This window comes from Stegodyphus dumicola, chromosome 3 (assembly GCF_044657685.1).
Source record: "Stegodyphus dumicola isolate Sdum_Otavi_A_Nest chromosome 3, ASM4465768v1".
In the NCBI taxonomy this organism is placed as follows: Eukaryota; Metazoa; Arthropoda; class Arachnida; order Araneae; family Eresidae; genus Stegodyphus; species Stegodyphus dumicola.
Window position 1 is genome coordinate 215,200,323 of NC_140770.1, and position 533,436 is coordinate 215,733,758.

Below are 533,436 nucleotides of genomic sequence, written 5' to 3' on the forward strand. Positions count from 1 at the left end.
GGATGGTTATCTATATGGAAAATTAAGTTGGTTATCTATGTGGATACACAGAAACTTCAGGACTTGGGCAATCTTAATTTTCTTTCCCTATAGGGTGAAGGTGGGCTTTCTTAAGAGCTTTTGGCCTGGCTTGTTAAAAAGTATAGCCTTGGACTTCACTTGCGAAATGCAGAGTTTCAACCTTTGGCATTCTATGTTAAGCTGTTTGAGAGAACCGTTCACATTCCTTTCGAGGATGTCTTTAGTCCTGCCACTAACAACCAATGCAGTGTAATCCGCAAACGCGAAGATCTTCGTATGATCGGGAAATTCATATTTTAAGACGTCATTAAAAGTGAGCCCAGAAATCAGCACTCAAGCAGGATCCTTGGGGACGTCCTCTAGTAAATTTTTTGCTGGTTATCATGTTGTTATGAATGAATATGCTTTCTCTATTATGAAAGTAATGTATGAGAATATTGAGAAGATTAGAGGGACAGTTGGCTTAATTAAGTGCATTTAATACTGAAGGCCACTATATTGAGTCGAAGGCACTTTTTAAATCAACACAAATAAGTGCACTATGTTCACCTTTTGATTTATTCTGTTGGATTTGCTTCAGTATTTTATCAATTGCATGAATAGCACTTGAGTTGGCTTTGAATCCGTATTGGTGTTTACTGATTGTTTGATTTTTGATAAAGTGATATCTCAACTGCCCGGCAATAAGTCTTTCTAGAACTTTTACTATGGTGGGCAGCAAATTTATTGGCCGAAATGCAGAAGGATCTTCGGGGTTCCTATCCTTCTTCTCGAAAAGTATAATTTGTCCTTTCTTCATGTTATCGGGAAAGGTCGACAATTCTAAGCATTTATTGAAGAAATTAAGAAGGATTCTTGGGTCATGATTGTGCATAATTTTTAGAATTTTGTTTATAGATTCGGGGCCCGGGGCTTTCTTATTGTTGAGGTGCTTGGTAATATTATTAATTTCTTGCAGAGTGAAGGGGGAGTCTCTTGAGCCATTTTGTGAGAAATTGGAAAGTCTAATCTCTCTCTGCTCGGATGTGTCATCTTCTGAATTGTCATCCATGAAGATAGCGTCAAGGATTTTGGTTGCTGCTTCTTGCGATAGAATCTGGGAATCAGGAATGCTATTGTTGTTGCTTGCGTGATCTTTGTTAGGAAGCGTAATTTTTGTCGGAATGAAGAATTTCCTAGTTGCCAATTTATGGAGGATGCCATACGTATCTTTATTTTGAGAACAAAATTTTTTCCACGAGGTTAATTTAGCTTCCATAAATTTCTTTTTGTAAATCCTTCTTTGCTCGTTGTATCTTACGCATGCAGCATTCCTAGAATTGTCGTCCAGTGTAGATTTTATTTTCCTCCTTAAGGCTTTAGTTTTGTTCCTCTCTGCCCTCAACTCTTTTGTCCACCAATTTGCAGTGAATTTATTTCTTGGAGCTCTAATTTTAAAGCTCTGTTGGGATATTCTTTGTGTGATTGAGAAAAAGTTACGATCTAAAACGCCGTGAAGCAGATTTTAAAGTAGGTGATAAAGTGTTAAAGCGGAAATTTTCTTTATCAAGTGCCCCAGACAATTTCACTGCAAAATTGGCTCCTAAGTTTGAAGGCCCCTATGTAATGCAGGAAATCAAGGGAGTCGTATTGTACCTTAAGAACGAGAGAGGGGAAACCTGTAAAGCATGTCCCGACCAGCTGAAAAAATATTATAATCAAAATGATTTCGAAATCCTTAAAAGTTTCTTTCAGGACTCAAGCGCAAAAGAAGTGGAAATTCCAGAATTAACGCCGCCCGCTCCACCACCCAAGAAGCAGAGAACAGAAGAGGAACCTAGAACTTCTACAAGTCATTCTAGGGTCCCGAAAAGAAGGAAGGAAAATGGTCAGACTCCAGCATTCCAGAAGTTCAGGAAATCAACGCCGCCGCGTAAAGAATCTTTGGTAAATAGGAAAAGACCAGATACAACTTTCCACAGTAGAAATTCTGCGTCGAGGAAACCACTTCCAGGGCCAGATAGTCAGGAGCAAACAAGGCCGCCGTTCACGAGAAGAAAAGACAGAAGCAGGAACGAAAAGATTGGCACCAACAGAAGAAATTCAAGCAAGAATCCAGACCGGAGGCCGCCAAGACCAGCCATCCAGGGGCCAAACGGAAAAGACAGGAACCCGAAGACTACCACCCCAAGAGGCCGGCGTACAGAGGGCGAAAAAAGAAAGTGACCATGGAGGAAATTCGAAGAAATCAAAAGAGGAGGTTAACTTCCATGAATTCGGTAACTTGTGATCAATTCTGCCAGAAGAGGATGTCGAAATTCCAAGCATTGAAAAGTCAAAGATAAGTTAAAAATCTTCTATACATTTTTCTTTTGTTCTGAAATGTTATGTGTAAATACGAAGTTCTATGTGTTGACGGAAGTCAATTAGTCTCGGTTGAGACTTAGTTTTGTTTTACTCTATTTAGCTAAAGCAAAAGCATTATTTTCTTTAAGTGTAATATTTAAGAACAAGCAGTTCATGTTGGTCGAAGGACTGGTTCTGTTATGTTAAAGGCAAAATTTGGCCGAAGGTAAAATAGCTTCGTATTGTTGTATTAATGGTAAATTTAGTTTCAGTGCCGCCAGCTTGGCGAAGGAAGCGTGAAGTAAAATTTTATTTTCTCTTATTCATCTTATTGTAAATTGTAAAAATCATATGTATTAGAATTTTGTAAATGTAAGTGAATACTTGAAAGTTATGTAAAAGTAGAATTTAGTCTAGAAGCATAAAATTTTAGATGCTAAAAGTAAATGCTCAAAAGAAACAAGTTAAAACCTAAGTGTTAAACTGTAGATAAAATCATGCGTTAGAGCGAAAGCCTGCATGTGAAAAGATGAATGAGGGGGAAATTAGAATGAATGTGTTTTTTAGGGTTCTCCATCCACACTTGAATTTAAGAATGTTAAACATAGCTCATCGAGTTTCGGTATGTTGAAGGGTGTGTCATAATTGGTCGATTGAAATCTAACAAATCATTGTGGTTAGGGAAAGTGTTGAAATACAAAAACATGAAGATTCTCGTTTGACACCATACATGGTGGAGAACCAGGGTAAAGTTAAATTCATGTTTTAATATTTGAACAAATGTGAATTTAAGCAGTTAAATAAGGAAAAGAAAAGGATCGAAAACGAAAATACTATCGAGTGTTAAGAAAGTGTAAATCATAATGTATTTGGAATATACTGATACTTATTCCTTCCAGATGCTGGAAGGAAGAGAAAAAGATTGATTGATGAAGAGCAACAGCAGAGAAGATCCTGTAAGAAGATATTGTATTCTAATCGTCTACATAAACTATTGAAAAATTTTGTTAGGGAAAAGTTTGTTTTATGTAAACGGAGCTCTTGAGTCTTAGGTTAGAATATGGAAACTTTTCAACAGGTCGTTTCTAGGACCTGCTTCCAAGTTTACCAAATTCTGGCAGCGGCAAATGTAGGGCTTATATTTATTTTAACTAACATTTATTCTAAGCTATCTTTCCTGTCAAGCCTTTACTTTTCCCTAGAATTGCCAATGCTAGAGTATGTAAATTGTAGTAGAGCGCGCAGTATATTCAAATTTAGCAGAAGTAAGTTGAGTTCATATAGAAGGAAAACGAGATTGTAGGTGTGCTTCTTGAATCGCGAACGTGAAAGTTGCTAGGTAGAAATTTAAGAACCGCGCGTTTCGGCCTGTGTGCCTGTCTCGGCAGTTTTTGCTGAATATTTTAACTGCTTAATTAGTAAGCTCGCTGAATCTCAGCGGTATTTTAGAACGCAGTTAGGTTAGTTTAAGATCTCAGAGCCTCGTGGATAGTGATCTCGCTATTTTATTCATCCAGTCATTATTGTTCAGTTTTACGTTCTGTTTCAGTTAAACCGCCGGGTCGGCATAGTTTATGAGCGTCAAGTGGACGCAGCTGTTATTTTTAAAGTTGAATAAAAAGGACTTTAAACCCTTCTTACGTGTCTGTGTAAATTTACACTTAGTAGCAATCACCACCACAGTTGCTGACAAGTTGGGGCCACAACGATACTACAAACTGCATCATAAAAATTCAGGTTAGCATAATGAAAATGATGTTTCATGAGCCTAAGTGTAATTGAATAAGAGACGGAATGTCATCCATGCAAATGAAGATTTTCATCAGCATTCCTTCAAAAAATCTCCTTACTAAGGTATATTTCAGATATGTATTTGAAATACACCTTCCGAAGGAAATGCATTTCAGATAGATACATGAACTAAGCTTTTATTATGATGGTCATTTTCTGGTATGTTAAAGAAGATTTAATATGAAATTATTTTACATGTTTGTGTTGTAGCGCAGATGCCAGTGTTACTAATATTATTCTGGAATCCACTCAACTTCAGAGCATATGGAGAAATTATAATAAATGATTATAAGAAATTTTTAACTGTCAACTCAACAAGAAGAAAGATGCGTAGAATAACGAAATATCACTATTGCTACACAATAGGTGAAGAATGAAGAAATTCTACTGCTTGTGCATAAAAACGTATGCACATAATTTTTTTCTGTATTTTCATTTCTTCTCTTATTTACTTCTCTCTTATTTCTTATGTTAATAATTTGTATCACAACTTCGGATAAAGGACTGCTTGATTTAGAACTAGTGAATTCCAGATTCGAAGGCGCCGCCACGAATTATCCACATAATTTTGATAGATGAGTTTCGCTTACACTATGAAATGTCGTATATTAGTTCCTGGAAACCTTTAATGGCGGGATGAGTTGTATACTTTTGTGCTATCTGAATTTGAAGATTTGAGATAAAAGTATGTGTCTGCTTGAGGTCTCTAGAGTGATATTTTGAAATGACAAGTGTTTGAAGAGTAGTCTGCATCTGTTTGAGCATTATTATCTGGATTACGGCACACAACACCGGGGCTATACACAACACCGGGGCTATACACAATACCGGGGCTGCTTAGGGGAAGGATGCCTTCATGGAAAGCTTTTTAAATGAAACTCACTTGTTTACGTTACACATGGGGTGGAAACACTTCTAACCGCTTGATTCGACTTCAGTGAAAGAAGATTTGGTAAAAGCTCGAAAATCCTTTAAAAGACTTTGAAAGATTTTGAAAATCACTGTAAATCTGGTGAATCTGAAATCACGGTCAATCCGATGAAGAAGTCCATTCTTCCCACGGTCCTGAAAATTTCCTCATGCAACAATCACAAATGAAATAAATAATCAATAATATCTAGCATTACTAAGGAATTATTGCAAAACTTAATTACAGGAGGAAAAATTATGTTTGTAGCATGTTATTGCGACCGATTGCAAACACTGTAACACCCCCCCCCCCAGAAAAAAAGAAAGGCACAAAACCATCTGACTTGCTTAGGAATAGATATGATAAAGCTGTAATAGATTTCCTGACTGAATGTCGTCACTCATAAAGATCTATGTATGAGTCCACTACACCTCAGATACTTCCCAATTTGAAACAGTCATTGTATCAAAGAATTTGTAGGGATAAATTCCCTACAAATTCTTTAATTGCGTGAACTGCGTTTTTCCTCCTGTAACAGGACTTAGAAGAGAAGGGCTAGCTCATAGAGCTTTTCCCCCTGAAGCAGAAAGTGAGAAGTGATGACGTAGTCATGATGACACTGAGCGCGCAGATGCAATTCACAGCTTGAAAATTAGCGATTTTGAACCAGCGTTTGAAATGAGCTGTGTGTGAAAGATAGCTATATTTTGGAAGAGACAATGTTACTGCTTTATGCATTTTAGACTGAACCATTAAAAAATTTAATAATACTTACTCAATTTTAAAATAATAGATAAAATGTGCTACTCTTAACATAAAGTTCCGTGGGTTTTTTTCAATTTTTATTTGCAGGTTTTTTATTTAATGAACGTTTATTTCTAATCATTTCTTTATCTGCATGTGAACTGAGAAAATTTTTATACTGCTTCTAAGATGACTATAATAGCAGCTATTTAAATTTACTCAAAAAACAATTTTACATTGACATAGTTTTAAACATATATGACATATATGGCAACATTTCTGCTAACCTATGTTTGATTTTTTGCCTAATTGTAAATTTTACATTGTTATAATTCTCTTCCGATTCAATATAATATTTTTTTTAAATAATTTTGTAATTTATACTTATATCTATATTAATCATATCATATAATAATCATAAATAAATGTATGTAAGATTGTTACCTTAATTTTGACAAAATAGCTTTACTCAGAGTACCTAAAACAGTTATTTAATTTTTCAAAAGTGTGAGTAAAGGAAACAAGTCTTTTTATGCCAATTACTTTAATGTTTTATACTATTATATTTTATCTAGAATGCTAATTTAGCACAAAATCTAATCAATAATTAGTTACAAAGGATACAATAAGAATAACTTTAACAAGTACTTAACAAAATTAGTTTGTTAAATACTTGTTATTCTTGTTGGTACTATTCATAGTACCGAAGATATTATCGATTAACTCATAGAAGTCAGATGCTTTTTGATTTCCTGTGGGGTGGAGTATACCTTTTGCGGTACTTTTTGAAAATAATGTTTTCTCTGGAGCGACTTTTTGTCTCTCGTTTCCCTTGACCATTAAATAATTCGGTTTTAGTTTGTGACATAATTTGATTTCTTCTCAATCTCTATTTAAAACCTCTTTAATAATAACAAAATTTAAAACAGTTCAAGCTTCTAAAACAAATCCTTTATCTAAAACGTGGTTTCTCAGTAATTTGAGGCAGAGCGCGAAATGAGACCTCTGATTAAAACAAACTGCACATTTTGAAAAGAACCAAGAACTTGGTCCAGTTTAGAGTCATAGCAGAGTTTTCAATCTATATGCATTTCGTCGAAACTGAGAACGCATATTTTTTCTACAGAATACAAATATTCGCCTCTTTCCTTCTTTAGAGTAAGAACATCACTTTGAATTCTTGGACTACACTAAAATTTAGCGCACCATTTCTTTAATTTGCTAATACTAGGTAAAGATATTCCAGTTTTTTTTTCTTAATTTTTTTTCTTTCCAAAAATCATAGCTTTAAGATGACAGAGCTCTTATGACAATGCAACGTGAAATATCTTCACTAGTTTTTTCCTTCTTTTTCAGTAATACATTAATCTGCGTCTTTATAAAAATAGGCTTTAGACATTTTTTCAAATTCTTTGATTTGTGCTTCCCCCCCCAAAAAAAAAATTTCGCTATTTGAGATTTTAATTTCTGATACCAATTTCTGTCTAGATGTCGTCCACCTTCTTCGCCGCTGAACAAACATTCTAAAATTTTTCTTTTCTCTATTTTTCAATACTTTAATACAATTTTCTAAGGATATTATTTTGTTCTTCAAATTATCAATGCATTCTTGTTTATCCTTAAACTTAGGGCATTCAGGAATATCTATATTTTCATTTGTGAGTTTTATTTCAGAATTATTAAAATTTGATTTACTATTGTCATCATCAATTTCAATTTATTATTGTCATCATAATTTACTTTCGGCACAGCATTCCATTTCAACAGTTTCTTTTTGTGGCTATCCAAACAAGCGATTTTTCATATCATCTTCATAAACACTGCATAGAAAATGTTCGTTGCAGATTTTTCCGCTCTTCGCATTAATAGAATCTTGTCTTTGACATTTGTGTATCCATTCTTTCGTCAAAAGCAAAACCTCATTTGGATCCTTTGGTCCCATGAAATAAAATATCTCATCCTTTCGTATTTCTGTAAGTGCTACGGCAAGTTACTACAGCGCAAAAAGCCATATCACGTAAATGGTACTTTACAATATAGAAGTTAAAATAAAAACTGACTAAAATTACATATATATAAATTATTTTAAATATATACATTATTAGAAAACTGATATATATATATGATTAAAATTAATTTGGGATATGTAACCTCTAGAAAATCGTCTCACAGCTGAATGAAACTACAGTTTTAAACGCGGGAAATCAGAACAGGTGGCATCACAGTGACGTCAGATTACTGCCTGTTAATTTTCCCCATTAGGTTCGCGTCGGCGAGGAGTCGAACAAAGAAATGAGCTAGCCCTTTCTATTTATCCCTGTCCTGTAAGAGGTTTCTTCCGCGAGTTTCCAGGCCGTTCGAGTACTGAACAAAGCAGTACTTTACAGTACTGAACAAAGCAGTACTTTACGAAGCATAGCAAAGCTTTTGAGATACATGGCTCGCGGCTGTTGTCAGGTAAGGTAAAGGAGCTACAGTGAAGGACTGCTAAAAGAAACTCTCCACTATGCTATTTTGCGTCTTTGCTATTTTGCGTCGGTTCACTATAAATGTCTATTTCACTTTTCAAACTATTGCCATCAATAAGTCTTGCATTATATTTGAAAAAATGAAATAATGAAAAATCTGCATAAATGTATGTATATTTCTCGCATTGTGATAAAACAACGGTACATAGAGCCATTGAATTTTGAATGACGTAATGTTACTGCGAATATGGGCATGTGGAAGCCCAAACTTGAAATTTGGAATTTGTTTTAATATCGATTTCATATTTTATAAAACTTTAACGAATTTTTAATTAACAAACTAAGGATTTCAAAGCGAGCAATGGCAACGTTGTACAGAAAAAACGTTTTTATCTCCAGTGCGCGAGACTCTGTACTGGGAAATTCTAAAGATAGGCTCAAATTATTTTGCGACATCCTGCTGTTGAAATTAATTTTAGGGTTTAGGTGCGAAGAACGTGATATTTAATAAATAAAGGTAGCAGACAAATGTTAAAAAAACGCCTCTTTCGATGTAATTTAAAATAAGAAATCTTTCATTTTTTTTTTAAATGTTTGTCTTTTGACCTGTTCCCCTGACCAGTACTTGCCATAACATGGTCAGTATAGTAACTCGTAGGAATTCAACTGTTTGTCTTTTCATCTGTCAGTCTGACAGACAGTTAGCGTACGATGGACAGTTTGAAATTGATTAAATTCGTTTATACATAATGTAATTTTGTACAGTCATTAGGTTATTCTGATGCAGGAGACATGAAAACTGAGCAATATCCTCGCCGGGCCCCGAACCCGGACCTCTCGATTAAATGCCGAGTGTGCTACCGTTATACCACGAAGGCATGTAGAAAGGAGGGAGATAATGCCTTATATATTCCCGCTTTTAAAGGGCGACTGGGGATTAAGGAACCCATTCGCCAAATTCTGGAGGTGAAGAATCATCATCCACCACCTTTTAGTTCGGGCGCCACCGTAGAGTCATTACTTTTTTTTTTGAACAATGAAACTGAAGAATATGCAATGCCCTCGCCAGGACTTGAACCTGGACCTCTCGACTGCGCGCCGTGTGTGCTACAATTATACAACGAAGGTATGCAGAAAAAAGGGAAAAAAATACCTTATAATTTAAAAAATTAAACTATTAGCTGATAAAGGAGCCTATCGTTGCACCCGCAGGCAGCTTGCGAGTCGTAGTGAGGTGGCCTGAGAGCTGCAGTTTGGCCGTGCCTGCTATATAAACTGTGATGATCATCGAAGCCTCTAATAACCAAAGCCTGTTAAAAAGTTAGTTTACAATTACTGGAGGTAAATTTATTATTATTAATATAATTCACTGAGTAATTTTTCGTAATTCATAATTTACAAAAAAAATTTAATTCAGGAGTTTTAAGTTAAATTAATTTTATTCCTCTACGTGAACATTGGATTACCTATTTGAAGATGAGAAAAGAATCTAAGATTAAGAAATATATAATTTTGGAAATGTTTCTGCCGTTTTCTTTCACCATGTGCGTCGTTATTGATGACTTGATTTGATTTAGATGCGCAAAATACTTATTTGAGAGTCACATTATTCATTTTGCGTTAATGAAGATTTTGTTAATGCTAATTTTGTTAGTGCTATTTATTAATAATAAAACAATTGAAAATAAAAATTTTACAATAACTGGAAGTTTTTAAAAGATATTAGAGCTAAATAACTGGCAAATATAACAATTTTTTAATTAATTATTATTTGAAAGAATATTGTTTGAAATTATTATTATTTGAATAAATATTATTTGAAAGTAATTTTAAAAAGAAGTATTAAGAAACAGAGAAGGGAAAAAAAAATTTAAAAAAAAAATTAAATTTTTTAGATTTGAAATTTTTTTACGTTTCGCAACCTCATTTTCATGAAGAAACTGGTGAAATAGTTTTATACACTTAAAATCTTAGTAAAATTGCTTCATTATTGTAATTTTTAATTCCATTAACTTCGGTTAAAAAATGAAAGAGGTAATCTCGCCAAAAGAAATAATGTAGCGATATTTGGCGCACATATTTGGCGACAGTTATCTTGCAAACCTAACACCACTCCACCGCTGGCGTCTCAACGACTCTCACTGCCTCATGTGTCTGTTGTGCGCGATGAACGGACGTTCCTGAGCTATGGATATCTACCTGAGCGACAGCATTTTTAGTGAACTGCAGTCCGTCCATGAAACAGGGTATTACAACGCACAGCTTTCTCTCGAGGACCGATGGCAGCAGGTACTTCAATGAAAATGCTTTTGTAGTACTTTTTTTTATTTTTTTTTCCTCCCGCCATACTTCGCTCGGTGAATTCGAACATCACCGCGCGGGGGTGTACTGGCGCTAATTTCAAAGTTTTTTTTTTTTTTTCTTCTTTTCTTTTCTTTCTTCTCTCTCTCTCTCTCTCTTTTTTTTAAATGGAAGAAGGGCACGGGATGCAAAATGTAGGTGAACATTGTCGTGTTTTTTATGAGTAGGTTTTGTAATATTCATAATTATTCATATATTAATATATTGATTATTCATAATTTTTACACTTAAAATTACTTTTTCTACTCATTTATTTTTATTGAGATAAAGAATGGGAAATTTATTTAGCGTGAGGATTGGTTCAGTATTTCTCTTTCGCTGACAAAGATGTATCGTAGAGTAGTGGTATCAAACTCAATCTAAAAACTGCTGACAGATCAGATTTTTTTTAATAAAATGAAAAATTTTTATACACAAAATGATAAATATTTTAACTTAGCTTTAGATTTGGATATTAAATAATTATCAAAGCGTACGGTAAACCATAATAATTATAACGCAAAGAGAAGATTCTAATTAGTGTGTAAGCTTGGAGAAAAATTACTAGATATTCTCCTCATCTTGGGTTGTAAATGCCCATCTATTATGACTATTATGACTATGACCATCTGTCAGTCGGATTCTTTTCTTATTAATTTTCAGGTGTGAAAAAAGTTATTCACATATAAATAATATATTCCTAAGCAAAGCGATTATTCTGCGTGCTAAAATTTGTAACTGAGTTTATTTTTTGACAAGTACGAAAAATAGTAATCAAATCTGTATCTTCAAATTTTTAAATATGATTTATATCACATTATAAATTTCTGTTTATAGATTTTCTAGTGTCACATTCGTTTTTAATGGTAATGCAAATAATGTAAACTTGGACTTCAAATAATTGAAATCTCTGCAAGAATATATTTGCATAATGTATAACTGAAATCTCCGGCTGCATGAACTTACTTCAGAAGCCTCAGTTTGAGATCACTGTTGCAGACGGTTAAAAACGCAGTTTAAAATGTAAATTAAGATAATATGTAAATAAAATTTTTGTTCCATAATTACTATTATTAAAATTAGGTGTAATCAGGAAAGACTAAATTTACGCCTGAAGTATCTTTGAACAGTTAAGGGTCTAGTTAAACATAAATCTGACGAACATTTGTTATTAAATGTGTTTATCAAGCCCTAAACTGAATGTGACAGTAATATTAACGCATACAGGTTTCGACTTGTAAAAAGATGTAGCTGGGCAGGTAATGAATTTATATTTTTGCTGATAGATTCAGCTATACAAGACACTTGCCATTTATTGAGATCTGCTTTTGATTTCAAATTTCACTCTGGAATGATATTCAATCTGTGTAATTACCGTGTAAAATATTTTGAAGTTTCACTTTATGCAACCCAATCTCTTTATCAAGCTACATTAAGCATCGTTGCTACCAACTTCGAGATTTCTGTTAAGTGTTTCATTTATCTTTGAAATAATAATAGAACATTTCCTGTACGTAGAATATGTTTTTAAATACATATTCTTCATAATTTTATTACCGTTTATACTGTTGGAATAATCAATAAAAGACGTTTGTAATACAAAACGTTACGTGAAAAATGTTTCATATTTCCATACATTTCTAGAAATTTTCTTGAAGGCCTTAGTTATTAATTAAAATCTGTCAACTGTAGCTGGTAATTATACCAGTCCTGCTCTACCGAGTATGTTTTGATGCATTTTCTCATAATTTAAATTTTTTTACTTTACATTTTGCTCAACAGATGGCGCTATAGTTGTTGCTTCCTTTTTAATTATTTGTTAGCTTTTATTAAATTGGATATTTAAATCAAATTATATGGACTATTTTTTCCTCCTTAAAGCTGGTAATCAGCGTATGGTAATCAGCTGTAAGGAAAATTTTGAATTTTTTGAGTACTTATAAAATATGTTTAATTTTTATATAATTTTTTAAATATGTATTACTGTAGAATTAAAAAAAAATAGTTTCCTTTATTGTTGTGTAAGCGCATATGTGAAAATTACGAACTTTTTACAAAAATTTAAGAATAAGGTTAAAAAAAAAGGAGAGCCTTCAGTTTAAAGCAGGATTTCTTAAACTTTTTTCAGTCGCGACCCCCTTCTTTTTATCACTGAGATTTTTTCGGGGTTCCCCCCCCAAGACCATTAACCATAATATTTACGTAAATTTTGTGGGTCCCAAGAGCACTGCGCAAATCCGACACACGCGTGCATGAAACTGTAAGTTTTTTCACTTGTACTATATATTATTGCACTTTTAGTCCATTAACTTTAATTTCTAATTTTAAGACTTAGAACAATGGGAAAATTTTAAATAAGTAACAGACAAAATGACAGCATTAAGTGCAAAGCAAGTAAAATAAACGTTACGATTATAATAAGAAACGTTTTCCTTTTTTCTTTTTCTGTATTGTCTTATCTTTATCTATTTCCAGGTACATTGTGTAAAAATATTTGGTAAATGTAAAATCATTATAATGAGTTAAAGAAATATCAAAACTGCTAAATTTTTTGGCGACCCCTGCTGCAGGTCCCGCGAACCAAGATGAAAGATGAAGATGCAAGGGGTGTTCGTGTTAATGGAACGTTTTGAAATCGCTGAGTTTATTAATCAAAAATTCGTTAAAGTGTTACAAAATATGAAATCGATAATAAAAGAAATTTCAAATTCCAAGTTCTGGCTTCCACATGCTCATATTCGTAGGAGGATTACGTCATTCAAAATTCGATGGCTCCATGTACCGTTGTTTTATCACAATGCGAGAAATATACATACATTTATGCAGATTTTTCATTATTTAATTTCTTTAAGTATAACACAGGGCGATAATTCTTTGTGGCCAACAGTATCAAACCAGCGCCATTTTAAGAGGAATTTTCTAATTTATTAAAGTTGCATTTTGCAGTTTTCAGAAGCCTTTTACAAAAGACCTTTTTGGCACACTTTGCAGTCTTTTCTCTCGTTTTTGTTTTATTTATTTATTTTGTTATTTTGCTTGAAATTTAATTTGTTAACCATTTTTAGAACTGACAAAAAATTCATTAAAACTGTTTCCGATGACCATCTTTACATCTTTACGGTTATTAGACCAAAGAACCCTGCACTTCTATTTATCTCCTTATTTGGATAAATGGAGCTGCAGAAAAAGCATTATACTATCAGGTGAAAACGGACGATAGCCTCTTTCCCGGGAAAAGAGCAAGAATTTTTTTCCCTCTCTTCCTCCCGCTCTCTGGGTCTATTATTCGAACGGGCGACTGGCCCGCGTGAAAAGAGATCGTTCTCTGCTCAACGTTCGTAACAGAAAAATCATCACCTGCCGGAACATTTACCCGCATTTTCTTGTAGAAGCCTGTTCTGCTGTTGCTGTTGCATCACATGCTGAAGAGTTGCAAAAACGTTATTTACATTGTATTTCAGTTTATAAACCTTAATGCTATTCAAATTCCTGAATCATTGTTTTTTTAAAGGTTTGTTTGCTTTAGAAGTCTTATGCTTGACAGAGTTTTTTTTTTTTTTTTTTTTTTTTGTTTCTGTTTTTTTGTAAATTAAATTAGGTCAGTTTTTTAAATGTGTATTTTTTAGGAAACTAGTATTGTTTTTCAGGTGGATTTAGTACTTAGCATAATCAAGTTGTTTAACAGTACAGTGCTCAGTTATTGAAAAACACCGTCAGTAATTAATCTATAGCGTTGCTAATTTTTATTTACTACTCGAAACTAAGACCAACCACTTCTTTTTTGGCAATATCTTGTTCTAAAATTTAGTACGGTCTTATAATTCGGTACTTTAACAAATGAAATTCCAGAATGAGGTGAAGGAATTAATTATCATTCTTAATCGAATAACTACACCCTTTGTATACTAAATAATTAACACAGGTAATTACTATATATGTATATATAATCAAATTTATGAAATGAAAATGACTCAAGCATAGTTGCAGTTGGTTCCAAATTTCAAGCATAAATTAAAAAATATTTTAAAAAGAAAAATTAGTAATTTTTTAAAAAAAGGAAATCAAATTTTTGAAAAAGAAAAATAAATGAAATGAACATGAAGAAATGTAGAATGGAAATAAATATGTAAAGGAAAATTGTCTGTCAAGCAATAGTTATTAGTAGCAGTAAAGCATATACAGTTTTAAATGCAAATTAAATGAAAATTTTAGAAACGTTACGTAATTTTTATTAACATAACGTTATTTTGCATTCTATACTGTATTAAAATATTGTATTTAATAATAGCTTGCCTTTCATGCTAACGAAAAAGAAATGAGTTCTAATCAGAAGCATGCCTCATCAAATTCGAGGATTTTTTATTTTGAAATATTATTCAAGATTTAAGAAACCTTTTGTTTGACAATTTTAGAGATTTTTTTTATGTGGAATTCAACAGCTGTAAAATAATGGCTATGAGAGCATCAGCATTTTATTTTCAATATTTTAATTACTGGAAGCATTATTGTATCGACAGAAATTTCCGTCTTACTAGTCATCTCTGTTATTGTGAATATTGCAGATGGGTATTTTTTTTTTAAGCTCCCAAAATACTACACAGTTAATTTCAGAATTGTAATACAAATAAAATAATTGAAGTCATAAAATATGTTGAAGCGAATTTTTAATAATAGCAAAATTAAAGCTTTTAATTAAGCTTAGGTTGAAGAAAATTATGTTTTGAGCCATTTATTGTTTTTGGATCATTCTTATACTTGACGTTTTGAATGACAGTTCCTCTTAATTAGTGATGCACTACCTCTGATGACTTAACGTTTGCCAATGAAATTTTTATAAAATGGCTTCGATTTTTTGAAAAATCTACACTACATCTTTCAGTATTGCTTGTATGATTTTCTTCTGTCTTTTATTACTATTATTCAAATTTAAAAGCTTACCATGCTTTAAATTTACTTAAAATTTAAGCAATTTAAAAAACCCCGCTGCCTCCCCAAAAAATCATTTAACCTGATGAACGCTGTATTTCATCTGTTCCTTCCTTTAGGGATGCTAAGCATGCGCTTTGTTATAAAAGGTCGGGGAAAGGAAGCAAAATGAAAGGAAGAGCGAATCTACCTGTAACCGTCGTCCCATTAAATTCTGCTTCGCTCCATTGGCAGCGGGGAAAAAAAGCGCGCGAAATGTCGCTTTTCGTCGAAGACTGTGATTTAATCTTTGGTCTTTAGCCATGAAATCATGAAACCAGGTTCAAGGACAGCTGCTAGGAGAGATAACACCCTCTAAAGCTTGTGCTCATGCTGAAAGCACTTATCAGGAAAGCTGAAAAATATTTTAGGCACATACTGCTATCAGAACGAGTTTAGAGTACCATTTACCTATTTACACGTTGATCATTTTCGTAGTAGATCAAAGTTCGCAAGCGTTACAGCTTTTTAAGCAGGTTAAAGTAATATAAGGATGAAAATTAGTATATCGAGAAATTCAACAGTGTGTGTTTGGGTGGAGGAGAGAATAATTATAGCTTAAAAGTTTCTTAAGTATGATAGGAAAAAAAATACATTTCTGAATATACTTTGAAGGTTCCTGAACTGTATTATTGTATTAATCAACCTCAATATATGCTCAAAAATGCCAAATCCTGTTATTAAAAATGTCGCGAAGAATTCATTCGGAAGAATAACGCGAGTGATTTCGGTTGAGAGAAAAAGATTCGGTGCATATAGTTTCGAAAACATATTCGTTTATGTTATTGTTGTGTATCGATTTTTAATAGGTTATTAATATATTTTGTTAATAATTTACTTTAAAAATTATTGTGGGTATTGCAAATCGAATGTTTTTAAGCTTCCAAAATACTACACAGTTAATTTCAGAATTGTAATACAAATAAAATAATTGAAGCCATAAAATGTGTTAAAGGGAATTTTTAATAATAGTAAAATTTTTAATTAAACTTAGATTAAAGAAAATGTTTTGAGCTGCATAAGGTTTTAAGATCATTCTTATATTTTTTTCGATTGATGCAATTCTTCTGACGTAACTGTCTTTCACTAATTTATATAGTCTATATTATTTTTGTTGGAAAAACATAGCAAATTGGAGATAAATGTATTTTTATGTTATTATTTTCAAATTGGAAACTTATTTTCCTTGAAATAAAATATTAATATCTGAAATTTATTTAGATTATCAAAACTACGGATATTAATTTTAATTAATAACAACATTTTAAATGTACACCGAAGAGCTTTTTATTAATAACTTGTAAGCATCTGTATTCGTTTTTAACAAATCACAAAATCAGTTAGTAAATCACCGTTTTTGATTTACTCGCAGATAAAAATGAATTTTTAAGATAAATATTTAGTTCTGAGTTGTTCGTGACTGATAACCTAACGTTGTCATGTATTATTTTAGAAGCGAGACTATCACTATGCAGACACTTTTGTCCAATCGGATTACCAGCTCGTTGTGCATGCAAATCTGCAAACCTTTCCACTTCACTTAACTGAGCTAGCAACGAAGTGTAAAAATACGATTATAAAATATAAAAAAAGTTACTGAAAAACAAACTTTATTGATTCTTTTAGATAAATGCGTGTTAAACTGTAGTGGTAATGATTCATTGAGATCAAGGATAACCTCAATGGTGATTATTCTTGTTCAAGATGCCTCCGCGTATTTCGGTTTCTGCTGGAAGTGGATTAGGTTAGGTTATATGTAATTATGTCAAAGCAACAGAAAAGGTTATACGCAGTAATGGTTTTCCTAAGAATAGCACATATTTTGCATGTTAAGAAATAATAGAAGCTCCAAGAATATTATGCTACAGTTAAGGTCAAAACGATTACAAAATTAAATTACTAAGGATAGAAAATTTAGATTTTCATGGCTTCCGCCGCAGCCAGGATTTTGAAAATAAACAGTAAAGTAAAACAGTATGCAAAAAATATTAACAAACTTGTTTTTAGATTACGCTTCAACGATTACTGTGTATCAAAGGGAGTAAGTAAATATGTGGCATTAGAAAGATCTCTCATTAATTTTTCAACTCATAATATAAGTACTCAAAAGAATTATATTACTCTCCATTAAATGTATTTCTAATTATAATACTAGATACATTATTCAAAATAATGATGCAAATTGTTTAGATGCACACGTTGGTGCTGTTGCCAAAAGACAGGCGCAATCCTGCAGTCCTTGCCACGATAAATTTCGTGGGCTTGTTCTGATGTTACTGTCAGACAAGTGAGATAAGTCACAACTACAACAACAACTGCAGAAGTACACGTATATTGCTTTTGAATCCATTTGTTTGTTAAGCATAGGGCAATTTATATTTGAGCGATAAATTAGAGATGCTGTGGGAGTGGAGTAGCTCTACCTCTCTATACTGTCAGTTTGCTTGTACACATAGATAACAAATGTTCAAATAGTATAAGCGATGCGAGAAGTAAGACAAGGCAGCCTTTCTCAGCCATTTTACTCGCATAAGGAAATCTTAGTCTCAGAGAACCCTGCATAAAATTATATCATTGGTATTTTTTCTCTGTATTGTAAAAGTTCATTAGGAAAACGTAATATGTTTTCCCTTATAGTTGATTGAAATAACTTTCTGGACTAAATAGGTTTTCCCTTCCTTATATCTTCAACTTTTTTGGTGGTATAGAGTAGCTTAGTCATCACTCTTTCTTGCGGAACCCATAGCAATTTCTCGCGGAACACTAGCATTCCGGGGAACCTTAATATCAAAGTCGGACTGGGCTACAGATGTTTCTAAGGTTGAAACATGTTAATAAGTGCAGCATTTATAAGTAATTCTGACAACCAGTTGTCATTTTGAAGAGGATGAAAGCAAAGCAATTAATTATCATGTCAAATTATAATGAAAAATTAAATTATAGTATACTATTTATGTATAATAACGTCTCTAAAATTTTTAGTACCGTAGGAGAGTATCATAGCTTCAAATTAAAATTTTAAAACTGAGCACTAGCTCTTCCTCCCTCCTCATTTTCAAGGACACTGGAAAAACTTCGAGCTGTTTACAGTTTTCAGTTCGCAAATTTCGTATTCTAGCAAGATGTAATATATTGCCGCTCCAGAGAATTATTTGCTGCAAGCCTCAAACGCAAACCATCCCCTGAAATAAATGTACAGTAACTTTACTCATCGTCTAGGTGTAGATTTGTATACACACCTAGACGGTGTAGTGGTTAGGGAAGCCTACTGCAGTACCGAAGGGCTGGGTTTCGAATTCCGGAGAAGGCATGAATGTTTCTAAATGTATATTGTCTCTGCTGCATGGGGGAAACTAATATTGTCGAGCCGAAAGTCCTCTCGTGTGGTTTGGTGGAAGACGAGAGGGGTGGGAGACTCTCGAACCACCTCGCGGGGTGCCCTCCCTCAAAATTGGGGTGGAAGTAGAAGTCCAACCTCCTTGAGGCTCTGGCAATCATTCATTCTTCTATGTAATATGGACACGGCAACAATAACAAATCTATATATAGGCTTAATTTACGATAACATAATATCATAGCAATTCCCCCCTTTTTTTGTTCTCCATTCTTACGGTTTATTTTAAGTATAAAATTTTATGCTCAGTGTCTTTAATTTCTTGGGAGACTAGTATTTAAACTAGTAGGACTATCGAAATTGTTTAGATAAAAATTGTTTTTGGTTTCAAACTGAAATCCAAGATGAGTTTGCTGTTTCTTTTGTCTTATTTTTAATTTTTTTTTTTTCACTTTTTGAAATTGTGAAGGTAAACTTTTTCAGGTGTTCAGAGAGGTGTTTCTCTTCAGGAGAAAATCTAATCCGAAGTTTTCAGATAGTTTTTTTATTAAAGCAAAAATTTTACTATTTTCAAAACTTTTCTCTAATAAAATATTTCCGAATGATGAATTTTTAGAATGCCACGTTTAATATAAGCATATACAAAATGACTTTAAAATTGTAATTACGGTTGTTCTTGAAATATTTGAAATTGGAGTCTTGGAAAAATATAAGTATCATCCCTTTGCATTGAGAGGAATTTGGTAATCACCCAAGCGAATAATTGTCCAGAAAAAAGAGATTCACTTAGCGCTGTTGTCTGTTCATTGCATTCAAATTTATTCACTTTTCTTTTCAAGGGTATGTCAGCGTAAGCAAGGAAGTTATGCGTTAACATTCAAGATGAAGGATAAAATAGTGAGTCAGCCTTCTTTTTGCGAATTTCCGCGATTAAAAAACACATTATAGCGTCGTAAATTTATTTATATGCTGTATTTCATATCATTTCGCGTGGGAAAGATGGATAGGTTACTGCACTGTCTGAATCATCACTTCTGAACTTTCACTGCGTCTGACCGGTTCAGTCATCGCCTAGTATCAGACTTTATAATATCTGTAACGTTATACAGATAACCTGTGTAATATCATATAGCATTTGCAACTGGGTGCCTCATCAGCACCGTTTCTTAAGTCTGGTTAACCGGAAACAAGAATTCCATCCCATTACCTTTTCCCGTCTGTTTAAAGTTTCTTTATCCTAGATCAGAACTGAGCATATTTTTTTTTTTTTTTTTTTAAGATATATCATTAATTGCAAGAATAAGTTATTATTTTGTTTCTCAACTGCCGAACTAATTTTAGGCAATTAACATTTTTATTCTTTATGATAGATTGATAACAGTGGTCAACAACAATAAAATCGGGTAGGGAAATTACCTTTCCCTTTGATGTTTGGAAATAAAACGTGTTTTCACGTAAATTTTTGACATTGATTTAAAAAATAGCTTGGGTTTTTTGCATGAGCATGTATTAGCATGGGTTGTTGTGTTTAAAAAATGGGATATAGTTGTTGTTGTGACATTGATTTAAAAAATGGCATGGCATGGGTATGTTTTGTAAATCCACTACAGTCATCTTTGATGCTATGTATGTGGAGATAAACTCAGACGGGTATCTCTAAATGGAGTTTTATTTGTTATTTTACATGATGGTAGCAGATTTGGGTCATTATAATCGCTCACTATAATGATACGAAAGAAATGTTGTAATTTAATTTTATGGGAATGATGTTTGAAAAAAATCGGTGCCTGATTTGCGTAGTTGTAAACGTTGCTTCTTTGTCAAAATGAGCTTCTTTTGTCTTTAAAATAGTATACACCACAGGATCGGAAAATAATGGCTTCCAAAGAAGATATAATAGTTAGAGAATATAATGTAATTAAACAATTTTCGGCTAATGGAAGCAGCTCATAATGCCGCCATTACATATCAGTTGAAGACTGATAAAGCATTTTGTGACTGTTTTGAAGAAAGTCAATTTGTGCTTTTAATTATTTATCGGGGGGGGGGGACCTGAAAGGATTCAGATTTTAAAGTCGCAACAGAGGGTTTTTAAATTCCTCTGATGCGATTCTGAAATATATAATATTAGCGTTATAAGCGATATACGTTTGTCATCTGTAAAGCAAATATTCGACATAATATTGTTAAGCGTTATAAGCCTACATGGTTTTTTTGAAAAATGATATACTGCAAAAGTGATTAGACTCAAAAGTGGAGATAAATTATAAGCATCCATGAATTACTTGAAAAGCGATATACCGGAAAAGTTATGAGCGTCCATGCGCTATTAGCGTTATAAGCGCCCATGCGTAATAAATAGGCATGGGCGCTAGCGTAATAAAAATAAATTATGCACCAAAAAAGCGGGGATATAACCATTATTTGAAAAGCGATACGTCGCAAAAGTGAGAATGAGAAGATATAAGCGGTATACGTTTTTGTTCTATAAGCAAACAGTCGAGAGCATGATAATAAGCGCTCACGCGTTATAACCATTATAAAAATAAATTGTACATCGTAAAAGTGTGTTACGTCATCGTGCAAAAAATAAACATTCGACCGCATCTACCCTCCTTACAGAATCTTTTTTTTTTTTTTTCTTCCCCCTGTGCCTAGCCTTCCGACTTCAGGAATTCCATAAATGACCTCCAATCTAGATAGTAAAACTGACTTTTCCAAATTCTCTGATTTAGATTTCGAAATATATTTTCCCAATTCTGCTTATATTTGCTATTCATAGGCATAGTTGCTTTTCAGAGGGTTTATATGTCTCGGCTTTTTTTATTTTACTAACTTATATGCAAAGGACAAAAATCAGTATGTTTAAGTAGGCAATTCGAAAACATTGCTGGTGAATTGCTCCTGTGTTTTTCTTTTATTTCCTACAGTGAGCTGATAAATTTATAGCCAAGTTTCCAGACCCCATCTTGGTTATTTATTCATATGCTTGTGCGATTTTCCCCTTCTAGTAAGAGAGAGTTAATATTAATAGTCTTCTAATGGAAGATGAAAAGGAATTCCTCCTTTTTACTTTAAAGTGTCCTTGCGCTGAAGTGAAGAAAAAGGGCTGCTATGCAAAAGAAATAACAGGAATAGCGATAAAAGTTGTTTAAAAGGAGAATTAGTTCAATAGAAAAAAGATCCCGCCAAAATCGGGAAAGTTGTAACGTTGGAACGCTTTGCCTTCGGGGTATGACGTCACGCTCGGACGCCTAAGTCCCTCTTTTCGTTCACGCAAGCTTCCGACCTTCGTCTGTGTGCGTACAGATGGTCTGATGGTTCTAGAAAGGCTTTATCGAACCAAAGTATCGTTCTCTGGCCCGCCTCGAAGACGCCCGGGAATCGATCTTTTTTCGAGCGGACACGTCATCCTAGGTTTTCCAGCTCGTTTTTACACACTACTGGCTTTTGTAACATGTAGGGTGCTTTGTTTTCTTACTTTCCTGTTTTAGAAAGTGAACAAGAGGAAAAAAGGACCTTTAGAGCACCTGATGCGCAGTTTCTATATCCGAAAGTTTTGAAAAGGATGGGATTTATTTTTTGATTCGCTACTTTGAATCGATTTTTGAAAGAATGATCGAAATTGATTCAGTGATATTTTTATTGTATTTATTGATTGATTGATTTTCGTACTTTCTATCCCGCAGTATTTAATGAAGTTTGTAACAGGAGGTGTTTTTACCCAAAGCTAGTATTCCAACTATCTATTTACAACTGCTGGGCATCGTATACAACGCATTAATTTTTAATGTCCATTTCCTATGTAAATAGAAACTTATTTTCTGTCTTTGTGTTTCCCACATTAGTGAACTTCCTTTCAAATTTTAAATTATTGCGATGCCTTGGTATGTCGACATGTCTTAGATTAAGCGATTTCTGTAGATATGTGTGGGTGTCGAATTAGCGAGTTAAAGGGTGAAAGAAAGATGTAAATTTCAAATTAAAAAAAAAAAAAAAGTTAAATTTCATATATATATATATATATATATATATACACACACACATATGTCTGTGTGTGTGAACTATTTCTTATTTTTAATGTGAACAATTTTATAAGTTCCTCCCCTTTTTTTTTAATAACAGTAAATCAGCCCTTACTGCAGTGGAACTTGTTTCCAATAGGTATGTTTTGAATTGCGTTTAGAAAGTCCTCATTTACAATTCCTTTTTGCCTTATCGTTGCACAAATACTACTTTCAGACTAAGTAAGCGTTTCTTATAGCATCTTGAGCTTAAGGAAATTTATAAATTTAGAGCCAGGAATATTTGTGGTCGGAATCTCAAGTTAACTTTCTCACATTTTCTTCTTCATCGGAAATGTTTAGACGTTATATTAAAAACTTCTGATTTATTTGTTATTGCCACATTTAGATTTCTCTTGTATTCTGGACTGGATTATTTTGGATTATAACAGAGCACTGGAGGGCTCTCTGCCTGTTTTTATTTTTTATTTTTACAAAATTTATACAATTTAAAGGATAAAATATATTTATTTGCGGAGAACAAAATACAGACACAAATTATACTTTTTCTCGATAATGTTAGCAATATTTTGTGTTTCTTTAAACACGCAACGTGTTGCCATTTTAGTTTGAGTAAAGCAGTGGAATAATTTTTTGTTTTCAGAGGTCAAATAGTGAATGTGTGTACTTACACGTTTTATTTTTGTTTTATTACAATTAAGCCGAGCAAGTTATTCTAGTCGAACAAAGCGAATATTTCTTTTTCCTACTCAACTGAAATTAAACTGAGATATTACATTTTTTGACCTAAATTGTCTGATATTTATAGATATTTTTTAAAAAATTAAATATAAAGCAGCCCGCCCCCTTTTCGTTCCCGAAAAATAGGGAAAGTATGCTTGTCCAAAGCAAATATTTTAGCTGTTGAAACATTTGAACATTAAGAATGATTTTTAATCTACTCATAAAGCTTATTACATATATTTTGAGGTTGTGGAATTTCGAATGCTTTGAATATCCTGAATAACATCATCTTATTTGGGATATTCTTCAACTTTGAAGACGAATTTTCTTTCTGAAATCAGTAGAAATGAGGTTTTAAAACAAGCACGCGGAAAGATATTTATGTTGCAAGTTTTTTTTTTTTTTTTTCTTTTTTTTCCCCATTTGATCGAAAGAAGTAGGAAAAAAAAAAAAAAAAAAAGAAGAAGAAGAAAGAAAGAAACCCTTCCTTATGAGTGTGAGGAGTATCTTGATGTATACTGAAGAAGCGATTGTATCTACCATCCTGATTCCATGCAGGATTGGATGGAGCTCTTGAGATGGTATCATTTATGCAGATGAACCTTTACGAAATACTTTTAGTATTGGATTGCTTTTCGAATCTGATGTTACTGTCAGACAAGTGAGATAAGCCACGCACACGTAATGTTGAGTATGAAGAATAAAGAAGAAAAGAAATCTGTGCAGATTGAAGTAAGTAGTTAGAACTAAATAGTATGACAGACTTTTGATGTCTGTATTAATTAATTTTTCAATTTGTGATGAAGCTTTCTTCTTGTTAGATCTATATGTATTTAAAAATAATTTTTAATATTAAATTATTAATTTCTCAAACATCTCTGTTATATGACGCTCAGAAGACTGAATCTTTAACCAACGTACGATTAAAAAAAAAAAAAAAAAAACGCTGATTTGTTTTTCTTATTAGATCGGATTTGGTCGATAGTACTGTAGAGTTCCTCACTTTGTAATTTCTAAGTTACTGTTGAAAGTGAAGAATCTTAAGAACTGATAAGCGAACAATCGCTTGAGGTCGTGGGACAGGAAACAACAAGATAGAAGGGTAAACTAAACCCTTTATTATTCCAACTAAAGTTTAACAAAACTTCGTCTTGGAGTGTACAATAAAGCCGACACTTCAGATTGAACTAAAGATACTAAGAATTAACCTAAGCTGAAGAGGTATAGCCGAAGTTATCAAAATTCTAACAGATTTGGCCTTTTAACGTTAATAGACTGTGAAGCTATCAAGGGCCTAAAGTACGGAAGTACGGCCGAGCGTGATAATAGCTTACGAGAGAGTAGCCTAAAAAGGCGGACGTGTGCAGCCAGAATACCTGGTATCTCTCTCCGTAAGATCGAAGAACTTCGTGGTTAAATACCACTCTTCCTCATTATGTATTCAGACGTGATTCTAAAACTACGTTCTGGCCGGAAGTGTAAGTTGAAGTTAAGAATCGATAGGAAAGGAACTTTAACTCCAAATTTAACTCTTAATAAAATTAACATAATCCTTACAGTACTATCGTTTACAGTACAAAGTATCCTTACAGTACAAAGTAAGCAATGTTTACTCCAGTGCAGGGGTTCTCAACCGGTGGTACGCAAAGAAGCAAAGTATTTTTAACTATAAATTCAAAAATTAAAAACCCAACATCCTGATTGAGCATTTTCTCTTAACACTCGTAAATGTATTCGATCTGAGTTTTGTTTAAGAGTGGTGGTGGTTGTTGTAGTATTGGTGGTACTAAAGATTTTGAATTTTTGTTTAGATTGTACACGTTAGCCAAAAGACTGAGAACTGCTACTCCAGTGTGTTAAATTAAACTCGGACAAAGGTAAGCTTTTCCCTCCCCTCCTCCTTCCTTCTGTTACATCTGAGGTCAGGACATTTTGATGTGGAACAGAAGGCGGCGGGCAATTTTAGCCATTAGTATTGTTCTTCTCTTAACAGACAGCAATGAGCTGGGAACTGGGCCTTGTCTTCCTGTTTGTTTCTTAGGGATGTTTCATGGCTATTTTAGTTTTTATTGAAGCTCTAAGAATATACACACAATAGTCGATCATTTATGTATATTCTAACCCTTTAAGTTTAATAGTCCTTTAATTATTTTTTTACAATTAATAGGCCTATTTAAGCGATTTTGAAATTTCAGTGGTATATGCTTATCAAATTAATTATTTGTTTATTTCGAATTTCAGAGCAGTAAGGATAAATTAGAAGTGCCACACTGCTGATGCTTTAAAGAAATAACACTACAAAATTTATTTAAATTAAGCTACTTCATTTTTATATAATAAGCAAATAATTATTATAAAAATTTTAAAAATGTAATTTCTTATTTTCGATTACAAAAGGCTCGTTATAATAAATAATTTGACAGTTATGAATTGTTTTTTTATTTGAAATAGTAAATCAGAGCATTCTTCATTTTATTTTCTTATGTTTTAAAAAGAAAATAAGTTATTAAAAAAAATCTGTAAATCGCTTTAAACGGAAATATCTATTTCAAATCTACATGAACACAAGTTTGTTATGTATACAGGTATTACATCCATTTGAATGCCAGTTGATTGACTGCGCCGGGTGTTTTAGCTTTCCTTTCAATAAAGGTATGCATTTAAATATATTAAATTCTAAGATCTAGGTTACAGTTAAGTTCTGGAAAAGTTTTGTGACACACTTTCGGAAAAAAATAAGGGTTTACGTTGAAAAAAAAATTGTGCTATATTCTGCCGTATAGGGGAGAGAGAAAGAAAAGGGGTTAAAAAAAGAAGGACAGAAAATCTGAAGGGATTCAGATTTCAACGTGGCATTAGCGAATTTGGTAAGGACTTTACGCTGTCGTTGTACACCGCAGGTTATCAATCTGCTTGTGGACCCACTAACTGCTTACACTTTTTTTTTTTTTTTTTTATTTTGTCTTTTAGCTTTTTAGCATTATTTTATTTATTTGTCTTTTTAGCTTTTTAGCTTTAAACATCGCTTTCTTCGCACTTATGCCACATAAAATTTAATTAAATTCACAAAATATTTTAGAACGTCATACTTTAGAACTCCCGAAAACGTGTTAGGGGTTACCATACATTTCTTTTATATATGTTATATTATTTCATCGAAACTACTGGCTGGAGCGTTTAGCCGTCTAAAAGAGTTATCATAAAGTGTATAATGATTTTAATGAGTCCATGTAGTGTTGTTTTATAAAAATATTTAAAATTTAAAAAAAATATTTATTTCTGATTAAAAAAAATATTTATTTCTCCTTATTTAATTAAAATACATTTTTATTTAAACTACTAAATTTTAAAAGTAGAAAAAAAGGCGCGCTATAATCATTAATTTATTTTCTTATTTAAAATTTTTTGTATATGTTTTATTTAGTTTCCTTATTTTTAATATTTATGTATTTATTGTGAATGAGGCGAGGATAAATTTAACTGATATTACATCGCATTAAAAAAACTAATGAGTAATTTATTTTCCCACTTCTTTGTAAATTTTAAGTCATCTCTGAGTATTCGGTAAAATTTTACTACAGGCCAGGCCGTCCAGAGTTTATGTATTCGGACCTTTTTAGTAGGCTTACTTTTAGGTGAATAGATGCAACGTTTCTATTCGCGTAAAAATAGAATGAATGAATGAATCTATTCTAGAAATGAATCCACCGCTCTAGTTACATTTTGAATTTCTTTTCTGTATAATGAGATATTCCGTCTAAAGTGTGATCTAAAACGCTAATAAGTAAAGCGCTCTCTGGAAATTTGTAACTTCTTGGCCTTTTATATAGCATATATAATTCAACGTAAACTGCATTTAGAAAAAATTTTTGCTTTTCTAAACCTTTAATTTCTGTTATGCTAAACCTTGCATTATTCTGAATTTACTTTCTATTTTGTAACTCGTATCCTAAATCTTTCATTATTCTGAGTTTTACTTCTGTTTTTCATTTCTCGTATCCTAAACTTTTAACTACCCTGAATTTTACAATGTATATTTTGGTATTCCTTTCCTAAACTTTTTATTACCTTGAATTTTACCTTGATAATTTTTAGCTGGCATACCTCCAAATTTTGTAGCTCATATCCTAAACAATTCATTGTATTCTGAATTTGACCTTCATATAAACATGTAAAAAATAGTGAATAGAGCTGGAAGTATCGTTGAAGAAATCCCCATTCAAATCTCAGAAATACGTATGAATAATTAATCATATGACTATAATATTTACCAAGTCTTGTAATTCAGTGATGACACGCGGTCGCTTCGTTTCGAAAATGGAAGAGATTTTATACTTTTTTGAATATATTTTTTTTTCCCTTTTTTTTTTCTTTTTCTTTTTTTTTCTTTTTTTTTTTTTTTTTTAAACTTCCGAAAGAGAGCTCTTTCATTTCGTCTGAAAACGAGGAACTTAAAGAAACAACGATGTTCGTTACTTACTCGACCCTAATCGAGAACTCTGATAAAGCCTGGCAGAAGGTCAAGGGTATCGGCATACTCAACCATATGGAACGGAATCTCAGCAAGATCCCCGGCTCTTCCGATTAAACGTGTAGATGCATTGTTCTTGTGGCATTGTAAACTACAACCATTGCCTAGGGTTTTTCACTCCAAGCCGTCAACAGTTTCTAATAAAGAATACCGTCGCATTGTTCCTGTTCGCTGATGCTGTTTTACGAAAAATTTTACAGTGGTTCAGGTAATACTAGTATTATTTCGCATGAAAGCTGAAGTACCATAAGTAGAAATTTTTGCAGATAACTTTTGTGGTTAGTCATGCATTATAACAGGCAATAATTATATTCTTGGAGAGTTTCATTGTTATAAAGACCTTTATTCATATTAGTCATAACAAACTCTTATTAAAATTCCTCGTGTTACAGTTGAATTAAACATTAAATATGTTTAATAGAGTAAAAAAAAAGTTAATATGTATTTCGTCCAAAAGAGCGTTTTTTAACGTTTTTTATTTTACCTTTATTTATTAAATGTCACGTTCTTCGCACCTAAACCACATCAAATTCAATTCAACAGCAGTATCACAAAATATACTTAAAAACAGCATATCTGTAGAACTTCCGATAGACAGTCTCGCGCGCGAGATATTTTTTTTTTTTTTTTTTTTTTTTTCCCGTACAGTGTTACCATTGCTCACTTTGAAATCATTGAGTTTGTTAATCAAACATTCGTTAAAGTTTTACAAAATGTGAAATAGATAATAAATCAAATTCGAAATTTAAAATCCAGGCTTTCATGTCCCATGTTCGAGTGTTCAAAATTTTACGGCTCTAGGTACCGTGTCGTTTTTTCACAATGCGCGAAACATATTCTTCATTATTTAATGTCTTTAAATATAATACAGGCCGATAATATTTGGTGACAACAATTTGAAAAGTGATTCAGTCTTTTACAGTAATTTAACACAAAATCCCGTTTCCAAACTAATAGCCTTTCTGAGTTTAAAAAAAAAAAAAAAAAAAAAAAAACCTCATAATTAGATGGTTTGCAAACATTTATTTATACCTTGATACGTAATATTTTGCTGTTAGGGACATATTAATTATGATAATGATACACATGTTTATAAAAATGATCAGTTAAGCGATATTTTTAAAAATGAAATAAATAAAGACGTAGATTGTTAAGCAGTTGCATGCATTATTCTTAAATACTAATGCTTCTTTTTGATCTGAAATATAAATGAAAGAAAGGATCTTACAGAACTTCATGAAGACAGCTGTGATATCTGGCTAATTTCAAACCCTCGTGAATGATGAATGGAAAATTTCTTGCATTGTGAAATAGTAGCACCTCCCAAGGCACGTGGAGGAAAAATAATGGCGTGGTAGCGCAATATAACAGACTACTGGGCGGGAGAGAAACAGTTATATACGTTTCCAAAAGCCCTTCTTCTTTAAAAAATCCCCCAGAGTTATTATTATCTGTTTCTAGAATACTTTTCTGGTAATAATTGTGATTTAGTGAGTGATTTGAAGCTAGTTTTGTGTATTTGATAGATATTCGTTCTCCTCTCGCGCCGTATCCTCAATAAATAACGCTGATGTAAAAAAATTTTTACTTTCTAACACTGGATTGAGAAAACTAAGTTATCCGCGTCAGTTTATTTTTTCCACAAGTATAAAACTAAGGGTACAAATAAACTTTCCCTAAGTTTAAGATCTAGGCTGTCCATGGCCAGATATGTTTCTAGATTCTGTTCTTTAATTTAAGACTTTGTTAACTGCTTCTCAAAAGAATGTATCGTCAATATCACGCCAGAACCACAAATCTGCAAAACAGTATTTAAAATTTACATTGGCCTACATTTTTCTCCTTTTTTCAGCCTTTTCTCAGTTCATCACATCAGTGTTCAGTTTTCTTACTAAGATGGCTTTACGAAACTTTTTTTGTCTTTCTATTATTAACGTTTTGTATGTTTACTTTAATCATTGAATATTACGTTCTTGTCGCTTACACCGCATAAAATTCGATTCAACAGCAAAATCTCAAAATCTTTAAAATATTTTAAATAATATTTAAAAAAATCTAAAAACAGAATATCTTTTTCCTACAGTGTTGCCACTGCTTGCTTTGATATTGTTGAGTTTGTTATTAAAAATATTCATTTAAATTTTACGATGTATTTAATTAATTATTTAATTAATTACGGTGTATTTAATCAATTTTGCTTTGCCATTTAAATTTTACATAATAAGAAATAGATAATAAAAAAAATTGAAATTCAAAATTCCAACTTCCAGTTGCACATGTTCGGGTGTAGGGCTACGTTATTCAAAATTTGATGGCTCTAGGTACCGTCATTTCTTCACAGTGCGAGAAACATACCTACATTCTTGCACATTCTTCATTATTTAATTTCTTTAAATATAATGCAGGCCGTTAGTATTTGGTGGCAACAATTTGAAAAGTGATACAACGCATTTAAGTTTTTCGACGGAAAATGCTGTTTCGAGACTAATATCCCATTCGAGACTAAAGTCTCTTTTGGGCTAAAAATGAAACAAATAATAAGAGCTAAATAAATCTTTCGGGCTAAAAATGAAACAATAATAAGAACTAAATAAATTTAACATAATTGATTTCGGGTGTTAAATGGTTATTTTCGCTTGTGTTTCAAAATTAGTGACATGTTGCACGTGATGTTAGCAACGCGGCGGAGAAAATTGAGGAACTGCTATGTTAGAACAAGCTATGTTAAAACTTATTTCAGGAATAGACAGACCACGTTTCTTAGTATCGGGCAACCAAAAATTTTTATTAAGTGATGAAGAAACTTTGCTACGAGAGTTTCAGAACTTACCCTAAAAATAGGTGCGTCAGAGGTATTTCTTGCCTGTTATCTGCTGGTATGGAGTTTTCCTTAAAATAGATTTGAGTGAAAGATGCTGTTTATAATTTTTTGAAGTGTGAATGGTTAAGTAATAGATAATTGGGTTGTATGAATATTGAATGGTAAGGAATAAAATTGATTCAATTCCACACGATACTTTTTATTGGACCTTTGACTGAGTAAATATATTTCCAGAACGTGGATTTCGAATGTGACCGCAACTTCATTCATTGCATACGTGTAAAATGAGTTTATTTCTTTACTGTATTGTATTTAGTCGGAAAGAATGAATGTAAAATGGAAGTCTGCACGTTTGAATGAAGTTTGCATTATTTACAATGGCTGTTGAAAAGTTATAATGTCAGCGAAGTAGTTTTTAGGGAGAACATGGACTGGTCTTATTTTAAGTAATAGTTACTGCGTTCATGTATTGGAGAAGCAGAAATAATGATCTTATTCTTTGGTCTTTATCGTAGCAGTGAAGAAGCAATAAAGAGCGCAATGGAAACGAAATCAATATTTATGAATAACTCTGCTGTGTGATAATAACTAATACTGAGGTGGAATAAGAATAATGCTGATTTAATTTTATTAAAAAGAAGTCTGTGCCACATTTGACTCTTTAAGTATAAGAATAACCAGGATGTCTGTAGATTGGATGTAAAGTTGCTGGACTAAAGAGAAAGTATATTGCATGCATAGTAAAATTTTCGTAAATTTATGATTAAAAAAAAGTCTTAAATTTATTATTTTCACAATCTCTCCCTCCCCCTCCCCCCAAAAAAAAGACATTTCAAATTGTAAATAAAATCTCGTTTCAAAAAATAATTCTTTTTTTTTTTCGCTTATTTTGAGCTTTGTTAATTCGTTTTACTTGTTACATGACATTTTTAGAAATTCTTCAATAGCAGGTAATCCAACGATTTGAACCACTCACATAGGCTTGCGGCTGTTGTGACTTTATCTCACTTGTCTAACAGTAACATCAGAACAAGCCCACGAAATTCATCGTGACAAGGAGAGCAAGATTGCGCCTGCCGTTGACAAGAGTCTTGAGCACCGTACAGGTAAAGGGCCGTTCCCACTAGGGTCTATCTGAGCTCAGTTCCATGTGTCCACTAGCTCCGCTATGCTTGCAGATCAGATTTTTCAGCTTGCTGCCCTATGAGAAAAAACTGGTTTCGGAGGTGGCGCCCCCAATTTTGATGGAAATCACCCCATGGAGGTAGGAAGTAAGATGGAGTAGCCCTAAACAAGTTTCTCCCGTACCCTGCTCTGAAGCACCGGCGATCCCTACGTGGTGACCAAAACATTGGGTCATTTACCATTGAGTGCAATGCGATTTGACGCGTTCGGATGTAAATATTTTGTAATTACGTCGTAAATATACATATAAATGTATATATTTTCTTTTTCTACAACACTTCAGAGTCCTAAGTATATGAAAACAACATATTTTTAAACAACATTTCATTCTGAACGGAATTAAATGCTATACTTTTCACAGGACAGTTTACTCTTTTTTTTTTTCTCTGAATGGTTTAATTTGAATGGAATATTTTCACAAGTTTTCGTTAATTACATTAGAAACAAATTTAAGGTAATTCAATTTTATTCAGTTAAGGTACAACAATTAAGATCAAAGTTTGTATTATTAATTAAAATTATGCATTATTTCTTTTCTGTTTATAGAGCTTCTTCCTAAAATACTTTCTTAAATATGACATGATTTTTTGGCTTCTGAGGCATCTTTTAAATCGAAAAATGTAAGTCAATTTATAATTAATGCTCTATTCGGTTCATTTTAAATTAGAGAATTATTAGGAATTAGCGAAATACTTTAAATAGTACTTGACTTTCTTTGAACATTTCTGAAAGAGAATAAAATAAGTTTTTTTAAAAGTATTATTTAAAACTTGTAACTGAGTTATTATAAAATGTAAGGGGAATAATTCTTTTAATTATACTTATCAGATTTTTTTATACCCTTCATTTCAACAATACATATTCCAAAACTCTTTGTTACGTTCTTAAGTGCGCATCTCATAGCATTACAATACCTTTTAACAGATTGCTTTCCAATACGAACAATTCTTGCTTAAATAGTTTTATAACGTATTTGTCAACAGGATTTCAATTTATGTTTACAATTCAATATTAAGATTATTATCTATTTAGATAACATTTATAATCATTACAAATTAGATACATTTAATAATTAGATTTCTTCACAGTACTTTCACAGTTGTTTATAAGTGAATAAATTCTTCATTTGAAATACATTTATAAATAATTTAATGACCTGCGTACGTTAAGAAACCAGCATAAAACTCGAATTTCGGAGAAAAAAAGACTTGCGTGAGAAACATTTATCAATCTGGAATCAATAAGAGGACCATTCATGATCGGACCTTCTTTGACAGGATATACAAATGTTTTCACCTCCATCGATTACCCTATTTTCAAATTCTTAATAAGCTGTCTTGATGATGTAGCACGTGCGCATGGTCACATCATCTTGACCGCACATGGTACTTCCGCCAAATTCGCAAATGTATCCCTCTTCTGTTCCACACACTTGTGTAAAACTGTACATAATTTTACACAAATGTGTAGTTCCAAATCAAGGGAAAGCTAACTTATTGGCATATCTGTGTGTATATTTATTAATTTTGACGAGGATTGCAGCATTTGATGGTAATTTTATTTTTAATTAACCCAAATAAGTAAAACATGTAAGCCCAAAGTGATTCTTTTTCAGGTATATAAAATTAAAACGATGAGTTTAAAATGAGCAGCAGTAAAGCCTCTCCTCTAAAAAGTTAAATAATATATGGATGTGAAAAAAATTTGTTTTATTTAAAACATTTTGGCGTTTGGAAAATAAAATAAAAGTAGCGAATACTCTATCAAGGGTATCGAAAGACGTATACAATTTTAAATGTACCGTAAGGTATTTTTCATTCTTTAAGCATAACATTTTTCTTAAAATTTATATTTTTGTATTTCAACAGCTTAGAATTTACGTATACAATTTTAAATGTACCGTAAGGTATTTTTCATTCTTTAAGCATAACATTTTTCTTAAAATTTATATTTTTGTATTTCAACAGCTTAGAATTTTATAAAACAAATTCATAATCAAAATCGCTGTTGTTAGTTATCGAAAAATAACCAAGATGTGATTTTTGCGTAAATGTCACTAAACTATACAAATTGCTATTATCCATCACACTATGAATGTTTCTTTCATGGGAAAGTGTCCCTTTTCGATTTGTATGGAACTGTCGTGTGTCGAAATACTATTAGAACCTTGTCAAGCGAACTTCTGAATGTAAAGAAAGAACAGACCATCTGGTGACCCAAGCTTCAAAGCAGTGCTTCACTTCTAGTGCCGGTGCATCACTTATGCCTTACTCGCAACTCCTGCCATGAACGCGACTAACTGTCCGTGCCGTTTATGCGAAAGGCTCATCCATCGACTAGCACGCCCACTGCTTATCACGAGGAATTCTCCTCTCCTAAGTAATTTGCCATGATATGCCAGAAAAAGATATGCCAACTTACACGGGATAAACACAGGATACGGCTTTCCAGCCGAGGAGCCTGAAGAAGTGCACAGCACCTGAGCCTTCTAGTGCCGGTTGGCCACTCCTTCCTTTCCTACCTCCATGGATCACCCATGGAGATAGGAAGTAAGATGGAGTCGCCCTAAACAAGTTTCTCCGTACCCTGCTCTGAAGCACCGGCGTGGTGACCAAAACATTGGGTCATTTACCATTGAGTTCTATGGGATTTGACGCGTTCGGGTGTAAATATTTTGTAATTACGTCGCAAATATACATATAAATGTATATATTTTCTTTTTCTACAACACTTCAGAGTCCTAAGTATGTGAAAACAACATATTTTTAAACAACATTTCATTCTGAACGGAATTAAATGCTATACTTTTCACAGGACAGTTTTCTCAGAATGGTTTAATTTGAATGAAATATTTTCACAAGTTTTCGTTAATTACATTAGAAAAAAAAATTAAGGTAATTCGATTTTATTCGGTTAAGGTACAAAAATTAAGATCAAAGTTTATTGTATTATTAATATTAAAATTATGCATTATTTCTTTTCTATTTATAGAGCTTCTTCCTAAAATACTTTCTTAAATATGACATGATTTTTTGGCTTCTTCTAAATCGAAAAATGTAAGTCAATTTATAATTAATGCTCTATTCGGTTCATTTTAAATTAGAGAATTACTAGAAATTCGCGAAATACTTTAAATAAGTATTTCGCTAATTCCTAATAATTAAATAGGTATTAAATAGTATTTGACTTTCTCTGAACATTTCTGAAAGAGAATAAAATAAGTTTTTTTAAAAGTATTATTTAAAACTTGTAACTGAGTTATTATAAAATGTAAAGGGAATAATTCTTTTAATTATACTTATCAGATTTTTTTTACCCTTCATTTCAACAATACATATTCCAAAACTCTTTATTGCGTTCTTAAGTGCGCATCTCATAGCATTTGCTTTACAATACCTTTTAACAGATTGCTTTCCAATACGAACAGTTCTTGCTTAAATAGTTTTATAACGTATTTGTCAACAGGATTTCAATTTATGTTTACAATTCAATATTAAGGTTATTATATATTTAGATAACATTTATAATCATTATAAATTAGATACATTTAATCATTAGATTTCTTCACAGTACTTTCACAGTTGTTTATAAGTGAATAAATTCTTCATTTCAAATACATTTATAAATAATTTAATGAATATTTAAGTATTTTGTCAAAAGCAGATACATGCTTTTTGCAAGCACATGCATAAATACCCATACATATTTCCTATTTATCATTTACGGCATGTGCAAATCTTTAATTTCTGTGCATTCACTATATTTTTCGTGTAAAGTAATTTACACTAATTTAGCATACACCCGAAATTTTTACATAAAAAATATATATGAATATAATTTGAATGAAAATTATAAGTATTATTTTTAATACCCACTCAAAGGTCAGTTTTTCTTCAAAATTCCTCCACGATGGCATCTCTCTCTTTAGGCAGATAGCCCTTGCATGCGTTACTCTATTTAATAAAAACTTAATCTAACCTATGTGCCTAATTACAAATATTTTAACATACATAATTTTATATTTACATTTAGCCATTAAGTTTTAAACTTTTCAAATCTTCTAGAAAATAAATTTTGGCAGAGCAATTTTTTTAAAATCTATATTTTTGTAGTGCAACAGCTTAGAATTTTATAAAACAAATTCATAATCAAAATCGCTGTTGTTAGTTATCGAAAAATAACCAAGATGTGATTTTTGCGTAAATGTCAGTAAACTATACAAATTGCTATTATCCATCACACTATGAATGTTTCTTTCATGCGAGAGTGTCCCTTTTTCGATTTCTATGGAACTGTCGTGTGTCGAAATACTATCAGAATCTTGTCAAGCGAGCTTCTGAATGTAAACAAAGAACACCCCGTCTGGTGACCCAAGCTTCAAAGCAGTGCTTCACTTCTAGCGCGGAATGGCCCCTCCTCCCTTTCCTACCTCCATGGGATCACCCGGGGGGACGGGTCTGAGGGTTTCCCGCCCCTCTTCCTCTATCACGAACCTCTTTCGACTCGCCATATATTTAGAGTGCTCCCATGATGCAAAAACATTATTCATTTACAAACATCCATGCATTCTCCGGGATTCGAACCCGGGGCCTTCGGCACCGCATTAGGCTCTCGTAACCACTATACCGTCTGAGCGGCAAACTGCCGATATTCTGGCTTCGTTCTCTGTTATTTCGTGGTAAGCGGTACACCGGTCCTTACAAAATCGCCGTTTTCGCAACGTATTTATACATGGGATTTTCCGATAAATAAAGAAAGATTGATTTTTTTCTTTGGCTGTGTAATAGAATAATAGGATTGAAGATTGAAGAAATAGGACTGAAGATTCAAGAGAGTTATAATCAGCTGTCTTTCTATTTCACATTCGCTCTTCCCTGTGTTTTTTAAAAAAAAAAAAAAAAAAAAAAAAAAAAAAAACATTGCACGATAAGCAAATTCATGGAAAATTTTGCCCTGAAATTATCAAACACTAAGGAAAAGATTTTTAAAATAGCGATTTTATTATTTATTTTGGTATGTTATTTATGAATAAAATCACCCCTTTGAGCTAAAAATAGCGAAAAATCTAACACAGCGTCATTCGTTTCATTAAGTTGTTGGTTGTTAAAAATTTATTTATTTTTATGGTAAATTTCTCTTTCGGTGATAATAAAATTACATATTTAAAACTATCACTTTCTATGCAAGCGCCACCCTTTTATAACTTCTAATGTGACTCTTTAGCCAAAGCATTTGCCAAGGCCTGCTTTATTATTACTGTTAATATATTGTATTGTCTTTCGGTATATAGGGTACTTATGTTTCAAAAAGAAAACTATTGTAAGACCTAGCTTGTAAAGTTATAAAATAAAAATGGTCACTAGCGCAGCAAAATTGTGGTTAAATTCTTTAAATCTTAGTCGCTGGTTCAGAAAGTTGTAGGATTCAAATTATCGATAAAGTAGAAGTGTCTTTTATGATTGAATATTTTCTTCTAATCTGCATGCTTGATCGGTTAATAAACTATCGACCAGAACTATTTCGAAGGTATTAAAAAAGTACGTTAACTCTTTTGATTTAGCTCGGGCTACACTCTGTGATGTCAGTGTATGTCTTATTATTTCCTAGTTCGATACAGTTCATAGAATTTTTCATTCTCAGTCTTATTGGAACAACAAGAAATATAATGTCTGTGTTCCCTCGCATATCAATGAAGTAAATATGATGCGATTTGATATTTCATTTCTCAGTTGACATGTCATAATCAGACTTCTAAAACTTGGAAATTCATTACTTACTGTAGTGAATGACAGCCGACAGCATTCTTTCCTATATTATTTCCTCACTCCTGCCTGCTAAAGCTTTCTCCCAAAACTTTCTGGAGCTATAGGTCGATGACTGGAATATTTCCCTGGATCTCGTTTATCGTTGCCATGGAAACGTCGACGTCTGTCTCTCGTCTCGACCTCTCACACACACACATAAAGCCAGGCGTTCTCTGTAGGAAACTTGGATCGATGAGGCTTTTCTTAAGATCCAATTCGGTCCGATTTATTCTTGCTCTGAGAAATCCTCCTCTTTACTTTCTTTGCCTTCCTTCCTCCTTCATCCAATGCGAAGAAAAGTTCAGCAAACGTTCAACAAGTTTTTAGAGCAGCTTGTACAGACCTCAAAATCCGTTTCAGGCCAACATTATTTGATACTATCAGCCTAAAATCTATTTGGTTTGACCTTTGTCTCGGGTAGTCTTAAGTGTATACATTTTGCAATTTTATCTCATATTTCTTCGTAGGCAATTATTTGGAGTTTTGGTATCAGGAACTGTGTTTCCAAAATGCAGAACGAAAGATCTAATATTTAGGATCTATTTATTCAAAAGAAACGTTACTAGATTGTTTAGAATGGAAGACGCTGTCAATGTGTAAGATAAGCCTAAGATTTTGAAGTTGTTTTGCAGAGAAGAAAGTGATTATGTTTAAGAGGATCTCAGATATATGAGTTTGGAATGCTGAAAGTATTCAAAGAGTTTTTTTTTTGGGGGGGGGGACCTGTTACATTTTAGTCAACATGATATTTACGTTCTTATTTTATGCAGATGCAGCTAGCTAGCTATACTGGAATAAAAATGTACGCAAAAATTAACGTAAAAATGTTATGTTTCCGTAACTTATTTCAGCAGTAGCCATACAATAGGCGTAATCTTTAATATTGTTACGGTTTTCTCTTCTGACACCAGTTGTTAGGTTATTTTCTTCCTTCACGTTCGTACGGGGTTTGTATGGATTTGGAGTGAATAATGACTACACTACTTGATGAAGTATCGAAACACATTTTATTAATCAGTATTGTCATGACAGCTCCAAAACGCGTTTTACAGTCGTCGATGAACTATTATAAACATGCTGACACGATCAGCGACACAGCCTTCACGTTATCAGGCTATCACGGTAGAGACAGCTTTACTGCAAGTACAGAGTACAGCTCTCGACTCTGCTTGGTCGTTCTAGGAACTCCACGTACTCTCGAGACTCTCCACGCTACAACTCGCGATGCACTCGACGACACACAGAGCACAGCTCTCGACTCTTCGGTTCAGTCGTTCCCAGAGCTCAACACGCTCTCTCGACAATGCACTAACCGCGATACACTAAGAGATGCTTTCGGTGCACTCGCTGCTCGGCTGTCAACTCGCTAGACGAGACACCAACTCGATACTAACTAACCCGAACTCCAGACGAGGCACTCTGACTCACCCTCTCGATGAAGCACACTGACTGACTGCGGACCAACAGGGTTTATATAGCTTTCGGCTTGTGTTCGAGAACATTCTGGGCTAAACCGGTAAGAATTCGTTCCAGAAGGTTCTCTAACCGCCTATGGTATATCGCCAATTTTGTCGCCAAAATGGGCGATTTCTCACCAAATGTGGCAACCCTGCCTTCCCTTGCCCATTTTATGGCGACCCTAAAATTGCTTTGTGGGGAAGCCATCTTACCGCGCCTGTACATTTAATAACAATATTATTATTACCATTGTTTGAAATTTAAGAATTTAAATAACAAGAAAAATTTGTTTTACAGACATTGAATTAAGGAAGCCCTGTGGGTTATTATTGTTATTCTTTTAAATCAAAAAGCATCTGCTGTAAATACATTTTGAACAATCATTGTTAAGAAAATTAAAAACCTCTTTACTGAAGAATTCCGATTATTCCGTCAGTCACATGAGGTACTTCCGTTTTATTGCTTTTTTCAAAGCTTTCTCAACTTTATTGATATCAGTAATAAAATATTTAAAAAATTCTACGTAAACACTAGCCTGATTAATAAAAGGATTTTTTTAACGAGTATATCTTTTATAAAATTTCTTATCAGTGATTTCTGCGTATTTCGTTATATTTCTTTTTTTAGATTCAAACAGAAGATAGGTTTATAAGTCCTGTTGTTGTTTTATTTACCTTAATTGTTTAAGTTCTACGTTGGTTTTCCGATTAAATGCTAGAAATCATTCACAGTGAAAACAAGAAAAAATGGCTAAGAAATTTATTTTTAATTGAACCTTAACTTATTGCTTATAATTTGGAGAAATCTATTATCTAAAAAACATTTTAAGTTCTGACGAAAGTTATGCAACTTCCATGTGAAGTGATTATTTATCTGCAAGCACAATTTACAAAAGATGACTCCTTTTTTAGATGATTATTTATGAAATCTAGGTGCTGTTAGAGCTGTCTGTTGGGATATGTACTGTTTCCCGGCTTTACAAAAACGTCTATACCTAGGATTTCTTTTTATATCGAAATATATATATATATATTATTACATCAGTATAATCAGGATTTAATTTTCTGGCTGTTAAATTTTCGTCCAACCCTTTGTAAATGCTAACCAATATACTGTTTTCAAAAAAAGTTTAGATTATTGAGAAATGTTATGCAATTTAATGTTCAGCTCTTGATCTCTTGAATTAAAAAAAAAAAAAAAAGTTTCATGCTAGGAAATAATATTAGTTTATGGTTATTTAATGTACCATTGTTATTTATATGGTTGTATTTATTTAAATGCTACTTAATTTGAATTATGCGGATTCAACTTAGTAGAGGGCATAAAACATCGGTAACTATATTTTATGTGCTGAATTTGCACTTTTTGTTAATATGTGCATTACTTCGGCATCGATCTTAGTTACGAGCAACTCTGCGTAGGTTTTCTTCCATGAGATTCCTACGTGTAATATAAAAAATCTGATGTGTACACAACACGACTTCCTTGTACGGAATATTAAATTATACGCATTTTTTCTTGCATTTTATTTAAACTTATTAGATTGAATTAAACCTACTTCGCCGACAGCGCATAAACCACAATAGAATAAATGCATTCTTTAAAATTCACTTTGTTTACCATAGCGACACTCTGGCGCTAGGTTTACTTAACAGTATTATATTTCATTCATATTATAACTCAGAGTGCACAAAATGTATATCATATAAAGAATTATTTAATCGTTGCCACATGTTCTATTCAAATACTATAATAAAGCTAGAACGATGTATAAAAGTATTAAGCAAACAAAACAAAAAAGAAACAGTTCTTCACAGATGATTGAGTATTTCTCATTTAATTAATTCAGTTCTAATTTCGCGAGAAGGCAAAAATACATAAAAACTCAAAATATCTATATTAAAAATTACGAAGTAAATCTCAAACGCTTATTTCCTCGAAAAAATTCCAGAAAGAATTAAGCATGATTTAATTGGCAATAATAAATGAATGCGTTATCTTTGTTGTTGCGAAGCTAAGTTTTTCTAGATTGGCAACAAATCCACTATTCTGCTGTTTCAAATGTAAGCATCAATGGCCGCCATTAAAAACAGGCTTAGCGGCAATTAAACAACTTTAAAATTGCTGATAATTCTAAAAATATTGCACACAGATTTACTAAAGGCATAAAATCCTTAACCAGAAGATAAAAACAACATAATTCAATCATTTTTAAAGCAAAAAATGTACAATTTACAAACATATAAGAGTAAAGAAACTGAGATCACTGAGCAGGGTAATAGAGTGGATATATATATAAATATATTTATATAAGTTTAGTGCTGCCAATTGCAACCATAATACGAGGTGCACATCTACATGTTATAGCAGTCCTATATGCAAAATTTCAACGTTCTGAGGCTACTCGTTCTTGAGTTATGCGAGATACATACGTTCGTACAGACGCCACGAAAAATTCTCTTCAGAATTAATTTTAAAGCAGTTTTATAATTTTTCTGAAGGAAAAGAGTATTTTATTCTCTCTTTACGTACAGATATGACACAAAAACATTGTTAAATTGCATTCGATAGCGGTCAAAATGGATATTTTCCTTGAAATATGCTGCCTGAAACTTTTCGCGATTACAATACTTCCTTTTTACTTCGTATAAGGAAGTAAAAAGACGAAGTTATCCTTCAAGAATGCGCCTTTCCTTAAGCATATAGCCCTCCCCTGTTTTGTTGAACAAACTACTTTATTTGACAGTATTTTAAATGACTCCACAAAGTACTAAGCAAACAAAGCAGTTGAATAATAAAGCCGAAAATTGTGCCTATGGAGCATTTTTTTTTTTTTTTTTTTTTTTTTTTTTTTGTGATATTTAATACAATAGTCTTTGTCAGCTCAATATGTTAAAAAATCTTTATTTTTCTTTAAACTGGACTTGTTTTTAAAGATAACGTTTACAAAAACAAAAGATTTTTCAGTCTTGTTTATCTGATCTTGTACGGAATTACTTAATAAACAAACTAAAATAAAAGTAGGTCTATAAATTGATTTAAACGATTTTACTTTGACTATATAGGGACTAGTCGAAACTGTGTGCAATAATCTCCAAGTCGTTGAAGCCGTGGTCCTCAATTAATATTCCTTAAAGACCTTATGGCGTCATAAAAGGAATTGAAATTACTGAGTCGGTATTATTTGGCATTTACCTACAGCATTTAGTCTAAATATTGAGCTTATATAAGGCATTTCAAACTACGCTGTTTTTAACCAACTTATATTAGGCATTTCAAACTACGCTGTTTTTAACCAAGTTGATTAGAAAAGTAACGCATTTCTTTAATTTTGTTTTCTAAAAATAAATAAATAAATAAATCATTGTAGAGCCTTCAAGAAAGTTTTCCTAAGACCTGGATATTGATTTATAGTCAAAGAAAGCTATGAAAACTCATTCAACTATCCTACTTCATGTACCGTAATTCTATTCCGAACAAGTGACCAATTTTGAGTTGTCATATCCAGCTCGCTCGCAGAACGGTACAACTGGAGTTGTCAAACCCACTTCAGAATAAACGGAGAAATAAGTATTTTCCTCGTTTGTTATCTGACATTCATTTAATGATTCTCACGTAACTCTTTGTAAGAAGTTCCGTCTGAATATTTTAATTATCCTGTTGAGTTAATAGCTACGGAAGTCAGCTATTGTTTTACAGATTATTATTCTTTTCTATGCGTGTCTGTGAATGTTTAATTTTGTTATGAACTTCCAGTTAAATTAATAAAAATGCATGGGAGTGTGATCTTCCCCCTCCTTCTGTAGTTCAATGTGCATTGGTTTGAATATAAATAAATAAATAAAAATACGTAGATGCTATTTAGAGAACGAAATAAATTACAATAGCCGAATAAGAATTGCTGTGTGAATTTTAAACTGTATTAAGTGAGTTTCAGTTGAGCATTGGAACATTAGCTTTTAATTATTATTTTAGTTCCTCATTTTTGAATGATGAATACCATAAATGATATCAAAATATGAAGGAATTCGGTTTATTCGGTTTTGATTTCAAACTGGTTAATATTAGATATTAGGCAGTAGATTAAAGTCCCTTTCTACAATTTTAAATGCTCTGAAGACCAATGCCTGAGTGACTAAAATTGTGATATACTGATATCGCCTTTTAGAGCTTGAAACAGCTCGCTGCTTGAAGAGCTTTCTTCGTTTCCTCATATGTTACCTAAATACGAATCAGATTACTGTAGAAAGTCTGAAAGCTAAGGCATCCCATTCCACAGGAAGTTTGCCGTATAGTAAGCTTTGCCAAAATCAAATAAGCTAATGCAGTCCTATCTAAAGTTTTAGATTTTTAAAAAATCTGTATTTACCAAGTAACCAAAAAGCATTTGTGCGGTTTTTGAGAACAGTTACTTTTGGCGCGTTAGTGTGGTCATATTGATTCTGATGATGACGTATGTTTACACTAATTTCAAACCTTATTCAGCAGAAAGTTGTTCAAGACATCACAACTTTCGCTGTTGGTTTATATATCTCTGTTCTGCTGGTTTAGCTAGTTCGTGTATTGGGGCAATATCTGTTCAATTCTGTAGGAAGTGTCTGGTACCATGTGCACTTTTACCTGTTAACCTGTTGGTTTTGTAGGAAGCGCAATTTTCAAAGAGCATGACATTAGAAAAGGCGATTGTGAGGCCTATTTTGTTTTACGAGTACAAATTAGGAAACAAAGCTGCAGAAGCCGTTAAAAGAATACGCTCTGTGTTTGGAGAGACATCAGTGAGTGAATGGACTACTCAAATGGTTCAGCCGATTTTTCGTCTGGAGACGAGAGCCTTAAAGACAACCCTCGTATTGGTCGTCCATCCGTCCTTGACAAAGTCAGCTGGAGAAGGAAATCAAGCAGAATCCTCTTCAAACCTGCCAGGAGCTTGCACATAGGTTTGAAGTATCTAATAAAACCATTCGATCACATCTTCATAACCTTCAAATAACATGGAAACTAAGCAAGTGGGTAGTTCATATCCTGTCCGAAGAAAGCAAGCTCCAACGGTTAAACATCTTCTTGTTGTTGCTGTCGCGCAATGATAAAGCCTCTTTACTGGACCAAATCTTGACATCTGACGAAAATTGGATCGTCTATGATACCGGAAGAAGAAACATCGTTGGTCGATTTCTGGTTCGGTCTCATTGGCCACTAAACCAGGCATTCATTAAAAGAAGGTAATGTTGTGTGTCTGGTGCACCAGCACTTGTTTTTAAAGATAACGTTTACAAAAACAAAAGATTTTTCAGTCTTGTTTATCTGATCTTGTATGAAATTACTTAATAAACAAACTAAAATAAAAGTAGGTCTATAAATTGATTTAAACGATTTTACTTTGACTATATAGGGACTAGTCGAAACTGTGTGCAATAATCTCCAAGTCGTTGAAGCCGTGGTCCTCAATTAATATTCCTTAAAGACCTTATGGCGTCATAAAAGGAATTGAAATTACTGAGTCGGTATTATTTGGCATTTACCTACAGCATTTAGTCTAAATATTGAGCTTATATAAGGCATTTCAAACTACGCTGTTTTTAACCTACGTTGATTAGAAAAGTAACGCATTTTTTTAATTTTGTTTTCTAAAAATAAATAAATAAATAAATCATTGTAGAGCCTTCAAGAAAGTTTTCCTAAGACCTGGATATTGATTTATAGTCAAAGAAAGCTATGAAAACTCATTCAACTATCCTATTTCATGTACCGTAATTCTATTCTGAACAAGTGACCAATTTTGAGTTGTCATATCCAGCTCGCTCGCAGAACGGTACAACTGGAGTTGTCAAACCCACTTCAGAATAAACGGAGAAATAAGTATTTTCCTCGTTTGTTACCTGACATTCATTTAATGATTCTCACGTAACTCTTTGTAAGAAGTTCTGTCTGAATATTTTAATTATCTTGTTGAGTTAATAGCTACCGAAGTCAGCTATTGTTTTACAGATTATTATTCTTTTCTGTGCGTGTCTATATTTAGAAAGTGGAAAAACCATGAGCTCTACTCGCCAAAAGTGCAAAGAGTTTCAACTGCACTGTACCAGAGTTTTAACTGCACTGTCAGCACTGGTCAACAGAAAAGGAGTTCTCCTCCACGATAATGCTAGACTCCATAAGGCAAAAGCGACCACAGAACGTGATCAAAACACTGGGCTAGGAAATTCTGCCTCTCAGCTACTCTATTCCTCGAACATCGCTGCATCTCTTTTTGGCCCACCTATGGGAACAGCAGTTGGACATTTATAAGCTTGTGTCTCTTTGGGAACATGTAACTGAAGCCATTAGTAATTATTTCGAAGAACGAAATGTGTGTTTAAAGATTTTCGTGTATCGATTTTGAGGAGTGACGAAAACCGCACGAAGTTACTTGGTTCCCTGATAAGAAAAGAAAATTTGAGTGATCTAAAGGCGATTCAACCAAGTTTTGCATTTTTCTTTCTTTATTTCGGATTTATAAATTCACAATTTGTAAATGTGAGTTTGTAAATGAACAACCATGAAGAATATTTTAATGGAAAAAATTAATTAGAATGAAATTAGTAACCTCTTTCCATGAGTGTATGAGATTTTTAAATCTGTATGTGTGATTAAAATTATCAACTTACTATTGCAGTTTACGCTTCGTAATTATAGTGCTTGAAATGAATATGTTTGCATCTTTAAGTCAATACGATACTGATAGACCAGAAATCTTCAACATCCTTTTACCCACTGCCATGAGCATTTTTTTACCCACTGCCACACAGCCATTACACCATGGTTAATAACATGCGAAAGATAGAGGAAGAGCGAATGAGAAAAAAAGACATAAATAAATAGAATATCGTTTTATTTCCAATATTAAATTCTGTTTTCTCTTATTTAAGTTTCGGTCCCGTGGGTTGTTTATATTTGCTGCATTCCTATCTAGGGGGATGTATGCGTGAGAAGAGATTTTCTTCCTCGCATATAACGGAACGAGAAGAGGAGGAAAAGCGATTATTAGAGGGAAATGTGCAGGGGGGGTTGCATGATAATGGAGCGGGTCCTCGACTGCTTTACGACCGGAAATCTCATTAACTGCGACCGCAGTGTTCCTTCCTTGGGCGAGGGAAATATTCTCTGACAGTTGCGTGTAATGTGCACCGCATACGGGGCGAATTGCGTAATTATGTTTTTATAATGTTTGGTCCGACAATAGATGGAGAAGTTTAGAAAACATAAATAAATATTGCAAATTCTAATTGCATTTATGATGATATCTTTTAGATAGTCTGTCCTTAGGTTTAGAAAGCAACGGGGTGCAAGCATAATAAGATTTATAGTAATATAATCGGCAGTTGCCAGTATGACATCAAACAGTTTGCATAAAGCAAGGAAATAGCGTAAGAACTTTTAGATATTTCTCTTCATCACAAGGTTGAATTTTAATCACCTCACAAAACAGTCATAGAGAACTACATAGGACTCAACAGTTAGTTGCTCGTGTAGTGATTCAACTCGCCTAACATTTCTTTTGCAGTAAAGATTGAACCAGGGCTGGTCTTGGGATTTTTACTGCTCCGCGCAATAGCATATCTCTTACTTTGTGGCAAGTAACTGCATACCAATTGTTAAGACCAGTTTTGGTAGACAATTTGTATTGTTCAGACCAGGTATGCCGATTCCCAGTAACTTTGCCACCTTGTGCAAATATCTGCATTGCACTGTTTCCCGACTGAATATCTTCTCAGATTGTCTGTTTGCAGTTTATGCCACAAAAACATCCAGACACCCGCCACCAATGGTACAACAAAAACATATAACCTGCTGCAGAACAACTACGCAGTCGGGATCCAAAGCCAATGTCGGGTGAGAAGGCAACGAACAAGCGAATTCTGTCGCCAAATGGGCTGAAGAATCAAAATGCCGCTTAGCTGATTATCTTGGTGGCCAAAGTGGCTGGCAAAAAAATTCATTCATTCATTCTTAAAGTATTCCTGGCAAAATGAATGGGACATTACAGATCAAGAAAGGCATGTGCATGAGCATGTTACCTTGGTTGATGATGCTATATTCCACATTTATTTCTGCATCAACTAATACATTTCAAATTATGCTCGCATTCCCACCAAAAAGTATAGAAGAATTATCTTAAGCAACGATCTTCACGTCTTTGCAGATTAAATCCTGATTTTTATATATTAGCATGTCCACTTTCCCACCCATTTCACCATTCCTCAGCAGAGCCACTGAATATCAGTGCATCAAAAGCATAAACTCTCTTCTCTTAAAGTAACACTTGGGACACTACACCTTAAAACAGGTAGCACATGAGGACTGTATGTGATGACGTGTGGTACAGAGCTGTAGTGTCCTTCCTGCAAATACTTGTGCTTGTGTTGCACCACTGGAAGAGCCGGCCCTACATTGAGCATACATGCATAATAATTTTTTTATGTAGCTACATGGACACTTGAGCAAACAAACGAAAAATGAATGTGGTGGATTTTTTAAAAAACATTTGCATGGTTTCTTCAGCATTTAATATTATATGCAAACTGAATGAGTTTGAATGAGTTTTGAGAACTCAATGATTGATAATCATCTAAATTTTAGATGAAAAGAGACACACAAAAGTAAAATGCCATCTTTTTGTCCTAATGTGCAGAAAATCGCCGAGTTAAATATCATTTTTAAAGAAATAGAGAGAAAACAAAATTTCTAATTTTTTATTGCAAACTGTTTGAATTGCCTAATCATGCACTTTATTATGTATGTTGCACTAAGTTTATTTTAGCCTTCTGAAGTACAACACAACGTATAGGAGTTATTAAGCATAAAGTCGTTTCCAAATCTGATATATACTCTTCATGTAAACTGAGATATTTCAAACTTCCAGAATGTTCTTTGACGGCATAAACTCGGTTCCAGCATACGTTTTAATAAACTGTTAGCAAATATTTATAATTTTATTCCTTCTGACAGTTTAAATCATATCCTAGTAGTTAAGCTACCTTTAAAAGTTTGAAGGATTTTTTAAGTACCAGTTTCTTAGGATCAAATTTCGTGAAATAGTTCAGTTTTACTGTACTCATTCTTAAAAAAAGAAATTATTGTTTGTTTCTAACTGTCTATTTTTTCCTCCTATTAAAACTTATTTCATTTCCACCGTTCGCTAAAAACAACTGTGTCATTTATCTTAATCAGAACTCACAATAGCGATGTGCAAAAGGGAATGTGAAAGGAAATATCTGCTGCGTCTTATGGGGGAATCAAATGACGACATGTCAAATCATATTCATCCTCTATCTATCTTAGTCACCGAGTTTCAGTTTTTTTTAAAGTAATATTATTCCAGTGTATGGTCTGATACAAGATAATGTAATATTAGATTGTACATTTAACGGGCTCAATGAAAGAAGATCGTATTTTCTTGCAATATTTTACATAGGTTCCCTAAGTTAATATATTTTTCCATTAAAAAAATCTTAATTCTTTATTGAGAAAGCATGTCTTGTGTGTTTAATGTTCCCATTTTCAAACACCATCCCGTACATGTAGCTTAGGAATTCTGTCAAATGCTTTTGTTTCCAAATCTAGAGAAAAACATTAGAATTTTATGTATCATAAACAAACAGAATTGTGTAAAGTTACGATTATACGCGATGTTTTGACCTTTTCGACACAAAAACCACTCAGTACAATGCTACTATACATATTCTGTTTTGGCTGGTATCATATTCTGTTTTGATAAAGCGCAATGTAGAAAATGTCTTGTGACTCAATACTTTTTCCTCAAGAGTATAAATGAAAATATTGTTTATTGCCTTGACAATCTTCTTCGTTTCTTCCTTGAAAATCTCCTTCGCTTTTTAAAAAGTTTATAAAAGACTAATTCAAAAATGTTGTTATTGTTTGTTGTAATATTGTTGAGTGCATTCGGGTTCCTAAAAGATTGAATGCTTACAGATCCAATGATAGGTTGATAAAATTTATTTTATCAAAAGAAACACTTCGAAGTTCTGGAACTTTCCACAAAAATAGTCGTACATCTCTTCAGAGTACAGTCAGTAGCTACACTTCAAACTACTAAGAACATTAAGCACAACGACATGCAAAACGCATCTAAAGAGCGAAGCTAACCCGGAGATGTCTCAGTACTCCGAATCACGCCGAACTAAAAACTAACAACTCAGAGCAGATGCTCTGTCCGGCCTTATATAGTTTTCACCCGGCCACCGAGGTATTTCTAGTACTTTCTGCTTCTCGAAATTTCTGGAAGGTGTACGAGGGCCGAATTACGTTTACAACTGCACAGAACATCAGTTACAGTTATTTAATTACAATACGTATTACGGTGGTAGTGTAGAGACATTGGGATTTTTTAGGAAGCAAGAGAGATGAAAAGTTAGCAAATGCCTTTGCCGGGAATCGAACCACGGACCTCTGGAATACCGGCCCAGTGTGCAGACTACCACACCACGAAGGCACGCTAGGAAGGCGGGAGAAATACCTTATACAGGGACCGGACCGAAATATCGCCAAGTTTAGCGACTTTGAGCGATTTCTCGCGAATTTGGCGACAAAAAATAAGTTGTAAAAATCGTTCGCAACTTGGGGATATCTGGCCAACTTAGCAAAACAGCCATTTACTCAATGTTAAATAGACTTGCCTTTGTATTCTAACTTTTCTGGCTTGCCTTTGTATTTTAACTTCTCTTTTCTAGATTGAAAAAATAAATGATTAAATAGACTTGCCTTTGTATTCTAACTTCTCTTTTCTAGATTTTCATGTTACATTATACAATATAATATATATATATATGTATATGTATAAAATTATAAGTAAGGTTGTACAAACAAACGAAAAAGGACCAATTTTTCGCATTGTGCTGCAAAATTAAGGAAATCAGAAGATAAATTTTAGTACGCACGCCAAAAAGTTACCAAAAACTGTGGCTCCGTGAAAACTCCAACCTAAGCTTATTTAGTTGCTATGAAATGTGTGAAAAAATATTTGAATATTTACAAGTTAAATTAATAAAAAAGCTATATGCTAAACAAATTAGGTAATTTTTAACACTGTAAAAAAACAAATCAATTGAACGAGGTAAAATAAAGATAGTAGCCTATATGCTAACGAAAAAAGTAGATTATAAAACACAGTAAAATACTAATCAATTGATCAAGGTAAAATATAAAAAATATTAAAATTAAGAAGTGGTAAATGGTTAATTAGCCCAATTCGAAGTTCGTTTTGGCTTTTCAAGGGAAATTTTTTTAAATGAATTTCGAACCAAGCTAACTCCATTACGCGTTTCGCCGAAACAGACAATTGAAACTTTGCGCGACAACTTTTTAATGAATTAAATAAACTATGTCAAAAAACTTTAGTCTCAATTCTCTGTTTCAATTTCCCGACGCGTCCGCATATATTGACACATTAAGGTGTAAAAAATGGGAAGACAATTCCGATGTACAGAAAAAAAAATTAATAAATAGCGGTATGCTATTAGTCAAAATATACAAGAACTTATGGGTTGGACCTGCGAGCTTAAAGAATTAAAACTTTGCAAAAGAACCGTAATTTATATTTAAATCAAAAAGGAAAAGATAATAAAAAAGACGACAAGCAGCATGTGTCTTGCTAAGACCTAGAAAAACTTTTAGAGAAAAAATTATAAAAAACAGACCTGGAACAAAGCTGTCTTCTTTGGTGACGAGGAAACTCGAAAAGGGCTTGCAAACCCCCTAGCGCTTCCATTGCCCTCCAACTTGTTGGATGACGTAGAAAAGGGGAAGTATATATATATATAATATTAGTAAAATCATCTATCTGTGTATAAAATTCTTAACAATATGATTGACAGCTGAAGTCGAAATTGATTGATATTTCTGGCTGATGAGGTAGAAGTCATAGCTAATATTTTTTTAAATAATTTCTTTGCATAATCTTTGAGTTTATATTTCAAACTGGCAGCAGATGTATTTCTCAGATTATCATTTCATAAAGATTTATATTTAAGTCTTGAAAAAAAAAAAAAAAAAAAAAAAAAACATGCTACGAATTAAACGTTACTGTGATTGGTAATTGATTTTACGGTAAATAGCTTTCAACTTTTACTCTGTCCTTCCTACAAAAAAATAAAAATTAAAAAAGATTTTGAATTAAATATAATTCGAGAAATATTGGTTATATTTTTGCCTTTTACTTTTTGTTCTGTGAAAGAAAATAAGCTATTTGAGAACCCATTCTAAAGTGAATTATGTTAAGTAGTGTTTTAGCAAAAGACAATGCTAACTAACAAACAATACTAATAATTGTTGCCATTTCTTAGGATCGTGAAACTGAATAACTATTTGTCCTTGGAGCATTTATAACTGTATACTTCCATTTTAAGATAAGCACGAAGGTGCTGTGATTATAGCCACATAACACCTGCTTCCGTAGAAGGAAGTCCGTCTAAGACCTTGTCGCATGTCCACAACTCTCTTGCAGTCACGTAACTTGATAATCGTGTCAGTAGACTTTCAGCCTTTTATATTCGGAAGAAAAATTTTACTGGTTAAGAATTACTGCTGTTGCAGTATTAAATACAATGAATGAATCATGAAGGACATAATTTTTTTTTTTTTTATTTTTTTTATTATTTTTTTTATTTAGAGTTGAATAGTTAAAGAAATGTAAGTGCAGAACTTAAACTTCAGTGCTCAAAAAATATTAATTCAAAGACTGCTGCTAAACTTATAATGACAGTGTTTGATAGCTTTGTTAACCGAAATAAAATAATAGAGAAAATCAAATGCGTTTTTTTTTATTTGATTACGGCGACGCACACAATGATATCCGCGAAAGAAGGTATGTCATGTGAAGGGCTTTTAAGGGAAACTGGCTTGTAGTCATGTTACAGTCGGGGAAAACCTTGAAAACGCCCATGCAGCTAGACTTTCATCGGGATTCGAATCCCGGACCGAACTACCTATGTTCATCGAGTTTTACCGCTTGGCCATTGGCGTTAAAACACAAATGCTTTGACTAGCACAGAGTTTCTTGAAATGTGGGTCGCGACCCCAATTGGGGCCGCGACACCTGTAGCAGACGGTCGCCAAAAATTTAGCAATTTTTATATTTCTTTAACTTATTATAATAATTTAATAATTACCAAATATTTTTACATAATGTATCTGAAAATAGATAAAGACAATACAGACAAAGAAAAAACGGAAATATTTCGACGCATTTTCCTTATAATAGAAACGGTACAAGTGCAGAAACTGATAGTTTCACTCACGCGTTTGTCGTTGTGCAATGCTTATCGGGTCCCACAAAATTTTCATAAATATAAGGGGGGGTCCTCACACCAAAACGTTAAGAGGCCCTGGACTAGCAAATTGATTAACATATGTAAAATCGGTAGTTTTTAGGTAAATGTATGTAAAATTGTTAAAGACGTGGTCAGAATGCGTTAAACGTATTTGTAATGTATAATTTAGGTTTATGATTAAGGTAAAAAAAAAAACACTCAAGAGCTATCTGCTTTAATGGAGAGCTGCTTTCGTGGTAAGATTTTTTAAGGAAAATCTTCTGTAGGTTACACATGAGGAAAACTTTAAAAAAAAAAAAAAAAAAACCTCAGGCAGCTAACCCGTTTACCGAGATTCGAAGCACGGTCGAACGAACAGAAGAGTACGAAGTGGACGGAAAACCAGAAATTAATTCACCACTCATTGTGCAGTATGCCTCCACCAAACAAACTGAACAGCTCTGTCCCACAGTTTTGATAGAGAACACCCGAGGAATGGATTCGAAGGTGTCTCACCCCTCTTGGGCTAAAACAAAACCATTCGAGACCATACAAAAATAATTTCTTAGTTTATTTGTTAGTTGAATAGAAATAGGTGTAGCTTTTTTTTTTTTCACTTAAAAAGATAAAAAGCTTAAACGTTACGTTTATTTAGTAACGTAACGCTTAACGTTTATTTAGCATTAAACGTGACCATACATACCATTGTTTCAATTGAATGAAATAGAAATATGTTGTATAATAAATAGCTAGGTGAAAATGATTTAATTCTTTAGCTGAGAAAAGTATATTTTGTAGTTTTCGTAGAAATAAAAGTATTTTATTTTTTACTGTGTAATTTCTATTGAATGAAAATACGAGATAATCCAAGGAAAGACAATTTAACTATCCAAATGGATGTAATCCAGTTATTTCGGGTAACTGGAGCTCTGTTGTGTTGCTCTGAGTGTTTGTTTATACTACTTAAATTACTGTTCTTTCTTTTGCATTATTCAGACGGTAGGCACGATGGGAGGAAAATAGTTCATCACACAGTAATTAATTTTTGTAGTTCATGAAAAATCTTCGTATGGTTTAACTTCTGATAGCAGTACCTTTCCCACATATATCTGTGGAGTCATTAGGTTAATTTGAAGCAGAGAGACATGAAAAATGAGCAGTGCATCACCGGGACTCGAAACTTAACCTGTCGAATACGCGTCGAGTGTGCCACCGTGACACCACGAAGGCATACTGGAAGGAGGGAGAAAATAGGGTCGGGCTGCGTACACTTTTGTTAACTTATATACTTCTACTTTTAATGGTAACTAGGGATTAAGGGACCCAATCGCCAAATCCTGGTGATGGCGAACTGTTGTCCACCACCTTATAGTTCGGACACAAATGTAAGCAGGAGGCATGAAAAATGAGGAATGCTCTCGGCGGAACTCGAACCTGGACCTCTCGAATACACGTCGTGTGTGATACCGTTAGACCACGAAAGCATGCTGGAAGGAGGGAGAAAGTACCTTATATCCCTCGCTTGCAGTTTGGAAATTACAGTACCTTCTTCAATTTATCCTGAACTATAATTATGTTATGTTACGTATATTTAGAAGAAAAAAAAATTACTAAACAAAAAGATAGAGGAAATCTTAATTTTATTACGGTAGCGGGGTGAATGTTCTGTTCAACGAATGCACTTTCGCCTTTAACAGATGGAGTAATAAATGGGATTTTTTAATAAGGGAGAAATAAGCAGCTATGCACCTAGGACCTAGATTTCTCTTGTGAACAGAATCATTAGGAAATAAATTTCAGTTACGCAAAATGTCGTGCAAAGAGAAAGATTATGTGTTACTTATTTTGTTTTTCAAATTATTGATTTGGTTTTATTTCATTATTTGGTCATTCGTGCAGTCTGAATCTTATTATAAAGAACTTGTTGATTATAAAAGTCAGAGACATTAAGAATGCATTTGTATCTGCGACTGCATTTGATCGTTAGTGCTTCATAAAATAAACACAGGAAACCAAATGAACGATATAAAGTATTTGAGCGGGAGAGTTTGTTGCCCTAGAATACTGTATAATAGATTAGATTGCAAATAGAATGCACCTTCATTAAAAAAATAAATATATAATGTAAGTTTTAAAACCATAACATTAATAACATTATACATTAGATTGCAAATAGAATGCACCTTCACCAAAAAATAAATATTTAGTGTAAGTTTTAAAATCATAACATTAATAACATTATAACATGTAACTGCAGACAGCCACCCAACCCCACACCTGACACCTAAAAACGTTGCGTGCGTACGGGTTCACAACACACAGGACAGATGATAGGTTAATAAAATTAATTTTTATCAAAAGAAACATTTCAAAGTTCTGGAATATTCCACAGAAATTCTCGTACAGGTGTTCACAGTATCACAGAATACACTCAGTAGTTACACTTTAGAAAGCTACACCAATATCTAATGTTTGAGTCTAGTTTAAATTGAGGAATCTGGTAACTTCTAATAGAAGAAAAAAGCGGTAAGCTGTTCGCCATTATTAGTGCAAAGGGGCTTTTTCTCTGAAGGACTATTGTTTTCGTTTTGCATTGAATCACTATAAATGTCCGTTTCACTTTTCAAACTGTTGCCACCAAATGTTAGAGTCCCGCATTATATTTGAAGAAATTAAATAATGAAGAATCTGCATAAATGTATGTTTATTTCTAGCATTGTGATAAAACAATGGTACCTAGAGCCATGAAATTTTGAATGACGTATCCTCCTACGAATATGGGCATGCCAAAGACCAAATTTGAAATTTAGAATTTGTTTTATTATCGATTTCATATTTTGTAAAACTTTAACGAATTTTTGTGTAACAAACTCAACGATTTAAAAAGCGAACAATGGCAACATTCTACGGGGGAGAAAAAGCCTTTTTATCTCCAACGCGTCGAACTGTGTATCGGAAATTCTAAAGATAGGCTCATTTTAAAATTATTTTGCGACACTGCTATTGAACTGAATTTTATGGTTTAAGTGCAAAGAACATGATATTTAATAAATAAAGGTAACACACAAAACGTTATAAAAAACGCCCCTTTATACGTAATTTAAAATCTGAAACCTTTCAGATTTTTTTTTAAATTTTATTTTGTGTGTTCTGGTTGTGCTATTTTAAGGAGGTATTGCTTATTATACAATTATTTGTATTTTAAGGTGTGAATCGCAGGAATATCCATTCGAATAAAATATGTATAGGTGCTCATTTGCGCGTGTGATTTCTGTTAGAAACTTGTACTTTTAAAGGACATTTTTTTTTTTTTTTTTTTTTTTGTTAGAAACTGTTATTTTATTGTTCTAACAGAAAATATTTTCTGTTCTAAAGATAAGACAGCTCGCTATATTTGTGTGTGAATCTCATAACGTTTGTTTATGTGTGTTTGTTACGTTTTTTCGATAATTGCACGTATGTAAAATTACAATTAAACATGTTGCTCATCATTTTAGGATATTAAATTTTAGAAAGGTCATGTCATGTTCATGTAAAGTAACATGTAAATAGATTGAAAATAGATGCGATTATTTTATGCTATTATCCCTCCTTTTTTTAATTTGTGGTGCGTTTATTTTTATGTGCAAAACAGTCAGAATGTTTAAATGAAATACCGCATTAGTTCTTCAACCTTTTCCGGCACGCTACCTTTTAAAGTTGGAATTTTGATTAAAAAAAAAAAAAAAAGAATGTAGGCAGGCTAATTACGCCTAGAGGAGTACACAAGTAAAATTTTGTGAAGATAGCACTTATCGTTTAATTCTATGGGTGTTCCCAAAGTGGGTACACTGATTGAATAGAGCTTCGAAAAGAGTGCTGAAACGAGCATTGTTGTCAATGAACTGACCGATGAGATGCGGAGAAACAAAGAATACAGACTCGCAGTTGTCCTAGATTATCGGTGAGTCCGGTCTGGGCACACCTGATGTACGCTGTTTGATTTTAGGCAAGATTTCAAGGTAAAAATTTAAAACTAATATAGAATAAGGAGATTAGCATACAGCCAAAAAAATAACATGAAAATTTCTTTTCAAGCAATTCCTTTTATACCCTAAGATTTCTTTGAAAAATGAGGGTCTTCAAAAACTAATCATGGCTAAAATATATGGACTGGTTTGTGAGGAGCTGCCATCTGTTATAAATAAAGAAGGTAAATAAATGAGCCTGATAAATTGGAAATATTTTATAAGAAAGGTAATAAAATACCTTAAATTGAAGTTAAAAATTAGGTAAGTATGTTTTCTTGTAAAGTAAAAGTTTATGCGTAAATGACAGATGACATTCATATACTTTTAGATAGTAGGGCTGTGGAGAAAATGATTTTGCAGCGATGTATTTAATGTAAAATAGTCTATAATGTTATATGCAGCCCAATACAATGTACAGAAACAGAAAATACGCTAACGTTTGCTTTCATTGGGTCACTGCATTTCTAAAACAGTTATTTTTGTTTATTTGTTTACATTGTAATACATAACAACCTAACAAATATTCATTTTATACTTACATCTAACAAATTCAAATATTCATTTTAAACTTGCATCTAACAAATTCATTCTATCAAAATGTACTAAAAAATTAGCTTCGGTTAGTAAATATTATGATTTTGATGCATGCATATCTATGTAAATAACTTGAAACTCTGATAGGGTTTCTTAATCAACTCCTGAAGCTGAGTTTTCTCATAAATATGCAACTTGTTTTCTTATGCTTGCTTATTCATGAGAGATGCATCCTTTCGGAAATAGTCATCTTCATTCAACAAAATAAAATAAAGTGAAAGATGAGCTGTGAGAGGTCACGTTCTGTTTACTTTTCTCACAGGTATACTGTTAATAATTTGCGTAAAATAAGGACTTTTGTTTTTGGTTGGGCATAAATAAAAAGAGTTCTGCGTTTCAGAAATGGTAGGATAAATTTAATGAGAATTTAAAATGATCATGAGAATTCAGAAATTCAGAAAAGAGACTATGGTATGATGACGATAGGGCAGTTAAATCCCCTTAAGCAAATTTTCCTTAGCCAGAACTTGATTTGACAAAAATGGTAGAGAAAAATTTTAAATGAGCGAATCATTAATTGTTGTTTTCAAATAATTTTTTCTTCATTATTTCAGTTATTTAATGAATCTGATTGATTATAAAAGACTGCACATATTTTTTTCTAGATTAAAATAAAAGCATATAAACAGTAACTTCGAAAAAATAATTGTTTTTTAATTATTATTTAAACCCAAGTAGCCAGTGCTTTTATTTGAAAGCATTGATTTCAAGGGTTTAAAGGGGAACGTACTGTATTCCAATCTCCGTAAAAACATAAGCAATTTCAATGATTCCAAATTAACTTTAGATCTTGGTCTAGTTTTCTTTTATATAAAAAAATTGACCGTCATAGGGACAAAACAGGACAATAATCCTTCACCACCAGAATTTGGCAATTGGGTTCATTAATCCCCAATCGCTCTTTAAAAGATGGAGGATATAAGCTATTTTTCTCCCTCTTTTCCGCATGCCTTTGTGGTGTAATTGGAAGCATACACGACGCATGTTCGAAAGGTCCTGTGTTCGAGCACATCTCTTCACTCCCCCACCAAAAAAAAAAAAAAAAAAAAAAAAAAAAAAAAAAAAAACCCTAGTGCCTCTACAACGCAAGCTGTAAACTTATAAGTGTTTGAAAATGTTCTAAAAGAATAACAGAAGAAAACCAACCATTATTTAAATGGAAGGAACCGATACCAATGCATTCGGCCCGGCAATCGGTCTTGAAAAGAATTTATCCGTCAGGTTACTCCCCCCCTTTTGCTTTTGGTTTTTCACTCTGCTGGGACCAGCTTACAAGAAGTGCATATCATTCACATTATTTTTTCCTTCTCCTTGATTTTTCCTTAAAATGGCTTTTTCTTCTTGATTTTTCTGTTTTTTCCATTTTTCAGTTCTAGATTCTCACTTTTATGGGTTTCCCACAGTTGAGTATTTTTAGATTCTCTTCTTTCCTGATATAAGTGCATAGTTCTTTTATTGCTGCTCTAAGTTTTGGTTAAGAAAAACTTGATGTTTTATTTGTTTTTACATGGTCGGGCGCGTTATCTAATCATTTAGTTCTTGAGTTATGTTAATACAAAAAGTTCCCAGTGCTCTAAAGAATCGAATGATACTTTAAATTAAAATGACCAAACAACGTACCTATGTCCCGAATGATTTTGTGTCGAATAATTTTTTTTGATGCGTTAATATTGATGTTAATTGGTTTAGCGCTTGGAGAGAAATAAATGTTTTTGACTGGTCAGTGCTCTCTAATTGTTATTGATAACTCTCACGTTGGAAAACATTACTTGTAAATTGAACACCTGAGTACGTCTGTAGTGTTTTAAAATCAAAATGTCAATTTATTTTCATTTTCTTACGTACATATGCATATTTTTAAAAATAACTCTTTTTTATAATTTCAACTTATGTTGAAGTTACAGTCACTTTTTAGTAGTTCAGGATGCCCCCCCCAAATAAGTAGAAGGACCAAAACATTTAAAATAAAATGTATTATCGAAGTTCTTTTTCTGGAGTGTTTCTTCTTTCCCTAATAAGAATGTACGTAATTATTATTTTTGGAATACCGCTAACTGCAGCTACACGTTCATGCGATACAAACTTTTTTATCTCTTCCCCTTTCTTAATCATATAAACCAAAATGCTGATGTCACTGCTAGCGCTAGGAATAATAACTAAAGTAAACAGTAACTAAAGTAGGCAACTCATCCTTTTTAATGCTAACATCAAAAACAGTTCACAGAAAGCAAGTCATAATCATAAGGCTTATAACATCCTACAAATTATGTTATTGGAATCTTAAAATTCATAATATTAAACATGTAAAAATAACATCTTACCTGTTTTCCAAAATAAAAGGTTTAAAACTTGGAATTCGTTTTAAACTGCTTTACAAATCGGTGTTATCCACAGCTTCTAAACAAAGAAAAATTAAACCTTTTAATATCTTTTAATGTTTTAAGATTTTTTTAGTGTGTTAACAGTTGATATAAGTTTTGTGAATAAACGTAACGAAAAGAACAACAACAAAAATAATGATGATAATAATAAGTAAACAAAAATTTTGAACATTTTTTGCAGCTTCAAATAATAACAATTTTTGCAGGTGAAGGTATCGGTGCAAATCATTCGAAGCCTTTCATCAGTTTACATCCCAAATATATATTGTATAGCCAACTGAAAAATAAAACAATAAAAAGATAAGTAAAAAACAAAAATAAGAATAAAAAATCTGAAAGCTTTCTGATTTTATGTTACGACCAAAGGGTCGTTTTTTTAACGTTTTGTGTTGTAACCTTTATTTATTAGATGTCATGCTCTTTGCAGTTAAACCATAAAATTCAATTCTACTGCAATACCACAAAATATTTAAAAAGAACGTAACTTTAGAATTTCCGATACACAGTATCGCGCTTAAAAAAAAAAAAAAAAAAAAAAAAAAAAAAAAAAAAAAAAAAACATTTGGGCGGTGTTGTCATTGCTCGCTTTGAAATCGTTGAGTTTGCTAATCAAAAATTCCTTAAAGTTTTGCAAAATATGAAATAGATAATAAAACAAATTCCAAATTCGGGCTTCGGGATGCCGATTTTCGAGTGGAGGGTTATGTTATTCAAAATTTGATGTCTCTAGGTACCGTTGTTTTTTCGCAGTGCGAGAAACATACATACATTCATTCAGATTTTTTATTATTTAATTTCTTTAAATATACTGCTGGGCTCTATTATTTGGTGGTAACAATTTGAAAAGTGAAACGCCGTTTTATAGAGGACGACGCAATATGCCAGAACGAAGTTAATAGCCCTTCTGTGAAAATTGTCCCTTTGGACAAAAAAGTATGGCAACACTTAACACAGTAAACTCGAACATTAATCAGCTGACTGCGTGCACAAAACACACATTCACCTTTTCTAATATAAGATTTCATTGCTTTGTTTCATAATGTTATAATAAAATAGATGTCAAAACAAATTCATTTCTGTGAAAAGATTATTGTTAGTAAATGCTATCCGTTCCCTGCTGAATTTTTCGATAGTTAATCACCTTAGTTTTAGTAATTTGGGTAATAACTGAAATACACTTACAAAATGTTTAAAGAAGTATTGTCTTTTTTATATTAATTTTTTTAAATATTATTTGACTCACGGTAGTTTTCATTAAAACATTAATAATGACTGCTGAGACATAAAATCTATTTTAAAAATATCGAATTTAAAAGGAAACGAATTTTTAAGCATTTAAATGACGATACTCAATTAGTTAGTCAGTTATTTATGCGACGGTAGTCAGGTAGAAAAAGCGAATAAATTCTTATCTGTTCCGCAGTAGTGGATTAAATAGTTTTGTTTATTCATGTCTTTCCTCTGTGAAGTAATTATTCATTAGATTTTTCTGACTAAATGCTATCAGCTTGAGTGTTTGCGTAGTGGTATTTGCATTATTTAGTTGTTGTTGAATGTTTAGGCTCCAAGTTCCTAACACTACAGCATAATTAAGTGTGTAACTAAAATATTTTTGAATCATGCTGTTAACCCATTTTGCTGGAAATTTAAGTAATTTAGTGAAATGACTTTTATATTTTTATAGCCTACTTTAATTACTTCTGGGAATTTGAAGAAATATTTTCTTTATTTTTTAGAAATTTGGTTAGAATAAAAAGAGTAATAAAAGAGAAAATTATATATGAAATGTTTTTAGAAAAGGTAAGAGAAGAGTTAAAGAAAGAATGAGTTTTATCAGATGTTAATGGGAGTTGAGGAAGATTTATGTGAGCCTGAGGTTCTTACTAGTAGACTTAATCCTAAATTAATGTTTAAGTGGGTTATTTTGAATACAATTTAAGGAATGCCTTTCAGAATTTGTAAGAAAAAGGATTTAACAGTATTGTAATAAAAATATTTTTATATGAATTAGAAAACAGTGTGGAATTACAAAAATTACGATTGGTATAAATCTATGAATTGCTCCACAAATTCCAGAACATTGGCCTACAAATAATACTTTTCGATTAAATAAAAAGACAACTGCTTTAATTATCTAGGAATCGCATCAACAGTTAGATACGATTATATTCTAATTTGGAGAACCATATGAACAATTTGTTATATTTCTATTTGTAAGAAGAACAACTGAATAACCTTTCGTACTGAAGAAAAATACAAGAAGAGTGGTTCAATTTGCATAGCACTGAAGAGGAATCTTCCATCATTCAGCTGAAATTTCGCAGCTCATTCCAGATATCCAACCTTCCGTATAGCTTCGGGAAATAGCCTCCATTTAGAGGCACAGAGATTTTTCAGGATAACCATTCTTGTCCTTTTGATTTTCTGTACAACTGATGTCGACCTTCCATAACAGACAACAGAAGCGAATGGCCGTGGACGAAGGACGCCCACGCCTTCTCGGTTGCGCGTGATCTCCGTTTCCGGTCGTTATATCGCAACTGACTCTGCGTGACTCACTCTTCTCTCCATTGCCAATGTGCTGGGCTGTGTTTTAAGCTGAGAAAGAGTAGTAGAAGCATTTGTAGTGTTTTGAAATAGGCCTCACTCGAGATTCCTGATGGTAGCGATTACACTCTTTGAAAATGAGTACAAGTTTACGTGATTTAAAACGTGTGCGGAAGTTATATTCAGTTTTCGAACTTTAAAGAGATCCAAATCAAGCCGGCGTGCAGAGTTCATATAAACCTATGGCTTTCATATGTAAACAAAAGTAAGAAACCATGCTAATAATTTGAGGAGAAGGGATATTTTTTTTTTTTTTTGTTTTGTTTTTGTTTGTGTGTGTGTGTGAGTAAACTGTTCTATTTTTAGTGGGTTATTATTAAGTAAAGCCAATTAAAAGGGATACAAAGAGAAGAGAAAAGATTGGATTGCATTTTTGTATTTTAGAGTTTTGAGAATACATTGTAACGAAGTTAGAACCTTATGCGAAGTAAATTCCAGCCCTCTACAAGAATCAAGCTTGAACCGTGCTTCGAATCTGGCAATATAATATTTTTTTTTGCCTGGCGATACAATTGCGTTTGAATCTGGCAGTTCGATTCAATAGCCTTCGAATCTCGCAATATAATAAATTTTTCATAATTTTGAAACCTTCTTAAATATATTTAAAGAGCTTGCCTGGAGACAAAATTATAAGGCATTGGGTGCCGATTCACTCTGACAAAATCTGATGACATGTCTTAAAAGCAGCGCATTCGACGGGGAAAATGTCATCATGACATTCCACAGCCACGTCGATGAGTGTTTCCCTACGAAACCATCTATAAACACTATAAGGAAAATTTCTATTGCAAATGTTCTTCTACATGGGTTGATTTTGCATTAAGAGAGGTAGACAATCTTTGTTGAGGATGTGTCGTTTTTATTGTATTAACATTATTAGCGAAGGCAAATATTCATGTTGACGGGAACTTACGTAAACTTGTTTGTTAATTATGACAGAGCCTTGCAAGGGCCAACTGCTTTATAAAAGGATTGAATGCATTGGTGCAAGCCTTCCTAAAGTACTACCTTTACGTCACACTTTCTTCAAGTATGACATAAAAATGGCATGTGTGTACGTTACATTTGAAGAGAATCACAAAATTTCAACCGGCTGATTTAGCTGTCATGAGTCAAACTCGGAGTGAACTACTCCATGTCTTTAGTCACAAGATGATTGTTGGGACAATTGCATTCAAGTTTAGTGCTCCTCAATGTGACTATCATTTTGCTGTTTGTGCCTTTTAGTAATTTTATTAATATTGATCAATTCAAAATTACTACAAAATTTTATATGTTTCTCACATAGTGTACCACTGGATCACATGCAGCGATAATCAATGTGAGTGCATTATTGTTGTATTCGATTGCTGAACCTTAAAAATTGTTCTTAAAAATGACGTAAATATATAAATGATATTTCGAACTTCCGGATTGCAGGACAAAACCGAAAGATAGTTAGTCTATTTTTATTACTCTGTAGAGACATTAGGATTTTCGGAAGCCGAAGAGATGAAAAATATGCAACCGCCTTCGCCAGGAATTGAACCACGGACTTCTGGAATACCGGCCCAGCGTGCTAGGAGAGTGGGAGAAATGCCTTATATACTCCCCTTTTTAAAGGGCGACTAGAGTTTTTAGGGGACCTAGTCGCCAAATCCTGGGTGCGGAGAATCATCATCCACAACCCTTTTAGTTCGGGCGCTACTTGTAGAGTCATTAGGTTGATTGGAAGCAGAAAAGATGAAAAATATGCAACCGCCTTCACCGGGAATCGAACCACGGACCTCTGGAATACCGGCCCAGCGTGCAGAACCACTACACCACGAAGAACACTAGGGAAGTGGGAGAAATACCTTATAACTCTTGTTGTGAATATAGATATAAGTGTTTGTTCATATACATGCAATATATGATGTCCTACTAATGAGTTAAAAAAGGGAAATTTTGTCAATTATTATGTTTTTGTTTTAATTTAGTACATTGTACTTTAATCGGAAGCAGTAATATTAAAATCCTGTTTTAATTCTGTTGCTAGGTTTCAGTATAACTGCATGGGTTTTGTGTGCTCATTGGGAATTAATCATTTTACTTGAGTTCCCAAATGGCGAGGTACACATAAATGTAGTTTCTAGAGACCATAATTACAAATGAAAATTTATGAGAGTTTGTTATGTTAGTTCAATTGCCAACTTAGTAATGTTCTCAAAAGCATCGGGTTTGTTAACTGATAGGTTATGGAGGGTCTTTCCAAAAATATCCCGACTTAGGTTTTTAAATTGTGAATGAATTCCTTTCTAAAACTACAATGTGAACAAACTGCTTTTGACGAGACGATTATTTATTTTTCCCTGTCGTTTCTTACTTCATCGTGAGTTGTGTGTTTTTACTCTTTGGCCTTATTAGATGCCTTTGTTTATAATACCAGAATTGCTGGATAAAATTCTCAGTTTTCGATCTTTTGGGGGCAAGGTCAATGATATTTCGTAGCGTCATAGTTTATGTATATGAAGCTTAAAGATAGCAATACTATCTAGTATAGTTTTCAAAACTGTGTTAAAACACATCGAATTTTGCGAAGAATATTGGTTCATTTGAAAGTAACTGTCGAATAATAACTGAAGCTTAAATTGTAGAGTCATTAGGTTAATTGGAAGCAGAAAAGATGAAAAATATGCAATCGCCTTCGCCGGGAATCGAACTACGGACTCTGGAATACCGGCTCAGCGTGCTACCGTTACACCACGAAGACACGCTAGGGAAGTGGGAGAAATACCTTATAAAATTACTTATATTAAATCGATTCCCCCCCCAATGTTAATCTGGGCTTAATTATTTAAAATATTTCAAAATGAAATCTGCTTTATGCTTTAATAACACAGTAGTTTGGTTAATTATGCACTAAATTGTTTAACTATTAAAATAACTAGGAAGTTTAAAACACTTGTGTTATTCAGGCAGATTCAATTAAGAATTTAGCAATATTTTTTAATTGGGGGGGCAGTTACATTTTTAATTTCAAAAGACTAGACAAACACGAATGAAAGTCAGTTCTTGGTATTAGTCAATAACAGTATCAATTATGGTTATGCAGGGATTAGACCAAAAATGTCGCCAAATGGCCCCCAAGTTTAGCGACTTTCTGCGTTTTCTCGCCAGATTTGTCAAAAACTCGCCCAAAACGGCAAACTCGCCAAAACCGTCGCCCACTTGGCGATATCTTACCATACCCATTTACTTAATATTGTGCCCTACCCATTTACTTAATTCCACCCCTGTAATCTTATTTTTTCGGCAATGCTTCCTCACTTTTAAGCATTTCTTGTTGCATCATATAGAAACTACTACAGTTTTGCATATGATTTCTTTAAAACTATTTACATATATACCAAATTCGCAAGATTACTTTGCCATCTTTGTCCAATAAAACTGTTACAGTATGAAAAAATGTGAATGGTATTCAGATGCTTGCTACCGTAACTGAAATAACTTTTATTAATATTCTCTTTAAAAGAACTATAGAAAGAATATTAGAACAGTATCTTTTTCAATGACCTCATAATTTATGTATACTTGTTAAATATTACATTTTAAGTTCTAATAGAACAAACTTGAAATAACTTTCCAAGGTTGTTTGTATATATATATAAATGTATATATACAAAGCAAACTTCATCTCATATATAATATATACATAATAAAATTGAAAAAGCTAATAAGTACTGTGCTATTTGGTCTTAAAAATTTTTTGCGCAATATGTTGCAAAAATCATGAAATAATAGGAAGAAAAATTGTAGTGAGCTCGCCAAAAAGTTACCAGGAGCTGTGGCTCCAAGAAATAGTTCAACGCCGTATTATTTTAAAATAATGACATTGAAGGGGAGAAAAATTAGCCTACACGCGAAATAAAATGCAGAATATAAAATACTATTAAAATCAATCGTTGGAAACATGTAAAAGCAAAAAATACAGTAAAAACCTATCGATGTGATAAGTGAAAAGTTAACACGTATAAAAAACTGGTCGACGGAACAAGTTAAAACAAAATTAAAACATATGAAAAACATAAAATTATAAAAATTACAAAGCGGAAAATGGTAAATTAGCCTAATTCGACTTCCAGCCTGGCTTTTCAAGGGAAATTTCAGTTGGACATCGAACCAAGCCAACACCATTACGCGTTTCGCCGAAACAGACAATTGAAGCTCTTGTGTGACGAAAAACATTTTTTTAAATAATATGAATTGTCCCAAAAAAATCTTTTGGAGCTTCAATTCTATGTTCCAATTTCCCTATCTTCAATTCTATGTTCCAATTTCCCTACATATATATATACACACATAATACTCATACATACACAGAGAGAGGTTAACACACACACATACGCAGAAGCAACTTACACATAAATGTTATATCCGTTCACAGTAATGTACAACAGATAATGTACTACAACAGATAATGTACAACATTATCTGTAACAGTAATGTACAACAGTAATGCCAACAGAAAATACGATGTTTAATATATAAATCATTGTGCCATTTGGGTGCACTTTTTGGTACTAGATTTTTAAATTTCCAGGCATCGGCCTTTTATGCAATCTTAAATAGTTTTTGCGCGGGTAATATGCATAACCCCGGCTAATGGGCATTTGTAATACATTTAAGTTCTCCATTAAATAAATAAAAAGTAAAAAACCTTCCCGACTCGTATTATTTTTCTGAGGTCATTAAGGACAAGGACGCTGCCAGCCTCCCTCTCCATAAGATAAGAAAATGATATTAATATAATCTTTTCTTCTCCCCTTCCTCCCTCTTCTTTGCTCAATTGCGTGAAGTTGAATTAACCTTAATAACTTTTCGCTCATCTCAGTGCTGTATGTAGTAAGTAGTTGTTTTGGATTTTGATAGAGGGAGAGGAGAGAGAGATAGCCAATACTTGATTTCTTCATCTGGCGGTGTATGACATTTTTAAATTGTTTATCTTATGTTTTTGGTAATGGAATTTCAAAACTTTTCAATTATTTTTTACAAGTCGTCGTTTTACAAGTTCTTTATTCAGTGTATTACTGTCTATGCCAGAGTTTCTTAAATTGGGTCGCGACCCCAACTGGGGTCTCAGAACCTGCAGTAGGGGGTCGCCAAAAATTTTAGCAATTTTTATATTTCTTTAACACATTATAATAATTTTTAAATTACGAAATATTTTTATATAGTGTATCTGAAAATAGATAAAGATAAGACTATACAGGCAAAGAAAAAACGAAAACGTTTCGACGCATTTTTTTTATAAAAAAGAAACGTTCATTTTACTTTAAAAATTAATGTTAATGACCAAAAACTGCAATAGTATAATTATTTACATTACAAGTGAAGAAAATGTCAGTTTTACTCACGCTTGTGCCGGATTTGAGCAATTTTTATGCGATCCTACAAAATTTTCGTAAATGTTATTGGGTCCCTGCACCCAAAAGTTTAAGAAACCCTGGTCTGTGCTAAAAATTAAGATGTAGTTATTGGTAGTTTTAGTTGCGTTTGTTGTAAGAGCCTTTTAAGATGAATCTTGTGAATTTCAGTTTGTAATTTTTTGCCGTAATATCCATAGACGGCTGATAATTAGTTGTCGGGGGAGGAGAGAATCTGCCGAATCCCTCCTTTTTTTTTTTTTTCAAGGTTTAAAATTTAAATACCTATTGAGTGCATTTTATGATTCTGAATCTCTAATCATATTTGCATATTTATTAATTCATAAATGACTAGATCGCTATGTTTTCAAATAATAAGACATTTAAATGGAAACAAAATTTAAAGCAAAAGTGTATGGCGCTTGAAAGTAAATGATTTTTCTTGGCCTACTAATAAGCAATGATGTGATTATTAAAAATTTATCTGCTATTTCTAATATCAGTAAATATTTTATTTTTTATGTATTTTATTTTTTGTTTAGTGTGCTATTTAAAATTTATTCTGTAAAATTTTCTTTTGAATATGTTTAAAACCTTACAATCATTTGCATGTGGTAATTTTTTCCTCTCTTGCCTCACAAAGTTTAATTTTTTTGCGGGGTCTAGATTATTAGTTTTCTACAAATTAGTGAAACTGTATAATTATATTCATATTGCTGATCTCCTTTCTTATTAATGATTTAATTTGTTTTTTTAAGCCTTTTCTAAATTTTAACTTCTTTTTAAATTTGTCTGTTTGATAACAATAGTATTTAAATTCATGTTAGCTCCTCCACCTTAAATGATATTTCTCAGAGAATATTTGGGAATGACCTTTCAGTTACTGCCTAACTGTTAATTTTTATATGAGTACTGTACGCTGAACTAATAAAAAAATACGCTCAAAGGGGCATTTTTTTAACGTTTGTGTGTTATCTTTATTTATTAAATATCACGTTCTTCGCACTTAAACTGCATTAAATTCAATTCAATTGCAATATCACAAATTATTTAAAGACAGCATATCTTTAGAATTTCCAATGGACTGTCCCGCGCGCTGGAGATAAAAATGTTTTTCCCGTACAGTGTTGCCATTGCTCACTTTAAAATCGTTGAAATTGTTAATCAAAATTTCTTTAAAGATTTATAAAATATGAAATAGACAATAAAATAAATTCGAAATTCAAAATTCGGACTTCCAGGTGCCCATGTTCGGGTGAAGGATTACGTTATTCAAAATTAGATAGCTTTAGGTACCGTCGTTTTTTCACAATGAGGGAAACTTACGTTCATTCATGCAGATTCTTCATTGGTTAATTTCTTTAAATATAATACAGAGCGATAATATTTGATGGCAGCAATTTAAAAAGTTATACGCCGTTTATAGTGAACGGATGCAAAATGCCGTTTCGAGAGTAAAGCCCTTCTGTGCTAACGCTCCTTTGGGCTTAAAAGAGAAAAGAAAGAAAAAAAAAAAAAAAAAAAAAATAGTTATTGTAGTAGTACAATGGTATAAGCTTAATGTTGATATAAAATTGCAGAATAATGTACTAACTTTTTCCAACATTGCATAATCCGAAATATTTTTTGATGTAAATTATCGTTAAAAAATTCCTTTTGTAATGCCAAGGATTTTATAACAGTGACTAATGCATAAATTTAATACATACATGGGCATAAATTATTTCTTAATATGGCAGTGTACTCCTCTCTCTTCACCTCCTAAGATAACACTGCTACTGGGCATTTATTTGCTAGTGAATAGTTTGCATTCACTAGTTAAGTCCTAAATATATCACAGCGATTTATTTGCTAGTGAATAGTTTGCATTCACTAGTTAAGTCCTAAATATATCACAGCGATTTATTTGCTAGTGAATAGTTTGCATTCACTAGTTAAGTCCTAAATATATCACAGCGATTTATTTGCTAGTGAATAGTTTGCATTCACTAGTTAAGTCCTAAATATATCACAGCGATTTATTTGCTAGTGAATAGTTTGCATTCACTAGTTAAGTCCTAAATATATCACAGCGATTTTGCTCAATGGCTCATATGTTGTTTTAAAACAATGGATTCCCAATCTTCTGCTTCCTTCCCGCCTAATATTTCATTCTTCTTTTTGCGTTTTGTGAGTTGTTATGCGAAAAGAAAATTGCAAAACTATTCCTCCTATGCAGTCAGTAACTCCTGAAAAGGAATTTTTATGGGTCATTAAACGAGAGCTCTTTTTTTCACGGCCATTTAGTGGGAGCTTTTCAAGAAAAGGGCGAGTAATGTATACAAAACAATATATCGCTAAACAAATAAAATAAATTTTTTTTAAATATGCATGAACTCGTTTTTCGACTTTCCTTGAGGAAGAAAATAAGAATGAAAAATTGTTTGATTATGTAACAAAATCCAGAATTTCCTTTCCTAAATTTACGAAATTTTATTTGTCTATCTCGTTTAATTATTGTAGGTATGTGGTATGTGATAAGAAAATTGAAAAAAAAAAAAAAAAAAAAAAAAAAAAGGTGATTGGGAAAATGACATGGTTTTGGTCTAGTGGCAATACGAACATATTTCTCTTTCTAATATGTACTTTCTTTTTCTGATTGCTTAAAATTTTTAAGTTTATATTGAGTTCTCAACCGGTAGTACGCGTACCACACGTGGTACGCAAGCGAAAAATAGGTGGTACTCAAAGAGGCAAAGTATTTTTAACTTTAAATTCAAAAATTAAAACCCCAGCATCCTGATTGAGGTTTTTCTCTAACACTCGTAAATTTATGCGATCTGAGCTTTGTTCAAGAGTGGTGGTGGTAGTAGTACTTTGTAGTGGTGGTACAAAAGGTTTTCAGTTTCTGTGTAGATGGTACGCGTTAGTCAAAAGGTTGAGAACCGCTGTTATAAGGTATTTTCTCCCTCCTTTCCGCATACTTTCGTGGTGTAGCTGGAAGCGCGTTCAACGAGTATTCAGGAGGTCCAGAATTTAAATCTCCGTGAGAGCATTGCATATGTTTCACGTTCCAGCATCGATTTAACCAAATGGTATCAACAATATGTTTTTATCTTTTGTTTCCGGATGCTGTGATTGATCATATGTTTTTTTAAGTTCGTTTATTTTTATTCAGAAATTTGTTTTCTTTTGAATATGATTCCAAATAATGCTGAGCATTTTTCTTCTCTTACTCTCAATTTCCTTTCTCTCTTTTTTTTTCACTTAAAAATTACAATTGCCCTCTTTACATAAGTATGTTGAAAATATGTCAAATTACGCCATTTTATGGAAGATCATTTTGATATGAAAGCATCATGAATATCTGCATTCTCTCTTGAACGACAGAAATAGGGTACCACCTGTCTTTGCAGACGATCGCTAGCACGTGGATTGTCGCCTATTTACTGCTGTTGAGAATAATTTCAACATCCTAACGAATATTTTGTGACATTTCTTTTATGTAACGTTTAAAAACCATCTACATTGTGCAAAATAAAGGATTGTGTAAAACTGTGTGAAGTCATTTGAGTTATACGATACAAGGTATGCATTCGTAAATGCTAAACAATTTCATTTTTAGTATTCGGAGTTTCCAAATCCAGCTGATGACACTATATCCTTTCTAGCGATTATAAACACATATTCATGACAAAATATTTTGCTAGAATAGAAATAGTAGTTTATTTTTATTGTAATATCAGTTGCAAAACATTTGTAATCATAGAAATTTTATGATTCAGTATTTAAAAAAAAAAGTAAAAATTTAAGTAAAGTCAGTATTTAAGAAAAGCGTACATTTTTAATTCATAAACTTTTAACTTCATTTCTTTACTACCGTCTTTGATTAATTTTCCGTATAATAAGCAAGAACATCCTTTTATCTGCCCATGCTTTTCATGGATATGTTTTTGCGTTATGCGAAAATATCTTTTATCTATACCTCTTAGTTCCTTTACCCGTAGGAAAACGATTCGGAGGAAAGGGATATCAAAACTCTGAATTCGCATTGCGATTGCTATTGTTTTCGCACAAGTATAATAATTAATTAATTAAAAAAAGACGGATTATTGTAAAATGGGACTGTTTATTCGTTTATATATATGTGACATGTTATTAAAATGTATGGTTATAGTCTTATTTCATTTTTATTGCAAAGCATTTTCTGGTTGTATGAATAATAATAAGCGTCTATGAGAAAGAGAGATGAAACATGAATATTTAATGTATATTTATGTTAATGTTCCATGGAAGATGTTTATTAGCATAATGTATAAACGCTTAACAGTTGTTTTTTTATATAATTTGATTAGCAATAACGAGAAAAGTAGTTTGAAAATATCTTACGTATGTGAACTGTTGTTTGCTAAACAACATTTTAAATTCAGAGTTGAATGTATGCTTTGAGTTTTCAGAATCTTTCGTGTAATCATTACAAAATTTGTAGTATATTCATTGAAAAGCGACCATTCCATTGAATATCTCTAAATTTTTAAATTTCATTTACTGTACGCTTTAATGATGCGTTGAGATTTTTTTTTTCTCACTTTCCGGCCCTTGATTGCAAGATACTGAAATGTTGGAGAGAGTACGAGCAGCACGAGCATAACGTGCTTCATCTTTCCCCCACGTGTTCATCCTCCCTGTTCAACTTGCCAGCCACAAACAACAAAAAAATTAGAAACGTGAAATGGCGATTCACGTGACGCAATTCAAAATTCTATCCCGAGATCTGATTCAAGGAGAGAGATGATAGTATCGCTACGATGTCTAAAATAACTCCCAAGATTCGTAGCAGAGGGTGGGAGGAAGCGGAAAACGTACTTGCCGGTTGTCATGGCAACGGCCTTCTTGGCATAGCGCCAACTACTGGAGGAGATTCCATAGACAGTTCACGCAGCTACCCCAGCATGGCAGGATTAGTTCTCGATTGGTGGCACCCTTTTTGGCACCCGAGACTTGTCTGTGTTACAATGTTATCAAGCCTCGAATTCTTACTTGAAAAAAAAAAAAAAAAAAAATCAACGATGCGTTTGTAGGCATACAGGGATGGTAAAAAATGAAATTAGGTCTGCTTAAGAAGATGAATGCTTTGAGTAGTATTTTCTGTCAAATTTAAAAATAAAATCTGAAACAGCACTAACTTGGAAGAGTGGTACTTTTTAAAGAATACTTTCAAAAGAAAGACGGAATATTTAGATGGCTTGGATGCTATATTGTCATTTGCGGTGTGATTGTAGATAATGCAGCCAGTAAAAGATGAAATGTTTTGTCTCTTGGGGGCGCAAAAGCTTAATTGTTCGTAGAATTTTGTTATGTATCTTTTCTGTAATATCACGAAATCATAATCACTATCATGAGAAAAATTTTCGCATTGATATTGATGCTGCGATGTGTTTAGAATTTTCATAGCAAAAAGACTCGTTCTTTCCTTAGTCAACACAGTACTTCTTCCATTTCAGTTTTTGTTCACCAGGGAAACAATATGTATACATATATATATATACAAAAAAAAAAAAAAAAAAAAAAAAAACTTTGCATTCAGTTTTAATGTTTGACTGTGTAAACAGTTCTTTTTTATTTCGAAATTTAACTTTTCAAAATCATTTTAACAATATTTTGTCGTCAGTCATGTTGAACGCAAGGTAACACAAGGATATTTTCGTCGACGAGCGCAGCTGAAGACAACTTGTTCTCACACCGTCTGTCACGTTATTTTTGGAAGCATTTAACCCATTTGAATGGTATTAACCGTTGCATCGTAGGTTTTCAGTACACTTGCTTTAACATAGCATGAATTTCAGTTCCATTATATTTCCAAGTTTGACGAGTAATTTCATTGTAACTCGTTACTCCATTAACACATACATACTATATAAGACTTCATTTTGATTATACACAGCTTACAGGAACAAAACTTGTATTAAAGACAAAGAACATTCTGATTATACCTCGACATAGCGCTAGTGTTGGCAAGTGGACAGAAACCTCTGTCAACGAATTTTTCGAATAGGTGTATAAATAAACGTCATGAAATCAATTTTATGGCTGCAATACATACTCGATATAAAATCGAATGAAATATTTATTAAGATGTCTCACTTAGGGGTTCTCAACTAGGGAAGAATTTCCTTGTGAGAGGAATTTCCTGTTAAATATATGGTTTTATATAAAAAAATATTTTCATTCAAGTTTTGGTATTTATCAATGTTTAACACATTAAAAATTAATCTAAACAATTGTATATGTAAATATTTTTCGAGTTTTGGAAAGGGTGAAATCGTCTAGCAATGGTGAAAGAGGTGCAGGGAGCAAAAAAGGTTGAATACCACTAGTCTAACTAGATATCATTGGTTAAGTTAGACGTCCTTTGCAGAATTATTAGTTTTTAACTTTTTGCCGGTTTCAATCACTTTTTTAACATTATTTAATTGGGCATTTAGGCATTTCAGGCTTCGGTTTGTCGAAACGGTTGTAGACCTCCCGATGGATAAACACAGTTTCCAGTCATCCGATTTGAAAGCAAAGTTCGACGAGCCAAGTTGCCCGACATGAATGAAAACTGGAGAGCGGCCAGACTGCATCTCTAACTAGGCGCTTCACCCCCCTGTACGTCGGAGTGTCGACCTCCCTCAATCACGTCACCATCCGACGAACTTCGACTCGCGACAGGAAAACAAAATTATGTACCATTGTGTTCTCTCCCTCACCGCGCGCCATTCTGCCAGGTTACTTTCTTCTACCTGTGCTACCTCCCGCTGGAGTGGAAAACCAATCTTGTTATGAAAGGTTATGGACTTCACAGAGAGTGTGCTAGATCGATGGTGTTTTGAACGTAATGTTTTGTTTAGGCATCGGTGTATTGTATAGCTTTTGTAATCTATGAAGATGGCCAAAACTTTACTTCGTAAACCAAGAAACAGCATACATTTTACAGACACGTTTTCGCAATTATAAAACATCTTAAATGTATTAAGATATTAAGATATAAGTAAGTATGTAATAAGATATAATGTGTAACATATCGGGGTAGAATATAGCATTTTGTAGCAATGTTCACATCGAGTGGTATTTGATTTTAATCTTACGTAATTCATAAAATATTCGTGTTCTTTCTTCCATATTCATTGCAGGTCGGATGTTCTTCGTAACTTTAATACTTCAATAGGATAAAAATATGCATCAAAATAACCACCAGGAAAATGTTTGAAGCTTCCTGATTAGGCTTAGTTCTTGTGCTCTTGTGAAAATTTAATTTAAGCTCTCTGTAGATGCAAAAGTAATAAAATATAAGGGACATCTTGTAAGTGCATTTCAAAATAAGATAGACAAAGATAAGATATATGTTTTGAAAGCAGCTGTTGATATTACTTCTTCAGATGAATGTCAAAAGCGAAGTTCATAATCATTTTCGAAATTTTTTAGTTTCTGCTATCAATTGCAGCTTTTGTATGCTAGCTGTTTTGTATCATTTCTTACACCTCCCTGTCTATCAACACCTTTCGTAAATCCCACTTATAATCAGATACTAAGTCACGCATCTTTGCACCTTTTCTTCCCTTTCTCCATATGCATCTGCAGTATGTTGGAGCATATACGAACATTTCAAAAATTCTTTGCTTTTTCGACCTTGTGAATGCTTCTGTAAATGTAAAATAACTTCTCTGGATCTATGGAAACATGTATCTGCGCAGAAAAATTTCTGTTGTTTTAGAAACGGTTATAAGCAAACATTTTCTATAAACTATAGTAAGCGGATGTAGAATAAAAATGACGAAACTTTCATGATAAATAATATGTGTATTTTTGCTTCACGATTTTTAAAAATTAAAAAAAAAATAATTTATTTATTTTATTTGTTTGCTTTTGACAGTTACAAGCTACGAAAGAATATCTGTCAAAGAACTCCAGTTTCTTACTACGTTTAGTTCCGCTCGTTACTTAGTTCCCCCCCCCCTTCCATCACACAATGTGCTTTTTCCTTTTGTTCTACCATACCGAAAGGATTAATAAATCACAAAAATTCGAATAAAAAAGTTCAGTTATCTTTTTATCAAAGTACACGTCCCTCTAAGAATAGTAATAAAAATATGAGAAAGTGGTTCAGTCATGTCTCTCATGTATATTTTTGTAATCACATGGTGTTAAATCTTGTTATTGCAATTATCAGTTATTGCCTTTGCCTTATTCATGCAAAATATTAATATTTTCGAATATTTATCCTGGGAAATGCCTAAAAATTGATTCTATTAGACAAGTAAAACATTGCTATCTTCGAAGTGACATCCATTCGGAGCACATATACTTGTTTCTCCACTCATAACTTTCTTGGAAGCAGTTAATAGAATGAATCCTTTCCTATCTCTTTAAACTGGCTTTGCAACGTCTTTGGTAGCTTGAATTGTTTGAAAGCTTTGACGCTGTCGAAGCATTTTTACAAGAAAAATATGCAGGTTCTGACGGTGGGAAATCTGAAGTATGAGGTTGCTTTAGTATGACATGGGTGTGCTTCAGATCTGATTTATTTTTATTTATTTATTTATTTTATTTTTTTTTTTTTTTTGTTAAACTTCACCGAAAATTCGACATAGGCCGATAGGTCAAAAGATGCTTTAATTCCATTTGCATAGCAATACTAACTCCGTTGTGCCGAATGACGTCACGTTATACATATTTTCTGTATAGAGTAGTGTAACACCTTGTAACAGCCTCATTCAATTGTTTCAATTTTCACACACGTGGCATGATACTTCCGCGAACCTTTTGAATATCCTCCCCAAATATATTATTCAGCACTCTTAGTCTGTGATAAGAAAAAGCGTGTAAATGAATAAAGAAAAGCTCCACAAAAAGACCTGATATATAGGGTGTCTTGACAGAAAAACGTTTAATGTTTAGTCGGAGACCTATAATATGACGTGGTTTCTAAATCGAAGGGAAAATTAATGATTGTTTATTTTCCGATATAAATAAAATGTTTATAACATAAAGCAACTAGCTGCATATTTTTACCTTTTGTTTAAAATATATAATGTAATGAAGACTTTAATGTATATATGACGTAGAAGGTGTTGCAAATTGTACCAATCACAGCCGATTCAAGAATTGAGAAATCATTCTTGACCTGATGCAAAACGCCGGCTCATTCGTTAACGTACTATACACGTACTATTGACATTTTTATGCAATATCCGACGTAAGAAAGCAAAAGTGAAAAACGGCATACTGGCGGCAAGACGGAGAAATTGAGACTTTATTTCTGTTGGTTAATCAAGGTTTTGATTTCAAAATTTTATGATTGTTGTTAACTAAAAGAGTTTTTGAGTTACCTAATTACGTGCGTCATAAGCGTTATAGAACAGAGAATCTCAGCTGAGGGGGGGTCTTCATAGTTTCAGGGGGGAATGCAGTCAGCTTTTGAGCATTTGGTTTTAATGCATGAATATCAAAAAACACTTTTTTTCAAGATTCGTTTCTTTACTTTTTATCACATTCTATACATTAAAAGTAATCTAAATTTAAATAAATGTATATGTACTTTCGAGTTTTGGTAAAGGAAGGGGGGAATTGCCGTTTAGCAGTGGTGAAAGCGGTGCTTGGAGCGAAAAGAGTTGAGAACCACTGGTTAGAAGGATCGTAGCACAGGAATTAATTTTGACACTACGCGCTAGAGAGGTTTATTATAAGCAATTAAGCATAATTATATTATAAGCTAATTTTAGAATAGAAAGGGAAGGAACAAAATTAAAAAGCAAGTTAAGTTAAATTTCGTATTTTATTTTACACGTCCTTTAAATTTAATTCATTTCTGGTCATATTCATGTATTACTTTTAATTTTGTTAATATAAAAGGCTTTTTCATTCTTATAAAGATATTTTATGTAACTAAAATAAGAGAGTCTAAATTTATTATTATTTCATATCATTATTTTGATTCTCGAAGCAGCGACTCTGTTCCGGAAATGATCTTCTTATGCAAGAATATTTAAATTTTTTATTAAGTTTTATTCCTAATTTTAACTATGACTAAATGACTACTTTTTTAAGAATGATATGATTTTATGATTAGTTCTTGCATGTTAGGACGACGAAGCACATTCGCTTCTACTAATTATTGTAAATTATTCGAAGATTGATTTGTTCCCCTTGAAAAGTCGATTAATTTCCTATTAATAGCAATAATTGTTTCAATATTTAATATAAGCATAAAATTTACTTTCAAGAGAGAGTTCTGAAATTTTTACTTTACTATTTTATTAATATTCCCAATTTCTTTTCCTATATATGTATGTTAAAATGTCGCCAGGTTTCATAATCGGTATAATGGTTAGTGATGCTTGCTGCCATATCTTTGGGTCTGGGTTGGAATCCCGCGATGCCTGGTATATTTGTTTGTGTCTGTGCGGCAAATACTGGAGAGTCAAAAGTCCTGTCGAGAATTTTGTTGGTAGGGAGAAAAGGATAAGAGACCTCGGATCTGTTTGCTGGGGTATTCATCAAAACTGGGACATAGCTTCCTTTCTCACAGGTATAATTCGGTCGCCTTCTATATTGAGCTGGGCAAGAGAATAGACGAAAATTCTTAACCCATGCACTTACTGTATGTAGTCGTTGGAATATCACATCAGAATCATAACTGTACTGCGTGTAAAAATTAATCAAATTAAATCATAAAAATACTTGCTTCGAGAGAGGCCTCGCGTGATATCTGTTATTGTTTGTTTCCTCCCTCGAAAGAATGGCGTTCGGCAAAAATCAGCGAATACAACGGCGCCCCCTGCTGGGTCAGCGGGTGGTCACCGAACTCACATCGCAAATAAGATAAACCCGGTCGATGAGAGAAGCAAGTCGAGAGATGCCAGACAGCAACAGCGAGAGTGATTTTTTGGGGATAGACGGGCGTAAAAGAGCAGACGAGAGGGCGAACCAGAGAAGTGAATCACCGGGGTCCCAGACAGACGAAGCGGCGCCCGCCGTTTCGATCCCACTTTTCCCAAGTTGTGTTATATATCTAGAACAAGCCAAGCTGGCTTGAGTGTCTTTTAAATATATTTAGAACATTTTGTCCGTTTTAAGAGTTTCATTGATTTAAATGCATGACAACCTCACGGACTGGAGGAAACGGCGTTCGCAAAAGTCCTCATTTCCTTTCTTCTTGCTTAAAAGCAAGATTGCTGAAGAAATGCATGACAAGAAATCTATCTATTAAAGTAACTGTTATTTGTAACAGTGGCAACGCTTCTCTGTCCTTGAAGGTCAATTTAAGTTGGGTATTGGTTCCGGGGCTACACTAAAGTGCAGTCTTGAAAACATGAATTATTCCAGTAATTTTCCAGTGTTAATTTTTTTATAATCTCTGTATGATAGTCATCATATGGCTAGGAATGTAAAAATATGTAGGAATTTGAAAATCCGCTCACTAATAATAAATTTTGTTAACCTAGTCGCAGGCAACATCGGGAAGTAAATTATTGTTAGTAAGAGCGCCGAAAAATAACTGAACACGTTAAATAATTGCAAATAAGTTATTTCATAAATAGTTTTGTCAGTATATAAAATATGTTGCATTTCGCCACTGGTATCTTTTTCTGTTGTTCTTACCACCTTGTATGTTCTTTCCTTTTATTCAGTTTTCCGATTAACTGAAGGTCCTGTAGATTAATTTTACTGCGAAATGGCACTAAATCCAGCCGCGCTTTCTATCCGTAGCATTGTGATGATGATGATTTAAGTTGGAGAGCATTGAATGACTGAATGATTATTTTAGCTCCTTGGATAATTATGAGCAGAAACTGTTTGAAATCAACATCAATCAACATAAAATTATCTGCAGCTAACAGGAAAGGGAAAGTATGCAAAAACTGTTAGGTATTTTGTGGACTTAAGAAACGAAAGAAATCAGCAAAGACCTCGTCGGGACTCGATCTCCAGATCTTCTGATGCAAGCTGGACGTGCCGGTGATACCACGGAGGCACGCGTTCTCTTTACGTATTACTTTTATAAAGAAATATCGTCTGAGAAATGCTTTGTTTCAAAACAAAATTTAATTATTTAAGATTCATTGTTATGTCAGTATTCAGTTACATGTTTTCATCCAAAAGAAAGTGACAAAATACAAACAAGGAGAAATGTATATCTTCGCACTTTTAAATTTTTTTTTTTTTATTAATCGAAAATATAGGGGCAAAAATATGCGAAGATTTTCGAAAGTAGGGCTGTATTCGAATTTATTTACATAAATGTCAGTACTTATCAGTCCATTTTTGCTATGTGTATTCTAATGGAAAGAAAATTATATGAACAAACGATTACTGTTTCTTCAGTAATCGTACAGAAACACTAAATGAAATCAGTTAATTGTGCGAAATTATATTAAATGAAAATACTAATAAATTCCTTACTTTTCTTGGTCTAATACATCTTTATCTTTCTCCAACACCGCTGAGGTCATAATTTTTAGCACCTTGACTGATTGAACCATCCTTGGAGTACAAATCCCATTTTTCTTAAAACTCTTCTGAATTAATATGGATGAAAATAATTTGACTACTTCCATGATCTATCATTGAAACATGGTCATCATATTGTTTCCATTTAGATAGCCTTGTCCGATGTAACTGCTAGCCTTAGAATTTTGTGTGTGTGTGTGTGATTGATGTGTGTGTGCGCGTAGCATCAGTATATCGCTTAGAAAAACACGACCATCGATCGAGCACATTTCTGAGTTCGACCGAGGCAGAATCGTTGCATATAGAGATTGCGGATTGTCCTTCCGGGAAATCTCTCATCGGGTCGGACGTAGCCAAGCAACAGTCATGCGAATATGGAATCGGTGGATGCAGGAGGGAAAGACTAATGAACAGAAGCCAGTTGCAACCACCTTTTCGTATCGCCGGACAGGCTCATAGCACTGATAGAGCGTACTGCCACGTTCGCAACCATACTCCAGGGAATGCAGTCTGAAATCTGTAACTTTAAACCACAGGTGTTTGCGTTTGCAGTGGTGTACTGAGCGGCGGAGGTGGACATCCGAATGACATTGCGTTTTCCTCTGCCTGTAGAACCACGCTAGGTGGACTAGAGTTTGGAGACACCGTGGAGAAAGGCTGCTCAACTGTTATGTTATGGATTGTCATACTGGTCCTGCGCCTCGTGTCTGGAGTGGTCTTGGATTCCACTTCCGAAGCTCCTAGTACGCATTACACTTACCAGCCAACGCTATATCTGTACGGTTTTGCAGCCAGTTCCCCTTCTTTACCATCAGGGCTCGCCCGCGGTCATATTTCAACAGGACAGTGTGCGACCACACGTTGTAAACAATGTTCAAGCTTTCTTCGTAACCCCCCATATTGCACTGTTACTCTGGCCTGCCCGTTTTCCAGATCTATCGCCCATTGAACATATCCGGTTAACGATTGGAGAACGCCTTGCCCGGCATTCCACACCTTCGGGTACACCAGATGAACTTGTGTATGGCTGGCTACATATGGAGACAGCATGGGCTGCCATGCCCGAACGCCACCTCCAAAGCCTCTTTCACTCATTGCCGTGGCGTATAGCAGCAGTTATGGATAAACCTGGAAGCAACACTCATTACTGATTTTCTTGTCTTCCACAGCTCAAAAGAAGGCAGTATTTCAATTCCTCGACTCAGAAGAAGGCAGTATTAATTAATGATGCTGTATGTAATCTAAGAAATAAATTTGGCTTTTATATCTCTTGTCTTTCTTCTTGTTGCATTTTGGATGGCCACCAGTGTATCTAGTCTCGTATTTTCCACGTGAAAAATATGCCCAGGTATTATTTTTTTTCCTAAAATACCTCATGAATATAAAGGTGCGAGAAATTGGCGAAAACGAAAATGCGCTAGAAATACAAAGTGTGTATGGGTAGCGTACATTTAAAACACGATGGAGTTAGAATGCATGGATTCCAGCTACTATACTATTATGTTCAAAGCCATCTAGTCGGTACATTGGTTAGTGACGCTGATTGTCGTACTGATGGGCTCGGGTTCGAGTGCCGGAGAAGGCATGGATTTTTGTAAGTGTGTGTGTGGCAAGGGATCACTCATAATACACAGCAAGCCGAAAATTCTGTCGAGAAGCTGTGGTAAGGAAAGAGGGATGGGAGAGCCTTGAACCCCCCCTTCCGGGTGTTCTCCCTCAAAATTGGGGCCGAAGCTTAACAGTTAGCTAGGCTCATCAATACTTCAATCATCTGTAGTACAACGGAGGTGCTGATCTAACTTCTACCTGTACCTGCTAAGAACAGAAGTTTGCTCGCACGTTGTTTACGTGTTACTATCGACTCATCAAAAATTGTAATAGAGAAATTGCATGGATATATTTCCAAGTTTAAGTAGATATATTTCCAAGTTATCGATAAAAATAGATTACTTTTTTTAATTCATCTTTACAAACTTAATAATACTAAATTTTAAATTACAGTTTCAATAATTTAAAAACAGTATGACGGTAGACGCTTCATTATTTTTTCTGTGAAAGCTTTACGACCTCGATTCTGCTCAATTTCCCATTTCTTCATTAAGGGAAGGAAAGAAAACAATTCCTTGTTTCGAACGCTTTGAGCCTGTTCCGATGGTTACACCGGATGAAGCGAAACATCATGATGTGTAAAATATTTATATTATGGCTATTTGCTAATGCTATGAATGTTACAAGCTCTAAACTGCACAAGCCTATTTAACCAGTGTTTTCTGCCAAAAAATGACAGTGGGGATACAGATGCATTTATTTCTACCTCGTTCATTCAATACCAAGAAATTTTTCTCACTTTCTGCTTACTCCTCAACAAAAACCATCAACTTTCTCAGTTTCACTCTGCAGCAGTCCATTCAGATCATAAAGTTAAACGCAGCTGCATTAATTTCAACGTTCGGTAATACGAATGAGCAGAAAAGTATTCATCTGGATATAAGGTCCTTAGCTCTAAGTACCACAAATGACTATCCAGTAGCGAATCGAGTGATACTAACTCTTGCAACCTATATTTATAGTAAGCTTTTTTGATACATTGATGCATAATAGTGCTTTGAGTATATATCTCCGATTTATGATCTTATTATTGTGTATGCTTATGAATAAAGGTGCTTTCAATAAAGGCTGCAATCAGCTAATGCTGTCCCTCCGCTGCGTAATACCTTTCTCAGCTCGATTTTACGACATTGTATTTGCACTGTAGATCTTTAGTGCATTACTGTGTGGCAGTGTCTATTCTGGATTTTTTTTAAATATCTTGTTAATGATCATCTAAAGCATCCTGGGAGCCTTTGAATGTAAATCCTTTCACCTTATGTGGCTGTTTTGCTGATTTAGTTCTTACAAAGAGAAGGCACGCAGTACGGAAGGAGAATATTCCTTACAAAATATAAATTGTTTTTGTTTATTAGCATTCATTTGTTTTCATCTTGAGTGCTTTTGAAACCGCTTTGTGAAGGCCCTTAGCTTTTGGCCAAACTGCGAGTTACCTTATTTATCACGTGTGCATTAAACCGTTTTGCAAAGGAATTAGAAGAGCGCTGAAGGATTTTTCGCGTTGGATGGCAAGCCATGTGATTAATATTCACCCCCAGCCTCTAGGGCTTAGAATACATTTATTACGTTGGTGTTTAATTAGTTTTGTCAGGTGGCAAGAGGCTTTTTTGATGGAGATTTTATCGTGTTTGCGTCCTGCAAGACTAATCCCACTCGCTCAGAATATAAGAGAGATTTAGGTAACTGCTTTAGTGTAATCTGTTCTCAGAATGTCACTTGTTCTGTTTGCTTCTCTGTTCGATTTGTGAGAAATGCAGCTTGTCTCCTGACCTGATAGAACGGTGATCATGTTGCCGAGCTGTGTAGTTTTTTTGCGCGTTAAGTAGTGGTAAATTCGAGGATTGTGACCGAGATTTGTTAGGGACCCCTTTAACGAATAGAAATCAGAGAAAACTCTTTTAAATAGTTTATTTTGAGCCTAGGAGTTGAATTTACCTTTTTGTAGATGGTTCCTTTTCCTAGCGCTAGGTTATTGGTTTTAAAATAGGTAGTTTTGTATTTTTAAAAACTCCTTTAATATTTGTTTTGTTGTATTAAGAAAACTAGTATTGAAGGTGAGAAAAATCTGACCTGATACTATAAAAATGTGCATTATAGTCAATGCAGATGTCAGTGCCAAGCATCTGAATTCGGATCATCTCATTAGATCATTAAAATGTTATCTTGAACTGTTGTATTCCTTACGTTATAGCTCGGTTTTTGCTATTATCTGGAATTTGGAAGGAGAAAACTCCAACTGCAGAAAATCGTTTTTGCTATTATTGAAATAATTCGAAACAAGAGACCACCCAAATTCAGTATAGGAGAAGGTCTTCAGTTATCCGTAACTGAGACAGCAAGTGGCACGTATACAAAAGTGATTGAAAAGTTTTTAAGACTATATTTAAGATTTCTCTTTCCCGATATTAGATGCGGCAAACATGTACTGGGTTTTGCGAAGGTGTTTGAACTTGCAAATGGAGAACTGTGCGCTTACGTATTTGGTAGCAACGAGTAGAAACATCACCTAGTACATTTTATGATGGTGGATGAGAAAGATATCTCTGTGAATATATGGCAGAGGTGTGATTAATTTTGTGCTAAACTTTATAAGAACGTTAATGAAACGCTTGAAATATTATCGTCTGTATATGGTGAAACACCTAGTCCTGCTTCAGTATGTTAATTGTGGAGGTATTTTAAAGACAGTAACACGTGAGGGATCAAAAAGCACGTTCTGTCTGGCTATCCACTATGGCCATGTGCTTGCCAATTCATGAATAAATATGTCCTAAAAATCCATTTGCTTGGACCACCCGCATGTTTATAATTACTTATAAAATAATGTAATGTAGTATATAACCTATCGATAGCTGCGAGCCTCATTTACGGAACAACTGTATTATAGTATTAAAATTCCTATTATTAATTTGTTGCATAATTAATCTGTTGCATTACAAGGAACTCTTCTTAAACAATAAGGCAGATAGCCCTAGTGTGCTTTTCCATAATTAAATACACCACACACTTCTTAAACAATAAAAGAATCTGCCACTACAAAGCGTGAGTAGCTCTAGATTCCGTGTACGAATTAAATGTGGCGTAAAATCCCATTTCCAGTTTTCATGAATTCCCATCCCTACAGGTATGTTTTGAGGATTGAGACAAAAAATAAAGAATCCTTTGGTTGTGTATCAAATGTGATTGTTATTAGTATAACTATTGCTCACCTGGAAAATAGGTACTTGCCGTGCAGGTGAGCAAATCGAAACTGCTGTAATTTTGCGTACTGTCATCATTCTGCCGACAATTTTAACGCATGACTACTGTCTGGTTTTGAGTAATAGTACGCTTTCGCCGGGGATGTGTCGGGCATTGACTGTTTCTAGTGCTTAATGGTTGTTAGTCGAGCATCTGTTCGTACTATATGCTGTCGGCATGATTATGCTTTTGTGAACGGCGAATGACGTTTTGTGGTATTGATTCGACAATTTTTATTCATTTTCGCAGGTACTTCTGTTTGTGTTTTGTTAGCCAAATCCCATTTTGTAGTATTTATTCTGACAATTTTTATTCATTTTCGGTGGTACTTTCGATGGTGTTTTGAAAAAAAAAAAAAAAAAAAAAAAAAAATTAAGTAATTGGAAGGCTATTTCATCAGCTCCAGGTTTGCAAGTGGTTCTTTGTAATTTTTTAGCATTTTTTTGTATCTATAAAATCAATCTTTCGTATCGTAAATTTTCAGATAGTCGTTACATGTCTGAAAGTATATTCTCGCATCATTCTACTGTCAAAATTTTAATTTCTTCGAAGAGTTAAATATCTGAGCTTGCAAAAGAATACGATAATTTTCGAGAAATATATACGTGATTGTTAAATAATAAAATTCAAGTTCTGTTGCCTCTGTAGTATTTTAATGTAAGTAACTCTGTTGACATGATATAATTCTAAGCTTGGATTTGGTTTGGTTTATGTGATTATGGCAAAGCACTCAAGAGCTGAAATGTTATTTTGAATATCTGATTATTTCTCACGAATCGGTTTTCGGATATTTCATCGACGAATACGTATTCATATTCTTTGAGTATAATTAGAGAGAATTTAGAATTATGATAAAGAATACAAAACGAAAACGCTAATGGAAATAGTTAAGCTTCTCTTCTGAGAAATATTATAAATATACACGTACTAATTAATCACTAATTAGAAATCTTAATTAGAAATCTTTATCCATAAATACGTGTAAGTAAGTAGCTTATGTAATATAATCAAAACATAGATGATCATATGTTTCGGTATCTATTTCTGAATAGTTAGGTGCTTTTCATTACAATAGCATAATCATAATGTTTGCATATCAGTTTGAAGGCACGAGATATTTCATAATCACATAAACTCATTTAGACATGTGCACGTCTGAAGTTGTGATTTCATGCATGCATAGTTGACTAATCTTCTATAGGTTGTTTATCGGTGTGCAAAATAATTCAGATACGTGTCCATAGAAATCAAAAGATTTAGCTTTAGCGTAGTACAGTTTTTAGGTGTAAGATCGCCGCTATCTATATATCACAGTTTGTGAAGGCAAGAAACAGTTCTTAACAGTTGTTTAGTGCATTTAAGCACAAATTATCACACACTGTATCTGACTATATTCAGGGAACTGAGGAAGACTGGTGTTATCATATGGAGCAGCTCTCTCGGAAATCTAGAAGCTCTCCGGTAGTGATGTCATGATTCCCATGACTGAATATTAATAGTTCAGAGAATCTTGTTGCACATAATTCTTTTACGTTGCTGGAGTGAGAAAGTTTGAAGAGAGAGTCTTGAAACTACAAATTCAGGAGTTAGTGTCTTGTTGAAGTATTTTTGTTGGCACAGTTTACACTTTCTGGTATTGTAAGAAAGTTAAATGTGCCCCTAGGTTCCATTTGAGCTTCGTGGTTTTATTGTTCCTTCGTTGTCTGTACAACTGACGACAGATGCTTCATTGATTATAGTAGTGGAATACATCATGGCAGAAATATTCAGGAATAGTAAAGTTGCCATGATTGGATTTTCTTCATTCTCTCGGGGCACAGTGCTCTCCGAATCTGGACATAAACAGAGAATGTACAACCATGCTAAAAAACGCGTTTGATAACAAAATATTATCTTCACCAGTTTGCTTCGCACCAGCTCCTTTAATTTTGAATAAGATATGTGCTTGAATTCCTTCTTCCATGCAATCATCATAATAACATTAAAACCAAATATATCGCAGTTCAGCGGCGCTGCGGGCCATGCTGGTGGATTCAAATTTGAATTGCCTTGCCTTTAAAGTCCTTTAAATGTTGTGACCGGTTTGTATATAACCATATATCTTCTAAGGAAGTTCTGTGTTCGTTTCTTTTGTTCCTGCGTTTGGCATTTTTTGTTACACTTTTTGTGAAAAAAATTTGTATATTTAAAAAATATGTTGTTAAATAATGTTTTGTGTATTTTTAATTTTTTTTATTCCTTCCTTACTGCATGATAAAGCTTTGCATCGATAAACAATTAATTATCAATTAACATTAATATTTTTCATGGGAAGAGGTGTCATCAATAAGAATTTCATTATGCCTATGATGTACCGGTGTATATTCAGCTGTCGATCACTTGGTCATCATTGGCTCGTCAATGCCGACCCTGTTGGGAACCCCTGATTTAAAGCTTCCTAATTGTCATCTAGCCAGCTCAGTTGTATGCTTTGACAAGATGAAAATGAGAAGAGAAATCGCTATTTCATACTCCTTACTACGTGACACATATTTCATTTTGCCGAAACTAGGTCTCGCAGATGTGCAGTGTAATATTTTTGGTTCTTTTCTACGTACTTGCGACATTCTTCGATTCGCTGAGGCGTCAGACGCGTGGGTCGTCGTTTAAAGCGGCGCTTGTCGAGCCACAGTGACCCGTATGAGGGCGTGACGATCACAATCTGCAGGTTGGGCTTGTTTCCTTTGATCCATGTATGCGCTTACTGTTTTCAGGTTTTTGAACTCAACTCTTGAATCTGTTGCAGAAACTGTAACAGTGACAGTGACAAGTACCGTGTATTAAATCGATTTAAAGAATTGATATTTTGTGGTAAAAACTGCTGTGCAGAATTTAATATTTGTTTGAGAACACGGAAATGTGAACACTTGTGTTTCCGTTTCCACGATACGGTTGTGCTATATTTGAACTTGAAAAATTAAACTTTCCCTTGAATTTTATTACTTTGAAATAATTAGCGGGGAGAAATCAACATTTATATCTGATTGTTTTTTAACTAGTGCTTAATATACATGTAAACATACGCCACTGAATTTTATATGTTTGTGTATCTCAGTATTTTCAATGTTTCAGTCCCTCTCTTCTGAAACAAAATAGCTTGTGTTTATTATTTATCAATAATTACTGATAGTTTTTACTGTATGAAATTTTTGTGTGGTTAATCTGCTATTTTAAAATAATACATCTTTCCATGGTGTATAAGTTTTGTGATCTTAGGAAGGGGAAAAAACATATGCATTTAATGTCCTCGCTCATGTGATAGACGGAAATATGAAGAATTAATGTACAGTAGGAATTAATGTACGAAATTTTGAATATGCTTTAAAAACCGTACTTCTCTTTACTGTGTCATAAGTAAACATTATTATTTTTTGGTTCGAAGTTGAAGTTGCAGCTATATGCAATAGCTGTTTGTATTATGTTTATTGTTATAGGGTTAGAAGTATCTTATTTATTTCTTAAATGATCTTCAGAAAGATTTTTCCCATGAAATCTTATATTTAAGAAGCATGCAGAAACCTCTTCCACGAATTTGTGCGCTTTCCGTAGTAGCGTTAATTTTCATGATTCTATATTATTTCTGTCTTAATTTACATTGTAGGTGCCTTCATTAAAAATCCCTGTTCTGCAACTTCTGAAATTATTAATTAAAAAACATAGAAAACTTTAAACGAAAGTTTGTTCTTACAATAAACAAATAAATAAAAATACCAAAACTTTTTCCGTGTGAAACTAGAAAAGTTCATAGAATTGTCCAGGGCTGCCAAAACAGGCGTTTTTTATATATTTATATTTTTTATTTACAGACGCATACACGTTTCGAGAGCATTTGGGCTAACGCCACTTTGGGTTGAAAATATTTAAAAACAGCACATCCTCAGAATTTCCATTAGACATTCTCGCGCGCTGTATATAAAAATGTTTTATTCCCTACAGTGTTCTCACGTTTGAAATCGTTGAGTTTTTTTAAATCAAAAATTCGTTAAAGTTTTACAAAATATGAAGCAGACAATAAAACAAATTCGGGCTTCCATGTTCTCATGGTGGAGGGATACGATATTCAAAATTTGATGGCTCTAGGTGACTGCTTTTTCACAGTGCAAGAAATATACATACGTTCATGCAGATTCTTTACTAATTAATTTCGTTAAATATAGTACAGGGCGATAATATTTGGTGGCAACAATATTCAACGCTAAATCCCGTTTGATTTAGTGATTCAACGCTAAATCCCGTTTTGAGACTAATAGCCCTTCTTGGCTAATGCCATTTGTGAGCTAAATTAAAAAGAAAATATCTGTAAAAATACTCTCATTACACCGCGGTATATGATTTTAAGCTATGCGTCAAACAGATCCCATTTCAAATTGTTTGTTGTTGATTAAAATATTATATTGCTTTTCAGCCGATAGTACATTATTTTTCAGCACTTTATATTTTTCTCTTTACACCATTTTATGCTCGTGAAAGGCATGCAGAATGTTCTGAAAAAGTCGAAATCCTTTTTGAGTTGAGGTTTAATTTGATTCAGTATCAAAAATTTCGTTTTAAGAATTGGCAGCGGTATCTGTTATTTTTATTTAAGAAGCGAAATATTTGTATAATTGAAAGAAAATAACTTTGTAATTTAAAAAATTTGTAATGGCAAACTCTGTGACGTAGTTAGCAATCTGAAGTTTACATATTGCTGGCACCTGAAGCCAAAATCGACTTCTAAGAAACCACAGTTTGCTTTTATTTCTCCTTTAAACCCTAGTAAGTCCGTAATGAAATGCATGTAGCTTACGTCACCGATTTCCTGCGTAACTAACAGCTGATTCAGACATTTTTCCATGGCTTGCTTGTTAACCCTGAAATCATATCAGGCGACTAGCCTCGTACGGAATTTTGCGGTTTTCCTGCGCAGTAGTGTAGTTTTGCTGGCTACATAAGGCAGGTTGTTTTTTATAAAGGAAAAGATCCGCTTATTTATTTAAAATTTTTATCGAATGCGAAATACGTGAGTCAAATCAAGTAAAATCACGGCAATTTTTTTTTTTTTTTTTGTTTCATTGGAGTTGATTGGTTATCATTTCCCTCTCCTTAGACGTAATACACGGCCGTTCCAACTGTTGTTTTAAATCTATGCAAATCTCATTGCTTTTCTGTAAATGTCTTCGATGTACAATGATATTAGATATTTTATGGTAATTGATATACATTGTCAAAATGGGAATTTAGCGGTAATATTTAGATAATATTAGAAAACAATAAATGCAAGTAAATAAATAAAAAAAAAAAAATCCGAAAGCTTTCAGATTTTATATTACTCTCAAAGGGGCGTTTTTTAACGTTTTGTATGTTACCTTTATTTATTACATATCATGTTCTTCCACTTAAACTACATAAAATTCAATTAAACAGCAGTATCACAAAATATTTTAAAATTAGCATCTCTTTAAAATTACCGACAGATAATCTCGCGCGTTGGAGATAAAAATGTCCCCCCCCCCCCGTGCGGTGTTGCCGTTGCTTGCTTTGAAATCGTTGAGTTTTTTAATCAAAAATTCGTTAAAGTTTTACAAAATATGAAATAGATAATAAAACCAATTCAAAATTCATAATTCGGTCTTCCAGTTGCGGTGGTTCGGGTGGAGGATTACGTTATTCAAAATTTGATGGCTGTCGGTACCGTCGTTTTTTCACAATGTGAGAAACATACATATGCATTCATACAGTTTCTTCATTATTTAATTTCTTTAAATATAATACAAGGCTATAGTATTTATTGGCAACAATTTAAAAAGTGATTCGCCGTTTGTAGTGAAACGCCACATAATGCCGTTTTGAGACTAGGGCTATCGCACCTTTGGGCTAATAGGGTAGCAAATAATGCCTCTTCTCGTAGCGTAACGTAACAAATTGTGACGTGTAGAATGTTACTTGACCTTACTTAAATATACTTTTTATTAATTTGATGTACGTAGCTACTTATTTTCTTGCACTATATAGGGAGACTTAAGTGACACTCTTATGTACGTAATTGTAAATACTTGTTCCACTGCCTATTTATTATAAATGCATCCTATTATAACATAGAGTATTGCATTTATGCTGATGTTTTTCACCAAATAACTAGCAAAACTGTGTGAAATATTGTTTGATATTATATCTTTTATATATAAATAATGTTTCGGTGATTATTATTTTGAATTTCATGTTGCCATTACCCGAAGTGTTATGGGAAAGTCATACATCTAATCTAAGGATTTATTTATTAAAAGAGCATTTAATGTGCTGATTCATTCGAGAAAGTACTTCAATGTGAAAAGTGCAAAAGCTACTGTAAAATATTTCGAAAGTAAAAGTTTGAGAATTTTTTGACGAAGAATTACTTGAATTACACAATGCGCATTTTGACATTTGATATTATTACTGTTGTTTTTTTAAATATTTAATAATGAAAAATTTTAATTATTAAATTAAGCATTATGTTTCTGAAATTTGTATAAATATAACGCTTTGCAACTGCAGTACCTTGGAAATTCCCAGATGCATGGTTAGGAATATTACTTAAAGAGGATCGATATGAATTATGCAGAACTGAGACTCAGAATTGATTACATCTGCTAAGAATATGCAGATTAATTAATTTCGCAACGGTTTACTGAAGCCGCTGATTAAAATCTTTATGCCTACATTCTGAATGATTGACGTAGATGAAGCTATCACTGTACACGTTCATTTGTAGTCAAACCTAGACTGAGTGGCCCTCGTTTGGAGAGCCCAGAGGAATTCTGTACCACAATACCATGCTCTCTTTAAAAGTCGTAAATCCTTGTAAACAGTAGCCTATTTTTGAACGAATCTGAACCCGAGGAAGTGACCTTTACGTGAGGCGCGATCGATGATTGTCTGCCGCGGTCATTCACCGGATCGATCCTGCTTCAGCCATCCGCCGGAGCAGCAGCAGAGACGAGGATGGAGTTCTTCCTCCCCACCTGTCTTTCCTTACCCCGTTCTCTCTCTTTCGCACCCCTTTCCTTCCTGCTTTTCTGTCTGGAAAAGGAGTAGGAGAGAGACGGCGATCCTTTTTTTACAGAAGGCCGAATCAGCGGTAAAAACAGCCTAACGAGGTTCTGTAGTTCTTATACAGTTATTTTTCTTCGTGGAGAAAACTTCGCTCGAAAGTTTTAGTCCAAAAAAGTTTCTTCCCCCCTTTTTTTATTGGTAACACTAGTTTGGCTTTATATTCGACACTCCCACCTTCCATTATCGTTTACGTGCTCTGTCTAATATATTTTCATCTTTTCTATTTTAGTAGTTCTGAAAAACGAAGATGCTCTTATTGAGCGACGATTGCAATGTTATATTTTCTTCTTTTTTTTATCTGCTTGCATTTTGCTTATTTGTTGGAAAAGAATTTAGAGTAAAGGTCTTTGAAAACGTCATTTAAAGAAAAAAAGTCAAAAGAAGTGTTGTGTCCAGGGGTTCTCAGCCGGTGGCACGCGTACCAGTGGTGGTACGCAAAGAAGCAAAGTATTTTTTAGCAAAACCCCAGCATCCTGATTGAGTTTTTTTCTCTAATACTCGTAAATTTATGCGATCTGAGCTTTGTTCAAGAGTGGTGCTGCTAGTAGTAGTACATTGTAGTTTTTGTTTAGATGGTACGCGTTAGTCAAAAAGTTCAGAACCGCTGGTCTAGTCTTTTTAAATATAAAGTATTTTAAATTCTATGTACAGTTACACAAAAGAAGAATAAAGACGTATAGTGTGAATGACTGACGAGAGAGTATATGCCATACTGTACTCTTCTTTTCTCTTTTAGACGTTATTATTAACAGAAATGACGAAAGTGATTCATATACGCATTAATTAGCTTATTTGCACAAAACGAACATAAGCTATTTGTGTAAAACGATGCAAGATGAATACTGTATTAAAATATTTTGTGTTCTGTTGATAATGTTAATTTAGACTACGCATGTACGCTGTTTGAAAAAAATGCTATAACATTTATTTTCTTAATTAATGATTCCAGGCAAGTATTAATAAGGAATTTTATGGAAACAATGTATATTTTCTTAAAATAGTGGGTGGGTTTCTTTTAGAAGTAGTCTGTTACATTACAGCAAGATTACCAGGCAGTAAAATGTTAATTAAGTTTGGCTCGTATACACGTTACACACGAGGAAAACCACGAAAACGCCCATGCCGCCAGCCCGTTCTCGAGATTTGAACCTCGGACCGAACTACCAGTGTTCAGCGACTTAACCGCTCGGCCGCCGGCGGGCCTTTCATGCGTAGAATGTTCGTAAATGGAAGTGAATATATAGGGACAGTATTTAAGGCAGCAAAGCGTGTGACCCTTTTTTCAAACATTACATGCATAAAACAAAAGTATGATATAATTTTTTAAAGAATGTTTTTCATAATTACCGTAGTTACAAGAAATTACATGCTCAATATTGCGCCATTAGCATAAAATTTGTTGCGGTCTATCATCTCGTGTTTAGACCTAACCATTATTTATCTAAATTGGTAACAAGTATACATTGTATTTCATTGGCTTTGCCAATTTAAATGGAAGATGTCCTTCTTTAGATATGAAACTCTCTTCTTTTTCACAGAATCTTTTTTGTAGCTCATTGCGAGGAAAATTCATGTTAAGATAAGGCAAGAACCGCATTTACTTGACGATATTTATAATATTTTTCGTGCATAAATAAACTTAATCGTGTGTATACTTAGCTAAGTAGATAACTGATAACTGGTGAGAATATAGACATTTGGTATGTTGATGAAATTTAAAAAGCACGCTTTTTGAGTGTATCTTGCAACTTGGGTTTATATTTTCAACTGCGTAAAGTATCAGTTATTTTTCTGTGTATAAACCTTTCATCTGTAATAAGTTTCACACATGGGCGTTTGCTAATTAGTACGTTTTATTGAATAAAAAAAAATCATGAAAATTTACTTGACATTACATTACATTACAGTACAGCATCATTGAATCTTGTGAATCTTTCACACGGCATGAAAATTTTTTAATTTGAGCGATATTGCCATTCTGTGAAGCATAAAATCTTGGATTAATATGTCAAATGAAATCAGTGGTTTAAAAGAACTCTGCTTACTTATCTGTAATTTAAATCTTCAGTTAGCAGAAAGCTGTATATTAATGTAATGTAATTTAGATTACATCTATTTTATAAACATTTGCACTATTATGCAAAATGCAGTCTATCAATCTAAAATTCTGAATCAATATGATGAGTCTGTATTGTGCGCGGATACCCCATTATGCGCTAAGGGATACCCCATGCGCTAAAAAACTTACAAACTGCCTGAATTAGAGCAAGTTCTTAAAGTTGGATATGCGTACTGTTGCTGTTATCAATGCATATTGTTTGTAGTTATAATTGAGGTCTAATTTAATTATTTGTTATGAGGCAATATGCATTTCTGTAAATTTTTCAATTTCAGCCTCTCGATTAAAATTTTCGAGAAAATAAATCTTCATCAGTATTTTGTGAATCGGTGATTGTCTGTGTGTTTTTACCATATTACTTTAAATCAAATTTATCAGTTCAAATATTAATATTAGTATTTTGAATTACTACAGGAGCAGAATTTGAATGTAATGTATATTATTCTTCGATTTAGAATTATTTTGTTTGTAGATTTAAAATAATATATGCTTATATGTAGTATACTTATAATTATTTATTAACGTTTTGTCATCAATATATATTTTTTTCTTTTTTTCCTAGGTACGTGACGTTTCTGTTTCTGATAAACTTCAAAAATAAGGTGATATTCAATATTTTTAATTCTTATTTTATAAACTATTAAAAAACTTTAATCTAGCTCAAAATCCTAATCGTTTTCTTTCTCTTATATGTTGTTTGTAAGTTCAAATGTAAATGTTTGTGTGATTTTTAGCGGAATAGGGACCATAACGCTAAGATTTTTTAAGAAAAAGAAGTTGAGTATTCTGATGCATTCTCATTATTGTCAAAAATTATGTGAAAAATATGTTGTCAGCAACAACAAAAAACTTATAAAAAGTAGCACCAAACATCATATATTCATTACTTTAGAAGTATTAGTTGAATATATTATGCTCGGTATAAAAGTGTAGTACTAGAGTCTGTTAAGTTTTTTGAAGCCAGGATGTGTGAAAAATGCCTTCCCTGAGATTCGAACGGTGGATCTTCCTTTTGTCAGCTGGATATATTAACTGCTTAGACCAGAAGAGCATGTACAAGGAAATGCAATAATTCCTTGTTATTCTTGTGCCACTGAAAACATGACTGGGAAGAGGCTTAAGACCCAGTCGACCTAATCTAAGAGCTGACGAGTTATCGTCACCTTCACATTAGTTCAAGCGTCATTATAGAAAGTATTCTGATTTTACGAGACGCGAAGCATGATAAATCAACTGTGCCCTTGTCGTGATTTGAACCATGAATCTTACCGATTACAGTGCTAGAGTGCCTGCAGAAGAATACATTCGTTGGCAAACATATATAATATGTAATAACGAGCAACCGAAACTAGCACAAAATAAAATTCCTCCCATTAATCTAAAAAGCACAGATTTTGGCTTCTATCAAAACCATTTTCCAAGACAACAGAATTTATATTTCGCAAACCTTATGCACTATTCATATGCATTCCTCTTTCACAGAACTAATTAAAAATTTCTTGTATTTATTAATCGTGTAGTTCTTATCGCGGCGCTCATAATAAAAAGTTTCAAATTTACTACATACGCTTTTTGAATTAATATAAAGTACTAAAAACTCGAATAAATGGTGAATATCTCATAGAATAATGTATGCAAGACGGGGAATTTTTTAAATCTTTCGTATTTCATAAAATGGTAGGGGGGTTATTCGTTGACCAGCATACTGCCAGTGGTTGTTGAAATAAAGTATATGATAACACATCTGATAATTTACTCTTCTAATTTGTAGCAGGACTGTTTTACTGGTTATATATATTCCAGTATTAAAATATTTATATATTTTACTTATTACTACTATATTTTACTATATTAGATATCCTTTTCTGTTGTTGTTATTGTTGGAAATGAGGAACACTAGGATCAGCATAAGAAATAGTGGCAGAAAAATTTCATCGAATTTAAGACCCACTTAAAATGAAGTTTGAAAGATGTAGTATTAGGGTGAGCCTTAAGTTGTAAGCGAATTTTGTAACAACATGTTTTTCCGACCCAGTCACTGAGGTGTGGGAACACCTCAGTGATTGGGTCTTAAATAGTTAAGGTCTTAAAAATCGAAATAAGTTTCTAATAGGTATTTTTCAATACGTACCTCATCTAATTCATTTGAGGTAGCCTGAAAGAAAAATTCTTTAGAAGCGATTTGAAACCATTCAGCTGGTGTTCTTTGATCTAGAATTATTAAATTTAATAATTACAGAAATGTATATGCTGCATTTCCCAATTGTTCACGTACTTTCGGAAATTTTCTGAATCCCAAAATACCTATGTGAATCTTCAGATGTCTGTTTAGTGCAGAGATGTTCAGTCTAAAAATTCTGACAATTCTATGAGACTACGGAACTCTCGAATACTCGTCGAGGATGCTGACCACTGCACCACGAATGCATGCTAAGAAGGCGAGAGAAATAAATACCTTATATACTCCCCATTTTAAAGGAAGACTGGGGATTAGGGGACCCAAATGCCAAATCCTGGTTGTGGAGAATCATCATTCACCATCTTTTTTAGTTCGGGCGCCACTGTAGAATCATTAGGATTTTTTGGAAGCAGAATATGTAAAAAATGAGCAGTGCCCTCGCCGGGACTCGAACCACGGACCTCTCGAATACGCGCTAGCGTGCTGACCGCTACACCACGAAGGCGGGAGAAATATCTTATAACGTAAACAATTTAGAAAATTATAAACACTTTACGGGTTATCTGTAAGTGACCCGTAATTTTTGAACATTTATGGCGTTCTCCACGCTGAAAATTGCTGCCTTCACTCATTCTGCTTACACTTCCAGGACAAGTTGTTGGAAAAAGAAAGTTTTCCAGAACATTCCTCTGTTATTCACCGTTTTTTAGTAAATACACTCCCCCCCCCAATCCGATGATAGAAGTTTTGGCTTTTAATTCCCCCTCCCCCCATTCTAGTTTGTGAATATCATTGCAATATTATTTCATTCATTTGCTGCTATCGGTTTTATTATCTACTAAAAAATTTACGCTATTTAGATCTTTCAGTTTTATCTGTGATAGTCTCACGGAGACGGATTCTAGAAATGATAACTGAAAAGGAGTCATATCAGTCATAGTCACCGTTTTGGATATTATGTCTGTTACTTAACATATTCGTAGCACACTCCATAACTTTAATCCTTAGATTAACAACGCAAGTTTTCTAAAATCATTCAGCGTTGAGTCATAATGGTTGCCAGAAGTTGACTCACTGCGCTATCAACGTTTATTATTATCAGGTTGCCCTTTGAATGGAAAATATTTCGAAATAATCGTGAGATAGATTGGTTTGCATAAAATATTTCATAATGATCGTAAAATTTATTTTCCTGAATCTCGATTGCCTGTTGTATTTGCATCAGAGAACGCAACCAAATAAAGCATACCGAATTTCTTAGAAGATATGAAAAAACTGCCTATATTAGTTTTGTATGAGTCGCTATGCACTGAATCATAAACATTTTGCTAAAGTCCATTAAAGGATTTTAGGCTATTATTGTTTATACCCTTCTCAACGCTAGTTTTGATTGAAAAAGATTCTTGAAAGGGGGGGGGGAATCTAAACTATTTACTCAAACATTTTGTCAAAATTTATTGAGAAGATGAATCTCGAGATTCAAGAGTTTTAATTCTACACTTCGTATGCCAAATTGCAGTTGTATCTGTTTGTAAATATAGTAATTTTTAAAAATGTATTCTTAAATTTATTTTTCATTAAAATCAGATTGTAATTTTGCGTTATTTAAAAGATTTTAACATTCATATAATTTTTTCATTTTTCTTCTTCTAAGTCTTGTTGTATGAAGATTTCGAGAGGTCTGAGAATAATTTTTGGCTTCGGACTCGAGAAAACTTACAATGCTTCTCTCCTATATTCATGTACCCCCCCTTAAAAACGGCGTTTTTATCCTTTGCTTTCACCATCATCCTCACTCAGAATAAAGAATAAAAGAATCATTATGAAATGTTATGATGCTTATGATAGTTTCTGTATGAACTATATCATGAAGAATCTTTATGAAATGTTAACAAACATAGTGTTACGAAATGTCCAACCGCGGTAAGATAGCTTCCCCGCAAAGCAGGTTAGGGTTACCAGAAAATGGCAAAAATAGGCAAGGTTGCCGCATTTCGCGAGAAATCGCCCATTCGGCGACAAAATTGGTGATATGCCATAGACGGATGGAGAACCTTCTGCAACGAATTCTTACTGGTTTAGCCGAGAATGTTCACGAACGCAAGCCAAAGGCTATATAAACCCTGCTGGTACGCGGATAGTTAGTAGCGAGTTGATAGTCAGTCAGTGAGTGCCCAGTCGAGTCAATTAAGAGTCAGTGAACGAGTGTCTCGAAGTCTAGTGCCGAGTTGGTCGTCGAGTGCATTGATAGTCTCTTAGAGTACGTAGAGTTCGCAGAACGACCGAGTAGAGTCGGGAGCTGTACTCTGGTGTTTGCCGTGAAGCTGTCTTCACCATTATAGCCTAATAGCCTGAACGCTGTGTCGCTGATTGTTCCAGCGTGTTTATAGTAGCTCTTCGACTACTGTAAACGTGATTTTGGAACTGTCGTGATTTTGAAACGTGATTTTGGACTGAGAATACTGGCTAATAAATTGTGTTTTCGATACTTCATCAAGTGTCGTCCTTATTAACTCCAAATCCACGAACCCTTACTGTACGTGAACAAAAATACGTAACAATAGATTTGGTTTCGAGCTTCATAACAGCGATATATATATATATATATATATATATAAATTCAAGTTATATATTGCTTGATTAAAAATAAAACTGAAGTTTCTCACTTTTATCAGCGGGGTTTACTAAAGTGTGAAAAAAGAAAGACGAAAAGTTGCTTTAAAATTTAATTAGTAATCTTAGCATGCCTCTTAAAGCATTTTTTTTTTTTTTAACATTATTGAAAAGTTATGATGCCTTTGCAGGTGTGTGTGTTTGCCAAAGAGGTGTGGGAGGATGTTTGATTAGCGTATCTTTATTTTTCCAGCAAATACTGTCAAATGAGTCTTCTTCTAATCTAAGCATTTGATCGAGCGACTGATAAGAAAGCAACACTCCTTTTTTGCTCTCAATACGGTGGCGTTATATAGCTTTTAAGTGAAAATAATTAACGTGTCGCTTGAAGACCAGCAACAACTCATGAAATAGGTTCAGGAAATACAACTTTATATAAGTAATAACTTTGTAGATATTCATAAAATATTTAAATTAATGTGTTTATCGTTATTATGCAGACAGATGAGGCAGGGCTAGACAGTTCAACCAGTTACCTACCTATTCATCTTTTCGATTAGATGCCGTAGGTGTCATCGAGTCCAAGGCTCAGGGAGAAAGATTCTAGATAGTACTTGATAACCGAAAATAACATTACACCATTTTCGGTAACTTGGTTACCAGTGTGTATTTCTAGTGGATATAAAATTTCAGTCCAATAGATGCATACGACTCACTACTCTTAGTTTCGTCCTAGCTTCTCTTCTATAATTGAATAGACTGGCAGCTTGAATGATTTATAAGTTATCCCCAAACATAATGTAAATAATCAGATTCTAGGAATTCTTCCAGAAGTGAAATAGCTATCCTGTGTTTTGTCATAATTACCTCCCTTACGTTAAATTAACATCAATATGTTTACATGTTTCGTTTAGTGTTATGTTGTTGTTGCGATCAAATTCGCTTGTGTGATATCAGAAGAACCCCACAAAATTCAACGTGGCAAAGAGGCAAGATTGCTCTTGTACCATACGGGTGACAGTATGATTTTGCTCAGTTCCGCCTCTCCCTTTGAAGGCGAGCACCTGAGGGGGGGACGAGTCTCCCAATCCTCTTACCCTACCGTCAACCATTCGAGAGAACTTTCGGCTTTCCTCATGTTTAGAGTGCCTCCAGACCGCAAAGGCACTATGCATTTGAAAACATCCATACCTTCTCCGGGAATCGAACCCGGGCACTTCGGAACGACAGTCAGTTACTAACCACTGTTTCGGTTGGGCGGGATATATATATAGTCGTTCATGTATATATGTTTACATCTTCCATGATCCTGTAATGGCCTAATAAATAAGCGGATAAGGGGGACTACTTCTGTACATTGTTGCTAGACCCATTTTCAGCGCCCGATGCGTGACGTGAATACGACTCAAGGGCCTTCGTAAAGAGCCTCTTTAGAAAGCCCTTTACGAAGGTGTCCGTCTTAAAGGAAATGACCTTCAAGTCTGTTATCGTAATAAAATAATTTAATTTAACCTTTAGGGTATGGATTTATTTGAAAAAATTCTTCTGTTGACTTTTCACAAGCAACATTCACTGAAGTACTGGGGCCCACCAGCGGCCGAGCGGTAAAGTCGCTGAACACTGGTAGTTTGGTCCGAGGTTCGAATCCCGCGAACGGGCCGGCTGCATGGGTGTTTTCGTGGTTTTCCCCATATGTAACGTGTATACGAGCCAGTTTCTTTAGAAAGTCCTCCACGAAGGCATCCCTCCCCCTTAGGCAGATAGCCCTAGTGTGCTTTGCCATAATTAAATACACCACTGAAGTACTGGAAGAAACTTACTCTTATAACTGATACCAATCACTTTTGCCGTGAAAAAGAACGCACATGTTTAATTTTGCCCTAGTTTGAATGACGATTAAGATTCATTATCCATAACTTAGTCAAAACAAGTGCATGACAAGTCGTCAAATGTACCTAAAGGGTTAATCTCCTCCTATAAAAAGATTCCTTACTGCTTCTAATAACTCTGTAGTCCATTTTTAGATATCAAATTTCTTATACGGTAAATATATTTGATAATTTCTGTAAAATGTCTTTTTAAGCACGATTCACTATATTGTATCATGGTATGTTAATGAAAATTCAAAAAATATCTAATCAAATAGTGTGTGTGTTGTTGTAACTTAGTCACTTGTCTGGCACTAACATCAGATCAATCCCACGAAATTCATCGTGGAAAGGAGTGCAAGATTGTGCCTGTCGTTGACAGGAGCCTTGAGCACCATACGGGTGACATTACAGCTTCGCTCAGTTCCGCCTCCAATTTTGATGGAGAGCACGCCCGGGGGGGGAAGTAGGGTCCGGAGCTCTCCCACCTTTTTCCCCCTGCTACCAACCTCTCGAGAGGACTTTCGGCCGGCCGCATATTTAGAGTGCCTCCATGCCGCACGACCACCACACATTTACAAAGATCCATGCTTTCTCTGGGATTCGAACCCGGGCCCGTTGGTAGGCTCCTCTAAGCACTATACCGTCCGGCCGGCTCAAATAGTGTAAATATATTTACCATAGTTATTTTTACATTCTACTAAAAAATGCAACATTTCAACGGAACAGTATGTTTCAAAGTAAAAAGAATTTAATGATTAATTAACTAGACTGATGGTTAAAAATATTGAAGCTGTTTATTCTTCAGGAAAGGTATACGTGTGCTCTGTGCAGTGTAAGCTGTGTCAATGTTCTCTACACATATTGTGTTGAAGATTACGATAACCTCTGTAATTTTAATCCCTTACTTAAAGGAACGAAATTATTAATTCATTTCTACTGCTAGGTTCTAATGCTTGTCTTTTAGTACATTTCAGCCAGCTAAATTTTTTTTTAAATTTTATATTGAATATCCACGGTATTAGAATTTAAGAAGGTTAATGTATTTGGGAAATTATTATTAAATCTTAAGTTCAGTTTCGAAGAGGTATTTCGTCTTTCCGCTTACTATTCTCGTTTCTTTACTGGTGTTGAGATGCGGAAGGGGAGTTCGGTGGGAAAAGATTTCTAAAAATGGTTAGAGGGGCTGAAAGTTCATAGGCGCTTGTCTTGTTTGAATTTGAGTGAGTGCCCGTGGCACATGTGCGTGTGTATCATCACGTAAGAGTCTTAGAACGGAGAGTGTTAAGAATGGTGATCCAGATCCGCTTCCCGGGCGGATGCACCTGCCACGCGACTGATAACCCGAGCGGAAAGGAAGTTAAGCTTGCGTGCTAGCTTCTTCCCCCCTTTCTCCTCTTACTGCGCTCGGCTCCGAATTCACGTTCGTTGAAAGCGAGTTGGGAACCTAAAACTGCCTTGTTCAATCTCGTCACCGTGACATGCGTAAGTGCCTTGGGAATAAAGAGAGAGAACTTCTCCAAGCTCATTGCGATTGGCATATTCCTGTCGCCGGACCAATGACGGATGCGAAGATGATGTCACGTGATTAGGCATATGTAACACGGATCGTGTAATTCGCGTTTTCCTTATTATGTTATCTCAGTTTTTAAGGAGCTGTCGTCAACTCCTTTAAAACGCTGTCCGCTGTTGTCCTGTCTGTTCTTGTTGGCGCTTAACATTTGCGAAAGTTTAAAAATAATATTTGGTGGTGCATCAAGAAGTTTCTTTTGTTAATTACGAGAGGGTTATTTGATTGTATATTTTGCATGTTTTAGCTCTGCGGTAATTTTGAAATGTGGTGCTTTCTGGGTTTAGTTGTGTAAATTACCTTCGAAACAGTTAAGATTAAATGCTAGTATATTTTTTCCGCATAAATGCTTTTGTTGTTGTTGTTGTTGTTAAGCGTCTTTCGAGGTTAGCAAATTCTTCCATCTTCTCTTTCTATTATATTACGCTACTAGGATGTTTATAATCTACTCAACCTGGCCTCTCTTAGTGGTGTTGCCATTCGAAGTGTCATATTTTTTTTTTTTTTTTTAAGTCTTTCAAATTAATGTCATATGTTCCTTAACAAAGTGAGTGATTTTAAAGCAATACACATACGTTTTATTTTACCTTTATTTTATTCTTTAAAAACTATTTCCAGATCATACGGTTCATGTTTCGTATATTTACAGTGCATATAATTGAAAAAAATTGTATCAACATATGGAGCACTATTGTAATTCATACATACTGCCATACATAATGAGCTATTCCTTTGAGCGTCACTCAACAAACGAAGACTTTTAATGAATGTTTGAATGTTTGATTATAAAGAGAGTGAAAATCTTTGGTGTATTATGGAACTTGCATAAGATTTACAAATGATGGAAATATTTTTAACAATTTATTGCATAAAGAATTGAGAGGATCATATCAACGCTTCCTGAAAGAAAATATTTGCAAGTTTATAATCGCATCTCTGTAGATCATACATAGTGCAGATCATACAAGTACTACATACAAGTAAAACTATATAGGTTAGAAGGTATTTTTCCCTTTTTTCCGCATGTCTTCGTGATGTAATTGGGAGCATACTCGACGCGTGTTCGAGAGGTCCAGGGTTCGAATCCCGAAAATTGTGAGAAAATTGTATATTTTCACGTCAAAAGCATAAAAAAAAAACCTAATGACTCTACAGTGGCGCCCGAACTAAAAGGTGGTGGGTGATAATTTGTCACTACCAGGATTTGGTGATTGAGTGTCGTAATCCCCACTTGCCCTTTAAAAGGGGTAGTATTATATAAGATATTTTCTCCGTCCTTTCCGCATACCTTCGTTGTGTAACTGGAAACATACTCAACGCGCATTCGAGACGTCCAGGGTTCGAGTCCCGGCGAGGACATTGCACATTTTTTCAGTCGAAAGCATCAAGAAAACCTAATGCCTGTACGAGGTTTATGTTCGGTTTAGAATTTCCTTTAAAACTAATAGCTTCAGTCGTGCTCAGTGTTATCGTGATAAGGTGTGGATGTTTAAAATAAAATATTCACTAGTGAAGAAATGATGGCAGAATTCAGTATATCAACTTCCCCCCCCCAAATATTGATCCATGAATATCCTCATATCTTCTTAAATTTTTTTTATGACTGCCCGCTCTTTAGAAAAGGTGTAAAAATCAGATACGATCAGTCAACGCAAATCTTTTCACGTATACATGTTTTTACAAATGCTTCATTGGAAAATTTGTCCAAATAATAATATGAAATGTGAAGAATATTTAATCGAGAAAGGAATCAATTAAACTAGTAATTCAAACATGCTTATTTAATTCCTTTTTCCTTTATAAGCGCCCAGTTTTGAAACATGTTACAGAATATCTAACAAGTGGCTCGGAAATATGAGCTTTAATTCTTCATTATCGGATTTCAAAGCTTCGCAGTAAATTAGAAGCTGTCATTCTCATTTTCATCTCAATGCTGGCGTAGTACCTGTACTTAATACTGATGGCGACTGGGTTGAAATTCGTATACCACGCAAGATGACCCTAAAGTAGTTATAACTCTAATTCAGTATGAAGCAGGAATAACCAGAAATTCTTCTTTTAAAAGATACCTTCTTTCACCGTGATATGATCTGAATATTTTATCAAATTTCACCTAGAAATTTACAAAACTTTTTCCCTTGTGCATTACAATCTTGGAATCAAGATGTACTTAATATCGATTTCAGGTTTTCGATAAGCAGTATTTATCGCTGCAAGGTAAAGCTTGTAGCAGTTTTTTTTTTAAATATTAAGTTGCAATTTAAGAGTTCATTTTAGAATTTTCATTAAAGATGTTAGTTGTGTTTATAAACCAATTTTCAGATCTGTGGTTGCTTATTTGGTATTGAACAATTACCCTTAAGTGCTGTCCAAGAATACAGCATCTCATATCAATCCAAATAGTGGCTAGATTATTGGTGGAAATGTTGACAAATAAGTTTGAATTTTCAGTTCCGTGAAATGAAATTACGTTAAAATATCGCGAAATCATTTTAAAGAATTCTGCACCTTATTTGAAGAGACTTTTTATTATTTGTGATTGAGACTCACAATTGCGTCCTTCTTCCCATTCACTGGCGAATTTTGACATATTTATGTGTAGAAATAACCTCTGCAGCTGTCTGTTCCTACGCGTTTCCAATAACTTTCACAATGCTTTACCTTGAGCGAAAAAATTCCATAGGGAAAAATGCTGTTTTTTGGCAAAATATTTGTCGTATGTTTGATTTGCCGATGAAGGCGGATTTTGCCGTTTGTGAGATGGGAGGGTGAAGGGAGTGATCGTTTTATTTGCTTAAAGAGCCGAAAAAGTAAATAAAAAAAAAAAAAGGGAAGAGAAAGAGAGAAATTATTATTTACCAAAAGCGGCATATTTTGGAGTGATTATTCACGATGAAGAATGTGCGGGGGCCTTGAGAGCTATCGCGTGTGACGTGACCTTGAGGTTGCATGGAGAGAACTTTTATTATCGGTATTAGTCCTCGTAACATTCATTATCTTTTTGTTGAAGTGGTGACAGTTTTCTTCTTTTACGCTTCCTGGATTTCCGAAAATAAAAATAAAATGCCACAGTCAAAAACTGTAGTAGTACTCGTGTAGTAGCTGAAGTATAGTTCGCATTAAACTTAGGTGTAATAAATGAAGGATTCCGTATTATTAGTCCAAAGGAATTTGAATCCCGAAGGACTATTAGTTTCGTTTTGGCATTTTGCGTCGGACGGATAAATGTCGGTTCACTTTTCAAACTGTTGCCATAAAATGTTAGAGTCCTGCATTATATTTGAAGAAATTAAATAATGAAAATCTGCGTAAATGTATGTATATTTCTCACATTGTCATAAAATAACGGTACATAGAGTCATCGAATTTTGAATAACGTAATCCTCCAACGAATATGAGCATGTGGAAGACCAAATTTGAAATTTGTTTTATGATCGATTTCCTATTTTTTAAAACTTTGACGAATTTTTGATTAACAAACTCAAGGATTTCAAAGCGAGCAATGGCAACGTTGTGCAGAAAAAACATTTTTATCTCCAGCGCGTGAGTCTCTGTATCGGAAATTCTAAAGATATGCTCGTTTTAAAACTATTTTGCGATATTGCTGTTGCACTGGATCTTATGGTTTAAGTGCGAGGAACATGATATTTAATAAAGAAAGGTAACACACAAAATGTTAAAAAACGCACTTTGGACGTAATTTAAAATCTGAAACATTTCAGATTTTTTTCTTTTTTTCTTTTTTCTTTTTTTTCTTTCTTTCTTTTTTTTTTTTTTTTGTTTTTTTTGTTTTTGTTTTGTTTTGTTTATTTATTTATTTATCTTTTTATTTTGCTTGTGCTTTTTTAACGCTTATTATTATTTTACAATCAATAAAAAGCGATCTTGTGTACTTACCATTGTACTTTTGCTTGAGTTTAATTTTTTTTACTAATTTTATTCACAGTATACTTGAATAATTTAATGAAAAAGTTATCATTAAAATGTTTAAAGAACCTGAAAATATTAAGGTCAGGTTGAATTGTAAACATGGATGTCAACTGAGTATATCTGCAATGTCTGAGAATGGTATCTTAGTTAAGAAAAGTCATTTCAAAACATATGTGAGGTATGTTGGTATAAACGCCAGCAGCAAACAGTTAAATGTGTCTGAAGTGTTGACTGTTTCACATTCTCACCAATGCTCAATAACTTGGGTAGCCCTTAAGCCAAGGTAATCAAAATGGCCTTCATGCCTGGAAAGAAGATGATTCATCATGAAGCAAAATGACCGTTTATTGTCTAGCGAAGTGTAAGAGAACGTAGAAGAAAGACCATTTGCGGACATAAAATGTATTAACTATATTTAAGATTTGAAGAAAGATTAGAAATTTAAAACATTTCGAATGATCAACTGTTAGCGGGGGAACATTTTAACTTGCAGAATTCAACCTTGGATAATTTTTGAACCATAATGGCGCTATAAATTGGAAGTTATTTGTTCGAGAATGTTTTAACGCCTTTTCTATTCGATTAGCTGGATGCGAGATGGGCCCACATCCTGACTATATTCATACTCTGAGAAAGTGTCAGACATATGACGCAGTGGTCATCATCAATAAAGATATAGGATGAACCGGGGTGAGAATTTGATTATCATGTACTTGTCCTCAGATCATCATCTTCACTTGAGATTCCCTGATTTTACAAAGGTCTCAAAAACATCCCAGCAGATAAACTTTTAACGCTGAACTTTTATTTGAGAGGGAGGGGGTATCTGTGTTCATGTGTATGTGTTACTTTTTTTAATTAACGTTTGCCAGTGAGAGAAACAGGTTATGTACCTGCTGCCAGAGCTTACCGGAGTTCAACTCCGATACTTCTCAGTTTTTGAAATAAATCGGAATTTTTGCCGAAGTGCTAATAAGAATAAGAGAGGCTGTTGCACTTCATTTATGGAACTAAGCTACAATTTCAGCAGAAAGTTTTTCTGTTCTAGAAAATTTTATTTGAATATTAACTTTGCCTTAAAAGTTGATCCTAACTCCTGAATGCATACCTGTCTTTCAATGGGAGACAAACCTTTGGATGGAGGTTGAGGCATTTAAGGATAAAAAGGCCCCCATTCACATATGAAGATTTATTTTCCAGGTAGCTCAATGAATTTATGAGAGCGAATAAATTTTTCATTCCCGAAAGTCTTAGAAGTGATCGTGCACGACATTCCAAAAACAGATTTTGAAGGTCGGATTCGCATTCTGCTTGCCCCATGTCACATTCTGCTTGACAGCTACGGGCAGGGTTTGCAGTCAGAAAGTATAGGGTTTTTCTCTCTGTATTTTCCTACTTACACATCTCCTTAAAATTTCCATCTATATTCTCACACTGTTTCCAGCATTCTCTCTGTCTGTCATTAGTGATGCTTTACCTCTTTTCATTATGGTTCTAGAAACAAGAATGGTCTTTGCTTCCATCATCTTTTGAAACTGTGCATTAATTATATATCCAAAGTGTAAATTCTGAGTTATTTCTTAGTTTGTAAGAAATTTTAATTCCAAGTGGGCGCAAAAAGACGGCTTCCGATATTATATTAAAAATTTATTAATTTTTTTTGTTTCTCTCTTTACATTTAATTAAATTTTTATTTTTATTTCTTAAATAGTTATAATTTTATTAGTTTTATTAGTTTATTTATTTATTTTTGTTTCTCTTGCCTGACCGCTTACCGCAGGGTTCCGAAACTTTTGATTTTAGAACTTTAGCCCTGCCTGCTGCATATTTTTAAGCGAATATGAGCTTTCTTTACTGTAACTGTGGTCATTATTAGTTAAGGAGTTTTAAACATGATTTAGGAAAGCTCAGAGTACGTACCATGTACGTGTCTGAGGGCGATTATTAAAATGATACGTAATTGCTACGCAGAAAGCAGTATTTCACAATAAGTTTCGCTCCCCCCCAAAAAAAAATTACTACTACTTATTTTTAGATTGGTCAGATGTTGTGGTAAAGACAACACATAAATATTGCATGCCTTTGTAGGGAAGGGGAGGAAATGTAGATCTCATAGCCGTGCACCTAGAGCAGGTTATAATCATGTCCATATGCCAAGAAACTCAATTTTCGAAATGGACAAAAGAAAAGGGTTGCGGCCGTATTCTGTTTTGTTTAAAGATTATATTGGATATATTATTAAAAAACTCTGGCAACAGTATGTATCCAAAATGTTATAATTTCAGTTATAGTAAAGGTTTAAAAACTGTATCTTCAGTGAAAACAGGAAATTCATTAGAGTAGGTATCTAATACAAGTAATGTGTTTTTCTTGTGCACGAAAATTGATACTTTCTAGGGTAATTTGCTGGACTGTTAGTCGAATAAATTGGCAGCAATTTGACGTGGCTGCATAATCATATTCGGTCAGCCTGCGTAACGATAATTTCAGAATTGCTGGAAATGCAAAAATATACATTCCATATTTTGAATGAAATTCCCACTTACAGCATATCTGAAATTATGTGATAGTTGAAAATCAACTGTTTTTTATCGATTACGATCGCAGGTTTTTTTCAGGAGGTACAAAATAGCGAAAATTGTTTTGGAAATTTTATTGAATGAATTTTAATTTTCAAAATCAAAATATATCGCAGCGATACCTCTCAGATGACATTTGTTGCAAAATATTCGTGTTCTTTGTTTGAGAATCAGCGCGAGGTTGCCACGTGTTGAAATAGCCCAATTCCTATCTTTCTCTCTGTATGGTCTCTGAATTGCGATTTCAATTACCGTGTTCGCAAACTGACCTCAGCGAGTGAGCGGGTCGCGACGAAAATCGAGAGTGAATTGTTTCGCAAATGGCGCAATGGTCATCATTTTCTCCACTTATCCTGCTGCGTGTCGCGTTTATTTTCCTGGGTTTCACAAAGCGCGAAGGCCGTTGCGTCACCAACCGAAAAAGCCAGCGTTAACAGCGCGTAAACAACAGCCACAGACGCTGCATCACACGGTAACCGAAGTAATTCTGACAGGTTTCGAAAATTACGACCGAACAACGAAAAATTCTTGTTAGCACATTCCTTGCTTACGCTCAAGTTCAAGTTTGTCACTGGAATAATTATGCAAAAGGCGATGTGACATTGGCTAGGGAATGGAAGGAAAAGGAAGTTGCAAAATTAACCAAAGGAAGGAAGTTACGGCAGTAAAAGTTAACTACTAGTTTTAAAGTTTATATTGCATAAATTAGATGATGTCATTAATGGATTTCCAGGAAATAAATGCTTCAATTGAACAATAGAAAAATTCATTTTAACCCTGACTAGTGGCTTAAAGAATAAAATGACTGAAAATTAATAAATTAATTGAAAGTTAATTTATATAATTGTGGGTCAATTTGGTGTGCGTTTCCATATGGTTGATATAGTTTTACAAAAAAGCCATATTTTTTCAGAAATATTAAATACAAGCTATATTTTTTCAGAAATTATCCCACGAAGGCCTTTTTCTTCGCGTAATAGCAGAATCTACTTTGAGTTCAATAAAATCGGGGATTAAGACGTTTGGTTGCTGAAAGAATATTCGACTAATTCATCTTTTAAGTAATAGTTTCAGCTTGTAGTTATCTCTAATGAAACTAAGCATGTCGGATTTTAAATATGAGGAAATACAGTAGACCAGTATCTATTCGATTTTTAATCCTGAGATCGATCCATTTCGAATTATATTTGTTCGCCAGCTTCGGCAGGTTCATTTATATATATATATATATAAAAAGGCAAAGGATAAAATCACTTTTATCTATATATTTTTTAAATTAAACTACTTAAAATGATTAACTTAGAAGTTTTCCATTTAAACTTCTTATCTTCGTAAAAAAGCCTTAATGGAAATAATGCTCATTTATAACTTAAAACAATAGTTAACTTTTTATTTTTATGATAATTTAAACTATTTGAACCAAGGTTCCTTGGATAAGAGTACAAGAATGTATGATGAAAATTATACTTCCATTGCATGAGTATTTACAAAATACGTGCGAATAACAAAAAAGCTAATTGTCGAGAAGAGATAATAATAATTAATAATAACTGATAATTGTAAATCATAAATAATTGCAAGTTTACAGTTTCAGGAACCGTGGAATAACTCCAACATCAGTGGTAGTCAACTAATAAATTTGCTCACAATACTCGTAGCGTAAATTTATGTATACTTCGCAGAATCTTCGAAGTTTCTTTTATTACTAATTTATATTTTCATAAACAAATATTAATTGAAAAAATTATGTTTATGATGAACGTCCTTGAAAGTCATCTCTGAGATATCGCAATTCATCATCTGACATACAGTTCACTATTTGGTATACAGAGTCAGATTATCATCTAGGATATCAGATAACATCTATGGCTGAAGATATAGATTTTAGAGGCCCCCAAATCGTCGTATAATATATCATAATCCTTTTATTATTTTTTTTCTTTTGGCATCATAAGCATAAGTAATGTAACGTGGGCTTTGGAAGCTAATAACATTGTGCTTATACGGCCCCAAATTATCTTAATCGGGCCTTGCATAAATAGTATGCGTTTATTTACTTTATTATTCCACATTTTTATTCTTAAAATGGGCATTTTCCTCTGAAGAATAAAGCAGTAAAGAAGAAGTGATTAAAAAATTCTTACGTGACTTGTTTTCAAATTTATTATTTCAGTATTATTTTTCTCCATCTTTTCCCATTAAGCAGAATTTTAGTAATGAATTTTACTGAATCGCTATTTTGATGACTTTCTGAAACACTTGAATCGTAATATCCGGGATATATGTGTAAGTATTGCAAATATAGTTTAATCTTGAAATTTATGTATTAGAAGTCTTCTTTCCTATATGAGCCTATACAAGTGATATTAACTTTCTAACGTCTTTTGAGAGTTTAGGTCTCATGGGTTGAATAGTTTTCAGCCTCTGTTTGCGACAAGTTTTGTAACGAAATTCTGGAGTTAAAATGCATCTTTAGCAATAATATACATGTGGAATTCGTTCTTCTTTTCAGAAAAGTTTCCAATAATATCTGCCATGATAGTAAATCTACAGTTAGTTACTGCTGTGTGCAGATTGTAGTGTGTCTCATTTCTTTGCCGTCTAAAGCCATACATCCATAGTTCCTGATTTTGGATTGGTATTGACTTTCGCCAATGACTTGGCTGTAGGCTTTTAAATTTAGTTCTTTTAATATTTTACAGCTAGGTTTTGCAGTCACTGAAATCATCGTGTTTTCTATTTGTGATTTTTTTCATAGTCTTAATTTAACTAAAAAAGATCTTTTATAAAATCAATGTATTTTGTATACTAGCTGCGTTAATTGTATAGGAGAGTAATGTAAGAATGTGGCCTTGTTATGCTTGCCCTGTCGTATTAGTTGATTACAGGTGAATATTCCAATTTGCATACGTTTTTGTTATAGCACTCATCCTAATAATGCTCAGATAGTTTCTAAATAAGCAACAGATTTTATGCATCTTAGGCTATGGCAAAAGTCATCTTAAGAACATCTCTTCGTGTAAACGCTTAACGTCGATCCTCTTGTTACTGTTGGCAATTACACGAATTGAGTTAATGTCGTAAAAATGGAAGTGTAAACTGATTTTTTTAGCATTAGGCTCTTATTATAGTGTGCTAATAGTAATTATTGTTTTTATGTAAAAGCCAAACGGAAAAAGTACATCATTCGCGATTAATATCTGTCTGCTGCGCGCACATTGACATAAATTCGATCTCAGCAAAATAGCTGAATGATTTTAGACAGAAGAATAATTTAACATTTATTTACAGTTAAATCCACTTTGTGAAAACTTTGCATAATTTCGGTGTGTTATCTTGAATACTACATATGGCCTTTCTAGCAAGATTTGAAGTATTATTTATAGCCATATGATGATCCAAATATCGTTGCTTGTTTCTTGTTTAGAATTTAATATCATTCCATTTAATAGCTTAGTATAGAAAACATAAGCATCCATTCGGTTCTCACCGCATTTTATTAAAATGGAATCTTGATTTTCGCCACATCCGTTCTTGATAGGCTAGCCTAAATATGTGTTAAAGTGGGTTAGAAGCATGGGCTTAGAGACCTCTTGAAATAGATCTTTAGTTTATAGTCTGTTTATTTATTTGTAATTGTCCAATTCCTTCCCTCAAACGATGCATAAGATCGTTGTTCAAGCGGGTCTTGCCCTGGGTGCTGTTTTTTTCCTTCCCCCCTCTTATGCTCCCTTTTGTCGAGTGCAACATCCGAAATGAGGGCGTTCCAGTGCGGCAGTGCTTCCGGAGGAAGCCTTTCGGACCCGGCTATTAATACCTCTTATGTTCTTTGTCTGACTTTGCGTTTTGTTTTTTTCCTAGTTGAGTGCCGCTTGATGCTAACATTGTTAATAGAAGTGCGGCATTGGCATTTGGTTGTGGAGCTTGTCTTTCATCGTTTTGTTGTCATTTCTTGCTGATCCGCTTGAGCTGTACTGTGAGTTCAAAGCCTTTATCCAACTGAAGACTTGAGAATGATGGGACAGCAGTTGGCGAAGGACTAATGTTGGATCAACAATGTAGCATGCTTGTCTAATTAATGTGTCTCATCATTACTTGTGTGTTTTTAATGAGGAAGGATATCAGATGCCCGATATCTCTAGCAGTGTTAACGACCCAACGTTTGCTGTCTTTGTTTTATCAAATTAGAGCCATTACTTAATTTTAGATGTTTAATTTAGTTTGGTTGGGTAATTTGTAAAGTTAGGAATCAAGTGTAATATAGTTAGATTCGAAATGTTTTTAATGACATGTTGTAATACAAATTAAAGTTTAAATAGCTTACAATGAGAAGTATGAAAACGAGAGAAAAAGATTTTATTCCATGAAAGTTCGATCAATATAAAATCAGAAGAGAAAATTTTTATTACCGCATTAATCCGAATGACTCTTTTACCGCAAGAAAGGTCATTAGATTGTTTAAATAAAATATTAAAAAAGCATATGTAATAAGAAGCAAATACGATTTCTTTTAAAACAACAGCTGAGGAATATTTCTCTTACCGTGTTTTTTAAATATTAGAAGCAACATAATAAGCTGGAATTACTTAAAAATATTAAATCGCTTAATTTGGTGTACAGTTTTAATTACCTCTTATTTTTATTTTTCGTAATTCATAAGAATAAGTTCTAAATAAATGCTTATACATCACATCTAGGGATTTATTCTGTAATATGTTATTTTAGTTTTAGTGATTACATTTTTTCAAAGTATTTCTGAGCCTTATTAATAAAGTAAAAAAAGAAAGAAATTCCCCTCCCCCCAAAAAGAAAAGAAATGTTGAGATATAAATGCCTCAAAGATTGATTGAAAATGATTTGCCATCATTCATTTTATTTGACTGTAAGCAGGTTTTAATTGATAGTGGGAAATCTCTTTTATTATTATAATACATATAGTTCTAGATAATCGGTAGAAGTCCGCTTAAAAGTAAACTGAATTATTTCTTGCTTCGACTGGGATACATTGTTTGAGTATTTATGTTTCAATTTCCATTTGTGTATCAAGTGAATTGCGGTAGGTTTGCTGATTGTAAGCAGGAAGCAAATATATACTTAGACTACACTTAAGTTGCTGTTTGTAAAATTTGGCTGTCTGAAATTTGAAAATGGTAAATATCGGTGTTTTTCTTCAAATACAAAATTATATCACTTTGAAATTTTTTAGCCCGGAAAGGAAGTTAGTCCCGAATGGGATATTAGTCTCCAAATGGCATTTTGCCTTAAATCTAGCGTATCACTTTTCAAATTGTTGCCACCAAATATTGTCCCCCTGTATTATAGTTAAGTAGATGTATTAAAAAAATAAGTAATTAAAATCTGCATAAATCTATGTATGATTCTCGCATTGTGAAAAAAACAACGGTACCTAAAGCCATCAAATTTTGAATAGTATAGTCCTCCACCCAAACATGGGTACCCGGAATCCCGAATTTGAAATTTCAAATTTGCTTTATTACCTGTTTTATATTTTGTAAAACTTTAACGAATTTTTTGATTAACAAACTCACCGATTCCAAAGTGAGCAATGGCAACACTGTACGGGGGGAGGGGAATTATTTCAACGCGTACGCGTGAAATCACAGATAGTATCACGTGATACTATCTGCCGGAAATTATAAAGATATGCTGTTTTTAAATATTTTGTGATTTTGTCATTGAGTAGAATTTTATGTCGCGTTATCGCCGTAAACATGATATTTAATAATTAAATAATAATTAAACCCTCAAAACGTTAATAATAAAAAAAGGAAAAAAAAGTTTTTTAAAGCCATCTTAGAACGAAAACTAATATGATGAACTGAGAAAAGACCGAAAAATACTGAATAGTGTAGGTCAACACTAGTTCTAAACGTGTACTGCAATGCTGTTTTTAAAATTTTTCTAATTTTACTGTTGAGTTATAAGTGCGGAGAAAATGATGCTTAATAAAAAAGAGAAAGAAAAAAGCGGGTGAAGGTTAATAGGAGTGAGTGTAACAACAGACTGATCGTCTACGAACTCAGTGAGAGAGTATAAACCTTAACAAACCCTGTTTGGGGACTGTTAAAATTAGAAACCGTTCAGTTTTTTTGGGGGGGCGGAAGGGGGTAAATATTTATAACAGTAGCTTGAAGAGGAATCAAAAAATTTTATTTCTACGTTGAAGTCTTGTGGCAACGCCTTCTTGTAATTTTAGCCTTTGCTGCAAGATTTAAAGATTTAATGCAACACGAGGTCTAACTTCTTTCTACTAACTCTGTAGAAACCTTATGTGTTTTTTGAAAGCAGGAGAGATGAAAAATGAGCAATGCCCTCAAACGACGGACCTCTCGAATACGCACAGAATGTGCTGACCACTACACCACAAAGGCATGCGAAGAAGGCGGAAGGAATACCTTATAACTTTTGATTCTGAACATTTACGTAAAATTAAGTAACACCCGTGCATTAAAAACAAACAATGTTAAAGAACTTTTTTAATACTTCTTAACTACCTGAAAGGTTTCGGCCAGGATCAAAAGCTATATAAGACTGAAAAGTGTAGAGACATTGCTGCATTTATTTTATGCGGTTGTTCCGTTCAGATTGGCTGTATGCAAAAACATTATCTATGCTCATTTAGAGTACACTTCCATATCAATAAAACACAGTAAAAGGGGTGTTTCAGTCTCAAATTCCAAAAAGGGTAATATTTTCTATTCTTCTTACATGTAATTTTCGCTAGAAATTTAATATAGATCAGTGATTTTCGCGTAAACTTCGAATGCCACTTCTCCACTGAAGCGTGTTCAGCCCTTGTGAATTCTCAAATTAAACTTTCTCCCATTTATTTCCTCTGTCTAAAATTTTCTGCAATTCATCGTCTTTATTGAAGTTTTCTAGGCGACGAAAAATCCCAGTGGCCTCTTGAAGTTATCTGAGATTGCCATTTATCTGTCCATTCTGAAATTGTCGACAATTATTATAAAATTGATGGCTAAATGTAATTTATTATAAATAAGGATGAGCACAGGCATTTATCAAAGCATCATGACAGAATCACTTCCCTTTTCTCTCGATTGTATTGAATAAGGACATCTGATTGAGGTTAAAATAATCTTTTTATTAGAATCAGTACTCAGTTTAGAAGGAAACAAACAGCTTAACAGTTAAATATTTGCTTTCTTTAACTTCCAGCATTTAAAAGAGCAAACCTAACAAGCGAAATAAAATATTTCGATCCTAAAATTATTTAAAGGCCTGCGTCCCCCAAAATAAGAATAAAATTGTTAATTATGGTGACAGCATTACAAATGCCTTGCAGAAAGACAAGTATGTAAGCAGTGGTATTTAATTCTGGCGATACATTTCTATGAACTTCTTTAATGTGTAAAATTTTAAAGATATTTGGATCAGTTTACTTACAGTGACTGGTACGGATATATGTTATCGGTCTGAAAGATGTAAGCATTAAATAACTGATGGATGAATTTGAGTAGTCTTTTTTAGACAGACCCCTGTTTCTTACCATCTTTTAATGTGCGGTATATGCTCAGGGTTGTTATGAAACTCGTTCTAATAATTGTTCGCTGTGGCACATGTATTTTGCTATTGTCGACGTCTATATGTCAGATGTTGAAACTTCTTTGATTTGAAACCATCTTTAAATTTCTTCCCTCAGTTTTTGTGTTAGATTTCATTATTTTGTTGCATTAATTGCTGATTCGCCTAAGTAGGATGCTGCAAATGGGTGCAAAATTTCTGTTGCTCTGTATAAGGTCATGGCTTATCGTCATGGAACATGAAGAACGAAACTGAATTACGTGTGTCTCTAGACATCCAGTACAGAATCATTTAGCGTTTAGCAGTTCTCTTTTAAAGGATGGTTAGCTCTGGAGTGATATTTTGCATGTTGTTCTCACAAGGTATATCAAAAAGGAAAACTACTCATTCTCTCATAGAAACAGGGAGGAAATACTTTATTAACCTCTTCGTCATCCGTAACGCGTCTAGCGCGTTCAAGTGAAATTTCCGCAGGGCGGCCGTAACGCGTTACAAGCGTTCTTCTACATTTTAAAACTTTTAAACGTTTAAAACGCTTTCTAAATGTTTACTTGTTTGAGTTTTTATTTGTGTTTGTTTTAATGCCTCCTAGAGAGCAGCACTAATCAGACATTATATTTCTAATTGAATTTGCCCCGGATTTTATGATTATTCGCGCCATTTTACATAAGATACAAGACAGTGAGAGATGGCTTCAACATCTACTCAGCAGAAAAAGAGAGAAAATGAGGTTGTGAATTGGAAAGACAAGAAAGATATACGTTTGATGAGTACAGTCCGTAATAACTCGATGATTGATGTTGGAACACGGAAAAGAACTGTAAAAAAACCAATAATTGTAAAAGATTACAAAAACAAAATGGGAGGAGTGGACCGCCTGGAACAGATGTTATCAAATTATCCTGCTGTTAGAAATAAGCAGAGATATTATTTTTCCATTATGCTTTATTTCCTTATAATTTTACTTACTATTCATTGACATTCATCCACTACGAAAGTTATGTATGGAAAGTTATGATGTACAGAGAAAACAATATTACACGCTACAAAAAACAGACGGCCGCTGGGGAGAAATTTTCGCAGACAGGAGAGAACGGCGAAACGGGAAACAAGAATTTTACTCACATGGAATTTTTGCTTTGTAACTAACAGACATTCCGCGATTTGGCCGCGCCTTAGATTTGTTCTGTTACAACACAGAAGAGTTATATGATCTTTAAATTATGCGTTAAGTATAAAAATAGAAATTACGATATTATATAAATAAATGAACATAAACTTCTGTTGTCTAGCTTTTATCCGTTCTGAAATAGCGACGATTTTGACTGTGCCCGAATTTGCGTGTAAGGTTAACTGATGGGCAAGAGTTTCTGAAATATTTGTTCAACAAAAAGTAGTTTGTTTTCATTATTATTCCGTGTTACAAAAACGAAACTGTATTTACTGTTAAGTTGTCCCACTAGACAAATACTTTTTGAGTATACGCAGTTTTAAATGTATTCAGATATTTTAAAAATAAGAAAAGGAATCTTTAGTAATGGCATTTTTCATCGAAAAGTTTTGAGAGTAAAGAGGAAGGAAATGACCCATTATATTCCACTTCCGGTTTGAAAACCTGTCGCTGGATGTTACACTTTTTTTAATTTATATTTATTTGAGACTTCCGTTTTATTTTTAAACGGTAATTACTTAGCGCTTCGTATTTGACTTTCCACGATAGGAAAATTTTAATAAAATGCAAAATACAGATTTTCCGCTTTTTATAGCCGTTGAAGCAGTTTGTTGCATATTTTAAATATATACTAGCGGGCTGCGGCCCAAAAAAAATTATATGTTCTATTTACACCTGAAAAGAAAATGCATAAATACATTTTAGTACGAATAAAATCCGTTCATCCTTTTCAAGCAGCAAAACCAATTCGTAAATAATTTTTTGTTACCAAATCAGGAAACAAAATTTTTCGACACTTCTGGTTAATATGTATGACGTCATGACTTAAATTTAATGTAATATAACAACTTTTCTTAATAGCCATAAAAGAATTAGCGTGGCAATAATATACCGTTCCAGTTACCCTAACCTAAAACAAAAAAGTTCCCAACAACAGCTATTTATTTAAAAAGCTGACATTAATGACAAATTTTTGCTATACAATGACATTACGTGCAATCGCGTGCTTTGTTCAGCGTCAGAAGGTGGTCTTATATAATAATAGGATATTTCATATTTGGCAATACTATTTCTATTTCATATTTTGTAAAACTTACAGATTTTTTATTAACAAACTCTACGATTTGCGAGCGAGCAGTGGCAACACTATTCGAAACAAAGCATATTTTTTATCTCCAGCGCGCGAGACTGTTCAGAGTTTTTAATTAATATCTCGGCTGATTAAAGTCGTACGATGGTGACAAAAGTTAGAATTCGCTTCCCAGGAATTTTTGGAATTCAGGGTTACCTACCTTTCTCGAAACCCAACTTTCCGCCGTTTCGGAGGAGATGATGCCACAAACAGACAGACAAATACGCACAGTTTTTAATAGTACAGATTAAAAAAAGTGTGCGGTCATTTTGATAACCGAATATACCCAGTTTACGAGATTCGAGTAAACTAAGTTTGTTCTCATACATATGTCCTCGCTTTCATCATTGTATATTCTTTCTTTTATCCTTCACTGTATGTGACTGTTGCTTTGCGGGTTCAGAAGGGAAGGGGAAGAGAAAATATTAGTCAAGATGGGGGGGGGGACTTCTGCCGAGTGTAAAAAGAAACGCCTGACAGGTGCTGAGAGTCCTTCGAAGCAAGCTCTCAACCTAGACAAAGGACGAGGAAGTGTGGTCTGGGAAAACGACCTTGAGGGGTTTTCTCTTGGTGTTTTGTGAGCGGTGATGATACACTCCGGAAAGCGAGGGATATTTTCATATTTCTTAGGCAAATTATTCATTGGCATTCAAGAATGCTGTCTGAGTCAAGTTCTTGTGTCACGAAATTTTTAAACTAACAGCCCCGTGACATAACCAGTGCATATTTCACATGTGGCATCCAACTTGAAAGCCTCGTATTTCAAATTTTATAAGCTTCTACTGTTTAAAAATATGCAACCATTAATGTGGCCCGTTGATCATAGCCTAAGGATCTGTCTGCGGTGCTTAATTTTGAAGTAGAGGTGTGCTTGGGGCTTTTGCATCTGGAGAAGGGGTACTAAATTATCAATTAAAGTTCTATTGAGTAAAAATGAATTCACATAGCACAAATAAACAGATAACAGATATGTATGTGTATTATACATAAAAAGAAATGAGAAATGAGAAAAATTACTTTTTGAATTAATGTATTTTACGCATAAAACTGCTGTAGATGACAGGAAATAAATAATTTGAAATAGACATACTGAGCATAACATAATTTTACTGTATTTTATTTAGTTGCTGTTCTTCTTACAAATTAATAGAATCAGAATGATGAACTTGCGCACGTAAATGAGGAATTGAGAGACTCAGAAGGACAAACGTTATAAGAAAAAATAGATGCAATTCCAAGAAAGCAAAAACCATGTTTCCTTTGCAATTTACTCAATAATAGTTAAGGAATCAAATTAAAATAATATCTAATGGATAGGTTGCGTATTATTGCAGAGCTGAAATGTACCGCCAATGTATCAAAACGTTGAAGACTGGGAAATAGAATGAAGCAATGGAAAATGAAAATGAACGTATGTCATCGTGTGGAAGCAAGCACAATTCTCTTTGTTTGTTCAGTTTCGGAATGTTCCCTCACGCAAAATGCATTTGAAAAAAAATCATAAAATACTAAATTTAACCGTTGCTAATAATCAAGGGATTGGAAATTACCGTAATCAAAGTAAGTGATGATTTAAAGAACTCGATAAATATCAGCAACTGTACAGTATTTTACAAAATTTAAAAGAAGTCTTAATTTGAAGAATAAATTTTAAAATCTAAATCGAATATGCGATAAACACCTTTGAAGTATGAAACAATCATTCAGAAAACTGATTGTTTTAAATAAGGATAGATGGTAAGCATTTATTTATAGATTGAAATAAAATTGGAAATAGAATATTTTGGCAAATTTTCCTACAAAGTTTATAGCTATGATAACATGTGAAATATGGCAAATACTGGTTGATATTCTGTCAACTAAAAGAACTTACTTTTATACATATTATGATTTTCTTGCTGGCAACGTTTCTAGTTCTGACAAACTGCAATTTTTGCACTTCCTCAAAATAACAGTGCCTGCTTGTGGGGCTTCCAGGCATAGCCTTAATTAAACCCTTAGTTCCCCTCCCTCAGTCAAATGAGAAATGCTACGGGGCCAGGTAAAAAATTTGTAAAATTTAGCTATATTGATTTTCCCCCTTTCAGTTCCCCCTCCCCTTTTAAAGTTTAGGCAGTATTACCGATACACAGTCTCGCGCGCTGGGGATAATTTTTTTTTCCCCCGTACAGTGTTGCTAATGCTAGCTTTGAAATCGTTGAGTATGTTAATCAAAAATTCGTTAAAGTTTTACAATAATAAAACATAGATAGATAATAAAACAAATTCCAAATTTGGGTTTCCAGATGCCCATATTCGAGTAGAGGACTACGTAATTCAGAATTTTATGTCTCTAGGTACGTTTTTTCACAATGCGAGATTCATTTGAGGATGTTTTTTCACAATGCGAGAAATACCTACATTTATGTAGATTCTTAATTATTTAATTTCTTTAAATATAATGCAGGACTCTAATATTTGAAGGTAACAATTTGAAAAGTGAAACGCCGTTTTATAGTGTAATATTTGAAGGTAACAATTTGAAAAGTGAAACGCCGTTTTATAGTGGACGACACAAAATGCCAAATCGAAACTTAAACCTTTCTAGGCAAGATGCCCCTCTGGGCTAATGACAAGCAAAGACAATTTCCATGCACTTAAAATCGAGCTCCTCTCTCTCTCTCTGTTCCACCACTGAAAGGGCAGCAAAAGATTTTATGTTAGGAAAATATTTGCTTTAGTGTAAATTTATGTTTGCAAAAGGTTGCCATTTCATCAAAAGGTTGAATACCATTTCTTCAGTGAAGAAAATTTCACGGTATTTGTTGAAAAAAGGGATAAAAACATGTACTACATTTTAAGCTACTGTAGCATTTTTTTTATCAATAATATTACAGAAACTAATATTCTAAAAAATATTAATTTGTCAATCCCTTTGAGAATTTTGCCTCTGAATCTTTTTTTAACCGAATTATTTAATTTTTGGTTAATAATTAACTACCTTAGGCAACAGTAAGAACCAAGTTTTATATGCTTTTTCCGAATGTTACAGCACAATAGACGTTCTAAAAATTGCTGTATGGTTAACTCAAATCTTTTGTTATGGATTGATAAAACTAGAATTCCCAGAAACAAGTCGTTATATTTCTTATTTGTTTTTGTTTTGGTTATCTTATATGTGTTAGTAATTGTTTGAAAATAACAGTAGATGCAGTTGTCTCGTAAAACATACACTTTAATAAATCCTCTTTCAAAACAAATTTTGCTTGTGATAGTATTCGAACATGGAGACACGGATGCTGTGCACGAAATGGTAACGTGGTAACAATTTTTCACTTACGTGACTACTAATCACGCAGCGGTATCTGCAATGATTAAAATTTCGAAGCGTGACTCGTGGTAAGTCCACCTGATTATAATTAATTTTTCATTTAACCTACCGTTGTGTACTTGCTATAAGTTGCAGGAAGCATCTCCGCCGTTAAAAAACGTGAGCCACACATCTTGATTAAACAAAGAGAACCCAGATGATTGGATATGATGGGTAAACAAGAAAAAGAATTCGAGGAAGAAATTTCAACCTGGGCCACTTTTGTTCGGTCATCAATTGTACAAATGGATTCATAACACAAAAGCAATCCATTGTATATGCTTGATAGCCTTCTGCGCGAAAACTAATTAGAATAAAACGCATTGTTTCTGTTGAATGACCGTAGCTTAAGTAATTATCTAATTCACTGAAGTGAATAGATAAATGGACAGAATTACTCGTATATTATTAGCTGTTGCAGTACACGTAAAGTGCCATATTATTAACAGCAGATCACCTTTCCTTTGGTTAGTCGTTGGTTGCTTATAGTTTACTCCAAAAGGCAATCTCAGATTTGCAATTATCCAAACATGCTTTGTTTTTTTTGAAGGAAGTCGTATTTACTCCATTAGTATCCCTATTATCTTACCTTTGATTATCCAACATACTATAAAATCCTAAATTATGGTCTTTAAAAAATGTATGCACTTTAAAATTATCATTATTATTTTTCTTTACTTGTAGAGATGACATATTGTACTGTTGTTCGTAATACAATACGAGAGTGGAATTACGGTTACAGCTAACATAGCAGTCAAGTTGCATTTATTCAATTTCTGGCGACTTTTGGCGATTTCTTGCCATATTTGGCAACAAACTAAGCTGCCAAAACCGTTGTCAGCTAGGCGATATATCGCCAAGATACCCATTTACTCAATGTTAAATGATACTTGTCTTAATCTCAATGTTATGCCACTTGTCTCAATGTTAAATGCCACTTTTCCAGCTTAGTTTCTCTCTTTAGATTTTTCGCGTTACGTTACGCAGAAAAGAACAACAGAAAAATATAACAATATCACATATAATTGCACTAAAATCATCTATCTCTGTACGAAATTCGTATTAGTTTGTATTCAAATCTTCAATAAAACAACATGTGTCATTGAAGGTTCATTGTTTTTAATGTAATATTATCAAGTGAGCTGTAGTTCAGAGAACAGCCATCCTGATTCTCACAGCCACGATCACAGCAGTGCATTCCAGAAAGTGATGTGTATTAGTTACGCATGTTATTTTTCTTAATTCTGTTCCGTTTATTCAATCGTGACCATCACTGATATCTTGTTACTTCCAAGCTTTTAAAGAATTCTTTCTTCTGTTTCATTTCTTCAGCTTTGGTACTATCTACATATAACTAAGAGTAATGACCCTCGAAAACTAATGTTTTCGTAACCTAATGTTTAGCACCTAAAAATGAGAAACATTTTATGTAGCTAAAAATAATATGTAGGATATATCTAAGCAAAAAATAAACAATAAAAAATTTCGACTATCTCTCTGAATAAACATTCGCGATGCAAAACAAGGTCGCGACTTCAGGGATACGCACCGCTGCTCAAACTTATTCGTCCAGTTACAAAAGTGTCTACCAATCACGTGCACAAGGCTTAGTAGAAATTATGAATATAAATAATATTGTTCCTTCTAAATCGTTGGGGATAAAATTTCGGTGTTTCAGCTGTTGAGTATTCAAAGTTGAGTTAAAAAACATTATTCGAAATGTTTTCGTAATGATAGCATATTCATAATTAGCTGTCATTCCTTCCTAAATTTTATGAACGAATACCAAATTATAAATTGGTCGAAAAGACCGTCAAGATTTCAGTAACACATGTAAAATTCAAACAATGAATGTTTGCCGAATGATGAACAGCTGGAGGTGTTTTTTGTTATATATGTACAGTTCAACTTTTCACCGCTAGGGAGCGCTGTGCCATTTGGTCATTAACACTTGCATTCAAAAAAATATTTGTTCAGTCACTAAGTTTGTCAAATGAAAAATGCGCATGCTTGCACCGACATTTGAACTGTAGAGCTCCCAATGCTAGCCGGACGTACTTCTAATTACCCCCGAAATCGTGCAGTAAGGAAAGAGAAAATATTTTAGATTCGCCTTTGGTGGCGGGCACCCAATCGCAAATACTGGTGGTAAGAATTATCGTCCTCCACTTTTAGTTCGGGCGCCACTGTATAGTCACTGGGCTTATCGAAGCAAAAAGCATGGAAAATGTGCAATTCCCTCTCCGGGATTTGAACTCTGGGCACCTGGATCCTAGTCGGACTTGCTTCCAATTACACCACGAAACACGTGGTAAGCAGGGAGAAAATACATAACACAGTTTCTTATTTTAGCAGATAATTTGGACAATCGTGTTTGCGATACATAACGGGTTTCCACGCGGATATGAATCTTTTGTACGTCTGTGACGTCTTCAATCATCGAGAAATTGAACTAAATTTTTGCATTGTCTCAAAATATCACCTTTCTTTTGATTCATTTTCATGCCTACAACACTGTATTGATCCATTTGTTTTATTCTTATTCCAAAGGGGCTTTATCCCCGAGAGACTATTGTTTTCATTTTGCGATTTTGCGTCGAATCACTGAATGTCCGTTTCACTTTTCGAATCGTCGCCACCAAATATTATTGCGTGTAATTGAAGAAATTAGATAATGAAGAATCTGCAAAAATGCATGTATGTTTCTCGCCTTGTGATAAAACAATGGTACTTAGAGCCATCCAATTTTGAATGACGTAATCCTACTGCGAATATGGGCTTGTGGAAGCCCAAATTGTGAATTTGTTTTATTCTCGATTTCATATTTTGTAAAACTTTAACGAATTTTTGATTAACAAACTCAAGGATTTCAAAGAGAGCAATGGCAACGTTGTACAGGAAAAAAAAAAAAAAAAAAAAAAAAAAGCATTTTCATCACCAGCGTGTGAGACTGCGTATCGGGAATTCTAAAGATATGCCCAATTTTAAATTATTTTGCAATATGTGCGAAGAACATGATATTTAATAAATAAAGGTAACACGCAAAATGTTAAAAAAACGCCCCTTTGGACTTAATTTAAAATCTAAAACCTTTCAGATTTTTTTTATCATAAATTTTTAAAATCGTTACAGAATTTTGAACCACCCCATATATTATAATTTTTTCAGATTTCTTACATTTATTTAAGTTACTGTGAAATTCGAAAGAATTGAGAAAACGCCTTAAATAACAGTACACCAGGTATTTATTGGATTAACTAAAGCTACTATGTATTCACGACCTTCTACAATAGATATCTTTATTCAGTTCGAAAATTGCGGCTCTTGTTAACGCCAACAGTGGGTGGGCTAGATCTTTAGAATCCTTTTCCTGAGAAAGCCTTAAAAGAGTTCAGTTGCCATCCGAACAGTGGCTCATAATAGACATCGTGCGCCAGCCTGATCGTGAGTAACCGATTATTTCGCATACTCACGTTTTCAGGTACTACGAAGTGCAGTATCCTCTGCTTTTGCGAAAAACGATGCGTCTTTGCATTTTGCTAAGCGAATACGTATGTTATTTAAGAACGCCAGGATTTATGCTTAGAACTAAAGCTGAACTTATTGAAAATTAACATTGGTTCTTCATGTAGTAAGTACTTAAGTAGATATTATGTGTATGTCTTTGCAAAATTTTTTTCATGCTGTCCGTATGTGTATCTTTGCGGCCAGTGTTTTTACTCTCATTGTTGAGTCACTGTTTGACGTTTTTAATTTTTTTTTATGCATTTTATTTCTATTGCGAGAAAATTCTGTCTCGCATTTTAATATATGCCATTCCGAATGAGACAAATGTTCCATTGTTGCAGCTCTGATAACCAGAAATCTGCACTTCTGATTGTTTTATTACATATTCCAAAACTCGTCAGCATTCCCAGAGGTTTCATGAAATACAACTTATGTGAATTATAATTTTATACACGTTTTTTTTTTTTTTTTTTTTTTTTACCGTGGTAAATAAATTTGACGCGGTATATATTTATTTTTTAACTCGGATATTGCCGTACGTGTATTCCTATAGCAGTAATTGATGGTGCATTGAAAGCATGTATCCTCTCTTTTCCAATATAAGTGCGTATTCTTTTTTTTTAATGTCATGTTTTATGATGCATAAAGGATGAAATTTGTTTGTCTAGTTTAGAAGATTTTCATTGCGTAAGATGATTAGATAAAAAATGTCGTATATTATCTATTAAATCAGGTCTTATTTCGTTGTGTATTATAAATAAATGTAAAAAAAATTCGCAAAAGATGCTTTTACTTTAGTTTATGGAGTATGGCAAAGCTTCGAGGGCTATCTGCCTAAGGGTAGAGATGCTTTCGTAGAGGGCTTTTCTAAGGGAAACTGGCTTGTATACACGTTACATATGTAGAAACGACAAAAACGCCCATGCAGCCAGCCCCGTACGCTAGATTCGAACCACGCACCGAACTACCGGTGTTCAGCTACTTAACCGCTGGTGGGCGAGACGTGGTTAAAGTTATTTCAATAAAAAGAAGCATTTTGCGTTGCGATCGACAGATTACTGTTTTCAGATTCCGTCATCCGTCCACCACTTATTTTTTTTTTATCAAAAAGACGTTTACCTATTTAATCAAATTTATAAATTAACTTGAAGTAATGTATAATCAAGTTTATTATAATGTGTAAAATGCAATAATAATAATAATAATATGAATTTACCTATTTATTTATTCTAATATTTTTCAGTTAATTTTGCAGAATCTATTCGAAATGCATACTTTGTTCGATTAGGGATAAGGTCTTTGACCTAGGCTCCCTGGTGTCATACCACTCCACTCGCGTGACCCACCACTTATTCATTGTTTGTCAAAAAATTTTGCAATTTGAAATGGAGCAAAGAGTATCCCTCTTCCCTGAAACTTACGCTCTTCTTATGATATGCGCGTGTGCAACTAAACGCCAATTTTTATGAAATTACATATGATTTTTTGTTTGTTTGTTTGTTTCTCGTGAAAGAGTGGAGCTCAAAATATCAGCTAATAAAATCAACTGGGATGATCTAGGTATAGCACAGCTGTAGTTCTGTATTGCACAACTAAATTTCTGCACAAAGCAGAATTCCTCCCCCTTTTCTTTCTTTCTTTTTTTTTACCCCCTTTTCTCTCCCTTCCCTTTCTTTTAAGGATACGTGCTTCTTACCGCAGTGGTGACAAACGTTTTCATGATAATTATATAATTCTAGAGAAATATTAGCAGTGTCTAGTATGAAAATTCGGATATGCTCGTTTAGCCATGATGCAGCTTCGTGTAAATGTTTCTTCTGTGTATTTTTGAGCGTATGAGATGATAAAGTAGTCGTATTCGACATATCTTCTTATTTTGATCGTGTAATGTACATTGATATACAGTAATAAAATTAAAATGCCGTATATTACAACCATTTCGTTATATTCTAAATTTTTCGAAATGAATAAATTGATTACTGTGGTAGTTTTATTAACTGAAAAACTACAGCTATTGGAACATCATATTTGTTAAGTCAATTTTTAGGAAAAAGAATACTTGCTATAGCTGAAAAAGAGTTCACGGAATAAGTTAAGAAACAAACACAACAACAACAACAACAACACACACACACACACACACACACACACACACAAAAAAAAAAAAAAAAAAAAAAAAAAGACTCTGGAAGATTTCAGATTTTATATTACATTTAAATGTTTTTTTTTTCTTCCCCCCCTCCATTTACAGACATATGCACGTTTTGAGAGCATTTGGGCTAACGCCACTTTGGGCTGAAAATATTTAAAAATAAAATATCTTCAGAATTTCCAATAGACAGTCTCGCGCGCTGGAAATAAACATGTTTTATTCCGTACAGTGTTGCCACGGCTCGCTTTTAAATCGTTGAGTTGTTCATCCAAAAATTCGTTAAAGTTTTACAAAATATGAAATATATACTAAAACAAATCAAAATTCGGGCTTTCAGGTGGCTATGTTCGAGTGAAGTGCTACGTTATTCAAAATTTGATGGCTCTAGGTACCGTTGTTTTTTCACAGTACGAGAAAATAGATACATTCATGCAGATATTTCATTACTTAATTTCTTCAGATATAGTGCAAGGCGATAACATTTGATGGCAACAATTTAAAAAACGATTCACCGTTTATAGTGAAATGCCACAAAATGCCATTTTGAGACTAATAGCCTCTCTGGGCTACCGTCCCTAAAATTTAATTTTCAAAAAATTATTTAAATGTGTGAAAAAAACCAGAAAAAACGAAAAACCAAATAAATTTTGCCCGGTCTGCGGAGTTTGGTTTGAAAAATGCACCAAATTAGCATTCTCTTTTTCTTCTACGAAAGCGACGTATTTTAGTGAAAGGATTACATTTTGCAATATGTTGCTCGCCGCCGGTTGTCGAATGTGCTCAGCGTTCAGTTTCGGAGCCGTGGGCGCAATTCCAGAAATCCGGTCTCACTCGGTAGGGATGTTAACGCATTCGATTAGCGAGAACGTGCTTTTTCGGCAAACATTCCTCTCGCGCTGCAAAATTCCTCTACCTCAAACACACTCATCCCCCTCACCAGCTATGTCCCGTCGCTCGCAACTTGCGAAAGGGTTTTAGCACGAATGCATAAACTCGCTGTACCTAACAACATTAGATCAGTGAAAGTGTCGTTGACTTTTTGTTCGTTGGGAAGCCATAGATTGCTCTTCTGTCAGATTCTCCTACACTTTTCAAATGAGGTCGCATAAATTTTGTTTTCTGATTCTCATCGATTTTGAAAAACATCTGTTTTTCAGCAGACGATCAGTCACAGAGACGGCAATTGTTCGATAGATCATTAACTTGGTAATGTGTAGTGTTTTGTACGAGTTGGGACACAGACGAAACCCTACGGTTTGTCTTTCCTTTGCCATTAATTTAATACAAACTTCGTAAAGTGTTTCTTTCTTTTCGTTTTCCTTTCTCTGCCCTTATAAACTTTTAAAAACAGTTTAATATGTAGAAAAATAGCATGGAAAAATTTATTGATCATCAAGTTTATTTTTCCAAAACAAGCTGTGTACTTCACCAATTTTATTGTGTACTCTTGTAGCAGTTCCGTTCCAGGATGGTTTCTTATCTTTTTTCACTTGCACATCCTTGGAACTCAAATCTATACATTGTATCGGTTGTAATGAATGTTTTTGCTTGTTACCTCGAGTTTGTAATATGTTGTAGCTGTATATAGAAGTTTGAAGAAATCTGATAACACAGCAAATCATAACTTGCTGGGAGCAACAATGCCTTTTTTATACCTCTCGAAAATGTTCGCAGAAAAGTTATGTATGTTAAACTTGCAATAACTGAATTTGTCTGCTGAGGATATTAGCAAGCTCTCGGTGGAAGAAATATGTGAAGTGACATGACCCGGATTAGCTAATTCGTATTGTAGTGCAAACGAAACTAAGGCATCTTTCGACCATTTTTGCCCGATGTCGCATTTTGAGCTAAGGGAGCTTGAGGAAAGAAGCTCGACTTTCTTCAGTCAAAAACCATATCCCTGTAATACTGCCATCCGCTTTATTTGCTTAATTTCTCTTCTTGTGGTTGCTGTTATCAACATGGTTGGTTCCCTTGGGTCTACGTTTTCAACCAGTTCAAGCTATCCCAAATGATGTGACGGCTATTCTGTAGCAAATCTCAAAAGAAGCATTCGTGTCTATGCTTCCAGGATTTTCAGGTGCACTGGAGAAATTGTATGTATCGTGAAGGAAGTTATTTGGAAGATGACTTAATAGTAAATTTTTACAAACAGAAGTGCCCTGCAAAATTTGTCTCGAATGTTTTCAACAAAGAATTGCACTGTACGCAAATAAGAATGGGTAGAATGAAGAATCGCTAGGCTTTCACAGCATAACATAATATTTAACTGACATTTGTAGGTCGTATAAAAACACTTAATGTATTCATTACAGTATTTTCCTTTTTACTGGTTAGAGCTGAATTTTTCCTCCTTTTTTTTTAGAGGTCCTCTAATTATACTGATTCGTGTCTGTAGGAGATATTCATTCTTGTTAATTAGATCCTGAACCTTATTATTTTCTCCGCATGCCGTTATTACTTTGCAGAAAATATGGCTAAGTCATTTTGATCTGGTATTCATAGTTTTAATCTTGCAGAAAAAAATTGCAACATTTATTAGCTGTTTATTGTACTTGGGAAATATAACTGTAACAGAGTTGATATAAAAAACGCCTATGTTTTTTTCGGGGGGGGGTAGAGATTTTTAAAATAATGAAAACTTCGAATCGGTCATTTAAATGAAATACGTGTTTAGGAAAACCCTGATAATATTGATATATTATTTCAGCTGAACATTTTTGAGGAACTGATTAAATTGTTCGGGTGGATAAATAATTCTGTTCCCTCCTGAAAACATTCATCAGAATATTTCTAGACTAATAATTCTAGGGTTATTAGTTTAGAATTTTGCGTCGGTTTAATTTGCGTCGGTTTAATTTGCGTCGGTTCACTATAAATGTCCGTTTCACTTTTCAGTTTGTTGCCACCAAATGTTATTGCCTGTATTATATTTAAAGAAAATAAGTAATGAGGAATATGTATGTTTTTTGCATTGTGAAAAAACAACGGTACCTAGAGCCATCAAATTTTGTATAACATAGCCCTTCACCCGAATATGAGCACCTGGAGCCTGGATTTTGGATTTCGACTTATCTGCTTGAGAAATGTAACTTTATTTTATTTATAATATTTTGTAAAACTTTAATGAATTTGGATTAACAAACTGAACGATTTAAAAGCGAGCAATGGCATCACTGTACGGAGCGGGGGGGATATCTCCAGCGCGCGAGACGACTGTCTATCGTAAATTCTAAAGTTAGATATTAAAATATGCTGTTTTTAAATATTTTTAGCTCAAAAACTTGTAGGTGTGTGTAAATGAGGAGGGAGAGGGGGGAAAAAACACCACCCTTCAAGCGTAATATAAGATCTGAAATCTTTCAGTTTTTTTTAAATATATTTATATATTTATTTATCAGGTCAATATGATCAACACAACATTAAATCTTTTATAATTTCACAACAATCTAATAACATAAGAAAACATTTGATCTCTATTATTATATATTTTTTCACTTGCAATTTTGTGAATTTCTTAAACTTTCATTGAAACAATTGAACGTGAAGAATTGAACGTGAGTTGTACATGTTCGTCTCTGAGTCTTTGGAATTTATATCTTGAATCGTAAACGGTTAGAATTATACTGTAAGCATTGCTATGCTGCGTAATCTCTTGGAAAGCGAACTTACTGAAAAACTAAACTAGTATTTATAGTTTGCATTGAATTCTTAATGCCAATTTTTGGAAGATGGAATAGTTGAACTGATTTTTAGTCTGCATTATAATATAAGCATCTGGTATACATATATATATGTATTTTTTACTCTGAATTATCTTGATTTGAATATGAAAGTTTAAAAGTATTATACGCAGTTTGGTAAGAAGAATTGAACGTGAGTTGTGCATGTTCGTCTCTGAGTCGTCTGTTGAACTGCAGGTAAATATTTGGGAAAAGATCTATTTTTAATTACATATTCCTCTGCTAGTTATTGTTATTGCATTTGTTTTGTAGCATTAAAAATAAGAGTCAGTTGTCTATATTATCTTTTCTTCTAGTTAGAAAAATTAGAATTGTGCAAACTTTCCTTAATATCAGAATAATATGCAAAGTTATGCATGTAGGATGTGTACTACAACCATATAACTATCAGTCAAATTTAAAGCATTATTCTTCTTTCTAATCTTATATGTGTATTCAGTTTCTGCTTTATTTATTTGATGCAATAAGACCGCTATCCATCGAGTACTATTTAATTCAGATGTCAGAGTATCCGTGTGAAACACGCAGGAATGAAATGTCCTTCTGAATGGATGTGAAACTCATGTGCTGGTTTTGAGTAATATTTGCGGCGAAGCAATGAATGAAACCGTATCACGCGACTGGAGGTGGATGTTGATGGATTAGGTGAGGTGGTTTACTTAACATGAACAACAAGTAAGTATGTTGTGATGGATTGTTTTCATTTTCCCTTGAGGAAACTAACTTGGAAGATGCATATCCTTTAGACTCGTTGACCAATCGAGATTCTAAAGCTTAAATAATTGTAAACGCTGTTAAGAATGGTGCTGAAACTGCTTCTTCTCTGAGAACTACATAACTACTGTAGTCTTGAAACTGCATTTTCTCTGAGAACGTTTTCATTTCAGATATTCTAACTATCCAATAGTGAACCTTCAATTAACATGGAATTTAGCCAGTAACTTTCATTTAAAGCACAGTACGCTTTTAATAAAATAAGAGTTCAATTAGCTGTTCAGTTATGCCGCTTTGAATGGTATAGTGGGCAGTGACGCTGGCTACTGTATCGTTGGGCTCAGACTGGAACCTCGAAAAAGATTTAAATGTTTGTAAGTGCGAGTTGGACGCACTTAATACTGTCGCGTGCAGCGTCCTCTCGAATGGTTTGGTGGAAGGGGAAAAAAAAAATACTCTGCCACCGAATCCGTTTTCCGGCATGTTCTCCATCAAAACTATACGGAACTTTCTTGCAGTTGTAATGTAGTCATCCTCTGTGCTGCACTTTGGGCAACATTCTCTGTGATGAGGAGACTAAATGACCGATGAGCATTAGCCATTCCCGAAGAATATATTAAGTATCCGGTCATTTAGACAACAACAGTAAAGACAAATATGTTGACTTATCGGTTACTATAGAGTTTCATCTCTAAGTTATTATTTCATGCTCTTAAAAAAATTAACAACTGCTACTGGAGGCTCTCCTTCGAAAGTAAGGTGCAAGTGGTTGGAATTTATGTAACTAAGATTAGTCTAAGATTTGGTCTTTAATGGCGAAAAGAAAAGATTAATATCAACACTTGCCAGTTTCTCTAATGTAGCAGATTAACTGACAGTGGTAGTATGGATCAAGTATGATATTTAAATAACTTCCCTTGGCAATAAACGCTTTCCAGGATTGGAAACTTAATGCATAGTAATGATTCGAAGTTCACCGGTGATAGACTGGATAAAACAGATAGACACTAGTAATTGAACACATAATTCAAATCGTAACGAATTAGATTGATTCGTTGAGTTTCAATGTCATCTTCCTTATGTGAACCTTAATTACAAGCCAATTTCCTTGAAGTCTTAAAAATGAGGGCACCTCTTCTCTTAGGCAAATGCTCCATCCTTAATCAGCTATTTAGATGAAATATTACATTGCCTGTCTGGCTTTTTTAATATTCTTTTGCATATGAACTTTCAGAAGGCATTGAATTTTCTATGAATCGTGGTCAGTTTATTGAAAAAATTTACTTACATGCCATTACAATAATTTTCCTCGGTTACGATAGCATTGTTCAAAGGCTTCTAGATTTCCCAGCGTTGCTATGTATTACTCTCAGATATCGACTAATATTACTCTCAGATATCGACTTTCAAACCTTTTCTGCACCTTCTGCGGCAATTCTATAATGCATGAAGTCTCCAGCTTCTGTAGACTGAGATGTTTTGATATTTATCTTAGCATTAAATTTCGGAATCGCCTGAATTGCGTGAGATGACATAATTTGCACATTTGATCAAGGTAGCTGTGAATAGGCCTTATGTCTACGTCGCAGCGAAGTACTTTTCTTTCTGTTCGAAATGGCAACCGTGTCGAATTTGACATCTCAGGAAGAATTTGATGAGGCAGCACGATTGCGGTGTATCCAGCAGTGCCTACAATCAATTTTCCATGGTCTGTCTTGAAAGATCAGTATTGCTGTAAGATATTTTTCTGTGTGCTAGATTTATTTCTGTTTATGAAAGACTATATTTTCATTTTGGAAATATTGTATGGGTTTTCGAGGAACAGTGTTTAATTAATTGAAAATATAATTGAGGCAAAATGTCGTTATTATTTAAATTACAACATTTTCGCATTTATTTCACACATATAGTGAGCATTTCTAATAAGACTTTTCTTGTGACACAAAACTCACTTTACAGTGATACCCAGCACTAAATAAATTTCTTAAATATAAATATTGCTCAATGTAAAACTTATGAATTTCTCTTAAAAGGATTTCTCTCTCTCTCTTTTTTTAAAGCACCGGAGGTGCTATTTATCACAAAACTCATTTTTCTTTCACTTTTATGTCGGAATCACATTTCAGATGGTTGATGCATGGATGTTTGTAAATGTATATTGTCTGTGCGGCATGGGCTCCCGTGTTTTCTCCGTCAAAATTGGAGGCGGAATTGAGCAAAATCGTACAGTCACTTGTATGTTGCTCAAGGCTCTTGCCAACGACAGGCGCAATTTCGCACTCCTTGCCACACCAATCTCGTGAGCTTGTTCTGATGTTACTATCAGATAAGTGACATAAGTCACAACAACAACATCTTTCTCATTGAAAAAAATGAATGGATCGAAAAGTCAGTTCGGCTGACAGATGGAAAGATCTGTCTGTTTATTTGAATATCATGACCAGTTCTTGCTTTTTGAATATCATGACCAGTTCTTGCTTGTGAAAATTGCAGTTATTAATATATTATTTGATACAAAAGATGTTTAAAAAATACTTGATAAGAAAAAAAAATCTGAAAAGTTTCAGATTTTAAATTACGTCCAAAGGGGCGTTTTTTTAACGTTTTCTGTGTTACCTTTACTTATTAAATATCATGTTCTTCGCACTTAAACTATAAATTTCAGTTCAATAGCAATGTCGCAAAATAATGCCTATCTTTAGAATTTCCGATACACAGTTCCGCGCACTGGAGATAAAAAGGTCTTTCCCCGGTAGATTGTTGCCATTGCTCGCTTTAAATCGTTGAGTTTGTTACTCAAAAATTCGTTAAAGTTTTACGAAATATGAAATCGATAAAACAAATTCCAAATTTCAAATTTGGGCTTCCACATGCCCATATTCGTAGGAGGATTACGTCATTCCAAAATTCGATTGCTCTATGTACCGTTGTTTTATCACAATGAAATATACATACATTTAAGCAGATCTTTCATTATTTAATTTCTTCAAATATAATGCAGGACTTTAACATTTGGCGACAACAGTTTGAAAAGTGAAACAAACATTTATAGTGATTCAACGCAGAATCGCAAAACGAAAACAATAGTCCTTCAGGAATAAAGCCCCTTTGGACTAAAAATTAAATGTGAAAATAATTATTAGCTAATAATACTTATTTTGAGTTTTTTTATGTACTAGATTGCTAGTACATAAAAAAAAAAAAAACTCAAAAGGTTTAGACGTCGTTTTGATACATAGGAAACAGATTGGAACTCGGCATAACTGTGATAGAAGATATATTATAATTAATTATTGGTGAAGACGTTTTTTCAACCTTTTCAATCAGAAGATGAAAGCGCTTATCTGAAAAAAAAACCTCTTGATGTGGGTACTGTTTTTCAAGAGCTCTTCAAATTTATCTTGAATCGATACTCTACTTCATAACAGTTAACAAAAGAGATGAACAATCTCGTCTGTCACGAGTTGAGCTGAGTGGGATGAGATATCTGGTGTATTTTTTGTGTACCTTGATAATAGTTATTTTTTACTGTTTGTATAATGCTTCCGTTTTCCGTATACCAAACTGGGACTTAGATAAAATTGTATTCTTGTGATCTGCAATAAATTTTTAAAATATATTTTCGTCAACATTTAGTTTATTGTGCATACTTTCAGTTTTTGAAGACGTTTTGGAAGCTGTAATGTATTTGCTGGGTTAATTATAAGTTTTAAAAAATAAAAACATGCATTTTATAATCTAAATGTTCAGAGCAGGTGTTTTCAACCTGGGACGAATTTCGTAGTTTAAAGCGGGAATGCCGTCAGCCTTTTATTGACCTGTTAAGTATTTAGTTTATGAATATAAAAAGCTACTTTAATTCCAGTTTTGGTATTTGTCAACATTTTCTATACTTTCTATTGTTTAATTTATAAAACGCATTAAAAATTAATCTAAATTTAAATAAACGTATATGTATTTTTCAAGTTTAGGAGTGGAGGGTGGAGGGAAATGATTTAGTAATGGGGAAATGGATGCATGAAAAAGAGGATGAAAACACCTGGTCTGGATGAACTTAGTATTGAATTCAAGAGGTATGCTGTAAAATATTTTTATTGTAAGAATCATACAGGCTTCTTTCATATTAAGTATGCAGCCGATTTAAACGGTCATATTGTTGTTTAATAAATTTATTTCCCCGTCATAAATTTTTCCTTTCAGAAAATACGTTAACTATTTTCCATTCAGAAAGATTTCAGTTCTGTTTCCACTTTCCTTAAGAATATCGTTCCCTCCTCCCTCCTTTCCCTCTAAATAAAAACCCGTTTATACTGGCGTATTATTCAGTTTCAGAGATACAAGTTTCGTCTCAAGACAGTAATCATTGCTCTCAGAAAAAGCCTGTTGGCCTTCAAAAAGTATTTTCGGTTTTGAATGTCGTGATGTCATCACGCTGTAAGAGTTTATGCAAAAAGTGATTTTACTTAATTTCACTGTTGTTTCTAATTGCATTTCAACGAATGCAATTAGAAATTCCGTAATTTGTCTTCTAAACTACGTAATCGAAAAAGCTCAAAATATCTATGGAATTACCAATTTAAAAATGTCCATCTTCCTAATCACAAAAAATTTTTTCATCAACAGCTTGTTGCTTTTTTAATCACTTTCGAGTTAGAAGATTTGTTTATATTGTTGTTCTGTCAAAGTCGTCATACACTGGACTAGAGTTTCTTGAACTGTTGGTCGCGGGACCAGCAGCAGGCGGTCGCCATAAATTTTAGCAGTTTTGATATTTCTTTAACTTATTATAATAATTTTACACATTTATTTAATAATTTTACACATTATACATAAATATTTTTACACAATAATCTGAAACTAGATAATGATAAGACAATACAAACAAAGAAAAAAACGAAAACGTTTCGACGCATTCTTTTTATAATATAAACGTTCATTTTATTTGCGTTGCACGTGACGCTGTCATTTCGTCTGTTTTTTACATTGTCTTAAAATTAGAAATTAAAGTTAATGACCTAAAACTGCAATAGCATATTACAGTACAAGTGAAAAAATATACAGTTTTACTCAACTCACGCGTGTGTCGGGTTTGCGCAATGCTTATGGGGTCCCACAAAATTTTTGTAAATATTATGAGGTCTTGGGGTCGCGAAGAAAATCTCAGTGATAAAAAGAGGTCGCGACTTAAAAAAGTTTAAGAAGCCCTGCACTAGACCATGACATGTTTAGGAGTTGCAGAAGTTTACACCGTACTTTCTCTCTCCTTTCTATATGCCTTCGTGGTGTAACGGTAACACACTTGGTGCGTATTCGAGAGGTCTAGGTTCGAGTCCCGGCGAGGACATAGCACACTTTTTACATCTTCTGCTTCAAAATAAACTAATGACTACTACAGTGGCGCCCAAACTAAAAGGTGGTATGATGATTCTTCACCACCAGGATTTGACTGTTGGGTCCCCTAATCCCCAGTGAGCCTTTGAGGCATTTTCTCCCTCCTTTCTGCATGCCTTCGTGGTGTAACGGTAACACACTCGACGCGTATTCAAGAGGTCCAGTTTCGAGTCCTGGCAAGGACATTGCTCATTTTTCACGTCTATTGCTTGAAAATATCCTAATGACTCTTCGAGTTTAATAAAGAAATTTTTTTTAAATGCTGGACCGAGGATTAATTAAGGGGAAAAAAGTTTGATAAGATTCAAGTTTCTCCTATTCTCCTATTCTGGCTCGAATACTTCGCGAATTGAAATACTTTTGGCATACAGATGCTTTTAGTTAATGTAACTGGAGTTTCGTATACACGGAGTCTAAAATTCCTGTGATATTCTTTTAAATATTTTTTCTGATAATGGAACTTAGAAATCATGATGGTGCGGCTAAAGTTCCCAAATTTTTAGCATATCGTACAAGTCTTTTTTACCAATATGTCACGTCTGTCGCATGATGGACTTCTGAATTAATTAAATGATGTCAGTTAAATTTGAAGAAATTTATTTATTTTAAGCGATAGGCGAGTCAAAGTCTCTTATATATATTTGCAAATGTTTTAGCTGGGATTTCCTGGAAGATGATGATTCTGTGAATACATCAGTCCCTAGATTGTGTTATGACCAAATCCTCTGGGTATTGAAACAGAAATCAGAGTAATTTTTGACGTCTTTGTCTTTCGTGGTCTTGTTAAAGGCACTTGCTTAGGTCTCGAGAAGGGCAATGATCAAAAGTTTCGTCAAATACCATAAATTATACCGCTACTGTTGAGCTTCATGCGCTCAAGTGAAATTACTGGTTTTTAGGAAGGCGGGGCACTGGAGGAGAGTTCTCTGAAAGCGGTTCTTTGTCGCATCAAGTGTTGTGGAATCTTTCCACTCTTTTATCAAAGCAGCTGTGAGGCTTCATTTTTCTGTTTGGGTAATGGTGGGATCAGTTACTTTTCGTCGCTTGGTCTGTGGATAAGTTTCGGGAAGTGATTTTGAATGGAATTATTCACGTTTTAAGTTGAGATTTTGTTAGAACTCTAACGCAGCGCTGAGTGTTTTGTTGTTTGCACTTGACGTTAAATCTAAATCGCCATTCTCTGCCTGTGACTTTTCTATAGCTGAGAACGAAGAAGTCATCGAGTAGATTATGAACTGCTTTTTTTCGTGCTTGAAATGTAATCGTTAACACTTTTAATCTTAGATGTGCTGGAATTTAAAATATCTGGTTGGTCCCATCGAAACAAAATGGATATTAACCTATTAGCATAGAAACTTAACATATATCAGTATACTTTTTATCGGAAACAGTAACATTTTATGTGTTTGCAATGTTCTTTTGAACTAATTTCTTGATTAGTGAATTCCTGAATGTTTAATGTTTTTGGAGAATAGTGAATGTAATTGAACTTCTTTCAACATAATTCTATTCAAGCTAGAACATGTGCATAATTGTATTAAAGTACTCACAATATTTAATTATATTAATTTTTAACATTCATTTCCTCCTTCGGAATATTTAATTCTTAACAAATAAATAAATTTTTATGTGTAAAATTAAAAGGATGAATGGCCGATGCTTCTTAGTTATGCTTCTTTGCGGATGTATCTTCATCCTAACTGATTTATATCATATCTACATATATGTATATAAAGAGCTATCTTCAATCTTACAGTTATCATCAGGCAAAAGCTTTTGTATTGCTTTGAGGAAATTCTTGTTTACATCCTGTTGGTTTCGAGGATATTTGAAGAAGATTAAAGGAAAGATAAAAATTATTCCTAGATCTTTCATTGCGAAATTTTCTGAAAGAATTCCTCTCCCTTTTTCCTGTTTGTGGCAGATTTGTTAATAAATGTTTAGTAATTGTAAAATATGCTTGCGCCAGATTCTGAAAACTCAGATTGAAGCTAATCATGATTAATGTATTTTAATTACAATTTTAGGCATTTATCTGATTTTAAAATTTCCAGATCGCGATTTAGTCACGTATAGATTTATTTGTACAGAGTGCAAAATTTTCAACCGGGAATTGTTAAAGTATAATTCTACTTTATTTAAAAACTATCGAACTAATTTACTAAGAAATCTATCAATCAGTGTGTCATTTTATAATCATATATATAATCCTATATGTTATGAGTGTAAAATTATTTATCTTATGGCTTAAATTCGGTGCTATGAAATTCAAGGTTATTTTTATTATGCTTTAAATTAAATTTCTCTGCCAAACGATGCAGCACTTGCCAAATAATATTTCGAATTTACTACGAGCGCGTGGAAGTGCAGTCTTTTTCTATTGCTGGAATTCTATTTGTATGTTTTTTAATTTTTTTTTCAAATGTTAGAGCTAATGACATAATATAGAGATTCGTGTATAATTTGATAATGTCCACCAACCTGTTAAGTGTGAATTAAGAAGCAATTGTAATCATCATTATTTAATTGCCGTATGGATATTTTTTTATTCGGATACATGTTAACTGAATTTTTGGCAACCGTAAATTTGCTTTATACAGTGCAATATAAGTATACGGAAAACTTGAACTAATTAGGAAATTTGTTTCTTTATAAAAAATCGTTTCCATCATTTCAAAAGTTTTTATACTTGATGAATATTGGTACTCTTGTTAATGGGACTACAGCGATTAGTCACCAAAATTGGCAAACTTAATAAGCCAGTACGTACAGATATTGCTAAAGTATATGCAGTTGCTGCTTTAACAAGGAAGTTGATATTCTCTTAAAGTGAGCTTTAATCAAATTGCATTAAGCTGAAACTAAGCATTTAATGTAATGGACCAACACCTAATACATAATAGAATCTCGTTGTTCTCCATATACAATATGAAATTTTTATTAATCTTCTTTCATTCTGTTTGTGACGTTGAAGGATGTGTATGTATTATTTTGATTATTGATTTAAGATATTTTGACATGAATTAGAAAACACTATTAACTTTATTTCTTTCTGAGCAAGAAGCTTTATTGTCTTCATATTATCCGTATTTTAAACATAAACCTAAATCAAAGTTATAAAATAAATGGTCTGTGACAAGTAAAAAAATTTTACTCTCGTATAATTAAATTTTAAATTGTGTACATTCAAAAACCTATATTCATCTTTAATATGATTTTTATTGATTAGAAACGTGTGATTAAGGATGAGAGATATCACATGCAATATAAAAGAAAATGTGAATATAGTTTCTCATTGCATTTTAAAGAAAACAAATACGTAAGCTCATTATTTTAATGCGAATTTTATGTGAGCGATCCAATTTATAAAAAGCATTAAAAATGAATTGGTTTACTGAGATAAGTACATTCTGTAAAGTTGAAGTATACTTAAATTATATTTTTGCTGAGCGTAAGAAATATTTCCTTATGACCGAAAATCAATAAACTTCATTATTTTCGCAGAAAAATCAATCACGTAAAATAAATTAACTTCAGTAGTTTTGTCATTAAAATTTGCTTACTTATGCAGTTTGTACTGTTACTTTGTTTCAAGCGCTTGAAACTTAATTTCTCAGTGAGATATCATTTTTCTTGGATAACTATTCCGAAAGTTATTCGCTAGGAGATCTGAGAATAATAGTAGAGAGAGAGAGAGAGAGAGCGACGTCAGAGGAGGATAGAAGAGAAGATGATAGAGAGGAGGGAAACGAGAAGAGGGATGCCGAGCTTGGCATCTTGCCAAGAAAAGGCGTCATTAATGACTTCTCTTCCTGTTCCTCTTTTTCGCGGTTTTGTAATCTCTTCGACGACCTCGGCAGTTTGCGTGACAAATCTAATGGCCCTGTCTCATAAAAATATCGATGGAATCTTTGCACTTAACCATTCTATAGGGAACACTACCCTGCACGAAATGACGATCATTTTGTACTTGACATCCTTTTAAGGCAGGAAATTTGCAACCTTTTGAGACTGAAATTTAAATGAAATAAATCCACTCCGGTAAATTTTAAATTGACACATCTTACGCATGGTCTCGATGTTAAAAGTCTGTATGAATTCGTGTAAATCAACAGTAAGAAATGAAATTGCCTTAGTTTATTCAAGATTAAGCTTTTAATGAGGGAATACATGCATGATGCAATACTTTTAAGAGTACTGTACGGTCATTTATGCAAACACTGTGCATTTTTTAAACTCCAAATTGATGATTTTCAGCCAATCCCAGCGACGGGTTAAATTTTAATCAGATTTCAGTGAACATATATTATTAAAAAAATTAATGAAATATGATATTTGGGACTGAATTCATCAAAATCGCTTTCAACGATTTTAATTGTGCTGTCTTCTGTAGCTGTTAGCAAATAAAAATAATAAAATTTGATATTTGAAAATAAATTCAACAGAAACGCTGACTTTGTGAACTGTGATTGTTTGCTTCAGCTTACACTTGTTAGCAGCTTGCTAGTTCGATGTTCAAGAGCTGTGTACCTGCCGTCATATGCATAGGAGGATCAAAATGTGATATGTTGCTTTCGTATTAATGCCCCTAACAAATAGTAATTCAAGAAATAAACTAGAAGTGTAAAAGAATTTCTAAGAATATTACTGCAATTAACTTTTTTCTGGCGTTAGTTTAAAAATTCTTTATATATAAAAGCTAGTCTCTTGACTTTTTGGTATTATCCCTGACAGTATTCTGTACCACGGCACTATCAAGAAAATGAAAACCTTCAAACTACTTTTTCAGCGTCCCTAACAAGTGAAAATTTGGAGATACCAAATCTGGACACTAGAGATGATCTGAATAATATCTTACTGAAAAAACCGTAAAAGCGCCAGCATTTTATTCACTGTACACAGAGATGACGTTCTCTAGAGAAAATTTACAACTCGGATTAGAAGATCTGCTTTCTTCTTCCAGCAACCTTTCGTAGTCTTCTTAAAAGTTCAGTAAATGTTTTCCATGGTTGTTGTGCCAGTTCGCAAAACTTCAGTGAGAAATTTCATTTGAATCTTATACTTTGTGTTTCATCCTTGTACATACTGCCTCTTTACAAGTAATAGGGGGACCGGAAAGTAATGTCGTTTCTGCGCATGTCGACAACAACATGCTAAGGGCAGAAGTGGAAGCAAATCCATGTCAAACACTCTTAACCAACCTTGGTCGACCATCCAAGAACATTTAAAGCAGAATGGAAAAATAAGCAAAGCAGGTGTTTGAATCCCCCATAATCTGCCCGAAAAGAACAAAGCCAACCTATCCATCATGCAACATATTGCTTCAACGGTACCATACAGAACCGTTTTTTGATCGTTTGATAAGTGGAGACAAATAATAAGTCCTGTATGATAATCCAAAACTCAAAAGGCAGTTTTAATAGTGGTTACAAAGGGTTTACATCCCGAAAAGACGCTGCTGGGTGCTTGGTGAAGTATTCGCGGAATTGTTCATTTTGAATTGCTGAAACCTAGACAAACTGTTAATGTAGACCTTTATTGTGAACAATTGGATCTAGTGAATCAATCTTTAATCGAAAAATATCTGGCGATTGTCAACGGAAAAGGCGTCATTCTGCAACACGACCATGCAAGACCGCACTGTGCAAGACGAACACTGGAAAAATGTGATGAATTGGGGTGGGAGGTACTTCCTCACCCACCATATTCGCCCGATATCGCACCATCGGATTTCCATTTATTCCGATCCCTACAACATTTTCTAAGTGACAAAAAATTTGAAAATTTGGATGATGTTTAAAATGCCATCTCGAGATATTTTACTCAAAAACCAATTGATTTTTATCGGTGTGGGATTGAAATCGGCATACTAGATTTCAAAAGGTTGCTGATAACGAGGGTGATTATATTATTGATTAAAAATAAAAACTTGTTACAATTTTATTCGTTGGAATTTAATGTAAGAAAGTGAATGACTTTCCAGTCCCCCTATTATATTATTAATTTGCGAACATCCAGATATTCGCAGCTTCAATATTTCTTCCAGATCTAGAACTAACTCGGTTCAAATGCAGATTATTAATTTTAGTGCAAAAAGTTTGTAAAATCGTGAAATAGAAAAGACTTTCAACAGAGAATACGTACTAAAGCTAAAAACAATGTGGAAAATTAGTTTATTACTAAAGAGCAAATTTTACCAGTTGCCACAAAGAAAACGTTGAAATAGGAGCAGTTAAAATATCTTAAATGCAAAATGTTTGAGAAATTATTTGTGAAATTCTAAACATAAAAGCAGTTTTCATTATTCTCTTTGTATCATTTATTTTTGGTTATTTTACGATAAAAAATAAGTTTTCATAGCATTTGAAAACTGTACTTTAAAATCTAGATTACAACTGTTTTAGGAACCAACGTAAACAATGATTTGAATACTAGTCATGACAATTAGTATTGCTGTTGGTTGTGCATTAGCACTGAAGGCGTAATGAGTACGTTTCCTCAAGCACAGAATTAAAGAATCATAAGTCAAAAGATTAACTACGAAATCTTTATTTAATAAAGTAGGATAATTTTGCTTAACTTAAGCATAACAAAAAGTAATTATGTTCAAGGACATTAAAATTGAAGCATTCAAAAGAATAACTTACATAGAATCATCATCAGTACTAAATATCATCAGGCTTACCTATATTAGGCAATAAGAAAAATAAACAGGAACATACTTTGCCATCATACCTGAAAGAGAAGAAAGTACTACTGGATTAGACCTTTGGCCAGGTACAAGTAGCTAGGGTGAAAATCAAATATACTGCATTGCACACGAGCTTTACTTTCTCTCGCCAATATATACCTTGGCGCACGTTCGTTTCGTATGCCTTTCGAGTTTCATTATGCAAAATACCTAAATTTATGCTAACAATTGCATGGTGAATTGCTGATGTTTGTCGCTAGAGATGTTGGAGGTTCCGAATTCAGGTGCTGGTAGAGGTATTGCAGTTTGTTCATATCTGTCGTAAAGCATTATCTGATTTTGAATTTAAATCTCATGTTATAGTAGATTAAAATATTGCGAGTTGCATACTTGCATTGTAAGGCTCAGACGTTAACCAGGTATACCTTACTTAAACTTCAGCAAAAGGAAGTAAATTCTAATACTCTTTGTTTGCAATTTTATTTGTTTCGGTTAGGAACAATACGTCCGATAGGTGGATCGAAAGATGAATCACTTTTATTTATTAGTCATCAAGTATAATGACTGGGAGTTTTTTTTGCACCACTAATCTAAAAATTCAAATACAGGTTTCCAGTTTCATACACGTGTATTAATTATGCAAATCGTTACTAAAAAGAAAGCGCTAAAATGCAAGAGCACCTGAAAACTTCCTGCATGAGTTAGTATTCTTTTCCTTTCCACAACAATAGGATGAGTAAGTCATAAGTATGTATCATAGAATAAAAAGAGACTTATGATGGTAATATTCTCGTATTCGTTTGTAGTAGTAATTCTAGATTTAGTTCTCCAATTTCATGCGTGATGAACGTAGCTTATTGTATCGATCTTCCTCGTTTTTGTATCTTATTATTCCTTGATTTTTAATTATCTTTGATTTCTGTTAACTTTTATTCATTTTAAAGTATAAAAGGCATGAAGTATAAGATATTGTACCCTTCTTTCAGCATGCCTGCGTGATGTAAAGGTAGCACGCTCGGCTTGTATTCGAGAGGCTCGGGTTCGAGTCCCGGCAAAGGCATTCTCATTTTTCACGTCTCCAGCATATATTTTTTTAATTATTCACTCTACGGTGGCGCCTAAACTAAAAAAGGTGGTAGACAATAATTTATCACCACTAGGATTTAGCGACTGGAATCCCTAAGCCTCAGTCACCCTCTCCCTTGTTCCAGCATGCCTTCATGATATTACGGTTGCATACTCGGCGCGTATTCGAGAGGTACATGTTCGAGTCCTAGCGAAGGCATTGCTCATTTTTAACGTCTCCAGCATTAAAAAAAAAAAAAAAAAAAAAAAAAAAAAAAAAAAAAAGAGATGTTTCAGATTTTAAATTACGTCCAAAGGGGCGTTTTTTAACATTTTGTGTGTTACCTTTCTTTATTAAATATCATGTTCCTCGCACTTAAACCATAAGATCCAGTGCAACAGCAATATTGCAAAATAGTTTTAAAACGAGCATATCTTTAGAATTTCCGATACAGAGACTCACGCGCTGGAGATCAAAATGTTTTTTCTGCACAACGTTGCCATTGCTCGCTTTGAAATCCTTGAGTTTGTTAATCAAAAATTCGTCAAAGTTTTAAAAAATAGGAAATCGATCATAAAACAAATTTCAAATCTCAAATTTGGTCTTCCACATGCTCATATTCGTTGGAGGATTACGTTATTCAAAATTCGATGACTCTATGTACCGTTATTTTATGACAATGTGAGAAATATACATACATTTACGCAGATTTTCATTATTTAATTTCTTCAAATATAATGCAGGACTCTAAAATTTTATGGCAACAGTTTGAAAAGTGAACCGACATTTATCCGTCCGACGCAAAATGCCAAAACGAAACTAATAGTCCTTCGGGATTCAAATCCCTTTGGACTAATAAAAAAAATCTGAAATTTTTCAGATTTTAAATTACGTCCAAAGGAGCGTTTTTTTAACGTTTTGAGTGTTACCTTTATTTATTAAATATCATGTTCTTTGCACTTAAACCATAAAATTCAGTTCAAGAGCAATATCGCAAAATAATGTTAAATTAAGCATATCTTTAAAATTTCCGATATACACAGTCTCGCGAGCTGGAGATAAAAGTATTTTTTTTTATATATAACGTTGCCATTTCTCGCTTTTAAAGCATTGAGTTTGTAAATCAAAAATTCGTTAAAGTTTTACAAAATATAAAATCTATAATAAAACAAATTCCAAATTTGGGATTTCAGATGCCCATATTCGCAGTAGGATTTCGTCATTCAAAATTCGATGGCTGTATGTACCATTGTTTTATCACAAAGCGAGAAATAGACAATCATTTATGCAGACTTTTCATTATTTAATTTCTTCAAATATAATGCAGGACTCTAACATTTTGTGGCAACAGTTTGAAAAGTGAACCGACGTTTATGAGTCCGACGCAAAATGCCAAAACGAAAGCAATAGTCCTTCGGGACTGAAATCCCTTTGGACTATAAAAAAAAAAAAAAAAAAAAAAAAAAAAACATAATGACTCTACAAGATACCGAATTTGATAAATTCTACCCGTCTCAAAGATTGCGTTTTTCTATCACTCATACTTCTGGTAAATTCAGAAAAATTATATGCTGAAATAATCGTATTTTAAGGTATGTTATTCACCGCTGCATTTTTATTTAAAAAACAGCTTCGATACTGCCCTATATTATACTTGATAATGAAACGTCTTTTGTAATTCAAAAATTCAGTAGAAAACATGTACAAGGAACGTGACTTAATGTTCTGTCGCTGATAAATTGCTTCATAAAACACTGCTGTAAGCAGTTAAACTCAAAATAAAGTACTCTTTTGCAGTTCCTTTGTTTTTCAGTGGAGCTGGATTCTGCGAAGGCCGTTAAATCTACAGTCCACCTAGCTTCTTTTTCTCGCTTATTGCAGTAGAATAACAAAAATCGTAACCAGTTACTGCAGGGGTTCTTTTTCGCCAAATGTTGCGCATACATCCAGCACTTACTCTCCGTTTTGATGATAATATTCTTGCTGGTGTCTATGGCTAGTATGGTGACTGAATGCTATTGATTTAAGGTTTTTTTTTTTTTTTTTTTTTTTTTTTTTTCCTCCCTCCCAGATATTGCTAGCTCTTTGGCATATCAATTATTTTTGTTATGTCAATATTGTTATTATTGTTTTATATACACGTTTAATCATTAACATTATCAAACATTTCGAAAATTCATTATACCAAATGTTTTACACTGGAACAGAAGTAACCCAACCCCATTCGCGTTTTTAGGTACATATTTCATAAATACTGAATGCAACTATTTCTGCTGGTGCAGAAAATATCAGCTCGTCACTGTTAGTATTATGCACATGGTTGAAGATATGGCTTGTGCCGCAGTTGAATTAAAGCAGTGCTGATAGTGAGCCAGAAAACGTCTATTTCAACAAAACATTTTCCGACTCATTATCACAGAGACCATTATCGAAGAAACTATTTTGAAAGTCAATCTGCTATAAAGTTTTGAAGATCATTTGCAAAAATAACTCTATCCAAATCTGGCTGTGAAATGCACAGGGTATGGAGATGGCACATTAATGCAGTGGGGATCTCAGACTTTGGATTTAATCCTGTGTGACTTTTTCTTGTGGGGTGTGTCAAGAATACTCTTTTCACTCCAATTAACGCTGATCTCTAGAATCTTCGCAATCGATGATCTCCGCCATCTTCGTTATCGCCGGTGTTGTTTGCTCTGGTCGATCGGGATATTATACTATGGCACTTCTTGAACGAAACAGATCTTCGCATTAAGTATGAGCTTTTATATCGTGCATTTTTGTTGCGTGTTCGAACATATGTGAAATAAGCAAAAACAACTTCATGCGTTTTCTGTATTTCTGCGTAATAAAACATGATATCGGTTGCTTGCTTTATTATTAGTTATGAATTCTGAAAATGTTTCATAGAATTATACATAACGTTATGTATGGACTGCTAAATGGGTGGAAACGCACGTGCATTGTTTATCTGTGTAAAATGTTCTAATAAAGAAAACAAATCGGCAAATTTTACAGTTCAATAGGAACACTTAAGAAGGATTTACGTTTTTTACTGCATAATTTTTCATGCAAAATTAATAGCTTAATTTCTTACATAGACGTTCATAAATATGAACGCCTTATATAAATATGAACGCCAATGCCATGCCATGCAGTAGGTGAGAACTGCATTCCAATAGGTGTGATTTTAGGTGCAGTCTCGCGACGCTGAGCCCGCGTTTTATTAGCATAGTAGTACAATTCGCAGTCTAGAACGGTGGTCCGTGAAAACGTTTTGATGGTCCCCAGAAAAATTGGAACATTATATATATTTTTATGAAGATTCAGTTAAAAAAATGACAAGTAACAAAACCTATTAGGAAATATGGACTATACTTTTTTTTTTTAATTTTAGCTACTAGTTTTAGCGAAATTCCTTTTGAATTTAGCGACGTTTTAGCTACTTTTGCAGGTGTATCTAGGGACATTCGAAAGTGAGAGTTAGCATCAATAGATATGCTGCTGTTACCCATAATAGCGCGAACTGGAATTCTCTTTCCTTCTGAATTACAAACATATGCTATTGCAGTCATTAATAATACAATTTTTCTTCTTGTCAATAGGCAACTTGATGGATTTTTATGAGAACCATCTGCATTCTTGTTTATAATTGCATAACATTAAGTTTTCGCATTTTGTGTTGTATAACTATTGATCGATGCCGCCATTGCTGAGTAAGCGATGATTATTATGTTTACAATAATTACAAATTCGCGGCATAACACTTTCAGTTCATTGATATTGCTTTCCGTTTGCCGGTTTGCCCTTGCTTTTAGTGAAGTTCCTTTTCAGTGATATGGAAATGTGAAGCTTTCTGTACAAGAAGAAAAAAAGAGTTTTGTACTTTTCATATAATTTTTCAATGTGAACGAAATATGTGCAGTTTTCTGATTATTATTATATAAATGTATTTACCTTTTTTAAATTCATATTAGTGGTTTCGAACATATATAAAATTATATATGTCCGTGAAGTTTTAACGGTTGACGACCGCTCTAAAATATCAATTTTTCTTTTGTCCAGTTCTACCTTACTTTCTTTCGGATAACTATTTGCACTTTGTAGAGTCAGAGGTATTATATTCGTCTTGTGATGATATTGGTTGGATAAAATCAGATTTTTAAAAGAAGTTAAAATCGAACCTTTAGATTGTCCTTGGTTTCGTAATAAATTAAAAATGTTATGAACCAAGGCCTATTCTAGAAAGACAATCTATGTCAAAATTAAGAACGTCCGGTTTAATTTTGAAAAAAATTATATTTCGAATTCTCCTTTGGGTATGTTTAAAATTTATGTATTAATGCCGCGATGCTCGCTAGCACGTTCTGTGGGAGTAATTGCGCAGTCACAAAGCAGTACAGAAAAGTGTTTTTGCGTTACCATAGCAATTATTAAAAATAAAAGAAAGATGGACGTTCGGAAGATTTGAATTTGTGTTTTTTGATTCTTTGTTTTAAAAGTTCCGGGTCATTTTAAAGGATACTTTCCCATCAAATACACCGCCAGAAAATACCTCGTAATGGTTTAATACTAAAAATACCTCGTAAAGCCGCCAAATGGTTTCACTAATTTCGCTCTTAGTCAACATGAGATACTGTTAAATAATACAAAAAGAAGTAATTGTGATAACAAAAAACGTATTACAGTCCCATTTATTATTTTAATAAAGTACTTTCGTCGATTTAAATTTAGGAAACGGTAGTTATAAACGCATCAATAATTATAATTATTTGATTTGTTACAAATTAAAATATAAAACATATATTGCATTACATATAAATACAAAACTTACATTCGCACTAAAGGTTATATTTATGGAATACGATGAAATATCTACATTTCGACTTCATTCCTGGATATGTAATAGACTGGAAAGAAGCTGTGATTATACGGAATTCTGATTTTAGGAGGTTCTATATTCACATGAGTAAATCACAATTTTAAAATATAATTTTAGAATAGAAAAATTTAGAAATTAGAATTTTTTGGAAATTGTAAGAAAAAACAAGTAAATGTTAATAATAATAATGATAATAATAATAAATCCGAAAAATTTTAGATTTTATATTATGCCCAAACGGGAGGTTCCCCCCCCCCATGTACAACATTATGATATTAAAGATAAGTTTAAATTTGTGACGAGGCATGGATTTGCAACAGTTCTTAGAATTTGGAGTGTACAGGCCACGTGTATGATTAATCACATTACAGCGTAAAGCAGTATAATGCGAAGGATGACAGACGTTTCTAACATCAACATCGGATATAAAATTTTGCTTTTAAATGCTCTCTGATATGGAAGACTTTAATAATAGGTTTACGCTTTAACTAGTTTAAAAAAAGAATGTTCATCCTTCAAAACTCAGTCTTTTTAAACACTTCCAGCAATGAAACGTTTGATAAATACACGCACGCAACATTTATTTAAACATTGGTGTATAAATGAAAGCAGCATTTATTTAAACAAAGTATAAATCTTGCGTCAAAATAAAAGAGAGCCGATGTTTATGTAAAACTTTTTTTTTTCTCTATTTTGATCTGTCTTCTCCTTGTCTAAATCAGCAACGAGGTTTGGAATGCTTGTCTTGGCTTGTGTTAATTAAGTTACGCGATGAGGTCTTGCTTCTCATGCGCCGCGCATCGCAAGAATGAGGTCGCGTCAGTTCTAATTGATATTGATTGACCGCGTTTGGAAGGTTATGAATACTTAACTCGATGCCGTCTGGCGTCTGTGCTCGTACTACACCGTAATGCTATTTACTCTCTCTAGTAGGATCCCAAGTCATGTAAATTGATAACTGTGTCGTATGTAACGTAACCTTTCCCATGTTCCTAGCCATGCATTTCTTCTGATGCTGTTTCGTTGGTTCGATGTAATGAGGAATCACCCACCGGCAAGAAAGAGTAGCTCTTATTTCTTCTGCGCGTCTCCAGAATGGTAGCCTATGTTATACATTACTGAAGTAATGCTAGTTTAGCGCTCATAATGCGTCTACAATTAACAGGAGTTTTTTTTAGTCCAAAAGGGCTTTTTCCCTGAAAGGCCATTGTTTTGGTTTTGCCATTTTGCGTTGGTTCGCTATAAATGTCCGTTTCACTTTTCAAATTGTTGCCACTAAATGTTAGAGTCCTGCATTTGTATTTAAAGAAATTAAATAATGAAGAATCTGCATAAATGTATATATGTTTTCCGCATTGTGATAAAACAACGGTACCTAGAGCCATCCATTTTTGAATGACGTAATCCTACTGGAAAGCCCAAATTTAAAATTTGGAATTTGTTTTATTATCGATTTTATATTTTGTAAAACTTTAACTGAGTTTTGATTAACAAACTCATGGATTTTAAAGCGAGCGAGGACAACGTTGTACAGAAAAAACATTTTTATCTCCAGCGCGTGAAACTGTATCGGAAATTGTAAAGATGTACTCAATTTAAAATTATTTTGCGATATTGCTCTTGAACTGAATTTCATGGTTTAAGTGCGAAGAGCATGATATTTAATAAGGTAACACACAAAGTGCTAAAAAAACTTTTTTTGGGACGTAATTTTTCTTTTTTTTTTTTTCGGCGTTTTGTGGATTTATTTTCGAATTTTCCCTCTCTAGGGCACCTAGACTCCAAGGTTTCAGAATATTGCCATCCCGTTAAGAGAAATTGAAATATATAACCTAATATACATTCTTTCACGTTCGTTAATTTGATAAAGCATTTTAAAACTCATTATGATATAGAACTATTTCTGATATTTATAAATTGGGAATTTCGATGGAATTTATTAAATAAATACCGAACTTTTTAAGTGTTCATAATATTAATAGGACCGTGCAGTCGTAAAAGTTATAATTAGCCAAGTAGTTAATGCATCTCTAGAAGTAAAAACAAAGAAAGGTGAAAATTAAAAGACTGTAGTTTTATTATTGGTCAAGTAATTAATGTATCGCTTTTTTTAGCTATAAATACAGAAACGAAACTATTATCCAGTAAGCCAAATGATGATTTTGCTGTAAAACTTCATATGCATCTCAATTTTATTTGAAAGTTATCTAGGACGGAGGGTTTTGTGAAAAACCGAAAGTACTGAAGAATGGTTAAATAGATTAACTGCCACTTCACGGTATAAAAATCGGTAATTTAAAAGCGTCTTTAGAGAGATTATTTCGATATTTCTACATGGCACGTCTTCATTTTCTTTGGAACCTTACAGAGAAAAATGCTAAACATAAAACTAAGCATAAATTTTTGATTTGAGATTTAAGTAGTTATTAATTTAAAAATCATTGATTTCTATCGAAAAGTTACTTTTTTTTCGCTTGGTAATTATTAATTTTTTCAAGGATGCATTATGAATCATAGCATAGAAAAATCTTTAAAAATAAATAATATGCAAATTTTTTTTTAGAAAAAGTTTTAAGTATATATAAGATATTTCTCCCGCCTTCTTAGCATGCCTGTGTGGTGGTCTGCACGCTGGGTGCGTATTCCAGAAGTCCGTGGTTCGATTCCCGACCAAGGCGTTGCTCATTTTTCATCTCTCCTGCTTCCAATTAACCTAATGTCTCTACAAGTATCATTTTTTGTGTTATTCCGTAATTGTTAAGTTTTATTCTTTTGCCGATATGTTCTTCTTTTCCCATTCTCCAACTGGGAGGCGAAAAGAGGAAAATAAATTATTGTTCTCCCAGAAGTTATTCATATTTTCAAAAAAAAGCACCTTTGTTTCTTATTTCACGTAGATTAATATATCATGCGATATTACGAGTCACATATTTTCTTGGGTATGTTTTTTTTCTTTAAATTCAGTCTCTGATTTAATTGATTTTGAATACGTAATAGTGATTACCGAATATTGTTTTAACATACCTTGACTAAAATCAAGGAGTTAAAAATTGCCTGAAATAATTAGATAGATAGCATTCTAATCCCCCTCCCTGTCACTGGCTGAGGAAGGGAATATTCAGCCATTGTTGAACTGTAATGTGAAATTGTACCAAAATGAGTTCTTTTTAATTCGAAGATTTCAAGAGCCTTTATTGTTGTAGTAAACTATATGTGTTTGCTTTACGTATTATTAGGAAATATTTATGGATTTAAATGATTTACGTAATTTTTGACTGTTAACATTATACAGTTTCTGCAGTGTCGATTTTAGGTCTATAACGATTGCAAAATCTTCTCTGTTTTTTTGTTTCTTTATGCAAATAGTAAATGTTGTCTGACGCCAAACACTTAAGAATGTTGCGTGCATATCGATGATTTGCTTTACCACATACTGGCAACAATAGCTCATCGGCTGCAGTTTGAATTTCAATGAAGCATTACATTCTGGGTCTGCGAATTTGAATAATTTTTAACAACTCCAAGCACGTTTCGCAAGGGCGTCGTATACCTGGCTATGGAAAAATGAAAGTGCTTGCTGCCGGAAACGGATCCTGGCAGCGATTACGATTCCTTGGATCCACTGGGAGGGAAAACATTTCTTCATGCGTAGGCAGACGGGATGCCTTGGAGTCGAGTCTTCGAATGCGGGTGCGGAAATGAATCAGCATACTTGTCGTTCAAGGACGTTTTTAGCACATTGCAACACCCTTCATTCACGAATTTCCACGTGGTAATATTTGTAATTCAAAATAAGATTCATGGGCTTCCTTTTGGAGACATTTTGGACGTCGTGCTGACCGGTGTCGCTTTCGTTTTCGGCGCCAGGATTATTTCAAAAACAGTTTTCTTTTGCAGCCATGGGGATAATATTATTACTTTGAATAAATTGTGCAATTCACAAATAAGTTGTTTATTTTTATCGTATGAAATTCAGCTTGAAATATACACCTTGTTTTTTAAATCGCTTTCACGGAAGAATTGCTCTTCTCGTGCATTAAAGTGGCGCTGTGTTCTGCCGTGCTTATAGTGAGCTATAATCTATTTCGTTTTAGATCGCAAATATGTTCCTAAATGTGATCGCAAGTAATAGCTTGGTTGCAAACATTTTCTCACAAGTGGTTGTAATGTGACGCTGGCATTTCGTCTGTTACTTATTTAAAATTTTCACATTGTTCTATATCTTAAAATTAGACATTAAAGTTAATGACCTAAAACTGCAATAGTACATTACAGTACAAGTAAAAACACTGACAGTTTCACTCATGCGTGTGTCGGATTTGCGCAATACTTATGGGGTCCCACAAAATTTTTGTAAATATCATGAGGTTCTGGGAGTCGCGAAAAAATCTCAGTGATAGACGGGGGTCGCGATTGAAAAAAAATTAAGAAACCCTGGGTTAAGGCATTAACTAGATTAAGAGGGAACTATCATAGAAGCAGCATACAGTGGGTCAAAAAAGTATTCGGACAGAACAAGGTTTCAAACTTTTTTGGGGGGAGAAGAAATTTTAAATAATTATTTTAAATGAAATATTCTTATTACATTTAATATTTTAAAGCTACAGAAAGTTAAAAAAAAACTTAAAATTAATTTACAGTTCAGTTAAATAAATATTAGTGCTTAACACTTTTCGAACGCTAAAGTAATGGTCAAAAAAATTATTGGGGCATACAAACTTAAACTTTGATTAAAGAGAACTTTCTAAAACTTATTCTAATAATGTATAGGACTTCCTTTCCTTTTCACGAATTCAATGAGTCTTCTATGCATCTAATTCCTAAGATTGTGATTGAGATTTGCGCCTGTTTTTTCTTATTTGGTGTTTTCTCCAAGTACATTTCTGTTTATTAATTTTGTCTGTCATTCGATCACAAATACACTGAATAGGATTGAAGTCTGAACTAAACACAAGCATTTTGATTACATTGGATAAAGTCGGTAGTTTGCAAATATGAGCATTATGCTTTGGATGGTTGTCATGATAAAGTTTTAATGCGACTAATTTTTGTGTGGTGTATTTAAAATTTTGTTTTAAAATTAAATTCACATACATAAAATTATCAATTTTGCCATCGATATCAATATAAATTGAACTCCGCAAACACTAATATACTCCAATATCCTCTGGCTATTTCAATCATGTTTAACTGAAGTTCAGTATTGGGTTTTTCATTTTTTATTTGAATTTTTAAAATTTTTCATTTGAAGTTCAGTATTGGGTTTTTCGCCGCATCATTTGCTTTTACTTATCCCAAAATATTAAAAATTTACCAAACCATGACCGAACCCTTGCCATGTTTCACTCTCGGTAACAAACTAAACAAATGTTTTCAACCATGAGCCTTAGAAAGAATTATATCAGAAGTAGACTGACAGATGAGCATTTAGCCTCGTTCCTTGGAATCAGTACATCTCACTTCGAACCTCAATATAAGGAACTTTAAAAAATGAAATGGCAATTTCATTCATCTCATTAACATATTTAAATTGTAATACTTGTATATTGTTTTTAAAGCCCGCCAAACTTTTTTTTTTTTTTTTCGATTTTTGGCCCCGCGACCGAAAACGTTTTGCCCATCCCTGGATCCAGGGTTCGAGTCCCGGCGAACGGGCTGGATGCAAGGGTGTCCCCCTCATGTGTAGCGTGGTACGAGCCCGTTTCTGTCAAAAAGATTTCAACGGTGCATCTCTCCCCAGGTTAGTGCCTAAGGGCGGAGCATGTAACAAATAAGCAAAAAATGCCCAATATTTTTTAACTTAATTTCGTATTTAAAGACAAAGTATTTAAAACACCTCATTCATTCATTAGTGTTATTAAATATTATTCCTCCTAATCCATTTAGCATGGTATTGAGACGCAGCAGGCGATGAAAAATATCTAGTTTTGGGATAATGGCTAAATTTTTATCATTAAATGTTAAAGTAATTGAAATAGCAGGGGAAAAGTAATGTTTGTTGGAGTTAAACGTAAAAGGGTATATTTAGAATAATAAATAATAAAACCACGATGTTGAGTATTATTTAAATGTAATTTTGATTTTGAGGCTTAAACTTTATAATGTATTGATATTCAAATTTTGCATAAAATTGTGCACAGTAGAACAGATACATTAGCTCTCAAGCATCAGATAAAATTTCATTTCTCTTTTTCGAAAATGTATATTTATTTTGTGTATTCATTTTTACAATGGGTCTTTACACTTTAGATGAATAAGCAAAACAAAATAATAATAACGATTATTTAAAAGAAGTCATGATTTGAATTACTATAAATTAAAAAATCTGTGTTATTTTACAGAATGCTTTTATTATACAAGCTTTAACTCTGTAGAAAAATGCTAATTTTGAAGCTTTCAAAGTATTCACTCGGAATCTACATATATATTCTGTGTGTATAAAATTGGTCCTTTAGTTTGTGTTCCATTTTAAGTTTATATTTTATCATATTGCCTTTAAGCATTCCTCATGGCGAAGCAGCGCCTATGTGTGGCATTGTGCTGATTTTTATTAATTATATAAGTGTGCTCACATCTGCAAACCATTTAAGCATAGATTTATAATGTTCCTGCATATATTTAGTCTTTAAAAAAATGTTCTGCTCGGGTACAATTGTGTAAAGCGTCAGTTAGATGAAAAATCAAAAATAACATTGTTCCCATTTTTTCTTGGAAGCACTTTAAAATAAACCTCAGTCATCAGGTGTTAATCGAAGAAAGACGGAACCACAATATGTAAATGCCAAATGCTATTATGGGATTCAAAAACATAAGTACGGATTTTATTTTACACTCTTTTCTTTTAAATTTTCTTTCTTTCTTTCTTTAGGTCATGGTGTTATCTTCTAATCAACTTACGTTCAGAGTCTTTAATATAATATTTGGCATTAAATCAAAGTTGACCGACAAGCGCCATTGTCGCTACTTCTGAAGAAGCTAATCTTTTATATTTAATCATATATAAAAAATTTTAATCTAATCTTATGCATTTAATCGAAAATGGCTTAAGATGCGTCATTGTCGCTACACTCGAAGATACTGCCACTGTCTAGATGTAGTTTCACAACTGCGTATGGAACAAGCGTCATCTGACAGAAGTTCTGATTAGCTAATTCTGTCTCCTGTTGTAACAGAGTATTTGTTTTTTAGTGACAATTTTAAACTTAACTAAATTGTAATGAATGCACATGAGCTTATTGCCTTAATTAATATGTGATTTGTAATAGGTTTCGTGAGAAGAAAAAGTACGAAAAAGGGAGAAAAAGTACAAAAGCTATTGACTGAAATACCACGCGTGATGAATTTCAGAACGGAGAAATTCTTCATGGTAGTAATTCAGCTTTGTTTCAGGGTCACATTCTTCTATGAATAGAAGACGAGTTCGGTTGCATCATCTCAAGAATCCCAAATTCCCATCAAAAATGCTTCTACATTCTTGCGAAAAATCGCGTTTTTCGTTGTTATCGCAATATCCTTCGTAGAAGAGATGCTCATAACTTAACCTCATTTTTGCGAATCATATCACCCATGAATGAGAGTTGTGTCACGCCTACTTAATTTGCTACGAGGTTATTTAGTACTTTTAGGTGAAAGAGACTTCTTAATTGAGAACAGAAATACGCGAGAGGAGGCGTGAAAATAAATATTAACGAAACTAAAACACACCCTATTGAAACTGGTGACACCTGCATACAAAATGAAACAGGGTTAGACATTTAACTGATTGTTGTATTTCTTCTTCCAGGAGCAATCTTTATATTGCAGATGGACGAACATTGAGTGAAAATATAGAGAATACATTTTCTGCCGTATCAACATACATTTCATGCAAGATTCCAGATGCTTTCTCCTGTAAATTTTAATTTAAATTATTTGTTTTCTCTATAGTTGCCTTTGCGCAAAGGACGATATCACGCATGCATCGATTTGTATTCCAATGTATCGGAATTCCTTTTTTATGTTTGACTACATTTCCCAATGTGATAAAATTTTACTGTTAAATATTACATTTCAAGTGTTATTATTAATGATTAATTATTACAGGACTTTACTTAATATTAATGTATAGAAGTGTGTCATTACATAATCGTGAAGTTAGATTGTAATCAGTGAAATATGAATTTGGTTTCACTTACGATAGTTTATTTTACAAAACTAAATTTCTTACACGATTAAGATTAAATCGCCGATCACGATAACACTTATCCTTGGCAGGACTTAGTTATTAAAATTAGAAGGCCAAGAAAGATAAACAAAAATAAATTAATTAATAAATTGTAGAGGCATTAGGTATTTTTGGAAGCAGGCAAGATGAAAAATTAGCAACGCCTTCGCCGGGAATCGAACCGCGGACCTCTGGAATACGCGCCCAGTGTACAGACCACCACACCACAAAGGCAAGGAGAAGGCGGGAGAAATACCTTATATTCTCCCCCTTTTAAAGGGTGACTGGAGCTTTTAGGGGACCCAATTGCGAAATCCCGGGTGGAGAGTCACCATGCACCATCCTTTCAGTTCGGGTGCCAGTGTAGAGACATTACGATTTTTTGGAAGCAGGCAAGATGAAAAATAACAACGCCTTCGCCGAGAATCGAACCACGGACCTCTGGAATACGCGCCCAGCGTGCAGAGCACCACACCACAAAGGCATGCTAATAGGCGGGAGAAATACCTTATAAAATAAATAAAATTAAATAAACTGTAGAGTGATAAATAAATAAATTCATTAATTAAATTTATGTTATATTTATAGTTAGATAATAATTAAAATACCGGAGCTTAACTTTGGGGCACCGACTAGAAGTGCAGTTTCCTGCAAAAATTAAAAAGTACCAGGGCCGAATCGCGCGGAATTTAGCTTTTTATTCTTGAAGTGAATCAGTATGATTTTATAAAGGGCATCATACTGATTTGCTTCCATATCCTCTTTCAAATTTAACTCATTTTGTGAATCTTTAAAATGACCATAGAAGAATAAATAATAAGAACTTTATTGAAATCGAAATTCCTTGTTAGGGAGAGATGATGTTTAATGTCGTAAATTATAAGATTATTATTGCAAATGCCTCTATATTCACGGCCGGAAGTTAATTGCTGATGGCATTCTCTAAGAAATGTCTTGCATCCGCATGTACGTACAAATTGCTAACGATTTTTTGTAACTTGCTGAAAGCTAGACTCTAATACGGTACTAGCAATCAGATTTTTTGAGTAATTCTAGTAAGTTAGTGTAGGCAGAAAAGGACACAATAGATAAGCTTGTCTGTCACCGAGGTGTACCCAGAAGTGCAAGTGTTCTCGTTCGTTATTTTTATATGCCTTTGCAGTTTTACGATGAGCTGATGATAAAAACTTCACTTAAAAAAAAAAAAAAAAAAAAAAAAAAAAAAGAAGAAGAAGAAGAAGAATGCCACTTTTTTGAGATGCTAGCTCTTTGAGCATGTCACGCAGGAAAGCGCAGTGAGATCGGCTGTTATTTTTATCTTATCTACCTTGCATTCCAACAAGACCTCCTCCGCTGAGTCAACAAGCCTCATATCTGCAGTAAAACAGACCGCTCGGCCATAGTCCAAGTTGAGGAGCTTGTTCCTGGCGGCTTTAAAATTATTGCTCCCGAAGTAAAATTGACACAAAATGACGCCTTTATCATTTCCAATGATTGCGAATGGAATAGATGATATGCATCTGGAACGAAAACAACTCCATCAACTACGAGGACTTGCTCTTGGAGCAAACTGATAAAATAGGATTGATTCATCTCTTGCACAATTGAACTTTCAAATAGAAGGTCGATCATATTTCTGAAAGCAGTTTCATAGTTACTGGGTGATTGATGACTTCTTGTTTAATAAGGATAGTAAAAGCTACATGCGTATCATTTTGTACTTTTAACTCTGACTCATAAAAGGCTGACAATCCTCTGAAGATCACGCGAAGGGGTTTGGAGAACGCATGACAGAACCAATGAAAGTCACATGCAGCAGTTTTCTTTTTCTTTGAAAGACAAGTGGTTAATTCACTTGTGGTTACATTCAAATATGCTTTAGGTTTGTGGTTCATTGCTCTGCGTTCCTGCGTAATCACGACTGTCATTATTATCTAATGTTGATTCAAACATAGTTTTTATTTTCATTTCAATTCAATGAGGAAGTCTTTAAAATGAATAAATGTAGATTTTTCTCTATTTCAAGATTATTACTTTTAATTTCGATTTGACAGCAAATAAAAATTATTCGTTCTTTTAGATTTTTTAAATCTAAAATTATGAATATACCGAATAGTGATTTTTAGCAGTTATTATATAACATTATAAGGTATTTCTCCCGCCTTCCAAACATGCCTTCGTGGTGTAGTGGTTCTGCACGCTAGGCCGGTCTTTCAGAGGTCCGTGGTACGATTCCCAGCGAAGGCGATTACTAATTTTTCATCTTTACTGCTTCCAAAATATCATAATGTCTCTACAGTATTTTTATTATAAGATGTTATTATAGAAATTAAAACTATTGATAAAAATATTATTCGAAAATTTTAACTATTAAGTTTTAATCATACTCATTGATGTGCGGATAAATAGAGAATAGAAGTTTCCGATCTTTTAAAAGTGTCTTAGATGTAATCACACTGCTTAAGTAGCAGAACTTACGAGAAAGAGTCGAGAATCAGATATTGGTGTAGGTGACATTCTTGAGAAACAAGTTCATCGTTTAAGTAAGCTCCTAAGTAAAATCCGTGCTCATACCATTTATTTAGGGCCTGAACTGTATGAATTGGATATTTCCTATTAAAGTAGGCTTACGAAGTGAAACTGTTGTAGCATCCTTTTGACGGAGTTTGGGAAAATATTAAATCTAAGACTCTAGTGATGCAAGGTAGAGGGGGGAAGTCAATTACAATATTGTACGGAATCAAGCTAATTACTGCGAATCAGCACCCCAGAAGTGCACTAACCTGAAGTATTTACTAATGGCTCCTCCGTTATAGAATGCATTGCTTTGACACATGCATGGTTCCAGAAGAATTTTTTGTCGTAGTCCATAGTATTTCTTTCATACGAGTGATGCCTGAGGAAAATTTTCAACATGCTTTGAGGCGTTAATCTACATTCATCTCTCGTCGCATTCATACTCAGGTTTGGAATGGCAAAAGCAAACGGTTACAGCCGAAGACATCGCGGCAAAAGCATCGCGGACGAAAACGTCGCAGAGAAAACAACGCAAGGCGAAAACGTCGTGCTACAAAACATCGTGGGAGAAAACATCGCAAAGAGAAAACATCGCAGTTCTAAAACATCGTGGTACGAAACATCGTCGTCGAAAATAAAGCGGCTCAAAAACTTCGCAGTTTGAAAACATCGTCGTCGAAAATATCGTGGTAAAAAATAAAGTATCTACAAATCATCGCATGACGATAACATCGCAGACATGTTTTTTTTAGGCTTTAATAACTGTAAATAGATATTCCCATAATAATTTGTGAGCGCAAGATGTAAAGAAGGATAATTTTTACTTTCACATTTTTTATATTAACTAATAAATCTTTGCTGAAAACGTAAGAAGGAAACTTAAGCATAGAAAATTAAACGCAACTTCTAGATTATAACTTTTTATGAAAAATTACCAGTAAAAACTTTATAAAAAATTATTTATTAATGGTCTTTGTTAGTTAACTATGTCGGTTTAAAATTCTATTAAGTGCTATAAGTTGCATTAATTTTCTATGCTTAAGTTTCCTTCTTATTTTCTCAGCAAAAATTTATTAGTTAATATAAAATATGAAAAACAAATTATCCTTCTTTCTATCTTGCGCTCACAAATTATTATGGGAATATCTATTTACAGTTATTAAAGTCTGAAAAAAGCATGTCTGCGATGTTATCGTCACGCGATGATTTGTAGATACTTTATTTTTTACCGCGATATTTTCGACGACGATGTTTTTAAACTGCGAAGTTTTTGAACTGCTTTATTTTCGAGGACGATGTTTTGTAGCACGATGTTTTAGAACTGCGATGTTTTCTCTTTGCGATGTTTTTTCCCACGATGTTTTGTAGCGTGACGTTTTCGTCCGCGATGTTTTTGCCGCGATGTTATCGGCGGACACCAATCAAACAGATCCTCCGCAGTCTTTCGGAAGATTTCCCAAAGCGAGAACACTATTAGATATCTATATGATAATGGTATGAATACATGCGAATAAAGCGCAACATTTGGTGTATGGGATACTCAGATCATCTCAAGTCTCCAGATTACATACTCGTCCGATCAGTAACGTGAGATAATAACTGTTTATAGGGAGTAAACCTTAATATTACTTCTAGGTGGTGTACTAGCGTTTTCAATTGGTATACATTCAGTCGACAAAATTATTTCGAACTCATTTCGAGACGTCAAAGTAGCAAGCTTCCGACGAGCCTAGACTTCTGACGAGCCTAGACTTTCGAGAATTCGAAGTCCATACACGTCTCCTGCAAACCTGAGCAATAAGTGAGACACGTGATTAATAAGTTAACGCTTGTGGCAAAACATGAGCTCACATATAGCATGTTCATCAGATAAGTCATCATCAGATGTTGCAGAAATTCACATTTGTCTCAAAGCAATGCTTCGTGTAACTGATTGTCGGTGATGTATAACTACGATAATTATTACAAGTTAATGCGTTTCTTCTGAGTATCGATTCGTGTAATCAAACCACGTCTTACAACCTTTGTAATTGGTAGTTTCTTCCTAAATGTTTCTTTCTTCGAAGAATTAAATTTAACAATTTCTTTAATTTTTTCCCCCTAGTTCTGCTACAACCACTTTTATTCGATTGGATGTATACATTTTATTAAAGACAGACCTAATATGTAGATGTAGGACTGTTCATTCCGAAAAGAGATGTGTACTAACGTTCTTTTGAACTGTGTATTAAATACTGTTTTATTTTTGAAAGAGTTCCCTTTAAATAGACAGGCTGGCGTTGACCTGAAGTGTGAACAGATTCATCCCATTTTAAAGTAATGGGGGGGGGAAATGGAAGGAGTTATCTGTAAACTATTGTAGAATATACTAAAATTACCAAAAAAATCTATATGAAATTTATTTATACTTTTCAAATTAAGTACTGATTCCTAGAGACTCCAAGATAATGCAACGCTGGAAGAATTTTCTGAATTTATTAATTTATCATTGGGAATTCAGTTATAAATTGTAAGGGTCGTATATTATTCCAGTTATTATCGCCCATCAGCGTGATCAACTGTTTTTGCCAAGTTCTGCTTCTCTGAGTAGAACTTCTGAATAAATACTAGTTCATGTTGATACAGCTGTTTGCCTCTCCCAGAAACCACAGCATTGAACCCTTTCGTTTCATCAACCCGTCGCTACAAATTTTAAGATTAGTTTCTGCAACCGAGCAATCTTTAATCTAGTGTGACTCTCCCAGGACATGTTTGTGAAATGATTTGCCGCAATTCCTAACATCATTCCCAACGTATACGTCCTTTCTGGCAGAAAATTTCCACAACATGTCTGCAAAGAAAAATCTGCTGATTATTTTCTAGATTGCAGATGATGAACAACTCATCATAGGATGCCAATGAAAATAATATTAATGCTGTACCTTCTGTGAACTGAATGGTAAACCTCAAAAGCTGTGGTTATCTGATAGATTGAAAATATTAAAATGAGGATTTTTGTCAATTATCTATTGCTTTATCATAATCTGTTACTGAATTTTCGAGGGTCAATGTTTAGGCCTTGCCGTAAAAGCCATCTTGTATCATCTCGCAACGTTGCCACCGAAGGGTGCGGCATGGCGTGTCCGGTTGAGTGGGCGGTGTCCCGAATGCGTGCGTTTCTCTTTCACAGTGGCCCGGAATGCCGGCCCGATCGGCCCACAGACCGAGAAATATTTTCACGGTCGGCGGATGGCATTCCACGAGGTTGGTTAGTTCCGCTTGGTGCTCGGAGCCGGTCCTCTGAATCTTCCATCTCTCCTTTTTTCTATGTTAGTACGACGACGTAGTTCCCAGTCAGCGAAGCCGAAATCCTAAACCGTCTCCTATTCCATTCACGTAGGTCTGGACTATCGTTCGTCGCACCCGAATTCAGATTCGCTTTCGATTCAGACTGGTTGAGAAATGTCTTTTTTAAAACGATAAACAGCTCAGTGGAGTCTTTGAAATGCCGCGTAACAAATTTAAGAGACATTTCGTCGCGTGGCATACTTTCCGCGAATCCTTAGAATAGTCAACCAACTTAATTTTTACAGGTGTATTGTACTGAAATATGCTACTAATTCTCGAGTTTTATGCCTGTCATGCATTTATTTTTATTGTTATTTTTAAGATGGTTGTTGCGTGGAAAAGAGAAAATGAAGATCTTGGATCGCTTGAATTCTTGAATTATTCAGAAATTTCAAAAGACAAATTTTAAAAGCTGGTCTTTGAAGCTAGTGAATCTGTTCAAGTATTAAAATCGACCTTTTTATGATAGAAAATATCTTGACTATACGTGTATGTATATGAAATGTAACTTAAAAATCTGATGTTCTGGAAATATAATTTTGCTAAAACTCTCTTTTGTTACCTAACAAAACAAAGTTTCGACTTTTGTATGAAGCTTAAAATGAAAGGAAGGAAGAAACCTATAAATACTAATTAATTCTAAGAAACAGAAGAAGCTTGGATTGGATTATGGCAAAGTACGTGATGGCTATTCTACATATGGGGAAAGATGCTTTTGTGGAGGATTGCGTGTAACTGAAGTTGCTTCCTACTCACGTTGCTTGTGGAATAGCCATAAAGATGCATATTGAGCCTTCCTGGATCAAATTACCAGTTCCTGGGGCGTTTTACATTACGAGCATCGTATATATCGTAATGATAATTGCTAATAAATTCATTATTAATTAAGGAAGATTTTTCAAGGTATTTCTTGACTGGTATCTATAAGCTGCACAACACTCATATCTTCATATATTTTACTATAACGAATATATTAAGGTACATTGCATACTTGTCGAAGAATAATATTTTGTGCCGTCTGTAATTGCTTTTTGATTAGTACGCCCAGACAGAGCAGGTATAACATAACCGCAAGATGGCTTTGATTCTATACTATGTCCCGTCGAATGCTATGCCATGTTATGTCTGTGCTGAGATATGTTATGTCGCCATGCAATGCTCTCCTGTCGTGTTGGTAATGCAACGCTAGGTATTTTATGTTGTAAACATGTTAAGATGGAGCGGGTCCCGGACTGTACCCGATTAGTCTTTAAAAGCCGTTCGGGTGTCCGGCCCTGCTTGTCACCTGTCTACCTAAAGAACGCCGCTAAGGGGAAGAGTCTAGCTCTACGCGCTAGAAACTTCTGAATAACAGATATAAATTCATTAGCGGAGTTCTTCTGACTTCCGGCTAAAATAAGGAGGAAATTTGCGATAATTATTGGGAACTGCGATCGCTCACTTTCATAAACAAACTCTACCGAGTTATGTTATGCGGCAGGAAAAAATACTCTTCATGAAGTTTTATAGTTTCATATACCGCTACCTTACAAGAGAAATAACACGCTGTTGCCTATCCGCTGCAGCGAAGTATTGGCATCAAAAGGTGTGGCTCGTCAACAGCCAGCATCCCCCACATTAATTTAACTTAATTTAGAAAAGTTAAACTTAAAGTCTCTATTTCCTGGAAAAAAAAACACAGTAATACTTAAATATGAATTTTATTCTACTAAAATTACTACAGTTCTTTGCAAATAATAATTTTGTAAGTTCAATCTCTGAGGAGGTTTAATCTCACGACCACATGCAGATCGTTTTGATAGAGTCTTACAAAGCTCGAGTTTATTACAAAACTTCTAAGAGGTTTGTTTAACTTCTGAACGTTTCTGAAAGAAATTTAGAGGATTTATTTTACCTATTCTTATAGACAGACATTTCATCATAAATTTCATTATTGCATTGAGTATGCATTGAGTGGACAGAAGTTCAACCTAACATGAACCAACCACATATGAAAAATAATTGAAACATTAACACTATAAGTTCATTACAAACATTACCTTTTGTGCTTTTTTCTCTCTCTCATGATAAATGGAAAGCATCTACTGCGTTTCAGAAACTTTCTTTACTCAGTTTGAATTAAATTGAGCGTGAAAAATATTGCCCTTTCGTGTTGCTTTAGAATTCAGATCTTATCTTTCGGCATTTTATACGCTTTGTAAGTCTTTAAACTTGAATTTGGTGCAGTGACTCAATAGGAGGTACAAACACGTAATAATAGCGTCTCTAAAAGACATCAAATGATGGATGTGTTGGCTTTTATGTGGTGACTTTTTTGACTGATAAATCATGACTTTTTGACATATATCTTATAGAATGATGCTTATATATAATATACACTTATATAATGGTGATCATTGATGATGTTTTATTGGCTGTTACTTTTTAATGAAGGCCTAGATAAATTAATATAATTCTAAAAGTCGTTTGCTTACAATAATTTTTATCGCAGGGAATTAAAAATATTAAGCTTTATTATATTATATTATTCTTCTGACTGCTTGTAGCTGTCATTGTCTAAAAATTATTTATGAATGATGTAAGGCAGATGCATTTTTGTATTTTGTAACATAGCTGCAAATCTGTGAATTACTATTATGTTCTCTAAGGCGACTCCATATGCACGTGCAGTTCAAACTGAGCATCAGTGATTCCGAAAAGTCTATATTTCTGCCAATTATTAGTGTACGCATCTTTGAATAAAATACAATTAAAAAAGCTGATGGAGAAACCAGATGACTTATACTGCTATTAAATTATATACATTTTTTGCTGTACTTCATTTCATCTCATTTCCATGAATAATTTTAGTTAATTAATATTAAAAAATTTTTTTCAGGTTTTGGTATTTATCAGCGTTTCTTACCCCTTTTTTTTGTTTAATTTATAAAAACACATTAAAATAATCTTTAAAAAAATGTGTTTTTCGAGTAGGAGAGAGAATGATCTTCTAGCAGTGGTGAAAAGGCTGCATGAGGATTAAATAATAAAGTAGTACTATAGTGACAAATGGGTTAATTATGATGAGAAAGAAGGCCCACTATCGGCCGAGCGGTAAAATCGCTGAACACAGGTCGTTTGGTTCGTGGTTCGAATCCCTACGAATGAGCTGGTTGCATGGGCGTTTTCGTGGTTTTTCCCCATTTGTAACGTGTATACGAGCCAGTTCCCTTAAAAAGTCCTTCATAAAGGCATCCCTCCACTTAGATAGCTCTGATATGTTTTGCCATAATCAAATAATCCAAACCATACGAAACCCAATGCAAAAGACTTTGGCAGGTCAGGCTTTGCTTATAACTTCTGCTCGTAGTTGAGCGTGACATTTTGGTTGTGCTGATCTGTGTAAAGCTACAATTATGTCATTTTCTGTATTTGTGCACGCTTATTCTTTGAAATCAGTATAACCAAGAAGAATGGTACCTAAATAATGTTTTTATTCAGTTATACATTTTTTTTCACTAGCTCATATTTTCCACATTTGGTCATTTATATAAAATCTATTGTACCCTGTCTTTGATTTGCTGATATCTGAGGGTTTTTTTAATTCATCACATCCGTATCTGAAGTCCGGAACTGATATCATTCTTGGAATTTCATATTTTCGATTCTTACATTTAAATAGATTATTGTTTGTTTTTATTTCACAAAAAGTTAAAAAAATGAGTTGTTTGTCATGAGCTTAAGTTCATATATAAGATATTTGAACCTTAAAAGTCCATGCTGAATGAACCTGGCTGAGATCCGAAACCTAAAGATTGCTTTTCTGTGTCACATAGGATTGTTTATGGGTTGCGTAGACATACAGATCGTAGTGGCAATACTCCACGTGTGGACGAGTGGTTAAGACTGGTGAATGCTGGTAGTTCGATCGAGCCTAGCCGAGCGGGCTGGCTGCACGGCTGGTTTTTCCCATGTGTAACTTAAACATTTGGCAGTTTTCCGTACAAAAGCTTCCACAAAGGTGTCCCTGCTCTTAGCCGGATAGCTCTTGCGTTCTTTGCACATCCACAAAATCTAACCTAAAGCCTTTATGGATGACTTTCTAAAAGACAATTGCATGTATTTACGTTGCGCGTGAGGAAACGCATCAAAACGTCCATATAGCAATTCTGCTCGCCGAGATTTGAATCCGAGTCGAACTATTAGTGTTTAGTGGTTTTTCTGCTCAACTATTAGTAGGCCAGGAATATGCATGAATTAAGAAAGTAGTAACTTAAAATATCTTGTGAAGAATCTAAATCTGTAAATTTATAGTGATTCGAATCTGTAGTATTAAAATAATACCGCTTCAAATACTCCAGACGATGTGGAATTCCACTCACAAGAAATTTCAAAAATTATTAAGTATCTTCCGAATAATAAAGCTCCGGGACCTGACGGATTAGACAACAGGATTATTAAGATAATTCACCACGCAATGCCTTTTCTGTTCCACAAACTACTAAACCTCTGCCTCAAATTTTATGTCTTCCCGAATTGTCTCAAACAGGGACAAACAATACTATTCAAGAAAAATAATAAAGATCCTACGGATCCGGAAGCCTTCAGACCAATCAACCTCTTACCTGCAATAGGTAAACTTCTGGAACGTGCAATCGCGGGCAGATTACGCCACCACTTAGAGAAAAACGAAACCATAAGCCCCAACCAATACGGCTTCAGACCTCTCAAATCTACATCACATGCGATAGTAGAACTTCAAGAGCAGATCCGTAGGAATAAATCTTCAGCTCTCCATACAGCAGTACTCTGCATGGATCTCAAAAATGCGTTTGACTCCGTGTGGTGGCCTGGTATCCTTGAAGCCTTGCGCAACATTAAATGCCCTCAGAACATATTCAAGCTAATGAATAGTTTCCTAACAAACAGAGCAACGATAATCATCAGCAACAACTGTATAGTAGAAAGAAGAATAACGAGGGGCTGTCCACAGGGTTCTTGTCTAAGTGCAGACCTGTGGAACATCACCTTCAATTATATCACCTCCTACAAGTGGCCGGACCATACAAAGCTCATCGCCTTTGCCGACGATGTGGCCTTTGTAACAAATGGGCATTCAAGAGACATACTAGAAAAGAATAGTAACGAGACTCTCTCCATATTCCATTCACTCTGCGTCAATCAAAAACTAATAATTTCAGAGTCTAAATCACATATTATTTTATTTCCAAAACCGGGCAAATCGCTACAAAGGCTACCTTGCATTAAAATCAATAATAGAAGGATCAAGATCTCAAAAGAAATCAAATTTCTTGGATTGAAAATTGATCAAAAGTTTTCTTGGATCCCACACCTCATGGAAATTCGGAAGAAGACCCAAACTATTTCTAGAGCCCTCGCGAGGATGCAAGGCACAACGTGGGGCCTCAAGTCGAGGATGCAAAGCATTCTGTATAATACAGTGATCGAAAAAATAATCCTCTACGGGGCATCAGCATGGACCCACCCTATGACAGTGAAAAAGAAAAGACTCTTAGCTTCGATCCAACGCCCCTTCCTCTTACAAATAGCAAAAGCATACAGAACTACCTCAACGGCAGCTCTCTGTGTATTAACAGGAATCCCACCCCTCCACCTGAAAGCAAAAGAAGATGCAGACTTAGCCACGTTATTCCACCTCAAGAAAAACATAGAGGTAAAAGATCAAAACCTGTGCCCTCTTGATTTTGAACAGCCACGAAATCCTTACCTAAGACACCCTGCAGTACATGCAAAACTCAGAATATCTACAAAAGAAGACACCCTCAGTGTACCTTCATTTCCAGTCGTGTACACAGATGAGTCAAAGTTAAACGAAGAAGTAGGATGCGCATTCTTTGCACTCCTCTCAGAACAAGAAACAACAGAATGGAAAGGACACCTAAGGAACAACAACAGCGTTTTCCAAGCTGAGCTTTCAGCCATAAAACACGCTATTCTGTGGTCTCATCAAAAGCATCTAACATATGTTACCATCTACAGTGATAGCCAAGCGGCAATTAAAGCTGTCGATGATGCAAGAAACAAATCATCAATAGTGCAAGATATCTACGATTTATTATCACAGCGCAAGAGAACATCTATAAAAATAAAGTGGGTAAAAGCGCATGCTGGACAAGCCCAAAATGAAAGGGCAGATGCGCTTGCTAAAAATGCAGCTCAAGACCCATCTCTACCTCCAATCAATGTCCTATTCCCTAAATCGTATGTGAAACATATGTTGAAAAAAATTACATTAAAAAAATGGCAAACTGAATGGGAAAATGCAGAAGTAGGTAGAAGGCTTTTCAACTTCTACAAGAAACCCACATATGATCCAATCTCTTATAACTTCTTCATCAACATATTCTTATCTGGACATGGTCCTTTCCCCACGTACTACTTTGCACGAAATTTGAGCGATTCAGACAAGTGCGTATGTGGGGAAAAGGGAGACCCAGAACACTATGTTTTCAAGTGCCAGCTCACAAAAGAGCTACACTGCAAAGGAAGGTCACAAATTACGCCTGAGTACATTAAATGCATGCTAACGATACCTCAATTACAACAAAAGGTTTCCTTGATTATGAAGAAACTTTTTGCATATAAAAGAGAAGACATATGTCAAGATGCTATCACATCTGTATAAATACCTCTTATTCTACAACTTACAAAAATAATGCAAGATTTCAGAAATATTGCAAGTGTCTGAAACAGGCTAAATATGGTATAAATAGTTTTTATAAAATAGTTACATTAAGAATTTGGACTGTATTAATGTAATAATTAAATCATTAATTAAAAAATAATATAAATAATATATGACTCTATTAGATATATTAGTGTAAATGTAAGTATTATGTGATTTTCTAATGTATATTTTCTGTATTTATGATACATTAATTTACAAAAATAATAATGTAAGATTTCAGTGCTGATGCATTTGTGTGTAACAAGTTAAAAAAAATGAAAGGAAATGTATTAATAAGAGAATTCGCCTTAGTAATTCAACTAAGTATGATAAAGTGCACAAAAAAAAAAAAAAAAAAAAAAAAATCCTTCAATTAGTTCCTTAAAATGATGTTTATTTTAATTCGATGTAACTAGATATACTAATGTAAATATATTGTTTGTATGAAGTACAATGTACAATGAAAATTTGTATGTATGTTCGAAGTAATTATGTTATTTCAATCTGCCATAATCCAACTTTTGTTAATAGGTTAATTTCTTTGCAATAATTGTATACTATGTCTTTGTAATTGTATATTCAATACGTAAGTCTAATATTAATGTAAAATTACTATGTAAATGTCTTGGTAGGCTAGCATCCGATGCGGGCCAACTAAAAGCCCAGCGGGGTACAGTAGTGCGGCGGAGCAACACCTGTAAAAGTCACTGACGAAGTTCTGGTGCTCCGTCCACTTTTCCCTGTCCCTGTCCCTGTAGTATTAAATTGCAGTTGAAACGCACAAATTAGCGTTAGCGCCGTTGTAAAGCACCTGGCTTGCAGAATAATATACAATCATGGAACAAAGCTCCACTTCACTATAACCGTTAAAAGAAATTCATTATAGCAGTCACTGCTAAGTGAAGTTCTTCGGCTCTTCAGAAAGGAAATGCAGAATATTCGGCAGCTTTTGTAGCTCTTTCCGTTAAGAAGCAAAGAAAACGTCCAAACATTGGAAATGAGTTTATGGAGGTGTAGAACTTATTTTCTGAATTTGCAGTACCATTCGGTTCCTACTCTGAGATGAGTTTTTTTTTAATTTTGCGTACACTTTCTTTCGTTGAACCAGTTATTCCATTTAAATAAGAGCAGGTTATATACTTGCTTTATAATTTACACGGTTGAAAGCTTGCATTACTCATTTCATTTGCACTAGCATTATTCGCATTCTTCATGGATTTTAAACTTTTCTTATTTTTCCAGCTACTTGTAGTGTGTGAAGTATTATAGCTCATCTCCTGTATGCATCGTTCGTGTCTCTCACTACTTCTTCTATACCTGAATCACTTCCTAGAAATTGACATTTTTCTTTCGTTATAATTCCTTGGCGCATATTGTCCTGCCATGTGCATGGATTTATGATTTACTTGGACACGCCAGAGAGCTTCGAGACACTTTCATAGAAACCGTACCCACCCAAGAGTAAAAGATGTCCAAAAAGGAGGTATTCTTTCTGTTGGACCATTGTTTTCATGTCTACGTTTTTTGGATATCTGTGTGTAGGTCGCTTGCTAAACGAACTTCGTTCGTTAGCAGTTAAGAATTTGTCCTGTATGTTTCTCTAAAAGTCTTAAAATTTATTACATACTCTGCTTCTAGCCACCCTCAAACTGCAAATTTTCAGAACTGTAACTCACGTAGACTTTGATAATTTCTCCGTTTTAAAAGCAAGTTTTTTTATAAATCATTAGAATTCGGTAGTTGTTAATTTTGAAAAATAGGCCTTGTCGTAAAGATCATAATCTGCTGAATCCAGTTATCGATTTCTCATTGTTGTTATAGAAAACTGATTCATAGTCACGTTATACATAAGAAAAATCCCATGCAGCCATCTTATTCGCTAGGATATGAACTTAGGTCGAACTATCACCCGCTAGTGGACACATAAGCCTATTCTAAGCATTGGGAAGTTCGAATCGGTTTCAAATACGAGCGAACGAGCTAACTGCATGAGTGTTTTCGTGGTTTTCCTCACGTATAGCAAGAACAGAGTTAGTTTCTCTTAACTAATCCGGGAAAGCATCCCTCTCCATACGGAACATAGCTCTCTAGTGCTTTGGCATAATAGATAAAATAAACAGCGAGTAGATTCTGAGTAAGGGTATCTGATAGTTCGCCTGACTTCCATTCTCGTTTGCGGATTGGAGAAATATATCTTTTCGCATGTAACATAAATAGAAGGCGGTTATCTTACGAAAGTCCTTCACAAGGCATTACGACAAATAGCTCTTTACTGTTTCGTGATAACAAATAGCATATACCTACATATACACATATCTACCGATAGGGATTCATTTAGGTTGTTTTTAATAGTCCATAGCTTCAAATTCGGAACTGTGCAATGTATTGCTTTTAAAATGGAGACATACGTACAAAATATATCCTTCAGATTATTATTCTGAAATGACTTCTAAGAGAAAAATGTTGTTAACGGCATAAGGGGAAAAGATTGAGGGGATTCGTTGCTAGGCTACACGGAAATGATTATTCTGCACTAAAAGTACATAATATATGCCATCAGCAAACGTATTTAAATTAAAATAATGGTTCAAATGCTTATAAAAATTAGATAAATAAAAGGTTTGTTGTAAATTACAAGAGTTAGAGATTTCATAAAAAATAAAACGCTATAAATGCTATTTCTTTGAAATTTGTTAGTTTAAAAGTGGCATATTTTGGAATAATAGTATCACTGAAAGGTAGCAGTTCACTAGGCCTTGCGATTAGTAAATAAAAGATATTATTTTTCACGGAATGGCAACATTTGCCAATGCTCTGGTAAAAAATTAAAGTTCCAAAAAACTAATCTGTAGTAGTTTGTAACATCAAAATTAAGATCTTCGGGATGTCTATCGATTCAGGCATAGTCGGGATAACTTCTGGTATTACCCATATATCTGGAAATAATATTAATTTATTATTTATTTAAAAAAAGTCTACCTAAATCATTATTTTGTTAAAGCCAAAATGCTAGCAATTGTTAAAAGGTTATTTCTCAATTATTTGACTAGCTTTTCTGTTTACGTTTTCTTTTGCCCACGCCAGATGGGAAGTTGTGGTCTGTGTTTTGGTTTTTGTTGATATTCTCGAATTCCATTACGCAATTTCTTAGAAAAAGGAGGGTGTGTTCTTTTTGCGTTTTTTTTTTTCTGTCTGCCAGAATTAATCTGGGAAACACCCACCCCTTATTCGATAACGGGGATGCATGAAAAACCTTTATTTATATCCTCAGGGGGAAGAGATAAATGTGGCTGGGGTGCAAAAAATAACATATTTAGGGGAGTTGGGGGACCTGAAGTCAGCTGGGGAATGTCATTCATCGACCTCCGACATTTTGACCTTTGGTTATGGGAATCCACGGTTTCCGAAAGGAAAACCTCCCGTCTTTTTTTCAGAGACGTGCTTTGGAATGCTTATTGAAATGAATCATGGTTTTGACTACGGGATGCTAAAATGCTGAGCGTCGGCGAAGCAAGTGTCAATCATCCAAGCATGCGTGCTATGCCATTAATTCATGCAGTTTGTAAAACTCGTGCCAAGTAATTTTAAGATTTGATTATTTTATGATTCCATTAAAAGTCCGTTGTTCTTTGTGGAGTATCATAATAATTTTCATCAGTGCAACTTTTACACAATAATGAATGATGAGATCGTGTCAGATTGATGAGGTTTTAAGTTAAAATTTTATTTATGGTTTAAATTAATGGTTCATTCATGGTTTAAATTAACCATTGACGAAAATGAACCTTTATTTCAGCAACTGACGCAACTAATGCAACATTGTAATTAATATATATGCGCAGGGTGCTTTAAAAAAATGGCACATCGGATTTTAATTTGCATAGTAGAATTAACTCATCAAGTATGTTGTTGTGAGTAACAGTTATAAATGAGAAAAGCTTATTCGATCCTAAATTGTGGTTAAAAACAAAAATAATTTTTATGTGTTATGAAATATTTAGGTCAATAACATACAGAAAACTACATTTTTAATGATGCAATTTTTTCCTCCTTTTTTTACAAAATATTGTTTTTAAATTTGAAACATGTTTCTCACTATTTCATTCCTAGTAATGACAGCTATTTTGTACACTTATTTATGCAAAGAAAAGATTTTTTTAAAATTAAATTTACATTTCTCTAACGTTTTTATTGATATACTTTTTTTTTCTATTGCAGGTGAGAATATTTGATCTTTTTTGCTCATAAAAGCGTGAAGAATTTCATCTTCCTCTTCTCGAGTAATATAGATTAATGTTGTAGTGAAAATATAAGTGAAGCCATGCCAGAACAAACTTGTACCATCTTCTGTTTGAAAGCCTACACGACGAAGTATTTAACTGCATTAGATGTTTTATTGTATTTAATTTTATAGTATTTGTATATTTCCATCTTAGCTAGCACATAATACATTAGAAGTAATATATTGCAGATTGATTATTGAAAAGCAATTAGAAAAAGGCATTTATTTTATATTTTCTAAATGAGGAAATATATATTTTAATCTTTGCTTGCAGAGATTGTTTGCAGTATTTATGGTAGCTTATAAATGGTTTTGGTCCAAAAGTGTGTAAACTACGTTACTTGTATGTGGAGCCTATATTCTTAGAAAACGTTGCGACCTCAAGAACCTCCCGTCTTTTTTTCAGAGACGTGCTTTGGAATGCTTATTGAAATGAATCATGGTTTTGACTACGGGATGCTAAAATGCTGAGCGTCGGCGAAGCAAGTGTCAATCATCCAAGCATGCGTGCTATGCCATTAATTCATGCAGTTTGTAAAACTCGTGCCAAGTAATTTTAAGATTTGATTATTTTATGATTCCATTAAAAGTCCGTTGTTCTAAAAGAGAGGCCGTATTTCTTTCTTTTTTCCTTGCCAGCTTGTGTGCCTAATTTCTACCGCCTTCTTAGCATCCCTTCGTGGTGTAGTGGTCAGCACGCTCGGCTCGTATTCTAGAGGTCCGTGGTTCGAGTCCCGGCGAGTGCATTGCACATTTTTCATGTCTCCTGCGCGCCCTAACTAAAAAAGGTGGTGGAGGATGATTCTCGACTGCCAGAATTTGGCGTTTGGGTCTTTCTAATCCCCACTCGCCCTTTAAAAGGGAAAGTATATAAGGTATTTCTCCCGCCTTCTTAGCATGCCTTCGGGTGTAGTGGTCAGCCCGCTCGTTGCTTATTCGAGAGGTTCGTGGTTCGCGTTCCGGCGAGGGCATTGCACATTTTTCATGTCCCTTTCTTCCCAAAAAAGAAATCCTAATATCTCTACGGTAGCACTGTGAATTTGTTTATTTGTTGACTAGTGATTCACGTTAATTCGTGTGAATAAGCTTTCATATTCCGAAAAGGTAATCGCGTTCGTCTCGTGTTCTGGGATAAAAATTGTAAAACTGTGAGAAATTTCCTCTCCTTTTTTTTCGGGAGGGGAGGGGGATAAGGTCTCAGACTGGCAGACTCAAATTGTAATAAAAATATCTCATTGAAGATCGGATACGACACGAGTGGAATCGCGAAACCCAAAAGATCTGAAAAATTTGAACATAGGCCTCATGGAAACGCAGAGAAAGCACTTAAAAGGTTCGCACCTAAATATAATAACGTTGTGCGTGTACGGGTTCGTAATGGATTAAATGCACACAGAACCGATGATAGCTTTATAAAATTATTTTTTTTTTCAAAAGAAATACTCTAAGGTGTTGGAACTTTCCACAAATGCGTGCAATAGAAAGTAATCGTACAGCTCTTCTCAGTATAACTGAGCACAGGTTGTAATTACCACTCCAAACTACTAAGAACGTTAGACACAACGCAAAGCAAAATGCATCTACAGAGCGAAGCTCGCATGGAGATCTCTCATTACTCCGAAATCGACTCTGAACTAAAAAACTGTGAACTGATGCTGTCTGCGGTCTTTTGAGACCCTTATCACATCTATCGATGGTTCCAGCTAGATGGGAATTTTCTAAGAAGCGATATTCTGGTAGCACTGGTTTAAACGAGAGCATTCCTAGAAAAAAGAGCTCCGCTGGAAGCGAAGTCCCACTTATGAAGAAATGATGTACGCGGGATTTTTTGAAACGTCGCCGAAAATGTTTCGGCTTCAGCTCTGTCCCGAGTAGAGAACAACCAATCAAACGAAAGTTCTGCTTCTGTAAGATCACGCAATCCCAATCTGAGCGATAATTGATTACTGTTTGGCGATCAAGTCTTTGTAGTAATTGAAAATGGTAACCTAGCTACGTGGGTTTCCTGAAAATGTGCGGGTTCTGAGAATTGTCCCTTTCGACGTCCAGTCCGCGTAGCGGAAACATAATGTGATAGGGTTTTAGAGTTTTCCCCCAACCGTTGAGGAATCTCTAGTGGCTTCCATTTCTCGAAATCGCTGGAAGACATTACGATTAAAGTTACATGTAAGAACCAATTACGGTTATTCAATTGGAGTATTAATTAGTTATACAGGTGACAGGTGAAAGCGGGTTCGGGCCCTTGGGCGGCTTACATAGGCTATTATACAGACATTGTCCTGAGTCCACAACTTTCTAAAACAAGCAGCTCCTTATTCTCCAAGAGCACCGCATCGGGAGTTCATTTACAGATGTTCAAACGCATATAATGCAAAAACAAGGATTAGATGCTGAGAAATGCAAAGGAATGGTATTTGCTGAGTGTAGACAGATGATACCTAAACATGACACGTTTGAGGCATGGATATTGCAGGATGAACATATAATACAGACACTTACACTGTAGTATATGTTCTGCGGTATGGTTGGTGTTTGTGGTTTCTCCGTGTGCAACGTGAATGCAAACCAGTTTCCCTCAGAAAGTCCTCCATAAAGGCTCTTAGGCGAGTAGCCGTTGTGGCTTTACGGTATTCAGATAGCCTAACCAAAAAATTGAATTGTAGTTCTGAATGTTTAGTTTTAAACACAACATTATTCTGTGAACACTTAGTCATTGTTCGTGAATTATTTGGTTTCAATTTTATCGCACAATAATGTAATGAAAAATTTTGAAATACTTGAGAATTATATATTGTGCCACAGAGACACAAACCGAACAAATGCGTTTGCGAAATATGTTCACTTGATTGGTTCTATGCAAGATTGCCATAATTTTTTTATTTTCAAAGTATTTTTATCTATGTAATGCAGTAAAAATAAATGTCCATTTTGTTCTATTTTACATATGCATTATATTTATCCGTAACTAAGGAAAATATGAATTAGGAAATATTTTCAGTATTCTGAAATTGGAAAACACGTGTAAGTTTCACTTTTAATTTCATTTTCCTTGTATGCGTGCAAGAGATAATCAAAGATTGTGCCTAAAAGTGGTTTCGTAACGATTTTAGATTAAAAATATCCTTCTTGATAAAAATGTTTTGAAATCATCAAAAAAAAAAAAAAAAAAAAAAAAAAAAAAAGGACAATTTGAACGCTTTTAAATTTTATAATTACGTCCAAAGGAGCGTTTTTTTTTTTTTTTTTTTTTTTTTTGTACGTTTAGCATGTTATCTTTATTTATTAAACGTCATGTTCTTTGGACTTAAATCACATAAAATTCAGTTCAACAGCAATACTCCCAAAATATTTAAAAAGAGAAAAAAAGCATATCTTTAGAATTTCCGATACATAGTCTCGCCAGCTGGAGATAATTTTTTACCCCGTACAGTGTTGCCATTGCTCGCTTTGAAATCGTTGAGTTTGTTAATCAAAAATCCGTTTAATTTTACAAATTAAATTTAAAATTAATTAATTTAATTATTTAATTAATTAGTTAAAATTTTACAAAATTTTAATGGATAATAAAACAAATTCGGAATTCAAAATTCGGGCTTCCAAGTGCCCGTGTTCGGTTGGAGGACTACGTTATTCAAAATTTAATAGCTCTATGTACCGTTGTTTTTTCACAGCGCGAGAAATATTCATGCATTCATGCAGATGCTTCGTTATTTAGTTTCTTTAATATATGGCGATAATATTTGGTGGCAGCAGTTTAAAAAGTAAACTAACGCAGAAAGTGAAACGACGCAAAATGCCGTTTTGAGACTAATAGCCCTTTGGGTCTAATGCCCTTTACGGGTAATAAGTTAATCAAAACAGGATGACGGGATAATTAAAGAAAACGAAGGAAATGTATTCCCTGCTTATTGGAGCATATAAAAAATATTTTTGAACTCCAGATATCCGGACTAATTAGGACCATGATAATCCGGATATTAAACAATAATTTATTAGCTTTTTTTGGTCAAATATATGCCTGCAATGAAATAAAGGTATTTTATGTTTCCACGTGTTAATTTTAAGCATTTCAACAAATATTTTGTTACCTAAAGAAGATTAAATACTTTTATTTCCTTGACACAAAATACAAAAGTTTTTTAAACAAAACAAAACAACGATTTTATTGCTAATTTGGCTAAATGTATTTCAATTATAATAAAGCGATAAAATCAATTTTTATTTACATAGGCCCTAAAATAACGCAAAGAACATTAAGTGTAATAAATGGTAGTAATTGCTTTCAAGTAATATTTGCAAGATAGTTATTTACTGAGCATTGTTAATGCAAAATATATGTTTTTTGGTTTGGTTTTATATGGTTATGGCAAAGCACGCGAGGGCTATGTGCCTCCAAATATGTATGTTGTTTGAGCTTAAAATAAGCAAGAACTCACTGGAGCTGGTCACCGGAACTTCTCAGTTTTTAAATGAAAACGTAACTAATATTTAATATTTAATAATTCTTTAATAATTCATATTTTTTAATATTTGCATATTATTATATAAATGCTCCTTCTGAACATGTGCAAACTTCGTGTATTTATGATTATTTCTGGAGTTTGCTTGGCGTATAGTAAATGCTCTAATATTTTTATCTCAACAGAATTAAAAGAAATTCTTGATAAGACATTGGAATAATTTTCCAGAATTAGAGAAGAAATATCTAGAAAGAACTGATGTAGGCAACTCGTTTGAAGTTCTAAAATTCAGAATCCATTTAGAAAATTGACACGTTCTAAAATGCGGAGATAGAGAAATTTAATGTAACGGAGTTCCTGTTATCGAAAGACCATCTCTGTAATCAAAAGCCCGAGTAGTCAAGATTTAATGGCATGCTGGCGTCTGTTATTAAAGTGGCTTCCTTACAATGATTACTTGAGAAAGGGTGAAATTTAATACGGTGTATTGTGCTGAAGAGCCTTTAATTTAGCCTGATGTTTATCAAAATGGGCCGTACATGAATGTGTGACGAGCTTAAATATGCTATGATGTATTGTACATTGTGTCGAATTTTACTCGCATAATCTGCTAAGAATTCGAGATTTATTTAATTACTTACTTTATATTAACACGAGGAAGAAGGCTATTTTAAATAAATAACAGTTTTAAGAGAAGCAGTGGCGTAGCTAGGGTGGGGCAAAGGGGGGCATCTGTCCCCGGGCGCAGCATCCAAGGGGCGCCAAATTGATGCTAAAAATTTTAGAATGAAATGTTTCCCATTCTTGGGACACAGAAAGGGGCGCAAAATCTTTTGTTGTTCACGGGGTCTGAAAACCTTAGCTACGCCTCTGAAGAGAAGAGAATTTTGGAACAAATCCTTCAGATGAGAGTAGAAATATTCCACTTGCTACGGTGAAATTCATCCTGGCAAGGAGTGCAAGATTGCGCCTGTCGTTGGCAAGAGCTTTGAGCATCCAGACAGGTGACATTACGCAGAAAAAGTTCCGAAAAAATTGTAAAAAAAAAGCACCTGTAATTTCGTGTAAATAGTTATTATTTACGCCTATTTTCCTGTGGGTTTTTTTTAATCTATCTCAGAAAAATTGTTTTTCTGGTAAATGATTAAAAAATTGCGTATAATTTTCATGCATATAATTTTAGTAGATAAAAACGCTAGAAAATAATGCAAACAATCGTAAATAGTAGATTTTTTTTTTTGTTGGAAAAGATCGACGCGAAAATGAATGTAGAACAGAAGAAACAGATCTTGGCATTGCCAAAAAGGAAAAGCTTTCGATTATTGATGCTTGAAAAAACACCAAAGAAGAAGATAACGTTTAATCTATATTTATTAACATTGATGTATAGTTTCTTTGATCGGTTGTTGCTAATGATAATTGTAAGAGGAGCGTACGGTAGTGTTCCCATTATATGTAAATGATGCTGAATGGTTGTCATATAATCGGGAATGTCAGACAACTAGGAACTACTGAATATTGGTTATTTAAGTTGTATAATAGTTGTAAGCAATGCACACAGTGCATCTTGAATGAAATGCGCAATGCAATAATAATAATGATAACAACAACGTATTCTTAATAATAATAACAACAGCTTTCAGTAAGAATTAAATGTCCATGTAAATATTCAGATGATACCTAATGTTGGATAACCGATGGTCGGATAATGGAAGGTCTTCTGTAATGTAGTAATGTTAGATTTTAAACTTAACTCTAGTTTGCAGCTAGCTATTTGTTTTGTATAATGCATGTTATCATAAAACACTCTACTTTTAAGGACCTGATTGCCGTATTATATGTAAGCTTATTTATATTCTTTTTTATGAAGGACTTTTCAAATGTTTGCGTAAAATTTTCCTTGTAATTGATCTTTTAAAGATGGTATATTTTATCATATTTCTTCAGATTATCTTATCAGTTTTCGCTTTTGTTAATATCGTGATTCATAACACATTTCCAAAGAATTTTTTAATAGCTGAGAAGCAGCAATGGATTATGTGTGAAAGTTAATCTTAACAGTGTTCTCTCTCTCTCCACCCCACCCAGGAAAAAAGGGCAGGCTGCACCCAAGCTATCCGCATAAGCGTAAACAATGAAACCGTGATTTTAGGCATTCCCTTCTCGTGACTCGGATTTCTTTGCCTGTACCAGGGGGGCTGGAAAAATTCCTGGCGGAGGCCCACAATTCCTCTCGGGGAGCACAAGATGTGTGTCCGATCATGTCCTTGTTAGTCCCCATTCACTATGGCTGTCTTAAAAGATTCATATGTTGGTAAGTTTTGCCTGATGCAACATTTAAAAAGTCACCAATGAATTTCTTTTGATCTGCTCGGTTTAAATAAAAGTTAATAATGGAAAGTTCCAAACTTAAAAATAGGAGATAAATATATAGCCGAGATCTTTAGCATCGTAGTTATTCTCATATTACTTTCAATCCCTCGCGTATTTGTTCTCCTTCCGTTTTCAGCCTATGATTTAAAAACTCGATTTATGGTTGCAACATGCAAGAATTTAGCTAATGCATAATGTGAGAGTTAAAAAAATAGTATTGAAAGCAACAGCTTTAATTGTTTTCCTTGAAACATAAGTTAATACATCTGCTCATATGCCCTTTTGCCAACTTCTTTCAATAGTTCATGGTGTAATACCACGTAATTTTTGCCTTTTTTTTTTTTTTTTTTTTATTCCAGTAGATAGATTCAGTAAAGCTAGAAAGAAAATGCCTAGAAATTTAAGTGACAGAAATCTCGCAGCGCATTTTCAGTTATTTGAAGCTTTTGCTTTTTATGCATTTTCTGCACTTTGACTGCCTGTGCCGTCATCACTAAGAATTTGCAATTTGAATCTGGAAAATACTTCCTACTATGAAGAAGGGAATTCATTGTCAAAGTTGCTGAAAAGACTTTTTAATAATCATGATGATAAATAAGATCAGAGTGTAAGGGTTTTCTTCTTTTATTAGCATTTGCCTTCGTGGTGTAATTAGAAGACGTCCACTTAGCAGTCGAGAGATCGAATATCTACCAGGACAGTGCTGATTTGCTCCGAAAAACCCTGCTGACTGTAGAATAATCGGAAATAAATATTCGAAGGTGCGGCTTTATGTTTACGATTGGATTTTTAGCTCGGACGTTTTAGATTACGATCGGATGTTTTACATTTTTTGCAATTTTAAGCGTAGCGTCTGAATGTTAATATGCTGTCTCTAGTAATTAATTCTGTGATTTCAGAAAGCGGTACTCTTTCCCTCTCCACAAATATTGTTGCAGAAAAAACAGCAATAGGAGTTAAATTTATTATTATTATTATTATCATTATTGGTATTGCTTTTGCATTGATATTATAGGTTTTTGCATTATAGATTGTAGAGACATAACGATTTTTCGAAGCAGGCAAGATGAAAAATTAGCAAGGTCTTTCGCCGGGAATCGAACCACGGAATTTTGGAATACCGGCCCAGCTTGCAGAACCACTACACCACGAAGGCACGCTAGGAAGGCGGGAGAAATACCTTATAAACTCCCCCTTATAAAGGGCGACTAGGGTTTTTAGGGGACCCAATCGCCAAACCCTGGGTGTGGAGAGTCATCATCCACAATCCTTTTTAGTTCGGGCACTACTGTATAGACATTAGGTATTTTTTTGGAAAAATTAGCAACGCCTTTGCCGGGAATCGAACCACGGACCTCTGGAATACCGGCCCAGCGTACAGATCCAGTACACCACGAAGGCACGCTAGGAAGGCGGAAGAAATACCTTATAAGATATTGATTGGCTGCAATATGGATTATGGTGATGCTTATGCTGAAAAAAAAGGTTTTATGAAATTGTAATGGAATTTAATAGTTAAATTATTTTGATTTTTGGTATTTTCACACTTAAATTTCCTCTCTTCATTTCATGAGTGCTTTTTACTAAATATAGGTCTTTTTTTTAGACTGTTTTCTTAGAGAAGATTATTCGCTGCCTTTTTAGATACTGCCTGAAAAATTAAAAGGCGATCATATTTTCGAAATTTATCCATTATTTTGAAGTGATTTAGCAGCGAGCTTGTGGCGCTTCGATCGGTATGGGTGTTACTGAAGACCAATTACTAACCTGAAATCAAAGAGGCGGTTTCTGAAATCAAAGAGGCGGTTTTATGCATTTTCTGCACTTTGACTGCCTGTGCCGTCATCACTAAGAATTTGCAATTTGAATCTGGAAAATACTTCCTACTATGAAGAAGGGAATTCATTGTCAAAGTTGCTGAAAAGACTTTTTAATAATCATGATGATAAATAAGATCAGAGTGTAAGGGGTTTTCTTCTTTTATTAGCATTTGCCTTCGTGGTGTAATTAGAAGACGTCCACTTAGCAGTCGAGAGATCGAATATCTACCAGGACAGTGCTGATTTGCTCCGAAAAACCCTGCTGACTGTAGAATAATCGGAAATAAATATTCGAAGGTGCGGCTTTATGTTTACGATTGGATTTTTAGCTCGGACGTTTTAGATTACGATCGGATGTTTTACATTTTTTGCAATTTTAAGCGTAGCGTCTGAATGTTAATATGCTGTCTCTAGTAATTAATTCTGTGATTTCAGAAAGCGGTACTCTTTCCCTCTCCACAAATATTGTTGCAGAAAAAACAGCAATAGGAGTTGAATTTATTATTATTATTATTATCATTATTGGTATTGCTTTTGCATTGATATTATAGGTTTTTGAAATCAAACAGGCGGTTTTATGCATTTTCTGCACTTTGACTGCCTGTGCCGTCATCACTAAGAATTTGCAATTTGAATCTGGAAAATACTTCCTACTATGAAGAAGGGAATTCATTGTCAAAGTTGCTGAAAAGAAATTCGAGTGTAAGATTTGATAGTCTCAAGATAAATGCGGGATCTGGACTTTACTGAATAGTCTGTGAAAGCCACCCGGGTGTCCGGACCTTGCTCTCACCTGTTCACCTATGTGTTACTTTAATCTTCTTAGTCTAGTTTTCATAAAATCAATAGACTGGTTCACCCTGGACTGTGCTCTTTGGGACCGTTTCATAACGGGGCACCGTCATAAAGAAACTTAGACCTTTATGCAAATCGGCCTCTGCTGACCAAGATAAAAAACCTTCACGAGGACTGTCTTGGCGTATAAGTGCCGACACTTTTATGAGAACAGTTTTTAACTTGAAGAAAGCAACCTTATCAAGAAGAGTTCGGGCTCCTTTATGCCAAGGATCCGCTAAACTGGTTAAGTTTTAGTTTGCTAATCCTGTTAATATAGCAAATGAGAACCCTACTTGCAGAACTTTGGCTCGACATAAAGGTGATCTCAACGTCATTAAGGGGCGTTTGATTTTTTTTTTGACTGTTGTTCATCAAGGTTGCTTTAAGTTCAAGACTGTTGTTCATAAAGGCTGCAGAAAACTTTAATACCGGAGTACCTTACTGAGGTTTCTGTCTGGGAGAGCAGTGGGCGACTTGCGTAAAGATGACAACAACTTTACAACGGGGAATCAGTATGAAGGCATTCTTTCATGTTTAAACAATCATTCAGTAGTGGGTTTTATTTCTAATTAGTCGGCAAGTCACTGACCTAAGCCATTCTTGACTTTAGGCATTAGTTAGGAACAGGCATTAGTTAAGATTGACCTTAATCGTAACATGGTCAGGAAGTCACTGACCTTTAAGAAGATAGTGAGTTAATATTTTTATTCACCTGGTACTGAATAAATTACTTAAAAGGTATTTTAAAAATGTAGCTAAGTTCATATCGGTATGAATCTTTCAAATGCTTTAAAAATAGCCAACTGGTTAGAATGATAATACAAAGTTCCAAAGAATAAAGTTATTTTTACTCTTTAAATAGATAATACGGTGCCTAATTGCTCTCATCTGCTATCTTTATAGTTTTTGAAATATTTCTGTTGCTTTGGAAATAGAAGAATTTTATTATCTCAATGATAACATTTGAACAAATCCCCCCCTCTTCTTACTGATAACAACCCTGTTACTATTGCTAAGTTATCGTTTAAAAAGTAATAATAGAAATGAGTTCGCCGGACACAGCATGCGAAAGTATTTCTAAAACGGAGCAATGGTGAAATGTTTTTCGTTTTGATGATAAGTTTATGTATCTCGACCTTGTGAATTTAAGTTATAGTTTTTTTTTTTTTTTTACATATTCTGTTTCACAATGAGTTGAGTTAATTAGTTAGAATTCGAAATTAAAATTCTGAAAATAATCGAATTAATAACTTGACCTGCTACTGATGAATGGAAATATAGTTCTGTGCAGTTATATTCATTAATGTGTGTAATTGTATTAAAATGATAGGTATTTCTTATCAGATTCCGTCGTATTCGCGAAACTGGATTTTTTTTTAATATAAACACCTTGAGGTGGTAATCAATCGGTCAATCAACACGGGAAAACAATATACAAAATAAAACATCTGTGTTATCTGCATTTTCCCCTTCCTTATTCAAAACCAATAAGCAGTAATTTGGCGGTCTAACCTTCATGACCATTTAAAAAATTTAATCCTGTTCTTTAATTGTATTTGAAGACTATCCTTTATTACTAACTGCATTTGATTTTTTTTTTCCTTTTTCGTTATGTCAAAGTGAAGATTCTCATACTACTATTGACTTCTTTTTTTCAGAAAGTAAGAGCAGATGCTATGCAATTTACTTTCATGGTAAATTATAGGTGTCCTTGAAAGAACGTCGGTATAACCGATTGACATAGTTTTGATATAACCGGTCGGTTCTTGCTTCATGAAATACTAATAACCTTAGTTGTCGACCGATTTTGAACAGCGTTTGCTAGTACAGTCTAATATTACGTTTAGCAGTACTGTAATTTTCCGATTTGTCTGGAGGTGGTCCTTCTGAAGAATGCTTTTCTTTGTACTTGACAGCATTTCACTTCTTTAAATTTTTTGCTAATATTTGTCACATTTGAGACAGATGCCACATTACGTAGTTAAAAAAAACTCCATTGCCTTTGGGGGGGGGAAAGAATCTTCAAAGGAATTTTACATTAAGGCTGATATTTATGTCTCAAGAATTTTCAATACAGGGTAGCCATATATGTAGGCGAGTATTAAAAATATAACGCCAAGGATCTGTGAAGTTTTCACTGTGTAATTAACTAACGTTCTTAGATCCTATTGTGGCAGTCAGGGGAGTTTTCGTTCCGTCTGTGAGATTAACTACTGAAATTGGAGGGTTTAAACAGCCTTTTTTTATTTAAAACTTTAAACTGGACAAATGAAAGACTTGTGCTTGCAATTTAAAATCTCGGCAGCTTGAGAGATATCAGTAACAAAAAGATGAACGTAAATTAAATTAATTCGATGTTGGAAACTGTAATTCAAACAACCTAACAAGTGTTGGCTCGAATTACTTCGGCTAGCTGATTGGCTAATGCCGGATAATTTAAGTAGCAGTGCATAGCGAGAGAATCGTTTTACGATCAGCGTAGTGGCCAAAAGCTATCAGTCTAAACATTTTAAGAAACTCTGTCTTAAATGTTCGTACTTCATTTACATCTTGATGAGAGCTAACGGAAAGGAAAAGGTGATAGTATAGTTCCAGATCATAAAAAAAGGGGTTAATTAACATAATATATATAATATTGTAATAATTCTAATTGAGATGTTTATGGCATCGAACGACAAAGCAGTTATCCGAGGAGTCTTATCTACACACTTGCCGTTGTTTTTAGCTGTTCTTTAGCCCTTTATATCTTTTATTCAACTAATTAGTAATTGCAAGTATTCATTGTCTTAAATCATCGGTTTATTTTCGAGAAGAAAATTTAAAGTGTAAAAGAATGCCTTGTTCCACAGTAAAAACGCAGTGTACTGGTTTGTTTATTTCAGAAATGTTTTTAGATGCTTATAATCAGCAGATCATTTTACTAATAAGTAGCTTGAATAACACTGAATTGAACTCAATGTGTATTTTCAAAAAGATTTTGAACAAATTAAATGAAAGGCATCTCTTTTGAAGAGTCGTTGGCTGGACATTGATTTTTTTTTCAGGCTCAGTGTTATTAATATTATGATTTCAATGGGCCCTGATATTATTTTATTTCTTCCTGGTACTGGTGGCTCCGATATCTGGTTCAATTATCTGCGGAACGTAATGTTCATAATTCTTCAGACCAGATTTCTTGTTTTTGAACTTATTCTTTTGCAGTGTCTTAAAAATTGTATGTCCGGCAAATATTGCCCGACGTAAAATTTTGAATAATATTTGTCGGCAATAGTTACTGAAAATTACTATGATATTATGAAGTCATTTGATTTTAGAGTTATTCTCTCTCTCTCTCTCTTTCTCTTTCCCCCCCCGCTATGCGCAATCCTTTTAATTTAAGCCTCCGTATGCCAATTCTTTTAAAAGCTGGTTCACTTCGCACGTTGACAAGTTATTTTTGCCAGAATGTTCGCTGACAACTTGTTTTGTTGATGTTATGCACATTTGACGCACTTCAGCCGAACGTTAGCCTACTTATAGGGAGCTCTAACGATACTTATTTTAGCCTGTTTATTGCAAATTCATGTTTTACTTATGCTAGTAAAGTTTTGTAAGCATAATTAATTAATTAATTTGCCGTACTGCGCAATTTTTTGCATCAAATTTTTGTTTCGTTTTGATTTTGAGAAGTGTATTTGAAGTATTTAGTTTTTGCTTTTGATCCAAAGGGGCAATTTGCCCTGAAGGCCCTTTTATTTCGTTTTGGCATTTTGCGTTGAAAACTTTAAAAGGCTGTAACACTTTTCAAATCGTTGCCACCATATATTATCGCCCTGTTTTATAATTAAAGAAATTAAATAATGAAGAATCTTCATGAGCATATGTATGTTTCTCGCATTGTGATAAAACAACGGTACCTAGAGCCATCCAAATTTGAATAACGTAATATGGGCATGTAGAAGCTCTAATTTGAATGAATTTGAAATTTGTTTTATTATTGATTTCAGATTTTTAAAAACTTCAACGAACTTTTGATTAAAAAAACTAAACGGTTTCAAAGCGAGCAATGGCAACACTGTACGGGGGGGAAAAAATTAATCTCCAGCGCGCGAGACTCTGCATCGGAAATTCTAAAGATAGGCTCATTTTAAAATTAATTTGCGATATTGCTGTTGACTGAATTTTATTCTTGAGTGCGAAGAACATGATATTTAATAAATAAAGGTGACACACAAAACGTTTAAAAAACGCCCCTTTGGACGTAATTTAAAACCTGAAACCTTTCGGATTATTTAAAAAAAAAATTTTTTTTTTAGAACATGTACAAAAATTTTAGGTCTTTATGCCATCACCTTTCAGTATCACTTGTATGTCGAACAACATGTATATAGTCATTTTGAAATAATCAAATCGAATTTATACGTCAAAATTTGTTCAGATTACATTCTCAGAGTATAAAAATTTAATACTTACTAAAAAAACAAGCGTCATTTTATTAAAAATAACACCTGAAAATAAATAAAAAATAGGGAATGTAGAAATATATTTAGAGATCGGACGTGATTAGAAAAAATGGTATAGTAATGTTTCTGCAGACTGAGATTTCTAACATATATATTTATAGGTAGATCAGCTTATTATTAAATTTATAGTCGAAAACAAAGTATGTAGGGAGTCTTATGATTTTAAATATTAATTCATAACATCCTAGCTTAAACTACTTTGCTAAGCTACTTTCCTTAATGGCTTGATCGGCCGTATGTGAAATATGTGCGTTATGGCTTTGTTAAAGTAGATTACGATTTGATAACCGACTAAAATTTTACACCTCCGACTTATGGGTTATAAAACTTAACGGAAGCTTAAAGATAACTGCTACGTACACGTCAAATACACCACTTGAAGTACTAATATAGTGAATCAGTTTGATTCGATATGACTGCATGAGACTGTTTTCACTGTCTATTAGATATCATCTGTAAGCTCAAAAATGGCCAGTTAACACCTTAAGTCTTCACTTAAATTATTTAAACTGTCCACGAGTATGCAAAGAAACTATTCATTCATTTCAATGCAAGCTCTGTCATGCAGCTGTCAATCACAGTTCATACAATTATCAGTTACAGATAACTTGTTTATTTATATTTCTGTTTCGCGTAAGCTAATTAAAATTTTTTTCCTTGAGTGAACTTTTGTGAATACAAAATAGAAAGAGGCAGGACAGATTAAAAAAAAAGAAAAGTAATTATTTACGAATTTAGAATTAATCAGTTACAAGGAAAACAAACCTGTGTAATTTCTCAAACTGTGCTAACTAAAGCTAATAATATGTGCCATTCATTTTATTGTATCATATGTTATCATCATAATGCAGAATTCAAAGTTAATTGTGTGACTTTGAATGATAATTTAATTGAATGAAGTTTCGATGTGGATGAATGAAAATAGATGTACATTTTATGCGGGTTTCTCTGCTACCAGTGAAATCCAGCTAATGAAATATAAGGTCATTTGTTTAATGCAAAACATGCAAATAATGAAGCTAAAATGGTGAAGTTATTTCAACGTACATGTATTTTACACTTTTTTACTGGTTATTTTATACATTTTATAGTTTAGTTCTAATCGGCTTAATATACCAGCATAGCACCCAATAATTATTTTTACATTTATGCAAGTAGATGAAATGCGCAGGTCTTGGTAACTGAATGCAAATGTAAAAATGATGTGTATTTAGAACAGTTTAACTCCAGCGTTAAATGTAGCTTTTATGAAGTGAAAGACTAATCGAGACTTTTCATTCTTTCGTTGAATAAATAAGGTGTGTGTGTGTGTGTGTGTGATTATGGCAAAGCCTCGAGGGCAATCTGCCTAAGGGGAGGGGTGCCTTCGTGGAGGACTTTCTAAGGGAAACTGGCTCGTATACACGTTACACATGGGGAAAATCACGAAAACGCCCATGCAGCCAGCCCGTTCGCGGGATTCGAACCTCAGACCGAACTACCAGTGTTCAGCGACTTTACCGCTCGGCCGCTGGTGGGCGAATAAATAAGGAAATCTAGATTTTAATAGCTATGCTCGTTATAAAGAACCTTGAATTTTATTTTGATTGTTTTTCTTAAACTCAGTTTGTGAGCTCATGTGCACATGTGCATATGCATTATAACACAAAAGTGAAGCATTCAAAAAGCTTTGAAATTCTGTGTACAGGAATTGCTGTTCTGATTCTAGTTTGCTGACGACGACTATGTTCACCATTAAAAGCTCTTGTAATCAAAATCTAAATTTTACCTCAGAATAATTTGATTTCCATTCATTCAATTGATATAAACTTTCAAATAGAGCCTGCATAAAGTTTTTTTTTTCTCAATATAGTATAATGTTGCCATTTACAGAGTCTAAATAATTTCGTCATGTGGGGATTTGTTTGATGTATTATTTGAATTGTCAGCTGGTGATGTGTTGTTCTTCTTTGTATGACTTACCAAAAATATCATACGTTTTACTACATTTATTTTATTATAAGAACTAATTATTTACATTATATACATCCAGATACATGCTGAGAATCTTAACACGTCGCCATTCCATTCATTCGCCCTTTTTTCCCTGGCGATTCTCAATTTTGCGCCCTCTAACGGTGGCTTCCTTACAACGCCATCTATCGGCGTTCTTATCATAAAATGAAACTTGTTTTGCAGTTTTAATTCATGAAATGTCTGAATTTAAGGCGCGATATTAAAACTTACACACATAAATAAATTCAATTTTGCATTAGTGTCCAATAGTCGGATTACATATGCAGTTAAAAATGGGAACTGAAATTCAACATCTATATTGTAATGGCTGATTAGAGGTAATTGGAACATGCATGTTAAATATGAAAAGACCTCTTAACACAAATATTTTCGGAGAAATTCTGCGTATTATTAATGGTACTTCTGAATTAATTATAGTCCATCTCTAGTTCGTTGCGGCCCACTTAGGCTATATGACGCTTTTCCAGGTAAACATGTTTTGCAAGTGACTCTAAACATGCATGGTTATCCGATCAATAGCGACGTGTTTTTTGACTCATTCGCGAACTTTTCGTCTTTTCTATTATAGATTTTTATTTGACATTTTTTCCACACATGACAGATCGAGATGATCGTCAAAAAACTTCAGTAGTAACGCTCATGGAAAAGTAGAATAGCCGTGCAGTGGGGAAAGAGGACTCCTTTAAATTAGGCAAAAACAAATGTATTGCATTAAAAAGTAAAAAGAGAGAATGTGTAGAATCAGAAAGTATAATTAAATCTATATTAACTTCTTCGTAGTACTTCATTATTGAAATTATGTGTAACTAAGAGAGAAATAATGGAAGAAAAAACGAAAAAATAGTAAAATCCTATCATTTAAGTATATCTGACGTAAATATATACTTTTAAAAATTCTGGAAATAATAGATTAAAATGCATTTTTATTCATAATCTACCAATAATTTAAAAATAATCCCGAAAAATATATTTTGCGCATTACATCTCATTTATAACTGCGTTTTATGTAGTGCTGAGAATTTGTTTAGTCGTAGCAGCACAAAAATGTAACTTATGGTATATCTGAAACAAAAATAAAAATCAGGTCTCTTAAAATTTCCATTTGTTTTAAATTGTTTTAAATTTTAAACAAGAACTGATAAGGTTTAGGAATAATAAAAATCTTTGTTTAAAACAGTATGTTTGGCTTTTGAAATTATGATTAAAAAAAGAAAGGTTATTTCTCTGGAAATTATTTCTTACGTCGTTATATCAAGTTTAGATAGCGGCAATTTGTATTTTCCTGTTTATTCCAAGATGATAATTTAAATAAACGCATACAAAGTTTTCAAGGCCGTCAAGAGTTGAAAGAATTGTATTAAACAATTTTTTTTTTTTTTTTTTTTTTTTTTTTTTTTTTTCGTCGGTAGACTGAATGATAATTGGCAATGTCGCGTTGCTATTTGAACTCATTTTGTGAGGCGTGTGAAGTTATTAGAAGGAGTTTTGGAGTTTTGTAGTGTAGGAGAATGTTTTGACTATGTAGTGGAATATGCTACGACTTCACACAGTCAGTGTTAAGCTTGATTAGAAGTGGTAAGCTTGCTTTTTCTCATGAGTGTGATTGAAATGTGTTATGTGAAGGTCATTTTTTTAGACTTTCCTTTTTTAAATATTAGTCCCCCCTATGTACTGTGCATAACTTCTTTGGTATTATAAAGCAAATCCTTCAGTTTGCATTCGTTTCTTAAAACTAGTTTTGTTTTCAGGACTGAAGAATTTCAGACTACTAAAAAATGAATACAATATTTTTCATTCGAATGTACTGTATTCAGTTCTCACAGCCATTACGATAATCATGCAATTCAGTGACGGCGAAGTGCTAGATCCGTAGACCACATACAGTCCAGGAAGATCTATTGTTAATTATGCACTCCCAAATTTTTCATATTTATAACCATCTCAAAACTATCTTCAGGATTAACAGCATCACTGAAAACTCGAGGACTTCCTTATATGAATTCCATTATATTTTTAACCTTTGGCATTTTGAATTCGTTTGTGTAATTTCACCTTTGAGTTGAGTATTACTCTATCTGAAAACTGTTTATGGAGAATATTTGAAATTATTCCCACAGCAAATCCTGAAATAACCGTTATTTATTATCTCAAAATGCATTCTTAAATATCTGCCGTTCTCTAAATATTGTACGGCACGGAGCCCTAAGAAACAATTTAAATTGCCCTTCGAGAACATAGAAGTTGGCCGCCATTGTTGTTAATTATGCTTTTCCTTCCAGTCTGTCATTTATATATATGATTAACCGAATATTTTGAATGCCTAGCCTTTTTATACTCTTAGTTATCTTGTTAGAGGCAGAGTAGTTTTATTCTAAATTTCTCTCTCTCTCTCTGTTTTTCACGTTGGCCTGTTTGAAAGTTATAGATATAGCGATTTGCTGAACACATTTTACTTTCTTAAATTTTATTTAAAGTTGTGTATTTAATTTTTTTTAAATATAATTTTTTATTAAAATTTTGAACGTGTTTAAAGCTCTGTACTTGCTAATCGTTAATAAACTGAAAAGAAGCTTCTGAAAGCTTGTAATGCCATACATATTTTTACATGAAAGACCGAACGTACATATCAATGTTATATTTTCACTGTTTGATATTTTTAAGTATTACATTATACACAGTGTTACTATGCAAAACGTAGACGTTAATAAAAAAAACAGTGATTCTGAAATTTGAAATTTTCAGCAAGTTTGAGTGTTTTACTATCATACGTCACCCATGATAGCTGCCGTACACGGAAAGAATTCACAAATTTGAATGCTTGTCCTAAAGTATTTCATCGAACTTTCATAAAATTTAATATATTTTGAAATTTTAAACCGTGTACTGTGGGAACAAAAGGACGTAGCCCGGAGGAAAGATAAGGGCATCGTTAAACAGAGAGGTTAGGAAAAGAGCCTTTAAAGAGCATCATTATCCAATGAGGACGCGGGAACGAGTTCTTGAAGGCAGCTCAAAAATGAATAGCTTTCTTTTATTTTCCTCCCCCTTCACTTGTTCCTTTCATTTTTGATTTTACATTTTTTTTATTTAATGATGACAAGAGCTGTAAGTCAGTTATGCAAGCAGTTTGGGTTCTCCGTTATGCAGATCGCTACTGCCTTCAGGGGTTAGTGGGACCTGCTTTCCCAGTTGTTGATTAGGGCATCTATCAATTATTATGAATGAAAGTGTTGAATGAATGCAGATTTCTTAGAAAATGCATTTCAGAGGCCTTCGGGCAACATTTCCTAGAAACTTAGAAATGAGCTATCGTTTCGTCATTGGTATACTTATAGTTTATATATGAATATGTATTTCTCTGCAGTTCTTTCCTTGGGAAGTCCTTCTTTTCTGTGAAAATGTCGTTTATTTGCTATTATGTTATTTCTGTGAAATTGCATTGCTTTGAGTTCGTTTCTAAGATGTTAGAATATTAGAGATCTTACTTGACTACTTACGATGGATTTATTAGGATGATAGAATTACCTGTTAATAAACTCATCGTATGTTGAAAATATGGTAAATGTGAAAAGTATCTGGTCGCCTGACCTGCGTAATATCATAGACCAGGGGTTCTTAACCGGTGGTACGCGTACCACTGGTGGTTCGCAAGAGAAAAATAGGTGGTACGCAAAGAAGCAAAATATTTTTAACTATTAAATTCAAAAATTAAAACCCCAACATCCTGATTGAGTTTTTATCTCTAACACTCGTAAACTTACGCGATCTGAGCTTTTTTCAAGAGTGGTGGTTGTAGTAATACTTTGTAGTGGTGGTACTAAAGGTTTTCAATTTTTGTTTAGATGGTACTTGTTAGTGAAAAGGTTGAGAACCACCGTCATAGACTACAATTTGCTTAAATGTGTTCAAGGGGACACAAATGATTGTACTCTAACCTACAGTTGGGCAAAATCATTTAATGCAAAGCATATTTTATTACAGATTTCTGAATATCTTATTTAGTGTTTTAAACTTTTCACTAAAAGTGTATGGTAACTTTATAGGGTGGGTAAATTTTAACGGGGTAAAAGAGTTCGTACTTTAACAAATAGAGCTGAAAAATCGTAACCCTGAAGGTGTTTGAACCTTTGAAATTAACTGAATTGCTGGATGATGGGAATGGCTCAGTGTTATTAGTGTAATGTGTCTTTTTGTGAGGGTCGGGAATAATTGCTGGTTGTTGAGGGATCATAGGCATTCGTCAGATTTTCTACAGTAGTCTTCAAACAAGAGCATCCTGTAACTGATATTGTCAGTATTTTTGTTGGTGTGGGCCTGAAAATATCCAAATTTGATATTCGAAGAATGGTTTCCACTGGATTCCTATCGTTTTTGTACCGCCGTAAAGACAGCTGGCTGATTAAGGTTTACATGCATGTGATAAAAACAAACTTAGTAATGACCAGCAGAAATTTTGATGGCGCAGAAGTGTTGATCCATAATGAATAGGAAATGGGAGGCGAAGGCAGATTAAATCTTCATTTTTTTATTTCAGCAAACATGTTGCGGCCACAAACAAGTTGGCTGATTAAATGTGCCTGTTCCAAAAGGCTTACATTTTTGATAGATTTGCAGTAAAAAAGAAGGAGCCAGATTGTAGTCCAACAAGGCCAAATCGTAGACAGCAATTGCGTTATGCTCAGCGTGAAATCTTAATTCACCCTGCGTTAGTTTCGGTTTTTAATGTATTTTGATTGGATAGTTAATATTACTGTAAAATTACTATTGGCTGCTTGAGTTTTACTTCCATTTGCATCATCAAAATTGCATAAGAATCATATTACATGGATTAATCTACAAATGATGCAGTGCAGACTGAAACTAATTATTAGTACAAGAATTTTTTTGACGTAACTTTCTTGACTGTAAATAATTTACTCGAACTTCATCGTATGTTACTTTTTCATCAGTCATTTATTCAGCCTGCATGTCAGATTAATTCAAATAAGCTCTGTTAACAACTTAAAGATAGTTTGACTGTTCGATCGGCCTATGACCCAATCATTTAAAGGATTTTTAAGCCATTACCCCGAAGCGTGTAATATGTTAAATACTTTTTTATATAAGTCCCTTAATTAGTAATCACATGTGGAAATGAGTAAGAAAGGCTACGCTGATAACGCTAGGGACGTAAAACGAGTGACTAGGCACATGCATGACGCCGGTTCAATTCTTTTTTCTTAGGAAGCACTTCATCCTGCGCGAAGGCCGTTCTTTTTTAACCTCCAAAAAACAAGATTAAAAAACAGTGTGTAGCGCTAAAAAAGATTTAAACGAAACAGAACCAAAAGCGCACGTGCGGCGTTCCAGTCCGACAGTTGGGGTCGCGCCCCCTTCTTGTCACGTGATGTCGAGAGGGATAGAGGAATGCTGTGACGTCACCGTGAGGATTATGATTAGAACAGAACTTTCCTTTTTCCCACCGACCTTGTTTTTGCTCCTGAGGTTGAGGAATTTTTTTGCCTGTAGTCGATTGTGTCACTTTTTAAATAATATGCAGTTTTTCTCATTAGTTGCTGGAGTTCGATCGTTTGCGAAAGTGTCCGACTGTCCGTTATCGTTCATGATAAATTGATGAACTGCTAGTTGGATTGCAAATTAACTCAGACTGACCCAAGTTGAGAGATACAGCGCGGTCACAGTGTAAGAGAACTCGAGGCTACAACATGTCATTAATGTAAATTTTGTCACGTCTAGATACTGATGCGAAATATTAATTACGATTAATTGCTGTTTGCTGTTAACTTTCATTTACATATTAAATTTGTGTGCCCTTTCACTCATAATTTACTCCGACTGCTAATGAATTACTTAATTTTTCTTTATATTCTTCGACCACTCCAAAGGATTTCTCTTACAATATAATAAATAAAGCCGTGCCGAATAAAATAATAATCCAGCAAATTTAATTATCTAATTTTGTTTTATAGTCCATTGAAATGGCAGGAAATATAATTAAGCATTTCTTAATGTCATTTTCGACTGAGTTTTAGAGCTTCTTTTTTTCCTTTCTGTTGAGCATACGATCCATATAAAACTAGTCTAAGAAACAGCGTTTCATGAAGCAACTTCTCTGTTGTTGATTTTCCTGCTGATACCAAAAGTGTAGCATTTTATAATTTTAATCAAAAATAATTAGTGTATTCTAAAAGAGAAGTGTATACATTGAATGCTCCTTAAGATGTAAATAATTATAGTTTCAAGTTTCTTCTACAATTAATTTGTGCCAATTTTTCCGTGGTTCATTTTCGTGCTGGCTTCATTTCTTTGTCACCGGTGCCTCGGCCTTTAAGTGCTGCATCTGCATTAAAACAATGTTGGGAGCTTCCTTGGGTATTTCACACATTACTCTCTTGAATGCCTTTTATTCCCTCATTTTCCTTTTTACATATTTCTTTTTCACTATGTGCATCTGTTTGCCCTTAAAATACCGTTGCCAAATTTGTGTGACTATAATCAATCCCATTTAAGTGCTCGCTCTGCGACTGTCATGTCGGAAGAAATGAATTTTGTTCTGAAAGTGCCGAGCCTCTTTATCTCATCCTTAGACGTCTACATATGCAACGTGCTCTCTAAATATCAGTTAACTATATAAATACGGATTTCTCAGGTGCAGTAAGGACGCTACTAAACTAAAATGTACTAAACTAGCGGAAGTACCCCGATGCCAGTTAAGTTACATTGAGAGTAATGCGTCTAACAACAGAGAGAACGATGCCGCTGTAATACTTTTTTAATAACGGTGCAAAAAAGTACGAGTCATAGTCATACATTTTTCAGTCAGATGCGATATAGAACTCACATAAATCCGATAGAAAAATAAACTAATTCTCTCTCATTATATCAGCAACAGTAGCTCGCAGTTTTTAATGATTTTCGTGTTTGGTCGTGAAACCTCAAGCTCCATCCAATATTTCACTTATATGAATTGATTAAATGTAGCAAAAAAAATTGATCATAAGTGATCAGAAATCAATAACGCGAACAAACAAACAGGGCATTCTTCTTTATATTATATATAGATTTTGAAAAATTTACAAATTTTTGATTAACAAAGTCTACAATTGGAAGTCGAGCATTAGCAACACATGTATTCACCTGTGTCTAAAATATTTCTGATATATAAATAATTAAATTAATTTACCGACATATAAACGTAGAGTATAATTCATTTTGACTGATTTTGTTTTTTTTTCCTTTATGAAGGAATAAATTTAGTGCCGTTTCGTCCATTTCTGGTTCATCCTCAACTCAAAAATATTGGCAATACATTCGCTGCTGTTTCCACAAATTCGCTCTTTCCCGTTTCATCCGCTCATCGAAAAGATATTTACACAGCGAACACCTGTTAATTAAAATGTTTAGACGAGATGGCCCTTACTGCTTTGACCTGGTTTAGATTTTCATTTCTTATATTTATTAAATATTTTCTTTAGACAATTTATTCTGAGCAGAATAATGAATTGCAGGCATGTTTAAAATACGTATATCGGAATCTATTTACAATTTTTGTGTCCCATTTTTTATCGTTTCACATACTTTAAAGTGAAATCAAAAGAAATACTGTTTCACTGTTCTGGGGGAAAGAAATTGTAACAAATGTATAATTAAGACTAACATACATATTTTACTTTAAAAGTGTTCTTTAAACGCGATCATCCACGGCTGTAGAGGATTTTGAAGCTGTATGGATGTGGCGGTCGTAAAGAGGTTATGTTGTCAAAAATAATCTCATTGAGAAGGATCCCTCCTTAGGTCGTCACTAGAGGGTTCGGTTAAATTATTTTTTAATATATAATCGAATTAATTTAATCTAATTTCAGTTAAAAAAGGGGATGTTTATTCCAACAGAGATTAAAGAGCAATCTTCCACAGTCCGCTTTTATTTAGTTCGTTTTCTGCAAATTTTTAATCGTGTATAACTGATATACAACATACTCATAAGAAATTATTAAAAAATCAAAATTCAAAGCATTAATAATAATATTTTTATTATTATGTATAATAGTATTTATAAATGATAAAGTTACGTTTAATGTACTCGGAATCTGAACTTGCAGAACTCTGAATTTTACGGTCCGCATAATTATATTAGCTCTTTGTCTAAACTTTAAAGAACTCGGATTTAAATACTGGTACCTCATTTGCATTCTTCTGAGAGCTAACGAAAAAAAAGAAGTGACAGTGAAGTTCCAAATCATAAGGAAATGGCTTAATTAGTACAAAATTTACTTTGCAATTCTATAATGAACCAAAAGTATCTCCTGCATAATTAAAAACATACACATATCATAGATTTTCAATGTTTCTCACTGCATATATTTAAGTTTCCGAAAAAGAAGAATGCAATTCAATCCTCAAATTTATGGATTTTGTAATGAAATTTAATCTCAAATCTCATGTGGGTGATAAAGTATCGTTAAAAGTTTTTCGAATTGGAGTAAGTTCGTCACGAATCCCCCTTTTTTTTTAGCTTTACAAATGTTTTTCTTTATTTCCATCTTAGCAGTGTGACGAACGCAGGTATGTTTTTTTTTTCTTGCACTACTTCGTCTTCTCAGTGTGCCATTAAAGTAAGCTTATGGATGAATCCAGCGTTTATTCTCAACCTCTCCCCCGGTTTAATCTGTTTATCATCTCCCATCGAAATTAACACTGAATAACCACGTTAGGTTTCAATAAATTCAGGTTTCATTAAGTTTATGATCACGTTTTAAACACACATATATGAAAATGCTAAAAAGCAAATTTAGAATAATCACATGAGATTGAAAATAGAGTTTCATTTCACACTGTGCGTTGCTATAAAATTACTTCACAGCAAAAAGATAAGTTAGATAGATAAGTTAAATAAGCTAATGTGTGTTTATTATGTAATGTTACCAGCCACAACTAATGACTTTGTCAACAATAGCTTTTGAAAAGGGGATAGATGGGTGGAAATGTAGCCTTTCATCAATGGGGGCTATTGATAAGGGGCATGGGGCTAACAGCGAATGAATCGGAAAAAATTAGGTTATTAAGGACTATTGATTAAAAGCATGGGGGATAGAGGCGAACGAATGGACATAATACTGACCGCAGGGTGAAATGAGAAAGGACGAATCGGAAATTTCCCAAGAAATAGTTGCTAGGATAAGGTGACTATATTTTAACATTGGTAAAGCGGGACACCATTGACCGGGGGGATTTTTATTAAAAATTTGGTCTGTATGAAGCAACACAAATTTTCATAGAACTTAAAAATAGTATTGTAATATATTTTTTAAATTTCAACATAAGAACAATTTACAAATACAATATATTAAAAATTTACGTATAGTATTATTTCATTCTTTGACATATTTCTCATTTGAAAGAATTATTTTAGTAGGTGCTGTTGTTTTTTGTTGAATAACTTTTGGACAATTTCTGATGTACAAGATCTGAAGGAGTGATTGTGATTATTAGCATGAAAAGACATAAGTCCTTCTGCTAATGCTAATTTCATTTCTTCGTCTCCATAAATTATTTTCCGAAAGAATTCCTGCATTTTGGAGGAAGATGCAGTCGTATTTAAATATCTTTTATATTTCTATGTCCCCGAGTGCTTTGAAATATCATTCTTCCAGCCGGGCGAAATCGGAAATTCGCCATTACATTTCTCACATTTAGCACGTAATCGCTTTTAGTTTTTTTAACAAAAGGAAATTTCATTTCTTAGATCATCTTTGAATTTGCATCTTCTGTTCTTACTCATTATGTTAAAAATCTAAAATTATTAAAATTTAACATTATAAAATTGACAAAAATAATATAAGACTCATATCCTGGCGAAGTAGCCACATGGCCGCCGAAACAACCGTATTCTCCCGCCCTTCCCTAGCTTGTAGTGCATTCCTTCCAAAAATCCGAACATTTTTAAAACGCCGCGGGACAAATTGTTAAAAATCGGGACTGTCCCGCCAAAAGCGGGACGTCTGGTCACCTTATGCTAGGAGTATTTGGAAGTAAGGCTATATCTATACTATATATAACTGTAGACCTATAATAATATATTTTAATGTTTAAAAGAAAAATTCTTAATACATTTGCACTTAAACATACACGAATTTAGTCTTCTTTCACGTGTTTTTCTTTATTAAATCTTGAGAACTTTATATCTAAGTTTCCAACACTTATTTATCACCATGTCGCCTGGCTTTATAATTCAGTAAACTGTTTTATACTTTACTTCAACCGTATGAAGCTCTTTTTGAGAGTATTATTAGCTCTATTCTTGTATCTTGATTCAGTTCTTTTTCTTTTTTTTTAGAAAGAGTTTAGCCTTTATTATGATAGAACAGAATACACAAACAAGTTTAAGACTTTTAGACATGTTTATGTGACATAATTCTGTTTATGGCGATATTAAAATAACTATGATTTCATGCCTGAAATTTTGGATGCTAGGTATACTATACATAGTCACAGTTCTGTTCTATGTAAGGGGATTTTTATTTTAACTGCATAGTTCTTTTTTCTTAAAGAATGGCGCAGCATTATTAGTTAGAAATATTAATTTATAACATTTAGTTACATTACATTATAATTATATTTTACTCTTTTGGAAAATTTAATTGCTTATAGTTTAATTAACATGTCAATGAACAGGAAGTGACGGTTTTTTTTCGGTGAGAGGGAAGAAAATGCAATAAATTAATAAAATAAATAAATGGAAAATACTGCCTTCTTTTTTTTAAAAGAAATAAAATCTTGCCTAGCAAATTAGAATGGGGGGGGGGGAAGAAGCTTTCTTTGAAATTACGTCTTTCAGGTTCAAATTCGAAAGTTTTGGTTTCGATATTTCGGTATTATAATCGTTTCCATAATGATTGCCAAAATTTAAACTGTAGCAGGGTTTTTGAATGAACAATAAATGAATTTCTCTTTGCCGAATTTGTTTCCATTTATTTATTTTAAAGTGTGCTAATGCATCGTCGGTCTACTTTATGAGCTATAATATCAGAATTAGTTTATAATATCTAATTGGGGGAGCGGAACCTAGAAAAATCGTAACTTAAGGAATGTTTTCTTTAAAATAATTAATGATATCAAGGCATCTTCGGGATAGTCGATTTGTTCGAAAATCCGACGTTGAAAACATTTTCGTATTAATATTTACATGATTGGTTTCGCTATTTGAACGAGATTGCAGCTGCGCGCTCGTGATAGAGTGCAGGGACGGGCGAATTGTTGGTGGCTGATTCAATTTTGTCGGAAATAGACAGGTGCATGGATTGAGCGCACGTGTCTGAGATGTTTGATGATATCGATGCCCGTAGAATACCGGGAAGATGACTGTATTATGAGTCAACTCTGCAGTTGAGAAATGGCGGTGCTTCGAGCATACACCACTAAGACAGACTGTTGACTTAGCTATGCAATGACTGACTTTTAAAACGAGCTATGATTGCGCCTTCTGTATTTTTAGCAGTCGTAGAACATTATTATTATTTTTCCCCATGCATTTGTTTTATTTCGAGGTCTGATTCTGTGCAAAATAAAATCGTACTAGTCAATAAAACAGAAGGAAATAGGAAACATAGTGAAAAGAAAACAAATGAGCAAATATAGTTAGCCGAAGAACAAGACTTGTTCAATGCCTCTGGCTAATCCTCTTTCATTGAGGAATCAGAAATTAGTTAAATGTAAATAATATATGAGTTTTTAAGTAATCAAGTGACGTGATTTTTTTTCTTTAAATGGCGGGCACTAGCCATTTTTAGACTTTTGCAGCTGCCAAGGCCAGAAGTGTTGGTCATTTTATTATGGAGGCACCTGATCAAAGCGGCTACCGTTACCTCCTATGAGGAGACAGACAACTTACATCCATACCGTCTTCAGGAGAGCCCTCCGGTATCACAGTCGGCTTCCTGACTTAGGGCGAAGAACCTCTAACGTTACCTCTTAGAGGTTCTTTGCCTTTCCTTAGCCCTGTCTCTAACCACTATACCGTCTGGGCGGCTGTGGCGTGTATATTAAAACAGAAATTAAAACGATTTAAAGGTACCTGATTAGAAGGTTACAGCGCTCCCTTAGTTGGATTGTTACGAAATTCGAGGAAAAATAAATGTTAGCATTTCTATCTTTCTTTGGTATACCATTCTGTATATTCGCTCTATTGCAGCGCTGTCAAACTTAAATTGTACGCGCGCCGCATGCACAATCTGGAAACAACTGAGGAACCATATTTTTTTTTAACAAGATGGAAAAATATTGTTAATAAATTTTATATTTCACTGATTAAATATTTATGGAAACGTGACGTAAACAACAATAATATCATAAAGGGGAAAAAAACTGAAATGTCTATTTGTTTTCTCTCTGAAATCTAATATTTGGTACTTGGAAGAAATATGTGTAATTTAAACATAATGGCTAAATATTAAATTCTAGAATGACATTCCTTTCAAGTAATTCTATCATGTTTAATTAATCACTAGATAATTTATTTAAATTTAAATTAAAAGTAATCTAAGTTTGCAGAGAAACTTTTCTAAGTTGGATAAAATGTGAGAGTAAAATATGACAACCTAATTTATTAAATTTTTTTCGGTGCCTAAAAAAATACGCGTGTTTATATGCAAATAATTATAAACTCTTTTATCTCTTTTTACAACTTGACACTCGATGGTATTTGATTATGATAAAGTTTGTAGTCTTAAAGAGTAATTACTGGAAATTATCTTTATAATGGATTGTGGATCATCGGGCAGTCATGTTCTTTCTTATCAGTTTTCAACTGTGACAAAAATAAGCTTCTTGCATATAAATGTGTTCCCAAACAAAACAATTATTCTTAGTGCAAATGTTCGTAACTGAGTTTATTTATGTTTTGACAAGTACGAATAAAAGTTGATGAAATTTGTGTCTTGAAATTTCTGAAAAATATTTATATTACATTGTAAATTAATTAACTACATTCATATTTTCCGGCGCGTTCTTCAAGCTCTTCAATCTATTCATATTCAAGCATTTCAATGTTCAAGTTCTTCAATGTATTTTTTTAATGAAAATGAAAATAATATAAATTCGAGCTTCAAATAATTAAAATCTTGAAAATCTTTTAACACCGTATTTGCAACAAATATGTATTCACGGTTTCCATAAAATAGCTTCAGTGGCCACTAGTTCGATACCTCTGCTCTATTGGAGTACGTCCTTTAATAATTTCTGATATTTTTTTCTTTGTTAGCCCAAAGAAGCGTTAGGCCAGAATGGATATCAGTCTCGAAACGGAATTTTGCTTTGAATTACTATAAACGGCTGAATCACATTTCAGTTTGTTGGCGCCAGATATTATCACCCTGTATTATATTTAAAGAAATTAAATAATGAATAATTTGCATAAATGTATGCATATTTTTCGCATTGTGAAAAAACAATGCTGTCTAGAGCCATCAAATCAATCATGCATAACGCAGTCCTCTACACAAGTATGGGCACTTGGAAGCCGGAATTTTGAATTTAGAATTTGTTTTATTCTGTACTTCATATTTTCTAACACTTTAGCGAATTTTTGACTAACAAACTCAAGGATTTCAGAGTGAGTAGTGGCAACACTGTGCGGAAAAAATCATTTTATCTCCAGCCCGTGAGACTGTCTACCGGAATTTCGAAAGATATGTTATTTTTAAATATTTTAATTGTGTATTTCAAATTTTGTAAAACTTTAACGAATTTTTGATTAACATACTCAACGATTTCAACGCGAGGAATGTACGGAAAGAAACATTTATATCTCCAGCGCGCGATACTGTCCATTGGAAATTCTAAATGTAGGTTGTTTTTTATAAGTTTTTAATTAATAGCCTGAAGGAACATTACCCCAAATGATCTTGAAACGTGTATGTGTATGTAAAAATTAAAATAAAAAAGGCCCCTTTGGGTGTTATATAAAACCTGAAAGCTTTCATTTCTTGTTTCTTTCCTATTTTTTAAATTTTGTAACCATTTGTGTTATCATCATCATCTTTGTATTTTCTTTTAACTGCATGTTTTATTGCTTTGTTTTCATAATTTTTGTCGCGTTGTCTTTGGATCTCTTTTCTGGGCAGAGTGAGAAAGAGAAGAATACTCATTTATTACTTTTAGATTGCTTTATTTCAGTGTAATTTTTAACCCTTTGGTTACTTTCTTAACCGGATCATGTTTTAGGTTTGAGATTGATTAGTTTTCCCTTCCCCGATGAAAACGGTTTAGCAAAATAATTCTTAGTTTTTTACTTTCCTTTTCCTAGAGAGGGACAGTTAATCATTTTTAGCAAATAGCAGTTAAATTTTTATCAGTGAATATCCTTTAGTTTTGACTAACAGTGCTAGAAAACATATAAATAATATGCATTTGCTGTTGATAAATGTGCTACTCTTCAGAAGCAATATATAGTCAGCATATTGTTTTAAAAAACAAATGTTAAATACAAAACTAACATAAAAAATATGAAAAATGGAAACATAACGCAGTAGGCGAACCTATTAATTACACTGGAATGAATTTACATGTTTTTACAATCAAACAGGACCAGACTTTGTGGAGAGATAATTGAACTGAGTTGGTTTGGATTCTCTCTATCTGAAAAGAGGTTGCCCGTGGTAAAAAAAATTCTTGCAAATTTGTATTAAATTAGATATTATGCCCTATGGAATAAAAAATTACACAGGAGGCTCTTTTGAAAATTGCCTCAAGCGTTAAAAATTGCATCAGACATTGTCGCATGCTTCGGTTTTTAGCCTAAAAATAATTTATTGTAACTGAATATTTTAGCTTTTAGTTTTGAGTATTTTGGTTTGTGATCCATGCAGCAATCCTCTTCTGGTCTGTAGTATTATCGAAATATATTTTATGCTGTTTCTCCATGTGTGGTTTATTTTTTTTAGATGCAACAATTTTAAAGTGCTGTTAAAGAAAATGAATTTTTCATGAACAGTTTGCTGTTTCTCCATGTATGGTTGGTTTTTTTTAGGTGTAATTTTTTTAAAGTGTTCAATGAAAATCAGCACCAATAGATTGCTAATTTCGGTAACGTTGGTTTTATTTTCGGGAGAATATTTATTATTGTATTTCATTAAATAATCAAGGATTACGTTGAATTAAACAGTATTAAACTAGGATTATTCTTATTGGAATGTGCGGTGATAATTGACTTGTAAGAAGTTAAAGATAATTCTCCCATGGGCTTATGTGATATAATAATTAGCACATCTAGCTAGCAGTGGGAAGACTAGGGTTTGATTCCTACCTGGTAAGGGCACTGCTGGTTTTTCAAGATTTCCTCCTCTGAAAACCTAAGGCCTCTACGGACTTCTTATGTACTTGTTTCATCAGATCGGAAGACCATTCTAGTTATGATCATTCCTTTCATTCAATAAATATAGCCGAAGAGAATTCTTATCAGAATGCTCATAATGATAATAAATTTATTATGTAGTTATCTCGATTGACGAAGACTTGCTTCTAATTATGATTCACTTTGTCTATCAATAAATATACATTGTGATTCACTTTTTATCAGAACGTTCAAGGATGGTAGAGTTACTAATTTTATAATTGCGGGGATTGAATGGAAATTGCTTCCAAATGCGATTCACGTCTGTTTAGTAACAAAGACCATAATGATTTTATTTTGGTCTTCGTTCTTTATTCTTTAGCGGTGGTGATTTAAATTTTGTGTTTCCGTTTCTTTTACGTACGAGTTGTATTTCGTTAGACTATGGCCTTAACTACACTTTTTTACCCCACGGAATTTTGATTCCGTGACAGGTAAAACAATAAAACGTTGTATATAATGGTGTTACAGATAATAAAAATTAAGACGTCAGTTTCATCCGATTTTCCTATTCAGTTTCCTGCCAGTATGATTCTTGTATTTGTTACTATGACAGTGATTTTCATTAATCTAACTTTGTAGAGACATTAGGATTCTTTTGGAAGTAAGAGAGATGAAAAATTAGCAAACGCCTTCACCGGGAATCGAGCCACGGACCTCTGGAATATCGGCCCAGCGTGCAGACCACTACACCACGTAGACTCGCCAAGAAGGTAGGAGAAATACCTTATAACTTGTAATAAAAACAGGTTCATTCATGCTATATGATTTTGAAACAAAAAATGTCAATTTCTTGTTCATAGTTTTCTTAAAAAAGTAGCATTAAAGCGTGTCAGAACTTGTGTGTTGTGTGGTTGCATTTTTTCTTGCTGCTGCCAAATGCATTAGATCCATTCTCACGAAACAAAACAGCACACTATGCCAAGTGAGACTTCTCTTTGATGTTCCGACTCGACAAGCATTATGGTCTGTCGTGCACGGTTGTTCCCTCTCGTTTGGGCTGAGGCACCTATCTATCTCAGTTGTGCAAATGTTTATAAGACACAGATGTGGGAATTCTCGCCCATTGTGTTCTAAGCAACAAATGCTTATCATTGTAATTGCAGTAAAGCCGTCGCGCAGTGTTGGAATAAATTTTGTCGTGTAGTTTTGTTTAAAGGAACTCGGTGAGGTGTAATGTATTCTGTTTATTCATGCTGTTTTTTTTCTACGTCGTGTATGCTATATCCGCGTAAATTTTAAATTCATTAATGATGAAGATTGAAGATGGAAACATGATAGAATAATGTTTGTAATGAGTTACTGTATGTTCTGATAACAAAGGATATATGAACAAGGTTTACATAACTTTTGGATTTTTTTTCCCAAAGGCTGTCCGTTGGATTCCATTCTGTATTTGCTTAATGCACTCCCTAAATTTATTTTCATGAATATAACTGTAGGAACAGAAACAAACTTTCTATCAAACAGACAGAACAGTAAATATACTAATTTAAAATAAGGTCTGGCGAACAAGTACAATACATTTACCATGGCTCGTAGGCTACCCCCCCCAAAAAAAAAACACTTTTCGCAGATTACTAAAGAATGTTACTCATATTCAGCCAGCTGCAGCAGTGACTATATGGAGACACTAGTTAGTCAAATTTCGGTGACCAAGCACAGTTGGCAAGCCAGCACAAGCGCGTTTTCTCTGTTATAATCTACCACCAGCGGCCGAGCGGTTAAGTCGCTGAACACTGGTAATTCCGACCTGGGTTCGATTTTAGGCGAATGGGGCGGGATTCATAGGCTTTTTAGTGTTTTCCCCATGTGTAACATGTAGACGAGGCAGGTCATCTTTAAAAGTCCTCCACGAAGGCATCGCTTCCCTTAGGCAGATACCCTAGTATGTTTTGCCATAATTAAGTAAACGAAACCAAACCCTATCATAATCTCACAAATGTAATATATGCGTAGATTTAATTGCCAGACTGGTTTTCAATTAATTTTCTGTCGTTACGCGTCAGAAATTTCTTTGTTGCTAAGATTTCTGTAATTCCCAAATTTAGTTACATGGCCTTCACATGGGATGGCGACTCCCGCATTTTTAGAAGCACTGTCCTCCATTGCTTCGTTTACCTTTTTAGCGTAGTGACCAGCATGCATAAAGCTATTCACAAAAAAGAGCAAGAAGGGGTTGCTGAGGAAAAATCGTGTAAATAAATGAACTGTAATAATTAATAATTTGTAATATTTGTAATAAACAATAAATTATTAAAATCTATAAATTAAAAAAAATCTGAAAGCTTTCGGATTTTATATTACGCTAAAGAGGCGTTTTTTTAAATGTTTTGTGTGTTACCTTTACTTATTAAATATCATGTTCTTCGCAAAAACTATAAAATTCAATTCAACAGCAATATCACAAAATGTTTAACAGAAGCATATCTTTAGAATTTCCGAAACACAGTCTGGCGTGCTAGAGATTTTTTTCCCCCCATACAGTGTAGCCATTGCTCGCTTTGATGAATTTGTTAATCAAAAATTCTTTAATGTTTAACAAAATATGAAATGGATAATAAAATAAATTCGGAATTCCAAATTTGGGCTTCCAGATGCCCATATTTGAATGGAGGATTATGTTATTCAAAATTTGATATCTCTAGCTACCGTTGTTTTTTCACAGTACTAGAAACATACATACATTCATTCAGATTCTTCTTTATTTAATTTCTTTAAATATAATGGAGAACTCTCACATTTGGTGGCAACAATTTGAAAAGGGTATCGACATTTATAGCAAACTAACTCAAAATGCCAAAATGAAATTAATGGCCCTCCTGGGCAAATTGCCCCTTTAGGCTAATTATAAGCTCAAATAATAATCTATAACTATATTTCGAAAACAAAAAATTTCGAGTCTTTTCGCGACTCGTACTTTGGGAACCAGTGCCCCTGAATTAATTTCTTAATCCACGTTAATTCGTTCATTATGTACATGCATATCCTCCTAAGCTTGCGTGTAGATATGCTGTTTAAAGCGTTCTCTTTAGACATTTTGCTGCTTTCTGTTGTGACATGTTATTATATGAAAGTGAAAAACATACCATTCCTCCGTTACATATTTGGAGAGAGCACGTTATTGTGTTGGAAGATGAATGACTTGAGTAAGCCGTGTCGAAAAGTAAAGAATGACAGAAACGTTTTATATCATTCACATACGGACAGGAATTTAAAAAAGCGTCAGCTTTAAACTGGGATGAAGCTATTTAAGGCATCGTGAAGAAAAAAAATTCGATTGCGACAAAAGGCGCCGCCGGATAAATACCCGGACACGCGAGCACGCACGTTTTATCATTTTGGTACCCTGTTCACGTGCTCAAGTTGTAAGTTTTAATGATTCTTTTGCGACTTTTGAAGTTTTCCTTTTTAATAGAACGATTTTTAAATGCAGTTCTTTTTAGCATACCTGCAAGAACTGGAGTAGGGTCTTCGTTTCTCTCTTAAGAGTTTATGAACATTTTCTTTTAGACTTCATTAAGATTTCTGCGGGTGTCTTGTATTTTGTGACAGACAGTGTAGCGCATTGATTGAAAAATCGTTTATTTCTCAGAACACGCACGCCATGCTGAATGAATAGGACTTGAATACTTGTAATCCTGGTAGCGGAAAGCTTCGTAGATATCTCCTCTCCATTGGCTTTTTCGCCGTGTAACGCAAATTAATAATTTTTTCTGTGTGAAAACGCTCCGCTGGAGTATTTTTAAAATGCAAGTAAGGTTTTTATTTTCACTTTAATTAGCCAGCTTATGTTTTTTGAGTTCATGTTCTTTTATGTCCTGATTCACATCATACTAATGTAGAATTGAGCTAATATAAAAGGAGATCCTCAGATGACTGTTTAACGCTTTACCCGCTGTTTACGTTTGCATACTGCTTCCACTATTTAATGCGTTTCTCCAACTCTTGCTGTAAGGAGTTAAAATTTAGCTATTAAAAAAACGAAGAAGAACCTTATCGGTATTTTCGAATGCTTTTAAACTTCTAGAAGTTAACATTGGCGTTAACATTAACGTCAATTATTCCTTCAGCTTAAGGGATCTGTGAGACTTTTGAATTTTTTTGACTTTTATTGTATTTGTTTATTATGCGAAATTGTGTATGCCTTACTCAAAGAAGTGCTTATTTACACCTTTGGAATCATACTACAAAGTTTTTTTTTTTACTCAACTTAACTGTAAACAAAGAGCAATATTTAACTAGAACAACAAATATTTTTACACCGATTCGACTTAGCGCGCATAAGCCATATTTTCTCTTTCGTACCGATATCTTTTTACTTCTTTGAACGAAGTAAAGGAAATATTTTAGTGGCGAAAAATTTCGGGTATCATATTTCAAGAGGCTCGTTTTGACCGTTTTCGGATCCCTTTGGAATTTTTTTTTTTTTTTTTTTTTTTCGTTACGTCTATACTTACGCACAGAATAAAGGACTCTTTTAACCAAAACGGATTGTAAAATTTATTGAAAAGGGAATTTCTTCCTTGACGTCTGGACGTAAGTATGTACGTACGTATGTGTGTATGCATCTGGCATAATATCCTGTATTCCTAGAGGTCTACCCGCTCAATCAGTCGAAATTTAATTTCAGATACGGTTATTTGAAGGTATGTACTCGAGATTGTGATGGTTTCAAACAACACTGTCACAGTTGCGATTACAGTGAAAAAAAAAAATGAAATTGTTTTAATGGTAACACAAAATTTTGATCTTCGAATCGATCAGCGCACTGACAAACCATAAATGACATTGGACTGATACACGTACGATTAAATTTGTTGGCATAGAACATTTGCAAAGAACAGCATTGTATTTTTGATGTCATTTTCAACTTGCTTTGAGGGATTAGTTTAATTAAGTTAGACTAATTACAGGAAATAAGTGTTTAAATGAAACGCAGCAAAAAATGTGTGTAATTTAATAGGTCGTGCAAGAAAGTCATGCAGTGTCCACATCAGATTTTTATTTAATAGAAGTTTGCCACGTTTGGTGCAAGTGCAATTAAAACCAGCAACAAGCTTAGTTTATGAAATGGAATTATTACACATTTTAGTGCACATGCGAATATCCTCCGTATTTTTTTCATGTAAAAAAATAAGATCTGCCTGTCCCAAATAGACATTCTTTGGATTGAAAAGTGAATTGAATATTCAGATGATCATTATTTACATAATGGCTTTCCTTTGAATTAAACGGAAGACGCTCCCCCCCCCCCCCAATTAAATTTTTGAGATATGTTTTGAGCTTCGTTGCTTTTCTGTCGTTCTCTTCGAGTGGAGTTGAAATAAAACTGTTTTCTACGAAATTCGCCATGATTTGCGAGCTAGTGCACACCCTTGACGTTGGGGTACGGTTGGCTGGCGACTCACGAGATCTGACGAATGGCCCATTGTCTCGTATTTTAGTTTGACAACAGTTCTGAAAAGCTCTATTTTTCCCATTTGAGAGATTTACAGACAGAAGCACAAACAGTCAAAGAGCATTTTTATTTTTTTATTCAGTTAAAAATGTACACAAATCCTTCGCAATAATAATCCAGCTTTTTTCTCTAATGTTCTCTTTCTGTTCCAACAACAGTAAGAACGTGGCTCTACCAACACCATTATATCTAAGACGATGACCTCTGTGCAACGCCCGTGTTTTTGTTGTCACGCGCCTTTCCTCTCTTTCTTTCTTCTTATATTTTTCGTTTCATTGCAAGCACAATTAAAATGATCTGAAGTACTATTTTCTACTGCTTGTATCTGCTATCGCATTTAAGTAACATCGACTAAATAAACGCAGTGCTTAGTAGTATGAACCTTTTTTTTTATTTTAGTCATTAAAATATTAATATGGGGTAGTCATAGCTTATTGCTGATTTTGTTGTTGATGATGTAGCGATTTTAAAGTAAATTCATCAACTGAAAGACCCTTTTCTTCTGTGTCAAAAGAAAAGCTTTCTCTAAGAACTCTAAGATACCTGAATAATGCAATCGAATATAATTTTGGTCATGTAGAGCTTGTCTATATTTTCTGATTTTGTTATTCTATGACTCAAATAAATTAATATTACCTTGGTGACAGGCGTGTTATTGATAAAAAATATTGTTATTACTTAAAAATCAACAAGCATATATCACAACAGCATAAAAATTTTCATCATTTAATGTTTTTTTAAATGTCTATTTAACCATATTTCACATCACCTCTACGATTCTTAATGCTTTATCTGTAGGTGACGTGAATGTATTCAATTTCTGGAATATAGGTAGTTCTTGGATAAGTTGTTATATATAATGATTATGCCTGCAGCAAATAAGCTGGCTACCCTGCCATTTAAAATTACTTCGTAAGGAACCAATAATAGAATTAGAAAAGTAAGATTGTGAGCGGAAAATATCTCTAAAATGTAGGCGAAAACATCTTCAAAACATTTAAGTTCTGTTTTTATATAGTAAATAATTTTTGCTCTGCTCTGATGTAAAAATTGCGCTTAAAATTTAAACTAGCAGCGTATTTCTCATGTTGCACCCGCCAGCTGACGAACGGCAAAGTCGCTGAATACTTGTAGTCCAGTCTGCGTAATGGCAAACCGCACATTGAGTTAATTAATGTTAAACGAATTTCGTTTACTGCGCATGCCCAGGATAGAAGTTGGCGCAATTACAACTGTGGCTCAATTTTAAAAGAAGATAAATACGGCATACGGTTGATATTGTGTTATCTGGGCGTAAACATTTCGGGGTTTTAAAACTTGTCAGGTTGTAAGTTGCTTCATTACTTAAAGTGTAACTATCGATTGTAAACTACGCAAATTTTGGTTTAAGAAGGATTACAAAGCAGGAAAATCATTACAAGATATATTAGCTGAATGCTTATTAATTATACTTCTGAGGAATAATTGAGTATTTACCATACGTTCCATTCGTATTTACTTTAGCAAATTGAAGCATAAATCCAGTTTAAATTACTGAATTAATCTAAAATAAGTGGGCTTTATTGGAATAAACAATCCATACATATAAAACAGCTCAAGTATATGGTCTGATGCCTGCTAGGCATTCAAACTGACCCTATTTCCAAATAATCTATATTAAATGTAATGTTTATGAACAAAAATAACCAAAATGAAATGAAACAGAAGCACATGCAATAAGCATAAACAAATTTCCGTAGTATTCCAACTGTAAAACAGTAAAACCAACATGACTAACAAGCTTATTGTAGGGTTCCTTATGCCCCCCTTAGTCTCCAATATTTCCTCCCACGCCAACGATACACCATTGAACACGCGCAGTCAGCGGAATTCATTAACATTGATGAACTCAATGTGCGGTTTGCCATTACGCGTCCGGTCTGAGGTTCGAATCCCGCAAACGGGTCGACTGCATTTGTATTTTATGGTTGTTTTACCTATGTATAACGTGTATACGAACCAATTTACCTTCACTCTAAATTCGAAAGAGTCCTATCCGACTCTAAAGGAGTGATATCCCACCTCCCTCTAATGCCAAAATGGCACCAACCTCGAAGGAGCGATATTTCACTCTAGTAAAAAGCGGTTCCTTTTCACACAAAAACAGGAGTGACTCTTCCTTCGTTCGCTCTTCTTTGATAGTCAAATATCGCCCGATATTCGGGTGAAACCACACACATTACAAGGAGTTATAATAATAGTCTGCTCACTCCTTGATGATGCGATTTTTATATAATTATTTTATAGGCAAACTAAAAATTGGTATTTGCTATGTAAACTTTATAGCTGATGTATTGTTTTAGATATCTGGTTAATATTATCTCTTGAAAAAAATATTTTACACTACTTTTTAATATGCTATTGTGATTTTAATTATCTGATATATACATCTGTTTCAGATTTGCTACCTATGTACTTACTTAAACATTTATTGGTGATGAGATTTCTTTCCAGATCTAACGAAATATACATATAAAAAAATTACATCCATATTAAAATATTGGAAATTCGGTGTAGTTAACATTCTGAAATACTTAACACTATCACTTTCTCACAGAATATATTTTATTTTACAGAAACATGGCTTTTGCCTTTATGTGTAGTAAGCAATAAAAATAAGAACGTCAATGCAACTTATATATAAAAACTGGATTATGAATCAAAGTAGACCATCACTGAAATAAAAAAACACAGTTTACAGACAATCATATCTTCATTGTTTAGACACAGTTTTTCTTTCCAAATCTAACGAAATATACATATAAAAAAATTACATCCATATTAAAATATTGGAAATTCGGTGTAGTTAACATTCTGAAATACTTAACACTATCACTTTCTCACAGTACTTCTGATGTGAAATTACTTTGCACTCACAGAATATATTTTATTTTACAGAAACATGCCTTTTACCTCTATGTGTAGTAAGCAATAAAAATAAGAACGTCAATGCAACTTATATATAAAAACTGGAATAGCAAGATATTCGCAATGAAAAACTTAGTTTTTGAATAAAAAATAAGGTTTTTCAGGTACTTAAAACTTTGAATAAATATTTCAGATATTTTCAAAATTTGATTTGAGAAATAAAAAAATGCTTAGTTTCATAAAAGAAATTTAAAAAAATCATTTTAGATGAATCATATATATATATATATATATATATATATATATATAGTGATATACATTCTAAATTTTGTATACATATTTTAATTTAAAAAAGCAAATTATGCTTATTCACAAGATTTGGGCACGTAATCATGTAAATTGTAAGCTAAATTTTCCATTAAATAATCATACTAGTTGGAAAAGTAATTTATTAAAAATAGTTTTTGACAAATTTTATAATGAAAATTTGAATGTGTTAGAACAGCTGATCATATATATATATGTGTCAGTAAACCTGTATCATAATCTGATAGATTTAACTTCTTAAAATGCTACTTATAAGTGAATATATTAATACAATTTGTGAATTGATGTTACTAGTTGTTTGTGTACTTGAGCATAATATGCATAAAAAATCGAATAATAAATTTTAATATACATTGAAGTAAGAAACAAATGCGAATTTAATTTCCCTTACATGAAAAACTATTCAGCTTTATTTTCAATAAATGAGATTCAGAAAATAAGTAACCATAAAATACTACTTTCATGCTATTGTTTTTAGCTTCATATATTGCACAAAATATTGCAAAAGAAATGTTTCTATTTCTTATTACATAATTATGAAGAGCTTAAAATTAATTATTACCCCAAATTATGAATAAAGTCTAAAATCTTCAGTTAGCTTGTTACGCTTTCTATTTTTGAGAAGTTATATGCATACAAATTTCTATACATTAATCATTACAGGTGAATAAATGCTTACATATACTTTTAGACTATAACTTATTTTTATATATGCTAATTCCAAGTCTCATTTGGGAAAAATAAAGTAAATTTTAAAGTGAAATAATATGGATTATAGCTCACATGTGTAAGCTAAAAATTCATTTTTCATAATTCTGCTGAAAATTATTATGTATTTCATTTATTGATTAAATCCGAATAGGAATCATTACCATAACTGCAGAATTATAACAATTTCAATGAATGAAGTATTTTAAATATAAGTGAAAGCAAGCAAATGCATGGAAAAACTCTTTATTAGGAAATTTATGTACATATATATACATATATAAAAATGGAAAATATGACAATAAAATGACATTAAAAATATGAAATGTAATGGATGTACAGAATGCAATAAATTCATACTAAAACGTGTATTTAAAGAGTCCACACAAGCTCTAGGAGTGCTGACATTATACAAAAGGCTTGCCACAAAATTATAAAAATTTGTTGATGTATGTGCATATTAAATGCTAAATACAAATTAGTTTTAAATAGAATGTCAAATGCCTTCATGGCATGATTTGGGCATGCTATTAAGTGATTTACTGCTTTAATATAGAATGAACTTGTAACACACACTATCATGGGCTGTTTATTCTGAGCTGGTCCAAGAGATTCCATGTCTTCTATTCCCTGAAAATAAATTTCTTTATTAAGAATACATCCATTACCTATCTATTAGGACAAGTCAAATACCAATGAGCCATACTAGAAAGTTTATCTTTCCAATTACAAAATATCGCCAGAAAATTTTTTCTTCTTTTGAAAATAAGTAATTCCATTCAAATAGAGGTCTTTTGCTTTTAGTTTCTGTAAAAAATGCAGTATAAATACATATAGGAATATGTAAATATTATATTGATGCAAATATAGAATAGGATAGTAATGCATACTGCTATTTGTGCGTTGCTTCTTAATAAAAAATGTAATAAATAATGTACATAAAAATGTAAAACGAACAAACTATATGGAGAATTAGTCTGTCTTTTCCTTATGAAAACAAGTATTATCCCTTCATAATAAACTATTGTTATTGTAAAGATATTTGTTCTTGATTTCATGATCGCTATAGTCTGGCTGGAAGTGTATCTTTTGAATTTCACCTTGAAGCAATTTTTCTATCACTTTACAAGTTTAAAAAAAAAAAAAAAAATCTATGTTCACTGTGTATACATGCATATATATGATTAGTGTCATGCTTTAGATTTAGATCATATAAAGGCAACACACATATTACAAACCATCTTATTCTCTCGAAATATTTGCTAGTATGTAGGTGACATTCAAATCAATGCAATTCCAATTCTACAGAAATTAGCTAAATGACCATGCATCATCTGTGGGTACAATAGTCGAAAGCAGCCTGAGAAGATGAATTTTAGCCACATGAGGTCAAATACATTCACTGTTGTAAAATGGCTATTTTAATATAATCTGCCCTCTTAAAATGAAAGTTAGTGCAAAGCATATCAAAATTCCTCAATACTTACATTTAGCAAATATTAGAAGTGCAGAATTTGGATTTTTTTTTTTTTTTTTTTTTTTTTTTCAAAAAACAGCCTGATGCTAAAATACTTGCTTTGCCTTTACCCTACAAAAATAAAAATAAAAGTATATATAAAAGACATATACTGGATAAAAATTGCATGTGAAATGTAATAATTAATTGAAACTATATAAATATCACACATGAACCTTTCAAGATAGAATATGTAGCAAATTTCAAAGGATATGCAGCTCAACTCACTTACATATAGTATCAATAGTTTATTTACATATACATACACTGCAAACTAAAAATATTATCCTATGAAAAGAATTTTATAGCTAAGCATATGAAATTATTTTTTATGCATAGACTTATGCCAAATATTTACTCATTAATAATGAATAAAACTTTTTTCCCTCTTTCTTTCCAATAATTTTAGCTGAGCAAAAGTTCTGTGAGCAAAACTAATGCTTTTAGGTCATCTATACATATATATATATAAATACACATGTTTATTACATAATGATTACAAAAATATCATTAAAAAGGCCTTTGGCACTAGAGGCACATGCATTTACAGCTTACCTTTACGAGCCAGAAGAAAAGAACTATAAGCCATTTATGAATAAAGTCCAATGTGAGTAATAGATGCAAAATTACTTTACTCTAGGTAATTAAAACAGTAAACAAAGAAAAGTTTTAAAGTATTCTATCATTTATAATCCTAATTAAATTCTATCATTTATAATCCTAGTTAAATTTTTAAAGATTTTTACCACTGAAATCAGCAATACTTGGTACCAGAAGATCAGGGCGTTTTGTTTCCACATATTTCAAAATTCTTGGGACATAAAAAGATGAAAACTGTTTTTTAAATGTCTATCATTAGAAATTGTTTCAGTTTCGATACAATTTCTTACATGGCTATTAGACAAAACCATTTCAATTGTTTTTATGACTGAAACATACTGAAATGTTTCTTTTACAATTTTGGTTTCAAATTGACCTGTTTTTGTATTCAGAGCTTGATCCAATCTACTGCCAAGCATAGTTTCGACAGGTTCGATAAAATTATGACAGCTTTTCAAAGCCTTTATTTGTCCTTTAGTTGCTAACATGCCATCAAAAATCTGCCTAATGGGAAGGATGCCTCCGTGGAGGTCTTTGTAAGGCAAACTGGTTCGTATATACGTTATACATGGAGAAAACCAGAAAAAAGTCCATGCAGCCAGCTCCTTCATGCGATTCAAACTCTGGACCGAACTACCAGTGCTCAGCGACTTTGCCGCTGGTGGGTAATATTTAGCGGATGTGCATTAATGTTCGGAGAAAAAGCATGATATTAAGCATTTGTAAGTAAACAGCCTGTTAAACATGGTATTTAGGGCATATAAATTAAAATGAGCGCAGGGGCGTAGCTAGAGGGGGGCAAGGGGCATCTGTCCGCGGGCGCAGAATCCAAGGGGCGCCAAACTGATGTTACGGCATTTTAGAATTAAATGTTTTGCATCCTCGGCAAGCAGTAGGGAGCGCGAAATCTTCAGTTGTCCCTGGGCGCTGAAAACCCTAGCTACGACTCTGAATGAGTAGCAGGAAATATAATATTAAGCATACGTAAGTAAAATTTACATAAAGTAAATATTAGTTACTGAAATCAATTTGGCCTTCTCCCATTTTCTCAAAATTGTCCCAAAAACTGTTCCGTTAAGAAAATTTTCGGCAACATATTATCTTAAGGAAACATTCTTTAAACGCAATTTAATATTTTGTTGACTGTATCTCAACCATTATGCTTAATTTCATGCCGAGACAAGTACTCGAGTATGCAGTTTTGTAAATTTTCTTTGCAAACACTTTAAAATCACTTTTAGGAAACAGCACGGAAATCAGACAAATTAATAATAAATTGAGAAAAAATGACACATGCAAATAAATTTTGAACAGCAGTGAAAGAAAGCGAGGAGGCCGCAAGAGAATTCTACCAGCTTTGTGCTTTTGCAGCGATTACATTTACTGGATTCTTTGCGGTAGTGTTTTCGAAGGCAGGTGGAAGGATGTGCACTTGAACTTCTGCAGTTCATAAAATTTCAGAATGCAGTTCCAAATACTGATATACATCTGTAAAATTTTTTCATGACTGTTGCGAGAAGAATTTTTCAAAGTACAAATGGATTAAAAAACACCTAAGACTGAGAAATTGTACCATACTGTCTACAAATCAGCTGATAGAGTAGTAAATCAAACTTTTAGAATACTATCAATGATTTTGTGTATAGGAAAACAAACAAAATAGTACTTTACGGTATTAGAATTAATGTTTTATTTCAAAAATAAACCCAGATATTTTGTTTTTATATATATCATTTTGACATTTTATAGACTTTTTATTGTGCACTGAGCGAAGCAGCAAGAACTCTGGCTACACCTCTAACAGTGTTCGCATAACTTAGTTATTGAAAATGTAAACAAGCTGTGTTACCTGGGTCTTTAAATGAATTCATATGAGTTTATAAAGATCTGGTTACTTACATTTTTTTCCTACTTTAAAGGACTGTGGATAAGAAAAGGTTTACAAGACTTGTTTGATACAACAATAGCTTTTGCTAATGTAAACAATTATATTATTTTGAACATTAACTTCATCAGATCCTCTCACTCATTTTAATATCACTAGGAGAAGATATAATAACTAATTGAAATGAAAAGGCAATAATCTTGAAAAGTAATAAGTAAATGTCATTAGTTTAACTTTCTAACTATTGAATTGATGTATATGAATTAATCTATGAATCATTTTAGAATTATCATGTTTAAATTAGTATATATTTCGACAATTTTGAAAGTATGCCTGACAAGTTTTCTTAGAAGGGGGAAATAAATAAATAAAAATAACCCGTCGAATTAGGTTTTCTCCCGCAATAGAAGGGAGGGGAAGCTGTTTTTTAATTGTCCATTCTATTATCTGTTAATAAAATAAGTTAATTTTTTAAATATGATAGGCGCTGCCACAAATATAAGGCAATATTGCTTAATTTTCATATTATAAAATAAAAATGCATCAAACATTTAGGTTTTATGGCTTACATATAAAAAAGTCGTTTTGTTTCAGTTGAAATAAAAATGTTTAGACATGTGCGAATTTTACTATTTAATTAAGTCTGAAAAAAACATGCCTTACATTTTTTAAAAATAAATACTGTTTTTTTAATTTTCTTATTTGCATTAAAAGAAATAAACATTTGGTGTACATATTATATATTGGCATATACGTATATTTGTCAGTAAATACATATTTAGCATAAAATAAATACATGTATATAGCATATAAAGTCAACTGAATATCTGACATTTTCAAAAATCCGGACTAGGTATAGTTTTTAATTTAAAACAGAGTAGAAAATAAAATTACCTTTTAGGACATTAACAGCATCTTCGGGAACTTCTTGCAGTTATAAAAATCTGATAATTTTGAACTATCATGTAATGCCTCCTGAAAAAAAAGTATTTTATTGTGCTACAGTTTAAAAGAAAGACAACGGACAGATAAATTTGACAATTTCTCCCAGAAGGACTGTTAATTTCGTTTTGGCATTTTGCACCGATTCCCGATATGTTTCATTTCAAATTGCTGCCACCAAACATTATATTTAAAGAAATTAAATAATGAAGAATCTGCATAAATGTATGTATGTTTCTCGCATTGTAATAAAACAACGGTACCTAGAGCCATCAAATTTTGAATAACGTAACATAGAATATGGGCATGTGGAAGCCCTAATTTGAATTTGGTTTTATTATTTGCTTTATTATTTAATATTTTGTAATACTTCAACGAATTTTTGATTAACAAAGTAAACGATTTCAAAGCGAGCAATGGCAAGACTGTACGAGTAAAACAAAATATATATATATATATATATATATCTTCAGCTCGCGAGACTCTGTATTGGAAATTCTAAAGATATCATTTAAAATGATTTACTTGGATACTTACCCTTGGATAATGATTTAAAATAATTCATTTTAAAATTATTTTGCGATATTGCTGTTGAATGTTTTTATGGTTTAAGTGCGAAGAACATGATATTTAATAAATAAAGGTAACACACAAAATGTTAAAAAAACGCCCCTTTGGACATAATTTAAAATCTGAAGCTTTAAGTCTTTTTTAAAGAATGCAAGATTTTTTTTAAATCGTAAACGGAAAGCCGTCTTAGCAGCTTTATTGGCCTCCCGGACTTTTGAATGTTCAAGAGGCCTTAGCTACACCTACACTCTCGAGAAAACAACATATTTGCAAAAATATAAGTTTTAGAGTGCTGATATGACCCAGGTAGTGCTAGTGTTTATATTTTGGAAAAATTCAGCTTTGCAACAGTAAGTGAATTTTATTGTCACAAACTATAAGCAGAATTTATAAAAAATGAAAGTTAAAAATCTATTAAAAACTACTAGAAGCCGAAAACGATATGACTTCAATAGGAAATTCAGTAAAGTATACGGTTTTTATTTCTTCCAATACTACCAAATAATTTACACACTTTATGTTATAAAAAAAATCAAAACTTTAGTATGCATTTTTTTTTCCCACCGCTGTTCTTCCTATTTGAAATAGGAATGCATGCAAAACTAAATTTAAATAATTAAATTCGATAGCTTTGTGTAAATTGTTCAAAAATAAAAATAATGTTAAGAATTATTTACAAAAAGTACCATCCATACGTACAGCTTTCATTATGTTAGCAGTACGTAATAAATAAAACTACGTTACAGCATTACACTCTTAAAGCAAATTTACAGACACCTAAAAAAAAAGAGCAAACTAAAACTACTTTTTATTACATACTTCAATTTTGACACATAAATCTAACTATAATTTATAATAATTAAGATATTTATATTAAGAAATAATTGTATATATATTTTAAAAGCGAACTTACTTTTGGCAAAGGAGCTGTATCCATTGTTACGACTGTCCTCGCTTGAAATGGCGTTCTTTGGCTTAGCAAACTTGTTTGGTCAGTCGGGGTGGACAATGGCAAGACAGGGGGTCATCCTGCTCCTTCAATTCACTCCCTTCCCCAAGGTTATTATTGCAAGTGGAAAACATGTCCTGCTACCAAGACAGTAAATTTGCGTTGTTTGACACGAAACGGAGCGAAAACTGCTGTCACCCTCCAAATCCCACTCTGCGAGATTTAGAGTGTTATAGAGCGTTTCACGAAGGCATCCCTCCCTTTAGGCAGTTAGCCGTCGAGTGCTTTGACATAATTAAATAAACCAAATCAAGCCAAACTTCTCATGTCGCAATTCACAGTTGCATAAAAATGCAACTAAGTATATGTCACAGCTGCTTTTTGATTGAAAAATATTCAGTGCAGTATTTACCGATTATTATACGTTTTCTGTTAAAACAATGCGTAATTCACATGCCTAAAATGATGAAATCTATTCCAGCTTTATCCTCGAACTGAGTACAAATATTTCTAATAGTATGTAGTAGATGTATTTAAATTTATTGGCTGGGGAAGAAGTAATAGTAAAATTACTTGAAATTTTTCTCTCTCTCGTATTTTCCTTTACGGTTTTTCCCGTTGATCATCGTTTTTATTGTGTAAGAATATAACTCGTTAGTTAATGCACAAGCTTTTAAAATTAAAAAGAAAACTTTTTCTTTTATTATCCTTGCCTATTGTCTTAATACTGACGGTCGGATCGTGGAAAAGATCACTAGGAAACGCGAGGTAAATCTGCATAGAGATTTTACCAAACAAAGCTTTTAAAAATCCTTCCAAAGAATTATTTTATCGGAGATGACCATCGAGTTTTCTTCGCATCGACGCATCCGAAGCCTTCTTTTTCTAGGCCATCGACCCGAAATTGTAGATGCTTCCCCCCCCCCAAAAAAAAAAAAAAAAAAACACCCCGACGTCGGAAGCTTAAAGCTTTAAAAAAGGTTTCTTCGGAATTATTATTTTGGATTCAATGTTACTGCCTGGGAAGGTCATCCCAAATCTAAGACGAGTTACGTTAGTTTTCATTGCATTTAATACAGTGCAGTACATTTAATACTAAGTTAAATATCTGCATGTCTAAGACGACAGAACATGTATTTTCTCGCCTGTTTTTGTATGAACTATTAGTGTAATGATTGTGTAATTACAATGAAAGAAATTCGGAAGAAAAATTAAATATGTTACTTCTTGAAAGGTTTTGCATATAATGTTTCTCATTACATTTTATTCTTGTTAAATATACTTGCCCACCAGCGGCCCGGCAGTAGAGTCGCTGAACACTGATAATTTAGTCCGGGCTTGGAATTCCGGTGAACATTCCGGCTGCATGGGCATTTTTGTGGTTTACCCTATGTGCAATGCGCATACGATCCAGTTACCCATAGAAATGTCTTCACGAAGCCATCTCTTCTGTTAGGCTGAGAGCCCTCGAAAGATTTCCACAATCAAAAACAAACAAGCAAAAAACATTAGTTAAAAAAAATGTCCTGTAAATTTTACTCTGCTATCAGGAGTAAAAGAAGTGTACGGGGGATGTCAGTTTGTATTAGCTGAAAATTAAATCTTGAGCTCCTCGAGATGTGACCTGTAATTCTCATACTAAGTAAATACCTGTTCTTATAGATACGGTCCGGTAGGTCACTCGTTGTGAGAATGCCAAATTTACAATATTTAATTTAATGTTAATGTATTTTACATCAGAATCATATTATAAATAGTTCGGTTATCCGAACCTTGCACAATTGATGGAATTGTACTTTTATTTAAGTAAATGTAAGTCAATTCCGAATTCTTTTGAAATGGGATTTTGTCAGTTTGGATTTTTGGCCCAAAAACATTCCGGGAACTCCTGGTTTTCCATATATCAAGGGTGGCAGATACGAATAAATAACTAGATTTAAACGATTTTATACAAGGAGTAATTTCTTAAACTATAAATCCCAGAACCTTCAGGCCACCTGAAGCAGTGAATAAAAATGAAGAGAGAAAATATTAATGAAGAAACAATAAACACTCTATGGTCATAATTATATAAAATTTAAAACGATAAACAAAATGATTAAGTCAAATTAACGATAAGTAGGTAAAAATCAAAGTAAAAAAAAACATGGAAATTAAATGAATTAATAATAAATCAAAGAAAGTAGCATTAAAATCAAACGAACTAAAATCAAATTATAAGGTGAGTATATTATAAGTAAAAAAATGGGGCACTGAGAATAAAAAGAAAAGCAAGTAATTTAAAAAGGATATTGCAAAGACAAAGTATTACTTTTGCGGGCACATAAAATTTTTTCGATGTTTTTACTTCTAATATGTTTAAAGCCTTCTTGATCAGATGAGTATAGTCCGAGTTTCTACTCGGGGGGGGGGGTTCTCAAATCGCATTACGCCATAAGTATATTGCATTAGAGCATATAGGGTTTGCTTACCTCAGCTCAAGTTTTTTTCGCTTATTTTTCTTCTCCCAAGGAAAGTAAAGAAGTGGTATATTTAATATCTTGCATTAATGCCAGTGTAGTAACTGCGAAGTAAGATGTCGCTAAAACAGCGGAATTCTCTGCTAAATTCAGTGATGCAATAAATAAATAAATAAATAAATAAATAATTATAATAATTTTGGTTACTGCAGTTATCTTACTCGAAAATTGTGGGGAGGGGGACACAGAAGCCGGGCTTTAGCTAAATTTAAGTCCCGAGTTTTCAGTAATAGATAGTCTTAGATTTATTTGTTTGTTTCATAGTCAATTATATCATTCCATAATAAACGTAAAATTTATTGAATTCTTTATTATGGTCTGTGATAACAATTTTCGCAATTATTCAATTTATCTGAAGACGTTAGTGCACCAGATTTATGCTCACAAGAAATTTCAGTACTAAAATATGCATTCGATTTTAATCACAACTCAGTCTATCTTATTACTTTCTATTACAGCTTTTGACAAATTAAGTTGAAAACACCAGTCCAAATTTCTTTGGTCTTTAAAATAAGAGATCTTTAAAATTTTCTTTTTTTTTTTTTTTTTTTAAACAAGAGATTTTTAATTAAACCTGATTCATGATAAATAAATCCTAGTGAATTTTCTATTATGCTTTCATATGTTTGTGTGTCTGTATATATATTTAGTACAGACGCCAAAGGCAACACTAAAAACTTATGCCCCGGTTCCCAGATCTTTCTCCTACACATTTCAGAATGCCATGAATGAAGGCTGTAAACCAGTTTCCCCCCCTACATGTTGGACATTAATTAGTTTAATTGGGATTAAATTTTTCATTAGTTCTGGTTAGGAATATTACCAATTATAAAATTCTTTTATTTTTCAATATTGTGTTTGTTTTTACAATTTTAAATTTTCTAATATTCCCAATTTTAAAGTGATATTTTTTCATTGTTGATTTTAATTATATTGAAATTCAAAGGTATAGGGTATGGGATTACGAGTGTTTTCAATAAAAAATTCAATAATTTAATTCATCTCAAATTAAAAAAAAATTTTTTTTTGAAGCCATTCACAAGTCCCTTCCCCCAATGGTGAGCACTTTCCTATAACGGCATTGGCCACTCCTAAGGCAGAAATGATAGAGGCACGTAATAGGCGGCCCACCATTACCTCCTACGAAGGAATAGACAAATTTTACATCCATGCCTCCTCCGGGATTCGAACCTGAACCCTCGGTATCGCAATCCAGATCTAATGTCCTGTATATTGTTTCATAAAATTATTATTAGTTGTGTTTTTAGTTTGACATATTATGAATTAAACACATTTTTATTTAAACTGGTCAGATTCAAAAATTAAAAGAAATATTCCTGAGAACTGCTTTTTGTTAATTCCGTTTATCTGTGTGTTTATTGCTTCGTCTGATAATCAATAACCAATAGATTAAATTAAAAAGTGAAATAATATCGTACCCCTTGCCGATGGGCGACATGCGGACTCCTGGAAGGAAATTGTATTTTATTTCAGGCAGATGCAACACATTGTCCGGCTTTTAAATAGCCGAGTTTGTTAATTAAATTTGAAAGATAAGTATCTTATATTTTGTTGAATGGCAACATACTGGAACGCCGGCTGTAAAAGTGTTTGTTTAGAGTAGTGTTGCCTTTTCTCTGTTTCAAATTGTTGCGTTTATTAATTAAAAAATCGTGAACATTGTGTAAGATATTAAATAAATAAATAAAATTGAAATTAAAAATTGCGGTTCCGAGGTGCACATGTTCATGTGGAGGATTACGCATGTTCAGAATTTTGTGGCCCTTGGCGCCGCCGTTTTTCACAAAGCTAAGAACTAAGAACTTTTATATTTGTATGCCTACATACATACAGATTCTTCATTAAGAAATTCTGTGTATCTTCGTTGGCAGTGTGAAAATCCTGAAAATTTTAAACACATTGTTTTAAGTTTTGTATAAGAGTAACATTCGTGGCGCTGTAATCGCTGCGAATAGGGAAAAGTGAGGAAAAGAGGTCAAGCGCGTGTGAGCGTCACGCGATCTCGTCGTTACTATGGTAACCGCACCCGAGTTCCTCTCGATGAGACGAGACGACCTAATTGCTAGACAACTCTCTCTTTACAACTTTGAGGTTCATCTCCAGTCACATGGAATTGGGAGTAATGAAGCGACCGTCTTGTATTTAGAATTACAAATGGGCTAAACTTGCAAAAGAAGAGATGGTAGCAATAAAGGTGAAAGTTCTAATATTAGTATTAGTAAAACTGTGCAAATATGTTTGTAAATACGAGAATTATCGTACTTCGTCCGGGAAATTATTTTCAGACTTACCGGTTTACAATAAGCTGTGAAATAAAATTTAATTGTTATGCTTTCGATAAAGCTGCTTAAATTAAATCTTAATAAGGCGTAAATTCTTCACATTAGTGTTAGTATAAAGTTAATGTATTTTATTAAATTATTTGGACTGATGCCGATCCATGCATAAGAGCTTCAGTTTCTCTTCACTATTTTAAAAGACATTGTTCAATATAGCTTATAAAGTCATTTTTATCCCTGACACTAGAACAATGTTTTTTAGCAAATGTTATTCTATACCCCGAATGCCATATATAAAATAGGTTTCTAGAAATCTCTGAAAAGTCGACTGAAAAATTGTTGTCGCCAGCATCCAAAATGAAATGTAACGATTATGATGAAAATTTGGGATCTTTTCAATTATACAGCGATAGAATTTTTCTAAACATAGAAGACATAGAGATAAATTGTTTCAATAAACCAAAGATGATTAGGTCAAAAAGGTAGGAAATTATGAACACATTTCATTTTGAAGATTATTTTTCCTTCTACTCTTATATTGTTTCAGTAAGCAAAAAAACTAACGGATGACATTTTGTTATCTCAGTTCTGATTTTGAAAATAAGAATAGTGTTTGTAAGAGATAAGAGCACCACATTCAGTTTGAAGTTGGCAACAGCGTGGGCTAAATCTGTTCAAATCGGCTTTATTTTGTCGTCTCCACATGGACTGAAGCTATAAAAATCAAAGATGTTTATTTACTTATTCTTAAGTATAGAGTTGCGCATATATCATTCTACAGAAAATCGTTTGCCGCGTGTTGCTCTATACGTGTGTTGCTCTAGGAACGTGCTCTATACGTGTGTAGCTCTTGCCGCGTGTTGCTCTAGGAAAGATCCTAGACTTTGTAGCAACAGATCCAAGCCTTACCATATGTTTCTACTTTTAATATTGTTCAAACTATTCAAATATACATAGTTAATTAAATATAAGGAATATTTATACACAGTTTTTTAGGAAACTGACGCTCGTAACGACATTCTGTATCCTGAAGAAAGAGAAGGTTATAATGAATTGTTGCTATAATGAATGTGGATTAATAATTTCTTTTTGCTCTGGGTATTAGAATGAAATGGTTTATATAGTGAGCGCCGATTGTTCTTTGATAAATTTCTTTTCATATAATTTTACATTAAATGAAACAACTAAATAAATAAAAATATGAAATCTTTCAGATTTTACATTACTCCCAAAGGGGGCTTTTTTTTTTTTTTTTTTTTTTTTAAACATTTTGCGTGTTACCTTTATTTATTAAATATCATGTTCTTCGCACTTAAATCATAAAATTCAATTCAACAGCAGTATCGCAAAATATTAAAATGAGCATATCTTTAGAATTTCCGATACGCAGTCTCGCTCGCTGGAGATAATCTCCCTCCGTACAGTGTTGCCATTGCTCCCTTTGATATCGTTGAGCTTGTTAATCAAGCATTCGTTAAAGTGTTACAAAATATGAAATAGGTAATAAAACAAATTCCAAATTAGGGCTTCCAGATGCCCATATTCGGTGGAGGATTACGTTTTTCAAAATTTGATGTCTCCGGGTTGTTTTATCTCAGTGCGAGAAACATGCATACATTTATGCAGATTCTTCATTATTTAATTTCTTCAAATGTAATACAGGGCGATAATATTTGGTTTAAAAAGTGAAACGGACATTCAGAGTGATTCGACGCAAAATCGCAAAACGAAAACAGTAGTCCCTCAGGGACAAAGCCCCTCGGGCTAAAACCCTTCCTTTTTAGCCCATTTTACGTCGATTTACTTTAAATGTCTCCACTGTAAATGCGTTTTTTCACTTTTCATTCAAGTCTGTTGACATTCGACAAAATGTGATATATTTATATTTCAGTTTGAATCTGTCTGTTTAACAAACTAAGCTATTTAAAAGCAACAGATGAAATTCTCAATAATATTATTGTTTTTATTTACTCTGATTGATTTAAATAAGAATGTATTTTAATCGTGATATATCTAATTAAGAACATTAAATAGAGTTTTATAGACTTATTAGCCCAGAAGGGTTATTAATTTCACTTTTGCATTTTGCGTCGTCCGCTACAAAAGCTTCACTTTTCAGATTGTTGTTACCAAATATTATCGCCCTGTATTACATTGAAGAATGAAGAGAATGAAGTAATGAAATAATACCCAAGAAATGAAGAAATACCCAAGAAATGAAGTAATGAAGAATCTGCATGAATGTATGTATGTTTAAGACATTGTAAAAAACAACGTACCTAGAGCAATCAAATTCTGAATAACGTAGTCCTCCACTGGAATATAGGCATCTGGAAGCCCAAATTTGGAATATGTTTTATTATCTGTTTCATATTTTGTAAACCTTTAACGAATTTTTGATTAACAAACTCAACGATTTCAAAGCGAACATTATTATTTTTTATTTTTTTTTGGGTTGTATATGTTTTCACTTTTCAAATTTACAGAGGATATGTAACTTTTCCGTGTTAGTCTGAATGTATATTTACCTAGTATCCTAAGAAATGTTTCGCTCTTCCACCTGGGCCTATTGGTAATCTGCTAATAAACCGTATTACACCTTATTAAACGTTTTGGCGACTATTAAATTGTGAACCCTTTCAAATTTTTTTTTCTTCTTTCCCCACCTTTTCTCCCCTTTCTTTTTAAAATTTGTTCTTCATTTTTTACTGGTAAACTCTTTGGAATCTTCGACTGTAATTCAGCATTATGAACGTTTGATTAATGTAAAAAAATGTACGCGAGAGCTTTCTATTGCAGAGGCAAATAAATCTCTTGCCAATAAAAGAAACTTTTCTGAAGGTCTGAGTTCAAAGGACCTTTCCTGCAGAGCATTTGAGAATGCACTTAAAGCCTCTAAAAATACATTTGTTGTTATAAATATGTTGAAGTGATTATGTTTGAGCGACGGTAAATTTATATATTTTAGTGAAGATGTTTTTAGTCAGTCTGAAAGCTCTAGGGATTAATATAAGCAATAACACATGTAAAGCATTTCGGAAAATTGAGAGAATCTGTGTTTACAAAGCTGAAGTAATGGCTCAAAATAGCAAGGAAACGAGAACCCTTAAAAAGACAAAACAAAAGGAAACGCGAAGTTACAAAGTTATTGCAAGATGTGACGCAGGGAAGTTTTAAAAACTAAAAACAGAATTTGTCGAGCGAGCTAACGGTTTTCCTAAATATATTTTCTTCTTTTCTCTCTCACCCCCACCACCCTCGAGGGGGAAAAATATATATAACTCTTTTTTTTTTTTTTAAATTATATCCAATAGAAAATTGTATATTTTATATTATAACATTCGTTACCTAAATATTGTCTTCGAAAAGAGAAATTAGATTAAATCTTTTTTGGTTTTGTTTAAAAACTTCCATGTATTATTTTTAAGATTTTTAAGTGACCGTATATTCTGCGTATAACGTGCACTTTTAATGCACAAAATAAGAGACATTGACGGGTGCGCATTATACGCCAGATATAAAAATAATAAATTTAAAAATAAGGTAAAGATGATTTTATGAAAATTAGATTTTAACTTGTACTTAAATGCTACTTATTTAAAAGAAATGCTATACTTTATGAACTTAAAAATTTTCATTGTCAGATGACATGAAACGTCCGTTTTTTTCCCCTTCGACCACAGCTTGAAAATCATGGCTTCAAATGACTGCAGAGAGAGAAAACATCTGACTCCTTATTTCAGTACATTCTTACCCCAAATTATATCTTCCTTTTTTTGGAAACAACGAATAACATTCTTTTGCACACCTGCATTGAATCAACCCACCCGCTTTGCAAAATTATTCACTCTCTCAAGCGTTCCCCCCCCCACACACATATCATTCCCCTATCATTCAGTTCAGTATATCTTAGTTCGAAAGCCTGCTAAAAGTCTTCCAATGAATGACTTAGAGCATCATTGACAATTTTAATCTGAAATCTGCCCGTGTTGTATATGACTAAGAATATTATGATAGCTATACATTTTTCCTCGTGTTTAATTTCATGCTTTATTTCTAATCCCCCCGGCCCCCACAAACGTTTAAAATATAGCATAATTTATATTTCGTATATTGTTTCTGTCGTCCCCTCGAAATTATGAAATGTAGCAAAAGGACTTTCGCATCTGATAAACAGAATATTTTTATTTGATAATCCCCTTGACATGACTATTATTTCAAATTGTTCCTGATGAGTAAACATGTCGGAAACGCTTGGTTAGAAGCTTCTACGTGCAATGGAGACACAGCGAAATTGTTATGCATTCTTCTGCAGTATTTAATAGAACGCTCTGCAAGTTATTGAGACCTAGGTTTTTACAAATGTCAAGAAAAATTTCAACTTTCAGGCGAAAGCTGTTCTTGTGGAAGAAACAGAATATTCTTTTCCTTCATTGCGTATATTTATTGAAAAATTTCTAAATTGAATGACGTACAGAATATGTATAGAAATTCATATTCGTTGACCTTTCATTGCATAACACTTTGACAGATACTTTCAGAAAACACTGAAGAGCGGTACAGTCAGTGGCATAGCTCACGTTAGAAGGAATTCCTTCCTTCCACCTTTACATAGTTAAGGGGGCAGTGGAGGACATCTGCCCCCAGGCACACCCATGGAGGTAAGAAAGGTGTTCTAATATAATTAACGAAAACTTGTGAAAATATTTCATTCAAATTAAACCATTCTGAAAAAACTGTTCTGTGAAAAGTATAGCACTTAATTCCGTTCAGAATGAAATGTTGTTTAAAAATATGTTGTTTCCATATACTTAGGACTTTGAAGTGTTGTAGAAAAAGAAAATATATACATTTATATGTATATTTACGACGTAATTACAAAATATTTACATCCGATCGCGTCCAAAAACATTGAACTCAATGGTAAATGACCCAATGTTTTGGTCACCACGTAGGGATCGCCAGTGCTTCAGAGCAGGGTACGGGAGAAACCTGTTTAGAGCCACTCCATCTTACTTCCTACCTCCATGGGCCATGGATGTAGGAAAGGGAGGAGGGGCCATTCCGCGCTAGAAGTGAAGCACTGCTTTGAAGCTTGGGTCACCAGACTGGGTGTTATTTGTTTACATTCAGAAGCTCGCTTGACAAGATTCTGATAGTATTTCGACACGCGACAGTTCCATAGAAATCGAAAAAGGGACACTCTCGAATGAAAGAAACATTCATAGTGTGATGGATAATAGCAATTTGTATAGTTTACTGACATTTACGCAAAAATCACATCTTGGTTATTTTTCGATAACTAACAACAGCGATTTTGATTATGAATTTGTTTTATAAAATTCTAAGCTGTTGCACTACAAAAATATAGATTTTAAGAAAATTGCTAAAAGAGATCTGCCAAAATTTATTTTCTAGAAGATTTGAAAAGTTTGAAACTTGATGGCTAAATGTAAATATAAAATAATGTATGTTAAAATATTTGTAATTAGGCACATAGGTCAGATTAAGTTTTTATTAAATAGAGTAACGCATGCAAGGGCTATCTGCCTAAAGAGAGAGATGCCATCGTGGAGGAATTTTGAAGAAAAACTGACCTTTGAGTGGGTATTAAAAATAATACTTATAATTTTCATTCAAATTATATTCATATATATTTTTTATCTAAAACTTTCGGGTGTATGCTAAATTAATGTAAATTACTTTACACGAAAAATATAGTGAATGCACAGAAATTAAAGATTTGCACATGCCGGAAATGATAAATAGGAAATATGTATGGGTATTTATGCATGTGCTTGCAAAAAGCATGTATCTGCCTTTGAGAAAATACTTAAATATTCATTAAATTATTTATAAATGTATTTGAAATGAAGAATTTATTCACTTATAAACAACTGTGAAAGTACTGTGAAGAAATCTAATGATTAAATGTATCTAATTTGTAATGATTATAAATGTTATCTAAATATATAATAACCTTAATATTGAATTGTAAACATAAATTGAAATCCTGTTGACAAATACGTTATAAAACTATTTAAGCAAGAACTGTTCGTATTGGAAAGCAATCTCTTAAAAGGTATTGTAAAGCAAATGCTATGAGATGCGCACTTAAGAACGCAATAAAGAGTTTTGGAATATGTATTGTTGAAATGAAGGGTAAAAAAAATCTGATAAGTATAATTAAAAGAATTATTCCCTTTACATTTTATAATAACTCAGTTACAAGTTTTAAATAATACTTTTAAAAAAACTTATTTTATTCTCTTTCAGAAATGTTCAGAGAAAGTCAAATACTATTTAATACCTATTTAATTATTAGGAATTAGCGAAATACTTATTTAAAGTATTTCGCGAATTTCTAGTAATTCTCTAATTTAAAATGAACCGAATAGAGCATTAATTATAAATTGACTTACATTTTTCGATTTAAAAGAAGCCAAAAAATCATGTCATATTTAAGAAAGTATTTTAGGAAGAAGCTCTATAAATAGAAAAGAAATAATGCATAATTTTAATATTAATAATACAACAAACTTTGATCTTAATTTTTGTACCTTAACCGAATGAAATCGAATTACCTTAATTTTTTTTCCTAATGTAATTAACGAAAACTTGTGAAAATATTTCATTCAAATTAAACCATTCTGAGAAAACTGTCCTGTGAAAAGTATAGCATTTAATTCCGTTCAGAATGAAATGTTGTTTAAAAATATGTTGTTTTCACATACTTAGGACTCTGAAGTGTTGTAGAAAAAGAAAATATATACATTTATATGTATATTTGCGACGTAATTACAAAATATTTACACCCGAACGCGTCAAATCCCATAGAACTCAATGGTAAATGACCCAATGTTTTGGTCACCACGTAGGGATCGCCGGTGCTTCAGAGCAGGGTACGGAGAAACTTGTTTAGGGCGACTCCTTCTTACTTCCTACCTCCATGCCATGGGCGCACCATCCATAAAATTTTCGTTCAGCTTCCCATTGCATTTTGACAAAGAGGAGACGGCGCTAAAGCTTCAAGGTTTGTTAGCAACCGGGGGCTGAAAACACTAACTACACTTCTAACCAAACATTAATCAGATCAAATTAGATTAAGTTTTGAGCTGTCAGTATTATCAACTGCAAAGCAAGACCGACTTTTGGCTATTTCACAAGCCGCCTCTTTGAAATTTTTGTCGTCGTCTTTCTTACAGTTCTAATCATTGCTGAAGCAAGACAATTCGACATAATTGACAGACTTTAAGAGCTTTGATTCCTTTGCAACACTATATTATGAATGGCAGTGTTTTCCCACCATTGGCCATGTTGAAAACCAATTACAAAAATTGGGAGCTTAAAAATGAAAATTTTAGTTACGATATTTTGACCTAATGAAGAAGTCACTGTGAAGACTACTTTTTAATAAATTATAGAGGTCAGCAACAAGTAAAACGTGTCAATGAAATCAAGCAAAATATTACATTATATTTTTTAAGCTTATTTGGGAAGGAAGGTCGCGTATAAATTATGGTGGAGATTAAAACAGCCCATTTAAAAAGGTTTGCATAACCTTCAGTCTACACTATTCAAAAACTGATTTTTTACGTATCAGAATATAGATTTTGCAGTTTGATTACGCTCCCCTTTCGTAAAAGGATGGAAGAGGTAAAGAAGAGTGAAGGCTCGCTGCCAAATACCCGCTTACTGGATTGTCGTTCCTATTTTCGTCGGTCACTTCCGGCGCCGGACTGCAGAGTTGATTGATGTTAAATTTTTTTTTTTATCAGTTTTCTTTCCCATTGCGGACCATGTCCTTTATTTGAACAAGTGTCTTCCTAGATATCTTTGCAATCTGGCTAACCGGTTCCAACTGGTATCGTATCGTCTTAAATTATCATATACAATAGCTCTTCATCCACACAATAAAAAGTTTTTAAAAAGTAGTCCATCAAAATATGGCATAATGTATTTCTAATCTTAGATATGTTTATTGCTTAGCATTCGGTTTATGTTGTGCGGTTATTTTTCATTTCCGGAAAGTTTTTTATAAGCAATTTATTTTGTGTTCTCTTCGTATACTATTCTCAAATAAGTCAGTAATTTTTTAAAATTTAATCTTTTCAATTTTGAACAAAAGTTCCCGTTTTGGTTAGAAACCAACTTACTTGCGAAGGGAGCATATACAATCAGGCATGAAAGTAAACTAGAATAATTTAAGCTAACTCTATATAAATTGCCTGACATTTCACTTTGTCTTTCATTTCTTTTTAAAGTATGTATCTGCGACCAATTTTTTCCACTTATATGTCAAGCAGAAATATAGAACATATTGAATACATGCTGTCACTGCTATGTATATATATATATATATTAATTTATTTCCTAAACAGTATTGATTAATTGATTATATTATCTCCTAAGTTTAATTAAAGTAGAATTATTTTAAAAGTGTGAATCCATACTGGTAAGTTATATTTTGAAAGATGTTTTGAAGTAATTTGAAAGCAAAATGTTAATAATGTTTTAACGGGGACTGGAGTTAAATCATCATGAAGAATAAAATTTCAATTGTAAAAGGAAAAATTAAAACATGTAATCATTGTCATTGATCGGAAATTAGTTGACTTTTCAAGGGGAACAAACCAACTCCCGTTCAATGAACAATAATTGAGAAAAATACGTAAATACGAAAGCGTTTCGTCTTTACTCGAGTTATAAGTAAAAGCCAAACCGGCAATTCTATATTAAACTGCATGTAAAGGAACTGTTTCTTTTAATGTTTTACTGTTTCCAATAAAAATGGTATTTAATTTTTCCCTTGTTAAATATTTCTTGGATAAAATTTAATTTATTATTGATAACGTTGCTGTGTCCTGTTTCACTTGTCTGACAGAAACATCAGAACACGCTCACGAAATTCATCGTGGAAAGAAGCGCAAGATTGCGCCTGTCGTTGGCAAAAGTACAGGATTTACGTATAAGCTACACAAGCCATAGTTTAGGGCCCCCATTTTCTTGGGGGCCCCCCAAAATTTAAAATATAGTATAAATATAGTATTAAAATATAGTAAAGCAGACTTATAAAGGTTCCCATATTTCAAATAGCTTAGAGCCTCAAATGAGGCCCTGGGTGGCAAGAGCTTTGAGTACCATACAGATGACGGTACGACTTTGCTCGATTCCACCCACAATTTTGATGGAGAGCACCCTGAAAGGACGGGTCCGAGGGTCTCCCACCCCTCTTTCCTTATTACCAACCTTTCGAGAGGACTTTCGGCTCGCCGCATATTTAGAGTGCTCCATGCCACATAGACACTATACATTTACAAACATCCATTCTCTGGGATTCGAACCCGGACCCTTTGGTACGGTAGTCAGTAACTATTCGCAATGCTGATGATGGGATCTCCAAAGACTTGCTTATTACACCTTCTGCCTTAGAAAGAACATTTATTCGTACTTTTAAGACTTTCGGAAGCGTCAGTTGTTGAACTTTTCAAGGACAGTCTTTTCTCAGTATGATTTGTGTACACTATTAATACCAGACATCAGTTATCTCAGAAACTCCTCTCAACGGGTTGATGATAAAAAAAGAGGGGCAGGAGATCCTTGGACCCCCTTCCCCGGGGTGTTCTTCCTCAAAATATTTGTGTGGGGGGAGTTTAACAGTTAGCTAGGTTCAGCAATACCTCAATTACCTGTGGCACTACTGGCCTAGCTTCTACCTGTACCTGTTGCTAACTGCTGTCTCTGTTGGGCGACGTTATTGATAGTGTCTAGATATACATCGCAAATTATTTTTCGTTCAATAAATGTGTTAGAGTATGATTTTACGACAGTTTGAGAGATTCACAAGTAGACTGCGGGAATCCCGGGAGAAGAAATGTGAGGTAAGTGTTTTGTACACACATTGTTTTCTGGAAACCGAGTTAAACAAACAAGAGCCAGAAATATCCATAAATAGGTACCGATGGATATTGTACAGCACAAGTATCGCAAAAGCATTTTCTGTGATCCTGCGATAATTTTGATAGCTCATTCCTTTTCTGGCTTTCATTATTCTTAAAGTATTATAATTTTCAATACAATTACTGTATTAAATGCGTGCAAATCAACTTGATATACTAAATAATATTTATGGCAATTACGTATTGTAAACAGTACCCGGAGCAAGCAGAATGAAACTATCCATCTCTTCTCCACTGAAGCGAAAAGAATGTTTCGATAGTTACGTTTAGAAGATCGAGAAAAGAAGCCATGTGAAATAACCATTTTAAGAGGAGAATGTTTTAGGCTTTGATATTGAGAATTGGCGACTATTATTTTTTTCTAAAAAAATCTTTCGTCAAGAATATTTAAAGCTCTTTTACTCCCAAATTATATTAGATAAAATAAATCCAGAGATCTGTCCTCTGAATCCGATAATAATGAAGAAATTTTTAAAGATCCTAAATCCTATTAAATTCATTTTCCGAGAGTTGAAACTCGGTTGTATTTTAAAAGAAGGTATTTGCTGATGGAAGACTATGAAATATTATTTGAAATGTTAAATTATCTACTCTTCATAAAATTAGCTATTAAGTGTTAAGCAATAGAGAAGCTATAATTCTTACAAGTGAAGGAATTCTTCTAAATTCAATTTCGATAGTTTACGAAAACAAAAAATTCTCCGATGATTTTAAGTAAAATAAAAGTAGAATTTATTAGAATCAAGAATAAAGTCTTGTTTCTGCCACAAAGAAATTGAGCCAAATATATTATCCATTTCAAATGGAAAAGGGAGAGTTTAGTCGAACTAAAATGAATTATGAGATTCGGAGTCTTTAACGGGATATTTTTTAAAGGAAAACTTTACGACTGAACGAAGTTCAAACAGGATGAAAATAAAATGTCCTTTCAGTGACAGTTTTGATATTCAATTAGAATCTGATAATTTTTTAAAGCAGTTGCTAGTTAATGTTTTTCATCCCCCCGAACCAAAGAATGCGATTATAAGTAGTTAGTGCTGTTTGCTTGTTAAAAGTTCTATTTTCGAAATAATAAATGCAAGTTTCTTTAAGTATTATTTCAGTTTTTACGCAACTAATATATTTTTTATTTTTTTGTTAATTTTTAGTTTTCATGGGAAGAAAGTATATCAGTCAGCTTGGAAACATTGAGACATTGAACGGTGAAAATGTAATCTCTGGAACAAGATTTAATTATACAAACTATTGCATTTATTACAATACTTATATTTTGAGAACAAACACAACAGTAAATGCCCAAAATAATCTACTGCTGATTTACGAAAATTAAATAAAAACACCACCTCTAAACGCGCTCACAGCCGCGTTCAAATTCTAGCCGCGTTCAAATTCTAACTCGCATGATAAACAAATCATTTACTACGTCACTATTTGGAAATACTCTGGAAAGAACATCAAAGAGGCAATTTTTGGATTAAGCATGTGAGTAAGAATTACATTTCAAACCGTGATTCAGAAGCTTCATTCTTATGCAACGGATGACCCATTGAAAAATGAATAGCGTCTCCGATCATTCACAATGACCCTGTTTCCCCTGGCTCCTTATATGGACTCTTCTGGAACCACTTGCGTAATTTCCATTACGTCATGCTCGCCAGACCACAGCTTTATTCTCTTTCGTCTGCCCCCGCGGTGGGACTCCAACCCAGAATTTATCGTTGTTCTTATCAGAAAGGCTTAATAATAAAACAGGAAAGCGTGTAAATTATCCAGGCAGTTAATGTTTTAGTAGCAATTATTGTAAGAACAAATGTGAATTAACTGCAGCGTCCTTCCAGAATGCAACTCATTGCCAAATAGTTTTAAATCACTTCATGTTCCTGATGTCATATAAGTTCATTAAATCACATAAAAAGAGAGAGTTTTTGTAAATATTTCATGAACATATGAAAGGGATCTGTTGTACGATTTGTAAAATTATGATTATAAATTGTAATATTTATGTACCGAATTCTGAAAATAAAAATTTGTAAATTAAGCTGAAGCTCGTTGCTAAGCTAAACAACTGTACAACAGCCATCCATTTGTCCTGATGCAAAGACCGTACTTAGATTTAAGACTACAAAGTTTTATTTCTATTTTATTTAGACTTTTCAAAATCACATGGCTTGTCTTTAATTAAACAATGTGTACATTTTACAACCATATATAATTTACACCTTATTTATGAAGTATATCAATTTATGGTTATCAAAAGTAAAAGTTAATAAACCTTGTTTATGCATGTTACAAGTTATGTAAACAACATTGATTCATAAATAACAATATATTATACGTCGAATGATTGGAGAGTTAGGTTTGGAGGCAACTTGCCCTTGATAAGTCTGTCTCCTGCCTACACAACGGTCATTCACATATGCATTTTTTTTAAAAAAAATGTTTAATTTTATTTTAATTTATTAAATTAGTAAATTTATTTTCATGGATTGATTTTACACTTGATTTGCTCATGCTTCTGAATTTAAATGATATTGTAGATTAGTTCGAGTATTAAATCTTTTATATGTTTGCACATTTTTTTAAAAATTATTTTGGCTTTTTTCCTTTTTTTAGGATTTAAATTTGCTTTTTTACTTTTATATGTATTTGTAAAAAAATTGTTTAAATTTGAATTTCATTCCTTGCAGCAATGGCGCAAAGAATATTTAATTAAATTTGTATTTAAATTTAATTTTTTTAATTAAATTCAATTTATTCTTATGAAACAATATTCTTAATAAGAAGTATTTTTACTATTAAATATACTTAACTTTAGCCTGACATTTGAATAATTGCTTAATTTATTTTAAAAATACAACACAAGCACATAACCCCCTGATTATATTAAATTGTTATCTGTATTTAAAATATATTGCATGAAAATTCTGTGAATGTATTGTATTATTATTAGTCCAAAGGGGCTTTGTCCCTGAAGGACTATTGTTTTCGTTCTGCCATTTTGCGTTGGTTCGTTATAAATGTCCGTTTCACTTTTCAAACTGTTGCCACCAAATGTTAGAGTCCTGCATTATATTGAAGAAATTAAATAACGAAAAATCTGCATAAATGTATGTATATTTCTCGCATTGTGATAAAACAACGGTACATAGAGCTATCGAATTTTGAATGACGTAATCCTCCTACAAGTATGGGCACGTGAAAGCCCAAATTTGGAATTTGTTTTATTATCGATTTCATATTTCGTAAAACTTTAACGAATTTTTGATTAACAAACTCAAGGATTTCAAAGCGAGCAATGGCAACGTTGTACAAAAAAAAAAAACAAATTTTTATCTCCAGCGCGCCAGCTTCTGTATCCGAAATTCTAAAGATAGGCTCAATTTAAAACTATTTTGCGATATTGCTGTTGAACGGAATTTTATGGTTTAAGTGCGAAGAACGTGATATTTAATAAATAAATGTAACACATAAAATGTTAAAAAAACGCCCCTATGGACCTTTAAAATCTGAAACCTTTCAGATTTTTTTTACTGTTGTTATTATTATATGATTATTTAGGGCAGATTATGAGACATTTATTAACATGCTGACCATGACATTCATTTTCCAGATGGTACAAAAAGTACTTCTTGAACAGAAAAACGCGTAAGTGTAAAGAGTGATGTCAGGAAAAAGGACCGGTTTAAGCAATAAGCAATATAAGCACGTGCTTAGAATAACAAGGAAAGGGGGGCAACCACACACACACAAACACATAAAAAAAAAAAAAAAAAAAAAAAAAAAAAAAACCTTAGGTATTCAGAAAAGGGAGCCCCAGAAAATTTCCAATTGCCGGTTTTACGATGCAATATATGGTGCAACTAAACCAAAACCGAGAGAAAGAGGAAATGAAGGAAAAACTGGGATAAAGATGCGTGTGGCGAGGGGGAGTGCACCAAAATCTTTTCAGTGCTTAGGGCCTCTGATGATCTTAATCCGGCCCTGGGCCAGGCAAAAGGATTGGTTAAGCAATAATCATTTTAAGCGAAGAAGGAGATTTGAAATATTAGCAATGCCCTCGCCGCAACTCGAACCACGGACCTCACAAATGGACGTCGAGCGTGCTGACCACTACACCACGAAAGCATGCTAAGAAGGCGGAAAAAATACCTTATAACTTCTTCAGACTTGAGCGATTTACGACCATAGTTTTAATCAGCGAGATTTTAAAAGTTTTTTTTTTAATTAAAGTGTTCAGGGAATTTCTTTTATTGTAATTTAAATTGAGACAGCTCTAATGAATAAGCTCATGTGTATCATTACATCGATCTCCCAATTAAATCTTTTTTTTTGGGGGGGGAGAAGATTTGTTTTGCGTATTACAACAACGGGTCAGACTAATTCATATTTTGATAACTATAATAATTCCTTGGGTTTATTAGATTCCATAGATTTATTACATCTAAATTATAATTTGTAATAATTCCGTAGATTAATGAATACAGAAGAAACAAGCCATTTCTTAAAATAGTATAAAATTTTAGATTGGAATACTTGCAGAACTTTGAGTTTTGGAGACCATCGGGTTCCTTAAAAATTACAGAGCCGCACAAGCCCTGTAGTTGGTTGATAGAATTCCAAAGAAATTTTTAGAATTTAAAAAAAGCACCGAGCAGCAAAATTTTTAGATTTAGGAGAGGCACTGGATAATGGAATTTAAGGGCGGCAAAACTTGTAGAATTTAGGGCAGGCACCGATCAGCAAAGTTAAGGACTCACAAAAATGGCACCGACGGCAAAATACCGGAAATCTCTTATAGATAAGTTTCATGAAAGAAATATTTTAAGGCTTTATTATTGTTCAGTAATGGAAGTTTAAAATGAAATAAGTCTTTCTCATTAATCACGTGTATATGCTTGATCAAATGTATAACGAGTGAAGAATCTCTGCATGCACGCGTGACTACAGTAATTGTATTCCATTCGCATTTTTACATTTGCTCTGCAACCATGCAAAAATTCAAAAAAGAAATAATGTCAGTGGTGCCATCTATTGACTGAATGAGCAAGTTTTAGTGGCGCCATCTGTCCATGAATAATAAAGTAACTTCGTAGTTAATACAATACGAGGTTTAGGAAAGTAGACTAAGGACTGAATTGAGAATGGTGTGGTGAATTTTCGAATAGAGCCAAGGACTAAACATTTATTTGTGTTATATACCTAAATCACAGATGTTTTTTCTATTTATTTTGTAATTTATATATATGGCTTGTAGTTATTTTATGACCTACGCGTTTTGTTTCTCCTCCCCACATTTTAATTAGTTATAATTAAATTTGTACTAGTGCTAGAAAATATAGAAATATCATTTTATTTTTACTAATGTCGTCTTAATTTTATTACATTATCTGTTTATGAAGATCTGTAAATTTTTATATTTCACGTAAACATTATAGATATACAACGATACGTTTTATACCCTGATATTACGTTTTTTAAACCTTGAGGACAAGGGTTTCATGTCGGCGGGGTTCCATAGCAGTGCACAGCAAAGAATGAAGCTGCAATATGGTTAGTAATACGTTGCCGCTTTTTTGCTTACAAGAGGCACCGAAGCAATCCTGCAAAAGACTTTGACGTCGGAGCAAAGATGGTTGGGCGTAATAATTGCAAGATAATGGAAGGAATGATGCCAGGTTTTGGTAACCGCCTAGGCCAACAAGGCCCTGGCATATACGGCCTGCCCACATCTTTTCTACATTCTTTGTCGACCCTAATTACTGTCGCCTCTGTTGCACCGGCCATATACAACGATTGTGCAATATAGTAATATTAGTAATAATATAGTAATATTGCAAAATTATAGTATTATTACGGATTATAAATAATGTACAATCCTTTTATAATTATGTTATTCACGTCGTAAAAACTAGGTTTAGAATGAAAGTGGAATGAGAGGATAATACTGAAAGAACAATATGTATAAACGATTCGTATCGTCATCGAGTTAAGAAGGATCTTAGTTTGAGTATGCTTCAGATAATTCTTCGCTTTTTTATATATATAGGATCGAATATCATATATATTAGTTTATACGACTATAAATTATAAGAGTTACATATTTAAATTGAATCTCACATGTTTTACGTATTACCGTGTTACCGAATGATTTCTATTGACTATATGGTTTATTTTTTTCAAGAGAATGAATATTACATGAAGGATGCAAATTCCAAATGCATTTCATTTTTTTTAAACCTTATTGATTTGCCACTGCTTCGTGTCATTTAATTATTACTGACTAGTGATTACCATTGCTTCGTATCATTTAATCCCTAATTTACGATGAGATATCTATTGTCAGTGCTTGAAATACATGTAAAATCTTCTTTATGCTAATAAACCATGTATAAATTTGAGAGTTCGCTAAAAATGCATTTTTTAAAAACTTCTATAGCAAATAAGGCTGCCATATGCTTAAGTAACTCATCTCCAAAAAACTATTTGGAATATAAAGATACTAATTGCTAAATTATTGGTGCATTTTCTCTTAAAATTTCATGATTCGCTTTTGTTAAGTAATGGGGGGGGGAAGAAACAGCTATATTTCTTAGTTATATTTCAAGTGAATTGGAGTAAGTACAGCTACCATATGTCTGACGCAGTAAATAAAATAAAAACGTAAATCTTTCTCTAATGCTCTTAAGCTTACGTAAATGAAATATGATATATATAAAAAAGCACAGTTTTTTTAAATGATAAAAATTGTACGTTGGGGGGGAGTCATCTTTCGTCTAAAAATGTTTCAAAAATAGCGTTATTCTAATGTGACTAGACATGGCGAATTATGCCGGACAATCTTGCATTTCAGTGCAGTGTTGCATTTCAGCATCCGCTCCGAAAATGACGTTCTGTATATAGTTTCGAATTTTGTAAATATATTTGACATGGATTTTGTAAATATGTTTGATAAGGATTTTGTAAATACGTTTGTTATAGATTTTGTTACTGCCGCTCCATTACGGTCGTGAAAATGCTTTTGTGGAATCAAAAATACATTAAATAACAAAATAATTTTGCTTTCTAGGTATACGTTTTAGGGAACTTGCAAGGTCCTCAATAAGACTGATTTATGAAAGAATTTCTGGATTTCTTTTCCAGCAGTATTTCGCTCTAGGAGAATGGAGAATGAAATTAAATCGTCTGAAAGATTTTAAATGGATTACGGTTCGGAAGTATAGCAGGATGTGAACGTGTGGAAAAGAACTTCAGAAAAATAGTATTTTTACGATAAATAATTATATGATATATTATGCAGTGAAATATATTTATTTCGATGAATTAACCGTCTTCGTATTTTTTACTTATTTTATGAAGTACCTGAAAAAATAAAAGCGGTTATGGAAACTGAAGTGAAGAGATAAGATGAGTTAAAACTAAAATGGAAAGAGACTTTTCTGGTAATTAGACCAATCATGTTTCTTTTAAACCTGCTTTTAAGAACTTACTCCTTTTAATGGAAACAATCTCATAAATGCAGCGTATATATTTATAATAAACACTATGAAAATTCTTATTGCAAATACATCTGAAAATGTATTTTTCTGTGTATTTTTGAGAATATAAATAAATAAGTATTGGTCTGTAATATCACTGATTGTCGCGTTCTCCAGGGCCACCACTTTCACTGAGCACCGAAATTATTAGTAAGCATAAGATCTATTTGAGTGGCTTTAGTGTAAAGACGTGAGCAATTTAACAAATGCTTCTCAAGCATATTAATTGTTTAAAATAACAAGCTTCAAACAAAGTGGTGTTTTTTCGCTTTTTCACCCTCCGAAATAGTGTTGCGTCGTTTTACTTTCGAAAAGGTTTGGTCACTTTAATTCATTCTAACTTAACAGTATTTCCTGACCTGTAACTTTATCAGATTTGACCTCTGGATAAGATATCTTCTGATATATATTTAGTAAGAGAAATGTTTATTTTTCCGTTCATTGAATGATGAAAGAAAGAGAGTTGTTTTATCTTGGGAGGATTTCAGGAGAGTGTACATGTGTGAGAAAAGAGTCTGTCGTGTTTCGCTAGAAATGGTTGATGAGTGAAAATGAAAGAAAAAAATAAGTAGATGAAATTAATTTTATCTTAGTGGATCGATAAGAGAGAAACGTTAAATGAAAACAAGGCATTTTCTGTCTGTTTGTGAGTGTAATTATTTTTTGAAGTTCCCCGACTCATTTTTCATGCCAGAATTTGTAAACTGAAGATTTTTAATTCTTTGCTAGAAACCCAAGAGAATAATGTAATTTTTTCTTTCCTTATTTCCCATGTATATATCATACTTCTTCCACACCCCCAAAAAAGGGTTCTGGAAAAAACAGTGTAACACTAAAATAACAATAAATAAATTTATGTTATTATTTACAAGCTTATGAATATATTAATAATTATAAATATAATATGATAAAACAAATAAAACTCCAATAATTTTTGGGTTATGTGATTATGGCAAAGCCCCGAAGGCTATCTGCCTAAAAGAGGCGATGCCTTCATGGAGGACTTTCTAAGGTAAACTAGCTCGTATACATTTTACACATTTTATACGTTTTACGAAAACGCCCAGGCAGCCAACTTGTTCGCATGATTTTGAACCTCGGACCGAACTACCAGTGTTCGGCAACTTTACTACTCGGCGGCTGGTGGGCCGAAAATACTTTCTGGCACCTTCACTTTGGGACATAACACAATATGATAAATGTAAAGACTGCTACACATAAACAATATGGTAAACATACGCATAATTAAATAGAGAGTTATCATGCACTTTTCCAAAAAGAATTTCCCTTTTTTAGCCCAAAGAGGGAATTAGCCCAGAAGGGCCATTAATTTCGTTTTGGCATTTTGCGTTGATTCACTATAAACGGCGAATCACTTTTTAAATTGTTTCCCCAAATATAAGGGCCCAGTATTATATTTAAAGAAATTAAATAATGAATAATCTGCATAAATTTATGTATGTTTTTCGCATTGTGATAAAACAACAGTACCTAGTGCCATCAAATTTTGAATGACGTACGTCCACTTGAATATGGGCATCTGGAAGCCCAAATTTGGAATTTGTTTTATTATCTATTTTATATTTTGTAAAGCATTTATGAGTTTTTGATTAAGAAACTCGACGATTTCCAAGCGAGCAATGGCGACACTGTACTGAGGAGAAGGGGGAGGGGAACATTTTTATCTCCAGCACGCGAGACTGTGTATCGGAAATTCTAAAGATATGCTCTTTTAAATATTTTATGATATTGCTGTTGAAGTTTACGATTTACGTGTGAAAAACATGATATTTAATAAATAAAGGTAACGCACAAAACGTTAAAAAAAAAAAAAAAAAAAAAAAAAAACATTATTTTGGGCGTAATATAAAATCTGAAAGCTTTCAGATTTTTTCCCCCCCCTTCTTACCGGTATACATGGTTTTAAAGCTGCGCTAATGAGAGTTATATTCTACTTTTTGAAAGTCGAAACTTCCGGAAGGATCGGTGAGTCTTCTGATCCTATTGTTTTTTAATGAATATACGACATAGAAGGGATAATAGGGAACCCTGAGAATGATACTTGAAACGGCTCAGCATCCGGGCCACTGCCCTTTTGCGCTTATTTCCTTACACATATCTCGTTAGATGGTTAAGAGAAGTTGAGAGGAAGTGCTTTATTTTTCATTTGTGTGCATTAATACCCTAACAGAAACTTACTTAAACTTACTAATGAATTATTAATGCTTTTCAGTTATAAGCGATTGTTAACAGTATCTACTTCAGTATACAGCAATTTTTTTCATGTATGTTTTCAATGTGAACGAGAGAAACAGATATTTTTAATTCCTGACTATACAGCCCAGCTTATATGAGGGCCATCCAGGAAGTAGATTACGTTTCCGTCTGTGTCCGCTAGGGGCGGGGCTAGCGCGGCCATCTTGGGGTCAGAGCGTTGCGCAGCTCAGTCTACATCTAGCCGTGCTAGTGAGAGGTTCGTGCTGTGCTCCGTTCAGATACTGTGACGGTTTGAAATGTCTGCGTTAATTGAAAATCCCGCGAGCTGCGAGGTGCGCTCAGTAATAAGGTTTCTGACTGCAAAAAACTGTAAACCGATAGAAATCTATCGGCAGCTTCGTGAAGTGTATGGGGACAACATTATCACTGAAGGTGGAGTGCGTCAGTGGGTCATAAGATTTCAAAATGGCCGAACCAATGTTCACGACGAAGATCGAAGTGGGAGACCCAGCATAGTGACCGCCGAACTTCTCGAAAAAGTCGATGCTAAAGTCCGTGAAAATCGAAATTTCACAATAACGGAACTTTCTTTGAGTTTTCCACAAATTTCGCGAAGTTTGTTGCACGAAATCATCAGCGAAAAGCTTGGTTACCACAAGTTTTGTGCAAGATGGATTCCAAAAATCTTGACAGAGGACCACAAAAATCAGCGAATGGCTGCAGCGTTGAACTTTTTGGACGCTTACCATAAGGATGGTGACTCTTTACTCGATCGCATCGTTACTGGTGACGAAACATGGGTGAAACATGTGAACTGTGAAACGAAATTGCAATCAATGCAGTGGGGGCACACAAGTTCTCCCCAAAAACCCAAGAAATGCATGCAAACAATGTCGGCAAGGAAGATAATGGCGACTGTTTTTTGGGACAGAAAAGGTGTAATTTTGGTGGACTTCCTGGAAAGAGGCACTACAATAAACTCTCAAAGGTATTGCCAAACTCTCCAAAAACTCAGAAGAGCAATTCAAAACAAGCGCAGAGGAATGTTGAGCTCTAAGATCTTGTTGATTCACGACAACGCCCGGCCCCACACGGCAAATGTCACTCGTAAAGTTCTTGAATCTTTTAAGTGGGAGTTGTTTCCTCATCCGCCGTACAGTCCCGACCTGGCACCGAGCGACTTCCACCTATTCCCAGCAATGAAGAAGTGGCTGGCTATGCAGCGTTTTGATGACGACGCACAGCTGCAAGAAGAGGTAACGAAGTGGTTGAAGGCGCAGGCGGCCGAATTTTTCGACGAAGGAATTTCCAAGCTCGTACATCGCTACGATAAATGCCTTAATTTGTATGGTGACTATGTAGAAAAGTAGTATTTGAGTGTGGCTTTCATCTGTATATAATAAAATTTGTTTCCTATACTTTGTTTATTTTTTTATTCCAAAACGTAATCTACTTTCTGGATAGCCCTCGTATAATAATCAGACTAAGACACCAGACAGATCCAATCCGATCATTTTGGGGAGGATTTCGGGCGTTGTATTAAAGCATCAGTAGCTTCGAGGGTGCTATATCGATTACGTTACGAAAATGGTTGATTTTACGTGTTCCTTTTCGCTGTTAATGTGGTTATGTCCTTAAATATCAGGCACTAATAATAATTTGTTATATCCGATGTCTTGTGTCACTTTATCATGGTTTAATTAGTTTTAAATAAGTTGTAAAATAAAAATAAAATAAAGATAAATTAACGTTAGATTTTTCACATAGACTTATTTTATATATAATAAACATGAAAATTTGAATTACAATAAACCCCTGGTAATGGAACTTCATTAAATCGAAATAGTAGAGTAATAAATTAAGTAGCATCGAGCTAATGAACAAGAAAACCAGTATCGATGTAAACACAAGAAAGTTAAATCAAATGATGGATATTTTCATTTGATTTAACTAACTAAGTTTGATCGATAAAGTTCCTGTTTTTTCAGTTCATTAGTATGTACTGAATATCAGATATGTGTTCTTGTGAGCTAGTAAAAGTGTGTTAATTAGTGAAAGAATATCTTTTATTCAAATGCAGTTTTTTTTAAACGATGCTTTGCATGTTGGATTGATATTACTAACCCGCCATTTGAAAGAGATATAAAAATTCATAGGGCTAAATTTTTGTTATAAACGGAAAAATGCTGTAAACGTTATTACTTCTCTATATAACACATATAATTCGAAGTTTGCTAATCCCTCTGCCCTTGCTGAGAGCAGTGCACAAATAGAAATCAAAATAATGTGAGCATAAGCAATATTGGTTATAATGGCTTATACGGTATATACATATAATAAGGCGTCTTGGTAAAAGAAAGTTGCAAGGGTGTCATCCTTCTAATCATGCAGCAGTCTCTTTAAGTTTATATCACATACATATGTGTATATAATTGATATGCTGTATCTGAATGTTACTAAAATGCAAATTTTTATTCCTACCAGACGATTATGGAAATGGAACGGTACTTGAAGGAAGAACCAAAGTCCTTCAAATGCCTAGATGCAAGCCCGTGGGATCGTTTCTCGCTGAAAGGGACGAAGTTTGTCGAGGACCTAGAAAGCAGTGCTAGCAGTCTGACGGACGGTGGTAACAGCAGTGGTGGTGAGGACCGACTGTCTGTATCAGATTTAGATGCAGAACCCCTCGAGAAGAGCCGGCGTATGGCCGCTGTGAAGGATGCTCGGCCCCGCTATGATGTCCTGGATGGAAGTAAGCGGAGGATCCACAAGTGCCAATTCAGTGGGTGCAAGAAAGTCTACACGAAATCCTCTCACCTTAAGGCTCATCAGAGGACGCACACAGGTAAAACTTGTTCATCATTTTCTTCTGATAACCATTAGCTGATTTAGCAGAAACGAATGTGGAGAAGTGGATGAGGCCAAAATTGAATGAATATATTACTGGTCTTAGCTGTGGACTAAATTGGATGGATTAATTATAGCAAAGCATACGAAACTTACTTGCTGACAGTGAGATACTTTTTTGAAGGACCTTTTAATGGAAAGCTATCGCCAGGATGAACAACTATAGCGTTTCTATATTCTTGGCAACTACAAGCCTTCCCTGCAGCAGAATCTTGCGATTTTTGGCTATGTATATTGAAAGTAAAAGCCAAAATCTCTGATAAAATTTTCTAGAAAAAGTTATCTCACCTGAAGCAGGTATTTCCTGTTTGCGATGACATAATTTAATTTAAAAATAACGCAAATTTAAACGACATGGAGTGAAACCTACCAAAGACAATTAACCACAGTTCCAACCGATTTTGTTTTTCTGTGGAGATAGTCGTCTTAGAGAACATGATGATTGATGATGTTCAGTACCAGTAACCAGTATAAAACTTAATAAATAAAATAACGTTATGTTATTTAAGTATGAGGAATACTGCTTATTTTCAGTAGCCGTTACTGTAAGAGATTTCATCATCTGTTTTGCAATATATGCTGAATGAAAGTTTTATGAAGGTTTGGGATGCATTTAAATTATTTTTATACTAAAAAAAAGGTGGAGCTATTAGGTTATTAAATATGTTCTTTAAATGTGATCTATATATACTGTAGTTTTATTTTTGTGATTATATTTTGTTTTGCATTTGAGGTCGAAATTTCATGTACAACTGTATTTACTGTAATCATTTTGTGTACTAAGGAAGTAAAAGACTACAGACATTAACGAAAGAAATTCATAAATCGGTCTAAATTTTAAATCTAATAAAATAATATATTACTTATATAAAATTTTATATTCAATCTAAATTTTGGTATTTTATTTAAAAAATGAAGAAAAATAAGTAAGTTAATATGTATAACAAAAAAAAAAAAAAAAAAAAAAAAAAATTAATGTGTATGGTAGGAATAAGAGAATGCAAATAAAATGTGATGTAAATAAGTTAATATCTAATAAATAAATCGACTATACAGCAGGTTTATGCAAATGACATGGGCATCAATTATTGGAAGCTATTGTATTAAGAGTATTAGTCTTCTGAAAGCCTGTTTGTGCTACGTGATATGCATTTTCAGTTATTAATTGAGACAGTAAATCAGCTGTGGTCAGGAATGAGATTCGTGGCAAGTAGTTTGACGGTAATTACACTACACCTTTTTGATAAACATATCTAATCATTAGTTGATCACATGCAGTTGTTGATATCACGGTTATTATCTCAGTTGGCTCTATGTACCAAAATTGGTAAATGTAATAAACTGCTAGCTGGCGCCTCTGATTCAAACTGAGTTGAAAGAGTTTGCGCTTTCGTATTTCTCCGAGAACGCCAGATATTCCAATGTTGTTTATTTTACTGTTAAGGACCATTACTGTGCTTGATTGTGGTGTTTGGCTTTACACTGCAGGGAAGTGCAGTTGAATGTAAATTGTCATGGATCATATTTTGTAAATTGTCGTACTTATTTTATGCAGAAAATAAAGTGCTTCATTAAGGTCTGAATGCTAAATTTTAGTATAATAATAAAAATAATAAAAAAATAAAAAAAGAATATGAAAGCTTTCAGATTTTATATTACGCCCAAAAGGGCATTTTTTTTTAGCCCAAAGGGGCAGTAGCCCAGAAGGGCTATTAGTCTCAAAACGGCATTTTGTGATGTTTCACTATGAATGGCGAATCACTTTCTAAATTGTTGCCACCAAATATTAGAGTCCTGTATTATATTTAAATAAATTAAATAATGAAGAATCTGCGTGAATATATATATATGTTTCTTACATTGGGTAAAAACGACAATACCTAGGGCCATCGAATTCTGAATAACGTAATCCTCCACCTGAACGCCCGAATTTTGAATCTTGAATTTGTTTTATTATCTGTTTCATATTTTATAAAACTTTTTTTGACTAACAAACTCATTGATTTCAAAGTGAGCAATGGCAACACTGAACGGTGGGGGGGGGACAATAACAACATTTTTATCTTCAATGCGTGAGACTCTCTGTCGGAAATTTTAAAGGTATGCTGTTTATAAATATTTTGTGATATTGCTGTTGAGTTAAATTTTATGTGGTTTAAGTGCAAAGAACATGATATTTAAGAAATAAAAGTAGCACACAAAATATTTAAAAAACGACCCTTTGGGCATTATAAAATCTGAAACCTTTCAGATTTTTTAATTCATTTACATGCACATACACCCTTTGAGAATATTTGGGCTAAAAATATTTAGAAACACCATTTCTGTAAAATTTTCGATAGCCAGTCTTACGTGCTGAAGAAAAATAAATTATTCCGTACAGTGTTGCCACAGCTCGCTTTAAAATCCATGAGGTTTCTAATCAAAAATTCTTAAACATTTTACAAAAGTCTGAAATAGATAATAAAACATATTCGAAATTTAAAATTCGGTCTTCCAGGTGTCTATATTCGGGTGGAGGGCTACTTATTCAAAATTTGATGGCTCTAAGTACCATTTTTTTTCACATTGCGAGAAACATACATAACATTCATGCAGATTTTTTCATTATTTAATTTCTTTAAATATAATACAGGGCGATAATACTTGGTAGCAAGAATTTGAAAACTGCGTCAAGGCCTTTAGTGATTCGACGCAAAATGCCATTTTGAAGTAACCGTTCTGGGCTAAAAATATAATGCATAAATCCGAAAGGGAATTTTAAATACAGAGTAATTTCTCAAATAGCTACAAGTGCAGAAATCCTTGTAAAACTGAGCAATAGAAACTTAATAAAAAGTGAATAGATAAATGAATGATTTAATTATGTTAATGGTGATTAATGTATTACTTCGAATTTGCAATTTTTATGACATAAAATTAGGGTGCAGCTTAAGTTCAAAGAGAATATTTAAACATCGTATATCTGAAGAAGATTCTCAGTAAAATAGGTAGCTTGTTATAATAAAATCTATTTAAATAAATAAAAAAAATTTATTTTTCAGTATCTGTAATAAAATAATTTTCCCAGTTTAAAACCATACTAAATTTGAGAATGGCTGTTCTTATCATAATGCAGTTTTAAAAACCCTGTTGTGGCCTGAATTCGATGTCATACAGTAATTAAACTAAAAAATGAATATCACAAATGAAAAATGCTTTGTTAAATGATTAGACACACAGCGAAGCTATAAAAAATTAGTTCTTATTCATATAATATTTGACTTTGCATCTGATTTGGGCTTGCGGTTATTTACGATGTCTTCTAAAACAAATTAAGAAATACCGGAGATGGGCTGACACTGACCTAAGAACATTGTCGTAGTATATTTAATAGGAGTCTATTGCAAGTAAATAAGGATGTGGTAACCTTTATCCCTCTATAATTCTACTAACAGATCTCACTATAATTATAGAAATAAAATTCTAGTTCTTGGATTTATGTGCAGAAAATTTCTGTATTTGTATAGAACAAAGCCTTATTTGTTTATATTAGCAAATACTTATTTAGATATTAAAACATGAGTGTATTCCATTTAAAAATTGACAGATGAAATTGAGACTGTAATCTTGTGAACAGAAGCTTGATATTATTGCGTATTGTTTGTTTAGAATGAATTTAATATATACTAATGTTTCTTGCAATCTTCCCAACTGAATTTTTTATTTTAATTAATTTAATTGTAGATTTTTTTTTTTTAACAGGTGAGAAACCATACAAGTGTCAATGGGAGGGCTGTGAGTGGCGTTTTGCACGATCGGACGAGTTGACGCGCCATTTTCGGAAGCACACAGGCTCCAAGCCATTCAAGTGCAGTTTTTGTGACCGCTGCTTCTCTCGCTCCGACCACTTAGCGCTGCACATGAAGCGGCATCAGTGACCGCTGGACCAATGCCCTAGTCCATTGCCTACTTTCTTTTTACACGAACGCTTTTTGTAAAACAATTTTTTATACGAGGACCGTTTTGCATGGGTTCATCCCCTTTTTCGGACATAGTCCGGGCTCGGCGTCGGGCCTGGAACACACTTCTGGAGGAAAATGGCCACTCGATTGGCAGTCACGTGATTCTCTTCGAATGATCGGTGGCACGTGACTGTAATCGATTAAGAACTAACATTTTTGCTTTTCCCTTCGGTTTCTTCACGTGTTCATTTTAGTGATGCTGGTCGAGAGAACATTCCCACGTTATTTTTGTAATTTTTCATATTTGTCACTGCCTTTGCATCGAAAGATATGTCGGAAAGTCACGTGGCGGCCGTTCGGGCGTGTCTGGACTATGACGACGAAGCCGAAAACCGACACCACCTATTGCAGATGGAATGGGTTGGCTATGACATCGACCATTACCAGTGAAAATACTCGGCTGCTTGAAAATAGCACGAGCTCAAACGGACCTTTACTTCATCATCGGTTTTTTTGGAATTCGAAGTCAGAACGCCTTGCCTCAACTAGTCGGTGCTTACGAGACACGATCACGCCTTAGTTGCATTATAAACTAAGAAATAAAGCGTTAAGTTTTGTCAAATTCATTTACATTGAGCGTCTGTATATATATATATATATATATATATATGGAAAATCATTCATTCTATCGTCAATCGTAACTGTGTTCCTCGCGTTGATTTTGTTGTGCGTTTGTAAATACTGCATTCGTCAGAAAAATTAAAAACAAAGAAAAAAAAGCTGAATGTTTAATGAAAATCAAATGAAATAAAACAAGTATTCTGCGTGTCATTCAGTATATTAACATGCTTAGTATTCTCTAAATGCAAATGAACATTCTCTGAAGTACTTTTACAAATGGCTCTTTCTTGTGCTTTAAAATAACTACTGCCTGTGCTTCGATCTCTTCTCTGAATGCTTACTACTTGTTGCTGCTTGAAGGATATCGAGAGCCATTTAGCGTGCAAAATATCAGCTACATGGCGTTAAACGACTGTGTGATACCAGTAGATGGGCAATTTGCTGATTAGTACTCATGTGTGTTGAAGCAAACTATTACTGCGTACAACTCCTGTTCGTGTGATTTGCTATTTTGGTACGATTTGTAATGATAATTTGCATTTTTGAATTATTGAAGTTGAAAGCTATTTTGGTTTAAACGACGCATTTAAAAGTACTCAGTCTTTTTTAAAAATCTAGACCTGGGTGCGTTTTTTGCACGCTACTGGCACAAATTTTTGTCGTAAAAAAAACTTTTGTAAAAGTCGAATTCGATATTGAAAGCCTTACTAGATTAGTTATTATAGAGTTGTTTAAGACATATGCATGGCAAAGATTTATTATGTAAATTGTTTTCTTTAAAGATATAATGCATTTCTGAAAATAAATATATTTGTTTCTAAGAATTTTTTTTAAAATGAATTGAGTAGTCATTCAGAAGATTTTATCAATTTATTCTACATTTAGAACAAATCACGACAGGCCCATAAAAACAGACACTCTAATGAAAATTTACACGTCAAATCACTGGCTTATCAGACAATATGTTCAACATTCTTTACATTTAAAAAGTACATGCATATCAAAAATGAATGGAACATAAGTAGATTTCCAAAACATGAAAACCACATACATAAATATAAAGAAAAACTGACATGGCTAGCATTTTTATTTTTAAAATATTGTCTCATATTTGTTTTCATTTTATTCAATAAACACTATCTTATACACAGTTGACAAAATTTAGAATAAAATTAATAAAAGCTCATATATTAAAACACAAATAACCATCTTACTACATATATATTTTGAGTTTTTACACTGTGGTGATCAAAATTCACTTATGTCTCTGATTCACCTACAAATGCTTAACATTTGTTACTCACAGTTTATAATATAAAAAAGTTTACATCACCATAGTGTGAAAGCAAAAAGAAGTTGCCCATCAAAAATGCAAATAAAATACTTAATATATACAGGGGCTTGAATAAAAGGAATTATAAGTGAAGCAGTTAACAGCATTATATACAAACAGTTTGCGAAAGAAAGCAGTATGCTTTAGGTTTTAATTACGTAACTATTAATCCCAGGCTTGTACATCCAGTTGTAAAGTTTCTCTTAATAAGGTAGATACTTTTAAGACAAGAACTTCAGCATTAGAGGGAGAATAATTTTAAAAAAATGAAAAATTTAACTTTTTCCATGGTCCCTGTAGAGAGGGGGGGGGGAAACCCTACAAAAATTTCCATGTCATTCTTAGAGCTAAAGCACAATAAATTGGTAAAAAGTTCACTTTGACAAAGCATGTAATTTACAAAATTTTACACTTTTATTATTAGCCCAAAGTCCCCCAAATTAGTTTTGGATACATATGCAAGCAAGTAAATGCTAATGATATGACTTAATGTAGTTTGGAAAAAAAGAAAGGAGGGAACAACAGACCTAAACCCATTAGATATTGAGCAGGTGTTACTAATGCAACTGATGAAATATTATTTAAGTAGCAATACTGATAAAAATTCTGTATACTCAAAACTTAAATTTCTACACTTAAAAAAATCCTAATCCTTAAGGAAACACTAACAGGCAGGCATGATTTCCACTTCAGCAAAACTTAGTTGCTATAGAACCAGTCTTCATTGTATCATGAGAGGAGGTTCAAGACTTTAGGTGTTGAGTGGTTGGGTGACCAATCAGTGTTTGCACCAAGAAAAGAAGTCTGAATATCAACAGCAAAGGTCAACATACACTTTTGCCTAAGGAGTAGCAGAGACAAGAAACAGGCAAGATTCAAGTTATAGGGAAGTAGAAATGAAGATATAAGATATTGTAAGGTTAATATTATTAAATATTCTCACTAGAATATAGGTTTCTTTTAAAGAAATAATATGGTGATATTTACCTGTCCCCTCTCCATTTGTGAACAACCATGCACACACACACAATGGGGTGGGTGGGTGGAATACACGAGGAAATACAGTAATTAAGTTTAGCTTAAAAAAAGCACTGTGTTTGGTCCAACAACTGTAAAACCTGCTTTATTTTTATTTATTTTGTTAGTAAAAATGTGCTGTAATAAAATATTTTGTCATAACAGCACATTCATTCACAGGAAAATTAAGCTTGAAATCTGCTGGGAATTTGGGTATGCACCAAGTTTCCACAGAATAACCATTCCGTGACTAACTATGAATCATTATAATAATCCTTGTAAGAATGCAGAACAACAAATTAAGCTATTTGCATGAATATAATTATTTACATGACACCTGCACATTATCATAATCATTCATATGAAAAATAATGAAGTAAAATTTACTTGTTAATAATTATTTCTAAATTTCTGACTTGAAAATTTTAATATAGTAAAAATAAGTCCAATATCCAGACCACTAACCACTAGCACTTAAAAAAAAAAAAAAAAAAAAAAAAAAAAGGGGGGGGGATGGAGAAGGAATTACTGGGCTCTGTAAGGGCCTTTCTACTTGATCTACATCTCAAAGCAATACACTCAACCAGAGTTCATCACTGATTTTACACTTCTGAATAACTTAAACCCTAAACCTAGTGAGTCATTTTTTTGCTTTCATCATCATGTGACTATGAACTCGCGGCAACTTGAGAAATGATTCATGCATGGATTACTGAAACGATTTTTCCTTAAAATATGAGTAACAGAACACCATCAAACAGCACAGTAACCTTTTCTGAAGACGACATGCTTGGCCATGATTATAGGCTTTAGCCAACTGCTCTGGTAAGCTTTAAACATATGTTAGAAATAGATGTAAGTATAATAACTAACTGAATTAATATAATTAAGACTTGACTTCCTCCGCCTGCAATAGAAGCAAGATAAAATTTACTGGAACCACATATCTATAGTTACGAATCTCATGATATGTCCCCAATAGTATATGGCAGACACTTTATTTGCTAACTAAGCTAGCTCACTAGCTAAGCTTTATAATGCAAACCACAAATTTGAAGGTCTTTTTTAGAGAGAGTAAAAAGTGAAATTTTCCAATTAATGGAATTTGTGAGGACAATGGACCAGTGGACGAAAAAATCTGTAGTATAGTTCTAAATCCAGAAAATGTGGATATCAACAGTAAAGAAAGTGACAAAAAACTTGAGCAAAAATTTTTTGATAGGCAATTTAGTGGATTTTGACACAGCAGTTATAGGACTTGAACAATGGAACTTTGAACAGAATAAGAAATTATGTCTATCCATAGAATTAAAATATTAGCACAAAAAATGAAGCAACTAAAACAACTTACACTAAGAGAAATGTTTAATTTTCAACTAAGTAATTATATGGGCAGGCTTGGGTTAAATGATGGAATGAATAATCCCTTTTTTATGAAAGAAAAAATTTAAACACAACATATACCCCATTTGATATCATGTCATTTACTCTTACACCTAGGATGATTATCTGAGACTTCTTGAAAATGGATAATTTTAAAAATAAAATCAAAGTGATCAATATGGAAAGTGATCGACTATGTTGTGCAAGAAATCTAAATCGTAGAGGTTTCATCAGAACTTTAATTAAGAGATAATTAACAAACTTAGAAATTCTTCTTAATTTCTACGCTTGTAACTTAAATGTACATTTTGAGCAATGTTAAAGATAACCTTATTTAAGCCTTATTTTTAATTAGTATGTATATACATTACATTTATTTAACAATAAATAAAAAATAAACTCCCTAATTAAGAAATTAACTGACATAACTGTTTCATTTCTAGCTCAGGCACAGAATGCTGTTGTTGATTTTGGCCTACATACTGTGTTAACTTCTGGCTTATCCTAGAAGTTGCATGGCCAGTTATAATGAATGTGTCTACTTAAAAGTGACCATCCACAGGGATCACGAGTTTGGCCACTATTATGATCCTAAAGAAGAAGTAATGGACTTTTTGTTGGCTTATTCCACAGTTTTCTGGGGAAAATTGCATTTATTTCCCCTCATGTTATGGCTTTAACAAATGGCATGTAGCAGACAGGGATTTATCTAGACTGTAGTTAATGGTTGTTTTTGTGACATACTGTTAATTTATTGCATATCATCAATAAGCAGAGTGAAGCATATATATAAAAGGGTAGCTTTAGGTCTACCTTATTACATAAATTTATGCAGCAAATATCTCTTCACTACTGTTAAAAATGTGCTAACCACTCACCCAGTTATTCATAAAAAATTCCTAAAATCGGGAATCTTTAGTCAACTTTTTTCTGCAGTTATATGATCTGTAACTGCAAAAAGTGTCAAATAAATATGCTATTTAGTTCCAACTTAAATATAGCACTATTAATTTAAAATGTGATTAATGTAGTCAGCTAAAATTTCCCATTTTTATGTTTTATACAGAACACATGTTAAAAAAATATTTACATTACCATTGACATAAATATAAGTTCTAGAACAAGGGTGCAGAAAATGAATCTAGATGCAGAGAATTTTCAGTTGTTGTTTGTTGATGAAATAATATGCAAATTTAATAAAGCAATATTTACTGCATTTCAACATTTATGAAACTAATTAATCAATGCACAACAAATCCTACTTTTGATAGGATAAATCATCTTTTTAAAATACATTTGTTATAATTTTAATTTGTAAACCAATATGGAAATAACATACAAATTTTTTTTTGTAACCAATGTACAAAAAACAAGTAATAGTGAACCACTGACCAGTAACTATCATGATATTAAATTTCTTTCATTCAGTAAACCATAAACCAAATGGTTACAATATTTTTCAGCTACATTTCTGTAAAATAAATTTAAAATTCAGTATTTGACATCATGAATTGCTTTCCTTTTTGAATAACGCATATTAGTTTACATCAGTGATTACATAATTTTTGCCTGCCAGCTGCTGAAAGTGAAATTTTAGTAGAATAAATGTATTGCAGTCATTATACAATTTTATTAGATGTCGATATTCGTAAAATACAGATATATTATATGCCTTTTGTTTTGAATGTCAATTTATGTGATGATCAGTGCATTTAACATTAGGACTGCACATATTTATAAATGTAATAATTATCATACTGGCCATTCTAAAAAAATTGTAGACTAATTTAAGTATAAAAGTTAAAATAAAAAGTTTTTATAAAACTTTAGTATACAGTACAAAGTTTGAAATGCAGATTCAATATCTGCACTTTTTTAGACAACTAGCATTTTTTTTTTTAAACAAAATTTAGGAATGAAAATATAATACTTCTCCTAATTAAAGAAAAGGCAGGTGTGTTGTAAAAGACATTATTTCATTTTTCTCCCTACTATGTCACCTTCAAACACTTGCTGGCTAGGGAATCACATTTTGGCCACTGACAATGCATTGATTAATGTTAGAGCTGGGACCACACTTTCAGTCTTTGTGTGTTTGTGAACATTAATATTTTAAAAATCTTACTTAAAGAATATGCTCCAAGACATATTTATTTAGAGTGGGGATGTAGCGAATGTTTTTTGTTTTGTTTTTGTTTTGTTGAAATAACAGCCAGAAGAGAGAACAAATTAGATTCAGTTAACATAACAAATTGTGCTCTTCCTTAGCTAATTTGATCTAGCTTATTTGCAGACTATTAATTATTATTACAACTACACTATCAAAATTGAAGTTTGAATTTTTGATTATGTCAAAAAGACTTCAAAATGTCTATGTAGATTTTAGTATTTATGGAGAGTAGCAAGATCTGCAAAGTGAAAATATATTTGGTACTTGCTTTCCATAGCAGTCTTAGCATAAAAATATGGCATTGGTGCTATCTGGGATTGTGATTTCACAATTGGAGAAAACAGCAACCTTATTTTACCATAGATTTTGGATGCTACAGATTGTGAAATTTTCAAATTAATAGAACTACGAACAAATGTGGAGAAGTGATTGTAACAAAGAAATTTTTGGGAATGAAAAAATTCCAACTCACAGTTTTGTGGAAATTTTTGATCTGGTATTTACAGGATTTGAACAATGGAACTTTTAACTGAATAAAAATTATGTCCATCTATAAAATTAAACAGAAAGTATTAAACAAAACAGCTTAAACAACTTACATTGAAAGTAATGTTTAATAAAAGAAGCAAACATTAATGATTTAATTTTTTTTTTTTTTTTTTAAAGTTTTGATTCCTTTAAAGTCATAAATGCGAACAACTATTTCATATTTTTAATTTTGTAATTTCTACATGCCATCTTAATAGATTTATACTGATGATCTAAAATACGGAAATTTCCAAAGTCCAGAATCACCAAAATCCGGATCTTGAACTTTGTACTGTACTAAAAAAGCAATTTTAGTTTGGCATAGATTTTTAATCAAAATGTGGTGGGGGGGGGCAAACTGACCACTGTGACAGTTACAGGTATAATCATAAAGTGTTTTTTGCTTTGAAGTATTATGCATTGTCTAACGGTTTTAAAAACAAGCAACTATGGATAAAATAATTTGGAAGACAAAAGTGAAAAGTTTACTGACAATTTGACTAATGTTGCAGTTAAGTATTAAATTATCTGGTAATAGTACAATCTAAGGGTATAATTTTCATTATTATATAACTCTGGAATGCATTATGCCAAATACACTCTACTGTTGAGATAAGCACAATAGCTGCCTAATTTCAAATAATGAAATTTATATACACAAAGATTCATTTATTTACTCTCTTGTGAAAATTGCAATAAAAGAATTTTTTTTTGAGGTAACTGATCTCGTTCAGAAGGCCAATTTTAGTTGAGAAACTCCTTTTTATATATTTATTTAATATTTTTTAAAGACCATATTCTTAGCTATGAAAACCAAATTTTCTTTTTTTAATATGTCGATTAGGAGTGGAGATATATGATTTGTTCGAAGAGATGACAAACGAGAAGCAACTTGTCTGCCACGTGGAAGTCGAAATTTAAATGGCAAACGAGAGGTCCAGTTTTTACTTTTTCCTATGTTATTTTTGAACAAAATAATTTTAAGCATTTCAGTATTTTTGGAGAAAGTGACAAATTTTTCATTTTATATTTTCTCATTTTTGTTTGGCAACAACTTATCAAACTTACTTGTTTTACTTACATCCAGCAACTGATCTCTTGAGTTTTGTGTACCATTTGATTTTTTTAAAAACAATTTTTTATCTTTAATATTTTCTTGCCAGTGATGATTATTGTCTTCGTTAATTTTGTCCTAAAATTTTAAGTTTTTTTGGATAAAAAATGAATTTTTGTTCATTTTATTAATGATTATATTAAAGTTTGATGACAGTTTGCCAGAAAAATCATATAAATTAAGAAATCTAACAAACACTTTGAAAAATGCCCCTTTGAATGAAGTCAGTTACCTCACAGATAGAATGAGAGAGATCACTGTTCATAAACCCTTGTTCTAAAACACCATGAAACAATAACAGATAATACATTTCCATATTTACATTCTATGTATTTTTGTAAAGGATAACAATAAAATAATCAAGTATATAAATAATTATTGGAATGTAAGGTTTATCATGAGATACATATATTTTTTTTATTATTATTTTAATGGTTCTTTTCTTTGCAAACAAAGTATCTTATGTTTATGCCAAAATAGGGAGGAACTCTTCTCTTACATAACATATGAACTAATTTTATAAAAAAATTATATGCTGATTATCCTACATATAAAAATTAAATATAATATACACTCTATAAAAATAGAAATTAAATGTCTCTTTAAAATATGGTCCAAATTAATATGTCAATGAATAGTAGGAAAGTTACATGGTAGTGACTTGATAAATAAATATGATCACAGAATAATATTGAGGTGGCTAAAATAGGATAGCTTATATCACTTATATTGCCACAAAATATTTCAATGGCTATTTTCGCCACCATCAATTTTTTAAAAATGAATCACAATCTTCATTGCAGACACTTAAAAAAAGTGAAAGTCAAGGAACAAAACACAGAAGAAAGTATTTCATCATACCACAGTTGTAGAAAGAAGTAGACGTTTGTCTCATTTACAGAACATTAAAAGTGATAAGAGATAATTTTATGGAATATTTTTCTAAGAACCAATATGCTATGTCATTATGAGACCTTTGAGAAAGTCCCAGAAATGTGTCACTGCTTGGGCTTGTGCTGTTGACTGAGCTCCAGTCACCATAAGGTCTCTTGGAAGTTTTGTTCTGAGAGATGTTTGTAATTTTTCCCAGTATGATCCACTACCAGCAAGATCTGCATTGAAATCTATAGCCTCACCTGTTGAGCGATAGTACTCTGAAATGAGACGCTACAAGAGAAAAATTTGATTCTATAAGAGATCTTTAGAAAAACAAAATAAAAAAGCATATTTTCAAACAATTACATAATAATTACACATACATGTGCAATACACTGCTCAAAATAATTGGGAGATGTTTAATACGAAACAACCAAATAATTGACCAATTTATTAACAGAAAATGGAAAAAAAAAAAACTTAAAGAGAAAAATTATCAGGTTTACAAACTTGTCTGCGATGCTAAAAATTATATTTTTACAATAAAAAGTGACCTTCAGAATTAGAAACAACTGGCATGCATTGGATGGTTTGTAGTAGTGAAATAGTGAATATATTGTCTTAATAGCATGATTCAGCAGAATCAATTTTTCAAAGGGCACGAATCACTTGGGACAAATATAACATGCTGCAGTCGAAGCTTTTTCATTGTAACTAAATGTCATTTTCAGATTACAGATTTTTTTTTTTTTTTTTTTTTTTTTTAAACTCAAAACATTAGATAAAGACTAGGAGAAAACTGTAGGCATGCAAAAATATAAAATGAAGGCAGATCAGCACCTTCTGAGGACTACTGGCACCAGTGTTTCAATTAAAATTGTTTGAAACTGACTTCACAGATCTCAGATATCTGATGAAAAAAATAAATGACGTATTTTCTCTTCTAAGACAATCCTACTTTAATGTGCAACCTGAGAATAAATGGTAAAAATGATTCGTATGGTAATAATGTGGCACATTGAATAATGATAAATTTGTAAATAGAAGTGTCCGGTTTGGAGAAAATTGTGTGATGGTCTGGACTAGTATCTCCGTTAATGGTCGTACTGATCTGTACTTCACCAGAAATGAATTCCTGTTGGCTCAAGATATTGCAGATCCTCAGATGTTTTGTAGATGGCAGCATGTTCTCCCAAACACGAAACCAACTGAACATGTCTGGAGCATCCTCAGGAGATGAGTTGCTTATCATTTTGTCTTTCTCCCAGACACAATTCAGCCCCTGGAAACTACTTTTCTGTAGGAGATGGAGAGAATATCCCAGTCATACTTTGATCCTCTCATAAGTATGCAAAATGGGCTCACCAGCCACTGAGCGGTAAAGTCTCTGAACACTGGTAGTTTGGTCCAAGGTTTGAATTTCGTGAACAGGCTGGCTGCATGGGTGTTTTCGTGGTTTTCCTCATGTGTAATGTATATATGAGCCAGTTTCCCTTAGAACATCCTCCACTAAGGCATCCCTCCACTTAGGCCCCTTGAGACTTTGCCATAATCACATACACCAACACCATAAGTATGCAATATTACTTTTGGTCAGGGGAAATTATGCTCCTTATTAGAATTATTTTTATCTGAGAAATTACATTTGTTTCTTTGTTTTTATGAGAGAAAATTGTGCAAAAATGCATTCCTATTGTATACAGAAGGTGACATTAGTAATTTTTCTATGTATCTCATAATTTAAGTTCAGTAATTCCAAAACTTTTAACACATAATTTATTCCCGTTTCCCCAGTATATTCTAATCCATATTCCAATATGAAAAACCACACTGAAAACCATAAAAGCTAGATAAACAGATAAAAAAGGGTACATGACTTGATTATGGTAAAGGGAACTCAGGCTACTGTCTACAGGAAGATGATTTTACGGCAGATATGCATGAGGAAAACAATGCAAATTTCATATTGAATAGCTAACAGAATTCAAGGTAAACTGCCAGATTTTTCTCAGATTTATCCACTTGCCACTAATCAGCTTGCTTGAATGAAAGAATGTGAATGAAAACATGATTATTTTAAGTACAAAGTCAGATCAAATCAAAATTAAGAACTTCTCATATTAAAGACAATTAAATTAAAAAAAAAATCACTAAGTAGAGGAATGCACTCAGATTATAAAACAACAAAATTTAAATACGGTGGAACTGGAAGTATAAGCAGCTTGAATAATCAAAAACTTAATTAATAGAGATTACATTTTAAAGTATGTCAAATTTTCTGAAATTGTTTATTTAGAATTCTAAAAACACATGCCCAAAACACGTGCATATCATTATTAACACTTTAACAAATTCTTTTATTAGTATAAAAATTTATATTTTTCTATTCAATAAATAATCCATGAAATATTTTATTTCATATTCATTAAAAATTCAGAAGAAATGACCTTCCTCAAAACTTACTTGTGAAATTGAATCATTTTGTAACATTTCTTGCATGCATTTTTTATGGGACAATTTTTATTGGGGGGGGGGGTTCTGTTACCCTTTTATGGAAATCCTACAACTCTATCAGCCACTGTATAATAATAATGTCCATGTTTGCTGAATAAAAGATCTGCAGGAGAGATTTAAGTCTTCAGCATGACTAATTTTCACAAAGTATCCATTTCTATTTCATCATCATCACTGCAATTTTTATTTTTTTCTTGATCGGCAAAGTGAATGACGTTTTTCGCCAGTCAAAACTTCAAAATTTGGTTTTTTGTTTTCTACGTTATCAATTTCAAAACATTACCTTTAGCAATGTTTTTGCTTCCCAACGGTTTGTGTTATTTTGACCAATCAGTGACAAGAAAGACTAAATCATACAGAAATAATTCGCAAATGTTGCTGATTTTTATTACACTCTTTATAATGTTACTGTATTTACCAAACAATTTCTTAAAACTGATCAAAGGCCCATTTAATACAGTTTTTACTGTATAGAAAGCAGTTAAAGTTTAAAAATAATGCAATAAACTACTGCAAAAGGGGGAAAAAAAATCTTCAGACAACACCACGAATGCATCAAGCTATCAGAGAGCACTCCACACTGTCAGAGAAAAATCCATTGTGTGGGAGACTTAAAATTATGATATAAATATGCAATTATTTATTACTGACCTATGGGTTTATTAAGACATATTCTACCATGGCATAAGTGTAAAATAGAAAGCATCATTTTGCTACTAGTCAATAGCCATGATTTAATAATAGCATTAAACCATGATTTAAGATAAAAGATTCAAAGCAGGCTTCTTAAACTTTTTTCAATCACGACCCCTTTTTATCATTGAGATTTTTTCGCAACCCCATAATATTTACAAAAATTTTGTGGGATCCCCATAAGCATTGCATAAATCAGACACACTGTGAGTGAAACTGTCAATTTTTTCTCTTGTACTGTAATAAACTATTGCAGTTTTAGGTCATTAACTTTAATTTCTAATTTTAAGACATAGAACAATGTGAAAATTTTAAATAAGTAACAGGCAAAATAACAGCGTCAAGTGCAAAGCAAGAAAAATGAACATTTATATTATAAAAAGAATGCATCAAAATGTTTTCATTTTTTCTCTGTCTTATCTTTATCTATTTTCAGATACACTGTGTATTTGGTAAATGTAAAATTATTGTATTCAGTTAAAGAAATATCAAAACTGCTAAAATTTTTGGTGACCCCCATGGGAGTCACGACCAACAGTTTAAGAAACTCTGATTTAAAGCATAAAAATTTTGAATACTCAACTGCATGCCCTTTTGCCCCAAGTGGTATAACTTTAAGTTGATCTATTAAGGCTGAGTAAAAGAGGTGAATAAATGTTAAGAGTAAGAGTCCACATAAATCTAATGATGTTATGCTGCTTTTAATTGATAAATTCATGAAGTTTTCATATTATCTTTCCTATGTGCTGCATAATGGATGAAGCTTATAGCACATTTTGTTCTAAAAAAAAAAACATTGTGCTGACTATAAACAACTACTAAGTATTAGAAGCAGAATTTTAATATTTATCAATTTGTCACATAGTAATTTATCTGAGAACGAAATCCATGGCAAACTGTGAGAGAATGCTGAAATGCACACTTAGAGAACTGGATACTGAATATTGTTACGTTCGTACGGGGGTTTGTGAGAATTTGGAGTGAATAATCACGATACTACTTGATGAAGTATTGAAACTCACTTTATTGGCCAGTATTGTCAGGACAGCTCCAAAACACTTTTTTACAGTCGTTGATGAACTACTATAAACAGGCTGACACGATCAGCGACACAGCCTCCAGGTTATCAGGCTATCACGGTGGAGACAGCTTCACGGCAGAGCACTAGAGTACAGCTCGAGACTCCTTCAGTGCACTCGACGACCCACTCGACACTTGCTGCCCGGCCTGTCAACTCGATCAACTCCGCATGGACTAACTCGAGACACACTAATCTCACACTCTAGACGAGGCACACACTCTATGACTGACTATCAGCTCACCAGATGAGGTGCACACTAACTGATTGCGGACCAGCAGGGTTTATATAGCTTTCGTCTGGTGTTCGAGAACATTTTGGGCTAAACCGGTAAGAATTCGTTCCAGAAGGTTCTCCATCCGTCCATGGGATATCCCCAATTTTGTCGCCAAATGTGGCAACCCTGCATTATCTTGCCATTTTATGGCAACCCTAAAACTGCTTTGCGGGGAAGCTATCTCACCGCGCCTATACATTTCGTAACACTGCTCCCTCCCAAGGACTGCACGTCCCAGGCAGCACAACCCTTGGTCAGAAGCCAAATTTGATACAATCAAATCGCTTTAAAACATACAAATAACATAACTAAAGAAACAAATATTTACACTATGTATAAGTTACACACATAAATTAAACACATCACAATTTTAAATTATACAAATTAAAGTTAAGAAGGAATTTCAGTCTTTTCATTAAGTTATATCCGGATCAAATAATTTTCCACTGCAGTTCTCAGATGCATTTCTGTTTTGCATATCACAATCTGATGATATAGTTCTTTCAGACTTTTCATTCACAGGAAGATCTGAAACAGTTTGTTCACCACTCTGTAGTTCATTCGCAGCATGCATACAGTTCACCTCGGTATTTTCAGCAGCTAGTACATGTTCATTTTCCAGCGTTTCCTGGAAACCAGCTCCAAATTCTGCATCAGAATCATGAACGGAGCCCGATACTTTACAAGCAGAAGTATCCGGGTTTAGAATCAAGTCCTTGTCTGCAAAATCTGCACTATGAGACGCACACATAGTTTGCGAAATGAGTCAATTTTCTCGCAATACTGGAGCATTCTGCGTTAGTTGTACATCAGCTTCTTCCATCTCAGCATCACATGAACTTTCAGATGTTTCAATACTTGCTAACTGCGGCTTCGTAACTTCACTATCAGTTTTGACGAACTTAACAGTTGCATTTTCATTTTCTTCCACCTCAGGCACTTGAGAATCAAAAGCTTCTTTCCCGTCTTCAATTTTTCGTTCTTTTTCTTTAATCCCATTAGATGTTTCTTCCTTAATTTCTTGATCTTTCTCAGACAATTCATTAGCTACTTTCTTCTTTTCTTCATCCTTTGATTCTTCAGATGCCACTTCTCTCATTTCCACATCATCTTTTATGGCTCCAGTTTTTTCTGCAAGCTCAACTTTCAGCTGTTGGAGTTGCTCTCGTGCCTGTTCTCGGCCGGCTTTCATTTCTGCTCGTCGAGCTTTCTTCTCTTCCAGTCTGGCTTTCATCTCTGTCAATCCGGTTTTGATCTCAGCTGTCTTGTCTTTATATCCAACTTTTATCTCATCATTTACGGCTTTTATCTCAGCATATCCAGCCTTCAACTCCTTCTGTCTGGCTCTGATCTCAGCTAAGAAGTCCATCAAAGTCTTCATCTCGTCCGCCATGGCTTTCCTCTGCAGGCGGGTCACTGGCATATCCCACTTCTGACACCAGTTGTTATGTTCGTACAGGGGTTCGTGAGGATTTGGAGTGAATAATGTCAATACTACTTGATGAAGTATTGAAACACACTTTATTGACCAGTACTGTCAGGACAGCTCCAAAACACACTTTTACAGTCATCAATGAACTACTATAAACAGGCTGATACGATCAGCGACACAGCCTCCAGGTTATCAGGCTGTCATGGTGGAGACAGCTTCATGGCAAAGCACTAGAGTATAGCTCCTGACTCTGCCTGGTCGTTCTCGGAACTCCACGTACTCTCGAGACTCTCCATGCTACAACTCCCTATGCACTCGACAACACACAAAGCACGGCTCCTGACTCTGCGGTTCAGTCGTTCTCCGGAACTCAACACGCTTTCTCGATGATGCACTAACCACGATACACTATGAGACTCCTTCGGTGCACTCGATGACCCACTCAGCACTCGCTGCCCGACCTGTCAACTCGATCGATTCCGCAAAGACTGACTTGAGACAAACTATCTCACACTCTAAACGAGGCACACACACTATGACTGACTATCAGCTCGCCAAACGAAGCGCACACTAACTGACTGCAGACCAGCAGGGTTTATATAGCTTTCGGCTGGTGTTCGAGAACATTCTAGCATGGCATATCTGCTATTTTGTCGCCAAATGAGCGATTTCTCACCAAATGAGGCAACGCTGCATTATATTACCATTTTATGGCAACCTTAAAACTGCTTTGCGGGGGAGCTATCTCACCACGCATGTTACATTTTGTAACAGTATAATATGCATCAGATTTTTGGCAACTTTTCAGATTAACTGATTAGGTACAGGAGGGATATCTGCCTACGATCAGGTACACTGCGGGGGGAAGTATACAGTTCTACATCTCACGTTCTACTGGGCTGATTGATGAAATTCAAATTGAGTTTTCTATGTATCGAAAGTGCGACTTAGGATATATATTAGATTTATATACAGTCAAAAGTCTTTAATCCGGACTCGTCAGGACTTCGGCGATTCCGGATTATAGATCATGAATTTAAATCTGCTAAGATGGCATGCAGAAATTATAAAATTAAAAATATGAAACCATAATTTATGAAATAAAGAGCAATTATGATCTAAAGGGTATCAAAATTTACACCAAAAAAAGCTTAATATTTATTTGTTTACTTTATTACACATTTCTTTCAACGCACGCATGCGTAAAGCTTACATTACGCAAAGTCGAAATTAGAAAATTGCAACCAGAAAACTATTTGATGTATAATCGTGATATTTATAATGAATTTCATTTAAATCATATCAAAGACAGAGTACATCAAGATGAAATACTACATTTAGTAATGAATTATAAGCCGAATACAATAAAAACATCTGCCCTGAAGATAAGGATAGTGCTGACAGATCAACTTCCAGTTCATTGCCCGTCGCGACGTTCCCCTCCCCCGCAGAGCAGCATGAAATTGATAAACAGATTTCGGAATGGTTAGAGAAACAAACGATATGCCTTTATCCACTTTTTGCATCAATTCCACTTTTTGTTTGATGGACATCGAAACATGCTTTCGCTTTGTAGATCCTTTGGCAGCTCCAGAATCGGAAATTCTTTTTGACATAATCGAAAGTTCAAGCTTACTTTTATGAAATTGCTCTAACAGTCTGCAAAAAATAATAAGCCGGATCCAATTCGAAGATTAAGGAACAATGCAATCTGCAACATTAACTGAAATAGATAATTTTGGATTAGTTTATACCGTCCACCTTAAACACGCATGCGTAAACATCACATGCGCATTAGCAAACGCGTTTCTGCGTAAACACGTTTGTAGCTTTGAAGTCTGGATTATAGATCATTCCGGATTATGGATGTCCAGATTAAAGACTTTTGACTGTATAGCATTATTCTAACATAAGTATTTTGACACAAAATCAGAGTGTCACAGTTTTTTTTTTCATATTTCAATTCTACGACTCAAATTATGTCTAGATATGAAATTTTTAAATTTTTGGTGAGATATTTATGGAGAAATTCAAAAATTTATCTTCGCGAATTTTTTTTCAGTTTGCAGCAAGAATAATTTACTTGGCGAACTTCTTAATTTATAGCAACCTATTTTTCTTTGTCTTTTTTCTTCGTGCACGAGGGTGGGAAAAAGTCATCGTTCATACTTTCAAATAATTTTAACAAAGTGCGTACATGATATTTTCATTATTATCGCTTATAATAAATACACCAAAATGTAAATTCTTGTATATCATGAGAAATTTGGAAAAAAAAACTCTAATTTTTTGCAGGTGTGCTCTGAAATACATCTACTACTATATCTAGATTGATGTTAAAAATGTTGTAAGAAATTTTATGTGGAAATATATTTTAATCACCAAAGAGGGCGTAAATTTTTCATGATGTATACTTCTTGTTCTTGGATCTGGCACCGCCAGTTGAATGTGTGTTAGACATGAATAAACTTTTGAGTTTAGAAACCTGATTTGTAGTGTTCATGTATCTTGATGTTATGTGTGATTCGAGTTAGTGTTTTTTGAACTAAGATATCTTGCAATTCTTGACAGTTAATACAATATTTTATATTTTTGGCACCCAACGTGGGGCACGAACAATTTTTTTTATTTAGAATGCGGTGTTTTTTGTGTTACTGAAAAATTATTCCTTTGCACTGAACGTGGCAGGATCAACGTTCGGAATACGTGTGAATGTGTTTCACCAGGAAAGTGAGTTCCTAAATTTGAATTATACCATTTGAAGCCTGCACCAGGTAACAGAATAAAAATTACTTTTGTTGTTATTATGGCAGACGATATTATTAAATTGAAAGCTACTAGAAAGTTTTTACTTACTTCTAAACATTCTGCGTTAAAAGAAATTAATGAAAAAACATTGGATTGTTTCAAAGGGGATGTGTCTGAAATTGAGAAAGAATGTAATACTGTGTTAGAGTATGATGAAAAAATAAGTTTATGTATTTTTAGGCTAAAAAGAAACTTAATTTAAATTCTCAGATAGTGAGCATTGAAAGTGAATCGCCTGGTAACCAAACTGCTGCCGTAAAGGTCGAAAACAAAACTAACATTCGATTACCTAAAATTTCAATTCCTAAATATTATGGTGATCCTAGTTTATTTTTGGAATTTTATAATTCCTTTGAAAATGCTGTTGGTAATAATAATGAGTTAACAAAGGTCGAGAAGTTTACCTATCTTAAATCCTTACTCGCAGGACCTGCTTTAAGTGCAGTATCCAGGTTTGCACTATCTAATGAAAATTATGACACTTCTATAAGTTTAATTCAAGAAAGATTTGGACAAACAGATTTGGCAATATCTTCGCACATGAATAAACTCTTGAATCTTGAACCGGTTAGGAGTTCGTCCAATGTGAAAGCACTAAGAACACTATACGATTCCTGTGAAATCAATATAAGAAGCTTAAATTCATCGGGTATTGTGTCGGAAGCTTACGGAACCCTTTTAGGACCTGTTATTTTAAAACTTTTACCAGACGATATGAATCTGGAGTTTAACAGAAAAAGAAACTCTAAACAGCAATATAGCCTAACAGAACTTCTCGAATTCATTAGATTGGAAGTTGAGAGTCGGGAAGCTTCTAATTTAATAATAAACTCAAAGAAAAGGGACACAAATTACGGTGTTAAGCAGAATAAAAATAATTACTTAAAAGGGGCAAGTGTTCTTACTGCTTCGGCATTAGCTACAGTGACTAAGCCGTATTGTTTCTATTGTAATCAAAATACACATGATGTAGGAAAATGTGAGAAAACTAATGAGCAAAAAAGAGCGATATTAAAATACCATGGACGTTGTTACAGATGTTTTAAGAGAGGTCATGTAGCTTCCAGATGTAAAATGAAACTTCAACCTTGTGAGTTGTGTAATGGTTTAAATCATAATAAGCTATTTTGTAAAAATATTCTTCCTAAAGTGGAAGCAGTTTCAGATGTTAAACAGAAAGTAGTTACAGTATCAGATTCTAAGCAGAATGTAGTTGCATCCCTGTCGTTTAACTCTGAGACTGTTTCTGAAACTGCTGATAAAGGTGTATATTTACAAAGTTGCACTGTTAACGCTTCAGATACAGATAATACTAGAAGCCAAATAGTAAAAATCTTAATTGATGGTGGATCACAGAGGTCATTTATTAGATCTGATTTGGCTAAAGAACTAAAATTAAGGACTTTAAGGAAAGAAAGGTTATATATTTATTCATTTGGGCATAGCCAAGGTAGACTAATAGAATATAATGTTGTTCAAATTACCCTGAAAAGTATGCATTTCCCTAATGACTCAATCACTATTGAAGCTCTTGTTACAGATACAATTTCTGGAGCGATTATAAAAATTCCCTTCAAAAACATTTTAGAAATATTAAAATCAGAAAATCTAAAATTAGCCGATAGTGGTGAAGCAGCTGAAATAAAAATATTGTTAGGATCTGATTCATGTTTGGAAGTGCAAACAGGTGAAAAGAAAAGAGTAACTAATAAATTATTTGTGGTGTCTTCTATATTTGGTTGGTCCTTAGTTGGATCTTTAGAAGGTGATCAGTCTAGTGCCTGTATTTTTACAACTAGTGCTTCTCATTGCTTGAAGGAAGATAATAATTCAGTTAATGACTGTTTGCGAAGGTTTTGGAGTCTAGACCATTTGGGTTTAGAGGAGAATGAGAATCCTGACGATAAATCAGTCATTGAGAAATTTGAAAAAGAATTGCATTTTACTAATGGTAGATATGTAGCTCGTTTGTTATGGAAATCACATCATGCAAACTTGTGTAATAATTTAGAAAATTCCAAGCGATGTCTAGTATCTTTGGTTAATAAACTAAAAATTGATGAATGGCTTAATGCGAATTATGATAGCATAATAAACGAACAGTTAAAAAATGAATTAATTGAAGAGTGCGAAATTGAAAGTTGTGATAGTAGTAAAGTGTATTACATGCCACATGCTCCAGTTGTAAGAAAAAATGTATCAAAAACTAAAGTCCGTATCGTGTTTGACGCATCTTCGAAGTGTAATGGGGTATCTCTGAACAATTGTTTGATGCCTGGCCCAAATTTGAATCCTTCTGTTTTGGACTTGATATTGCGGTTCAGGCAATACAAACATGCGTTCTCAGCAGACATTGAAAAGGCCTTCTCCAGATTGGAATATCTGAAATTGATAGAGATGTATTACGGTTTTTAAACTTTGATAATAATTACAATTTGAAACATTATAGAATGACTCGCGTTCCTTTCGGTGTATCATGTAGCCCTTTCATTCTGGCGTGCACTATAAAAAAGCATATAAAGAAAATAGAGTTAGAAAATCCAGATATTTTTGAGATGTTGAACCGTTCGATCTACGTAAATGATGTTTTCTATGGTGCAGATTCTGTGGAACAGGCTTTTAAGTTAAGTACTGGAGCCTATTGCGTGCTTAAAGATGCCGGAATGAATTTGCGTCAGTTTAATACAAATTCCGAGAAACTAAAGAAACTTTGGGATGATTGTGGAATAATTAAATCAGAAAATGAACTAAATAGTTCTTTAAAAGTATTAGGGCTTAACTGGTGTACGAGTAAAGATGTAATTTTCTTGAACATAGACAACTTGTGCGAAACATTAAATAGTTGTAGAAAAACCACAAAAAGAAATATATTAAAGGTGACTTCTACTATTTTTGATCCAATAGGTTTCTTGGCGCCATTTGTATTACGTGCAAAATTGATAATGCAAAACCTTTGGCAGTTGGGTTTAGAATTTGACGAAGTTCCAACTGAATGTAAGCAGTTGTGGTCCGAGTGGAGCGGTGAAATTGAAAAGTTAAAGAAATTTGAAATTTCTCGAGAATATTTCCCCGGCAAATTGAATCAAAATAAGGATATCGAACTTCATTTATTTTGTGATGCATGTATTAAAGCGTATGGTTCAGTTGCATATTTTAGGTCAGTTGAAGAAGGACAGGTAGCATTCATTATGGCAAAATCTAGAATTGCGCCAATAAAACAAAAACTCACACTTCCAAGGTTAGAGTTGCTAGGAGCATTAACATCAGCAAGACTTGCTAAACATTTAAAAGAGCTGTTTTCAATTCATGAAGAAAATATTTATCTGTGGACTGAGAGTATGATAGTGGTTCACTGGATTCATACTGGATAACGATGGAAAATGTTTGTAAAAAATCGAGTATCTGAAATGCAATCATTAACTCGCTCAAATAACTGGAGACATTGTAATGGGAAGTCCAATCCAGCAGACATTTTATCTCGAGGATGTTCAGCCGAATATTTGTTGTCTTCAAGATTATGGCAGTCTGGACCAGACTGGTTAGTTGAATCAGTGAGTGCTTGGCCTAGTAAATTTATCGTGACAACAGAGTTTTCTGATGCTGAATTAGAGCACAAAAAAGTGTATAAATGATACGACAATACTACCGTCTATTGCAGAAAAATCTAATTCTCTGTTGAATCTTGAAAATTATAGTAAATTAATTAGAGCTATTAGAGTAACTGCATGGATATTTAGGTTTATTTACAATCTGACAAATAAAACTGACAAGAAAACCGGACCCTTGATAGCGGAAGAACTTTTTGCCGCAGAATTATATTTGATAAAAGAAGTTCAATATGAACATTTTTCTGATGAAATTAATAGTTTAAAGTCGGGACAATTGATCTCAAAACACTCAAACATTTATGAACTAAATCCTTTTCTAAGTGGGAAAAGAGTTTTGTTAGTAGGAGGAAGACTACAAAAATCAACTTTAAGTTTTCATGAAAAGCATCCTATAATTATTCCTTCAAAAACTCATTTTACAGATCTTCTAGTAAGTGATGCACATGAACGAGTTCTTCATACAGGTGTAGCTAGTACTCTCATGTTCCTCCGTGAAAAGTATTTGATAATTAGATCCAGACAAAATGTGAAACGTGTTATAAGAAACTGTGTACTGTGTTAGCGTTATAATTCCTGACCGATGCGACCAGTCATAGCACTATTACCTCCATCTAGAGTTAGAGTGCTAAGAGTATTAATATTGTGTGACAGTATATTTCCTTACTGAAATTGTAATCGTAATGCTACTAATGTTGTATCTATTTTATTTAATTGCTATTTAAAGTACTGCATATTTAATATTTAAAGAAATGTATATATTAGAAAATTTTAAGGTTGTAGAAATTTATGTGTATTTAAAAATTTAATTTAATTCTGAAAAAAAAAAAAGACAGGTTTCTTGTAATAATGTTAGTATTTTAGTTGAATTATGATAATCTTGATATTGAAATCATTTGTTTAATATTATCTTGAGTTATATAAATTCTTGATTTAAATCCTGATGCTTGAACAGGAATGTTATAATAATAATTCTTGATGAAATTTACTTGATATTCTTGAAACATATGGTAAGTTTTACATGTTCTTGATATTTCTGTGACATTTCTTTATTACAAAACTTGAATTTGTATTGAAATGCATAATGATTCTTGAAAATGTTCATGTAACACTGATAATCTTGATTGTTCTGAACTACAGTTCAGCTGGGCCCAGTGTATAAGAAATTTTATGTGGAAAAATATATTTTAATTGCCAAAGAGGGCATAAATTTTTCATGATGTATACTTCTTGTTCTTGGATCTGGCACCACCAGTTGAATGTGTGTTAGACATGAATAAACTTGGGAGTTTAGAAACCTGATTTGTAGTGTTCATGTATCTTGATGATATGTGTGATTCGAATTAGTGTTTTTTGAACTAAGATATCTTGCAATTCTTGACAGTTAATATAATATTTTATAAATGTTACAGTACAAAAAGTTTTTCTGAAAAATTTATAAAAATTTAAAAATACAAATTTTCAAAATAAATCATAAAAAATTGGTGGATTTTGTTTGGAATAAACCTAAATTTCAAAATATGAAAAGAAGAATCAAGTAAGTTTAATAAAAAAGAGATATTAATAAATATATATCAAATTCAATTAACATTGAGGAGCTAAAATTTTGAGAGCTAATTTTTTAAAAATTACTCAGGCAATTTTTACATGACTTCGCAGTTTTTCATAATGTGAGCCATAAAATCGAAATATGGTAAAAAAATGGCATTTCATTTCAGAAAAAGTTCAATTATGCATCAATACCTATAGTAGAACAATGCTATATATACATTTAATGTATATTCTAAGTTGCGCTTTTGAGACATGAAAAGCACAAGTTGAATTTTGTCAATCACCCCAATAGAACAGGAGATATTGAACTGTCCCCCCCTTTTTTTTTGGTGCAGTGTTTAGTATTTTTTGTTACTTAACAAATTTCTAGTGTGTCTTTGCAACAATAGATGGCGCTACTGCCTCATGATTGAACTATGGTTGCTAAGGTAACAAACCTGGCAAGTATGTGATTTATGGTTTTTTTTTTTTTTTTTTTTTTTTTTTTAAATTATTGCTACAGTGCTTTGAGTGATTGTGTGCATATAATGCTGTGTCTTCACGTGGACGGCATTTCTTCTATTTCAAAGTGTTATGTAAAAAATAAATAAATATTACAGTCCGTGTTGCATTGAATCTACCTGAATATTATTTCATTCAGTCGTTCTCGCCTTTAAATTAAATCTGACTCCATTCTATAACATTTGAATAGAAACATTTTTAAATAAACAATTGCATTTTCTTACTTTGATAAAGTTAGTATTTATTATAGTATTTATTGTTATTCATAATGGCTGACTTGAAACCAGTTTTAACTGAAAAGAAAGTTCTAAAAAGCAATATAACAATGTTTAAAGGCAGGGTAAATTTGAATTTATAACAAGCAGAAATTTTAGAGGTAACATTGTTTGAAACAAAACTAAATGCTTTTAACAGTGAACTTTGCTCTATTTCGAGGAAATTTTTTTGTTGTGTCCCGAAAAAGATTGTGATACATTCATTACGGAACAAAAAACAATACAAAAAACTTTAGATGAATTATGGATTACTATAAATAAAAAGTTACAGAAACTTTCCAGTGCTTCTGTTATCGAAACAATTAGTGTAGCAAAAGTAAATCTATCTGACGTTCGATTACCAAAATTAGAACTTACTTCCTTTACAGGGGAAAATATAGAAGAGTGGATCAGTTTTTATGATCTTTTAAAGGCAAGTATAGATAACAATCCGAATATTTCTACATGTCAGAAGTTTCAATATTTAAAGGCTTCTAGTAAAAAAAAAAAAGGCTCTCTATTATTGAGTCTATTCCAATTTCTGATGCTAATTATGATATCGCCTTGCAACTTTTACATGAATGTTATCCTAGTAAAAGAGAATTAACTAATGCATTAATCCATAAAACATTTAATTTGCCAAATGTTTCTGATTCAGTTCAAGCTATTTTACATTGTGTTGATGTAGTGAATGAATGTGTACCTTCCTTGAGAACTCTTCAGCTACAAGTTTCTGATCTTTTTGATGTTCTTTTTGTTTATCTGATAACTGAGAAATTAGATAAAAACATAAAACTTTGGTGGGAAAGAACCTTGAAAAAAGATGAATTAGGTACTTTAGATAATTTACTCGAATTTCTGAAAGACCACGCTATTAACTTCAGAATAGCAGAGACCAATCTAAAGATTTTAGGAAATTTTCTACTTCTAAAGTAACTTCTTTAATGTCGAGTAAAAACAGTTGCATAATCTGCAAGGAAGATAATTTTCTTCACAAATGTGGTAGGTTTTCAAACTTAACTGTCCAAAAAAGAATTGAATTTGTTAAGAAAAACAAACTTTGTTTTAATTGTTTATCTTCTCAGCCTCATTTAGTGAAAAATTATCGTAGTTTACATAAATGTATGACGTGTAAGTCATACTGTTCATCATACTGTTCTTCATTTTGATCGAAATCCCAAAACTAGTGAAAATGAGAAACCAAAACAAACGTCCTTACTCTCCCCCAGTGCTGAAGTGTGTTCTTACCAAAGAATGAAGTTGTTCAAATGCCACAACATGCACAGGACAATTTAGTTCTAAAGGTAAAGCAAAACATATTTTACTGTGTACTGCTGTCATTAAAGTTGGTGATTCCAATGGTAAAGCCATCCCTAGCAGGGTTCTACTAGACTGTGGCAGTGAAGCCAGCTTCATAAGTGAAGAGTATTCAAGTTAGGTAGACTTAACAAAAAAAATCAAATTAGTTCGTACAACACTGTAACAAGTGAAGAAGTGGAATTGATCTTTACCCCGCACTTTGAGTCAAACTCCAAATTTTGAACATATGCATTCGTGATTCCAAAGATAACTCCAGATGATTTAGTCTTGGCTGATCGTATGTTCTATGAAAGATAAACCTATTGATATTTTGTTAGGTGTAAATGTATTTTTTACTATTCTTTAAGGGAGACATCATAAAGAGAGGACAATCATTACCCTTTGCAATTTGTTCTCAGTTGGTTTGGATCATATCTAAGAACACTATTACTGATGGTTCAAATCTAACTACCACTTATATAGTGAATAATCTTCAGTTGAATACAAACGAATTAATTGAAAGATTTTGGTCTTTAGACTCCATTTCTGAAAATAAAAATAGTGAAGATCAAGAATGTGAAGAATTCTTTAAAACAACACACTTCCAAGATCAAAATGGTCATTATGTAGTGAAACTTCCATTCAAAGATTACCCTTCAAAGTTGAGTAATTCTAAAGATCTTGCTTTACAAAGATTTAAATCTTTAGAGAGAAGATCCCCTGATACATAGGAGATGTATAAACAATTCATGAAGGACTACTTGAATCTCAGGCACATGAAACCAGTTCGTAGTACAGAGTCCCCAAGTCAGGCATACCACATGCCACATCATGCAGTAATTAAGGAATTTAGCTCTACAAGCAAAATACATGTGGTTTTTAATGCTACTTGTAAGTCTTCATCAGGATTATCTCTTAAGGACATATTGATGACAGGTCCTAGAAAACAAGAAAAGCTGTTTCCAGTTTTGATCAAATTCAGATGTTACCCAGTAGTTGTCACAGCTGATATCATGAAAATGTATAGATAAATTCTAGTTAATGAAGAGGATAGAGACTTTCAAAGGAATTTCGACTTAAAACTGTCACATATAGCACTGCCTCCGCTCTGTATTTGGTTACTCGCTGTTTGTACCAACTTGCATACGATGAGCAGAATAACTATCTTTTAGATTTGAAGGCTGTACTTCAAAACTTTCTTGTAGATGATTGTTTGGAAGGTGCGCAACACTGAAGAGTGCAAAACTGTAGTAAATCAACATGGAGGATTTCATCTGCATAAATGGTCATCCAATGACTTGCCAGTGTTAGAGAATATACCCAAGAAGTCGAGAAATGATCCTGAGGCAATGACAATTCAAGACGATAGCTCAATCAAAGTTTTAGGAATTAATTGGAATCCCCGAGAAGACTACTTTAACTTTTCCGTGTTTATTTTTGGAGAAAAGTTTAAATACACTAAAAGAGATATCCTTTCTGATTTAGCGAAAATATTTGACCAATTGGGTTGGCTAGCTCCTTGTATTATTTATGTCAAGGTCTTGACACGAGACATGTGGAAACTCTGTTTATCATGGGATGAGCCTGTTAGTGATGAGATTGCTAACAAATGGAAGAGTTTTTGAAGGTATTTACATCTTATTCAACTTTAAAATTACCAAGATTTGTTTTGATTCCTGACGTAAACTAAATTGATATTTGTGCTTTTTGTGATGCCTCCGAGAAAGGCTAATGTGCAGCAATTTATTTGCATTCAGTGTCACGTAATTTGGAAATTAAAGTCTCACACTTAACATAAAACGAGAGTTGCTCCTCTGAAGGTGCAATCACTACCACAATTAGAGTTATGCACCGCAGTTTTGTTAGTGAATTTACTTAAAGCAGTGTTAGAACATTTAGAATTTCTTATAAGTAATGTTTTGGCCTGGACAGATTCAACTATTGTACTGTCCTGGATGTCTACAGAACCATACCATTGGGTTCCCTTTGTTGCAAACTGTGTTGCCAAAATACAGAACACAATTCATAATCTAAGGTGAAACTATATCAATGGAAAGCTGAACCCAGCTGATTCAGGTACAAGAGGAATGTTTCCAGCCAAATTTCTGAATTGTGAGCGAGGGACCTATTTGATTATATTCACAAGATTTCAAAAAATGTCCCGACAGCGAACATCTTTGTGCTGATGTAGATTATGAAGGACTTCGTAGAGAAGAGAGAAAAAAATGCCATTTCAGTATCTTGTACAGTAAAGGAAAATGACATTTATAAATGGTATTCATCTTTGACAAAATTACGTCGTATAGTTGCTTTATGCCCAAGATTCATTTACAACTGTCGAAACTCCTCTGAAAATCGTTTGAGAGGTTTTTATGACAACCGATGAGCTTCGATTGGCTACAAAAACAGTGATAAAAAATTTCCAAGAATTTTATTTTCCTCAAGAGCTCTCTTGTTTAAAAATATCGAGAGAATTAAAAAGTGTGAGCTATCGAGTAATACAATTAACTTCCTTCCTTGATGAAGAAGGCGTCATTCAAGTAGGCGACTGCTTAAAACATGCAAACGTTCTTGAAAATCGCAAACATCCTATTTTGCTTCCAAAGGAAGGCCATGTCACTAATTTCATCGTAACTCTTTACCATGTCAATTATTTACATGCTAGTCAAGAGTTATTGATAAGCACTTTATGAATGCAGTTTCGGATTCTTTCGGTGAGAAGCGTAGTGAAAAAGATAATTCACAGATGTATTCTTTGTATTAGAAATCGAGGCAAGACTCTGACCCCGATAATGGGCGATTCACCCTCACAAAGAGTTCAACCATATAGACATTTTGCTGTCACTGGTGTTAGTTATGATGGTCCATATTCAATTAAGTTCCAAGTTGGAAGAAGAGCTAAAACTTTCAAGTGTTATGTATCCGTTTTTGTGTCTCAACAAAAGCTGTACATTTGAAGTTAGTCAGTGATCTATCAACTTCAACATTTTTAGCAGCTCTAAAAAGACGATGCAAACCATCTGAAATTTTGAGTGACTGTGCGACTAACTTCAAAGGTGCTAGTAAGGAACTGAAGGAGATTTATAAAAATGCAGCTTGCATTGAGAAAAGCAAGGAAGTATGTAACTACATTACCTCAGAAGATATAACTTGGTTATTTAATCCTCTGAAATCTCCTCACTTCGGTGGCTTGTGGGAATCTAATGTGAAGTTCATGAAATTTCATCTTAAACAAGTAGAAAAGATTCACACTTTTAACTTACAAGGAATTTTTAACAGTGCTTACACAAGTGGAAGCGTGTATGAATTCCCATCTCCTATGTATGATGTCTAGTGATCCAAACGACTTTAGTGCATTGACTCCAGGTCATTTTCTGATTGGAGCCCCTTTGCTTGCCATTTCTGAATCTGACTCGAGTGATGCAAAATCTTCAAGACTTATACGCTGGTCTCTAGTTCAACAGACTGTGCAACATTTTTAAAAACGATGTTGTGCAGAATATTTAACAACCCTTCAATAATGTGCTAAGTGGTTTTGTGCATCTTCAAATCTAAAATGTGGTAATTTAGTTCTGATCAAAAACGAACAACTGCCTCCAAACCAATGGAAAATTGGAAGAATTGCCTTAATTCATCTAGGCAATGATAAAAAAGTTTGAGTGGCTAAGTCCATACAGCCACAGGTGATTTCAAACGAGCTGTTACTAAATTGTGTCTTATCCCCCAATCATGACTAATTTGAACTATCAACACTGACTTTTCTCATATCATTGAACTTTAATTTTAGTTTAATTTTCAGTTAATTTTTTTGTTAATGTTATTATGTGTGCTTTAACTATTTCTCTTAAGTATTAACCCTCAGAAGGCTTAAAGGCCGGGGGGCTATGTTTAGTATTTTTTGTTACCCAAAAAATTTCTATTGTGCGGTTGCTATGGTAACGAACCTTGCAAATATGTGATTTATGTGCTCTATTCTTCTTCTTCTTTTTTTCATTGCTACAGGGCCTTGAGTGATATGTGCATATAATGCTGGGTAGTCACATGGACGGCATTTCTTCCATTTCAAAGTGTTATATAAAATACATAAGTATTATAGTCTGCTTTCTTTTTGTAAACTTATTCTTAATCACACAGTGTACATGAGGGGATCTGCCTAGAGGAGGAATTTTTGGAGGACAAAGTGAAACTGTTCATATTCATGTTACAAGAGGTGAAAATCAGGATAATTCCCATGCAGTCACACAGCCTATGAGCTGCTCTTTGGTCCCTTATTTGTGTCTTCGAGAGGTATGTTATTATTTGAATCCTTAAATCCAATTCTCTTGTAACAAACAGTTTTGTTTTTAAAATAATATAAAAGACATTTTTTTCAGCACTAAAATGGCTAAATTATGATAAAAAAATTCACTCAGGTGCTATTTAGTTTTTTGGAAACAGAAATAAATGCACTCAAGGATAAAAATGAAGTAATTTTAAAGGGACAGAAAAATCATTCCAAATTCCCAGTTCTGGAGTAGAAATGCATTGCTAAATATCTAGAAAAGCAAGTAAAAAAAAAAAAAAAAAAAAACTTTTTAAGTTTATGCTGTACTTTAAATAAAACTATGAATGTCAAAAATTTTTAACTTACCATTTCCATTAACAAATCCTGGGTAAGAAATGAATCATGAGCTATGCTGTAAATCATCTGCATTGGTCTGCCATATTCATGAGGCCTGTGCTAAAATATTATTCAAGCATAAGAATAAGGACAAGATTATATACTCTGCAATATTTCAGGTAATTTTTTTGAACATATAATTAATAAAAAACGTTTAAGGTATTTAAAAGACATTGAAAATATGTTACTTTAAGTAATCTATATTAACTTTTATCATTTTTTACGGTAGAATTTCTGATCTCCTCATATATTTCTAATAAGTTATTTAATCTGATTACTTTTTTAAAACTCTCCTTTAAATTATAACAATTTAAGTGGTTTAATAAGATTGATTTAAAGTTTTATTTAAGTTCTTTACTATTATACTGGATTTACAGAGCTTTTTAAAGATTTAAATAATTTTCTTAATTTTCTAAAAAACCTCTGCACTGAAATAGTGTACACTACATAATGATATTAAATTTCAGTATTTTAAAATCTGAAACCTAAATTATAATGGTAAATGACTCATATACAGGGTGAACAGGAAATGCCATTCGTCTTTAAATAACTAGTGAACACAGCCAGATACAGTGTTTCAAATACAATGATATAATGAAGTTACAATGCTGAAGCCCGTAGTAAAAAAGGAACCATTCTCTCCAAAGTAACCCCAGCTGCAGTGTTCCCTATTGTAAGATTTAAAAATGTAGCAATCCTATCTCAAAAACTTTGAAAGATATGGGAAAACATTAATCTCAGACTTATAGAAGATTCAATATAAAGTATTACACATATCCATGTTGCATATCAGAGGTCAGTTTCACTTACATTATTCTAGAATGCATTTAAGGAAGGACTAATTAGAAAAAGAGGCATCTAATATAAATATCATACTTATTTATTAAACAATAAAGAATTTTGCTGTTTGTACATAATGTACGTAATTTTTCCTATATTTCCATTTTTTGCCTCTTATGCAGTTTTATGATTGACGTTTATCATTCAGTATGAGCCTGTTTGATGTTGGAACAGCAGAGTTCCAGATTCGAAAGTACTGCCGCAAATTTTCCACTCTACTTTGATAAATGTGCTTCACATAATATATAAGAAGTCTTACTTTAATTTCTAGCAACTTTAATGGCAGGACAAGTTGCATACATTTATATTATTTGCAAATGATGGTTAGAAACAAAAGCAAATGCCCATTTGAGTGACAGGTGTTTGAAATAGAGTCTGCAAGTGTCTGGGGTGCTGTGACTGCAGAAAACCAAAGATCCCATTTCAAAATTGAAAGTTTTAAGACGACTAAACTGAAATGAAGATTTGATGATAAAAGTAAAAGATTTCTGTCTTGAATAATTTGATGAAATACTGGCTAGAGACTTTGAACCAGTCTTTTTGAACCTGTCCAATGAAGAAGTTCCCATGATCCCCAAAATTTCAACATGAAAGGTGAATCAAATGATGACCTCTGCTTAGAATTACTAAGGTATCATTTCAGAAAATAAACTGAGCTGGAAAAAGAGTAAAAGCAGTATCTTATTGTGAATGGCTCTGAAAATTACGAAGAATGCCCCAAAACTATCTGTCCTGCTTAGTGATGAACATTTTGAATGTTAATGCACATCCGTATATGAGAAGGTAGGGAGAGATTTGCTTATTAAGTGAAATACTTTATTTACCTTATCAACCATACAGTCTGTACATTATATCCATCAGACCTTATATACTTTTCCTGTTTCTAAAGAACCCAAGTGTAGATTGTGTCTTTTCTCCCAGAAAGAGGTTTTTAAAATGAATTACTCAAGGCATCACCAACTAATGAAAAGTAATACCCTGTAAGAAACAGCAAGTCTTCCAAGACAAGACATAACAAAAGGCTGTAAGGAGAAACTGCCTGAAATATAATAAAATGTAAGAGCAAAATAACGATTAGAATGCATTATTTTTTAAACGATCTTTCATATACCTTTTGCATTGTCCTACCGTCTGTTACCTACTTTAAAAGAACACAACCATTATAATTCACAGAAATGGAATTACTTATCATTGTGTTTGTTACTCTGATGATTAATAGAACAGTTTGAAACCAGAAATTAAATTATTAATTAGCAAAAGGAACATGTTGTTGCATGATTTCTACTTGGAAATGCAATTGCATTTCAAAGGTAAATTACTCCTTATTGCAGGCAAATTGCATCTAAGGGACAAAAGAGATTTGAGAGGTGCAATTTGGACACGCAATGCTGTATAACTTTTTAATTAATTCCCCTCCCACATCTGTCTTAGTTCTCCAGATAGGACCCCTAAATTTTGATTTTTTCTGGCAGAGGCTGCAGAAACTGGTATTATTTTGCATAGCATGGTTCTTTTACTGCTGCTGGTTATTACATTCATAGTGCCAGCTGACTGTTCACCAATTCATTAGAGAAAAAATGAATTTCTTTTTCATTCTGTATATTTTTGAGAATTTATTAAACAATAAAGAATTATTTATTAAACAATAAACAACTTATTTATTAAACAATAAAGAATTATTTATTAAACAATAAACAAATTTATTAAACAATAAAGAATTTTGCTGTTTGTACATAATGCACATAATTTTTCCTATATTTCCATTTTTTTGCCTCTTATGCAGTTTTATGATTGACGTTTATCATTCAGTATGAGACTGTTTGATGTTGGAACAGCAGAGTTCCAGATTCGAAAGTACTGCCACAAATTTTCCAGTCTACTTTGATAAATGTGCTTCACATAATATATAAGAAGTCTTACTTTAATTTCTAGCAACTTTAATGGCAGGACAAGTTGCATACATTTATATTATTTGCAAATGAAGGTTGGAGACAAAAGCAAATGCCCATTTGAGTGACAGGTGTTTGAAATAGCATCTGCAAGTGTCTGGGGTGCTGTGACTGCAGAAAACCAAAGATCGCATTTCAAAATTGAAAGTTTTAAGACGACTAATCAGTAATTAGAGTCAACTAATCAGTAATTAGACATTTTGTTAGAAATTCCTTTTTTATATTGGTTTTCTTATTAAAATTCATTTAGCTATATCTTGCAGTTTATGAGAAAATGAACTTACTTCTGGTGGTGGCATAACCCAGTATGCAAGATAATCAGCTTCCATAGAAGGTCTCTGCGTATCATATGGAGCTGAAAGTACACATTCTTTTATTCAAAATCTCTCAGTCCAAAATTACTTGTACAAAACATTATTTGAATTTAATATAACGCATTAATATCATGTTTAACATAAATTGTAATTTTTATAATCTGTATAATAAAATCAAGAAAAGTAATATTGATAACTAAAATAGAAGGTATAATATAACTAAAATAGAAGGTACCATATTCATAGTAATAAAAATATCTAAGAAACAAATATATTAGTTTTATATAACTAATAAATAAAGGTAATTTAATTCTCTATAAGATAATAGAATATACATATTACTTAAAAAAGGGGGGCAAGCAGGAGGAAGTTGAATTTTTTGACTAATATTAAACTAGAGTTCTTATGTAGAAGATGACCCATATTCATAGTAATAAAAATATCTAAGAAACAAATATATTAGTTTTATATAACTAATAAATAAAGGTAATTTAATTCTCTATAAGATAATAGAATATACATATTACTTAAAAAAGGGGGGCAAGCAGGAGGAAGTTGAATTTTTTGACTAATATTAAACTAGAGTTAAAATAATTATTTACCTATATACCAGGGGTGGCCAACAAGTTGATCGCCTATATATCGGCGATGCAATAATCGCAAGGCTAATTTTGGTCAATCATCGATGGCTCGCAATGACTGGAATGGAATTCCGTGTATAATAGACTTTGAAGTAATTGTAGAAGACAAAACCTTTTAGCAATAGTATAATGCATTCTGGGAATTTGCCAAGGTCATAAATTCCTAAAATTCTGACAGCCTGACACTACGATCTCCGCCCATCGAGTACAATGCATTTTGACTTATATTTTACAATTGTCACTGGACGCAACCGTTAGGGCTCGACTCGTCGAAGAACACAGTCCATTAGCTTGAATATTTGGTAGTGTCATACGGTAGCTTCTTTTCTTTTGCATTAACAGTATTATTAATAATAATTATTATTTACCCTCAGTGACCACTTTGGGTTTTAATTTTTCTTCTGTTTAAAATGTAAGTACCGTAATTTCCGGAAGAAAGGCCGCATCAGCGTAAACGCTGCACTCGAGAAAAATGGCGGGAAAAGAATTAAAATTACACAGAAACGCCGCAATAGATTAAATTGCGCGTGACATCGGGCGCCGTATAGATGCAAAATCTCAACCTATGTCCTGATATATGACATATAAGTTAAGAAAAATGCATGAAATGAAATCATAACTCAAAAATAAATTAAAGGTAAGAAATGTTGAAAATATATTTACGTTCACGAATATACTTATATTTACCCACTAAAGAAGTCCGTATTTGTAATACTCAGACTATATTATAAAAAATGTTGCAACAACGAACTATTAAATTTGGATTACAAAAGCAAATTTTAAATTTTACTTACAAAAGGAATTAAAGCAAACTATACATCATATGAAGCCATCAAAATCTGATTCTTCACTTTCTGAATTAAAAAGATTTAGTAAATCCTGATCTAAGTCCAAGTCTTCCAGATCGTCACATTCATCCTGTTGGTTCACAGTCTCTTTATCTAAAGATATAATTTCAGCTTCTTTGAATCCTGCTATTATTGACGATGTTTTTACCGATTTCCGCGCACTTCCTACCTACTTTGCAACTTCTTGATAAGATGCTCTGCAAATTTTACCGCTTTTGGTATATGTATGCAATCCTTCACTCATCCAACACTCCCACCGCTTTCGGACTTCAGCTTTGAAAGATTTATTACCTGACAAATCTAATGGTTGTAAGACTTTTGTAAATCCACCAGGAATTATTGCTACGGTCGTAGACAATTTTTGACATCTGGCTTTCACTGACTCAAGTAAATGGGCACGCATGGAATCCATTATCAATAACCCTTTTGGTTGGAAAAAAGATCCCTTACGACACTGTCAAACTTTTTGTAGCCACTCATGCATGATTGTTTTGCACATCTAGCCGTTCTCGTTTGCACAAATAATTACGTAATTAGGAAAATCTCCCTAGTTTTCCGTTAAAAAATTATCATCGGCTTTAGCTTGTCACCGTTTGCGCCACAAGCTAACACACATGTAAATGACGTTCTTTCATGTCCTGTCATAAGCAAAGATACAGTTTTTTGCACCAGTTTCATCAACAGTTCTGTTTGCAGGAGAGTCGAAAGCTAACGGCGTTTCATCCATATTTATTATCTGTGACCGAAGAAGTTTTCTTTTGTCAATAATATCTGTCACATATTTTAGAAAAGATGCCTTTTTTATCCTGCCAGTCCATTGGTAATTGTTGCCCGACTATTCTAGTACGCACAGAAATATTTTTTCTTTTCATAAATCTGCTACACCATCAAGGCCCTCCTTTGAAATCATGTTCATTTGCTTTGCTATAAATTTTGCTTGTAAGCAAATTTTTACAGTCAAAATTGCCATTCCTTTTTTTCGTTGCTCCTTTATCCAGTTTGCAAGGTCGTCCTCTAGATTCAGCCACCTTACAGTACCACTTCTTTTTTGGCTCATTGCTGTTGTGGCAGTTTTTCTTTTTCAGTTCTCCAACGTCGAATACATCTCTCGTCCACTGCAAACTCTCGAGCTGCTGCTCTTTTTCCAATTTGTTCAGCACGTGAAATTACATTAAGCTTAAAACCAGCAGTATAGCTTCTGTGCCGTTTAGGTGCCATTTTCAAAAATTTTCCACTCCCTTCTTACTTAAAAACTATCCAACAAGTACTTGTACCCAAACTGATGAAATCTGTATCTGGCAGAATGCCAAGAAAAATCAATTCATGCTGAAGGGGAAATACCTCAGAGTTCGTTATTGCGAGGCAGGTGGAGTCGTGTCCCTCCGCCTTTGAAAAAAATTGCAGAAAAGGCAGGGGTGGGGAGAGGATGGTCATTGAATGGCAGAGGAGAGAGACTACTCAAAATGATGAGAATGCTGATTTCAAAGGGGAAAGAATGTTATTGTTCTGAGATCCCGTTTAGGGTGAATAAGGCATGTAAGTCCGTTCAAGGGAAAGAATGTAAACAAAATAACGTTCGCAAAAAGCAACTGAATGGTCTTTTTGTTGGAACAACTGAGTGGTCTATGTACAATGACAATGCCATCCAAACTATGTACAATGACAAAGTTATTCAAACTATGCACAATGACCATCGAAGGAAATATTTTATTTTTAGTGCACCTAAACACCACATGGGTAGAAACGCCGCACCCGCTGAAAATTTAAGTTTTAAACACGTAAACGGCGTAGCGTTTCTTCCGGAAATTACGGTATCTTTTCTTTGTTTTAAATCAAATTGCTTTCTTACATATCTATTTACTTGATAAGTGAGCATTCTTGGTAACAGATCTCTGAACTGCGGTTATTACACTGAGAGAAAAATAAGGGATAGTATTACAGATATATTAGGAATAATAATAATTCTATTTAAATTAAGATTTTGTTATTTAAACTTATTATACCTGTAATGATACAGTTATTACACTGGGAGAAAAATAAGGGACAGTATTACAGATATATTAGGAATAACAATAATTCTATTTAAATTAAGATTTCGGTATTTAAACTGCAATAAATATATTGTAACTTTAACATACTTATTATAAATTTGAATATATCTTTATTAGATTTTAATACACTTGTATTACTGTGCCCGATCGTAGTATGCAGTATTATTATCATTTATCTCAATATAACGAGATAATAGCCGCATTTCACGAGTTTTTAATTTTCTAGAAAAATATTTAATTCAATATTTATTCTTTAAATTGTCGTATTTCTTTGCATTCTAGTATACCCATGCTAAACATGAGTAATAAAATAGAAAACTTATCAGTTCAATGAAGAATGAGAAATTGATTACTTTTTTACACTGTCGTATGATAAATGCTGTTGTTTTAATACGGCTTGTCCGCGTAGCCATTGATAAAAAGGGTAATCTGAAGAGACATTGTTTAGCTTTACATGACAAATAGCAAACAGATTATCTGCCAAATTCTGAATTGAGAAAATATAAAGTTCCGAATCTTAAAACTAAATTAACAAATCAACAAAGCATTTTTAAAAAGCCAAGTTTGAAGTCACATGCAGTAACTACTGTATCATTCAAAGTAAGCTGTCTCTTAGCAAAAAAATGTAAGCCGTTTTCCGACTTTGAATTTGTAGAGGAAATTTTTCTAGAAAAGTCAGATTCACTTTTTAATGATTTTAAGAACAAGAATGAACTTGTTGCTGCAATTCAAAATCTACAATTATCTCGAAATACAGTGATGCAATGAATTGAAAGGATGAGTGAGAATGTGAAAGAGCAGTTATATAATGATATTAATAGATGTTTTTGTTTTTCCCTTTAGTGCAGCGTTTCTTAACCTTTCTAGCGAGTTGCACACCATTGAATCTGAAAATATATCTCTGCACCCCATTGAAAAATGTGTTTTAATTTTTTTAGTCTAGAAAAATACATTTTTGGCGAAACTTATTGTTTATTGAAAAACGTACATTTTATATAAATACAAAACAATATTATTTTTATTAATGACTAGTCTGCTGTTGTTTGTTCATTATTATACCGGTGAAGCGAAGTTCCTTTTTTGAAAGACATACGCGTAAGTCATCACTTGCATTTAAGCGATTTCTCGCTTTAGTTTTTATATGCAAAAGCAATGAAAATCCCATTTCGCACAAGTAGGTGGTAGCAAAAGGTAAGAGTAACTGCAGTGCTCCTTTCACCAACTCTGGATAATGTTGTAACTGTTGTTGTTGTTGCAATTCTAATTGTTCGAATTCCATTTGAACATGTCCACTTGCTCGCATTTCAATAAGTTGATCTTTTTTCAGATCACTATCATTCATCAAATTTAAGTCAAATAGAAATGGATCCAGTATCCATCTCTGAGTTTTGGTAATATTTCCGGTAGAAAAATAGCCATTGAATGATTCGCTCAATCATCTCAAATGTATTACAATGTTGGGTATAATTGTATTCTTTTCATTCTTCGCAATAACAGAATCAAGCAAGGGAAAGTTTTCGAAATTCCCCTTTTCTACTCAATGTACCCAAATTTCTAATTTTGCAATAAATGAAGATAATTTTTTGCTAGATATTATTATATTTATACCAAATCCTTGCATTGATAGATTCAGTTCATTTAAATGGTTAAATATGTCTGCTAAGTAGGCCAGCCTCAGCATTGCATCATTACTCTCAAAATCTTTTACTAAGTAACAGTTTTGACTAGTCAGTAATTGAATAATTTCCTCACGCAATTCAAAAACTCTGTTAAGCATGCGACCCTTAGATAACCATTGTATTTCGGTGTGATATAGAAGCACGGTATGATCAGCACCGATTTCTTCGCAAAATGCACGAAAAATGTGATGATTAAGCGTTCGCTCTCGGATGTATTTTACTACATTTACTGCTGTGGTTAGATGTTGTTTTAAACTTTCTGGGAATTCTTACGACGCAAGTGCATGACGATGCAACATGCAATGCATTATTATAACTTCCGGTAATTCTCTTTTCATGTGTGAAAAAAATCCTGAATTTTCGCCTAACATTGCTGGTGCTCCATCAGTGCATATTGAGCCAATCGCATTCATTGGTAATTGATATTTAGTAAAAAAATCTTTGATGCGATTGAAAACATCAGTTCCTCTCGTATTCACCTCCAGTGGCTCACAAAATAAAAATTCTTCTGTCACCTCTTTTTCCTTCACATACCTGACAAATACCAAAAGTTGGCTACAATTATCAACATCAGTTGACTCATCCAGTTGCATGCTTATTTTTAGTGGACTGATTTTTATATCTTCAATTACTTGCATTATAATATCTTCACTGAGATCTTGTATTCGCGATCGTATAATATCATTCGATAATGGAATCTGTTGGATTTTTTTATGTGCTTCCAAATCTAAAACTGTTTTAGCAATAATTAAAGCAGAAGGTTTAATCAACTCTTCAGCGATCGTGTGTGGTTTCTTTTCTTTTTTTTGCACATAAATATGCCACTTGATATGACGCTTCTAATAAAGGGTTTTGAATTGCTGGTCCACACAATTTTAGGATAGTTCCACTGGTATTAAGCCGAGCCTTTTTTGACTTTAAGCTGTTCATGCTATGCGCTTTTTCGCCACCATGCAGATTGTTGAAATGCTCTAATAACTTTGATGGTTTGAGATTGCTGTTTGAAAATATCTTGGAACACAAGATGCATTGCGGTCATTGCGTGCCATCTTTTTCGGTTGTGCAGGTAAATCCATAACCGGCATACTTATCGTTCCATTGTCGTTTTTTTGACATAGTGGGGTTTACTATAATCAATTTAATTATTTAGAAATAATGTAATATAATAATGTTCTTACGTTTGTAATATCACTGAATCCTATTCGGCTTGAACGCGCAATTAAGAATGTATTAGTCTCAAGAGGTTTCTGGACAAGTCAGAATACAGAATACAGAATACACATGTCGCAGACACAATAGTTGACTCAACCTAACACAGGCGCAGTAGATGCAGATACAAATCTGTGAATCCGTAGATTCCATTGGAGTAGCACATATTGAACTCAGCGCATGCGCAAGCTGGGATAACGTTCTCCGCTTGTATTCCCACAAAGATTTTTTCTTTTTTCCGTCACACAGCTCCCTGTTCGCGTTCATTTGTAGCGTTTCATGCCTTTTCGTAGCGTAGTGTATACGGCTATCAGCACCGGCTCTTTCCTGTGTCTTTTGCCGATAAGTGAGCTAGGTGCTACGAATTTTTATGAGCTTCAGTATTGGAGACACTATTGCAGATTTCAAATATTTTATTATAAGAAATTTAATAAATGATATTTAATAATTTTTATGCTTAGGTAGGGGTTTCTCCCGCACCCCGAACCACTGCTTTAGTGTGATGAATCGACAGATATAAGTGATACGGCATAATTACTTGTTTTTGATCATATGGTTTTTAAGGATTTTACAAGTAAAGAAGAATTGTTGGGTATGATTTCTTTGAAGGAAAGGGCTAGAGGTGTAGACAAAGCCTTTAAAAACATGCTCAATGCTTTGGAAGTGCCACTTTTTAGTCTCAATAGAAATGGATGGCACAACTGCAATGATAGTTAACATAAATGTATTTATAGCCCTATTGGCAAAAGGAAAATGAATCCCTTGCCTTTTTAAGCTATCACTGCATAATTAACCAGCAAGTGTTAGCTAACAAGAGACTAAACACAAAAGCAGTAATGGGCATAGAATTTAAAATTGTTAATTCAATTCGAGGAAGTTCCCTCAAATGGCGTCTCTAGCTCCATGAATTACAACCTGAATTATTACTACATACCGATGTCAGATGGCTAAGCAGAGGTAAATTTTTGCAGCAATTTCGTGATTTATTGCCTGAAATTATAGATTTTCTTCACAAACAAGATGGAAACTGTGAAAATTTAAATGACGAAACTTGACTTAGTGACTTAGCATTTCTTACTGATTTTACTTCAATATTAAGTCATTTAAATTTAGAATTACAAAGTAAAAATAAAACAGTAATTGATATGATCAGCTGCATAGACGCATATAAAACAAAATTAATTTTGCTAATAGATCTGCAACAAAATAATCTGAATCATTTTCCAAATATGGCGAATAACCTACAAAAACATAAAAATATTAATTATAAGATCGACAAATATGTTGCAGAAATCCAAAAAGTGATTGAAGATTTTGAGATAAAATTTCAGGATTTTGAAAAAAAGAAATTGTGGAATTCGTATCTTTTCCTTTTAAAAAAAAGGAAACAAAATTGAATTTTTTCTGAAATGACTGCCACGCATTTAATGATTTCTACATTAGAATAAATAAATAATTTCACTTATAATTACAATTAAGATAACTTTATGACAATGACTTACAGCAGATAAGTCCAAGGCAAGGAGTATAGGAGGAATCACTGTCACCCTTCATTGTGATTTGATACTCCATTTGGCTATCTACATCTTTAATTGTAGGCTGAGCCGGAAATGTAGGATGACTGTGATACCAACCGACAACTGACAGATGCCGCCTATCTAATGAGCGCCGGATCTATAATAAAAACAATAGAGAATACTAGATTTAGAAAATAAATTGTTAGACAAGATTTTTGTTACAAGTATATGAACTAAGTTAGCATTTTAAAGCATGTTTAGGTAGTATATTTTAGAAAACATTATGATTTGAAACCTGCATCAAAATTCTGACCGTATGTTACTTAAACTATTAGAGGAAAGATCTAGAAGCACCGGGAAAAACATTTGAAGTTTGTTAACCACATAGCAGATTTCTTTCATTTCCATTTTACTAGAAACGGAAGGAAGAAAAGAAAGCATTTTTAACAAATATTAATTTTATAAAAACACTAGTGACTCTCCAGTGTTTATACAAATTGTATGACTCAGTCTCTTGAATGACTGATCATAAATTTATGCCCCTATAGATTTATGAATTAATAAGCTATAGTATTAAGTCTGAAAACTTTAATCATTATACCTTTTGGGGGAAAAATAAATAAATAAAAAGTTTTTGTATTAGATGGGATAAAAAAAAGTCCAGATTTTAATGTACTAACATATATGAAGGAAAAGAAGGGCAGAGGCAAAGAGTTATACTATCCCCCCCCCGAAAAAGCTTATGCTTTCCAAAATATGAAATACATAATAAAACAAATTCCAAATTTGGGATTCAGATGTCCATATTTGGGTGGAGATGTACATTTTTCAAAATTTCATGGCTCTAGGTACCGTTGTTTTATCACAATGTGAGAAACATACATATATTTATGCAGATTCTTTATTAGTCCAAAGGGATTTGAATCCCGAAGAACTATTAGTTTCGTTTTGGCATTTTGCGTCGGACGGATAAATGTCGGTTCACTTTTCAAACTGTTGCCATAAAATGTTAGAGTCCTGCATTATATTTGAAGAAATTAAATAATGAAAATCTGCGTAAATGTATGTATATTTCTCACATTGTCATAAAATAACAGTACATAGAGTCATCGAATTTTGAATAATGTAATCCTCCAACGAATATGAGCATGTGGAAGACCAAATTTGAAATTTGAAATTTGTTTTATGATCGATTTCCTATTTTTTAAAACTTTGACGAATTTTTGATTAACAAACTCAAGGATTTCAAAGCGAGCAATGGCAACGTTGTGCAGAAAAAACATTTTTATCTCCAGCGCGTGAGTCCCTGTATTGGAAATTCTAAAGATATGCTCGTTTTGCGATATTACTGTTGCACTGGATCTTATGGTTTAAGTGCGAGGAACATGATATTTAATAAAGAAAGGTAACACACAAAATGTTAAAAAACGCCCCTTTGGACGTAATTTAAAATCTGAAACATTTCAGATTTTTTTTTTAAATTTTTTTTTATTTAATTTCTTTAAATATAATACAGGGCTCTAATATTTGGTGGCAACAATTTAAAAAGTGATTCATTGTTTATAGTGAATCAATGCAAAATGCCACAATGAAATTAATAGCCCTTCCAGGCAAATTCCTCCTTTGGGCTAGGAAAAAAGTAAGGTTTCTTTACAGAATAATAATAATAAAAAAACACACTAAACTTTTAAAACTGAATGTCAATGGCTGCAGATGAGGTGCTCTGCCCACTGTCCGCACCTAGTGGTATATCTTAGAGACATATTGCTTTTTACCCTGTTCCAGTCTGTGCGTTAGTTGTCAAGTAACTATCAATTGAGTGAGATCATGCATAAGCTGCCCATCAGATTAATAAAAAAGCAAAAATAAAGGAATTGGAGGAACTACATGTCTGTGTGAAATTTTCTGTAAAACTGGGAAGTTTCTTGGAAACATTATAAATGCTAAACCAAGTATGCTAGGATGACAGTATGAGCCTAACTCAGCTCTATGATTGGTTTCAGCATTTTAAGGATAGCAGAAGCTCAGTTCAAAGATGTAAGATGGACAAACCTTTCATGTCAACAGACAATCAACATGTTCACAGTGTGCATTCTGTAATTCATCAAAATTGTTATTTAATTGTCTGTTAGGATGCTGAAGAAGGTGGCATAAGAGTAGGATCTTGCCATCATATCCTGAATGAAACAATTTCAATGCATTGTGTCAGTACAAAATTCGTGTCATGTTTGTTGACTAAAGATGATCAGAAGCAGAACTGAGTTAAAATCTACCAGGAACTGCTTGAGATTCAAAGAACATCTTCCTCAAAACACTGTAACAGCAGATGAGATCTGAGTGTATGGATAGCATGAGAAAACAACGAGGCAATCTTCAAAATGAGCTTGGAAATTGTCCTCGACCAAAGAAAGCATGGATGAATTGTTCAAACATCAGTGTAATAATAGTTGTTTTTTTTTAATTGGAAAAGTATTGTGCACAACAAACTTGAACCACGTGGTTCAGACAGTAAACAAGGAAGTCTATGAAGGACTGAGACCAACATGACTGAGAGATGTTGTGTGTAAGAAGAGACCAGAATCGCGGTGGAATCAGTAATGGATGATGCATCATAACAAAAGTTCACTTCATGCATCATTTTTTGAAACCAGTTATCTGACAAAACATCATACTTCTTATGTGCCCCACCCTAGTCTTTGGACTTAGCCATGGCAGACATGTTTCTCTTTTCTAGTTAGTTAACACCACATTGAAAGTATCTCTACCAGTCCATAGAGGAAATTCCAGATAATACGACGGAAGTACTGCATATCATCAAAAAAGTGATTTCTGTCAAACACTACAAAAATGGAAGGAACATGGTAATGCTGTATTGACACTAGAAGGGAGTATTTTGTAGGGCAAAGTAGATGAATATTTCCATGAAGAACAATAATGCAAGAACAGCAAACGTTTCTTAACAGCAAAACTCATATATATTTTCAAATATAACTCAGATATGTGCAATAAAAATTTTGATGTGGTGACAAAGAGCATAAAGATGTAGATGATACTGGATGGCAGGTGATAATTTTTATTTAGATGTAATTTCATTGAATAATGAAACAATAATGCAGTATGAGCAACAGACAGAGACAGATGCAGTAGATGTTCAGTTAACATGCAAGCTTTACATATGAACCACATTTAGAAACACAGCAGCAGGCTATATCATAGTTGAAGAGAGGCAAGAGTGGAAAAAGCAGAGACTAGGAAATAATCAAATTAAATAAAAGACTTAAAAAGGCTATAACAAATTAAAGTCAAAATTTTATTTTACTTATTCATTATGTCTGTCAGTCATTTGCATGCTCGCTTCTCACTCTTTCTTCCTTGCCCACATGCACAAACACATAAAGAAAAGCACAATATGAGTTAACTTCTTCTAAATATACTCACTTCATCTTCAACACGAGCAGCACTGTCTTTATCTCCAAGACCAGATCTACAAGGAAAAGCTTGTAAAACAGCTAAATCTGAAAAATAGATAAGTTCAGAAAACAAATCAGTGAAACATGAAAACAAAGATTATTAATCAAAGGGAGTTATACTATTCATACTAGCAAAATCAATAATTCAATACTTAAAGATTATATTATACACAAATACTTTTAGTACCCCCTACCAATGCTAGGCACTAGAAAGATGGGATCCCCCCTTATTCCCCAAACCATTAAACTGCAATTGTGGAAATGGGATAATTCACTTATAAGGTAAGGCAAGTTGCATGTTCCTTCCTTTCTCCAAATCAAAACACATCTAGAATCACTGTTCAGACTAAGTCTGGAATCGTCAGTTACTCGGGCCCAGTCACCTTGGCTCCATTGAGCATGATGATGCCACCAGTTTAATCCTTTGTGTCCCAAATTACTTTATTTTTTGAAAAAGAGTTTGTAACTTTATTATATTTCTTTATGTATCAGAAACATCTCACATTAAACTTACAAACATGTTATAAGTTTTTCATTGCTTTTTTTTTTTTTAATTTAATTGGGACTTAAAAGTCCCGGGACATAATTGAGCAATTTTATTGATGGGACTTCAAAATCTCGTAGGGAAATTAAGGGTTAAAAGGATCCCTTTGAAAGATTTGACAAATGGGGTGTGCGGAACACAAACCACCAGTTTTCTCGTATACAGTCCAACTTTCTTAAGCCTTCATGCAGCTGTAAAACAGCTGCTTTGAGTTTCTGTGGCTACCTGAAAATCAAATCTCTCGTAGTCACTTCACGGTTTCATCAAGCCAACAAAGACAGAAAACGGTATTCTGATGCTGTTGTTGCTTGTGATAACTCTTGAGGTTATATATCAACTAATACAATGCTTAAAAAGCAGCTCCAAAATCCTAATATGACACTTTCAGGGATATTCAAACCTTGGTGAATTCTATTTGTGTTCGATGTGCCTTGATCGTACCAATTATTCACCACATTTGACTTACACTTAAATGATGCCTTTGTGCTATAACCACTAAAATACTGATTACTCTCAGAAACCACATTCCCTTAAACAACGGTAGAGACTAGAATTCGAAAGTGCACCCATTGTGCACCACATCGTCAATCACTGTGCATATTTCAGGTGCTAATGTATGTGCCAAAGTCCAATTTTATGTTCAATTGTATTTAATTAACAAATAATTACAGCATGGGGCATTGATTGCAACATTAACTTAGTGAACATATTATATTATTTAACTTAGTGAACATATTTATCCTTTAATTTTGATGACCAGTGTATAACGTTAATATATTTAATGTATATTTTTTAATATAGACATATGTTCAATGTTTAAAATTTACTGTCTACACCTCCGGAAACACCTTACTCATTCAAAGGTTGATACATAATCATTTCCGATTGAGTTCACAATAATACAAATATTACAAGGCTGCCATGAAGAGAAAAGATATATAAAACTTGTTATTTTTCATTGAAGAAATTCTAATAAGTAATATTTTTGCTTTTCCATACTACAGTCAATGCAAGTTACATTTTTATTTCTTTTTCACATCTCTCCAAATTTATTTTTTGTATCTGCAAGATATATATACAGTTCTGCTTTTACTGCATTTTCCAATTAGGCATTGTGCATGAAAATTTAATTTTGAGTTTAAACCAGAAATTTGCAGAGCATGGAAAGCATTTGGAAATAACATATTTTCATTGAAGTTCTTCAATGTAAAGCAGTAAAAATGCTCTTCTAGGAATTGTTCTTCCCACAGTTTCTTTGAACACCAGCAAATAATTAATAGCAACTAAATCCAAAATACAGAATACAGACAATAGCTGTCTGTGATTACATACTTGTACTGAGCAGTTTCTAGCTATTTGGTCTAGAACAGGGATGGCATACCCCATAAAATTTTGCGGCCCGTGGTGGATCTACTTACTTCAAGGCATATTTTTTTCCAAAAATTAAATTCACAAAACATAAATATGAGCATTTTTAATTGATGAAAATCTGCAACATCAATTATAATGTGCAAATACAAGTAGTAAGATTCACTTGGGAAAAACTAAGTGAAAGAAAAGAGAAACAAATATCACACTGATTATATTAAATATGATATTATTTAATTGTTTTATGAACTATTAGCATTATACTTATTTATGTGTAGTCATAAATGTTCAACTTTTCTAATGCTAATAACTAATAATATATTCTGTTTTTTTTTTTTTTTTTCATTTTTTACCTCAACAATTCACATATATATATAATTTATCTTCTAGTAGATTATTTAATAAAGTACAAAATCCGAAATCCCAACTGTTCGGGACTTTGGCTATTCCGAATCATAGATTATCAATTTAAAGATGGCATGCAGAAATTGTACAATTAAAAATATGAAATCGTAAATCGTAATTTATGAAATAAAGAATAATATGATCTAAAGAGAATTAAAAAAAAAAAAAAAAAAAAAAAAAAAAAAAAAGAGCTTAATATTTATTTGTTTACTTTATTAAACATTTCTTTCAATTTAAGTTGTTTAAGATGCTTCTACAAAAAATTAAAAAATTCCTTTTTCTTGTGTCATATACAGTGGACTTTGCCATACTCCTCGCATAATTTTGAGACGGATATGACTTTATCCATTTTTTGCAGCAATTCCACCTTTTGTTTAATGGACATCGAAACATGGTTTCCCTTTTTTATCGTCCACATTCCTTTGGCAACTCCAAAATTGGAAACTCTTTTCGACATAATCAAAAGTTCAAGCTTAGTTTTTATAAAATTGCTGTAATAATAAGTCTGCAAAAAATAATAAGCTAGATCAAATTAGAAGATCAGGGAGCAGCGCAGTCTGCTACATTAATTGAAATGTCTTAGAATCAGTAAAGATAATTTTAGCCTAGCTTAATAGCATCTGTTATACATTGTTGGCTGTGTATCACAAGATTGGTGACGAAAGCCAAGTTGTTTCGCTAAATTTTGTCTTGCTCCTATTGCGTGCTGAATTAAGCCTGAACTGTAATAGTTTAGTTATTTAGTATACCTACATTTATTTCTTGCACATGCTTCAAACTAATCCTAGTCATAAATAAATAAACTCCCACATATACTTAAGGCTTTATCTAGGGCCGGTGCATGATACTGCCTCGTGCAGTCTCTACGGGTCCTAAATTCTGCTACAAAGGTGCTTTCCTTTCTAAATTTTCACCGTGCCTAAACTTTAGATCTCAGTGCTTTCCCTAAATTATAAAATTTTTCATACCTTAATTTTGCTGCTTGGTGTTTCTCCAAATTCCAAAAATTTCGTCTTCCCTAAATTCTGTCATCCCGTGCTGACATATTCTGCCGCCGCTTCTGGGTTTATGGTGAATAACATATCAGTTATTCTTAATTAAAATAGCACTAAATGTAATCTTTTGGCTTATGAGTTTCATTAACAAAATCTATTTTTAGCATATGAAAAGAAATTTTTGTTGAATTTTTCCTCGTCAACATTTCTTAGAGCATTTAAAAATCTATAATCATCGCCAAGCATAATGTTAGCATAAAAAGTTGCCATACTCTTGTTATTCAATTACTAATATAAAAAATGTTTAGACATCACAGCATGAGATATTACTGAAGCTGTCATGTATTGATAAACATGCGGTGATGGAAGCAAAATATAATAAATAATGACTCGCCAGGTCGGTGTCAGGGATATAAAATAAGTGAATGTTTCGGTTTGAGATGTATGCCAAGTAGATACTCAGCTACGAAGCCAAATTATTAATCTCACAAATTTATGCTTACATGATTGTTTTTCCACAACGAGGTATTTTATTTAGTGCCTAAGTGAAATTAAGAATTGGAATTTTTAAGTGAAAATCTCCACATGTTTTATTATGGAAGGAAAAATCAAATACGCATGCATAAAAAAGTTAATAAATAAGTAATAATAATAAACAAACAATAATAAAAAGTTTGTGGCTTTGGGGGTCTGGATTTTAGATCATTCCGGATAATGGACGTCCGGATTTCGGACTTTGTACTGTATATTATCTCGTTTGAAAAAGTAGTTAGCATTTCAAGTTTCAATACGCATGCATGTGTTCATTTGAGACACATAAGGCTGTCTCTCTTACCAATGCATTTATATATATATATGCTCTTCTAAATTAACTGAAACAAAAGTGTCTCATGTCATTAACTAATGAGACACAATCTTGTAAACATGGCTCTCAATGAAATTTATTACAACACTGTATTTTGTACGAATTCCAACATGGAAAAAATGCCACTGAAGCATGTCAAAACTTAATGAAAGGTTTTGGTTGAGATGCAGTTTCGGATAGAATGTGAAGATGATTAAAAAATTTGAAGCAAGGGATTTCAACCTTAATGACAAGCCACACTCTGGGTGGCCATTGCAAAAAAGTTTAACTCAACAAACCATTTCAAATCCCATTCAGAAATTAGGACTGGTCTGTAAATACTCCAGATGACTGCTTTATGAAACAAGTGAGCTAAGTCTGTATGATCCAATCATCACATGCATATCTCTGCTTACTCAGAACAAAAGTGAATCTTTCTTGGACTGGATGATAATTGGTGATAAAAAATGGATTACCTACAAAAACATCATTAGGGAAGAAGCATACTGTCAACCCGGACAATCTGCCAACTCCATCATTCTAAGCTGAGCTAGAGCCTGAATACGATAATACTGCGTACATGGTGGGATGTCCAAGGGCCAATACATATGAGATTTTGAAACCTAATGAAAGGTTCAGTTTGGAAAGATACTGTCAGCAAATGGATAATTTAAACACAAAAGTTAAAGAAAATAGGCCAGCGATGTTCAATAAGACGCATATCATTCTGCATCATGATAATGCCAGACCACATCCTGCTTTGGTGAGTTATCAGAAAATCATACAATCGGGGAAATTTTGCTGCATGCATCATACTTCCCTGCCCTTTAAATTAACATTTGTTTCTTGACTTGCAAAATTTTTTGAAGGGTAAAAAATTTCAAAAGCAGATGTCAGCAAAGCACTACTTGAGTTCTTCATCTCTAAGGACATTTTTCAAAAATGGTATTTACAAATTACCATCATGCTGGCAAGAGGTCATAAATAAGAAAGTAAATTATATTGTACAATAAATATTATGAAAGGCATGAAAAATGTATTATTTTCTTTTACTTCCCAAATAGACAGAATTCTCAAGTAGACCTTAAATACACATACACATACAAAGTGGCCTGCCATAATAATAAAGTGCATGTCCAAAGCTGACCACAAGGTCTTTTGGATTGGACAGGCCTGGTCTAATTAATGTCAGCATCATACTTTGTACAGTTATAAAATGTCATATCTTTGGGCAATTTCATGCCATTAACTATAAGTTTGAAGCTTAGGATTAACAGTTTTTTATTCTTCTTGCACTTGAGATACAGTAAATTATGATCATTGTGTTTGCAAGCAGCAGTTGAATAAAGGAAGATGATTGGATCTCTTAAGACTTTTTATCAAATCCCATAAACCTCATTATTTCCATTATGAAAAAATGCAAATCCCCGTATGTCTTATTCCTCTTACACAATGAACTTCAGAGGCTTTAAAAGGCCTAAAAAGTCATCAAGTTCATCCAGCAATATGGATAAGCTATCATCCTGAAATTGCTGATAAGCTTCTGCCTCAGTACATTCTTATATTATTCTTTTGAGTCATTTATTTACGATCAACTGTAATGAATTCGAAATCTCTCATTTGACCCATTTTTTTTGCAAATGGTGTTATTCCAAAAGACTCCAATAACATATTTTGATAATGAAAACATTCTGGTTGGCTATTGCTAGGTATACGTACGTGCTAGGTATTTGTAACTTTTTTTTGTTCTTTGAAGATACCACATCAAAAGTATTTTGTAATGATAAATTTTTTTGTTTCTTTTTATTTCCATTTATTCTTTGCATATTTATACCTTTTCGGATCTTTTGTAATGAAACTAAAGTTACTTTTTTTGTGGTTTTCATCAACTTCAGAGTCACTATGAAATATTTCAAAGTCTTTGCAGAATAAAATCTTCAACTTCCTCAAATACTTCTTCGCTTTCAGATTTATTTTCATTTTTATTAAATGGAAATGAATGTGAAGACATTCTGTCTTCGTCTGACCTTTATGATGAGCCATGTTCATTTATATACTGAAAAGATTGAAATACTATTTTTCTCTTATCTATCCTCTTTTATTTCCGGTCACATGATAAATCAAGCAGACATTTTCAGGGTCATGATTTTCAAGTAAAAAAATAAGTTGTTAGAAATAGGGAAAAAGAGTTCAGGTGTTTATTTATATAATAAGATTTTACAGCAATGTTTTAAACAATTCTGCCTGTTTTCCAGAATGCCATAAAATAAAGGCTCTAGTCTTGATGCACAACATACTTTTTCCTCCCTCTTCATAACTGAATAAAATTTTGTAAAGGTGTGTATAAATATTGTAAAGTTAAGGAAAGTCATAACACTTCAGCAGCTTAAGCTGACAAATTAAGAATATGTGATCAAAAGTGAATACGAAACAGTCAAAATACTGGTGGTTATCTTTCTAGTGCTATTACAATATTTTGCACCAAAGGGCATTTTTTTTTTTATGCCTGAAAAGAAGACACTGCTAAACACTGCATCAATTACTATAGTTAGCTTTTCAGTCATTTTATCAGCTTCCACCCTTAGCTTCCTGCATTCACTAAAATTTGAAAATTTAACAGTGGTTCTAATCACAATCCTCATTATTCAGACTCATTTTATAAAAGATCCCTTCTATTAAATTTTTCATTCCTAGCATCAGCTTTTACACAGAAATCATACCGAGATCTATGGATATGAATACTGCATATATTATTACTTGATTTCAAATCACTGTGGTGAAATAAAGGAGGGGAGAAATAAAAAATTCACAAGTCTGATATACATGATATGGCAAAAGTGTATGTGCATCATACCACGCGATTGGCTGTCCTATGAAGTGGAACCATACTTGTCAAGGGTGTGTAAAGAAAGTGTTACAGATTACATTAGATAATTTTCATATTAATATGAAGAATTCAGAATTTCAGAAAAGATGAGTCTAAGACATTTCCTTTAAAGCAAACACAACTCTTTTAATGGAAATTAACATAAGTTTTACCAATTATGAAGTTACAGAAAATGAGCATAACAATTTATCAAAACTACTTGCATCTTTTATAATTCAACATTTACGTCTTCCTGAACAATGAAATTTATAAAAGCTGAGATGGCTGAAGGAAAGATTAGGGAAATAATATTCAGCATATTTTTTAAGTGTCCATTTCACTAAAATCATTTATATATTTACACACTGTTAAATAAAGGTATATGGAATTATGACCATTTCTAAAATTTAGTTTAATATAGCTCCCTAAAAAATGCTGATTTTCACAAAAAAGTATGAGTATTTAAAATTAATACACGATAATTATTAAATTATTACAGCTGTTATACAGTAATAAAAATAAAAAATATACATACTATGCGAAGCTATGTCCCAATTACCGCCCAGGTAACCAACAACTTCATTTTTTATTATATGACAATGAAAATCCTATAAGAATTAGCTTATTGTTAGCATTTAGTAAAATTATAAACTACTCATATATATATATGTAATTATTTAGAAGTGTGGGGGTAATTGTTACCATTATTGATGGTTATAGATGGTGCTGGCTTAATTGCATAGTCAAAGAAGAAACTTTCAGAAATCTTTGTAGATAACAAAACATATAATTTTATTCCTTGATAAATAATTTCTTATAACATATTTTCTCGTTTTCACATCAGTATGGATATGATAAGCACTCCACAAATTTATATACACTTGTTACATTTTTAAACAATAGATGATGCAGAGAAGGTAAGATAATGTAATGACACATGCTATTAGGGCAAGAGATAATTGGAAAGTGCACAAGTAAGCAAGTCAAATTCTACAAGTTCTGAAAGGTGATATACAGTTAATTTTTTAAGTGACACAGTTTAGATTCCAGGAAAGAGACATAGCCAAATTAAAGTTAACAATTATCAGTTTCACATTTTTTTAAGGTATAAAATATGTGACTGAAAATTTTTAACTTTAATTTAGCTATCTCCCTTTTCTGTTCTAAATTGTTCATAATTTTTCTGGACTGTATTTGTTTTTTATGCTTGCTTACTTAATCCTCCTGCACTGCGATAGCTCATATCCAATTCCAGATCCAGAATAAATAAAGAAATCAAGTTTATAAATATCACTACTACTACTTTGTATCGCTAGTGCTAAGATGTATCATTTTGCTGCTCTGGTTTATCCTTAATCTTGGGAAAAAAAAAAAAAAAGGAGGGGGGAAAAATGTGGGGTGCTAATCACACCCAAAGTGATATGTAAATGAGAATATGCATGCTCAGGAAGTATTCGTCAAGAAATAAAATTTGTTTGTTATCTACGCCATCTGCAAATCTCTTCTTCTATGCATTCCCATCTGTATGCTAGCCACATCTATAACCATTCTGGCCATGACTAAAAAACAATTGGTATTTCTCTCCCACATATCATAAATTTATTATAATTAACACAGCTCATTTACTGAATTATATATATATAATTTGAAAGATAAAAAGAATAATTTTTCATGTAAAGATACATACTACAAGCAGCAAACAATTTGTGGCGATGGTGACAGTGAAGGGCTGTATTCGATCTAATCCACTAAAAGGAGTACACTTTACAAGAGTATTCAGATCACTGTAATAAGATAAAAAAGTTACTCCAACATTTTCTTATTCTGTGCAATGAGAAACCACCAAGTATTTTCACATGTAATAAAGCTATTTGAGGAAGAAAGTACAAAGGGCTCTAAGTAATTTTAGTTTATACTTATCCTTATGTTAATTCATACAGCAAACATAATTGATTCAAAACTTTTATAATTAAGGTAGCAGCTGTTGTAAAGAAAAATTTATTCAATTTGTTTCCTTCAATCAGTTTTTTTTACTACTTTCGCTTTTAAATCCTGTAATTACTTTTATGGTAAATGTTCATTTGGTCTTGAAACTGAGCCAAAGATGATTCCAAAGATGATTCGGGACTTCGGCGATTCCGGATTATAGATCATCAGTTTAAATCTCGTAAGATGGCATGCAGAAATTCTAAAATTAAAAATATGAAACCATAATTTATGAAATAAAGAACAATTATGATCTAAAGGGTATCAAAATTTACAAAAAAAAAAAAAAAAAAAAGCTTCATATTTATCTGTTGACTTTATTAAATATTTCTTTCAATGTAAGTTGTTTAAGTTGCTTCGTTTTATGCGATAATACTTTCTCTTTAATTCTATAAACAGACATAATTTCTTCTTCAGTTAAAAAGTTCCGCTGTTCAAGTCCTATAATTGCTGTGTCGAGAATACCGACTAATTTGCCAATCGAAATATTTTCATTTTCAATAACCTCTGTGTCACTTTCTTCACTATCGGAAGCGAATTTGATTTAAATCATATCAAGGATGGAGTACATCGAGATGAAATACTACATTTAGTAAGGAATTATAAGCCAAATAAAATAAAAACATCTGCCCTGAAAATAAGGATAGTGCTGACAGATCAACTTCAATTTCATTGTGCGCCGCGGCTTTTTCCCCACAGGAAATAAGCATACAAAGCAAGAATATTTTGTTACTAACATGTACTTTGCCTATAAATTTCACAAGCAGTATTGTTTAGCACTTTTGTTTTCATTTTAAGCTAGAGTTTCAGAAATTAAATTTCCTATTTATGGGTTCCTAGACATAGATGATAACTTATTTTTGTTTCAGATATGCAGGTAAATTTATCTTGAGAAAGGAGAAAAATAAATATTGCAATATCAGGTTTGAATGGGTTGTCTTAAATGATTAAGTCAAAAATTAATGCTAAAATTACAAATGAGTTGAATAATTTTAATACAGACACATAATTTTTTATTGTTCCCAGAATAACAGATCTAACTGCTTTTAAACAGCTTAATATTTCTTTTCCTGAATTTAATAATGTTAAGTTAGCAGACACAGGTTTAAATACACCAGGTGCTATTCATTTACTATTAGGAGCTGAAAACTTCTACAAAATTTCAAAACCATGCCCAATTTATCCACTTAATGCAAAATTAATGTTATTGAATAGAGTATCTGGGTTTGTGGTAAAATGCCAGCGGTAGTTGAGAATAACATATATCACGGGATTGTTAAAATTGTACCGATTTAGAGAAAATTATGTAAAAATTCTGGGAAATCGAAAATATTGCGTGTGATAAAATAAAAAAAATCTGATGTGTACACCACATGACTTCCTTGTATTGGAATATCAAATTACACACATTTTTTCTTGCATTTCATTTAAACTTATTGGATTGAATTAAATCTACTTCACCGACAGCGCATAAACCACAATAGAATAAATGCATTCTTTAAAATTCACTCTAGTATTTGTTTACCATAGCGACACTCTGGCGCTAGATTCACTTAACAGTATTAATAATTATATAACAGTTAACATATATATTTCGTTCATATTATAACTCATAATGCACAAAATTTATATCATTTAAAGAATAGAATAATCTAATCGTTGCCACATGTTCTATTCAAATACTATAATAAAGCTAGAATGACGTATAAAAGAAATTAAGCAAAGAAAACAAAAAAGAAACACTTTTTCACAGACGATTGAGTATTTCTCATTTAATTAATTCTGTTCTCACTTCGCGAGAAGGCAAAAATACATAAAAACTCAAAATATCTATATAAAAAATTATGAAGTAAATCTCAAACACTTATTTCCTTGAAGAAATTCCAGAAAGAATTAAGCATGATTTAATTGGCAATAATAAATGAGTGCGTTATTTTTGTTGTTGCGAAGCTAAGTTTCTCTAGATTGGCAACAAATCCACTAGTCTCCTGTTTCAAATGTAAACATCAATGGCCGCCATTAAAAACAGGCTTAGCAGCAATTAAACAACTTTAAAATTGCTGATAATTCTAAAAATATTGCACACGATTTACTAAAGGCATAAAATCCTTAACTGGAAGATAAAAACAACATAATTCAATCATTTTTAAAGCAAAAAATGTACAATTTACAAACATATAAGAGTAAAGAAACTGAGATCACTGAGCCAGGTAACAGAGTGGATATTTGTATAAATATATTTATATACGTTTGGTGCGGCCGATTGCAACCAAAATACGAGGTGCACATCTACATGTAATAGCAGTCCTATATACAAAATTTCAACGTTCTGAGGCTACTCGTTTTTGAGTTATGCGAGATACGTACGTACGTACGTTCGTACAGACGCCACGAAAAAGTCTCTTTAGAATTAATTTTAAAGCAGTTTTATAATTTTTTTTGAAGGAAAAGAGTATTTTATTCTGTCCTTACATACAGATATCACACAAAAACATCGTTAAATTGTATTCGATAGCGGTCAAAATGAATATTTTCATTGAAATATGCTGCCTGAAACTTTTTGCGATTACAATACTTCCTTTTTACTTCGCACAAGGAAGTAAAAAAGGAAACCCTCATTTGTGAACAGCAATTTTCAAAAATCCCATGCCAGAGATAAATATGAGTAATACATTGTACAAACGTCTTTGAAAGATGTCAATGTCTTTCAGCATGTCAAATGTCTTTGAGCTAACTTGAATGAATCAAAGCAGACAGCTATGAAAAGATCAAATTTTCTGTGGGCATGTATCAGAGAGCCTGAAAGTCTGGCTATGTACAAAGTCTTTATGATGTGAATATAGAAATATGAAGGAAGTTAAAGAAAGCCAAGAACCAGATATAGTTTACTATTTGCTCCATTGTGGTATTGTTTCCAGAGAATCTACTTCAACTCCTTTTGAGTAGTTTTTGATACTTCAACATTAACATCGAAGAGTAACTCTTTAACCTCACTTCAGTATAATGAAGAAGTGATTCAAGAGGGCATACTTGTGATAATGCTATGCTTCACTTTTGTTACTGACATTAAGATGTATTGAATGTTTTTCAGAAAATTTATACGTGTATATTTATCATTTTGTAACTAAAATCATTCATCCAGAAAGTGTTATAGTTTAACAACTTCTTCCTTCAACTCAAAAGTCAAACAACAAAAATCAGCGTTATATTTTCAAATTTTCACAGGACTAGTTTTGATGGTTTTACTGAACCATCATCCTCAGCTGCAAAAGCGCAAATGAACGAGATAAGATATGATAAGACAAAACCATCAAAACTAGTCCTGTGAAAATTTGAAAATATAACGCTGATTTTTGTTGCTTGACTTCTGAATTGATATTTGTTCAGTGTGTTATTGTATCTTAAATTCGTCCTTGTTGAAACATTAAAGATATTCATTGCAAGACATGGTAAACCTGCAAAGTTTTCACTGATAATGGCAAAACTTTTATCGCTGTTAAAATTAAAAAATTTAAAAAGTGCACAATTTAGTAAGTAAACAAAGTAATATTTTTGCAGGTTGTTTAGCATCTGAAGAAGAAGATTGGAGTTTTCTGCCTCCAAACTTTGGGAGTCTTTGAAAGGCAGAGGTCAAGGTCTTTTTAAATATTACCCAAAAAGAACGGCTGGTAATCTGAAATTAATGGACGAATTTAATTGCATAATTATTCAAACTGAGGGAATGTTAAATCTCCTTTGCTTTTACCAATAACTTCTGATACTGATGAAATAGAAGTTCTGACACCAGCTCATTTTTAATTAGCAGATCTTTTCATGTATTTATTGAGCCTGATCTTACCAAGATAAATGAAAACTGATTATAGAGTTGGCAAAAATCATGCAAATCATGCCTGCATGGGGAAAAAAATGGAGTAATGATTATTTAAATAATTTACAAGAAAGACATCAACAGATGTTTTGTAAATACAGTGTGAAAAAAGGTGACATTATAATTAAGTAAAATAACTTTCCACCACTCAAATGGTTGCTTGGCAAAACTGAATGAGTATATTCAGGCAAAGATAGGAAAATTAGAGTAGTAGAAATTGAAACATCTTCCAGTCATTACAAAAGACCAATTTAAAAGCTATGTTTGTTACCTATAAATAGTTAATTTGTGTACATTGATGCTTTAACCTTTTGAGGCCGGGGCTTTGGTAGCAGTAAAAGCTACCAAAGGATGGGGAATCTTGAACCGAAATCTTGCTTTCCCCCCTTTAAGAAATCACCTCCTATTTGCAACAAAGATTCTTGTCTATAGTTTAATGGATTCTCAGAGGAGTGCATCTATGTCGCAAAAGAAAGACCTTTGAGAGAGATAAGTGGTTAAAACCCCAGGAACGTCAAATTTGACATTTTACTCCACATTTCAGCCTGGAAAATGGGGAAAATCAACATGGCCACTAAAGTGGACAACCCCGTCTTTTCAAAGAGAGTATGGCCACTATAATGGCCATCCCGTCTTCAAAAGGTTAATTCTAGTATTACAATGTATATTTGTTACCTCATTATTGCAATCAACAGTAGATTTGTTGTATAAATATTTTATTGTTTATTTACAAGTACTTGAATGTATGTTATACAGTGCAAGGTCTGGTACTATGTCAACTAGTAAAGTGCTATTTATGTAGAACAAAATAGTGTGCATGCTAGCCATAGTATGTTGTGTTTGAGTTACCATGGAGCACAGGCCCATTGAGTGTAGTGCTAAATAGAGCGAGTGAGTAAGAGTTTATTGGCGCAAAACCAAAGATGATTAAAATGCGCCAAACACAGGATGGGATGATTACAAATCATGAAATTAAAATACAATAACTAAAAGCAAGTGGACAAATGTACCAAATCCAGAGGATGAAGTCATATAAAAACAAGGTAAAAGCACACATTAAAATCCAAGACACAATCTTCAAAACAAATTACATTAGGTAGTAAAAAAAAGTAAAAGTCTCTTTTAAATAATAAAATAGATTACAATTAGCCTCTCTTCCGATTAAACGGTCAAGAGGTAAGTTACAGCTATTAAAATGTTTCTGACAAAGACTATTAAAATATGGACACTCAATTAAAATATGATGGACAGATAAACAAACATTACAATTTGAACAAACAGGCTCATTCTCAGCTTTCAAAAGGTAGTTATGTGTCACTCTAGTGTGACCAATTCCGAGGCGAGTTAAAAGAACTTCTGAAACGAGAGGTTCTAGATCAAAGTCAAATCACTCATAATCCAAAAAATGAGATGCATGGCCTGGAGGGTTTTGCATAAATTTTAATTAAACTTAATATTTACATATATACAATGTAGGCTAAAATGCCTGAATCGAATATATAAGGTTCAAAAGGCAAGAACTGAATAGTTCCATCTAAGAATCTAAATCGAATTCTATTGGATAGTGCATCGGAATTCTATCTTCAAGAAGAATATTTTTTCAAGTCACGTGTTCAGAAGGGGAAAGGTTAAGTAAGCCAATAGATGGACTCCTAACGCCATCTCTTGGCGATATCAAAGAATATTCCTTAACACACTCCCCACCTGAACTCTGACAAGAGTTCATCTAACTCAGTTATACATACAATCAAGTACATAAATCACTATTCTATAAAAATATTAAAAAATACTAATTAGTCAAACACTTCAATTCCAAAACAGGTTATACACTTCATGTATCAAATAATAAATGTTATAACTAATAAATGAACTAAATTTTAAAATATTTTCCACTTAACTGAACAAACTTAACTAATGATATTCAACTTAATCATTAATAGGCAAAAAAGAAAAAATGCATAACTAAATCGTTAAAGTTCAAAATATCTAAAGTTCAAGAGGATATAGATGTTGAACAGTACGTTTTAAAGTCCCATTATCAGTTTTTAATTCGAATGATCGTACTTTACCAGGAATAGTTTGTATGATTCTACCAAGTTTCCATAACAGTTTATTTTTATTATCTCCTTCAACTAAAACAACATCTCCTACTTTTAGTTCTGATTAAAGCTTCGGATTCTTCAAGAAATGGGCAGTTCTAAGATCTAATAAATATTGTTGCTTCCATTTACACCACAACTGTTTTAACAGCAATTCTTGATAACGTTTTCTTTTTGTCGTTTCGCTACCGATGATTCTAGCAAAAGTCAAAGGACAGTTCAAATCAGTTTGTCCAATATTTAGGAAGTGCATTGAAGTCAATGGTTGTGGCTCGTCATTGTCGTTGTAAACGTAACTTAGAGGTCGTGAATTAAGAACTGACTCCACTTCGACAAGTAGTGTAGACATTTCTTCGAAAGTCAACAAAGCTTTTCCTACGATTTTTCTTAAACATTCTTTAACAGATCTAACAAGTCTCTCATAAAACCCTCCCCACCATGGGGCTTGCTCGATTATAAATTTCCAATGGATTCTTTCTTTGGCAATGAAATTCTTGAATTTGTCATCTTTTAAAACTTTTGAAAAATTCTCAAGTTCTTTCTTTGTCCTCTTAAAGGTCTTGGCGTTGTCAGAGTAGATGATTACGCAGTTGCCTCTTCTGCTAAAAAATCTACGAAATGCAAGTAAAAAGGATTCTGTTGACATATCTGATACAAGTTCTAAGTGTACAGCTCGGGTTACTGCACAAACGAACAAAACAATGTAGGATTTTCGAGTGTCTTTAGAATTCCTTACATAAACTGGTCCGGCGAAATCAATTCCACAGACTGCAAATGGAGGCGATTCTTGGATTCTATCCTTTGGTAAGGGTGCTGTCATCTGGTCTGCTGGTTTAGCTAAATATTTTTGGCAAATCATACAACCTCTTAATGTTTTTTTGACTAACTGTCGTCCTTTAGGAATCCAGAAGCGTGATCTGACTTTAGCTAAAGTTGCAGCAATTTCTCCATGCATTACCTTCTCATGTTCTTTGCATACAATTAGAATCGTTAGTCGAGAATTTTTAGGTAAGATTATTAGATGTTACTATCTAGTGAGAAGTCAGAAAATTCCAGTCTTCCTCTCAACCTCAGGATTTTTTCCAACCGAATTACCTTCTTTGAGGGATTTATATTCTTCGGCATCTTTTGCTCTGATCTTATCCAGAAATTTTCTGCTTCTTGTAACTCTTCAGCTGTGACAGTTCCTTGAATGTCGCTAGTTTTTCTTAATTTTTTAATGAAACGTATGATTCAAGCAGTGACTCTTAACACCTTCTCTAATTTGCTATATTTTGATATGTCGAAAAGATCATCTGTACTTTTTTCGATTGTACATTCAAGTTAATGTATGTCACCGGATCCCTTTCGGTATTCCAGTTTGTTTTCATCTATTGTTTTTTTTAATATCTAATCTTGGCCGAAGTTCGTGAGGTAGTTGAAGCCACTGGGGACCTTGCGTCCAAATGGTCTCGTTTATTAACTTGGAAATTTTTGTTCCCCCGAGATACGAGATCTGCGGAGTTGTCGACACCTGGGCAATAATGCCAATCTTGAGGTAAACTCATTTTTTGTATTTCTCCGACACGATTCTTGACAAAGGGTTTGAAGGCTTCAGGTTGTTTTTGGATCCAAAAATAAGTAATTGTTGAGTCTGTCCAAAAATAGCACATAATTTTCAATTTCAGTGCTTTCAGAATATTGCTGATAACAATGCCCCCATTAATTCTAACCTTGGTAAGTAAAGGATTTTAGAGGGGCTACCCTATTTTTAGAAGAGACAAAGGCCATTTTGATTTCTTTATTTTCTGTCGTGAAACGTAAATATGCGACTCTTTGACACTTGCATCTGAAAAGCAATGTAATTTGAGATTTTTGACATTAAAGTTCGAGGGCATGAAAAGGTAACAAGAGATAGAGAAATCAGACATTTGAGGTAGCTCTTCACACCACTTTCTCCAGACATTTGAGGTAGCTCTTCACACCACTTTCTCCATTCAGAAGACAAATCTTCAGGCAATGTTCATCCCAATCTATTTGTGACAACCAAATCTTTTGTATTAAACACTTTATTCTAACAGTGAAAGGTCCTAAAATTCCAATCGGATCGAATATCCGACCCATCACTTGTAAAAGAAATCGTTTTATTTCTATTGGTTTAGATGTGAAAGAAAATAAGTTCCGAACATCAAAATACAGTAAGTCCTTTGAATTATCCCATGCCATACCTAAGAACTTAAATGGGAAATTTTCTCTATTAAAATCTTCAAGATTTTCATCTGGAACGATACCCTGTTTTACCCACAATTCATGTAATTGTCTCGAGTTACTATGCCATTTGTGAAGCTGCATGCTTGCTTCCTTAAATATTTGGACCAATTCTAGACTCGTAGTTAATGCTTCATTGATCGTTGGTTGGCTTCCAATCACGTCATCTACATATACTTTCTCATTCAAAAAGTTAACCATTGTAGGATAAAGTTTATTATATTTTTTCAGATGATGTTTAATGGTAGCGGCTAATAGAAATGGACTACTATTTATTCTGAATAAAACTCTAGTGAACCTATATATGTCAAGAGAAATGGTTTCATCATTAGGGAATTCGGAAAACAGAAACCTGGTTGCGTCTTGATCTTTTTCATGTATGAGAATCTGTAAAAAGGCTTGTTTTATATCTGCGGTGAAGGCTATTGGATTATACCAAAATTTTAACAATATTTCGAATATTTCAGGGTATAAATTTGGCCCAACATGTAGACAGTCATTTAAAGAAATGGATCCTGGATCATGCGATGATGCATCATAAACAATACGTAATTTACTTATAGCTCGATCCTCACTTATAACTTCCCTATGTGGTAAGTAAAAAATAACATCCTCTTCATTTGAAATTTCTGTAACTCGTTCGATAATATTTTGTTTTAACTGATCTCTTAATACGTTCCTGTATTCGGAAAATAGATTTATAAAATTGTCTTCTAAGGCAATAAAATCTTTGTTCTGCGATTTCCCTATTATTGTTTAGATTTGATGTGTCATGTTTCCAAGGCAATCTATCTTTATAGCAAGAATTTTCATATGTTATATTTGATTCGAAATATTCAAAGACTTCCTTTTCAGTTGAATCCAAGTTTTCCCTCTTATCAATAAGTCCTCAGTTTTCCAAGTCCCAAAATTTGGATATTTGTTTGGAAATCAAATCTTCCCCTACAACTACATTGAAAACTAAAGAGACATCATCATCGCCTTTTCGTCCATGTAGGCACCAGCCGAAAATAGTTTCCACTGCAACAAGATTTTTGCTTAAGTATTTAACGTGTCCCATTACTATGTTGTAATAATAATCTGCACCAATTAGAATGGCAATGGGTTTTTTATAATCGGGAAAATCTGTGAGCATCAAATTTTTTAATTGTCTGTTTTGCTTAACTTCTTCCGATTTAGGAGGAGGAATATCTGTACCTGATATATAATCAGTTACTAATAATTCAACTTCCATTCTAGAATTGGGAGAACTTCTATGTTCTAAAGTTAATTTAACTACGTCAAATTTTTTTTGGATGGGTGAGGTGTTCCCAAATGTGTAGACAGACATTTTTTCTTTTCTTATGATTTCAAGGTTTAATCTGTCCGCTAACTCGCGAGCACAAAAACTTTTCATACTTCCACTATCCAAGAGAAGTCTGGCAAACACCTTTTCCTTAGCTGTTTTAATTTTTATCGTGCAAGTCTGTAAAAGAATTATGTTATTTGCACTATGTGAAATGGCCGAAACAATTTCTTCTTTCTGTTCCTTAGTTTGTGTATCATTTTTCGAAATTGATATACTATCCTTTTTATCACCTGGTGTATTTTTAACTATTGAACTGGATTTAAAACATATGGCTTCTGAATGTTTACCTTTGCAAATTTTACAAACTTTAGTTTGGCATTGCCGGCACTGTGAGATTTTGTGTTTAGGGGCCAGGCAAAGAAAACAACATCCTTGGTTCTTCAAAATATATCTCTTCTCATTAACTGTAAGGCATAAACAGGACTCTGAGTCATGGTTTTGAAAACAAAAAATGCAGTTTCAATTTGATGACGTGGCTGCCATAAATTCATGTGTGGTGACAGTTTGTTTATGTTTCGGCGTCGGTGGATATCTGTTAATACCTTTCATTTCCAGTTTTGACTTGCATGGAAAGGATAACGAATTAAATCTTTTCTCGCGATTTATATATCCAAAGCAACGCCTTTTCGTCCATGTAGGCACCAGTCGAAAATAGTTTCCACTGCAACAAGATTTTTGCTTAAGTATTTAATGTGTCCCATTACTATGTTGTAATAATAATCTGCACCAATTAGAATGGCAATGGGTTTTTTATAATCGGGAAAATCTGTGAGCATCAAATTTTTTAATTGTCTGTTTTGCTTAACTTCTTCCGATTTAGGAGGAGGAATATCTGTACCTGATATATAATCAGTTACTAATAATTCAACTTCCATTCTAGAATTGGGAGAACTTCTATGTTCTAAAGTTAATTTAACTACGTCAAATTTTTTTTGGATGGGTGAGGTGTTCCCAAATGTGTAGACAGACATTTTTTCTTTTCTTATGATTTCAAGGTTTAATCTGTCCGCTAACTCGCGAGCACAAAAACTTTTCATACTTCCACTATCCAAGAGAAGTCTGGCAAACACCTTTTCCTTAGCTGTTTTAATTTTTATCGTGCAAGTCTGTAAAAGAATTATGTTATTTGCACTATGTGAAATGGCCGAAACAATTTCTTCTTTCTGTTCCTTAGTTTGTGTATCATTTTTCGAAATTGATATACTATCCTTTTTATCACCTGGTGTATTTTTAACTATTGAACTGGATTTAAAACATATGGCTTCTGAATGTTTACCTTTGCAAATTTTACAAACTTTAGTTTGGCATTGCCGGCACTGTGAGATTTTGTGTTTAGGGGCCAGGCAAAGAAAACAACATCCTTGGTTCTTCAAAATATATCTCTTCTCATTAACTGTAAGGCATAAACAGGACTCTGAGTCATGGTTTTGAAAACAAAAAATGCAGTTTCAATTTGATGACGTGGCTGCCATAAATTCATGTGTGGTGACAGTTTGTTTATGTTTCGGCGTCGGTGGATATCTGTTAATACCTTTCATTTCCAGTTTTGACTTGCATGGAAAGGATAACGAATTAAATCTTTTCTCGCGATTTATATATCCAAAGCAACGCCTTTTCGTCCATGTAGGCACCAGTCGAAAATAGTTTCCACTGCAACAAGATTTTTGCTTAAGTATTTAATGTGTCCCATTACTATGTTGTAATAATAATCTGCACCAATTAGAATGGCAATGGGTTTTTAACAATCGGGAAAATCTGCGAGCATCAAATTTTTTAATTGTCTGTTTTGCTGTCTGTTTGCTCCAGAACAATCCAAAGCAATGCTCTGCACCCCAGGAGGTGTTCGGCAACACTTTTAAAATATTTAGTGTTTTTAAACACTTCTTTTTCAGGTTTAAAACATGAGAAAGGAAAGTCAATTTTTGGTCGAATGTCACTCCTAAAAATTTTACTTCGGGCGCAACTGGAATTATTGTACCATTCAGATATAACTCAGGCTCAGGATGGAGACCTCGCTTCCTACAAAAGTGCACGCACAAAGTTTTTTGTTTGGAGAAAGTAAATCCCTGTTTGTTTGACCATTCTTGGATCTTGTTCAGGGCCATCTGCAATTGCCTCTCTACGTATCTCATGTCTGCCCTTCGACAGCTAATCTGTAAATCATCAACATATAGAGATCCCAAGATGGTGGGAGGAAGCTCTTTTAATACAGAGTTTATTTTTAAACTGAATAGGGTTACACTAGGCACACAGCCTTGAGGCACACCCTCTTCCTGTTCAAAAACATCCGACAGACAAAACAGAGCCAATCCTTACTTGAAAAGTCCTAGTGTTCAAGAAACTTTGAATGAAAATTGGTAGGTTGCCACGCAAGCCACTCTCGTGAAGATCCCGAAGTATACAGTATTTTATTTAGGTTTTATTTGGTGGATTCTGGGTACTTATGAAAGTTTGGGTGGCTATAGTGCATGTTGATTTAACAGCGCTGGCATATGATTTGTTTGATTGAGGCTGTGTGCTTTGAACTTGTCTCCTGGCTTTGGCATATGAAATGTTCCTAGAAACTTTTATGGTCTGGATTTCCTTTTCTAATTTCCATTTTGGACAGGAACGGGAAAATGCTAGATAGTCGCCCTTGCAATTAATACACAGTGCTGCAGTGGTGCAATTATCGCTATCGTGGCCAACTGACGAATACCGAGCGCACGTCAGGGTCTCACGACAGGACATCTTGGAATGGCCAAAACACTGCCACTGGAAGCATCGCATAGGGTTTGGAATATAAGGTCTTACGGGGCAATTTAGATATCCAGCCTTAATATTCTTCAGCAGATCGGGTGATTTGAAGGTCAGGATCACATGTTTCGTGTCAATCAACTGACCTTCCTTACGCATCTTGATCCGCTTTGCAGCTCAGACCTTTTGATCAGCTAACTTGGAGACGAACTCTTCTTCTAAAACACATAGAAGGTCAATTTCCGAGATTATGCCTCTACAGAAATTAAGTGTTTTGTGTGCTGACGCAGTTATAAATACCTGTCCAAGTTTGATTTGTCGTAAAAGTGAAGCAGACTGGGTGGTCGAAACAGTACCAATCAGCAGGTCTCCAGAACGGAGACGCTTTGTGTTCCTTGGCTCACCTATGCATGAATCAATGTATTTGTTTATCAGGAAAGGAGATATCTTTTTCAATTCTTCAGAGGCACTGGAAACAACAACAAAGCGAGGACATTCAGTAGTTTCTTTGGCATTTGCATTGGTACGAATTTACTTGCTCACAGATTTGTTGATGATTTCAGTGTCTTGATTGGTGTCATTTGACTCAGGTTTTTTTAAATGAAAAGGGAAGCCATGATTGAAAAATATAAGATTCTGGTCCGACGGCCCCGCCCACCAAGGAGCCCACTGAAGCCCCACAGTTGGCTTTCCCGAAAGCAGGTACTCCCAAGAGCTTATCCCCAAGCCACTGACACAAGGACTAGTGACCAGCCGATTGACACCAGTGAGGACAACTAAGGTGCCTCTCGTTTAGCTAGCAGAGGCCAAAGTAATATGTCGGGGATAGTACATCGCCCCTCAACTACCAGGACCCTCCTTTCCAGCGACACGGGTCTCCATACACGGCAAACACGTGGGCAGTTTTCTCACCACTCGAAAACTAGAGACAAGGGCAGTTCCAGTTTCTCGTGACGAGCCCCAACCTCCGAAGAGGGAAACCACAAGGAAGAATGGGAGGGAAAAAAGTAGCAGGTCAGAGGAGAGGAGATGGAAAAGAGGATAGATCACTGGGGCTCCAGGATCGTGACACCCGTCTCACCAAGAAGATGATCCCCTGAAGGCTAGGGTACCTCGGGATTGCCATACCTGTACTCACAAGAGTGAGCCCCTGAGGGGTGTAGTGCTAAATAAACTGGCGATACAGTTCTAAAACAGTAAGCTTATTTTTGATTCAAGTATTTGTTCTGAGCATGGTCATATCAGCTAACAACCATCATATATATATATATATATATATTTTAATTTAAAAAAAATCCCTTTTTGTGTTATGACAGATATTTATCAGGCCTGCAGAGTCATCAGATATTCTACATTAGAAAATCTTGAAGCATAACATATGTTCTCATCAAGAACTGAACATAAGCCACCCAAACACTATGTGCTGAGTATTACATAACAATAGCACAGAGCAGTAGTGTCTTTAATTCTTTAAAAAAGCCACAACATTTATGGTATCTATGTTTATTAGTAAGCATCTTAACTATGCCTTACATACATGTTTGACATTACATTTAAGGATGAAATTGCAAAAAAAAATGCAGCCTATTAATCTCCTAACAAAATAAACAGTAGATTAATTATGTGTCTTTCAATGAAATTATACATTAAAAAAAAAAAAAAAAAAGGCAGCTCTACTCCCTGCCTCAAAAGGGATAATTACAGCTTAGCAAGAACGGTAAAATAGAATTAATCAGTTAAAATGAAAAACAAAATATTTCTTAATATTCAGGTCTGATAAAAGTATGACAGTTGTCAGAGATATACACTGAAACATGTTTTTGTGCAATGGATAGGGACTGCATAAAAAAAAAAAAAAAAAAAAAAAAAAAATCACACAAAACTTCATAAGTAGCTAAAAAAAAATCTTGTTTAGAGTTGACTTTTTTCAGTTACCATGTAGTCGGCAATCAGTTTTTGTGACAACTGTTGTTTCACTAGACACTTGTCTATGTCTGGATAGCCAAATATACAAGATTGAAGCTCCTTTTTATTGATTATTTGTTTGATTTTTTTATTGATAACTTCATCAATTATGTTCCAATTTGATTAAAATTTTCATATACTGCACACACACACAAAAAAAAAAAAAAAAAAAAAAAAAAAAAAAATAACAGGTTTGCGTATACTTGTATCGAAAGACCAAAATTGTATATAAAATACAATCCATATATTTATTTGCTTCTTTTAGTTGTATTAAATTCATCAAAATACTGATTAATATCACAAAAAAGAAGCAAATGAATTAAAAAAAGTACAGAAATTTGGAAATATGTAATTAAAGCTTAATTAAACATGTTAACTTACTGAGCAAATGAGCGATTTCCAAGAACGGTATGAGGGACAATGATTCGCTTCTGTGGTGTAGGACGAGGCCTTGGAACAAGATTCTGCATTTTGTCTGTTTAAAAAGACATTCCTTTTATAAAACATTTAAAATTGAAATATATATCAATTTTATTAATACATGTTTTCACAGGTGAGGAAAATAACAGAAGCAAGGGAGGAAAACTCACCTATATCCCATTTCTTTGCAGTTGTGCTGGAAAATAGATAAACATGAAATTAATGAACAGCAGATCGCTTTAATGGAGAAATAATAATAATATTAATAATAAAAATAGTTTGCACTAAGAGGCCAAAACTCAAGAAAACGGAGGTTTAACTAGAAGTAGCACACTGTATGTGACATGCATTCGAAGATGTCAGCCAGAGGATGGTGTTCAGTAGCCTACAAATCCTATATTCATTTCAGAAAAATTGTTTATTCAGTATGGATGCACAGTCAAGTGTTTCCCGACTATAACATGGCATGACAGTTATTGACAAAGGATGAATTGGGCACTATTGAGGATTGTACAGAAATTTGGTTTTCCCATGTCTATACAACTAAAATTTTTTTGTTGCATATGACACTGATGGCATTTACACACTTATAAACCAGCTAATGGGTTACTTAAATGCAAATGATTTAAGGAGTTCACACTAGGTGTCATGAACAATAACAACCAAGCAAGTCTTTCATATTATCATAAAGCTCAATGAGTGAAATCATCTGAAAGCATCTAAACTGGATGACAAAATACTGAAATTAGGTGGTATGATGTAATAAATTAAGGTTTTACTTGTTTCATACAATGCATATATCCGAATTAATCAATTACATTCATTAATGATTCCTTGTCTATAAGTTATTGCTAAATAACTTTATGATGATATGATATTCATTTGGTTTACACTGGGCCACTTGGAGCAATTACTGACAAGTATGGGTTATATGGATTACTGCATCCATTCATGACTCTCCTTAGGTAAAGAAGTACTTCAAGAAGATAATGCAATCTGTCACCTTTTTTAATTGATGGGATATACATTAAGAAATATTTAACTAATACTACTGACAAGATTTAAACTTGGTTCCAAAATATGAACCCCTTGAAGCATTTTTGACAGACAACACAATATTTTATGATATGAGAGCCTAATATTTTACGATATGAGAACCTAATATTATTCCAATGTAATAAATTATAATTGATACAACATACATTTAATATAATTAAATAATATTTACATTACCACAAGCTCAAGAAGCAACCTATTTTTAGGTACATATTCCCTCAGCTTTGACCTCCTAGTACATTCAGTTTTGGGAGACAGAATACAAGTAATAATGTAATACAAGGAAGTGACATAGAATAGATTTGTTTGTTTATTGAACTATGCACGGCTATTAGCCAAACTCTGTAGATTCAGAAAACCAAAGAACTATTAATCCCTACCATTTTTCAGGAAAGTTAACTTTAAAACAGAATTCAAATGTATCAATATTATATATAATTTCAGAAGAAAACTAAAAAAAAAAAAAAAAAAAAAAAACAAACATTATTTCATTATATTTTTTAATGAATAATTTGTACACAGGTTTCATATGCACAAGTATTAATTTATTAACCAATACTGCATTATACAAGTTGAATGGCTTGCACTTTTTACACAAAATGTTAACCCCTTCCGGCACGCTACCTTTTAAAGTCAGAATTTCGAACCCCCCCCCCAAAAAAAGTAGACAGTCTAATCAGGTCTAGAGGAGTACACAAGTAAAATTTTGTGAAGAGAGCACTTATCATTTTAATTCTGTGGGTGTGCCCGAGGTAGGCACACTGAATGAATAAAGCTGAAAAGAATACTGAAACCAACATTGCTGGGAAGCGTGTAAAAGAGTAAGAGATTTTGCCTACGATTAAAAAAACACTAAATTCTGAATACCGTAGCAGATTTAGCATTACCCAGGGTGTGCCATAGGGTGGCCTGCTACTCTACACCCCCTAAAGAAGCACTTCTTGGTTATATGATGATTACATGCATATGAATGGAAAAATAACTTGGATGTATGATATTTACATTTCATATTTACACATTTGTCTATTTTTTTCATGGTGGTACTTTTCGAAAAAAGTGACACCACTTTTGAAAAAGCACAACCCAATATTGCATGTTTCGCGCATGTACGGGGATTTGTATCAGATTCACTATCTGAAAGCAATTCGCGTAGGACTTTCAGTGCTTTAGAAGTGGTCAGCCCCCTCCGATCCTTTCCGAAAATAATTTAAAATCTGAAAAAAATAAACTAAGAATATATCTACAATTTGAAATTATAAACTATAAAGTAAAATTAAATAAACATTTACAACTCAAAACTATTAAATGTAGCACTAACAAAACTTCTTTGAACAAAAGCGAAAGAAAAAAATTGAAAGCGAAACAAAAGCGAAAGAGCAAAAGCGAAAGAGAACTGTTCTAGTGGTTGGTTTGGTTTGGTTTATTAGATTACGGCAAAGCAATCGAGGGCTATCTGCCTTAAGGGAGGAATGCCTTCGTGGAGGACTGTTTAAGGAAAACTGGCTCGTATACATGTTACACATGGGGAAAACCACGAAAACAACCATTCAGCCAGCCCGTTCATGGAATTCGAACCTCGGACCGAACCATCAGTGTTCAGCGATGTTATCACTCGGCCACTGGTGGGCCCCAACTGTTCTAGTGAGAAACCAAACAGCTAACTGATAAAATTACTCCTGACCTCCAGAAAATCAACCCAACAATTTCTTAGTTGATAACCAAACCTAACCTCCCCCCCCAAAAAAAAGAGAAAAACAGGATATGAAAGACAAGTTCTCAGCGAGCCCACTCTGAGCACACCTGATGTTCGCTGTTCGATTTTAGGCAAGATTTCAAGGTAAAAATTTAAAACTAATATAGAATAAGAAGATTACCATACAGCCAAGAAAATAAAATAGAAATTTCTTTTCAAACAATTCCTTTTATAGCCTAAAAACAAAATCGGGAATATTTCTTTGAAAAATGAGGGTCTTTAAAAACTAAACATGGCTAAAATATATGGAGTGGTTTGTCTTGGGCTGCCATCTGCTATAAATAAAGAAGGTTCAGAGTAGCCTATACTAACCTATAAATCCTTTTCCATTCAATTTTTCTATGCATACAGAAAGAAACTTTTGGTGTGCCCATGTCACAAAAGGTTAAAGATCTGATTCTATTAAAATTACCGTAACCAAATTTTACATTTGGCATACATTTGTTTCAGCATCATGTTTTTGTTGTTACATAAATTGAAATTTAATTTTTTACTGAGATAAGTTGTATTAAAGGGCATTAGGAGCTTTAATGTTAGTTTAATGCTTTTAGTTAAAAATTTTGAGATGTTCTGTATGAATTTATACGCAGAATCAGTTCTGCTTGCATTTCATTTTTAATGTCAAATTCATTGAGATATTAACATACTGATGCCTGTTTGAGCAATAACATTTTTTTCCCCTGGCTGCCAGTAATAATACAGTACAAAGTCTGAAATCCGAAATCATTAAGATTTTAGCGATTCTAGATTTTAGATCATTATGTAGAAATGGCAACATTTATGGCTTCACTTACTGTTTAAGTCAGAAAAATGTAATCTCTTACACAGTTGTCGCCAGAGCAGTGTGGGCGCACTGGATGTCAGTGTTTAAGGGTGGAAAAAATTTTAGAATTTAGCACAGGCAATGAGCAATAGAAATTGGCCAGACCAGCCCCCACAACCTATCAAGGGCCAAAAAACACATTGTTATTGCTTACAGTAGGACCTTTCCTAGCCAGCAGATATTTGAAAATGACATTAAGTATTCTCAGTCAGTGGGGAAAAAACCCATTTACAGAACACTTGTCTCCTTTTATTATTAGATTCTCAATTCCCAAACTCTGTAAGAGAATGTTTTTTTTATTAGTTTAATTATTTATGTTTAACTAATGGTGTTGAGGTTTTGATCTTATATCATTCTGGATATTGGATCTCTAGGACTTTGGACTTTGTACTGTATTTTCATATGATTCTTTTGTATTATTCTGCAGGCAAGGTTGTTAATGTCTTCCCACACGTATTTTGGGAACGTCTAAATGTTCCACATCACTTAAATTTTCATCTGAGCTTATCCACATATTCTTTTTTCTACAAAATCCTCAAATTCAAGTAGAACATAGGATAAATCTTCAATGCATTCATCAACTGGTAACAAATTTTCTTTTAGCTTTGCCATTATCAAAGGGTTTAATTTCATGCATTAAATTATTTACTGAAAATCAAAAACTACAACGTCTGATATACAAATGACATGCCGCTAGCTCTAGAAGACAGTAATATTTCAACAGCATGACACCAATTTATAACCTTAGCCTCTGTCTGCCACTTCATATGCAACACCAACCCCTGTTCATCAATCTCCCACATGTTAATGAAGGCATTTGTGTGCCTCTTCACAGATGACATCAATGCGATAACATCCAGCATTTATACTCCAGCTTTAAGTACAAAACACTAGTGTGGCACAGCTAGATAGCAAAGTGTTAATTGCTCTCTCCTTCATTAGCAAGTCATCTGATTTATTGTAATTTTGAAATGGAATTTCAGTATACCAATTTCCTTTGCGAAATATGCTTTAATATGGAGTTTCTGGCATTGTCACTGTAATTTATTTTCCCCCAAAAAATAAACATTTATTTCTTTGACAAATGATGACCATATATCTAATTCTAAATTGAATGCATTAATTTTAATATAGTATACATTTAATGTATATTAACACATTTTTAATGGCAAAGATATCTGGCAAACAAACTCCAATTCGCAAATGATATTTCATTATGTAATTCTGCAGCATTTAAAATTCTAACTTCACCTTTTAATTAAAAAAAAAAAATAATCAAAGACTTTTCCCTTGAAACCATCATACTTCCAAACATAAACATAAAGGTTTTATGGGTGTTAGATAAATCTGCGTAACAAAGTAAAAAAAAAAAAAAAAAACTCTGAATTTAATTTAATTTGATTCTTACAGCCTTATCTATATTTCTCTTTTAAGGTATTTGGTATCCTTCTTTTACAGTGAGCATGCAGCAATGAAAATACTGAATGTCTGAGGTGATACTGTTCGATGTTATGCAAATTGTATTTCTTTCTTTGTACCGAGGAGCGGCGCAGACGCAAATTTGTTAGGTTTTTAAAGCTCGCGGTTAGAGCTTCGAGGTTGCTGTGAATTACTGGAGTTTCAACTAAGCGGAGGTTCTTCTGAGTTTGTGTTGGTAAGCCGCCACTGAAGTCGGAGTTTGTGTGGTCTTCGCCGTTCCTCAACTAACTTACTATTTGAAAGTCATTAAAGAAGTTTCGGTCAACATTAGGAGTCTGAGGTTTCATTAGGAGTTCGGTCAACATTAGGAGTTCTATACTGAAGTAATATCAAGTTAATTTACAGTCCACTATTTTTAAACAACGGAACGTACATGGTTTATGGTCCGTCAGCTACGGAGTCGCAGTAAATTTGGTCAGTGTGTTTTTTTTTATCTTTCTTATTAGATAATGGAATTTACAATGCTTAAGACTAAAAAGCGTGTAGCTAAAGCTAAGTTAAGTAAACTGAAAGAGAAAATTACCGTGACTTACGATTCTGCTGATGTTGATCAGTTAGAACTTTTTAAATTTAGATTAAATGACTTAAAGACCGAACTTTTGGATATTTTTAGTAACATATTTGTAGTGTATGAAGAAAAAGATATTGATGTATTTATAGAAGAACAACAGGTCATACAAGATACGTTGATGAGTTAATTTTAATGCTAACCAGAGTTAAGAATGTTAAAGACATTAGTGTGGAAACTAAATCTTGTGAAATAGCGAGTATACGCTTACCTAAGCTAACTCTTCCTGTATTTAGTGGCAGTACTGAAGAATGGTTATCATTTTCTGATCTATTTAAAACGGCGATAGTGGATAATGACCGTTTATCAGGTGCACAAAAGCTACAATATTTAAAGGGTTCTTTAAAAGGAGATGCTTTGCGGATTGTTCAAGCTTTAACTATTTGTGACAGGAATTTCGAAATAGCGTGGCATTTATTGTGTCAAAGATTTTCACATAAGAGAGAATTACTTTCATCGTTATTAAAGAAAATCTTGTAATTATCAAATTTACAATCTGAAATTCCTAGTCAGATATTAGCGTTAGTAGACACTGTAAGAGAGTGTGTATGTTCGTTTGAAAATCTAGGATTCAAAGTGGAGCAATTCACGGATACTATTTTAATGTTAATAGTACAGTTTAAATTCGATTCTTCGACGAGAGGATGGTGGGAAAGAACATTAAAGAGTGAGGAAATACCAACACTTAATAATCTGCTAGAGTTCTTGAAATCTCATGCCAGAACCTTGCAAGCAGGTAAAACGCAAGGTGTTAAAAAACAAGTTACAAAAGACAAATTAACTTCATTGGCTTCAGAGATTCGCGTGCAGTGTACGTATTGTAAAGCCGGTCATTCAGTTTTTAAATGTAATAAGTTTTTATTGTTTATTCCTGAATGTTCAGGAACGCGTTAATTTTGTCAAGAGAAATAATGTTTGTTTTAATTGTTTGGTTTCAAACCATAAAGCTTTCGAGTGTAGAAGTACACATAAATGTAAAAAGTGCTTTAAAAATCATCACACACTACTGCATTTCGAAAGAGTTCAAAATGAACCAAAGGCACTTAAAGGAGTTTCGAACAGTTCGAATGAATTATCAGTGACGGCTAAGCCATTTTCCCCTGGTCCAGAACCTCGCGCTCAATCAGCTGGGTCAGGGGAAAATATCGCAAGTTCTAGTCCAGTAATTAAATCTTGTGTTTCAGACTTTAATTTCAGAGTGAAGTTTTATTATGTACAGCTGTTATTAAAGTGTTAGATTCATCGGGTGAATACCAATTGTGTAGAGCCCTTCTTGACCCTGGCAGTCAAGCAAGCCTGATTTCAGAAGATTGCATACAAAGGCTAGGGTTAGCAAGAAGAAATGCCAAAGTTTTTATTTCATGTTTAGGGTCTTTGGATACGAAAACTAATGGAATTACGGAAATAAACTTCGTTCCGCATTTTCCGGCAAAAGTGTCATTTAAAACACCAGTATTTATCATCAATACAATTATTGGAACTTTGCCGCATTTTACATTGGATAAGAAGTACGTTGAGGAATATAATGATTTAATGTTAGCAGATCCAACATTTTACAAAAGTGGGCCTGTTGATATACTTTTAGGCGTAGATATTGCCTTACCTCTTTTAAAGGGAGAAATAATTAAATGCGAAGAAGGTAAACCGGTAGCTTCTCGTTCTGAACTAGGATGGATTATTTCAGGTAGTGTGAATAATTCAACAGAAATTAATTCTACTATCTATGTTAATAATATACAAGTGGAAACTGATCAGATGCTGTCTGACTTTTGGAAATTGGATGCTGTACCTACGTTTGACATGCTTACTAAATCGGAGAGAGCATGTGAAGATTATTTCAAATCTACATATACGAGAGAGGAAAGTGGGGTATATACTGTGAAATTACCGTTTCACTCTCCGCCTTCTCAGCTTGGAGATTCTAGACAATTAGCTATGCGTAGATTCCAATCTTTAGAAAATTCACTTCTAAAAAGGCCTCAGATATATGAACAGTATAAGGATTTCATGAGGGAATACCTTGAGCTGAGACATATGGAGGGAGTGCCTGAGGGAGAGATTCTTATTGACTCTACGTATTACATGCCTCATCATGCCGTATTAAAGGAATCAAGTACTACGACTAAACTGAGAGTTGTTTTCGATGCTTCAGCTAAAACGACATCGGGTCTTTCATTGAATGATATTTTGATGGTTGGGCCAAGAGTTCAGCAAGAGCTGTTTCCAATTCTTCTACGGTTTAGAACTCACAAAATTGCAGTATGTGCCGATGTAGAGAAGATGTTCAGACAAATTCGTGTCCACCCAGAAGATACAAATTGGCAACGAATCTAGATTGTCTATTTATTTGGAGGGATAGTCCTAGTGAGCCCTTGAGTACATTTAGATTAGTGACAGTTACATATGGGACTGCCTGTGCGCCATATTTGTCTACTAGAGTAATGAAACAACTTGCATTAGATGAACAAGTGAGATTTCCTTTAGCATCAAAAATTGCCCTACGTGATTTTTATGTTGATGATTTGCTTTCAGGGGCACAAAGTGAAGAGGAAGCGAATGTTCTAGTTCAGCAGTTGAATGAAATGATGAAAAGGGGTGGATTTCGCTTAAGGAAGTGGATTTCAAACAGTTCAGCTATTTTAGAGAATATTCCCGAGTGCTTACGAGAATCCAGTATTTCTCTTGAAATAAACAGTGACAAGAAGGTAAAAGTATTGGGAATTAATTGGAACAACTCTAGTGATACGTTTCATTTTTCGGTATGCACAAGTGATAAAGAGTTTACTAAGAGGACTATTTTATCAGAAGTAGCCAAAATCTTTGATCCAATGGGATGGTTAGCGCCAACAATAATATACGCGAAAATATTATTACAAGAGTTATGGAACTTACAGCTGGGTTGGGATGAACTCGTTGATAAGAGAATAAGTAGGAAATGGAAGCGTTTCTATCTAGAATTGCCCTTACTTTCAAGCTTACAATTTACGAGGTATGTCTTGAGTCCGAAGGCAGTAGTGATAGATATCCATGCTTTCTGCGACGCTTCAGAAAAGGCTTATTGTGCAGTCATCTATCTCCGAACAATCAACCTTGATTCGTCAGTCAAAGTCAGCCTTCTGACATCGAAAACCAGAGTAGCGCCCTTAAAAACCCAGTCTCTTCCGAGACTAGAGTTGTGTGCTGCGTTACTTTTAGCAAACCTCTTACATGCAGTATTATCATGCATAGAACTGCCTATTAACAATATTTACGCATGGACCGACTCGCGGGTTACATTGGCATGGGTCTCGTCCGAACCTCGCCGTTGGCTACCTTTTGTGGCAAATCGAGTTGCAAAAATCCAAGAAGCTGTTCCAGGTATTCAATGGAATTATGTTGCTGGGAAAGAAAATCCTGCAGACTGTGGGACCAGAGGTTTTATTCCATCAGAATTTCTACAATGTGAGTTATGGATGAAGGGACCGCAGTGGTTAAACGAATCCGTAATTCATGTACAGCAAAATTCAAGTGTAGAATTAGAGGGTGAGGTTATGTTGAAGGAATTGAAAAAGAGTTTCAGTTCAAATATTTCCAAATTTGAAGAGCCTAGTGTGTTTTCAAGATTTTCGTCATGGTTAAGGTTATGTCGAGTGTTAGCGTGGTGTTTAAGATTTAGAAATAATTGTAGTAAGTTACCTACAGAGCGTATAAAGGGTTATTTATCTACTGAAGAATTCTGTGAAGTTACTTCTATGATTGTTAGGATTGTGCAAAGAGCTGAATTTCCAGAAGAATTATTCTGTTTAGAATCTGGTAAACCCTTGAAGACATCAAGTAAATTACTGTCTTTAAGTCCTTTCTTGGATTCCGCGGGAGTAATGCGTGTAGGCGGAAGGCTCAGAAACTCTACAGTTTCAAATAATCAGAAACATCCTATGATTTTACCTAAAAATCACAATATTACGCGTTTAATTATTAAGCATTATCATGACACGTATCTTCACGCAGGTACGCAGCTACTCACTTCTGTCATACGACATAGATTTTGGATTGTGAATGCTAGAGATATTATAAGAAAGTGTATAAACCAATGTGTTATCTGCCATAGAGTTAGAGCGCAAACTGCAACTCAGCTAATGGCAGATTTACCCACTTCAAGAGTTACTCAAAGTAGAGCTTTTTCTCGTGTAGGGATTGATTTAGCAGGACCATTTAACGTAAAATATCGTCCGGGTAGAGGAGTCAAAATCTTTAAGTGTTACGTATGTCTATTTATTTGTTTTACTACAAGAGCAATACACTTAGAATTAGTTGGAGATCTTTCAACAAAATCATTCCTCGCGACACTTAAGCAGTTTATAGCTCGTAGAGGCAAACCGCGTGAAATTCAGTGATTGTGCAACGAATTTTATAGGAGCTAATAAAGAAATAAGGAAAGCCTTTTCTATTGTTCAACGTGATGAACAGCTACAGGGTTATATTTCTTCAGAAAATATTAAATGGTTATTTAATCCTCCCTCTGCCCCTCATTTTGGAGGGCTTTGGGAAGCGGGTATCAAGTATATGAAACATCACTTAAAAAGATGTTTAGGAACACTTATTTTAACATACGAGGAATTTTTGACATTAATAACCCAAATTGAATCCTGTCTTAATTCTAGGCCTTTAGTACCAGCTTCAAGTGATTGTAGCGACTTGGAGGCGATAACACCAGGACACTTTTTAACCGGAGCGGCTTTAAGCGCTATTCCAGAATCTAACCAAATTCAAGAAACCATGAGCTGCAGTGACCGTTGGAGGAACATGCAAAGGTTATTTCAACATTTCTGGAATCGTTGGAGCAGTGAGTATTTATCTAGATTGCAGCAGAGACCCAAGTGGTGCAAGGTACAACAAGACCTGAAGATTGGTGATATGGTTCTTATTAAGAACGAAAATCTACCTCCGCTACGTTGGAAATTAGGTAGAATTATTAAAGTGTATCCTGGTCTGGATGAGAAAGTTTGAGTGGGAGTTTACGCACGTCTAATGGTGAAATAAAACGACCTATAGCAAAGCTATGCGCTTTGCCATTTAATTCTTGATTTAGAGACTTTAATTTTTTTTTCAGGTTTATGCAGTTCAACAGTTTAAATTTATTGTTTGAACCCCCTTGGGACTTCAAGGCTGGGGGTATGTTCGATGTTATGCAAATTGTATTTCTTTCTTTGTACCGAGGAGCGGCGCAGACGCAAATTTGTTAGGTTTTTAAAGCTCGCGGTTAGAGCTTCGAGGTTGCTGTGAATTACTGGAGTTTCAAATAAGCGAAGGTTCTTCTGAGTTTGTGTTGGTAAGCCGCCACTGAAGTCGGAGTTTGTGTGGTCTTCGCCGTTCCTCAACTAACTTACTATTTGAAAGTCATTAAAGAAGTTTCGGTCAACGTTAGGAGTCTGATTTTGTTCCCCAAGTTGCAATATTTAAATCTGACTGAGCAGGACTGTACTCATAAAAGCAAATATACTTTCTGGCAATTATAAGAATTAGAAATAATATTTATTTAATTTCTTTAGACATTTAGTTCTGAAAATTAAAAGAACAAAAATATTTTGAAATTTTGACTTGCAGAATACCTAGTAGAATGACATAGAACCCTAGGCTTCTACAGAATACAATTTGAAGATCATTAGTCAGAAAGAAAGGATGCCTTTGAGAAGAATTTTCAAAAGGAAACCAGTATATTACACATTGGTAAAATAACGAAAATACTTAGGCAATCAACCCATTCACATATGATCTCAGCCCGGGCTGAATTGCTACTGTAAAAAGGTCTTATCTGCTTAAATGAATTGACAATTCGGAAGACATACTTCTTAATACATTCACAATTCATGGATCATAGAAAACAGACATAATGGAAATATTTATATAATTCATGATTTAAGCTCCCCCAAGAAATACATTTATGATCTACAATATATATATTTTGCAAGAAGCTATTTCAATAAAATTCTATTCACAACACATTTGCTACATAACCAAACTATTGCAGATAGATTAGAACCAACTAATCAATAGGCATAAATCTTTTAACTTTTAGTTTCTTAATGCAGTTTTTTTTAAGGTTGGGAAGAAGAAAAAGTCAAAATATTAAGCAAATTATAACTAAATATTCTGTGATATACAAAATTAACCATATATGATAAAAAGTTCCAAAATTAATTGAAAAAAAGATTCTAAAAATAACTAAAAAGGAATCTGTTCTTGAAAATTTGACTTCCAGTTAAATGAAAACAGATTAAATTATGATGAAAGAAAGTAATGAATAGATTAATAGTTTCAAAACCTAACAATAAAACTGAGAAACAGATAATTAAAGAAATGTTCATAACAAATTTTTTACGAATTAAAAAATTTTAAAATTTGCAAACAGAATTTTAAATTATACACATTATTTGTGACACTTTCAGGACAAATTAAAAAAAAAATCTGCAAAATAAAAATACCTTTTTTTATCATCTTCCCCATGATCTCCATGTGATAAACCTTTACCACTTAGACCGCTAGTGCTGGGAGATGATAACTGTAAAAAATTAAGGAGCTTATTTTGAAAGATGTATCTAATAAGAAAATTTAACATTTCTCCTACAGCAGCTCAAAAAGATATGTGCTCAGTAATACATCTTTGAAGCATATACACTGCTGGCCACCCAAATTGCAACACCAAGAAAGACAAGAGATATCACAACAAAATTTATTTAGTAGATAACATGATGACCAAGTAAGTATCAAATGATTAAATTTATAGACTTCTGTGAAGTGTAGTTCCTTCCAGAATCAGTAGCCAGAATATCTGCCATTGTTGGAAGATCACCGCTGCCACACACCTCGGCATTGATTCAAAGAGACTTTGGATGTGTTCTTGGGGTACAGCAGACCAAGCAGCTCCCACACGTTGCCAAAGTTGATCTGGTGTGGCAGCTTGGGATGTAATATGGTTCAAACGTTCAGCAACCATGGATCACATGTTTTCTATCGGTGGAAGATCCAGAGAGCGAGCTGGCCAGGGAAGCAATTCAATCTGGTGACTGACGAAGAACCCTTGGACAATGTGTGCCACGTGTGGTTGCACATTATCCTGTTGAAATAAGGCTGTGGGCAAGCCCTGAAGGTAAGGAAGAACAACTGGCTCCCATATCTCGGAGATGTAGTGCTGGCTGTTTAAAGAACTGGCAATGCTTACTAGAGGAGTGCGAGAGTGATATCCAATACCGCACCATACCATAATACATGGTGAAGGAGCACTGTGGGGGTGCATAAGACAGCTGTTCAGCATCCTCTCTCCATGATGTCTCCAGACTTGAATCCGACCATCATGGTGTTTCAGACAGAAGCGTGACTTGTCAGTAAAGACAATTTCATTCCATTCTACTGTCCACATCCTTCTTTCATCACACCATTGGCGGTGGAGACATCTGTGGTTCTGCGTCAAGGACAGACGAAGCAATGGACGTCTTGCGGACAGACCAATCTGTTGTAAACGGCTTCAAATGGTGCAAGCAGACACTAGATGATGTGTTACAGACTGAATGTGCTGTGCTATGGTTCGTCATGTAACTGAGCGATCCGTCACTGCAATGTGCACAACGTTCTTGTCATCACGTGAAGTGGTGCACTGAGGTAGGTGCGATCAAGCACGCCGGTCCGTCGTACCCTCCTGCATCCAACAGTCACATATCCGCATAACAGTTGTTTGATTTCGCCCAACATGATTACCAATTTCCCTGAAAGATAATCCACACTCTCGATAGGCCACTATCCTTCCTCTGTCAAATTCGGATACTTGATCAAACGATGATCACTGTTTACTATGAGGCATAATTGATTGTTGGAAAAAAAAAAAAAAAAAATACAATTGTCGAACTTGAAATCGTCGAAAACTCCAAGCCTTAAATAGCGCTTTGAAGTGGCGCCACAGGCGCGCGCGATGTGCGTCTGCACTGAAATTCTAATCACTTGCATATATCACTTCCACTAATGCATGTTGTATATTTCATGTTATTTGCATGCTTCCTTCAGAGTGTTGCATTTACGGTGTCCAGCAGTGTTTATTCAACGGTGAACTTTATGGGGCTTGCACAAGCCCTTTGTTAAATGGTACCTGTTTTCAACAAATTTATCATTGGGTAACATATTATTTAACATCAAGTTAATGTGATGAAATCCTGCTGTTTAATTTTCCATTAAAAATTATCAATAAGTTCCTATTAAATTATTTAAAAAATTAAATTGAGAACAGTCTGAATGATGGAGAAAGTAACTAATGGCCAGTGCCAGACATCAACACTGTCTAAATTAGAAGTATACACAACAAGTAAATGCACAGTAAGTCTGCAAGAAATGAAACTTATTTCATAATTCCAGAGTGCCAACAGCAATGTGAGCATTTAGTCATCCATTCTGCTTGCAATACAGATCTGACTTCAGTAGTTATCACGCAACTTCCATGTTCACATATATTTGAACATGGGAAGAACAACAGTTTCATTCTCTCCATGCACACAGTAATATGCTTTTGGTTAAAACTCAGGGAATCACACTAATTCGACACTGCACCCAACCTCAGCAATGTATGCATTAACCCCTTAACAGCAGCAGGCGTATATATACGCCTTGCTCAGCTGATGCATTAACTGCTTCGGTCGTATATATACACCCTCCCAAAATTCTATCGTTTGCTTTGCGCTGCTACCGTAAAATTATTCGCAAAGCTTTGGAATGCAACATCACAATGACCTTGACAAAGTATGCAAAGGAGGATACTATTTCAGAGAAGTGTGGGGAGAAATTGGAGAGAGGGATGTGTCTAAAACGGTGAAAGTAATGACTGTGCGGTATTGGCTGATGTTGTTTGACTAAAACGTACTGTTTTTCACCCTGTGTCCTCCATTTTCGTTTACTTTCTGTAGTAGGTTCCAGGAATAAAGAAAGATATAACGGATGTTTCAAACCTATTTATCTTTTTTGATGAACTGCTCGTGCTTCATATTGTTACTAAAATTAACCGCTTTGTAGACGAGTATATGAACCAACACCTTGCAAACGAAAAATCAAGAACAAAATTGTGGCATTCAACCAGTTCAGAAGAAATATATTTTTTTTAGGCATACTGATTTCACAAGGTTTAACACTGAAACCTGATATTACACTTTACTGGTCTAAAAATGAATTGATCGAAACTCCATTTTAGAGATCTTTTTTATTATACTTTTACTCAAAACATTAAATTTTGTACATTATTTTTTTTCTTTTATTCTTTATTTTCTGAAAGTAAACAGTGTTTAGAAAGTAAAACTTGTACTTATTTCCCCTCTAATACATTGTATAACTACGCGCGCCTGTGTGAAAAACCGTGGCACTGGGAAATGAATCTTGTACATTTTCCGCAGCAGTTAAGCGGTTAAATATTACATATATTTTATTCATTATACATAAAATCTTTTTTTCATGAAGCTTTATGTGTCATTAAGGTTACTGCTACCTATTCAGATTTCTGCCACCGTGGCATCCTGTTAACAAAATAATATCCCTGGTTCTTTATAAGTATGATTAGATGATTTGATTAAAAAAATCAATTAAATTAATCATTCAAAAATTTCATCATAAATTATAAGCTTTACATCATCAATCCTAAAAAAAATCAGCGGCACTTTTCTGTTTCACCGGCGCAAGTCTCTCCAAGCAGACTTTATTGCAGAGAAACATCCAGTATACACATAAAAAATGTTAACAAATGCTAGTTCTGAAAATTTTTTAAATTTTAAATTAATAAACATTTTAATACCATTTAAAATTTTGTAAAAATACATTAATTTAAGAATTTACTATGCTTTCATGGTACAACATACTGATTCGCCGTTTCATATCACTTGACCCCAAGTGATCACATTTCACGTAAACTACGCTAGAAAAATCTAGTTGTCTCAGCAATTATCTACAATAATTTGAAGTTAAATTTTAATTTGGAATGTAAGTTTAAATGCAAGAATTATTTCAATTCATACGAATAACTTACTCAGAAATTATGTAAAACCGCAGTGCTTTACTTCACTAGTGCATTCTCATTAGAATTGATGAATTTAACCCTTGACTTTGCCTTTCATATATTTTAGCCTTCGGGTGAGCGGCGTGATGCATCCTAATTATGACTTAATTACAGTGAATGACCTTAGGGCATAAAATCAAACTATCTGGTACAAATTCCATGTAATTGTATGCCAGTATTGAGAGAAACAATTAATCTGATCAGAAATGGCTGCGACTTGTTTTGAAAATGAGGCATAAAAGGTTACCAAAGAGGATATTCCGTTTGGCATCGGTTGTACCATTTTTGGCGACTTTATCGCTTGCACCGGCACAATGGAAAAGTACCAAATCAGCACGAACTGAATGGGTATAACAAAGATCTAGGCTATGATATATTAAAATTCAGCTATGTAATCCAGATCAAGATGGGCAACAAGCAGTTTTCAAATTGTTCTTGATGTGTAGAGGAACTAACAATTTTTGCAAGCTTTTTGTACTGGGAAATAAATACAAGTTTTTAAATAAAGGAATTATCACATCTATCAGAAGCTCTACAAAGTCACGTGTTATAAAATTTAGCCTCTTATTCAATAGAAGAATTACTGCTATTAATTATTCAATAAATTCTCACAGTTCTTACAAATATAAAATTAATTTATGTAAAAACCAAAGGAATTTGAAGAATTAATTATTTGGAGTAAGAATAAAACTTCATAATTACCATGAGGAAAATTACAGAATTGTTCTGCAATATCTTTGGAAAATAGAATATTGTAGCAAAGTAATTATAATCTAACAATTTAAAATGTTGAAAACTGAGCAGTGAAGAATTAAAAGCGATGTTTAATGCTCATTATTCAAAGACATGGAACACAGAAAAAGTATCACATTAATCGCTAGAAAAAAGAAGAAAGATATATAACCATTGAATTTCATATTACAGCATGAAATAACAATAAATAAATATATATTTTTGTTTTTGATTTCACTGAGGTGGCTTTAACAGGAAAATTACATAACAAAATTCCTACCAGTGTAAAAAAACTAAATTATGGAAAAGTTATTATGGAGACCACAGTTAGCAGTGATAAAGCTGAATGAACATTCTGCTATAGGAACAATATTTCCACAAGATCTTCTTTACTGTAAAACATATTTCATACTAAACAACAAACTACTTAAATGGAAACCTTTAGGAGAATTTAATCCTAACCTTATCTTTTTTTTTGAAAAATCACTGCTCAGACTTAGAACTTTAATTTACAGCTCCTAGTAATAATTTGCTGCACAGTTAAATTCACTCATTATTCAATATAATTTGTAAAGTTTAAAAAAATTAAATTGTTTATTTGTTTGTGCACTTATTATTTGCATTTTTTGATAAAACATTTGATTAGAATTTGATACTTTGTTTTTAATGAGGTAAAATATGAGCCCTCTGTTGAAATTTCCATAGCACTCACAAAAAGTAATACAAGTAACCTTCGTATAACATGGTAGATAGGTTCCTAGAAAATGCCGTGTTGTACGATACCCAGAGCCAGTATAAAGTATTCATTCCGAAAACTTATTAAAAACAAATATTTTTTTAATTCTACATAAACCACTTAATTTTTATTAAACACATGTATGTACCACACAAAACAAAAAAACAAAAAACAAAAAAAAAAAAAAAAAAAAATATTACATATTTCAATTTAATGCAATTTTAGTTTAATACATATCTTCACTGTCACTGTTCAGTATAATCAACTGAGAATGTTTCTTTTTTTTTTTTTTTTTGATGGAATGAGATCGTTTTCACTTTCAGAATTTCTTTCTTCATTTAAAGTTCTGGCATTTTCTTCCCTCTTTAAAAAATCTGCAATTTATGTTGCTTATTAGTTCTTACCAGGTCAATGTAAATTTCTCGATATGAAGTTAGACAATTTTACAACTCTCTTTTGAATTTTCGGCTTATTTCAGCGGAAGGGTCTGAAGTCAAGAAAAATTTTTCGAGATTTTGAACTAAGCTTATGCCTTCTTTTAATTTTTTTAATGTTAAATTATTAACTGAACAATCTTCATCAGTGCTAGTGTTCTCAGAATCGATTTGATTTATGGCTTTATATGCCATTTCTATTAAATCTGCTTTGTCAATTTCTTCTTCCGCTAATAAATCTTGAATATCCTTAATAGCCATGTCGACAAAACCTTTGTCTCCGAATGATTTAGCAAGTTCTAATAAGCCCCCAATTTCATTTTCTGATGATTAATGCACGTTTTCTATTTCAGCTGAAGAGTGCCATATCTTCTTCTAACATGCATTTAACGTTGATGCTTTCAGAGACAAAAACACAATGTCAAGACCTGTATGTCTTCCTAGCTTCCAAGCCATTATATTAATTGATTTTGAATCGGTTATGTCTAAAATCCACTGTAATGCTCTTCTTATGTAATATGTTTTAAAGGTATAAATGGTAGGAACAGCATTTTGATGTTGGGATAATTCGAATATTGTGGGTGACAGGGAGCATTATTCAATAGTAATAACGCCTTGACGCTCGAACTTTTCTGCCTTAAATAACGTTCAATGTCTGGCACAAAACAATTTAAAAGTCAATATTTAGCTTGATTTATCAACATCCTAGCAGCTTCACAATCAGCCAATGCAGATTCTCCTTGAATTCTTATGCTATGCATTGCAAGACGCTTTTTGAAATTTTCGAACCAACCTTTATTTGCCACAAATTCTGGGTTGACGGTGGATTCTCCATGCTCTTTAAGGTGCTTGAAAATTTTGACTGTCTTTTTATTTAATGATATTGACACCTAACAGAATTCTTTTTTGACAACTATCATCAATCCAAATGCTGAGTGCCTTTTCTATCTTCTTAATTACCGGCACCCGGGGGTGAACTGCACGTTTTACGGATGTTGAAGACTCAGCAGCAACTGCACTTCTTATTTCTTTTTCATTTTTCTTAATAGTCTGAAATAGGATTGGTTGGGTAATTTTCTTATCGTGTTAGAGAGAAACCGTGTTATAAGAAAACTGCGTTGTAGGAGGGTTCTCACAATTTATGAATCGTGTTATAGCAAAACCGTGTTACAGGATGCCGTGTTGTAGGAGGGCTACCTGTACATTAAATAAAGCCGTTGAAAAGCTACTCAAAATTTAAATTAAAAGTTAAAAAAAAAAAAAAGTACAATTTTTAAACGAGTAAAATAACAGATTTATGAGAAACTAAATTAAAATTATGGCACATTTATTTTCACGTGATTACACATTAAAATGTGATATTTTTTAACAGGAGATTTTTTAAAAGAAATTGCTAAGACGAATAACAAAAACCAAATTGCAAAAAATTCAGTGGAAAACAAATATTTAAATTGAATAATGGCACACTTTCAACATTAAATGAGTACTAATTTTAAGAGTGGAGTAAAGTTTTCTTACAGCATTATTTTCTTGCTCCTGTTGTTTATGTTTGCGGAACCACAGGTTCTTATAAGTATCTAACTTCTTGCCTTTGTACCGCATCTAATTAACAACATGCAAAATTCATATTTTAGAAAATGTCTGAAAAACAGCAACATGACCTTTTTTAAAAATTGCATACAAAAAAAAAAAAAAAAAAAATTTTTAAAACAAAGTTTATGTTTATAAAATCAAATAATACAATACTAAATTACCAAATGAAATTTGTTGAAATGTTCTACAAGACCTAAGAAAAATTGAATGATTTTTCAAAATAATTTAAGAACGTTGATATAATTCAGTATAAACACAGTTGCATTCTATACTAATTTAGTACCAAGCTCATACATATACAGGAGAATTTTAAAAGCAAATACAGAAGAACTTTAAAATCTAAGCACACATTTATCCAAAGTTCCATATAATATATATATTTTTTGAATCTGTTAAAAGTGCCAAAGACTGTGTGTTTAATGTTTCCATACTCAACTCGCAGGCTGCATGTGGCGCAGTGAGTTTATATACGCAGCCTAAAAGGAATTTATTTGCTCTTGCAAACAAAGTTTGAAAGGTCATCTGCATCAAGGTAAAATTTAAAATTTCTCAAATGCATGTTGAAATTTAAGTTTGAATTTTTAAAGACCACTGATACAACTAGGAATACACAGTTAAGTATACACAAAATAAATAAATATTCCATCTCACATTTGTTAACTGTTATAGTTGTAAAATTATGTTGAGGTGCAGCAACTTTGATTTCTAGTTATCTTAATTTCAAGAGAACACTCATAGAATTTTACTATCCATAATGGCAGAAACATTTTAAAGAAAAAAATGAACACTAGCTGAGAAAAAGGGATAGTTGTGTGATGGCTGCCGGGTATCAGGATGAAGTTCTACACTTCATTATGAGACCTTATGCTGCAGCAGTTGGTCCTGATTTTCTTGGACAGGTCTCATGTGCAGTAGCTGTCATATTTTCGCTACCTAAATTTCAATGAAAATGTTTGGGATGCTCCCAGGCCTACTGGACTGGCCCATTTACCTCCTCCAGACAGTTTAAACTGACCAAACAGAGGCATAGCCATTCCTAATAGCTTTGATGGTCGATTAGCTCATTAAAAGCATGAGCAATAACTGTAAAGTGTGTGTAAAGTTTTGGGCATGTTCACACACTTTACTGTAAGTTTCATTAGCTTAAGTTTACCTTTAACCCTTTGCACTATGTTGTGGCTGATAATGCCTGTTTGAAAATATGAACTTTAAATCCACTGCAGTACAAAGGGTTAAATATCAATTTGTTAATGACTTAGATGTGATGTCATCATGTATTTTACAAAAATTAAATATTATTTTCAACTTTGTAAATAATATTTTTCTTTCAAGCATAAACATATTTGCTATCTTCATATACAACTCGGTGTTAATTAAAGTTTTATTTTTACATTTTTGTGGATTTTACTGTCGCATGCTTAACTTCCAAAAGCCAGTGTATAAAAAAAATAGATAAATTTAGCTATATAATTTTTATTAAGTTAAAAGTGCCTTACACTTAAAAATATTACTTTGCACATGCTGTAAATTAAGTACTTTAGAACCAGTAGGTGTAAGAAACTTTTACTACTAAAGCAGGCAGTAACTATAAAACTACTGATTACCCCTGCCCTAGACCTTATCATCTTAATAAATCAGCGCTCAAGGCCTTTGCAAGTTTAATAAATTCAAGTAATATATATGAAATAATTTTGAACACAGAAGACAGATGTTGATGGCATAGTTGATAATGATGACAGCTGACAAAGTATTTGTATTAAAGATGTTAACAGTCTACAAATTTTTAATTAAAATTAAATTTGCGAAGTGCATTCTTAATATGAATTATACGTTGTAATGCACTCAATCTGCACCTCATTCTGGATCATATTTTTGTTTTTTATATATCTTATGACAATGTGATTGATGAAAGAGAAGTAAGTGCTGACATGCTGGTAGGATAGCAAGCAAGACAGAGAATGTGATGATTCAAATTAAAGTCTTGGTTCAAAAATAATTTAGTTTTGGTTTAGCTATATTTTGATCAGTTAATTAATAATAATTTTCTAAAATTGTTATTGGCTTAAGTCTTACCATAATGAGCATTATACAATATCATATGATATGAATTAATTTTGAAATGATGCAGTTTAGAGCATTTATTATAAGCAGTTACTATATTTAGGACACAGAGCAGAAATAATCAAACTACTATTGAAAATTAAACTTAGTATTTTCATTAACATATTTTTATATCACATATTTGTATTATGTAAAACATTAAACTCCAATTTCTTGCTTATTTCTTAAAGATCTATGTGCAGCTTTTGTAAATACAGTACTTTTAAGACTCGCACAAATACATAGAGGTTTAGCAAAATTGGTGAACACAGTTTTGCATTGCTAGATGTCTTGTTAGTAATCTTCAATTTGATATACAAAGAAATGCATACTAATGTTTAAATTCAAATATTCTTCAAATTTTAGTGAAAAGAAAATTGTTTTTCATAACCCTTCGAACATGAATGATATGCTTTTGAGATTATGCACTTAGCTAAATTTTACATTTGGTGTTTAGCCTTTTCATGTGGCAACGACATATAAACCTCAATTTATATCACAGAAAAGGCAACTCTTCATAAATGCATTTTAGATGAAAAATATTTTCAAGTTTAAAAGCACACAATCAGATATAAGATACTGAAATATGATTCATTAATTTCGAAATTGATAGAATAAGAGACTTATGTAGTACAGATTAAAAACACTGAGATAACGTAAGAAAATGATAAACTATATATATAATCTTCTAAAAATATGTGATCATCTTCCCAAGTCCAATGGCAGAGATTTTTTAACCAATTTCAAAATGCACTTTAATTCTAATCCTCTTAAAATATTATATAATATAAATATCTATTATAGACACTACCATTAATAATGACTGTTGATTAAACTTGATTTGAATCTTTAAAGGATTGTCTTTTATTCAAATATTCATGATATTATACATGCGCAAAATAGCATTAGAAGACAAGGCGTAATTAATAAAGTACATTAAAAAAATTTCCCTTAAAAATTCCATATATTTAACATTAAGCATAATTACAGAATCTTTTCAGAATCAAGATAAACTTTGGAATAAAACACCTAATTTTAAAGAAATTATAAAATTTTAAGTTTATCTTATTTACTATTTTCAACAGCATATAATGTTCAATATAAAAATCACAGACTGCAGTATTAGTTTTTGAACAAATGAAGCCATATTTTATTCATACATATTAAGTTATTTATTTCAAAATGTTAATAATATACATACTGATGACCATCCACAGCCAGACTTTTTATCAGGGTTTAAGAGTTTTTTGCAATGTATTGCCCAAGAACTTGGCGAAGAAAATATTTTTTGTGTTTCTTGGGCACGAATTTTACCACCAGGCAGCAAATCTCCAACAAATTTAGCACCCTAAAGAGAGGAAGGGAAAAAACATATTAAATTCAGTTAAGTCTGAAGGTATGCTGGCTTAAGGAGATTCTTATTAAAAAGATATATATATATATTTACCTATCTCTAAAAGATTACATATCCATACAGAATCCACACAGAAATAGCAGCTACTGTTAATTTCAGAAAATGCCAAAAAAAATATTTCACATATTTCATTCATTTATTGTAAAATATTTTAATAACATTAAGGTTAAGCTTATTGAATAAGATATATACTGTTTCAATAAATTTAATTGAAAGATATGTACTGTACAATGATACAAGTATGTACCAATATGATTGATAATGTACCAATATGATAGTATGTATAGATAGATATGTACCAATATGATTGATAATGTACCAATATGATAGTATGTATAGATAGATATGTACCAATATGATAGATATGTACTGTATTGAAAGATATGAACTTATTGCATAAGATATGTACTGTACCAATAAAGTTGGCTGAATACCAAATGGCTTAGTTTTGTGCCATAAAGAAAAGGAGTAATGTCATAGTTTGTACAGAAATATGTATAAACACTGCAAATGTACACTTTGCAAATTAATTTCTACAGTGCTTTTACTATTCAATTTCTGTTTAACTTCTCCGTTTCGTCGGCACAATTCTTGCCAAGCAGACTTTGTTGGTGACAGCATACAGTATACACATAACAAATGTTAGTTCTAAGAATTTTTTTATTTTGAAGGCATAAATATTTTAATATGATTTAAAATTTTGTAAAAAGCCAGTAAATAAAGAGAATAAAATTGTAAAAAAACATCAATTTAAAATTTACTGTGCTTTCGTGGTTCAACATCCTGATTCGCCGGTTCGTATCACATGACCCCAAGTGATCTCATCTCACGTAAACTACGCTACTAAAAACCAATTCTCTCAGTAATTATCTGCATTAATTTCAAGTTAAATCTCAATTTGGAATACAAGTTTAAATGCAAGAATTATTTCAATTCGTACGAATAACTTACTCAGAAATTATGTAAAACCACATTGCTTTATTTCGCTAGTGCATTCTCATTAGAATTGATGAATTTAACCCTTGCTTTTGCGTTTTCTATATTTTCGCCTTCGGGTGAGCAGTGTGATTGTATCCTAATCGACTTAATTACCGTGAATGGTCTTAGGGCATAAAATTTAACTACATTGTAAAAATTCTATGTAATTGTATGTCAGTATTGAAAGAAACAATCAATCTGATAAGAAATGGCTGCGACTTGTTTTGAAAATAAAGTGTAAAAGGTTACCAGCGAAGATATTCTGTTTGGCATCAGTTGTACCATTATTGGTGACTTTATCGTTTGCGCTGAAAAAATGGAAAAGTACCAATTTTTCTACTTAACCATCTTCAACAATAATAAACTCCTTTCATTAATGCACAAGTTTCTTCAAGCAAAAAGTGTTTATGAATGTGACTGCAGCCCAAACTGCAAGGTTTCTTTGGTCTTGGCATCACTTTAAAACTGCTGCTTTCTAAATATGTTTAACATGGAAGCTTTTTAATAGTAGTGAATTTATAATACGGGAGAAGCACCTCAGTTGAACATCTGGGGGGGGGTCCTTATCTTAAAGCACAGCCTATGTTTACCATTTCTTTTAATAAGTACATTTATTTTGGGATCTTTGAGAATGAAAGGATTCTTGCACATGTGACATGCATGCTTCAGACCCCATATAACAGGCTTAGCTAATAAATTTAGAGCTGTGAGATCATCATTCTCCCCCCCCCACTTACTTGCTTAGAAAGTGTTTTAGCTTTAGATGAAAATCATAAAACCATATTGCACTCCAATTTCCTATGTGCATATCTTGTCCAAGTTTATTTATATAAAACACATATGCAATATCAACAAAGAACCTAAAATGTTATTCTTAGACAAATAATACTCTTAGACAAATAATAAGCTTACTTTGCTAGGTTATGAATGATCAGATATACAATGAACTTCAAGACCATAAAACTTAAATATTCATGACTAAGCATTATAAGAAATTTTATGAAAATTTAAGTCGATAATTAAGGTTCTGAAAAAGACCCCTTCACTGCATACCAATGAGCATAAAATGAAATATTTGTACTAAACCAATTACATACGGAGATGAAGCATCTCAGTCTTGGTACTTGAAACAATACATATGACACAACACACATTTGAAACCTTACAACATAACATAGACCTCATGTATTTGGACATCTCAAATTAAACCTTGGAAGAGAAAAACCATGAAATGATACCAAGTTCTCAATATCAGATATATTCAAAAACACTTTTTTAATGGAACATAGGTGACTATAAAATAATGAAAGAAGTTAATTGAGAAAGAAAGGTCATTGCCTAAATAAAATAAATAGCCATATTTTGTTAATTACATTTATTATCAATCATTAAGCCATACTATTATTATCAGTCATTGAGTTAAATATCAGAAAACGTTTTATTTGCTTTACTTCTGGGAAGATATACAAAACAAATCTGGATAGATAACGTTGAAATTTTTAAAATATAAATGTATAATGTAAAACAAAAGTGTGATATAACATCAACAGTTCTTTTGCTCCCAAATAAAGTCAGTGCAGGAATGTCTTAAGACAGTTTTATGTAACATAGTTTTTAATAATAAAACAAGACAAACAAAAGCTTTAAATTGCAGGAATGATATTTAAAAAAAATATATATACATATATATAATCTGAAACGTTTAAACTTCCATTGAACATGTCAAAAGAATTTACAATTAAAATAATAAATAAATAAACACCATAAGATTAAAAAGAAATTCCAAGCTTGTTTTAATAAGCAGACTCTTAGTTTTAAGCTAAGAGTTATGAAAAGCTTAACAATTTAAAAATTACTTCACCAGAAATTAGTTTTGGGTTTCAAATAATGTGTTCAAAATAGCAAACTAGATAAAAAGAGTAAAAATATGTTACCTCAGACTGGCAGCCCTTGAGGTAAATTTATATAGCTCACAAAGACATTTCAATGATGGAATTATTGCAAAGATTTCGAGATAAATAATTTAAAGTCGAGTTTATATTATTTTCAGTTACATTAAAAATGAACATGAACTATGTACCAGAAAATCTATAAATGATGCTAATTTATTTAGATTGTGCTACAAATCTTATTCAAAGATCCACATTTTATTAGCACTTGTCAAAAAATAAATAAGCTCAGTTATGATTTTTGCACTACGAACAATCATTTTTTTAGGAATACATTTATATGTGAACAGCTTTTTCCACAGTGGAAAAAATAATCAGAAAAGAACTCGATTGACTGAAGAATATATATACATTCTATTAAAAAGATAATTTTTGGTAATTCCTCTCCAAGGCAAATCGAAATGCCATCAAGTTTAAGCTATAGTAAGAAACAAAGTAGAAAATAATCATTTACATACAAACAGATGTATTTTTATCTACATACTGGAGCAAAAATTAATATTAAATAGGAGAAAGAGACTACATTGTCATTTATTTGCATGTTTTGCTCCACTTGGTAATTTTCCCAGAAAACTCAAGTTTTCAGAATTTGTTTAATTTTTGTTTAAATTAAAGTAAGTTATTTAATGACTAATTCAACCTGTTAAAATTATTTGAAATAAATGTCAGCCTAAGAATTTAATATTTAGCAGTCAATATATTTGAATTGCAAAGTATAACCAATAATAATATCTTACAAGTACCTTTAGATTTTCAGATGGAAGAAAAACATAAATTTGAATTTTTTGTGTTATTATTGTCAATGTTTTGTTCTGATAAATAATTCATAAGTAAAATTTAATTTTTTAGAAAATATTTTCTATTTTCGTTAGTCTATATTTCAGGGTGCTCCTTGGATTATCGTCAAGTTGTTTTATTTATCACCAAATTGTTGTTTCATTTATAGTAACCTGATTAGTGGAATGTTATGGAAACCCTATTATGACATGATAGCAGTGAATTTGACTGATGAGAAAATATTTGTAAGGGCTTATTTCTGCATTGGATGTCAGTTAGGAAGTACGTTGCTTATTTTGTACTGTACACTGTAAAATGGCTATATGTGATGAGATTAATCTGATGTTTCCGTAAGATTTGCAATGAAAGGGGGAAAACCATTAAATTGACTGATACGTAAATGAAGATTTACTTAGTAGTCATTGTAAGTGTTCTGTGTGTACGAAGGAAATGCATATGGTTGAACGTAAAGATCATTCAGATGGCTTTGAATGGGTTTCTCGCAAGAAAGGTTCATATAAGAAATGGCACCAACAGTGTGGTACAGCAGTACCTTATGTGGTGACAGCATTATGCATATTCTAGTTCAGATAATTTTAGAAAGTTTTGGGATGCTATTAAGGAATTTTGTGTGCCACAGACTGAAGACACAGAAATTTCTAAATATGGTAAGTCGATATTTCCTTTTTTGTAGCGTGCATATGCAATAACATGTATTTTCTTTTCATATTACTTCATTGTGTGATTTAAAATGTAGTTTATTGGGCTTCGTACACAAAGGGAGCAAGGAAGAAGCTGCTTTTGAGCGGACATCTTTCAACAGCAAAACTTGTGATATAGTAACGTAGATAAAATCACCAAAAAAATCTGAAAGTTTTCAGATTTTATATTATGCCCAAAGGGGCTTTTTTCTAACGTTAACGTTTCTAACGTGTTACCTTTATTTAATAAATAACATGTTCTTCGCATTTAAACCACAAAATGTAATTCAACAGTAATGTTGCAAAATAATTTTCAAAAGAGCATAGAGAAGAATTAGAATTCTTTAGAATTTCCAATATACAGTCTTGCATGCTGGAGATAAATTAATTTTTTTCTGTACAGTTTTGCCATTCCTGGCTTTGAAATCATCGAGTTTATTAATAAAAAATTCTTTAATGTCTGACAAAATATGAAATTGATAATAAAACATATTCCAAATTTGAGCTTAAAAATGCCCATATTCGCAGGAGGATTACGTTATTCAAAATTTGATGGCTCTAGGTACCATTCAATGTGAGAAACATACATACATTTATGCAGATTCTGCATTATTTAATTTCTTTAAATATAATATAGGGCTCTAATATTTGGTCGCAACTATTTAAAAAATGATTCGCCACTTATAGTTAATCAACGCAAAATGCCAAAACAAAATTAATAGCCCTTCTGAGCAAATTGCCCCTTTGGGGTAAAAAAAAAAAGTAAAAAGGTAAATGTTTTATTTTTTACTGTATCGTATAATCATTATTTATACTTATGCATCAAAGAAATGGTTGGTACGATTTCTGCAGGAATACAGCATTTTGCCAAACTTGCTAAAGGGGAACAATGATGAGATGCATCTGGCCAGATAGCTAGTATACAGTGTCGAGTTTGTGCAAGTCCTATATTTTTTGGGAAACATATTACTGGGTACATGGGTAAAAGAACAATGAAAAAATAATACAGAAGGTAGGAGTTTTAATTTTTAGTGTATCATCTAATCATTATTTGGTACTTTCTGTTTTGCCGGAGCAAACGATAAAGTCGCCAATAATGGTACAACTGATGCCAAACAGAAAATCTTCGCTAGTAACCTTTTACGCCACATTTTCAAAACAAGTCGCAGCCATTTCTTACCAGATTGATTGTTTCTTTCAATACTGGCATACAATTACATAGAATATTTACAAAGATAATTAAATTTTATGCCCTAAGACCATTTGCAGTAATTAAGTCAATTAGGATGCAATCACACTGCTCACCCAAAGGCGAAAATATAGAAAAGGCAAAATCAAGGGTTAAATTCATCAATTCTAATCAGAATGCACTAGTGAAGTAAAGCACTACGGTTTTACATAATTTCTGAGCAAGCTATTCGTACGAATTGAAATAATTCTTGCATTTAAACTTGTATTCCAAATTAAGATTTATCTTGAAATTAATGTATGTAATTACTGAGAGAATTATATTTTTGTAACCTAGTTTACGTGAGATGAGATTACTTGGGGTCACGTGATATGAACCGGCGAATCAGGATGTTGAACCATGAAAGCACAGTATATTTTTAATTAATGTCTTTTTACAAATTTATTGTCTTTATTTATTGGCTTTTTACAAAATTATAAACCATATTAAAATGCTTATGCTTTCCAAATAAAAAATTCTTTGAACTAACATTTGTTTACATTTTTATGCATATACTGTATGTTGTCACCAACAAGGTCTGCTTGGGGAGATTTGTGCCGGCGTAACAGAAAAGTACCCATTTTTTTTTTTACTGTTACATGGAATCCTTATTTAAGGTTGTGGAATTTGCAACCAATGGATAAAACTGCAGGAAGATTTTGGCAGGAATGCAGTATTTTGCTACACTATCGCTAAAGGGAAAATGAGTTATATTTGATATATAGTCAGTGCACAATGCCGAGTTTGAGCAATTTTCTATTTTTTGAGAGAAAACAGATCGCAGTACATGGAGATAAAGATGATGAAAAAATTACAGAACAGAGGTAAATGTTTTACTTTTTACTACATCCTATAATCATTATTTTATAATTAAAATTTTTATTTTAAATAGCGGAAGTATATTTCCTTTTGTGGGCTGACAATATTCGCCAACTTAGGTAAAAAAATCACCAACCTGAACTCTTAGAAGTATCTTTTACCTTCCATCTTAAAAAACTGCACCAAATTGGTTGCATTAATATATTAAATACCAGTGACATAGCTAGGGTGAGGCAAGGGGAGACATCTGTTCTTGGGCTCACCATCCAGGGATGCCAAATTGATGTTAAAAATTTTTCAGAATGAAATTTTTTAAATTCTTGTCACATAGAAAGTGGCGCAAGATCTTCAGTTGTACCCAAGCACTGAAAACTCTAGCTACATGTCTGTTAAATACCTAAAATTTCAAATCTTAACTCATTTGGTTAAATTATTTTTAGCTAAAATAAAAAATGGAGAATTACTGTTATTATTATTTTTTAAAAATCAGTATAGATAAAATTATTTGGTAGTACCAATTGTGACAGATTACACTTTAAAGCATTATATTTTTTATGCATGAATTATAATGCAATATTGGTTTCTTAAAATCTCAAAATAGACTTACTAAATAGTCTATAGTCAAGAATCCTTCTCCAGCTTCTAAGATTCCATCACTCATAAGCATAGAAAGCGTAACTCCACGGCCACTCTGTATACTTCTTCTCTTCTGCATCTCTTCTAATGAATCAACACCACCCTCACCTTCTTCCTCCTCTTCTTCCCCAGAGTGGCCACGGGCATCTTCCTCTTCCATCATGTCATCTGACTTAGAATTTGGAGTTGCTGATAGAAATTAAATAATTTTTAAAACAATACTTTTCTAAAGAAGCATTAAAATGTGTTAAAGTAATTAATACATGAGAATCTTTCAACACTCTTTACAGAAATCGATACTTTCTCATTATCCACACACCTGCAGGAAATGTACTCATCAGACAAAGCAAAATAGTAGACTGGCAACTCTAGGCATATGTGGAGCACGTCGGTTTTGGCTGGTGGGGCAGTGCCAAAATTGTAGATTCTGAGTTTTAGATGCAAATGTTTCTCTGAGGTTTTTTTCTTTTTGCAAAAACAGATCACTGTGTACATAGGATGAACATCAGCACACGAAAGGATTTCTGCAAAATGTCAAGTATTTTATTTCCGATGCTACTTACTTTTTTTATTTTATGGATTGATTGTTCTTGTGTGGGATTCTTAGTGTGCTGGCATTTTGAAGATGGCTCTTGCTTTTCGTGCAGTAACTTGGTGAAAACTTAGTTGCCAGTAAGTAGGTGACTTTTAATGGAGATGCGGATAATCAGAAAGTACCTAGAAATCTAATAAACTTCTATTTATATGAAATCTGCAATTACAATATATAATTTATTTATTTGCTTTATATGGATTGCATTAAATGGCAAGAGTAAAAACAAACAAAAAATATAATTCAAAGGGTATATACGACCTGGATTGACAGCTGTAAAACTGTGAAACTATATAGATACAAAAAGCATCTTAAGCAAGATGTAAAAATGAAATTAATGGAAGAGAAAGTCTTTTGAAGGAACTACACTCTCTTTATTTAACACACAATCAGTAGACCTGCTTTATTTTTGCCCTTTGTAAAAAGGCTTTCATCAATTTCTACTATTTTGTTAAGGCATTCAATTTTATCAAAAGTTGTGTTTAGAATGCTTTGAATACAAACTTCTCCCAGGTTAACTGTTCGAATCTATTACTATTTTGTCAGCTATATTTCTCTAATCATATTATGTTCATTAATACTCACTTAACTTTGAAAACAACTCTGATTTTAGTACGAACAGTTAATTTACATTCTTTTCTTTTTAAAATAAAATGTGGCTCGTAGAGAATCAATTGGGTTACATCAAAAGGAAGCACAGATGTTATGAATGTGGTGTTGCATCATGCTTATCTATAATTAGTACTAAATCACAGTGCTGCGAGATAGTTCACGATTATGAGGATAACACATAAGCACTTTTAAAAGTATAAATTTTGAAACCCATTTACATGACAGAGGAATTAAAAAAAAAAATGCAACTGCATAAAAAATAATGTTTATAAATTCCACAGTTCACAAAGTTTAGTTAAACATTCATGAAATGAGTCATACAAATAATCATAATGTCTTAAGGCTTTACACCTTACACTGTGCAAGCTTATAAATAAAATGAAATTTTAAAGGCGTAAATATACTACTATTATATTCATATTTTTAAGTGGTCTGGCAAATATTTTTTTTCGATGCAGAAGAAAGAATCATAATTTTATTAATTTTAAGAATGTCTTTGCTTAATAATAAATCTTCTGAAAAATATCATTAACTTCAGGAAATTTAATATGGTGTTTTTTCGTGAAGGGGCCATTGACACTGACACAATGATCAGTAATGGTAAATCCATATTTACAGCAAAATGTTGTAAAGGGACCATGTTATGTATCTTGATTAACTGCAGAATCAAAATTTTATGTTTTAGATTAACTGTTGACAGACAGTAAAAGGTGCATCTGCTCTGTTTACAAAAGTTCCATTTTTCTCTAGCCATTTTTTTAAAGAAATATAAGATATTTTTAAGATATGATCTAGGCTGAGGAATGAGAACATATTCCAGATTACATTTGCCAAGAGATCCAGCATGAGATTTTATCTAACAAATATTAATATGAATTTTTTTGTAATAATTGTTGAATTTTGTAAAATTAATGGTGATGTCTGTGAATAATATGAAATTGTGAAATGAACTGACATATTATCAGTACAGATATTTGAATGAACACTATTGTTGTTTACAGTACATTCAATTGCTTTAATAATAGCTAATAGTCCTGTTTAGAATATATTGTTTTCATTGTCAAAATGTCCTTTCCATTGATTTAACAGAAATATCCCACAGTGGAACAAACGCACATTTCATATTATCATCAATTTTACAGGCATCAGTTCAAATTCTCAGCATTCCATTGTGATATGACAATTGTTTAGGTTGTGTTTCTGTATTATTTTTATTAGTGAATATACTTTAGATATTCCTCTATTTGCCAGATGAATGTTATCTGAAGTTGTGGCTGCAGTGTAGCCACAAGAATTGCTCCATGCTGTGCTAGAATATGTGATGAAAGTAAACCTGTACTAAATTACATTATTAAATATACTTCAAAAATATGCTTTAAACTACCATTAATTTTTTAATCTTCAGCTTATGAGAGATAAATTCTTATCAATACTTGAAAAAGATTAATACATCTATCTACAAAATATTAGAATCGATAATTAACCATCAAACGCTGGTATGGCTACCACCCCAGGCATTTCTAATAATTATTTGTGAAGCATAAATTAATGTTGTTAGTGGAAAAAACCCAGCATTTTGCAGCCAATCTAAAATGGTATATGATAGTTGACTGAGATTAATCCTTCTTCTGCTCAACAACCTTTAAAAAGAAAAGAAAGTAGAAATTAAATGCATATTTCCATGCAAAGAGAGAAGAAACACGACAATTAAAACACAGAATTAGGCAAAGCAACAACCTTTTGTTTGGTGTACATTTTAACAAAGACTAGTGATTACGATGGCAGGAGAAAAGAAATTCTGTTCCAAATTCCACTTTTACGCCTGAAGAAATTATGTAAAGAAGGAGGCTGTATTTATACAAAAAGCCAAACAGTAACATGAATAGGAAGGTAGCGCCATCTATCAATGGAAATAATAATGAAATTTGAAAAATTAAGTTAATAGCCTTTTAAAAGTGTTAGAAAGAACTGGAATGGAATTAAAGTCATTAACAAAACGAGAAACCTTTACGAATGTGACGAGTTTCTTCATTCACCAACTGAAGAAGCCTTTTGAATCAATTCTGGAGACATTATTCATTTCAAGTCAAAACTGCTATTAAATTTAAAATTATGATTAGTTATGAATGTTTTATTTATTTCTTCTTTCCAGACATCAGATTCATGATCCTCAATGCGAAATTTTAATGCTCTTTTAGTTTGTCTGATATATCTCAAACCGCATTGGCAAGAAGTGCTAAAATTCCTATAAAAGTCAGAAATGAAATCTTTAAGAAATGAGCAATGGATTTTATTGATTGGTGAGAAAATGACGTGAAAATTTAACTTCTGGAAAATCCATGCAATTACGTAACTAAGAGAAAGATGAAATAGAAAAACAACAATTAATGCTATTTCTAACAACAGAATGTATTCTTTGTTGGCAAGGTGAAAAATTTTTAAAGGCCTTTTTCAATTACTTTATGAGGAACCAGCACCAGTTGCCCTCAAAATCACCAGTCTTTATTAAAACACATAGTATAAGATTATTGCTTTCCTTGATTTTATATTACACTTCCATGTGTTTCTCTCCCAACTTTTTTATGAATCCTTATTCCAAATGTTCCACACCTTCAAAGAAGAGATGAAAAACTTGTATTCATTATTGATGGTATCAGGATCCATACTACTTAGATATACTGAAGGAAAATCAGAAAAAGCGTTGTTAAGTTGGGACTGGTTAGAAAACACAGTATCTTATTATAAGCTATGTCTTTTATTATATGGCACATGAGTAAATATATAGTTGCTTTAAAACTGTAACTAACAACAAACATCTGTTCAGACTTGAACAAAAATGGAATTTTCTGAACTTCCCTCTTGAATATAAAGAAACTTACAATAAGTGAAAAACATTAAAGCATTTCAAGCAATAAAAATGAAACAATTTTCAGATGCAACCCAAAGCTTGTTTCAGTTGCTGCCATGATGTTTAATGCACCTAAATACTACACTGGCCCCTTAAGTTCTACATAACAATAACAATTTTTGCATTCTCTTTTTAGTAATAAAAAATCTTCAACTCTTTACTTAAAATGTTAATTTTCAGTTTCTACTTATCATATAATTGTAAAGATTGAAATAATGTATACGATTTATAAAAAAGAAAATGATTATTCACTTTCACAGCTATTTTTATATAGCAAAATTTCATTGCATTTTTGGAGTACATGACATTTACTTCCAAAGATCCATTCAGTTTAAGCCATTTCACATGTTTTTCTGACAACCAGCGCATAATTTATTTCAGATTCGAATACAGTATCGGAAATAGTTTAGAACAACATGCAATGTAAATTCACATTGGTTTTGTTATGCTAAAGTGGGAAATTTTTATGCTAAAGAGCGCTAAAGCAAAAATTTCGATTTACAAATTTGATGAGTAACTCTGACTTATAATAAAGGCAAAATCTTTATATTTCACAACAAATTACCATTATACAGAGGTAATGAAAAATACGATAAAATGTTTTGCCTGTAATCAAGCGTGTCAAATTTATTTACATGCACAAAACTGTGACACAATTTCACAGCAAAACATACCCATGGAATGTCTTTCATAAAAAGTGCATGCATGGAATGGAAGAGTTTCTGTACTACCTGACAGTAAATCTATTAGTAATTTAGTTCACCATTTACTTCTCTCTACAACCGGTATGTATACAAATCATCGCCATCGCATCCGAGAGCCGATGGCAAGGAGGAGTTGAGATGTACATGTGTTTATTGCTTCGAAGATGTTTCGGAATTCATTGTTTTCTCAACTAAATTTTTATAAACCGATCTTTTAGTAAATTAACTTCCTGTAGCTTAAAAAATAAGACTGATTAAAAACACGTAATTTATCCATTCGTTTACTATAAATCTAAAAATTACTCTAGATGACATTTTGTTGGAGTACCGATAAAAGCTTAGGTTCTTAGTGTAATATTTAATAATTTGTAAATGGTAACATTTAATATTTATTAACTTGTAATTGGCAACACTTTGGATAGAGATTGAGAAATAGAACTGTGCTGGTATTGCAGTGCTCTGTGATTATACATTCTAAGATTGTAAATAAATAGTTTCTAAAAATTAAAAGTGTAGCCTCATAATTTTATATGGTGTCAGGAGTGTTTTGCTTTCAAAATGGAAAGTTTAAAACCACCAGAGCCGATGAAATTTGATGGAAATCTGGCTTCGAATTGGCAGAGATGGCTGCAATCATTTGAAATATATGAAGTAGCTAGTGGATTACATAATAAAGAAGAGAAGGTAAGAGTTAATACTTTTCTTCATGTAATAGGAATTCGTGGTCTTGAAATATATAATACATTTCCTATAGAAGAGGGTAAAGAAATTAAATTAAGTGAAATTAAAACAAAATTTACAGAATATTGTATTCCTAAGAAAAATATTACATATGAAAGACATTTATTCTTTACTAGAAATCAAACCGCTTCAGAAACCATAGATGAATACGTAACTGATCTTCGAAATAAAGCTAGAACATGCGAGTTTGCACAATTAACGGATAGTTTAATAAAGGATAAAATTGTTTGTGGTATTAAAGATGATATAGTGAGAGCAAGATTGTTACATGAAACAGAATTAACATTAGAAAAAGCTCTTGATATATGCAGATCTGCTGAAATAAGTGCACATCAAATGAAAATCATAAAGGATGAGGAAACTGCTGTAAACTTAGTGAAAAAGAAACTAAGTAAATATAATAAGAATACCTACAAAGAGGTAAATACCAATAAACAAAAGACAAAAGTTTGTTCTAAATGTGGAACATCTCATGAGTATCGAATGTGTCCAGCATATGGAAAAATCTGTCATAAATGTAAAAAGGCAAATCATTTCGCGAGTCAGTGTAAAAGCTATATAATAAAAAATGAAGCAGTCAAAGTAAACAAAAAAGATAGACAAATTAAATTAATAAATCATGACTCTGAGAAAGAGTTAGAATTTTATGTTGGCACATTAAACCTTAATTCAGATAACAAGGAAGAGAAATGGACTGTTGACGTTAATGTAAATAAAAGTAAACTAAATTTGCAGTTAGATACTGGAGCAATGTGCAATGTTATTTCTAAAAGCAAACTGAAATTGCTAAATGTTCCGATACAGAAGTCTGAAATTAAAAGATTAGTTACATTCTCTGGGAATAAAATGGATACTTTAGGAAAAGTAGTACTTAACTGCCAATATGGAAAAAATAATTATGTTGTGGAATTCCAAGTTATTGACAAAGAAGTACCTTCTATATTAGGATTAAAATCATGTTTGCAACTAGGTTTGATTCAGAAAGTAATGTCTGTTTACACTGAAGACTTACTGGAGGAATACAAAGATGTATTTGAAGGCTTAGGTTGTTTGAATGGAGAATATAAAATCCAGTTAAAACAAGATGTAACGCCAGTCATTCATCCTCCAAGAAAAATACCCATAGCTATACGTGATAAAGTTAAGAAAGAATTACAAAGAATGGAAAATTTAAATGTTATTGAGAAAGTAAGAGAACCAACTGAATGGGTAAATTCAATGGTTACAGTTGTCAAACCGAACAAAATAAGAATATGTTTAGATCCTAGAGATTTAAATAAAGCTATAAAACGAGAACATTATCCGATGTTAACCATTGACGAAGTTGTCACTAGAATGCCTAACGCAAAAATATTTTCTGTTTTAGATGCTAATAGTGCTTTTTGGCAAATCCAGCTTGACGAAGAAAGTAGTAATTTGTGTACATTCAATACACCCTTTGGCAGATACAAATTTAAAAGATTACCTTTTGGCATATGTTCAGCTCCAGAAATTTGCCAAAGAAAATTAAGCCAAATAATAGAAGGTCTAGATGGTGTTGAATGTATTATAGATGATATCTTAATATGGGGATCTAATGAAAAGGAACATGAGCTACGACTTAAAAAAGTACTCCAGAGAGCACGAGAAAATAATTTGAAGTTCAATAAGGCTAAATGTAAAATAAAAGTTAATCGTGTGAATTATATAGGACACGAGTTAAGTGAAAATGGACTAAAACCTGATTTTTCTAAAGTCGAAGCAATTGTTAAAATGCCAGAAACTACAGATGTGCCTTCGCTACAAAGATTTTTGGGAATGATTAATTATTTAGCCAAATTTATTCCTAACTTAACTACTATTACTGCACCATTAAGACAGTTACTTGAGAAAAATGTCCTCTGGCACTGGACTGAAAAGCATCAAAAAGCTTTCGAAACACTTAAAGAACTGATTGCAAAAGCACCCGTATTAAAATTCTATGATGTTAATAAGGATGTAACTCTTTCAGTAGATGCAAGTTCTGAAGGATTAGGTGCTGTTTTACTACAAGAAAACCAACCAATTGCTTATGCTTCCAGAGCTCTAACAAAAAATCAAAAAAATTATGCTCAGATAGAAAAAGAGCTTTTAGCTATTACTTTTGGATGTTCTAAATTTCATCAATATATATATGGCAAACGTATTACAGTTGAAACTGATCATCGACCATTAGAAAGCATAACTAAGAAACCTCTTTTTAAAGCACCACAGCGATTGCAAAGAATGCTGTTAAATTTACAGAAATATGATCTAGATGTACGATACAAAAAGGGGAAACACTTATTAATAGCAGACACTTTGAGTAGAGCATATTTGAATACAACAGAAGAAGATAATGATGAAGATACAGAAATTTGTACACTGATTCCAGCATCTGATGACAAAATTTATGAATTAAAGAAAGAAAGTGAATGTGATGCTACACTACAGTGCTTAAAGAAATATATTCTGAGAGGCTGGCCAGAAAGGAAACATCAGGTAGAACCTCAAGTCAAAGTATTTTGGGACTACAGAGATGAGTTGACAATGGAAAATGATTTATTTTTCAAAGGAGGAAGGGTAATTATTCCTTTATCTATGCAAAAGGAAATGTTAAATTTAATTCATGAGGGTCATTTTGGTATAGAAAAATGTAAGAAAAGAGCTAGAGATGTTTTGTTTTGGCCATTTATGAACAAGCAGATAGAAGATAAAATTTCAAAATGTTCTATATGTAATGAATACCAGAACAAAAACATAAGAGAGCCTATGATACCACATGAAATTCCCAATTTACCTTGGTATAAAGTTGCGACAGATTTATTTGAGATTAACAAAGATGTATATTTATTAATTGTAGATTACTATTCCAACTTTTTTGAAATCTACAAACTACCGGATACTCGAAGTCAGACAGTGATCAGTTACATGAAATCTCATTTTGCAAGATACGGTATACCATTGATAGTGATATCTGATAATGGACCTCAGTTTGCAAGTAAAGAATTTTCAGAATTTGAAAAGAAATACCAATTTAAACATATAACAAGCAGTCCATACCATCCACAGTCGAACGGATTAGCAGAGCGTTCAGTACAAACGGCGAAGAAATTGTTAAAGAAAGCTCAAGCAGATCATGCTGATCCTTATTTAGCATTGTTAGCTCATAGGAACACTCCAACTAATGAGATGCTAGGATCACCAGCTCAACGACTTATGAGTAGAAGAACAAGAACGATTCTTCCTACATCTGAAGAATTACTTAAACCTCAAGTTGTGAGAAATGTAAAAGAAAAAATCAACCAAGAAAGAACTAAACAGAAGTCATATTATGATCGTCATACAAAAACATTACCATTGCTAAATAAAGGAGATTGTGTTCGGGTATATCAAGATAATCGCTGGAAACCAGCAGTTGTAGAAGAAGTGCATAAGACGCCTAGATCATATATACTTAGATCAGGTGGATCAGTATTGAGAAGAAATAGAAAAGATATTAGAGGAAACAGTTTAGCTGTTGATGAGAATATCAGAGGAACAGAACAAGGAGTTAATACACAGAAAACAGATGTAAAAGGATATGATTCCAGATATTCTCAAGGGCAAAGTTTAGAAGATCAACTACCAAACTCTGCTAACTCAGAAACAAGGAACGGTGAGCTAAGAACTAGAAGTGGGAGACTGATTAGAAAGCCGGCCAGGTATTTGGACTGATTTTAGACTGTTAAAACTTTTGAACTTTTTAAAAAAACGGAAGATGTAATATTTAATAATTTGTAAATGGTAACATTTAATATTTAGTAACTTGTAATTGGCAACACTTTGGATAGAGATTGAGAAATAGAACTATGCTGGTATTGCAGTGCTCTGTACTAAGATTGTAAATAAATAGTTTCTAAAAGCTAAAAGTGTACCCTCATAATTTTATACTTAGGTAAAGCTTTTTAGTCTAAAAGGGTGAATCAACGCAAAATACCAAAACGAATTCGCATTTTGCGTTGATTCACTATAAATGGCGGTCACATTTCAAATTATTGCCATCAAATAATATCAGAGCCCTGCATTATATTTAAAGAAATTAAATTATGAAGAATCTGCACGAATATAGTATGTTTCTCGCAATGTGATGAAACAACAGTACCTAGAGCCATCCAATTTTGAATAACATAATCCTCCATCCGATATGGGCATCTGGAAGCCCTAATTTGTAATGCGGAATTTGGTTTATTATCGACTTCATATTTTGTAACTCTTTAACGAATTTTTGATTTTTGATTCAAACTCAAAGATTCCAAAGCGCGCAATGTCAACACTGTGCAGGGAAAAAACAGTTTTATCTCCAGCGTTCGAGACTGTGTATCGGAAATTCTAAAGATATGCTCATTTAAAAATTATTTTACTACATTTCTGTTGAGCTAAATTTTATTGTTTAAGTGCGAAGAGCATGATATTTAATAAATAATGGTAACACACAGAACGTTCAAAAAACTCCCTTTGGGTGTAATGTAAAATCTGAAAAATTTCAGATTTTATTTTATTTTATTTATTTGTTTTGGCGCTGCCTGGTACCTAGTATGAAATATTCTAGTAATCATCACTATGTTCATGAAAATATTCCGAATTACATTATTTTCGCTGTTCTGAAACTTCTTACATAGGGATCAGAACAATTTTCATATTTCAGAAATACGAGAGTTGGAAGGGCGCAGTAGGGCGGCTACATCATTAAATAAAAATAAATATACAGTAATAATAATTATTATTATATCAAAATAGAGTTATAATGTGGTTCTAAATGATGCAACGTTCTAATACTTTGTTTTGTAATTGCGAAAACCTTTACTAAAATTGTTGTAATAGCACTCTGTTCATAAATGCTGCTAGCCAATCAAGAAATCTGCAAACTGTTATTGTAGTGCAACTGAAATAAGTTGTTGATACACAAAATCATTTGAAATGAAATTATTTTCTTAGTAGCAATCATTGCAGAAGCAGTTTTCTGTATCCTTTCGTTATCTCTTAATTTAAAGAGAAGAATGGAATAATGTTTGGGGAGCAGCTTTGACGAACGACATTTATAAGCTATTTCTTCCTCTTTTAGTATTGTGGTTGTTCTTTAAATAATATCCGTTATTTATTAGTTTGTTTTTATTTATTATCTGGTATTTATTCATTTATTCACCTCATAATTACTTCATGACTGTTCCATGATCCACCCTAAATATTAATGCTGCAATTAAGTCAGGCTATATAGAATTTTTCAGATCCATACCAATGGCTGGTAAGAAATGGGTTGTAAAATTAAGAGTAAATTTTCCCGCAACGTAATTTGAGGAATGATTTAAAAAAAGTTCCATCTGATGGTTGCACTTCTTGATAGATACACAAACAGCTGTCCTTCTCATGTAAATAATATCATTGATGAACCAGATTAAAATGCCTTTTGGGAAGTTTACTACCGCTGTCCTTCTCATTTCCTTATTCGAATGTAACAGTTTACTTTTCAAGCATAGTTGAGATGAAGCACTAGTAAATTGAAAGATCTAGGGTGCTTTTGCACGACCATCCTAATAATACAGCATACTTCTGCACAACCATACTAATAAATAGCGAAAAGCATCGGTATTTAACAGTATTTTTCACAGAGGTTGTCTTGTTCATCTTAAAAGAGTTCGCTATTTACATGCTAGAGTTGTCCACCTTCTATTTCTCCCTTGAGCGTTTAATACAACTCAATTTAGTTTGAGTTTAAATAGAGAGTAATTTAGAGAGAGTATTGTGGCAAACACCCAGTACAGCTGTTTCGCCTGAAGCGAGCAACAGCAACCTCCTACTTGGCTGACCTGTGAATTTAGGAGAGAATTTAGGATAGCTATATAGAACCTCCATTGCAAACAGGCTTGGTAGCTGAACTCTAGATTACATGTTTAACTAGTTTAAGTATTTCGGTTATAGAAATCACTCAAGGAGCGGTAGCTGTTGTTAATTAATTTAAGACATACAGTATGAAATGCAGTCTAATAAAGATTTTTCTTCAGTTTTATCTTTTGAAATATTATAGTTGAACTTCTTATTTGTGAAGAGGATAATTTATTGGATCAAAGAAGGTTAAGAAAGTGTAGTAAGATATTTAAATTAAACTTCACAAGAGAGCTGAACGTGCATACCATATATTGCGCATCACAACCGCTCAAATGCATTACGATCCATGATGTAGCTTATCATGGTACCAGTTTTGGAAACAAATGGCGTAGATAATCGCACTATGGTTGCTGTACTAAAAAGTCTGTCCTTTTGACCTTCCTGACCAGAAATCTTGATCGTATGACGTCAATGACTCATAATTTGCTCCAAAACTCCCTACTGCTTTTATGTTTTCGTTTCTCTCACGTCTGTATATGAAATTAGTGAATATTGGAAGAGTCAGTATTAACCTTTGGAACCACTGGGAAGAGTATAACTTTATTTGTCTACTGACCTTGAATTACACCTTGATTCAGTTTAGAAGTATTTGGTTGAAACAACAGGCGCGAAACGTATAACACATGCTCACGCCCAAATCTCATAAATGCCCAAAATGTCTAATATTGTCATAATTCTGCTCTGTCGCTTTAAAGTACTTATAATGAACAGTATCTCAATGCTACGGAATGAAAATCTTTACAATATTTTAACTTTACGTACAGTCATTAATATATTATGACGTTCGGACAGGTTCGTCAATAAATCGAATGTCCACACAATTGATGACAGATTGATAAAATTTATTTTACCGGAAGAAACACTTCACAGTTCTGGAACTTTTCACAAAAATACTCGTACAGCTCTTCCCACTATCACAGAGTAATTTGTAATCAGTAATTAATTACAGATTAGAGTACAATCAGTAATTAAGAGTATACTGAGAACGTTAAACACAATGCAATGGAATGCGCATCTAAAAGGCGAAGCTAACACGGAAATATCTCAATACTTCTTAGTCGATCCTGAACTAAAAACTAAGAGCATACTTTGATACTTTGATATTTTCGTAGATACGCTGTTTTACAGCAGGAGATATTTCCCTCTGCTCTCCGGTCCTATATTGTTGTCACCCAGCCACCGAGAAATTTCTAGTAATTTTCGAAACTACTGGAAGGCATATAAAAGCCGGATACGGTTAGAGCTACATATGAAATTAATTACAGTTATTTAATTATAATACACATTATAGTGATACAAGGACTGTGCCAAAATGTTGCCTAGTTTGGTGACTTTTGGCGATTTCGAGCCAAATTTTGCGATAAAGATTAGACGTCAAAACCGTCGCGATATCTCGCCAAATTTGCCAAATGGCGATTTACTCAATGTTAAATAGACTTGCCCCTGTATTTTTACTTTTCCGACAAAGCATCACCTCTTTAGATTTTCGTGCTATATTATACACAGCGAAAGACAGAAAAACTACAGTTTCACATGTAATTTCCCCAAAATTAATTTACTTAGATACAAAATTCACAATAATATCGAGCTAATGTTATAAAAACTGAAATTAGTACAAATTGGATTTTCTCAAACTTGTGGCTAGGGCTAGAATAACAAACTTTTCATTCAATTTTAAAGTAAATTGAATGCGTTCAGAACTTAAATAAAGGATGTCTTAAATTTGACTCCTTTTGTTTAAATAGAATGGGAGGATCAGAGCAAACAATTTTTGGTGGCAGGTTTCTGCAAACAGCAGAATTACAAGAGGAAAAATGACCAAAAAAGCGAAGTGAAACTTGAAGGCTCTGAAGCTTGAAACTTGGCTTGATGAATTAAATGAATTATAAATTAAATAAATTTCCATTCTGGTGAAGGTTTACGAAAAGTAGAAGCATGGAACAGAAAAATAATAAGATAAATTAAAATTAAAATAAAATCTTAATTTTATTTTAATGTTAGCCATCAGAATTTAACGCAAGATCTTTGATACGAGTATTAACAGGAAATTTAAAATTCTACTAGAATTAGAGACAAAATTTAGTACGTTAATGAAACTCTAATTTTAACTTTTATATTTACAAATGAGTCAAAATGCGATTCATCAAGCCCATCTGTCTAGCATTCCTGAAACGAAAAAAATGTTTTGTATCATGCAACTCAAGCATTTTACATTCTTTAATGTTATAAAGCAATTTTCATTTATATTTTATAGGGCCATTTACACTCATGTCCATAAATTAAGGATAATGCAAAATCAGGCAAAGGAAGAGTTACAAGCAAAACAAATTTGACTTATTTGTAAAGCTTATTTATTAAACAAAAGGTAAAGAGCAAAAAAATATGCTTTATGTTTGATATTATTAAAAAAATTAGCGATTTTTTCTCCCTGGAGCAAATTACAAAAAAAAACCTATTTACAAAAAATCAATATTACATGGTTGGTATGATTGTTAATACATTGTATGTCTCCCAGACGATGCAATACAGTCCGTACAACGTCTAGGTATGCTGAGTATCAAATTATCGATCTGATCTTGGGGGATATTATTTACACCACTCAAAAAGCAATGCTCTCGAAGTTCCGGTAGACATGTAGGAGGAGGTTGATGGGCTACAACTCGTCTGCCAAGCATGTCCCACACGTGCTCTACTGGATTCAAGTCCGGTGAGAATGCTGGCCAGTCCATACGGGTGATATCCTCCGATTGAAGGCATTCGCTTACGATGTTTGCACTGTGAGAATGGGCGTTGTCATCCATAAACACAAATTGTGCTCCCATGGCGCCCCGAAACAAACGTAAATGTTGTTCCAGAATGACGTCCCGATAGATTTGGCTTGTTTGATTTGAACATGCAGGTCAGTTCTGGAACCCAGAATAATTCCACCCCAAACGAGCACTCCTGCACCACCGTAACGGTGTCGTTCAATGATGTTTTCTTGGTGGTGACGGGTACCTGGAGCTCTCCATATGAAAGTCCGGCGAGAATCAGACTGCAAGCTAAACCTAGACTCGTCGGAAAACATCACACAAGCCCACTGTTGCGGTGTCCACAATGCATGCTCTCTACTCCAGGCTAACCGCAGGCGACAGTGAGTTGCAGTAAGTGGAACGCATCTGACAGTTCTACGAGCATATAGAGCAACCTGCCCTAAGCGTCTGTACACGGTCTGCCTTGAAATTGTCGTACCAGTGGCTGAAGAGAGCTGACGAGACAGATCTGAGGCTGTGTTCCGCCTGTTTCTTTTGGCAGTAACTGCCAAATACCGGTCCTCATTCGGCGTTGTAACTCTGGGGCGAAATATTCTGTAACGTGTACTCACATTACCGTCATCTTGGAATCGTTGCCAAAACCTGGAGACGACACTCTGGGCATTCCAAGTTCGTCTGATACTTCCAGTTGGGTACGCCCACATTAAAGACGGCCGATAATTCTACCACGTAAAAAATCATCCAAATGCGTCCTTTGTGTCATAACTATTCGGTTATTGCACTGAAATGTTTATAAAGCTCCTGCGAACAATTTTACTTCTTTGCCTGTATTCCTTATATATCACTCTCTTACACTCTCGTCATTGTGACGTACCATCGGTGTCATCTGGTTACTTCCTGAAATTTGCATATGATTCTTGAAGATGTGTGTAGTGATTTTACGGGTGATATATTTATTTTAGAGTTGGATTTCCGCGTGATTCCGAATTATCCTTAATTTATGGACATGAGTGTAATTTTACAAGTTCGTTGCTTCGATCTTCCCAGCGTAATATGTGGGTAAAGAAGCTGTTGGTCTCTGTTATTCAGCAGGCAGTTTCTACATCCTAAACGAACTTGTAAGGATTATGTTAATTTTATTTACAGTTAAATTTTAAGTTCCTTTCCTATCGATTCTTAACTTCAACTTACTACTTCCGGCCAGAACGTAGTTTTAGAATCACGTCTGAATACATAATGAGGAAGAGCGGTATTTAACCGCGAAGTTCTTCGGTCTTAGCGAGAGAGTTGTGAGGTATTTTGGCTGCACGCGTCCGCTTTTTAAGCTACTCTCTCGTAAGCTATTGTTACGCTCGGCTGTACTTTAGGCCCTTGATAGCTTCGCAGTCAATTAACGTTAAGGGGCCAACTCGGTTAGAATCTTGATAGCTTCGGCTATATATCTCTAGTTTAGATTCGTTTTAGTTTACTTCTTAGCCTCTTAAGTTCAAGCCCAAGTGTCGGCTTTTATTGTACACTTAAATTTTATTTGAATAATAAAGGGTTATATACTCTTCCATCTTGTTGTTTCTTGTCACACGAACTCAAGCGAATATTCGCTTATCAGTTCTTAAGATTCTTCACGTTCAACTGTAACTTAGCATTTACAAAGTGAGGAACTCTACAAACTGAACAAACAGTTAGTTTCTCTTCGAAACCTTAGAACCTAGCTCTTTCGCATCGAGAGAGGGCAAAATCTCAATTCCCCAAACATCGAAAACGCCCGTATCTAAGAATTTCTCCTGGAATGCTTTTCCTTCCCCCATGACAAGTTGAATACTACAGCGCTAACAATAGCCTTACTTAAGTAAGCGAGAACTTCTTTCTTCGACGCTTTGACACTGTGTGAAGTTCCCCCTTGGTACGGGATTGCAACTTCGGGCATCAAAAGCTAAACACTGACAGTAAACAAAGGAAAGGAAGGAACAAAGGAAACAAGATGTAGAAGCAAACAAAGAAATATTTACTTATGGATTAAAATTATTCATTCAAACAGAATTTTAGATGCTGTTTAAAATTCAAAACTACTCTCTTTCAGGTAAAACATAAAGGATAGACACTTCTAGTAATCTTATTATGCTACTGAACAGAAAAGAATTCTGATTAATTACTATATTCTACATAATATTACTTTTTTCTTTGGTTTATGGCTGCAATAATACCTATGTTTGTAATTACACATACCATTGCCAGAACACTCATTCCATAATGGACAATTCAAGTGTTGAACTACTAGTCTTTGGTAACTCTATTTCATCTTCCCCGTGTTTCTCTGAAGTAAAAGACATTTTTCTTTTTGAATATTTCTCCTTCAGTCTTTTGAAATATTGATAGAACTCAGGGAATTTTGCGTCTGCTTTCGTTTTATTCTCCAGAATGCTGACTGGCTCTGATGGGGTTTGGACCTTGGTTCCTGGCCTTCCATCTCCCTATTTTATGGACTTATACTGTAGATCGAACTACTTCGACTCCGTACGCTTGTAGATGCCGGACACTGAAATTTCTTTATTGTTGAATAACTGGACTTCGCTTCGTCTAAACGTTGTTAGTTCTGTGTGATCTTCTCACGTATGAATTTAAAAATGACTAAGATATATGATAAGAGTGTTATTTAAGCACTGTAGCAAACGTAATGTTTATAAAATTGTTAACCTCTTCTTTGAATTCGTTTAAGCCTATATTGTATGTAAATTCATGGTTTTTGAAAGAACGACATCTACTGAAGGTCACCGCAACAACAGAAGATTCGAGAATATGTTAACGAAAACAACCTCATTCCGGTTTAGAAGTTATAAGGAATAGTGTAGTATTTATTATGTTCACTTATTTTACCATGTTCTCGGTAAAAAGTTTTATTCTTTGCCTGCATTTATGTTTTCGATTTTAATTGTAAAATGATTATTTTTTGAGTCAAACGGAGAGAAACCCTAAACAGACTTTCTTTAATAAAAAAGATAGCTGATATGTATATATATAGTAACAAATATACTTGTATAAGTGTAAATAACAGTTTGTTGACGTACCATTACCAAACTATTTCGTCAATAGTTTTTGATACCCGGCATTCTTTGACTGGACAATTTTCTTAAGTTTAGAATGAGTGTAGAAACCATTTTTGTTAATGCCTTGCTGTAACTCAAAAAAAAAAAAAAAAAAAAAAAAAAATTGTTAAAGTTTCATTGATTCTGTCAGATTCTTTAGTGATAATCTTAAGTGAATAGCTGCATATTCCCCTATTTCTTCATTCATGGTCGGCAGAAACGCTTTTAATCAACATTCCATTTATAACCAACCAAACATCCACAACCAAAGATATTTTCAAATGAATTAGATTAAGTGTACTTTTTAGATTAAGTGTACTTTAGATTAAGTATCATCTGTACTTCCGATTACTTACTTTTCATTCGTTTTTACTTTACGAGCCTTACCATGATCTTTTGGGTTTGCTTAAATTAATTAACTTCTTTTTTTAAGGAACCGTTTTTGATAACCTTCTCCATAACTTTTTCTCCAAACTTAGAAATTATAATCTGTCATTGTTACTGCATTGAGAATGAAAATGGTATTCTCTTTATCGATGGTGCCAGCAAGTTTTCGAACCAGTTTTGTACTGAATCCCATTTTGAAATTGCGATTGATCTTTCGATTGCAAACTTGCAGTCTGAACGCAAAACATTTTATAGACATGTTGCTTAGAGTGAGAGGTTCAAATGAGCCATTCAGGCACTGAGTAAGGGAATTTTCCTTTTTTTTCTCCGAGCCATAGATTTATTCATTGCTTTTCAAACAACCACTGAAGATTTCACTCATCATCCAGAAGAGTTTAATTTTGTATGTTACAAAAAACCTCACGTTTGAGAAAATAGGCTTTGAAAGATGATTGATCTCAGTGATAGCGAAAGTTTTCATCTCCATTTTGGTGAGATGCTCCTATTGCTACTACACTTTGAGTAATCTTTTTACATCATCGGCAATTTCTCTCTTGAATGCAGTTATTCTTTCAAGCACATGTTCTTGTGACGCAGTCACACTGGATTTAAATTTTTGAATTATTAAGACTTTTACGAAACCAGTCGAGAGATTGCACCTGGTTATGGTGCGAACAGCTAACAGATTTCATCAGTTTCTGTTGGCGATAGAGTTATTCGCCAATTTGTTTCTTGTAACATGAATAAGCATTTCATCTGACAATACTTCATTTCAGTTCACTTTATCTGCTGAGCACTAAGAATTTTATGATTGCTTGTTCTTCTCACTGTGCCATGCTTTAATTGGATGAGATGATTAACTGTACTAGCTTACAGAAAGCGGGAATTTGTGAACCTCGAGACTTTTCGCTTTTTGCAGTTTTTTCGCCTTCTTTTGTAGCTCAATGAGCGAGCGCTAAGCGTTGCTGTTGTGAAGGCTGCTCTTATTATTCCCACGTTATTAATGCGTGCTACTGCTCTTTATTTTATTCCAGAGTTTTCGCTGCTTAAAGGGAACTTGAGATTAAATTTGTAAAGTGCCTTCATGTCTTATTTTCGCAAGTATATTTTGTCCGGGCTTTTTTCGCCTGGCGCTGATTGGTCAGGGGTAATGTCGATTGCTACTCCTTGATTCGTAGAACCTAAAATTTGAAGCTATCATCTAATGCAGCGTTAATTATCCATGCCTTGTTAATCTCGTGTGACTGGAAACCTTCATCTTATCAGGTTCAATGTTCCTTCTAACCTTCTTCGGGAACATACAAGGACCTGACTAGGAACAGAGAGCTTACTAAAGCTATGTTCACTAATTGTAGTAAGTAGACAGGATACAGACGAAGGGTATACAAAACCCTTTATTTTTCTCTATATACAATAACTTCCGTACTTCGGAATACAATGACCCGCCACTCGGGGTCTAACGTAAAAGTAAAAAAATAAAACTAAACTCTAATTTAACTTTAGAATAATACACGTGGAAGATTGGCCTTATAACACCAGGAAGCGTATGTAGCACAGAGACTGTGAACACTACAATACGTTTAATTTATCAAGAGGATTAAAACCTCTGGCCTGGAAGGCAAATAGCAACTGCGTAACTTCTAAGGTAAGCGGCCTGCTTCGAACTCACTGCTTCCTCTCTTTCGCTTGGCAAAAAGGCCACACTTAAATACTTGGCGTTCGCCAGACAAACTTTGCATAAAAACCTTCACGCTTATAATTCTGGCCGGAAGTAGAAAATAAGAAGTGATAGTAAAGATTTAAAATAAAATAAACGTTAGTAAAACTTAAGATCCTTACATACTTCCCGCCAGAGTTAATTAGTTTGAAACTGAGGTCTAAAACGACCTTGTTGAAAACTTTTAGCTCTAGAATCTAACGCGAGGCCAACCTTTTACAAACATAACTTCGTTAGAAACTAGAAAATTTAAAAGAAAGAAATTTGTTACAATAGCAGCTCCCAGGATATACAACAATCTTTTTTTCATCTGTACTGCATCTAACCAGGAGCTTTTATTCAATTCTGGTTCCTTCCAGAGATCTGGAAGGAAAACTAGTTTAATGAAATGTTACACAATGACATGGCAAGTAACATATAGAATTATACTGCTCTTAACATTCTTATTTCATTCATGACTATTTTAATTATCTCTCCCCGTGCTCTCTGACATGTGTTGTAAAAGAACACCAAACACGAATGTGTTTCTGTCTACGTGTGCCACACTTCCTCCTACAATCAAAACACTAACGTGTTAAAATTCAACATAACGAGACCTCTTAACACACCCTAATTTCAACTCTAAACCCTGAGGTACTATTCTAAAAGTGGCTAACTCTAAAGTGTAGCGTCAGAGAGCCTAACTACATCATTCAACCTTTACCACATATTCGCCATGATTTAATCTTTACAGTCACACGAATAACAAATTTTTAACATTACTTTCACTTTTACCATATCACGGTATTTCTTAACATTTAAAATAACAGAACATATCAGCATGCCGTTAATTTTACAGATTTGAAAACATACATTAGTAGTACATTGTTAACTTCTATTCTTTTCAAAGCAAGTGCCAATTCTTTCTACATTGAAATAATACATTTCAAAAAGTCTTTCAGACTAAAACTTCTCTCTTGCTAGAATGTTTTAAATAAAATTTATACAATAACTTTTTTTACAATATTTAAGTTTTTATACAACGCTATTATACATCAACTTTAGTTTTACGCGCGAGTAATTGAAAAACATAATAAGAAAATCGGTCACAACTCATTTCTCGCCCTTTTGGCGATAAAGGTAGACCTCGCATGAGGTAAAACTTCTTGAAATCTGCCACTTGCAGTAAGAATGAAAGATTAACTTAAGTTTGCAAAGTAACATAAAATTTTACTTATCTTTGTAATATTCGGACATCCTTTTCTGGGCCCAGTCTTTAAAGGTACTGCAGATAGTAGCTTGGTTTATCCTCCTTCTTGTACGGGCTCGCCCTTCAGTGCTTTCCTCTGGAAGCTTCCGTTTTTCACCAGTTCGGCCACCCTTGAACACCTTCCTTTTCTCCTCTGCTTGTGGTCTTGGCCGTTTGAAGGCAGCTGGTCTTGGCGGAACCGGGAAACTTCTGTCGTGATCCTGCTTGGACCTCGTTGTTGGCCGTTCAAATTTTCCTTGTACTTTTTCCTCCGCCGCTGATGGCCCTTCCGCAGTTCGGCGACTTTTGCTGCGGAGAGTTCTGTCGGATGAGTCGATCTTCCGTTTTAAAGCCGGGTTATAGTTACCGTCCTTTCTCCTGGTCCTCTTCACATACGTCATCCTTCTCCCTTCTTCATTCTGGGGGTGTTCGTGAACTCTGTTTTCTGGACGGTGGAACGGCTTCTTTTTCTTGTTACATTCAATTTTTCCGCGGGGCAATTTTCTTTTCACTTGTTTCTGTCTCTCATTGGCTTGCCCTTGTACTTGTCGTTTTTCCACCTCTGGAACTTGTACCTGCGGTGTCTGCCGTGCCGGATCCTGCAAAAGATCTGAAAAGATTTGCATTTTATTACGATCGAAGTAGGGCTTAATTTGATCAATGTTTGCGGAACAGGTTTCACCATTTCTGGCTTTTAACACTACAACAGCGTGAGTTATTTTTTCTATAACATATGGTCCTTCAAATCGTGGAAAAAATTTGGCAGTTTTATCTTCTGGTGCTGAAGAAAGTGAATGCTTAATTTTTAAAACTTCATCCCCTACTTTATAAGTTACTCCCCGTCGTTTCAAATCATAGTATAACTTCTGTATTCTTTTTTGCTTCTTTTATTAGTTTTTCTATATCACCCATTTTAAATTCTGGGGCTCTTTGGTGCACATAAAATAATTTATCTAACGGCGTTATAATCTTTCTACCTAAAAATAACTCAGCAGGAGTTTTGCCCGTTGTATCATGTTTTGCGGTCCTAAGGGCGAAAGCAAATTCATTGACATAGTTATCCCAGCTTTTATGAAAATTTTTAACATAACTACGGATAATTTTCACTATATTTCTGTTGACCCGTTCCGCTATATTTGATTGCGGCCGATACGGGACCATTTTTAAATGACGTATGCCCAGTTTTTGGCACATGTCTTCAAATATATTACTTACAAATTGAGGACCATTATCCGATGTAACTTTTAGGGGCGCCCCGTATTTTAAAATATATTTATTTAAAATAGAATCGGTAACTAATTTCGCGGAGGCTCGTTTTAAGGGAACAATTTCGGTCCATTTACTAAAATGATCAACCATAACAAGGAGATAGCGACTTTTATTTAACTGACTTTTTGGGAAAGGGCCCAATAAATCGATGCCAATTATTTCATTTGGAAATTCGGATTTAATACTATTTAGAAACCCGGCCGGGCGGAAATTAATATAATTAACTGCTTGACATGTTGGGCAGGACTGGACATACGCCCTTGTTAACTTTTGCAGTTCAGGAAAGTAGACTGCCTCGCGTACGCGTTGGATAGTTTTTCGAATACCAGCATGAGAAGCTAAAGGGCTGTCATGGAGCTCCTGCAGGATATTTAATCTAAGACTAGCTGGGATAACAGGTCGAAATTCGTTGTTGGAATTCGTAGTTTTTGTATAAAATAATAGACCATCTATTAGTTCGTAATGGGCCGCCCTATTCCTTATCGCCACAATATCTTGGTGGCTAAAATTTTCAGGATCCTTCAAATACTCATAAATACTTTCAAACTCAGCATCCTTACCCAGTTCGGTTATTACAGTTTCTCGGGAATTTATTGTACACGCTGTAAGCATTGCAACTTTTACGGTATTACGCTGTTCGTCTAATTTAATTCGTGATATGGCATCTGCTACGATATTTTCCTTTCCGGGGGTATGCTTGATTACCAGATTATATTCTTGCAGCTTGAGTGCCCATCTTATTAACCTTGGGGATAAATTTTTCCCTGAGTACAATCTAGTTACCGCCGCATGATCAGAGTATACTGTTATCGGCGCCTTTCCAAAATAGACTCGGAACTTTTGCACTGCTAACAGAACTGCAAGTGCCTCTCTCTCGGTCGCGGAATAGTTTCTTTGTGTTTGATTTAAAGTTCGGCTAAAAAATGCCACGGGCTGCTGATTTTGCGAAAGTACCGCTCCTACCGCATAATCCGAAGCATCCGCTGAAATTTCTAAATTTTCATCCTTTTCAGGAAATTTCAACACAGGGGCTTGCGTTAATGCTTGTTTTAATTTTTCGAAAGCACTATTGGCTTCGGCCGTCCACAAGAATCTTGCCTTTTTCCTTTTTAATTTTAACAATGGCTCAGCGATAGCCGCAAAATCTTTTATAAAGGACCTATAATATGAACAAAGTCCTAGAAAAGAAGAGAGCTTCTTTGCCGTGTTTGGAGTCGGATACTTTTGTACAGCGATTATTTTTGATTCATCTGTCTCGATTCCTTTTTGCGATATTTTGTAACCTAAATATTTTAATTCAGGGGCTGCAAATTTGCACTTTTCGACATTAACTTTTAGACCGGCCTCATTTAATAAAGAAAACACCTGTCTTAAATCCTGTACATGTTGATCTAGATTATCACTAGTAATAATGATATCGTCTAAATAGATAAATGTGGACTTTCCAAGAACAGGTCTTAACACAATGTCCATGCATCGCTGAAATGTTGCCGGAGCGCCTGAAAGGCCAAACGGCATACGCAAAAATGCATAAGTGCCAGACTTGGTTATAAAAGCAGTCTTAGGCACGTCCTCAGGCCTCACCCCTATTTGAAAATAACCAGTCGTTAAGTCTAAAGTCGTCATAAATTTGGTTGATTTTATGTTCCTTAAAATTTCTTCTATGATCGGTAACGGATATACCGGATATTTCGTTATGGAATTTAATTTACGGTAATCGAATAATAGCGAATCTCCACCTTTTTGGATGCTCCAAAGGATAATCATTATTTTTCTTACATAAAACTACCGGGCTAGCATAACTACTTGAGATGGGCGTTATGATCTTTTTACGTAGCATATCGGTAATATGCCATTCCATAATTTTTTCCTTATTCTTATCATACCGGTATGGTTTTTTGACGAACTGGCAATGCATCTCCGGTGTCAATACTATGGTTAGTAACCTGAGTAAATCCTGGAATATCACTAAATAACGAAGCAAATTCACTTACCACTTGTCGGATTCTATCTTGCTCGTCAATAGGCAGGTGGTCAAGATTTAACCTTGGCGGTTCAACCTTTTCTACACACACTGGTTTCATTGTCAGCTTAAGGGACGCTTCATTAAAATCCAGTGTAGCTTGTGCGCCTGAAAGAAAGTCTATTCCTAAGATCAAATGTGCTTGCAGATTCTTTACTATAAAAAACATCACCTTTACTTGTTCGTCCTTGATACGGATATACAAAGGTACTTTACCTACGCACTTACATTTTTCTTCTTGCGCCGCTAATACTGTCGTATTATCCGCATTATATATGCGGTATTTGCGAAAATACTTTCTAAAAAAGACTTCTGCCACACAGGAACACTGCGCGCCGGTATCCAGAAGTGCGGTGGCCGGGATATTATTCACCAAGACTTCAATCTTCGGAAGAGTCAAATTTTTCACCATTACTGTATTTAACTTGTTGGAAGAGGGGTTTTCGTGGCCTTCGGATTTCCGCACCCTCTCGTCCGCAGAAATCCGTTTTAGTTTAAATTATTTTTCCTTTCCCTGCTTTCCTTCTTTTTCCCCTGGCCTTGAGACTTTTTTCCTGGGTTGCTATTGAACTGTCGACGTCCGCCGGCTGTTTTTGAATGCTCGGGTTTCCTTGCCCACTGATTCGCTTTTTCTCCGTAGCCATGTGCTTGAGTTTGCTGTAGTCTTGGCGTACCAAATTGGTTTCGCTGTTGATATTGGCGTCTTCTTTCGACGTCCGCCGTTCTTCTACTTTCAAACTGGATTGCTAGCTCAAATAACTTTTCCAGTGTAGTCGGATTTCTTAATTCAATAAAGTCTTGCACTTGGGGCAGTAACCTCGGCAAAATCACTTGAATTATTTCAGGATCCGGACGGTTTCCATACAAGAGCTTGAAAACGTGAATTTTTCTTAAAATAAAGCTCGAGAGGTTTTCGATTCTTTGTTGATATATACTAAAAAGTTCCGTTTCTAATTTCGCACGATCCCTTACAACAGGGAAGGCTTTTAGTAGGGCAGTCTTGAAATTTTCGTAAGTATAGGTGGGACTTCCTGCTTGACCCAAGAGACTTCTGCCGATACATTTGAACCAGTTAAGCGCTTGGCCCCTCAAAGCGCTGGTAGGTAAGGTAACTTTTTGAAACTCGTGCACGGGGTAGAGCATGAAGTGGTCATCCAATTTTTCCAAAAAACTGGTTACCGGTGAGTTTCCGTTAAACGTTGCTTCTGGTTTCATCGAAGCGCGCATGGTCTGGACGATGTACCCAAATCCTTCCAGGGCGGCAGCTGGCATTTCTGGATTCTGAGCCGTTTCTGCAGGCAGCACAGGTTCTTCTTGAAACTCGGCCATGGTTATTCTTCTACGTTGGGCGCCACTATCAGGTTCAATGTTTCTTCTAACCTTTTTCGGGAACATACAAGGACCTGACTAGGAACAGAGAGCTTACTAAAGCTATGTTCACTAATTGTAGTAAGTAGACAGGATACAGACGAAGGGTATACAAAACCCTTTATTTTTCTCTATATACAATAACTTCCGTACTTCGGAATACAATGACCCGCCACTCGGGGTCTAACGTAAAAGTAAAAAAATAAAACTAAACTCTAATTTAACTTTAGAATAATACACGTGGAAGATTGGCCTTATAACACCAGGAAGCGTATGTAGCACAGAGACTGTGAACACTACAATATGTTTAATTTATCAAGAGGATTAAAACCTCTGGCCTGGAAGGCAAATAGCAACTGCGTAACTTCTAAGGTAAGCGGCCTGCTTCGAACTCACTGCTTCCTCTCTTTCGCTTGGCAAAAAGGCCACACTTAAATACTTGGCGTTCGCCAGACAAACTTTGCATAAAAACCTTCACGCTTATAATTCTGGCCGGAAGTAGAAAATAAGAAGTGATAGTAAAGATTTAAAATAAAATAAACGTTAGTAAAACTTAAGATCCTTACATACTTCCCGCCAGAGTTAATTAGTTTGAAACTGAGGTCTAAAACGACCTTGTTGAAAACTTTTAGCTCTAGAATCTAACGCGAGGCCAACCTTTTACAAACATAACTTCGTTAGAAACTAGAAAATTTAAAAGAAAGAAATTTGTTACAATAGCAGCTCCCAGGATATACAACAATCTTTTTTTCATCTGTACTGCATCTAACCAGGAGCTTTTATTCAATTCTGGTTCCTTCCAGAGATCTGGAAGGAAAACTAGTTTAATGAAATGTTACACAATGACATGGCAAGTAACATATAGAATTATACTGCTCTTAACATTCTTATTTCATTCATGACTATTTTAATTATCTCTCCCCGTGCTCTCTGACATGTGTTGTAAAAGAACACCAAACACGAATGTGTTTCTGTCTACGTGTGCCACACTTCCTCCTACAATCAAAACACTAACGTGTTAAAATTCAACATAACGAGACCTCTTAACACACCCTAATTTCAACTCTAAACCCTGAGGTACTATTCTAAAAGTGGCTAACTCTAAAGTGTAGCGTCAGAGAGCCTAACTACATCATTCAACCTTTACCACATATTCGCCATGATTTAATCTTTACAGTCACACGAATAACAAATTTTTAACATTACTTTCACTTTTACCATATCACGGTATTTCTTAACATTTAAAATAACAGAACATATCAGCATGCCGTTAATTTTACAGATTTGAAAACATACATTAGTAGTACATTGTTAACTTCTATTCTTTTCAAAGCAAGTGCCAATTCTTTCTACATTGAAATAATACATTTCAAAAAGTCTTTCAGACTAAAACTTCTCTCTTGCTAGAATGTTTTAAATAAAATTTATACAATAACTTTTTTTACAATATTTAAGTTTTTATACAACGCTATTATACATCAACTTTAGTTTTACGCGCGAGTAATTGAAAAACATAATAAGAAAATCGGTCACAACTCATTTCTCGCCCTTTTGGCGATAAAGGTAGACCTCGCATGAGGTAAAACTTCTTGAAATCTGCCACTTGCAGTAAGAATGAAAGATTAACTTAAGTTTGCAAAGTAACATAAAATTTTACTTATCTTTGTAATATTCGGACATCCTTTTCTGGGCCCAGTCTTTAAAGGTACTGCAGATAGTAGCTTGGTTTATCCTCCTTCTTGTACGGGCTCGCCCTTCAGTGCTTTCCTCTGGAAGCTTCCGTTTTTCACCAGTTCGGCCACCCTTGAACACCTTCCTTTTCTCCTCTGCTTGTGGTCTTGGCCGTTTGAAGGCAGCTGGTCTTGGCGGAACCGGGAAACTTCTGTCGTGATCCTGCTTGGACCTCGTTGTTGGCCGTTCAAATTTTCCTTGTAGTTTTTCCTCCGCCGCTGATGGCCCTTCCGCAGTTCGGCGACTTTTGCTGCGGAGAGTTCTGTCGGATGAGTCGATCTTCCGTTTTAAAGTCGGGTTATAGTTACCGTCCTTTCTCCTGGTCCTCTTCACATACGTCGTCCTTCTCCCTTCTTCATTCTGGGGGTGTTCGTGAACTCTGTTTTCTGGACGGTGGAACGGCTTCTTTTTCTTGTTACATTCAATTTTTCCGCGGGGCAATTTTCTTTTCACTTGTTTCTGTCTCTCATTGGCTTGCCCTTGTACTTGTCGTTTTTCCACCTCTGGAACTTGTACCTGCGGTGTCTGCCGTGCCGGATCCTGCAAAAGATCTGAAAAGATTTGCATTTTATTACGATCGAAGTAGGGCTTAATTTGATCAATGTTTGCGGAACAGGTTTCACCATTTCTGGCTTTTAACACTACAACAGCGTGAGTTATTTTTTCTATAACATATGGTCCTTCAAATCGTGGAAAAAATTTGGCAGTTTTATCTTCTGGTGCTGAAGAAAGTGAATGCTTAATTTTTAAAACTTCATCCCCTACTTTATAAGTTACTCCCCGTCGTTTCAAATCATAGTATAACTTCTGTTTTCTTTGTGCTACTTCCGTATTCTTTTTTGCTTCTTTTATTAGTTTTTCTATATCACCCATTTTAAATTCTGGGGCTCTTTGGTGCACATAAAATAATTTATCTAACGGCGTTATAATCTTTCTACCTAAAAATAACTCAGCAGGAGTTTTGCCCGTTGTATCATGTTTTGCGGTCCTAAGGGCGAAAGCAAATTCATTGACATAGTTATCCCAGCTTTTATGAAAATTTTTAACATAACTACGGATAATTTTCACTATATTTCTGTTGACCCGTTCCGCTATATTTGATTGCGGCCGATACGGGACCATTTTTAAATGACGTATGCCCAGTTTTTGGCACATGTCTTCAAATATATTACTTACAAATTGAGGACCATTATCCGATATAACTTTTAGGGGCGCCCCGTATTTTAAAATATATTTATTTAAAATAGAATCGGTAACTAATTTCGCGGAGGCTCGTTTTAAGGGAACAATTTCGGTCCATTTACTAAAATGATCAACCATAACAAGGAGATAGCGACTTTTATTTAACTGACTTTTTGGGAAAGGGCCCAATAAATCGATGCCAATTATTTCATTTGGAAATTCGGATTTAATACTATTTAGAAACCCGGCCGGGCGGAAATTAATGTAATTAACTGCTTGACATGTTGGGCAGGACTGGACATACGCCCTTGTTAACTTTTGCAGTTCAGGAAAGTAGACTGCCTCGCGTACGCGTTGGATAGTTTTTCGAATACCAGCATGAGAAGCTAAAGGGCTGTCATGGAGCTCCTGCAGGATATTTAATCTAAGACTAGCTGGGATAACAGGTCGAAATTCGTTGTTGGAATTCGTAGTTTTTGTATAAAATAATAGACCATCTATTAGTTCGTAATGGGCCGCCCTATTCCTTATCGCCACAATATCTTGGTGGCTAAAATTTTCAGGATCCTTCAAATACTCATAAATACTTTCAAACTCAGCATCCTTACCCAGTTCGGTTATTACAGTTTCTCGGGAATTTATTGTACACGCTGTAAGCATTGCAACTTTTACGGTATTACGCTGTTCGTCTAATTTAATTCGTGATATGGCATCTGCTACGATATTTTCCTTTCCGGGGGTATGCTTGATTACCAGATTATATTCTTGCAGCTTGAGTGCCCATCTTATTAACCTTGGGGATAAATTTTTCCCTGAGTACAATCTAGTTACCGCCGCATGATCAGAGTATACTGTTATCGGCGCCTTTCCAAAATAGACTCGGAACTTTTGCACTGCTAACAGAACTGCAAGTGCCTCTCTCTCGGTCGCGGAATAGTTTCTTTGTGTTTGATTTAAAGTTCGGCTAAAAAATGCCACGGGCTGCTGATTTTGCGAAAGTACCGCTCCTACCGCATAATCCGAAGCATCCGCTGAAATTTCTAAATTTTCATCCTTTTCAGGAAATTTCAACACAGGGGCTTGCGTTAATGCTTGTTTTAATTTTTCGAAAGCACTATTGGCTTCGGCCGTCCACAAGAATCTTGCCTTTTTCCTTTTTAATTTTAACAATGGCTCAGCGATAGCCGCAAAATCTTTTATAAAGGACCTATAATATGAACAAAGTCCTAGAAAAGAAGAGAGCTTCTTTGCCGTGTTTGGAGTCGGATACTTTTGTACAGCGATTATTTTTGATTCATCTGTCTCGATTCCTTTTTGCGATATTTTGTAACCTAAATATTTTAATTCAGGGGCTGCAAATTTGCACTTTTCGACATTAACTTTTAGACCGGCCTCATTTAATAAAGAAAACACCTGTCTTAAATCCTGTACATGTTGATCTAGATTATCACTAGTAATAATGATATCGTCTAAATAGATAAATGTGGACTTTCCAAGAACAGGTCTTAACACAATGTCCATGCATCGCTGAAATGTTGCCGGAGCGCCTGAAAGGCCAAACGGCATACGCAAAAATGCATAAGTGCCAGACTTGGTTATAAAAGCAGTCTTAGGCACGTCCTCAGGCCTCACCCCTATTTGAAAATAACCAGTCGTTAAGTCTAAAGTCGTCATAAATTTGGTTGATTTTATGTTCCTTAAAATTTCTTCTATGATCGGTAACGGATATACCGGATATTTCGTTATGGAATTTAATTTACGGTAATCAATAGCGAATCTCCACCTTTTTGGATGCTCCAAAGGATAATCATTATTTTTCTTACATAAAACTACCGGGCTAGCATAACTACTTGAGATGGGCGTTATGATCTTTTTACGTAGCATATCGGTAATATGCCATTCCATAATTTTTTCCTTATTCTTATCATACCGGTATGGTTTTTTGACGAACTGGCAATGCATCTCCGGTGTCAATACTATGGTTAGTAACCTGAGTAAATCCTGGAATATCACTAAATAACGAAGCAAATTCACTTACCACTTGTCGGATTCTATCTTGCTCGTCAATAGGCAGGTGGTCAAGATTTAACCTTGGCGGTTCAACCTTTTCTACACACACTGGTTTCATTGTCAGCTTAAGGGACGCTTCATTAAAATCCAGTGTAGCTTGTGCGCCTGAAAGAAAGTCTATTCCTAAGATCAAATGTGCTTGCAGATTCTTTACTATAAAAAACATCACCTTTACTTGTTCGTCCTTGATACGGATATACAAAGGTACTTTACCTACGCACTTACATTTTTCTTCTTGCGCCGCTAATACTGTCGTATTATCCGCATTATATATGCGGTATTTGCGAAAATACTTTCTAAAAAAGACTTCTGCCACACAGGAACACTGCGCGCCGGTATCCAGAAGTGCGGTGGCCGGGATATTATTCACCAAGACTTCAATCTTCGGAAGAGTCAAATTTTTCACCATTACTGTATTTAACTTGTTGGAAGAGGGGTTTTCGTGGCCTTCGGATTTCCGCACCCTCTCGTCCGCAGAAATCCGTTTTAGTTTAAATTATTTTTCCTTTCCCTGCTTTCCTTCTTTTTCCCCTGGCCTTGAGACTTTTTTCCTGGGTTGCTATTGAACTGTCGACGTCCGCCGGCTGTTTTTGAATGCTCGGGTTTCCTTGCCCACTGATTCGCTTTTTCTCCGTAGCCATGTGCTTGAGTTTGCTGTAGTCTTGGCGTACCAAATTGGTTTCGCTGTTGATATTGGCGTCTTCTTTCGACGTCCGCCGTTCTTCTACTTTCAAACTGGATTGCTAGCTCAAATAACTTTTCCAGTGTAGTCGGATTTCTTAATTCAATAAAGTCTTGCACTTGGGGCAGTAACCTCGGCAAAATCACTTGAATTATTTCAGGATCCGGACGGTTTCCATACAAGAGCTTGAAAACGTGAATTTTTCTTAAAATAAAGCTCGAGAGGTTTTCGATTCTTTGTTGATATATACTAAAAAGTTCCGTTTCTAATTTCGCACGATCCCTTACAACAGGGAAGGCTTTTAGTAGGGCAGTCTTGAAATTTTCGTAAGTATAGGTGGGACTTCCTGCTTGACCCAAGAGACTTCTGCCGATACATTTGAACCAGTTAAGCGCTTGGCCCCTCAAAGCGCTGGTAGGTAAGGTAACTTTTTGAAACTCGTGCACGGGGTAGAGCATGAAGTGGTCATCCAATTTTTCCAAAAAACTGGTTACCGGTGAGTTTCCGTTAAACGTTGCTTCTGGTTTCATCGAAGCGCGCATGGTCTGGACGATGTACCCAAATCCTTCCAGGGCGGCAGCTGGCATTTCTGGATTCTGAGCCGTTTCTGCAGGCAGCACAGGTTCTTTTTGAAACTCGGCCATGGTTATTCTTCTACGTTGGGCGCCACTATCAGGTTCAATGTTTCTTCTAACCTTTTTCGGGAACATACAAGGACCTGACTAGGAACAGAGAGCTTACTAAAGCTATGTTCACTAATTGTAGTAAGTAGACAGGATACAGACGAAGGGTATACAAAACCCCTTATTTTTCTCTATATACAATAACTTCCGTACTTCGGAATACAATGACCCGCCACTCGGGGTCTAACGTAAAAGTAAAAAAATAAAACTAAACTCTAATTTAACTTTAGAATAATACACGTGGAAGATTGGCCTTATAACACCAGGAAGCGTATGTAGCACAGAGACTGTGAACACTACAATACGTTTAATTTATCAAGAGGATTAAAACCTCTGGCCTGGAAGGCAAATAGCAACTGCGTAACTTCTAAGGTAAGCGGCCTGCTTCGAACTCACTGCTTCCTCTCTTTCGCTTGGCAAAAAGGCCACACTTAAATACTTGGCGTTCGCCAGACAAACTTTGCATAAAAACCTTCACGCTTATAATTCTGGCCGGAAGTAGAAAATAAGAAGTGATAGTAAAGATTTAAAATAAAATAAACGTTAGTAAAACTTAAGATCCTTACAATCTTAAGAGACAAAACACTTCATAATCGCCGAGTCGATATTAAAGTGACCGTGTTCATCAGTTTCTTTTCTGTGTGTATCATCTCTTCTCACCATGTTGGGCACCGAACCAGGAGCCTATCTTGGGTAAGCGAAACCACGTTAAGTATTATTGTTACTGTGATGGATTCATCACACCAGAACAGCTTAACTAAAACAAACCCACGATAGTTCTGGAAAACATTTGTTTCGGCGAATTGAAAACATTCACGGAGTTACAACATTAAAACAAGGTAAGAAGCTCTTTAATTCATTCTTCGCAAACATTTTGAGGTATAGACGCACTTTTGTGTAAATTAAGTTTCCCGAGGACGATGCTGGGTCTTTCTTTAGTTTTAATTTTTGAATTTAATAGTTAAAAATACTTTGCTTCTTTGCGTACCACCTATTTTTCTCTTGCATACCACCAGTGGTACGCATACCACCGGTTGAGAACCCCTGCTCTAGATTAAGAAAGACATCACTTCCAGTCATTTTTAAGTCTTGAATAAATGTGAGAAGGAATAGTGAAAAGTCTAATGATGATTGGCTACTCAAACAATTGTCATGGACTCCTTATCTGAAATGTTGATTAAAACTAAGACGGTTGATGGAAAACGAAACTAAGACTCATTTTCTCAGTTCAAACATGTATGTATTTTCCCTTTGAGTTAGAATTATATTAAACATTTTACAAGAAAAAAGGCAGGAAATCTTCGTTTACATTTGACAGTCTCCTGTACTTACATTTCAGAAATACCAATAGTCAAGGCATGTGGACGCAAGAAAATATTTCATCTTTGATAAAAATGTTGGTAGTTTTGAGGAAAACGCTGTAAGAAGAATATAATTAAAAAAATTAACTGAATGAAGAAGAAAATGTGTAACGTGATATTTTAAATTTATTTTTAAAACAGTAAACATTGCGTAAAGCGAATCCTGTATGAATCAAAAATCATTCGCTAGACGCATTTTGCTGTAAATCAGTCAGAATATGAACTATGTAGAACTATGCCGGTACGTTGAAATTTTGAAAAGAAATATTTCCTTTATTGGAAATGTTTACAAGCGGAGTAGAAACTAGAAAATATGACATTCGTAGGTTTAGACGATATCATCGAAATACTCAGAAAATATTACGCTTCTGACTGTAAGACAAAGAAGAAAATAAAATTCCTTTGAAGAGTTAGAAAATTTATAGAAGTCACTACCAAAATTGAAAATGACGTATTTCAATTTGGAAGAAATCGAAATTGAGTTATTTCGAAACACGAGGAGCACTCAATAAGAATTGCTCTTGGAAGGCTGCAACTCAATATTTTACGTAGGTTTTCTCTAGAAACAATAGTTAATCAACAGAAAGATCTGCCTCGCGTTGCAGTAAGTATTTTAAAATCATTTGAATGTCACTGAAGAACAACCCTAGAAAAATTGCTACATTTGTAAACACTAGTAATGGAATCTTAGCAAAGCAAAGTAATTATTAAATAAGCATGTGTAATAATAAAGAAATAATTAAATAAGCATACAGTTCTTTTTTTATATTATTAAATCTTATCATAACTTAATAATCTAAGCTTTAATAAGCACAACAAGTATTAAATTATTCAGTAAATTTACATTAGGAATAAAAAACAATCTAAGTATTGTAATACGCAAATACTGTTACTCTGTATACAAAATATTAAATACAACTATTATTTAACATAAAATTATATTGTACTGCATGAAAACTAAAATTACATTCTGTTACTTGAAACTATATTTTTATTAGATGGATGTAACTTTGAGCAGAGCAAGAGTTTTCTTTCCTTAAAGACTGAAATAAAAGAATATAAGCAAAAACAGCATTAATTTGTATATTTCGCATGATTTCGAATTTAAATTATTTCGTTTGTAGTAAATAATGTGATAACTCATTCTGTTTTACGAATAAAATAGCATGAAAATAAATTATCGTAAACTTTGGCAAAAACATAATTTTTGATTTCATAAATAATTTTAGTTTAACGTGTTCATTCTTCGCTTCACTTTATATAAACGTAGCGATTGCCAGTTTTAATAGATGTTGATGTTTCATGAAATCATTAATTTAGCTTTCAAATTTAAAAAGTGCATTTCTTGTAAGCAAGGTACTGTTATAAGTCTACTTATCACAATACTGAAGTAAAAGTAAATATAATTATTTAAAGTTTTCATAAAATATTAAATAATGTATAGTAATATAATTATTTAATAATTTAAATAGTAAATATAATGATTTACAAGTAACACCAGTAAATATAAATACTTAACCCTTTATGTAAAAGTTAAAATAATTTCTTAGTAAATGATATAAAGGCCAATGCTATATGATATAAAGGCCAATTTACTATCTCATTACGAATTATATTAGTATTTAGTATTGTGTCATTGAATTAAGGAATAATTCATGAGCGATTTTAATTGTAAAAATTTAACTGTAAACACGAAAACGACATTCAGTTAATCAATAATACACTCTCCGTCGTTGTTTACAACTTTCTCCCATCGCGCAATTAAGTTATGCTTTGCCTCGGAGAGAGAAATCACCCGCTCTAGAGTCAAACAATTTATTCAACCAAGCACTCAGTTTCACATCATATGAACGATACATCTACTTCATATACAATACAAATCTCACGGGAAGCTTCTGCGGCTTTAACACCTCGATTAAATACAAGAAGCAAGTGGGGTCGAAAATGGTCAGCTTTGCCCACTCGGTATCCTGTTTTAATTATTTTTTTATTTCCAATGGCTCGTCAAAAAGGTAAAAAGAACTAAAATCTTACAAATAGAGATTACAAACAATAGAATTAAGAACAAAAAAACCGAAGCCATTGTTTAAGGAACGCTTCTGCTTCCCAGTATCTCGACTCCTCTGCAAAACGACGAAAAGCCCCAAATCGAAGCAGGTGGTTTCTTTCTGTTTCTTCTTCAGAATCACAAAGTGGGCAAATAGGATCGTTTGAAATGCTTATGCGGTAAAGCGGACGGCAATGCAATCATCTCCTGTAGACAGACGGAAAGCCTCAACTGCATTACATCTTGGACTACCGGGAATAAGAGAACGACTTATCATTCTCCAATTTTCTAAGGCTGTACGAGTCCAAAGATCCTTGAAAGATATAAGACGTAAATAAACTTTTTAAAAACAATTTAATCTTCCAATAAGAAATGGCTGTATTAGGATGTTGTAGTAAGCTAGCACCTCTTTTTACAAGTAACAAGTAAGCCCGCTTGTTCATTGCCCCAAAGGCCACAATGGCAGGCACCCACTGGAGAACGATTTGTTTCGACTTTAAAGTGAGAGTTCTGAGGAATTCTTGACATTGCATAATTCCAGATGTTAATGGGTGTTCAACAGAACTAATTGATTGAATGGCTGCTTGAGAATCAGAAAAAATGACTGGCCATGCAAATATGTAATGAATAGCTAATAATTGCTTTAGGGCTATACAGAGGGCTACTACTTCCCCACCAAAGGAGGTACCAATTATCCTGCTGGGGAGCAAAAAGAAAAAAGATTCGAAAACACACCAGCCCCAACCTTAAAATGACAGCCAAACTGAGAACCATCAGTAAAAATATACAGCCATTGTGTAAGTGGATATCTAGCCGCAATGGTCTCCACAGCGAGACATTTCAAAACGTTTGATGCAACATCTCTCTTTCTACGGAGGATTTCTACTAAACTCCTCTAAGGGGTTCTGGTTGTCAGGAGAGGTTGTACTATATTACCTGAAATCTCAACGTCTTTCTTCATGTCCAGGATATGAAGAAACATGGAGTGCGACTTAGATCTACCTCCTCGTGATGCATCCTGTAAACGCTTTGCAGCTAGGCGATCTACAATTTTGGCATGTAGCCTTCCTACTCTTCGTCCGTGTTTTAAGATGCAAAAATCGGTATCCGGAACAAACAATTCTCTTTCAAATAAAATAAAGCGTATTAGCCATGCGTTGTATTTTTGTGAGCATTTTGACCTTTTAAATTGTTCCTTAACTTCTTATTATTATTTAGCATAAATAATGTATTTTACAGTATGCAACTAAAGTATTATGCATAGAATTATAAGTTAAAATATCCTGTCGGAAAAATTATTCTCTGTATCTACCAGACCCAGGGACTGAAACTTAGCTACAATACATATGTGCACAGAAGTATATTTGTAATTTTAATTAACCCATTATTTTTCATTCTGAACCTTTCCTGAACTCCCATACATTCGTCTATTTCATCAGAAAGTGGGAATTAAGTGATTTAAATAAAGAGCAAGAATCTACGTTTAGAGAAAGAGCTTTGGTAATTCACCTCGGGAGCGAGGTGATTCTGCTTGCTTGTACTGGGTGTTAGTGAAGTAGCTTTTTACTTGAAGTTATGAGAGAAGGGGCGTTATCATAGAAGCCAGGTTTTTAGTCTTTTAATATCTGATATGTAAATATTGAGCTATTATTGTATTCACGTCAGCGTGACGTATATGTCAAGCTACAAGCCGGGAACATTGATTTGTTTTAATTCTCTTTAGTTGTAACTCAGATAACTTAATGAGTACCAATACATATTCTAGATACTTTTTATAGGTTTGTTGTTATCAATATGTGTTGTAGGATTCTAGATGGGATCATCAGGCAGTTTAGTAAGGTCATCAGACTGTAAATTATATCTAACTAAACTGTAATCTTATATACTGTATAATCTTGTGTACTGGAAGTTTCCTACATACCGCTAAAATGATATTTTAAAATCAAACTTTTAGAAGTAAAAAGCTTCAGGAGTTTGAAAAATTTGCAGGTTTCTTAGATAAGAGTTCATACTATGGTTTAAGCATTAGTAATATTGTATTTAAATTCTAAATAAGAGCTTTCAGACGGCAAAGACTTTGAGAGTTAGAGTTTAAGATATAGAGGCTGATCGCACATTTTTTAGGCGATTTTGCTTTGTAGTAAAAAAAATCTTCTGCTTGGAATTTCTTTTTAACTGCAGCTATATTTTTGGAAGTATAAATTATCATCAATTACTTGATAGTTTTGTTTTTCAGGCAAAATGTAGCTTTTTTTTTAAAGAAGCAATGGATGGCGGGCTACTATGTTTGTGTTCTTTCTGAAGAAAGTTAACTATTCGTATCTAGTTTTTCAAAAAAGTTGTGAGAGCCATCGTTTTTCGATGTCTAGAACTACGATAAGTAATGTCGTCGACAACAAAGGGGAAAAAAGTTAACATTTAGCTTCAAGTGGAAAAATTGTTCCAAATACGTATCCAAGGAAAAAAACGCAATATTTCCAATGTTGCAAAAGTAAAATCTTTAAAGGTAAAAGAAAATCCGCCAAGTCAAAGGACAGCTTTCAGAATCATTAAAATAATCAGTATCAACTGTAGAAAAGTGATTAATGCTGATTTGAGTTTTGAAAGGAGAAAAAATGCATCATCTTTCTGCATGACATATTGCCGAAAGCAGAATTTTTTATGAGAAGAATTTATCGGGGCAAATAAGGAAAAATGCTGTCACAATAGACGAATCTGGGGAGTACTTAAATGACTACAATAAAAAAAGATCCATTTATTACCATCAAAGAGGAAAATAAAAATCTTAAAACATGGCTGAAGAAATCTAAAGAAAGTTTTTCTAAGGGATTTATGATTGTCACTGGATTTTCATATAACGGCGAATTAAAAATGGAGAGTGGAGAAAAATAATAAGATTAACTCCAAATATTATAAGAAACATATTTTATACCCAATTCTTAAATATGAAACACCTTCTCTGTACACCCAGTGCGATCAATCAGTAGAACTGCATCAAGACAAAGCAAGCAGCAATACGTTAAAATCTACCGTTAATTTCCTGAAAGAAATGGAACAAGAAACAGGTATTAAGGCCCTATCCTTCACCCATATCCCTACTAAATCTCCTGATCTATCACCAATGTATTTTTGCGGTTTTGGACTTTTAAAAAAGCGGGTCGTCCTACAACCTTATCAGACTTTGCAAAGCTGTTCGACAGCAATGGGGTAAAGTACCTCTTACGATACTACAAAAGGCTTTATTGTCCTGGAAATTATGGTGCATAAAGATAGTGAAGAACAAGGGTTATCAAACAAAATGTTTAAAACATAAAAATGTTAGGTAAAATATTTCTATAATTACAATGAAAGTCGTCTAAAAATTTGCAAACAGTTTTTATATTACCAATCAAGTAAGGCTAATACTCGTCTTGATTTCTATACAAATTACAGAGCGTTTCATTGCTCAGCGGTTGTAATGCATTAGCTAATTTCAGATTTCTATGTTAAATTTTTTTCTTAATTATTCGTTGATTTACTTTTAGGAACTCTTGAAGGGTGTGAGGATCCTCACGTGTGTGAGGATTCACTCACACACGTGTGCACACACACACCATAAGGTGAGGGAAGAAGAAAGATAATTCTGTATTTTAAGATGCTAAGAATAAAACTTAAAAATGCTTCACACATATTCATATACGGCGCATTTAATCTCAACATCATTCCTAAACAGCAGCATTGAGTAGTTGAAAATTATATTATATATTTCGCTTTCATTCCCCGGATTTTTCTTCTCTCTTATGCCATTTCTAGCACGCATTTGAAAACTTTGAACTTTTGAGCCAAAAATAACACCGCATTTGATAAAATAAAGCTATCTCGCTGCCTAGCAACGAAGTGTATAGAATGACCTGAGTTAGTTACTCAACAGCATGAACTTTCCCTTAGAATACGATCAGATATTGTATGTAGCATATCGTAGCATAATAAATTTTCCGAATTTTCAGACATCATGTACTTTCTATAGAATAATCATGAATTCGAACTGAAGTTTTCACAAAGTGTGTCATCTTTTTGATTCTGAAGCCTAAAACAATTCTACCCATTTGGTTCCTAAATACTAAATCTCCAAATGATGGTGGACCAAATGGGTAGAACCCAATTCTATCCATTTGGTTCCTAAATACCCTTGATTAGAAATTATTATTGTTAGAAATATTGGTTTTTCAACAGGATGTATGACAGTTACGTAATATTATTATGTATAATTTTATTTTTTCACTAATTAATATTATTAATGCAATTATTTAGCATTTTTATAACTAATGAATAATTTAAAAAATGTTCATAATTTAATCCTTTCATTCTTTGTATCATATTATGTTATGCTACCGTAACGTAATTAATGCATGCGACTAAGCAAATTGCCAAATCTGACAGCTATTGACAATTCGGGAGTTCTTTAATTTGATTTCAAATTTATACAAGACATTCTTTGTGAACTAGGTGCTGTTATAAGACTGTTAAATCTAGTAAATTATCTGAGTGTTAATAGAATATTACTAATGATCTAGATACAATGTATACGCACTTCTTAATAATGTTAGTAACGTTGATGTCCATAAAATATTTAGAAAAAATATTTATTGTGCTTATTCTTACCACAACAGCAATTCTTTTTTATGATCATTGGTGCTATTAAAGGTGGTAATGTAACAAGAATCAACGTAATATTTATAAATTTCTAAAACTAGTTTCGAAGAACTTTCTTCGTTAGCTGCAGAACTACAAATGACGAAAGAGAAGTCTATGTTCAGGCGATAACAATGAGAGGAAGGAAGTCACGAGGATCCTTAAAAGCTGAGAGTAAAGATGGATTGGATATTGGATCGTTAACGAGAACTGAAAGATTTTCATGAGTGTGAAACTCCTATAGAAAATGTAATTCACCAACGAAAGATGCTTTTTGAATAACTTTAGCTGCACAAAAATAGAAAATGTTATTTTCGGACCAACATTGCTGGACAACAGAGGATTTATGTGTTCCTTTTTTCTTAACATATGCTTCATATCTCTTAGCGCGAAATTTTAAAGCTGTCTAGGTTTGACAAATGTTAATTAAACCACACTGGCAAGGAATCCTGTATATACCGCAGGACTTTATACCTGGAATGGAGTCTTTACGTACGAAACTGAGAATTTTATTGATAGAATAGAAACTGACTCTCAAATTGAATTTCGGTAATTTTAGCTCATCATAGAAATTTTATAGCTAATAAACGGAAAGAAAGGAATGACAACAGAAATAATCTCCTAAAACGAAAAAGTGCCTTTTGATGTATTGAGATGAGAATTTTTTAACCGCTTAGTAAATATTACCTATTTCTAATAATGAGTTATTTTACGCTCCCGATTGAAACCAAACAACATCATTTTCTATAAAACATCATTGATAATAACTGACAATAAATTTAATTTAATATAATATTGCCAGTTTATGTCTATTATTGTAAACGAAGGCTGCTTTAGAAACAAAGTTCATCAGTGTTTATATTGTATTCCAATATGATGCTGATGTTTAATAAACATACTCATAAATATATTGTTGTAGTTTTTGTTTTATCTAATCTATTTCAAATAAATAGGTTTGTATTATTATATATTATGTATTTATCTTGTTGTTTATTAATGATTTTAAGTCCTAGTTACAATAAAAACGTACGTGCAGAATACGCTACAGTAGTACTGAAAATATTTAGGGGGTATCCTCAAAATTCAATTGCACTTGAGGCATCTCAAGCGCTAAATCCGCCACTGAAAACGGTTCTGAAACCTTTGTTTTAATATTCTCATAATTTTCAACGCCTTTATAAAGCGAACTTCCTTAGATTTGAGAATAAATTCGTTCATGTAGTTGTTGTTTCTATCTTACTAATTGATTTGCTCTTGGATTTTGGTGCATGGGCTCTGATTAATGAAATAGTAATAGAGAAGAGCTTTAAGTAGGTATCTTATGCTCTTGATGGTTCTGAAAATCATTCTAAATGGCAAGACAGATTTAATGGTGAAGAAAACAATGACAACGGTAATGATGGTGACGAGTTAAAGCTGTACCAGACGACACAGCAAGTCCAGCAGCATTAAAAGGCCTAGGTAGTAAATGTGGACAAAATAAGAAAGACTAAATATATAATATTTATACTATTGAAAATATGGTCATTAATTTGCTTGGTATATTTATCCCAAATTTAGAATATAACTAACGACAGCGAGTAAGAATCTTAATGGGGGGGGGAAAGCAACAGAAAGTGTCCTTCTTTCAGTTAAGAAGTTTATAAATTAAGAATATTTTATTGCAGCAATTTAAAATGCATTTCATGAATTGTTAAATTGAAATAATGATTCACACATGAACTTAATTACACGTTTTAGCCCAAAGGAGCGTTAGCTCAGAAGGGCTAATAGTCTCGAAATGGGATTTTGCGCTGAAATACTGTAAAAGGCTGAATTACAAATAAATTGTTGCCACCAAATGTTATCGCCCTGTATTGTTTTAAACCTAACGCTTGGGTATCCACTAATTACTGTGTACCTAATACATATGTTTTAATACCTTTGTACATTGGTTAATGTACTTAGGAAACAGTACAAATAATTCAGTCGCAAGACACTGTACCACACAGTACTAATCTAGGGTATAAATTTTAATTCACTGTACTAATTACTTATTCCAGCATAACATTGCGCACCTAATATTTCAGTATGTACATGTCTTCTGTAATCTAATGATAATGCTTCAAAGGATCATAGTGTACTCAACATATGAGTACACACGTTATGTATATATGCTATCGTATCCATGCTTTTGCATACACCCTGTAACATGGCAATGTATTATCCAGTGTCTAACATTAATTAGCTTTAACGCCCCTGTATGAAGTACCAAATTTGTATGTATGTTTATATATTAGTATATTAGCACAATGAACACGTATGATTATCTAGATAAAGGTGGACGTGGCGCTATACCGATTAACCTTATTGGTAGAGGGGTGGTGCCCACGTCCTCCGTCGCATGTCGCATGTATTGTTTTAAAAGAAATTAAATAAAGAAGAATGTGAATGAATGTAGGTATGTCCTAGCATTGTGAAAATACGACCGTACCAAAAGCCATTAAATTTTGAATAACGTAATCCTCCTCCAGAAGGTGGGCACCTGAAAGCCTGAATTTTGAATCCCGAATTTTTTAATTATCTATTTCACATTTTGTAGAACTTTAGCAATTTTTGATTAACAAACTCAATGATTTCACAGCGAGCAATGCCAATAGCAATGCCAATACTGCATAGGAAAAACATTTTTATCAGTGCGCGAGACTGTTTATCGGAAATTCTAAAAGATATGCTGTTTTATTTTCAAATATTTTGTGATACTGCTGTTGAATTGAATTGTATGCGCCTTAAGGACGAAGAACATGACATTTAATAAATAAAGATAACGCACAAAATGTTAAAAAATCTCAATTTGGGCGTAATATAAAATCTAAAAGCTTTCAAATTTTTATTTTAAATGTCAAGTGTTTTATCTTGCTCCTTAACTTATTTTTTTCTCTTTTTGTAGAGCTAAATAAAATGCAATTATAAATAAACGAAGTCTTTTGGAGTAACTTTTGGTGAATTTATATTAAGATTTTTTGGCATAATTTCTCTTATTCTAAAATATGTTTATTAGAGTTCTATTTGATAATATCCAGGTTCAGGCCAATAAAAACATTATTCATTGCTTACGCCAATCAGACAAATTTCTTGACTTCAGAAGTACAAAGTGCTTAAGACAAAATAGGTTAATTATCCTCAAGAAGCCATGAAATTAATCTAAATAAATTTTAAGATGCGACGGGATGGCTGTTTAAGTTTTCATATATGATAGAAGCAAAGCATTAGAACCATATTATAAGCAGAATGCCACTGAATAAAAATACACTGAAAAGGTGCAAGCAAATAAACAATTAACACTGAAATTATAACGAGAAAACCACAACCGGGAATAGCTAATTTAGGAGTAAGCTCATTTAATACAAAAGAGCGTGCCAGCATTATATCTAATTTCAACTATACATAATTCAGTTCAGTTTTTGTAACTGCAGTTTAATATTAAGAAGGAAACGTAATAGATAATTATTATGATCAGCAAAAAATTATATTATATAACAAGATTTATATAATTAGTTATTAAGAAACCTTTTCCAACTCCATCTATTTAAAGATAAAAAAGTTCTTTCTGCTTTTAAATTTTGCTTTATCAATTAGTAAAGGAGTTTCAATTAATTCCTTCTCTGTATTCTTAATTGCTACAACAAAGCATCTGTTCTTAGCCAATGGAACATATTGGATAAAACTGCACATGGTTTTGGTCAAAGAAACTGCCATTAGATCTGTAGCAGCTTCTTTTGTCGTCAGAATGGAAGAAGTTTCTGTAGAGAAGTGACCGTTGTTTTAGACTAACAAAATTCTTTATAAGAAGAACAAGCAGCACTCTTTCAGAGACAATATGCCTAAGAATTTCAGAGTAGTGTTCCTTCCTAACTCTATTCTACATCTTAAAAAGTAATGCAATAATAGCAAGAATCTGACTCCCATTTTGAGGTATGGCTTGTTAAGTCAATAAGACTATTTAACTGTAAGATTACGTCATTTTTTCTCTTCTTGGCGCCTTGCATGGCGCAGATGTTCATTACAGCAACCCTGTAAACGCTTACTCAGTTTTATTTTTTATTGCTGTTGTTGTTAGTAGTAAGTCATCGCTTGAAAGATGGCACGCATTTGATTAAAGTTGTTGAATAAAATATTTAGTACAGTCCACTTCTAGTTAATTTGAAATTGTTGTATAACAACGCACGCATCGCATGAACACTTTATGGCCCGTCGAGCCACAGGTAAAAGATATCGTTGCTAAAATTAACTTTTTAGAACATTTAGAATACTTTCGTTTGGTTGTATTACGCATAACTTCATATAGAGTGTTTGGAATGCTTTCATTTTCGTGTGGATTACGCAATTAAGATTGGATACTGTGTCATCGTTCATTTCCGGTGTTGCTGTCGAGAAATCTGCAATCACGGTAAGTGATAAATTATTTATTTGTTCATGATGAGTGAATTGAAAGCGATTAAAGCTAACAAAAAAAGTTTAAAATGCAGTATCAGAAAGTTTGAAAATAAGGTAAATTCTACAGTGGATGAAGCAGATATTTCCTTATTGGAGTTATACGAATAAAAAATATTAGAATTTAAAAAGGAATTAAGTAACATTTTCGATTCTTTATTTGCACATTGTGAAGAAAAGGACACTGACGAATTCATTAAGGAAAAGGAAAATGTAGTAGATAATCTCGATGAAATTCATTTGAAAATTAAAAGAAAAATTTCTGAGATCCGTTCTCAAAGGAATAGCTGCTCAAATGAAAACGGTTCGAGTAAAGACACAATTGTTTCGGATATAAAATTGCCTAAATTGTCTCTTCCAACATTTAGTGGGAAAATCGAAGAATGAATTGAATTTGAGGATTTATTTTCCGCAGCTGTGCATAAAAATAGCAAATTAACTAATGCGCAAAAATTGCAATATTTAAAGAGTTCGTGTAAGGCAGACGCTTTAAATATTATTCAGTCCATTCCAATTTCAGATTCGAATTATGACATAGCATGGAATCTGTTGGTTGATCGCTATTGCAACAAAAAAGATTTGATCAATTCTATCATAAAGAAATTAATTTCTATACCTCAAACGAGTGATTCTACTTCGTCACTTTTAAAATTTATCGATAAGGTGCATGAATGTTTACGATCCTTGGAAGCATTGGAGCAAAAGGTGGAAGAATTTTCAGACACGTTAATTGTTTATTTATTAGTTGAAAAGTTGGATAGAAATACTCGGTGTTGGTGGGAAAGGTCACTTAAAAAAGACGAGATAGGAACGGTTAAACAACTGACATGTTTTTTGAAGGAACACGCTCGCACCCTATCACATTACAAACCTCCGCATGGGGAATCGAAACGCTCATTTAATACCAAAGCTCTTACATCACTTTCGGAAAATTCAAAAGTTGTCCTTATTGTAAAGCTGATCATTTATTGTTGAAATGTGCGCAATTCTTAAATCTAACAGTCAAGAAACGATTGGAATTTGTAAAGACAAAAAAACTATGTTTCAATTGTTAATCTTCGGTCCACACAATCAAGGACTGTAAAAGTTCTAATACATGCAGAAAATGTCAGAAATTTCACAATTCGCTCTTACATTTTGATCGAAATGAAGAAAATTTCGATAAAGCAAATGGCACATCGAATCAAATCACAAACAAGACTAATAAATTAAGCAGTAATCTTTCTCCAAATGCTGATACATTTACTCCAATGGCAAGCAGCCAAAAGGTTAGTGACACTAATGAAACCAACCAAGCAAAGTCCATTAACGGTACTGCGTTGAATATTTCCAGTTCTTTTAATAAACAAGTTCTACTTTCAACTGCAATTATATTCGTTAAGGGTAATGATGGAAAATTTATCTCGCTGAGAGCCTTGCTGGATTCCGGTTCTCAAAATAATTTCATTACTAAAGAAGGTGCTGAGTTATTGAATTTGAAGAAAAGAAAAATAAACGCTTCTATTTCAGGTATCAATGGTACAGTTATGGGTGTTAAGGAAAAAGCTATAGCAACCATCGCTAACGCTACTAGAGGTTTTATTCGTACCTTACAATTTTTTGTTGTTCCAAAAATAACTCGCGTAACGCCTGCTAGATATATAAACATTCCTGATGTTAAGCAGTTGCAACTCATTGGTTTAGCTGATCCAGAGTTTTATAAACCTGGTCAAATACATGTTTTATTATCTAACGAAATATTTTTTGATTTACTGGGAACAAATAGAATAAATATGCAAGACCTGATTCTCCATCAGTCAGTTTTTGGATACATCGTTAGCGGGTCAGTACGCATGCCGCAGCAAGGCAGTGTTGATAATTATTGTGAGTTTGTGGAAAATGGGGATAATTTATCTGACAACATGAGAAGGTTTTGGGAAATTGAAGGTATTAATGAAGCAAAAAAAGTGAAAAGTCAGGAAGAGGAATTTTGTGAACAGCACTTTCTTCGTACACACACGAGGCAAGATGATGGCAGATATGTAGTGGAAATGCCAATTAAGGAGGAAGTACTTAGCCTTTTAGGGGAATCGAGAGAAAACGCTAGCAAAAGACTGAATTATCTACTTAAACGCTTCACTCGCAATCCCGCAATGAAACACTTATACGAAGATTTCATTAAGGAATATAATGAATTAGGCCATTCCGAAGAAATTGATGAAGGGGATAGCTCTAGTTTCTCATATTATCTTCCTCACCATGGGGTTTTCAGGACCGAGAAACTTAGCACTAAACTTAGGGTAGTGTTCGATGCCACTGCTCCTACGACTACTGGAATTTCGTTAAACGATATTCTGCTGAATGGAGGGTTAGTTCAAGACGAACTATTTGATATTATTTGCAGATTTCGAACGCATAAAATTGCCTTCACAGCAGACATTGTAAAAATGTATCGTCAGATTTTGATTAAAGAACATCAAAGAGATTTATTAGGCATCTTATGGAAGAGTAGTGAAGAAGAACCAGTTAAGGTCTATAGACTGAAGACTATAACTTACGGTACTTCCAACGCACCATATCTAGCAACACGCACACTTAATCAATTAGCAGAAGACGAGAAAAACAATTTTTCCTTAGCAGCGCCAATAGTACAAAGGGATTTTTATGTCGATGACGTACTCACAGGAGCCCATACTCTAATAGAGGCTAAAGAATTACAGTCGCAATTGATTAACCTATTATCACGTGGAGGAATGCGTCTGCACAGATGGTGTGCTAATCATCCTGATGTTTTGCAGTTTCCGGATGGACAAGAGGAATATTCTTTCAGTAATTTCGATGACGATCAGAGCATCAAAACTTTAGGATTCTTATGGAATCCAAAGATAGATTGTTTTTCGTACAAATCAACCATCAAGAAACTAACTACTTACACAAAGAGAACAGTGTTGTCTGATATTGCTCGCATTTATGATCCATTAGGACTGCTTGGTCCAGGGATAACAAAAGCAAAAATCTTCATCCAAAGACTTTGGTTATTGAAGCTTGATTGGAACGATCCGCTACCCGAAAGGATAATTAAGGATTGGCAACTTTTTATTGATTCAATGCATTCTATCAACAATTTGAAAGTCAGTAGATATGTTTTACAGGATAGTTTTTCTGATATACAAATTCATGGATTTTCAGATGCATCAGAACACGCATACGGAGTAGCCATCTATTTACGCTGTAGAAGTGACAATAATTTATCTTCACATTTGCTTTGCAGCAAGTCCAGAGTAGCTCCACTAAAACCGCTGACAGTACCTCGACTGGAACTCTGCGCAGCTGTACTGCTAGCACAGCTTGTTGCAAAGGTGGTGCCTTTATTGAAATTGGACATCAGTAAAATATGTCTGTGGTGTGACTCAACCATAGTGTTAGCATGGCTTCAGAATCCTCCGCATGTACTAAAAATCTTTGTTGCTAATCGAGTGTTGCAGATCCAAGAGCTAACACATACATGCCAGTGGAATTATGTGCGTTCAGAGGAGAACCCAGCAGACCTTATTTCCCGAGGACTGAATTTTGACAAGCTGCATGATGCTGATCTGTGGTGGAAAGGTCCTCCATTCTTGAGTGAGGGTGTCATACCTAACAAGAACATTGACTTTGAACAATTAAAAAAAACAGAGACATTTTCTAATGAACTGAGAAAAAGAACTGACATTGCTTGTTTATGCACTTTGCCTTCAAAATTTATTGATAATGTCCTAGATAGCACTAACAATTATTTAAAATTATAACATACTAGGTGTACCCGCCCGGCGTTGCCCGTGCATTTAGAAAATGCAGATAAGTGAATAGCGCAGGAATAGTAGTGTAGGACATGTAGACTGTCTCTCTCTCTTCCCCCCCCACAAGCTACAAAAAAGAAATGAATTGTAATTAATCGATTTAATGTATCGTCAAAACAGCAAACTAACGCTAGAATAAAGAAATCAATTGTTACAATCGAACGTTATTTGAAAACAAATAATAATATCAGTGAGTCAAAAAAACCGTGATTAATTAATTATAAATAATTTTTTTAAAATTTTTCTAATTCAAAAATCGAAAATCGGGCTTCGAGGTCTGGTGGCCAGCCCCTTTGTGCTTCCGTATAAAAAATTCCAGGTCCCTGCGTGCGATAGATTTGGCTGGAGAGCTCGGTCAGACAGACAGACAGACACATTACACTTGCTTTTATTATTATAGATTGTTAGTTATATTTTCAGGTTCATTTGGAACTCTAGGTGTGCAAAACAGAAAGGAGCACAGAGAAGAACAGGAGGAGTAAGTTCAAAGGAGTTAAATGAGGCAGAATCCTTTTTAGTAAGAGAGGTTCAAAAATGTAGTTTTTATTCAGAATACAACTCCCTCGCACAAGGTAAACCCATTAATAATAAAAGTAATTTACTTTCTTTGAACCCTTTTTTGGGTGCAAATAATGTAATGAGAGTAGGAGGCCGATTACGAGGGGCCAATGTAATGTTTTCACAAAAACATCAAATAATTTTGCCTGTTAAATGCAAATTAACTAAGCTGATTGCTGAGCATTATCATCAGAAATATTTACACGTACGTTCGCAAGCATTATTGTGTTTTATGAGACAGAGATTTTGGCCATTACAAGGTAGGAATTTAACTAGAAAGAATACCCATGAATGTATAATTTGTAGTAAAAATAAACCAGTCACTATCGAACAAATTATGGGGTCATTACCTGCAGAGCGCGTAAATCCAAGCTCACCCTTTAATCATGTCGGCACCGATTTTTGCGGTCCATTTTTTATTAGGTACAAGGGACAGAGGAAAGGAACTCTTCATAAGGTATATTTAGCTCTTTTCATTTGCCTTATAACAAAGGCAGTGCATCTCGAACTAGTGAGTGATCTCACCACTGACGCATTTATTGCCACCTTAAAGAGATTTATTGCTAGGCGCGGAAAATGCTCAATCATTTTCTCAAACAACGCAAAAAACTTCGTTGGCGCAAATGCCGAATTGCAAAGAATTAACAATTTAATTAGAAATCCTGACAAAAAATTAGCAGATTATTTAGGTGAAGAAGGAATAGTATGGAAGTTTATTCCCCCACGGACACCTCATTTTGGTGGACTATGGGAATCTGGAATAAAATCCGTGAAATATTACTTAAAGCGGATTGTAGGTAATGCAAGGTTGACTTTCGAGGAGTTATTAACTGTAGTAACTCAGATAGAGTCTGTTTTAAATTCTCGCCCTATTACTCCCTTATCTTCCGATGTAAATGATTTAGAGGCATTAACACCAGGTCATTTTCTCATTGGAAGACCCTTGAATGCTATAGTAGAACCCGAATTAATTGATATACCTGAAAACAGACTCTCAAGATGGAAACGAACTATCAGATTTGTCCAGTTGATATGGAATCGTTGGTATAGGGACTATTTAAACACACTACAACAGCGTTCAAAATGGAAGGTAGAACAAACGAATATTAAAATAGGTATGCTAGTACTAGTTAAGGAGGATGAGCTTCCTGTCTGTAGATGGATGTTAGGACGCATTACAAGAATTTTTCCTGGAGTTGACGGTAAGGTTAGAGTAGTAGAAATACAGACAGCAAAGGGCATCATTAAGCGTGGAATTACAAAAATTGCTATTTTACCCCAAGAAGAAGCTTCCTAAGTTAGTTAAGTGTTAGCTTATTATTATAAAACTTGTATTGTACATTGTATTGTGTATAAAATTTTTATTGAAAATTGAATATTATTATATTGAATTAAGAGATGTTATTCATATTGCATTATTGTATAAGGCAGTAATTGTACAATTTTGTAGGTTATTATGAGTATTATCGTACGAAATTATTGAAGTAACCCTTCAATGCCGGGGGGTATGTTAAGTCAGTAAGACTATTTAACTGTAAGATTACGTCATTTTTTCTCTTCTTGGCGCCTCTGCATGGCGCAGATGTTCATTACAGCAACCCTGTAAACGCTTACTCAGTTTTATTTTTTATTGCTGTTGTTGTTAGTAGTAAGTCATCGCTTGAAAGATGGCACGCATTTGATTAAAGTTGTTGAATAAAATATTTAGTACAGTCCACTTCTAGTTAATTTGAAATTGTTGTATAACAACGCACCCATCGCATGAACATGGCTAATATATATGGAAAGTCACGAGGGATCTTTTAAAAGAATGATATTTTTGTTGGGATTTAGGAAAGTTTTAGGACAATATCCTTACTGCTTCTATTCTAAATCATCAGAACACCAAGGCGCATTATCACAGATGATTGAATTCTATATGGAGAATCATAATATTATGAGGAAGCCCTTGTTTTATCCGGAGAAGTCTCACGTTCCACCATTGAATATCAAACTGTGCTTAATGAAGCAATGCCTAAAATCATTTGTATTCAAACACGACTAATACTTCATAGTTTAAGTACATGGAGCCGCAAAAGATCAGAACAAATATCTACTTCGGATCTTAGATGAAAAAGATCTGGAACGTAAGGAAATCTACAAGAAGCATAATAAGACCGAAGTGGGTGGATTACCATGCGAAAACAACATCAAAGACCCCATACAATTTATAAGAAAACTAGGAGAAATCTCCTGAAAAAAGGCCAGAAGAATATTCCTAAGCTGATATCCGCAACTCCCATTTTAATAAATTCAAGGAAAATATGCAGGCATACTTTCGAGAGCAGGATGAACTTATAAGGAATTAAAACATTTTTTATCTGTGTTTTTATAAAGTACTGGGTAGTACGTAGAGTTGAAAGAGAAAGAAAGATATTTGGTTACATTCCATGTTAATGTATAGTTGATTTTTAACGTTTCTCTCGCCAGAAATGTCATTAATCTATACCAGTTGTCTAAAACATTCTGAAAATCACACAACGAAATGTAACACTATATATTTTATTGTGTAATGTAAGATTAGAAGAATTTAAAAGCAAATTTCTCTATTCATTGCAACATAGAAGTGTTAATGTAAACGCTTTGCAAGATCTGAACGTGCGTTATCCAGTTTGCACTAGTTGTAATTCACACTAGTTGCTTTCAATATACTCATTCGTTTCACAAAATATTACATTTACATTTTTCATTACAATAATGTATCCACCACTCCTTGATATTTTATTCAAATATAAATTTGTTAATGGCGTCATTCCATACACTAAAACGAATTTTGGATCCATAGTTATAATCTTCTTTAGCTTTAGATTCAACCAACAAGCCAGAAATAAAAAGAAAGTTATAATTTGTTGCCTAATGTTATCCCATTATATATATATAATAATATTCTTATAGAGAGGTAGAAGAAAACTTTGTGACTATGTAGTTATGTAGTATATATATATATATATATATGCACTACCTTAGTATATACATATATACATCACCTTAGTCATTAAGAAAGGAAACGGGAGAAAATATTCTTTTTCTTAGTGGTAAAAATGCGAGATCCTGAAAGATGAAGTCAAAGCACGAAGGATATAATAAGCGGCCACTGTGCTGCAACAGCAAAATAAAGATTAATTAATCAAAGTAATTTGTTACATTAATTACTAGGAAAACCTCGTTACCTCATCAACAAGTTATGAGATTAATAAGCCAATTAAAGTACTTACGGAGGTGGAAAAAAAGACTTCAAGGGTAAAGTGATCGCATAGCAAGGAAAAGAAATACTCCCGAAAAGATAAATGATTTTGAGCAGAGATATATTATTATTCTGCGCTAAAGGATGCTCTTTTCTTCCTTAAGGACACTTTATAAAAGCAAAAATTTCGTCATGAATTCAAAATTGAATAAAAATTGTCTTACAACAAGGACCTCAGTAGAGATAAAAGATATGGCAAAATTATTAATTCCACAAAAATATTTTAAGAACTTAAAGCGAAAATATTACATACTTCAAGCATCTGAACTAAGTGATGTTCCCAGGAGAGTAATGAAAAGATGAGTATCGCAAATAAAACTTTTCGTAGAAAATAGCATCTTTAAAGGGCACAGCGATATACAAAAAGGAAATTCCTGAATTCCTGTTTACTGGTTGGAGGAATCCTAAAAACTATTAAAGTAACGTTTTCGATTTTCGTTTCACCGTGGGACTTGTATGAGCGGAATTTAAACTTCCATTACAAATTACAAATAGCTTTACATGGTAAAAGGGAAAAGCTTAGCTTTACATGATAAAGAGAAAAACTACATGAAAATAAATGGATTTTTCAGTGTTAGTTTATAAGAAAAGGAAATTATACTATATTTTGGCACGTTTGTAAAGTGTATTTTAATTTCAAAACCTTTCCTTTCAATTGTTGTTTCCACTTACAACTCCCTACCAGAATGAGGTTTTCGGACCGCGTAGAATGCAAGTAAGTTAGAAGAAGTAGTTAAGGAATGTTCAGCTTACTTCTGTAAAGAGTGCTAGGATTCTTTAGTAGCGGGTATTTGTCTTCTGGCTAAGTCACTCTTGAAGTTGTTACTCTCGGCCGTATTATACGTGCCTAGTGATATTCGCCGGCTAGTTTAATTTAAGAGCCAATTACGTTAGAGTCCAGCTTCGGCTAAGTCTCGTTTAGTTAATTATAGCTTAGTTTTTTGTTTTCTTTCTGTTATAGTTTAGTTTCTTCGGCAGTAACAGCCGAAGTCTTCTGATAGACTTCGGGAAAGAGTCTTTAATCAGAGCAGAATTAACCACTAAGCTAAATGACACACGCTTAGGCCATCAAGAAAAGAGGGCACCATAAAAAGATATTTCGAGATTTAGGAAAGGGGCACCACAAAACTTTTCTATTGTTAGTTTTACAATGGAATGCATGAGGCTAAGCCAAGACCGACAGAAAAAAAAGGCGAAAAAAAAAAAAAAAAAAAAAAAAAAAAAAAAAACTGGCGTAAATTTATGTGCGGGTTAAAATCTTTTATTTATTTAGGGGCTCTAAATGGCTTAATCCAGCTCTGCCTGTTATGATTCTTTCTTACAATTTAAACTATGGGCTTACCATAAAATCTGCACCAACCTCTTAACTGATCAAGGGCGTAATGAAATAAGGCTTAAAGAGAAGACTCAAATGTAATTCTGAACTCTTAGTTAAAGAAAATGTCACGGACTAAACGAGAGATTTGAGACCAACACACGCACTTCTTAGCATTAATTTGCATTTTTTCAGTTTTTAGTCATACCTCAGATATAATTTATAATGTACATAATTAGTATGAATTATAACGCACCTTGTAGAGACATTAGGTATTTTTGGAAGCAGGCGAGATGAAAAATGAGCAAGCGTTCGCCGGGAATCGAACCGCGAACCTCTGGAATACGCACCTAGAATGCAGACCACCACACCACAAAGGCATGCCAGGAAGGCTGGAGAAATACCTTATATACTCCTCTTTTAAAAGGCGAATGGGGTGTTTAGGGGATCCAATCGCCAAATTCTGGGTGGGGAGAAATAATCACCCACCACCCTTTTAGTTCGGGCGCCATTGTAGAGACATTAGTATTTTTTGGAAGCAAGAGAGATGAAAAATTAGCAAACGCCTTCCCCGGGAATCGCACCACGGACCTCTGGAACACTAGCCCCGCGTTCAGACCACCACACGACGGAGGCATGTCAAGAAGGTGGGAGAAATACTTTATGTACTCCCCCTTTTAAAGGACGACTGGGGCTTTTAGGGTACCCAATCACCAAATCCTGGGGGTGGAGAATCATCATACACCACCCTTTTAATTCGGGCGCCACTGTAGAGCTATTAGGTATTTTTGGAAGCAGGCAAGATGAAAAACTAGCAAGCCTTCGCCGGGAATCGAACCACGGACCTTTGGAATACACGCCTAGAGTGCAGACTTCACACCAGGATATCAATGCTAGGAAGCCGGGAGAAATACCTTATAACGCAACTGCTAATTTTTATAAATATTCGCTCACTTATTTTAATTATTAAAAGGTATTCCTTGTTTTGTTTACTACACATCAGTTTAAAATGAATGGTTTGTATCCACTTTCAACAAGGTTTTGATAAAACTGATTAGGTTATTTACGCGGAATAAATTAAAGATATTTATAAGTTAAATTTAATCCAGTCCCATTTTTACGTCATATGCAACAAGGAACTTAAGATATAAATTAAATTTAATCTAGTTACAATTTTTGTATCATTATCATTTACAGTTTTATAGATCAAAACGAATAACTGTTTTGATGGTATTAAATTTACAGCTCCAGTTTACTAGCAGAAAACTATTCTCTCTAGTACAAAATGCATGTACACTGAAAGAATATTCCTAGGAAAAAGGAAACATCTCAAGTGGTAATTAACAGAAAGAACTTAACAGTTTAAGAGAAAAGAAATTAAAATACAGAATTCGCTAATTCTTCTTTTGCCTTCAGAGTCAGAGGAGAAGCAACAATCAAATTTAAGTTGTAATTGCAATTAAAATATGGTATCAATGTAAGTTAAACTAGTTAATTGAATTTATTTAACTAATTAATTAATTAAGTTTATAATCAATTTTATTTGAAAATAATGCTAATGGTAAACTTGAGCATTCTTTTTCTATAAACTCATTTAACTTAAATTTGCTCTACTACCGTCTATATATTAATTAAAATTGGACTTTATACTTGTTATTCTAAAGTTTTGGGAATTATCTGGGTTTCAATGGCAACTAGGATGCTATAGAGATTAAATCTGCTGTTATTAGGTTCCATGTTTTTCTGATCTAGAGACTTTTTGAACTGGACTTTAGGTTTCATTTATTTCTGACAGGGAGGCCAGGAAGGATCACGCTCTTCAAAATCTGGGTTTTATCTTTTAAAATCCATTATTAAACAGTCTGCAATTCCTAAATTTGCGCTTAAGTAAGAACGCATCTGACAGGTCTACGATCATATAGACCAATCTGCCCTAAGCGTCTGTACACGGTCTGCCTTGAAATTGTCGTACCAGTGGCTGAAGAGAGCTGACGAAACAGGTGTGAGGCTGTGCTCCGCCTGTTTCTTTTGGCAGTAACTGCCAAATACCGGTCCTCATTCGGCGTTGTAACTCTGGGGCGACCTGTGTGTGCTGTAACGTCTACTCACATTACCATCATCTTGGAATCGTTGCCAAAGCCTGGAGATGACACTCTGGGCAATTCCAAGTTTGTCTGATACTTCCAGTTGGGTACGCCCGCATTCCAGACGGCCGATAATTGTACCACGTAAAAAATCATCCAAATGCGTCCTTTGTGTCATAACTATTCGGTTATTGCACTGAAATGCTTATAAAGCGCCTGCGAACAATTTTACTTCTTTGCCTGTATTTCTTATATATCACTCTCTTACACTCTCGTCATTGTGACGTACCATCGGTGTCATCTGGTTATTTCCTGAAATTTGCATATGATTCTTGAAGATGTGTGTAGTGATTTTACGGGTGATATATTTATTTTAGAGTTGGATTTCCGCGTGATTCCGAATTATCCTTAATTTATGAACATGAGTGTAGTTTTAAAGTATAAAGAACTGATGCCTTTCTGCGTAAAGGAGGAAAAAATTTTATATTAAAATAAATACGCGACACAAACTTAGTCTTTAGGAAGATGTCTTACTTTCTCTCCGCATACTCTTCGTATCCGCAGGAAATAACACCATTCTATCCCTAATTAGTGTTTTTCATGCTAACGGAAATTTTCAGATAACTTTAAATTAATTATATTAGTTAATGCTTTATTTTTACCCTTTTCGCAGCATTACTACACAGCAGTCTTCCTCTTGTTTGATTCTATTAATTCATGAAGATCCCCTTTTACGTATTCTCAGCTTTTGTTCCGCATTCCTTTATTTTTCGACTCTCGGTCGTCCATTTAGTTATTAAGATGTAGTTTTCTGGTCTTTTTGTTGGTCCTCTTTTTGAGCTATTTTTTAAATCATTCATTCTCCGGAACATTATGTGTTGCTTTGCTTGAAATACCTCATTAACGTAATTATTTAATTTTCTGCAAAGTTTAATTACGAGTTTAATAAAACCTCATTTATACTTTGCCCCCGTATTTTAATTTGAATTTCTCTGTTTTATTATTCCTTTTTCCAGTCTTCAGATACTTGTGTAGAAGTTGCTACTCTGCAGATTTCTTTCAGTTGAAATGAAACAAAGTTACAGGGGTATCAAACTGTATTGAGTTGGCAGAACAGACCACTGTTTTCTGCTAGCTTTTATCTTAGTTCTGAGAGGAGTAGACTTTCATAAAATAATTTCTACCCCGAGGATGTAAAAGTTATAGACAGGTAATTACTGCAGTAAAATTTTATTTATTTTCGAAAATAATTTGCAGAAATTTGTGTGTAAATAAATGGAGTGCAGTTAACTGTAAAGATGTAGGAAAAATATTGAATTGGTTTAACAGAAAAAGCATATATTTATTAGTTATTAATTTTTCATAGATTAAATTGTAACTTTTCAGTTATTAAACTAACTAAGAACTGCTTATTGTCAATCTTAAAGGATGAGAAGTTATATCTACTGGTTAGTGACGATCACCTTTGCTGATGCTTAACCACGAATATACCTGGTAAAATTAAATGTCACTAGAACTGAAGCTTTAGTTGTAGTGACATTACTAAAGCTTCAGTTCTAGTGACATTTTAGCAGTGAAATGTAACTCAAAAGCTTTTTAATCACTGTTGGTAGTAACATGATTAAAAGTACTAAGAAACAGATAATGTGACTTATCTTAGACTATCAGTTACAGCAACCTGCTGTTAATTTGCATTGACAGTGGGATTACGCAAAACTTACTTAGATTTTCACTTTCCGAGTCGAATGGAAAAACCACCAAAGTTTCTAATTCTTAAATGAATTCGGCTAATCTTCCACCGTTTTAAGCTTTTGCTCTATAATAGGCCTCCTCTCATCAAGAACGAATTTGAGCTGCCGGTTAAGATTACATTTTAGTTTTAACCTACGCCACTTGCGGCACATTTTGCATAAACTTCTTGTCTGGTAGAGCAACATGACAAACCAAGGCATAGAGAAAAAAATTAACATAAAGATATTAGTAAATTTGAATTATAAATGCTACAAAATTGCTATCATAGAATGCATTATTATACTGATTATTCTTCTGAATAATATCTCTTCAATTAATTTCATATTCAAAACTACTGTGACATTTGTTGAGAATGCTTAGATGAATAATCTATTTTCTCCTTTTAAACCTCTATTTTTCTTTAAGTACTTACACGATTTTATTACAAATCATGATACATTCAATCTAAAAAAAAAACAATATTTAGAACAATTACCTGGATAGAAATACATAAGCAATACACTTGCAATTATAACTTATGTCACAATCCTCCCACCGTTTGATTAAAAATACGCAATTTGTAATCAAAATATGTAATAAAATTCTCAGTAGAAATTCATCACCCAAACAAAGTTTTCCTTCTTCGTGCGGATGATCTTCTACTGATGCAGATATATCCAAGGAGAAAATTTTCTGAAGGGGTTGTACCATCTCTCTATAAGCTGTCTTAACTCGAACTACTCTTATGTTTCCATTTTTACCTGGTATGCGCCAATCAGCCATAGGCCAGAATGGCCTCCATTTTCCCTTCAGTTTCAATTAGGAAGATGTCTCCAACCTTTGCATTGAAACAATATTTAGGTTTTTGCTGACGCTGAATCAGTTGACCAATACAGCCAATTCTAAATCTCTTTCTTCAGATACCCTTCAAATCTTGTTGCCAACTTAACTTCTTATACGGTCCATTTTATGGATCTGATCTAAGTTAGTTGCTCCAACTTCCTTAGTTTCTTCCAGAAATATTTCTTTGGTCAACGGAATAAGGTCCTTTGAATCAGCAGTGACATACGTGAATGATCTAGAATTTATTGCAGCTTCGCAATCATATAAAATGCTCATCAGCTCCTTGTATGTTAGAGGTGACCTTCACAAAACTAGATGAAGGAGTTTTTTAATTATTGAATCATGCTCTCTTCAAACATTCCCCACCAGGAAGATGCAGGAAGGTTAAAATTCCATTGGATTCTATTACTAAAGCTTCAGTTCTAGTGACATTCCAATTTATGACAACTGAAAATACTGTTGGCTTCTACGAAATCACTTCCATTATCACTAAAAATTACAATGGAACGTCATCTTCTTGCAAAAAATCTGCGCAAAAACCTTGAGTCCTTTACTTCTTTTAAACTCAAAAGTAACGTTTATTTTAGAAAATTTACCCTTTCTTAATCGACACACACATGTGGATGACGTTGTTATTACTTGGTGTTTTAAATGCTAAAACATTAATTTTGTGCTTGCTGACAATAAATGCTAAGAAAAAAATTTCATTAACCCTTTGAAAAGAGTGAGAACCATAACATATGCTTTCATATAATGCTTCATTCAGTGTCTCGAATGAAGAAAAAGTATCCAATTATTTATTCATAAGTCCAAGACAGCGCCTAGTGGGCAACAAATTTTAAAGCCATGTCATACGTTGCAGTGGACGAATGGAAGAAATAAGAGAATTCTGACAAGACAACAGAGAAATGCAACAAACTGAAATTCTTCCTTGTTTTTTTGCCAAAGTAACTTTCTTAATAATGCTTTTCTAAGGGAATGCAGAATAAAGGAGTTTCATAATTAATATCGTTTAATCACTTCGTTTACTCTCAAGGGTAATGAATTAATTAAAATTAATACTGCGTTGCTTCGCCATAAATAAAGTAAACAATAATATATTATGTCCTAATCATTAATTTTACTTTGTAGCTTACAGTGTCACAATAGTAACAGCTGAATTTTATTATATGAAGCTGTTTTACTAATTTGTAAACAATACAAAAGTTAAAAGATTTTTTTGCCTATGTTTATATTTTTGGACCTTCCCACATTATTTTGCATTAGGTTAGTAAACAGCTATGGACTGGCACAAATTACGCGGCCTGACAAATTTTCAGTTACACAGCATAAGTAATTTATCTTTCAAATTATAACTGCACGTTACTGTTATAATTTGAAACTGTATAAGTTAGAAACAGTATATATATATCTCACAGAAATATCATTAATGTTATAAGGTAATTTCTCCCTCCTTTCTGCATACCTCCTTGGTGTAATTAGAAGCCTACTCGATGAGTATTCGAGAGGTCCAGGGTGGGAATCCCGGCCAGGGCATTGCACATTTTCCCCCTTATCCCTCTTAAAAAAGTACCTAATGACTATACGGTGTAATTACAGGAAGGTATTTTTAAACATTAGATTTTTTTGAAAAATCTGATACATTATTTTTAATAATTTACATTAGCCCGCGAGTGGTAGGAATCTTTTCTCAGTGTGTATATTACGTTGGAAACTGAATTAATTATAATATCTCTATTTATCTTCTAATTAATTAGTAATTTCTTATATTTCATTTTGAGATCTATTTGATAATGAAAAACTGTCTTTATACTTAAGGTATCATAGGTACACTAAATTAAAATATTAAAAACTTATCTGCGTAAAAACGCAGATTTCTGCTATATTACTTATAATCAAACTGCTGTTATCAAATAATGCTAAAGCTATAGAGTAAAATCTAACGCATCGCGCAGCAGCACCACAGGTCTGGGGTTCGATCCTAGGGGTGGGAAAGTTTGACTCAGCCTTTCATCCCTTGAGAGGGTCTATAAAATGAGTACCAAGTTCGCTTGGGGACTAAACACTGGGGATCCTGCGACAAGCTGACCACTTGTTCAGAGCATATGCTCACGCACCCCGGGGCCCACGGTCAAGAAAAGAGATATTGTAGACCTTGGCCCACTAAGGCTGTTGCGCCACTTAGTTTTTTATAGAGTAAAATAATACAAACTTTGATAAACTCAACATATGGAGAAAATGAATTTAAAAGAGTTTAGATTAGAAGATTGATAATTAATCAATTTTAATAGAGGTAACCAACCACATGAAGGTACTCATCTTCTTTTTCTAAATCTTTCGGAGACTAATCTTTGTTATTTAACTACATAAGTTTAAAATTCTAGTAATTGGTATACCTAGCATTAGTTTTCGATTTATTTTCAGTTTTTGAATGCTTATGTTTACTTGTTATTTTTTCAGCAAAATATTATTAATTCAAAAATAGGAAATATAAAAGTAAAAATATTGCTCATTCCTTCTTCAACTCACAAATCATTATGCGAATATGCGAATTTTTTAAAGCGTGAAAACACATATCTGCGATGTTATCGTCATGCGATGGTTTGTAGGTGCTTTATTTTTTACCACAATAATTAGGACGACGACGGTTTTTGAATTGCGAAGTTTTAACCTCTTTGTTTTCGCTAACGATATTTCTTACCTATGATGTTTTAGAATTAGAATGTTTTCTCCTTGTTTCTTTTCTCCCATGATATTTTGTATGGCGGCTTTTTCGCTTTGCGTTGTTTCCTCGGCGAAGTTTTCGTCCGCAATGCATTTGCCGTGAAATTTTCCCTGGACGTGTGTTCAAGTAACTCTTTTTCCGATCTCCTGCAGGATCATTACTGCCTAATGGTTGTTGAAGATAAGTAAACTTCTTTGTTCAAATATTTGATTCTTGTTTAATTTCATTTGTAATTGTGATATTAGTATTTAAAGTGTTGGCATTACTACTTTTTTTCTGTTGATTGTAATCAATGCCTTTAATTAAAATCTACTCAAAATATCGTTTTTCTCTAATGTTAGTTTAGTTCAGTGTGAAATTACATGCGCTTTCCAGTTGGCATGATAATCTCTATATTACATATTCTGAATATCAGTTGCTTTTATGTTACGCATTTTCTTCTTGTTTTCTAACGAGACAAGTCAAAGATCCAGTTTCATTTGCTCCAAATTTTTTTTTTTTTCTTTTTCTTTCTTTCTTTCTTTCTTTTTTTTTTTTTTTCAGAATGGAACTGAATGAATTGTAAATGAGCTGTGGCATTTCATTATCTTAATACGCATACTTGCTTTATTCAAGTGTTTTCAGTTAACTAATAATAATGTGAGTTTATAAGGAATTGCTTGGTTTTTTACATTTCGTCTTTTAATGCAGATGCTTCATATATTTAGACCTAATGAGTTCAGTAAAACTATAAAGAAAGCTTAACATCGTAAGGTGACAAATATAGTGGGAAATTCGTTATGTTAAAATTACAGACATCGAAGATTTTTTTAACAAAAGAACAATGGAATGCTTTTTTGTGCTTATAACTCAACAATATGAAAAAAACACAAAGGAAGTTTATATGACAATATATGATTTGGAACAAAATTTAGGAAAGCAATCAGTACTCTTAAAATCTGCTTTGTTTAATCAAAGCTATTTAAAAATATCGTTACTGTCTCAGAAAGTATTTTTTTAAAATTTAGGCAAATGTGTTAAGAGTTTTTTCAAATTACTTATAACTCTGATGAGAAATTTCTCAGAATAAACGGTAGGGATTATTTTAGTTTTCTAATTGTTATTTTTAATTTTGAAACAACTTCCTTTAAATTCTTACTTTCTACCTACAACTCCCTGCTAGAATGAATTTTCAATATCGAGTTTTATATAAATGAGATAGAACCAGCATTTAATGCAAAATTCAGTCATTCTCACTAGATGAGCTCAGAAGTTCTCAGTAGAGCGTATTGTGCTTTCGGGCCATGTCTTTGCTTTAAGCAGATCTTAATATGGTCGGTCATAGTCTTAGGTGTCCGTGAGTATTCGCCGGTGAGGTTTCATTACGGACCAACACGGGTAGTTATTTCTGTACAGCTTCGTTAGTTAGAATTAATTTAAGTTAGTTAGAATTAGTTTAGCTAGTTAGAATTAGTTTAGTTCCTAATTTTCTCTCTTAAGTTAAAGCCCAAGTTGAGGTTTTCCTGTAAGCCAAATATTTCTTTGAGTGAATAAAAGGTTATTTTAACCCTTCTTTGAAATTGCTTTTATACTTCTAAGAAGACTAGAGAATAGTTGCTAGACTCTTTCCCAAGGTTCTAGTATCCAAAGGACACGTAAATTAAGTAGAACTTCATAATAAATACATTTAAAACAAGCATAGAAAAAGCTAATTATTGAAAGGCAAAGGTATAAATTTAGTAAGTATAAATACTTACTAAATTTTACATTTTCACAGAGCAGAGACTTTAATTTATCAAACGTGCAAATAACCACCTCACGCATTGCGAACTTCGAAATTAATCAAATCGAATTCATTAAAGTTCAAAAAGCTTTGCCCATTTAACGATCTAAGAAAATTTTAATAAGCATTTTTTGTATTTCATACAAAAAGCCAACTAAGATTAAATTAATTTATGAGAAATGCATTTCACAAATTTAAATTATAAAAAGCAACTGAATAATGTTAAATAAAAATCTAATGTGTACACCACATGACTTCCTTGTACGGAATATTAAATTATACGCATTTTTTTACATTTCGTGTAAACTTATTGGATTTAATTAAATCTACTTCGCCGACAGCGCATAAGCAACAATAGAATAAATTCCTTTAGTAAACCTTTTCTTTAAACTTCACTCTATTTGTTTACCATAGCGACACTCTGGCGCTAGATTCACATAACAGTATTATATTTCGTTCACATTATAACTCATGTTCATATTATAACACATGTTCTATTCAAATACTATAGCAAAGCTAGAACGATGTACAAAAAAAATTAAGCAAACAAAACAAAAAAGAAACAGTTTTCACAGATGATTGAGTATTTCTCATTCAATTAATTCAATAAAATCTAATGTGTCACTTCGTGACAAGGCAAAAATACATAAAAACTCAAAATATCTGTATTAAAAATTAAATTACTAATTATAAAAAATTAAATTATTAAAAATTAAGTAAATCTTAAACACTTATTTCCTCGACAAAATTCCAGAAAGGATTAAGCATGATTTAATTCGCAATAATAAATGAAGGCGTTATCTTTGTTGTTGCGAAGCTACGTTTCTCTAGATTGGCAGTAAATCTACTACTCTGCTGTTTCAAATGTAAACAAGCAATGGCCGCCATCAAAAAATTATTAGGCTTAGCGGCACTTAATCAACTTTAAAATTGTTGATAATTCTAAAAATATTGCATGCAGATTTACTAAAGGCATAAAAACCTTAACCGGAAGATAAGAACAAAATAATTCAAATATTTCTAAAGCAAAAAATGTACAATTTACGAACATATAAGAGTAAAGAAACTGAGATCACTGAGCCGAGTAGTAGAGTGGATATACATACATAAATATATTTATATACGTTTGGTGCGGCCGATTGCAACCAAAATACGAGGTGCACATCTACATGTTATAGCAGTCCTATATTATAGCATGATTCTGTGCACAGTACTTTAATGAGGTATTAAAGTACTGTGCACAGAGTCATGCAGGCATAAACAGAGCGAACAATTCAGAATACTGTAAACATCTGTACCTTGTACGCTCAAAATTAAAGGATCATCTTAGGGTAAAGACTTCCTTGTGAATGACATAACATTAGCTTTATTACCATTGCAGAACCTTGAACTGTTCAATGTTTGTGTGATTTAACCACATTGGTGCATAGATTCTTAATTTTTCATTGTACACATCTTTGTGACTTTTAGATTACCCTACAATTAATAAGTCTCATAACTGAAAGAATCATTAAAACGTATAGTAAAAATTACTAGTTATATAACTGTATCATTGTTGAATTGTTTCTATTCCATCATTGGCAGAATTATATTTATTTATTAAATAGTTATTAAATATTTATTTATTAAATAGTTAAATTATTTATTAAATAGCATAGATGGAGGCATAACCTATTGTTACCAAAAAAAAAAGTTTTTTTTGTAGTTAGAGTACAGAATATAAATTGGATTATGCTTTATGCTTGAAATATCAATGTTTAAATCATGTTGTTGGTAGTTCCACTGTATTTGCTAACTAGGAATGGTTTTGAAAAGTGTATTGTAACCTAACCTTAGCATTTTTCATTTATAGTATTATCTTTGGGTACCTGCATCAATAATGAATAACAGTGTATGGTTTGATTAACATTGTATATTATTTCTTAATTTTGCAATAATATGGCTAACTAGTACAGTGTGAATTGTAATCAAGATATAGAGCTACTGTATTTACAGTAATTGTTCAGCATATCTGTATAAGTAGTAGTATGAGGTTATGCGACTTTAATGCTTATATATTTTGTAAATTTTGTACATATATATAATAGAATCACAATGTATTGTACCCAATGTAAAATGCAATTCTAGCCGAGTTTGTACTTTTGTAGCTTATAGTACTAGAGTGTAAAGTTTCGTAGGCATTGTATTGTACTCGAAATTGTGCGATAGAAAAATGATCTAATATTATCGTATTATATTTATAACCAGGTTTACTATGTCTTGCATTTATATAGGATATTCTATGTCTTGCATTAACATATTCTTATATGTCTTGCATTTATATATGATATTGTTACAATGTATAATGCTCAGTGTAAAATGTAGTGTGGTCTAGTGTAAAACATTGAAGTAGTATTATAGTGTAAAGGAATTATAGCAACATTGCCCATGTTAAAGTAGTGTAGTATAGTTAGCAGCGTAGTAGTTAAAATAGAACTTGAGTTAACAACCAGGCAGTTATAGATACTAAAACCTATGTAAAATAATGAGTGATTATGAAACCTAAGATTTTGAAATAATAAATGCTGTCGGATCAGCGAGTCATGATTAGACAGCATCTGCCAAGTGGAAACAAATACCGTAAGGCTTACTATAGTTAAGGGCGGCAGTCCACTTGAGCAGCGTTCAGCAGTCCTATATACAAAATTTCAACGTTCTGAGGTTACTCGTTTTTGAGTTATGCGAGATACGTACTTACGTACGTACATACGTTCGTACAGACACCACGAAAAATTCTCTTCAGAATTCATTTTAAAGCAGTTTTATAATTTTTTTGCAGGAAAGGAGTCTTTTATTCTTTTCTTACGTACAGATGTCACGCAAAAACACAGTTAAATTGCATTCGATAGCGGTCAAAATGGATATTTTCGTTGAAATATGCCGCCTGAAACTTTTCGCGTTTACAATACTTCCTTTTTTCTTCGTACAAGGAAGTAAAAATAGATGTATTTCTAAGTGCTATAAAACACGTTTTTAATAAAATTTTATGCTATAATATTTTAATGCCGATGTAAGATTTTTCAAACAATAGACATGCTTTCCGTCATAACCAATCTGCAATATGCAAATTTAAATTTTAATTAGTAGTGTGAAAATACTTTACGTAACTTTTGACTCGACTAATGGGTAAAATTGCAGTTTAAAACATGGTTTTCAAATTTATATAATCATTTCATCAGCAACATACTCAGTAATTTTACTTGAAGAAACATAGAGTTCTGTAATTTTAAATGAGGAAAGTACTGAGATACTCATAGTGTATCAATGATAAACAAACAACAGCACCAAACATTTACTGACTACATGAAGGCTCGTATCCCTGAGACTTGCATCATATTAGCTGAAAATTTATTAGCTCAAAAGGCATTAGTTCAGAAAGGCTATCAATTTCGTTTTGCACTTTCCGTTGGTTCACTATAAAATGGCGTTTCATTTTTCATGTTGCTGCCACCAAATATCATCACTCTGTGTTATATTTAAAGAAATTAAATAATGAAGAATTCGCATAAATGTACCTATGTTTCTCGCATTGTGGTAAAACAGCGGTACCTAGAGACATGCAGTTTTGAATAACGTAATCTTCTACTGAATATAGGCATCTAGAAGCCGGAATTTGGAATTTGAAATTTATTTTATTATCGATTTCATATTTTGTAGCACTTTAACGAATTTTTGATTAATAAATTCAGCGATTTCAAAGCGTTCCGTGGAAAAAAAAACAGTCCCATTGGCCATAATATAAAAGCTGGAATTTTTCAGATTTTATTTTTTTACGATTTTTTATAAATTCTATTCTTACAGCTTTTTTAATTGGATACATCGCTTCTCCTTCATTTATTCGAAAGCTAAAAGTGAAAATTATTCTAGACATAAATAAGAATTTCAAAAGTAGGTGTACAAAGTTACCATTTTTTTATTAAATTGCGCTACCAGTAAGACATAGGTATATGGCAGTCTGACAAGAATCTTCCAATAACATGGGTTAAATTTGGCGAAGAGCCATTGCGAGTGAAGTCCTGAAATGCCATTTCAGAGCTGATTTTCATTCTGTCTTATCGATTTTGTTCCACATATAATGAAGTTTTTAAACTACAAAACTTGAAATTTCGTATTTCATATCAAAATGCGAAACCATTATGCATTTATTCAAGAAACAATCAGAAATACTGTGTGTAAATTGTAGATTTAAAATCTGCAGCTTTATGATGGGAACTAGAAAGGCTAGTTTATTTTAGCAAATAGGATGAAAGGTAATAAGAATGTAAAAGTAATTAAAGTTATGGAAATAAAATCTACCTATTGCGAGAAGTTCGAAAAATGGTTAAGATGTAATAGGATATGATATGCTATTGCATAGTAACTGGATGTGTGGCTTCTAAAACTGGATTATAACATAAGTAAATTGCAGTAATTAATGAAAATACTGATTTTAGACTAAATTCAGAATAAAATTTATTCTGAAAGTAGAATTTTCTAAGTATTAGAAATAGTAGAAATTTCTAATATTGAAAGTAGAAGATTTCTAAAGTGATACACGCTAAGTTAAAGACTACTAGAATGATAAACATTCTATTAAATTTTGTGTAGTCGGGACGGAATGTAACAGAGTTATCATACTGTTGCTTACGAGCAAGTTCATAATAAATTGAATGCCCACCGACTATAGTTTGATGAAATTTATTGTACAGAAAAGAGAACTTTGCAGTTTTAGAACTTTCCACAAAAATACTCCTATAGCTCTTTCCAGTATCCCAGTGCACAATCAGTAGCAAGATTTCAAATTACAAAGAACGTTAATTACAATGCAATGCAAAGCGCTTCTGAAAGGCAAAGCTCCTCCAGAAATTTCAATACACCGAATTCACTTCTGAACCAACAACTACTGAGAAACTTATGCTGTGTCGGGTCTTATACATTTTCCTCCCTGCCGCAGAGAAATGTTTAGTGAATTTCATTCCTTGAAAAATTACTGGAAGGCAGATACGGTTCAAGTTACATCTAAGAGTCGAGTACGGTTACAGTTGCATACAGCATCAATTGAAGTTATTCAATTAGAATGATCATTACAATTAATGAGGAACCGGACTGAAACGACGCCAGATGGTCACCAAGTTTGCCAATTTTAGGAATTTATCATCAAATTTGGCGAGATAGACATTTACTCAATTTTAAATAGACTTTCCCCTGTATTCTTATTCCCTGTATGCCCTTATTCTTAATTAATAAATAAATACTACAATTTTACATATAATTTCACTAAAATTTTTTACAGTTATACAAAATCTATAACAGTATTGTCGCTCCGCTGTACAAATTGTTTGAAAACATATGTTAATAGCTCAATAAAAAATAGTTTGATATCATTTTAAATATTTTTAGTGTATATTTTAATATTTAGACCGATCAATGTCATGATACACGGAAAGAATTTTTTCCTTTCCTCCACTGGGGCTGAAGAAAAATTAAGTTAAGCTAAAGTACAAAATTAAAACCAAACGAATATTAATAAATTGGGGCTAAACGAAAATTAAAAGAACAAAAATCCAATTTTTCTTTTTGAGTTTTGTAAGATTTTTCGGCAACCTTAATTTTAATACGAGAAGAAAGTTCTTAAATATGACTGGGAATATTTCCGTGAGGAGAAATTCTATCATCATATTTCATGCACTATTTTTTGCTGTTTTAACTTAAAAGCAAAAAATAGAGGAATGAGTGCTTTAAATATGTCTTAGATGTCATAAACAGTGCTTTAAAACAATCTTAGATGTCATTTATAAAATTTCTTTAATCAAGGTGCAGAATTTTATAGAAGCAATATTGCGTAAAAAATTTCTCAATCGTAAACGAAAAAATCACGCAGAAAACAACACAAGAAAAATTTCCAGAAAACATCATCTTTCAAAACATCGAGTAAGGAAAAATATGACAACAAAACTTTCCTATTCAAAACACTGTGATAAAAGGCAAAGTAGCTCTAAGAAGCCTGCATTTTATACATCTAAATAGGTGAAAAAATTTATAAAAAATATTCTTTTATAGTAGTGTTCCTACCATGATATTTTGTATAACCATCTTTCAGATTGAAGAGACATTAGGTTATATTTTTTAAAGCAGGAGTGATTGAAAAATTAGCAATGCCTTCACCGGGAATAGAACCGCGGATCTCTGGAATACGCGTCCAGCGTACAGACAACCACACCACGAAGCCACGTCAAGAAGGCGGGAGAAATACCTTAACAGATTTGCAAAATTTCCTCTCGTGATGTGTCTTTATATTGGTGTTCCCTCCATCATGATTTCGCTCGCGATGTTTTCGCGATACTGATTTTATCAGAGAGCCTGTAAAAATAAAATAAAATTTTTATACGGATCCCGCAAATTCAAAATCCAAGTAGTACCATATTATTAAATCCTTTAAATAACTAAATTCTATAAGGTATTTCACAAGCCTTCTTATCATGCCTCCGTGGTGTAGTGGTCAGCACGCTCGGTGCATATTCGAAGGGTTTGTGGTTAGAGTCCCGGCGAGGGCATTGCTCATTTTTACTCTCTCCTGTTTAAAAAAGACCTAAGGTATCTATAGTGGCCCCCGAACTAAAATAGGTGGTGGATGATGATTTTACACCATCAGAATTTGGCGATTGGGTTCCTTAATCCCCAGTCGCACTTTAAAAGGTGGATATATAAGGTATTTCTCCAGCCTCATATATAAGGTATTTCTCCAGCCTCCTTAGCATTCCTTCGTGGCGTAGTGTTCAGCACACTCGGCGGGTATTCGAGAGGTCCATGGGTTCGAGTCCCGGTGACAGCATTGCTCACTTTTCACGTCTCCTGCTTCCAAAATAACGTACAGTGGCGCCCGAACTAAAAAAGGTGGTGGATGATGATTCTTCACAAGCAGGATTTGGCGACTGTGTCCCCTAATTCCCAGTCTCCCTTTAAAAGCCTTTTTTTAAAAATGTTATATTTTTCCCAGTAATATTTTTATTGCTGTAGATCTTTTATAAATTTTTATTTACTTTTATTTTTACCCTTAAGATTTTAAAAACACAACCGATTTTTCAAATTGTATGCTACGAAAGAAATTAATTTTTATAGTTTTAAATTATTCATGTAAACTCTTCCCGATATCTTAAAATTTTGTTTCGTATAACTGCTTCATCTTGCAAATTTGTAGGCCCAGAATTAAGGTAGTAATATAAAGTGAATTTTGCTGTACTTCCATGAGAAATAAAAAATACTAATTTCGAAGTGCATTCTTATCCTTACGCAACGTTACGCAATGTAATCTTTACAATCAAAATATTTTCCATCTGATAAAGAATAATTGCTGCTGAGAGGATGATTGGTCTGCTAGATAATGTAATTATGTTTTTATTGTGTGGTGTAGTGTCCGAAACCGCTATGCAAACCCTGGGCTGTGACATCAGGTTGAAAAAAACACAGCATAAAAAAATTTATTGAACGCTAAAAAAAATGGCTACATACAATCTACAAGAGAAAAACCTAAATATTTTGCTTAAAATCAAATCCTATACATTTTACGTGCGAGAGCAATACGTTGCTCTCGAGCCAGCGTTTTTAAAACTCCCAACAATTTAAATATTTTAATAACAACTATTTTAACAACTATTGAAAACGTATTCGGAAGTTAAATAATAATAATTTTCATCTTATACTCACGAGACATCCTTGACCATATTAATCTTCAGTTTCTTCTTCCTTTATGCGAACTTATCACAACTCCTCCCCTCATAAAGGAACTTTTCTTGACTATGGAAGGAAAAATTGTAAATACTTTTCACTGCTGTCAAAACACAAGTGGCAACCATTTAAGTGATAATAGAGAAGACAGTTACATTACCCTGCACTTATTTCTAGATAACATAAACGCACAAATACAACAAAAAAAAATTTAAACTACTAATGTCTGCCTCATACAAAGTACATTCCTCAAATTTTACAAAATGCTAATACTTAAGATAAAACATTTAATTTTAACAATTTTTTTGAAACTGAAACACACGATGCAAACAAATTTAAATCTACAAAAATATAATTCAAAAACACTACAAAAATCATTTTTCAAACAGCAGTTTACAGAATACAAAAGATTGGCTCCATATATTTCATATGCTAAAGTTTCTGCTGTCCTTTGATCTGATCTCGAATAATCAGTCACTGAGATAGGACACGCCTTAGCATTTACAACTTCTGGTGCCATTAATGCTATATTTCCACCATTCTCACAATCATATTAATCGTAAACCATATAGAGTCATATTTCTACCACATCCATCACTCGGAAGACGAACAGGAAGGGCTTGTGGATAGTTAGTGAAGGCACCAGGAAGCAGAGGTGTTTGATCAGCAAAAGTAAAATACATTTCAACTATATTTGGATGAGGTCCCACTTTCTTTTTCTTGACTTTATGTTTTGTCAGTTCACCCAAAGAAAACTCGCCATTGGCTGGTAATATCTCCTTATACATTGCACACCATATAGCATATGCATTTGATTCAGCGTTATAATTGAACATCATTTCTACAGCAAGGCTATTTGGAAGCAATTTCTCAGAAGAAAACGTCTTGATAGAAGTGGGTTTTTCGAATATCGAATTCTGCAGATCTTGTGTTTTGTGTTGAACATTAACATGAGTTTCAGTTGCTTGTGCTTCCGAGAATTCTGCTGGCGAAACATCTGCAAGAATAGACCTTGCTTCTTAACTGATGCCTGGAATTTTAATGGCATCCTCTGTATTACTACTTAACTCCCTTTCTTCCGAAAGCTCATTATTCACAGCCCTTTCACTTTCTATCTCTTTCTCATCTTCCGATCTGGAATCTAAGTTTTCTGCACACATTCTCTCTAAACTCCTGCGCGCATGCGCCTGAGTACGAGTTTCCACAACATTCAAGAGAACCGGTCGTTCCCTAATTTCCTCTACCAACTGTGCAGTTTTATTTCCTAACAAATAGTACTCTTTATCTAACTCTACCGGAGTAACCGCTGCCTTTGTGGTGACCACACCAAAATCATCTTCAATGGTGACTTTCGCCAAAGGTAAACATTCACATTCTGTGTCCAAAGGCTGTTTCACCCATACAGTTGCCCCTAATAAGTCCCTAGTATTAATCCAAGTACTATTACACAGATCTATTCCAGCTCCAGTATCTCTCAGATATTCTCTCTCTATCCCATCAATTACTGCTTTCTTGAAATACGGCTCAAAACATTTTCTTAAACTCTCCGTTCCTAGATTATTCACCAGATTAGCCTTATTATTTTCTAGTGATGGACACTTAAGTCGGATATGTCCGTCCTTTCCACATTGGTAACACCTTATTTTTCGCTGTTTCTCGAAACCTGCTTCATTGAAAACTTGCTTTTTTAGGAGCCTCCACTTTTCTATGCTGCTCTGATTTAATTCTTTGATGATCACTACTTTTCTGATTATAACTAGAGTTAGAATTTACATACCGCTCTCTATCTTTCTCAAATGGTTTCTTTAACCCCGCTCTCTGTTCTAACTTCCTCGTATCTCTTCGCAAAGCCTCATACTTGTCGCATTTCTCTGCTAAAATGGAAGCTGTTTTAAATTCTTCCCAATTGTCTAAGTAGTGCTCTCTTATTTCTAGAGGGACTCGCCGCTTAATTTGCTCAGTGAGCATAAGTTCCTTAAGACTTTCAAAATATTGAACTTCCACTGAATCCAACCAATTCTCTAAATACACTCTCAATTCATACACTAAATCCACCCATAATATTCCGTTTGATCCTTCACTCTGAAGGTGAAGGACGTTTTTCTGGCCGTTCTCACCGCGGATGACGAGTGTCTGCAATTTTGTTCTTTTTCATGCCTTTCTGACAACAATCTCCATATAGTTTGAAGAGAATGCATTTTGCCTAGAAAATAGAAATTGGTGCTGAAGATTCAACTAAATTTATCTAGATGCTGACTTCTGCAGTAAATTAATGTTGTTCTACGACTTGAAATATCCTCGAAAGGACTTCATGTGCACGTGTTGCACCTTCCAGATGGTGCGGAAATTCGCCTTGTGTTTCTTCAAAAATATATTGGAATAACCAGTCAACTCAATTTCCTTCGTTATAAAAATTGATTTTTGTTATCATGAAACTTTGCTTAGTGAAGATGAACTGATATTTTCTATGATTGGAATATTATGCATTTCTTCTACGAAAGGTTAGGATTCAAAATGGTAGGACTGATACGTACTGCAGCTGCATAACCAGTCTTCTGTCTTGCGATGTTTTCTTGATTTATACTCGTATTAATTTAAAATTTCAGGATGTCAAGATATAATAAGTTTCTCTTAATTCACATTATTTGAAGTGTCATCTTTTGGGGGTAAGGTACTTTAATTCCATATATTTTCAGATCACACATTTCATCCTGCAAGTATTTCTGGGTTATTGCACCCCCACTATATTATTATACAATATTACATACTAATAAGAGTTTTTACATATTGATAACTGCAGGCACTAAACGTTATTCTGATTACCTGCTTTAAGTTCTGAACATTTGAAACATAATATTATTCACGGTTGTTTCTGCTTAGGCAGTGTCTTGAGATTTTCTCTATCTTATCAAGGGATACTCTGTTTTTGAGTGTGTTAGACGTCCACACTGCACAGGCATAGTCCGCTGGTTTCTTCAAGTGCTAAGTTTTTGTATGTACACAATGGAAGTAATAATGGTCCGTGTCGCTTTCCTCTCCGCATTCGCAGAAAGGAGTATCCCTAAGTCTGAATCTGTTCAGGTATACTGGGAATGGTCTATGACCTGTCAAGAACTGTGTTAGGCTAGCACAGTGGGTCTTTATTTCCATGTTAACTTTTGGCAGTAAGCGAAATGTCCTTTATCCTACCTCTGCCTCTGTCCGTCGACTTTGCCAATTTTGTAGCAGACTTGTCAAAGTTGTTCGCTTAATATGAAACCAAGGAAGTTTAATTGTTCTTTCTAATATATCCGTGCAGTTGGCTGCCTGCTTGGCCAGTAAGTCAGCGGCTTCATTGCCTTGAATCCCTGTGTGAGCGGGAACTCATTTTAAAGTGGGTCATTGCGAAATATGCATTGTCAGAAGCTGTTTCTGAATTCGGTATACCAAAGGACTCCGTTAGATTTGATGCCGAATAACTGAGTATGGAGAATTTCTCCTGTTGACATGTGTTCGCATATCTAATTGCAGCACTGATAGCTAGAAGCTCTGCTTGGTATACCGAGTTGTTCAAGCCTAGTTTCCGTTTCCACTCGAATGTTACAACTCCATTTTCCAGTCTACAGAAGGCGCTGCCCGTTCTCAGTTTTGGAGCCATCTGTGAAAAGGTTATTACTGTTCCTTTGAATTGGTTGGTCGTTTATGCTGATACCGTCGTAGAGATTAAAAGCTGCTGGATGAAAGTTAGTTCAGTTGTTTTGCTTCTGTAGTCAGAGTGGTGATAACTATGACCCTAGAGTTTTGCAGTTTGACCCAGCCTGGTAACCCTTACGATAGCTGCCTCCTTTTTTACTATCAAATCTAGGGGAGGAATTCCTGCCAGTTGTTGTAGGGCTAGTGTTGACGTGGTACGGTAGGCCCTGCATACTTGAAGTAGCTGCTGCCTCTCAATAGAGAGCAGGCATCTTCTCATATGAGAAGTAAGTTCACCACCCCAGATTGCTGCTCTGTAAGTTATTACTCTTTCTGTAATGGTTCTATGCCAAATTTTTAGTAGCTTAGATCAGATACTCCATTTATGTGAAGTCATGCATCTCATGTTGTTGCTTAGGATGCTAATTCGAGTTTTAAGATTCCTGACATGTGGCATCCAAGAAAGTCTTTTGTCGAGTAATTGCCCAAGATATTTCAATTGGGGGAAACATTTTACCGGTATCCCATGGAGTTTAATGCTTGGATTGCGTATAAGCTACCTTCTGCGTCCTATGAGCAAAGCTTTAGCTTTCTGTGCCGAAATCTGAAGCTTATGTGCTCTGGCCCATTGGGAGAACAGATCAAGACAGTACTGAGATCTCATTTCGAGGTTACTCCTTCCTGCCATAAATAACATGAAATCGTCCACATAAGCTATGATTCGAGCGTATTCTACACTCTAGAACTGACGAAATGCCGAGTTTTCCACTATATTCCACAGGGTTGGTCCAAGGCATGACCCCTGTGGCCACCCTCTAAAGACATTTTTGACATAAATGCTGCTGTCTGATATTACTTGTACACTTCAATCTTGAAGGTACGAGCGAAGGATGGTAATAAGGGATGTCGGGCAGGCCATGTTGTGCAGCAAATTTATTACGTCTGGCCACCAAAGGGAGTCAAAGGCTTCTTTGATGTCGATGGCTATTGCCGTGAGTGCAAATTGTTATCCTTGTTCTGTTGGATAGTGGACGTTAAGTCTTTTATGGCATGCTCAGTTGAGTTGCCCATTCGGAATCCATATTGGTTGGGATGCAGGGCGTTCTTTCTTTGCAGGAAGAAGTCAAGTCTGAAAAGAATTACTCTTTGCAATACCTTACCGAGCGCTGGCAGTAGACAGACTGGCCTGTAAGATGAAGGTTCTGCCGGAGTTTTGCCAGATTTTTAGGAATAACGCCACTTTTGCCAACTTCATATTTTTAGCCCTTAGCCTGTCGAGTTATTTTCTATAAATACCTTTAAAACTGTCACTAATTTTGGACCGAGCTTCCCTTAAAATGTCGGGAAAATAACCCTAAACCTCTGAAAAATGCCAGCTACTGCTATTGTTATTTCTTTCCCCTCCCTGAATACTAGATCAAGGGTTCCGACTGTAAGTAAGATGGATTACTACCATAAATATTAGTACCTGTAGATGTGAGTTCTCAAGAAAGTTGCAAATGACTATAATAGCTTCTCCATGCTGACTGTCCGAATGTCGCAGGGTACAGGTGCGAATACTATCTTAAAAGTTTTCTTTCCTAAAAGACTCTTATTTTGAAATAACTTGATTTTAAAATTTACCCGCTCTTGTTTTATTATTATTATTCATGTTTAATCTAAGTTACCTAAATCTCTGGGTTATTGATTATCATCTGAATTTCAATGCAGATTGGTTAAACTGCTATTAATAAAATCCATATTAAAAAAATATCACTGAAAGTGAGATCACTGAGCTGGGTAACAGAGTGGATATATATATAAATACATTCATATACTTTTTACGCTGCCGATTGCAACCAAAATACGAGGTGCACATCTACATGTTATAGTAGTCCTATATACAAAATTTCAATGTTCTGAGGTACTCGTTTTTGAGATATGCGAGATACGTACGTATATACGTTCGTACAGACACCACGAAAAATTCTCTTCAGAATTCATTTTAAAGCAGTTTTATAATTTTTTGGAGGAAAAGAGTCTTTTACTCTGTCCTTAGGTACAGATATCACGCAAAAACATCGTTAAATTGCGTTCGAAAGGGGTCAAAATGGATATTTTCGTTGAAATATGCTGCTTGAAACTTTTCGCGATTACAATACTTCCTTTTTACTTCGTACAAGGAAGTAAAAAATGGTTCAAATTGGTTTTTAGCTTAAACATTATTTTCAGTATTAAACATAAAACCAATTATGTCAATAGTATTCAATATTAATCGTAGGTTTGTATTCATAAATGTAATGTACACAAAAGCGGCAGGAGAATAAATTTATATGAAATTTTATATCATTAAAATTTAGATTAGAATTGTTCACAGCACTTGAAGATTATATGCCTAAGAGGAGTTGCGTTTCGTAAAGGACGTTTAAACGGAAAGAATTCTTATTGCGTTCACACGAGGAAAACCTCCCCTGCAATAAACCCATTTGCCGAGATTTGAATTCCTTCAAATTACCAGTCTTTAACGATCTTACCGATCTTAGCGCTCAGGAGTCACGCATATTTAAAAAATTGCTTATGTGTTATAAGAAAAGGGGAACAGAAAAATTTAGAAAAATGTAATAAGAGCACAATAAGAATTTAATTCACTTAAAAGAGCATCTTTTTTTGGGGGGGATTTACAGAAGATAGTAACGTGGTTTCAGCTGAGTTTATTCATCAGAGAAAAACTTTGCATATAAAGCTGTTTTTTGAAATGTTTCACTATACAAGTAATACAAAATGAAGCATAGAAATTTTTTTTCTCACATGCACCCAAATGCACGCGTTATCCTTTCCTGGATTTGAAGAACTCACACACAGAGAGAGAGTAGAAATACGGACAACAGATTTTTATTGGTGTCTGACTGATAGCTTTGGGAACAAGTAGTTTTTCAGTCACTCAAGCTCTGACGCATTCAAATGCGAACGGTTCTCAGAAGCTATTCGAGCAAACAGGGCCAAAGTCTTTAGTTATACACTGACTAGCAATAAGTATTTGGACACCTATGCAAATGAGTCCCAAGGTACGTCACGGACTCCGCCGGTATATATCGTGTAGGAAACAGCATCGGCTTTAGTCGCATGCAAGATGCCTCGCAGTTCGGAGCTCTCTGATTTCGAGAAAGGAATAATTATCGGGTATCACAAATGTGGCCGATCCTTAAGGGACATATCTAGCGTTCTTAAGTACCCAAAATCAACAGTGGCCTATGTGATTAAGAAGTGGAAGGTGAGCGATGATTGTCGGAATGTGCCCCGAGTCGGCAGACCAACGAAACTGGGAGATAGAGACCGACGAGTGCTGTCCAGAGAAATTCGTAAGAACCGCACCCAACCGATAGCCCTCATCCGCGAGGAGTTTCAACAAGCATCCGGGAGTATTGTTTCAATGAATACCATCCGTAAGGAAGCACATCTGCTTGGTTTTCATGGTCGTGCTGCTGCCCATAAGCCTTTGATCACAAAGTCCAACCGCGCTGCTCGGTTAATGTGGTGCAAAGCACATCGAAATTGGACCGTAGATCAGTGGAAACGGGTTCTTTGGAGTGACGAATCAAGATTCACCCTTTACCATTCGGATGGCAGGGTCTGGGTCTGGCGTCTACCTGGAGAACGTCTCCTGCGAGAATGCATTGTGCCTACAGTCAAGTTTTGCGAAGGTGGAATTATGGTCTGGGGGTGTTTCTCCTGGTATGGGCTGGGACCCTTGGTCCCCATTCATGGTAAGCTTAGCTCCGATGACTACTGCAATATTTTGGATGACAATGTGCTTCCTATGTTGTGGCAGTTTTACGGGTTGGACCCCTGTTACTTTCAGGACGACAATGCCAGTTGTCATGTTTCGACGTTAACCAAGGTTTGGTATGGTGTCAATGGAGTTCATCGAATGGACTGGCCTGCCCAGAGTCCAGACCCTATCGAGAACCTCTGGGACGAGTTGCATCGCCGAATTCACGGGTGCACTACCCGTGCAAAATCGGTGAAGGAACTTCTATGTCTTCTCCAAGCCGAATGGAAGAAAATACCACTAGCTGTCATACAAAGACTTATGGAAAGTATGCCCCGGAGGGTCCACGCTGTAATTACCTCTCGTGGAGGTCCTACTAACTATTAATTTTGAATAAAGTTAGTTTTTCTTTTCTATCACAGGTGTCCAAATACTTATTGGTAGTCAGTGTACTACATTACAAAGAAGATAAAATGTTATGTTAGTCCGCTATGTTAGAGGAAAGGCCTTTTTTTGGTGAAATCTGTCAATGCTTACATCAAGGGTTGGCCTTTTATCTGTTGATCTACGTCTGTAAAGAAATACCGCAGAAACATGTGTTCAAAAAGACCACTTTTCTACTTCTAAATACTTTCGGTCTGACAGCAAGATTTAAAAAAATATCAAGTTGTTTTCAATATAGAAAAAAAAAAGTAATAAGCTAATTTAAATTGTTTTTCACAGAATCAAGTAGGAAGATAAAATATTATTATATTTTTTTAGAGATTATTTTGCGAGTAATGTTTTTCAAGTTATGAAAATCTCACTTAAGTGCGTGTATTTTCAAATCAGATTTATTTAATGCCTAATTTACTAAGTTGTCTTAATTTACTAAACAATCGCACTTTCGAACATATAAAATATACATTAATACATACATAAAAATGAAATAAAATTTGAAAATAATGCAATTCAGGAATTAGTGTATTAAAAATAATTAAAAATTTGTTGTGATATCACTTTTTACGTTATATGCATTTATTTTATTTTTGTAATACGCGTTTCAATTTATTTTATTTCAGTATATGTATTTATTAGCCTTTGTTGTCAAATTTTGTCCGATTATTTGAATATGGCAAAGCAAACGAGATCTGTCTGTCTAAGGATACACAAGTCGTCGTAGTAGGCTTTCTAAGTAAAACTCACTCATATCCATGTGACTCATATCCATGGGAAAAACTATGAAACCCAACCACGCATCCAATTTATTCTTTTTGGTTTCAGTGCGAGTGGAGTTAGTAGTAATCAGCGGTCTTAGCTAGGTGGGCCATTGGTGGGCTCTGATAGAATTTGAAAACCTGATAAATCGTATTTAATAAACATAATATCAGTAAACGAACCAGATTCATAAAACAAAAATAAAATGCTTGTATCGGACATAGCTAAATCTCGATATAACACATAATTACACTGATAAAGTGAGGTGTTATATCACTGAATTCAAATACTAAACGGAATATACATTAATTCTACATATAGAAAATTTTAGCAAATTTCGCGGGGAATGTCTGTCGGCAAAAACATTATTATATACATCGTTATTTTAAATTCATCGCATATCTCGTATTTTTACTCTTACCTCAAAATACATTTAATTTACAAATAACTTAATTTTTTTATTTAAAATTAATAACTCTATTTCCCTATAGAAATTTCTCTTGATCTTATCAGTTATAGGATAACACGCGCGAAACAATTTTCTCTTTACAAATATATGCGCTAGTAAGAAAATGCACTTCGACAGCAACTCATTTCGATGATGGTAAAATGTTTCTAAACATAAGAAATTTGTTACTTAAATTCATTTTTTCATTAAACAAAAAAGAAAACATAATGAGACATTATTAAAAAAGTTTCAGTGACATTTCATATTCTGAAAACAAGAACATTGCTATAAAAGCAAAGAAAAAGAAAGGAACAGCATATTTCATTTAACGGGGATCAACTTTGACGCATAAACTTTTAAACACAAAACATTTTAAGCATTTTATGCTGTAATCGTTTGGTTTAATTGATTATGGCAAAGCACTCAGGGGTTATTTACATAAGAGGAAGGATGCTTTCGTGGAGGACTTTCTAAGGGGAGCTTGCTTGTGTACACGTTACACATGAGAAAGACACGAAAGCATCCATGTAGCTAGAGCCCTTTCGCCGGGATTCGAACCCCAGATAGAACTACCAGTATTCCATTGTGGGCTATCTTGGATAACGGAAAAGATCAAAATCTCATAACAAAGGAAAAATGATAGCCTGTATAATACGAAGTTATTGCCATTTCAATAGCATAAAGTGACTTTCGCGACATTGTATTTTATTTTATATAGCTCATGACAAAATACACGAGGACTATTTACTAGTTTGACCTGGATTGAAACCCCTGTGAACTGCTCACCACATCTGCGTTTTCGTGAATTTACCTATATGTAACACCAGTACGAGATAGTTTCCCTTAGAAGGTCTTTCACGAAAGCATACCCTTTTTAAACAGATCGCCCTTTGCGAGCTTTGTCATTAATCTAACAGTCCAAACGTAATCCCAAGCGAGGACTTTTAGTCAGAGCACGTCTTCGTGAAGGACTTTTTAAATGAGATTGGATTATATTCACGTTAAATATAGGCAACAATCAAACTGCCAGTTTCTATTAGGTCGCTGTGGGTTTTTGTTGTATCTTTATAAAAAAATCTTTGCAAAGTAATCGCGAACACATAGTTATTGGTTTTGAATTTGGTTTGGTTTTATGTGATTACGGCAAAGCCTCGAGGGCTATCTGTCTAAGAGGAGGGGTACCTTCGTGGAGAACTTTCAAAGGGATACTGGCTCGTATACACGTTACACGTGGGGAAAATCACAAAAACGCTCTTTCAGCCAGCCCTTTCGCGGATTCGAACCTTAGACCGAATTACCAGTGTTCAGCGATGTTTACTGATCGGCCGCTGGTAGTCCCCAATTATTGAGTACCAACGGATTAATTAAGTAGGAATTTAATAACTTTCATTCGTAGTGCTGCTATCAGCACTGACATTTGGAGAGGTTATTTCCTAACGAAATTCTTTTAATGTAATTAATTTAATTCGTTAGCTAATTGTTCCTCTGACTAATTTTTGTACGCAGTATATGTAACCCTTCATACATTAACTGTTTTACTTAACTTACACTATTAATTTTAAGCGATTTTATACCGGTAGATTTCTTTCCAAAAACGTTCCAAGAAATGCATATTTTTTCCCTAGATTTTCAAATCTTAATAATAAAATTTTTAAAAACAAATATTTCTAGAAATTCCTGCGGCATATGAATTTATTCGATTTAATTGTAGTTTTCGAGTAGAATATCTTCCTTTCGACATCCAAGAAATTTTTATATGTCAGTTCGCTTTTATAAAGAACACACAGCCACATATACGAGTAGAAGAATCAGGGATGCCGAAAGCACAGTTTTCCTATTTCAAAGTGTAAAAAGGAAGAATATACGATTAAAACATCGGCACTTGAAATACGAGGGCAAACAAGATAGATATTTGCAGCATTTTATATTTTTTCCTATTCTTGACGAATCAGAAATTGTAATCAACTTTTAATGCTAAAATAAAATATTTAATTGTATAATATATGATTTATTAAAAAGTACGTCTTACGTTACAATTATTATTTTTTCCTGTTTCTTCTAAATTTCGGTAATGTATTGTAACAATGAGCGATTCCGTTTGACTTTCATTTGCGTAAATAAACACAAGGCAAACTGTTGTAAAACAATTTATCTTCATTTACAAGCTTGCAGTCGTGAGAAAGATAACACACACCTGCTGTCTGAGAGTGATACTTAACTCTCAGAACTCTTACTTAAAGGGTTCTTTTCAAACAGACTTCACACCCTATTAAGAGCTTTGTGTCAACCGACAGCCGCCTGCAGAAAGGTAGGGGAAAGAAGACCAGATCGCATCGTCTAAACACGTCTTAAGCAATTTTGGCGAAATTTGGGCTTCGTGTATACACGTCTTAAACATTTTTCGAGCGATTTCAAATTCTTGTAAACACGTCTAAAGCATTTTTAAAGGAAACTATGAAAACGTTTATACACGTCTTAAGCAGTTAAAGGGTTAGGAAAGTGCTGATGTTTCCAGCAAGCTGAAATGACCGCAAGGAGTAGTTTTGGGAATTCCCGGTGTATCTCTCTAATGACGATATTATCAATTCCATCCGGACCTGGAGCGTTTTCGGGTGCCAGAGTATGTATGATGTTATCCACTTCCATTTGCGTAGGAGGGAGTTCGTCTCTTCTGATAACTCGGCGAAATTTCATACTGTAGGTTTTTCTCGCTTCCTCTTGCTCCTCTAAGAAATCCTCTTCATCATCATCAGGGAAAACTGCATTTATGATTCTAAGAACTAGTACTGTAGTTGCAGTTATCTTATTTTTCTTATCAGTTTTTTAAATTCAGCTGATTGTTGTCTTTTTCAGTACGGAGATTTCTCGCTATAATGTTAATTCAGAAATGAGAGTTTTTAGAAAAACATTCTTTCCCTAAGTCAGCGTTCATCGCTATTTCTGCCGCCATTCATTTTTGGTGACAACACCTTATTGCTCCTTTTTTACTACGTTACCCTAACGCATCCGCAGACATACGGATAGAAGTTGAACTATGCACATCGACCGGACATCGACCAGATTGCAGATGTCAATCAAAGTGAAGTCGCTCGCTGATTGGAGAAACGCATACGCAGCAGTGGGAACAGGCCTTAACGATCTTCATTCATCGATGTGTATCTTAGTTGATCTTGTCCAGGTCTTCTAGGCATGGATCCTAAACCTGTTTCCATCAATTGCAGACGACATTGGGCGTTAAACAGTGCTCTATAGCAACCTGCGCTTATGATTTTCAATTCTCCATCTCATTCCGTCATCCATAGATTCGTGGCTTACCTGATACCTTATAAAATTTATTCAACTCTTGTCAGATACATAGCAAATGCCGTGAAGTAAGCGCACACAAATCGCCGAAAATTCCTCGTGCTCTTATATCCCCTTTATAATAGTGCTCATCGACATGCATATGTACGCTTACATATTCACCTTTGAATATTTGCATAATTCTTCAGCGGCATAATGAGTACCTTTGGTCCAATACTTTGTAGAAACAGACTTAATATGCAAATTAATTTTGCACACAGGCATACCGAAATGGCATGAGTGAAAGCGAGTACTGAAATGAGAATTGCTAAAAAAGCAACGAGATAACTGCGGCTGGTTTAGAGTTGATAACAATATTTAAAAATAGATGCATTTCTAAGGATATGACGTTATGACATAAGTAAGAGATAAAATTTAGATATTTGCATGAAATACTTATCAAAACTGGCAGAAGAAATTATACAAGTTTATAATGATTGACTATTGAGCGAATAATTTGCTTTTCTTCAATTAAGTAAATGAAAGATTTAGCTTAATTTATGCTGATTTGCCTTGTTGATTCAATACGTAAAAACTTTTAAACTTCAGAATATAGTACCTTTAATTATTTACATTGTACTTCCATAAATTTTATGTCAAAATGTAGAAGTAGGGGGAGGTCTTTAATGTTGAATATCTTTTTGATCCTAAAAATTTTACTATTTACACAAACTACAATTAAAAATTTGAGAGTATAAATAAAAGTGTTATAAGCATTACAATGATCTTGGTTAAACTATTCACTGTCTCCCATTTAAAAGTTTTAAATTAAAAAAATTAATTCTTCAATTAATATTACTTTACCTGCAAACGTATTTTGAATTCCCCATTTCGATCGATATGCTTACAGAATGTGTTAAAGTTTACTAATTACTTAGACTTCTAGTATTTTGTCTTACTACCTCTCTTCTTTTATATCCGCACATCATCCTAGAAAAACTCCTGAATAAGTAAATTATAGAATAATAAGTACGAGTAGAGAGAAAGCACGAATGTGATTTGATTGACAAGATTCTTTATTTATGTTACAAATGGTGCTAACGATTGTTTACTCCCACTGCATTTCGTTCACTTCGTGACCAATTATTTTCTGAATGAAAGACGCAGATGTGCCTGACTTATTGAATTGCTTTGATATTTTATATATTTATTTTGGTAACAAGCTATAGGTCTCTGATATAGTTGGAATCCAAGGGAAATTTATAACAAACTGTCTTACTTCATTGCACGAATTTGGCTTGATTCTGTTTGCCATAATAACTTGTTAAAAGAAAGTAAAGATATGTATATACATCCCACATTTACATGTCTGCTTATATTTATGCATCTTTGTACTTCACGAGGATTTTCTAATTTCAGAAGGTTTCAAAATTCTAAGAACAGTGCTCATTTGCATATTCTTAATGCACAGTAGAGCATCTTGTATATAATTCTTAACGAAGTGGCTCGATGAGTGAGATTTTTCTGTGATTTCCTTCTGCAATTTATGAAAAGAATATAGTTCCCTCTGAAGCTGCTTCGACAGATATCAGTTTGCTATGCTAAATTTACAGCAGTTAAGTGCTTTATGAGAAAGTAAAAACAAATCACTTTTTTTATTTATAATTTAATTTTGTACTTATCGTGAATTTTTAGCTTTTATAAACATTTCTGATTTTCATTCCGTTTTTTATCACTATAGATTCTCAATCATAATATGCTCACAAACTTTTATATTTTTCGTCTTTGAACAATATTTGTATAAGTGCGTACATCTGATCTCTAGTTGAACGACATAAAACGTCTTACATTGAGCCAAACAGAAATCTACAAGAGGATTCTAATTGAGAACGCAACATCATTATTTTATTGAAGACATCTTTCCTGGCAAACTGATATGCTTTTGGAATTCACAAAAGAAATGAAACGTAATCTAGAACAAACACCTCGCTTTATAGTATTATTTGGCTTCAAACTAACAATATGTATATATATATTATATATATATATTATTAGTGTGTGTATGTGTGTATACATATATGTTTGCAAAATTAAAGTAATTTGCACATTATATCAGATTTCTGAGAAACTGATGGAAGATTTAAAAAACAATTTGGTATGCATATACATTTATAACAGAAAAGGAGACGTACACTGCGGGGGGGAGGGGGATAGTTCTATATCTCCCATACTACTGGGCCGATTGGTAAAATTCAACTTACGTTTCTTATCTCTCGAAAGCGCGACTTAGGATATGTATTAGATTTATATATAACTTTGTTCTAATATTGGTATTTTGACACAAAGTCGGACTTTTTCTGAAATAACATACAAATTGTTTTCCATATTTCCACTCTACGACTCAATTACGCTAAACTACCAAGTTTTGTAAAAATCACAATAGTAGTTTTTAAAAAATTAGCTCTCAAAATTTTAGTTCCTCAATGTTAATTGAGCTTGGTATATCTTGCAATTTTAGGAGTTAAATGTAGGGTTCTCTTTTAAAACTGAGATAGAGAGCACGAACGTAGCATTTTTAAATGCTTTTATTTAACTAATAAGAAATAAAAAGTAATAAAGATAAATTAAGTAAAGATTAAATGTTGCATTAATGAATTAACAGTCCTTTCACACAGAGTTCCTCCGGCGTTGATAGAATACGTTAGTACACAGCTATCTTTAGATAGTATGATCATCTACAGTTAACACACAAGAAGAACCAAAACTCCAACGAAGACCTAAGAAGACCGTCTGTCTTCCTAAACTCTTGAAGAGGAGCGAGCCGTCTGCTCACATCTCCACTCACATCCACGTCTGGACGCTATCTGACGCTGGAATGCTTCTTACTGCGCTGTGCGGTGATGACGTCATTGTGCTGGTACTCTAATTCAGCATTGGTCGTGGATTTCCACAGCTTCGGCCAGCCTGAAGAGGCATCGTTCTCGATGTCTGTTGAATGGACATCACTATCATGTACCTGCAAAGAGAATAAAAAAAAAAAAAAAAAAAAAAAAAAAAAAAAAAAAGAGTATCAGGTCCTTAGGTTTTGAGCTGATACAAACATCAAATCAATTTGACCATGGCTTCATATGGTCAACCGCAGTAGATGTCAAATTCGGTCCTTTATGGCATCCTATTTTTTCGACTCCATATCTGTCATTTGGTCTAACACATGATTTTATATGGTCCATGAAACTTTGGTCGTAGTTTCAAGCCAGTCCCATATTGAGTTCTCTGAATGGCCACCAAGTCGCCAATCTTGTATAGTTTCGGTTTCTTTCGTTTTTTGTTAAATTGTTTTCGATTTTCTTCTTGTATCTTCAAAATGTTGTTTTTTTGCATCTTCTCTCATTTCATCACGTTCTTTCATCAATTGCTTTAAATATTCTTCATTCAATATTTCACTAATTCTCAGATCTTCTTTATTCTTCATTTTCGTGCCTATGAGAAGCTCAAACGGTGTATATTTCGTACTTCTCGTAGTTGTACTGTTGATTATTCTCTGGACATCTGGAACATGCTTAAACCATTTCGTTGAATCCTCGTGTGATAATTTCGACAAAACAGGAATCAAAAATTCTATGAATTCGCTCAATCTGTCCGTTACCTCTTAGAATAACGGTAGTAATTTTGACATGTTCTATGCCTTCTTCTGTACAATAAGCTGAAAATTCTTTCGATGTAAAGGCACTACCTCGATCTGAAATGATTCTGGCTGGATTTACAAATACAGTCTGTTGTTGCTTCAATTTTGAAATGACTTCTTGCGCAGTTGGTGATTTCACTGGATAGAACCAAGTAAATTTCGTAAAAGCATCGACCATAGTTAGAATGTGTTGGTATCTCTTGTTCGTTGATGGAAGAGGTCCAATAAAGTCGACATGGTACGTACTCAAAGGAACGTTTTCTTTCGTTACAGGATGAAGAAATCCTTCTGCTTTTCCTTGCTTCTTGTTGTACAGTATACATTCTATACAGTTAGCAATTACTTTTTCAACTTTGCATTTCAGTCTGGGAATATAGAATTCTTGCTCCACGGCATTCACAGTTTTACCTACAGCAAAGTGACCTTTTTTATGTACCTTCTGTATGATTTCGTTCTGTAAGGATTCTGGCACTACTAGCAGATCTTTACCATTTTCAAATTTGTACAAAATATCATTTCTTAGGAAGAATCCATTTTCTTCTCCCTTCTCAACTAAATTCTTTATGAATTTCACATGTTCATCTTCATTCTGTTGTTGTGCTAAACGAATCTTCTCAGTTACATCGGATGTGTATGATGTTAAAATTAAAGCATTTCTACTTAGAGCATCAGCGTGTTTCATTTGGCTTTCTGAACGATGTACAATTTCGTAATCGAATTCTTCAATAAACATTGCCCATCTTGCAATTTTAGGAGTTAAATCTTTCTTATCTAAAGTTTTCTGAAAAGCACTACAATCAGTTACAATTTTGAATTTAGTCCCTAACAAATAGTTTCTAAACTTCTTCAGAGCTTCTATTACTGCAAGGGCTTCTAATTCGTAACGACAGAGTTTCTCTTGCAGCGGTGAAGTCTTCTTACTCATATACTGGATTGGGTGATAATTACCATCATCAGACAATTGGAGTAATACCGCACCAAAGCCTTGACTACTAGCATCAGTATGAAGCTCTAATGGATATCCTTGCCTAAATATATGTAGAACAGGTTCTTGAGAGAGGATTTCTTTTAATCTGCAAAAAGCTTCCTGTTGTTCGGAAACCAATACCTTTTCTAAGCAAGTCACTAAGAGGTTTAGCTATTTTAGCATAATGAAGAATGAATTTACGAAAATAACCCGTTAGTTATTTTCGTACGCGGTTAGTATTTCGTAATAGTTACGCGGTTGTGGAAAGTTTCGAACAGCAACAGTTTTGGAAGGTGATGGTCGAATAGTTCCGTTTTCAATTACATGTCCCCAAAATTCAATTTTACGTTTTAAGAATTGGCACTTTTTGAAATTTATTTGTAATCCATACTCCGAAGTAGTTTTGAATACTTTTTCTAATTTGTCTAAACATTCAACTTCATCATTAGCCGGTATGACTATATCATCCATATAAATAATTAGTACACCCTCATTTAACAAGTCACGAAATACTGAATGAATATACCTTTGAAAAACATTTGGACTAATACATAAACCAAAAGGAGCTTTAAGAAATTCATAAAAACCATTGTGTGTTACAAACGCGGTATATTTAGTGCAATTTTCATCTATGTCTACATGGAAAAAGCCATTTTTAAAATTTAGTGTCGGGAAGACCTTTGATTTTTCTAAACGATCTAGTATTTCCGGGATTAAAGGCAGTTGAAATTTGTCTTTGATAATCTTCTTATTTAATTTCCTATAGTCAATGCATAATCTTTTAGAATTATCACGCTTGTTACACAAAACAATAGGCGCTGCATAGTTAGAGTTGCTAGGCTTTATTATTTTTTCTTTTAGCCATTCTTTAATTTGATCGTCAACAATTTTTTGTTCCGCGAAAGACATGTATCTTCTATTTTGACAGACAGGAATTTCGTCGCATAAATTTATTTGCATTTTGAAGCCAGATTGTCTATTTTTCTGAGGCTGGTACGAATTAATTAAATTACACAGTCTTTCTTTATGTTCTGTATTTGAAATGTGCGATAAATTAATCTCGTTGACAGAAATAGCATTCACCAGATGTGAAAGGTAATTAAACGTCGAGCTACTTCCGCTTTCGGGACTTTTGTTTGCATTAATGGAGACACCAGACGACTGAGAAAGATCATAAACATTCTTCAATGACACAGCAATATTCAAATTTCCCATAACGCAATGAACGTTAGAATTTCGAGATGACTCAGCAGTTATCAAGTTGACATTACTTTTATTCCGATGAGAAATTATTTGAAGGCCATTCTCGGTAAACGAAAAGTTAAACTGATTCATTACATCCAAACCTAATACAATTTGATTACATAACGACTTGACCACATAAATTTTCGCACGAAGTAAAAAACTACCAATTGAAATATCAGAAATAAAAAAGCCGATGGGGTACGTTTGCTTTGATTCAATTCCGTTTAATGTGATATCGCTACAATTTAAATTATGAGAACCAATCTGCTTGTGTAACTCTACGCTGCATATCGTCACATCTGAACCAGTGTCAACTAGACTTTCAACTAAATGATTATTTATTTCTACAGTCTTCATAATTCTGTCCTTGTCAGAAATTCGTTGTATTATAGCTTGTTTCTCGGGGGTCTGCTCTGGACAATCACTCGATTTATGCCCAAAAATTTTACATTTAAAACATTTTATACCCTTCGATTTGTTTATACAATGCGATGACCGATGCCCAAATTCTTGGCAATTAAAACATTTGACCTTATTAACGTTAGATTGATTTTGGTTTAATGACGCAAGCTTACTTCTATGTTTAACTTGAGTGTTTACTTTCGGTTTCGGATTTTTAAAATTATCATTGTCCGAGCTCATTTTATCATAAATTTTAAGCCTTTGTTTAAATTCAGATATCGTTTCGCAACCATATAGTATAATTTTCCTAACTACAGAATCGGGAATACCATCAATAACATATTTAATTAATGAAGCATCTTCAATGTTACCTCGCGAACACATTTCTTTCATTTTCAAAAAATACTAATCTAAATATTCATTAGACATTAATTTACGCTTACATAACATTTCACGCAATTCAGCAGAATTAAAAGCTTTACCATATTCATATTTCAAAAGCATTTTTAACTTACACCAGTCATTAACTTTAGGTTCACTCTGAATAAATAGTTTCGCTTTACTTTTTAACGATCTTTTAGCAAAACTAATTTATGCAAATCACTCAATTTCAAAGAATTTATAACATCTTCAAATTCATCAATCCATTTATCAACATTTTCATATGCCTTACCAGAAAAAGGATTAACAATACTTTCAATATCCGAAAAACTAAGATGAGGTTTAAAATGATCTTGAATTGGAAGCTGCATACTGTTATTTACTTGAGACTCGTTAGAACCGGGATTGCCTCTTTGATTATCATCAAGCATTACTTCAGAAATTTTATTAACAGTTTCATCTTCAATATCACTATTTTCTTCATGCAAAATATTTTCAAATAATACAGATAAATCACATAGGAAAGATACAATTCGGGTTACGACTTCCGATTTTAAACCTTCCGAATTTATGCATAGTACATTGCAAACTTTAATTAACTCATTCAAAGTAAAACTATTTTGCACTGTATCTAGTTTCTTAAGTTTCTTATTAAATTCTACAGAATCTGGTTTAAATGTAAAGCCAGAAAATTCACGTAATCTTTTCCGGTTATTTCGATCTCCATCAGTATTAAAAATAAGCTTATGCAAACTTTTGATTTCAGAACTTTTACTGTTCTTTAAAGCTGCTTCCAATTCTGGAATTTCTACTAACTTCATATTGGAAAGAAAGTTTTGTACTCATCCGACAGATGATCGTCTTCAATAAGGGTAATACACACTTTATACGAGTAATCCAATAAATCGAATAACTTGTAAGAATAGTTCACTCAGTTCGCAGTTCATAATGTCACTCGCACTTTTTCGAGTTCGAGGCCGCACGGGTGGTCGCCATATATTGTAGGGTTTCTTTTAAATCAGAGCACGAACGTAGCATTGTACATGCTTTTATTTAACAATAAGAAATAAAGACTAATAAAGATAAATTAAGTAAAGATTAAATGTTGAAGGATTCATGTAATGATGCACAATCACGGACAGTCCTTTCACAGAGAGTTCCTCCGGCGTTGATAGAATACATTAGTCCCAGCTAGTTTTAAATAGTATTATCATCTAAAGTCAGTTAACACACAAGAAGAAGCAAGACTCCAGCAAAGACCTAAGAAGACCGTCTGTCTTCTTCAACTCTTGAAGAGGAGGGAGCCGTCTGATCATATCTCCACTCACATCCACGTCTGGACGCTATCTGACGCTGTCTGGAATGGTTCTTACTGCGCTGTGCGGTGATGACGTCATTGTGCTGGTATTCTAATTCAGCATTAGTCGTGGATTTCCACACACACACACACACACACACACACACACACACACATATATATATATACATGCATACGAGTATATATATATATATATATATATATATATATGAATAAAACAGAAACTAACAATGTGTTTAAACAGGACTTTGAAAATTTCAAAACTTGAATCGACCACAATTTATTTAAATTAATTTTTGATTAATTTGGAAATTTTAAACTTATTTTGGAAATAGAAACTAAAATAATCAAAAATGTGTTTAGAAAAATTATCCTAAGGTAAATTTAGGTAAGAATCACAGTTGTTAGAAATTTCAAATCAGATAATTTTTAAAACATAATTAAAAAGTAAACAAATGAAAGTTATAAAAGATTACAAATAAAAGAATTAATAACAGATTTTAGATGAACATTTATCTCTTATTGTCCCATAACGAGAAGGATAATTCATATGTGTAAATAGGTAATGAAAACTTCAAAAGAAATATAAATAATTTTCAAAAAGTATCTTGCTATTAATTGAAAAATGCTTAGTACTAAATTATAAGGAATTTTGTATTGTATACAGCTATTGTTGGTAATTATGGAAGATGGCGATATATTTTGTTTTAATCAAGATCAAGTCTAATTAATGTAAGTATGTGTATACAGATAAATGCGCATATCCATAGAGATTGTTAAAAAGTGGTTGACGAAGCATTTCTAAAATAGCGAGCCATAAACCAAAGACATCATTTTAAGAAATTAATCGAATAAGGCAGACTTGGGACATCAACAAATGCATTTCTGTCACGCATTATTATCTTAACATATCGAAACATAAATTACTTTATGGGTTCCTTAAAAATATATCGACAATAAAAAGTGTTTAACATAAGAGAAGTAGTGAATCAATAAATGTTTTATGTTTAAAATTATTAGAGCTATTTTCAATTAAAATCATCAGTGGGTGATGAAAATCAGATATATATTTTGCTTAAAGGGAAGTTTTCAAATGCAGATTTCCAAATTTGCTTTCAGTTGGTAGCTTCTATGCACCGAAAACATTAATAATGAAGTATTAATATCTTCCTGATATGAAAGTATATTCTTCCATTTTGAAATATAAAATATTCTGAATATACCGTTTAGAATTTAGGATATATAGCTAAAAAGTTATAAAATATTTGTTATTCTTCAAAAACTCTATGAAAGTTACAAGCTATGGAATCAAAGAATTCTGAGCAAAAATTAGACGTCTCTTACCTAACTCTCGATGAATTAAGTTCTCAGTAAAGTCTGAACTAGAGAACACTGAAAAGCTCTGACAGACATGCTGGTCAGGGTTGTATGGTTGCACAGGCGCGCGCGGGTAAGATATCTAACTTTCGTGCACTTTCGCGAAATCTTTTATATTCCAAAAGTTTGGCAAATTAGTGAAAATTTATCATACTTAGTTTCTCAGATTATCTTATTTTTGAATGAGATATCTCGTTCTGTTAGGCCATTTAAATGCTGCAAATTACAAAATTCAGGAAATTTCTGTCACTTCAATATGTCACGACAAATACAAGACATCTAAAAGAAAAGGTATGTGCAGTTAAGTTGCACATTTTCATAGAAATATATATATACCAAGAATTAAGTAAATAATAATAAATTATACTTCATAATTTTAGCAAAAATTGCGACAATTACTTTTAACTGATTATGAGGTGATATTATTCGTTTTCATCAATGTAAGGCAAGGTGTTATATATTTTTCCCTCCGACAGTAAACATAAATTTATCATGTTAACATGAGTAAATACGCAGTGAAAGAAAGAAATGCACTATGCTAGAACATTATTACCCAGTTATAATTCCTAAAATTCAACATGCTTTGGCTTTGAAAGAATAAAAAATTATGACTCACAGTATTTTAATATACAATCAGATTGAAAAGTTTTAAAACAAGTTCACTCAAATATAAGAAGAAATCAAACAAAAACAGAACTACTATTCTTTTATTGAAATTTAAAATGAGAACAGGCTTTTGAAATGCATTAGCATTTTTTAATCTAAATCATCATCAAACAAAATTAACGTGTTCCACTTGAAGAGTCATTAGGTTTTGTTGAAGCAGGAGATGTGAAAATTTTGCAATACCCTCGCTGGGACTCGAACCCTGGATCTCTCGAATACGCGTCGAGTATGCTTTCAATTACACTACGAAGGCAGACGGAAAGGGAGGGAGAAAGTGCTCTTATACTTCCCCTTTTAAAGTGCGACTGGGGATGAGGGGACCCACTCGCCAGATTCTGGTGGTGACGAATTATCTTCCATCACCTTCTAGTTCGGGCACCACTTGTAGAGCCACTAGACGTTGGAAACGAGAGAAATGTGCAATGTCCTCGCTGAGACTCGAACCTGCACTTCTCGAATACACGCCGAGTATGCTTCCAATTACACCACGAAAGCACGCGGAAAGGTGGGAGAAAACACTTTATACAATTAAAAAGTCTTTAAAAAAACTGCCTTCAAATTATAACTCCTTTAATGAATTTATGTAGAATATTATGAATAGTTTTATGCTCTATGCCTGTTGATCTAAGGCTGCACATCGATTAATAGTGCTATGTTGTGCTATGTTTCATAATCTATATCCAAAAGCGTGTTTGAAATGTAGTATCTAAAGATGCCTAAAACATTAGTGTTCTTATTGAAAGAAAAAAAAAGATAACCCCAAAAAAAAAAAAATATATATATATATATATATATATATATATATATATAACGCTTCTTAATCACGAAATTTTTTAATACCTTTTGCATTACTTATATAAATTTCGAATTTCTCCAATGAACTGTATTCTTCTCATAAGAATTGAAGACAATTCAAATTTAGGTATTTTCAAGGTAGTAGGTAAGTTTGTCATATTTTACATTTGTCGACATCATCGTTTTCAGTCCCCTGAAAATTATTGGGTCAGTCCATAAATTCGTGCGCATTTTTGGGTAAATTTTTAAATAATATAAAAAAACACAATTTAACATTTTAATCAATTATATATTTTCCTTCATTATCTACAATGTCTCGCCATCTTACAAGCAGCTTTTTTATGCCATTGCTGTAAAAAGACTGGTTTTGATGGAAAAAAAAAAAAAAATCTGAAATGTTTCAGATTTTAAATTACGTCCAAAGGAGCGTTTTTAAACATTTTGTGTGTTACCTTTCTTTATTAAATATCATGTTCCTCGCACTTAAACCATAAGATCCGGTGCAACAGCAATATCGCAAAATAGTTTTAAAACGAGCATATCTTTAGAATTTCCGATACAGAGACTCACGCGCTGGAGATAAAAATGTTTTTTCTGCATAACGTTGCCATTGCTCGCTTTGAAATCCTTGAGTTTGTTAATCAAAAATTCGTCAAAGTTTTAAAAAATAGGAAATCGATCATAAAACAAATTTCAAATTTGGTCTTCCACATGCTCATATAGGATGCTCATATACAATGTGAGAAATATACATACATTTACGCAGATTTTTCGTTATTTAATTTCTTCAATATAATGCAGGACTCTAACATTTTATGGCAACAGTTTGAAAAGTGAACCGACATTTATCCGTCCGACGCAAAATGCCAAAACGAAACTAATAGTCCTTCGGGATTCAAATCCCTTTGGACTAAAAAAAAAAAAAAAAAATTGAAAGTTCATTGTGTACATCCTGTTTAGAATTTAATATTTTTTCCAGTAAAAATTATTGTAAGGCACGAAATAAGTGAAAAATCACTGGGGCCATATCTGGAGAGTATGAATGATGTGGCAAAAGTTCCCAATTAAATTCACTAATTTTTTGCAGCGTTGTTCGTGCCGTATGCGGTCTAGCGTTATCATGATGAAACAACACTTTCTTGATATTCACCAATCGTGGGCGTTTTTTGACCAATTCTGAGTTTAGACGGCAAAGTTGTTCACTATAAATTTCTGAATTAATCGTTTAATTTGGTTCTAATTCAAAACGCCCTGAACGGGGTTCATCATCAATGATGCTTTTCCCAACTTTAAAATTTTTAAACCATTTCTGGGTAGTCCTTACACTAAAAGTGTGTTCAACATGTACACTATTAATTTTTATCGCTGCAAACCTGGCAGATTCACCAAAATAAAAAATGTAGCACAGCACATTTGTACTGATTATCTATATTGATCTTCTGTGGGTACTAAAATGCGTTCGATATTTACAAAAGTTGGTGATGAACTGAATAATATGTTAGTCAAACGATGACAAGTTTCAACAGGTTCAAAATTGTATTGTTTTAGTAAATGCGTCATACTGAATTCCAAGCATACTCTTAATGCGCATGAACTTATGGACTGACCTATTTGCATTAAATGGACGTAGCAGGTTTTTAAAATCCCCAAGAATTTTTTTTTGGTTATCAAAATTTTACCTCAAAGTTACAAGGCTTCCTCAAAGCATTTTGTTTATTTGATCGCGAATTCGCCTCCTCGAGGAAGATTAGAGAGGCAGCACATTTAAAAACACCAAGGGAAAAACTAGAGTTATTTATAGATAGATTTTTTTTATGAACTAAAGTACCTAAATTCGTTGCTTTCTGAAGAAAACCTGCCATTGATCTACGGTATACATATATATAGATACTTTTTAATTTTATGCGTCGGTCTAATACTGATGCTACAGTGCTAATTAAGAAAACTGAAGTCGTTAACTTTGCAGTGCAATAACAACAGCTTATGCAGTTAATGCATCGTGCTTAGTTGAGGCGAGGTGCATTAGCTGATGATCCATTGTGTCACCCAATGATGAATTTTATCCCTGCGACCTCATTCCTGGTTTTAAACCTAAGTGAAGACAGCAATAAAGGATTAGAAAGCAAATCAAGCGAAAATAGCTATTAAAGCTTAATGCGAAGGAGAGCTGAAAAGAAAAGTATGATACATAGAAAAAACTCTGTAAGAGTCTGGGTTAAAGAATTTCGCAAACAAAGACTCCGAAGTTTCGAATTACATTGTTGTCAAAACTCAGAAAATTGTTTATATTTAAGAAAGTGGAATTCTGGAAATAAATTTCTTTAGATGAAATGAAAGAAGGTAGGCTGAATAAAAGTGAAGTGAAACGAGCATGATGTTTGCATTTACTAATATTTGATTAAAAACCTTTGGCTTAGTAAATAAATTTCAATCTACGATATTCCGTATATATCATAAATAAAGAAATATGTTAATATAATTTGCTTCTTAATTTAATATTTAATTATCTCTTCGTACAAGAAAGTTATTTGTGTAAAACCATTATTTTCCAACAATTTCATTCTTTTTTCTTTTTGTCCTAACGTAAACACGCTCACGTACCTTTTAATGCTTTCTTTTAAGGAAAGGAAAAACTATATAACAAGATCTGTACGTCAGGTTTTGTACCATGAGAGAAAAAGGAAAAATGTCCAAAATGATAAAAGATATATGTTTTCAGGTACATTGACTGTTTTTATTTTAATTTAATCATTTTGACCTCTTTAGAGTAACTCTACTTAAAATGCACTGCCCTTTTTTCTTGCGATGTTCATTCATGATTTGATGCGACTGGCCCAAAAATCTCAAATCGGATCATTAGACAATCACTTTTTTCTGTTAAAGTTGTAATGTTCTGGCTGAAGTAAAGTTTTTAATTGCTAGAATCTAGTAGAACTGTGTAGCGACTATTCTCTAAGTTTCGGCTGCTTAAGTAACAACTCCAAAGAATGGTTAACATAACCTTTTATTATAACTCAGTTATATTTACAGATTGCCCCTCGTGGGCGTGCAGGAAGGCAACACTTTTGACTTGAACTTAAACTAGATAATTCGAAATTAAACTAAAGTAGAATAAATAGCCCGAGTTGTACAGAGTTGTTAAGCCGTAGTTGGTTCTTATCTAAAAAATGACTAGCGTAGACTAACAGACACGTAATAAGCACTCGCCTAAACTAGCAAGCTTTAACTTGTACAACTACGTGGCCGAAAGGCAGAACATGCTCTCTCTATTTAGCTTTCTAGCGCTCTAACTAGTCTTGTCTAGTTAAAAATGTTGTGGGACACCCAATGTTTACTATAAGTAATGTAGGTATAGGTCCACTACACTTCGAAATAGAGAAAGCCCAAATGATCCCAGGGCTCACCGAGCTGTCGTAGCTCGAAACATCTGTTTCATCTCACACCGACAGTCCCGAGACCTTTCATGAACCCCGGGACTCCCAACCAAGACTCCAGACATTTATTAAAATTTCGAAAATATATGCAAAAATGTACATAACATTTAACAGGTGGTGCCATCGCACTTACATGCTTTGGATACATATCCAGTTTGGACTTGTACAATTTGGTCTTAGTGGTAGCAATACATATACATATATATATGGTATAATACAATTGTTAATACAGTTTGACTAGTTATCAATAGATGGTACAGTTTTGAAAATTTAAATTAATTATTACAGTACTTAAATAAATAGTACAAGTTAGTGTTTCACTAACTTGCACTATTGTATATATAACACAAATGCATAATTCAATTTAGTTTAGTATAGTAATTCAATATATATATTCAAATATAACACTTTTTGTATATTCAATAAATCAACGATGAATAGTTAATTGATCCTAATAAGTTCTTAATAGTTTATAATTGTAATAGTGTATAAAAGTTGACTATTACATTGGCATACAGTTCACAAATAGTTCATATATAATTTGTATGTAGTTCATAATAGTACATTTATAGGATATTGGTAATTAAATCTTAGAAGTTCATAATAGTTTATTGGCAAAATTATTGGTGTTATAAACTAGAAGAATAATTATAATAGTTCATTGACATTTAGTTTTTTTATAAATTAGTATTTATGTTCTTAATAGTTAATAATATATAATTTCATAATTAGGTAAACAGATCCCAGTTGTTAGTATTTGGAATAGTTTATGTCTATTCAGCAGGATTATTAAATCCATTAGGCTCTAGGAATGGCTCTAGATTAATAGTTAATATTTTTAATAATTCATAATAGTTCATTGCTGCGAACTATTATGAACAACATATTATTTGTTGATTATGATACCATTATCATTAGTATCATAATCAACAAATTAATAGACAATGGCATGATCATGTATAATTTTTAAAGTTAGTATATATATAATACTAGTTTATAATAGTACATTGACATCAAGCGCTCTAGCTGAAGTACCTCAGACCTCAGCTTAAATAAAAGTTTCTTCACTATTTTGCATTTAGCGTGAAACTGAAAACTCATCCTGGTAGGCAAGCGTAGGTAGGAAAACTGTCTTAAAAATAACTGTTAGAAAAATGAACTAAAACCCTACAAAGTACAAAAATGTAAGTATATTTCTATATTTCATTATATATATTTCACTACTTCACTATATTTTTGATTTAAAAGTGAATACAATTATTTTATTTGTTACCGAATATTCACTTATATAACATTTTAATAGGCAAATATCAAAATATCTTTAAGTTAGGGAAACATTTTCATGAAAAGGTCACATAAAAAAGTCGATTTTAAATTCTGCTCTTTAGAAATTTTAAGCTTCATTTTCTTATGTATTTGTTTTCACTAGCTGAGTTTAATAAAACAAAGTATAAAGAGCCTTAATTACAATTTGCTTTAGAATCAACATAAGCAAATTCACAGTCCCTTTTGACAAGCATTCTTTCGCAAAGATATATCTTTCTTATTTTCGTTTCATTAAACAAGTACTTGGGTGATGGAAGGCCTTCCAATGTGACCTTCATATGTTAAGTACTTGTCAGTTGTTCGAAGTGCTGCTGTGAGAAGGATTTATGGCACATTTTCGTGACAAGTAGAGATACAGTAATTTCTTCCATTTTGTGTGAAAGGGAAAAGGGAAATATAACCGTGCTATACCATTACGAATCCCTTTGCGAGAACATTAAATCTCTAGTAGTCACACTTAAGTAATGGTTGGACCGCAGGGTAAATGAGCTTTTGGAAGCAAATGGCAATTCCTTTTCAGGTGCTTTCCCTTCCTATCGGTAAGTGTTCCTATGAACCCATTCACTTAAAATTTAAAGACTTTTTTTCAGAGCAGCTGCGGTCAAATACTTTATAGCATTACATAGATGTCAGAAATGTAGTTAACGGTCGCTATAAGGACATTTCGCATCTTGGAGAAAAATGATATTATAACCAGTGGTTGCAATAAAGAAAATGGATTTTCTTTAGTCTTGTTAGTTAGGGACTTTTGTTAGTAGATGTTGTAAAAAAATGCTATAATAAGTAGTTGTTTACAGCATCGATCGTATAAATGGCCAAATCAATTAAATCTTAAAGAAATATAAGTTATTGATAATTATGATTTTTTTCCCAATACATTTTTTTTCTTGGAAAGACTGACCAAGTTCTAAAAATTTTTATTCTTTCATTATGCTAACTAAGATACCACTATATACGCAAATGGGAATAAGTAATTAAATGTCCTTAAACGGAATGCAATAAGTTAATGCTGGAGATGTGAAAAATGAGCAACGCCTTCGCCGGGACTGGAACCACGAATCTCTAAAATACGCGTCGAGCGTGCTGACCACTACACCACGAAGGCATGCGAAGAAGGCGGGAGAAACATCTTATAAGGATATTAGAAATTAATTATTTAAAATATTAATGAGAACCGCAAGAAATTAGAAAATAACGGCCCATTTACAGGCCTAAATTTAAATCCAAAATTTAGACCTATGGGGTAAAAACATAACCTATCTGAACACTAAAATGTGGAAAACAATGGCAGCAAAAATTAAGTTAACAAGTCTAAAGGACCAAAGAATAATCCAGAATATAAAGTTGAACTAGGGATTACCTTTTTATGCATCCATGCGTGATTTTAAAGACAGTGCCCATGACTTTGAGAAACAATTCACATTGAAAGTTGCTATATTTAGTTAGCCTATTGTCTGCAAATATGTAAAGAACATTACGTGACGTCGCTGTTGGAGTTATTTGTTGCTTGTGATTATGTTCGTAGAGAATGAACCGAGTGACAAAGACTCTTGTGACTTTAAATTATATCCGGGTCCGTATTCGACACCTTAGATTTATATATTTGGGGACAGATAGTGTTAGTAAAGGGAAAGATCAGGCTTAGGTAGATAACATCAAAGCGGAACAAGGCAACAGAACGGACCGAAAGTTTAATCAGGAGATAGAACTGAAATCGGTGCAGGATTATCAATAGACACCAGATATTAGATCTTAGATTTCATTAGTGCATGTCTAATCGATGTACACATTTGATGATATAAATTAGCCATATAATGCTTACATGGCTGTGTTTTTGAGTATCAGAAGAGCGACAACACAACACGACTGACTGTCTCGCAGGCAGAAGGATTATGGGAAATAAGAGAAGTGTGCGCGCTTCGACTAAGACGTAACACCGAGAAAGTGAAGTTGTAAACTCTCAATCACCACTTCTTTTTCATTTGTAAATAGTCACTCACGTAACTCCACCAATAACTAAATTAAACAATTTGGTCACCCAGATATATGTCCCACATCTAGGTGGACACATTTACACTACCACCTCAACACATTCCACTAGAAATCCCATAGATGCCGATTTTACATGGCGGCTCGTCCGGTCCTCAACAAAGCTGTCAGTCAAAGCAAGCTGTTGTTTTATCTTGAAGATTTATGCACCGTCGCCGGGCTGGATGCTACTTAGCGCGGGCAACTACAAGGACATTTTTTAAAGAAATGAAATATAGTACGAATCTCGCTTTCCTTTCTGCCTTTACTGAACGAGTTTAGCAGTAGTTCACGCTGAACAGTTTTATCTGGGAAGCCACTGGCTCTGTCTGATTCTAGATCAAGAACGTTTATCCTCCAAAGAGACAATTTGATACCTTATGGGAAAGCTTTGTTTTGTGCAGTGTTACCATGGTAATACACAGCTGTGATCACATAATAGTTATGATTAATTCCAGTACCTGGAAATAAAAGTTTTTATTTTTCAGGAATGTGAAAATTACATAATGTATATAAATGCTCATTCCAAAATTTGAAATTATGTAATTTAAATTTATGTAATCATTTCTTAGGTATGTTCTGAACACCTTTTTTTTTTGATAATATTAGAACCAATCAGTAACACTTTACCCCAGCATCTGTTATGTTGGTGTGGGGGAGGGGAGGATGTTACGATAATTGCCCTGCGATGTAGCTTTAACCAAAAACGTGTATTAACAAAAAAACTTACTTTCTATATCTTTCCATTTAAATACACAAATAAATTAAAGTGCTGTTTAAGTACTGTACTTATTTTCGAGGATGTATTTATCATAGCAGGGAGTTTTCGGTTTCCTTCTGGATTACGATCAATTTTTAAAAAGTTTTGGTGTTAAATTTAATGGTAAATACATTTAATTCAATTAATTTAAAATTGAAAATTTGATTTTGCAATCAACTAAAAGTTACGAAACAAATACATAACACTAATACTAATTCTTTTCCTATATGAAGTCAGTTTTGTTTGGTGTTTCCATCTCTTTTAAATGTTATCTTTTCTCCTTCTTATTCAAATTTTATATGCAACACTATCTCCAGTATTTTATAAAACGATCTGAGTTTTAACAGGCGGCATTTCAATGTATCACGTAACATTGAGATAGACTGTAGATTTTAAACCAATTATCGCTAAGTGTTTAATTGATGTTGCAAATTTTCACATATTCATTTGATAACGTATAGCTAATATTGGATGAAATGGGATCAAAACATAATTAAATTAAATTTAACTTTTTATGTCCACTTTTTATGTAAGAGGAGATTCACGCTTAATAAAGCTATTTTCATTTTACTTGATCTTTTATTTACACATTTGAATTGCTGCCTCTGTGACGCAGAATAAAATAAAAAAAATTTAATTCAACAGTATATTTTTTTCTTTTTAATCCTAATGATATTTATGTTTCTAAAATTCGAGGGAAATAGAATTTTAAATTGCTTAATATTTATAAAAATGTAAATCCTATATGATTAGAGATTTGTCCTTAATTCATTTTTCTTTTTCTCGTTAAAGAATTTTAAGTACACATTTCATTATTGAAATGTGACTAAATATATCACCACTAAAATGCTTCGTAAATAAATACTTAAATTTTATTTAGGCTTAACTCTAATCCTTTGACACACATTCCTTTCGAATTTTTCCTTCTTTTCCTGCTTTACTAGTATTAAGAAAAGGATTTCATGTCATTTTTGGAAAACTAGCATTAGCCTTTTCATTACATTCCCATTTAATTTTTAAGTTTTCTCATTCAAATTAAAAATAAAATAACTGAATTGTTTTCTTTCTTAACCTAAATAATTGTAAAATTCATTTCTTTCTTGAGAACAAAACGCTAAAAGATTTTACTTAGATCTGAAAGGTATTTGCGTGACATAGAGAGATTCAAATACTATGTACGCTAAAATGCTTTTAAAGGGTAAAAAAGGAACTTTTTCTTTGTTAATGCTTACAGAATGCCTAATTGTAAAAAAATATTTATCATTATTTATTGGCTGGTCTTTCGATAGGAAGTCAAAGGGGAGTATAACTTTCGTCCTTAATAATATTGACCAAAGCCTTCTAACAAGCAGCTACCAATGTACAACCAGATTGCAAACATGTTACTGAAAGCGATACATGTGTCTTCGCCAAACGCCACTCGTCACGGAAACGATCCGTTTTTATAGCATTTTGGGAAAAACTGCCACAAATGGTGGCCTAATCAAGCAAGTTTCCATTCTGCGAAAACCATTAAAACAGACTAAACATAGCCAACTTTAAAGAAGCATCTACAGTTGATGTAATTTACAAGCTGAGTATCTCTGATAAATTTTGCTTTGTTTTACAGGATTATCAGCTCTCAACTGCTAATTAAAAATAAGATTCATACTGGCCAACTCCTCGAACATATGACTGTCAGAACAAAGTTTGCCTGATGGTTATTTCTTCCAGGCAAAAATTTCGTTTTATGAATATGATAGATATCTCTACAGAATCGTTTCATTTTCAACTTAAATCTCTTACGCACATTACGTTTCTTACGGTTGAAGTGAGTATCACTTGTAAAAAGTAATTATCGTTCATCATTTTTAATTTTACTCCTATTTCTTTGTATTTCTATTAGTAGTTAAATGTAGAGTCATCGATGAATTTTTCATTCAACTTTTTTATGTTGCTGCATCATTTAAATATTATGACAGTGGTGTAAAATATTTTGTAGAATTCAAGTAATTACTGCACTGATGAATACTTATATATGCGATTTTTTTAACATTAGAAAAGAATCAAAACTCTTAGAAGAATTCAATGAAAAGCAGTGGAATTCATTAAATCACAGAGCTATACATTGCTCAAATGATTAAAGTCAGTTTCTATATTCTGTTTGCTATCCGTTAGAAATAAATGACGGTCAAGAAGTTTTTAAGTGCTCAGGAAGTAAAGAAATCGTCGATGTCATGGGATTAGTTCTTTAGTTTTTAACTGTACAAAGGATTCATACATTCCTTATCGTGAAATCGTGCATTAGTAAATCTCACATATATTTAATTAGAAATAGAGACGTGACAACAATAGATATTTGAATTCATTTGCTTTTTGTCTTCTGTGAAAAAAGACAAACTCGTTAAAATTTTAAAGATTTTTTGTTTTTAACTGATCATGCTAACTGTATTAAAAATAGGAGAGTAAGGATACGACGAAGAAAAATAATAATGAGACATACATAAATGATACATATGACAAAAAAAGATTTATTTAAAAAATAAAACACATTTTTATCTCATACTATTAGTATGCTTAAAATTTGTGGTTGCTTAAATGAATTCATTTGATTAGGTACTAAAGCGAAACATTATTGAAGCAACTGACATCGTTTCATTTTATCACCACTTACATTTTGTTTTATTGGAAAACTGAGAGATTAAAATAAAAAAAAAGAAAAAAAAAAAAAAAGAAAAAATTTTCGAAGATTCCGGTTTATAGTATAATAGCGAGAAAGCTATTATAAATAAATAGCTTTTATTACTTTCAATATGAAAGCGTAACATTAAAAGTTATTTTAAAACAAAAACAACGTAAATTATGCTTTGCTTCTTGGTTAAATTTTGTCTCTTTTGAAAATTTAATTATTGAAAAGGTGAGAAATTAATTTTATGGTGGGTATGGTGTGTGGTGTATGGTGTATTTAATTATGGCAAAGCACACTAGGGCTATCTGCCTAAGGGAAGGGATGCCTTCGTGGAGGACTTTCTAAGGGAAACTGGCTCGTATACACGTTACACATGGGGAAAACCACGAAAACACCCATGCAGCCAGCCCGTTCGCGGGTTTCGAACCTCGGACCGAACTACCAGTGTTCAGCGACTTTACCGCTCGGCCACTAGTGGGCCAATTTTTTTTTAAAATTTATGATGGAAGATAAAGATTTAGAAATTAAATATTCTCTTTCGTGTATACCAGAGGCAAAGGGAGGTTGAATCAGTAGCAAGTTCGAAAGCCCTTTTTTAATTGAAAGAATTAGGGAAACAGTTGTGTTTTTGAAAGGACAAAATTCCTAAAAGCAAAGTTGGATCAGATGAAACGTTATTATGAGCGGTCTTATATACCAATGTTACGGGAGCGAGTTGTATAGCGAGAATCAACTGGCTTGAGAAATGCAGAGCAATCGAAGAATATGGGTGATCCAGCGTTGACATCTGTAATACAAGGTACCCAAGAAAAGTAAAATGATTCGGGAAAATATGAGAAAGAAAAGAAAAGGCCGAGCAGAGCTACAGAGAACGGGGGCCAAGAACAAAGAAGAGAACAAAAATTTGTCAAGAGGTCAAAAGAAGTTAAAGATTTCTGAGATGTGCCGACCACTTGGGTGAGTGCTACAACGATAGTGGGGAAGGAGAGCGGAAACAAAATAGCGGTAACGAAAGTCAGCAGCAATCCTGTAATTTCTTGAAATAGAGTGTTCTTGAGGTCCAGTGTCTCTATGCTATTAATAATATTGGAATTCAGTTAGCCCGTAGCTATTGCAAAACAGCATACCTACATACATGTTCAGTCAGTATAATGTTGGAGACCGGGGATGAGAAAATGAATATATGAGAAAAAAAGGGCAAATGTTGACGTTATATGAGATCACAAAAGACAATCTGAAAAGTTTTGAACTTAAACATTTCTATGGCTAAATTACTTTAGATGGGACGTGAAGTACTGATGGGATGAAATTGTTTCCAAGCTAAATTTTGAACAAGAAAATTTAATTTTAAAGATTTAATTAGATGATTGTAAAGATTGACTCATTTTGTTAGACCTAGAATTTAAAATTTGAGCCAAGGTTATGATTTTGATGAACTTCGTTGCGATTATTTAAATTCTGGTTGAGAATATGTAAGCTTCTTATTATTAACAATTTATCACAATTTTGATCTGTGCTACAACTCATTTTTCTGTGTTACTCATACTCAAGTGTACTTTCATACTCAAGAAAATACTCAAGTGTATTTTCATACTCATCAGATTGCAAATTAGCTTTTAGTATGTAGAGTCATTAGGTTTTTTGATTCTGGAGACGTGAAAATTATGCAGTGTCCTCACCGAGACTCGAATCCTGGACCTCTTGAACACATATCGAGTAGGATTCCAACTACACTCTGAAAGCATGCGGAAAGGAGGGAGAAAATATCTTACATACAGAAATAATAGACGGTTCTGCATATGTACATGACAGAGAACACAAACAGGTGAGATAATTCCAGTAGTACTAACTAATCCCTCAAACGCCAGTTCCATGGCATAGTATCTCCATTGGCAAGCTCTAAAGTAGCCACTTAGAGATATGCAAGTACAACACTGGGTACTGTGGCAAGGTAAACAGTAAAAATAATCTCTGTAAATAAAAAATGTATACTGTGAGTATATACTTCTTCAAGGGCCTTGTAACGATGTCCATGTAATATATTTTAGCTAGTTCATATTGCATGGCAGATAATCCATGTATATATACTTCAAAGGCCATGTAACCGTGCCCATGTAACATAGTGTATATAGATCAAATAAATGCATCTGCTGAGTTAGATTCCGTATGGATAAATACTTATTTATCTGGGTTGGAAGCCAACTCAGCTGTTAGAACCTTACATACTCCCCTTTTTAGAGGGCGACTGGGGATTAGGGGACCCAATAATCAAATCCTAGTGGTCACGAACTATAGCCCACCACCATTTTAGAACGGGCACCACTTGCGAGTCATAAGGTTTTTGATGCTGGAGACGTGAAAAATGTGCAGTGCCTTCGCCGGGACTCAAACCCTGGATCACTCGAATACGCGTCGAGCATGTTTCTAATTACATCACGAAGGGATGCGAAAAGGAAGGAGTAATTACCTTATAAAAAAGCTTAGGGTTTTTTTAAATCTTAGATGGTTATTTGAACTCACGCCGCACTGATAGAGTCCCACCAACTCTATTTAAAAGTGATTGCTCCACCTTTTTGCCTTCTCTCGCAGCCGATAGTTTGAACTTACATGAGCTTCAGATAGTTGCGAGATCCGGACGATACCCGATTAGTCTATGTAAGCCGTCTGGATGTCCGGACCTGCTCTCACCTGCCGATAACATTAAGGGAGCCTGCGTATAGCTTATTTATTTGAATGTGTAGTCTTACACCACTTCATATCAACGTTTACATTTAGTTGACTGGCATTGTTTAATTTATATGGTACGAGGGGTGATTAGTCTGTAGCACAAGTCCTGTCTTTTGGGCTGAAAGTTCAAATAAAAAAAGTTTATTTAAAACCATCTCAAGTGTTTTTCATACTATTTCAGATGCTCTGATAAATAGTTATGTTATCTAGTGGGTTGCAGGAATAAAATTCAGTTTCCATATACATTGCAACCTTACAAGTGACGCCCGAAAACTTCCCAATCCATATCGCAAGACAAGTTACTTTTAGCCTCGCCTCTCGAAGGCTTCAAGTCCCTCCGGCAGTCCAAAATCTGATGGAGGTTTCGGTTTTATCATGGATACGATACGCGCGTCACAGAAACCGTCTATCAGTTTCGAAGTTCAGTGTCAACATTTTTGGAACAATTAGAAACGCAACTTTTCTAGAGGTGTTCAACTGTTTTAAAGTTGCAGAATGTCATCACAGCAACCGTTGCTCTTCGAGGACAAGCCTTGAGCTGGTATAAAGGCATCGATAAACTTCTATTAGCCGAGACAGTTAGCGAGAATTTTAAGTGTTTAAAACCACCGTTCTGAAAGCATTTTTGGTGTTTAAAGATAGAGTAAGAATGTTTCCGTAAACAAAAGACTAGGGCAGAGGACTTGATGGACTTTATCCTGAGGAAAGTTCAGATCATGAATCTGCTATATCGGAAAAAAAACTGATACAGAATTTATTCGAATTATTTTGCGTAGGTTATTGCCACTGATTCATAATTTTTTTAAATGAGAAATCCTGAGACGCTAGAGCAACTTTCTAAACTAGCAGTGCAATTATCGAGTTGTAATGTTGCGCGCTTCCAACCTGCACGCAAAAATAGTGGTGACTGCTATGAACTGGAAAGTATACAAAGTCTTGAGAAGGGTTTAAATCCCTTTTTATTCAACTTTAGAAATTACAGATGCGTGCTCTTGACGCTCACAAACTACGCCGACCCGGCGGCAAAATAAAAATAAGAAACTAAAAAAAAAAGAATAACAACAAGTGACTAACTACGAGGCTCTCTAAACGTAACTCACCTAACCGCGTTCTAAGATACCGCTGACAATTCAGCAAACTTCTGAATATTACGTTGAAAGATTTAACTATCTACTGAGGCAAGCACACAGGCCGAAACGCGTGGTTCTTCAATTTCTAACTAGCCACCTCCACGCTCGTGAAGCAAGAAAGCACACTTTCGAACTCGTTTCCCTTCTATTTAACTCAGAATACTTCCGCTGACTATTTTGAATACTTTGCGCGTTCTACTAAAATTTACACACTCTGGCATTGGCAATTCCAGGGGAAAGTAAGGCTTGACAGGAAAGATAGTTTAAACTTAAAATAAATGTTGGTTAAAATAAATATAAACCCTACATTTGCCGCTGCCAGAATTTGGTAAACTTGGAAGCAGGTGCTAGAAAAGACCTGTTGAAAAGTTTCCTCAATTCTGAACTAAATTTTGAGAGCCTCGTTTACATAAAAAAATTTGTTATCTTACAAAAGGTAGAATAAATTTCTGTAGATACTTATTTAACCCTCTCTTCTTACAGCAACCTTTCCTGGACTTCAGCAATCAATCTGTTCTCTTCCTTCCAGCATCTGGAAGGAATAAGTATCAGTATCTTTCTAAATACATTATAATTTACACTTTCATGACACTGAATAAGTTTTTGTTTTTGAACGATTTATTTTCCTTAGTTACTGCTTAATTCACATTCATTCAAGTATTCAAACATGAATTTAACTTTACCCTGTCTCTCCACCATGTGTGGTGTCAAACGGGAATATTCGTGTTTTAGTATTGCAACACTTCCCCTAACCACAATGATTTGTTAGAATTCAACGACCAAATAGACACACCTTACTCGACATTCTACAACTCGATGGGCTATTTTAACATTCTTAAAATTCAAGTGTAGGTGGAGAACCCTAAAAAACACATTCATTCTAACTTCCCCCTCATTCATCTTTAGACATGCAGGCTTTCGCTTTAAAGCATGATTTTATCTACAGTTGAATACTTAAATTTGAATTCATTTGTTTTGAGCATTTACTTTTAGCATCTAAAATTTTATGCTTATAGACTAAATTCTACTTTTACATAACTTTCAAGTATTTACGTATATTTACAAAATTCTAATACGTATGATTTTTACAATTTACCATAAAATGAATAAGAGAAAAGTAAATTTTTACTTTACGCATTCTTCGCCAAGCTGGCGGCACTGAAACTAAATTTCTTATTAATACAAGAATACGAAGTTATTTTTATCTTCGGCCAAATTTTGGCTTTAACATAACAGAATTAGTCTTTCGACCAACAGAAACTGCTTGTTCTTAGATTTTATACTTAAAGAAAATAATACTTTTGCCTTAGCTAAATAAAGTAAAACAAAACTAAGTCTCAACCGAGACAAATTGACTTCCGTCAAAACATAGAACTTCGTATTTACGCATAACATTTCGGAACAAAAGAAAAAAAATCTATAGAAGATTTTAACTTATCTTTCAGTTTTCGATGATTGGAACTCCGACATCCTCTTCTGGCAGAACTGCTCCCACGTTATAGATTTCATCGACGTCAGTCGTCTCCTTAGTGTCCTTCGAGTGTCGTCCACGTTGCTTTTTCTTTTTCGCCCTGCATAGATTTGCATGCTGGCCTCTTGGAATGGTAGTCGTCGGGTTCTTTCCGTTTTGCCCCTGGACGGCTGGTCTTGGCGTCCTCCAGTCTGGAATCATGCTTGAATTTCTTCTATTGGTGGTGGTCTTTTCGTTCCTCCTGCTGTCTTTTCGTTCTCGGGAACGGCGGCCTTGTTTGCACCTGACACTCTGGCCCTGGAGGCGTTCTCCTCGATGCAGAATTTCTACTGCGATACGTTGTAAGTAGTGTTTTCCTCTTTACCAAAGCTTCTTTAAGCGGCGGCATAGCTTTCTTGTTTTTCTTAAATGCTGGAGTCTGAACGTTTTCATTTCTTCTTTTCGGTACCGTCGCATGACTTGTAGAAGGGCTAGGCTTCTCTTCAGTTCTCTGCTTCATGGGTGGTGGAGCGGGACGTTACTTCTTGACCTTCCACTTCTTTTACGCTTGAGTCCTGCAAGAAACTTTTAAGGATTTCAAAATCATTTTGATTATAATATTTTTTCACCTGGTCGGGACTACTTGCTTTGCAGATTTCCCCTCTCTCGTTCTTAAGGTACAATACGACTCCCTTGATTTCCTGAATTACATAGGGGCTTTCAAATTTTGGAGCTAACTTTGCAGTAAAATTGTCTGGAGCACTTGATAAAGAAAATTTCCGCTTCAACACTTTATCTCCAACTTTAAAATCTGCTTCACGGCGTTTTCTATCATAGTATAATTTTTGTCTATTTCTTGCCGTATCCGAGCTTTTAACCGCCTGGTCAATAAGTCTTTGCACATCTTTTTGTTTAAATTCTTGCTCTCTTTGTTGCACAAAGAATAATTTATCTAATGGCGTAATTAACTTCCGTCCGAAAAATAATTCTGCTGGAGTTTTTCCCGTAGTATTGTGATTTGCCGTTCTGAAAGCATAAACTAACTCATTTATGTAGCCATCCCAGCGCTTGTGATGTGTGCTAACATAACTTCGAATTATTTTTACAATATATTTATTAACTCTTTCTGCTATGTTTGCCTGTGGTCTATACGGAACCATTTTGATATGGCGTATGCCAAGTCCAGTGCAAATATTTTCAAATATTTGGCTAACGAATTGTTTACCGTTATCGCTAATGAATTTTATCGGTGCACCGTATTTTAAAATGTATCTGTGTAAGAATGCATCTGCGACTGTTTTGGCTGACGCGCGTTTAAGTGGAACAATTTCTGTCCATTTTGAAAAATGATCTACAATTACTAAAAGAAAACGATTTTTATTTAACTCACTCTGGGGGAAAGGACCAAGAAGATCTATGCCTAAAATTTCATTCGGAAATGTAGCGCGAATGCTATTTAAGTACCCGGCCGGGCTGTAATTAATATCATTTATTAACTGACATCGATTGCAGGACCTGACATACGCAGTTACTATTTTGTATAATTGCGGGAAATATACCGCCTCGCGTACCCTTTTTAAAGTCTTTCTGACCCCTAAATGACCCGCTGTTTTCGCGTCGTGTAATTCCTTCAAAATGCTTAATCGAAGCGAGGCTGGGATGACTGGTTTGCACTCGAGATTTTCGTTTGTTGTTTTCGTATAAAATAATAAATTATCTATTATTTCATAGTTTTCTGCTCTATTTCTTATCGCATCGATATATGTCTGCTCAAAGCTTTCGGGCTCTTTCAAATATGCATAGATACTTCCAAATTCAGGATCAGCTTTCAATTCAGCAATAATTGTTTCTCTAGAATCTAAAATTTTTGGAGTCAACACAGCGCATTTGAGTTCATTTCCTTCATCGTCCAGTTTTGTACGAGAAAGTGCGTCAGCTACATTGTTTTCCTTACCTGGTTTATATTTAATTATGAGATTATATTCTTGAAGTTTTAAAGCCCATCTTATTAACCTGGGCGTTAGGTTTTTCCCCGAGCAAAGTCTACCAACAGCCGCATGATCCGAAAAGACTGTTACTGGCGCTTTGCCGAAATAAACTCGAAATTTGTGTACAGCCATTAACACGGCTAATGTTTCTCTCTCTGTAACTGTATAATTCCTTTGTGTAGGGTTCAACGTTTTACTAAAAAATGCCAAAGGATGGCCATTTTGCATAAGAACCGCACCTACAGCATAGTCCGACGCATCTGCTGCAATTTCCAGGTTTTCGTCCCCCTCCGGGAATTTCAAAACAGGGGCATTGATGAGCGCTTCTTTTAACCTTTCAAATGCGGTATTTGCTTCTGCTGTCCACGTGAATTTACTTTTCTTTCTTTTAATTACTAACAAGGGTTCAACAATATTAGCAAAATCTTTTATGAATGACCGATAATAAGAACATAACCCAAAGAAAGAAGAAAGTTTCTTGGCGGTGTTGGGAGGTGAGAAATTCTTGGTGGCTTTTATTTTTGAATCATGAATTTCTATACCTTTTTGCGAAATTTTATAATTCAGATATTTAAGTTCTTTAGTTGCGAACTTGCATTTTGAGGCCTTAATTGTAAGACCGGCCTCTTTTAATAATTTAAAAACTTCTTCTAGGTCTTTAATATATTGTTCCAACGTACTACTTGTTATAATTATATCATCTAGATAGATTAAAGTCGATTTTCCTAGGACAGGCTTTAGAACAATGTCCATAGCTCTCTGGAATGTTGATGGGGCCCCACACAACCTAAAGGGCATGCGTAAAAATGCATAAGTGCCCGATTTTGTTATAAACGAGGTTTTATGTATGTCTTAGGGTCTCATAGCTATTTGATAGTAGCCAGACGTTAAGTCTAAAGTAGTCATGTATCTAGTAGATTTAATCTTTCTAATAATTTCCTCTATAACCGGCAAAGGGTAAACTGGGAATTTAGTAATACTATTCAGTTTTCTGTAATCGATAGCAAACCTTCAAGCCCTTTTATCCGAAGGTGGAAACTCGTTCTTTTTCCTACACAGTACGACTGGACTCGCGTACTCACTATTTATGGGCGTTATTATTTGGTTCTTTAACATTTCCTGAATATGTTCTTCTATGATTTGCTCTTTCTGTTTATCATAGCGGTAAGGTTTAGTCCTACAGGGTTTGTCGGCAGTTAACTGTATCTCATGCGTAACTATTTGACAACTCCCAGGCCGTTCTGAAAACAAGTTTGAAAAAGTACTCACCACTTGCTGGATGGCTTGGCTTTCATGGTCATTCAAATGGCTAAGGTCGACTTGCGGTTGTTCCTCTGGTTCCACCACCCTCCGATCCATCTCCAGCACAATAGAACTTTCCTGAAAATTGAGTTTGGCCTTCGCGGCTTTTAAAAACTCCATACCTAAAATAAGTGGATTTTGCAAATTTTTTACTACAAAAATTAATACTTTAAGGCTTTCGTTTTGAACCTGTAGCTTTAAAGATAGTTTTCCGATACATTGACAAGATTGTCCTTGCGCTGCTATGATTTCTGTGTTTTTATTTTTAAATAATCGTAACCTATTAAAGTTCTTCTTAAAAAAATATCACTCATAAAATTACCTTCTGCTCCTGTATCGATGAGGGCTTCTACTGGTACATCGCCAACCAAGACTTGTATAATTGGTAACTGCGAGTTCTTTACGATGACCGTATTTAAGTGTCTTCTTGAGGGTTTTTTCAAAACTTCCGGCGTCTGGACCCTCGCTTTCACAGGCCCCTCTACTCGTTTAAAGCTTTCCTTTCAACTTCTGCCTTCTGGGTACGCGGACGGTTGTTTTCAAATTTCCTTTTTGGGTCTTGAACTTCGAGCTTCGATGAGTTAGCTTGATAGCTCTTTCCCCCATAAGAGCGGTTTGCATTTCTGGTCTGCTCATTTGAAGATTGCCTTCGGATACTTTGAGAATACGATGCCCCTCTAGCTTTTTCCGCTATTTTGCGATTATTGAAACTTGACCGCCAGTTCGAAGAGCTCCTGCAACGTGCTTGGGTTTCTAATTTCGAAGTAGTCTTGAACAGCAGGTAACAATCTTGGTAAGATTATTTCAATAATCTCCGCGTCGGGTTTCTTCCCATACAGCATATCCGTCAGCTTAATTTTTCGCAGAATAACGTCCGTCAACTCTTCTATATTCCGTTGATAAAAACTATATAGTTCGGCTTCTAGCCTTGCTCGATCTTTCACTATGGGGAAGGCCTTTAATAACGATTTTTTGAAATTTTCAAATGTATATGTCTGGCCTCCGAATTCCCCTAATAAAAATTTGCCTATATTCTTCCACCATAGCGCGGCCTGTCCTCTTAGTGCAGATGTGGCGATGGCAACTTTTTTTCTTTCAGGCACAGGGTAGAGCTGGAAGTGATTTTCGAGGCTTTCTAGAAATATCGCCACCGAATTTTTTCCGTCGAAATTGACGTTTGGCTTGATTGACGCTCTCATCGCCTGGACCAGGTATTCAAATCCTTCCAATTGGCTTGCCATTTCTTGTTGTTGTCCAGCAGCTTCCATCCAATTTTTGGCCATTTCAGTTCGACAAGTGTTCGGGCGCCAATGTAATGTTGCGCGCTTCCAACCTGCACGCAACAATAGTGGTGACTGCTATGAACTGGAAAGTATACAAAGTCTTGAGAAGGGTTTAAATCCCTTTCTATTCAATTTTAGAAATTACAGATGCGTGCTCTTGACGCTCACAAACTACGCCGACCGGCGGTAAAATAAAAATAAGAAACTAAAAAAAAAGAATAACAACAAGTGACTAACTACGAGGCTCTCTAAACGTAACTCACCTAACCGCGTTCTAAGATACCACTGACAATTCAGCAAACTTCTGAATATTACGTTGAAAGATTTAACTATCTACTGAGGCAAGCACACAGGCCGAAACGCGTGGTTCTTCAATTTCTAACTAGCCACCTCCACGCTCGTGAAGCAAGAAAGTACTCCTTCGAACTCGTTTCCCTTCTATTTAACTCAGAATACTTCCGCTGACTATTTTGAATACTTTGCGCGTTCTACTAAAATTTACATACTCTGGCATTGGCAATTCCAGGGGAAAGTAAGGCTTGACAGGAAAAATAGTTTAAACTTAAAATAAATGTTAGTTAAAATAAATATAAACCCTACAGAGTATTACTAAGTATTTATTAATCAAGTATAAGTAAGGACGCGGGGATACGAGCGAAGTTTCAACTGAAATTTTCCAGAAACCTGGTAGTAGGTTTGACGGCAGCAGACGACTTTATAACAAAATTTCGTCCGCTAATGGCGATTGCAAAATAAATTTTAGCACCATCTTTTGATTTTCTTTTCTTTTATCTTCTCTCTCTAAAACACCCGTTCAAACAAAATTAAAAATTAATCTGAAACCTAAATGCGTGCAGTCTAAACTAATTAATATTAACAGAAATAAATTTAATGAAACTTGCAACTGCTTGCAAAAAGTGAAACTTGCGAGGAAATAGCATTGCTAGAAACTGATGCTAATAACACGGACATTTTAGTAAGTGCTACGTGCACAGCGATGGTGCGTTATTCTGATATTAGATTTTATTATATAAAGATTTTATTCTAGTTTTTTCTATAAAAATAATTAATACATATTTCGTTTAAAGATTTTTCCCCATACGAAATATTCATGAGATGTTTCAGTGGGGACTTAATTAAAATTTTGACTTCATTTTAAATCGATAGTTCGAAGAGAATTAGGTGTGGAAGTAAATAACGTTATATGTGAAATTCTTATGGCGAATAATACATCCGGTAGAGACAGATGCATATTATGCTGCACCTTAGATTTATGCATTTAAAAATCATTCAAAAATCAACAAACAGTGGTTTGATATTGAAAGGGTCCCTGAAGCTGAGTATTTGAGAATGCTTTGAAAATACTTTACCATCTTAAAGTAAAGGAAGCAAAATATACGAAGCTACATAACGTTGATGACTTAGTTATTTACAGTATCTTGCCACTGCTAGCAGCTTAATTTGGTTGAAGCTACGAGAAAAGGGAAATATAACACTTTTAAAATATTGCAAATTCTAAACATGTTATTTATCAGACTTTATGAGCCAGTAAGACTTTATGAAAATGAGTTAAAAATATTGTTCTTTTTAATAATAAAATAAAATGATTGCAGTCATGAAAGGGAATGAAAAGTTACCAAAAAATTTATTTAGATTATGAGCGAAAGGAGAAGGACAAAGTATTTCACATCATCATTATCATCAATAAATTGAGGACTTATTATTAACATTTAATAAAAATGAGTGTAACAAAGTTTCAAAGGGATATGATATAATTTTGTCTTAATATCAATTCCTGTCTGCTAAAACTGAAAAGATAATTTGCTATCCTTTCAGTTGGATGTGATTTGTTATATGTAGTTTTATCGTATTATGAATGATCCTCAAATAAAACTGCAATAATATATTATCTTTTTTTCAGTTTAACTAGATAAAATTCCATAAAATTAGGCAAAGCAACAATCTTATGATTAGCATATATTCAGTCAAAACGCTATGAATTTCGACGGCAAATAAGTATAAGTCCCTCTTCATCAGGAGCAGAGAAATCTGCAACGAAGGAAGCGCCACGTTGTATTTATACTCAAGAGGAGTAAAGAGAAGAAGATGGAGCCATCAATCGGCGAAAAGAGTAACGAAAATTGAAAACTTAAGTTAATAGAATTTTTAAAGTGTTAGAAAGGACAGAATTAGAATTAAAGTCATTAACTATGATCTTGATCATCTATGTCATTAACTTGATAAATCTTTGTGCATGTTTGCAAAACAAATCCAGTTCACCAATGGAAGAAGCTTTTGGGATAATTTTTGCAGACCACCAAAGTCAAAATTATGGTTGAATTTCCAACTATGACTAGCTGAGCGCCTCCTGAGATAACCACTGATCTGACTTTGTTGTAAAAGTCTTACAGTGTTAATAGTCATCCTGGCAGAAGGAAATATTTCCTCCGTGTAAATATATGTACATATAAATATTACTTGGGCATACAAGGCCTGTGTATAAACATAGATATGTTGATTACAATCATTGTCTTGTACAAGTTACATATGATAGATACATAAAATCATGACAGCTATGTGTACATTTAAACATTATATGAATTCATATTTACAATACTTTTACTGAGATAATCAAATTAAACTTGTAATTCATTTACACATTGACTGGATTTTCAATATCATTTAAACTGCTTTACAATAATATTTTTATAAAGTACATACAAACTGGACAGTAATATGCTTACATTACAATAGTTTTGCTCTTTCAGTCCTGTTATTATTAAACGGGGTGAGCTATTTTTCGAGTGTTGATTTTCAGTTGTAGTATTTTGAATTGCTATTAAAATTATGCTGCGAAGATACAGTTCTCAAGGGAGGGGGAGAATTTCTTAGTATCTTGCTGAGCATAGCCTGATTACCTCCTCTATTTTAGTTTTCGTCTGCTTGTTGCCGCAGGTATTCTCCGCCCATTGCGGCCAGTATTCACTGCTTGGCATTTTTTAATGCAGTTTATCGGTTTGTGGGCAGTTTAAGAGAAAGTGATCTGCATCACCTACCGCACCACATTCACACAATTCTGATGCTCGTATACTGAATCTCTTAAGATAATGTGGGAAGGGACCATGGCCAGTGTAGAATTGAGTTTGTGCTTCGCTGTATGTATTAACTGAGCACGTGACTTTCGGAAAGAACTTGTAGGTTCTCCTCCCTGTGCTTTCCCTTTCCCATCTTTCCTGCCATTCTTGTAAAAGGCTATTGAGCGTGTTTTTTTTAAATAGGACTGGGGAACACTTACTGCGTTTTCCAATCTACTGGAGTCATTGGCAGCAGATTTCGCAAGCAGGTCCGCCGCTTCGTTGCCAGTAATACCCACATGAGGTGGAACCCAGATTGGATAGGTCTGTCATCTGGTGGGATACTTAGAAGAATTTTCTGAATATCTTGCACCAAAGAACTCTTTGCCTTGTGCCCTAGGATGGACCCCAAACTTGAGGCAGAGTCGCTATATATGTTGACCTTTAATCCTAATTGATATTTTGCCAAATTGATGGCTGCTTTTAATGCAAGAAGCTGTGCCTGAAAGACGATATTTTTGTCTGCCAGTCGTCTTTCCCAAGTTTTAACCACTTCTCCTTCTTCGAGTACACAGTAGGCGCAGCCTGTGCCTTTCTCCGTCTTTGAGCCATCTGTATAAATAGCAAATGCTTTCTCATTTGGCGGCGTGAATTGCATGTATATTCTGTGCGATAAATCAGTATCTGCAGGGTGTCCAAGCATGATCGGCTTGCGCTTCTATTGGTCTGTGTGGTAGAATGTCTTTTGTCACAGAGAGACGTTATTTTCTAGGCGCAATGTCCTTACTAATAGTGATTCTCTCTTCACTAGAAGGTCCAGTGGAGGGATACCCGCCAGCACTTGCAGTGCCGCAGTTGGGGATGTTCTATAACCTTTGCATATGATCAAAAGTTGCATTCTTTGTATGGTGAGAAGCTGCCTCCTCATATGGGCAGTAAGCTTCCTTCCCCATATGGCAGCCCCATATAATATGATCTTTTCTGAGATTGTTCTGTACCAGCTTTTGAGTATAGTGATTGGAGTATCCCAATGAGGTCCTGATGTTCTAACTATGCAATTACTAAGCTGATTTATTTTCTGCTTAAGCTCTTTAATATGTGGTACACAGAAAGCCTATTGTTAATTACAATACCTAGATATTTAAGGTCAGTGACCTTTTTTATAGAGACTCCATTTAGCTTAATTTTGGGAATCCTATTTCGAGCTCCATGCCTACATATAAACAGTTGTTTAGTTTTATCTACTGAGATATTTAATTTGTGCTGATTTGCCCAGCTTGCAAAAGTATTGATTGCATTCTGTGCCTTTAACCTAATGTCCGTGCTACCAGAAATAACAATAAAAATTCGTCTGCGAACGCCTGGATAACCACTCCTTGGTCATAGAGCGCAAAGGCTGTGTTCCCTACAAGATTCCAAAGCATAGGTCCAAAGCAGGTACCCTGGGGACAGCCTCTTTCCAACTTGACTGAGTGCATCATTGTCCGTTGTAACCTGAATCCAACGATCCTGCAAGTAGCTGCGTATAAGATTCAGGATTTCCTTTGGGGATTTGATGATGTCTAGGCATTCGACTACGTCTGGCCACCACAACGAGTCGAATGCCCCTTTGATGTCCAACTAAATAACCAGTGTGTCCAAATAGTTGTCTTTGTTCTGCTCTATGTTATCTAGCAGTTCTTTTAAGGCATTGTCTGTGGACTATTGAAGCCATATTGTTTTTCGTTTATAGATTTGTTCCTGCACATGTGGAAATTAAGGCGTTGCAGAATTACTTTTTCTAAAATCTTACTGATTGAAGGCAGTAAGCTTATAGGCCCATAAGATGCCGGGTCTGACGGATCTTTGCCCTGCTTGTGAAAGAGTGCAATTTCGGCTAGTTTCATGCTTCTAGGGAAGTGGCCGAGTCGCCAGCAGGTTCTGCATAGTTTTGGAAACAAACCTGGGAATTCTTTGTGAATTTCCTTAACAATGATATTATCTATGCCATCGGGACCTGGTGCTTTTTTGTCTGCTAAGGCTTTGATGATATTATGAACTTCGTAACTTCGTGGTCTGTAGGAAGAGTAATATCTCTGTTTGCTGCTTTTCCAGATTTTCCTATTAAACTTCTGCCTTATTTCTCTGTGAGTTACTAAATCAAATTCCATCTGGTCATTAACAAAGATTGTTTCTAGGATAGTGTTTAGAGCTTCTGTTTTGCTTTTTACATCTTGTTTTACTTTAGCGGTAAGTTGTAGGGGTTGAAAAACCTTATTTGTGGCTATTTTCTGCAATGTAGCATAGGTTGCTTGCACGTTACTGCAGTGCATATGCCATGACTCTTGTTTCGCTGCCTTGATTTGTTTTTTGTATTGAGCTAGTTCCTTCCTGTAGCGTGCCAACTTTAATATTTTCTGTTCTACATCATTCCCTGCTTGCACCTGTCTTCTCAGGGCTCGTATTTTGCTTCTTCTCTGCGTGAGGGGGTTGCTCCACCACGATGTAAATGTTTTTTGCTTAATAGCTTTAAGTTTGTAGGAAGCTCTTGCTGCCTGAGTTAATTTAGTTATGATGAAGTCATATGTAGTATCCAGCTCCTCAGGGGGGGGGGGAGTCGCAGTTATCTAGTTGTTCCAAGATTTTACTCACCCATGGCCTGACGTAAAACTTTAAAGTATTGTGCCCTCCGTAGCAGATCTTGAACCGTCTTTTTGTTAGGTACGTAAGTCTACTATTGATCTCATATTGAATTATACGATGGTCACTCAGAGAAGGTTGTCCATTATCTCCCAGTTTTTTATGTACGCGCACACTGATGATGAGACAAATGTGACATCTGGCCAGCCTTTTGCTCTTCCATTGTCTAATGTTGGTTGAAAGTCTTCTTTATTTATTACTGTCAGTCCGTGAGCTATCGCATATTCTAACAATTTCTGCGCTCTGCGATTTTCTGTTTGTGCTCCCCATAAGGGGCTGGTGGCGTTAAAGTCACCAGCCACTATGGTATTCTGGAACGTTCGCAGTAAGGCTGGGTTTAATTCCTGTAGCAGGCATTCAATTTGCATGCTTGGGGGGGAAGTAAACGCAAGTGATTGTTATTTTCCTGTTGGAGGATTCAATCAAGATTGTTGCTGTGTAATCTGTCGTATCCAGAAGCAATGGATTTAGAGGGCCGTTATACAAGATGGCTGCCATTCCCGTATTGGAAGCGTAGGATTTACTTGTTGAAGGTTGGCCAAGAAGTTTGCTGTCCCTCAAGTAAGGTTCTTGTAAGAGTGCCAGGTCTGCTGTACTGGAGGGCATCACTTCCATGAAATTGAGTGTGGCTGCTCCTGCCCTTTGGAGATGGCACTGCAAAATTTTGATATTAGACCGATCTCTGTTGTAAACTTTCTCTGTTATTGAGTAGACTCCCTGACTGAGCGCATTCTCGCTAATTCTTGTGTGCAACATGGACATTTCGATGCACTTGCTGGATGTTGTGTGAAGGTGCTACCTGTCTTCTCGTTCGCGAGGCTGCAGTTGACACAGTTGATGGTAACTGAGTCACACTTTTCTAACAGGTGACACTTTTCTAACAGGTGACCACACTTGGAGCAGGCTGTATCCGACTTGCAGTAACGTCTAAAGTGTCCAAATTCTTGACAGTTGTAAAACCGTATCACTTGGAGATATTCTTTGAAATTGCAGGCACAAAGTCCAATGTAGTTTCTTTTCTTTTCTAATAACTCTTCGGTTTGTTCCCTTGCAACACCCACTAGCCAATGGCAGGTGTTATCCTCCTTTGGGTAGGAACGAATAGGGAATATAAACTCTTTCGTGTTACTTGGGAACAAGTTGGAGAAAGCCTCTGTGATATCTGTAGCTGTACTGTCCTGTGGAACTCCAAAGACTATTATGGTACGCCTAGGTGGTCTGGGCACTCTTACACTTAATGAATGATCTAATTCCGGAATTTCACTGATGGCGGTCCTGAGTTTGTCCAAGTCTGTCTTCTCTCTACACCTGATGAGTAGTTCCTGCGAGCACGTAGGCCTTAATTGGACGACGTTAATCCCCACTTTATTAGGCTTAATGCTACTCAGTAGCTGCTTCTGAACACTTTCAGTAGTACGATTCGTGTCTTTACTCTTAATAAGGAGTACGTGGTCAGGAAGCTTTGTGGCTGGAGAAACATGTTTTATTCTTCTGCGTCTATTAACCACAACGGTAAAGCCTTCGTTTGCTGCTGCTTCTTTCTGCTGCTACCTGTCCTCTGCTTTCTGTGCTGGTGAAGCTGCTGCTACTTCCACAGTTGCTGCTACAGATGCTGAGGACTGTCGTTGCAAATTTCAATGTCTTGTTAGTTCCAGAATTTGTCTCTCTTGGTTAGCTATAAGGATCTCTTGCTGTGAGGCTAAATTCAGATAATTTCACCTTTTCAGACATAAGATTCGTGCTCCTAGACGCGAAACTTTAATGTTCTCTTAGTTTGGCTGATACATCTCAAACCCCACTGACAAGATATGCTGTAAATTCCCGAAGATGTGAAACTCTGTTCATGAAGGCTCGGCATAACGGGATCACAGTCACCTTTTTTGAAATGTGATCTGCAAATTTTTAATAAAAGTCAATTTTTATTTATTATTCTCTTGGATCCTAATATATTAATTCGTTGGGGATTATATTTTATTTAACATTTAAGAAAACAGCATAGAAGCGAGACAGATAGGCACAGAAAAGTTTGAACTCTGAACGACATATACTGATGAATAATTTTTCACTTTATGTGTCCAATAATTCAAATGTGCCTTGTACTTGAATGAATCTTACTTCCCTATGGTTTAAAATTAATCAAAGTAGTAATGTCTAGCGCTAAATCAACCTTAATTTTTCTCCTTTCTTGAAGAAGAGTCTTTGAAATTAAATGAATTTTATTGAAAATATACACCAAACTAAAGTTGATTTTTTGCTTTTGCATTGGAATGTTTTTCTTCCATTTGATTCTTTGTGGTGGTCTCAAATGCATTCACCTGCCATATTTTAATATGCCAGATTTAAAAAATTGTTTTCATACGAGATTTTTAATTAATGTGAAACTGCTGTTATAGCTGCTTGTTCCGAGAGTGAAATTTCGAAATAACTATCCCAGGCCAAAATGATTAATAATGATTTAATAAAAAGTATATTCATATTGGAGTATTTTAGAAAAATAAATATTATACTTTAAAGACTCAGTTAAAGCTGCAGTTTTTTGTCCTGAAACAATGCGTCATAATGTTATATTTAATTACTGTAAAAGTTTGCGCTAAAAAGATAAATTTTATATTGCATTTTTCTTGTTATAATTTTTTTTCTTTTCCATTTTAAAAATTTCTTGCAGGATGTTCTTAAGTAATCAAGTTTCCATTCGTAGCATTTTGAGGAGAAACACATTTCTTTTGTCTGTGAAATTCTGCTGATAACTAGTAGTGAACTTAGCCAGGTTTTCTGGTCATTGCTTTGACCTTTCGTCACAACTGTCGACTTTCGCTAATTTCTTTTTCGGTGCTGAGAGCTAGATGGAGCGTTGACATTTCCGATCGATCTCAGCCTTCAACAGTTCCTTTTTGGATTGATCAGCAAATAATAGAACAGATGGCAAAAGCAGAATGAATCAACGGTGATCAAATCTTTTCGTCGAGCAGAGCGTAACATATTTCATTCTAAGCTGCATTCTCTTAAGATTATTGATTCGAAATTCGGGAATTCAATACAATATCTGATATAAAACTAATCGACACAAAGTCTTTAAAACTTTGACTACCTGCGAATTAATTAACAAAAGTATCGCATTTTTAAAAATAATAAAATTTTATTTTTTTAAGATATTGAAATTCCTTCCTGTTTTTGGTTAGCAGTCTAACAGTGTATAATGATGTTTAACAGTCTAAGAATGTATAATGATAAAAATACCCGAAGGATTTTTACAGCAAAATGTCAGTTATTGCGGAAAGTGTATGGCTCTGACATATATGCTTTTAAATTTAGTTTCAGGAACTATATAGATTTAACTGTAATTCTTCTTGACAAAAGACTGCCTTGAAAATTGCGTAAAAATTATTACTTGCAAAAACCTAGCCTTTATAGGAGGGATTATATAGCATAAAATATGGTATTTTTTTTATATCTTGATCACCTTAGTTTGCTTTTGGATCTACTGCCAATCATTTCTTATTGAAATATACTACATAATAAAAAAAAGTGTGAAACATCAAATGTTTCAGAAGAAAGGTTTCAAGCGTTACACTAAATAATTTATGAAAGGATTTTGAACGACTTTGTTTATCACCTGGCAGAATCAAGGAATTTATTAAAAAGAGCCTAGCATGATTGGAAAAATAAAATTCAGAATTTTGAATATGCATTTAAAATAGAAATATTTCACTAATTTAAGTACTTTGATTATTACTCATAAAAGTCCATCGTGATCCGTGTGGCTACTAATATGATTACTAGCATCTCATGAATCATGGACAAAAATTACAGGATCTAAATATATTTCCGCTTCAATTTATGTAGAATATAATTTATAGTAAATAATTTATTTTGATTACTGGATTAGATTCTTCCTTTTTCTCTCTGTATGCGATATTTTTAGTGTATTGAACCCTGCTTTATAGATATGTAAAACATTTGATTTCTTTTAAAAACTTACTGTTATAACGACTTATTTACTTTTCTAATAATCTGGCGCATTTTTTCACTGTCTGACAGTAAGGTATTGCTACAAACGGAGTTGATATAAATTGCAAGGTCCTAACTAATAAAAGTTTTTAAAAGGAAACAACTCAGATTTATTGGATCCATACTTAGAATTTAACACTACACTGAAACTCTTAAGTATATTAATGCCACAGATAGCTTCGCACAAATACTTAGTTGCAGTATCTCATGAAAAAGCAACTAAATCTGAAATGATATGCACCTGGAGTTCGCAATATCTGCACTAATGTAACTAATGTAAACAATTCCTAACAGAAGTTTGTTAACAGAAGTTTATAACTAACTCACTAACTTCGGTAGGCAAATGCAAGGAGATTTTCGCTTTATGTTAATATGATGTTTCAGCAATCAATATTGACTTTAAAAAAATTAGTCGAAAATTATGATCCTAAAGAAATATTGCATCATAAATTAAATTTGTTAATATAATAATAATAATCATAAAAAACCTCCAAACAGTTCGCGTCATATGTTATTTGGTAAGCTAAACGTTGACTCAGTAGCCGGATACATGGTTTCCATATGCAGTTTCATTGGCTGTCACCAAATATGTCTCCAACGGCAATGTATTCAATCATAGTCAATGTTCAAGCCTCCTGCCGCAAGCGCCGCAAACATGTATCTGAGGCCCCGGTTATATTTTACCATGTGCAGACAGACTTTGCAGATGCTGCGTATACTTGTTCAGACATTTATGTTCTCATGGTCACGCACTACTCTGTGCATTCTCTGCACTGTGCAAGTCAGGAAATTACAAACCCTTCACAAAAAAGTAAGAAACCATAGACTATGAGTGTTATCGGAAATAGCATTACAAATAATGCTTTACTACTAATCTGCAGCGTTACCCACGGTTTCAGGCATGCTAGACACATCCGTTGGGATTCAGTAAACTATTATTAAAATATAATCTATGAGCATTAAACCTATTCCACTAAGACTACTTTAACATGGAATTAATGCTTTCTAGCATTAATAGCAGTGGATAATAGTAGTTCGGTCCGAGGTTCGAATCTCGCGAACGGGCTGGCTGCATGGGTGTTTTCGTGGTTTTCCCCATGTGTAACGTGTATACGAGTCAGTTTCCCTTAAAAAGTCTTCCACGAAGGCATCCCTCCCCTTAGGCAGATAGCCCTAGTGTGCTTTGCCATAAATAAATACACCAACACCAATACACCAGTGGATAATAATAAACACCAGGGATCCTGCGACAAGATGAGAATGTGAACTCATAGTTTACTTACAGCTCTTTGCTATTTCGCCTGTTCCTTGTCTGGATATGGAATTAGCGGGAAGTCATGTGATGGCCACATCAGTGTTTCTTCAGGTACATCAAATTTTGAAAATAAGAGCAAAACATTGCTTATGACAATTAAAATTTAATAAAAATTCTGCTGTAATTCCTAATCAAGAACTAGTCGTTCAAAATAAATTTCATATTTATATTCAGGAAGTGAAATTTGGAAGAAAAAGCCTATTTCATCTCTGTAACAGAAAAATGGGAAAATTTGTACAACTACGTTAGTAATGGATTTATTTTAGGAGTAATTGAAAAGATTCCTAAAGAGTAAAAGGATTGTCAGGAAAGAAAATTACATATGAGAGAAACATTTGTTTTATGGTTTTTAACTTCGTCGCTTTTTGGGTATAATGTATTATGATTATTATATGATATTATTTATTAGTCTGTTTCTGGAATGAAGCAAGATTGTAGGTTCACAAATTGTTTGAGTTTTATTGTAAAGTTTGCGTCTTTGTTTCTGAGGAAGGTGCTCAGAAAAATGGCAAATACTTCTGCCAATGATAAGTTTCATCAAAAATGTTCTCCAAAATAGTATGCGATCTTTACTACCTAAGGTTATCAATACAGTACTTTAGTTTCATATTTTCACTTCGAAGGTTTTACGTGTTTTATTTAATTCACGAGCTTTGTATTTCATTACTTCATTGATACCGAAAAATTCTCCAAAATTCGTTTTCTTATGTCGAATTTTGATCAGAGAATTCTTCAAAATTCTCTAATTCTTTCCTTTTAAGCTTTTCTTCTGATATTTAATACTAATAAAAAAAACTTCATTTGCTTTATTTTCAAGTGTTCAGACACCGTTTAGTGTCTCAAGCTGTAATTGCATTCCACACATTCAGCGTGTAAGTGCTTATTCTTCGCGTGAGATTTCTATATCTAGTATATCTGAGAGATATTGATTCATCAGTGACTAAATTTCTCTTTCTGTTAATTTCCTTCTCTGGTTCTATAATTATGAACAAAGATAAAAATAATGAATATTATTTGAAACGAATATAAGTATTTATCCCAAATCAGATAAAGTAATTAAAAAACAAACCATATCATGAACTCAGCTCTCTGAATTGCTAAATGTTTGAATGTTAATTAGTTAACGTGAAATATTTTGACTTTTTAGTTTATTTAGTTTGGATGAACAAGTTAAAAGTCAAAACATCTCAGATAAAGCAATTAAAATTCAACACATTCAACTTAATTAGTTTACCAGAAATATTTTGATTTTTTGGTTTATTTAATTTCGATGAGCAAGTTAAAAGTCAAAACGTTTCAGATAAACTAATTAAAATTCAAAGTATTTAACAACTCAGGGAAATGAGCTGCAGATCTATCGTTCACATTTGGAATCATGCACATTTAGCTTTCACTCTCACTAAAATTAAAGAATTCACACTTTTACTATTAAAAGCGAATGAAAACCTTATGCAACTACGAATAAAGAATTTATCATTTTAATGAATATTGGAAAATGCAAAAAATTATGTCATCTGTAATATTTCTACCATATGTCTGAAAGTTAGTTTGTAGAGACTCTTAGTTTTCGGAGAAAAAGACATAAAAAATGACCTGTGCTGTCAAAGGGCCTTGGGTCGTCCAGTTGGTAGGTAGATCAGATTATCATTTATGCCATAAAAGAACATATGGGTGTCAGTTTCTTCAGCATATCAAGAATGACTGGAGAGAGTCATGAGTTCCAGTGGATCAAATCTAGGTGGTAACGATTTATTATTTTAGTTTTAGCGCCACTACAGAGAATTTTAAGAGGTAGGAAAATGTGAAACATCAGCTGTGCCTCGACATAATTCGAGCCATGAATCTTCCGACTGCTAGCTTGGTGAGCTAATTATTTACAACACACGGAGTACTCACAAAGAAATTAGATAATTGTTTAAAATTTAATGAATAGCTTTCTAGTTATGGGTAACACTTATTCATTTAATGATAAACTTAATGTGCACCTTTGAGTAGGATGAAATAGTGCTTTTTGTAATGTTTCACATAGAATTTATGGGACTCAATGGTTGAATTTAAAGGAAAATCTTCAAAATCGTGACGTAATTTGATTTTTTTTTTCACCAGAAGATAAAAAAATATGCGGATTATATAATAATTTATTTTTCTCTCGTAATCCAGGTACAATAGGATGCCGAGTTTAGATATCTTTAAATACCGAGTTTAGAAACGGAATAATGATCATTCGAGTCGAAATGACTATCAAAGCAATAGATGTACACAACGAGGATCAAGAATGGAAATATACATTATTCAAACATAGCAGGCTTTGCAAAGGTCAGTGATAACTGAAACATGTATTGTATATGAATTAATATATGAAATTTTAACTGTTGGCCAATTTAATTTAACTAAATATATTTTGTGAATTATGTTACGAGAACGAGTTTATCTGTGAAAAACCCGAAGCTTAATAAATTGTTTTAGAATGAACTCTTTGAAGTAAACGTTAGAGAAATAGTCAACTTGTCTTAGAAATTAAAAATAAATCAAATTTTAGTCAATTGAAGTTAATCAAAATCTAACTACATATTTTCTGAATCTAAAACTCGGAAGCTAAAGTTAAGGAAATCAAGGATATTGAAAAAGAATAAAATTGAGTAATTGAATAAAGATAATTCTGAAAAGTAATATGTCCAATGAAAATATTATTACGGATTTTGTATTTATTAAACTATTTTTAGTAGAAATTGTAATTAAAATTGTTTTATATTCCCGTGCAATGCAGCACGAGACTTATTTGAAGGGAAAGATACGCCGGAAAAATTAAAATACAACAGCACGCGCATTTAACATTTTAATAAATAGATATCTCGTAATTGTACTCTTTTGATATCCAGAAAAATCGAGAAAATACCAGAATATTCTCATGCATGATTAAAACGCTTATAAAAGCTGGAAGAAAATATCTCATTTCAGTTGGTTACTTACTGCTGTTATTTGATTGCAGCGAATTCGCGGTGAGATCGGATTAACTTTCTTTGTTTTGAACTGTGTCCTGTAAAACGTTTTTAGTAGCTTAAAATATAACTACTGTGAGATATTGCGATATTGTACAAATATCTCTGAGGAAATTTCAAACATTTTTGCTTTATTTGTTATGATAAGATTAAATTTTATTCACTTTTCATTGGACTCGTGCATTCAATTTCTTATGAGCCCGTACGCAAGCAACAATATATACAGAATCCATTTCTATTTTTACTTCAACTTTAAATGATGAGCTGTATTTATTATAACAGAGATTTCTAAAAAGCAGTTTCTCGCAATTTTGAAATCACAGTTTACACAGAATGAAAGCAATTTATATAAAAATAAGTGCCCTTTTTCATTTTTGCTGAAATGTATAGTAGTTGACATATCACATCCGTGAGTCACATCAATTGAAATGCAAACTAGTTCTCTTATTATACAAAAGTTCTCAGCCCTGACTAAAAATCAAAAATTGTTCTACTGGAAAATATTTTTAATCAACATTCGCGTAGACATTCAAAGCATTTGTTGCATTTAAACAGTTGAAAGCTAAAAAAGGCGAGAATCACTCCAGCTGAAAAGAATCCCTTGAATTTCTGTTGCTTACTGTAGTATAAAGTATTGATTTTGAGACCTTTCTGTGCTCTGTTTAGCATTCACTCGTATTGAAATGACGCTTTTTCTATTCAGATCTCTTTTTATATAAATAAAGCATCCTTTGAAGCTCGTGTAAAAGAAGTCAAAGAAGACATTGACAGATTGTTTGTACTGCAATTCTGTAAAAGTGTTTTTCTCCCATATAACAAACGATTTGCATAAAAATTGAAACAAACTAAAAAAGGTTACTGTACTCAAATGCAAATTTTCGTAGATATTTCTGGTTACATTAAGTGCCAATTTCCATGACGCGCTTTTCAAAAGAAAAATCAAGAATTTTATCATTTTTTTAATTAGAAAATAGTTAATTTATCACAGAATGTTTTGAACTTCTAAGAACACATTTCATTTGTCGTGTAAGATGAAAATTAGTTTTTGAAGCTGTTTTAAAAGAGAGTAAATTATAAAAGCTTTTTAAGTTACCCGGATTTGGTTAACTACACTAAAAGCAATTTTATAGTTATAATTATTTTAGTTATATGCGATTAAACCTAAAATCCTAGAATTACTAAAAATGACGGCTTTTTAATCAAAACTGTCTGAATGTAATCATTCTTACTTACATCATATCTATCGTATTACTTCTTTCTTTTGATGAAGCTCTGTTAATGTCCTAATTAAATTCATGTATGATCCTTCCTTACAGTTTTATTTTTTTAATCATATATGACTAATATAGCTTAATAATCATTTTTCACATTTTAGTGCACTTAAATAAAACCGCATGATTAAAAAGATTTTTAAAATAAAAAGCTTTTTTAATCATACGTTTATAGTTTATTTAATTTTTTTCTTTTATTTTATGGAATATGGAAAAATAATGAAGAAAGAAAACCACCTCTTCCAAATATAGAAAATTAAGGTAGCAACAAATTACATGCGACTACACCTTTTTTCCAAAGTTTTGTGATAAACACAATCATCATTTAATTTGAACTGAATGTTTAATTCAGACGTCCTATCTTATTAACACATAATAACCTAACAATAAAGGGCTAAATATTTTTGCTTTAAAATTCGCAGTTATTAGGAATTATATAATAAGTAAACAGCAACAAAAAATCTGAAAGCTTTCAGATCTTAAAGGGACTTTTTTAATGTTTTGTGTGTTATCTTTATTTATTAAATACTTAATAATCTTAAGAATTTCTGATACATTGTCTCTTGCGGCTGGAGATAAAAATGTCCCCCCCCCCTCGTACAGTGTTGCCGTTGCTCGTTTTCAAATCGTTGAGTTTCTTAATCAAAAACTCATAAATGCTATACAAAATATGAAATAGATAGTAAAACAAATTCCAAATTTGGGCTTTCAGATGGTCATATTCGGGTGGAGACGTATGCTATTCAAAATTGGACGGCTCTAGGTACCGTTATTTTATCCCAATGCAAGAAAGACACATACATTTATGCAGATTATTCATTGTTTAATTTCTTTAAATATAACACAGGGCTCTAATATTTGCTAGTAGCAATATAAGCAATATAAGAAGTGATTCGACGCTTATAGTTAATCCACACAAAACGCCAAAATGGAATAATCAATCAATAACAAAAAATCTGAAAGCTTTCAGATCTTAAAGGGACTTTTTTAATGTTTTGTGTGTTATCTTTATTTATTAAATATAATGTTCTTCGCGCTTAAACCATTAAATTAAATCCAACAGCAATATTGCAAACTATTTAGAACAGCATATCTTAAGAATTTCTGATACATTGTCTCTTGCGGCTGGAGATAAAAATGTCCCCCCCCCCTCGTACAGTGTTGCCGTTGCTCGTTTTCAAATCGTTGAGTTTCTTAATCAAAAACTCATAAATGCTATACAAAATATGAAATAGATAGTAAAACAAATTCCAAATTTGGGCTTTCAGATGGTCATATTCGGGTGGAGACGTATGCTATTCAAAATTGGACGGCTCTAGGTACCGTTATTTTATCCCAATGCAAGAAAGACACATACATTTATGCAGATTATTCATTGTTTAATTTCTTTAAATATAACACAGGGCTCTAATATTTGCTAGTAGCAATATAAGCAATATAAGAAGTGATTCGACGCTTATAGTTAATCCACACAAAACGCCAAAATGGAATAATCAATCAATAACAAAAAATCTGAAAGCTTTCAGATCTTAAAGGGACTTTTTTAATGTTTTGTGTGTTATCTTTATTTATTAAATATAATGTTCTTCGCGCTTAAACCATTAAATTAAATCCAACAGCAATATTGCAAACTATTTAGAACAGCATATCTTAAGAATTTCTGATACATTGTCTCTTGCGGCTGGAGATAAAAATGTTCCCCCCCCCTCGTACAGTGTTGCCGTTGCTCGTTTTCAAATCGTTGAGTTTCTTAATCAAAAACTCATAAATGCTATACAAAATATGAAATAGATAGTAAAACAAATTCCAAATTTGGGCTTTCAGATGGTCATATTCGGGTGGAGACGTATGCTATTCAAAATTGGACGGCTCTAGGTACCGTTATTTTATCCCAATGCAAGAAAGACACATACATTTATGCAGATTATTCATTGTTTAATTTCTTTAAATATAACACAGGGCTCTAATATTTGCTAGTAGCAATATAAGCAATATAAGAAGTGATTCGACGCTTATAGTTAATCCACACAAAACGCCAAAATGGAATAATAGCCCTTTGACCTAATGCTTCTTTGGGCTAACAATTTTTGAAAATCAGCCAATATTCGGTATTTTTTTTTAAAACTTCCGGAGAAAAATAAATATTTTGTCCATCCGATGATGTAAAGATCAAAATTCTGTAATAACTAGTTTGAAAAAAAAGCTATATTGTATTTTGAATTGTTAATTAGAAAAACTGTATTGCATTTTGAAAATATTTTTTTTGCCTATATATATCGCTATATATAGAGGCAATGGACTTTGCCTATATATATCGCATATAAAACTGTATACAAAAGAGTCTGCAGATAAGGCCTCTAAACATGATATGCCGAAGGTATTTTTTAGGTACTTAATGGGCCTAAATGCTATGTTTTAAGGTACACCGAAGTTTTAACACAAGAGTTAAAGAATAAGTATTAAACTTATATATTTCCATAAATACTAAGGATATTTTTTGGAAATAACTGTGTTGAGTTAATACAATATATTTTAAGTTGATAACCCATTATTAGAAAGAAACTTCATAAAATATTAGATATTTTATTAGAAAATATTAAGAAATTTAATAAAATATTAAGATATTTTATTATTATAATGTTCTAAAACTAATAAAATAATATTTTCTTCTTTGGATTTTGGCAGTAAGCTTTAAAAACGAAACACTAATAATAATTGCGTTTGGGAAAACAAATTCAGCAGTTAAACGTATCCGAAGATTAAAAAAAAGCACGGGTAGATGAGTTTACCGATGAAAGCGCCGACAAGCTCGGACAGGAGGTTGCCAATAAGAACAACGCCGATACTTACGATACGATATTCCACTATCATCATATTATCTCAAACTTCAACTCAACAACAAAATCCACATCAGCGGCAAGAAGAATGGAATACCCAAGAATAAGGCAGGTGCACACATTAGCACATATATAAAAAATAAATAAGCAGAAAAATATCTTAACTGCACAATCAACTCGTTACGTCTGCAGACACAGACCCTCTCCAACAGATTTCTATAAATTAGGGATTTCAAATATTGACTTTTGCGTATGTGGCGAATAAGCTGCGGCGGAAATCTACGTAACAAGCTGCCAGGTAACAGAACGTCTTTATATGAAGTTCTCGAGCGGCATGCAGGCAAGCAGAAAATTTGCAAGGTAATAGATTTGCTCTCCCATCACGGAGAGGAACAGTATTACGCTGCTTAACAATATAACTCGGACACAACCGATTGTAGTTGCATCTATTTTGTAGTATATCAATGCTCCCTAAGAGAACCATATGTTAATGGACATTTTATATGCGACATCTTACTGTCTCTGTTGCAGCATTTTAGTGTCTCTTAAGACATATGAACTAATATGATTTGGACTCGTGGACATACATGTGTTAAATTTTGCACATGCACTTTTGAGTTGTCATATACTAATTTATCATCATCATTAAGTTGTCTCACATTTAGTATTCAACGCCATTCATCATTAGCAGTTAGCTCAAAAGTACATATTCTAATAATTATGTATTCTGTGTAAATACAAAGCCATGTGACCAACGCGCTCTAAACATAATGAAGAAAAGAATTTGTTAATTTACTTACTGTTGCGAAATAAATAACCTCGAGGCTCCGTTGGACAAAACTAAAGGCTTATTTAGGATTCATAGGAAAGATATAATAATATATTAAAATATTAGGTATAATTCAGTATAAAATGTTTGCACAATAAAACCGTTGACAGCAATAATAACTATAAGCTTATTTGCAACATACTGTGCAGTTCACTTAGTTGCATTCTAACTAGATACATAACTAGACATTCTATAAAATTAACAAAAGCAACACTACAAGAATAATTGCAACCCAATTTATACATACCTAGCTCACTGATCATACCAGTCAGTATTGGTTAATATCACGGACTGGAGGTGAGCTACACTTGCCTTATATATAACTTTAAACATAAAACTATACTATTAACCAAGAAAATAGTGAGTGTGCGTATATATCCATAATACGTACACATTTTTATGTCTCAACTACATATACTTAATGAGTTGTGTTTTACTGCATGAATTCTATAGCCTACATATCTATCGTATCTCCTTGTATTTTATTGTGCCTTCTTATTACATATATAATCTTAGAGCCAATAAAGGTAAATATGTAACCCATAGTGTTAAAAACCTCCTGTTTCCAGAAGAATAACGGAAAACAACTGCATATAAATCGTGCTCTAAGAAGTTAGGTTTCGCTCGCGAAATGCAGATGCTTGTTCTCCTGCGGAGCGTTTCCCTCTGGAGAGTGGCGGATGTGTGGGGAAAATCGACTAATTTACAGTAAATATACAATGGCCCCAATCCTCCGATAACAGTCAACAGCAACAGTTGTTAGACATGATAAATAAAATTAGGAAATTTACATTATTTTAAGTTCGATTGTTTTTAGTGTGACTCCTAAGCTCATACCATCTTTCACCAGCCTTATTAAACTCATTTGAGTTAGAAGCCAACTTCCATAAGAGTGATTTAAACGGTGTTATTTCCGTAAAATTGGCCTATCTTAAAAGACACCTGACGTGCTGATTTTTTTAATATTTTACATAATACATGGAGGTTTTGAATTTTACATTTGCATAATAGTATTTTGCTTAACATCGTTATATTTTACAGTACAAATCACATTATTTTCTTACAACAATGCTCGTTTGCCTCGCATTAAATTTTTTTTTTTTTTGCATAACATTCTTACAATTTATTACTATACAATTTATGTTACTCATTATCAGTTGATCTTGTTGCGATGTTAGAATTCTTTGAACCCAGTTATTGTACACTGATTTTGTATAAAAATTATACCTTAAGTTTCATATTATATGACATATTACATTGATTGCTATATTGTTGCGCTATGAATATGATATATTTGTGTTGCATACGTGTTTATTATATTAGCTTTAATTTGAGCATTTGCTACAATTTGCTTTTTGGCTTTCGTTAGTTTGCTTTTTTATTGATGGCCTCAGATTGACACAATCTGTTATTCTCCTCTTGCAAAGAGATCCATCATTATATTAATTATTTCACAAGAAATGTTTTTGGCAACTTAAAATTTGGTGCATACATATTTTATATATGAAATTCTGCTATTACGGTTTTAAGAACGTTTTTAAGTGGAAACTTGCTGTTGTGTGCTATTATTAATGTAGTGATCTACTTCATAGCGCTCCCTACATCTGTATATGCTTGAATTCGATTTACTTCGTTTGTAAAAGTGAATGAATGAAGGCCGTAGCCCATGATGAACCAATTTATGAGCCTCTTTCTATCAGAGTCTCATTTTTATTTCTGGAAAGAACCTGAAAGTTTTTCTTCTTCTAGCTGCTGTATTTCACCTTTGTTGTCAGATGCATTGTTGTTTTTGGGCTAGATGACGCATTAGGCGCAACGGTAGCTATTGTATATTAGCTGTTTTGAATGATGTTCACAAGTTATTTCTGGTTAGAGTGTCAGCGGCTTCGTTTAGTTAGTTATTAAACATTTCCATATATTTCTATATGTGCGTCCTACAATATTTCCTAAACTAAAAGTCAGTGAATATTTTTAGAAATGATCTGCTTGTTAGGGATTTTAAGAAAGGAAGTTTAATACTGGTGTCTGTTGCCTGATGCTTTGAGAAAAAAGGGGCTGAATAATCATAACTATTTTTGACTGTAACAGTAGAACAAGCTATTTTATTTTAGTTGAAAAGCTGTGTTCTTTTGGGATATAGATTAACGTGTATAACGCCACATTTGGTATGGCTCTATAGCAACTTCTTACTTTCAATAGAAGGGGGTTATGTCAGTCGTCTTCTCGTGGTGACCCTTGTTTTTTCTAAACGACTAATATTTGTGGCCTTGTACAGCCATCTACTCAGATTTTATAACCTCAGTTGTACTACAGGCATTCCCAGTGTGTGGAGTAAAGGAGGAATAATACGCATTCTCAAAATTTGTAAACACCTAGGTGTTTTGACTAGCATTCGTGCAATATCACTTATTTCTCAAGATAGTGACTGAGTCTATTTACAATGAGGCATTCAGTCAGTAATGTGTAAACTGACTGGATGCCTCATTGTAAATAGACTCAGTCACTATCTTGAGAAATTCTATTGTATTTCTGATAGACAGGAGTGTTTTAGGAAGTATAAAAATATTATTGAACATATAGCAAGACTCACACAGGATATAAAAGATGACTTCCATCTTAAAACTAGTACTGTAACAGTATTGGTCGACTTCCAGACGGTCTTTGATATAGTATGGAGAAAAAGCTTCTCAGGAAGTCAATCGATATCGGTATTTGTGCAAATATGTATCGCTGGATTAAATGTCTTCTGGAGCAGTGATTTATCAGAACTAAATTCCGATCAGCTGTCTCTCTCTATAGATAAGCTAGACGAAGGCTTCCCCAGGGTTCGGCCCTAAGATCTGTTCTATTCAACATCCTGATCAACGATATTGTTCACTATTTTATGAATTCACATCCTGGGGTGCAGACCCTTCTCTCTGCTGATAACCTTGTTTTGTGATCTGCTAACCGGGACATCCATATTATTCAGGATTCGCTTAACATTGCCTTTGATACCCTTTAGATTTGGTCAAGAAACAATGAAATGATTGTAAATACGAAGAAGACAACCTTTCAGGTTTTTACCCTCGGTACCAAACCTAAAGAGATAGAGATATTTTATGGAGACCAACAACTCCACAAGACTCAAGAGGCTACTTAACTGGGAATTGTTTTGGATTCTAGGCTAAATTGGAATAAACAAGCCAAGAGGATACTGGGTATAGGCAACATGAAAAATAGACTGCTTAAAAGGCTTACCATTGTAATGTGGGGATCTACCCAAGATCTAATATGTACCATTTGTAAATCTTATATTAGGCTTGCTATCGAATATGGTGGCGAACGTCTCATAACTGCTTCTGAGCCAATGCAGAACAGAGTTGAAAATACCCAAAACAATGCCTTGAGAATCATCGCTGGTTGAACATTTTCTACTCCTAATCCAGGCTATGCAATTGTAAACAAATATTGAGCCTCTGACTCATCGAAGGAAAATAAGTGCTCTCAAATTGGCCGAGAGACTGAGGTGTGGTGACTTCTGGAATATGTATAATTATGCAGAGCGTAGGTTAAAATCCCAACCTACCTGTTTACATGTGTCATATGAGCTGTCTAATTTTTTGATAACCCCTCTTTTAACAGAGAGTCTGATACTGGTGTGTTCCTAAAACATTTGAACTCGGTAAATTATAATTTAGATATGCTTCTGATCGCCAGTAAAATGTCCTACACTGAGACATAATTGAGGCTGGCTGCTTCGGCCATTATTGGAGAAAGATTTCTCATAATGCACTGGTTGCTTGTGTACACCGATGGTTCTGCTATAGGTGCTAATAGTAATGCTGGTGCAGCAGTTTACTCTCGGCATTTTAGTGGGGCTGTTGATACAAACTGCACCAACTATGATGCTGAAGTGGTTGCTGTCCAACTGGCCTTGACTGAAATCAATAAAAGAGATGCTTAGAACATTTTGATATTTAATGATTCACAGGCCACTATTAAATAAATTTCTTCAGTCATACTTTGAAATACTGGGGATCTTCTAAACTGTCAATTTATGCTGAATTCTCTATTAAATAATGGCCGCAATGTTACTCTGCATTGGATCTCGAGTCATTGTGGAATCACGGGTAATGACTTTGCTGACACTCTGGCCAAGGCTGGATCTGTCCTTCCTCAAGTCAATCGGTCTATTTATTATTATCACAGTGCTAAGAGAATCATTGGAGCCAGATGTGGAGCTCATCTTCGAGAGAAGAATAGGGATTCTGCGAAGGAGAAGATTTTGGGGTTCTCTAATGGAGAATCCCTTGTGACCTACCTGGATCTGAGGGTGTCGCTAACTTTAGAGGAAATTAAAACCACGAAAACGCCCATGCAGTCAGCCCGTTCGCGCTCGGACCGAACTACCAGTGATCAGAGACTTTACCGCTCGGCTGCTGGTGGGCCCTTATCTCTTGGAATAAGCTAGTGTGAAATGTAGGCTACGAATTTTTACCTAGCCGGCGTGACATTTTTCAATAGCGTGCTTTCGTGTTTCTTCATGTAATTACTTTCCTTCTTTGGAAACATCTTTAATATTTGCCCATCATGGATACTGAATTCCTTTTCGAACATCTTGCTAGGACAAAGAAAACCCTGTAAATACAGAAGGAGGCTGCAAATTCTTTGCGCCATTTTTATTTTTATTTTTATTTTTATTTATTTATTTTTTGTTTTGTTTTGTTTTGTTTTGAGATACGAAGCAGAGGAGAAACACGAGGTTTTCCAAGCAGTGTATTTCGGTTAAAAAATAACTAAGCATTTTTGATTTCTAGTTGAGTCCTATAAAGTTCTACAAGCATTTCTTCGAAAATAATTAATTAGTTTTGTTATTGTGTTAGTGCCATCGTGTAACTGCCATGGTTTTTATAGGACTGAATCTAAATTTCTAGGATAGTATTAAGGTTTTAAATGTGTTTCACAGGTACCGATGGCTTTTGGCATGCATTATTATACGGGTAAGTTAAAGTTTGTCTTTTACACAAATTAAGGTTATTAGACACGGCAGGTAAAAAAAAAAAACTTAACGTTCTTTTCTTTTCAGCATATTGCATTATGAGACAAACCACGACCATAAAAATAATTATCTTTCAATATAGATAAGTAATTATTTCTTAATATTTTTACTACCGGCAACATATTTTACTACAATAATAAAAATAATTTTTATTAACTGAAGGCAACTTAGCAATTAAGATAAAAAGAGGTTTTCTCCGTAACAGCTCTTTTTTAGAACGCGATTGTAGAATAAAAGTTATTATGAAAAATGTTAATTAAAATTTTCAGAATTTCTAATTTTCTGTATGGTATATCAATCACACTCTTACGTTAAGTAAACTCTTTTACATGACGCATGCACGAGAAATAAGCAACTAATTTTACTCTCTTTATGTTTCTGAGTAACTAACATTTTCAAGAGTAGACTGTAGATGAGGATAGTATAAAAGTGGAAATCTATTGGAAATAGCTGTAGAATATTTGCTTCTAACCTTTTCAGATTTACTTCACTTGAATTGAAATGCTTAACTTATAACAATATGGGAGGATAAAACATATTTTTTAACTAAAAGACCTTAATAAAAAATAAGATTTAAAAATGCGTGGGTCGTTAACAATTCTTCCAAAAGAGACTATGTGCCCAATGAGCCCAGATATAAAACTAATCAATTACCTTGCAGGTATGATGTGAAGGGGATTATGCGATTAAGAACTATCTTGTGACATAATATCTCTTCCTTGTGACTATAAAATATTTTTAATAAATTTATTAACGCTGTAAGTATTATATTAATATTATAATAGTTATTTTTAATTTTGAAATCCTTTATTTCAAATTCTTGTTTCCCACTTCCAACGTCCTACCAGATTGAGTTTTAATTATTGCGTTGCTTGTAAATCAGGTAGAAGGAGTATTTAAGGAAGGCTCAGCTTACTTTATTAGGAGAGCTCAGGAATCCTTAGTGGAGTGTTTGCCGTAGGCTACTTCGTTATTAAACCAACTACGCTCGCCCATAGTGTACGTGCCTTTTGATGCTAATTTAATTAAGGCCAACTACGTTAAGTAATTGTGTCTACCTTCGGCTCAGTTTCGTTTAGTATTAGATTAGTTTCTTATTTTCATATCTTGATTTAAAAGCCCAAATGGAAGCTTTCCTGTAAGCCTGAGAAGGGGCCATCGTTTAAGCATTTTCTTTGAGTCTTTCAACCGTTAATAAAATATACTGACACTGTTTAGCGAAGTCTGTGTCATATAAGAATATATCAAACGCTTCCGAATATAATTTATGGAAAAAAAAAGTCTTTTATAACTGGCATCACAATTAATTACTTTATGAATATTAACACAAATAGGACAATTTAACATGTGACGCCATCTATTAATGACTTTTAAAACAATTTTAACTGATTAAAAAAGAATATATCATTTAACTAAATTTTATTGCAAACTTGATTTATAACTTTACCAAACCAAAGCTGAGGTATTACTTATATTACTGTATTTCTGACAAATTTAATGTATAGTTATTCCTTAAATAACTGCCTCTACGTCAAGCAGTATTTCAGCTTTGTAATTCTCCTGTAGCCTTTGTGTTGCTAACCATATTTGACTAAACGGATCTAAACTACACCGCGTTTACTTTCAAAATAAAACTAGATGTGCTTGACCGGATTAATGCTTATGCAAAGCAACTAATGTCTTTACAGAACAATTGTCAAAATTTTAGCAACACTTTTGCGCGTTGCTGAGAATAATACAAATAGAAAATAGCAAATGTAATACTTTTAACTAAATTAATTAAATTTTTACTTTAAAGTAATGTAATACCTTTAACTTAAAATCCGCCGTTGATCAAAAGTACATTCCTTTTATTTCTAAAGTTACAAAGTTTATTGAAAGAGACAAAATTTTTGTGTCACTAGGATTTATGAGAAATGATTAAATAATAATTAAGAAAGCAAAATGTTGAAATTATATAAAAAAATCAGCACGAATTTATTTTTTAAATCCACAGCTTTCTCCTTGAATTTTTCTTCTTCGTGTTTGCAATATATGTTTATAATGTATGCAAAAGTATTCTTAAACCTTCCAAAAATGGTCGATAGGTGGTGAACGGATTTGAAAATGCCTGCGTTGTCAACAGATATCTATGTTGAAAATAAATATTTTGTTAAATAATTAATTTTATGCACTCCATGATGTGAATATAAAGAATGAAACGTCTGTGCGTGTGTCCAAATTTTAGTCACATTTAGTGATGCATATGTTAAAGCAAGAAAATGGAATTTTTAATCGAATCTTAATTGTAGCTGATGATTTCTTCACTAAAAAGCGGAAAACTTAGTACGGCTGTCTCTCTAAAAGACATGTCATTGTGGTTTTTGTTGAAGCAGGAGACGTGAAAAATGAGTAATGCCCTTGCAAATCCTGAACCTCTTGAATGCGAGTCACACATGCATCCAATTATAGTATAAGGTATTTCTACCGCCTTCTTAGCGTGCCTTCGTGATGTAGTGGTCTGCATAATGGGTGCATATTCCACAGGTCCGTGGTTCGAAAGCGTTGCTCATTTTTCATTTTTCCAGCTTACAAAAAATACCTAATGTCTCCACAATACCATGAAGGTATACGGAAAGGAGGTGAAAAATACCTTTTAGATGAAGGATCTGTTAAAGCGTTCTGTAAAAACGATTACACTTTTACTGTTGGAGTTCATCTAAAAAAATTCTAGGAAAATAAATTAATTTAAAATAAAATTTTATTTTTGGCAGGATCATTTAATAATAAAACAGGACAGAACGTAGACGATACTAATGGAAGAAAAAGACAATGGACAATTATGATTTTTTTCTTTTTAATAAAAGTTAATCAGTAATTTATATATAATTAGACTTAACGTAAGAAGTCCAACTATTTAAATCTCACTTTTCGGTATATTCCAATAAAACATATTACATATTTCCATCAGTCTTTAAGTTGCAGACGTTTTAAAAGCAATAGAGGCAATTCGAGATGAGTGGCATCTTTTTCCAAATTTCTAACGTTTTTTCTAATTGTGATATAAAACAGGTCTTCTAAGGAAGAACAATACTTCGATTTCCAAATAACATAACTGAACAGGCTAAATTTTCTGCACCTAAATTCGTGTGGTCGTAAATTCCCACCAAAATTGATGAGTAAATCAACAATTTTCTTGCTTTTAGTTTTGCATGCATAGTATAATAGCGTATGCCGAAACTTGTCACAAATGTCGACATCACTTCCAGAAAAAAGAAGTTTCCGAACTAAAATTTCATGTTCAATCTCAATTGCAAAATATAAAGCAGGATGACCCCAGCGATCAACAGCATTTACATTGCATCCACGGTCTATCAAAAACATACACAAATCTTGACGTGAGTGATTTTCAGATATTGGAACAAATTTCACTGCATCCCATCTAAACCTTACTATAGCAGTACTCAGAGCTGTACTCCGATACATGTCGGCATGAACAATCTGCGGAAGAAAGCCGGTATTAAAATTTCGCATAATTTAAAATATTTCAATAAGAATGGTTACATAATCGATCCCAAACAATTAATGAGACATGAATTTGCAAAACGTATCTTCATATAAATTTTAAAACTGTAGAAATTCAGTAGAAAGAAAATGTACCGTAAATCCCAACTGTTCAATAAAATACTCAAGGAACATTTTTGTACTCATATTATGCACATGAACCTCTATAAATAAAAAATGACGGAAAAGTAAGAATATAGCGAATATAAAATATGTATGGTAATACGTAACACTCGAAAATTCCAAACATATTGTGTTTACTATATATTTTGTATTTTCGTTGAATTTTATGTATCGCATGAGCTAAAAAAGCGAAACGTAATAATAAAGCAGAAAAGACAAACAAAAATGTGTTAGCAAGAGTTAAATCCAATCAATATTAATAATCTGCGATGCATAGCGGGAGCATAAATTACCTTAAATCAAGTACTCTGGTACGACGTTAAAATCTTTAATCCTTTCAGATTTTCTTTTACATTTCTTCTCTTTTCAGTTTTATTTGCTTTTCTCTTGTTAACAAAAATTTAAGCTTTCAAAATTTCATCAAATTCTTAATAGCATATATATTAATTTAGAAGAGAAATACAATTTTCTCCAGTTCTCTCCCTACTTTAAGAGAGTGACTAATGTGTGAATCAGTATGTGTTTATTTGCGCTGTGTTTCCATAATTCATTATGTAGAAAATTCGCATGACTTTCTCAGTTTCTTTTGTGTTTTGTGATTTCACAATATTGCTAATAATTTTATTATTTCAAATTTTAAATTTGTTTATTAACTATAAATTTTGCTTGGGAGAGACAAGACAGCAGTTTTAATGATAAACAAAACAAAACAAAAAAGAAATAAATTCTCTTTAGGATAGCTGTAAGGATTATGTTAATTTTATTAACAGTTAAATTTTGAGTTAAACTTCCTTTCCTATTGCTTCTTAATTTCAAATTTCCACTTCCGGCCAAAACGTAGTTTTAGAATCACATTTGAATGCTAATGAGGAAGAGCGGTATTTAACCGCGAAGTTCTAATGTCTTAGTGAGAGAGATACCAGATATTCTGTCTGCACGCGCCCGCCGCACTACTCTCTCGTAAGCTATTATTACTCTCGGCCCTACTTTAGGCCCTTGATAGTTTCGAAGTCAATTAGCGTTAAGGGGCCATTTCTATTAGAATTTTGATAGCTTCAGCTATATCTCTTTAGTTAAGATTAGTTTAGTTTAATTCTTAGTCTCTTAAGTTGAAGTCCGAGACGGAGTTCTGTTAAATCTTATTTAAATAATAAAGAGTCTTTTAACCATTTTCAAGTTATTCACTGTCTCACAAACTCAAGCGATTATTCGCTTACTAGTTCTTAAAATTCTTCACTTTACCTATAACTTAGATTACACAGTGAGGAATCCTACATAGTTATTAAATACCTGCGTTCAAGCTACATATGCAGTTTCGGTGATGAAAAATTAAAGTCTCCGAGAATGCAGCATACAAAATTTGCGCACAAAACTGCTTTTGGCGTGCCTTATAATGATGATCATATGATGTAATTAGTTAATATTTTATTTATTTAATTAGTTAATATTTTATTTAGAAGATTTCTTCGAAATTGTCGACATGGTTACGTTCCAAGATGCCCTTCCGCCATACTTAACTTTAGTTGTGAAATTACATTAGTTCCAAAATTAGATTTACCTAACATATGGATTTCATTAAATTAATTTCATCATCGTTCATTACAGTTGCATTCATTGCTAGTAGGTATTAAGGGTACATTGTTGACAAATGTTTAATACATGTACAGATCTTAAATTGGACATCTTGAAATTTTCAAAATATTTTTTTAAAAAATATTTATTTCTGCAGAAATCCGAGTTTGTCTTAATTTTGAGTATTATTAATTAGTTCTTGAAAAAATCCGAAAAACAGAAATTTCAACAAACGTTGCATCTCTCAGAAGCTGTATTATTTCAGTTCCCATGTAAGAAGTTATATCAACATTATATATCACTTTGCGTTTAGTATTAAATAAATAATGCCAAACCTTTTTATTTATGAAATAGATTTTTATTTGAAAGTTCTGTAATTAAATTATTTTGTTATTATGTCAAAAAGTTTTAGCTTATAATGAAATAAATTGATTATTGCCGAATGTCAAAAAACCGCCATCCAAATTTACTGATTTTTGTTTAATTTTATAGCATAGTTTTTTAATAAAAAGTAAAAACAATCAAAGTTATAAAGATTTAACTACACTAACACTTAAATTAAATGTTTTAAAATAAAACTGCATAATTTAAAAACACTTTTGAAATGTATGTCAAGATAAATAATTCATTTCCTGAGATTAGCCAAAGCATTCTTCTGTCTAAAATGGATTAATCCAATTGTAATTTAGGAAGATTTCCGTTAGGAACTCAACGCCAATACTATCCTAAAATTTAACAAAATCTTAGAGTAATAATGAAATATATTCAGAGTTGCCATGATGATACAGTTTTTTCCTGCGTATTCTTTGCCTTGTAGAATGTTTAGTCAGAACTTATAGAAGACAAGCCTCATACGCATTCATTAAAATAATAATGTTTTAATTAATCTTCATTAAATTATGACTTTATAAACAGTCTTATATTTAACTCTTGAGACTGGTTTGTTAGCCTGTAAAATCTCTTCAAAAAGTAGAAATCTATGAATTTGTGAAATGCAAATAAGAGGATTTTCATAATGAATTTATTTGGAAAAATATTTTAAATTCATAACTAAAACAATGGAATACATTTGCTTTTATTGTCATTAAATATATCTATCCAAAGCTAAATTTTAATTGAATATTGATGTCTATGAAAAGATATGTAATATTTAAAAATTAACACTAAATATATTTAAAAAAAATAGATTTCCTTTCGTTACTTACGTTTACACCGGCGTCTAAAAGTAGAGATACAATAGGTATTGCATATGCTGGGTTATTGCAGACAGCATGCAAAAGTGGACCCGGTGGTTCATAATTTTGGGACACTCGAAAATGACGCACATAACTGCATACAGTAGCTTGGGACAAGAGGTACTGGACAACTTCCGAACAGCTATATCCACAAGCCATATCCAAAGGAGTGGCTGTATAACAATTAACATGCTCAAGAATATATGCCGGTGCTTTTTCAGTCAACAGCTTCACAATTTCTGAAGAATAAATAAATACATTTAAAAAATAAAATAATTTCTGCATTCTACGAAGTGGAAAACAAGAGAATGATTATGAATATTAAACAGAAACTTAAATCAGAAGCCCTTTTATGCAGCAATATATTTTTTGCTCAGAAATTCTAAAATATTATCTGAGCAGTTTGTGCACTTAAAATTCTCATTTGGAGGAACTGAAACAGAAAATGTTTCTTATATGTTTAAACAGAAGCTACTTATTATAATGTTTTAAATAATAAATAAATGTTTAACATATGCTAAAACCTTGATGTAAACCGTCTATTTCCAAGATTTTCGATATTTACGTTTTCCTGGACATATGAATTAATCCATTAGGAAGGTCATTTGAGAATTGTCGAATAGATTTTGATTTCATTTAGGCGTTAAAAACTAATGGCTGTGGGGAGGGATATAAAAGAGGAAGGATTACGAGGATTTATATTATACTCTGTTGACCGGTGAAGAAGGTGATTCTTTAAAAAATTCGTTTTATATTTTGGGAACCAAAAGGAAAAAATCTCGTATTCATAGATGGTGAGTCAGAAGGTAGAAGTTTCAGAAAAATACAGCTTAACATAATATTTATTTTGTTAACAATGTATTGTGTTTTGACATATTTTACAATTTTTATAATGAAAAGAATTTTTATATGCATTTCATTGAAATATCAAATTTATATATGCGTTTGTTACTCAATATAGTTTTTTTTTTTTTTTTCGATTTCTGGCTGGTATTGCTTATTTTGGTTTTCGATCCGAACCCGTAACCGGATACAATTCAATGCTCAGGTGGAACAGATATTTTCGACATAGAGTTTTTATTTTTACTTTATTTAATAGCTTTATGATATTCTAAATCATTAAATATTTGTTTTTAATTATGCCACAAATATACCGAATATTCCAGCGCATTAGGCTGCGTTCAGACGGCGGCATAAAGGGCATAGAGGCATAGTTATAAGGTCATAAAATATGGGATTTCCGTTCACACCTGCGAGACGGAGTCTAAGCGCGCTGTTTTCCTGCTCAGTTGATTTCACGCATTCGGTTTGCTTGTTTTCGTTATTTTGTGTCATGGATTTTTTTCAGCTTACCACAAAGTTTTACCGGCTCAACAGAATGCTCTTTTATCTGCCTTTTTTATTAGCCAAGAGGCAACGGAAGAAGGTAAAAAAAAAAAAAAAAAAAAAAAAAAAAAAAAAGAAAGAAAGAAAAAGAACGAAATGATGTAGAGATATTTTTTTGGAAATACCAATACTTGGTTGGCACATATTTCTGTGCAAAGCAGTATGGAATATTTTTGCATTGCACTGTTGCACTGTAGTACTCTCTATACTAAAAACGCGTACTGTTGTATAATGCCCTCCTTTAATTTTATGCTGCACGTTTTAGTTTTTAAGTATATTCGCCATATAAATCGCATCTTTTTCTTTATGAGGAATTCTGAAAGATACATGTGAGATGCACTTATCTTCAGGAGTCATTCATTCGAAGATTTTTCCGAAGCTTTCGAACAATGGTATACTAAATTGACAAAAAGATAAGGGGGAAAATATGTGTGTGTTTGAGAAATGCCTAAGGGATAAATAATTCTGCAGAGAGAGTGTCTTGTATTGAATGAAGGTACGCAAGAGAATGTTATTCTAGTGTTTCGAGAAAAGGAAGACGTAATTTGAGGTAATAATGCTCTTCCGTCCCGAATGAATGTGCGCAATTAGCTTTTAAAGGTTATATCTTTCTGTAGTCAGTTGAAGTCGTGAATTTGAAGTGAACATTGAACAAATGTGTCATGCCAGTCTAGAAACAGTCTAATGGTTCGATAATAAAAGCGTGGAAGGAAATTAAACCCGATATAATTCAAATGTCATTTAAAAAATGTAGTATATCTAACAATCCAGGCGAAACATAGATGATTATTTATTTATGATATAGATTAACAGTGATGGTGAAGATGAAACAGAATTCAATGATGTGCCTGAATATATATCGGAAGACGAATGTGACGAACTTTTTATGTTATCAGGTAAGAAATTTTTTTAATTTAAGGAATGTCATATTTTTTAACCAAAACAGCATTTAGGTAGATGTGCAAATGTAATTTTTATATGCTCATCTTTTCCTTATTTTTAAATCAATCATTTTTATATTCTATGTATAGCACGCACAATCTATAAGTGATTTGTTAGTTTAAATTTTTTATTTTATTTATATTTATTTATTTTTACATTTCAAGTGATTTTGTACATTTGATTTCTGATATATACAAATTTTAAAATTTAAAAGTGCATCTTGAGTGCATACAGTTTTAGAAGCAAATAATTTGCGTACCATTTGTGTGCAACACAACTTTGATAATGCGAAACTGAAGGAAACACTAACTGAGAAGAATAAAAATAACATTTATGACGAAAAGCATGTTACAATAATAAATGAATGCTTATGAATTTTCTAGTCTATAACATAATTAATAATGCATTTTTTGGAAAGTAAGAAATCTGATGTGTACACCACATGATTTCCTTGCACGGAATATTAAATTATACGCATTTTTTCTTGCATTTCGTTTAAACGTGTTGGATTGAATTAAATCTACTTCGTTGATAGCGCATAAACCGCAGTAGAATAAATGCGCTCTTTAAAATTCACTATATTTGTTTACCATAGCGACACTCTGGCGCTAGGTTAGCGACACTCTGTCGCTAGGTACACTTAACAGCGTTATATTTCGTTCATATTATAACTCAGATTGCACAAAATTTATGTCATTTGAAGAATTATCTAATCGTTGCAACATGCTCTATTCAAATACTACAATAAATCAACGATGTATAAAAGAAATTAAGCAAACAAAACAAAAAAGAAAAAAATTACAGACGATTCAGTATTTTTCATTCAGTTAATTCAGTTCTCACATCCCGACAAGGCAAAAATACATAAAAACTCAAAATATCTATATTAAAAATTACGAAGTAAATCTTAAACACTTATTTCCTCGAATCAATTCCAGAATGGATTAAGCGTGATTTATATCGCAATAAGAAAAGAAGGCGTTATCTTTGTTGTTGCGAAGCTTACTTTCTCTAGATTGGCAACAAATCCGTTATTCTGCCAAGTTAAACAAGCATGGCCGCCATGGCAAAAATAGTTAGGCTTGACCGCAATTAAAAAACTTTTAAATTGCTTATAACTCTACAAATATTGCATTTAGATTTACTAAAGGCATAAAAAACCTTAACTGGGAGATAAGAACAACATAATTCAATCATTTTTAAAGCTAAAAATGCACACCAACATATAATAACAAAAAGACTGAGTTAACTGAGCCGAACATCAGAGTGGGTGCATATATATTTGTGTGTGTGTGTGAGGTCGATTGCAACCAAAAAGGGAGGTGCACAACTACATGTTATAGTAGTCCTATATACAAAATTTCAACGCTCTGAGGCTACTCGTTTTTGAGTTATGCGAGATACGTATGTACGCACAGACGCCACGAAAAATTCTCTTCAGAATTCATTTTAAATAAGTTTTATAATTTTTTTGGGGGGGGGTAAAGAGTCTTTTATTCTGTCCTTACGTACAGATGTTATGCAAAACATCGTTAAATTGCATTCGATATCGGCCAAAATGAATATTTTCTTTGAAATATGCTGCCTGAAACCTTTCACGATTACAATACTTCCTTTTTACTTCGTAGAAGGAAATAAAAACGATAGGGCAGCCAGCCTAGAAGACCTTTGAAATGAATGAATAAATTCTCGGACATGAAGATAAATAAGCCAATCCTTCCGCGATCCTTGTCATAATTTGTTTTATTCTGTGATTTGAGAGTTTTTTATTTTCTGAAGGAAATATGATTATTAAATACACTATATGAGAAATTTCAATAATATTTAAACTGCTATTTCCTATTGATGTGAGTATAAAATTAAGAGAGTAACAGTTCACAAATTTCATTAACAGTTCATTTACTAAGCATTAAATAAAATATTATGTACATTTACACTAGAACCGCGGGTGGGGTCATTTTGACCCCAAAGCAATTTTGTTTTCGATTTTCTCAAAAAGTTACTAACGGAATTGAAAAATATTTCTTGACTTTTCCTATTTATATACCAATAATAATCTGTGAAAATATGATAAGTTAAATTCTTATTATTTTTTTAATACTTATACCTAAAATCGCCAATAAAAAAATAAATAAGCCAATCCTTCCGCGATCCTTGTCATAATTTGTTTTATTCTGTGATTTGAGAGTTTTTTATTTTCTGAAGGAAATATGATTATTAAATACACTATATGAGAAATTTCAATAATATTTAAACTGCTATTTCCTATTGATGTGAGTATAAAATTAAGAGAGTAACAGTTCACAAATTTCATTAACAGTTCATTTACTAAGCATTAAATAAAATATTATGTACATTTACACTAGAACCGCGGGTGGGGTCATTTTGACCCCAAAGCAATTTTGTTTTCGATTTTCTCAAAAAGTTACTAACGGAATTGAAAAATATTTCTTGACTTTTCCTATTTTTATACCAATAATAATCTGTGAAAATATGATAAGTTAAATTCTTATTATTTTTTTAATACTTATACCTAAAATAGCGGAATGGCGATTTGACCCCATTATAATCACAAGTACTAAATTTGCAAGTGTTGCAGACCCCCCTCCTCCAGTCCCGTTATCATTCCGTATGGGGAAAATGCCTCTGGTTAGGGTATTCAAGGAATGTTTTCTCTCCGATGATTTTTGTTTTGGCCTATTGAATGAAATGTTGTGCAATACTACCATAGCTAATGCGGTAGTCTAACGGGCACATCTGGTTCTTTATGACTGCACAACTGGTTGTTCGCATTGCCTTGGAGATAGTTTGAGTGTACCAGTCTGTTCGATTTTTACCACCCTGTTTACACGCTGAGATAAAATCGATCTTAGGTGAAAATGGCTGGAAGAAATATGCGTAAATTAACAGTTAGTGAGGCCCTCGAATATATGCGACAATTATCGGAAAATGAAGCCGAAAACGATAATGATGAAATTATTTTCAGCGATGATGAATATGTGCCTCCGGATGAACCACTTCTGGGAAGAAAACGAAATGTGTAAATAAATGTAAAACATTATCAGATTCAGATCCAGATGAAATGAACTCTCAAACTTTTGTTACAGATGATGGAACGTGTTGGGAATGAATCATCTCTGGAAGTTGTATGCATGGAAGAATTGCTGAACATAATGTTTTCAAAGAAAAGATTGACCCAACCAGTTATGCAAAGCGAAATATGGCTATGCAATTAGTTCATTAGTTCATGGAGGCTACTTATAGATGAGCCTATGCTTTGTCATATCAACAATTGTATAGAGGAAGAAGCTCACCGGCAACTGGGAAAAAATGAATGGTCAACAACTTTAGACGAACTAGATGTTTTTATATCAATTTTGTATACTTAAGGTATATACGGTGCAAATAATCTCGAGCTTGATAGTCTGTGGTCTGGGGTCCATTTTTTTCCCGCGACACTATGGCGAGAGATAGATTCAATTAATTTATAAAATTTCTGTGATTCCACAAAAAAAAAAAAAAAAAAAAAAAAAAAACTACATGATCTTCAAACAGATAAATTCTGTTTCATTTCTGAAGTTTGGCAGAAATTTATTGAAAATTCGATAACTTGCTATAAACCAGGACCATGCATAACTATTTACGAACAGCTGTTTCCGTCTAAAGTCAGATGTCGTTTCACGCAATATATGACAAGTAAACCAGATAAATTTGGTATCAAGTTCTGGCTTGCCGCTGATGTTGATAGTAAATACGTGCTCAATGGTTTTCCATATTTGGGTAAAGATGAGGAACGTCTTGAAAACCTATCTCTCTCCTAATACGTCGTCCTGCGTTTGTTAGAAACTTTCGTAAATAAAGGAAGAAATATCACTACAGATAATTTTTTCACTACACTAAATCTGTCCTAAATGCGAAAAACACTAGTTTAACTGGAACGATGAAACGAAATCGAAAAGAAATACCTGAATTTTTAAAATAGTAAAGATGCCGTTATTGTTACTGGAGCATGATGATATAACGTTGACTGTTTATCAGGGAAAAATCAGCAAAAATGTCTTATTATTGAACTCCCTTCATCCTGCAGTTGATATCGACATTAATCACTCGAAAAAGCTTCTAGAAACAATATCATTTTATAACTCAACAAAATTTGGTGTCGATACTGCCGACCAAATGGCTCGGAAACATTCGATGAAGGCAGGATCAAGGAGGTGGCCAGTTCATGTATTCCACTATATTTTTTATCTTGCAGGTATTTATTCATGGATTTTATAAAAAGAAGTTACTGGATAAAAACTTATACAAATTATTTTATACAAAGAAGTTACTGGATCGAGGAGAGAATATCTTCAACAACTCGTTGAAGATTTGCGTAGTGCGTATGTTCACAAAAGAAAGTACAAGTCAGATACACAGACAAAGCGGATACTACTGAAGAATCTGCGCAGATGCGAAAAAGGGTTCATTGCCAAGCTTTCAAGTGTAGAAACAAAACTGTAGATACTTTTTCTGACTGTAAAATACCGATATGTGGAAAGTTTACAAAATATATAAAAAGAAGTTGCCCTAAATATGTATGAACTGTGTAGGAAATCTTGACTGGTAAGAAACTAAATATTTCTATGAAAGTTGTCTGTATATCTAATTGTACACAATATTCCGTATTGCAATACCTTATTATTTTTATCACTTATTATAAGAATTTAATGTTAAAAAATGAATAAATGTCATTGCCAAATAATTACAGAGTACTTTTAGCATAACAACACGGGCATAACACATTAATTTGGGTCAATTTGATACATTCCGCGGTTTTCGGTATACCGAAACTGCCACGGTTCTAGTGTTAATTGCACATCTACACATCTAACCCACAAGTTATTTCACTATGTAAAATTTAAAAAAAGTAAACGAATTGAAAATATTTTTTAAATTACCCAAAGATTTTTGCTCGCAAGCAAAGTGCAATGCTGTTTGTCTGTCAAGACTAGTGCTGGTTATGTCTGCTCCTTTTTCTAGAAGCAATTTAATTAACTTATAATCTGAAATCATGGCACCCAGATGAAGCAGAACATTCCCTAAGGAGTCATTGAAATTGATTCTCAGAAGATGGGGAAGATGAGCTGAAAATAGAAAATTTCTAGAATGAAAACTCCTGGAAAGTACATTTATAAGAATTCTTGCATGCGTTATTAAAATTTTTTAAAGAATTTCTAGGTAAAGCACAGTGTGTAACAACTGCGAAATTTCTAGATGTATCCTTTACATAAATATTGCATTAGAAAGGATAACTTTATGCATCTTGTTCGGATAGTTATAAAAATTAATAAGGACTATTTATTAAACACCTATAAAATTATTAACACAAAAGAATCTTTGGGTTGAAGTCATAGAAAAAAAAAGAAAAAAAAAATTCTTCTGAAATGAAAATAGAGGCTATTTCAGAGGCAGAATGCTTAATTCCTTATTTATTATCTTATTGATTTCTCGACTCAAAGTTAACAAATGGGATGCTTTTATAAATCTCTTGATGACAACGGTTCATTATGGACAGAAATACTGACTTATGGTATCCCCTACGAACGTGTATTAGAATGAAATCTGAGTAGATTTCCTTACCATTAAAACGATATTTTTCTCATATTAGTGAAAAATGTTTCAATAAATATTGAACTGTACTTTTCCATAAAAATGATAATAATTTACATTAATTATGTAAACAAATTATAAATAAAACTATGACGACGGAACAAAAGATATCTTATTAATGCATGTCAAAAAGAAGAAGAAGAAGAAAAAAAAAAAAAAAAAAAAAAAAAAAAGGAAAAACGTATTATTTACTTCGAAATTTAGGCTTCAAGTAAATCAAATTTAAAGATACAGTTCTTAAAATTCAATTTAAGATTACCAAAAGGATATAAAAATACTTTAGCTAATGAAGCATTTAATTAAATTCTTTGAGCATTTAATTTCACCTTTTTCAATAATGTTGGACAAACGTTATTTTAACAGCCTTTCAGACGTTTTAAATTTTTGCAGAATGTCTTTAAATGAAAGATATGATTTCAAAATTTGTCATAAATAAATACTAATCACTAAACAGTAACTTCTCTCTAAAACAGCGGTCGTCAACCCTCAGAACTTCAGGGACCACTACATATATAATTTTATATTTGGCAGACCACTAATATGAATTAAAAGTAGGTAATATGCATTAGTAGGCAAAAACAATATTTAACTTTCCAATACATGCAATTCTAATTTTTATTTATTAATATAATTTTCGAAACATTTGGTGTTCAGTAACATGCCTTTGTGGAAATTCAGAGGCTACGCCCCTGATTATGAGTAACAATAGAAACACTATTAACATCTCTCTGATACACATATTTCGTTAACATTGAAAAATTATATGAAAAGTACTCAACAATCGCTTACTCAGCAATGGCGCCATCGATCAAGCCGAACACTTCCAGTGATGCAATTATAAACAAGAATGCAGATAGTTCTCATAAAAATACACCAAGTTGCCTATTGCCACGGAGAACTGTGTTATTAACGACTACAATAGCATATATTTGTAATTCAAAAGGAAAGATAATTGCAATTCGCCCTGTTATTAGTGATAGCAGCATATCTATGGATGCCAACTCTCACTTTCAAATGTCGCTAGATACACCTACAGAAGTAGCGAAATTCAGAAGAAATTTCACTAAAAGTAGTATAGCTAAAATGTTAAGAAAAGTATAATCCTTATTCCATAATAAGTTTTGTTACTCGTCATTTTTAAAACTGAATCTTCATAAAAACATAAATAAAGTCCCAATTTTTTTTTTTGCGGACCATTAAAAAGCTTTTACGGACCACCAGTTGGCTACAATTGCTCTAAAACGTTAAGAGTATTTGACTTCAAAACTACCACGAGGTGAGAAGAAATGATCCCAACCTCTGAAATTATTTAAAAAAAAAAAAAAAAAAAAATCCTTTTTTTTTAAACGTTTCTACTAGACACGAAGGAGATGACATAATCTTAGAATTTCGTGTTAATAAACCTCTATTATTAACTCACAGCAGAAATATATACATATATACAATATTTTACTTCTAATGGTTCTTTTACAACCATTAAACGTCTTAAAATTATATGTGCAAATGAACTAAAGTTACCTGGTACAGTAGTTATTCGCTAGGAGGAATAGTCTCCGAGTAGATAGGTTAGAACGGCCTCCGGTTACCAGAGGGAATATACATCCTTCGTGGGATCCTCGTTTTAAAATGCGTTTGATACCGATAGTATCGTGATTCTCCAAAGCTCGCTTTGCCGCGCCAACGAGATTTTTCATATCCTGCAAAGGAATGTAGTTTAAAAAAATGCTTCTATTAATATTTACTGAAATATAATTTTTCTTTTGCAATAAAATAGCCCACAAAATTCCTTGAATTTTGAAAAAAAAAAAAAAAAAAAAAAAAAAAAAAAAAAGACAGCAAAAAGAAATAAATCACTTAAAATCAGTAAATATATAGAAGTTTCTGCTTTGTGTTATTCTTCACAACCAACATAACTTTTAGAATGTTTCGAAAATCAATTAAATATTTCCTACATATTTTATGAGTATATCAATTATAATAATGTACTAACTTAGCTATGCGTAATTTATTATTAGTACACTAGTCCAATGAAATCTTTTCCTGAGTTATTCTATTGCTAGATGAAAAAATATTATTATCAAGTCATTCTTGCTTGCATTTAGCCACCCATAGAATGCCCTACTCTATTTTGTTTTTCTTCTTAGATTAAGTTTACTTTCGATATAGTAGCAATAAGCAGAAAGGAAACTCTGAAAATATGGGCAACACATTAATTAAGATATTAAGAATTCCAAATACAATGGGGAATTTTACTCCTAGCTATTTGTTACTACTTTCAGTATTTATACACATGAAGAATAATCGGAGGTTTCTGTATCGCGGGAGAGCCCCCCCCCAGCGGCCGAGCGGTAAAATCGCTGAACACTGGTAGTTCGGACTGAGGTTCGAATCCCGCGAACGGGCTGGCTGCATGGCGTTTTCGTGGTTCCCCCCATGTGTAACGTGTATACGAGCCAGTTTCCCTTACAAAGTCCTCCACGAAGGCATTCCTCCCCTTAGGCAGATAGCCCTCGAGGCTTTACCATAATCACACACACACACACTTTATCGCGGCAGCCTGTAGAACAGGAATCGGCAATCTTGTAGTTGTGTTGTGCCAAACTAATTTAACAATATGATTCAATATGCTGCACAGTAGGAAATACTTGAAAGAATTCGATTCCCTCAGCGATTCGTGCAGAGTTACGGAATACAGATTGAGTTTTATATATTAATTATGTTTCATTTAAAGATATTCATTAACAGAAAATACATCAACATAAAATATAAGTATTCCTTCAATATAGTTAAATAACAAATTTAAATTTTACATGTATTATGTATTATTTAACATATTTATTAAAATAAAAAATCTGATGTGTGCACCACACAACTTCCTCGGAATATTAAATTATACGCATTTTTTCTTGCATTTCATTTAAACTTATTGGATTGAATTAAATCTACTTCGTCGATAGCGCATAAACCACAATAGAATAAATGTACCTTTAAAATTCACTATATTTGTTTACTATAGCGACACTCTGGCCCTAGGTTCATTTAACAGCGTGACATTTCATTCATTTTTTAACTCAGAATGCACAAAATTTATATCGTCTTAAAAATTACCTACTTGTTGCCACATGTTCTATTCAAATACTGTAATAAATCTAAAACGATCTATAAAAGAAATTAAGTAAATAAAACAAAAAGAAACAATTTTTTACAGACAATTCAGTATTTTTCATTCAATTCATTCAGTACTCACTTCGCAACAAGGCAAAAATACATTAAAAGTCAAGATATCTGTATTGAAAATTATGAAGTAAATCTTAAACACCTATTTTCTCGAAAAAATTCCAAAATGGATTTAGCATGATTTAATTCGCAATAATAAAAGAAGACGTTATCTTTGTTGTTGCAAAGCTTACTTTCTCTAGATTGGCAACAAATCTACTATTATGCTGTTTCAAATGTAAACAAGCAATGGCCGCCATGGAAAAAATTATTAAACTTAGCGGCACTTAAACAACTTTTAAATTGTTGATAATTCTAAAAAATATTGCATACAGATTCACCAAAGGCATAAAAACCTTAACCGGAAGATAAGAACAGCATAATTCAATCATTTTTAAAGCAAAAAATGCACAATTTAGGAACATAGTATAAAGAAACTGAGATCACTGAGCCGAGTAACAGAGTGGATATATATATATATACATACATATATACATATATTTATATACGTTTGGTGCGGCCAATTGCAACCAAAATACGAGGTGCACATCTACATGTTATAGCAGTCCGATATTCAAAATTTCAACGTTCTGAGGCCACTCGTTTTTGAGTTATGCGAGATACATACGTACGTACGCAGAGACGCCACGAAAAATTCTCTTCAAAATTCATTTAAAATTAGTTTTACAATTTTTTTGGGGGGAAAAAATCCTTTATCCTGTCCTTACGTACAAATGTCAAGCAAAAACTTCGTTAAATTTCATTCGACAGCGGTCAAAATGGATATTTGCGTTGAAATATGATGCCCGAAACTTTTCGCGATTACAATAATTCCTTTTTACTTCGTACAAGGAAGTAAAAACTAACGACATAAAATATAAATAATCTTTCAATATAGTATAGAATATAATAAGGGCATCTGGAAGCCCGACTTAGAAATTTGAAATTTTATGTATTATCGATTTCATATTTTGTAACACTTTAACGAATTTTGGATTAACAAACTCGACAATTTGAAAGCGAGCAATAGCAATACTATACGGGAGAAAAAAAATTATCTTTAGCGCGCCAGACTTTGTATCGGAAACTCTAGAGATATGCTCATGTGATATTGCTGTGGAATTGAATTTTATGATTTAAGTGCGAAGAACATGATATTTAAAATATGAAGGTAGCACACAAAAGGTTAATAAACGCTTCTTTGGGCTTAATGTAAAATCTGAAAGCTTTCAGATTTTTTTTTTAATTTAAATTTTCTTTAAAGTATTATTTAATTTAATAAATTAATATAAGTTTATGCCTGAATCTTTACATACACATATTTTCAAAATATAATCATATGTGAATTATATGTACCAATATATGAGTGCATGCATATATATGTGCAAAAGAGTAATTTAGTATTGAACTTATTATAAGTTAATTAAATTATGCAATATGTAATGAAATTTTAAAGAAATGTCGTCATTTTTGAACGAACAACCAACTTTATTAGTCAAAATTTACAGAATAACTGAAAAACATTTTAAGCGCGTTTATCGTCTGCGCGGATATTCTTTGCGTGCGGTTTGCGGTTTCTTTATACTTTTTAGTGGAATTATGTTGGTAGCGTAGCAACGCAAATACGCTAGTCTTAAATTCCTTCCGGGGAACGTTTCGAAGAAAAGTTCTTTTCTTTCAAATTGACGGAACTTTAAAGAAAAATTTTCAATTTAAATACTACATTATTATTATTATTTTTTTTTTACAAGAGAAAAATGTTCAAGCATATCTGTAACAAATACAATTAGATACCTGATCAAATGAGTACAAGTGCTTTCAAAGAAGCATTTTAAATAAACATATAGAATTTAATATTCTAATATTACAAAAACATTTATTTAAACAATGAAGTTTTAAACTTCCTGAAACATATATTTTTAGTTGTGAGATGTTTGGATATAATGACTTAAACTGTCAGCATTTTGATGGTGCTTCCTCTTTCTATGCGCAACGTCATAAAAAAAAAAAGGTTGTAAGATCAAAGCTCATCGTAATAGTCCAGTGTACTGGGTATTAGTCCCAGGGTTTTTATCCAACCATACTAGACGATTATGATCAGTCTGAATGATGAACTTACGAGGTCTATCTTGGTAGAATTTTAACTTTTGTACTGCAAAGACAATGGCAGCACACTCCCTTTCAATTGTGCTGTACTTCTGTTCAGTAGGTGAAAACGTTTTGCTAAGAAATATTATTGGATGTTCTAAGCCTTTAGCATTTATCTGTTGTAATACAACGCCGATACCAATCCTCGAAGCGTCTCACTGAACGATAAATGGCTGAGAAACGTTCGGGCTGTATAAAACTGGATTTTATATTAACCGTTTCTTGAGTTCATCAAAAGCGTTTTGGCAGTCATCAGTCCAATTTGTGGTCGATTTGCAACATTTTCTTTTTAACAAATCTGTTAGTGGTGTAGAAATAACAGAAAATTCAGAAATATACCATCGATAATACCCCGCAGATCCTAAAAATGACCGGACTTGTGTTTTCGTGGTAGGTTTATGGAAGTCCTTTATGACTTGGATTTTTATTTCCGCTGGTCTTCTTGACCTTTTGCGATTCGGTCTTTCTGCATCTAATTCTATATCATGTTCGGTAAGGTCAGTACATCCTGGTTCATTAGAGATAATACAGGAATACTTGTATATCAACTGCTTCAAGTATTTTTGTTCGTCTTCAGATAATAGTGAATTCAACTGGATGCCTTGCAAAACTTCAGACATTTCAGTATCTGCGCTATAATTTAGACTCGGTATTTCATCTTCACAGCCGTTTATCCTGTCTTCTAAACATAGCAAGTTTATATTTTCTGCTCGTTAAAAATACGGTTTCAGCACAGTGTTGCCAGAAAATTTTCAACTAAAATAGTAAAAGAAGACACACAAACCGCAAATGACAACAGAGATCACGTGATTTTTGTGACGTCATAGTTACGCATGCTCGCATGACCTTTGACGTCATCCTAAATTTACCGTCTGTTGGTTTTGTTAGTTCCAGACTGTATTCAATTCTTAGTCTTTTTAATTATAGTGCTGGCCACCCAAATTGCAGCACCGAGAAAGAAAAGAGATATCACAACAACATTTATTTAGTAGATAACATGTTGACCAAGTATCAAATGATTAAATTTATAGACTTTTGTGAAGTGTGGTTCCTTCCAGAATCAGTAGCCAGAGTAGCCGCCATTGTTGGAGGTCACGGTTGCCACACGCCTCGGCATTAATTCAAAGAGACTTTAAATGTGTTCTTGAGGTACAGCAGAGCAAGCAGCTTCCATACGTTGCCAAAGTTGATCTAGTGTGGCAGCTTGGGATGTAATCTGGGTCAAACGTTCAGCAACCAAGGACCATATGTTTCTATGGGCGAAAGATCCGGAGAGCGAGCTGAACAGGGAAGCAATTCAATCTGGCGATTCACGAAGAACGCTTGGACAATGCATGCCACGTGTGGTCGCGCTTTATCCTGTTGAAACAAAATTTAGCCAAAAGTTGAAAAGAGCCTCCTAGGAGGCTCTTTTCAACTTTTGGCTAAATTTTGGTTTGCACCTAAAACGGGCCTTAGAAATATTTTCCCTCCTTTCACCAACTGTGAAAATTTATTTCGAAAACAAGTTATTTGTATTCTAACCCAGAGGGAAAATTTCTCTTATGTTCTCTAGCCTTTCGTCTGAAATGAACAAAGACGATACCCTAAAGTAGGGGTCTTCAACCTTTCACGACCGAGAGTCACATCAATAAATTCACAAAGATCGGCGGGCCACATTTCTGTCAAAAAATAGTGTAGTCAGAAAATTTATATAAAAAAGGGAGGTTTGTTTTGCAAGACTACAATTAATTCTAAGTGAAGAGTTAGTGTTGTAGATTTGTATATATATACATTGGTTCCAGAAAGTCAAATAGAAATCGAATTAAAATCTTTTGCAACTGTTTTTAACTATGAATTATAAAGATGATTGTACAGAACGATGCTACAAAATGCACTTACTACAGTAATAATAATAATAAAAACTAACATTACTGGCGGAAGACGGTAGTTACTTTAGGTTTAATATGAAATTTGATATTGGTTTTGCTTGTTTAAAGCTTCAATTTCCGGTTTAATCCGTGTCGTTGTAATTCGTAAAGATTCCTCCAATTGTCTGTCTGTCAGCCGTAATCTTGCTTTTGATTTTAGGATTTTAACTTTACTAAAAAGCTGTTCACATATGTAGGTACTGAAAAACATAGAAGTCATGAAGAGTGCATGTTTACGAATTCCTGGATAATTGTCTCCGGTCACTTACTTCGAATGAAAATAAATTAATGGATTTTCAAGAAACTTGCATTTTAGTGCAGAGTCAGAGGCTGAAAATATATAAATTCTAATTGAAGTTCAGGTGGAACACTTCCAACGTGTACTGAAAATGGCGAGGAGCATTCTTATAAAACTTTGATTTTCACGGAAATCGGAAAATATGCTCTTGAATTCCTCTTTCAAATTTGAAATGCATTGTACATAATTATTTGAATTCCATGTTGTAGAGTTAGTTCTTCACACTATCAATTTTGGAAAGTGAGTGGAATTCTTATTTAACAAACGACTTTCCCACAGGATTCATTTTGTCTCAAAAGCTTTAAGCTTTCACAAAGTAATAAAGATGATGAATAAGTAGATCTTTACCCAGTAAACGGTAGTTCAAATCACTGAGATGACCTGTAATATCGAGAAAAAATGCACAGTCTCTCAACAATTTCTCATCACTGAATTCGTGAATAGATTTCTCTTTAGATTCCATGAATTGTTGAACTTCACTGTTCAAAGAAAACAGGCACTGAAGCATCTTTCCTTGGCTCAACCAACGTACTTCCGCTTAATATGCAACATCACCATATTCAGCTTCCCAAATCACTCAAGAACTGTGGAAATTGCCTGTAATTAAGTCCTTTATACTGTATGAAATTAACCACTTTTACAACAACATTCATCACATGCTCAAAGTCTGAGAAGGTCTTAGTCATGCTCAAAGTCATAAATTTTCTTGATGGAAGATGCAGTGGAAAGTCATCATAGTATTATTTCCACTTGCCTTCACATCAGATTTGAGTAATGTTGTTACTCCTATTTCCTCTCCAGTCATAGATTTAGCACCATCCGTGGTTATAGCAGATATATTGCTGAAGTCTAACTCACATTTATCCAAAGTTTGTGTTAAACTCGAATACAAATCTGTTCCCCGTGTTGTACCTTTAAGTGCAACGACACTGGCTAATCTCTCTACAACTGTGAAATCTCTATAAAGGCCACGAATAAAATGGCTACTTGTGCAGTATCTGTTCCATCTGTTAATTCATCCATCACTACAGAATAAAACTCAATTTTTTTTTATTTGGGTTTTAATTTACTGAACATATCTTTTGCGAGATCGTCTATGCGTCTGATTACTGTCAAACCAGATGAGTTAATATTCGATATGACTTTGAGCCTATGATGGACAAAGCACATCAACCTCACTCTGAAGACATTCTTTTACAAATTCTGCATCAGCAAAGGGTTTTCCACGCTTAGCAATTTTTTTCTGCTATCATGTAACTAACATGAACACTATTTTCAGATTCTTTATACGCTGTGGCGAAGAAAGACTGCTGAAAATTTAGTTTTGATTTTAATGCACTAACTTATTACTTCGAAAATGACCTTCCAGTGCAGAATATTTCTCATTGTGCTTAGTATCATAATGTCTTTTAATGTTGTATTCCTTCATCACAGCTACACTGTCGTTCCAAATAAGGCAAACTGCTTTACCCTTATGCAGAACCAAAAAATAAAGATCTGACCACTTTTCTTGAAAAAAATCGCACTTTTCCTTCAACTTTTCTCTTTTTGTTATCACGGCTTGCCATTGTGTACTCATTTAAAGACCATAAACACTTCTGAATTTTAGAATTTAGAATGAGCTTGAGTAACCTAGCTTAAAATTAACTGTAGAAAATCTGCTTATCACCAAGCCAAACGGGATGTTTACGAGTACCGTTCCTTTTGACAACTGATTGCTACATAATAGAATAATAGAAGAAATAGAATTCTAAATTATTCCCTCTATATAGTCAGGGCTAAAGAAAGAGAAGGGCTGGGTCATCCGTTTCAGAAGAACGATGCCGACACGAACCCTCTCGGGGAGCATACCGGATGTTATGTGACGTCATTGGGTTCATCCCGTCGTCGACTGACCAGAGCATCAAGTGCGAAAGATTGAATCTTTAGTTCTTAGATTCTCTTTCTTTAGCCCTGTTAGTTTCAGAAAGAGAGGGTTTTTTTTTTTTTTTTTACTTGAAAGTTATAACTGATGATACTTTTAAAGGGATTTTGTATTTAGAAAGTTCTTGTAGTGAGAAATCATTGAAAAAATGGTATCGTGTGCCGTTGCTACCTGTAGTAATACGTATCATAATACGAAAGAAACTAGCGTGGTATTTTATGGATTTTCGTACAAAAATATACAGTTAACGAAAGAATGTTTGCATAGGTGTCGAAGAGCGGATATTGTCAACACAAAGAGTGCTCGAATATGCAGCAATCACTTCACTGAATCTGATTATGAGGATGATATGAAAAATAGGTTGCTAGGATTACCGACAAAAAAGTACTGAAATCAAAATCTATTCCAACTGTTTGTATTCCTGACTTGATTATTTATCAGAGTACACCAAGGCAGCAAAGGCAACTTCAAGAAAAAAATTTACAAAGTGCATTTGAAAGAATTCAGAATTTAAGTCCTATAAAGGCATGTCTGGAATTTCAAAGCGATAACAATAATAGCTATGAGAAGCTCACTGAAAATAATATTACTCAGCAATGTTGTAACTATTCCAACCTCCAGAAAAATGTTAATGATTTTATCACAAAACTATCAGCTCTTGAGAATAAGGTTTCGGTTTTACAGACTGAGAGAAAGCAACATTTAAAAACTATCTTAAAGCAAAGAAAAAGATATAAAAGGAATAGAAAACTAATATTAGAAAAAGTTCAGAAACTGAGGAAAGAAACTAAAAGAGTGAATCAAGAAAATGAAAAACTAAGAAAAATGAAAACGTATATTCAGAACATATTTACCGAAACTCAGATAAATCCATTAATGAAAAAAAAAAAAGCTAATTAAATGGTCTCCAGACGACATTTCAAAAAGCATAGTAATCAGGTCATTATCCGTAAAGTCATACGACTTCTGGAAAGAAAAAATGGGTATTCCGCTTCTTAGTGCAAGTACACTGAAAAGATGGTGCTCAAGATTAAGTTGCATCCCTGGCATTTTAAATGATGTATTCTTCTTAATAAAAAAAAAACTTTCGAAAAGGCAACTGACGAAGAAAGATTATGCGTATTAAGTTTCGATGAAATTCATATAGATTCAAGGTTCTGTTATGATTCAAAATTAGATCAGGTATTAGGTCCTTTTAAAAAGACTCAATTTGTATTGGTTCGAGGACTCATTTCGCAATGGAAGCAGCCCATTTATTTTGCTTTTGATCGTCAAATGAAGGAAAATCTTCTGGCTTCCATTTTGTTTGCACTTGAATCGTCTGGGCTTCGAGTCAAAGCAATTGTATCTGACATGGGAGTTAGTCAGACCTTTTGGAAAGAATTACAAATTTCAACAGTTAAATCTTTCTTTTACAGTCCCAAGTTCAGCACCAAAATATGGTTTTTCGCTGATGTGCCGCATTTAGTAAAGCTTTTGAGAAACCATTTTCTTGATAAAGGTTTTGTTCTCGGAAATGGTACAATTATAAACAAAGACGTTATATATGAAGTACTCAATAAAGATATCGGAGAAATTAAACTGTGCTATAAACTGAAACCTCAATTTTTATCTGTAAAAGGAAACGAGAGACAGAAAAGAGCACCAGCAAAAGCATTATTTTCCTCCACAACGGCTATAGCAATTATGCATTTGACTGGTAATGCTTCAACAAGTAATTTTTTTTCAATGGTTGATGATTTTTTTTGACATTATGAATAGTAGTGTACCATTACCTCCTAGCAATAAGCCTTTAAAAGCTGCTTTCGGCCTAAAAAGCTATTATGAAGTACAAAAAGAAAAATTAAATGCGATTAAGCAAATGATTTTTGATCTCAAAGTATGCGGAAAGAAGACAATGCTACCTTTCCAAAAAGGTATTATCATATCAATAAATTCGCTTTTCGCTTTATTTGACGACGTAAAATCTATAAATGTTAAATATATTTTAACATCGAGACTGACTCAAGATGTATTAGAAAGCTTGTTTAGCCAGATTCGGGGTCTAGGGCGTTTTAATGACCATCCGTCTCCATCAGACGTAATAATTCGCCTGAAAAGGTTGCTATTGGCAAAAGAATTGCCCAAATTGTCGTTAAAGACAAATGCTAATGATTGTGAAGATGTGAAGAAAGTTGAAGCATGTTTGACAAAAGAGCTGTTAGAAACAGCTTTTTCTTCAAATGAAAAAGCACAAATGTTCGAGTCTTTTTATACGAAGATGATTTAATTAATTAAGAAGACATTATATGATGAATGTACGTCATTTCCTTAAGAAACCAAAATTAATGATTCCACGAAAGATATATCTGCATATGAACAAGAATCACTCGCTTATGTGGCAGGTTATATTGCATATCGTGTAAAAGATAAAGATACTACTTTGGGTGAAAAATCAGAAAAATTCGAAGATATTCCTAACGACTCAAATTGGATATTTTTATTATCTAAAGGAGGATTAACTGTACCATCACCAGTTTGGATGGAAACGATGATGAAAATGGAAAATGTTTTCCGGTATTTTCATGGCAGTTCTATTCGAAAAGGTACAGGTGTAATTCAGAATCTTATTTCTGAACTTGAGAAACGTTTTCCCTCCATAAATAAGAGTGCAATTCGTTTATTTTGCCGTTTACGAACATTTATAAGGATTCGTCACTTGAACAGGAATGCAACCCTTGTATCGGCAAGAAAAGCTGACCAGAAAGCAAATAAATGGATGAAAACTAACAGAGGATTATCGAACCAAACTACACTGGTGTGCAAAAATTAAGGATGAGACTTTTTCAATATAACTTTGTACAAAAGCTTTCCAAATCAACACATTTAATACCGTAAGATCCCCAATACGTAAGGACATGAGTAATGTAAGCAACACTTACTAAAAGAGAAATCAGAGGGATAAAAAGAAGCTTTATTGAAAAAGTAGCATGGAGCGCAATGCGACTGAAGGCTGAAACATCCCTGTGATGGGTGTCCAGCAAGAAACATCCGGTCTTTAATAGGGGATATGATCTCCCCTGACTGCTAGGCAGGTTTCACAGCGTCTGCCCATGCTGAGAATGAGGGTGTCAATGATTTGTTGAGGCATTGCTGCCCATTCGTCTTGCAGCGCCAATCGAAGCTCCGGAATCGTTACTGGTGGTAAGGTACGAGCTGCCAAGCGTCTGCCTAGAAAATCCAATGCATGCTTGATGGGACTGAGATCCGGAGATCGTGCCGGCCAATCCATACGTTCAATATCCTCACTCTCTAAGAGCGGTTCGGCAGCTACTGTGCGATGACATGGTGCATTGTTGTCCCTGAAAAGGAACTGCGGACCCATAGCGCCTCTAAAAAGACGCACATATGGAAGAAGAATCTCGTTACAATAACGGGTCCCGTTGACTGAAACTGCGTCGAAGATGTGAAGGTCTGTACGAATACAAAGCATGATGCCTCCCCAAACGAGAACACCGCCACCTCCATACCTGTCCCTTTCAATGATGTTCGAGGGATGATTGCGGTTTCTTCGCTCTCTCCAGATGAGTATGCGATGAGAATCGCTACTCAGACTGAATCTACTCTCATCTGTAAAGAGTACTCGTCCCCATTCATTGTCTCTCCAATTCCGGTGTTCCCGGCACCACAGAGAACGCCTTTTCCGATGGGCAGGCGTTAGAGGTACACACCGTACAGGACGTCGTGCAAACAGACCACCACCGTGCAGTCTTCTGGCCACGGTAAAACGTGATATCGGTCGTCCAGTAGCCTGTGTCGTGTGTCTAGCGATTTCTCCCGCTGTCTGTCGCCTGTTTCTTCTGGCCTGTAAGGCAATATACCTGTCATCTGCGGGTGTGGTTCCTCGTGGACGACCACTACTAAACCCCGGATAGCTGTTCCTGTAGTTTGAAATTGTCTCCAAAGTCGTGAAACGATGCTGTGAGCAATTCCGAACTCTGCAGCCACACTTGTCACACTGCGGCCTTCCTCCAACTTCCCAATCACTCGACCTCGGGTAAAAGCATCCAGATGTCGTCTAACAGATTGATTATTCGCCATTTCTCGCTGAGGCAGCAACTCGGTGTGATTTTAACTGCTATACGGCGTGCAATCTCTTTGCTAGAAATACTGATCTTACACAGACAACATGCTTTATACTACTCAGACACTTCCCCATTACGTCTACCTGCATATCTGCGCATGTGCTACCGTACATCACCATTCTTAATCTCCTGATTGGTCTTTCTGTCCGCTCTGCCTCTTCGTTCAGCTGATATGCTAATTTTTCGACTTCGTCCTTAATTTTTGCACACCAGTGTATATAGGAAAAAAAATCATGCAAGTTGATTCATATTATTCCTACCAAAAATAATAACTTTCATCATTACTTGGTTTATTATTCACTTAATTTGTGACCTAATTTACGCACGTTTCAGCTAATTATTTGAATTACTATATATTATATATTATTATATACTAATTTAACTGCTAAATTTTACTATAAAAAATAAACCATGAAATTCTGCATAAACATAAATTAGAATCAGAGCATATACTTTTAAAATGTAAGAATACATGCTATTATTCCAAAATATATAAAAACCATTTTAAAATATTTTCATTATTTTTTGAGTAATTGACGTTAAATACTAATAATGATGTTCCATAATAATGCTTTCATAAAAGCTTGCAAAATTCTACTACTCATTATCAACGCTAATTGAAAAGCAAAAATGAAAGAAGTGAAATTTGTTTCGTTTTAATGTATTATGAAATCTATTATTAGCATTAACTAATTTTTAATTAGATAGATGTGTAAGGTCTTTAGCATGTATTCTCAAAATGTATTTGCATATTTTTATTTAATATTTCTATAATGCAAATTACTTTGCGACTAACTGAAATTTTAACGCAAAAAGAATTCTTCGTAAATGCAGAAATTTACGTATGTTATCGGTGGGTTACTATTTACATATATCTAAAAAGATGATTATGAAAAAGATTTACTACATTTAGGGTACACTCGACCTAAAAAATTAGTTATGTTTACGCATATGTGTTAATTAAAAAATTAGTTATGTTTACGCATGTTTTACTTACGTTTTACGCATATTAGAGTTTAATTTAGTATGACGTAAATACATTACTAGTTCATATATAGATGCATGTATATTGCAATTTCATGAGCTAAAATCTCGGCCCATATTGGTTATTAAACAATTCTTCAAAGCGTTTTGATTCTCAAGCGAATGCTTCAAGGGAACCCAACTACGTCATCAGTCTCTTCTTTCGGTTTCAGCCGCGAGAAGCGGATGAACTAGCCCTTTAGCCTTGCTATATAGTAATCGCATGCTCAAGGTCACCTTTGGGGAAGTATTGACATCTATTGCAAACCTGTTAGCGATAAGAATCGACCCTCTTTTTATGGATTTGAGGTTTCATGGCCTAGTCAAATTTTTTATTTTTAAAATTACAAAAGATAATTTTGAAAAATTCATTTTCAGAAAATTTTATCTCAAATTAATACCAGGCATGTCAATAAAATGTTTTAAATATCGAGAATAATAGGAAAAAAAGTGTTTTTCACGACAAAAAGTTGACGGCAATTTTTATTCAAATTCAAATGTGGGACCATTAAAATGCCTTCTGCGGGCCACAGGTCGAAGACCCCCTACCCTACCTTTTAAATCAGCAGTTTTACCATTACACTAAGAGATGGATGTAAAGTGCATTTCCATGTCCCTTTTTTAAGTGAGCTTTCCCTTTGTGTGATCTTATGCCTTCTTCCCTTTATGTGATAAGATCACTCTTTCCTTTGTGTGATAAGATCACACAAAGAAAAGAAGGCATGGCCTTCGAATGACAAATTACTTGTCAATCACCTCTTTTCATTTTCGCTGCATTCCAGGATTTTAGGAAACACGAACCAAAACGTGGCTTTCGGGACTAACATGCCACATTTAATCCCTACAATTGTGTAACCACGAACAATTTTGAAAATGCCACACGAACAATTTTGAAATCGATGAGTCTTTCTTCTGGGAAAGGGTGAAGTGCTAAAATTAAAATTTTAGCTAAACATAGACGAATGAAACTCGAGTGGAGTAAGCAAAGAAGAAAAAGTATTCAGTCCTAGCGCAAGGTCAGTAAACTTCCCATCCACTAATGAACACAATATGGAATTTTAAAACAACTTGTAAATTAATCACGAAAATTATTACATCTGTTCATGCGATGCGTGCGTTGTTATACAACAATTTCAAATTAACTAGAAGTGGACTGTACTAAATATTTTATTCAACAACTTTAATCAAATGCGTGCCATCTTTCAAGCGATGACTTACTACTAACAACAACAGCAATAAAAAAACTGAGTAAGCGTTTACAGGGTTGCTGTAATGAACATCTGCGCCATGCAAGGCGCCAAGAAGAGGAAAAATGACGTAATCTTACAGTTAAATGGTCTTAATGACTTAACATACCCCCCGGCATTGAAGGGTTACTTCAATAATTTCGTACGATAATACTCATAATAACCTACAAAATTGTACAATTACTACCTTATACAATAATGCAATACGAATAACTTCTCTTAATTCAATATAATAATATTCAATTTTCAATACAAAATTTTGTGCACAATACAATGTACAATACAAGTTTTATAATAATAAGCTAACACTTAACTACCTTAGGAAGCTTCTTCTTGGGGTAAAATTGCAATTTTTGTAATTCCACGCTTAATGATGCCCTTTGCTGTCTGTATTTCTACTACTCTAACCTTACCGTCAACTCCAGGAAAAATTCTTGTAATGCGCCCTAACACCCATCTACAAACAGGAAGCTCATCCTCCTTAACTAGTACTAGCATACCTATTTTAATATTCGTTTGTTCTACCTTCCATTTTGAACGCTGTTGTAGTGTGTTTAAATAGTCCCTATGCCAACGATTCCATATCAACTGGACAAATCTGGTAGTTCGTTTCCATCTTGAGAGTCTGTTTACAGGTATATCAATTAATTCGGGTTCTACTATAGCATTCAAGGGTCTTCCAATGAGAAAAATGACCTGGTGTTAATGCCTCTAAATCATTTACATCGGAAGATAAGGGAGTAATAGGGCGAGAATTTAAAACAGACTCTATCTGAGTTACTACAGTTAATAACTCCTCGAAAGTCAACCTTGCATTACCTACAATCCGCTTTAAGTGATATTTCACGGATTTTATTCCAGATTCCCATAGTCCACCAAAATTAGGTGTCCGTGGGGGAATAAACTTCCATACTATTCCTTCTTCACCTAAATAATCTGCTAATTTTTTGTCAGGATTTCCAATTAAATTGTTAATTCTTTGCAATTCGGCATTTGCGCCAACGAAGTTTTTTGCGTTGTCTGAGAAAATGATTGAGCATTTTCCGCGCCTAGCAATAAATCTCTTTAAGGCAATAAATGCGTCAGTGGTGAGTTCACTCACTAGTTCGAGATGCACTGCCTTTGTTATAAGGCAAATGAAAAGAGCTAAATATACCTTATGAAGAGTTCCTTTCCTCTGTCCCTTGTATCCAATAAGAAATGGACCGCAAAAATCGGTGCCGACATGATTAAAGGGTGAGCTTGGATTTACGCGCTCTGCAGGTAATGACCCCATAATTTGTTCGATAGTGACTGGTTTATATTTACTACAAATTATACATTCATGGGTAATCTTTCTAGTTAAATTCCTACCTTGTAATGGCCAAAATTTCTGTCTCATAAAACACAATAATGCTTGCGAACCTACCTGTAAATATTTCTGATGATAATGCTCAGCAATCAGCTTAGTTAGTTTGCATTTAACAGGCAAAATTATTTGATGTTTTTGTGAAAACATTACATTGGCCCCTTGTAATCGGCTTCCTACTCTCATTACATTATTTGCATCCAAAAAAGGGTTCAAAGAAAGTAAATTACTTTTATTATTAACGTGTTTATCTTGTGCGAGGGAGTTGTATTCTGAATAAAAACTACATTTTTGAATCTCTCTTACTAAAAAGAATTCTGCCTCATTTAACTCCTTTGAACTTACTCCTCCTGTTCTTCTCTGTGCTCCTTTCTGTTTTGCACACCTAGAGTTCCAAATGAACCTGAAAATATAACTAACAACATGTAATAATTTTAAATAATTGTTAGTGATATCTAGGACATTATCAATAAATTTTGAAGGCAAAGTGCATAAACAAGCAATGTCAGTTCTTTTTCTCAGTTCATTAGAAAATGTCTCTGTTTTTTCTAATTGTCAAAAGTCAATGTTCTTGTTAGGTATGACACCCTCACTCAAGAATGGAGGACCTTTCCACCACAGATCAGCATCATGCAGCTTGTCAAAACTCAGTCCTCGGGAAATAAGGTCTGCTGGGTTCTCCTCTGAACGCACATAATTCCACTGGCATGTATGTGTTAGCTCTTGGATCTGCAACACTCGATTAGCAACAAAAGTTTTTAGTACATGCGGGGGATTCTGAAGCCATGCTAACACTATGGTTGAGTCACACCACAGACATATTTTGCTGATGTCCAATTTCAATAAAGGCACCACCTTTGCAACAAGCTGTGCTAGCAGTACAGCTGCGCAGAGTTCCAGTCGAGGTACTGTCAGCGGTTTTAGTGGAGCTACTCTGGACTTGCTGCAAAGCAAATGTGAAGATAAATTATTGTCACTTCTACAGCGTAAATAGATGGCTACTCCGTATGCGTGTTCTGATGCATCTGAAAATCCATGAATTTGTATATCAGAAAAACTATCCTGTAAAACATATCTACTGACTTTCAAATTGTTGATAGAATGCATTGAATCAATAAAAAGTTGCCAATCCTTAATTATCCTTTCGGGTAGCGGATCGTTCCAATCAAGCTTCAATAACCAAAGTCTTTGGATGAAGATTTTTGCTTTTGTTATCCCTGGACCAAGCAGTCCTAATGGATCATAAATGCGAGCAATATCAGACAACACTGTTCTCTTTGTGTAAGTAGTTGGTTTCTTGATGGTTGATTTGTACGAAAAACAATCTATCTTTGGATTCCATAAGAATCCTAAAGTTTTGATGCTCTGATCGTCATCGAAATTACTGAAAGAATATTCCTCTTGTCCATCCGGAAACTGCAAAACATCAGGATGATTAGCACACCATCTGTGCAGACGCATTCCTCCACGTGATAATAGGTTAATCAATTGCGACTGTAATTCTTTAGCCTCTATTAGAGTATGGGCTCCTGTGAGTACGTCATCGACATAAAAATCCCTTTGTACTATTGGCGGTGCTAAGGAAAAATTGTTTTTCTCGTCTTCTGCTAATTGATTAAGTGTGCGTGTTGCTAGATATGGTGCGTTGGAAGTACCGTAAGTTATAGTCTTCAGTCTATAGACCTTAACTGGTTCGTCTTCACTACTCTTCCATAAGATGCCTAATAAATCTCTTTGATGTTCTTTAATCAAAATCTGACGATACATTTTTACAATGTCTGCTGTGAAGGCAATTTTATGCGTTCGAAATCTGCAAATAATATCAAATAGTTCGTCTTGAACTAACCCCCCATTCAGCAGAATATCGTTTAACGAAATTCCAGTAGTCGTAAGAGCAGTGGCATCGAACACTACCCTAAGTTCAGTGCTAGGTTTCTCGGACCTGAAAACCCCATGGTGAGGAAGATAATATGAGAAACTAGAGCTATCCCCTTCATCAATTTCTTCGGAATGGCCTAATTCATTATATTCCTTAATGAAATCTTCGTATAAGTGTTTCATTGCGGGATTGCGAGTGAAGCGTTTAAGTAGATAATTCAGTCTTTTGCTAGAGTTTTCTCTCGATTCCCCTAAAAGGCTAAGTCTTTCCTCCTTAATTGGCATTTCCACTACATATCTGCCATCATCTTGCCTCGTGTGTGTACGAAGAAAGTGCTGTTCACAAAATTCCTCTTCCTGACTTTTCACTTTTTTTGCTTCATTAATACCTTCAATTTCCCAAAACCTTCTCATGTTGTCAGATAAATTATCCCCATTTTCCACAAACCCACAAAAATTATCAACACTGCCTTGCTGCGGCATGCGTACTGACCCGCTAACGATGTATCCAAAAACTGACTGATGGAGAATCAGGTCTTGTATATTTATTCTATTTGTTCCCAGTAAATCAAAAAATATTTCGTTAGATAATAAAACATGTATTTGAGCAGGTTTATAAAACTCTGGATCAGCTAAACCAATGAGTTGCAACTGCTTAACATCAGGAATGTTTATATATCTAGCAGGCGTTACGCGAGTTATTTTTGGAACAACAAAAAATTGTAAGGTACGAATAAAATCTCTAGTAGCGTTAGCGATGGTTGCTATAGCTTTTTCCTTAACACCCATAACTGTACCATTGATACCTGAAATAGAAGCGTTTATTTTTCTTTTCTTCAAATTCAATAACTCAGCACCTTGTTTAGTAATGAAATTATTTTGAGAACCGGAATCCAGCAAGGCTCTCAGCGAGATAAATTTTCCCTCATTACCCTTAACGAAAATAATTGCAGTTGAAAGTAGAACTTGTTTATTAAAAGAACTGGAAATATTCAACGCAGTACCGTTAATGGACTTTGCTTGGTTGGTTTCATTAGTGTCACTAACCTTTTGGCTGCTTGCCATTGGAGTAAATGTATCAGCATTTGGAGAAAGATTACTGCTTAATTTATTAGTCTTGTTTGTGATTTGATTCGATGTGCCGTTTGCTCTATCGAAATTTTCTTCATTTCGATCAAAATGTAAGAGCGAATTGTGAAATTTCTGACATTTTCTGCATGTATTAGAACTTTTACAGTCCTTGATTGTGTGGACCGAAGATTAACAATTGAAACATAGTTTTTTTGTCTTTACAAATTCCAATCGTTTCTTGACTGTTAGATTTAAGAATTGCGCACATTTCAACAATAAATGATCAGCTTTACAATAAGGACAATTTTTTGAATTTTTCGAAAGTGATGTAAGAGCTTTGGTATTAAATGAACGTTTCGATTCCCTATGCGGAGGTTTGTAATGTGATAGGGTGCGAGCGTGTTCCTTCAAAAAACATGTCAGTTGTATAACCGTTCCCATCTCGTCTTTTTTAAGTGACCTTTCCCACCAACACCGAGTATTTCTATCCAACTTTTCAACTAATAAATAAACAATTAACGTGTCTGAAAATTCTTCCACCTTTTGCCCCAATGCTTCCAAGGATCGTAAATATTCATGCACCTTATCGATAAATTTTAAAAGCGACGAAGTAGAATCACTCGTTTGAGGTATAGAAATTAATTTCTTTATGATAGAATTGATCAAATCTTTTTTGTTGCAATAGCGATCAACCAACAGATACCATGCTATGTCATAATTCGAATCTGAAATTGGAATGGACTGAATAATATTTAAAGCGTCTGCCTTACACGAACTCTTTAAATATTGTAATTTTTGCGCATTAGTTAATTTGCTATTTTTATGCACAGCTGCGGAAAATAAATCATCAAATTCAATCCATTCTTCGATTTTCCCACTAAATACTGGAAGAGACAATTTAGGCAATTTTATATCCGAAACAATTATGTCTTTACTCGAACCGTTTTCATTTGAACAGCTATTCCTTTGAGAACTGATCTCAGAAATTTTTCTTTTAATTTTCAAATGAATTTCGTCGAGATTATCTACTACATTTTCCTTTTCCTTAATGAATTCGTCAGTGTCCTTTTCTTCACAATGTGCAAATAAAGAATCGAAAATGTTACTTAATTCCTTTTTAAATTCTAATATTTTTGATTCGTATAACTCCAATAAGGAAATATCTGCTTCATCCACTGTAGAATTTACCTTATTTTCAAACTTTCTGATACTGCATTTTAAACTTTTTTTGTTAGCTTTAATTGCTTTCAATTCACTCATCATGAAAAAATAAATAATTTATCACTTACCGTGATTGCAGATTTCTCGACAGCAACACCGGAAATGAACGATGACACAGTATCCAATCTTAATTGCGTAATCCACACGAAAACGAAAGCATTCGAAACACTCTATATGAAGTTATGCGTAATACAACCAAACGAAAGTATTCCAAATGTTCTAAAAGGTTAATTTTAGCAACAATGCCTTTTACCTCCGGCTCGACGGGCCATAAAGTGTTCATGCGATGCGTGCGTTGTTATACAACAATTTCAAATTAACTAGAAGTGGACTGTACTAAATATTTTATTCAACAACTTTAATCAAATGCGTGCCATCTTTCAAGCGATGACTTACTACTAACAACAACAGCAATAAAAAAACTGAGTAAGCGTTTACAGGGTTGCTGTAATGAACATCTGCGCCATGCAAGGCGCCAAGAAGAGAAAAAATGACGTAATCTTACAGGTCTTAATGACTTAACAACATCGTAAACTGTTATAATACAAAGGTATCATGTCATCTCACAGAGTAGAAAAGGAGAAGACTGATTTACACTAATTTATTTGAAACCACGTGGTCTGTAGGACATGTTTCAGAACACATGGTTATTTCATGCATATATTTCAAGGCACTAGCACACTCCACTTGTTTTTAGACCTTACAATTTCGGTTATTGCTTGGTGCATAAGAGTTGCAGTGAAATCAATTCAAATGCAGATAAGAATGAAAAAAATATCATATAATTAAAATTTCTAAGTGGCATAAATTAAAGATGAAATAAATACGCAGCAAATTTTCCACAGATTCTAATTATTGTTTTTCTTAATAACTCCTACTAAAGACATGATTTGTTAGACTACTATGTTTACTTTAATTTCTTAAGCTAGAATTCTAATCGCAAACGGTTAGTTTAAAATTACTTTTGGCAATTCATTTCAATTTGGTGTGGAAATTTTGAAGAAAATAAAAAAATATAACTTCTTTTAAAAATTACCAGTTTGCGTTTTTCTGTAGTGTTCTATTTATTATTTTATTCATATTTGTAACTGTAAAACATTTAAAAATTTCAGACTCTAACTGGGAATTTTAGATTGAAATTTAACTTTTAAATTCAAGAAAAGGAAGTGGAATATTCTAGAAAATTTTCAAGGATTATATGTATCTTATTTTCTTATTAACAAACTCTACGATTTTAATCAAAATTAAAATAACTTGCAATTTACTGTATATCACGCAATTTTATTCCATTTCAGTCTTCGGATGATATTTTAATGACATAAAAATTAGATATTTGTAAAAATAGCATATTTAAAAGAAAAGTCTTCAAAGACAGCTCGGAATTTCTTTCACAGACTGCTTAAAATTTTTTAATTTAATTTCATACTAGGTAAGTTAATTTTACACTGAAATACTTTTTAAGTTAGAAGCTCGGGTTTTTGACACTCAGAGACCGTTTATACAATTTACTTTTGCACACCATCTAATACCACTCTTAACTATTACAGGTTTTCATTTTAAATGTCTTACAAATAAAATTAAACGGGCTGAATTTTTTTCAAATGTTTCATCAAATGAAACTAGTTTATTTCATAAAGACCTACAAACGAACGCTACACTTTCTGTCATAAAATTTGCTTAATAAGACATGATTATTAAATAATAAAGACATTATTAAATTTAAGTAAAACTCAAAGCAAAAGCAAATTTCTACACATACATATATTTTTTACTCATAAAATGCAATAAGTAAAACATACCATGCTGAATCTTTTCTATGAAAATTCTCTGTCCTGCTTGGAAGCACTGGTACAACTGTCACGCTTGAAACTGATAACGCGAAATAAAGTGAACTGTTCAAAACGTTGCTACGTACGTCGTTCAAGCATACAAAGCCGAGGCTCTAGGGTTGCTTGAACGCTCTGACGTCACGAAAGTCGTCTCTCCATTTTGTGTTCATAACCCTCAGATTATTTTGAAAAATATCATACAATCATCAACAAATATTTTTCTAAATAATTATTGCAAAAAGTTAAATAATAATCTTTTAAGCAATAATTTAACTAAGCGACGGAAATTGAAAACATTAAAAAAGTAGTTTATGTATGTAGCAGAAATGAAATATGTTATGTGTTTAAGGTACAAAATAAGAGAGTGAAACTAACCTATTTTTACTTCCTTGTACGAAGTAAAAAGGAAGTATTGTAATCGCGAAAAGTTTCGGGCAGCATATTTCAACGAAAATATACATTTTGACCGCTATCGAATGCAATTTAACGATGTTTTTGCATGATATCTGTACGTAAGGACAGAATGACTCGTTTCCTCCAAAAAAATTATAAAACTGCTTTAAAATTAATTCTGAAGAGAATTTTTCGTGGCATCTGTACGAACGTATGTACGTATGTACGTACGTGCGTGCGTACGTACGCATCTCGCATAACTCGAAAACGAGTAGCCTCAGAACGTTGAAATTTTGTATATAGGACTGCTATAATATGTAGATGTGCACCTCGTATTTTGGTTGCAATTGGCCGCACCAAACGTATATAAATACTATATTTATATATATATCCACTCTGTTACTCGGCACAATGATCTCAGTTTCTTTACTCTTATATGTTTGTAAATTTTACATTTTTTGCTTTAAAAATGATTGAATTATGTTGTTCTTATCTTCCGGTTAAGGGTTTTATGCCTTTCGTAATTCTGGAAGCAATATTTGTACAGTTATCAACAATTTAAAAGCTGTTTAAGTGTTTAGTAACGTTTTGTGTGTTGCATTTATTTATTAAATATCACGTTCTACGTATCCAAACCATAAAATTCAGTTCAACAGTAATAGCGCAAAATAATTTTTAAAATGAGCATATCTTTAGAATTTCCAACACAGAGTCTCGAGCGCTGAAGATAATATTTTTTTTCGTACAGTGTTGCCATTGCTCGCTTTGAAATCGTTTAGTTTTTAATCAAAAATTCATTCAGGTGTCACAAAATATGAAATCGATAATAAAACAAAAATTTCAAATTTAAATTAGGGCTTCCACATGTCCATATTCTATGGAATATTACGTTATTCAAATTTTCATGACTCTAGGTACCGTTGTTTTATCACAATACGAGAAACATACATACATTCATGCAGATTCTTCATTATTTAGTTTCCTTAAATATAATACAGGGCGATAACATTTAGTGGCAACAATTTTAAAAGTTAAACAGCGCTTATTGTGAATCGACGCAAAATGCCAAAATGAAATTAATAGTCTTTCTGTTCAAATTACCCCTTTGGAGTAAAAGAACATAAGTTTTGTATTATTGTTTCACCTCAACGCCTCTTTCTGTAAACCTACTTACTTGTTTTGCATTCGATGTAATAACCAGATTTAAGTTAGTGTTAGAATTACAAGCGAAGGAAATAATCTACTCTGATATGAATAAATCAGCATTTTTAGTATCTACGTGTAACAACAAAAAGAGATTAAATTTTGCCAATAGGTGTTGTTCTGAAAACACATGCTGAAATAGATAAAGTGAGAACTGCAACGAGTAAGCTCTTAAAAACCGTTGAAACGTATTTATCCTCTCGAACCTGATAGACCGAACACTTTTAGTCACATGACTCATTGGGAAAAACTCTCCCAATGAGTAGGACAAAGATATAAACTATCAAACTAGATATGTATGTAAAACTGTAAAACCTGTTACATATTTTTAATTTGATGAACTATTTTTTGTTCCTTGTCAGCATTTTAGAAGTTTTATTCTCTTAAGTAAGTCGGTATAAGTTACCTGAATATGGTAAGAAAATTTTAGATGTGTAATACTCCTTTGTAAGTATGAATTTAATGCATTTATTAATTTTCCATATTTGTAAAAGTTTGTATTTAATTATTGATTGATTTTGCCTTCTCGATATCGCTGAAGTAGATGCTTCTTTTGAAAAACATTTATGACTTACTTAAAAGATAAAAAGAAAAAAATGCAATTAGACTTGCAATGCGCGAAGAGTGGTCATTTCATTAACCTGGCCAACATTTACAACCACAAGTAAAAGAGCTGGAGACGTCTAGCATTTATTTAGTCGTTAGTAGGTATTCTTCTTACACTCTAATTGTTCAAATGAAAGGATGCCTTTGGTTTATCATGCATTTAACAGCGAAGCACGACTTCTTAAAAAAGACCTGACTTTGCTGAGGTTTTGAATATTTTACATAATATACTGAGCTCTTGAATTTTTTGTTTGGCATTCTTTTGCATTTGCATAATAGTACTTTGCTTAACATCATTATATTTTATAGTACAAATCACATTATTTTCTTGCAACATTGCTCGTTTGACTCGCATTAGGTTTTTTTGCATAACATTCTTATAATTTGTTATTCTACAGTTTATGTTACTCATTATCAATGATCTTGTTGCGATGTTAGAATTCTTTGAACCCAGCTATTATACACTGATTTGGATAAATATCATAAGTTTCATATTATATGACATATTACATTGATTGCTAAACTGTTGCGCTATGAATCTGATATATTTATGTTCATACATGTTTATTATAATAGCTTTCATTTTAGCATTTGGTACATTTTGCTCTTTGGCTTGTTAGTTAGTTTGCGTTTTTATTGATATCTTCACCTTGACACAATCTGTTTGTTGCATCAAGTTCTTCTATTTACAATAAAATTAATGTAAAATTCCTTACCTGCTGCATCTTCAGTGTTCACGACGCCAGGCTTCTAATAATCACGTTTTCAGTAAGAGTTTCTATTACTGCTAACAAGCCATCTTGTCTTTTAATTATTTATTGAAATAAAAAGCTAATATACACTATTTACAAGGTAGGTGATAATTATTTTAAGACAGTACATCTTTAGTTCTGAGTCTTTACGCTCCTCAGAGCGGTTCCAATCTCGACTGGTTCTCGGAACTTAATTACAGCAAAAGTAAAGGAAGAGATGCCCGCCACCTAGTGGCAAGAATGTGACACTGTTCTTCTCCTCTTGCAAAGAGATACATCATTGTATTAATTATTTCACCGGAAATGCTTTTGGTAACTTAACGTTTTGGTGCATACTTATTTTATATATGAAATTCTGCTGCGATAGTTTTAAGATCTTTCTAAGTGGAAACATGCTGTTAATGTGCTATCATTAATATAGGAGCCCACCAGCGGCCGAGCGGTAGAGTCGCTGAACACTGGTAGTTCGGTCCGAGGTTCGAATCCCGCGAACGGGCTGGCTGCATGGGCGTTTTCGTGGTTTTCCCCATGTGTAACGTGTATACGAGCCAATTTCCCTTAGAAAGTCCTCCACGAAGGCATCCCTCCTCTTAGGCAGATAGCCCTCGAGGCTTTGCCATAATCACACACACACATTAATATAGTGTTCCACTTCACAGCGTTCCCAACATTTGCATGTGCCTGAATTCGATTGATTTCGTTTGCAAAAGTGAATGCATAAAAGTCGTAGCCCATGATGAACCAATTTATGAGCTTCTTTGTATCAAAATCTCATTTTTATTTTTGAAACTGAAACTTATTTAAAGTGAAAATTATCCTTTTTCTAGCTTCTGTATTTCAGCATTTTTGTCAGATGTATGTTGGTTTGGGACTAGATGACGTATTAGGCGCAACGTTAGCTATGGCACATTACGTTCGTGACCTTCAGATCTTGGTGAAATCGTTCACCCTGCTCATCACTGACTCACCAAGATTTTTTGAGAATTTATACGGTATTTTATCCCTCTTTCCAGTATGCCTTCGTAGTGCAACGATAGCACATTCAAAACGTATTTCGAGAGGCCCAGTTTCGAATCCCGGCGAGGGCAATGCACTTTTTTCACATTTCCTGCTTTAAAATTAACCTGATGACATTACAAAGTAATCAAGATGGCTATGTAAAAAATGCACTTCGATGCTCATGTTGCAACCAAGGATTTTGAAGCTATCCCAAAATTGCTCGACGCACAAACACATACGACTTTACCTTTTCAAAATGCAGGCTAGGAAATACCGAGATACTTTAAACAGTCTCATTCAATTTGGAAAGCTTTAACAGATAGCTTCATGAAACTCAAGTTTACATTCAGAAATGAAAATACAGTGTTATTTCTGTCGACAAGTGGGTGAGGTAGATGCAGGCTCGTAACCACGGAGAGTGATCACATTCACATTAGTTGTAAAGAAAAGACGTGACGTGGTAGAAGAAAACTAACAACAATTTTGAAATCACTATGCCTATTTAACTCAAAAACAACTAAAAATTCGAACTCAAATTGTGTTAAAAATGGTTCCCCAGTATTAGGTAATGACAAAATTTTGGTTCTGTTAAATTCTAAGTTAATTAAGAGATTTTACGCTCACAAGAAAGGTCTCCCAATCAAGATGGCTATGTAAAAAATGCACTTTGATGCTCATGTTGCAACCAAGGATTTTAACGTTAGTTGTACGAAATTTAAGTTTTTCTGAGTAAACTGTAGACGACTCTGTTTTTCTAGAAATGCATATTTCGTATTTCTTCTTATAGAAGACGCTCTTATGTACAAGACACATCTTTATTCCGAAACCGAAAATTGGAGGGGGGGTAAGAGGAGAAAAATAAAATCTGAAATTTTTCAGATTTTAAATTAGTCAAAAGGGGTGATTTTTTAACATTTTGTGTGTTACATTTATTTATTAAATGTCACGTTCTCTGCTCTTAAACCATAAAATTCATTTCAACAGCAATATCGGAAAATAGTTTTAAAATGAGCATATCTTTAGAATTTCCGATACGGTGACTCACGCGCTGAATAAAAAAATGTTTTTTCTGTACAACGTTGCCATTGCTCGCTTTGAAATCCTTGAGGTTGTTAATCAAAAATTCGTTAAGGTTTTACAGAATAGGAAATCGATAATAAAACAAATTCCAAATTTAAAATTTATCTTCCGCATTATATTCGTAGGAAGATTACTACATTCAAAATTGGATGGCTTTACGTACCGTTGTTTTATCACAATGCGAGAAATATACATACATTTATGCAGATTTTTCATTTTTAAATTTCTTTAAATATAACACAGGGTGATAATACTTTGAAAAGTGATTCGCCGTTTGTAGTGAATCGACGCAAAATCGCCAAACGAAAACAATAGTCCTTCAGGGACAAAGCCCTTTTGGACTAAAAAGAACTGTTTGTTTGACGAACTGGTTTTTATTAGCCTGCTGGATAACAATTTAAAAGGAGAAAAATATTACATCGAATTACTGAAATCAACGTTTATTCAGTATCCAGCTTCTCATAAAAATTCCAATCAATCAATTGGATCTCATCTGTTTACCCTCATTTGAGAAGGGTCTAGAGCAGTGATGGCGAACGTATGGCACTTGTGCCACAGTCGGCACACAGAGCCTCATCAGCCGGCACGCAACTGAAATATTACTTCCTTAATCAATAATCACAATGAAATGATACTATGTAATTTAAATAAGTTTCTCCAGCAAAAAAGGCAAAATTAAACATTGATACTGCAAGATCATTTCAAGAGATCTGGACGGAATCCTTTGCTGTTAATGTTCTTGATAATGTTTTCGATAGTTTGCATAATCTTCGGAAATAAAAATGTACAATAAATGAATTTCACGTTTTGTATTTGGTAAACCATTGGTATCTACTAGAACGTATATCCACCGGCATGGAAACATTACTTTATTAGGAAATGAAAACTGCAGAAACATGAGCTAAAAGGGCAACTGTATCACTGTTCAAGTAATAGCATAAAAAATCTGTGTGTTTGAATTATTTAATATTTAAATTGCAGTAAAGCTTACGCTAAAAGTGATGATCCTGATGTCCAATTCTACAAAGCGAAGAGTGTACATTAAAAGTTTTGACAAAAGTAGAAATCTTTTTAAATATTATTGTATTATTTGCAGGTTAAATATTTGGAACGCAGAAAGAAACGTAAGAAACATTTTTGACTTTGAGGTTAATCTTTGCAAAAATTAATTTAAGTTTTATAGAAATATATAAAATGTGACAACGAGAGAAACAGTTCCTGCTACTTTCCTTTTTTAATGAAGTATTTTTATTTCAAAACTGATCTCTTGCGTTACGTGTAAGTATTTCACATACTCTCAAAAGAACTAAGGAAAAGAGGTATAATGCATGAATGTTTCAAACATTTTTGATACATCATTTACGAATTAAAACGCACGTATACAATCGCTCTCTTACAGTCTTCGTAATTTAGAAACAGCATACTAATAGTTAGTTGTATGAAAATGCAAGTTCTAATTGCTTCAGGGAAGTTTAATTGCGTCTAAAAGTGAAACACACTTATTAAAAAATAGTGTTATGGAAAATA

At 33.5% G+C, this 533,436-nt stretch overlaps 3 protein-coding genes and 1 long non-coding RNA gene across 8 annotated transcripts; 1 reads left to right on the top strand and 3 right to left on the bottom strand.

Annotated features, from left to right (window-relative positions):
* Positions 1-10,389: 10,389 nt before the first annotated feature.
* LOC118181480 (Krueppel-like factor 7) lies at positions 10,390-255,474 on the top strand. 4 transcript variants are annotated; one of them, XM_035350629.2, is made up of 4 exons: positions 10,390-10,548; positions 94,836-94,875; positions 249,663-250,023; positions 253,830-255,474. In XM_035350629.2, exons 1-4 carry the CDS (start codon positions 10,496-10,498, stop codon positions 254,003-254,005), a joined length of 630 nt encoding a protein of 209 aa, XP_035206520.1. In that variant the 5' UTR covers positions 10,390-10,495; the 3' UTR covers positions 254,006-255,474. The 4 variants fall into 4 exon arrangements, with proteins under 4 accessions (XP_035206520.1, XP_035206519.1, XP_085669975.1 ...); XM_085813849.1 differs by lacking the exon at positions 94,836-94,875 and adding an exon at positions 229,587-229,710 and having other exon boundaries at positions 10,410-10,548; XM_035350634.2 differs by lacking the exon at positions 94,836-94,875 and adding an exon at positions 175,327-175,479 and having other exon boundaries at positions 10,420-10,548.
* On the bottom strand, positions 216,684-222,665 carry LOC118181481 (uncharacterized). The gene is made up of 4 exons (XR_004756889.2): positions 222,613-222,665; positions 221,082-221,162; positions 217,674-217,774; positions 216,684-216,816 (listed from the first exon to the last, which is right to left on the bottom strand). It is a non-coding gene; the product is annotated as an uncharacterized LOC118181481 (long non-coding RNA).
* A 31-nt stretch (positions 255,475-255,505) lies between the features above and the next one.
* Positions 255,506-356,732, bottom strand: LOC118181479 (MPN domain-containing protein). Of its 2 annotated transcripts, none has more exons than XM_035350626.2 (14): positions 356,575-356,732; positions 351,760-351,977; positions 344,488-344,634; positions 341,112-341,195; positions 334,093-334,169; positions 322,123-322,148; positions 321,914-322,007; positions 306,971-307,067; positions 305,819-305,891; positions 298,230-298,306; positions 294,777-294,948; positions 286,817-286,887; positions 283,714-283,803; positions 255,506-263,362 (listed from the first exon to the last, which is right to left on the bottom strand). In XM_035350626.2, exons 1-14 carry the CDS (start codon positions 356,576-356,578, stop codon positions 263,153-263,155), a joined length of 1,440 nt encoding a protein of 479 aa, XP_035206517.1. In that variant the 5' UTR covers positions 356,579-356,732; the 3' UTR covers positions 255,506-263,152. The 2 variants fall into 2 exon arrangements, with proteins under 2 accessions (XP_035206517.1, XP_035206518.1); XM_035350627.2 differs by lacking the exon at positions 255,506-263,362 and adding an exon at positions 283,468-283,618.
* Positions 356,733-492,016: 135,284 nt separating this feature from the next.
* LOC146998269 (uncharacterized) lies at positions 492,017-503,107 on the bottom strand. The gene is made up of 3 exons (XM_085812392.1): positions 502,928-503,107; positions 495,630-495,898; positions 492,017-492,666 (listed from the first exon to the last, which is right to left on the bottom strand). The coding sequence occupies exons 1-3, from the start codon at positions 503,040-503,042 to the stop codon at positions 492,133-492,135; spliced, it is 918 nt and encodes a 305-aa protein (XP_085668518.1). The 5' UTR covers positions 503,043-503,107; the 3' UTR covers positions 492,017-492,132.
* Between the last annotated feature and the right edge of the window lie 30,329 nt (positions 503,108-533,436).

What these genes read in the sequence shown, in the direction of transcription:
- LOC146998269 (XM_085812392.1), bottom strand. Translation starts at nt 503,042, where the DNA reads ATGATTTCAGATTATAAGTTAATTAAATTGCTTCTAGAAAAAGGAGCA. An exon ending in TTGCGAGCAAAAATCTTTGG is followed by an intron (nt 495,899 to 502,927) that starts GTAATTTAAAAA and finishes TTTATTCTTCAG; the next exon opens with AAATTGTGAAGCTGTTGACT. An exon ending in TTTTAGACGCCGGTGTAAAC is followed by an intron (nt 492,667 to 495,629) that starts GTAAGTAACGAA and finishes TTTCTTCCGCAG; the next exon opens with ATTGTTCATGCCGACATGTA.
- LOC118181479 (XM_035350626.2), bottom strand. An exon ending in CTGGCTGTGGATGGTCATCA is followed by an intron (nt 341,196 to 344,487) that starts GTATGTATATTA and finishes GTTGTTAATTAG; the next exon opens with ATGCGGTACAAAGGCAAGAA. An exon ending in CAAATTGTTTGCTGCTTGTA is followed by an intron (nt 305,892 to 306,970) that starts GTATGTATCTTT and finishes TAATTCTTATAG; the next exon opens with GATTTTCATTGTCATATAAT.
- LOC118181480 (XM_035350628.2), top strand. Translation starts at nt 10,447, where the DNA reads ATGGATATCTACCTGAGCGACAGCATTTTTAGTGAACTGCAGTCCGTC. An exon ending in TCGAGGACCGATGGCAGCAG is followed by an intron (nt 10,549 to 249,662) that starts GTACTTCAATGA and finishes TATTCCTACCAG; the next exon opens with ACGATTATGGAAATGGAACG. An exon ending in TCATCAGAGGACGCACACAG is followed by an intron (nt 250,024 to 253,829) that starts GTAAAACTTGTT and finishes TTTTTTTAACAG; the next exon opens with GTGAGAAACCATACAAGTGT.